The sequence below is a fragment of the Vigna angularis genome, chromosome 10 (assembly GCF_016808095.1).
Source record: "Vigna angularis cultivar LongXiaoDou No.4 chromosome 10, ASM1680809v1, whole genome shotgun sequence".
NCBI classification, from domain to species: domain Eukaryota; kingdom Viridiplantae; phylum Streptophyta; class Magnoliopsida; order Fabales; family Fabaceae; genus Vigna; species Vigna angularis.
In genome coordinates this window covers 1,453,271-2,012,676 of record NC_068979.1, presented here as the reverse complement: position 1 = coordinate 2,012,676, position 559,406 = coordinate 1,453,271, and the positions used below count along the sequence as shown (strand labels likewise).

General features: G+C 33.2%; 66 protein-coding genes, 3 long non-coding RNA genes, 3 other non-coding genes and 1 pseudogene across 118 annotated transcripts; 34 read left to right on the top strand and 39 right to left on the bottom strand.

The window, feature by feature from the left end:
* Positions 1–8,985: 8,985 nt before the first annotated feature.
* On the bottom strand, positions 8,986–15,007 carry LOC108320340 (ribosome biogenesis ATPase RIX7). Its single transcript, XM_017551727.2, has 16 exons — positions 14,487–15,007; positions 14,276–14,397; positions 14,086–14,174; positions 13,967–14,002; positions 13,747–13,840; positions 13,267–13,309; positions 13,070–13,167; positions 12,430–12,500; positions 11,599–12,095; positions 11,442–11,529; positions 11,207–11,338; positions 10,357–10,925; positions 10,081–10,219; positions 9,876–9,944; positions 9,614–9,790; positions 8,986–9,449 (listed from the first exon to the last, which is right to left on the bottom strand). The coding sequence occupies exons 1-16, from the start codon at positions 14,705–14,707 to the stop codon at positions 9,336–9,338; spliced, it is 2,559 nt and encodes an 852-aa protein (XP_017407216.1). The 5' UTR covers positions 14,708–15,007; the 3' UTR covers positions 8,986–9,335.
* A 1,396-nt stretch (positions 15,008–16,403) lies between these two features.
* LOC108320363 (calcium-dependent protein kinase 3) lies at positions 16,404–22,967 on the bottom strand. Of its 2 annotated transcripts, XM_017551755.2 has the most exons (8): positions 22,174–22,952; positions 21,953–22,096; positions 21,467–21,619; positions 19,493–19,605; positions 19,108–19,275; positions 17,315–17,442; positions 16,930–17,029; positions 16,404–16,836 (listed from the first exon to the last, which is right to left on the bottom strand). In XM_017551755.2, exons 1-8 carry the CDS (start codon positions 22,799–22,801, stop codon positions 16,756–16,758), a joined length of 1,515 nt encoding a protein of 504 aa, XP_017407244.1. In that variant the 5' UTR covers positions 22,802–22,952; the 3' UTR covers positions 16,404–16,755. The 2 variants fall into 2 exon arrangements, 1 of the variants encoding a protein (XP_017407244.1); XR_008245637.1 differs by lacking the exon at positions 17,315–17,442 and having other exon boundaries at positions 22,174–22,967.
* Positions 22,968–33,922: 10,955 nt separating this feature from the next.
* On the top strand, positions 33,923–37,689 carry LOC108320323 (aluminum-activated malate transporter 9). Its single transcript, XM_017551712.2, has 7 exons — positions 33,923–33,956; positions 34,026–34,335; positions 34,462–34,602; positions 34,693–34,962; positions 35,620–35,756; positions 35,861–36,007; positions 36,943–37,689. The coding sequence occupies exons 2-7, from the start codon at positions 34,065–34,067 to the stop codon at positions 37,480–37,482; spliced, it is 1,506 nt and encodes a 501-aa protein (XP_017407201.2). The 5' UTR covers positions 33,923–33,956; positions 34,026–34,064; the 3' UTR covers positions 37,483–37,689.
* Positions 37,690–39,272: 1,583 nt separating this feature from the next.
* On the bottom strand, positions 39,273–43,733 carry LOC108320369 (uncharacterized). 5 transcript variants are annotated; one of them, XM_017551769.2, is made up of 2 exons: positions 43,545–43,733; positions 39,273–41,549 (listed from the first exon to the last, which is right to left on the bottom strand). In XM_017551769.2, exons 1-2 carry the CDS (start codon positions 43,617–43,619, stop codon positions 39,615–39,617), a joined length of 2,010 nt encoding a protein of 669 aa, XP_017407258.2. In that variant the 5' UTR covers positions 43,620–43,733; the 3' UTR covers positions 39,273–39,614. The 5 variants fall into 5 exon arrangements, with proteins under 5 accessions (XP_017407258.2, XP_052725361.1, XP_052725362.1 ...); XM_052869401.1 differs by having other exon boundaries at positions 39,273–43,203; positions 43,545–43,700; XM_052869402.1 differs by having other exon boundaries at positions 39,273–42,467; positions 43,048–43,685.
* Positions 43,734–45,109: 1,376 nt separating this feature from the next.
* LOC108320312 (protein PAM71, chloroplastic) lies at positions 45,110–50,340 on the bottom strand. Its single transcript, XM_017551702.2, has 10 exons — positions 49,753–50,340; positions 49,417–49,470; positions 49,279–49,340; positions 48,682–48,750; positions 48,216–48,267; positions 48,056–48,130; positions 47,760–47,889; positions 47,292–47,362; positions 46,233–46,280; positions 45,110–45,487 (listed from the first exon to the last, which is right to left on the bottom strand). Exons 1-10 carry the CDS (start codon positions 50,182–50,184, stop codon positions 45,416–45,418), a joined length of 1,065 nt encoding a protein of 354 aa, XP_017407191.1. The 5' UTR covers positions 50,185–50,340; the 3' UTR covers positions 45,110–45,415.
* Positions 50,341–52,404: 2,064 nt separating this feature from the next.
* LOC108320374 (cation/H(+) antiporter 18) lies at positions 52,405–56,666 on the bottom strand. Of its 3 annotated transcripts, none has more exons than XM_017551776.2 (5): positions 56,575–56,666; positions 56,379–56,503; positions 55,596–55,829; positions 53,951–54,952; positions 52,405–53,850 (listed from the first exon to the last, which is right to left on the bottom strand). In XM_017551776.2, the coding sequence occupies exons 3-5, from the start codon at positions 55,794–55,796 to the stop codon at positions 52,633–52,635; spliced, it is 2,421 nt and encodes an 806-aa protein (XP_017407265.2). In that variant the 5' UTR covers positions 55,797–55,829; positions 56,379–56,503; positions 56,575–56,666; the 3' UTR covers positions 52,405–52,632. The 3 variants fall into 3 exon arrangements, with proteins under 3 accessions (XP_017407265.2, XP_017407264.2, XP_052725360.1); XM_017551775.2 differs by having other exon boundaries at positions 56,424–56,503; positions 56,575–56,665; XM_052869400.1 differs by having other exon boundaries at positions 56,424–56,521; positions 56,575–56,611.
* An 8,437-nt stretch (positions 56,667–65,103) lies between these two features.
* Positions 65,104–68,913, top strand: LOC108320372 (uncharacterized protein At5g41620). Of its 2 annotated transcripts, XM_017551773.2 has the most exons (4): positions 65,516–65,653; positions 66,180–66,256; positions 66,345–66,467; positions 67,106–68,913. In XM_017551773.2, exons 2-4 carry the CDS (start codon positions 66,206–66,208, stop codon positions 68,615–68,617), a joined length of 1,686 nt encoding a protein of 561 aa, XP_017407262.2. In that variant the 5' UTR covers positions 65,516–65,653; positions 66,180–66,205; the 3' UTR covers positions 68,618–68,913. The 2 variants fall into 2 exon arrangements, with proteins under 2 accessions (XP_017407261.2, XP_017407262.2); XM_017551772.2 differs by lacking the exon at positions 66,180–66,256 and having other exon boundaries at positions 65,104–65,653.
* Positions 68,914–69,321: 408 nt separating this feature from the next.
* LOC108320346 (uncharacterized) lies at positions 69,322–70,284 on the top strand. Of its 2 annotated transcripts, none has more exons than XM_017551734.2 (3): positions 69,322–69,585; positions 69,870–70,005; positions 70,087–70,284. In XM_017551734.2, exons 1-3 carry the CDS (start codon positions 69,425–69,427, stop codon positions 70,114–70,116), a joined length of 327 nt encoding a protein of 108 aa, XP_017407223.1. In that variant the 5' UTR covers positions 69,322–69,424; the 3' UTR covers positions 70,117–70,284. The 2 variants fall into 2 exon arrangements, with proteins under 2 accessions (XP_017407223.1, XP_017407222.1); XM_017551733.2 differs by having other exon boundaries at positions 69,329–69,585; positions 70,080–70,284.
* Positions 70,285–83,837: 13,553 nt separating this feature from the next.
* Positions 83,838–88,093, top strand: LOC108320339 (hydroxyproline O-galactosyltransferase HPGT1). 2 transcript variants are annotated; one of them, XR_001831382.2, is made up of 13 exons: positions 83,838–84,302; positions 84,427–84,490; positions 84,686–84,735; positions 84,817–85,010; positions 85,555–85,618; positions 85,682–85,754; positions 86,069–86,192; positions 86,541–86,628; positions 86,721–86,771; positions 87,083–87,154; positions 87,352–87,464; positions 87,709–87,796; positions 87,867–88,093. XR_001831382.2 is itself a non-coding variant. In XM_017551726.2 (12 exons), the coding sequence occupies exons 1-12, from the start codon at positions 84,190–84,192 to the stop codon at positions 87,729–87,731; spliced, it is 1,029 nt and encodes a 342-aa protein (XP_017407215.1). In that variant the 5' UTR covers positions 83,838–84,189; the 3' UTR covers positions 87,732–88,093. The 2 variants fall into 2 exon arrangements, 1 of the variants encoding a protein (XP_017407215.1); XM_017551726.2 differs by having other exon boundaries at positions 87,709–88,093.
* Positions 88,094–91,155: 3,062 nt separating this feature from the next.
* LOC108320324 (putative glucose-6-phosphate 1-epimerase) lies at positions 91,156–92,797 on the top strand. Its single transcript, XM_017551713.2, has 6 exons — positions 91,156–91,434; positions 91,568–91,624; positions 91,717–91,877; positions 92,008–92,142; positions 92,330–92,532; positions 92,612–92,797. The coding sequence occupies exons 1-6, from the start codon at positions 91,156–91,158 to the stop codon at positions 92,779–92,781; spliced, it is 1,005 nt and encodes a 334-aa protein (XP_017407202.1). The 3' UTR covers positions 92,782–92,797.
* A 3,621-nt stretch (positions 92,798–96,418) lies between these two features.
* LOC108320325 (putative glucose-6-phosphate 1-epimerase) lies at positions 96,419–98,015 on the top strand. Its single transcript, XM_017551714.2, has 6 exons — positions 96,419–96,748; positions 96,883–96,939; positions 97,031–97,191; positions 97,308–97,442; positions 97,551–97,753; positions 97,846–98,015. The coding sequence occupies exons 1-6, from the start codon at positions 96,419–96,421 to the stop codon at positions 98,013–98,015; spliced, it is 1,056 nt and encodes a 351-aa protein (XP_017407203.1).
* A 719-nt stretch (positions 98,016–98,734) lies between these two features.
* Positions 98,735–101,703, top strand: LOC108320331 (probable inactive receptor kinase At4g23740). The gene is made up of 2 exons (XM_017551718.2): positions 98,735–100,096; positions 100,695–101,703. The coding sequence occupies exons 1-2, from the start codon at positions 98,971–98,973 to the stop codon at positions 101,279–101,281; spliced, it is 1,713 nt and encodes a 570-aa protein (XP_017407207.2). The 5' UTR covers positions 98,735–98,970; the 3' UTR covers positions 101,282–101,703.
* A 7,079-nt stretch (positions 101,704–108,782) lies between these two features.
* On the top strand, positions 108,783–110,494 carry LOC108320338 (ethylene-responsive transcription factor CRF1). The gene has a single exon (XM_017551725.2). It carries the CDS (start codon positions 109,329–109,331, stop codon positions 110,295–110,297), a length of 969 nt encoding a protein of 322 aa, XP_017407214.1. The 5' UTR covers positions 108,783–109,328; the 3' UTR covers positions 110,298–110,494.
* Positions 110,495–124,453: 13,959 nt separating this feature from the next.
* On the top strand, positions 124,454–128,244 carry LOC108320343 (uncharacterized). 2 transcript variants are annotated; one of them, XM_017551729.2, is made up of 3 exons: positions 124,454–124,686; positions 124,970–126,944; positions 127,252–128,244. In XM_017551729.2, exons 2-3 carry the CDS (start codon positions 124,985–124,987, stop codon positions 127,806–127,808), a joined length of 2,517 nt encoding a protein of 838 aa, XP_017407218.1. In that variant the 5' UTR covers positions 124,454–124,686; positions 124,970–124,984; the 3' UTR covers positions 127,809–128,244. The 2 variants fall into 2 exon arrangements, with proteins under 2 accessions (XP_017407218.1, XP_052725357.1); XM_052869397.1 differs by lacking the exon at positions 124,454–124,686 and having other exon boundaries at positions 124,962–126,944.
* Positions 128,245–129,000: 756 nt separating this feature from the next.
* Positions 129,001–139,766, bottom strand: LOC108320360 (protein SPA1-RELATED 2). 4 transcript variants are annotated; one of them, XM_017551750.2, is made up of 8 exons: positions 139,609–139,766; positions 137,427–139,207; positions 136,857–137,014; positions 134,843–135,680; positions 133,379–133,525; positions 130,723–131,040; positions 130,354–130,413; positions 129,001–130,000 (listed from the first exon to the last, which is right to left on the bottom strand). In XM_017551750.2, the coding sequence occupies exons 2-8, from the start codon at positions 139,161–139,163 to the stop codon at positions 129,809–129,811; spliced, it is 3,450 nt and encodes a 1,149-aa protein (XP_017407239.2). In that variant the 5' UTR covers positions 139,164–139,207; positions 139,609–139,766; the 3' UTR covers positions 129,001–129,808. The 4 variants fall into 4 exon arrangements, with proteins under 4 accessions (XP_017407239.2, XP_052725354.1, XP_052725355.1 ...); XM_052869394.1 differs by having other exon boundaries at positions 137,427–139,257; positions 139,609–139,762; XM_052869395.1 differs by having other exon boundaries at positions 136,857–136,974; positions 138,137–139,257; positions 139,609–139,762.
* Positions 139,767–143,945: 4,179 nt separating this feature from the next.
* Positions 143,946–147,833, top strand: LOC108320371 (uncharacterized). Of its 2 annotated transcripts, XM_017551771.2 has the most exons (7): positions 143,951–145,280; positions 145,376–145,441; positions 145,759–145,903; positions 145,988–146,206; positions 146,872–147,064; positions 147,183–147,378; positions 147,478–147,833. In XM_017551771.2, exons 1-7 carry the CDS (start codon positions 144,124–144,126, stop codon positions 147,587–147,589), a joined length of 2,088 nt encoding a protein of 695 aa, XP_017407260.1. In that variant the 5' UTR covers positions 143,951–144,123; the 3' UTR covers positions 147,590–147,833. The 2 variants fall into 2 exon arrangements, with proteins under 2 accessions (XP_052725353.1, XP_017407260.1); XM_052869393.1 differs by lacking the exons at positions 146,872–147,064; positions 147,183–147,378; positions 147,478–147,833 and having other exon boundaries at positions 143,946–145,280; positions 146,044–146,200.
* Positions 147,834–150,581: 2,748 nt separating this feature from the next.
* Positions 150,582–152,006, top strand: LOC108320326 (COP1-interactive protein 1-like). The gene has a single exon (XM_017551715.2). It carries the CDS (start codon positions 150,582–150,584, stop codon positions 152,004–152,006), a length of 1,425 nt encoding a protein of 474 aa, XP_017407204.2.
* Positions 152,007–154,053: 2,047 nt separating this feature from the next.
* Positions 154,054–155,097, top strand: LOC108320357 (uncharacterized). Its single transcript, XM_017551746.2, has one exon. The coding sequence runs from the start codon at positions 154,254–154,256 to the stop codon at positions 154,791–154,793; it is 540 nt and encodes a 179-aa protein (XP_017407235.1). The 5' UTR covers positions 154,054–154,253; the 3' UTR covers positions 154,794–155,097.
* Positions 155,098–158,066: 2,969 nt separating this feature from the next.
* LOC108320333 (protein SEH1) lies at positions 158,067–160,843 on the top strand. Its single transcript, XM_017551719.2, has 8 exons — positions 158,067–158,296; positions 158,514–158,625; positions 158,928–159,028; positions 159,207–159,284; positions 159,380–159,535; positions 159,798–159,910; positions 160,182–160,308; positions 160,453–160,843. The coding sequence occupies exons 1-8, from the start codon at positions 158,135–158,137 to the stop codon at positions 160,582–160,584; spliced, it is 981 nt and encodes a 326-aa protein (XP_017407208.1). The 5' UTR covers positions 158,067–158,134; the 3' UTR covers positions 160,585–160,843.
* On the bottom strand, positions 160,525–163,202 carry LOC108320327 (probable WRKY transcription factor 41). 3 transcript variants are annotated; one of them, XM_052869391.1, is made up of 5 exons: positions 162,807–163,202; positions 162,590–162,718; positions 161,665–162,509; positions 161,481–161,531; positions 160,525–161,273 (listed from the first exon to the last, which is right to left on the bottom strand). In XM_052869391.1, exons 1-3 carry the CDS (start codon positions 163,112–163,114, stop codon positions 161,894–161,896), a joined length of 1,053 nt encoding a protein of 350 aa, XP_052725351.1. In that variant the 5' UTR covers positions 163,115–163,202; the 3' UTR covers positions 160,525–161,273; positions 161,481–161,531; positions 161,665–161,893. The 3 variants fall into 3 exon arrangements, with proteins under 3 accessions (XP_052725351.1, XP_052725350.1, XP_052725352.1); XM_052869390.1 differs by having other exon boundaries at positions 161,481–162,509; XM_052869392.1 differs by having other exon boundaries at positions 160,525–161,180; positions 161,481–162,509.
* A 6,495-nt stretch (positions 163,203–169,697) lies between these two features.
* Positions 169,698–172,585, bottom strand: LOC108320349 (MYB-like transcription factor ETC3). Of its 2 annotated transcripts, none has more exons than XM_017551738.2 (3): positions 172,401–172,585; positions 172,225–172,309; positions 169,698–170,296 (listed from the first exon to the last, which is right to left on the bottom strand). In XM_017551738.2, exons 1-3 carry the CDS (start codon positions 172,429–172,431, stop codon positions 170,173–170,175), a joined length of 240 nt encoding a protein of 79 aa, XP_017407227.1. In that variant the 5' UTR covers positions 172,432–172,585; the 3' UTR covers positions 169,698–170,172. The 2 variants fall into 2 exon arrangements, with proteins under 2 accessions (XP_017407227.1, XP_017407226.1); XM_017551737.2 differs by having other exon boundaries at positions 172,225–172,312; positions 172,401–172,582.
* A 13,947-nt stretch (positions 172,586–186,532) lies between these two features.
* LOC108320336 (ethylene-responsive transcription factor ERF061) lies at positions 186,533–188,142 on the bottom strand. The gene has a single exon (XM_017551723.2). It carries the CDS (start codon positions 187,751–187,753, stop codon positions 186,764–186,766), a length of 990 nt encoding a protein of 329 aa, XP_017407212.1. The 5' UTR covers positions 187,754–188,142; the 3' UTR covers positions 186,533–186,763.
* Positions 188,143–201,222: 13,080 nt separating this feature from the next.
* LOC108320328 (heat shock 70 kDa protein, mitochondrial-like) lies at positions 201,223–207,316 on the top strand (annotated as a pseudogene).
* Positions 207,317–210,419: 3,103 nt separating this feature from the next.
* Positions 210,420–214,562, bottom strand: LOC108320334 (probable protein phosphatase 2C 8). Of its 5 annotated transcripts, none has more exons than XR_001831380.2 (6): positions 213,867–214,562; positions 213,632–213,737; positions 213,022–213,333; positions 212,213–212,314; positions 211,990–212,062; positions 210,420–210,622 (listed from the first exon to the last, which is right to left on the bottom strand). XR_001831380.2 is itself a non-coding variant. In XM_017551720.2 (4 exons), exons 1-3 carry the CDS (start codon positions 214,503–214,505, stop codon positions 213,029–213,031), a joined length of 1,050 nt encoding a protein of 349 aa, XP_017407209.2. In that variant the 5' UTR covers positions 214,506–214,562; the 3' UTR covers positions 210,420–210,622; positions 213,022–213,028. The 5 variants fall into 5 exon arrangements, 1 of the variants encoding a protein (XP_017407209.2); XR_001831381.2 differs by having other exon boundaries at positions 211,990–212,056; XR_008245635.1 differs by having other exon boundaries at positions 210,420–212,062.
* Positions 214,563–215,873: 1,311 nt separating this feature from the next.
* LOC108320362 (long chain acyl-CoA synthetase 4) lies at positions 215,874–227,786 on the bottom strand. The gene is made up of 19 exons (XM_017551753.2): positions 227,358–227,786; positions 226,584–226,647; positions 226,386–226,475; positions 225,173–225,229; positions 224,713–224,761; positions 224,064–224,140; positions 223,900–223,939; positions 223,721–223,815; positions 223,176–223,343; positions 222,924–223,034; positions 222,736–222,823; positions 219,971–220,037; positions 219,623–219,698; positions 219,420–219,537; positions 218,602–218,847; positions 218,360–218,499; positions 217,371–217,553; positions 217,007–217,126; positions 215,874–216,066 (listed from the first exon to the last, which is right to left on the bottom strand). The coding sequence occupies exons 1-19, from the start codon at positions 227,507–227,509 to the stop codon at positions 216,031–216,033; spliced, it is 1,977 nt and encodes a 658-aa protein (XP_017407242.2). The 5' UTR covers positions 227,510–227,786; the 3' UTR covers positions 215,874–216,030.
* A 6,686-nt stretch (positions 227,787–234,472) lies between these two features.
* On the bottom strand, positions 234,473–238,329 carry LOC108320365 (uncharacterized). 2 transcript variants are annotated; one of them, XM_017551757.2, is made up of 7 exons: positions 238,153–238,329; positions 237,484–237,556; positions 237,339–237,394; positions 237,146–237,235; positions 236,911–237,050; positions 235,142–235,196; positions 234,473–235,021 (listed from the first exon to the last, which is right to left on the bottom strand). In XM_017551757.2, the coding sequence occupies exons 2-7, from the start codon at positions 237,548–237,550 to the stop codon at positions 234,821–234,823; spliced, it is 609 nt and encodes a 202-aa protein (XP_017407246.1). In that variant the 5' UTR covers positions 237,551–237,556; positions 238,153–238,329; the 3' UTR covers positions 234,473–234,820. The 2 variants fall into 2 exon arrangements, with proteins under 2 accessions (XP_017407246.1, XP_017407247.1); XM_017551758.2 differs by having other exon boundaries at positions 234,473–235,018.
* Positions 238,330–239,338: 1,009 nt separating this feature from the next.
* On the bottom strand, positions 239,339–243,351 carry LOC108320337 (uncharacterized). 2 transcript variants are annotated; one of them, XM_052869389.1, is made up of 8 exons: positions 243,108–243,351; positions 242,206–242,241; positions 241,902–242,107; positions 241,732–241,814; positions 241,224–241,287; positions 240,998–241,115; positions 239,709–239,863; positions 239,339–239,567 (listed from the first exon to the last, which is right to left on the bottom strand). In XM_052869389.1, exons 3-8 carry the CDS (start codon positions 241,962–241,964, stop codon positions 239,499–239,501), a joined length of 552 nt encoding a protein of 183 aa, XP_052725349.1. In that variant the 5' UTR covers positions 241,965–242,107; positions 242,206–242,241; positions 243,108–243,351; the 3' UTR covers positions 239,339–239,498. The 2 variants fall into 2 exon arrangements, with proteins under 2 accessions (XP_052725349.1, XP_017407213.1); XM_017551724.2 differs by having other exon boundaries at positions 241,902–242,241.
* A 1,062-nt stretch (positions 243,352–244,413) lies between these two features.
* Positions 244,414–246,153, bottom strand: LOC108320356 (uncharacterized). The gene is made up of 3 exons (XM_017551745.2): positions 245,996–246,153; positions 245,049–245,200; positions 244,414–244,702 (listed from the first exon to the last, which is right to left on the bottom strand). The coding sequence occupies exons 1-3, from the start codon at positions 246,063–246,065 to the stop codon at positions 244,685–244,687; spliced, it is 240 nt and encodes a 79-aa protein (XP_017407234.1). The 5' UTR covers positions 246,066–246,153; the 3' UTR covers positions 244,414–244,684.
* Positions 246,154–248,364: 2,211 nt separating this feature from the next.
* Positions 248,365–255,667, bottom strand: LOC128194273 (uncharacterized). Its single transcript, XM_052869454.1, has 2 exons — positions 254,500–255,667; positions 248,365–248,745 (listed from the first exon to the last, which is right to left on the bottom strand). Exons 1-2 carry the CDS (start codon positions 255,665–255,667, stop codon positions 248,672–248,674), a joined length of 1,242 nt encoding a protein of 413 aa, XP_052725414.1. The 3' UTR covers positions 248,365–248,671.
* A 178-nt stretch (positions 255,668–255,845) lies between these two features.
* On the bottom strand, positions 255,846–258,168 carry LOC128194255 (uncharacterized). The gene is made up of 2 exons (XR_008245634.1): positions 258,086–258,168; positions 255,846–256,226 (listed from the first exon to the last, which is right to left on the bottom strand). It is a non-coding gene; the product is annotated as an uncharacterized LOC128194255 (long non-coding RNA).
* A 4,920-nt stretch (positions 258,169–263,088) lies between these two features.
* Positions 263,089–263,727, top strand: LOC108320358 (uncharacterized). The gene has a single exon (XM_017551747.2). The coding sequence runs from the start codon at positions 263,101–263,103 to the stop codon at positions 263,530–263,532; it is 432 nt and encodes a 143-aa protein (XP_017407236.2). The 5' UTR covers positions 263,089–263,100; the 3' UTR covers positions 263,533–263,727.
* Positions 263,728–264,795: 1,068 nt separating this feature from the next.
* Positions 264,796–266,325, top strand: LOC128194272 (uncharacterized). Its single transcript, XM_052869453.1, has 4 exons — positions 264,796–264,831; positions 264,976–265,605; positions 265,680–265,802; positions 265,877–266,325. The coding sequence occupies exons 1-4, from the start codon at positions 264,796–264,798 to the stop codon at positions 266,273–266,275; spliced, it is 1,188 nt and encodes a 395-aa protein (XP_052725413.1). The 3' UTR covers positions 266,276–266,325.
* Positions 266,326–276,124: 9,799 nt separating this feature from the next.
* Positions 276,125–278,955, bottom strand: LOC108320329 (uncharacterized). The gene is made up of 10 exons (XM_017551716.2): positions 278,368–278,955; positions 278,159–278,284; positions 277,540–278,066; positions 277,278–277,359; positions 277,101–277,190; positions 276,886–277,008; positions 276,677–276,805; positions 276,479–276,582; positions 276,307–276,397; positions 276,125–276,226 (listed from the first exon to the last, which is right to left on the bottom strand). The coding sequence occupies exons 1-10, from the start codon at positions 278,953–278,955 to the stop codon at positions 276,125–276,127; spliced, it is 1,962 nt and encodes a 653-aa protein (XP_017407205.2).
* A 1,901-nt stretch (positions 278,956–280,856) lies between these two features.
* Positions 280,857–284,165, top strand: LOC108320330 (TSL-kinase interacting protein 1). The gene is made up of 7 exons (XM_017551717.2): positions 280,857–281,064; positions 281,157–281,436; positions 281,573–281,707; positions 281,796–281,944; positions 282,049–282,287; positions 283,310–283,670; positions 283,968–284,165. The coding sequence occupies exons 2-7, from the start codon at positions 281,346–281,348 to the stop codon at positions 284,163–284,165; spliced, it is 1,173 nt and encodes a 390-aa protein (XP_017407206.2). The 5' UTR covers positions 280,857–281,064; positions 281,157–281,345.
* A 7,675-nt stretch (positions 284,166–291,840) lies between these two features.
* LOC108320366 (mediator of RNA polymerase II transcription subunit 4) lies at positions 291,841–298,888 on the bottom strand. Of its 2 annotated transcripts, none has more exons than XM_017551759.2 (3): positions 298,708–298,888; positions 297,039–298,473; positions 291,841–292,213 (listed from the first exon to the last, which is right to left on the bottom strand). In XM_017551759.2, exon 2 carries the CDS (start codon positions 298,245–298,247, stop codon positions 297,081–297,083), a length of 1,167 nt encoding a protein of 388 aa, XP_017407248.1. In that variant the 5' UTR covers positions 298,248–298,473; positions 298,708–298,888; the 3' UTR covers positions 291,841–292,213; positions 297,039–297,080. The 2 variants fall into 2 exon arrangements, with proteins under 2 accessions (XP_017407248.1, XP_017407249.1); XM_017551760.2 differs by having other exon boundaries at positions 298,591–298,712.
* Positions 298,889–313,069: 14,181 nt separating this feature from the next.
* On the top strand, positions 313,070–314,080 carry LOC108320819 (uncharacterized). Its single transcript, XM_017552362.2, has one exon. It carries the CDS (start codon positions 313,070–313,072, stop codon positions 314,078–314,080), a length of 1,011 nt encoding a protein of 336 aa, XP_017407851.2.
* A 16,433-nt stretch (positions 314,081–330,513) lies between these two features.
* Positions 330,514–335,106, bottom strand: LOC108320921 (uncharacterized). Of its 2 annotated transcripts, none has more exons than XM_017552519.2 (7): positions 334,920–335,106; positions 334,601–334,730; positions 333,710–333,868; positions 332,989–333,249; positions 331,923–332,588; positions 331,668–331,753; positions 330,514–331,249 (listed from the first exon to the last, which is right to left on the bottom strand). In XM_017552519.2, exons 2-7 carry the CDS (start codon positions 334,679–334,681, stop codon positions 331,174–331,176), a joined length of 1,329 nt encoding a protein of 442 aa, XP_017408008.2. In that variant the 5' UTR covers positions 334,682–334,730; positions 334,920–335,106; the 3' UTR covers positions 330,514–331,173. The 2 variants fall into 2 exon arrangements, with proteins under 2 accessions (XP_017408008.2, XP_052725348.1); XM_052869388.1 differs by having other exon boundaries at positions 330,514–331,188; positions 334,920–335,105.
* Positions 335,107–338,440: 3,334 nt separating this feature from the next.
* Positions 338,441–338,513, top strand: TRNAA-UGC (transfer RNA alanine (anticodon UGC)). The gene has a single exon. It is a non-coding gene; the product is annotated as a tRNA-Ala (tRNA).
* Positions 338,514–345,683: 7,170 nt separating this feature from the next.
* LOC108320857 (putative RING-H2 finger protein ATL21B) lies at positions 345,684–348,261 on the top strand. The gene is made up of 2 exons (XM_017552410.2): positions 345,684–346,266; positions 347,688–348,261. The coding sequence occupies exons 1-2, from the start codon at positions 345,684–345,686 to the stop codon at positions 348,161–348,163; spliced, it is 1,059 nt and encodes a 352-aa protein (XP_017407899.2). The 3' UTR covers positions 348,164–348,261.
* Positions 348,262–348,384: 123 nt separating this feature from the next.
* TRNAA-CGC (transfer RNA alanine (anticodon CGC)) lies at positions 348,385–348,457 on the top strand. Its single transcript has one exon. It is a non-coding gene; the product is annotated as a tRNA-Ala (tRNA).
* A 5,559-nt stretch (positions 348,458–354,016) lies between these two features.
* On the top strand, positions 354,017–358,673 carry LOC108320924 (UDP-glucose 4-epimerase GEPI48). The gene is made up of 9 exons (XM_017552524.2): positions 354,017–354,420; positions 354,948–354,997; positions 355,167–355,302; positions 356,264–356,365; positions 356,645–356,872; positions 357,191–357,269; positions 357,399–357,481; positions 357,953–358,044; positions 358,315–358,673. Exons 1-9 carry the CDS (start codon positions 354,100–354,102, stop codon positions 358,409–358,411), a joined length of 1,188 nt encoding a protein of 395 aa, XP_017408013.1. The 5' UTR covers positions 354,017–354,099; the 3' UTR covers positions 358,412–358,673.
* A 1,925-nt stretch (positions 358,674–360,598) lies between these two features.
* LOC108320932 (dynamin-related protein 5A) lies at positions 360,599–365,902 on the top strand. Its single transcript, XM_017552532.2, has 16 exons — positions 360,599–360,863; positions 360,959–361,022; positions 361,118–361,225; positions 361,421–361,522; positions 361,623–361,673; positions 361,792–361,853; positions 362,097–362,187; positions 362,381–362,445; positions 362,632–362,826; positions 362,976–363,095; positions 363,255–363,325; positions 363,450–363,675; positions 364,235–364,285; positions 364,932–365,160; positions 365,291–365,430; positions 365,566–365,902. The coding sequence occupies exons 1-16, from the start codon at positions 360,735–360,737 to the stop codon at positions 365,692–365,694; spliced, it is 1,833 nt and encodes a 610-aa protein (XP_017408021.1). The 5' UTR covers positions 360,599–360,734; the 3' UTR covers positions 365,695–365,902.
* Positions 365,903–366,772: 870 nt separating this feature from the next.
* LOC108320889 (beta-adaptin-like protein B) lies at positions 366,773–374,052 on the bottom strand. Its single transcript, XM_017552472.2, has 15 exons — positions 373,747–374,052; positions 372,441–372,638; positions 372,021–372,134; positions 371,607–371,857; positions 371,287–371,422; positions 371,017–371,196; positions 370,799–370,891; positions 370,212–370,423; positions 370,036–370,099; positions 369,772–369,951; positions 368,925–369,017; positions 368,297–368,688; positions 367,822–368,011; positions 367,541–367,744; positions 366,773–367,327 (listed from the first exon to the last, which is right to left on the bottom strand). Exons 1-15 carry the CDS (start codon positions 373,831–373,833, stop codon positions 367,028–367,030), a joined length of 2,694 nt encoding a protein of 897 aa, XP_017407961.1. The 5' UTR covers positions 373,834–374,052; the 3' UTR covers positions 366,773–367,027.
* Positions 374,053–380,557: 6,505 nt separating this feature from the next.
* On the top strand, positions 380,558–384,979 carry LOC108320825 (hexokinase-3). Its single transcript, XM_017552370.2, has 9 exons — positions 380,558–381,120; positions 381,928–382,078; positions 382,171–382,350; positions 382,823–382,897; positions 383,271–383,426; positions 383,505–383,603; positions 383,677–383,804; positions 384,135–384,216; positions 384,295–384,979. The coding sequence occupies exons 1-9, from the start codon at positions 380,849–380,851 to the stop codon at positions 384,646–384,648; spliced, it is 1,497 nt and encodes a 498-aa protein (XP_017407859.1). The 5' UTR covers positions 380,558–380,848; the 3' UTR covers positions 384,649–384,979.
* A 1,654-nt stretch (positions 384,980–386,633) lies between these two features.
* Positions 386,634–390,432, top strand: LOC108320911 (uncharacterized). The gene is made up of 7 exons (XM_017552508.2): positions 386,634–386,792; positions 386,885–387,001; positions 387,437–387,880; positions 388,547–388,686; positions 388,777–388,897; positions 389,397–389,537; positions 390,096–390,432. The coding sequence occupies exons 1-7, from the start codon at positions 386,709–386,711 to the stop codon at positions 390,168–390,170; spliced, it is 1,122 nt and encodes a 373-aa protein (XP_017407997.1). The 5' UTR covers positions 386,634–386,708; the 3' UTR covers positions 390,171–390,432.
* A 749-nt stretch (positions 390,433–391,181) lies between these two features.
* On the bottom strand, positions 391,182–403,107 carry LOC108320893 (magnesium-chelatase subunit ChlD, chloroplastic). The gene is made up of 15 exons (XM_017552484.2): positions 402,805–403,107; positions 402,016–402,194; positions 401,377–401,461; positions 400,932–401,248; positions 400,352–400,475; positions 398,402–398,494; positions 397,092–397,187; positions 395,590–395,724; positions 394,744–394,944; positions 394,325–394,480; positions 393,716–393,823; positions 393,124–393,258; positions 392,547–392,708; positions 391,615–391,735; positions 391,182–391,526 (listed from the first exon to the last, which is right to left on the bottom strand). Exons 1-15 carry the CDS (start codon positions 403,051–403,053, stop codon positions 391,441–391,443), a joined length of 2,247 nt encoding a protein of 748 aa, XP_017407973.1. The 5' UTR covers positions 403,054–403,107; the 3' UTR covers positions 391,182–391,440.
* Positions 403,108–406,415: 3,308 nt separating this feature from the next.
* LOC108320829 (scarecrow-like protein 3) lies at positions 406,416–408,856 on the bottom strand. The gene has a single exon (XM_017552375.2). It carries the CDS (start codon positions 408,139–408,141, stop codon positions 406,699–406,701), a length of 1,443 nt encoding a protein of 480 aa, XP_017407864.1. The 5' UTR covers positions 408,142–408,856; the 3' UTR covers positions 406,416–406,698.
* Positions 408,857–412,369: 3,513 nt separating this feature from the next.
* LOC108320796 (cytochrome P450 97B2, chloroplastic) lies at positions 412,370–421,271 on the bottom strand. The gene is made up of 14 exons (XM_017552340.2): positions 421,037–421,271; positions 420,360–420,540; positions 419,944–420,051; positions 418,545–418,629; positions 417,063–417,301; positions 416,468–416,641; positions 416,300–416,347; positions 416,125–416,184; positions 415,883–415,969; positions 415,670–415,758; positions 415,268–415,359; positions 413,457–413,518; positions 412,840–412,989; positions 412,370–412,760 (listed from the first exon to the last, which is right to left on the bottom strand). The coding sequence occupies exons 1-14, from the start codon at positions 421,165–421,167 to the stop codon at positions 412,536–412,538; spliced, it is 1,731 nt and encodes a 576-aa protein (XP_017407829.1). The 5' UTR covers positions 421,168–421,271; the 3' UTR covers positions 412,370–412,535.
* Positions 421,272–422,204: 933 nt separating this feature from the next.
* Positions 422,205–425,203, top strand: LOC128194254 (uncharacterized). Its single transcript, XR_008245633.1, has 2 exons — positions 422,205–422,630; positions 424,208–425,203. It is a non-coding gene; the product is annotated as an uncharacterized LOC128194254 (long non-coding RNA).
* A 548-nt stretch (positions 425,204–425,751) lies between these two features.
* On the bottom strand, positions 425,752–426,143 carry LOC128194253 (uncharacterized). Its single transcript, XR_008245632.1, has 2 exons — positions 426,053–426,143; positions 425,752–425,968 (listed from the first exon to the last, which is right to left on the bottom strand). It is a non-coding gene; the product is annotated as an uncharacterized LOC128194253 (long non-coding RNA).
* Positions 426,144–429,944: 3,801 nt separating this feature from the next.
* LOC108320817 (SUN domain-containing protein 5) lies at positions 429,945–431,905 on the top strand. Its single transcript, XM_052869445.1, has 2 exons — positions 429,945–431,353; positions 431,566–431,905. The coding sequence occupies exons 1-2, from the start codon at positions 429,945–429,947 to the stop codon at positions 431,795–431,797; spliced, it is 1,641 nt and encodes a 546-aa protein (XP_052725405.1). The 3' UTR covers positions 431,798–431,905.
* On the bottom strand, positions 431,590–434,394 carry LOC108320915 (GDSL esterase/lipase At5g08460). 2 transcript variants are annotated; one of them, XR_001831434.2, is made up of 6 exons: positions 434,025–434,394; positions 433,728–433,855; positions 433,382–433,621; positions 432,526–432,781; positions 432,157–432,440; positions 431,590–431,705 (listed from the first exon to the last, which is right to left on the bottom strand). XR_001831434.2 is itself a non-coding variant. In XM_017552515.2 (5 exons), exons 1-5 carry the CDS (start codon positions 434,335–434,337, stop codon positions 432,208–432,210), a joined length of 1,170 nt encoding a protein of 389 aa, XP_017408004.1. In that variant the 5' UTR covers positions 434,338–434,394; the 3' UTR covers positions 431,889–432,207. The 2 variants fall into 2 exon arrangements, 1 of the variants encoding a protein (XP_017408004.1); XM_017552515.2 differs by lacking the exon at positions 431,590–431,705 and having other exon boundaries at positions 431,889–432,440.
* Positions 434,395–435,912: 1,518 nt separating this feature from the next.
* Positions 435,913–438,612, top strand: LOC108320914 (phosphatidylinositol 4-kinase gamma 4). The gene is made up of 2 exons (XM_017552513.2): positions 435,913–437,763; positions 437,965–438,612. The coding sequence occupies exons 1-2, from the start codon at positions 436,450–436,452 to the stop codon at positions 438,340–438,342; spliced, it is 1,692 nt and encodes a 563-aa protein (XP_017408002.2). The 5' UTR covers positions 435,913–436,449; the 3' UTR covers positions 438,343–438,612.
* A 2,156-nt stretch (positions 438,613–440,768) lies between these two features.
* Positions 440,769–441,596, top strand: LOC108320916 (uncharacterized). The gene has a single exon (XM_017552516.2). It carries the CDS (start codon positions 440,774–440,776, stop codon positions 441,470–441,472), a length of 699 nt encoding a protein of 232 aa, XP_017408005.1. The 5' UTR covers positions 440,769–440,773; the 3' UTR covers positions 441,473–441,596.
* A 754-nt stretch (positions 441,597–442,350) lies between these two features.
* LOC108320867 (GDSL esterase/lipase At4g10955) lies at positions 442,351–444,630 on the bottom strand. 3 transcript variants are annotated; one of them, XM_017552430.2, is made up of 3 exons: positions 444,571–444,630; positions 444,032–444,099; positions 442,351–443,605 (listed from the first exon to the last, which is right to left on the bottom strand). In XM_017552430.2, the coding sequence occupies exons 2-3, from the start codon at positions 444,091–444,093 to the stop codon at positions 442,636–442,638; spliced, it is 1,032 nt and encodes a 343-aa protein (XP_017407919.1). In that variant the 5' UTR covers positions 444,094–444,099; positions 444,571–444,630; the 3' UTR covers positions 442,351–442,635. The 3 variants fall into 3 exon arrangements, with proteins under 3 accessions (XP_017407919.1, XP_052725347.1, XP_017407917.1); XM_052869387.1 differs by lacking the exon at positions 444,571–444,630 and adding an exon at positions 444,300–444,564 and having other exon boundaries at positions 444,032–444,211; XM_017552428.2 differs by lacking the exon at positions 444,571–444,630 and adding an exon at positions 444,300–444,564.
* A 931-nt stretch (positions 444,631–445,561) lies between these two features.
* Positions 445,562–445,634, bottom strand: TRNAA-CGC (transfer RNA alanine (anticodon CGC)). The gene has a single exon. It is a non-coding gene; the product is annotated as a tRNA-Ala (tRNA).
* Positions 445,635–446,873: 1,239 nt separating this feature from the next.
* LOC108320865 (uncharacterized) lies at positions 446,874–452,980 on the bottom strand. 3 transcript variants are annotated; one of them, XR_001831424.2, is made up of 12 exons: positions 451,679–452,959; positions 451,222–451,458; positions 450,369–450,501; positions 450,112–450,264; positions 449,755–449,999; positions 449,537–449,606; positions 449,018–449,224; positions 448,440–448,675; positions 447,684–447,762; positions 447,468–447,605; positions 447,136–447,384; positions 446,874–447,052 (listed from the first exon to the last, which is right to left on the bottom strand). XR_001831424.2 is itself a non-coding variant. In XM_017552424.2 (11 exons), the coding sequence occupies exons 1-11, from the start codon at positions 452,596–452,598 to the stop codon at positions 447,202–447,204; spliced, it is 2,601 nt and encodes an 866-aa protein (XP_017407913.1). In that variant the 5' UTR covers positions 452,599–452,959; the 3' UTR covers positions 446,874–447,201. The 3 variants fall into 3 exon arrangements, 2 of the variants coding, with proteins under 2 accessions (XP_017407913.1, XP_017407914.1); XM_017552424.2 differs by having other exon boundaries at positions 446,874–447,384; XM_017552425.2 differs by lacking the exons at positions 446,874–447,052; positions 447,136–447,384; positions 447,468–447,605 and having other exon boundaries at positions 447,684–447,775; positions 451,679–452,980.
* A 6,265-nt stretch (positions 452,981–459,245) lies between these two features.
* On the bottom strand, positions 459,246–464,265 carry LOC108320866 (zinc finger CCCH domain-containing protein 55). Of its 2 annotated transcripts, XM_017552427.2 has the most exons (10): positions 464,092–464,265; positions 463,069–463,981; positions 462,778–462,957; positions 461,210–461,389; positions 461,035–461,132; positions 460,431–460,685; positions 460,210–460,348; positions 459,849–460,044; positions 459,689–459,746; positions 459,246–459,562 (listed from the first exon to the last, which is right to left on the bottom strand). In XM_017552427.2, the coding sequence occupies exons 2-8, from the start codon at positions 463,956–463,958 to the stop codon at positions 459,867–459,869; spliced, it is 1,920 nt and encodes a 639-aa protein (XP_017407916.1). In that variant the 5' UTR covers positions 463,959–463,981; positions 464,092–464,265; the 3' UTR covers positions 459,246–459,562; positions 459,689–459,746; positions 459,849–459,866. The 2 variants fall into 2 exon arrangements, with proteins under 2 accessions (XP_017407916.1, XP_017407915.1); XM_017552426.2 differs by having other exon boundaries at positions 463,069–464,265.
* Positions 464,266–466,877: 2,612 nt separating this feature from the next.
* Positions 466,878–470,106, bottom strand: LOC108320789 (RNA-binding protein Y14). The gene is made up of 4 exons (XM_017552329.2): positions 469,687–470,106; positions 469,464–469,600; positions 467,879–468,030; positions 466,878–467,323 (listed from the first exon to the last, which is right to left on the bottom strand). Exons 1-4 carry the CDS (start codon positions 469,958–469,960, stop codon positions 467,278–467,280), a joined length of 609 nt encoding a protein of 202 aa, XP_017407818.1. The 5' UTR covers positions 469,961–470,106; the 3' UTR covers positions 466,878–467,277.
* A 3,260-nt stretch (positions 470,107–473,366) lies between these two features.
* On the top strand, positions 473,367–476,978 carry LOC108320790 (porphobilinogen deaminase, chloroplastic). Of its 2 annotated transcripts, none has more exons than XM_017552330.1 (5): positions 473,367–473,609; positions 474,412–474,817; positions 475,834–476,040; positions 476,321–476,498; positions 476,603–476,978. In XM_017552330.1, the coding sequence occupies exons 1-5, from the start codon at positions 473,440–473,442 to the stop codon at positions 476,713–476,715; spliced, it is 1,074 nt and encodes a 357-aa protein (XP_017407819.1). In that variant the 5' UTR covers positions 473,367–473,439; the 3' UTR covers positions 476,716–476,978. The 2 variants fall into 2 exon arrangements, with proteins under 2 accessions (XP_017407819.1, XP_052725346.1); XM_052869386.1 differs by having other exon boundaries at positions 473,469–473,609; positions 474,407–474,817.
* A 2,141-nt stretch (positions 476,979–479,119) lies between these two features.
* On the top strand, positions 479,120–484,829 carry LOC108320793 (uncharacterized). Of its 2 annotated transcripts, none has more exons than XM_017552333.2 (10): positions 479,120–480,185; positions 480,340–480,449; positions 480,542–480,604; positions 480,726–480,812; positions 481,112–481,277; positions 481,555–481,747; positions 482,213–483,024; positions 483,270–483,881; positions 483,986–484,051; positions 484,403–484,829. In XM_017552333.2, the coding sequence occupies exons 1-10, from the start codon at positions 479,616–479,618 to the stop codon at positions 484,517–484,519; spliced, it is 2,796 nt and encodes a 931-aa protein (XP_017407822.1). In that variant the 5' UTR covers positions 479,120–479,615; the 3' UTR covers positions 484,520–484,829. The 2 variants fall into 2 exon arrangements, with proteins under 2 accessions (XP_017407822.1, XP_052725345.1); XM_052869385.1 differs by having other exon boundaries at positions 480,539–480,604.
* A 3,123-nt stretch (positions 484,830–487,952) lies between these two features.
* Positions 487,953–490,789, bottom strand: LOC108320827 (exosome complex component RRP45A-like). The gene is made up of 5 exons (XM_017552372.2): positions 490,074–490,789; positions 489,807–489,995; positions 489,440–489,696; positions 488,705–488,763; positions 487,953–488,472 (listed from the first exon to the last, which is right to left on the bottom strand). The coding sequence occupies exons 1-5, from the start codon at positions 490,710–490,712 to the stop codon at positions 488,270–488,272; spliced, it is 1,347 nt and encodes a 448-aa protein (XP_017407861.1). The 5' UTR covers positions 490,713–490,789; the 3' UTR covers positions 487,953–488,269.
* A 647-nt stretch (positions 490,790–491,436) lies between these two features.
* LOC108320925 (probable serine/threonine-protein kinase At1g54610) lies at positions 491,437–495,167 on the bottom strand. The gene is made up of 8 exons (XM_052869444.1): positions 494,721–495,167; positions 494,346–494,630; positions 493,721–494,038; positions 493,146–493,373; positions 492,759–492,859; positions 492,435–492,549; positions 492,061–492,336; positions 491,437–491,741 (listed from the first exon to the last, which is right to left on the bottom strand). The coding sequence occupies exons 1-8, from the start codon at positions 495,165–495,167 to the stop codon at positions 491,604–491,606; spliced, it is 1,908 nt and encodes a 635-aa protein (XP_052725404.1). The 3' UTR covers positions 491,437–491,603.
* A 2,153-nt stretch (positions 495,168–497,320) lies between these two features.
* LOC108320826 (butanoate--CoA ligase AAE1) lies at positions 497,321–499,330 on the top strand. 2 transcript variants are annotated; one of them, XM_052869384.1, is made up of 2 exons: positions 497,321–497,615; positions 497,946–499,330. In XM_052869384.1, exons 1-2 carry the CDS (start codon positions 497,356–497,358, stop codon positions 499,219–499,221), a joined length of 1,536 nt encoding a protein of 511 aa, XP_052725344.1. In that variant the 5' UTR covers positions 497,321–497,355; the 3' UTR covers positions 499,222–499,330. The 2 variants fall into 2 exon arrangements, with proteins under 2 accessions (XP_052725344.1, XP_017407860.1); XM_017552371.2 differs by having other exon boundaries at positions 497,336–497,615; positions 497,767–499,330.
* A 2,257-nt stretch (positions 499,331–501,587) lies between these two features.
* Positions 501,588–502,609, bottom strand: LOC108320861 (ethylene-responsive transcription factor ERF020). Its single transcript, XM_017552414.2, has one exon. The coding sequence runs from the start codon at positions 502,386–502,388 to the stop codon at positions 501,852–501,854; it is 537 nt and encodes a 178-aa protein (XP_017407903.1). The 5' UTR covers positions 502,389–502,609; the 3' UTR covers positions 501,588–501,851.
* A 3,159-nt stretch (positions 502,610–505,768) lies between these two features.
* Positions 505,769–508,983, bottom strand: LOC108320792 (uncharacterized). Its single transcript, XM_017552332.2, has 3 exons — positions 508,525–508,983; positions 506,270–506,527; positions 505,769–506,172 (listed from the first exon to the last, which is right to left on the bottom strand). The coding sequence occupies exons 1-3, from the start codon at positions 508,918–508,920 to the stop codon at positions 505,984–505,986; spliced, it is 843 nt and encodes a 280-aa protein (XP_017407821.2). The 5' UTR covers positions 508,921–508,983; the 3' UTR covers positions 505,769–505,983.
* A 1,683-nt stretch (positions 508,984–510,666) lies between these two features.
* On the top strand, positions 510,667–513,053 carry LOC108320848 (uncharacterized). The gene is made up of 2 exons (XM_052869383.1): positions 510,667–511,006; positions 512,140–513,053. Exons 1-2 carry the CDS (start codon positions 510,848–510,850, stop codon positions 512,776–512,778), a joined length of 798 nt encoding a protein of 265 aa, XP_052725343.1. The 5' UTR covers positions 510,667–510,847; the 3' UTR covers positions 512,779–513,053.
* Positions 513,054–513,716: 663 nt separating this feature from the next.
* Positions 513,717–522,487, bottom strand: LOC108320877 (light-mediated development protein DET1). Of its 8 annotated transcripts, none has more exons than XM_052869380.1 (13): positions 520,484–520,642; positions 519,434–519,537; positions 518,559–518,989; positions 518,439–518,469; positions 518,241–518,330; positions 517,359–517,532; positions 516,409–516,477; positions 516,270–516,326; positions 515,560–515,646; positions 515,299–515,463; positions 515,101–515,196; positions 514,360–514,459; positions 513,717–514,135 (listed from the first exon to the last, which is right to left on the bottom strand). In XM_052869380.1, exons 2-13 carry the CDS (start codon positions 519,503–519,505, stop codon positions 513,999–514,001), a joined length of 1,509 nt encoding a protein of 502 aa, XP_052725340.1. In that variant the 5' UTR covers positions 519,506–519,537; positions 520,484–520,642; the 3' UTR covers positions 513,717–513,998. The 8 variants fall into 8 exon arrangements, with proteins under 8 accessions (XP_052725340.1, XP_052725341.1, XP_052725338.1 ...); XM_052869381.1 differs by having other exon boundaries at positions 517,359–517,502; XM_052869378.1 differs by adding an exon at positions 520,131–520,215 and having other exon boundaries at positions 518,241–518,469; positions 520,484–520,636.
* On the bottom strand, positions 522,410–531,331 carry LOC108320879 (abhydrolase domain-containing protein C22H12.03). Of its 4 annotated transcripts, none has more exons than XR_008245631.1 (14): positions 531,017–531,325; positions 530,620–530,754; positions 530,297–530,323; positions 529,644–529,734; positions 528,419–528,462; positions 527,952–528,050; positions 527,353–527,410; positions 527,227–527,279; positions 525,654–525,755; positions 524,999–525,064; positions 524,171–524,292; positions 523,744–523,915; positions 523,286–523,473; positions 522,410–522,648 (listed from the first exon to the last, which is right to left on the bottom strand). XR_008245631.1 is itself a non-coding variant. In XM_017552454.2 (14 exons), the coding sequence occupies exons 1-13, from the start codon at positions 531,155–531,157 to the stop codon at positions 523,351–523,353; spliced, it is 1,233 nt and encodes a 410-aa protein (XP_017407943.1). In that variant the 5' UTR covers positions 531,158–531,331; the 3' UTR covers positions 522,410–522,648; positions 523,302–523,350. The 4 variants fall into 4 exon arrangements, 3 of the variants coding, with proteins under 3 accessions (XP_017407943.1, XP_052725342.1, XP_017407944.1); XM_017552454.2 differs by having other exon boundaries at positions 523,302–523,473; positions 531,017–531,331; XM_052869382.1 differs by having other exon boundaries at positions 523,302–523,386.
* A 6,617-nt stretch (positions 531,332–537,948) lies between these two features.
* LOC128194252 (pentatricopeptide repeat-containing protein At1g71490-like) lies at positions 537,949–540,569 on the top strand. Its single transcript, XM_052869377.1, has one exon. It carries the CDS (start codon positions 538,225–538,227, stop codon positions 540,397–540,399), a length of 2,175 nt encoding a protein of 724 aa, XP_052725337.1. The 5' UTR covers positions 537,949–538,224; the 3' UTR covers positions 540,400–540,569.
* Positions 540,570–541,716: 1,147 nt separating this feature from the next.
* Positions 541,717–546,112, bottom strand: LOC108320788 (peptidyl-prolyl cis-trans isomerase FKBP53). The gene is made up of 11 exons (XM_017552328.2): positions 546,007–546,112; positions 545,737–545,810; positions 545,113–545,348; positions 544,814–544,953; positions 543,668–544,001; positions 543,330–543,518; positions 542,746–542,992; positions 542,537–542,624; positions 542,418–542,459; positions 542,290–542,338; positions 541,717–542,095 (listed from the first exon to the last, which is right to left on the bottom strand). Exons 1-11 carry the CDS (start codon positions 546,017–546,019, stop codon positions 542,014–542,016), a joined length of 1,494 nt encoding a protein of 497 aa, XP_017407817.1. The 5' UTR covers positions 546,020–546,112; the 3' UTR covers positions 541,717–542,013.
* A 913-nt stretch (positions 546,113–547,025) lies between these two features.
* Positions 547,026–549,022, bottom strand: LOC108320847 (uncharacterized). 2 transcript variants are annotated; one of them, XR_008245630.1, is made up of 5 exons: positions 548,514–549,022; positions 548,312–548,426; positions 548,134–548,215; positions 547,823–547,994; positions 547,026–547,345 (listed from the first exon to the last, which is right to left on the bottom strand). XR_008245630.1 is itself a non-coding variant. In XM_017552399.2 (5 exons), exons 1-5 carry the CDS (start codon positions 548,949–548,951, stop codon positions 547,283–547,285), a joined length of 750 nt encoding a protein of 249 aa, XP_017407888.1. In that variant the 5' UTR covers positions 548,952–549,019; the 3' UTR covers positions 547,026–547,282. The 2 variants fall into 2 exon arrangements, 1 of the variants encoding a protein (XP_017407888.1); XM_017552399.2 differs by having other exon boundaries at positions 547,943–547,994; positions 548,514–549,019.
* Positions 549,023–549,199: 177 nt separating this feature from the next.
* LOC108320852 (ethylene-responsive transcription factor ERF021) lies at positions 549,200–550,451 on the bottom strand. Its single transcript, XM_017552404.2, has one exon. It carries the CDS (start codon positions 550,364–550,366, stop codon positions 549,815–549,817), a length of 552 nt encoding a protein of 183 aa, XP_017407893.1. The 5' UTR covers positions 550,367–550,451; the 3' UTR covers positions 549,200–549,814.
* Between the last annotated feature and the right edge of the window lie 8,955 nt (positions 550,452–559,406).

The following is a 559,406-nucleotide window of genomic DNA, read 5'->3' as shown; positions in this document are numbered from 1 at the left end:
GTTTGCCCAGTTTGCCCTTAAGAAAATTTGATTTCCCTCTTTGCAATCCATTTTTTAATACAAAATAAAATTCAAACTCCTTTTTAATGCCATGTCTGAGTAAACGATACACTGACTGTGCCACCTAATCTAATTTTAGACGACCGTTTCTCTAATTTAACGACAAGCCTCTAATTGCTTCAATTTTACAAAAATAAAGACCTAATTGAGACACCGAACAAGAAAAGGACCTATTTGAAATTCTAGACGAAATAGGAACTTACCGAAACATTAAACCAAAATAATACAACATAATTGAAAACTACTTGACAAAAATGTTTTTTTTAAAACATTATATTGTACTTACAATATTTTTGTATTGGTTATTAATTTCTTATAATAATATTAATAATAATAAATTGTTAAAAAATAAACACGTAAAGAAACCATATTTTGTATAACTGTCTTGATGTGTCCGTATTTTTATTATATTTTATTAAAATATTATATATATGTATATACTTTTTATTTTAAATATTTTTGTTTTTCACATGAAAATAAAATAATTAGGTATGTAACATCTCAAAATATATAGTATAAACTATATTAAAGAGAAGCCACATGTGTGATAAAATAATACAGTTATCTATCTAAAGTATAAAGTGATATCTTTACAGTCATCCAAAAACAACTATAAATGTAAAACTTTATATACAAGACTATTCAAAATTATACACAAGGTTCTACTGAACTAAGCCAACTACTCAGCAGCATCACCTACATCCAATGCTTGCTCCAGAGAGACCTTTTCTTCCACTGCTCACATCCAAAGAATGATCATTGCAGAAGAAGAACATCAGAACATACAAAATACAAGCACACAACAGGGTAAGCTAGTTTTAACAAAGATTAATCATACATCAATTTATTTAACTTCATACAATCATACTATTCAGTCACATCACATAAACTCTTCACACATAACACCACACTGACTTTGACTGTCCGGACTTAGAATGATTGACGAGCTATGGCAGGTCGTGCACTCGTGGTGGCTTCTACTGCTTTGCAAAGCCGTTGCTAATGGGTTTCACCCTACCATACTCACGAGGTTAGTCCGTTATCACTCACCTTGGGTTATACTGGAAGCACCCAAGACTAGGACCTCCTGCTACTCCTCACGACATGGATCAATCCTCTCTACTTGATAATGAAAGACCATTGGAGTTTCAGGATAACCCCCAAGACTAAGCTCCGGTAATCATTCTAAACTTACTTGAATCTCAACCAGAGATTCCACTTTGAATCACAACATAGGGCACCATCATGTCTCCTCTTCTTGAGGATCATGGAATTACGTCCATTAACCATACTTTGAAATATAACATACATCAATAACCACTGATATTACATGATACAACTTCAACTTACTTCATACAACACTCAATGTTTCATTTAAAACAACTTAAGATCATAAGAGAATTGAACTAAAACCGAACCCCTCACACAACGCACACCTTCGCATAGCGAAAACATAAGCTTCTCGCACAGCGACCCAACTCGCCTTGTGAAAACCTTAAACAGAGACCAACTCCTCATGACCACTCGCATAGCGACTAAACTCGCTATGCGAATAAACTGTGAAATGTCCCAAACCCCTTGCATAGCATTCCAACTCGCTATGCAAGAAACTCAGACAAAGACTCAGACTTCCTAAACACTCGTAAAGCGAGACCCACTCGTTGTTCGAATAAAATGAATAATAGATTCAGACCCCAACCAGTAGCATAACGACCTTATTCTCTATGTGGATCGACAAATAGAGAGCAACCCTCTCAATCCATTCGCACAGCGCACCCATTCGTTGTGCGAATGCCTTGGCAGAGAACACCTCACCAAGGTAACTCGCTATGCGAATCCATTCACAAAGCGAGTCTGCATAATCTGCAGAACGAAATTCTGAAGAATTATGCAACTCAACCACCACTTACCAATTCTACTTAATTTTCCCAACTTCTAACACTCCTAGATTATTGTATATGCTTAATTAAACTTGAATAAGTGATTCTAAACCTTACTAACATAAATCTAAAGTGTTTATGCATCACTTCCTACTCTAAAACCTCAATTTCATTAACTTATAGACTCAAATCCTAATTTACCACTTTGAACCTGATTTTAACCAATTTGATGACTCAAACAGGTCACATATGACCTGTCTAAACTACCCCAGCAGCCTCTAACAGCACTTGACCTCTAATACTCAAATTCACTACCTCACTTCCTCTAAATTGATTTTAAACAAGCACAATTCACTTTACTTCATAACTCATCACTACCTCAACAGATTACTCACATCCACTACCTCCAACATGCACAATTACATCACTTAGATTCATCCAAAACAGTTCATCAACAACACGTTACAGTTTCATACATTCCACATTCCAGTACATATTATTTAATTTGCTCAGCATATAAACAGTGTCACCAAAACATCATACTAATTCAGAATTTATCATACACATATCATACAACCAATTGAAATAAAATTTCTAGCTCCCCTTACCTCAAAGACAGACAATTCAGCTCAAAGATACACCAACCGTACCTTGCACTGCAAGGAAACTCAACAGAAACCTACAACTCACCAATTGGTGATAGAGAACAACACTTAGAACCTAAATTGAGCTGAAAAATGGAAGGAAGAACTGCTAACCACATGCAAGACAGAATCGTTGCATATTCACAGTCCAGTGAAGAACGGACAACAGTGGAAACCACTTACTAGCTTAAGAACACAAAATTGATCGGTCAATATCGAAGCCCTCAACGCCAGGATCGCCTAGGCACCTCCTGATCGTCAAACAGAAAACTCAACAGAGAGAGATTGTAGAAAGAAGTCAGAGAACTCTGAAGAATAGAGTTATAGAGAGATGAAATGTTCTTAGAATAATGAGAAGTGTTTATAAAATTCTATTTATATTATAAGATTATTTTAAAGTAAAATAATCTGTCTCATTATTTTAATACATCTCTCTACTCTATAATACTTTATTTTCTAGGTCCTTATAAAATATATTTATGTTGTATATTGTATTAACTTTTTATTGTAAAAAATTATTTATATAAAATCAAATTTAGCTGTATTTAAAATATGAGCAGTTATTTTTTATTTATTTATGCGGAAACATTTTATCACTATATTTTTTTTTATGTTAGTGTTTTGTGTTATAAGTTAAGAAGATTATTAAAAGTAAAATAAGAAAAACATCATTAGAATACAATTTCTTAAAATCACATATTAGATCACTTTTTCGTGTCTGAAAAAGATATCTTAGGCTTTGTTCTTTTGGGTGTATTTGAGAGAGATGATTTGGAGGAGATGATTTGAATGGATTTGAGTGAATTTGAGGATAATTTTTTAGTTGTTTTTTTGAGTGGATTTGTGGGTAATTGAGAGTGGATTTGAAAGTAAAGTTTGTGAGAATTAGTGTATGATTGATTGATGTGATAGATTTTAAAAATTAGTTTAATTGGTAGAAATTAAAGATTACCAAAATGCTCCTAGTTATAAAAGTAATATAAAATGTTTATAAATGTTATATTTAATTGTAAAAATATTTATAAAGAAAAAAAAATTATGAATAATTTATAAAATTAATGTTTAAAAATTATAAAAATTATAATGTATAGCCCTGTAACCGGTTACCCGTTTGCGTAACCGATTACACATGTGCCCGCCAAAACTTCATACCGTTGTAACCGGTTACGACTCTGCTGTAACCGGTTACGCCACCCTCGTCGTTTCGTAACAATTGGAGGACACATACGATTTTTCCGCAACAATCCACTCAAATCTCTTCGATTTTGCGAGTGACCAAATTCGAAGGTATCCTGCAAATCTATCCTCGACGATCCATCATTTTCCTCTCAAACGAACAACACACAGTTTGTAATTCATCGCTCGCAATTTCGTTTGAACAGTATTATCTGTTCATGCGAACACAGCCTTAATCCCAGAAAACTTTGTTCGCATAACTGTCCAACCAATTAATCCTCTCTCTTTCCTCGTTTCTGTTTTGTCTTTTCAATCTAAATCTTCCAAATGAAGACTAAAGAATAAGTTAGAACATGTTTATGGAAAATTACAAAAATAAAAATGTTGTCAATGCAGATAATGATATGTTATGATCCAATCTAGTATTTCTACTTTTCATATTTTCTGCATCTTGAATTTTTTTATGCTATAAATTAAATCATGCCGAAGAGTTATTAATATTTAATAATAGGATACTACACATTTACATATTATGAAAATTATAAAAGGTAAGTTTTTGTATTTTAAATATAAAAAGATATAATATTAAATGAATATAAAAATTTGTTTGTGAAAAGTATAATTTTTATAGTATATAATTCGTATTTCTATCATATTCTTTATAATATAATTATTATTAATTATTTTTTAAGAATAAATGTTATTTTTAAATTTATTGAATAAAATTATACTATCTTTTTTAATTTTTTTTATCATATTTATAAAATTATATTTATTTTTATTGACAAATAAAATTTTATTTTAGATATTATTTTAATAATAAATACTTAAAAAGCAGGAATACATAAATAAATACATATGTGTTTGACATTTGATTCAACGCAAAAAGAGTGGAAAGAAGTCGAAAATGCATAGGAAAGAAAGGATTGATTGGATGGTTCTGGTTTTGGAGGAACCCATCTAATCTTTAAACCACTTAAAGCAAATCAACAAATGGGCTCACGGTACATTCAAATATTATTATGTAAAATCTACAATGAATATTATAGAATATTTTGAATGAAAATATGTGGGTAGTGATTATTGATATTTAATTAATAGAATGTATATAAATATTATGTATCTAATTTACGAATACTGTAAATAATTATTAAATTTTATTTAAATAGAGCATGTGGAATCGATTCCATGAAACTAGTACTCTATTTCACGAACATGAAATCAGGGAAAAGCATAACCAATTCCATGACGACATAACCAATTAAGGAGATATAATCGATTTCATAATGGAATCGATTCCTTGAAAAATGGTGCTTTTATGGCATAGGGGAAGTTAGAACTGTTACATGGCACTTGAAAGGTAGTCTGCATTGTACAAGTGTATTATGAAGTTTTTGTGAATATCAATGTACAGGTGGGAGATGTCTGCGCAGCCAAAGGTTGTTCTCAAAATTGAAAGTGCATATGCTTGTTTTGCAGGTGTTAATGGAAAAGTTAATAACTAAGATTATAACAATAAACGAACTGTTAAATGATGAAAATATCAGTAATTGATTTTCACTCAATTGTTATAAGTCCACACTTTTTCCCATGAAATGAACCACATGGAGTAGTTTGGCTATTACATGAAAAATTTGAACTGAAAATATAAGACGATTTTGGAACCGATTTTGGTTGTAGAAGGAACCGAATCTACAACCCATTCTTTTATTTGATACGCTGAATATATGTTTTCTTTTTCTAAGTTAAAATGGAAGTTTATAGTTAACTTTTGAAACATTCCCATTTGTAATAAAACGTTTTTTCATTTCATCAACATCTTTTTTAAAAATTAATTTAAACTAATCCAAAAGTCATTTTTATTAATAATAATATTATTTTATATACATATATAATAATATTAAAAATAATTTAATAATCTTTATTTTCTGTCATTTAAAAATATATATTTTTTTTAATTTATTATATTCCTCGTTAATTTTTATCAACTTTACTTATAAATTTATTCTTAATCTCCTCAAAATTTCTTGAAAAAAATAGATATTTTATTCTCAAATCACCTCAAATATATCTATTTATTTTTCTTCAAATTTTGCACTTGAACATAATCTTAAAATTAATTTTATATTTTAAATAATTTGTTTAAAATAATTTATAAAAATATTCATGAAAAAAATGTATTGATATTTTATTATGAATATCCAACTAACATAAAATAAATTGTTTTAAACCGAACAAATAGTAAATAAGAAAATTCTTTAAATAAAGAGGAGAAGTAAACAAATTCTCGTTCATATTTATTACATACATTATTTTTGTTGTTTGTCTCTTAATGGCATGCTAATGATATTAATGAGAGAAAGTGGTATAATAGCAAAACTAAGAAAAGGTGGAATGCAACTTGAGCCTGGCTCGAATAATTAGCAATTATTAATGGGGTAATTGCATGGGGATCTGTTTCATTCTCGGGATTGCATTAATCTTTTTGTATTAGTATGTTGAATTTGTGAGCATAGAAATTATGAATGTTAGGAAGATGTTGACGTTGACCAGGCATCGCCATGTTCATCATTCACGCCAGATTGTTTTAAAACAAACAGATTTCAAGAACGTCTCTTGCTCATGTGTTTCTATTCGATAAAATTATATCGGCATAAATATTTTTTTCCCTTGAAATATTACAAAAAAATTAGAAATAATTAGGACTGTTGACCATAAGGAGACAAATGTCGGTTACGTGTATAATTTTTATTTTTAGTAAAAAATTATTTATTTTTTTTAAAAACGTAACTCAGCTCTAATTTCTTCTTCCCCAATCTAATTTTCTTCACTAGACCCATACCTTCATTTATCCATCTCTACTTTCTACTCTTCAACGACGGCACCACACAGGAGGAAGTTTATTCTACCAACAGCGATGTCGAAAGCCGCCGCGCGACTCCCCTAGGCCGCTGTCGCACCCACTTCACAAGCTCCGTCGCACGCCACCTCCGCGGCTCCCCTAGGTCGCTGTTCCCTGCCACCAGCGCCGTTTTTATTTCCGGCGAGAATCCTGGAATCGCGACGAACTTCACTGGTGCAATGCTCTGTTTTGATTTTGGGGTTGAATCAATGTGATTCTCTCCGGCAAAGTGGCACCGGTTCCAGGGTTTGTGAGAAGAAGAATGAAGAAAGAGGGCAAAGCAGATGGTGGAGGGTCTGGAGCGTTGATGCATGAAGGGGGGTGTAAGGGTGTTTCTGAAAAATGATGATGGAGGTCAAATGTGGGTGCTGAATACACACTCTCTGTTCTGAGGCTGCTACAAACTCTGCCTTTGTTTATGACTCAAATGTTGAAACTTGGAAACGGTTTGACTCGGCGACAATCTTCACCAAAAAGGTGTTTTTTTTCAAAGGGGGTTTGTATTTTTCAACTCCGGGACCGTTTTCTGTGGTGATATTTGATTGGGGGAGTGGAAGGTGGGAAAAACCCGTTGGGGGTTGGTTACCGAGTCAGCTCAGATTTGTTCGATTGGTGAGTGAAAGAGAGGGTAAATTGTATTTGGTTGGTGAGGTTGGGAACAACGGAATCTCGAGGACATCAAGTTGTCGGAATTGGGTGGAAGTGCTAAGTTTGCCTGATCTTTTGTGCAAGAAGTGTGTCTGTGTTACCATAACTATCACCATGTTTATTGCTTCATTTGCTGCTACACTTGGTCAGAGATCTTTTATTACTTGGTTTCAAGGAGAACTTGGCATTAATGGGACATGATGATCTTGTGTCTGTTCCTCTTCATCGGAGTTTACGAGATGTTATTAACTTGGTATGTTAGGTTTTGATGGAAGTTGAATACAAATTAATTAATACTATTAAATGTTTCATTTCATTTGCGAATACAGAGCATGTATCCCTTTTATTTCCTTTATGTATATTACTTGAAAAAAATATCTCATTTCTTAAGTCAATTATAATTTAAACTTGAAAGCGAACTTAAAGAATGTTACAGACATTGTTTCTAACTCTTAATTAAGTTTCTTACTTCTTATTGTGATTTGGTAAAAAATGTATCCTTTCATATTTTATCTCTCTGTACTGAAAGAAATGCCTTATCTTTCAGATTTTATTAACAGAACCATCTGAGAAGAGGTGACTGTGTCTCCTAATTAAAAAATTAATAATATAAAACAACGAGCGTACATGACTAGATTTATACGTATAGCTTTTTCTTTCTATAACCCAATTCCCATTTCGTAGACTTTCATGCTCGACTCATAAGAAACTGATGACGCTAATCACAATCTTTAATTTGGCATCTTTTCTGTCCACTAAGTTTATTTCGAACATAAAGTTTTCGGCCTCATCATACTTTTTTTCTTTCCTCTTCCTTAATCTTCGCTGTTTTCTCCAGATGGACGCTAAAATTCGTATATTTGTTATATCTTGTAAAATATCAAAGTAATTATTTTATTAATTATCATATATAATTATTATTATTTTATTAGTATTATTTATTTTTATCACATAAAGGATACTATTCAAAATTTTTATAAATACATATAGTATTTTACATAAAATCATACATTCTATTATACTTTTTCATATATTCATACTGATCTTAAAATTCTTGAGTGTGAATTTTTTTTTGCAATTGAATCTTTCCTTATTTTAGTATATCCACGATGCTTATGATCGATCTTGTCACTCTGCATTTCTTCTCCGTTTATTTCTGTTTGTTTTTTTCTTCAATTGTCTGCAGTTCAATTCATAATCCTTCTTTTCCTTAAAAGTTTCAATAAATTTCAATCCATTTGATCTTTGTTCATGCTCTTTTTGAACTTTTTATGTTTCTGCACTCACATGCTTATGACTTTACCATTAATCTGCATTTTTTTTCATTTGTTTTCATTGATATGATTAGATTGATAAATTACTCTCTAAAGAATAAATCAAATAGATGGTTTTAGATATATTTATTGTGCAAGATCATGAGTCCTGGTACTAATGTAATTCAAATTTCTGATAACCAAATTGAAATTAGTAATCGGTTATTGGTTGTTAGTTGATGCCCTTCATGCCAAACCTTAAGAAAATCTCGACCTAAGTTCCCAAAAATCTGTTTAAAATCAAAAGGTGAAGAATATTGCAGTGAGACTTTGAATAGAAAACAATACAGTGTTCAAATTAATAGAAAAATCTCATTGAAATTCACTATCAACGAACTATAATATTGAATAACTGACCGGTTTTTTATCTACTGTACATAAAAGCAACTTCAACCATTGTTGTGATAATAATGCCACCAAACAAAGCCTCATTTCTTTCATTGACCCACAACAAAATGTGAGAGCACCATGCTATGGATCTAAAACATGAGCTTCACTATCATGCGAGAAAATGACCTAACTTGGGCAATACTTTTGCAGTTATAATAAATGATACTAGATACTACTGGAAATTATACACAAGTGGAGTGTTATCATTGGCAAAACTCCTAATTGCCTGATAGATATATATCTCCTTGAGTTCATAGAACACGAGACTTACAAGACCAACTAGAAGGGATGCAACTACGATTTGTTTCTTCCCTAAAAACTTTCACAGGAAGTAAGATAATTGCTCTCGCTTTCTTGAACCTCCTTCCCCATACATTTCATTCCACTGCTTTAACTCACTCATTCCAGCCCCCTCAGCTGCGTAGCTTGCGGAAACCTGTGTTCCAAGATGATGGTCAAATGAAGCAATCTTATCATGTCGCTACATTCATTCAAATAAGCAACGAAACCAGGCATATGTGACAACGAAATTCAAAGTATATGATGATAAAAGTGGATTGAATTAGAAAAAGAATCCTATATGGTGACAGAGAGTCTTACCTGACTCCTAGCCTCTTTGAAGTCTTGCATGTTCAAAGGTCTAAGGGAAATTACTCTTTCCTGTTTAACTTCCTCTTTTGCTTCCAAAGCATCTTGGATATTTCCCACTGAAGATTGATTTCCCGGTACTTCTTGGACATTGTTATTCTGTTCTTCAACACCTTTCTGCCTTTTCTCCTGCAGGAAACAAATGTGAAATTGGCATGATAATCATATAAGGGCACGATTTTGCAGAGGCCTTTCAAAGATATTGCCTAATTACCAGCATTTTTAGTCTCTCTTGTTGAATTAACTCTCTAACAGGTCTGTAAGCAGCAGTTGTACACAAGTTCTACATTTAACAATTAGTGAGAGTGAAAAATGTGTTAGGCAGATTTAACCATCAAAAGCTAAAAATAGTAAAAGCATTTTCAGGTTGTAGCACGATAGTCATATATTTAGTGAAATAGTTAGAAAATTGCATAAACCTTGAGATCACTTCCGCTGTATCCTTCTGTCATAGTTGCGAGTTCCTTAAAATCAAATTTCTTGTCCACCTTTTCTCTTCGCAAAAGAGTCCTCAAAATTTTTTCCCTGTTCTCCACGCTTGGCATCCCCACCATTATTCTATTAACAAAAGATGAGCGTTACAGTAATTACAAATGATAAAGTATTACAGAATTTCAAAGTGTTCAGATTGTCACAAACAAATATATGCCGTCCGTGCCTAGAACAAAAAGCAAGTCAAGAACTAGTAGACATACCTCCTTTCAAATCTCCTAATTATTGCTTCATCCAGGTCAAACGGCCTATTGGTCGCAGCAAGAACAAGGATACGCTCCGCTGGATTTGTCATTAGTCCATCCCAAAGTGTCATAAACTCATTCTTTATTTTCCGCATGGCTTCATGCTCTCCAACTCTGGTACGTTGCCCCAGCATACTATCAACCTCATCAACAAATATAATAGTTGGGGAGACCTTGGCTGCCAGAGTGAACAAAGCTCGAACATTCTTCTCATCTTCACCAAACCATTTAGAGGTGACGGTAGACATGGATACATTAATGAAACTTGCTCCAGCTTCGTTTGCAATGGCCTTTGCCAGCATTGTCTTCCCTGTGCCAGGAGGTCCAAAAAGCAATATTCCTTTACAAGGCTTTAGAAGGCCTCCGCGGAAAAGGTCTGGCCTTCGAAGAGGAAGCATAACTAGTTCTTGAAGCGATTCTTTGGTCTCATCTAAGGCACCAACATCAGAGAATTTTACACCAATTTCGTTTGCTGGTATTACCTCAGGCCTTATTCGCTTCTCAAACTCATTGTCAGGGGGAACTTCCTGCATGTGAATATATCAATGGATGTTTAAAATTGAAGGTGGGTTTCAAATGATAGTTTTCCTTTAAAATTACATAATTTACAGAAACAATAAAAACGGAGAGTCAACGCAACAGAATAGAAAAGATTCATAACCTAACTGCAATTACTACCTACCCTAGCGCTCCATTTTAACATTTGGAATTATGTTATCAAGGGAGAGGTTGCTATGCTTGTATGTACTACTTGTACGCGTGATTTGTAACAATTATATTTTTTATTAAAACAGAGGAGGAGGCTTACAACTTTTGATGCAGGAACTACATTTTCACCGTCAGTTGTTCCCACTGAAATTGATGTATCTGCTTCAGCCTTTATTTCAGGAGCAGGTTTTTCTGATGCTGTTTCTGGCTTCACAACAGCTTCTTCTCTCGGCTTTATGCAAATGACACAGAAAGAGGGGAAAAAATATGCCTATGTTAGTACTTGTTAGGCATTATTCACAATTTAATGCACATTCATGCCATGCAGAGCAAACCTCAGTCGTAACTGCCTGGGCTTCTAATTTTAATGTATCTCTTGTACTGAATTTCCCCTCCTGGAATATACCCCATGCATGGGACAAGCTGTGTCACAAACAATAAGTAAGCACATTAAAATTATATAGCATATGCAATTAAAGTTGCTACTCTGACCTGCTACAAGGAATAACTAGTTTGCCATTTCTGTATTCAGGATCTATGTTATTCATTAAATGATGAGAAATTGCTGACACGACGATCTCTTCTATATGGTCACTGAAAGCCATCGTATCTGCCACACAGATGGAACCCAGGTCATCACAATAAAGATCATTGGCTGCAAGCACTTCCATGATATGGTTCCTATTATCCTGAGTCTGTATCGTCTTCATGTTCTCTTCAAATTGAGACTTCCAGCTGACATGATAATATTCATCTTCTGGGGGACTGATTTCTATGTTGTAGGGGAAGACGGAAGAAAGTCTTTCATCCACTTCTTTGTAGTCACTTCCAGAATCCAAAACTCGTGAGCCAAGAATCAAAATTCGTCCATGCAGTTTATTCAACATTTTCTGGAATAGGTTATATATCCGTTGTGATCTATACAATAACTTGTCAACATCCCGCAAATATAGAACAATAGGATAGGTTTTTGATACATAAATCAGAACCTGCAAGTGAAATTTTTACCTATGAAATCAATGATCGTATAAAGCCTCATCAAATCCATAGATTAACCTTAAAGGTAATATATATATATATATATATATATATATATATATATATATATATATATATATATATATAAGAAAAAATAAATATTCTATTCTCACAACAATTTCCTACAATATTTTCTTACAACTCATTTTTTTTTAATCTCTTCTCTATCTCGTCTCTCTGATTTCAGGCTTCGTCTCTTTTCTCTTCTTAACCCTCTTCTAACTGTAGAAAAAAGTAGTAGAATACACGGGCTGGAACATAATCTGTCATAAAAAGTAACATTACCTTATAAAGAGTTTGTACAAGAAGCTTTTCATCAAAAGGCAAGTTCGTTATGTTCTTCTGAGGGGCTGAAGCTAGATTGAGAGATAGAAGGAATCAGTAGAGAACATGATCAAGTGAAAATGGCAACAGTATGATTAAGAAGTATGACTTAAAATTTTCATTGTATTATGGCTAAGTTTAAATAAACTTCTTAGAAAGTACTTATCGGGAAAATAAGTAATGAATATAAAAGGTAAAATGTGTCAAACTATTTTTATAAATTAAAATCAGCCCATATACTTTAATATGTTTAGAAGCTTACATATTTAAATTTCCCAATTATGAAAAAAAAATACTTTATTTTACCTTCTTAATTCGTCCTCCTTTTTTCTACAAACATTTGTTGAAAAGTGTATCCAAACTGGCTCGAGTTTTCACAATATAGATGGATCTAACTATTGTACTAAGCCAGTCCTATAAATAAATTTTAACACAACATTATGTATGACATCGTATCTTTTTTTTTTTTTCCCTCAAATTCATTATGCTGGCATTCGTAAATCAGGTTCTCTATACAAAACTATACTCCAGCGGATGGTACCAATTAATCATGTAAACCAATAGTTGTAACTAATGTATTTAAAGGTGTTCTTGAATCAACCTGAATTTGTAGGATTGCTTTGCAAAGCAAGGTTACTGATATTTGCAGAGGCAGACGCATTCCTACGAATCTTAGAAGGATACAATCTTTCAGATTCCCTGCAAAAAAAAGTAAAAATTCAGATATAGGATAAATAAACTAACAGGGAATTATATATATCTTTCCATGGTCAATTGATAAACATAAATTCTTCTTACGTTGACCGAAGGTCCACTCCACTGGGTTGCCTGTGGATTGTCCCTTCAAATAAAAGCTCTTGGTTAGAAATATAGTTTTTCATAGTTTTTTAAACAAGTGCATCAGATGGAATACTGATGTCTAGAAGTTACCAGTATCTCTTAAACTTGACAACACATGAAAAAACCTCAACCAAAACTACTTGTACCCACTTCTAACTCATCTAAAGCTTGAAAAGTATCAAAGTTTAATTTTCTCCTCATAAAACGTTAAAAACTTATTCTTGAACCCAGAAAGGCTGAAAAATCGTGCATCAAAAACTAATCAAGCCTTTGGCTACTACATTAGAAAGTATCACTATGTTGAGCGTAACCAAATTGCAACACACCTCTCTACTCTCTCTTCATCTACACCAGAAGTAACAAGAAGTTAGACGTGTGTCCAAACACTCCAAAATTAAGTTCTCCACCCTAGATAAAAATATTTCCACCAGTTTATACCTTTAAGTTCTTCTTTTTGTGAAAAGATTGAAAATGATTCAAATAGGTCGGATATCCGCTCCAAAGTTGTCTCTGAGGTAGACCTTTTGAAAATCTAAATTCAGAAACAAAGGAAAATGAATTAAAGCCCAATTGCTATTTTTTTTAAAAAAAAAAAACATGACATCTTCATCTATAATAGTTAGAAGTAAAAGCAATAAAAGATAAAACTAGAACTTACCGATCGATTGTTGGCATAACCATATCTATTCTGAATCTGCACAGATGACAAACCAACCATTATGAGCATAATTATCTTTAGAAAGTATTAAATTACAGAAAGACTTCTCATTTTCACACCTTCAATGAAAAGTCAGTGAGATCTAACAGAAGCAACTTCGCCTCAAAGTAGTGGGCTAAAGCTTTGGCAAGCACTTGTTGATAAAGCTCTGTAAGACATTAAGGGAGAAAGTTTCAATTGACTTGACGGTGACAGTACAAACATCAAACGTATCAATCCATCATTAAGAAACAACATATTCCAACAAACCCGCTGGCCCTGAAAGCATGATAGTCCGGCTTGCAGGAGCAAGATTCCGTGTATGTCTGGAAACCTCCGCATTCTTCAAATGGACATAAGCAGCACTTGTTAGCGTTACCCTTGTCTGCTCCCTGTCATCACGTAAAGAATTGGAATGTAAATAAGAATACAAGAATACATACCAAAGTTCAGGACGAAGGTTTGTAATGAAAAGGAATACCTAAGATAAAAAGGGAATTGATCGAAAGTGACATTGGTTTCTCTGCCATCCACGACCATTCGTAGCATTTCATGTTCGAGGTTCTCCGGAGTAACGCCGTCTGAGGAAGAATTACCATTAACACCCCATTTGGGAAGGCCTTGTCCGGAGGACAACCCAATCCCCACTCCTACACCCACCCCAACGCTCAGCGCCGATAACAAAATGTTTCTTCGATCCATCTCCTTTTCTTCCTTCTACACAATTATCACCCTCAATTATTAATATATCTTATATTTCTACCGTATAATAGAATCAAACAAGCATGATGAACGGTTTCATGCTTTTTTATTTTTTCAATCTGTTTCGAAAAATGTAACCGCAAAACTCAATAGACGAATCCCCGACATGGGGAAAAAGGAGGATGAAGAAGAACCAGAAAGAGGGAAAGTTGTTTTTAAGGAAAAGAGAGTTCGTTTGTGTGGACTGCGAAATGCACGGATCGGGAAAGAGAGGGAAAGTTTGGCTGATGGCAGATACAAGAGTTCCCGCTCTTCATTCTGTTGCGTGTAACTGTTTTATCGCTTTTTCACACTTTTCTTCCTATTTTCTTTTGCCTCTCTTCTCACTTCTATATTTCAAAATGAAGTTCTCCGCCTCTCTTCTCACTTCTATATTTCAAAATAAAGTACACACTATTTCTGCATTCTTACATTGCTATTGTTAAAATTAGGAATGTTAAATCATCTTTATTTTTGTACCATTTGATTCATATCATAATTTTTAATCGGTGTATGAAAAAGAAATTTCATTAAAATTTTAAAAAATAAAGTAGAAAGACATTGAAAATAATTTTAAATTTAAATATTTGTTTTCTTTTCATAGTTTTTTTAATTTTGTCAACTATTTTGACATTTATAAAATTATAAAATGTTTTGGTTGTTGTTATGAATTTGGTATTCTAATTTTAAACGATTATGTTTACAATATGTTTTCTAAATATTTTATATTGAATAAACTAGAATATGTTATGAATACATGATAATATTATCTTTTCTTTATTTGATTTTTTTTAATAAAAATTAATTAATTAATAATGAAATAATAAGAAATTGAGTACTCACACATAATTATTATCCGATGGAAATGAAAATGAAATAAAATTTTTATATCAATTAAATATAAAAGTGGAGATGAGAATAATTTTTTTTCTTAAAATAAATATGATATATTGAAATTAGTATCGTCCCGTCCTCTTACTATACCTGGTTGAAATTAATACATTGATCCAAATTATCTTACTATATATTGATGTATATATTGTTTTTAATTTAATATTTATCTTACAAAAATAAATAGGAAGTTAAAAATTGATAAAAAAAATTACTAAGCAGAACGTTTTAAATTGAGTTTGGATTAGAAATAACGTGAAAATGAATTGTTAATAACATCACTTAAATAAGAGTGTTTGTTTTTTTTAAGATGAATTTGAAAGAAAATGAAAGTAAAAATTATAATAACACAATTTTAAGTCATTATTTCTTCCTTCTACATCCCATTTCTGAGATATATGAAGCACAAAGTAAAAAAACATTGTAATAAAGTTGAGGGAAAAAATAAAAGATTTCATAGTAGTAAGAAAACTAACTGTTGATAATCCAGCATCCATAAGCTAGCAATTGCTAATGGAAGTCAGGTTCTGTGCTTTTTCAGATTAATATACTTCAGTCGTATATGCAAGAGTCGGAGTCTCGAACACAAATATTACATTAAGCTTAAAAGTGTAGTGATTTAGATAAAAATAAAATATAAGTAGAAAGTTGAAGAGAAATAAATAAAATACTTAAAAGAATCTATAAATAATTTAATCGATTTAATAAATTTTAAAGAATTATAAAGTGGTATATATTTATAATACGATTAATAAATCTAAAGGTACAGAAATTATAAAATATTCCATAAAAAAATGAACATTTTTAAAAAAATGTGTCTGATAAAAGAGCATGATGAAAGAGCATTCGAAATGAAAAAAGAAAAAGATTTACCAAAGAACCACGCTAAAATATATACCCCCAAGTTAAGAAAGTACAAACAGAGTAAATTGTCCCATGAGACGCAGACAAGATGGTAAAAAGGCATAAATACATTGTTAGATTAACAGCTCTAAAATACAATGGGTGAGTGGAGAGTGTTGAATGCGACGTAGTCCGTATCAGAAAAACGTACAGACAGTGTAACTTGAGCCTCCAGTGTAATCCAGTAAAAACAGGGAGTTTATGATCAAACTTAGTTATTTGCGACGTTTGGTTACCAAATCTGGATTGCCTTTCCTCATCATGGCTACAAACTCCTCATAGTTAATTCTTCCATCCTGCATGAAATTAGGGAATGGATGATTCAAATAACTGAAAAGAGAGTATACAAACATCTGAAATTTCACCCTAGGATGAAGAGAGCTGCGTACATTGTCTGTATCAACTTCGGAAATGATTTCCTTTATTGTTTCCTCATCACCCATATTATATTTTTTAAGGGCAGATTCCAACTCTTCCATAGTGATGTACCTAAGAAAACAGAGGCAAGTACATGAAATCAAATTAAAACTTAACAACAAACTAAGATGGTAAGATTGGCATGGTAAAATTTATGAATGAAAAAGTGTACAAGATCAGGATCCTCTTATCTCATGTTACAAACATGGGAAGGTCGTGTTCCTCTAACGAGGAGCAGACAACCATAGTTAGATACCCATTTTGATTATTGCACGACTCATTAATTTTAATTTTAACATGACCCTGATAACTTAGTAAATAATATGAGATGATTTTAATCAAAAAGAGAGAGATTACCCGCTTCTATCCTTGTCAAAATATTCAAAAGCTTTATATAAGTGGTCCTCTCTTTCCATTCTATTCATATGCATGGTAGCTGTTATAAATTCAATGTAATCAATGGTCCCATTTCCGTCTACATCAGCCTGAGAACCAAACAATTCATCATTACAGTGGAAGAAAAGTCATCAATCAAATGAAGAAAATGATATACTTATTATCACAATATTAAAAATCCGATCTTAAAGTATAAGTATTTGACTGTCGTTGTTACACCAATATAATCATAAAATTTCACTGGACAATAAGGGTATTCTGTAACTGCACAGCATATTCATGCACTAACCGTCCTCTTCATCACAATTCACAAGCAAAATCTAGGTTTGGATACAGATAATCATCAAGAGGTGAAATTGCAAAGAACGAGTTTATCCACATATCGGGGGTGTCATCATGCGAGCATAAAAGAAAATGTTTAGCCTAGCTTTTCTCGGGCCTCCCCTCTCCTTAAAAGAAAAGAATAAAACAAACAATCTAAAATGCTCTTAAAAATTAAGTAGCTTAATTTTTTTTAGAAGGAACAAAAGTAACTTTTAAGGAAAAGCTGGGTTAAGGAGTTTTAGAAAAAGTTGGTTTCTCTCGTCTCCCTCAACTCGCTTTGTCCTTGGTCATCATCACCTTTATTTGGTTGAAATGGATTTAAGCTAGAAAAAAGGCAAGTAGTATCTTATAATTAAAACTACGTGGATGGCTAATGTTGGTTTTGCTTAAATTTAATCTCAAATATTCATAATGAACAATCAGCATTGTGAGAAGACATTCCAGGAATCTCATTCTGTCTCACGCTAAAAAATTAATAATAAAGGGTCTAGAAATACAAGTCTGACTTATAGCAGAGAAGTGCTGTGAGAAGACATTCCAGGAGAAATTTCAGAAGTTTATGATCAGAAGTCGTCTTGCATTTGCCTCAGTGAATCAAAATATTGGTAAACTGGTCAGATGTGTTTACTCAATAAAAGATGAAAAAAAAAGAATAACTGAAATAAAAGATGAAAAGAGGAGCAAAACAGAATTTTTTTTCTCAGGCACTAAACCAATAGAAAAGAAAAGAAAGATTTTAGTGGGTCTGCTAAGGCAACATTATGCTCCTTTAATAACATGAAAAGTAAACACCAAACTAAATTCCAGCAGAAAGCCCAATCCAAAAGACTAGTCCATTAAATGAGAAAATCTTAAAGTTTAAGTATCATATCAAGAAGTTTATCCTACTTAATGTGGAGCTCCTAACAAAGTCTAATAATCCCATTTAATTATTTTAGGTCAAATTTTAGATATAATATGAAATCTTATTTACCCATCAAACACCATTGCCAACCATTGTTGTTATTAGCATCTTATAATTTAATATTTGCATCACGTGATTTGATACAATTTTACAAGTCAACAATTCACATCATGCGATGACTTAGATTTAATACAATTTGACTAATTTTATTCGTATCATGTGATGAATAGATAACTATGAACCTTATGATACATGGATGAGTTAGTACAATGGTGTATCACAAATATGAATTGCAAGATTCATTAATTCATAGTTTTTCCTTTTTTCTTTACTTCCACTCTTTCCCCTAAACTGGCAATACCGACAGCCTTTGTGTGGCAATCTTTTTTTCCAAATTTAACTTTCTTTTAAAATTAAAATTATGAAAATTTACAAAATGAAGAAATTAACTGCAGCGAGTAGGCACTAAGTAAACAAACATTTACTCCAGCAAGCTAGGGTACAATCAAACAAAAAAAAATCTTACCGCTTCCATTAACTGCTTTACTTCAGACTCGGAAATCTTAGTACCCAGTTTTGGCAGGCCAGTTTTCAACTCTTCAAAAGTGATTATTCCATTGTTATCTGTGTCCATGGATTTAAACATTTCCTTCAAGCCAATGATTTCTTCTTCAGAAAGATTTTCAGCAATAACCTGTAATAAAATAGAAAATTTCAAATATAAATCTTTGGATCAAATTCAGAAATAATTATTTCTCTCAATTTATTTACTATATTGGCATTTTGATAGATACATACGGTTTTCAGTCCTTGAGGCTTTTGATATAATGGTAACTTTAGATATTCTATTAAAAGTTTGATTAAGAAAATACTGATAAGTACAAGAAAAATAGTGATCAAAGATCGTTTACCTTGAGAGCTACTTTCTTGAGCTTGTTCATTGCCCTGAATTGCTTCATTCTGGTTAAAACAGCAATATCTAGAGGTTTATCAGATGCTCCATCTTCTCTCATCCAAGGATGATCTGGAGTATATATATATATAATATTTTATTATAACTGGTTGACTCAAATAAGCAAATTGCCAAGAAAGTTAAGGCTCAAATGTTCCATAACAGAACAAGAGAAAGCATCAATTTTTCATGCTGCTTGAGCAAGTCAACTAACCAATCATGTGAATAAATTTTTTGAAAAAAAAGCGAATGAAGTTGACACTTAAATGTTACAGGTATTGCCAAACAATATTTAAAACCAATGCATGTATTAAAAAAAAAAAACTTATGATATAACTTAACACTTTCAATTGGGTGTGATTTTTTTGGTTTCACTTCTTATAATAGTTTTTTAAAATATATATACAATATAACTCACTGAAACTTTAAAGCTTCTCAAAATTAATACAATATTGTTTTCAATTCCTTCTCATCCAAAGTTTTCAATTTTTAAGATTGAAATTGACTTTGAATATAAATAAATTCATCTAATATGTACAAAATAACCAATATGAAAATAATCTTTATTTAAATGTATGATCTTACAGCAAACATTTTTGTTAAAACATCTTTTTATAGATCATACATTTAATCTTGAAATCTAAGTTCTGTAATAAATTGAATACTCTCCTCATGAGATGAGAAGCTAAAATCCAAAATAGATGCAAAAATATTTTTCCTAATTTTTAGATAGCACTTAAGTAATTAAGTATCTTAAAGCTGAATAATCTTACTCATGAAAATAATATAACAAATAATGTATCATCGATTTACCTATCCCACGCAAACTTGCACAAGTTAAGCCACAGTAATGAATTTTAACATAATTATTATTTTTTGAACCATCTCTCTTCTGTTTATTAAGGTCCCATCTCCATATATATATTTTATCTGCTCCAAGAAATTACCATTAATCAATTTTCAAACACTTATTATTCTTTGAACCATCTCTCCTCTGTTTACTATGGTCTGATCTCCATATATACTTTTATCTGCTACAAAAAATTACAATTAATTATTTCACACTATTTTAGGAGTGAATTCATGAAATAAAGTGAAAAAAAAAATATTATTCTCATAAAGAATCATGATATGTTCATTTCATAAAATTTAGTAAACGAGTTTTGGATAAATTCTATATATAATAATTAATCAAATTGCAGTATCAAGGAAATATGCAAATTTTATCACTTGATTATATATAGTATGAAAATTATTTAATGGAGAGCTTGAGACAACTGCCTCAATTAGTTGGGGACTAAGGCTGCATTTCATTTATAATATCCATACCCCCCACCCCATTGAAAGATACTCACGGACTGGGTCAACCTCTTTTAATGAGAGACGAGGTGGCAAACACTTTCAATGCAAGAAGTTAACCACAGAACCAAATCATGTAGGCCATTTTTCTGATCAAATTGAGAATGCGAAGGTGAAAAGTTCTCCTGTCACAGAATTGGGATGAGAGATAAAAGAGCACATCATACATGAGGCAGAGAAGATGATATAAAGTTTGATGACTTGGATGAACAATGTTTTGTTCAGGAAACACTAACATACCTTCCGTGATTTCTATAATGAAGAAAAAATGGCAGACAGTAGTATGTTCTAACCAACGATGTCTAAGTTCATATCCATAACATTATCATGTATATATCAAATGAGTAGTGGTGGCTCGTGACAGCTTCTTCCAAAATAAATATCGTAATCTCTACCATTGTTCTCAACCTCTCTGTCACTTAGTTATCCATCTCACATCTCACAGATTAGAACTCTCAAGCTATGGTTAGAGATCTATTTCGTAAAAAATGCTTAGCTGGTCCTCGGAGTCAACAAACACTTTAGACACCCAAAATAAAGAACTAATCTTCGACTATACGAAAGTTGAACTTACTAAGGACTTCAACTGCCGAGGGCCTGTTTTTGGGATCAACTCGTAACATGTTCTTGACTAAATCTTTGGCACTGCTTGAAATGGAAGGCCAAGGATCTGATTCAAAATCAATACGTCCACGAAGAATAGCATTAAAGATACCCTGTTCATTTTCTTGAAACAAAAGACAGGAAGATAGTGTGAGAAAGATAGGAAAGGCACACACACTATTGTGTCATAAGGAAGCAGCAAATAAAGGACAAGGAAAGGAAACTTCCATAGTAAAAACACACATGAGCTAAAATCATAGCTCATAAATCCGACCCGAAAACAAATGAACAACCATCCAACATCCAAAATCTAACGCAGACATAAAATATGCATCATTGTTCATTCAATCATAACGAAATTCGATCTAAAATTGTGATGCAGGGCAATCTGAATTACAAAAATGAAAATCCTAATAAAATATGAAATTGGTTACACTTACACAAGAAGAGGGTTTACCTGCCCAGAAGGGAGGGACACCAGAGAGCAGAATGAACAATATAACCCCAGCACTCCAAATATCAGCTTCGGGTCCATAACTTCTACGCAGCACTTCAGGAGCAACATAATACGCACTCCCAACAAGGTCCTTAAACACATCGCCTGTTCTAATAAATGGTTCAGAACCCACACCACACGCTACCACCAACTAACAACGCAAATTAACGAACGGAACTAACCGGGCTTGAAGAACACGGAGAGACCGAAGTCCGTGGCCTTAAGCGGCGAGTTTTCCTCCTTGCCGAGGAACAAGAAGTTCTCCGGCTTCAGATCCCTGTGCATCACTCCCATGGTGTGGCAGTCGTGCACCACCGTGGCGATCTGGCGGCAGAGGTCGGCAGCGGCGCGCTCGGAGTAATGGCCCTTGGCGATGATCCGGTCGAAGAGCTCGCCGCCGGCGCAGAGCTCCATGACAAGATTGACAGAATGTCGATCCTCGTAGGCTCCCTTGAGCTCGACAATGTTGCGGTGCCCGGTGAGGTGGTGCATGATCTGCACCTCGCGGCGGACGTCATCCAAGTCGTCGCGGTGGACGAGTTTGCGCGTGGCAATGGATTTGCACGCCAATTGTTCGTTAGTGTGCTTGTGGGTCACTGAGTAGGTGACGCCGAATTGCCCGCGGCCTAGTTCACGGCCGAATATATAGGTGGAGCGGACGTCCTCCATGGGCCGGTTCAGGACCCGACCCACGGAGGGCTTGGAATTCGTAGGTAGAACGCTGATGCCGTTGGAAGGTTGAGGGTGATCATGGAGATGGTCGGAATATAGCTGCGTTTGGGAAGAAGCTTCGCTGTTACAGTTTCCCATTGAAACGGCGTCGTGTGCTTAGTGAGGTTTTGAGGTTCTGCAACTGCTTCTCTTCTCCCTGATTACAAGGTCAGAACCAGGTAGTGTCTGAAACATGAAACCGTATGGACTCGGATGACTTTGAAATTGAACGTTAGTTTTGTTCCAAACAGATTTTAATGCACTTTTATCCTCTGCCCCTGTACCAACTCTGCGTCATTTATCTCAACCGTTGGTTTAATATCCAATGGTTATTCAAACTAAATGTATAAAAATAATGATATACAAATAAGTATGAAAGGTTAATGTATTGCTGTGTGAGCTGCTGGGCTGTAGAGAATCTTTACCCCGATAATTGATGGATAGCGTGTCGTGTAAGATTAATTAGCCGTGTAAAGCATATTTTGAACATATTTATTATGATAAAAAAAAGATATACTAATAAATTTATTTTATTAATTATTTTCATTTATTGAGAAGTGTTTCAAAAATTAACTTTTTAGTTATTTGATATTTTACATTTTTTAATTTATATTTTGTTTTTTATGAAGTTTTTTATTTTTTATTTATATCATATGTATATAAATTTTATTTTACATTTTTATCAATTTATTTTATTTTTAAATTAATTTATCTATAATTTTTTTAACTCTGTTTATAATTTTTAATTAATTAGTCGTATAATAAATTATTAAAGAATTACTTATATTTAAAGTATAAATTTTTTTATATTATTTTTTTATTTTTTACTTTATCTTTTATGAATAATAATTATTCGATCATCAATAAAATTAAATTTAAAAACATAAACTTTTTTTAAAAAACTATATATATATATATATATATATATATATATATATATATATTAATAATATAAATTAAATATCATATAAAAAATTGTCTTTCTAAAAAGTTATTTTACTATTTTATTCTTAATTTGTTTTTAAACATAGTCACCATGTGACACCCGGGCACGGAGACGAGGGCGGGGAGTGACGCCGGTGCAAGAAGCATGGTGCAGGGGGCACAGACAAGGAGCGACTCCTGGCAGCTTCGGGTGGAAGGGGTACATGGATGAATCGAACATACACCGGAATGAGAGGGATTTGGAGACTGTATAGGTATGGGACTATACAGTTGAAGGATAGCTTAAAGGAATTGATTTGACTACTCATATCACCAAAATGCATTTGCTTTTCGGTAGCCTGACTCATAAGAACTCCATGGCTAAGCGTGCTTAGCCTGGAGCAATTCTGGGATGGGTGACCTTCCGCCCAGAAAGTGTGCGAGTGAGGTCAAAGCACACTGGAAAGCCTGGTGGTGATCTGTGGGGGCAGTCGATGGTCCCTGCGAGTTGCCGGGACGTTACACACCAATATCTGGAATTTTTAGGATATTTTTCTATTAATTATTGGTCACTGGTTACAGCCATAGTGATTTTTGACTGAAGATCATGTCATCTTCAACAATTGTTTTTTAATTGCATGAATTTATTTTATATACATTACATTGATTCAGTTAGATGCTTGTGTATGTTTTATTGAATTTAGTTAATTGTGTAGGTGAGTCTTCTTTGCCGGGACTCTGAAGCAATACACAAAAATCATCTGCACCAACCATTGGCATTATTAAGGTTTTGATGATTTTAAGTACTATGGCTACTCCAGTATTGTTTTTTTCTCCATAAGGATGATTATGGTACTGATTTATATTATTTCTGCAGTTATTAATTGGCCATTTTGATTTGGATCCAAATGGCGTTTTTGATATTGTAAGTTGGATGTTTTTAATTGATTTTTTTTATTAATTCACATTCCTAACTATATAGGTTTCATTTCATGTTTTATCTAGCTACTAATGTATATTTTTTACAGGTCCTAGAGTGTTTTGAACTGCAGTCTGATGATGATGTGTTTATAGAGTTGATTCCTAGGACAATATAAAGTCAAAGGATTCTTTTATTTAGTTTGTGAAATTTGAGAAACAAATTTGTGTGATGGTTTTTTTTTCTTCTATGCAATTTCATGCGTCACAGATTCGTGGATTCAAATTTCATATTATAAATGTATGAAAGTTGTCAGTTCTGTTCCATTTGGGTTCTATAGACTCACTGCCTTACTGGTGCAGCAGGGTTTTATTGATCTTGATAGCATGTAAGATGTGTTAATGCACCACTTCAAAATCACATAGCATTCTTGTAGAGAAGTTTGTAATTCAACATTTAATCAATTTTGTCCTCCATGACTGATGGTGGTTGCATCCGAGGTTATTTGTAGTTTCCTTCTTGTGAGCTTGTAATTGATATAATTTTCAAGTTGGTATTCCTTTTGTTTAGAAATGGAGATATTTGTATTTGGATATTTAGGAATGATAGAACTGTTTGGGAACTGAGTCCTTTAATTAAGCTTATTATAATTTGTTGTTCACTCTACTTCTATTCTATTGTGATTATGCAACTGGCATTTGGACTGGAGTTATATATAATGTAATATTTGAGAAATTTTCTGACTATCATTTTAATGAAAGATACGCTCATCTACTTCCCAATATATCTGGCTCAAGAGTGTGAAATTTGTTCTATAAAGAAAAGTGGAAGGAAATGAGCCAAAATGTCTCAAGATTTGCAAGTTTGATGGTTTTTTCAATCTTCGCTCATCCACTGATATTAGAAGGTATTTATCATGAAAACTCTTTTTGCTCTTGCACATGCAATCCAGATTTTGTCCTAAACAAGAAAATGAAAACCGCATGCATCAAGTCGATTCCAAGAAAGGAGGGAATCGATTCCAACAGTGAGTTGTTAATGCAGCTTCCATGGCATCTTGAAGAGGAGGTTGAAGATGAAAGAGGAACTGATTCCGTCTTGAAGATGGTCGAAGATGAAACAGCTGGAATTGATTCCAACAAGGTGATAACCCATTCCAGAGCACATAACTACCAGGGAGAGATAAATGATTTCACGATGATGTAACCGATTACAGGAGATTCCAGGACAACGTAACTGATTACATGGAGGGAGTAACAGATTCTAGACGAGTGTAATCGATTCCATCGATTCTCTCCATACCTTCATGATTACCCCGTTTGTTCCTTCCCGTGGTTCAGATAAAGTCTCATGATCAAACCCAGGTATATGGCTCATTCTGCGGCCCAATGGTGCTCGATGAGTAGCTCGAAACCATGTGGTCGGCTAGAAGCATGGCGAGAGAGAGGTCTCGTAGATGGGTCGGGCTACAAGTTTGAGCTTGTTGCTGAGAATGGACCTGTATATTATTTTCGTTACACTGTCATCATTGTTTTTTAGGATGGTGATACACAAATATTTTCTTTTTAATATAAATAGAATAGCATTTATATATTAAAATATAAATTGATTTAATATGAATCAACTAGAAAAGTAGAAAATAATATTTTTTTAATTGGTCTTGAAAGGGTGTAGAAAAATTAAGAAGATATATCAAGAAAATTTTCTTTTCTTTATCAAGTTCTGCTGTCACTTCTCCCACTGTGTCTTTTTCTAATATATTTTTTACGTTTAACGTCTTCTGGTCACTTAAAACAGAAATATACCACACTATATTATGGAAATTCTTAATCCAAAAATAACTTTTTAATTTTATAATTTATAAATTTTTTTCTTTATAAAAATAACTTCTAAATTGTATAGTTCAGAAAACATATCTAATTATATAATGCAAAAGTTGTTTGTTAAAAATATTTTTTAAATTATATAATCTAAAATTTATTCTGATTTTGTTTATAAACTTAAAAAATAAAGTCTAAAATTTTATATTTATGCGATGAAGAAGAAAAGTGAGGTAAAGAAAAGAAATTTCCATTAAATAGTGACAAATTAGTCTTGGATCCTATTAGAGTAATATAATAATTTACTTAATATAGAACGTGAACTCATTGAATAAGAATCTTGTGGAGGTGATTTAAAAAATGTGAATATTTCTTCTAACTCTTTTATGTCACTTATTATTTTAAATGATTCTGAACATTTGATTGAAAAAGAAGGAATCAAATAAAAGAAGAAAAAAAATGAGTGGATGAGAAAAATAGAAAAGAGATTGTTAGAAATAAAGTGAAATTTTAAGTTATTTAGTTGAAGAAAAATAAAAAAAAAAGTAACTTTTTAAAACTATTCTATTTGTTGTGAAAGCAATTTTATTTATGTATTTATTAGCATTATTATTTATTTATTTAAAATATTAGTTACTAGGAATTAGCACATGCAACCTATTTCCATGAAAGTTAAATCCTTAAAAAACAAAAACAAAAACAAAAAGACATTACTTTCCAATAATCAAACAAAAAAAAAACCTTTGCCATTGATTCAACAACTCAACTTACTTCCACCAGAAAGAAAGTTACTTTCCAATAATAATAATAATAATAATAATAATAATAATAATAATAATAATAATAATAAACTTTGTTGTTGATCTTACAACTCAACAAATGCATATGCTCAACCCATTTCTATGAAAGCCATAAACATTACTTTCCAATAATAAAGAAGAAGAAAATATATTTACCATCATTGATTCAACCACTCAACAACCACATTATTTTATATTATTTATTTATTAATTACTATTATATAAATAAAATGAAACGTCATATTATTCTCTGAGTTTTTTCAGAGCAATCACTTTTCATGTTCACATCCTTCTTAAAATCTAAAGGTTATGATATTTAAAAGTGAATGATATAATTTGTAATATATATAGATTTGAATTAGATTTTAAAAACCAAAACTAAGTAAAGCATAAAAATCGAAATTATAAATGTTAGTGAGATCTTTTATATCTTAAGTGGTAAACCTCTTTAATCTTCAATCTTCAATCTTCAGTAACAAAATTTTCAAGAACATTAAATGGTGAACATTAAGTAACCTCTCCAATATTTTATTATTGGTTAAATTTATTGTTTCACCTTTGAATTATTATTTGACTCCTACATAAACATAAATAATAATAGTTACGTCTACCAAATAATTATGTAATTAAGAAAGATAAAAAGAAATATAAAAAATAACATGTAAAACGCACTAAAATAATTTATTCATTTAAATGAAAACAAATAGGAGAGAGGTTGCATGATAAATATTTTATGGTAGTTCAAATTTTGAAAATTTTCAATCGCGTTAAATATTGATAGTTTCATAATTAGCAATGGCTTAACTTTTACATAAAATTAATATTTTAAAACAGCATCATTTAAAAGTGTATTTGGATTTTTTTTTCTATGTATTTCTAAGATAAATAAACTAGAAAAAAATGATAATATTTTTCATAAATTAGAAGTATTCTATGTATAACAAGTCAATTAATAGAAGTTCCATATAAACTTTTTAAAATTCTTATTTTATTTTTTATTTATGGGAAATTTTATTTAAATAAACTATATGACTATGAAGAAACCCATGTCGTTGTAATTTGTGATTTTTATTTTGTATTTTACTTTCCTTCTTTTTCTCATTTTAATTATTTTTTTTATATTTCCACTAATTAACTTTTTCTCCCTTTTTATTCTCTTCATTGTACCAAACACATAAAAGTATGAATTGATGGATTTTTACATTACCAAACTAAGAAAATTAAAGGACTTCCTCACATTTCCTTAACCATTAGGAGTAATCCAAAAATCCTACCCAATATGGAAGCTGAATTATGAGATGAAAAGTCACTTCAGAAATGTGCAATATTCTTTCAAATTTTTTAACTTTTTATGTGTTCTATTACTTTATATCTTTCAAAAGTGGTGGTAAGTGAGATTGAGTATTCACTAACCAACCAAATAATGTTAGAACCAATCAATGTAACCTATTTTTTTATTCAATTCAACAGATAAATAATGTTTTCTTTAAAAAAATAAATAAATAAAATAGCTAAAGGTTAGAATGAATCCCTACCCTTTATATACATACTTTTTTAATTCCTAAAAGTAAAAATGTATTCCATAATACCTAGTATGATTAGAATGTATACCATAAATCCAAAACATATCTCAAAGTAAGGAACTTATGTTATATCCCCTATACCATTCCATCACTTTTTCTGTAGACAGAGACATCCCAAAAAATTCTTTCTCAAGCAATGAGATTAGTTTTTGCTTATAACCTTACAAAACTACTAATAGCATTTTACTTTTTAAGGTCTTTATCTGTTACCATAATATGATGAAATTGATACTTCAATGTATATTAAACGTATTTATTTTTATATTTTAAGATATTTTATTGATTGTTAATAAAATATTTTTAGTATATAAATCAATAGTATTTTATGATAATAATAATTTATAAATTTTTATGTTGAAAACATTCAATATATTTTATTTTAATTTAAATTCACACAATAATAATATATTTATTATGTTTTTAATAATTTTGTACACTTTTTAATATGCATATATGTTATTTTATTTTCAAAATAAATATATTGACATAGGACGCTTTATTTATTTACATCAAAAAAGCTCTATTTTTATTTTAAAATATGAAATAATTAAATAAAAAAAGGAAAAGTACTAGGTTTTATTAAACGTGTCTTAGCTGTAAACAAACTTTTAATGTAAGATTTTCTTTATCCATTGTGGTTTCGATCTCCATTTTTTTATGCTGTACTCAAAATGAAAACTTCATATTCAAGTTAATATATTTGAAAATAGTCAAATATTATATTATATATAATTCACGTTATTTTGAAATCAAAGATAATTTAAATATATTTTATCTCCTTCAACTTTCGTGTGTTTTTAAAAATAAAATTGTGATAAAGTTTTTATTTTCAAAATGAACAACATTTGATATGTTTAGATTACATTATGATTTAAGATTGAAACACTGGTACTATTAATAAACTTATGTTTCAATATTAAAAAGTTTCACTCCACTTAAAAGTCGAAATGTCTAAGAAGAAAATTATAACAAGATTTCAAACTTAAACAAACGAACCATACTTCAAATAAAATATATATATATATATATATATATATATATATATATATATATATATATATATATATATATATATATATAATTTTACATTTTTTAAATTTGAATTTTATGTTATGATATTTGTTATTTATATTATGATATTTATCTATTTATATCACTTTTATAGAACTTTTATCTGTATTGTATATAGATTATCAGGAAATGTTCAAGTATTTTTTAATCATATTTTTGTGTTATTTTAAGTATAATATTTATCAATCTTAATTAGTTAATAACTTGGAATATGGATGCCATATAATATGGATCTTGTTAAGACATACCAACTCAGTCTATTAATTGTTGAAGAGTATAGCATCATGTTAAGATAGTGTCTCTCTTGCAGTTGATGATAGTATATTTAATGATTATGTAATGCTGTTCAATTTTATTACCGATGTCATCTGAACAATCTTATTATTTTACAATTATTATAAATTAATTTTTATAACTGTTTTTACCTATTTACTTACTTCTTCTATATATTTTATTACAATTTTACTTTTCATATTTGGATTTTTTATTATTATAGTAATAATAATACTTATTATTATATTAAATTTTGTATTATATTTATTATTTTCAGTATTATAAAAATAAGGACTTACAAATGCAAGAATATCTATGTTTCTATCTGTATATATAATTAAAATAAAATAACTAATGACAGTAATTTCCAATTTTTTTATTACAGCAATACTTATTATGTTAAAAATTGTTATACTATTCAACTTATGAGATCTCATATAATTAAAATAAAAAGATGGCTTAATAAGTATTTATTTTTGTCGACTTTGTTCGACAAGAATTTATTTTTTTCGAATGTTCAATATAGTATCTTATATCGTAATTTATGTTTAATTTGTTCTTTTTAGTTGATGATGTTTAAATAGTTATCGGCTAAATGTTCACTTAAAAAAAAAAAGAATGAGTTGTCACGAATCTCGCCACGTAATTACAGAACTATTGAACATGCAGAAAATTCATAATTCTCAAATCGAACATCAACCCTAATTCGTGAAATTGCGTCTCTTCTGTGAAAACATGCAAAATCCTAAATTGCACCATCATTGAACTCGTTCAACCTCCAATAATGACGCAAAACCATATGCAAGAAGCGAAACTTCCAAATCATTTTTCATTAAATCACAAAAACCTATAGAAATCAAAATTAACCCACAACCTACAGAAATTAGGGTTTTTGATTTGGAGAAGATGGTAATGACGTGACAAGATGATGATGTGAGTCAGCCACTGTGAGCATTACTGTGTGAGAGCTTATTCTATTTTTCTTACGTGGACTCTACACCATTAACGATTTTAATGTCATCAGCAAAAAAATATCAAATTGAACATAAATTACGAAAATAAAGACTACATTGAACATTCAAATAAAATAAGTCTCACATGAAACAAGGTTTACGAAAATAGAGACCAACAATGATATTAGTCTAAAGATATCGTATATTTTGTTATCGTATTATCATGTTAAATAGATTTTGTTATCATACAATTATGATATCTTTTTTCAATTTTATTATACTATTTCAAATATTTTCAATTTGATCTCATTAATTTTAAAAATGAGTTAATACAATATAATCTCTCAAATTCAAAGTGATGATTATATTATAATATAGTGTAATGCGTTGTATTGAGATGTTTGAGAAGTGGCTTATGTTAGTGATCTGATGCGACATGAAGAGCAGTTACTATAGAAAGCAAAGTGACAGAGTCCACAGACTCATCAACACATTCGGAATCTAAATCTAATGTCACTTCTTCAAATTTTCTCTTCAAGTTTTTTCTGCATAGAATATCACATATATGCTTTCTTATCCATCCATTGCTCAAGTAAAATCGGAATACCTCACACTAGCTGCATTCATCTATCAACGGTAAAAACATTAGTGTTGGCAAGTATCGATTCATAAAATCTCTTGAAGATAATTAATGCTTGTAAATATTTATTATTTATGAATAATAAATATTTTAATATCTGTTTTATAGATAGATGTATCATATTATTTATATTTGTATATATTTTGATTGGTAAAAAATAAAAATAAAAATTTAATTTATATTTTATTAAATTAAAATTAAAATTAAAATTAATTTATATTTTATTATGTTAAATTTGATTAAAATAAAATTTTAATTTATATTATATTTATATTTTTTAATCATTTTATTTACATTTAATTTTAAAACTTATAAAATATCAACAAATTTTAAAATATATGCAAGTATTTTACAAGTGAATATCCGATAAATAATGAAAAAAATAACAAATTGATATTTTTGTTGTGGGTCTCGGACATGTTATCATTTTTACTTGCATCCATGTGATTATGAGTTAAAATTATATTTTCATTAAAATGTCTAATTCAATCTTATAAAATTATTTATATATTTTAAATTTTTAAATTGATACTAAACTTTTAATTTTCAACATTCTCTTAACATTTTTTATAATAATGAGGGAAATAGAAGTAAATATATCAGATGAAATAAGAGATTTAATGAAAAATAAATTAAATGGCTATGGGGTTTTTAGTGAAATAACACCAATGAAGAAGTGAGCTTATATAATTGTGAGGATGTTAAGATGTGAGAGATAAAAGATCTAAAAATTAAAAGGCAGAGTTTTAAAGTTGGTAATATGCGGTGTGCATGCATATAGAAGGGACATGATCTATATTATTTTTGTGAAGTAAGAATAATAGAATAATATCTTACCAAAAAGGAGAAAGAAATTGAGCCATTGTTGATGTCGGAGATGAGGTAAAGGTGTAAATGAAAGCAGAGGTTTTACGAGATTGATGCGTTGTTATGTTAACAACATAGAATCTCCATTCCCTCGGGACACAACATATTTTAGACATATTCCTCATTTTAATATCAATAATTCACTCTTCAGTATATTCTTTCTGGTAATATCATTCTACTTGTCTTAATTTAAACGAGGAGGTTTCCAGAAGTTGAGTTTATTGCATTTTCTTAAGAATAGATTATTTTTATTTATTAATAAAATAATTTATGTTAAAAATCTCACGTCAACGAGATATAAGACCAATTTATAATATGTAAATAAGTACAAATCACACTTTACAAATCTGTTTTACGAGATTGAGTGAGACTTAAAGTTCACTTCTTAACAATTAATCTGTTTTACGAGATTGAGTGAGACTTAAAGTTCACTTCTTAACAATTTATATTAAAATATATTATTATTTTATTTAAAATTTATTTTTGAGTCTTTTATTATTTAAAATTTATTTTTGAGTCTTTTATTATGTAAAATTATTGATTGAATTATCATAATTAATTTTATTTCATATTTTTTTAATAAATAATAATGTCAATTTGTTTAATCTTTAGATATTGTTGATATTAAATAATTTATTATTATGTTTAATTTTTAAAAAATTTCTTTATGAAATAGTTTATACTGATAACATTATTCTAAATTATCTATTTGAAAATTAAGATTTGTGGAAAAATTTCTTAATTCATTAATTATTAGTTTTAGTATTTATAAAAATTAACAGTCAGTCAATATTTTAATTAAATTTTATTTTTAAACATAATTTTGTAAATAATATTAACAGAGTTTTATTAATACTATTTTTTTTTTAATTTTTTTCAGAAAGTCTAAAATAAGGAACTTTATCTGTTTGAACTTTAAGTAATTTGTTCATTGCAAGACTATCATTCGAAACCATTGTTATGAAAAGGTTAACTTGTTTATTGAAGGAATAAAAATTCCACAAGAATTGTATGCGTAGAAACTCAATATAATGCAATGTGATCCACTGAAAATGTGTGTGGTCATTAGTGATCTGCGTAAGCGATGGAAGTAGAAAGTTTTTTAGGATAGCCAGACAGAGACATGCAGTAATAAGTTTACTCACTTTTTCTGTCTCTTTTGAGCTAATCTTTGAAAAAACTTGCATGAAATTTCGATTCTAATTCTTCATCCATGCATGCATGGAGTATTGTTCAGGCTAACTAAGCATATTCTATATATAGATATTGTTTTCAGTTCCAATGCTTCTCTATAATTACTATGGCATCGAATCTTCTATTCGATATATATATCATGTTCATCTATTCTGCTAAGATCATTCCGTTTCTTCCATCACCATTCATCCTTGTTACTTCTTTTACAGGGTTAGTAATTTTTATCAACACTTTTCTGTTTCAAACATCTCAATAACACTTGTTATTTTTCTGTTATAGGGTGTCCACCACTCAATTTTCTTGCACTGGTTGTGACGAATGGACCAAAAAATGGAGAGCGTTGAGATCAACATTCCAACAAGTACACCTACTAAACCTGAGCTGCATGCCAAAAGAATTTGGCTTCAGATTCTGAGTGTGTGGAAATTTTGCAAGGAAGACACCGGCAGAGAAATATTTGCACTAAAAGTTGGGGTAACTGTTCTTCTTGTGTCTTTGTTCGTATTATTTGAAGCCCCATATCAAGTCTTCGGGTCGAATATGATATGGGCTGTTCTCACTGCTATCCTTGTCTTCGAGGACACTGTTGGTATGTTGTACTTTATCGTTGTGGCTATAAATTTATACAGAATGATTCATTGTATGACTTGTATCAATGTTTAAATGCATACTTTTCATACTGAATTTTGATGGGTACATGGTTGTGAATTGAAAGGAGCAACATTTAATCGAGGATTTAATCGAGCAGTAGGAACCTTGGTGGCTGTATTCTTGGCTGTTGTGGTTGCTGAGACAGCACTGTCGTGTGGTCATGTCGCTGAGCCTATTATCCTTGGCCTTAGCATGTTCATGATCGGTAATTGCAATGACATGTTGTCTAAATTTTCATATAATTAAGAGGAATGTGTATGTAGGGTGTGTTTTAATCATATGATTGATTATGCAGCGGTGATAACATCGTACATGAAAATGTGGGCACCACTTGTGCAGTATGAGTACGGGTTTAGGGTGACACTGTTGACCTATTGCTTGATCGTAGTCTCTGATTATAGAATTGGTAACCCAGTTAGGATTATGATCGATCGCCTGTACTCAATCGCCATTGGAGGAACGATATCTGTGTTGGTCAATGTCTGTATTTTCCCTATATGGGCTGGGGACCAACTGCATAAAGAGTTGGTCAAAAACTTCCATTCAGTAGCAGATTCTCTTGAGGGTAAGCTCCAACAAAACTGGAAAATTAACCAATTAATTAATTCTGTTTGAAACTTTCAATTGGAATAGATATATTATTTTAGTTAATTTGCATATAAAAGTTAACGATGAAAATCTATAAACTTATTTAAGGTTTTATCAACAAGTAGATATAAATCTACGCTTAATTTAACCTATAAAACAAACTTGTAAAATAAGATTTGAATCTATTTATATACTCTAAATTGACTTTAGTACTACTTTAGTACTAGTTGATGTGAGACTTTTAATACATTTTCCTTATATTGAAGTATAATTAGACATTAATAAATGATTCGATAATACTGAAAAATATATTCAAGAAACAAAAAAAAAATTAAAATAGATTTCAAATCATGACTCTAGTACATGTTAAAAAAGTAAAATTTAAACCTAACTCAATTCTATAAAACAAATTCGTAAAATGAGATAAACAAATTCGTAAAATGAGATTTTTATAATATACTTTAAATTGGTTTTATCATTGCTATTTCTAACCGGATCGAAGCTAATGTTAATTTTTTATGTATAGATTGTATTCATGTCTTATTAGTAGTATATGTTTTCGATTATCGTCTATGGAAAGATCAGTTACTAACAATATGATGATATTTATTTTTCTTTCTTTTGACGACATCAGAATGTACCAAGAAATATTTAGAAGACGCCTCGGAGAAGTCAAAAATCCCCATGGGAAGCATAGGTACATTTCCTGATGAACCAGCTTATATGAGATGCCAAAGCACCTTGGATTTAGGGTCAAAGTTTGAAACTCTGGTATGTATGTGTTCATTGAGATTGCACTAGTTTTTCAAGTTTCAGTTTCCATCAGTGTCGGTTTGAAATAATTTTTTGGTCTATATATCTTCTTTGACTGCAAGGCTCAATCGGCAAAATGGGAGCCACCGCATGGTAGATTCATGCACGTTTCATATCCATGGTTACAATATGTGAAAGTTGGAGCAGTTCTGCGACACTGTGCCTACGAGGTTATGGCACTCCATAGCATTGCACACGCCAAAATTCAGGTTTGTTCTTGTTGGTTTTGACGTGCGTAAATGCTTGTTGATGATCTTAAAATTTAATTATTAGTTTTAAGATTTTCATTATGTGATTTTAATATATTTTAATTTTTTTATAGTATTTTAAATTTAATATCTTTTTTAAAATAAGAATTAGAAGGTAGAAGAAAAAAAACTAATATTAATTAAAATCTAACAATATTAATTCAAAGTTAAAAAGTGCATTTATTAAAAGAATAATTTTTTTAATGTTTATCCTTGTAACTTCCCACATTTTTTCTTGCATCTTCAATTTTTTTATATTTCCAAAACTATTTTATGTATTTAGAAAAATTCTACACCCCATGTCTTTTTCCCAATGGATTAATTTTATTTATTTTTATTTCAAAGTTTGTCCAAGAAAAATCTTTCAATAAAATTTCAAAATTTGTTGAAAGATTTCAAAACCTTCAACAAAATTCGAAATTCAGTAAAAATTTTAAAATTTTTTTTAATGAATTTCAAAATTTATTAAATGTTTTTTATAATGAATTTTGAAATCGGTGGATTTTTATAAAATTTTAACCGATTTCGAAATCAGTTAAAGTTAAAGAATGTTATATTTGAAATGTAAGGATGCATAAAGAAATGTGGGAACGTGCAGGTAGAAAAGCTTTTTTTTTTTAGTGAAATGCTTTCACTTTTAAAATTAAATTCGTTTTTTTTTCTCAAACTACTATAAAAAAATTTATATCATGTAAAATATCTTTTTCAATAAAAGACATGTGGAGGAGTATTTATCATAACTTTCATAACAAATTAAAATAAAACTTCAATGTGTTTACATTGACTTTGATAGAATATTAAGATTAAATGGAAACATATTAAACTTTTGTTGAAAATGACATTTAAGATAAAAAGGAAGTATAAGAGTTGTAAGCAGTGAAAGTGGTGGTTGTCAGGTACCCTACAAATGGAGGGTTGGGCTTGAATCAGAAGTTGAAGAAGCATCAAAGGAAGCAGCAGAAGTAGTAAGAATTTTGGGAAGAGACATTAGCCGCATGCAGTGGAGTCTGAAAGATTCCCACATTAAAAGACTTCAAAACTGTGTCAAGAGATTGCAGAGTTGTATGTGCTTCCAATATTCTTATATGCTGGCATCAACTTTTGATAACCCTTTAAAGACCTCTGCAAACATTTCACACATGTTCTACCATTTACCATATCAGAGGGAGATGATGGAAGAAGAAGTGGAATATTACAATGAGATAACAGGGAAGCAATTGCGAAGGCTATATTCTTGGCCACCGAGAGAAGCAGATGCTTTTGAAGAAGACAGTGAGAATAACGTAAAGTTGAGAGCCTTGGAAAGTGCAGCAATGTTGTCATTCACTAACTTTGCTTCCTCTCTGATGGAGTTTGTGGCAAGAGTTGAGCATTTGGTAGAGGCTGTTCATGAGTTATCCAAGATGGCCAAATTCAAGTCTGCATTGTTAAGTTAGGTTAATAAGATTAAGTAATAATCAATATAGGAACTCTATTATTTTAAACAAAATTAAGGTAATAAAAGTACGTTGCAATCATGCAATATACAGCATGTCTATTTGAAAATCACAAATATATACACAGAGGACAATAGTATAACCCTAATATTATAACTAAACTAAATGTATACAACTTTTTTAGTATAGTGAATAGACTTGTAATAATCTGCTCAAAGAAAAAAAAAGTTGTTGTAAATTTTGAAATCACTTTCGTCCTGGACAAAGCTTTCTCTTTGTTGTTATATGACCTATATAAGCTCACTGATTTTTATTTTCTTTGTTTAAATAACAATCTCGTTACATATTTCATCTAAAGTGATTAATATGATATTTTTTTACAAGTTAAATACATTAATTTTTCCTTAACTTTTAATAAAAATTAAAATTAATTTATTTTCAAAATTTTTGACTAATTTATTCTCTTTACGAATATATAAATTTAATTTTTTTAATTTAATTTTATTAAATTTATTTAACGTTTTTTTATGAATTTCTTAATTAACCATTCAAATATTATTACGAAATGCTTTTGGAACGTAAGATAAATTTAACAAAGTTTAATTAAAATAATTAGATTTACAGATTTTTAAAGTTAAAAAATTAAAGTAAATACTAATTTCATCGTTAATAAAAATTAAGGAATTAAAATTATATTTAATTTATTTCTTACAATATTTTTTTAATATCCTTTGAATTGAGGTTTTAACACAAATAACTGAATATAACCTGAATGTTTATGACAGTGTAACAGTAGAATAAAAGAAAAAAATTAGATAGAATTGGTTAAATACTCATACATTTATTTATCAATCAAATATGATGTAGTGCTTGAATATCTTTTTATGTAAACACGTCTTTTTTACTTTAGTCTTTGCAATTTTTGTTCGTTATAAATTTTTATTTTAATCCATCTAAATACTACTTTGTTTTAGTTTCTAATAATAATAATAATAATAATAATAATAATAATAATAATAATAATAATAATAATAATAATAATAATAGCAATAATAATAGCAATAATAATAGCAATAATAATAATAATTTTACGATGACGATGATTTCACAGTTTTAATCGTAACATTATGAACTAATTTGACATTTTAATGACATTTATCGATATGATATTTAATGACTTCAGTGGTGTACAGTAATTAGTAATATGAAACCCTGACTTCATCACTATTAGTCATATCATCAGCCAATGAAGAGTAAAAATTCTCTACAACCTTGCAGACGTTAAAACAACGCATTAAACTTTAATAACTATTTATTTAATCGAATGTTTACGCTCTTATTTTTAATAACCATTGGATAAATCAAATGGTTATCACCGCTGCAGAGGATCAAGTGCCTTAATGAATAATCTAGACTAATGGTATGAACATTTTGCCCAAAAAAATTAATAACCAAAACAACAAAAATATTCAAGAATAACAAAAGGCTCTTATTTCACAGAAACTAAAATGTTATTTAAGTCAAATGAGAAGTAGAGTAGCAAAGTAGAGTATTTATAAAAAGGTTTTACGAGAAAATCTCCATCGCTTTTTATATTTGTCGGGTCCAATAAGTCAAATTATTGATTTTAATTCTTTTCCAAAATTACAACTTCAATAACGCGCTTAAAAACAAAGACTAAAGAATAATTTAATACGCACAACTAATTACAGGAAAATACAGAATATAATCAACACGTTTATTAAAAGTATGAAAACAGTTCAAATTACCAAATAGGAGCAAACACTGTCTTGTCAAGAAGTGCTATAGCATGTTATATCTCATTCATTAAAGAGACATTCTTAAAAACATAATACAAGGTCACACTGACAGACTTTACTCGTAACAACCTGTTCTCACAAATTGATAGATAACATGTACAAAAGGAGAAATGAGGAAAGAAAGAAAAGCACCAACTACCGAATCAAAGTATAAGGTCCTACCCTTCCATACCTTCCACTCGTTTCTCTCCGTTGTCACGACAGACAGATATCAGACAACGACTCTATTCAAACTTAGAGGTTAGAAGTAAACACGAAGATAAATTTCTGAAGTGAGTGGAAGGCAACAAAAGCAATAACTAGCCTCAAATTTTATTCTGGGACACCATGCAAGCTTTTATTTATCTCTGAGGGATCACTCAATAGGCCTTTCCCAAGGCTAGAATTCCCCTTCAGCATTGCCATCAGACTTCCACCATGCACCCTGCCTTCGGGAACAGCTACCAACATTGGTGTATGATCTTCTTCCCCCGGTGGAAGATGAGTACTGGCAACTTCATTTAGTTTAGCATCAGAACAGGTTATCACACCATCTTTCTGTGGGTTACCCATTTTGATCATATCCACATCCATATCTTGGTTAATGACAATCTGCTTCAGTTCGCCCAGTTTATCACGAGTATCCTGAATAACTGATCCCGAGGATACGCCTCCATGAACTCTCTTATCCAGCACTAGCCCACTATGAAGTGCGGACGGACCTGTCTTCCCCCTTGCCAAGGAATAAGAAGGGTCAGCCTGTTGATTGATATATTCTGACCCAGGATGTCCCCAAGAACATCTCTTCCTTCCTCCACGTGTCTCACAAAAGTTGGTGGCACCTTGTGCACCCTTTCCACACCCTTCAAACTTGCATCTCTTGCCTCCCTCATGACGTACACAAAGATCAACTCGTCCTCTAGCTCTTTTCAAGCAATCAGGTACAGCACACCTCATTCCACCTCCATGTGCCACACAAAAGTTGGCACCTCCATTCACACTTTTGGTACAAATTCCACCACCCTGGTATGCACAGCATTTTCCTCCACCATGGCCTTTGCAAAGTGGAGTGGTCCCCTTAGCATCTTTGGTGCACCCTGGTGCTGTACAGCGTTTTTCCACACCATGCGCTCTGCAGAACATAGTGTTTCCCTGTGCCCCTTTAGTGCAACCAGAAGCTTGACATCGATGCCCTCCACCATATGAGATGCTCAGACCAGCTAAGCCTTCTGCATTCTTAGTACATTTTTCTGTTTGATGTCTCTTGCCACGGCCATGCCAAATACACAATCCAGATTTCCCACGGACAGCTTGGATGCATCCCTCAGGATGACTGCATCGCTGGCTACCACCATGAGCAATACAGAAATTTGTATGTCCTACTGTGCTGTTAGTGCAGCCAAAATATTCACATCGCCTGCCTCCTCCACGAGACTTGCAGTGCAACGTCCAGCCTTCAGCTCCTTTTTTGCTGCTGGCTTTGTTAAACCTCCTGCCACCACCATGAGATATACAAAGTCCAGAAGCACCTTGGTATCCCTTTCCATATCCCTCAACTTGACATGTCGTAGAATTGCTGTTGCAGTGTAGTGGTTGTTTTAGCTGTGTTGGTCTAGAAGTACAGCTTAAAATTTTTTTCAGTTTGTTAGGTGAGGGATCCATGACCTTCTTTTCGGTCCGGTTTAACATTACACTAGCACCTGGATCAAGTGAAACAAGCCCTAGTTTCAATCTACATGAAGTTGATCCCTCATCTACATTTGGTGGTGTCGTGCTGAGTACTAATGGGATCTCCAAGTTCAACTGAAGAGGTGGAGACTGAGAGGGACTTACACAAACACTGGTAATATCCGATTTGGAGGGCTGTGTGGAAAGGCTTAACTCCAAATCAATTTTTGGCTGCAACTCAACTATCTTCAAATTTGAACTAACAAGTTTTTTCGGGCTCTCTACCTTCTCACAGTCAAGATTAAGGGTAAAGTCCAGTTCAATATCCATAGGCATAGATGATTGCTCATCAATCTCTTTGACTGAAGATATAGCAGTGCAAGAAGTAGCTGAACTCTCCTTGCTGTCAGAGGAACTTGTTGAAAGTCCAAGTCCAAGAAACATAGAAGAGCAAGTGCTTTGCCCAATATATCCATCAATTAAACCCCACTTTCTTTTCATTCCCTTTGAAATTGAAGAACTAGGGGAATCAAATTGTAAGATATCATTTGTACTACAGTCAGCTTCCGTTACTTCAACTTGCATCGAGCTACCCAAATTCTTGAAAGCATTTGCAGAAGGGTTAGCAGTGAAACTCAAGTTCTGGGACCTCACATCCATGAGACAATGATAGTATAGTTCTATACCTATCAATAAATTTCAATAGAACGTTTTCCTGATTTCCCCATTAAGAAAATTGGATATCTATAAAAGTCAGGTTAGATGCACCTATGGGTCGTACTATTGGACATCTACAAGAGTAAAATGCATCCCCCCACTTACAAATCCTGAAGTATCACATCGATCCATCTAATAGAATAGAAGATTAAAGTGATGCTGAGATTATCAGTTATTGTAGGTCACCTTAATTCAGAAAGATATGAATACTTCCAATACCCTGGTTGGAGGTCAATCATCTTGTTCATGACATACCACGTGGTTAGCACTGGAACTTCTTCCAGAACAAAAATTATTGCAGTAACACTTTGACGTATTTGAGCATCACTTTTTTTTTTTTTTAAAAAAAAAAGAATAAAATAAAGAGTAACTTTTTGGTGTTTATTTCAAGTACATTAAAAAATTTAAAATTAATGTTTTTTATCAATAAATAACACTCAGCAGTTAAATAACAAAATTTATTGAAAAAGCTATCCAAGTCTCAATAAAAGAAAATAAGAAAACCTTGATGAAAACATGAATTAATTCTTTGTGCATGTTTCCCACGCTAATTTTGAGTAATAGAGTTGCACATAGCAATTTTAGAGAAACAGAAATTAACTTCTCAGGGATAACATCATAATTAATTATTCTTTGAAAACATGAAATGTAATTTCGCCCCCTAACGAGCAAAAACATGACCAGCACATCTTTTAATTTTGACAGTGTCCCCCTAGCAAGCCAATTCAATAGAAGATGTACACTTTCATTCTCACTTTGCACCTCTCTTAACTATAGAAGAGAGAGTCCGTCTATCGGAATCTGCCACAAGGGGAAAGCTTCAGAAAACTTCTTTAGGAGTAAACTATGAAGCTCAGATGACACGGACACAGACAGAGATATGGTTAAATTGAAAAAGTACAGGACACGGAACACTATATACATATTAGTTTCAAACTTTCAACTAACACAAAAATGAATCTATATCTTTCTAATATCCAAAAAGCGAAAAGTAGTGATCAAAGATTTGTTCCTTATTTTTATAATCACTATAGAAACTTATAAGTTTATTGCTCTTTTAGAAACTAGAAAATCATTTGATTTGTGTTTATTATCATTGTGTTGGAGCCCTGCCAAAATTATGTCAAAGACAAAAAAATGTCTTTCAGATTGAATACTGTACCAATTCATGTATCGTACGGGTGTCCGGACACGCTTGTCCGGGCTTCATAGGGATAAATGGAAGGGGTTGATCGGTTAATGCTACGGTGGCAATTTTCTAAAATTTTCCCCAAAGTAGCAACTCTAAAATTTGACCCCGAATTACAAGAAAATATTTCACAGGGTCTTGACCACATCTACCATGACATAATCATTACTGAGTCCATATTAACAAACTTACTTGACTAATGCACTGGAAAAATATATTGGCTAAAATTCTTCCCCTTTTGGGTGCTTCTGGACCACCAAATTAAATCAGGTTGTTGAAACAGATGACAGCCAACCAAACCGAGAAAACGAGCCAGGACAAATGACTCTGGCTTCAATGGTATCACAACTTCACATATAAGATGGACACCATCAATCAACTAAACAAAATATGAAACAACTAAACAAAATAAAGCAAACAAAATAAACAGAAAAATAACAGATAAAACGGAAACAGAGAATTTGAATTAGCATGCTTTGCACAGAGCCGAGGCAGATAAAACAATAAATCACAGTTAACGGCTCCAAGTTCGTTTACACACTTCCAGCAAATCAAATCAGTTAAATAAAATTGAGATGGAAAAGGCACATAAATGATTGGCTTGAAAAGCATCACAGCATAGTGTATTAGTGTAGCAGATGAGCATGATCATAGAGAAATTAAATAGGAAGTAAAATTCAATTTAATACCTGGCGATAGTTAATAGTAATTCCTGGAGTTGATTTGATATAGTTATGTTGTTCCCGCAGAGCTTGGGGAACCATTCTAGGGTTTTGACCTTCGAAAGATTGGGATTATGATTTTCTAATAAAAAAACCTGGAAGGAGGAGGGAGAAACAAGACATTGATGATCCACAAAATCATGCATTACGATCAAGCAGAATGGGTGGGTTAAGATATAATTTTAAATGAAAAACTTTTACTTTCATTTAACATATAACATAGTTATAAAAAAAATATAATTTTTCAAAAAAAAAAAGAAAGAGAATAAAAAATAAAAAATGATAATATTAAATTAATGTAAAAATTTTATATATGTCAAAATATAATTTTCATAATTTTACAATGATAAACTCTAAATTTTAAATGATGATTAAATTATAGAAATAAAACATTATATTTTAAATTTTGAAAAGTTAAGATGTAAACAAAAATATGGAGTTGTTAATTTGATAACAATTTTAGATTAGAGCTAACGAGAAGAAGATTTACGTATGTTTTAAGAAAATAAAATTAATAATAATTATTTTAATTTTTTAATTGTAAAATACAATAAAAAATAAAATAGAAATATGAAGTGTTAATAATATAAGAAAATTTTAAAAATAATATATATATATTATTAAAAGATAAAATTTTTATATGTTAATATAATATAAGAAAACTAAGAATAGTATAAGACAATAGGATTTATATAAAGTAAAATAAAATTTCATAATATTTATATTAGGAATGACTTAAAATCTTTTATTTTTCTAGTCTTAAAAAATTTCAACCATGTCCCTTAATTTAAAAGAAATTGGTATAGTTTTTCCAAACACAAGTAGTTTGTCTTATTTACTTTTAAAAACGTATTTTAGTTACTATAAACAATGACGCTTAAAGAGAATAAATAAATAATTTTTTAATTCATATGTAATTTTTCTGTTGATGGAAACAAATAAATTGATTAAGTGATTTGGATCCGATTTTTTCCCGTGTCAGAAAGTGGTAAAATATATTGATAAAAAAGTCTCGATTTTTGTTTTAATTTATAGTAAAGGTCATTCAAATTCAAGCAAAGTTATCAAATTCTTCCAAACTCATTAAATAATTTCTTTAATTTAAAACTAGAAAATTATATCAGGAAATTAGTAATTAAACTAACAATTTCAACTCTTAAATTATGGCAAGTGTTGCCACCCTAGTAACTAATTTAACGAAATTATAATTTATTATAGGCATCAATCCGTTCATTGAGTTTTTTCTATTAAAGTGTTTAAGCATCATATTTGACAGTTAACTTCACTATATAATCAGTGTAATGAGAATCAGTTTGAATATTTTAAAACTAAATGTTAAAAATATATATTTCATCATTTCTATTAATATAAATATTAACTCAGATCTGTGATCTTTAATGAAGTGTCGCAATGAAGTATCTTTGCAAAGTACACAGCTTCAGATTTGATTACAAATAATAACAAATCTTTCTTTGATTAAATTTCAATTTATTTTTGTGCATCAACAAACACTGATATAGTAAACTGATCAATTATCAATAATTAAATAATAATACCTCACATAATTTATGTAATTAATTTTTTTGTTTAAAATAAAATTAAAAATTCTTAATGACTAGCATGGCATAGCATCACATTGAAAGGCAATAAGCTATTCCTACAAACAGGTTTTAGTATTGTACATTTCTTCTCAGAAAAAACAAAAATTACACATTTTTCCCTTCTCGAGCCACGATCAATAAAACTTAATAAATGGAGTCTAGAATCATAATCCTAGAGGTCTTTCTTTACGTTACTGATCACTTTGCACTGAGATTATATAGCATTTCTTTTAACTCCTATTGCACAATTTCAAATAAGGTTACTGCAGCAAAGACGAGAAATAGAACACCTCCGATGTAGGAAATAACCTTCAAAATGATTGAAACATTGTTTTTAGTTTACAGCAGCATAAAGATATGAGAAGCCCACACTTTTTGTGGCACTCATTATATTGACTAAAATTTATTGAGAACTATATAAACAGAAGATACAATCAGGAATACGATTCACTTACCAAAATATGTGATTTTCAGTAGTATTTATGCTAATAATAGATAGCATGTTTAAAAATGCTTACTGGAAATTGTGTTGTAGTATTTTCTAATGGAAATATTCCGAAACAGAAACACAACTTTAGGTCACGGCTTCATTTGAGGTGCATTATCGAAGTGCGTGTTAGAAAACAACAGCATTTTTCTTAGACTTAAACAAGATGCTCGTTGATCTTTATTACCAACGGGGAGGGGGAGACTACAGTTTGCTATGTTATCTAGGTGAATGAACATGTTCGTTCCCAGTAAGGTTCGAGGATCATCTAACATGTTGCTACGATTCAGAGCGCTCATATATTTTTATGATGGAGTAGGGGAATTCCAGGGCAGAAAATTAGCAACAGAAGATCTCCATGAACCAGATTCTATAACTAGCAATAACTTAATAAGTAAAGCATTTGAAAGATCATGACTCATGTGATTAATTATCTACTTCAGATGATAGCATGTGTAGAGAATTCCACATTTATAAAATCTGATTCTCTTGCTTAACGGGGAGAACCGAGTTTAGAACCAACTAAATGCAGAATATCAGGAATGCGAGCTATAAACAAGAAGTTACCTTCTCTGATAAATACGTCCCAAGTAAAGAGCCCCCGAGTACAGCTAGCTGCGTATAGAAGGAAAAATTGAGGCTGTAAGAGCCTAAAGTTATTTACAAAGATGTAAAAAAAAGGAAAAGACAGTCTGAAGCAATATAAATTACATGAATTAGACCCTTCCAAAATATTCAAGTTCTTCTCCAGATAGCATAGCCTTATTTCTGGTGCTATTTTTACGAACTGTTATTATTTATTAATTTTGAGCTTGTTGTGAGTATTAAATATAGATTATGAAGGAAGAAATATAGTTTATTTGTGTCTTATCTGTTTTTAAACGATGGAGAAAGATGCTCTCAAAGAAATTGCCAAAAAGAGCCTTCTGTAACACAAGGAGGATGAGGTGGAAAATAGAAACGTGGAATCAGGGTTTGTTGCAATAGAAGAGTGGATGGCAGCAGATCCTTTTCTCACGGGATAGAGGAAAACAAAAAGAATTGGAAAGAGAAACACTTATTTACGAGACTTTGTGGAATGACGAAGGCATGCATGTGGGTATGAACTTTCTTGCTGATAGATTTTCTCTGCTCTGCTTCTGCTCTCTGGAATTCCATTCTTACTTTCTCTTATTAATCACATTCAGATGTGGCATATTGGTACAGCTACTGGAGTTGGACGTCATTTATAGCAATTTCTTTTAATTGTATTTTGCATTGTTGTTTTTACTGTACAAACTTATTGGAGGAAAGAGTGATTGTTCTTCATCACTATTATAATAATACAGAGGAACTACTGTTATATTGGCTATTGTGTGTTAGTCAAATTGTTTCCAGATTCAGCCCTGTTTCACCTTCTCAAAGTGTCTGTTTAAATTATCCTTGTATTTCCTCACTGTTAATACATTCCTTTTCTTTGTTGCACTTCAGTTGGAGATTTGGGCGAATCCAGTTTTCACGTACCATTGCAGAAGCTTAAATTAAATATTTTATGTTTATGTTAAACAATGCACATTTACAGTGAACTAAAAAAGGAAATCCCCATATTTAGCAGTTGCTTCAATTTATAACTGAAGAAGGGGTTACCAAAGTTGCAACACCATGACCCGCCAGTGCTCCAGCTATGACTCCAAGGGGAGAAGAAGCTGCTGCAAGGGCTGAAAAGTAGGGACAAAAACAATTCAGGTTCTCTGAAGTTGAGTTCAGTGCATGACGAGATGCAAGACAACATGTATGGGTATTTCAAACAAATGAAAATTCAACAAGAAAATTATATTAACTGAAATTGGGCTGATCCAAAATAATTGACATCCAACTTTTTGCGGACAAAGCATATAAGTTAGCTTCAAGAGTTGTCAATATCAATATTTATTTATTTGTACATCAGTTTGTTTAATAGGGATTTCAGATCAAGATTTTTGTCTCCTATACTTTCAAACCAAAAGGAATGGTAAAATCATAAAATTTTGATATTAATAATGACAAAAACGATAGTTCTAGGTATAAGTGTTCCATATATACTTTCAAACCAATAATGCTAACGTTAGAACTCACCAATTGTGGAAAAAAATGACTTATCACCCCATTCGGCGACAAAAACTAAGAGAAAAGTACTGGCAGCTGTGCTAGCAGCAGATAGTATTCCAGCACCATTTCCAGAAAATTCAGAAACTGCTAGTTCTGCCTGGTTAACAAATGCAAACATTAAATTGCTTGAACCCAGTAAAATAATAAAATATTGTGAACCCCAACCATTGTGAAAAAGTTCAAACTGAAGAGTAAAAACTGCGAGAATTCATGCATCCAACCCATTGTGCTGCAATAGATGACAAATAGATATCAAATATTACCTCCTTCTGCTCTTCATCTGATTTTTGGCCATCACTAGATGAGGCATCCAGCAGGGTAGAGACCCCAAAGTACACCTGAAGTCAATTCAGTATTACTTAAGAGAGGGTTAATCTAAAATCACTCTGTCAGCGCATAACTAAACAGGAAGGTGATATTTACCAATAGGCAAACAGCAGCAATATCATCAATAGGTAAATCTGTTTCTCCAAACCTGCACAAAGCAACCCATGAGGTGAAGTTTTTGAAAAGTCGTTCATAGTCAAATTATGCCTTAACGTTACATGGTTTAAGACACAAGCCCAAAGGAAGGCACAGAAGACAAGTATAGATATTTATATAAACCAAGGAACTTTCAACAAACTAAAGACATGTATGCATGACAAAGTAATAATTTTTTTGCAAAAGGTTCTTACAAGATGAAAAACAACAATGTGAATTATTTTCAGACCGTAACATGTACAATGTTCATCATCAACAACATGAAACTTCGCATGGAACTATAATTTATTATTTGTAGAATGAGAAGAATGAGTAGGGCTATTTTCACTATTCCAGTATGACCAAGTCACATAACTTATTTTATAGTTACAGTTCATAAATATTTCTACGAAATAAAGAAAATAACCTGAATGGCAAGATTTCATCAACATAATGAAAAGTTCTCCCAAGGACAACAGAGATCAGAGTCATTGCCCTGTCAATAGCAAATAAATACTAAACATCAATAATTTGAAGACACATGCATCATCTAGAATATTTGGCCTTTATAAAAGTGTCACTCTGTACTTTTTTATGCGATTATTTGACTTCTAGACAGAAACATAAGCTTGAAGAATTCTGTACAAATACACCACTTCGCCTTCCCATTCCAGAAGGTATATGAAGAAATCCATTAAAGTCTTCTAATATTGTTCACAAGCCAACTCCCTGCAGGATTTTGATTGTTCTATGATGTGAAAATATTTTCACCAGTGTTTACGTGGACGTGCATGCATGGCGACTAATTATAAAACAGTTTAATTAGAAAGTGTCGGCAGTGTAAAATCTAATCACAAATTAACCGATTGACTTCTATAAAAATTAATTAACAAGTCATGTTGATATTTTATTAGTTGATAAAAAAATATTGATATGTACAAAAATTAAACTGTCCAAAAAACGCAATCAATCAAGACAAAAATAAACAAGAAAATCTAAATCACCATGAAACGATAAAACATACGCAAGTGCGCTAAACGTCCCAATAAAAACAACACCAGCTGTATTCCTAGCTGCAAGCAGGGCCTGCATACAAATTACAACATCAAATTCCCAAATCCCCGGGGTCGGGTCGTATCGTTGACGATTTCTGTGCACTTACTGCAATGAAAAAGGTCTTATCTCCCAGTTCAGAGAAAAATATCAGCAGAAACGCCTGTGACAAGGCATAAAAGAATAAAAAGTATATTAGTCTTTGAGCAACATAATCCAAGTGAACGTAATCATTTTACTTAAAATGGTGGAAAAAAAAATAACAGAAAGAGTACAATGTAAATCTGTAACTGGTAGCAAACAAGAAAGTAACAATAAATGTTGAATAAGAGTAACAAAAAACTGCATTTTCCACAGTCAACTGCAACGAATTGCGGTACTTGAAATTATGCTCTTTTTTTGTAAAACATTGGAATTAGAAAAGTGGCAGGGAGATTTTCCTAACTGAAGCAAAACCTGTGCTTATGTCATCAAAATCCCCAAATGCAGGAGATAAACTGAAAGCACTGGAAAAGTCAGAGGCAGCATGAGCGGGATATGAGTGTTTAAGTGTGAGGAAGCCGAAGAGCATCATAAACTTGAGAAGCCTGACGGATAAATTAGAATGAGCAATTGGAGCTAAGGGAAATTTCCAATTGGAGATTCGAGCAAGTGATTCGGGTGAATCGTTGGAATTCTTGCAAGAATGAGAGAATCCCTGCGTTCGGAATTTGGTTTCATTTGGGGGAATTGGAGAAGAGGTGACGAAGGGTGAGAATTGCAGCCTCTTAGAGCTGCGAAGAGTGGAAGGAGGAAGAAGGAGAAGAAAAGAAGATGATGTGAAGGAAGAGAGTGAATGCGAGCGTAGGAAGGTGTGTGTCGGAGAGAGAGAGTGCATTTCTATTTTCTGTGGCGGTTCGCTCAGCTTCTGGCTTCGTTGATGATAAGCCTCGCGCCACCATTCACCAACCAACTGCTCTGCTTATGATCTTTTCCAACTTGATTCTCTCTCTTCTAAAGTAACCGTCAGTGCTCTCACCGATTTCTGGGCTCAATCGGAACCCAAATTGATTCTTATTTATACAGTTTTGGATGCGCCCACGTATTTTTCTACTGCACCCCCCTTTTTCAAAATGACAACTTTGCCCTCTGTTATACTACAAATTCAACCTCCAAAACTAAGGAGGGCAACGGAGCGAGCACGTATGAGTTAAATCATCTCATACTTATCTCTAATCTAAAAGTAATATTTTTCTCTCCAACATCAGATATCAATAAATAAATTACAATTAAATAAGGATTGAATAAATATTAAATAATAATATAAAATAGTCAAATTAGTCAAATGTGTCTTCAAAATTAGTTACATACTAAAAAGTAAAGAAAAGTGATTATAAAATTCTAATACTAAATGATAAATTAAAGGTATTTTAGGACTTTAAAATAGAGATAATAATGAGTCAAGAACATGACGAAACGGGTACGTGTATAGTCCTTATGTGTCCACATATCTAATTTAGGCTTTGTTCTTTTGAGTGGATTTGAGGAGATTTTAGAGGATTTAAAGATAAATTCTTTTGTCGTTTATTTGAGTGAATTTAGAGGTAAATGAGAGTGAATTTGAAAATAAAATTTGTGAAAATTAGTATAGAATTGTATTGACGTGACAAATTAAAAAAATTTATTTCCAAATTCACTCTCATTTACCTCCAAATTCACTCAAATAAACGACATAAAAATTTATCTTCAAATTCTCTCAAATTCCCTCAAATCCGTCTTAAAGAAACATATACTAGATGCTAATACTCTTAACCAATGAATAAGAAGATTCCTTAACAAAATTGAAACATATAAAGTCACTACTCATGAGTCAGATTCATTTGTCATTCCAATTAAAAACTTCCTTTGATGTTATCCGGATCTTTACTTTTCTATTTTTGCTTTGAATGTTGGATTTCAAAAAAATATATATATTTAAGGGTAAATTTTTTTTATAGAAGTTTAAGTTAATTACTAAGCAAGTTTTTTGTTTTTTTATTTTCAAATGATTCAAACAAGGGTGTGAGCAACATTTATTCTTTTTAATTATATTTAAATTATGCAATTTAGATGTTTTTAAATTAAGTAATTTGTAACAGTAATTTTACATCTAACGCACTTATTGAAAATTAATTATAATATTCTAGATTCCATAACTCATTTATATACAATCTCTTCAAATGATGGTGTGAGCAACACTTATTATTTTTAATTATGTTTAAATTATACAATTTATATATTTTTTAAATTGAGTAATTTGCAACGCATTTATCTACACTATTGAAAACTAGTTATAACATCCTAGATTACATAATTATAAATTCATATTTATGATAATTGAGTTTTAAATTGCACAATAAAAAGGAAACACTTCACCAAAAGAGTTTCAAGTTATACAATATAAATTTATAAATTTATTTTTTAGATTAATAATCTAAAAATTAAATACTAAATATACTTCAACGTTGATCAATCTTAAAGTAAAAGTATGTATTTTGGATTTGGAAATACATTTTTTATTGTATAATCTTAAGTAACTTGAAAAATATTTTCGAGTTTTCACGCAATCTTTTATTTGAAAAATAAATAATCATGAAAATTAAATGTTAACGAAATTAAACCATACATATAGATAACTGTAATTGAATCAGTGTGTTGTTCTTTATGTATTTATTTTTATTATGAAACTAAATGAATGATAACTATTTTAAATCGATATGTAACTTATGTATAATTTCATGTCAACATCTTAAAGATATAATACATCTTAGGTCAGTGTTAAATTTTACATTAATTTTGAGTTAAAGAGTTTTCTATTTAAATTAATAAATGCATGGGATATATATATATATATATATATATATATATATATATATATATATATATATATATATATATATATATATATATATATATATATATATTCTACTGTTAGATTTGTTGTATGCGTTCTGTAATGATTTGGGAAGTTGAAAAATATTCCAGAAGTGATTAAAAATAGCAGAGTAAAGTAAAAGTCTGGAAAAGTAAAAACTAAACAGGGCAACTAGTAGATTTTATTACCAAACTAGACAGAGAATTGGACTGAAGCTATAATCTTAATTTTCCACCACAAGTCTCTACACAACTCTGTCCAACCGTAAAATTATTGATTCTAAATCAATTTCAGTCCTAATGAAATTAAATTCCAAACAGTTTTTTATTTGTTTCGTGGTCAATTTTTGAACTATAAAGTATATACTGTAAGGCAAAGTTGCATGAAGTTCAGAAAAGGTCAAACGTGTGAGCCAAAACAGTAAGAGAAGCGTTATGCAGCAGAACCTGAATCCTGATAGGGTAATTGTTCCTCCATTTCCGGCGTCAAATTTATTGGCGCCCCATCGTTGTTATACTGTTGTATTACCAAAACGGATGCTGTTGTGGGGTAATCTTGTGATACCAACAAACCACCCACAGGTCCTAGTTCAGGGCATTCACTGCTTTTCAGAGCACAGGCAACTTCACTGACTGGCCTTGAACCCACAAGAAACAGACTCGAGCTATTAACCTCACGGATAATAGCAACTGTTTCTGCTGCATTTTTAACTATTCTCTCTTCATAGTTGATGGAGTCATCATTGGCTGTTTTCACTTTAAATTCATCGAGGAATTGCTCATCCTGTGAGACTAATTTGGTGCTGGAGGAGGAGTCACCCACATCAACTCTTAAAATCTCTGCTTCATTAGGTGGTTCAACTACAAAGCGAATAACCAACAATCTGATGCCAGGATGCTCAGCCATACGACCTCCGTAAGCAAGGGCTTCACGATCATCACCACCACCAAAGAAAAGCACTGTAACACGGTAAGAAACATTACTTGCAGAGACATGGGAGGTACCACCGAGCCCCCGATCAACAAAAATTCCAACTGAGCATGGTGCATGCTCAAGTACTCTTTTGTTAACCCATCGAAAATCATTTCTAGTGTTATGTAGTGAACCATCCAAACTTTGATGCTTATGAAATGGAAGAATGATGACTGCGGCTTCCTTCCTCTCAGCAGTTGCACAAATGTCTTCATGTATGTTAGCCATAGATGAGATGGCGGTCATTGGCCGGATGGACACTTGACTTAGTTGCCTGTAAGCCTCAAACGCTACAATAACATGGTTAGAAGGTGAATGAGAACCTTTGTTCCAGAATGGCAACCCATTTCTTCTTGCCTTATGTACCATTAATATAGATGAGGACCTCTCAGAGAATTCTTTAAGGTGCATTGCATACACACAAAGATCATCACGCTTCTGGATTCCTCTTGAAGCCTCAATCAAATTTATCATTGATGGAATATTTCTTGCACCATGGAAGCAGGCGAGAATCCTCAGTTGTCTATTTGCATTTTTCCTCCCAATTGTTCTATATTTGTAGTCAGCTATTCCTCCCTTCCTTGCAGGCTTATACACGGCCATCACAAGAGGAGTGGTGATGAAGGTAGTGAAAACAGCCATAAGAACCATGATGGCGAAGGTCTGATCATTCAAAACCTGGAAATGCATATTTTTAATATTTCACGGTAATAGATAGGAAAGTGCACCTTATTAAACTGATTATATGGAACACTAAGAGCAAGAAAATTGAAACTACCTTTCTATCTTTGCCAATGTTCAGGACTATTAATTCAACTAGGCCTTTGCAATTCATTAAGAACCCCAGCACCAGAGCCTCGTTAAAAGGTAGTTTACAGAGAAGGGAAACAACAAAAGTCCCAAGAATCTTTCCAAAAGAAGCTGTAAATATAACAAAAGCCAGAAGACCCCATGATTGCAGCCCCTTTATGGTGGCTACATTAGTCTTCAATCCACTTGACACAAAATAGAGAGGGAGAAATAGACCAGACACAAGATCCTCTACTTTCTCCACAAGAGCACTGGCAAACGGTCCATCATTTGGGAGCAAAACTCCAACAACAAAGGCACCAAACATGGCATGGATTCCAATAGCATCTGTGACAAGCCCAGCAGCCAGAACAGCAGCTAATGTAGCACATATGTATACCTCTTCAACTGGTTCACCTTCATGGCATCGTTGGCTCACCCATTTGAAAATTGGAGGGACAATGATTATTGCACAAATGACAAAACCACACCCCGCTAAGAAGACCCACAATGACACAAGTGGAGATCGCTCATGGCCTGACAATGCAACAGCCAGAGCAAGCAGAATCCAGGCAGCTATATCATTAATTGCTGCGGCTGACATAGCTGTTCTGCCAACGTTTGTGGTTAGAAGTTTTAACTCAGCCAAAATACGGGCCAATACAGGAAATGCAGTAATGGACAGAGCAACACCCATGAATACAAGAAATGCGGCACTATCTGAACCTTTGGCAATTGATTGTTTTAGAACAAATGATGAACCAATTCCTATTACAAAGGGTAGGCTTATTCCAGCCATAGCAATAGCAAGGACTCGGTTTCCAGATTGACGAAGAGATTTAAGATCTAACTCCAGGCCTGCTAAGAATAGAAAGAATATAAGGCCAATGTTTGCTAGAGTGTCTAATACTGTAATACTCCTGGGTGGGAAAACTGCCTGCATATAGCTTTTATTCCGTCCAAGAGCTGATGGACCAAGAAGTATCCCTCCCTGTCAATAGCAGTCATACACATTAAAACCATTGTACACATTTTCGCACCTGTAACATCTATCCTAACTTATACATTGTTTAAAATCATATTGCATTCTAAAAGATAGATTTCACGTTAAATGTGAGACTCATTTAGAGTAGCGCAACAGTGAACTCTATAGACTATGAAATTTTATAAATATGGAACATGAAAAGCTCTGGTCACATGACAATTGCCTCATAACCTAGTAGCAATCCAACTTGGTTAAGAAGTAACTGATGCCAGGTTCAATCCCTACGAGTCATATTGCTCACTCTTAAGCCCAGTCGCTAGGAACTCCTTGTAACCACTAAAATGAAGAAAAAAAAACGAGAGAACCACATCTTACTAATAAGCAATATTTAATTTTCTTATTGAAAAAAAGTTAAAATTAGGGGGAAGGTTCACCACTTATAAAGTCAGGAAAGACAACCGTAGCAAGGATTGACAGTAAAATTTAAATACACCATCCAACAACAGAATAAATATGAGTTGAACCAAATCAGAGAACAATGATCGACCACATGCATCAATCCCCGTTAGCTATTAATTGTAGTACGAACTACAAAATATAAGCTAAGATAATTAGATCAATTAACACTAAAGAAAATAAATGAACTTACAATAATCTCTGCAATAACTCTGGGTTGCCTTAAGGGTTTTAGAAGATATGCCAGTCCCCTTGAGACCACAAGAACAAGGCATATCTGCAAAATAGCTAGGGGAAGCGCAAAATCAAGAGGGTCGTCTCCCTGAAACACGCCATTTGATGTGGCTTTCATAGGCGCCGGGCAAGCATTTCCAGATGTAGAATTGGAAGCCATTCAGTCCAAAATCCACAGCTAAGCCGGATCCACCTAAATTTGAAGAAACAGGGATCTTAATCCTATCTTATGTAACTCTTTTCCACAGACATTAAAATATTAAAAAAAAAACAATCTGAGAACAAGATATGCCAATATTAAGAAAGGATGTTAAAACACAGCAAAAAAAAAACGATCCAGCCTAACCTCCAAGAAGCTACCACGTAAATCTCGCAATACAAGATATTCCGTAAAAAAAACAATAAAATCAAATAACAAGCGCAATAACGGTTAGCACACTCCAAATCAGGGTAACAACTTTTTTTTTTCAAATTCGGTACCTCTCCCACACAGTCAAAAAGAAGTCATTCTGCCAGCAACTCAAACAAACGAATTGCAATATGCCTCGCTCTGTTCTCAAGATTTTGTCAAGAGTCTTATGACCCCAAACCTTTTAATTAACAATATATAATAAACTTACGTTTCGGCGTGGCTGAATTGAACAGAAACCAGTTAAAAAGAAGGCACAGCATTAGCAGTCATTTTTACTTGCATGTTCCGCGCATAATTGGATAGAATATTTGAAAGCAAATAGATTATTACCTAAAAACAGAGGAAGTAAATACAAGAGAAGCACTGAAAAATCACCTGTCCAACCTGAATGGTTGGTGAAGGAAGAAGAAGAATCGGATTCACTTATTGGTTTTAATAGTCTTCAGATTTGATTCCTGAGAAGAAAAGAGATACTTACAGAAAGAGAAAGAAAAAATGTGGGTCCAGAATCCAAGAATGGACATACCTGCAACTACGAAACAGAGCGCACCGCCTTCAACAGCAGATTGAAAACAACCATATTCACCATACAAGGGCTTTTTATTTTTGTGCATGATAACTTTGACCTTATTCCAATGTTAATATTCATTCACAGGGCCCATGTGTATCTTTGACTTTTTGCACTGAGTCACGTATCGTGTATGACTTTTTTTATGGAGATAAGTGCAACTACAAGTATTTTTTCTAGAGAATATCTTTGCATGATTATTTGAATAAAAACGTTATTAAATTATAAAAAAATAAAATAAATCAATTTTAGAATTGTATTATATTAATTAAATTTTATTATAAGTATTAACTGAATTAAAAAATTTAAGAGTAAAATAATAAAATGAATTATGTTAATGAAAGTAAAATTCGTTACAAAAATAGTTAGGAAGAAGAATCTTTTCGTTATAGATAAAATATTGAGACTTTACTGATTTCTGGTTTATTATATTTAATAATTATATCTATAACACTAGTTAACAGATAAAATTCTTGCAAATTTGGTCAATTTGATTTTCAATGATAGTTTGAAATTAAAACATCGTATATATATAATTTTCAGAAGCTTAATGTACACACTATTATTTAAATACATTTAATCCCACTCACTTTATATAATATGAAAAAGGAAGAATGAACAATAAGATTGTTTTTGAAAGTGAGTATTTAAAAATTAAATGGTACATCTTGAACTGCGAAAAGTCCTGTTGTCCACTCCACAGATATCTAATTTAAAAATAATTATTTAATAAATTAATATACTGATAATGACTTTTTCATGGTACTGTTAGATCAGGAACCCCGCCACCTTCCAAAGCAAAATAAATAATTAGTATTAAAGCAGTGGCTGATGTCTATTAAAGAATATACATCTAGTAATTATTTATTTCTTAGAAGGAATTCACAACATGTCATACTGTCATAGATTGAAACTTTAACCCTAAAATATTTGAAATAAAAAATATATATGACTATTACTGATATAATTTAAATATTGATAAAATTGTTAATTTCTACTATAATTACTTGAAATTCATAATAAATAAATATACTTAATATATATATTTTTCCAAATATTAAAAAAATATTCACCAGAAAATAATTAATAGTCGATTATTCTATTTTATGAAATTTTATATTTTTTATTATTAATTGAATTTTTCCTTTACTTTTAAAAAAAAAACCTAAAATACAAAATTTTTTAGAATCCTGATTATTTTCTTTGTATAAATTATACACATTAATATTTATGAATCATACCTTTTATTTTCTTTCTGATGTTAATAGAAGTGAGACCTCTATTTTCTTTTTTAGAGCAACAAAAAATATTCACCATATTTCTTACTTTTTTTAATATTTTACTGTTGTGATTTTTTTCTTGATTTGTCTATTCATCAATTCTTTTATGATTTTTAACCATAAATAATGATTTTTTTTTATAATTTGCTACTTGATTAATTTACTTACTTCTATTATATCAATATTAATTATTACGATTCACATTCTCGTTCTTATTTACAAGAAGAATTATATATCTTCATGATAAAGATATTTGAGATTTTTTTTCTTATATAACTCTTTTTAATATTGTTTCAATAAATATTTTTTGTTTGTATAATTTATATTTTAAATTTATAATGAATTATGTAAATGTTAATATACATTTTTTTAGTTATTATTAAAATTATAAAAAAATATAAAGAGAAAAAAAATTACTATAATAATTGTAAGACCCATGAAAAAAAAAATATTTATAATAGTAAATTTTAGCATTTTATTAGTAATAATAATTTTAATGGATAGAAAAATATATATTTTGAATATAAAATTATAGTAATTTTAGAAGGAGAGGTTAAAATTTTTGATAACTTATTTAGTATTTTTTTTTTAAGAAAATCGAATAGTAAAAAATGAATAGTGAATAGTAAAAAGTGAATAGTAAATAGTAAAAAGTGAATAGTAAATAGTAAAAAGTAAATAGTAAAAATAAATTTTCAGCATTAAGATTCCTTAGCATGGAAGAAAGTAGTAGGTAGAAATTAGGATCAGATTTTGTGAGAAAATGATTGAAATATTATTTTTAAATAATATTAAAATAATAAATAATATTAAAATATTAATGAATAGTAAATTTTTTTAACTATAAATAGCCATGGGAGGGAAGGGTATTTTGCACCAAGAAAAGAGGAATCAAGTGAGAGCTTGAGAAATAGAGAAGAAAGAGCTAGGGAGAAATTTTTAGTTGCAAGAAGAGTAGAGGTTCTGAAGGGTTTCGGGGAAATAAATTCAGATCAAGAGGAATCTGGAATAGAGGTAGGGGAGCTAATTTTTCTAAGCTTTTATATTATGATTTAGTACTGTTTTATTACTATTCATGTCTTGAAATTATGTATGAATATTGTTAATGCTTACTGTATGTTTATCTATATTGATATTCGGTGTAAATATTATATGCTGTTGTTTTGAATCTGTTAATAAGAAATTTGTTAAAAACTAGTTGAGGAACACTTTGGCTAAGGAAAGACTTGGTACTTAAGTTGTCCATTGTGACGCACCTCTCTTTCCTGGAAGTCTACTCGACAGGTTTTTAACTTAAATCTTGTGTACAGATTATGTACTGTTAAATTATCATGTAATATATCTAGTTGGAATATATTCAGTTTGTATGATTTCTGAAATGATTGAAGTTTATTTGATTTGAATTTATGCATCTGAACATGTATGAGTATTACGGGGAGATGTCGTAAGGGTATAATATGAGTCGAGGAATGTGAGTATGGTATGAGTCTCGCGGAGAGATTCTATAATGTCATGGTAGGTGTATGATGATTATGGGTAGATTTCGTAATGGTATAATATGAGTTAAGGAATGTGAGCATTATATGAGTTTCGTGGAGAGATTCTGTAATGACATGGTATGTGCGTATATGTTGATGTTGAGGGTCATGAAGTTGGAGGTTATCCTGATACTCTAATAATCAATCAGTCTCAAGTAGAGAATGATGAATTATGTGGTGAGAGGGGCAGGAGGTCCTGGTCTATGTGCCGGTTTAGGACATAGTGAGGGGACTAACCTTGTGAATGGTATGGAGGGCAGAATGTCCTGGTCTATGTGCCGGTTTAGGACATAGTGAGGGGACTAACATTATGAATGGTATGGAGGGCAGAATGTCCTGGTCTATGTGCCGGTTTTGGACATAGTGAGGGGACTAAGAATGACATCACAAGTGAAAAACCTTCCGTTGTATCGCTCATCAACATATCGTTGGGATAAGTGCCTATGGAATATCGTTGGGATAAGTGCCTATTGAATATCGTTGGGATAAGTGCCTATTGGGTATTGTGGAATGAGTGTCTATTGGGTATAGTGGTGTTTATTGGGTATTTTGGTGTTTATTGGGTATTGTGGGACGAGTGTTCAATGAGTGTTTATTGGGTATTATGGAATGAGTGTCCATTGGGTATTTTGGTGTTTATTGGGTATTTTGGTGTTTATTGGGTATTGTGGGACGAGTGTTCAATAGGAATTGTGGTACGATGGTATGAGGGTGTCTGACATAATTATTATATGATGTTTGTATCGAAGTAATTATGCATGTCTTATAAATGATTTGTTGCATGTTAGCTCACCCTACTTGTTTGTGTTTTGTGTTTGGGTATGTGCGATGATCGTATAATTCGTTATACGGGAGCAGATGAAGGAATGTCGCCTCACATAGTGCCAAGGAAAGGGAGGAGTAGAAGAACTATAATTAGAATCTTTTTACATGTATAGACTTATATTAACTAGGAAATTTTAAAGGGTGAGATTACGGAATGTTACCGTAAATGTAATGTTAATTATCAAGTGTGAAAATTTGGGATGTTATATTAATGTAAAAAGTTGGGTTGTTACATTAATGTGAGAATTTGGGATGTTACAATAATTATGAAAATAAAAACAAAAGTATGTTATAAGATTAGAAGATAAAATTACATGATCATGTGTGAAATATATGCGAGAGAAAGAAAAGCAAAATTGATAATTTCTTCATTTAGATAATATGTTTACCTAAAAGATATTACATGTATTTTAAAGATTCAAAATTCAAACATAATAATCACTTTTGAATGTTATTGCTTAATTTTTTTTTATAAACTTCTTTAAAATTAATGTTCATGAATTTATGATAACTTTTCATTAGTTATATTTAAAAATTAACTAAATGTAATAAATTATGTTACTAAAAATAATCTTTACGGATAATAGAACTGAAAACTATTAAAGAATAATTTGTTTTTAAGTAGTTAGAAAATAACCTAAGAAAAATATTATATCAGGGAAAAAACTACAACTTAATTGTGATTATAGTTATAAGAGGGATTGTTATTATCTCAAAAAAAAGAGATGTATCTATAAATTAGAAAGAAGATTCATAAAAAATATTAATTTCATTTATTTTATAATTTACGTAATTGGTACAAGTTTTTTTTATTAGTGTATATCTTTTCGATTAACTTGTTTTTTTGCCTTTACTTCTATCACCGTTGACGTAAAAAGAAAAAACTTTTCTGCTGATTATGTATGAGAAAAGATGTAAAAATATATTTTTTTTCAGCATTTGTTAATTAACTAATTTCTACCAAAAATTTAAATTAGTTACCATTAGTAACAAATTTATCAAAATTATTAGTTTCTATTTAAAAAAATCATTTTCAATTAAAATATAAATATATTTCTATTTAAAGCACAATAGTATTAGTTGTTTATAAATTTGTACTCTTACGAGTAATTTAATTAATTTTAGAAAGAAATATGATGCATTCAACGATTTATACAACATTGTTTCTGTCCATTTGTTACAAATAATAATAAATGTATTACTAATTAAAACAGGTTAATCAAAATAGTTTTATTGCTTGATATAATTAATTAAAAAAAATCAACAAGAATTATATCTCCTTAAGCATTAACAATACAAATCCGTTTCTTTAAAGGAATATAAAGTTACAATCTTTACGAAAACTGGTAATAATTATTGAAGTTTGGGTAAAGTTCATTAATGTCTTTTTAAACTTTTGTTTTACTAGGAATAAAGCCACTGTCTCGTAATTTATAAGAGAAATTAGGTAAATAATAAAGCCGTTGTAAAAACGTAATTAAGGAATTTTTTCTTTCAGTATGTTTTTAATCATCATATTTTTAATATTTTATTTATTTACATTGTTAAAATATATTAAAAAATTATTTGAACCATTCATTAAACCTTCTGTTACACACATATAAACCATGCCAAATATCTTCTATTCCTTAAATTAAGAAGATAAAACAACAATTTGGCATATTCATGGTTACTTAACAAATCCCATATAAATAAGATATTGACTTATTCAAAACATTAATATAAATTTTAACACTATTTATCATTTCCTCGTTGGCCTTCTATAACTCTGATTTATATTTGATAAAACTTCAACAAACTGATTTGTTATTATCACAATACATCATATTTCCAAGTTTCTCAAATATATTTATCTGCAAAGATTTTCTCAAATATATCTTTTTTTTTTCACTTTCAAATATAAAAGTAGGAGTGTAAATTGCATGTAGTTGGAATATATTAGGAATGACAAAACGAATTGAGTCTCTCGGTTAGTTTGTTGACCCGACAAAAGTTAATAGACTGGTTCGGAGTTTTAAATTTGTCAATTTTGATTTGTTAATTATTTGTTTTAAATAAAAAATTACTTAAATTTTATTTTTATATATTAAAATATAAATATATAATAATATTATAACTTAAATTATTAATATTTATAAATTAATTTATAATTATTAATTATAATATAATAATATAATATAAGACTTTATAAAGTACTTTAAGAAAGAGAGTTTTTATAATAAATACTTGATTATTTTATTATTAAGAAGTTTTAAAAGAATAACTTTTTCTTTTCTTTATCGTTTTCTAAAGATTGTTTTAATCCTCTATTTATATGTTTGAATATCATAGCGTAAGATTTTTTATGATGAAACTTACCTTTTTCATCTAACTTTATTAAATAAAATGAGTTATTGTTTATTTTTTTAAAGTAATTTAATCTTTGGTTTGATGTATAGGGTATTGGGTCATATGTATAGCATAAGAGTTCTTATGTTCAATTAGGACCATTATAATATGATCAAATTATTGATTTGAGTTTTTTTTTATACAGTTAGGTCTTTTTTGTGATTAAAGATTCTTAGTTATTTAAAATTGTTTTTTAGCTATTTGTAATATAAATATACTTTGATTAATTGGAATTGATGGATGTCATGAATTGGTTGGTTTGAAAAAATAGATGTTTTGTTTGTTTGATTTTATAGTCTTATTAGAGTTTTATATGTGTAATTATGATTTGATTATGTGTTAGTCTCAAGGATGGATAAAGTTGACTAAATTGGTTTTAGATGATACATTTGGTAAGTTGAAATTGGTTATGACTTGTGAAGATGAAAGAAAAACACTATTTAAGACTACATGAGCAAATTCACCAATCTATTATAACTTTGTTAAAATATTAGTGTGTGAAATTGTGATTTGATGATGTTTTGCTTTTGAGATTGGTAAGTCTAGTTCAATTGATATAAAAAAAGTATATTTTATTTAGAAACATTAGTTTTGATATCTGAAAATGGATAAAAATATTATTTGAAGCCAAGGAAACAAATTAAGCTATAAATTGACTTTTAAATTATACAAATTTGTTGAATAAAAGTTTCTCCCGCTGAGCGAGAGCATAATTCGCCAAGTCAAAGAGACCTAAGAGGATATACTCATTGTGCAAAGTATCATCTTCGCTAAGTGAAAGAGAATTTTTGTTTAAGTTAGGAAGGCGCAAATGTCTTACTCGTTGGTCAAGATAGGATTCGTTGTCCGAAATTATGTGAATTACTTTTAGCAGTCATATTCGTTGAGCGAGTAAGACCCTCACCTAACGAATATTAAATACTTTTCTTCCAGTGTTTCCTCGCTTTGTCTAATGAGACTTCATCTAAAGTAATTTAATACATTTATGAAAATTGTAACTGCTTGAAATGTATGAACAATGGTTAAATTGTGATTGTACTCATAATATTATATGATGATATGAGGTTGATGTGATAAACGATGAATGACTTTTAAAAAATAAAACATTTCACTCTAATATTTAGATATATTGAGTAAGGGTTTAAAAAAAATTATTCATACTCCTATTCTAACTCATACAGATAAAGATATTTTATTAGTTAAAATAGAAGAAAGCTCATAATAGAATTGATTTTATAAAATTAACTTTTGACACATAAGTTCAATAGAGTCATGATTTATATATCAAAATTTATTGAGATAATTATGATAAATGTAAAAGTTTTAGTGTCTGATTCAATGTATAAATTTTTTAAAAAGTAGTTGTTGTAATGTATTAGGTGATAATTTATGATCAGATTGAAATTATCGTGTATAATTGTTTGCTTTTAATTATTTAATTAAAATTGTAAGTTTTTGCTCCTTTTTAAACATCCTAACTTATCTGATTGTATGACAAATAATGTAGGTGAGAAAACGTGATCTAGTTTTACAGTATTGTAGATTTGGATAATTACTATGTATAACTTATATTGTATACATAATACTCATCATTCTTTTAATAAACTTTATACTGCATTACGTAAATTGATAATTTATATTGTATTACATAATATATTTATTGAGGAAAATATTATAATACTTATAACCACTACTTTTGTAACTTATTATGTGAATTTGTTTACTATTTACTTATATTAAATTTCAATCAAAAGTTAATATTTTTTGGATGTCAATCTTAATCGCTAATGCTAAAAGAATTTGTTTCTTCAATACCTATGAAATCAAGGTTAAGTAGAAATTCGTAAAAAACATTAAAATATTTTAAAAAAGTTTATTCATTTATTTATTAAAATTCTTCTATTACATATTAGAACATCTCAACGTAACTATTATTACTTAAACTAATAAGATAAAACAACAAATTTTCTATCCATGTCCAAAGTGACAACTTAACTTATTTAAAAAAATGGTGAGTACATTTAAATATTTTCCCAACATATATTCTTATTATTCATCCCATCTTTAATTAATTTATATATTCATTTATTGTACTGCAGGAATACAGAAATCAAGGTGAGAGTTTACTCTTAGCTCCCTTTCACAGAGTGTCAGTTAGGTATATATTTTTTTTTTCAATTTTCTTTGATGAAGGTAGCCTGAGAGAATCATAAATTTCTATTATTCAACTTTCTTCAACTTCCTGCACATAAATACAATTAAAAAATAAAAAAAATTACACGAATTAGTGAAAATATCATTTTCGAATATTAAAATGAAAATGGTAGATTCCCTTGCTTAAAATAAAAATCTGTCTGATCAGTAATTTCTAGCTGTTCATAGCTGCGGTTAATGATAATGGTTGAATTGGCCGGTGAGGTAGCTACAGAGGAGAGCATTGATGCATGATTTTTTGGCTAATAAATGTAAGAAAGTTAAAAGTGGAAGGCAGACATAGCAGTAGAGAAGGAGGGAGTGTGGTGTATTATTAAGGAGGGATCAAAAAGGGAAAGAAAATAATAAATGAAAGATAAAAAGGTTGGGGGGTGGATGAGAGAGAAGAAAGAAGGGAGGGGAAGGCATAAATAAAGGAAGAGAGAGATGAAAAGCGAGGAAGAGGAAGCGGAAAAGGAGGAAAAATTAGGAGAAAAGTTGAGGAGAGGGGTTTTGGTAGGGAAAAGCAGGGGACCCTCTACTCCATTTCCCTCTTGGCTCTCCCTCACTCGCACTAACAAACACATTCGGGACCATTCTGTTTCCGCTAGGAAGCTCGCCGCAGCGCTCTGGGAATTCAATCACTCTTTCCCACTCTTTCAAATGCATCGTTCTGCTGCTAATAACGCTCAGCCTTCTGCCGCCGCCGCTCCCGATCCCAGACATCGCCGCCACCATTACATCCTCCATAAGGACAAGGCTCTCCACATCTCCAACTTCCTCGCCGACGCATCTCCCAGTTCCCCTGATCAGGTGCCGTCTGTTTTTTTCTTTCTGCTTCCCAACTTTGCCTTTTCAACTCTCATCTTGTTTGTTTCGGTTTTTGTCTTTCGTGGGTTTATGTATACTTAGCTACTAGGTTAGGCAGTGATACTAGTTTTATTTTAATTTTTTTGTTTTTAATTTTCCATTCAGTATCTGTGTTGACTTGCAGTTTTTTTATGTTGGTGACTTATTATCGTTATTATTGTTATTCCTGAAATGTTCTTTCAGCATCTGCAATTTGTTCTTTTATTAAACAAAAATGTTTCCTCGCTGTCTGGTTTTTGTCTGGTTTTTGAAGGGCACAGTGAATCTAGTTGGGGTTGATTTTTATACACATGATTCGTTTTCCCATTTTATGCTTGTCCTTCCTGTTTACGGCCATTTTCCTTTTAAAATTTCTCTTTCCTTTCTTCGTTGTGTTATGTATCTGTATGTGGTTCAATGATCTCTTTCTTATGGCCATAGTTCACTACCTGTTTTCAATTTCTTTTATTTTGTGGATGTTCGTGTTTAGATCTTAGCGTCTATGAGCATCGAGACATGTTTAGTGTGAAGTCATGCACTGTCTTTAACCTCGTGCCTGTATTGGAGGTAGAAATTCTCATAGACATTGTTAACGATTCCATAGAGACAAATCTAGATGTCGTTTAGAATGATAATTTTTCTGTTCTTTCATCAGCCAGCTAGCGCCAGCAGTTTGAGGAGGCATATTGCTGCATCCTTGATGCAACAGCGAGCAATTGAGAGAAATAATCATGCACTGCAACCTTTATCTCCTGCAAGTTATGGTAGTTCCATGGAGGTAAGCATCAATCTTGATCCCAACCATGAACCTCCACCTTCTTTTTGACGGGCAACACTTTTAGAGCATAAAATATCCTTCGAAGTAAACATGTTTTTTTTTGTGGGACTTGCCATTTTGACACCTTATATAATGTGAGTGCATATATTTACAAAATTGATTAAGTCACGAGATTTCTCTTAATTATGATCCATCAGTCGTGTATAGTGGAAGAGATAAAAAAAATATTGGGAGTAACAAATTCCTGATATTAAGAAATTTGGTGAATGACTTATTTTGTCCACGATAAATAATGATATAACATACCATTAACAGCTACGTTGTAGTATAGTTTGCTGCCAAAATAATCGGTTAGTATAATATCTATAGTAAAAGAATCGTAATAATAATGAATTTGCTTAAAGAATGAAATAATTTCAAAGTTTGAGTCACTTTTTTTGTAGATTTATTTTTTAATTACCTTCTTGTTCCAGAGCGTATTATAAAGTATTTTCTGCGAATACTAGGTTCATCCTTGATTGACTGTTTGATGCAAAGCATAGTCAATACATATCCCTGCACTACTGAAAGGTTGTTTATTGTTGGATGAATATCCCATATTTTATTGAATACTTTGCTTGTCCTTTCTTGGGTTGCAGATGACACCCTATAATCCTGGAGCCACTCCTTCTAGTTCCTTGGAGTTTAAGGGAAGGATTGGTGAGCCACATTATAGTCTCAAAACATCTACGGAGCTTCTGAAAGTGCTAAACAGAATATGGAGCTTGGAAGAACAACATGCTTCTAACATTTCATTGATAAAAGCATTAAAATCAGAGCTAGATCATGCGCGTATAAGGATCAAAGAGTTGCTTCGAGACAGACAAGCAGATCGACATGAGGTTGATGACCTGATGAAGCAAATTGCAGAGGATAAATTGGTTCGGAAGAGTAAGGAACAGGATCGACTCCACGCTGCCGTGCAATCTGTGAGGGATGAACTTGAGGATGAGAGGAAATTAAGGAAACGGTCAGAGAGCATACACCGGAAATTAGCTCGAGATCTCTCTGAAGTGAAGTCCTCTCTTTCTAGCGCTCTAAAAGAATTGGATCAAGAGAGAACAAGAAGAAAACTATTGGAGGATCTCTGTGATGAATTTGCTAGGGGAATAAGTGAATATGAACGAGAGGTGCATAGTCTGAATCACAAGTCTGATAAGGACTGGATTCAAAGGGCTGATCACGATCGGTTGATTCTTCACATATCTGAATCGTGGCTGGATGAACGTATGCAAATGCAGCTGGAAGCAGCTCAGAATGGTTTTATGGATAAGTCCATAATTGACAAACTAAGCCTTGAAATAGAGACTTTTCTTAGAGCTAAACAAAATAGTCGAAGTACAGAAAATATAGTGGTAAGGAATCGCCGTAATTCCTTGGAATCTGTACCACTGAACGATGCTGTCAGTGCACCGCAGGTGGCGGGTGATGACGATGATTCCGTGGGAAGTGATTCAAATTGTTTTGAGTTGAACAAGCCAAGCAACAAGGGATCTAAGGTACACGAAGAAGAGGCTGTCGACAAATATTTTGAGGAGACATTGAAAACCAACCACACGAAGAAAAAACCAATACCACGAGAAGGGTTAAAACATCGTAGCCCATCTAGCTTGCAAGTGAAGTTTGAAGAACAGATGGCGTGGGCTATGTCATCTGATTCACATAAGAAGTCCCAGTCAATTGATGCAGATCAGGGGAAGACCACAGACACCAAGGCAGTTGAAGGAAGTTTATCTGAAAAGTGCGAACACTTTGAGATTAACGAAGATGATGATTCTGAAAGAAAGATGAACCCCACTGAATTGCACAGCTCCAGTAAAAATCACATTATTGATAATCTGATAAGAGGTCAACTTATGGCATCTGAAGGTGGCAATATGCATGCTGAGAATAATTATGGCGAGGCTTCCTGCAGCAATGCTGGATGGAGGAATCAGGCAAGCCCTGTGAAGCAGTGGATGGCAAAACTTGGATCCCAAGACCTAGACATATCGGACCCTTCAAAACTGCCTTCAGGGTCAAAGGAGAACAACACTTTGAAGGCGAAGCTTCTTGAAGCTAGGTCCAAGGGGCAGCGATCGCGTTTAAAAGCCTTGAAAGGGTCCTTTTAGAGGTTTGGTTTAGCATAAACATTTAACATGTTGGAGAATTCAGTCTAAGGTAATAAGTCGGTGAAGAATTTGCATGCTGGTCATTGCACTTCCCTCGTCTTTTCCTTTCACGTGCAATTTTTGCCTTGTTCATAATTTCATTTTGTATCTGTAACATAATTTCCTTTGGGGGTTCATTTTCTAAATGTTACTGTAGATGTTGTCATGTCATGTAGCCAAAAAAAGAATCAGGTCGACTTTTGAGAAGTGAAAAACAAATATACAATTTTGGATAGTTTTTTTTTGTATTCTTCTCATTTTTATGACCCACTGCACCCAAATTTGAACTTGTGACGCGCTAGTAAGTTTAAACCACGCATGGCAACAAATTTTGTACTTATCAGTACCAACCATGAATCGGGGATTCATAAATATTGTTAATTCATAACTATCTATGTATTGACTTGGGCATCGCATCACTGATGTTAATTATTTTGTTATTAAAAATACTCCCTTTTATATTAAGTTCAATTTTTTGATACATTCAAAGTATTGTTAGAGATATTTAAACTTATGAGATATACGATGGAAATATATTTTAGAACAATTTTACATATATTAATTGACAAAGAATAACGTAAAATAGAAGCTAATTATGTAATTAGATCGCAAATATGGAGGGGTTTTAGGTGAACCGAAGAGGTTCCGTTCTGGTGATATCCGTGAATAAAAAGAAATAGATGGGCCAAATTTGGCAGGCCCGAAACTTGAAATCCAATTGAGCGCACGTGTGTCTGCGAGAAGAGCGAAACGCAGACGGCGTCCCTGATGGCAGCGTCGTTCAGGTGGATATTACAACTACACAGGGATGTTCCAAAAGCCGCACGCTTCTACTCCGAAGGCTTGGACTTCACCATCAACGTCTGCTCTCTCCGGTGGGCCGAACTTCAATCCGGTTCTCTCAAGCTTGCCCTCATGCATTCTTCCCAGTACTTCTCTCTTCTCTTCTCATGCCCTCCATGTGTTCGATGATTGTTCATTCCTAGTTGCCGTAGTTAATGACGACCACAATGTGCATGGTTCTATAATTAACTCTAACATGCTCGAGAAACCTACGAATAATATCGTGATTAGTTTTTGATTTGTTATTCTTCTTTTTTTCTTGATTTTCGACGGTTTTACTGGTGGTCCAAATTATTTTGTTTTGAAAGAAATGTTTGGTTTTGAATATTGGATGGAGTGGTGAGCTGCTGATTCACTTTCAATTTCACAGTGATCAAGCCACCGCGCAGAAAGAGTACTCCTCCCTTTTGTCATTTACGGTGACTGACATGAACAGTACAGTAAGTAAATTAATGGCGTTAGGAGCTGAACTCGATGGGCCCATCAAATATGAGATCCATGGAAAGGTATTGTGATTCACTCATAGCTTTCATTCATCTGAGGACTTGCCCAACGTCTGATGTAATTAACCTGTGATTAGGTTGCAGCTATGCGGTGTATTGATGGACATGTCTTAGGCCTGTATGAACCTCTCTAAGATGCATAGCAGATTTAGTATCAATAATACCCTCTCTTGTCATGGTAACATTTTTTAGCCCGTCGTGATCTTGGAAAAGATAGGGTAAATATGTGATACCTTTTGTTTTATGGATTCCCTGCAATAATTGATAATGTTATCTTGTCGAGCTCAATAGCAACAGCAGGATATGGCGTGTGAAGCAACAGACCTGAGAATAAGGTAAAATGATTAGAAGATTGAAAAGAAGCTATTCAAATGCCTCCAAATTATCTGTCTTTTAGAATGGGTTTTTTGGCACCATCCATATATAATTGACAGCAAATCACCTCTTGATTTCTTTTTTTCTCTTTAAGGAAGACAGCTTCTCTTTCCTCCCTGTTGAATTTTGGTTGAGTTATAATATCTTGTCTTCTACTTCTATCCGAGGATTGATTTTTTTTTTTTTGGTGAAACATTTAAACTTTAAAGCTTTCAATTATACCACTAATTGTAGCCTTCGACCATGCAATCATTCAATCATCCATGGAATATTTTTTTGCCCAAATCCTAATTGGATTAATGCATTTTTCTATTTCTCGTGCATACATGATATGGCGTCAGATAAAATTCTATACAATCACTTGAAAATATTATCCATGTGTAGTATTTTAATGTGATACATGAAGGTGCTGTGTGCTCTTACTTGAAACATGATGTTTTGTATCACTTGAAAAGATTCATATGTAGCACGGCCAAGGGAGAGAGCAATAAATTTATTCAACTGTTGCACTTTCTTCCTTAAGCAAAAACTTAAGATCACCAAGACAGAAAAACAAACAACTTTACGGGCACTAAAGAACTTACATTTGTTATAGAGCTGTTAAAGTAGTTATCCGGTCCACTCTGGGTTAGCCATTTTGTATGTTCACTCGACCTACACTAAATTTCAAATTCGTGAAATAATCATGACAAATGTTAGTATATATAAAATAATATTATATTAATTGTAAATATTATATTAATATACATATTTATCATAATTGCTAAGTGATAGTTTTAAATAATATTCAAATAAAATCTATATAATTTCAAATGTCAATCTAACATTTATTTTAGAACTTAAATTTGGAACATATTTTATTTTGGGAGAAGAGAAGTGAGGGAGAAAAGAGTAGAATGAAAATCCGAGAACAGTTTATATTTCTGGTATGCCATTTTTTTAGTGTTACATTGCATCAAGGGATTATTTTTAAAATTAGTTTTTTATCATGGATGGGTGAATGAACTTGACTCACCATTAGCTCACTACGTACTTATTAAATCTTATTTAATTTGGACCTATATTTGTAATTTGCTTTAACCTAACCTTAAATCAATGATAAACTTGGCTGACTCATACACTTTGTCCTGCGTAACTTGGTATGTGAAGTGTTTTTAGCTTATACTTACACTGTAGCAGGTAAAAGACCCTCCTCACTAGCAGAAAATTTTATATTACAGGGATTTTCATTCATTTGCTGGCACAGATAAGCCAAATTAGTAGTGCCAAACAAGGAATTCCCTTTTATATGTATAAAGATATCCTTGTAAAGGGACTATGTAACCATTAAAGGTGATTGATGTGTGTCTAAATAGATTATTAATATGAACTACATGTATGTTTACATTACATCATGTATTACATCATCATGTGTCAGGTGTGAAAAATGAATGTTGATCCTTAAACCTATTGATTGATGTGGAAGCTAAGAAGAACTTTTGCACAACGAAATACTTGCTTTATTCCCTCCTAATATTCTGTATGCCTGCTGAAGATGCCATTGTATCTTCTGTTGCGTTAGGAATGAAGCTTCTTTAACAGTGAAACCGGATTTTCAAATGTAATATTTGCACAAATAATTCCTTTTATTGTTTACTTTTAAAATGTTTTTTTATAAAAAAAAAATCACTGCTTAAATTCTTTCACTTAATTTATTCTTTTTGTATTTAACAAAAAAGGATTAAAATCACCTTTTGTTTCAACTTTTAAGTTTTATCTTTAAAACACTAGTAGACCATATCCATAGATCACAAAAACGAATAAGTAACTACCAATAGGAGTTTCTTGCTTTTTTTTTTTTTTTTTTGATATTGTTTGGTTTAAAGTTTGAAACTCTTATTGTAATTTTATTTTTGAAAAATATATCGAAAAATGAAAAAAAAAATTAAACTATCTTTAATTTTCAATTTTAATCGAGACGAGACTATTATAAATATAAAGGACATTTATTAAACACACTATTGTTTTAGTGTTCAAATGTATAGACAAAAATGGAGAAAAAAAAAGTTGTTCACTTTGTCTGGACTCCGCTTTAATATTTATTGGGAAAATATATATTTTCTTCGCATCGTATCTTTCCACTAAGCAGTCCGTTGATGATTTGTGGGGTTGAGGTTTGATCATGCACTCGTTATAACATGGTCCACGAAGGTATGTTGTTTTCTTATTTCTTCCTCTTTATAAGTAAAAACCTGACCAAACATTTGTAAATCTGAACTACACAAAATGCTGTTTTTCTTTCAAACAGTTGACAAACTAAATGTTCCACAGCAAGTGCTGTTTTTCTTTCAAACAATAAACAAACCAGAAGTTGCATACCGAACATATGCCTTGGTGGAAGCATCTTGAACATTGATTTGAGAGATAACCAATTAATTCCATTCACTAATTTTAGAAATTATATACCAAATCATGAGACCACACGCATGTTCTCCACTATAGCAAAGAAAAGAAGGTGGTGATAATGTTACTTATTGTCAAATCAACTGAGATAAAATTAAACTCCTCGTAGCAGCATTACGTACGTGGTGCAAAACATGCAGTTTCAGCTCTGTGTTCTTAGCTCCTTGAGCCACCACCTGCTGTATCAGAGAATTAATGTTGTTTGGACTGGTTCTTAATATATTGTTTGTATATTATAGCACACAGATTCGCAAGTGGAGCATGATGTTTTTTTTATTTCCATATCTTGAGATTATGATGATGATGATGGAGAAGACTTTTACGATAATAAACAAATCCACTTCACTAACTCTTGATACCTTTTCCAGATGGGTTGGAAACATCTTGGCCCAGGAGAATAAAGGGAAATCAAACTTTACCTAAATTTAGTGCATTTCCAAACGCAATGCAAAATTCCATTGTCAAATCTCAGACACCACTCTCTATATTAAACTGCCCATGCTTCACCAAGTGATCAGCACTAAGAAATTTGGGTATTTGATTTTTCTTAAGTTGCTTTTAATTAGTCTGACATGATAACTGATTGCCAATTAATGACAAACAACTTTAGTTAAATCTTGTGTTTGTTAAAGATGGAGCAGTTATCGGAATCATCATATGGATAAAGTGATGTTAGATTCTGCATAATGGAAAATGACTACTGTTGCCTTTTTTCCAGATTAAGACACCCAATGCAGGAGTCTCAAACTCCACAGTCTCTGCTCTTGAGAAGAAAAAAAAAAAAAAAACCTTTAATTTCATTTTCTGGAACTACATTGTAGTGTATGTCCACACGGCCGTATAGGCGGACCGACAGGAAAGACCACTTAGAAAGTAAGACCAATTGAATAGTGTTGTGTGAACAGAAAATCTACAATGATAATAATTCCTAAATATCACTTTTAATTTAAAATTACTGGTAAACGTTACTTAATAGGTAATGAAGTGTGAATGAGTTGGATTAGGTTTCACTAATTCTTATCAAATTAATTTCTAACTTAAACATCGAATTTGATAGATACATCCTGTTTGAATTGCAAGCAAGAAATGATTTTTGACTAAGAATACCTTAATTATCTTGAAACAAATTGTGAAGAAGTATTGTGTGTAGATCCTCAGCCCAACACTCAAAACATGCAATTAATCTTTATAAAATATACTTGTTGAATAAATCTTTGAAATTAAAATTGTATGCCAAATAGTGTAAACATAGTTTAATACTTTTAATTTTTCTAATCCTTTTGATCTGTATATTAAACAGAATATTTTTTTTCATAAAAATATAAAACATTTTATTTCACAAATAAAATAAATAATCGAATACTAAGGAATTGAAAACACAAGAAATTCAATAATGAAACAACAGCAATAACTATAAACAACTGCAAATATTATTTCACTTAAATGAGATAGTTACAGAATGACCTCAGTCACTTTATAATACATAAATCTAAAATTACAATTAGAAAACAATACATTGACAAGGAAAAAAAAAAGTAATTCCGTCCTTCAACATCCCTCTTTGGAGTTCCACGGTGGCATTCATTCTGTGTCTCCCCCACCAAACAATGAAGTGCCATTAAATCTCTCATTGACGATTTTCTTTCACAACAGTTTATTGTGTCGGAGTCATGCTTTGCATTACAGCTTCATCTGCATTCCACTTTTCAAGTAAAGGTTGAAAAACTTTCATACACACCATAACCATAATCAAACCCAATTTAGTATATCAAATCAATATTCACAACAACTTCTTTGAAAGTTTGTTTTGTAGCTCTATAAACAATACAACAAAAAGAAAAACACCATATATTTTTATTTATTGATATTATAAATATAAGTCTAAGTTTCACACATTAATTAAAATTGAAGAAATTCAAAAAGGAAAAAAGACTTGTTACTAATTAGTATAATATGACTTTGTCCACGAAATTTTCCTTGGTTATATTTTTTTATGTAGACAAATGTTATCTGACAGTGAAAGAGTTAAACTTACAATCTCATCCACCCTTTTTTTTTTCAAATTCTTTCACTTAACCTTATATTTTTCAAATGTTAATAGAGAAAATTGAACCAGCCATTTTTACCATCTTTCTTTTCAATTTTTATCACTAAACTAACCTTATAGCTCCAATAGATCTTCCTTGTAACATGCAATTCAGCACAAAAATTGCTTCAACCAGCTGAATTCTACTATCCTTAACCTGATATCAGTTATTTAAAATATCTATATCCACTATTACATAAAAGATTACCTTTAAAGTGATGTAGTTACTCACCTTTTGAATTGAATCCAAAAGAAAAAGAGTATGTGATAACTTTAGCTTAATTTCTAGATAAAAACACAGAAAATAGAGCAAAAGATGAACGAAAAAGAAAAAAAAGAAGGGAGCTCCCTTCAGTCCAAATACAGGAAGCATAAGATTCAATTTGTCTCCCGCATCATTCAGTCATTTACTGTATGAGTGTGTCATTCACTCTATCAGCATTTGGATGAATGAGTCAGCAGCTAATTAAATCTTATTACCACATGTTAATGGACCGAAGAAAGCTCTCTCTTACCAACTTCTCTTCACTGCAAATCTTGTTCCAAACCTTCCATGCACTTCAAGACAAGACAATGACATGAGTGAGATGATAACCTTAATCTTACTACTGTCGAAAAACATGTTCACAGAGACACTCATGGAACAAAGCCCCTTTTATAAGCTCCCATCTAGGGTGGAAGCACTTGCATATTATCTCTTCATTTTTCAAAAATCCTTTGAGTTTAATAAGTGCAAATATTCATGTGCTATTATTTAATTCAAAATTATGTATGTAAAGGACTTTTTAAAGTAATTACTTTTAAGAGTGAATAATTTCATTGCATGTCTTAAATAGTTTTTGAATGATTATGTGAAATGCATATATTAGATGTTATAATATTGTGAGACAACTTTGTTTTCCCTTTTTTATGATGGAAAGGAAGATGTTCGTATTCTGTTTGTTCTACCAATTAGTTTTGTGCATCTTCAGTGTTGTCGTGTTTTATATATATAGACCAATTATTATTTTTTTAAATATTTCAAAAATTTGAATAAAAAGTACATATTAAATTTGAAAACTTAATACTGATATAAGCTTTTTACTTTTTTTATGTGCCCGTCTTGTGATATATATTTTGTTAAAAGATATGAATGAGATGAGAGATTCGAATAGGGCTTACCCTGTGAAAGAGAATGGTCTCACAACACCAATTATACCCTTTCTATGTCTGCCATGTGACCATATGAAAACTCAAAAGCAACCGGGAATATTCAATTCTTCTATCAGAATATATTTAAGAATAATTTAAATTTTTTATGTAATCCTATTAGAAATCTTTTCGTTTATTAAATAGATAAAAATAATAACACGTATTCTGTATTTTTGACATACTCAAAACACTTTTTTACTTAATATTTACCATATAAAACCTGATATTGTTTAAAATATGGATTCAAATATTGTACATTAAAGACAACAATCTCAAAAACAAACACAAAATCTCATCAATTTCATAAACTAAATACAAACAAGACATTAATATGACACTTGAAAGAAGTTTGAAAATCTTTTCTAAATGGGTTTAGATATTTCATACAGCAACTATTTGTCAAAGTAAAAAAAGTAATCCATAATTAAGGATTTTTTTAAAAACAATAATAAGACAAAATATTAAAATTAATTCTTGTATAAATTATTAAGTGATCAACTTTTTCGAATTTACTTCACATTAAAAGAAAACTATTATCTTATCAATATCGATACTTACATACAACATAAATATGATTATATTTTATGTTCAGGTTTTTAGAATTTTATTTTTATATTATTTAGTATGTTTTAAAAATATTTACAAAGTTCTTAATAAATTAGTATTAAAATTTAATAAAATAGTTTATTACATTTTTTAATTGAATAAGTCTTGTTCTGAAAATATTAGACTAGTTAAAATTTATAAGAAAATAATTATATTAACTTCACTCAATAAATATACTATACATATGCAATAATGTTTTACTTCCCTAATATATATCATCTAATAACAACGGATTTATTACATTTCAATTCATTTCATAACATATTTTTTACTAATCAAAACAATTATATATGTGTTAAGCTAAATTAAAACTTTTTATGACGTAACTATTTGAAATTATAAGATTAAATAATTAAAATTAAGTTTTTTTTAAATGATTCATTGAAATTAAAATTTGTTGGTTGAAATTTAATTTTTTTTCCATAAGCCTGATCCTATAAGCAAATTTTCATATTATTGAACAATGAAGAAAAGAAAAAATTGTTCATCCGCAGCTATACAATTTCGAGGCTTGAGGCTATACAACTAGAAATGGTATATCTTATTGGCATTTGGGATGAGTTTCTGCACCATGTTCTCTCCATCTTTTTCATGTTCATCCACATCTTTTTACATGTTGTCACTATAAACATGTAAGTTCCTCCATATCTTGCTTTATGCTATCACAAACCAACAGAAATAGTTAGTTTTATAAAAAAAAAAGAAGTCAAAGTCTACCTAAATCTGTAACTGGGACTGGGGCTGGGGCTGGGCTGGGTTGTGGCTGTGCTGGGGCTGGGCTGGGGCTGTGGCTGGGACTGGGGGTGGGCTGGGGCTGGGGCTGGGACTGGGACTGGGGCTGGGCTGTGGCTGGGGCTGGGGCAGGGCTGGGCTGGGCTGAGGTGTGGCTGTGGCTGTGGCTGTGGCTGTGGCAGGGCTGGGCTGAGCTGGGGCTGGGGCTAATAAAATGTGGAGAATGATGGGTCCTTCAATATCTGTCCTAAATGTTAACTATGAAGAATCAGACCTTCTACCATTTGACCGGAGACTTTGATATCATGTGAAGGACTAATAACCTTCCCAGTACGAACCTACAGATGGTTTTGTATCTCTAAAATTGATAGCAAAGTCTCCCTGACACAGTGACTGAGTTTGATCCTTGACTCCCCTTCTTCAAAATTAGATTAAACTTCAGCACAAGGGAAATGGGTTCGTGCATAGATTTCAAGCCCAAAAGGCCTCTCTAGTGGAAGGCCTAAATGGTTGTGCTATAGATATAGAACCATTATTGAACATCTGCCCTATAACTGAGGTTATTGGGGGAATTGATCTGTGACAGAAATAAGTTTGAGTACTTCAGAATAAATAGTAGTAGGATCAATACTATATTATGTGTTACTCTGCTAGTCAAAATGATTTTCCATTCAATAGCATAACGTTTAAAAAGAAGGAATTATATTATGGCAAACCATTTTGGCACTGGATTATGAGATTGGCCAATTGTTCTCTTCTATCCTCATACTGTATTGTATTACGGGTTCCTACCTGGTAGCTGAACCAGTGACAGATGATATTCCTTTATACAACCTAGTTTCCTCAGCATGGCCTTGGGCAACCTATTACATCTCAGATTAATCTCACCACTCCACTACTCTGTCTCATTCTATGTACTAAAATATTGCCCCTATCCACTCGAGTTCTATATGATGGGCAACTCATTCCTAAAACATTGGCTTGTCTTCCAAACACATCATAATTCTACAGAACAACATGCAGAGAGATTTATACAGTCGCAAGTAAATCTGTTTGTGCACAAATCTTGAAGCGTTTAGCAAAACAAGATAATATATAGCCAGTAGAAAAACATTTCATATATTCACAAGAAAAATATGATAATCATCACATACCTGTCTAAAAATGGCATTAGTATGTAGTCACGAACCAGAAAATCCATTTAGAGAGAGGATTAATCATGGAAGTGAACATGTCAAATATACATGTTCAACGCCCTCAAATCAAATCAAACATACAGTTGCACGAATAGCATCAGCATTCTTGAATGCTGCTATTGAAGACTTCGTGCACCTTTGGCATTGCAGATATGGGCATTTAAGCTTTTAAGGCCTAAAAACTCTTCAACGGAGGAGAATGGTTGATGGGTTTCCACAACTTACATCTCCGATACAGTTATGCAGAGATTATGTCAGAGGAAAACGACAAGAAGTTTTTCTAAAGAAAAGTACTTGGAGAGAAAAAAAAATTCTTCAAAAGCTGAGTAGGGAATTTTTTACAGGAAGGATGGAGAAGATGAACTAGTTGCTTATGCAGAGAGTGACTATGCCAGAGATTTGGAGGATGGAAAGAAACCTTCAGATTATCTATTTTTACAAAGTTCAGGCGCAACACCTTAGTCCTAAAAAAAACGGTAGTAAGTTTGTCCAGCACCGCAGCAGAGTTCGTTGATGTAGTTTCATGTGCATGTATCGTTGAATTGTATACATCCTACAATTCAATTTAGGACTTCACGATTTGGGAGTTTTGCCTCCCTTCTCCCCATTTAAGGTAAAATGTCAATTTTAATTACCTTGTCAAGATTCATACACAAAGAAGACAAATGCATGTAAATATTGAATTATATTTAGCATTTAAGAACGAGAAGAAACTAATAACACCAAATGATTTGTCAGGAAATAAATAGCGGGTTCTTGAAGCATTAGGGAGGGACTTGATAAAAATAATAATCCAAGCTATTGAAACTTTTGAAAAAGAAACAGAACCACGGTGACGCCTCAATAATTGCTAGCTTCCTCAGCATCTAGTAAATTACAAATTTCCGTTTCCTCGTGCTGCAAGAGGACATAATGCCTGTTAAAGGGAAGCATCTGAATTTGTCAGGGACTTATCAAACCAAATTAACAAGTTGAAAACTGGCAAGGACTATTCATCACAACGATCACGCCCGTATTTGAAAATTCAATTAACCAACTGAAGAACTTCTAGCGTTTGGGATACCTCAGAAACAACAGATATGACAAAATGTGGGAAATTTGAGTTTATTCCTAGACCTAGAGAGTTTAATTTAAGAAACGAAAGTAGAATTGAAATGTTTGATTGGAAGGTACCTTTCATAACACCGAGTCTGCTTCTTTTGCAATTGCTACGGTAGAGAGAGAACAACAATGTTGGGTGCGGGTAAAATGGGGGTAGGGTATAACCTCAATGTTGAGAATTCAGTCGGAGAAATTGATGTTGTCGAATGCAAACGCAATGTTACACTCCAAACCAAAATCTTCCGTGTCTGCCTCTGTCATTTTAAATCTTTTGGAGCGATGTTTATGAAACCTCTCTTCTTGAGAGAGTAAAAGACTCTCGATATCATCTGCAGAGTAGAGTTCGGTTCGTGACATCGATGCCAGTAACCACGCTACAAGAAGACGATCTTGTTGTTGATACAAGAGATACTGAGGATTGAAAGAAAGGGAGGCAGTGGCGGTATCAGTGATATGAACGGGTGGGATTGAAGAATCATCCAAGAAGTGCCCAAGATTCAAGCCTTGGACGGTGCCAAAGAAGAAAATTATCTTCATCTAACTTTAATGCAATGGGAGTGTTGAACTTGTGAAGAGAAAAAGCAAGACGCGGAGCCATTGTGTTCGAAGGAGATGTGGGGGCAACAATGGCAGCGGAAGATGAGGCAACAGAGGCCATGGAAGAGCGGCAAAATCAACTCTTGATATCATGTAATGAATGATGTGTAAAGAGAGAAGGAAGAACCTGAATAAAGTTGTAAATGATATAACTACGTTGAATTGAATATTACATACAGACAGCCAGGGGAGTTTATATAGTCGTGTGAACAAAAAAGCGGTCCGTTAATAACAGTTGTTTCACAGTAAGACAAACAACCAAATCACTTTTTTTTATTATTATAGGCTTAATTAAATATAATTTTGATACATTTTAATACTTTTAAATAAATTTTATTAATTTTTTTAGTTTCGTCAGGATTTTCAATTTATTTTTATTATATTTTTTTAATTGGACACTGGGTTAATATTTTAATTTGTCCTAATTTAGTTTTTTTCGCTTGTTATTTTGTATTAATATTAAATTATTCTACATTAAACTTAATATGATGTTTTTTTGTTGGATAAAAGTAAATTAAAATAAATAATAAACAAAAATAAATAAATACAATGATAGAAAAATGTAGAATAAAAGTGGGTTAGAATTGTATGTAAACTTCCTAAAACTAGGTTGCAGATAGTGGAACTAAAATTGTCTTACACAAAACTAAACTAATAAATTTAATTTAAATGGCATAAAATTGTGTACATTTACTCATTCACAATCTATGATAAAATCATGCAAATAATGATTTTGATTTCTATATAATCTCAAAGAAAAATTATGTATCTTAATTCATAACCACACATAAAAACATGCAAACAATGATTTTGATTTCTATATAAACATAAGAGTAAAAAAAAATTATTTTGGTAACAGATAGTATAAATTTCTTTGGAGAACTTTTTCAATTTTATTTCTATTATTTTTGTTTTGCTTTGTTCTTTATTTTGTTTTGTTTGTATTTAAAAATGAAAGTCTCGGTTAACAACAAAATAATTTGATATTAAGAAAAAATAATTTGAAGATAAATGATTTACAATATGACATGTTATTTAGTTAAAAGAATTTGTAACTCGATTGAAAAATTATTTTAAATACTCAATATTTTAAAAAAAATAATAATCAATATTCAAATGTATCTTATATACTTAAAATTTAATTAAAGTTTTTTTTATTGTACTAGAAAAACGAAATTAACTAGAGTTATCATATATTTATGGTTAGAGGGTAAATTTTACATCCCACTAAATTAGTTTTTAAGTCTTTTTTAAAAAATTGAAGATAAATGATAATGAATATATATAATAAAAATAAGAAATATGAGAGAGAAAAAGAAGAAAAAAATATATAATTAAAGTTATTTAATTGTTTAAACTATTAAAAAAACATGGTAAAAGTTTTTAAAAAAATACCTATTCTTTATATTTTAAAAGAAATATCTTATATCGGATAAATATATATTGGTTATTTTTTAGCTAAGGTATTTTGTGAATTAGTAACTTTATTTATTTTCAAATATTTGAAGGTGATTATAGATGATAATTTTTGAAAAAAAAAATGTGATTTCATCTCACACAAATACAAACTGATTTTTTATTCATAGGTTTGGGGGAAAGAAAAAAAAAATCGATTTATCCTTATAAGATTAGTTATCCTAAAAGAAAAAAGCCTCTTGAATTAAATATTACAGACGGTGGTGTGGTGCATAAATAGTTACAACAACTTTTTCAGCAAAAAAAAACTACCAATATCAAATTCACTTTTCGGATATTTATTTTATTATAGGTTTAATTAAGTTTAATTTTGATACATTTTAATACTGTTAAATGAATTTTATTAATTTTTTTAGTTTTGTCAGTATTTGAAAATTTTCTATTTTCAATTGAGTTTTATTGTAATATTTTTAATATCTGAATTTGTCCTAATTTAATTTTTTTTTTCCTTGTTATTTTACATTAATATTAAATATGATTTTTATTGTTGGAGATAAGTAAATTAAAATAATTATTAAACAAAAATGAATAAATACAATCATGGAAAAATGTAGAATAAGAGTGAGTTACAGTTATATAAACTTTGTAAAAGTAGGTTTGAGATTGTGAAACTAAGATTGTCTTACACAAAACTAATCTACAAAAATTTAATTTAAATGGCATAAAATTGTGCACATTTGAAATGCAGAATACTATCTATTAACAAGATTAGTTATGAACTTGAACTGATAAAATAAAGTGCAATAATCTCGAAGAAAAATTATATAATATATTTTAATTCATAACCACACACATAAAATTATGCAAATTCTATATAAACGTATGAGAGTCAACAAAACAAATAATAGTATAAATTTCTTTAGAAAACTTCTACAATTGTCCAATATTGTATTTCTATTTTTTTTGTTCTTTATTTCGTTTTTGTTTTTGTTTAGTAATAAAAAGTACATATTGTTAACTGACGTAATTTGATATTAATACAAAATAATACGTAGAAAGATTATTTACAAGACAATCATGTTATTTAGTGAAAAGAATTAGTAACTCAATTGAAAATTATTTTAAATATTTAATATTTTTAAAAAATTAACAATGACTCGTTAAAAATATTCAAATGTATCTTATATATTTAAAACTTAATTAAATATTATTTTTATTTTCGTGGGAAAACGAAATTAAGTAAGATATATTTATGGTTACACGATAAATTTTAGATCCGATAAATTAGTTTTGACGTTTTTTTAAATTTTTTGAAAAAAAAATATAGTTAATATATTGGAAATTAAATAATATATATAATAAAAATAAGAAATATGAAAGAAAAAATGAAAAAAAAAAACATATAATTAAAGTTATTTAATAATTTAAATTAGAAAAGAAACATGATAAAGCTCATAAAAAAATTACCGGTTTCATATGATCTTGAAGTAACTTTGATTGGTTTTCTAATTTATAGCAAAGTATTCAATTGATGAGAGATGAAGTTTCTGTTGTATTTGTTAAGTATTTGTCTATAATATTGTAGTGTGAATAATAATTTATCGAGCGGATACCTATAATGGGTGGTTGTAAATCACCTTCTTTTAATGTAAATAAATAATGTATACACACACACACATATATATATATATATATATATATATATATATATATATATATATATATATATATATATATATATATATATATATATATTTATATATATATATATATATTTATATATATATATATATTTATATATAATATTATTAAATAAGTTTTTAGTTATTTTGAAGTAGAAAAAGATTGTTTAATTAATTGTTTTATCAAATAAGTATTTTTATTTATTAGAAAGATAAAATTATTTAACTAATAGAAGAATGTCTTTTATATAATGTGTACTTTCTTTGTATAATAGTATAAATATAATTTTTTTAATTGAGAAATAAGTACTTTAAATTCAAGGCTGTTAAATATTTGTTTGGATTAAATGGCCTGTGATTAAGCGAACTCACTTTTAACTCAATTTAACATTCTCATTGTTCAAGATAATCAACAAGTGGGTTTGGTTTGGACACACTGAACAGAACCGAGATGAAAACAAGAGTTTGATAATCAACAAGTGAGGTTACCCCACCCTTGGTCACTGAGGTTACATTACTCTGAATTTTTCCCCTTGCATTGGGCATTCAATCCAGCAGCATTTTGTTACCTCCTCTCAGACCTGAAACCAAAAGAACAGTTTCATTGCATGAACCCTGAAATTAGAAGCGGTTATAACGTCATTTTCACATTTCAAACACGAAAGATCAAGCTCCAACCAAACGGTTACAGTCGTTTCTTAAACACTGATTTATATTCTCTCTCTGGATCTGACATTTGGATGATAATTTCGACAAACAAGAAATGCGTAGCCGGGGATCGCAGAACCGGCTTTCTGGTAACTCTTTTGGATCACGTGTTTCTGCGCTCATGCTAGCCATGATTGCTACCATGGCTACAATTTACGTTGCCGCCAGGTTAGTTAGTTAGTAAGTTTTTATAATTGTTATTTTAAGTTTTCTTTTCCTTATTCATCGTCTGTATTTTAAACCTTTATTGTGGATTGCGTTTCGAGTTTTTGATGTATTGAGCGATACGCAGGCTATTTCAGGAGGCGGAAAGTAGGGCTTATTTAATCGAAGAGCTTGAAAAAAGAACTGGTCAGGTATGGTGTTAGTTTTCTTCATTGAAGTTTGCAAAGGCCTGTCGTACATTTTACACTGGAATGTTCTTTTATGATTAAGTGTGTGCTGTACCATGCCTTTTTCTGTGTGTGGATGCGATTGGTGGTGTTTCTCTTTTTAATTTTTAGTTGTCGTCTTAGGATATCAATGAGGCTGTATAGTTCATCCGATTTCAGGGTCAATCTGCCGTTTCTCTTGACGATACACTGAAAGTTACAGCCTGCAGGTAATTTTCTTATTTTGGTTATTGAATTTGAATTTGGCTACCAATAATCTCTCCCTGAGACTGCTGTTCCCTTATTTTTAGGGAACAAAGTAAGAAGTTGTCTGTCCTTGAGACCGAACTAGCTGCGGCTAGACAGGAAGGTTTTGTTCCAAAGCGCTTGCAAGGAAATAATGAGAAGCATCCTACAAAGAAAGTACTTTTAGTAGTTGGAGTGATGACAACCTTTGGTCGGAGAAAAAACCGAGATGCAATCCGTAAGGCTTGGATGCCAGCAGGTTGTTGTTTTGATTTCCTTTTACATGATTCTGCATATTGGCATCCTCAGCTTTATTCGTTGGAACACTCTGTGCCAAATAAATTCATCGTAGACTTCAATTTTTGTAGTTTGGTTTCCACATTCTATGATCATGAGCTACTGCTGAATATCAGGCATGCTGTTATTGTTTTTGGTCTTTCTTCAGCTTAATCATTTCCAATATTGTTACTGAATGCAATATGAGTCATATGACATTCAACTGGGAAAAATAAATAACTTATGAAGCCAGAAGTCAAAAGTTTGACAGCAGGTGCTGATCACTTTTCAGTTTCAAGCAATATACTATTCTCTAACAACCTAATTTTATCACTTCTGTGGTTTTATAATTTATTTTGGTTCATAAATGTCAGCATGTTTGGCCTTGCTCAGGCAGTCACATTAATAATTTGTTTTTTATTTTTAATTCTCTACTATAACCATGGCTCTGGTTTTAATCTTTCAAATTATATTAATGTAGTCTGTAAAAGCCTTGCCAAAGCTAATTGATACCCTATTTGCTGCAGGTATAGCTAGGAGAGAACTGGTTGATAAGAAAGGAATCATTGTCCGATTTGTAATAGGAAGAAGGTACATATTTGGTGGTTCGAATCCAATTTTTGCAAATGATTGACTTTTAACATTTTGATGCAGTGCAAACGGCGGAGACAGTTTCGACAAAGAAATTAAAGACGAAAGCAGTCACACCAATGATTTCGTCATTCTTGTATGTTACCTTTCATGATGATAATTTCATTCGAGCAATATTTGATGAAAATTACAGATATTATAACTTTCCCGGTGTTACTGAATGCGCGCATTTGGCACATGCATTTTAGATATACTTGGTATTGTAAAGGGCTTGGTGTAAAACTATGGCTTCCAACTTCTTTTAAATTCAAAATTTTGAAGTATAGTTAACAAAGACTTTGGCCAACTTTTGTTCTTACCCCTTGTTTGTGGACTAATGTGATATACATATAATTTAATACACGTGACAAGTAAATATGATTATGTCATATAGCTTTATTTACTTCACAGGATAATCAAGTGGAGGCCCCTGAAGAAAAAGCAAAAAAGATAAAATCATTCTTCATTTATGCAATAGGCAAATGGGATGCTGAATTTTATGCTAAGGTCAATGATGATGTCTATGTTAATCTCGGTATGTGGTCCTTAATTCTGTCTGGCAATGAAAAATATAATACATCATGCATCTCATGCACACACATAAAAAGCTGTTTTTAATAATTAGAATATATCAAATATAATATTCTACAGTTTGCGCTATAGCTCCATTGCAGAACTTACCATTCATGAAAATCAAACTACAGAAAATATTGGTACTGATAATTTGATGATGAGCGGAAACCCCACCGGTATAGTTATATAAATTTCTTGAATTCCTAGATAGTTGTGAAATTCAAAAGTGATAAAGCCAATTGGATTTTTAGTATTTTTAGCTGTTGTAGGTTCTTTGCTGTGTCACTGTGTGAAATAATTTCTTTTACAGATTCCCTTGGAGGAGTGCTAGCTTCTCATTTGGACAAGCCCCGTGTGTATATTGGTTGCATGAAATCAGGCAAAGTTTTCTCTGAGCAGTGAGTATAATGCTTCATTCGGAAATAAGAACAGTTTATTATGGTATAGAATTTCTTCCCTTTTGTCATTCTCTCTGAATCATGTTTTATAGGACACATAAATGGCACGAGCCAGACTGGTGGAAATTTGGTGATGGAAAATCGTGAGTAATGCATACTTAAGTGTTAGTTTTATTTATTTCCTTTTCTTACGAGATATTGATTTTGATACAAGGCTAAAAGTTATAATGATTACATTTTTTTTGGAAAAAAGAAAACCATAAAAACCTGTCGTAGAACTTTCCTCAACTTTTAGAAGAAAAAATGACAGAAAATAGTTCCTTAAAAAACTTATCCAAGATTACCGGTTAAATATACTGTCCAAATCATGGTATTAGATCCATAAATTGTTTTTCTCTCATCCTTTTCTTGTACTTTCTTTGTTGACATTGATATTCATGCTTGTTTGATTCAGATACTTTAGACATGCTTCAGGTGAGGTCTATGTCATTTCAAAATCATTGGCTCAGTTTATTTCGATAAACAGGTATAGTTTTCATTTGTGTGTCTGTAATAATTACCTGAGTGCGTCTTTGAATTAGATTCAATTCTTTCATGTTTGATTCAAATTGTCAAGTTGAAAGCCAAATCAACAAATAGTTTGTTCCAGATTTTCAATTTTTGGATATGATTTTAGTCTTTGCAGTAAGAATATTGTATCAATCTGGGATGTTTACTTTGCAGTTTTATGCTCCGTACATATGTACATGATGATGTAAGCATTGGATCTTGGTTTATTGGGCTTGATGTACAGCACATTGATGAAACAAAACTTTGCTGCTCCTCCTGGTCCCCTGGTAAATTTCTTGTTACCCTTTGTCTTTTATATAGGCATCGTATAGTATCAATAATGAGTAATATTACACAAGTTGGTCCAGTTGGTCCAGGCTTTATCATAAGTAGCGGGCTTTTAAGGTGGACGGGATAAGTGTTACAAACAGTGTATTATTTTTTCTTAAAAAAGGAGATTTAACATAAGTGCACGCACAAAATGTGATGATGGATTTAACTATTGTTTATTGTTTTCTTCCCATCTTTCAGGGGCAATTTGTGTGGTACTATGACGACTTCCCACTGACAAATAGAGTATCTATAGCTGTTCCATCCTCTATCATCATTTTTGTCTCAGGTGATTTCATTATGATAATTTCAAGCAGCTGTTGATTCTTCCATTTGAATGAGGGACTGTTTGTTTGCAGTATGCCTGTGACATGAGGTACCAGCATGCTCTTCAGAATGGTCCAAGGTATTGAGAAATTGGCCATGTTTGTGTTATTTTGAGAAACTGTTCCTTCTCCATTTAATTGTGTAATATAAATAGCTCTTGTCCATCGTTGTTAAACTTAACACACCATATGGGAAAAATGAAAGAAAGTATAGCAACTTAATTGTAAGATTTTTTTTTTTTAATTAGACTTGAGACATATATGTTGAATCCACACTTGATTTTAGGGTTGGTAGTAAGTAGATTAGACAATTTGTGCTCCATATATATAGCATCATGCATTCATGCCTCTTGCCTAGTTCATTTATTTTTTCTTTGAATAATGTTATATTATTTAAGACATTGTCATGTTTCTTTTCGGTTTTAAGTATAATTGCTATGATGTAAATTATTGTTGAACTTATTCCTTTTATACCTTACTATTTAAAGCAGTACTCCTTTTATGCATGTAGTATGTGTACTCACTACAAACAATAAGAAAATACTCTAATCAACCACCGAATTATCTTGCATAGTCTCAAGCTGAAACATTTTGTGGCTATTTTGTGGGTTAATTTCAGACCAAGAATGTGTGATTTTTTTATTTTATTTTATTGAAAAAATAACTTACAAAACTAGATGTGGGTTGGATGAACATTATTTATGCTTAGACTTGGATGTGAATGGGAGATAGATTAACTTGATATACACTTATTCAAAGTAAAAAATGTTACACTCTCACTCAATGAATATCAATGAATATTGATTATAAAAGAAAATTATTACTTTTGTAATTAAATATAGACGAGAAAGTACATCCTATCCTTTAAGACGTACAGTAAAGTAATTGCCTTGTGTTTTGACACCTTCAGCATATCACTCGTTGATTTAACTAATCCTATGTCTTTAATTGTTGAACACCTGCACTTTATTGTAATTATTTTGCATAATACTATAAGTTAATTTATGTGATAAATTCATTATTATTTGAAAGTGGTTTATTTTTTGTTTTTATTTATTTAAACTCATTATGAAGTTAACAATATACTGCATAAGATTTGTTGAATCAAATTTTTTAACACAAAATGTATTGTTAACAATAATCAATAAATATAATTAAATTATAAGACAAATGTTATAAAAATATATTATACTGAAGTTTGTAATGTTGAAAAATATTTAAATATTTATCATTTGAGTTCTATTCAAATAATTTGTTTTATTTATAAATCAAATGATGCACTTATAAAATAATAAGTTATTATTTTGTATAAGGATCTTTAATTCGGTTTTTAGACAAAAAATATATTCAAACTAAAAATAATAATAAAACTTATGTGTTTGGATGAAAATAAAATAAAAATTAAACTAGACCAAAGTCATGTAATTTTGTTAAGATTAATTATGTCATTTTATTCAAAATTTTAAATATTCATTAGACTATTAATATTTTTTTTTTCAATAATTTGTTTGTATGTATTAACATTTTTTTTTGTCAAAAAATAACTAGAATAAAATATAAAACACATGAGTATTAATGTTTTTACAATTAGGAAAAAATAAAGAATAAGTGTAGTTTAATTATATTTGTATATTATGGTATAAATACTAAAAGTAACATTATGTGTGTATATGTTTAATATTTAGGAATGATAAAATGGATTAACTCAACTTTATACTGGTCTACTAAAATTGAATTGGATTAGATTGATTTATTAATTAAAAACGAATTGAACTTTCTAATTGGATTTGTTCACAGTCTGACTTATTTATTTTTTTATCATCAAAAGTTTAATATCACATTAAAATAAATTGAAATTTTTAATTTTTTTATATGAAAATAGACTGATGTCAGATTGTTGGACTAAAATGAACATTGTATAGACTAATTCAGATATTAGTAGAAGAGTAATATCAAACTTCAAACTTTATTAATATAAAGTGTCATGGATTCGATTCTTTTAATGAAATTGACTCAACTAACTCATGAGAATAATTTATCGAATTGTTAGCCTAGATTAAATTAATTTGGATTTTTCCATCATGAAAGTTATCTCATTCACTTTTTTTTTGAGCTAGCGTGTCAAACTGATTATTTTTATCAGTAATATGACATATAATTCAAAATAAAAATATAAAAATTAGTCATTTTTATTATTTTAATGAAAATGTTTCTATTATTTAAATATTTTTATATTTGTTTTTTCTTTAGAATAATATTGCAACCTCCACGCCAACCAAATCAAATATATTACACATTTCACTTATATTTGTGTCTCTTTTAAATAAAGTGAAATAATAAATAATGTATATTTAAACAAGTGAATGGATTTTAAAATGTTAAACTGAAAATTAAAATAAATTTCATTAAAAACACATTTGAACCTGATATTGACTTTTGATTATTTTTTAATCAGTTTGTTTCTAAATAATGTTTATAATTCAGTAAAATAATTTATCGTATTTTAAAACTTATGATTTAAAAGTAGATAAATTTTAAATTAAAATAAAAAATATTATAAAATCTCAGAAAAGATATATTTTTAAACAACACTTTTTATAAAATAAAAAAATTAAAATTAATTTATTTTACTTTATTAAAATAAAAATATAGTTTTTTTAGAAAAATAATAACAAAATTATTCATTATATTAGAAATAATATTCAAAACACATTATTATTATACTTGATATACTTAAATATTAATAATTTTTTTAACAAGGTATATTTATAATAGATATTATATTAATGTTATGGTATAATTGATTATAGTATATTACATACAACCTGTTCATTAAATATTGTCCGTGACTGTAGATGATATTTAACATGTAAATTATTTTTATTTTTTACTTTTTAATCTATATTTGATTGTTACTTACTTCATGTCATTTCACAAACCTTATGTGATTAATTGTACTTAAGTTTTATTAATCTTTTATTTAAATATTATAATAGTGTAACTGAAATTAGAAATAAAGTATATTAAAATATTTATAAAAATATTATCAAATGAAATAAAAAAAATCATTGTTATTTTAGAATATAAAAAAAAAAACAATGTTTTAAATTTATAGAAGATGATAAACAAATCTGAAATTTTCTAATTTATTGAATCTGATAGTGAAATGAAAACCTCCCAATTCAGTTAGTTAGTTAGTTGAGGTTTTGGGTTTTAGATTCCCAGATAACACTATAAAGTTGTTTCACCATTTTCCATCAGGTTAATTTTTCTTATTAGCTCACACATAAATATAGTTTCTTGTTTCACCAATAAATTGCAGATGAAGGCTTCAGCTTCTACTTATGGAGCAGGTAAAAGACCACCGCCGTCACCACAGAAATCAGCTACTACTTCTGGAGCAGATAAGAGACCACCACCATCACCACAGAAGCCTGATAAGAATCCTCTTCAATCTGTAGAATTCGTGAAAGACAATAATGGAATAACCCAACTCATTCTCCGAAATAATGATGCTTCTGCAACTGTTAGTTTGCTAGGAGCTCAAGTTATTTCTTGGAAAACAAAAGTAACAGGAGAGTTACTCTTCTTAAGCAAGAAAGTACTTATCTCATCTCTGTCTTAGTCAATGTATTTCATGTTTTAAGGGATGTGTTAGTTCAGATTCTTCTGTATATGAATCTTGAATTTATTTTTGAATTCTTCTATTTGTTAATTTTTTTTTATTTGAATAGGCAATCGTTGATCCTCCCAAAGCTGTGAGAGGAGGAATTCCAATCTGTTTTCCAGAAGTATAAATAATTTCTTTTAAATTTTAATTAATATTGTACGATGCTACATTTACTTTTGTATAACAAAAAAAATTGGTGTGATTTTTGTGTAGTTCAAAAACAGAAAAACAGGGGAGGATCATGGATTTGCCAGAAACAGGATCTGGGTGATAGAAGAAAATCCTCCACACCTTTCAGGTGATTTCAAAGCAAAAGTGTACGTTGATTTGTTGCTAAAATCATCTAAAGAAGATGCCAAAATATGGCCACATAGGTATTCAAATGTGCATTTAACATTTTCTCACATAATTTTCTGAAATACAGAACCAAAAGAATTGTAATCTGACTGTAATATATTCTTTATAATTTCAAGTTCTAAATATCCTTTATATTATCTTATTCAGTTTCGAGTTTCGCCTTAGAATTTCTTTGACAGCACTGGGCATTCTGGGTTTGACGTCACGCATCAGAAATGTGGATAAAAAGAATTTCAGTTTCTGCATGGTCTACCATACATATTTGTCAGTCTCCGATATCTGGTGGGTATTTGATAAAAAACAAGAACGATACTATCTTAACTTTTTTTTTAAGAATTTGTTCACAGTAGACTCTATGCCAAACGAATTAATCACAAACTAAAGTTGGTAAAAAAATTGTAAAAAGAAAATTGTTAAACGTTTTTCTTTTTGATAAATTCATCTCTTTTATGGTTCTAATTGTTGACAGTGAGGTGAGGATAGAAGGGTTGGAAACCCAATACTATCTCGATAACCTGTTGCAGAAACAACAATTTACAGAACAGGGAGCTTCTTTGACATTTGAATCAGAGGTTGATAGGATTTATACGGATTGTAACAATGTGGTTGCTGTTCGGGATCATTACAAGAAGAGAACAGTGGTAATAAGAAAGGATGGACTTCCTGATATTGGTGAGGTTCTAAAAAATAACTAATGTACTTTTATTTTTATACAAACTAACAAATCCTGTGGCATTTTGCTATTGAACAGTTGTTTGGAATCCTTGGGTCAAAAGGTCGAAGTCCATAGCAGATTTAGGAGATAAAGAGTACCAGCAAATGCTCTGTGTTGATGGTGCAGCAGTTGAACACCCAATCACCCTAAAGCCTGGTGAAGAATGGAAAGGCAGCTTAGAACTGTCAATTCTTCTATCTTCTTGATCATGTGCTGCATAAGTAACCTAAACCACCAAATTCTTCTTTTTGTTATTTATTTTATTATTTTATTATAGGCTTAATTAAATTTAATTTTGATATCTTAATACGAATTTTATTAATTTTTTTAGTTTTGTCAGTATTTGAATTTTTTTTTAGTTTTTTTTAGTTTTGATGTGGTGCATAATTAACAGAAAGTAGTTACAACAGCTTTTTCACACAGAAAAACAATTCATACCAAATTCACCCTTTTTGTTATTTATTTTATTATTTTATTGTAGGTTTAATTAAGTTTAATTTTGATACATTTTAATATTTTAAAATGAATTTTATTAATTTTTTTAGTTTTATCCGTATTTTAAAATTTTCTATTTTCAATTGAGTTTTTTTTTAATTGGACAGTGAGTTTTATCTTAATTTGTCCTAATTTAGTTTTTTATCTTAATTTTTTTAAAAATAAGTTAAAAAATTAGATGTGGGTTGGATGAACATTATTTATGTTTAGACTTGGATGTGAGTGGGAGATAGATTAACTTGGTTTATACTTATTCAAAGTAAAAAATGTTACACTCTCACTCAATGAATATTGATTATAAAAGAAAATTATTACTTTTGTAATTAAATATAGACCAGAAAGTACGTCCTTTAAGGCGTACAATAAAGTAATTGCCTTGTGTTTTATCACTCATTCATTTAACTTATCCTATGTCTTTAATTGTTGAACACCTGACACTTTATTGCAATTATTTTGCATAATACTATAAGTTAATTTATGTGATAAATTCATTATTATTTGAAAGTGGTTTATTTTTTATGTTTTTATTTATTTAAACTTATTATGAAGTTAACAATATACTGGATAAGATTTGTTGAATCAAATTTCTTAACAAAATGTATTGTTAACAATAATCAATAAATATAATTAAATTATAAGATAAATGTTATAAAAATATATTCAAGTGAAGTTTGTAGAAAATAACTAAACTATGCTTATGTTAAAAAAATAAATAATGTTGCAAAATACTTAAATATTTATCATTTCAGTTCGATTCAAATAATTTGTTTTATTTATAAGTCAAATGATGCACTTATAAAATAATAAGTTATTATTTTGTATAAGGATCTTTAATTCGGTTTTTAGACAAAAAAAAAATATTCAAGCTAACAACATTTATAAATCGGATGAAAATAAAATAAAAATTAAACTAGACGAAAGTCATTATTGTAATTTTGTTAAGATTAATTATGTCATTTTATTGAAAATTTTAAATATTAATTAAATTGTTAATAATTATTTTTTTTCAATAATTTGTTTGTATGTATTAACATTTTTTTTTCAAATTAACTAGAATAAAATATAAAACACAATGAGTATTAATGTTTTTACAATAAGGAAAAAATAAATAATAAGTGTAGTTTAATTATATTTATATATTATGGTATAAATACTAAAAGTAACAAGTTGTGTACTGTGTAATATTTAGGATTGTCAAAATGGATTAACTCAACTTAATATTAGTCTACCAAAATTGAATTAGATTGGGTTGATTTGTTATTTGAAAACGAATTGAACTTTATAATTCGATTTGTTCACAATCTAACCCATTTGTTTTTTTATCATCAAAAGTTTAGTATTACATGGAAACATATTGGAATTTAATATTTTTTACATGAAAACAAACTTATGTCAAGTGGTTAGACCGGAATGGCCAAAATGGACCACTGTGCAGACTAATTAAGGAGAGTTGCTCCCTCCACCACCATCAACCGCTCCCTCCACCACCCCATACCTAATTTGCCCTTTTATAAAACGGATGTCAACATTCGTTTCACCTTCAACGGATGTTGACATCCGTGAACGAATGTTGACGTCCGTTTACATATTTTATATTTTAATTTATTATTTTTATTTTAAAAAAAAAACTTCAACGAATGTGCCACATCCGTTTAATAGATTTTTAAAAGATATTTTAATTATTATTTAAATAATAATATATAAATTAAATTAACAATAATTATTTTATTAAAGAAAATAAAATTAATTTATAAATAATTAAGTGATAATTTTAAAAAATTAAATAATATTTATATATTAATTTAAAATACAATAAATTAAAAAACTAAAAATTTAAAAAAAGAAAAAAAGAAACTCAACGGATGTGGCATATCTGTTGAAGAAAAGAGATGAGGGTGTAAAATATTTTAAAATATAAAGGATATTTTTGAAATTTAAAGAAAAATATGGTAATACAGGAAACAAAGTGGGATGATGTAGGGAGTAACCCTCTTAATTCAGATGTTGGTCCAGTAATATCAAACTTCAAACTTTGTTAATATGAAGTATTATTTATGGATTCCAATTTTTTTAATTCAATTGACTGAATTGATTTGGATTCCAAGATTGAAAATGTTATCTCACTCATTTTCTTTTCTGAACTAGCTTATCAAACTTAAAATAATATTTTTGTTATTGTATATAATTCAAAATAAAAATAAAAAAAATTATTCATTTATATTATTTTAATGAAAATATTTCCATTATTTAAATACTTTTATATTTTTTTTTTCTTTAGAATAATATTGCAACTTCCACTTCATGCCAACCAAATCAAATATATTTCACATTTCACTTATATTTGTGTCTCTTTTAAATAAAGTGAAATAATAAATTATGTAACAATATTTAAACCAGTGAATGGATTCTAAAATGTTAAACCGAAAATTAAAATAAACTTCATTAAAAAAACGATTTCAATCTGATATTGACTTTTGATTATTTTTTAATCAGTTTGTTTCCAAATAATGTTTATAATTCAGTAAAATAATTTATCATAAAAGTATTTTAAAAATTATGATTTAAAAGTTGATAAATTTTAAATTAAAATAAAGAATATTATAAAATCTCATAAAAGATATATTTTTAAACAACAATTCTTATAAAATAAATTTATTTTACTTTATTATAATAAAAATATAGTTTTTTAGAAAAATAATAACAAAATTATTCATTATATTAGAAATAATATTCAAAACATATTATTATACTTGATATACTTAAATATTAATAATTTTTTTATAATAAAGTATATTTATAATACATGTTATATTAATGTTATGGTATAATTGATTATAGCACCTGTTCATTAAATTTTGTTAGTGACTGTAGATGATATTTAACATGTAAATTATTTTTATCTTTTACTTTTTAATCTATCTTTGATTGTTACTTACTTCATGTCATTTCACAAACCTTATGTGATTAACTGAACTTAAGTTTTATGAATCTTTTATTTAAATATTACAATAGTGTAACTGAAATTAGAAATAAAGTATATTAAAATATTTATAAAAATATTATCAAAGGAAATAAAAATAATAAAAAAATTATTGTTATTTCAGAATATAAAAAAAAAACAATGTTTTTTAATTTATGAGAAGATGATAAACAAATCTGAAATTTTCTAATTCATTGGATCTCATAGTGAAATGAAAACCTCCCAATTCAGTTAGTTAGTTAGTTGAGGTTTTGGGTTTTAGATTCCCAGAAAATACTATAAAGTTTCTTGTTTCACCATTTTTCATCACGTCAATCTTCCTTATTAGCTCACACATAAATACAGTTTCTTGTTTCACCAAGAAAGAGATGAAGCCTTTAGCTTCTACTTATGGAGCAGCTAAAAGACCACCACCATCACCACAGAAATCAGTTTCTACTTCTGGAGCAGGTAAAAGACCACCGCCATCACCACAGAAATCAGCTACAACTTCTGGAGCTGGTAAAAGACCACCACCATCGCCACAAAAACCTGATAAGAATTCTCCTCAATCTGTCGAACTCGTCAAAGACAAGAATGGAATAACCCAACTCATTCTCCGAAATAATGATGCTTCTGCAACTGTTAGTTTGCTAGGAGCTCAAGTTATTTCTTGGAAAACAAAAGTAACAGGAGAGTTACTCTTCTTAAGCAAGAAAGTACTTATCTCATCTCTGTCTTATTCAATGTATTTCATGTTTTAAGGAAGGTGTTAGTTCAGATTCTTCTGTATATGAATCTTGAATTTATTTTTGAATTCTTCTATTTGTTAATTCTTTTTTTATTTGAATAGGCAATCTTTGATCCTCCCAAAGCTGTGAGAGGAGGAATTCCAATCTGTTTTCCAGAAGTATGAATAATTTCTTTTAAATTTTAATTAATATTGTACAATGCTGCATTTACTTGTGCATAAAATAAAAATTGGTGTGATTTTTGTGTAGTTCAAAAACAGAGAAACTGGGGAGAATCATGGATTTGCCAGAAACAGGATCTGGGTGATAGAAGAAAATCCTCCACACCTTTCAGGTGATTTCAAGGCAAAAGTGTACGTTGATTTATTGCTAAAATCCTCTAAAGAAGATGCCAGAATATGGCCACATAGGTACCGAAATGTAGATTTAACGTTTTCCTCGCACACCAATGAATTTTGTCATCTGGCTATAATATATTCTTTTATAATTTCAAGTTCTAAACATCACTTTATATTATCCTATTCAGCTTCGAGTTTCGCCTAAGAATTTCTTTGACAGCAATGGGCATTCTGGATTTGACGTCACGCATCAGAAATGTGGATGGAAAGAATTTCAGTTTCTGCATGGTCTATCATACATATTTGTCAGTCTCCGATATTTGGTGGGTATAATTTGTAAATATTTCTGAGCATATATTTTGATAAATTCATCAGCTATTAAAACAGAGATATAAAATGAAATAAACTAGTTACTAGTTAATTGTTGACAGTGAGGTGAGGATAGAAGGGTTGGACACGCAATACTATCTCGATAACCTGTTGCAGAAACAACAATTTACAGAACAGGGAGCTTCTTTGACATTTGAATCAGAGGTTGATAGGATTTATACCGATTGTAACAATGTGGTTGCTGTTCGGGATCATTACAAGAAGAGAACAGTGGTAATAAGAAAGGATGGACTTCCTGATATTGGTGAGGTTTTTCTTAAAAACCTAAAAAATAACTAATGTACTTTCTATTTTTACACAAACTAATAAATCATTTGGCATTTTGTTATTGAACAGTTGTTTGGAATCCTTGGATCAAAAAGTCGAAGTCCATAGCAGATTTAGGAGATAAAGAGTACCAGCAAATGGTCTGCGTTGATGGTGCAGCAGTTGAAAACCCAATCACCCTGAAACCTGGTGAAGAATGGAAAGGCTGCTTAGAACTGTCAATTCTTCTATCTTCTTGATCATGTGCATGTGCTGTGATTTTATGTGCAGACTAAAAATCAAAATATGATAATTAGGATCAGTTCTAATACTTATATCCAAGTGCGCGTTATAGGTAAAATACAATCCTAAACTCCTCTTAATGCACCTACTTTTCCTATATTTAAGCAAAAAAAAATATTATAAAATATCAGAAAATTTTGAATTAATGTTATTATTATAAAAATATCTTCAAGGGTGAATTAGAAGACCATATATAAATAAAAATAGTTTAAAAAAGGTAATTTATTTATTTTTATGAGATATCAGTAAATAGATATGCTAAAATTCAGTTACAGCAACTTAAACTTGCAACAGAACAGTTAAAAACAACATTAATCTCTAGCACAGTTTTGTTTTGCATCTTTTCACAGAAATAGTCTCTGCAAAAATGGCAATGTGATTTGCATTGTGAGCTCTGCATTGGATGCTGCACCTTTTACTAATCACGAATTATCACTGCTAAGTTTTTTTTTTCTTTCTCTCGTTTTAGGTATACCTTTTTGGAAATGGAAATGCCTCTAAAGGATGACTTTTGAGGAACAATAAGACAAAACAAAAAGTAAACATAATACTGCCTCCTACTTCCTTTCCATTCCAATAAATATTACCATTTTCGTTACAAAATAATGATAGTAACCCTTTCGCCTTTCTGTCATTCACAAAGAAAAAAAGATAGAAAAAAAAAAACATTAAAATTTACAGCTGAACAAATTATGGACCACTTCATTTGACTTAAGGAATAGAACCTGGCAGTATCTGCAGGCACATTTTTCAGTGCAAGTTTCTCAGTGTCCGCTTCTGATTTCGTTCTTTTCCCTCTCTTTTTTTTCTACAACATTGGAGGTAAGTTGTTGGTGTCTTTGTCTGCCAGAAGCACCGCAGTGGTGGTTGGTCTGAGCATCAGAATTTCACCACCTACTTCTCTGCCGGAAAATGCAACGCATTTCATTTTCCTGTTTGGTGTCTCTGGTTTCTCTGTTTTCCCTCTTTTTGTCCCGACCCAATGCAGAACCCACAGAAGACAAGCAAACACTGCTTCATTTAGTTGAAAAGTTGGCTCCTTCACGACCCCTCAATTGGAACGCAACCTCTTCCCCTTGTACATCTTGGACCGGTGTAACCTGCAACTCTGACCACTCACGAGTTATAGCCATTCACTTGCCAGGCTTTGGCTTTCATGGAACCATTCCTTCCAATACGCTAAGCCGTGTTACGTGCTTGCAGACACTCAGTCTCAGATCTAACTCCATAACCGGTCCTCTCCCTTCTGATCTCTCCAACCTCTCAGACCTTTCCTTTCTCTACCTTCAGTTCAACAATTTCTCTGGTCCCTTACCTGACTTCTCTGTCTGGAGTAACCTCTCTGTTGTCGACCTCTCCAATAACCGTTTCACTGGCACCGTTCCTCTCTCCCTCTCCAATTTGACTCATCTAACTGCCGTCAACCTCGCCAACAACTCGCTTTCTGGTCAAATCCCTCTTTCTCTCCACAGGTTTCCAGACTCGGCTTTTGTGGGAAACAATGTCTCTCTCCAGACAGTTTCACATTACAAATCTGCGAAACACGGTGAAACGGCTCTGTTTTGGGTTGTTGTTGCTGCTGCTTCTGTTGCTTTTGCAGCTTTCTTTGTTTTTATCTTTTTCTGCTGGTCCCGAAAGAAGAAAGGGGATTCCTTTGCTGGGAAAATGCTGAAGGGAGATATGTCTCCGGAAAAGGTAGTTTCCAGGGACCTTGATGCGAACAATAAGATCTTTTTCTTTGAGGGGTGTAGCTATGCGTTTGACTTGGAGGATTTGTTGAGGGCTTCTGCTGAGGTACTGGGGAAGGGGACGTTTGGTGCTGCATATAAGGCTGCTTTGGAGGATGCTACCACTGTTGTTGTGAAGAGGTTGAAGGAAGTGGCTGTTGGAAAGAAGGACTTTGAGCAGCACATGGAGGTTGTGGGGAATCTCAAACATGAGAATGTGGTTCAGCTAAAGGGGTATTACTATTCCAAAGATGAGAAACTCATGGTCTATGATTACTACTCTCAAGGGAGTCTCTCTACTTTGTTGCATGGTATGTACCTTAATTTTGTTTTCCTTCGTTTTCATGTTAATGTTCATGCACACTTGTTAAGAATCTTTCACTCTCTGGGTTGTATCTTAGATTTTTATTCGGAGGAAAGGCTCCCAACATATTTGATATGTTAAAGATATTAAAATTTTGTCTCTGGATAAGCTTCATCTGACTCTCAACTCAGCTACATACATTGTAAAATTGAATGGATAGCATAAAATTTGAAGTTTGAAATATAGCTTTTGATTGCACTCGTGTTCTAAAGACAAACAGATCTTGGCGTTAACTTACAGTGGAGAAATTATTATATGGTTCATGTCACTTTGATCCTGCCCAAATCCACTTCCACATTGTTGTTAATTCTTCCTTGTTGTAAATTGAAAGTCTTAGTTATATGACAATCAACGTTAGTTGGATTATCATGTAATAATTTCTTACAGTTGCTATTGTATGCTTAAGTCCAGTGTTTCCTTCTATATGAACAATTTTTATTTGAAACTTGTGCCTTGTTCTGAAATTTTATATCGTTACATTCAGGGCAACTAAACTATTGAAACATTTACTATGACTGACAAATTATACTTTCTGAGATTTTCAGGTAAAAGAGAAGAGGATAGGGTGCCTTTAGACTGGGAGACTAGAATGAAAATTGCTTTGGGTGCTGCACGAGGCCTTACTCGAATCCATTGCGAGAATGGGGGGAAGCTTGTGCATGGCAACATCAGATCCTCAAATATCTTTGTGAATACTACACAATATGGTTGCATATCTGATCTTGGCCTGGCAACCATCATGAGTTCAGTTGCCATACCCATCTCACGAGCCGCTGGTTACAGAGCACCAGAAGTCACAGACACTAGAAAAGCAACGCAACCTGCTGATGTTTACAGTTTTGGTGTGGTGTTGCTGGAGATTCTCACTGGGAAATCCCCTGTGTACACCACTGGTGGCGACGAGATTGTGCACTTGGTGAGATGGGTTCATTCGGTTGTCAGAGAGGAGTGGACAGCAGAAGTGTTCGACTTGGAGCTGATCAGATATCCCAACATAGAGGAAGAGATGGTTGAAATGTTACAGATAGCCATGTCTTGCGTGGTGAGGGTTCCTGATCAGAGGCCTAAGATGTCGGAAATTGTAAAAATGATAGAAAATGTGAGGCAGATTGATATAGCCATCATGACTTAGCAACCATCATCTGAGAACTAAGCCAAATGTGCAACACAAACCCGTTTAACCGCTTAGAATCAATTCCCTCTGCGTGATATTTGAAAATTTACTCCTTTTCTATCTTTAGACCAAAAAATAAATCAATGATCTGCCTCTAGTTGATTTGAGTGTATCTGAAAATGTTTTGTTCCAAATTCTGAACAACCCTAGTAATTATTGCTCAGCACGTTTGCTTCTATCAGACAAAAGCCAAACTAATTTAACTGATTTCTTTATGGTCGTAATTTTAATGTTTGGGGGGAAGAAGCACCAGATGATTATGCAATCCGGTGGTTGCTTGTCTTTCTAGCTGATAACTGATATGAAACATTTCATTTGTTTTCTTGTGCTTGTGTTTTAGTTTCATGTATGGAAACTGCTCTTGTTTGTTTGATTCTTCAGTGGCATCTTCGTCGATTTCTCTGTAATTTTTCATTTTGACATTATATCACTTGATGAACCTTTTTCCATTGGTGAAGGCTACAAAAGTGCCCATTTGCGTGTGCAAGTAGGTAATGGACCGTAAACTTCTCAATTGGGCCTGCTTCGGAGTCTAGTACTTTTGCTGTCTCTCAAGGCTCAAAGAAGAAAAGTTTCAATTTTTTAAAATTTTGTACCTTGCCACAAAACTAAGGTCACAGAAAGAAAGCCTCGAAATGAAAAAGTTACTAACCAATGGCCCATTTAATTTTTTGTGTAGGTGGAATAGTATATAATATAGACAAAATTATCTAACTGTACACTTAATAGAAATCTTCTTTAAAATTTTTTTCCTCATTTAAAAAATAAAGAACTATATTTTTTAAATGACCCCATTGTATATTTATTGAGAAAATGCCCATATTTATTTACATGTAAGAGTTTCTTAACATGGTTGAGTTCATTAAAATTTGTTCATACATAAGTCTATTAAACATAATTTTTTTTATGAATAATCATTTCATAAGTAAATTGGTAGCAGTCTAGTCTTTGAAAAAAAAATTAATTTCTAAAATGTGTAAAGACAAATTTCAACTTAAAATATCAAATTAATTCTTAAATATAAACAACAAATTTAAGTAATTACAACTCTTTTTACCTGTATTTTCCTTACTTAGAGTTGAGAATAATGTTTAACAAAACGGAAAACCACACAGAAAGGCAGTCCTCCAAAGAAACATCAAAGTAATAAAACTACTTGTGTAACAAATTGAAATACTTCATATATTATATAGTATTTCAAAATTAACAATATAAAAAGATTAATAGGCTGAATATGTAAGTTACATTCATATAAGGTTAGTCAAAATTCAAAATCATCTTAAAATATAAAAAGGTCTAACTTCTACATTCAGATCTAACTTATATATTTTTTATATATTTTGCTATCATTATCTTTATCTTTAAGTTATTAAAATAATTTTTAAGTCTTTTAAATCTTATTAATATATATATTTATATATATAATCTATAATATCTTATTCACTTAACGAGTTGAAAGGTTTGTATCATCGCTTATGTGGAGAAGATTTCATGGAGTCGTTTCATATTATAAGATGTCTGTTTCGCATATTTTTCATATATTATTGGCATCACACTTCTCATTTGACTAAGAAAGAGATGTCTCAATTTGTATAGTCTATAGTTACATTAAAGTTTGAAATATTATTGATACTTAATTTGAGTAAAATAAATTTCTTTGAAAGGAACTTATATTAAAAATCTAATTTGGAAATTATATTAAAATCTTGGCAATTAGACATTGAAGATGAATTTTAATCTAAAGTATCGAAATGAATGTGGTGGCATGACATTGCAGTTCCAAGTAAGTGTGTTTGGTAGAAAGGTACGATGCAGTAGAGTAGCAGAAGGTGCACATGGTCCCGCACTGCACCGCCTCACAAACATTTATTAAGCTGGCTGCTAATGGACACCTTATGTCGTCCCCACTCCTCACGTGCTCCTCTTTCTTCTTACATTTTTTTATTTTTAATTACGGGATAAGTTAATTTAAAAAATATTTGTTTAATATTTTATAATGGCATGAAAAATAAATACGATAATTTATATTAAATAATAATTAAACAACTAAGTTGAAAATTGCATGTAAAATTGAGTTTGAGAATGATAGAAAAAAACAGCATAATTATTGTGGTGAAATGAAGACAAAGAGAAAAGATGTACCCGATCCGCCACATGTTCCTCGAATGCCTATATAATAACACAGACTTCTCTAGCATGCATTTAGCGGGATTTCAATTATCAACACCTACTTTCAAATACCAATTTTTTTACAAATTTATATTATGTTTATTTATTACTGATAAAAAAATAAACACTTTGATTAATCCAAAAGCATATAATTTAATTTATTTAAGCAAATTTATACTAAATGTTGCACGATTACTACTAGTAGATACTTACTTCTTTTTTTCATCATCATTTTTTAAAACGCAACCAACTTTGCATGTGTTAAGTTCACTTTTACTATAAATCAATTTTATTGTTTGTTATTGATGTTTCTTTACTCATTGGTTTTTATACTATGAAATTAATATGCTTTATGAAATAAAGCATATTTAATATATTTATTTTATAATGTTTGTTAGTAGTTAAACATTTAATTACTTTTTTTTTTGTATATTGATTTATTATTTATGATGTATTTAAAATAATATTTGTATAACTATTTTAATTTCACTGGCTCATTGTATTTTATATTTTACATAATTTTCTTCCGTAATCATATTTTATATATTAGGAAAATATCTGATCAAATTATACTCATTGGTGAAAATATGTATACATGTATGTTCAATTATTTTAACAATAATAAAAATTATAATTATAAAAGTAAATATGTAAATGATTTTTTTATAAAAGATACTTTTTTATTTATTTTTTAGGTAACTTTTTTTGTTATGGATATATATTTTAGTTTTAAAAATGGTTAAATTTTAAAAAACAATGAAATAGAAAAGGTAAATAAATTGAAAAAACAATCATTTAAAAAATAAAATTAATAAAATAACTATTTAATTTAAAAAATATAATTACTTATTAAATAAAAATATATATACACCAAAAAATAAATTTTATAGATAAATAGTGTAGATGTAAGTTTTTGAGAAAAATCCTGGACAATAATAAATTTCTTTTGCAGCTATGATAACATTTACTTTGATTTTGATTAAAGAATAAGTTTGTCAATACTACACTGAATACAACATTATAATAGTCGTACGTTTTACAATATGCCTAATAATACACACGCTATATTTTTTTCTTGTTGGTGTTACTGTATATATATGTAATTTGTTTATTTTGAGTCATATTAGATGTTGTGAGCTAAGTTTATAATTTTTTACTTTATTCAGTCAGTTTATTGGGATTTATAAATTTAATTGAAGAAGAAAATTTTGAATTTTTTTATTAATTTTATTTTTAGGTTACAATTTTCATTTTCTTTAATTTTAGACGCACTATTTTATTTTCCTTGTTTTTTTTATCATTTATATTTCTATGTTATAAAAATATTAGTTTTTGTCAAATGTTTAATCTATAAAACGTTTTATTTCTTTATTTTCAAAGTAATTAAACTTTTAACTTCACACATTTATTTAAGATGAGAAACTAAGAATATTGGACTAAAACTGTAGATTTTTAAAAATTAAAATATTATAACCGAATATAGATATATAAACAAGGATAAAATAATTTAATCTTTTTATAATATGCATATAAATAGCCTGAAAAAAGGTTTTAAAATATTTTTTTATAAGATTAAGTAATTCTGACAAAAAAATTCAAGATGTTAGTATATTTCACTTAAAAACGATTCAACTTATAAAAATGTTCATAACTAATGACAATTTTTTAAAAGAAATATCCTTTTTTTTTTTAATAATTACTTCCTCTGTTAAAAAACTATTAATATTTTGTCCCCTCTTTATATTCTACAGCTCTCAAATCTTAAAATTTTAGAGTAATTAATACCAACAGTAGATATTATTAAATATGGTGAAATAACTCATACATAAAAAGGTTAAAAAAAGATGGAGTAATAAATAAAACAGTGTAGATACAAAAGTATTTTTATATTAACCATTAATGATTTTATTTAGATGCTGTTTTAGGAAAAATAAATTAACACAACACAACAAAATAAAGTAAGTAATTATTTAAAGAGATTTAAATTTAAGAAATAAGTTATATTAAAAATGGAAAATATTGACAGGAATGAGTGGGAATAGGAAGTGAGAGATGTGTAGTGTGAAAGATCATGTTATGTTATGATGGTGTAATGATAATAGGTAAAAACAAAAGGACATATCGGTCACAGTGCCACTGAGTTTCATATGAGTGTGGTTAAATTCCAAAATGACAACAAGTACCGGAACTTCTCTGCATTTTGTGGCTCAATGCATACATCAACTCCCTAGAACTATATCACCCAAACCACTCTTTTTCTCTAACGGTAATATCTACTCAATTCCCAACCACCATTCTTTCTGTATAACTACTCAAGATTATTTTATAAAACCAATTTCAAATATATAAATTTTATTTTATAAATTAATTTTGTAAAATTAAGTTAAATTTAAAATTTATTTATTTTATATTTTTTAATAATAATATTAATTATTACAAATTTTTAAAATATATTATAAATAATAATTGAAAAAAAAACATTTCTTTCTATTTGTTTAACAAGTGCAGAGACATGAGAGCAGTGCCGTCTTCGTTAAAAAATCTTGCACTCCTGCTGCCTGCTTTTTAATGTTACGATTTTCGATATTTTTTGTCTCAAAAGTTATCCTACACCTTTTCATGGCGTGGAAGTAGCTATGAAATCAGAAAGTCATCCATTAATATACTTCTTTTTGGTCAAAGTGAATATTACTTATTATTTCTTTAATCTCGTTTAAATATTCGCAGCTTTAAGAATTTATTTTTATTGTTTTTATAATACTCTCATCTTTCGGAATGCAGAATATTGTTTAAATATCCTCTGCACATGAAAAAATATTTAATAAAAAAAGTTGAATTGATTTTTTTTGTTAAGTTTGAAATAAGTAATACTGCCACCATGAATTTTAAAGAGTTATTTTAGAGTGTGATAATTAATGGATATTTTACATTACTTAAAAGTTTATTGTTATTAAGTTATTTTATTTTCTCTTTTTTTTTTCTATTTTTCTTCTCAGTATGATAAAGCTAAAGACATGTGTTTCACGTTCTTTATTCTTGTGATTTAGACAGTTCAGGCAACTTAAAAATGCCAGCATTCTGCCATTGCATCTCGAAGTAGATTTTTTTGTGCGTGGAAAGCGCTCTTCTAAACTCACATGAGTATAAAATGAGAAAATCTTATGTGTTATATCAAATATTAACATTAACTTTTTCTTAATTAATTTTTTTTATTTTAAAATATCATTTAATCACCTGATACATTCTTTTTAATAAAGCCAAGTGTATTTTTAAATTATATATATATGTTTATTATCCTTTAATAGTTAACTTCTATATAATATTGTACAATTTTTTATATTTTGTAAAATATAATTTAATTCATATTTAGAACCTAGAAAAATAAGTACAGACAAGTTCGTTTTGTACCACCTAACTATGGTTCTTAAATGTTCACATAATTACCAATATATTAATTCTAAAATCTTTTAACTGTTTATTAATTATGTCAAAATTTCTTAATATATTTTAAATTATTTATGACATCTTGCTAAATTGGTTTTATAGACTCTAAATAATTTGAATCCATCACTGTTGTACTTAACAACCTTTTGTCTATAGTTTATTATTTCAACTTTTGATTATTCGTCTTCTATATTCACAATACAATGTGCAATAGATAAGAAAATATAATAATATTTGATTTAGAAGTTAAGAAAATGTTATGATGTAGGTGGATTGTTGACTAGGCTTTTACAAATAAAATTCATTTAACCTTTAAGTTTTTTCGTATTAAACTAAAAGACGTTATAAAAATATTCAAAATTAAAAGTTCCTATTTGCATAAAATATGTTATAAAGTTTTACACATATTAAAATCCAAATAATCACCTCTAACAACTATTAAAAGACCTAAGTCTTAGTTTGCTATATTTTTTTAATAAGATTGTTGAAGTAGGTTCCAAGCTCATACGTTCTTTAGCGTTTTTTCAAACTTTTCATAATAAATTTAAACGACGTTATTCAAACGTTTCTTTGATGATAAATAAAAGGTAGATAATGTAAGTTTGGAACCAAAATAACCTATTCAAACTTTGAAATGAAACATTGTAAATGACATATATTTTTTTTATTAAAAAAAGCTAAATGCTTTGAAAGATAAAGTATATCAAGAGACCAGTCTTTCAGTCAGACCATGTCTTATATAAGAAAAATAGAAAATAAATCGATGGTAAAAAAGAAATTTTAAATAGTATGAATTTAAAAGTAATTGTTACGTATTCTATTGTTTGTTCATAACTTATTTTTTTTTTAAAATAAGTTTATTACTTAAAATGTTATCTCGTAAACATTGCTATATATTTTAAGATAAGATATATATATATATATATTAAGATAAATGCTAATTAGCAGTGTCAGAAGACTACTGAAGATATTTAGAGTATCTTTTGTACTATGATATTTTATAATATATAGTCGAAGTATTTAATAATTGAATCCTATTAAAACAGCATGATAAAAGTAGCTGCTCCTTATTTTATTTCCGTCAAAGGGCGACCGGTAGGGTTTCAAAGTGTCTCATCTCACGTGATTGGACTGGCTTTTGTCCTGCTCCACGTGTCTTTTTTAAATTGCCCGATAGGAACAGTAGCATCTCAAACAGGTACACAGAAACCAGTAATTTTTAAATGCTAATTATTTCTTCAATTAAGGTTAGCAAAAATATTACTACTAACTTAAGAAATATAGTCGAGAATAACTTATTTTCCAATTAATACGTGAAAGATTACATCTGTATAATGAGATCGTCATTTCCTTTTCAATTTATCATTGAAACGATCATTAAAACATGCAAAATATAATTATACTATTTAAAAATTGAGACATTAAACTGAAATAATTTTGTGAATACTAAATGTGTAACGTTAACATTTTGTTGGTAAGGAAAGAAAGCTGATAAATGTTTTTAAAAAAGGTAGAGACATTAGGTGGTTTGTATTTAAGGGAAAAATGTTTTATATTTTGGTGAATAGGTTATGGAAGCTATAAAATAGGTTTGGGAAGAGAAAGAAGAGTACTTAGACAGTTATCCCTGTATGGAGTAGTAGTACCTTTGCGAAAATCTCAGAGCCTCTTGTTTTCATTTCATTTGCTAACAGATCCTTTTCTTTTTCTTGGTATCATCATTTCATCTCTGTGTAGTACACAACTTGCTGTGATTGTTGCTGCAAGAATCAGGGTTCCGTTAGTTTACTATTTCAAAACCATACAACACAAAGTACGCAAGCACAGGGACTTGCTCGGCAGGGCAGGGCAGGGCAGAGCAGTGCAGTGCATAGGTCGCAATTTCGGCAACGCAACACAGCGCCAGCTGCAGGCTTCCTTTATCTTTTCCGGAGAAGACAGTGTTTAAGATTTAAAATGTAGCTTTATTTGTAATATTTAATGGTTATGTTTTTGTATAGCCCCACAGAGTTCACAGGCTGAGGCTACAGTCTTGGGTCTGCCTCATATGCCTCCACTTTTTTCGTACCTTCTGTCTCCTTCCTTCAGCTCTTTCACCCAACTTGTTCTGCACCACCTTCTTTCTTAATTTCACGCTCTTTTCTTCAAATTACTACACTCCCCCTTCAATTACTCTCTCAACCATATCTATTCAATTCAAGAGTAAATTCACCCTACATTTCTCACTCTTCTAAAACGTGTCCCCTCTCCCTTCTACCTTTATTTATTCTCTTCTCCCTCCTCGTGTCCCAAAGGAATATCTCTCTCACCCTTTTTTTTCCCTTTTCCCTCTCCACTTCTTCCTCCACCGTTTCCCTTACTCAATGCTTTGCTATTGCTACTCTTCTCCAACATGACTACGCCACCGACCAAGTTCACTCACCACACCAAACTACTCACACTCACTCACACCCAACACCACCCACCAAAAAACCCATGTCCCAGACTTGTCAGAATAACCGTCACGGACACTGACGCCACCGACTCCTCCAGCGACGAAGAACAAACCTTTCACTCTTCCAAGCGCCAACGCCAACGACAACGCCACACCAAATTCATCAACGAGATTTCCATCGAGCCCTGCGCTGCCGAGAACGACGCCGTCTTTTCCGGGAAGAGAGTTCGAAGAAGGAGCGTGGTGGGCAAGGGCAGAGTTGCAGAGACTCCGCGCGGGTCGACCGGAAAGAAATTCCGAGGAGTGAGACAGAGGCCGTGGGGAAAATGGGCTGCCGAGATACGAGACCCGTCGCGACGCGTGAGGTTATGGTTGGGTACCTACGACACTGCCGAGGAAGCCGCCTTAGTGTACGACAACGCGGCCATTAAGCTGCGTGGACCCGACGCGCTCACCAATTTCATAACGCCACCTGCCACGTGGCACAACAAAGACCAGACGCCGGTGTCCAACGGTTACGCCTCCGTTGAGGAAACTCAGAACAAAAACCTGTTTTCTCCCACCTCCGTACTTCATTCTTGCTCTTTGTCTGAGGAAGCTGAATCCGTGACCGGCAAAGACGATGACTACTCCTCCGTGTCTGAAAGTTCCAAGGCAAAAGCTGAGTCACCGTTTCCGGTTCCGATTCCGATTCCGAGTGAACTAAAATTTGACTTCGAAGACTGTTTGGCGGCGCCGGACGTGTACGGCGAGTTAGATGGCGCTGCGGCGGCTGAGAGTGTTTTGTTCTCCGACGATGACTGGCCTGGGGTGTTTCTCACTGCTTGTGAGGATTTCGGTTTGAAAAGTTGGCATGCAGACAGAAATCATGACTTTTTCCAAGACATCGACGATTTATTTGTCTCCGATCCTCTTCTTGCTCTTTGAAATTATGAGTTTCTTATATAACACACAGATTCCCGTCCTTGTCGTGCTCCAGAAATCGGCAAATTTTGTACCGGCGGGAAATCATAGCAATGTAATCACTAATAGTTTTTTTGTCACTTTTTTTCCTGTTATTCTCCTTGTCGCCCTTTCTAAAATTGTAACAGTGATGTAGTAGTGACTGTGTTTCATCCTTCAAAGGTTGGAGCTTTTCAGTTTATTATACTAATGAATTAATTTAAACTATTAGAGCTTTTATATTTAAAGGAATTTTATTTTTATGTAAGATTAACATGACATGAATCATTCTTTTCTCATTTATACTTTTTCGTATAATCTTTAATCAGTTAACTTGTGAACAAAAGTAATTTAGAAATCATATTATAATTTTATTAAAATGTATTATTATTTTTATTTCTGTGACAGGTTTAAACTATGTTTGAAAGAAACGGACAAAATGAGTATTATTTTTTTGTTATTATTTTAGCATTTTGTTTGATGCGTTTGTATTATGGGATTAATTCCCACGTGAGCCCCGACCACAAGATGCACAAATAATTTAATTTTAATCTTCATTGGTACAGATACCATAACCTCGGGCATATATATAAGTACCAAAATTATTTTCTTTTTTTGTAAATGTTATTTATAAATCAAATATTATTTTACTTTAAATTTTATCAATATTCTTTAAAAGTTGAGATGTAATTGTCGACCAAACGTGATTACTTCATTTCTGATTCCCTTCTTTCTTCTTTTAAGTTGATGAGTATTTAGTCAGTCTATCTCACCAAATATGCATAATAATAAGGCTTCCACGGAATATTAAGTAGGTTATTAACATAGAAAATAAACATATTAAATATGTTTCAAGATTTAGAAATATCAATCCTGTCTATAAATATAACTTGATGAGAAATATCAAACAATGTTATTAAAAATACTCGTTTTGTACATACTAAGACCTAAATACAAAGTCGGAAAATACTTATCTTATTGTAACGCACTATAAAATCGAAACATCTCAACAAAATCGCCAAGACATGTACGTATTTAGTAAAATAATAATAACCATTTAAAATTAATCGTTATGACAAAACGACTAATAAATAAAAGATGAATGAAATGTGTTCATGCCAAGATTCATTTAGGTAATAATCCAAAAGAAATAATATAATTAGATAACAATTCCAGTATATTTACACTGATGCTATTAATCTTATGATATAATTTTATTAAGTGTTATTCATATAGGCGTACTTAAATATCAAAGTATTTTTTATATTCTCTCACCTTTCAAAGACTGAGAAGAAAAAACTGCAAAAAAAAAAGGTATCTCTAAAAATGTACTCATCGAATTTTTCTTTAATATTTTTCTAAAAAAATCTACAAAAGAAAGTGATAATTTCCCATAATAAAACTAGTTTCTAAGGATTGATGTAATATATAAGGATTGGAGTTTTACTTTCACACAAATTAAAAATTCCGTTCATCCAAATTTTTTTGTTGGATAATTATGTTTGTTGAATAAATAACTTAGTTAAGTAATACTTTTTAATATAAATTTAGTTAATCGTATATATATATATATATATATATATGATTCAATTTGTAGTTTAATTTAAATATTATGTTGTTTTTAAGGTAGTTATATTTTAATTAAAGCTTATGAATTATTTTCTACATATTAATTGTGATTTTACAATATGGAATTCTTATAAAATATTCTTTTAAATATAGTAAGGAAAGATTTTATCATAAAGACAATAACGTATTAAAATGTATATAACATTAAAAAATAATTACTACTCTTTTCCTTTTATAGATTTACACAATTTAAAATTAACATTAACATAAAATATTTGACATAAATATGCTTTAAGTATATATAAATAACATATTGTTTTAATATTTCTAAATTTTTTGTTATTTTACATAACATTTTGTTTGTTTTTGTTAATATTAAGTATAACGATTTTTATTTTTTTCAGTATTGTTTTAGTTTTCATTATTAACTATAATCAATTTAATAAAAGAAATTTAAAATGTTAACTAAAATAATTACATAACCTTTAAGTGCATTGCTCAATTAAGTAACTTGCTCAATATTTTTATAACTAAAATAATCTTATTATGAACATATTATCGTCTACGACTTTATATTACTTTTCAAGAAATAATTTAATTTTTATTTCCAAACTATCAGTTAAAGAAAATTATTATACATGATTTTACTTTATAATTATAAGATTACTATTTTATATATAAAGAATAATTACAGAAAAAATAAATCAATGTATTACGAGTAAAATTATTTTATATCACTTTTAATATTACGTATAAATAAATAAAAAAGAACAATAATATTTTAATATTACTTTGTAAAATTTTAAACATAAAAAACATGGTAGCTACTTTTGTATTTAGAGGTAGATAGCCATGTTTTCATGTAATAGAAAATATATGATTTTACGATCATTCAGAATTATAGTATCAAAACTAATATAGAAATAAATAAAAATTTATAAGTAAATAATAATTATATCAAATAAAGATATATTTTTAAAAGTAAATTAATTATTGACTGAAACTAAAATTTATACATATAATCTTATTTATACTAAATAAAAATATATTACTTAAACAGTTTATTAAATGTTTTTAATTATCCTAATTTAAAATATTATTTATTTCCATTATATATTAATTACCAATTTTAATTTCTACGGTTAAACTAATAGGAAAGCTCTACAGAAAATGGTTAGATTTCGACAGGATTTGAAGATTTACAAATATTAAGTTTATTAAAATTGATATTTTCTTTAGGGGATGTTCAGTCCAATTCTGTATTAATTAGTTGAGAATTTATGAGGAAAATGTTGTCTTGTTTAAGTAATTTCAAAAACCACTCTAACTGTTTTGATGTTCAATATTTTTGTTTAAAAAAGATTGTGTATATTTGGTTTATTGGGAACCGCATGTGTCCATTTTTTTAACAACCATTTATTAAACTATAAAATAATTTTTACTAAAAACAATTATCAAAATAAATAAGTTATACATTTTGTTATTATTAAATGGTTTTTCATTATAAATAATTATTTGAATTTGAAAAGGTAGTTACTAATAGAAAAGAATAATAAAATATATTTTTTTAAATTTATAATCTAATTAAACGAGTAAAAATAAAAATACAATCATTTTAACTCAATTTAGAAATAGAAATTACTTAAAGGATACAATTGAAAAGAAAAATGTGTACATGAAAAAATGAAACCCTTAATATACAGAAATATACAATTTATACATAGAAATAGATAATTGATTTGGTAAATTTTTGTACAAAAGATTACAACAAATTTGATTATAATAAATTTCGAATAATTCTGATAGTAATACAACTTATTCCAAATCAATATCATAAAATTAGTTTTTAAAGTAAATTTTGTAACTATTTATATATAATTTATTTTATATCTAGTAGACAAGATTAATTTAACACAAATAAATTGAATTATAAAAAGTTTATAACAAACTCAAGATGAACGAGGAGGTAAAAATGTTTTTTGCTGAAAAAAAAAATGTAAGGATTAACAAACTTAAAGGATAAAATAACTTTTTCTAGTACACCAAATCTTCCACTAGAGAGATATTTTCTAAAAATATACACTTGGGAGTTGCATGCCCATGAATTCTCTTATAAATATGAAGATAAGTTAGGTCAAATGCGATTGAATATATCATCTATAGCAGTCTGTGACTAAGTAGAATGCGTATCTTCCTTTAACATGTGCAACGTTTTGTTTGTAGAGAAAGCGATTAAGAGAAAAGAGGAAGACTTTTGGCCCCCTCAAAAGCCAAAACGCAAGTTCGGTCTGTGTTTCAACTTCCAAATAAAAGCAAAAGAAAAAATCAGATTTGCGATTGAAGGCAACATGAAAATGCGTTTTGGCCTTTGGATTAAACGCGATATCTGACACAAGCAGATGGAGCAAGTGGCACAACACTTGTATACTTTTCATGCCACCAAAACAGATATTCTTACCCATTGCATTTGGACCACCTTATCAATCTTGATTAAAGATTAAACTTTTAAACATTTTTCTATTTAATTTTCCTAGTTACATTAATGTTTCTGGTTAAAACATTTGGCATTTATGAAGAAGCACGTTTCCTTTCAGTGTTATTCCACAGTTTACTTTTATCAGTAACTTTAATGTTTCGCGTTGAACAACATTTATGAGAAACGGATTCTGTATTATTGCTTTTCCATAATATGATGCATTAAATTTTATGCAGAAGCCCCTTAGACATCTTGATTTGAATTGCTATACTGGTTAATATGGGTGTGTTATATGTTGCAGTGGTTAGCAGGAAAACCCAGAAGAAGAAGTTAAAAAGTAGAAGAAATGAATGGTTTAAAAGTCAAAGTGACAAACATGCTCTTGAGAGTGTTGAAGGAACGTCTCTTTCGATCTTCCATGGACATGTTTTATTTATTAATATAAGGTTTGATGAATGGACATAGGAGGAGGTTTGAGAAAGAACATCATGTGAAAAGTTATGATATTATTTAATGATGTTGTGGAAATAATTTATAAGCATAGATTGTGTTGTGATAAAGGCCTGTAATAGATTTTTGTCTTATCTACAACTGGGATTTTTGAATCTCACCAAGCCCACTTGCTGCTGCTGCTGCTTACTGTACCCTATTCACACTCACAATCACATTTGGACCCCCACCCTTTGCATTTTCTATCATCATCATTATCATCATAATCATCAGGACAACATTCATCAATTATTATTATTTTATACTTTAGTACTGTTATTTTCATATTTATTACTTTTTGTAATAATTAAAATATTTCTAAAAATAAGTAATAATGTAAAAAATATATTTTCTATTTATGTTTGAAGAAGGCAGAAAAGATAACGTGGAAGAGGCGAGAGAGGTTGAGGGATAAGTTATTGTATGGAAAGAAACAGAAGAACCGTGAAATGACAAAAGCGCTTCCACGTATGGGCTCGGCATTCAGAATCATAAAAATACAGCGTATCTTCCATGTTATTCTGCGGCCCCTACACTCTCAATCGCAGCCTTACACGTAATCGATCCAACGGCTTTTGACGTCCTTTTGTGCAAGTGTACGTGCATCTGGGGATCATTTGGTCCCAACGTCCCATGGTCCCCGCATCACACGTCTCGTCAACCTCAATCACTGTTATTTCCTCCACCACGTGATTCTCATCTTAACCTAAGTACTTATTAATATTTCTCTGTTCAATACTTCTTATTACTTAAATTGTAAATTAAAATTATAAATTTTCACTTATATTAAAATTCACAACACATTTTAATTCTTTTTAGCTAATCTATTGAATATATCAATCGTCATTTTCCTTTATTTTATTACTCAAAAATATTATCATTTTACCATACATTTTACTACTCGTGCATATATAAATATATTTTCATTTTATCACGTAGTGATATACATTTGCATTTACTGTACTGGTTGACATCTTATGAACCTGTCAGTGAATCTCTTCACTTAGAATAAATGTAGATCTTATGTCAATGGTAATAATTGAAAAACCTAAAAAAAAAATGCATATAATTCGTTACAATTAGTATTTTCTAAATCTAAAATATTTTTTTAAAACTGAATTTAAATGAAATATTTATTAAGCAAATTAATATTTTCAAGGTTGAAAACTATAGTAGAAACTCTGAACTATAACATTTAAAAGATAAAACAAATATTTTATTTAAATAAAGTATTATACCAACTAGTGTACTAGTAAATACCTTTAATTTTTTCCATTTTCAAAATATTAGTGGAGTGAATTTTTTATTAGCCAAGTATTCGTATTATTCACATAAGCAAAATACTAAAGTGTTTTGCAAACCACGCCAACTTCTGGGCGAACCAGGTTTGGGCTTTTATCATTTTTTTATTTGGGCCCATTCAAGTTTTGACGCGTTATTTCGACTACAAAGCCGCACAAGGATGGGCTTTTGAGCTCTAATTAGAGGACCTGACACTGGGCTTCTCTGTATAACAGGCCTAACTGTATCTTTGATGGATTTAAATTTTGTATTTTGTTATAGTAAATAAATTTATTTTATCAACTGAATAAAAAATCATTTTAAGCGTATTTTAAATAATCAGCTCATGAGAATTATCTAAATCTTTATAGACTTTACTTATAGAACCGAGAAAATTGAAATTAAAATACAATGAACCACTTTGATAGATGCAACCGAGAAGATTGAAATCGAAAGAAAAAATAGAAGTATTTAAATCGATTAAAAGAGTTTTCTTTTGTATATAGATGAATTGATATTATATTTAGAGTTAAATATGTTTTTTTTCTTAACTTTAAATAAAAATAAAAATTATTATTTTTTCAAAATTTTGAACCAATTTAGTTTCTATTTTCAAAATTACATAAATTTAATTTTTTTAATAAAATTTTGTTAAGTTTATTTAAGGTTTCAAACATGTTTTTTAAATAATATTAAAAAAAATATGTCAAATAATGTAAATCATTATTTATATAAAATATGTTTAAAATGTCAAATAAATTTAAGTTGGTTAAACTAATTAAATTCACACATTTTTAAAATAAAAAAACTAAATTAAACAAAAAATTTAAAGATAAATTAAGTATAAACTTTACTAAATATAAGGAAATAAAAATATATTTAAATCTTGATATTATTACATTCAAATCCTTTGTATTTTCTTGTCTTCTCCAAAAGTGACAAACCACTTTGATGTTCGTGAAATCGACGTTTTAAAATGTTGATGACGTTGATTATTGGCACGATGGAGTCAAAAACAGTTTTTGACTAGATAGTGAATATTTTGCCTCTAAACTTTCTTCCAAACATTTTAGAATATTTAGTTCTGTATGACTTTCTATTAAAAGTTTTAATTCACTAATATTGACTAATGACGTAATAGTCACATAATCAGTTCAGTAACTTGTAACGTGATCAAAACACTCATTTGTTTCTTGAAGCTGTACTTTTAATCCTTTTTCAACTTACATGATTAGCTAACAATTATAATAAAAATTTAAGATGGCAATTGGAAAAGGGAAATTACGGTAACAATACTACTTTTTTTCCTTTTTTTTATTATCTCAGATGTGTACAAAATACATACTCAATTTGGATTTACAAATTTCAAGAATAATAAAAAATATTATTGAAATTATGATATGATTTGTGTAAGGACCTCATTTTAAGTGGTGGGGACACCCACTTGTTGTATGATTGAGGTGCAATTATTACGGGAGGGGAGCAAAGGGAGGCTCATTTTTTTTGGCACCAGAGAGAGCAGCCACAAGGAAGGAACCTTTTCCATTTTCAACCGTTCAAAGAAGCACTCAAGGGAAGAAATACTACCTTTGTATATGCGGAGAGGAGGACTGGGGTTGGGCTTCTTGTGAGAGTGGAGTTGTTGCAGCAAGATCTGGGAGAAGAAGTGGAGAAATATTGAAGTTGCAAGGAGATCTTGATCTGCTCGTCTGGAGGAAAGATAGATCCTAAATTTTACAAAGAGAGTCTTCAAGAGGTAAGGGGAGCTAGATCCATTTGTTAGATTGTTAAATTATACTGTATTTGATGCAAATCTGGAAATTTTGGGAATGAAAAATTTTGGGTTTCTGGAAAACGCGATTCTGCAGAAACGCGCGAGCGTCCAATTTTGGTCAAAATTGGACGTTCGTCCAAATTGCTCGACCATGGTGGGCCAAAGTATAATGAGCGTTCGTTCTTAAGTGTTATAGTGAGCGTTCGTCCATAAGTGTTATTTGAGCGTTCGTCCTTAAGTGTTATAGTGAGCGTTCGTCCATAAGTGTTATTTTGAGCGTTCGTCCTTAAGTGTTATAGTGAACGTTCGTCCATAAGTGTTATATTGAGCATTCGTCCTTTAGTGTTATAGTGAGCGTTCGTCCATTAGTATTATATTGGGCGTTCGTCCTTAAATGTTATATTGAGCGTTCGTCCATAAGTGTTATTTTGAACGTTCGATTTCGTATTAGGCGAGCGTTAGCATTCGTCCTTCATTTTGAGTGTAATGTTCGACCTTGGTTTAATTGTGTTAGTGAGCGTTCATCCTTAAGCTGGTATTCTTAGGTTTGAATCTTGGACATTCGGTTTTGATGTATTAGGGTACGCTCGGCCTTAGAGTATTAGTGATTTGTAGCGTTCGATCTGGATCAGGTGTTCTGAGGTTTAGATTATTAGCGTTCGATCAATATGGAATTGTATTCAACGTTCGACCTATAGAGTATCCAGTCAAATGATGTTCAGAAAATACGTTCGTTCTTGGTAGTAGCGTTCGGTCTTAGTCATGCTTTGGCTTAGGCATTTAGCGTTCATCCTTGTTTGGAGAGCGTTCGGTTTTAGGGGATGATATTAGTAGTGTTCGTTCATTCGCTGGTTTAGTAGTGTTCGGTCAGTTGATGGTTTAATAAGCGTTCGTCCAAATTCTGGCTCGATCAATTAGTGGTCGGCCAATTGAGCGTTCGGTTCTGGTGGATTAAATAGCGTTCGGTCATAAGTTGATTATTCTTAAGTTTTGAATTCTGAACTTTGGATCATGAGCGTTCGTTCTTTGGTACTTTAGGTTTCAATCTTGAGTGTGCGTTCATAAATTGATGTTATGAGGTTTGATCTTGAGCGTTCGGTCTTGATATCTGAAGCGTTCGGTCGTATTATGTGTTAGAGAACGTTCGATCTTAATGATGTTTATTCTAAGTTAATGATCGTTGTTAACGAACGTCCGGTCTCGATGATGTTTGTCGTCAGATAAGGTTCGACGTAGACAGCGTTTGGTCTTGATAAGGTTTGAACTTTGAACGTTCGTCCAAACAGTGAAGTCTTAGTGCTCAATCTTCGCGTTCGTTCTTATAGTGTTCGGTTTTAGCGTTCGTCCGAATAGTGTTTAATTGATTTTGGTGTTCAGTTTAGAGCGTTCGGCCTAGTGTTTGATCTCTCAGTGTTCGTTCTAAGAGTGTTCGGTCAATATGGTGTTCTGATTTTAGTGTTAGGCTCAATAGTACATGATCTCCTAGCGTTCGTATAGTATTCAACCAAATAGCGTTCGGTCAGTTAGCGTTCGGTAGATAGCATTCGGCCAGATAGTGTTCGTCCAGTAGCGTTCGTCTAGTGGCGTTCGTCCAGTAGCATTGTCCAGTAGTGTTCGTCCTGTAGCGTTCGTTCAGTTGAGTTCGGTGAATAGTGCTTGTTCAAATGTATTCTACATTTAGTGTTGGATTCTAAGTTGAATGAAATTATGCGTATAAATGTTTGGAATATATGATGATATGTGATATGTGTGAATACATGAGATATGATAATTACTGTGATGAATGTATTTTATGACATTGATATGAGATTATGCATTTGCTCATGATATGAGCATTGTGGGGAGGTTTTGTAATGGTATAATGTGAGTTGAGGAATGAGTATGGTATGAATCTCATGGAGAGATTCTGAAAGGTTATGTTATTAGTGTGTATGTTGATGTTGAGGGTCCCGTAGTTGAAGGTTATCCTTATACTATAATAATTCATCCAGTCTCAAGTAGAGAAGGATGAATTATGTGGTGAGAGGAGCAGGAGGTCCTGGTCTATGTGCCGATTTTGGACATAATGGGGGGACTAACCTTGTGAATGGTATGAAGTATTTTGGAAGTGTATTTGTAAGAAAAAGTAGAAGTCATCACAAGTGCATAACCTCCCGTGACCGCTCATCAACGTATCATCCGGATGAGTGTCTGGTAGGAATTGTGATATGAGGGTATATGAGGATGTCTGACATAAATTTGATATGATGTTTTTATCAAAGCAATTATGCATGTTTTATAATTGTTGTGTTGCATGTTAGCTCACCCTTATTTGTTTGTTTGTGCCGGAAAATCATATTTTTGCGATGATCGTATAACGTAATTATTATACGGGAGCAGATGAAGGATTGTCGCGTGATCCTGTACAAAGGAAGGAAGAGATGGAAGAACAAATTAGAAGGATTCAATGTTATCTTTGCAGATAACTCTCAGCTTAAAATTCATGTATAGATTTAAGTCTGAGGTTACGGGGTGTTACCGTAATTGTATTATTACAATATTTAAATTTTGAAATTTTAAAGGAGTGAATTTTTGGAATGTTACAATTTGGTAACAATTATAATAAAAATTTATGATTGCAATTGCAAAAGGGAAATTACGATAACAATACTACTCTTTTTTTTTTTTTATCTCAGTAGTGTACAAAACACATACTCAATTTGGATTTACAAATTTCAATAATATATTGAGATTATTGTTAAAATATGAAGGATTACAAAATTATAGATCGTAAAATGAATAATAAAATTTATTTTGTATAAAAATATGATATAAAACTTAATTATATACAGTTATTTTTCAATTGAATTTTATTTTAATTAGTATTCATTCCGTCAATAAGACGTGTGCTGTAAAATATACTTTTTAGTTTTTAATTAAATTTAAATTTTGTTTTAACTGAAAAATCATTCACTAAGAAAATAAATAGATGTTGCGGTTAAAAATAAATAAATTTTAGTCATATTAAATTTAAATTTTATTTGAACTGAATTCGTTAATAAAAAAAAAAACAATGCTAACAATTTCACCAATTTTAGCACGTTCCAATTATCGATGAAATTTCGATGTTAATTAGAATGGTTACCCCTACAATCACTCCACGAGTAATTGATTAAGTTAATTTTTTCAGCAATTAAAACGGTCCAAAAGACAATTTAGCACAAATCAAACGACCTAATATGTCCAAGAGAAGATGAACAATGGCATCACTAAATAAACTGAACAACGGCAGCAAGCAACAAGAAGCCAGTAAGAAAACACATACAAGGAAAACCCGAAAAAACAAGGTTGAATTGGTGCAGGGGAAATTTTCCCTGTGAAATAATCAAAACCTAATGTTAATGCTAACGGCTGTATCCATAATAAACATAACACCTCCCTTCATTTGAATTGATATATTCAGAAGATGGAAGAGGAGTGGATGAGATAAGTGAGTGCCAAAGCCAACATCATCAACACATACGCAATCCCTTGATCTATGGACGTTCCTGAACAATGTAAAGGCACAAAAACAAATGAATGCGAGTAGAGGAAGCACATTTTCAGATCCAGTGAAAAAATTATATATATTTTTTGTTGAATTTAGGAATCAGATCTGGAAAAGGAATAGTTACCGTCGCTGGTGGGAGGAGGTGCTGGAGGCAGAGATTGACCATTGGCAGAGAGAGGAACGTAAAGAGCGAAGATAAGAGAGAGAAGCAGAGCCAGCAATCCGAAACCGAAAGAAAATCTGAAAGTGGCCATGTTTATGGTTTGGCACACTCTCACACTCTCTCTCTCTCTCTCAAGTTTGTAAAGTGCGATGATAAGAGAAGAAAGAGAGGGTTTTAACAGACTAAAGCCCTTACGATATACAAAGGAGAGCCAAATATAAAATAAAGCGAAGACAGGTAACCGGTGAAGCCGGTATCCAATACAGTAGTGGGCCCACCCGCATGTTATGAACTTGGCGAGCCCATGTGATTGCCCCTTTCAGTTTGGATTCCAACACAACGCTGACACTCTGTTACCTTTTGGCGCCATATGCTTTTTCTAACTTTCCTTTTCAAATCTATCAATTTTATTTTTAGAATCTTATTTATTTGTTATTATATCAAATAAACTATTTCGCTTTATTTTATAATTTAATGCTTTTTATTGACTCCTATTTTACCCTAAGTATTTTATCTTGAATTAGGGATTACTAACGTCGGACAATTTAATATATCTGTTGATTTGTTTAGCATATAATTAATATTTCATTTAAAATGTAGAGTGTCATTTAACTTCAACTTTACTGCTTAATATCCCTCAAAAAAAGTTAGCTATAGAGTGTGAGTAAAATATTAAGATGTTAAAGTATTCTAACACATTTATAGAGATGAAAATAGTAGGAAGTCTAAAGGAATATTGAGAATTATTTAATAGGTTCTCAAACTATTTAAATAAAAAATAAAATAGAAAAATTTATTGGTGAATTTATTCTAAAAACACTCAAATTCATATGAACTTATGAAGGTTAAGTATATAATTTCGTTGATCATTATTCAGCAACTACAATATTTAGTGTGATGACACGAAAATTTAAAGCATTAAACGGTTAACAAATATGAAAAAGTGTATCATGGAATTTAACCTTCTATTTATGATTTTTTTTTGGATAAAAAGGTATGATATATTAAAGATCAATGTAATGTGCATCACTTTCAGAAACAAAAGAAAAATATTTGCCTTTTTAATATGTAAGAATAACTTTCTACTTTTTCTTTTTCTTTTGTGAGAAAATTGAGTTTCGTAATAGTTAGTTTTTTTTTTCTTTTGTGTAAAATTTTATAATTTCTATTTTTTAGTTGAATATGTTTAGTATCTTAGCTTATAAGCACAATAAATACTGTAACTCTTTTTTTCGTACAACTATATTTTTTATATTAACATTATATATATAGTAAAACACAATTTCTTTTACGCGGCCCTTCATTCTTTTTATGATAATAAAAATAATTTTTTATAATTTTATTATAAATGTAAATATTTTTATTTATTTTGTGGGTAGTTTAATAATTAAAAATATAGTTAAGTAAAAAGAAACAGCTAAATTTTAAAAAAAAATTGAAGAATAAAGTTAATAAAATAATTATTTTAGTTTAAAAGTATTATTTAAAGAACAAACATAATCATTTTATATATAAGTACGTGTGATAACTCAAATTCTTTATGAAATTTTATTTTAATTTGTTAAATATTTTTTAGATTTATAACATTGATTTATTTTGTGATACATGATTATTTTGTAAAAATATTAAAAACTAAAATAAAAACGATATATTAAAAGAGATAAACATATAATAAATAAAATAATAAAATAAACTATACATATATAAGACATTTGATATTGTTGAAAATTGTAGAATCGATTATGTTGATTTTCCTATAAAGAAAAAAACCTAAATCGATTTTGTTATATTTTCAAAATACTAAAATCGATTTTGGATAAATGAAAAAAATTTAAAAACAATTGTAGGTGGTTATGATGATTTAGAATTGATATTATGGATGATTTTAAAAAATTAGAATCCATTTTGAACAATATAAAAGGAAGTTCTTCTTTTCAAAATCGATTTCCCTCCCATGACACCTTGCTAACTCTTCAAATTTGTTTTTATGTCGTGCAAACTCTTCAATTGTTTTACGTGTGATATGATAGGAGGAAAATCAAATTCTTCTTTTACATAATTAATTTCCCTCCACACATATTTTTATTATTAATAATATAATAATATTATTAATAATAATATAATAATATAATAATAAAATAATAATATAATAATAATAATAATATAACAATTATTATTATTACTTTTAAATTACAACTTCAATATATATAATTAGTTTTTATTTTTATTATATATATATTAATGATTATAATTATAATATTTTTGTAATTTTAAATAACAATCTCGATTTTATTTTAACAAAAAATTTACTATTTATATTTAACTTTAAATTACATGTATCTTTAAAAATAAAATAATAATTATCTAATTTTATCTATTAAAATATTTCTTTTAATTTATCATACCTATTATATTAAAAACAAACTTTCATAAATTTTCTTTTTAAATTCTTTCGTCCATTTCTTCCAATCTTTTAATCTGAATAACATCAATATTCTTTATATCCCTTCCTTAATATCCCTTTAAATCTCTTAAATCCTCTTCCCAATTCAAATAGTACACACAAAAGTATGTTTGTTTAAACCGGTTTTGAGAATATTATTACGAATAGTTTAATCCAATTTATTTTGTTTTAAAACTCACTGTTGAGATGAAATTTTATAACAGTGTATATAATCGATAAAATTAAAAAAAAAAAACAATTTTGAAAGTTATAATTAAGTTATGCATAAACTAAATTTTAAGTTTTTAATATTAATTTTAAGAAAATAATTTAAAAAATTAGTTAATGACTTTGGATGTCTCCCGCCAACATCGGACATTTGCATTCTTAACGAAAATCCTAGGTATTCAACGATAACACCATAGAAACACTCTTACTAGAATCCCTCCCTAGTAACATACCCTCCTGTTTCCAACCGGCCTTTTACTTTCCGTTTCTTCTCCTCATGTTTTCTGTTTCCTCTTACATTATTACTTAACTAATCAAAACTACCACCATCATCATGCCACCCTGCAAACAAATTCCTAACCGCTTGCCCCCGCAAACAAAACCCTCTCCGTCCTTCTTCTTCGTTTTGCGCTTTGTCAAGAGTAAGCTTTTGTCATCCTTTTTGTGTTAGTATTATGCGATTTCGTTATCTCTTTTTTTTTTCTTCCTCTTGTTTCTTTTGTTCAAACACGCGGTCATAATCGTGGTTGCAAACTTTTATACGCCCGCCATCAAACAAACCTTTTGTCTTAATCATATTTGGTTCTCTGTATGATGTTGTTGTAATTTGAATCAGAATACACGCAATCACACGGTGCATGATTCATTCTTCGCATGTTTGTTTATGTTCTTCCCAATTTTAATTGTTGGATTGTTGTTTTATAGATTTCGAGTGCCGGAATGGAACAGTTCCGGCATATCGGAGAGGTAGTTGGGAGTCTGAAAGCGCTTATGGTTCTGCGCGATGAAATCCAAATCAACCAACGGCAATGCTGTTTGATCCTGGACATATTCAGTTTGGCGATGGACACGATCGCAGAGGAGATGCGGCAGAACCTGAAGCTGGAAGAGAGGAACAGCAAATGGAAGGCTCTGGAATCTCCTCTGACAGAGTTGTGCAGGGTTTTCAAGGAGGGAGAGCATTACATAAAGCAGTGTTTGGATTCCAAACATTGGTTGGGGAAAGCCATTACCCTCTCTCACCACCGAGACTGCGTGGAATTCCACATCCACAACCTTCTCTGCTATTTCCCGGCGGTGATCGAGGCGATCGAGATTGCAGGGGAGATTACGGGTTTAGATCCGGAGGAGAAGGCAAAGAAGAAGGTGATACTGGGTCGGAAGTATGACGTGGAATGGAAGGACCCGGAGCTGTTCCAATGGAGGTTCGGGAAGCAGTACCTGGTCCCGCGCGGGATTTGCAAGAAGTTGGAGAACGCCTGGAGAGAGGACAGGTGGAGGCTCATCGAGGCCATCAAGGACAAGACTGCGAAGGAAGGTGGTTCAGCTGTGTTTAGGGAGAGCGAGCATGGCCTCGCTGATATGCTCCTCAAAAAGCTTCTCAATGGGTCGGAGATCGGCCCAATTGCGGTGCTTGTTGGGTCCAAAGGTTTCCAGGAGAGACGGAGGTTGGGCCACCGGAAGGACTTCAAGGAAATCCAATGGTTGGGGCAAAGTTTCGCGATGAGGAACTTTCAAGGGGAGAGAGAAGCACACCAGACTGAGGTCTCCTCTATTCTCTCGCTTTCACACCCCAACATATTGCAATACCTTTGCGGGTTTTACGACGAGGAGAAGAAAGAGTTCTCTTTTGTGATGGAGTTAATGCAAAAGGATCTGTGGACTTACATGAAAGAGATTTGTGGTCCTAGGAGGCAGATTCTATTCTCTATCCCTGTTGTGGTGGATCTCATGCTTCAGATGGCCAGAGGAATGGAGTACCTGCATTCCCAAAACATTTTCCATGGACAACTTAACCCTTGTAATATTTACCTCAAAAAAATGAACTCCCAAGAGGATTATTTTCAGGCAAAGGTTGCAGGCTTTGCCTTGTCTTCTGTCAACAATGCTAGTCCTGACGATACTGCCATCCAAGACTTTAACCCTTTAACCTGGTATGCTCCTGAAGTTCTGTCCCGTTTGGAACAAAATAATGGTGGTGCTTCTTCTAAGGAAGCCGATGCCTACAGCTTTGGGATGATATGCTTCCAGTTGTTGACAGGAAAAGTGCCTTATGAAGATAACCACCTTCAAGGAGACAGAATTAGACAAAACATAAAGGTCGGTGAGAGACCTTTGTTTCCTCACCGTTCCCCGAAATACCTTGTGAATTTGATCAGGAAGTGCTGGCAAGCTGACCCTGGTCAGCGTCCCAGCTTCTCCTCCATCTGTAGGATTTTGCGGTACACCAAAAAATTCCTTGCCATGAACTCAGAGGCCCAACTCATCAACCCTGAGCTCAACTTTCTTGAGGTTCCGCCTGTGGATTGCTTTGAGATAGAGACAACGTTCCTAAAGAGCTCTTCAACCGAGAGGTCATCTTGTGTGTCCGCTGTGTCCCAGATACCCTATGAAATGTTTGCTTATAAGGTTGTGGAGAAAGAGAAAATGAATCCTAACAACAGTACTACCAAAGATGAATGCTGCGAGCACCACCAAAAGGATGTGTGTAGGAGTGAAAGTGATGACCCAAGTACAGAGTGCGATGATGATAACGCCTCCATAGTGAAAGATCCGCTCCCTCAAACAACCCATCCTACATCAGTTTGCAGTGACGCACAGTTTGTTTCCTCAGAATTCCCTTACAAGAAAACGGTTAGAATAAAGAACCAAACACACGTGAAGGCAAAGAATGAACAAGGTCAGTTCACTTGTTTAAATTTGCATTCTATGTATCCAAGGGTTTTATTCTAAGTGTCGATCATGGTTTCTTTCTAGTGCTCTCGGCATAACTGGTAGTATTGGGAATGAACTTTCATCTTCTTTACGTGTTAAAAAATCCTCTATGCACGCCTTATGCTAATATATACCAAGAGAAAGAAAAGAGATAAATGTGAATACAATTTTAGATTGCAGATATCATGTTAATATCATGTTTGGTAGCATAATATATATTTTGCTGTGTTTGATTGCAAGAAACTAAATGCATATTAAATGGGTTTAAACAGAAAAACAAATATTGCGGAAGACAAAATCATTTCGACCTTCTTTATCGAATCGAGTTTCAAGGACGAGAAAGGTGAATACACCATCATTGCCACCAAGCAATTTGAGTCCAAGTAAAAGACTATCTTTCCTGGGGTCTCAATCGGATCGCAACTCCAAAGGGAATCGATCAGCGTCACCACCAGCATTACCATCAGCATCACCATCACTACCCATTCCTTCAAGGAAAAAACACGATGGCCATTTGTCGGAAACTAAGACCAGTGTAAGGTTGAAAAAAATGGATCAGTCGACATTACCTAGATATGGCAGCATGACAGATAGTTTAAGGATGAAGAAGTCACAAATGACGTTGAACCAATCTTTGAGCGCGGGAAGAATGAGACGTGCCAACACTGAGATCGATTTGAAGGGGCTCACGCGAACCAATCTACTGAGCACTCCAAGAACATCCACAAGGAGCAGAAAAGGTGGTAATGTCTCAGTTTCGGACAACGGTTCAAGGATGTCAACAGGTGGGTTTTCGCCGTGGGCATTGAGTCCCAAAGCCCCCATTTAAGGACAAATAAAGCAACCTGTCATATCTCTGAGTCCGAAAGCAGTTTTGTGAAGAAAAGAGGAAGCATGTCACCGTTCGCAACTTGTGGCCATGTCTCGGATTAAGGCCCTTTTGACTTTCACGATTTGAGGTGAAAGATTCTCATGTTTTGAGATTATTTGATTAGTCATCACCTTACCTTTCTTAGCTGGCACAGTTCTGGTCTTTTTACTGTTTCTGCGTCATGCAAATCTTCCCCACGTTTATATATGCTCCTCCTTAACACAGGCATATATGGAAACTCAAAATGTAGCTTTTTGGGGGAAGGTTAGAAGTATAGTTTCATGCATAGTTGTATTATTGGCAATCTTTTGGAGGTTTCTTGTGTTTTAGCATCTCAACTTTCAGTGGAGGGGAGATATATGTATGTATGAATTATTGGAGGTTGCCTCTCCAATTCGCCATCCCTTCTGTTTCGATCTTCTCAAATCAATTAGGATTTCAAAACATCTCCTTGAAATTATCGTAAGGCTAATGATGCTCAAATCAATCTAAATTATTTGATTAAACAATTTTATTTATAAAATTAAAACAACGCCTATTTTATTAAATCATTTTTCAACTCTGAATTAAATTTTATTTGCAAATTTAAGACAAACACACGTTTATATACTAATACTTTTTTACTCCATATTTAATCTACAAGAAGGGAAATTTATCATGAGCTGAATTATATGTTTAATGCAACTGTATATATAGATATTGAACTAAAAATTATCGGGTTTAGTTTTGATTTTGTGATAATTTTTTTTATAATATCATATTTTTTAATGTTTAAGCTTAATCTGATTACGATCTGATATGGACTTAACCAAAAGTAACCTATAATCTGATTACGATCTGATTTTACATAAACGTACACATTTTTTTAAATTTAAACTTAAGTGTAAAAATATTAATATAGATAAATTTTCCACTGTTCTTTACCAATTTGACAATAGAAAGCTTTTATTGCAAGTGTGTAACACACTGAACAAATGATAAAGGGAAATATACTTGGACTTTACCACGGGGATGTATATCATACACAGTCCTTGGAGATGAAGCGTAGCATGGAGAGAGAGAGAAAGAAAAAAAGAGAGAGAAAGAAACAGATAGATAAAGAAAGAGGGAGAAAGAAAGATAGAAAGAGAAAAAGAAAGAAGGCAAAAGAGAAAGAAAAAGGATCTGTATAAACCTGAAGTTAATTAGTGTTAAGAGATTGATTCATCACATGATAAACAATCACTTTTCCTATAAACCGTACAGTTGTTAATCCTTCATAAATAAAAAATAATCTGAAAAGGACAGCAATAGAATTTACATTGGCACAGATACCTTTGCATAGATACAGGATTACATTCTTGAGCTAAGAACCAACTTGGCACTAACGCTTTCAACTCTAAAATCTTAAGCCCAATTTAGATCATTCTATCAATAAGAGATAGAGATTTGAATCAAATTTCTACTAAAAGTTAAAATTAAATTACGCACATCAGTTTTAAAAATATTAAATGAGGAAACTTTAAAAGAACCGATGTACATAAATTGATTTTAACTCATACGAGAAATTTGATTTGTTTTCTTCTCCAATTAATGTTTGTTGAGAAGCTTCTCTAAATTGGACCCAAATTAGTATCGTTTCAATCTGCTTCTCGGATTCACCCCAGCGATATTTGAGTATAACAAGCCTTTTCTACATATGAGAATGTGAAATTCTGGTTTGGAGTCCGAGTTGCACGTGATGATGAATCCAACTACCACAAAAGATGAGGATTTAGATTGCAGAACTATTTCTCCATTCAATTATGGCCGAGTTGAAGTCCTTCTTCTACTTCAAATTATAAAGCCATAGCTCAAGATGTCAAAAGAATTTTTATACGCTCCCAACATGTTCATGGGATAGGGCCGAGTGCCTGAGTAACAAGGACACTCCAGGAACTCGCAAAACTGTAAGAAAGTCAGCCATGGGGACCTTTCCTTTAAACCATCTGTAACACTTTCACACATCCACTTGAATTGGCTGCAATAAGCATGTCGGAATTCCCTCTCCAGCACACACTTGAAACAAACTGTCCATTGTCATCCTCTGTGTCTTTACCAGAAATGGGATCAATGGACCCAAATTTGTGGGAAGTGATTGGCATGGGAAGCGATCTATAGTAGGAATAAACCTGCAAGAAAACACAATTGTGATGCCTGCACACACACATAACTTTCTGCTAGATATTAAAAAATTCAGTCCCATTCGGTTTTCTATATTAGCCCTTAAATAAATTATGAATACAATAAATTACACTGACATTGTAAAATTTCTTCAGGACGCAATTCTTTAGTTTTTGTTTTTCCATTATAGAAGCATCTCTTATAAGAAAACATGTTGTAATATTTTTCAAACATCTAAAAAAGTTCGTGTAATATTATACTGTTTTTCAAACAATTAAGGAAGATTAGTGTGGGGGTAAAACAAGGGAGGGTATCATGAGAAGTTGGATGAAATCTCAAGGAGAGTGAAGGAGTTATATACCTCATTTGTTTCTGAACCACATGCTATATATCCATCAGCCACTGACAGACCCACAAAATTCTGTCAAGAAGGGGGCAGAAGATTTCAGCTAACCAATCAGGTAAAAATAAACATGGGCCAGTTTAATGACAAAAACATATCTAATTCCTGACATGCAGGCATAGTAGTTGGATAGTCACCAGCACTGCACAAATCATTTTGGTCAAAACCAATCTGGATCTCATAATTGATTTTGATATTCAGATCATCAACCATAATCTAAGGCTCCATTTAATCCCCAAAAAGTGAAATTTTCAAAGGAATTTGAAAGAGTAACAAACATGCTTTAAAGGCACTTCATACCCAGTGCTATTAAATTTAAAACCAAACCTTTTCGTTGGTGTGGCCTGACAGGGTTAGGCTGCAAGCATTAGTGGATGCACCCACAGGAGAGGTTTTATTGAGATCCCAGATCTTCAATGTATTATCAGTAGAGGCAGAAACAAGTGTTTCAGAGTCCAAGAATTTGACATAGCTCACGGCCTTACGATGGCCAGCCAATATACACCAGGGACTTCTAAGATTGCGAAGATCATAGCAATATGTTGAGTAATCCGCAGATCCAAAGGCCAGCAAATGGGAGGAATGAGCAGAGAATTGAACACAGCAGACATTAGCAACATTCCTGATTGTGCCTAAACAGTTCCTCTGGAAAAAAGTTATATTGCATTAGCTCTTGATAAATTAATGGGAAAAAATTATTGTTCACTCTTTTACAGCATCCTGTACTTTTGAAAAGACAATGTGAAGCAAAATCTATCCATTACGGGCTACAGGTCTCCACTGCCACACTATTTATTTTGAAAAATAATGATAGAAGTGTTTAATATTATTTTAGTCCCAAAAAAATACCATCTCCTAATAAGGGCCACATATTACTATATATGATGCTTTGATACTTCAACTTGTTTCATGTATGGATACTTCAATACGTATCTAAGAAATATCCAAACGCATGAAGAACAAATATTTTTATGATGATAATGATTTACAATTTTTTATTTTATTTTGACAATGTCCAAGAAATGTAATTTTAATTAAGTCTGCACAATTGCAATTATATATTATCATGTTTTAATAATTTTATACATTTTTAACCACGCATATGTCAAGACGAACATCCTCTATTATTCAAATAAGCATATCATATCGTATACGCCTTGTACTGTATCATATTCGTGCATTACCATAAATGAGGAACCAAAAAGAAATTAACATATCTAGTGTCTAAAATCTAACATGGCCTTATATGTAGCGACCAAAATTAAAATTGTATTTAAAACAAGATAAAACAATTTAACAGAAACCTTTCTCCATACAATTGGTTAGGCCAAAAAAATATTCTTAGATTCATCTTCTTGATACGAATACAGAAGGCTCATTTGGTGATCAAGGATTTTATTTCAGGTTGAGGAAATCTTGAACCCAAACCAAGGGTATCAAATCAATATTCAGATAAAAAAATGGTCAAGCTAAGTTTTATAATAATCAAATAATAGGCTTTGAAGACAACTGGAAATAATTTCAAATATATCATATAGCCAATGCATGGAGTTCAATGTAACAATTTAAAATTAAATAAACCATAAAACAAAATTAGTTATATCTAAGCTTGTGAAAGTCTCTATTTTGAAAGAATGAAAACAAAGAAATGAAACAGCAAATAGAGTCCGGGCATTGAATGAATAGGTCACAAATATCATAGAGGAATGGTAACATAGAATGACTGATAGGATATAATGTGATAGGATATAATAGGTGCAGGACAGAAGGAAACAGATAGTTGTTAGTTTGGTTAGTTGGTTGGGGAGCCTTTATAAGAAGGAGGGAGGTCTTGTGTTAGGGGGAGCTTTTGGTTAATTCATTTGTATAGATAGGACCTCTGTATCCTGTGGAGGGAGAGTGCTCCCTTGTGAGGGTGGGATGTGTACATTGTATTCTTGATTACAGAAGTAATATACATACGTTTTCTTTCATCTGTGTGTGAGTGAGTGTTGTGGGGAGTGATAGATTGATTTCTTGACTAAAGAAATCTATCAAATTAATGATAAGATATAATATGATAGGATATAATGGATGCAGGACAGGAGGAAACAGATTAGGAATTAGTTGTTGGTTGGTTAGTTGGTTGGGGCCTTTATAAGGAGGGAGGTCTTGTGTGAGGGGGAGCTTTTGATATTCTTTCTATAGATAGGAGGTTGTTCCTGTGGATGGAAAGTGTTTCCTTGAGAGTTTGGTGTTGTACATCTGTATTCTTTAATTACAAGAATAATATACAGTTTTGTTGTTCAGTTTGTTGTGCGTGTGAGTGCTTAGTGCGAGTGAGATAGATTCCTATACTAAAGAAATCGATCAATAACTTCGTAAGTACTCTTTCAAATCCTTTTCATTTAACCATTTAAGTTTATATGACTTTACAACTTTTTTCACGAGAATTGGTAAATGAAAAGTATAAAAGAAGAAATAATGAATTGCTAAATTGTACAATTCTTACTAAACATTGATGAAACGAAATTGCACCAACTCATTCATAGAACATGGGATTCAAAGTCATTTGAGATTTATCTTATGATATGAATAGACAGCTAGCCGAATTGCAATGAATCATACAATTCTAATAACATTGATTCAAACTTTGTGAAAAGGTTCGGCTCAGGTCAGATTTGAAAATTTTCGAAATCTATTACCCAACCAATTGCTATGAGTTTATCTATTTTCAAACCAAATCAACTAATGAACCCAACCCTAGCTGAAAATTTTAACACAGGTCAACCAATCCATGATCAACCCAAATGAACAGTGACTATCAAAAGTTACAATATTCATGTTACGTTTTAGGTCATAAATACAAGTAAAGCTCAAAAAGAAACAACGTTCTAGTTTGTTTCTTCGTTACCATTTGAAGTCAAGCAAAATCTGCGCATCCACATGCTTACATGCATATGCGCTGTATATGTGTGTGTTTGCAAATAAAAAGGGGGTTTACCTCACTGATGCTCCACAGCTTGACAGTGCAATCATCACTTCCACTGGCAAATTTCGTGGGGCATACTACAGAGAAGTCAACAGACCACGCCCTTTTCTCATGTTCAGTGAATTGAGAAAATTCTTGACCTGTACTTGCATCCCATAACTGAAAATGCATCAAATAGCAAAATGCCATGACTAACGCAGGAAGTCAAAGTATGACAGCTGTCAAAAAAATGGTAACATTCTCTCAACCCCCACCCCAACCTTAAAATAACTCATTTCCATATGATAATGGGTCCAGCTGTTTACAATCAAGTGAATGGATGCCATACTATATTTAAGTAAATAATGCCTCTATTGTAATGCTAAACAATATGCTATGTACAACCACGTACTTCGACAAAGTGCGTACATTCCTCTTAATGAGTATGATTCAGGAAGTATTGCAACAGTAGCACAAAGTCACGGCAAAAAATAACATTATTTGAGAACATCATAGAAGAAAAGATCCAAAATAGCCATGAAGAAAACTATTTATTCTTTCATCTTTTTTTGAAATCCACAAATGTAAAATCTTAGTACCTACGGTTTTGCTAGTGCATTACTGGAAACTTTATGAGGATAAAGGTATCAGTATGTCCATAACCACACATGTTTTTACCTTCAAATTATAACTTTCTATGAACTCATATTATTTAATAATAAAACAAAAGTATCCCAAGTATTCTAAATTCCTCTATCCATGACTATGTATTATAAATATTCATCTCTAGATTCTAATTCCACAAGGTAAACTTTTAGGAGTTATGAAACCAGATCACTTGGATAAAGACATCCCTAGAAACTTCAGATTTAAAATATACTGCATATGCAACTTAAAAAGACAGGGAAGCAGCTAAAATAAAATCAAGGCATTAACATGTAACTAATTAAATAGATAGAGATATGATAAGAAATGGTTCATACGTCTTTACCTAACAGCTTATGCTCTAAGGAAAATTAGTTAATGACATTGCATTAGAGTCTATATGACAAAGTGGTCTAGAGTTTGATCCTTGTCTCCCTATTTTTTCTAATGAAATGTAAATTTCAGCAGAATGTAGGTGTGCTTGTACATTATCTATGATTTAAGCCCAAAGGACTCTGGATAAGTGGGTTCGTTAGAGATATAAATGTTATATAAAATCATTCATTATTGTTCTGTTACTAGTGTAAACTTTAGGTTTGAGTCATGTCATGACAAAACTAACTAAAAACATAGACGTTAGAATCCAAACACAATCTTGAGAAAATAACTATCTATTTAGGGTAAGAGTTTTAGCCTGAATAATCTAGGGAAAAAGTGAGTAAACCTTCTAAGGCAGAGCATTTCAGTTTGATCCAGAAAAGCATCAATTACATAGGAGTAATGGATGAATACAGCAAAGAACATTTTCCAATAATCAAATAATAGTTCAACAGAGTCTTCTCTAAAACATACCTTCACTATGCCGTCATAATCTGTAGACGCAAGATAGTTTTTAATATAGTTATTCCAGCAAACACAGCTGATTTTTGATCTGTTTGACATCTCAACCACAGGATAATGAATATCAACAGAGTCATTGCAAAGTGCACTAAACTCAAAAATTTTTATTTTCTTAGATATCCCAGCCGTGGCAAAGTAATCTGCATCCCGATCAAAGCTTAAAGAGCAAATGACATTTGCAGGATTGTTAAAATCAGCATTTCTTAGTACACCGCGCACTTCAAACCTGGAATATCGTGCATACTTGCACAAACCATCAAAGAATGTCCCTAAAGTATCTTTCCTTTTAGGTTGTTCCTCACTTTTTTGGGCCACGCTCCAGTTCTCACGATTTCTTAGTACATCTTTATCAGGGTGAGTTGAGGCATCTGTTTCAGAAAGCTGAAGTTTGGATCTCATGGAAAAATAAGCACTTTCAAGATGGCATATATTTCTCATCAATCTCACTTCATTTGAATTAGAGTTTGGGGATATTGAGGGCAGCATTTCTAAACTTGAAGATTCCATCCTAAGAGGCATAATCTCTTTCTGACAAGAGTAATCATTCTGCAAGCCAGAGGAAACCAAGGAATTTCTTGAGTCGTGCCTCCTCTCCACCTCTCCTATATCTGATTCCAAGCACTTGATTTCCTCTGCCAGTTTGAAAGCATTGTTCTGCTTCTGCTCTTTTAGCAAAACAAGGAAATGCAATAACAATTCCGATTCTGCATCCTCTTGATCAATACTTGATGACAGTTCCTCACTAAAGAACTCTTGCAATCCATTAATCAATTCAGACTGAAGAATTTCCCTGTTATGCAACAGAAGTTAATAAGTTAAGACTTTAGAAAATCATATCAATAGAGTATAACTCGGGTTTGAAGTCCATAATTTAAGAACTAACAGCATAGTTAACTAAAACACTAATAAATATATATTCAAGGACAGAAAGAGAAGAATATCAAATTTTAAAATTCTCTGAATAATTTTGATGAAAAGAAAACTAGTAACTCATGAAGGCAACATTCACTGAATATTGCAGAGGACACAAATTAATAGTGGAACACTGAAATGTATCTAAAACCCAGAAAAAGAAAATGACTCTAAAAAAAATTATTCCATAGCTCGCAGAGCTTAGGACACAAACCCGATGCCAAAACTTCCTTCCGTATTCTGATTCCCTTACCCAAGTTCCCTCCCAAATAAATCAGAAGTTCCTCTCTCCCTCTTTCACTTCACGTATATGCCTTCTAAAAAAACATGTTCCTCTTCCTCCGGTAACTTTTCCACTAAAATGATCAAAAGATTAGACCAGTTATTCCCCTTGACCTTGGTACATTCAATGCAACCTCCTATGTTTCAAATTTTCAAAGCAGATGCAATTTAGAAGCAAACATGTTTATTAAGTTTGCAATTGAAGGGATAGAGATGAAATCCCAGAGAACAAATATTTCAAGTCTGTCCATAATAACTTCAGAGACACTTTTTTATAAATAATATGGAAAAAGATGTGGCTGCCATTATCTAGTTATATGGGAATTATATTTTTACTATTGACTTATAAAGTAAGTTCCTTCACGGCTATCATCTAGTTAGTTAGCTCAAACATTTAGTTAATGAGGCCTATGGCACCAACATGATGTTGGAGAACATAGTACAACATCCAAATTAACCTGTCGGTAGGGGGAAGGAGATTTGAACAAAGGTCTTATGATCAGTGATAACACAAATAATCACATGAGATATAATGCATGAGCCTAATAATGGAAAATGTTATGAATATGCTTATACCTCCTGGAACAACAATATAAACGAAATGCCATAGTTTCATTACACAATATACATTCTACCATATCTACAGCATTCATCCGAAAAAGCAATGCAAAAAAAGTGAGATACGTACATCAGATGTTTGTGAAATCCTTTTTTCATATGATATTTTCATTAAATTTGACATTAACAATGATAGACAATATTTCAATACTACCTTGTTGTTGGACGTGATGACGGTTCTGGATGCAGCAGCCAAAGACAAAAGCCAGCTTCCTTAGGGTTTTCTGATAGGAAAATTGGAGGAAGAATCCTATGTCGAAGATCAGACATTGCTGCAATATGCGTTCTTTCAGACTCAAAATGACCAAGTAACTGAAAAATTGACCCAAGTAAAATCAGCTGCTGAACTTACTATGCATCAAATTGCTTCCAATTATACCAATAACTTAATTTTAGTGACCGGAAAGAATTTCACAAAAACTTCCGCACTAGTTTTTATTCAGCCTGAAATGAGACAACCACTTTGCTAAGAAATAATGACCTTTAATATCTGGGTTTGGACCTTGCTAAGAAGATATTAATTAAGTGGAAAAAAAAGGAGAGAGAGAAAAACCAATAAGTTTCCAAATCAATACTAATGCTAGAAACCATGTTGAGCTAATGTATACAGACAAAAGCTTATTTCAGTGTGTACTTCACAAGTTCATACATAGAAACATGTTTCAATTTGGGGAATAAACATTATAAAAGAATGCATGAAAATTGCATCGTGAACATGACACACCTCAAAAAGGAGGACACCAAGACAGTATATATTTGATGATGTTGTGTAACCTCCCTCGGGACTTGTGTACCATTTATTTTCAAATTTTTCACAAGAAGTCAATGGAATTTGACCAGCATTAGATATATGAGGAATGCTAGACATTCTTCCAATGTTATATTTAGAAAATTGAGTATCTTCCTCATATTCATTGTAAATATCTAGTGATCCACTATGAAGTTTCCTATCACTTGCAGTTTCAAGACCCAAGTCACCACCAGTCACCCTCAAATTCTCATTAAGCCTTTGCTTCTTTGACCCCATTTCATGAGAGGGAGATGTTAGTTGCTCTGACTGCCTTTTTCTAATAACAGAACTATCTACGTGGACAACTTCAGAATTTACAACACCATCCACCATTCTTTTTTGAACAGGTAAACCAAGGTACATGACTTGGTTCGATGGCGACAATTTAATATTAGATGGACATAGCTTATGCAATGCAACTCCCTGAGAGTGAGAGTTGTCCACCAAATCCACAATCTTCCTAAATATATTCAAATTTTCCACTTTGCTAGTTTTATGGTGCCCATGTTTCAGCCATTCTCTCAAAGTCACACCATTACATTCAGACTTGCCAGATCTAGCCATAGCACCAAAATAAGAAGAAAACTTCGGGGTTTTGGAACCAGAGCCCACTGATTGATTAGAGTTCAAGTGAGTAACAATACCAGTCTTCATCTGTTTCTGATCAGTACCAGTGTTATTCTTCATCTGATTCTGATCTGTGCCAATGCTAGTCTTCGTCTGGTTCTGATCTGTGCCAACGCCAATCTTTATCTGATTCTGATCTGTGCTAATGCTGGTCCTAATTTGATTCTGATCAGTGGCAATGCTGCTCCTCATCTGATTCTTCTCTGTGCCAATGCTTCTCCTCATCTGATTCTGCTCTGTGCCAATGCCGGTTCTCCTCTGATTCTGCTCTGTGCCAATGCTGGTCCTCATCTGATTCTGTTCAGTGCCAATGTTAGTCTTCATCCGGTTTTGCTCTCTAGACTGCGCACAGAAGGCATCATACGACGGACCTTTATAGACAATACCCTTACCCTTCAGTGTATTTTTTATGAAAAACTCCGCAAATCCCGATTGGGATATAATTTTTGTCCGTATTCCTTGACGAACATCACCTGCACCCTCTTTATTTTCAGCAGCTGCCAAGTGCTCCATGACATTGCTCTGGCCATCACTGAGAGATTTTCTAGCCAGTATCTCCGGGAAAGATGAGGACCCGATATCCTCCCGACCACTGGATGTGGCCTGGACACTGTTTCTAGTTCCGATATCACTTAGTGAATTTCCAATTCCGGAATTACTTGCTACCTGATAAAAATTCTGCCTATGGTTCTGCCAAGTATACGTTTGCCCTCGGTTGTTTGATGTACCAATATCCAAGCTTGAGCCATTGTAACTTTTTACTGTTAATTCTTCAACCATAGCATCACCGTCATCCATAAAAAGGCTTACACCAGGATGCTGTGATGTATCTGCGTGGTCAATACCTTCAACTATACTTTTACCATGTAGAACGCCATCATATTCCCGAGGTGGTAACTGCGAGTAGTCATGCTTAACAGGAATACGGGCTTCTTGAGATTGTAAGATTTTTCGGCATTCCGTGTGTGGTGAATCTTTGTTCTGGCGCTGTGAATCCTCAGCAACCACCAATTGGGTTGCCTCATCGACCAATTCTTCATCCATGATGTAGTTTTAAGTTCAACAATCACATATCCACTGTAGAAAATCTATCCATCAAAACATAAACAAAAACTGCTCATAAGCAACATCGACCAATCTGCCAAATAAATTTAAAAAACGCGTTATTAAAACATGTATTAATTACCAATAAGAGTTACAATTGGAATAGAATAAGAAAAAAATACACATGCTATCAAATTTGCAGATTCGGAAAGTGAAATTCCAAAAAAAAAAAGAGAACAATGGACATGATTATAACTTCGTAGGTGAATCTCATTTCAATTACAGAAAATAAAAGAAAAGATAATAAATAAATTAAACATACCAAAAACGATGAAGATGAAAAAGATAAGCATGTAAATAATGGAATTAAATTGAGGAGCAGAAAAAAACGCGAGAAAGGAAAAGTTAGGTAGAAGCTAAGGGAGTGGCAGAGAAGAGGACTTACAGAAAAGCGATTCTGTGGTTGGAGGTAAAGTCGGTGGTACCAAACTATAGAGGGAAAGAAGAAGGAAGGAAATAAAGGTAGAAGTTCTCTTCTGACAAAAAGACCCAGTAGTCTTGGCTAATAGCAATAGAATCATGAAGAATGAATGAACAAGTGAATTCAAGATAACGGTGCACGGCTTCATTATTGAACCCGAACCAAGTCACCCGACCCGACTAACTGTTCATCTTTCGAGTCTCCCATTGTTATTAAATAAAATAAAGATTACTATTTCTGTTTTATTTTTCTTTGGTTTCGCTTTATTTTTTTGTTTTAATTTTGTTTCAATTTTTGAAAAAAAAAATTGTCTCCATTTGACGACGTTAATGGTACGAAATATGTGACTTTTTAATTTTAATTTAATTTTATTTTATTTTTTAATTATTATTTCTTTAATAAATTTTGTTATCATATGTATATTTTTTAGTGTGACACGTGAATGTCCATAATTATTTTGATTTCAATATAGTTTTTATGTATGTATCTATTATTTAATTTAATCTCAATTTTTTAAAAAATAAAATAATATTATTTCTCAAAAATTTATTCTTTATATAAGTATTATTATGATATTTTTTATTAAAAATAAATTTTTATATATTATATTATTGTATATTATTAATTTATGTTTTTTAATAAATTTTAATATAACTATTAGTATAATATTTATATGAATAATAAATTTAATTCTTATTAAAAAATGTTAAATTTATTATTTGTATAATTGTTATTAATTAATTAATTTTTATAAAAAAATATAAAATAATGATATATTAATTTTAAATATTTATTAAACAACATATACTTATTAGTTTTAATTGTATAAAAAATAGATTAATAATATAAGATGTTGGAAAAATAATTTTTAATAAAAACATTAATATTAAATACTACCACGATATTATTCTATTTTAAAAAATATAACTAAATTAAATAAAAGTATATATACAAATTAAATTAAAATCAAAACGATGATATTAATTTGATATTCACATCGAAACGTTGAATTGTCTTACCATGTAGTACTAATAATGTTATGTCTCACCAAAAATTTGACAGGTGATAAAAAATAAAAATCAATATAATATGTCATTCTTAGTATTTTTTAAATTGATTTTTTTTTATTTTAAAAAAATTAAAACTAAATTAAATAAAAATATGTATATATAAATGAAATTGAAATAAAAATAATGATATTAATTTGATATTCACATTGACTCATTGTATTGTCTTATGTATTTTAAAACATAAAGTTTTTCTATGAATTTTATAGACAAAAAACAACGCTCATAATTGTTTTTCTGTTCACTTTTTTTACTCTCCTTTTTCTCATTGGTTCTGTTTATTTCCATGTCGTATCTTTTTTTAAAACAAAATTGCAATTTATTAAAATAAATATATTTACACGATTACACTTTTTAATGTACGATTTCTTTACTTTAGTAATCAAAAGTGAAAAATATATATTATCATATTTTCTGATCAGCTTTGACTCCTTGTAACTGCTTGCAATAAATTGAGAATCCTAAGGTTAGATTTATTCTAAATCATTGTAAGAGAATGACACTAATCAATTAAAAGCACTTTATGATGTATGACAACTTATAACTAAATAAGAATAAAAAACAATAACAGCATTGTAATAAATTTATCTATATATTATATAAATTTGTTTTGTATAATGACGGTGTAAAATAAATTTGTACTATTATTTGATAATAACTCTCACTTTATTAGATAAATTTAACATACAAAGAAATGTTGATTTTCTATATTACGTGATGAAATCATTCTGAGTAAAACTATGATTGAAAAAAAAATATATAGTTAATTTCCATTACTTGTGTTCCGGATATTCTGATTAATCGAATCGGGTCTTTGGTTAGGTCTCGTTATAATTTTTAAATATGTTTTTAATAATTTAAAACACCATTTTTATAAGTATGATTTTGGGTTGATTTGACGATTAAGTGAATTTAATTTTATACACAACATTAGCAAAAAAATATCAAATCGAATTCACATCATGATCTTGGATTCCCCTTTAGAAAAAAACGACAAATGGCAATGGATGTTCCACCTACACTCACTTTATAGTGCTACAGGCGCAAAACAGAAGGGCGTTCATCGTCGTCCACTGATTTGTGATATTTTCTGTTTTAAGGTTCCAATTTTTCTGTCCTTGTCAAGAACATGTTTGTGAAGGTTCTTCTAAATGGTAAATCAATTGTACGGAAAGTAATAGCACCAACCCTGTACCAAAATTCGTGTCCAAATGTTGTTGGTTTACTTCATTGAATGTTAAATCAAAACTTAAAATGTTCAAGGTTAAGGAGTTGTATGACTAATTTGGCTATATAAAGCGGTTTAACTTCGGAAAAGCAATTTCTTTTTAAATTGTAATTTTTAATTTTTAATTAAATATAAGTAATAATAATTCATATGGACTACAAATTTCAATATCCATTGAATATAAAATTATTTCTAAAACGCTGAAAGTGACGAGAAACTCATAAAACTATTGGGCCACACACATCTAAGCCCAAAAGAATGATGAACAAACCTTGCTGGTTAAGTATTTTATGGAGTGATGCTTCTTCAACCATCTCATCTTCTTCTTATACCTATCTAATTTTTTTAAATTATAATTTTTTTTTATCAATTTTACTTTTTATCTTTTAAAATCCTAATTTCAATCCTCTTTCGCTTTCACATTTCCTTTCATTCTAAGCAGCAAACTTTTCCACACTGTCATTTTCTCTCTTTCTTTTAATTTTCACTTTCGTTCACACAAAATTTCATAGAAAAGGCAAATTTTGCATGGTATAAATTTAAAATATTTATAACTTCTAATGAGTTTTGGAGTATCATGATCCATGATATAATCTACTACAAATTTATTTCCCACTTTCTTGTTTTTAAATAACCAAACTTAAAAATTTATGCTTAAATTTGAAACTCTGAACCACCATGAGATAACCCTTGCCGTTGTAAATCAAACCGTTTAGACCGCAAGAGTTGAACTTCTTTTTGATAATCACTGGGTGTTCGGTGAATATCGCAGAATTTGAAAGAAAATGAAAAATGTTATGTTAACGGAAGTAGAAATTAAGAGAAAAAAAGAAAATGAAAGTGAAAGTGAAGAGGATGAGGATGAGGACTTACTACGGAGAGTAAAAAGAAAAGTGAAAGTGAGAGGAAATTGAAATTAGAACTTTAAAAATAAAAAAAAATAATAAAAATAAAAAAGATAAATTTAGAATTTAAATAAAATTAAGGAGGTATAAGGAAAATACAGGATAGTGGAGGGACTCTCAAATTTGGTATTTTAGGATTTTATTAAAGTCCGTGTTTTCTCTAAAAAGCCCTTTCAAAGAATTCATGTATGTCTTGCCATTTAATTGTAGAGCTACAAAAGACCACGTAAAAAAATACAATCATCTTTACATATTTTGTCTTTTAGATATTAGAGTTCCCAATATTTTGACACGGAGACAATTTATCATAACAAAAACTATTGATAATAGTCAAAATAGATTGACCTTGTTAGAGATGAAAAATAGATTGACTCGTAAACCTTTTTTTAATTAAAATAAAAATAAAAAATAATATAAAAGATTACTTTTTGTATTCAATGATTTAAAAAGTAATATTATAATTAAGATTGTTAATACCAATACCTGTTTTAATATAGTTGGAGATATTAATAGTAATTATTGTAATACAATTAAAGACATTAATTAATCACTTAAAAACTAAAAAATACCTAGAAGATATTTGAAATGCTTATTTTACATCTTCAATGAAAATTAGAAAAATAAAATTAGCGGGTTAAACTTTTTTTTCCTTTAATTGAAACTTCTATCGTATAAAATGTAGAGATTTATTATAAATACTCATTTGAAAAACAGTATTACTTTCATTGGAAGATTTTTTTTTCCATGCAAATAATATTTTTGAAAAGTATTATAGCTAAAATAAACCTAAAAAATTATTGTTAAAGAATATTATTTTTACCGGAGCTGAGAGTCTTTAAATAAAGTATAAAACACTAACAAACTAAGTTTTTGTTTGTTGATAAGAGAATTTCAAATTTTGAGAAGATTATAAATTTCTTAAACCATAAATAAATAAATAAAAATAAACATAATAAATTATTGTATCTTAAAAATATTAAATAAATAATTATCTCATAATATCTTAATAATATAATAAAATATGATAATAAATTATTACGTTATAAAAGATTAATAGGATTAAATATGCTTTTTCATCTCAAAATTGAAATTAGTCTTTGAAAGTTTATACTCTCGTTTTTAGAACTGCCATCGAAACCCTAATACTTTGTGTAATGAAATAGCTGTCAAATCGAGGTAAACTGAAAAAAAGAGGTAGAGAGTGTTCTTCCCCATCTGGTTAGGGTTCAGGCACAGGGCTGCATTGCACCAGAGAAATTGCTAATCAAGACCTGCTACGATGTCTTCATCGAAAGAGGCGGACCCAACCCTGGGTTACCTCACTCGGAAGGACACGGAGGTGAAGCTTCCGCGTCCAACCAGGGTCAAGAATAAAACCCCCGCTCCAATCCAAATCACCGCCGAGCAAATTCTCCGGGAGGCTAGGGAGCGTCAAGAGGCGGAGATCCGCCCTCCTAAGCAGAAAATCACCGACTCTACCGAGCTTGGCGAGTACCGTCTTCGCAAGCGCAAAGAGTTCGAGGACCTTATCCGCCGTGTTCGATGGAACATTGGCGTGTGGATCAAGTATGCGCAGTGGGAGGAATCGCAGAAGGACTTCAAACGGGCGCGTTCCGTTTGGGAGAGAGCGCTGGAGGTGGATTACAAGAATCACACGCTCTGGCTCAAGTACGCGGAGGTCGAGATGAAGAACAAGTTCATAAACCACGCGCGCAACGTGTGGGACCGCGCCGTGACCCTTCTGCCGAGGGTGGATCAGCTGTGGTATAAGTACATTCACATGGAGGAGATGCTAGGCAATGTCGCCGGCGCGAGGCAGGTTTTCGAGAGGTGGATGAAATGGACACCGGACCAGCAGGGATGGCTGTCCTACATAAAGTTTGAGCTTAGGTACAACGAAATTGAGCGCGCCAGAGGGATTTTCGAGCGATTCGTTGAGTGCCACCCTCGAGTTGGGGCTTGGATACGCTATGCCAAGTTTGAGATGAAGAATGGCGAGGTTGGGAAGGCTAGAACCGTGTACGAGAGAGCCGTGGATAGGCTATCTGATGATGAGGAAGCAGAGCAGTTATTTGTTGCTTTTGCGGAGTTTGAGGAAAGGTGTAAGGAGACTGAGCGTGCAAGAGCTATCTATAAGTTTTCCCTGGATCATATTCCCAAGGGAAGGGCGGAAGATTTGTATAGAAAATTTGTGGCATTTGAGAAGCAGTATGGGGACAGGGAAGGGATAGAGGATGCCATCGTTGGGAAGAGAAGGTTTCAGTATGAGGACGAAGTGAGGAAGAATCCGTTGAATTATGATTCCTGGTTTGACTACATAAGGTTGGAGGAAAGTGTGGGGAATAAGGAAAGGATCAGGGAGGTTTATGAGAGGGCTATAGCCAATGTCCCCCCGGCGGAGGAGAAGCGCTACTGGCAGCGCTACATTTATTTGTGGTATGTTTGATTTAGATTTCCTTGCTTTTTTGTTTATTCACTGATTTTGACATTTTTTTTTCCTAATGTTTGTTAATTGTATATGTGCTATTTAGGATTAATTATGCACTCTATGAAGAGCTCGATGCTGGGGATGCGGAGCGAACTAGGGATGTATACAGGTATGCATCTGTTTATAAAGTTTGGATATAACTGTATTGATATTGCTTTGAATGTTACTAATCACTATCATGTTTAGGTTTCTATTTTGTTCATCAACTCATTGTTATGAGAATATTATAATTCAGTATTCGGATGTTACTATTCATGATTCATAATACTATTCATGTTTTTACTTTTTCACCAATTTACTTGTGCTTATTATATTCCTTTACTAAATCACTTAAAAGACAATTTCTGTGTAGTATTGGCATCATAATTTACTGTACTGCTATTGAGTTAGCCATGCTGATGTTCTTTGTTACTTCCATTTGTTTAGGGAGTGCATCAACCTTATACCTCACAATAAGTTTTCGTTTGCAAAAATATGGCTTCTAGCAGCTCAATTTGAAATACGTCAACTGAATCTCAAGGCTGCTCGACAAATATTAGGAAATGCCATTGGAAAGGCTCCTAAAGATAAGGTAATATATCAGTGGACACGAACACAACTTCTTTTAATTGTAATCTGGTTAACTTTTCACGCATTGTTACTCTTTTGACAACAGATTTTTAAGAAGTATATAGAAATAGAACTGCAACTTGGTAATATTGACCGGTGCAGAAAATTATATGAAAAATATCTGGAGTGGTCTCCAGAAAATTGTTATGCTTGGAGCAAGTATGCTGAGTTGGAGAGATCGTTATCTGAGACAGAACGAGCCCGAGGAATTTTTGAGCTTGCAATTGCCCAACCAGCGTTGGACATGCCTGAGCTCTTGTGGAAGGTACAAAATTTATTTCTTGTGCTATGTCAAGACACTCGCATTTATTTGACATCATTCTTGATCCAGCATCAGGATTTATTTAAATTTCGGATTTGAATGGAACGGGAAATTATGGAAATAGGTGGGTAGCTTTTTTACTTAAATAAAATACAAAGATCACTTTTAGGAGCCTTATACTAAAACCATTGAAAAAGAAGGTAGAAAAGTAAAAATTTAGGCCTTTATATGCAAACTATTTTCTGTTTTATAATTTTATGATGCCTTGACGTGTAAAAAGTTGAATGAATAATGGGGAAATTTCTAAAGAAGAAAGTAATGTTTCTACTTTGTAGATATTATTAGATGATTAGGGGAAAAAGAATTATTGACGATGTAGAACACTGCAAATTAGCGTTCAACAGAATTTAATTGAAAATCTCTGAAACTTTCATTAGGTTTTTAGTTGATTTAGAAGTGGAAAAATTATATTTTTCAACTGAAAAAGTTGAGTAGTTGTATGTTTTCAACTGCTGCACCATATGGTTATGCCCTGGTGTGACAGCCTCTTTTTTCATCATTCCTTATTTGCCTTCTATTGTTTGTTTTATATCTTGCATTTTGCATACCTCGATAACTATATTCACATTAGTCATAATGTAACTATGAATTTTGTTGACACAAAACAGGCATTCATTGACTTTGAGACTGCTGAGGGTGAATTTGATAGAGCAAGAGCACTTTATGAAAGGCTTCTTGACAGAACAAAGCACTTGAAGGTATGGATAAGCTACGCTGAATTTGAGGCAACAGCTATGGATGTGGACAATGAAGACTTGACGGAACATGAACAAAAGAAGCAATGCATTGAGCGTGCTAGAAGTATGTGATCCCAGTGCTATATGGCTCCTATGCTGTTAATTGGTTGTTTTCAGTTAGTTTGAACATAAGTCAGATAGTTTTCTGAATCCCTTCATAATCTTGTTTGTGCTTGTATCAGGGGTGTTTGAGAAGGCTCTCAACTACTTCAGATCATCTGCTCCAGATTTGAAAGAAGAAAGGGCAATGTTATTGGAAAAATGGCTCAACATGGAGAGTACATTTGGAGAGCTGGGTGATGTTAGCTTAGTCCAGTCTAAGCTGCCCAAGAAGCTCAAAAAGAGAAGGCACGTTGCCACTGAAGATGGTTCTACTAGGTATGTAACTATCTCTGTATGCTTTCTATAGTTCCCACATTCTATATGGTGATAGCTATTCAGTTTTCTAACATCATTCCTGTTAATTTAATTTTGCAGAATTGAAGAATTTATCGACTTTTTGTTCCCTGAAGAAAGCCAGACAACTAATCTCAAGATCTTGGAAGCTGCTTACAAATGGAAGAAGCAAAAGTTGTCTTCCGATGATTAACCAATGATAGTAGTTATATTTTTAGTGTGTATATATTGGGGAAAGAGTTAATTCATGTATAACTAGCAAATACAGTGTCATCTACCTTCACATCATAAAATTCTTAGACCATTCCCTTTCATTTGAAATGTAATTTTTATTAGATGTAGAAATAGAGAACTCAGACAGTGGCGTCTGCAGTGAATGCAATCCTGAGTTTTTAAAGTTTTGACCGATAAATGCATTTGAGGAACATGTGTGAAAATTTTCTGAAGGGTCAACAAAGTCTATTTATGGTAAAATATTTGACAAACGCAATAATAATTGTAAGTTACAACAATTTTAATTTAGAAACCAAAACCATCAATCACGCTTATGGATATGTTAGATTTCTAAATCTGATAGAATTTATTACAAATTAAGAAATTGTTATTAATTCTTAGAATATTTATACTGCCTTAAGAATTATATAATATGGTCTTTAACTATATCAATTTATTAATTGAATGATTTACCGATAATAAAAAAGTAAACTTTATCTGAAATCTTTTTAACGTTTTGAAGCACTAATTAAATTATTTATCTCAAAATTCAAAAATAATTTCTCGTATGTTATCAAAATAATTTATAGCCGAATCTATCTTATTTTCTTTAGATATTTTTTTAAAATGTATATTGCCATATAATGGTCGAATATTTAACTTTAATCTCATTCTTAAATGCAGTTTTTACTATATTTATAATTTTAAAAAAATCTGATAATTGTGGTTCAACAATATGAAAATATGGCAATCATTCTACACACCAAAATCTATATGAAAATATTGAAAAAATTCATTAGCTACATTCACAATTAAAAATGTAAAAGAAAATAAAATGTTATCATGTTTTAGATCAGACTTTATCTTTTTTTCTTCTTTTTTTCTTCTTTTTTTTAACACAGGGTAACATTCATACTAGCTATATATTTTTTTCAAAAAATTACACAACTCATTATCATATAGTTTTACAGATTATAAATAACTTAGAGAATTATCTTAGCGCCTTATCAAAAACTCGATAATTTTTTGTTGCCTATAATTATAATCAAATGCATGCTCATACAGACAATCTCCTATTACCGAGTAGATTGTGAAAAGAAATTGTTTGATAATCTTTATTTTATTTTATTTATCTTTTATTTTTATTATAATCTTATGTGTGCTATCTTTATCTTATCACTAAGTTGATTTATAACTTATTCACTGAATTATTCATAAAACTTGTAGAATTTATCTTTATTTTATTGTTATAATGTGTGCATTTATAATTTATTCACTTATTTATCCTTAATAAAATGAAAAAAAAAAGTACTAACTTATCTATTATTATATCAACTGAAGCTAGCAAATCCGGCTACAGGGTTTACCTGTAAAAGTTATACGATCTATTGATTTTTTATTTATTTTATTTTTCTTTGATTTTGATAAGCTAAAAGAGTATTTAGTCCAATGTAATTTTATTTTTTAAAAGAAAGAAAATACCAAGATATCGATATCCCCATAATCCGTTCAGTTTTTATCTTTTAATTTTCAAATTAAACTCAATTCTATCTAGTTATCGCATTATATATTAACAAATATTCATTTTCAATAAACTATAACGTAACAATATGATAAAATAATATCAACTACAATAATAATGATGATAAATAATATAATAAAGTAATAACAACTATACTAATAATGCTGATAAAAAATAAATAAAGATAAAGATAAAAATAATGATAACATAACAATAATAATATATTTATAATATCTCCACATTTTCCATTTATATTAACAAATTGAATAATCCATGCTTATTATTAGAAACAATTCTTTCACTTTTTTTTCATTGAATTTATTTATCCTTATACAACAATTTTGCCTTGGATTATTTCTCGTCAATATTTCTAATCCCTTCGGATTGGTGCAAGTCGAGTTCCATTCCCAGGTAACTGTTTCCTTCTTTTATGTCGATGCATTTTTCACATCACATCTTTCATTCACATTTTGTTGAAGCAATTCCGACTTCCCTTTTCCCACTAATAATTTTCCCTAGATTTGTAATTTCAATCTGGAATAATCACTGCATCAATGCATCAATACTCTGAAGAAACATTGAGTTCATGATGAAAAATAATGAATTCTATTTTATGATAGTTTTCTTCATTCTAAGAGCTTATCAGAAACAATAATATAATATTTGAGGAGAGATTTGATTGATTGTAAATCAAAGAGGAAATTATAAACTTATGGACACTTTCTTTTATGGATCTGTGTTTTTGCATTCATCTTCATTCCATGTATACCTATACCTGTATGTTCTGGATACTAAATTCTTAGTTCTTCAAGCTTCTGGGAGAACAAGTTTCTGTCTCGAATGAAGAAACTTATTATGACACAGATACTATGATGTTGTGCATTTATTTGCATCTATGGTATATATTAAGCGCACAAGATACAAGTTCATCCAGAAGCTGCAGAGTGCATTTACAATTACATAAGCATACATTGACATTTAGAATCTTCTCTTAATCTGTGATGTCTGTATTCACTTTTCAGTTTCAGGATTCCTATTCATTTTCTGAGGAAACGAAGAGTTCCTAGCAAGAAATTTCCCTCTAAAATTAATCTTTTCGAATGTCCCAATAAAAGGATGTTCAAGCACCGTTTAAGGGGATTCTCCAATTCCTTTAGGAGTCAAATTGATCCTCAAAATTCCGAAGCACTCAAAAGAACAAAAACAGGTGCAGATCATGTATACTTGTGTCTTTTCAGATCAAAATAAGTGTTTTGTCTTCGTTAATATGCATGATAAAAAAATTCATTCAATGAAAATGCAGGTTATCATAATGAAATTCTAATTCTGATAAAAGAACAATATCAAAATTAGTTTTATGATGATTTCTCTTCAATCATAGGCACTTTGCAATGTCAACTTCCATCAACTACTTTTCAATATTTATTCATCTCTTATGTTGTTGACAGACATGGAAACCGAGCTCAGCAGAATCGCAAAACTGATAAAAAATGAAGAGCAATGCAAAAAAGATGGGAACTCCATGAAAGAGAAAAAGTTCGTGTGGCTGGTAGAGGATTTCTACATTCAATCACTGTATCCATTGTACGGTGATCTCACCGGAGAGTACGTAAAGTCAGGTCCCAGCAAAGTGGATAGGATGTCCTCAGCATCTTCCTCTAGCTCGGAGTCTGAGTACTTTTCCTCAGAGGAAGTAGATTCTAATTCAGACATCAATGATTTTCCCAGAGAAAGGGAAGCTTCTACTCCTCAAATCCTTAATCCAGAGCTTCAACTTGAAAGCCAATCACGTCAAGTTAAACAACTCTTGTTTGCAAAGAACGCTGATTTGCACAGACGAGTTTTTGAGCTTCAACTGTTACTTAACGACACCAAAGGAACAGTGTCTGTGTTACAGGGAAAACTCCAAACCAACGAGGATCGCTCAGCAACCAAAATTGCTGAATTGATGGCACGGATACATGAACTCGAACAAGAGGCAAAGTCTCTGCGGACTCAGAAAGGAAAAGTGGAAGAGAAGATCAGACGCAGCAGAAACGAAGCATGGACCCAGAAGAAGGACTTCGATGACCAGATTAATGCCATGCAGCAAATGTTAGATTCCGTGAGAAATCACAACAAAGAGTTGGAGGTACAGTTGGAAAGAACGAGAGTAGAAGCTTCGCAATCATGCTCGGTTAGAATACAAAATCATGGGGAGGATTTGGCTGAAGAAAAGGAGTGTTTTCTTGCAAGAATAAAGGACCTGGAACTGGAATTGGAATCTCGAAGCAGCAAACAGCACGATTTGGAGGATAGAAACAAAGAACTAGAAAGAGCAATGGCACGGGGAGTGCAAGAGATATCTGAACTTTTTATTTATCATGAGGGTTGTGAAGAAGGAGCTACCATACATGCTGAAGCTTTACAAACTTTAGTTGAAAAATTAAAAACCAGGGTGGCTGATCAGGAGGAAACGATAAACAAGCTAACAGAAAGCATTGAAGAAATAGGTGCAGAAAACAGACATTGTAAGGATTGGATAAGAGAAAGAAATGGTGAAGTGAAAGAGATGAAAGTGAAGGTAGATGGGCTTGAGATGTTGGTGGGTGAGAAAGAGGAGAAAGAGTTGGTCTTGAAAGAAATGGTGTGGAAGTTAGAAGCGATGGTGAGCAAAGAAGCAGGGGAGAAACTGAATCTGATAAAACAAGTGAGGCAGCTTGAAAGGAAAGTAGAAAACTTGGAAAGGGATGTGAAAGAGAAGGATGGTGATTTGGTGGGGCTTGCGGAGAAGAAGAAAGAAGCAATAAGACAACTTTGTTCTCTGGTTGAGTTTCATCGTGATCGCTATGTCTATCTAAAGGATTCCATGCCAAAGAGAAACAAGTTTTGGTAACAGAAAACCAGTCTCCATTTGCGTTTTCAATAGTCATTGTATTTGCTTCAAGAAACACACATTTTTTTGTGCTTTCTTAGAGAATGCCATTTCTGTTAACTTTTAGGTACGAGGTTGTCACTATCAAACAACCAACCACATTATACCTCTTAGCTGCTTCTGCCACCAATCATGGCAAAAGACTCCTACATTATGATCCTACGTGCCTATGTTCGATTAGATAAATTGTTAGAAAGTTTTGGTTTGTCCATTTTCTTTCATGATCTATGGGAAACAAAACAATTAACTTGTATTCACTTTTCCTATCATTCCACTGCACGTGTTTTTTCTACTTATTTTTGGATCTCTTTGTATTTTCTTGGATTCGGATCACCTATTGATTAAGTATATGTTGTTCTCATGATATTATAATTAAGTTTCACGGTAAGGTTTATAGTATTTTATTTTCTTCTATTATATTAATAGTTCAGATTGATTTCATAATTAAAATTTAATATAATAAGAGATTATTGATTATGGAAAATATTAGAAGGGAGACTTTAGATTCTACATTATTGTTGCTTCTTTCTAAAGGATTGTATATTACTGACATCAACAAAGAGATTAATGTGCAACTCAACAAAATGACGGGAGTATACAATTAGATTCCTTAAATGTCTACAAGTACACAATTATTCCTAGTATTTAGAGTAAGTATATGAATGTTGAATTAACTCCATTATTCCCAATAAACTCATGTCATTACATGTGGGTAAAATTAAATATATATATTCATGTGCGCGTACACGTAACATATTTTTTAAAATTTATTTATTTTAGTTTTGGTGACAGTTTCGTTAAGCAAAGAACAACCCAACGGCCTATCGCGTTACCGTCCGGTCCTCCTGACACATAGATCGAACGGTTCTCCAAGGTCGTCCATCCAGGTTGACTATCAAGAACGAGCGGTCCGCCAAGGTCGTCCATCCAGGCCGACCGACTAGACCGAGTGTCCATCGTGACCGATCACCCTGCTGACCGGCCGTCACGACCGTCCCTCTCAGGTTGACATCCTTGGCCGGTCACCCTGCTGGCCGGCCGTTTCGACCGTCCCTCCCAGGTTGACATCCTTGGCCGGTCACCCTGCTGGCCGGCCGTTTCGACCGTCCCTCCCAGGTTGACACCCTTGGCCGGTCACCCTATTGACCGGCCGTCACGACCGTCATGACCGTCACTCACTATGTCGACTACGCGGTTAAATACTAATGACTCATTAAAGCCCTTAATGAAGATTAAGGTATGATTGGGCTGTTTTCAGGCCCACGAAAGGTAAAAGCCCATTACAATCAGTATAAATAAAGGTCCCAGGTATGATTTCTGGACGGATTCCTTACGATGCAATATATACATGCATCACAGACCGCTCTGTCATATTACTGACTTGAGCGTCGGAGTGCCTTTGACTGGCTTGGAGTAGGAGGACGACCACCTGGAGTGCATAGGGAGAAACCTGCCCGACCTCCAACCTAGAGCGTGGAGCAGCGTCAGTCTGTCACTGTACCGTCCGCTTGGTCTTGGACCAGCCTTCTTCAGTTCGTGGGATTCAGCAACGATCGCGTGAGATTCAGCAACGACCGTCCAGTTTTTGCCAGCTTCTAGTGCCCCCTAGAGACAAAGCCGCTCGGTCTGCTTCGTCCGTCCGTCACCAAGCGTCCGTCCGATCCGTAACATGCGATATCATCCGTCCGCCAATCTTTATCGTTTGTGAGTGTTTTAACAGGATCCTACCAGATCCGGTCGAAACAATAACAATATTGTGAACATTTATTAATAAATGTATTCAATGTTCAACTCGCTTGTTCTTTAAGTATATTATATATACTTACTAATGTAATTTAATAACTTTATATAGAAATTACACATCAAAATTATACTTTACTTTAATATATTATTTTGACTCTTAAATTATTGTTAAAAATTGCTGATTAATATCATTTATCATCCACTTATAACCACGGAAGAATAATGCAAGCAACATAGTCAAAGGAACTAAAGCAACATTACATGGTCCATATATGGCGGAAGTTAAACCTTAGAAGGAGGGTAACCGTTTTCCTGGTCACAACTCATGACTACCGCGTTTCATATCTTTCATCTATAAAAAGCAGAAAACGATTAAACTTAACGTCATTCTCTCACTAATTCAATTTAATGTGAGTTTTGCTCATAAAATAAAGACAGCACAGACAGACTCATAGGATTCTTGACATGGCTCAAACAAGAAACAAGGTAACCATTACGGAGAAACTTTTAGCGACAAAGTCATCCTCGTATTCTACCAATCTTTGGGACTGTGGCAGCACGCTCTACGATTCATTTGAGCTCAACTCCTTCAATCGTCAACTCCACTCCGCCATAGCTAAATCCCCTATAACTAGAACCCTTTCCATGCCTCACTTACCGGAGCGTTCACTTCACGCGCTTCCGGTTCAGCCTCCTCCACCTTCCATCGCCATGCCACGGAAGTTCTTCAACTTCTCTCGCTCCTTTCAAAAACTCATTCGCTCCGTTTTCAAGTCCAACAATAAAACCACCACCACCACCAGTTTCAGTTTCCATGTGCCAGAGAAATACTCCAAAGAGCGCTTCTACGTGGTTTATGATAAGTCTGGACCCGTTCTCTCCACCATCCCCGAAGTTCCAGAGTTTGAGATCGGTGCACCCTCGCCGGAGATCTCTTCCCTCGTCAGAAGGTCATCTTCGGAAAGGTTAATTACCACAAATCGCTTTGTTTTAGATCTTATTTAATTGTTTTATTTGGCTAGGAATTTGATTATTTTCAGAATTGATTCAACCGAATGTCAATGTCAGTGGTTAAGCTGTTTTTGTTAATTATCCTTAATATGGCGTCGTATTATACTTGTTTTAATGTTAATTAACCTTAATATGGCGTTGTATTGTACTTGTTTTAATGTTAATTAACCTTAATATGGCGTCGTATTTTACTTGTTTTGATGTATCAATGTGGAATTTTCTGTTGCAACGTTGGCGAGCAAATTTTTGTTTGAATTAGGATGTTTGATGTTTTGTTTGTATTTAATGTTTCAACTCTGAACCATTGATGGCCTATAGATAAATTAACGATATTTTGTAAAAGGATAATTATGCTCCACCTTCATTTTTATAACAAATTCATTGTTACAAGAGAGATAAAAAAATTGACATATAATATATGTTGTTTTCTATTTAAGTTCGAACTTTTATTTTAATTTATATTTCATTAAATGTATTGTACAATAATTAGAGAATAATATCAAATATGTAAGTTTTTTCCATAAAAAAAAAAGACGAGACAAAATTTAACTGTATTTTTAAAAGTTTACACTCGTATGTTATTATAAAATAGATAGATGTACCTTAAACATACAATAAATAATGTCATGTTAGCATCAATTTTTTTCACAAAGGGTCCACAAAGTTAGATAGCAAAGGACAACTCGAGGTCGACATTTAATAACATGGATATACTATTACTGAGGTTGGGGTCAATATTTGAAATATGAACATTTTCATACTAATACCATGCACAACATTTCAACGAATATTATTGTTATAATATGTGTCTTAAATATGTCACAGTCGTGGAGCTTTGGATTTTCAAAGAGAAACTCTATGCTGCGATGTATTTAAAAATTCGTAGAAATGGTAAAATAATAAATCAATTTTTTATTTATTTTTCTTGGGTGTGAATAGGACAACAGATGAATAAATTATGGAAATTTGAAAACAAGAAAGACTCTTCTATTGATTGCTCAACACGGCTCTGCTATGGGATAGTCATTATTGCTATGGAATCAGAAAAAATAAATGTTATAAGAATATTTTTATTTTTCTAATAAGGTTAAGAATAAATTACTTTTTACAATAATCTACGTTATTTTTTTGTTTTTAAATTAAATGACTAAATACTTTTAATTTTCACTATATTTTTTAATTTACTTTGTATAATGTTTGTACACAATTTAAAAAATGTGAGAAAACGAGAAAGTAAGATATGTAAAAATATTAGTTAATATTACATATATTATGAATTAATTAAGTGGGACAGGGATGGCCATGATAGAGTGCTTGGGTAACACATAGTGATTATTGAGAGTAGGTTCGTTATAAATTGAGTTGCAGTGACTACCTGGCAACATTCATGTGGGACCAGCTGCAAAAAATATTTTATATAAAACTAATTCATTTTTTTATTATATATGTAAGTTTTATTGTTAACATTTAATTACTTCTTATCATTTTTATAATTTTTCTTGTATATATTAATTTAATTAATTTATATATTTTATTAACTCTAACTTATAATATAAGACAAATATTTTAAAAATGCGACACACATAGACAATACTAACTGTATCTATTAAAACATAACAATTATAAAGAAAAAAAAAATGAAAATAAGGAATATGGAAGAAAAAAAAATTATTTTGATTAATTTCCATTATTTGGTTTACTCAAACCAAAATGATTAAATAACGTTCAGGTTTTTGAAAATGTAAAACATTTTCACGTTAATTTTTTAAACAGGAAGTTTTTAAAAGTTTTATGAAATAGGTGTATATTATAAAAGAAAAAGTTTGTGAATGTGATTAAATATTATTTTAATTTAAAACGTGAAAAATGTTATTATTTAAATCTTGTTTTAAAAATAAACTCATCAATATAAATATATATACATGCATCATATGGACTATTTTTTTTATAATTTTTTTCTTACTTATACAACCATTTATTTGGTTGGTTTGCATTGTTTGTCTCGTCTCTTTAGACTTGAATGAGCTCACATGATTCATGTTGTGTTAGAGGAACATGCTTTAACTTCTTTTGCTTCATTATTTTCTTTATTATATTATTTTCCTTTCATCCCTTCACAGTATACAATAAAAAACAACAATAGTATCTTGTTTTAAATATATATTTAAGCTAAGTTTAATAACTTTTTGTCTCATTATCATGATTATTTTTTCTTAATTTTGTTTTACTATTTAAACATTTTCAGTGTGCTCAATCCTTTTTGTTTACCAAATTAAGTATCGGTCATTTCTAACATATTGATATATCATACCATTACAGCAATTATACTAACATTCCTTATTCATGTCAAGTCAATTAGTCAACTTTAATTAAGGACATCTTATTTAGTACTCCTGTCGCATATCACCATACTAACATTATCATTGAATTCCACAAAATAAATTATATTTACTTCTATTTAATTGACTGCCTTGGTACATATTACGTTGATACTACGAATCATAAATAAATAAATAAAAATAGAGAAATTTCAAACAACAATTATAGTAGAAAGATTGTTTTTTACTTTTCTTTAAAATACGTAAAGATGACACTGAAAGAAAACAAGATTATAAATAAAAAATAGTATTTAGCCTATATGTTTTTTAGTCTCTGCGTACAAGAACGAGTGAAAACTAAATAAAATATAAATGGATTAAAAATGTTTTCTTTTCTTCTTAATTTTAAGTGAAAATAAAATTAGTTTCCTTTCAAATTTTAGATTAATTTTATCTCTCATTTTTATAATTACGTAAAATTAGACTTAAAATCAATTTCTTAACCTGATATTAAAGGTTAAAGTTTATCATAACGTTACTATCAGAATACACATTAGTATTTAGTTTCACATTCGATATCGACATAAGATAATATATTGAAAGTTTCGTATCAACTAAAGATAAAATAGATTTATAATATATAAGTGAATACAAATATCATTTTACACTGATTTTGTGAGATTGAATCAAATTTAAAATCAACTCCTTATTATTATTTTTAATTAAATTTTATTAAATTTATTTAAATTTTCAAACATTTCTCAACTAACATAAAAAAAATGGGTGAAATAAGATAAAAAAATTAAATGTTATGATGCAAAATAAACTTAATAAAATATAATTTTTATTTAAAACTAAGAAAAAAAAATTTAATCTATTAAAAATTAAAACATGTGAGATTACAACCTTAATGGGGAAAAGAAATACTCGGTATTATACTTTATTTACTTCTAAAACCCCGGAAACAGGTTTTTATGTTTGGGCAGTTTCAGATCACCTTTCTTCAGTGAAAGAAACATGGCGAAGGAAATTTTGACTCTTGATAATGCGACCACCTGCACATCTTGGAACCTTTCCGGTACCAGACTCGCTGCTGCTTCCGCTGATGGCACACTTTCAATCTTCGATTCCCGCGATCCATCTTCTTCTTCCTCCCTCCGCTCTACTTTCAAATCTAGGGTTCGTCTTCTATTTTCTTTCCTATTTTTCCTTTTACTCTTATTCAATCTGTAATTCGGACTAGATTAAGTTTTACTAAAACGCTAATGAATTAATAAATCGTGAGTTTTATGAGTATATGTTGTTATATATTATTGTTATTTACAAACAGACTTTGTAGGATAATTGTTCACTTTAACATGGTCATTCCTTATTGTTCTCTCTGTGGTTTCTTAAGGTTCTCGAAGGAAAGATCGTGAAGATTGTTTGGGTTCCGCCAGAGTACGGTGATGCAGTCGCGTGTATTTCCGCCCATGGAATTGTGTCATTGTGGGAGGAGGTTGCAGAAGGTATCATTGATTGGTTTTTTGTTAGAGTTGAATCAATGTGCTTCTTATGGCAAGCATTCAATGGCTTAAGCTTTGGAACCAAGTTGAGCACTAACTATTAAATTTCTTGTTGGAAAATAGGATCTGGTTGGAATTTTTTACGGCATGCTGTGTTTATTGTTTAGTGGGTAGTTTTGCATATTCCTTACGACTTAGTTTTAAATCCAGTTTTTTAGTTTTCGTCAACAGGTTTTTTTCATTCAATGTGTTACTTTGTGGAATCTTGTTCGGTTAATTTTGAAATTCTGAAAGTCGATATGTAGATTCGCAGTCTCTTCAGTGGAAGATGTGCAAAAGCTTTGGAGACAGTTCAAGCAAAGTCCTTGATGTTCAATTCGGGATCTCTTCGACTAGTTTGAAAATGGTTAGTTATATGGCTAGTACAATGTCATTGATATTTATTTTGGAACTATGCTTTTTTCTATTTCTGCTGACTACATTGTGCGTACATTATTATTTAACATAAAATCCCTTACGCATTATAGCTAGTTTAGTAATTATTTTTTCATTGATTAATTATTATTATTCTATTAACATTTTAGGTTGCAGCATATTCAGATGGCAATATAAGAGTTTTTGAGCTCTTGAACCCCTTAGAACTGAGAAACTGGCAGCTTCAGGTGAAACTAAATATTCAAATATAATTATACCTTTCCTCACAGTAACAAAATGAGGTACTAAATATTCTTTTTCTTTTTTTCGTCTCACATTTTAGGCTGAATTTCAAAATGTTATCGAGTCGGTGTCTGCATTTGGAAAGGCTTCGTGCCTCTCTGCATCCATATCTTGGAATCTACAAAAGGGTGCAAGCCAGGAATCAAGCTTCCTTGTAGGTTTTAATTCAAATACATCAGAGCTTAATTCTTCCAAGGTAACTCTAGTCTAGAATTCCGCCCTGTTATTTTATTGATTTCAGTTCTGTTATCTATATTTTTTCATGGTATGATTATTGCACTCTAGAATTTTCGTCTCCACTTTTCTGAACTGTGGATAACCTTGCAATAGATGCAAACTGTGAGCCTGTGACAATGGGCAAGAGTTCAGTATTGCAGCAGAAGCACATTCCACATCTTTCTTCTATTAGGTTTTGGGGGAGGATTATGTCTTTGACTTGAGATGTTTATTTTCCTCAGGTATGGGAATTTGATCAGGCTCATCAAAGATGGCTTCCGGTAGCAGAATTGGCACTGCCTGAAGACAAGGGTGATCAGGTTTATGCTGTTGCATGGGCACCAAATATTGGCAGGTAATATGTGCAAAAGTTTAGAAAAATGTTAGTTACATTTATTGGCTGGGACTTCTTCGTACAACCTGATTGACAACAACTGTTTGGATAGGTTGATAGTCATGATCTCCTGTAGTCAACTATCACGAGGATGTTTGTTATTCTACTAGGCTCGGTCTGTGCTTGTGTCTATCTACCACCTTTGTCTTTGGGTTGTCAAAGAAATGTGAAAGATCCTTTTCTGTTATATAATTATTTGCATATATCAGTAATTGGTATGATTCTTATGTAGACCGTATGAGATCATAGCGGTTGCAACTCACAAAGGACTTGCAATATGGCATCTTGGATTGAACCCTGACCATGATGGAAGACTCCCGGTAGACCGAGTTGCACTACTGTCAGGTCACCAGGGCATGGTATATGAATGACTTTAAATTTGTCTTTATTTTATATGTCCCCTTCTACTCTTCAATTTGTATTTAAGAGATGATGTGGATGTTGAACTTAGCTTCTGATGGGTTTATACGACAATCTGTTGCTTACTGTCATATGTTACTTAGGTGTGGCAAATGGAATGGGATATGAGTGGAATGACGTTGGCTACTACAGGGCAAGATGGAATGGTCCGATTATGGCAGTCTAATCTCAATGGCGTTTGGCATCAGCAAGCTGCATTTGAACCCACTTCGTAGCCACTAGAGCAGTTAAACGCATCCGTTTTACGTGAAAATGAATCTCAAATTTTTGTTCTGTAGAGAAGATTAAAATGCCCAGTCTACTTTTGAACGGCGATCGATAATTTAAACCGCATTCAGTTTGTGAAGTAGCAGGTGACATGGGTTCCCATTTTTTGTTTTTGTTTTTGGCACACCCAGAAGTAACTATTAAATATTTCTGTTGTAATTTAGGTGGACGACATTTATCCTGTTAGATGAAAGATCTTTCAACTAATTATCATGCTTTTTGTACAAATCACATTATTGCTTTCTAGTAGCTACAGATAAAATTTTCCTTAATGCAGTAGTGTAAAAACACTTGTTAATTGTTGATCAAAAGGATCAATCGATTTCTTTTTATCGTCCCTTTAGATCGAATGCAACAGAATGTAAAAATATTCTTTATAAAATTTAGACAAAGTTAAGGGCTGTGGAATTTAAGCTCCGTCTTTGGTCACCGGATGTTCAGAAAGCTCAACCCAAGAGAGATGTTACTCCAATTGCAGTCATTTGGGCCTCGCATTACCCAGGCCTACACCCATCGTTTTTTTGGGCCCATAAACACAAAGTTCCTGCGACTCAATCATGGGAAAGCTTGACTACAGAAACATGTGTGGAAGAATATCTGAAATGTCAATTATTACTTGGCTGCTTCCTCTGTGAACCTGTTGTTACTTAAATTATTTGTCTTTTAAGGTAAATAATACACATGTTTTATGAAAACAAATTCATTATATTAATTCATGATATAATCATTTTTGTTTACTAAAATTAATAATTAATTTATTTACTGTGAGTATTATTATTAAAGATATATTCTAAATTTGAGACACATTTTTAAAATGACAAAGTAAATTAGAGAATGAAAGTACCTTCTTAACCCTCAACGGTAAGCCTTGGATTTGTCTGGGTCATCCCCGATTCTGTAACATGCATTATAGCGAATTCAGACGATGTTAGCTGAAGTCAGCTTAAAATGAATTTTTGAGTCCTGAAAAAGTTTTTTTTGAAGAAATTCGTCATCACTAACTCGTTAATAATTTAATAGAAAATCACCAATTCACTTTGAAAACAATCTTTTGATAGAGAAGGTTGGTCCCAACATTTTCGGCAGTCCCTTTCACACTAGAAGGTCGCTTCTTTGAACATTAACATGAACAAAAAAACACCGGCGTTTATTAGTGCTGTCTGGAGTCTAATGCATCATCGTACTGTCGTTTTTTCGTTTCTTCAAATGTAACAATAATTTCGACAAACACTATGAAATTAATTTTCTCAAGTGCACTTAGGATGAACCCCCAGGCATTGAAGGGCAATTTGCACCAATTCCCACTGCATCGAGTGAGAAATTGAAGTCAAAATTTGGAGAATTGATGGTTGATGCATCAGCTAAAACGATCCCGGCAGCATCAGAATCAGGGCACGGCTTGTCAAAGACCCTGTCGAATTCATCATGTAAATGGAAAGACGGAGACACAAGATAATTTGATTCAAGTGTGTTCGGAGAGAAGAAGGACGTCTGGGAAATGGTGCTGCAGAAGGGATCATTCTCCAGTACGAAGGAAGGAAGAAACGTGTGGTGGTTATCTTGTGGCATGCATCCAAACGAAGGGAATGGATGTGGCGTCATGTTATCCGTTTCCACAGTCAACGTGTTTGCGTCGTTTGTAACTCTTTCTCCCGATGACTGTGCATGATGAAACTGAACGTCACTGTCACAACCTTGCGATTTCTCTTCTGTGTCTGCTAATTTTAATGGCAGAACGGCATAGTTTCCCTGAGAACAGACGTGGCTTCCTCGGTAACTTATGTCAAAGACATTGGTGTCTTCTTCCGATCTCTGCACTTGCTTGGTGGCGAAGCAGCCCTTAGATTTTTGGAATGTGCACCTGTAGTAGCTTCTGCAAATGTAACAATCCGTTGTTAATTGTTTGATCAGTGACCAATGAATTTCTTAGAGACAAATTTAAAAAAATTTCACCTGGGATATTTTGCATTGAGGATGTTTTTCTGTCCATATTTTCTCCAGCTGTAATCATCTTGCAGAGGTTCTTCAACCCCATTCTGGATCTTCACTCTAACCTGTTCCGTCCATTTGGGCATCTTCTTTCTGCAGTGAAATTCCCACCAGTGTTAGAACAAATAGAAATAACAAACCTACGTTAGAAGGGATTGTCTTGTGCTGCTAAAATTTGTACCTTTTCTTTGAATTTTGTTTAAGTTCTTGATGATCCTTGAGGGCACCTTCGTAGTGATCTTTGGGAGGAAACTGTGGTGAGGAAGTTTGAGTTGGTTGATGCATGGTTTCTGAATTTGAAAACGGTGCATTTTGTTTCAGAATAAGCAAAGCCTTGTCGTAAGAAGACAATATACTCTGCAGTAGTGAGTCCCTAGTGTGAATCGAAGAGGGTATATTGAAGTTTTCCTTCAACTTTATTGCTATCTGCAACCCCTGAATTAGCTCACTCACGAGAGCTTTCTGCTCCCAACTCTTTTCACTTTCCATTTTACTCTATCTAACTATTGAAATGGCAACTAAGTTTTGAAGTTTAAACTGATTTGTTGGGACAGAGAATTGAAATGGCAAAAGCTTAGTGAGAGGAGGGTTTATGGTGAATGATGAAGCAAAGGAATGGGTGCTATTTAATTGTTAAATGTAAGTAATGTATGAAAATCAGTCAAAGTTTGACTGAGAAAATGAGTTTGAGTTGAGACTGATATTTTGTTAGTGAACAATAGAATGCTGACCAAGTCCAGTACACGTCAGCTTGATAATAAGTTTCTGATGATGATGATAAACCATTGGTTCCTAATTTACCATTTGTTTAAAATGTTTTCGGATAGAAGATTCTTTGAGGATACATATAAGGGATGAGAAAAATTTAAGGTAAATAATTAATACATGTGAATATTTATTAATAATAAATATTTTAACACTTATTTAAAAATAAGTTAAATATATATATATATATATATATATATATATATATATCAATTATTTAAAAAAAAATTAAAACTTAATTTGTCTTGATTAAAAATTAAATTTAAATTAAATTAAAATTGTATTTCATTAAATTGAATTTATATTTTATTTTTTATAAATACTCATAAATATTTTTTAAAAGATAACCTACTATTAATAAAATGAATAATAAATAAATTTTTTTATTTCAGATTGAATAACTAATAAATACTATTGATACGACCTGATCCTTACCTATAACCAAACATTAATTCAATCTGATAGTGACCAAATGAAAAAGGAAAGAAATGGAATAAGAATAAATTCACATCCTTTTGCTGTAGAACTTGTGGAAGGATTAAGAATTATAGTGTGAAAAAGAGAATTAATATTGAAATGATAAAGACGCCTATGTATACTCCGCGCAAGTTTTGACTAAAAAAATACTTTTATTTCATTTTTTATCCCTTTCACTTCTAGAAGAATACATTATATTCCTTATTGGTCTATTATTTGTTTTAAGTTTAGATAATTATGTAGGAAATACTATAAGTTATAAAAAATTATATTGTTACGGAATAATTAATAGAAAAAACTGAAAATACTAAAACAAAACATGTTAAAATGATAGAAAATTACAACAAAGAGAATTGAGGAGTAAAGTATATTTATTAGTAATAATTTTCACTACTCGTTTGGAATTGTTACTAAAACTAATCATCAATTCTGATATTATTGATAAATTTTTTAAGAGAAAAATTTATTGAAGTTTCAACCATATTAATGAAACTCAAACCAAACAAAATAAGAGATCATAAGAAGAGATAGGATTTGCTGCCTCTAATCGCTTTTTTTACCTATACGAATAAATGGATTTTTGTATGCACAGTGAGATGTAATTATGATTTGAAACTAGCCATGTGAAAATTACCAGACACAAACAAGACAAAGTTCAATGTAACTAGTTTAATACTTCCTGCAACCATCCAAAAAGCAAACCAAGTTAATTCTTTTGTGGATGACACGTCAACCATTTACAGAAAACAAGATTTCTGATATTTGCTATCTTGCTAAGCCATCCAAATTCTTCTCTTGTGATTCCTTTTACTTCACGTGTTTTTGAATTTAAGAACTCCATGTTGACCAATCTATTCATGGACATTAATGTTTAGCGATCTTGTTTTATTGAATATTTTCATAATTTAGCGATCATTTGGTTTTAATAATTTTTATTAATATTATTGTATTCATCTTCGCATTTGTTTTAAATCATGAATTTTATTCTAGTTTGATGGTGATAAAATTCTTACATACTTCAATTTTTATCTATTGTTATCGAAATCTCATTTATACGAACTTCTTTAATCTTGATTTAGAGTTGATCGAAATCTTATTTATCAATATAAAGTCCTTCAATCTTATGCAATAAAACTTGTTTATAATCCTATCTATGGTGCAAAGATAAGTTAGAATCCTACATATAGTTAGAAGGTTTAAGAAATTTAAATCAAACTTAAGGATAACACTTTATTATATACTAATAATATAATTTATATTATAAGTTTATTTTAAATTTTTTAAATTTTTTTATTTTTTTCAAAGACCTAAACAATTAATACTAAAAGACATTTTTTTTAGACATTATTTTATTTTGTTGTAGGAGACCTAAAACAAATTAGTACTAAAAAACTTTTGACACATTTTTTTAGGCCTAAAACAATGACTTTATCCGTTTGGACCTTGAGTCAGTTTGATTATGGTCGAAATCTTACTTATCATTGCATCTTCCAAAACCATATCACAGATAAGTGTGAAATATTCTCACTTAAGATAGACCATAATGACATTTTATTATCTAATTGAATCTGGTTTAAACAACAATATAATAATGTAATGTTATGATTAATTGTTATGTTACATATAAATGTAGATAAATATTAGAATGATTATGAGTAAAATACATATATAATACATGAATATTCTGTCAAGCTTGCCAAAATTCAGGTGAATTCTTGTTTGAATGTATTTATCATTTATAAACAGTTATGGAATGAAGGCAAAGTTTATTGCAATCATAAAACAGAATGAATATGCATGCCTTGTGTAAGATCCATAGAAAAATATAAAAAAAATTCTATCTTACTTTATTTTCTGGTTGTGATCCTAAATATTTAAGTGTAGTATGTATTGGTTTGTAGAAAGTATTGAGAAAGTGAATAAAAATTAGTTAATATTAGTTTTTATACTTAATTTTCGAAATTTATATGAAATAAGGCTTAAGAAACATTGTTTGCATTAAATTATCAACAAATTTGAAATGGTGTAGTGGTCTGTGTATATATATTGATGTTAGAGAACATGAGTTCGATTCTTATCAAGACTCTTCTTAGCTTTACAATTTTCATTTTTTTTATAATTGGTTGACATGTGTGGCCCACATGATGTAGGAAAGAGAAAAAAAAAAAAAGAAATGTTGATCTTGTGAACGTGAATTATGCAGAAGGGGTTGTTCTTCTTTGTTTTTTTTTTCTTTTCTTTCTTGTTTCTTCCATGCATAGTTAGATCTAGAAAAAAATTAAAGTGAGAGTAAGTTAGAATTTTTTTGTAACTCTAGGAATGGTTATTCACGGAGAAGGTAGTGTATTTGTTTTTTTTCCTCCTTTAATAGTTTGGTATTATGTGCTTTTGCATGGGATTGGAGAGGTGGTTTTGTGAAAAAACAAAACCCGTGTCTGATGTGTTTGGGTTTGTAGTGAGCAAAGAAATATTTGCAAAGACTTTGGAGGCATAGGAGGGACTCACCTTATTGTTGTTTTGTTGTGGACATTATTTTTTTTTAGTCTGAAGTTGATTAGAAAAGAGAGGAGGAGGGGCTTTTAAATTAGCTTAATTGGTGAGTCAGAGAAAAATATTTTGCTACTATTCTTACAAAAAAAAAACAGAACACTAGTAAGAGAGGTGTAGAGACTTTGTTCTTCTACTCTTAGTGGAGTTTCAAAGAGGATCCAAGAGGGTGGAGTGACTTTGGGGTACATCAAGAGGAGAGAAGCTTGTGGTCATTTCATTAACATCAAAGAAAACTCTAGAAAATTTCTACAACAAGAGGTAAGGGGAGCTTGCCTTGCTTTATTTAGTTGTGATTTGGTGAATGGTGGGAATAGGTATATATTTGAAAAGGGTATAGCTTGATATATGTGTTGCATGGGGTATAACTTTGATATATGTTTTCTTGGGGTATATCATGATATATGTGTTGCATGGGGTATAACTTTGATATATGCTTTCTTGGGGTATAGCATGATATATGTGTTGCATGGAGTATAAATTTGATATATGTTTTCTTGGGGTATAGCTTGATATATGTTTTCTATGGGGTATAACTTTGATATATATTTTTCTTGGTTATAACTTGATATATGGGTTGCATGGGGTATAACTTTGACATATGTTTTCTTGGGGTATAGCTTGATATGTTTTGCATGAGGTATAGTTTTGATATATGTTTTGCATGGGGTATACCTCTTATATGTGTTTCCTTGTTATATTTGTAATTTTTCAAGTTATGTTTTTATGGTTTCCATGTGGGGTACCTTCTTACACTCTAAATCTAGAGTGTATGAGGTGTGAAAGGGTGAGTTTTCTCTTCCTTTTAGTGGAAGAAATGAGTGAGTAAGTGGGTTAGGAAGAAGACTAAGCTTAGGAAAAAAAACCAGGGGGTGTAAACTTGGTAATTTCAGAGGGTGCGCCAGAAATTTTGTTTTCTGGACACGGGGTATAAACTTAATAATTTCTGGGGGTGCACCAGAAATTCTGTTTTCTGGATAGGGGTATAAACTTGGTAATTTCAGGGGGTGCGCCAGAAAGTCTGTTTTCTGTACACGGGGTATAAACTTAATAATTTCAGGGGGTGCGCTAGAGATTCTGTTTTCTGAACACGGGATATAAACTTAATAATTTCTGGGGGTGCACCAGAAATTCTGTTTTCTGGACAGGGGGTGTAAACTTGGTAATTTCAGGGGGTGCGCCAGAAAGTCTATTTTCTGGAGACGGGGTATAAACTTAATAATTTCTAGGGGTGCATCAGAAATTCTGTTTTCTGGGCAGGGGGTGTGAACTTAGTAATTTTAGGAGGTGCGCCAGAAATTTTAATTTCTGGACAGGGATGTGAAATTAGTAAATTTTGGGGTTAAAAAGAAAAAGTATTTTAAAATATTTTTTGAGAATTGTTGGTTATTTTGTGTGGCCTATATTTCGTTGGTTTTATACATGTTATTGAGAACATGTATCAGATTGTGATCGAACGCGATTAATTAAGTTCGTTGGTAATCATATAGTAGATTAAGTTAATTTACTTGTTCTTTTGTAACAAAAGAAAAGAAAAGGTGTGAGAAATTCGATACGATTATAGATTTGAAGATCAGAAATTTGAGTATCACTTCTTCTACGTGAGAAGGTGATTGTCTCGCCCATGACTTCGGCTCGTGCTGAGTATAGTGCATTTGTACGCGTAGTACCAATGTGTTTACTCGTTAGTCCTTAAGGAGTCAGGGAAGACAGGTATGAAGTTACGATGGGAAACGATTTTCATCACCGCTATTGAGAGCAGGTTGTGATGACGAAATGTGAAGGATTGGTTTTCCCCAGAGGATAATCGATTGTTATTGAGAACAGGTGGTGAGGACGAAAATATAAAGAAAACGACATTGAATTATGAAAGGATAGATTGTGGTGATATTTTTCGCGTCAATATATGTTATTGTGATTTTTTTTGTTGTATGATCTGTGTATAATATGATATTTCTGGTTGCTCACCCTTGCATGTTGTGGTTTTGGTTTCCACCTGCAATGATCGTACTTGTACGGGAGCAGATGATATTGCAGATGTTACTGGAATGGAGTAGCTCAACGAAAGTGCTGGGAAATAAAATTTGTCTGGGATTTTCTTTAAGTTGCTATTTATCGGCGTGTTTAATTTTTATAGTTGTAAAAGACAAATAATATGTGTTTTCAATATGATGTAAGAACATATAATAAGTAATGCTTTGCTTCCGCATTTAAAAAAAAAATCTGTATTTGGACGAGAATGTTTTAAACGCTTGTAGTTTGATCTATTTTAAGTAACATCTTATTAAGGGGCGTTACACCTTGAAGTTATCCTTTGAAGTTTGCAAATTTAAGTTGTTCATAACAAGTCACATGATATTTCTTTTGAAAGACATTCTTTCATGAGTATCCTTTTGCCATTTAGATTTATATGTTGATGTATGATTATTAGAATGAATGATAATTTGTAAATTTGAAATTATTTATGATTATACATATGCCTCCTTTATGATTTAAATAATGTATATTATTATATTGATCTTAAAGTATCATTTAATTATAATTTGTAGGAAAACTTGTTACATTTGTATTTCACAGATGAATAAATGTCTTTGCAAGTTTAGAAGATGACCTCAAAGTAACATAATAAATTTTATTGTCATTTTGAGCGAAAGTATAAAATTTATATGTAATTTTTATTAAAACTAAATATATTCCGTTACAATGTACTTCTCTATCATTAATAAAGGAGATTAATAAAGAAAAATCATCTAATTAACTACTTTTTTTCCTGTATACCTTCTTATTATTATTTTTATTTAAATTACTAGTTTTAAAAATTCAAATAACTACCCATAATAAAAAAATAATCTATATAATAAAAAATTATTTAGAATAAAATTATACAATTATTTATTTTTAAAATTAATTTTAAAAAAATATTTTTATAAATTAATATCGTTTTTTATATTGGTGTTCTGAAGTGAATGTCATTTTGTGCTTATTCTTCTATTTTTATTTCGAAATATCATGTTTCTTTAACAACAACAAAATACTATAATCTTTTCGTTAAGTCTTTCTTATTCGGCAGTGTGTACAATGTTTACTTTAAAACTTTATTTAACGATTCTAATCTGGTAATCAAATTATATAGTTTTTTTTTTCTATTCTAAAATGTTTTTGGAACATTCTTAATAAAATACTTTACATTTATTTTTATTTTGTGTGTAAAGGATTTATATAGTGTGTGAGAGAAATTACGGATGATACTGATTAGGAGACATTCAAATAAAAAAATCACAAGTTGAAATTATAAATCACTTAAATTAAATTAAAGTAGTCTAATACACACCTTTTTTTTATACAAACTAAAATGCAAACTTTTTCGTAGCTTCTATGACACTGACGGAAGTTTACGATTCAAGCAGAAGGAATACAATGGGCGACACAAAAATTTCAGAACAAAATTTATTCGGTTAAATATATTTTTAAGATCTTATCAAACTTCAGATTTTTATTTTATTTGATAGTCCTTGGACTTTGATTATATTTTTAGTCTTTTATTAGGTTTTTCATCATCAATATCAGTCCTTGAAAGAGATAAAAAAAATAAACAAAAAATATTGTAACCCTTAGAAACTGATATTGATAACAAAAAATAAATAAAAGTCTAAAAATACAGAAAATATTATCTGAAATCTATAGACGTGTAAAACATATATTTAACCGAAATTTATATATTTATGAGAATTATGCCCAGAAAGATAGAAAAGAAAAAATCAAGAGTCTTTGGCTTTACTTTGATTTTTTGTAACAGAGAAAGTGTGAGTGTGTCTCATAATCCAGAATCTCTCTATCTCTTCTGCTTTACGACCCGGAATGCGACCCGCTATCAAATTCCACCTATTCAATTGCAAATTCAAATTAACATTCATGTATTTTCAATATTTTCAATATTTTCACTTAAAAGGAAAAGTATGTAACTTATAAATATTTAATCAAAGACAATCAGATAATGTTCAAACGAATTGTTTGACATTAATAATGGCCCATGACTATTACCCATTTAAATTCTTTATTATGAAACATGATAAAATTAATAAAAAAAAAGTGCAAAGATTATGCATTTTAAAAGGCTCGTGTTCAACCGGAAAATGTGTGGATGAAGAACCTACAAGAGGATAGCATCTGTCTAAATATTAATAAATTATTCGAGAAAAAATTTATGTTTCTGATAAATCTAACTTAATTTTGCCAATATTTAAAATTTATGAAATTCACTAGTTTTTTTTGCAGTATTTTCAATGAGATAAAAAGGTACAAATAAATAACATGGAAGATTAAAAAAACTTAAAGAAATAAGACAAAAAAACACCCTAGGATATAACAAATAACAAAAGCTACAAAGAATACAAATTTAAGTACTTAACTCATTGTATATATCTATTTTTAAAAGTGATTTTGAAATAATAAAACAAGATTAACAAACATGACTTGTTTCAAAGGTAATTTTCAACGAAAAGGATTAAAAAAAAGACAAGGAAGAAGGGGAAACAATATGGTCGGTATCGTGCTTAAAAGTGTTTTATTTTATTTAAGAAAACACAGAATCATGAATATAAAATGTAAAATAACTTAATTATCTAATATTTATTTATTCACGATATTTGTTATTCTATTTACAATATAAAAAATATCTCTTTTCTCTGTTTTTCCTTACCACACAATTTAAAAATTGTCTCACTTTTATGTTAATTTTTCTTTCTTTCCACTTTCATTATTAACATCTTGAAGGGTAGAGATAAAGAAAACTACAGAGACGAACTGATAAAATAAAAATTAAACTTGTCTGATCAAGGAAATAAAGAAAATAAAGATAAAAAATATTTTAAAATAATATAATAATTCTCATTGTTTCTTAAAACTAATATTTCTCTCTCCAACACGTTAATTTCATCGTCAAGTGTGAAAAAACATCCACGAGTCCGTACTGTATACTGAATAATTTACGTCTGAACTTTTTATTGTATTCTTGTTCATAGAAAAGAAGTTAAAAAGATTATATCACAACAGAAATAAATAGTAGAAAAATAAAATTGAAAATTTAACTATATGATAGACTAGAAACAAGTAAAGAGACGAAAAGAAAATATTTTAAAAACTGTACAATCAAACTAATTTGATAAAAAGTAAAAATGAAAAAATGAAAAGACCAATATAATCTCTGTATCTCCTTTAACCAAAAAAATAAAAGTAAAAAATGATATTTTAATATAAATATATATATATATATTTCACACTATTGTTTTATTTTTTTTAAAGAAAATACAAAATTTACTCTATTATAATTATTTCACCTTGTAACGTGTTAAATAAATATAAATTTATATTACCTTATCCTTACTAATAAAAAATAATCACGATTATCTACCTTTTCCCATTTTAAAAACCAAACCAATCTTAAAGAGAAGAGTTAATAATCTGTTTTGTAATTAATTATTGGTATGTAAGCAATGATGATGCCTTTAGCCAAATAACTCATTACTACCGAATAGTCAATGTCTGCCATGAATGGCCAAACATAATGGATGAACATTCTATTTTTATAACCATTCATTCCTCTGACCTTTAAGTCAACTTATATAATCATCTACGGTTAAAATTCTATCTAGGTGCATGCCACAATCCGAATCCTGGTTAAACTACAAAGTTCTGGAAACTTCAGATGCACAGAATTAACGCAGAAACCCAAATCCTCGTTAAAGTGCAATGGAGTTTTCTGATTGTTTAAGAAAGAAAAATGCACTACAACATAAAACATGGAAGCTTACTTGTCTCCGACCAGCTTGTACATCCTATGAATCAGATCCTCTTCTTGCTCGCTCATGTGTATCACTTCCCACTCGTTGCTGCTAACTTCTGCATCGTATTAACCTTTATCAGAATTTCCGAACGAAACGCAAACACTAATTATTTACAGCATAAATTAATTCATGAAGAAAAGAACCTTCTGATGTTGTAGTTGCGGTGGTTGACATCTTCGCCTTCTCACCTTGTTACCGCTGACACGAACACGAACACGGAGAGAGGAAGAAGAACGCAGAGACTAATGCTCAGAGGAATTGAATAATTTTGTTCTTAAACTGGTCGAATATGAGAGAACTTATAGGTACCATACAATTGTACGCTGCATCTATATAATAATTATAAAAATATTTTAATAATATATATATATATATATATATATATATATATATATATATATAAGTAAACTGATGAGGCAATGGAGTTGGGAGATAAAAGGTGATGTTATAAAATGTATTAGTATTGGTACAAATACAAATGAGTGATATTTTATTGTATTCATTAATTAGCTCTGTCTCTGGTTGTGGGTCAGTCAAACTAATGTTAATTTATAAAACCTTCTAGAGGATATACACAGAGTGTATTTTTATATTACAGTTAGATAGAACGTATTGTTTAATATTTCACGATTTCCTGCATCAGTAGACAGTCCATTTTTTCAGATTTTCAACGAAGGTGTCAGATCCACGTAAAGTAAAAATATACAGATACCTCACAACACAGTGCACGTGTGAACATAAAGCAGAACAAAATTTTGGGTGACTTTATTTTTTTTTTTCTTCCGATTGAAAATATTAATTTAGTTATTTTATGTGTGAAACCATATCTAACATTTGGCATGGTCGTACCAGACTACAGGCGTTATGATTGATTTACCTCGATAAAGGGAAAAAAGACCGCAAAGAATTTCACTGACAACGAACGAACTTTCCATGGTTCGTGTCCAATGTTTGTAGGAGGAGATTGGATAATTTGTTGATGTTTTTTGTTTTGTAATTTTGATGGCAGAGGTTGAAAAGGTCGAACAGAGTGAGGTAAAAAAATGACCGCTTGGTGGATACATCACATGCTGGGAACGGCTGGTACAAAACTATCCCTCTCCCTTTATAAAATGGTGAGTTTGACTAGTAGATATCTGTATTTGTGATCAATAAATTGGAGGATAGCATTATTGATGCATGAATAATCGAAATTTTTTATTTTCATAAATAAATTATTTTTTAAATATGGACAACTCTCGTCAATAACAATAAAAGGATGACGATAAGGTGTTTTGCTATATTTCAATCAGAAATAATATATATATATATATATAGATAAATGTAAATTTAATTTTTAAACTGATTCTATTATTAGATTGTACAAGATCTAAAGTCTTTTTTAATAAATATTATATTTATTTTGTCTTTTCTTTAATTTTAGTGGTTTCTTTTTCTCTCTCTGCATGTTTATTAATGTCTTGACTATAAAAGTTAAATGATGTTGGTTTTTACTTTTTGTTTATAGTTATTGAAAGTCTCACGTCAATCATTGATAAAGTCAATTTATAATATATAAATAAGTACAAATCTCGTTTTACAAGTCGTTTTATGAGATTGAATTAAGTTTAAGAGGTTGAATTAAGTTTAAGTCCACTTTTTAACATGATATCAAAGTCAGGTTAGAGTATATCTTAATTATATTTGTTAGTTTATTGAATAGGTTGTTCTATCCTATCATATCGTTATCGGATAACCAATTAATGATTAAGTTCATTTCTCAATGCTTGCAAAAACTTTCATTATAATACTTACATATAAATGAATTATAAAAGTTACATTTGAATGAATGGTATATTAGGATAGTGGTTATTTTAAAGAAATTCAAACCCTTTTATTTACCATGAACCTTGAATGCAATTTTTGTAAGAATAAATATATTTTAACAGAATTTTTTTATAATATTTTAACACAACGCATGCATTATTTTTTTTATTATTTATTTATTTATTTATTATTATGTTTACTCACTCTAAACTCAATGAAAAATGTCATATATTTTATATTAAAATATTGTTAAAAAATCTCTATTAAAATATCATTGTCCTTTTCTATAATATTATTTTCAGATACAGTGAACTACATAAACTTATTTGTTGATAAGTATTTTGAAACTATGTAAATTACAAATTAAAAATTACAAAAGAAGAACATCTATATTTTGAAGAAGGTTTTTTTATTCACTTTGCAAGCATTTCATTAAAGTCGTTCTTTGTCAAGAATATTGAAAATATGTATTTTGTACCGATATCCTAAAAATTATATAAAAAAATAAATCACTCTAAATAAACAATTAATTATGTACCTCTATGAATTACAAATTGCTTACAAAATAAGTCAGCTTCATTTATCTTGCGCATATCTATTTTGTTGACATAATTTTTAGCGACATATGTAAAAATATACTCTTTTAGTATTGTCTGCAGAAGCAACTTTTTAAATGTAAAACGATTAGAAAGTAAATTAGAAAAAGAAAACAATTATATATACAAATTATAAACAATGAGAAGAACAAGTTATTTTGAAACCAAGTTGTTTCATCTATTTTACATGTAGTTTTTTAGAATTGGTTAATGTGTATTTTTTTTCAATGTAGAAATGTAATTTAATATATCCATTTTCATGAAATTCATAAAAAAAATATAAAAAATGTACCTATAGAAATTACAAGCTAAGTAAGTGGTTACCAAAATGGCATATAAATTAATTAAATATAAAAGTATATGGTGCTCCTTGAACTCGCATACTATAGCAATTGGATGTTGTATTTTACATTCCATTAGATTAAAACACCACTTTGTAGCTCAGTTCTTAGCTCTTGCAATATTATAGTATAATTAAAAAAAAGTCAAATTATTAAAAAAAACACTGTAATAGAAGAAGGTATAATTAATTGAAGAATGTATATTTGAAAGTTCAAATTTTGTTAAAGAAATTGATTTGAAATCTGGAGAATCGAAGAAGTATATTATTATAAAAAAGTGAGTCATTGTCGGTGACGTGGTATAGAAAGAGATGCATCCAATTAGGCTGAATGGTTGATTAACTGATTCTAGAAACTTGATTTAATATGGAATCTGATAAAAATAATGTTATGTTGTTGGTCCTTTCTTGTGTTCATAGATTCTAGAAACGCATGCTTAGACTAGACTTATCAGACCAAGCTTATCAAGCTTTTCTTACTCAATATATCACATCATTGAGGTCACTTCACCATAAATAAATAAATAATTTATACCAATCTTAAATCTAATATTTATCATAACTTATGTGCACAGAACAATTCTAACAAGATATATCATAGCAAGAGTAAAATCTCGCTAATTTCTTAAAACGGATAACGAGATTTCACAAAATATTTTAACATCATTCACATATCATCATGTGATTGGTTCAAAATTACTTTACCATTCAATAATAATAATCATAAATATCAATATTGACCAATCATAAAATGACATATAAATATTAAAATATTATCAAAAAATATTATCAAAGTATCATTACCATCTTAAAACTCATGACTAAAAACATTCAATACTCTAAAAAACAAATAAACACATATTTAGTATATTTATTTAACAAACACATTATTTTTTATTGTTGTAAATAAAACTAGAAAAAAGAATAACAATAATTAATTCTGTTATGCCCATAAACATTATACTTAACCTAATAAGTTATATTTAGTATGTCCTTAAAACAATGTAAAATGTATATAACATTAGGTATAATGATTTATGTTACAGAAAAAAAAGACAATGATATGTTAATATAAATCTTTTTATAGTATTAGTTTTTTCATAGTTAAGTTAGTACAATAATAAATTAATAAAACAATAACAGTGCATTGTATCAAAACATTGTCAAAATATATTTTTTCTAAAAAAAATCGCTTTTAAATATAAAAAGTTTCAATCATATAAAATCAGCTTTTTTACACTTTCTTCTCATTTTAATTTTCCAAACCAGTATCTTTTTTTCTATTTTCCCTTCTTTCATTTCTCTCACCCACTTTCAACTACAACTAACAAATGAAAATAAAAATTGTCATCATCACCACATTTCAGAGTATGCATAATATAGATTTTAAATCGTTGAATTTCTGGCCAACTATGATTTTAGGACTCAAGTCTGCTGAACTAATTGTCCTCCTCCACTTTTCAAATGTTCTAATTTAAGCTATTTTAATGGAATAATTATGAAATACTACCAGAAAGAGCCAGTCTAAAATAAGTAAGAAAATAATGAGATTACAAAAACATTACTGAATAACATAACTACATTGATATCTAGAGAAAACACTTTTTCTATATAATAATAGATAATGATACTTTGACAACATTTTTTTGACAACATTATCTACGTGTTATTTTGTGATTGGTCCAAAATTATTCCACAATCAATAATAATAATCATAAACACTAATATAGACCAATCACAGAATAACAATGTTAAAATGTTATCAAAAGAATGTTGTCAAATTATAGTAAATTGAATAGAATGATGTCTCCTAGGATAAAAATTGCCAGAAATATATTGCAGATATAAATTTATTAGAATAAGCTTTTTATTTTTGTTTATTTCATGAAAGCAATTGGATTTGATGTTTGGAAATATTGTTGGGAAAGAGGAAAGAAAACATAAGAAAAAGATTAAAAGGCATTTTGTTATAGGAAAGAGCAACCCAACCGTGGGAGTAGTGGTATGGTTTGACCAATTATTTTGGTGTGGAACAAAACTGCACTAACTTTTTAAGATGTAATGTTCAATTCAAATCATCAAACGAAGCTTCAACGTGGAAAGTGCTTCCTTTCCATACATACGTACCAACCTTTTATCTTTCACTCAATCAATCAAAAGAGAACATGCTTCATTCTATTGTATTGTACGAACAAAACATTTGCACAGTTAAAAAATAGATTTTAAATTTAATTTAATCTCACAAAATAATAAGATTTCTATTATAGATTAATCTTATTTTTGAGTGTAAAACTTCCAACATCGGACATTACAAAAAATCCCAAATTTCTGCATATAGTTCGTTAAATTTCTAAAATGTTTTACAATATGAAAAATAAATATATTTTGATAATTTTTCCTAAAAGTAAATAAAATGATTTTGGGAAAAATATAATTACTGGTGAAAGTGATAAAGAGAGAAATGTATGGAGGAGCGTGGCTCTTCTGAGAGTCTTGGCAAACAACTGTTAAATTGAAATTGAATTTGAATTTGAATTTGCATGGGTAGTTAGCTAGCAGGATCGTTGTTAGCATTACATATGGTAAAGTGAACATGTTTTAAGGAACTGTCGTGTCCCTAAAATAGGTTGATTATAATAAAGAATGTGATATAAATTTGAATTTTAACTATTGTTTCGGTTATGGGCTGAGTCACCAAACTCTTTCATAATTTGTCTTATTGTCGTCCGGTCTCGCTCCAAGCTCCGTTGTCTTGCTCTTCCGTCCGGGAGGGAATCTGTCAAAGATCTTTCGATGCCAAAGTCAGTATTCGTTTGGCAATTCAATAGAACAATAATAAATGTGCAGTCAATGCAACATATCTACCACTTACCTTTTACCTGTATTTATAGTTTTCGCCATGGGCTTGGGATTAGTGAAAAGTTAATCATGGCCCAATTCTAGCCCAGTGACTCTAATCACTATTTACTTTAATTATGGTTTTAACGACCCAGTTCACCTACTGTCCGGTTAAACCGATTCAGCGCTGCTCCCTTTGGACCGCTCGGTCCGTACGGTACATGGTTATTACTCACCCGAGTGAAATGATGAATGAACGAGTAGAACAGTACGCAGTGAGTGTTTATGCAAACTGTCCAGCAATGCTATGAGAGGACCAAACTCGAAGGAAAAATGAATTTTAGTGCCATGAGTGAGAGACAGCGCAGTAAAAAAGATTGAAGAAACGCCGGCGGTTAGATTGATGTCGGCGCTGCTTTCAAGATCGTCCGGTCCGTATCGATTAAGCTTTTTGTTTAAACAAGTTTATTTCATTTGATCTGATTTTAAGAAAAAAAAAAGTAGTACCTTGACTTTATCTATTTCATAAATCATTCATATATTTTCATTACAAACCTATATATTCAACTTGTTTTTTTATAAATTAAATTAAAATTTTCTGTATATATGCTTTCTAAAGGTCAGCTCCGTCTTCGAGAAGGCTAGCTTCGTCAATGCGATTGTCTTATACGTGAAACAATCATTATTGTCAATTCAAAAATAAGGTACAATTAAATATTCACCGATATTGATTAAGGAAGTTTTTCAGTACAATACATATCTTTAGAAAATAACCCCACTCACAAATCACGCGCCTCGACATTATGATTAATAGTTTGGTATTTTGCGCAACAAAATATTAATAGTTTACTTAAATTACTTTTGACAATATGATTAATACAATCATTTGGTTAAATTTTTAATTAGTGTACGAAAGAAACACGATTAAAACGAAACATTGCAATGAATACCATCAGTTGCATTTATTTTAATAAGTAAGATTGAGATGATTTGATTTGTCGAGTTAATTAAGGTTATTTTATTGTTTGTTTGTTATTATTATCCTTGAAGGTTTGTAAAGGGCAACTTATTTTATTAGTTAATTGAATGAAAAGATGTTGGAAACCACGCGAAACCCGTTATTAGTAAGATACTTAGGAGGAAGAAAGGCTTAATGACTTTTTCTTCCAATGTGTGATCTCACCATCATGATGGAAATCTGAAGGTCTTCGAATCTTGCCACTAAATTTGAAGTACCAAGATCTTGAGACCCCACTCAAACAAAGTCAACGGTTTCCAAATTCTTTTTCTATAGTTTCTGTTTTCTGTATCAATGTAAAAAAGGGCTTCTTAGAAACCTTCAAATTAAGGATAGAGGTAATTAATCACTGTATATATATAATTATAGAACCCTAAATTATTTAAAAAACATAAATAAATAAAAAAAATGGTAAAATTGTGAAGTGGTGAAGAAATTAGGGATAGAAGTTGATGGATTCCAGTCACGTGGTTGGCTTCCCTGACAGTCCGTTCATCCGCTGTCTGTTTCTATATCTCGAATTTCTGAGACTGAATCCTCATGTTTTTGTTTGAAGAATCGCCATGAGTACAGCCTTCGCCATTATCTTCTGCTTCCTTTCTTCCTTCTTCTTCTTCTTCACTTTCTCAGACGCTCGTGTTCCATTCCACATTCACTTTCACCGAACCAACTCTAATTCACTTTCCAACACTCCCAAATCTCACCAAAACCAAAACCAAAACCAATGGCAACCCGAAAACTCCAACCCCAAACCTCAACCCCTGATCAATCCGAACCCAATGCAAAAACCTAAACCTCTTCCCTTCACAGTTTCCAATTTCGACCCTCGTAATCCAAGAAATCCGTTGCCGAAGTCCTCGCGCGTCGACTCGCGGAAGCCTCGTCAACGCTCCCAAAACCCACTGCCACGTGCCGGTGTTAGACACGTGGCACGCGGCTGGACCAGATTTGGAGTAGTTGAACCCGCCTTGTTTCGCCAACGTGGCATGGAGAGGAGGTTTTCTCCCCGTGACCAACGCATGAACGACTCTAACACTGGGTTGGTCAGAAGGATCCGCAAGTTCTTGAATCGCTTCTAGATTTTATTCATCATACATTCTAAATACCATATACGCGTACGTTACGTAGTCATGTATTTATTTACGTATGTATGTATCTCTTCACTTTTTATTTTTTCTTTTCTTTTCTAAAGGCTAATTAATCATGCCTATTTCATTCATATATATATATAACACACAGGATTACGTCCCCAAATTTTTATGCTTTCAGATTCTTCAAGTCTGGATTGCCAACTACCTTGATACCGTTTTTTAATGTTTCACGAATTTGATTATTTGTCTATGAAATAAATCATTACACCATCGATTTTATTTAAAACTTGACATAATAAAACTATTTAGTAGTTTTCTAGTTATCGACTATTCGTAATTTTGGTGATGTATTTCAGTAAAGTTCAAAAACCAGAACATAAATATACAGCAGTAGTTTCATGTTTTTTTTTGTAATATATACACGTCTTCAAAATATGAAGTTAATTTTTATATAATTAATTATCAAATAATTAAGTACATTTTAAATTTATAGTTTTAAATAGAAAACACAGTATCCATCAGTTGATATTTAAAACATTAAATTGATAATAAAAAAAGTTAGCCTGTTCCAAAATTAGTAATCCGGAAGTTATTTTCAAGGATAAAATTATCATTTTTTTAAAAAATCTATGAGGTGCTGGAAGGAATTGCCTGTAAGTAATGGGGCACTCAATGCCCATTCTATTGAACCCGTTATACAAAAGTTCCACTGATGGCCCAAATACGAGAACAAGGCCTAAAGGTTCATTCAGTTCACTTAATTAAAAAGACCCAAACATAGGTAACGAAAAAAAAAACTGACAAGTTTGGTCCTCCCCGTTCAATAAATAACTATCTTTTTTTTTTTTTTTTTTTTTTGCGGAATTAAATTATCATAACTCTTATTCGAGAGGAAACTATTATTATTAAGTGTCTGCTTGCGTTAGTTTTGACAAATATAATGTGATTAATAAAGCATGTGCATAAACACGAAGAGTTTAAATTTGAAGTTGTTTTGGAGGTGGGGTGAAGTTAACTGTATGGTAGAATATCTGAAGTCGAGCGGTTGCCAACAATAAACCAAACGACCGACTAAACGATCGCCTTCATCCGGACAGTTAGCAATAGTGCCTTTATCTGGACAGCTAGCAATAGTAAACAAGTCAGGTATTAACGAGTAGTCAAACGACCGCTTCCGAGCGATCGTCAACCTCTTAGACAAAACGATTGCGTTATCGTACAAGATAATGCCAGCAAGAGAATCACCATGCACTCGTCAATATTGCCCTTGTATCGATTGTCTTAATAGCGATCGTCTTATTAGCGATCGTCTTATTAGCGATCATCTTAATAGCGGTCGTCCGTTACATAAACCAGGGGTGAAATTAACCCAGTCAAGCTAAGAGTCAGCATACGCTCGGTCCGCTTTATTCAGACTGGGTCAATTGACCCAGATAAACTAAAGAAGAAGCGGTTACAAATGTATAACCATGAAAGCGCAAGTTGCGGAACTAACCAACCGAATATTAAAGACGAGGATCACGATCAGGTGACTAGATTATCCAACTAACCGGATTTTTAGGTAAACGGTTCATCTTATTTCTAGGTTAAATACGAAAAACTTGGAGGAGACAGGTACATTTTGAATAATTCAGAGAGAGAGAGGAAAAAAGATTATTTTTCCATTATTGAACTAAAAAGGTCCAGTCATTCCTTTTTCTGACTTTAGCGTCGGAGTGTCTTCGTAGGTACCCACCCCATTCTTCCTGAAGAACCCTGTGCAAGAGGAAGATATAAGGAAACATTACATTGCTGGAAGGAGAAGACGTCATTTGTAACACCCAAATAATCTAAAGGGTATTACTGGTAGTAAAGACTAAATTAATTTAATATCTGATTTAAACAATCAAACTTTATTTCAATCCTTCCAAAGTACAATTTCCAAATTTACAAACTTTAAATAATATAGTCTTTACCACTTAACATAAATTCGAAATTAAACTTATAAGTCTTACACCACATATTTTTTTTCAATGCAAATTTATTCTATTTACAAAAATCCCTAAAAGTTTTTCCCGCATCTCTCTCATGATCTTTAAGCTTTTTCAACCGCATCTGCAACATTATCTGCTCACATATAACATGAGTTATATGATCATAGCACAAACAAAAAAGGGTAAGCCAACCATATCATACAATCATTAAACTTACTTACAATATAAATGTTTCAATCATGTATTTCTACAATTTATAAATACCATTATCCCGATGTCATTAATTCATCATTTTTTTTTTAACTTCTTTAAAATCATCGTTCCCATTTTCATAACCTTACAAGTATACCATGCTTACTCACGAAGCCTTATGGTCAGACCGCTCTCTGCCTGCTTCCTTAAGCCTTACCTGTATATTATGTCTTACTTTCCGAAGCCTTATGGTCAGACCTCTCTCTGCCTGCTTCTATAAAACTTACGAATCATATGTTTATGTCAAAGCCTTATGGTCAGACCACTTTCTGCCTGCTTCCATAAACCTCGGGTGTTACTTTCTTCATATCAAGTTCTCATGGTATAAACTGAACATACTACTCCCAGTAGTAAACATCATTTCATAAGTAATGATTTCTCATATCCAATCCAACATTTCATAAAATCAACAAATCATACCCTCTTATCCACCTAACTCAATCATGTTCATTCTTTAATTATAAATTGACAATAACCCGTTTTGATGTCAATATCCAAAATAAAGTAAACATATTACCAGTTATCATACTTCATATTATAAACTCATTTTTTTTTTAAAAAAAACGAGTATAACTCAACATATTTTCACCAATCAAAGGTTATAGATCAGCCAAAATACATCAACATGTCTTAGGAACTACATATTAAAGTTTGGGCTCAATGTAGCGGTAAATGAAATATATATGAAGTTTTTACCATGATAACTTTATGCATCTTCAATCCACTTGTTTTATTTTATTTTCATCCTAGTAGAGATCTTTCTTTACCTCAATTGGTCACCGGAGAGGACCCAGATGTCTGAACGCATCAAACTCACCTTCGATGCCAGCACATATGACTAGTCACAACTGACTGGACCAGGCCAGGGCTGCTCTATGATCAGGGATGTGCCAACTCAGGTTTTTAAGGTTCCTCTATCCTACCAACAAGGAAAGGCCCTCAATAATTAACAATTAATTTATTTAAATTCTCTCACAACAATCTCAAACAGTACCTGTACATCTATTTAATACCCATATACAAGCTATTACAGAACCCTTACTCCAGACCTTCCAACAAGATCAATTTCAGCCAACAAACTCATTCAAAACAGATTAAATTCATCACATCACAACATGTACAATTTTACAGTTTCAGTTATAACATCTAATATAATAAAAGTCATAAAACAGTTTCACAAGAGCACACCAGTTCAACATTCATATGCATATATTTTTATAAAATAAATTCATACAAAAATAATTAGCTCCCCTTTACCATCAAGATAATCTTAATAAAAAATTCAGGGGAAACAAGAAGTTGAATCTGACAGAGCCGGTTAGACAACTTCTCATCCTTCCAGAAAGAAGCAATAAAAAAAAATAGATAAAACAATAAAATTTCTGGGGAAACAAAAAGTTGAATCTGGCAGAGCCGGTTAGACAACTTCTCATCCTTCCAAAAATACAATATAAATAAGAAATAAAAGGTCTGGGGAAATAAGAAGTTGAATCTGGCAGAGCCGGTTAGACAACTTCTAATCCTTCCAAAAATAAAACAACGAATAAGGAAAATATAAAAAGTATGGGGAAACAAGAAGTTGAATCTCGCAGAGCCGGTTAGACAACTTCTAATCCATCCAAAAATACAGAAATAAACAACTAATAACATACAAATTTCATAACATTAATCAACATCATATTTTACAACTATCACACTTGGATCTAAACACAGAAGCATGTTCTCATTCAAAATTCAAGATCATACAGAAACAAGATACTTCATATTCAAAATTTAAGATCAGACAAGAGCAAAATATTGCATATTCAAGACTCAAGATAATACAAAACGAAATACTCAAGGTTAGCTCCCCTTACCTCTATTACAGACTTAATCTCCTCGTTCCCCGAAAACTTCCAGAATGTCCCCTTTGCAACTAGAAATTCTTCCAACTCTCTTCTCTAAAAAATTTTCTAAGTTTTTGGTTTAAATTTTCAGCCTTCTCCCCTTGGCTATTTATAGCAAAAAAAATTACTATTCATTTTTACTATTCATTTTGACTATTCATTTTACTATTACAAAAATAATTTTTTTATTCACAATTTGATGAATTCTGATCTCTTATGACTCAAGAAAACGTGGAATACTTATCCCTTCCACAAATTAATTATTTTTTTTACTATTCATATTTTACTATTCACTTTTTACTATTCACATTTTACTATTCACATTTTTTTTATAATATAGTATCTGAATTACAAATATTTTCAAGGGTCTTACATCATTCATCATATTCGCATCTCGACCTCAACAACTATACTGAAACATTAACTATTTAAAAATAATGTTTAATTTTAACATGTTCACTCATAATTTAGTAGAATTATTAAAGTTAGTAAAAATTTAATTATTCAAAAATTAATATTGTATTAAATGTAATTATTTATATCTTTATCTCTTATTTATATTTATAGATTTCAAATAAGTTTTTAATTAGTTACATTCTAATTATGGTTTAATTGGTGATAATTATATTTTGTCTTAAAAGAGTTAGAATTAATGTTAAGATCTTATTTTTGTGTAAACGTTCGGTTTTTGCCTCTCAATTATACGGTCACACGAGAAAACTTGTATGGAGAAATAGACCGTCATAAGTAATTAATTGTTATAAAAGTAATATCAAACTTTAAACTCTTCATCACAAATTCTTAAATATAATTGAATTAAGCATAAAAGTTATTATTCAAAGGAAAAACATAAAGCACTTTCAGACTCGGTTTTATATGAGCAAAGTTCTGAACAAAAGTTTTGTTGTAAGAAAATATAAAAAAGTATATTAATTATCAACTCAAAACAAAAAAACATGACCTTAGCCTTTGGTCGTGTAATTGTACGTTGCAAACATTGCTGTCTGTTCCTGGCATATTCAATTCTGTAGCTGTGATTGCATCAGAAAATAAAATGTTAGGATTGCATTTAAATATGAATAAATAAATAAAAAATAAAGATTAATAGTTTTATGATATGGTATAGTTACACTACACCCATATGATACATGGATGCTCCTGATTTAAGACATGCATTATAAAATTCCTTCTTCCAAAGCATGTTCCACATCCAAAACATGTTCCACAATCTCCCCAACCTAAGTGCGAAAAACACGGTGGTCGACTACAAACATTTCGTTACAACAAAGGATCCTATGCCTGTCTTCCTTTCTTCATTGGTTTAAACAATGCAAAATTAAATAAGTTTTTATTTTAAAATAAAGTTATGTGAACTATTTTATGTCTAAGATACTTTCCAAAATTTATTTCTAGCATAATACCAGTAAAAAGAGACTATTTGTTTCCTTACTGTTGGATATTCACTTATGTTATATATCAGTAAATTAGAATATATAATTAACAAAAAAAGTGTATTGAACAAAAAAAATTAAATTATAATTTAACTCAGACCTAAACTCCAATAATTTAAAGTCATGTCAACGATTAACATTTATTGATATGCATTAAATAATACATAATATCCACGCAATTTTTGTGATTAGTACAAATTTTCAACTAAGAAAAAAAAGTGTGTGAAAAATATGGTGCTAAACCTTCTTTAGTTATTGTGTTCTAAGAAAGTGTTCTATATGACAATTTCAAACAGGCACGAAAGATTGTATAATTGTAGAGAAATAAGAAGAATTTTATTATATCATCTCGGCCGCTAAATTTTAAGCGACTTAATTTTGTGAAATATATAATATCATGTCAAATTTAAAAACTCCAACAAAATTCCACTTTAATAATAAAGTTATTATAATAGAATTTATAACTTATTTTTGTAAAAAAACTAGTAACCCATTACTGTATAATAATCTAATTTCGTTACTCCAATAGTAAAAAAATAGATAGAACTTTAATAATTAGTAAAAATTGAATTAATCAACTCTCAAAATATCCTATTTTTTATTTAGATATTATTCGATTATAAAATAATGCATATTTTTGTTTGAGAGTGAGAATAAGACTTGAACCAAATTTAGATTAAAAAAATTAATATCATATTCAACTTAAAGTTTTAAGAAATTATTGAATATATGAACATTCTTTTTTATATAATGTTAAACTTTTCTTCATATGTGACTCATCCATCCATCCTTAGATTCTTAAAAATCTTATCTTAAGAATGAATCTGTATCATATGCTAAGAAATATTATAATTACTACTAGTAATTCTTATTATATGAATGACGAACCTGTAAGAAATCAATGTTATGAAATCAGTAGAATATCTTATCATGATACAAGCTGAACAGTAATCAGAACTGAAATGCAATTGTACAGTATCAATCATGGAGGATGAAGGAGAGAAGAGAAGAGAACAGAGTAGCATTGCAGTGATAGGAAAATTTATAATGCAGGGAGATCTGTATCACAACAACTGCAAAAGGAAAACTCCTCAAGCGAGCCTTTGAGCAAAAAACCAAGGCCCAAACGGCAGCCATAGCAATTCCACTCAAAATGCTAAGAAACCGCTCTCTCACCACACAAAAACCAAAACAAAACCACACAACACTGATATTTTCGTTTTCATATTATGCACATCACCTAAGAAACATTCTATCAAACGGCCAGAACTTCCCAAATCAACTCGGGATCGAAAGAAGGCAACCTCGCCAGAGAACAACCTTCGAACTCCGTCTCGTCTGTTACCATCATTTGACACTCCGTCGAAACCGTGGTCGGCGAGTTCTCCCCCTTCCAAATCCCATCCTCCGAAACGCTCGGCGAAAACAACTCGTTCGCCCAATTATCGCAAAAAATCGACGGCGGCGACAGCGGCAGCGACGACGACGACGAGGAAGCGGAGGAATTGATCTTCTCGCTCTCCTTGCGGGTTGCGTGAGCGGTGGCAGAACTGAGCTTCTTGGCGGCGATCTTTTTGGCTCTCTCCCTTTTCACCTTCTGACATATGGCCTGGATTTTGGCGTCGACGGAGCTCTTCAAGGCGTTCAATCTGGCGGAATCTCCGAACCCCAGCTTGGTCGGGTCCTTCAAATTGGGGAAATTCAAACGCGCGTACTCTCCACGTAGCTTATACGCGGCGCGGTCGTAGGCGTAGGCGGCTGCTTCGGCGGTGTCGTAGGTGCCCAACCACACTCTCATCCTGTTCTGGGGAAGTCTAATTTCGGCGACCCATTTGCCCCAGTGTCTCTGTCTCACTCCCCTGTAGAGCTTTTTCTTGGAAGGGTTGGTCAAAGAAGAAGTCAACGAAGCAGTGTAAAGAGAATTTATAGACGGGTTTGCCAAGGAAGTGGGAAGAAGAGATCCGTTGCCGTTCCCGTTCCCGTTCCCGTTCCCCCGGCTTTCTTGGTAGAACTTTTGGAGGATGTCCCTCTGGCGAAGGTAGACGGAAGAGCCCAAAGGCTCAAACCCGGAAGATCCAAAGGGTTCTAAATAGTCCAACACGGAGTTGCTACTGGCGGCGTTTGTTGGGGGACAATCTGAGAAGATTGAGTCCAGGGTATTTGAGCCACTGGTTAATATTAGCTTTGATAAGGAGGACCCAATATCAGTTCCAAGCTGTGAGTTTCTTTCTTGCATTCCGTCCATGGTTTTGGCCAAACCTTAATCTCCAGCGTCGTTTTACCGGAAGACTGGCAAGCCAAAAGAGGAGGGTTATGCAACCGATGTGAAAAAAAAAAAGGAAAATATATACGAAGAAGGTCACTGGAAAAAAACTGGTCCCTCTTCCTAACTGTAGAAGGAAAGAAAAAATAGTGTCTGCAAGTTCTATGGCTACAGTTTATGAGGAGAAGAGAGGAGTGGGAGAAGAGGAAGACGAAGATGATAATTAATATAGACAATGGGTTGCGGTGGGGTTTGGAACAGTATGCTATGGTGGGAGTGTTGGTAATTAGCATTGGGCAGGGATTATTTATAGAAACAGGAAGCACTTTCCTACAGATTTTTTCAAACCAATCCCCGTTCACACAACGTGATCGTTTCATTCGTCTCAAATTGTCTCTGTGACCATCTTCCTCCCACGCTAAATTACTTCACTGCCCTCGCTTAGCCACAAGTACATGCATGAGATACTTTTCCCCCAATGTTTTGGGAAAATTTTAATATAAATCTTTTTTCTTTTACTTGTAGTCTTCTATTAAGAATATATGATATCATTTCATTAAAAGGTATAGGTTTTGGTGTAAATAATTAAGAGATTATGCGAAGTAATTATTATATTTTGATGGAGAGGGGGAAATGAGAAAAAGGGGAAGAGCATAGGAAATTGGCAAAAGTCAAAGGCAATAAAGAGAGTAGAGCAGTAGAAGCAACAGTGTTGTTCATTTAATTGAATCAAAGACAGGTATTAAAGACTAAAAAGAATTGCACTTGATCTTCACCAAAAGAGAATTTGCTGGAAAAGAAGAGGGGGCAAGAATTTTTATTGTATGGTTTATTAGGGGTTCGGATTTGACACCTTCGTGGTCCATATACATACAACAACAACAACAGAGGGTCCATGTCCATGACCTCTGCACTGCATCATCACCCAACCAGAAAAAAGCCTACTTTTGCAATTTATTGCAGCGATATATCAGAACGTGATGAGAGAGAGCTAGTTTCACAGGTCAGAAGATGTCATTCCAAAAAGGTCCTTTTCTGCGTCAGAACCACGCGTTTCCTACATCAACACGTATCATTACCCTTCTCTTACCAGTAACATTTAATTCTCTCTTACTAAATCAAACTCACCTTTTTTTTTCTTTCAATATCACTGTAAAATCTACATATTTTTATCTTCGATTTATCACTGTAAAATTATCATTTCCTTTAAAATTGCACTTTGATCTGATCGGATGGGACGCATTGAGAATCAAAATATGCATGATTTGTTTGAAGATATGTTTCTTGTGGATTCATAAGCACTGATAGAGGATAAACAGTGGGTTTTCTTATGTTGACTTTCAACGGTGCCAGCGAAAACAGCAACGTGTCTATGCCACCTATCTCGAAATGGAACCGTAGCATTGAATGTGAAAGCGATACTTTTGAAGGCATTTCCGGTTGAAGACAGAAGAAGTGAATTAGTGAATAGTGACAAAATATTTTCCCAGAAAAAGGAAAAAAGAAGCAATCATGCATTTGTACAAGTAACAGAGGCTTTTGTGCAAGACACACATGGGGAATCCAGGCATTATACACTGATCGGTGTCAACCTCGAACAAAGTTTGCTCACTCTCGCTGCTCACCGTGAATCGTGTGTAGTGTAAGAAAGAGTACGTTAAAATCAAACTGAAATTGTGCGCATGCATTTCGAACAAAATGCCGATGCAAAGTCGTTGATTAGTTAGCGACGACGAGGTAAAGTGAGTGGTATGGGGAGCACATGGTGATTGCCAAAGGCTCTTCTTTTTTCTTTCAGTAGAGTTTAGCTTCTGATCTGAAGCAAGCTTTTAGACCCTAATTTTGCCTTCTTTTCAACTCAACAGCAAAGCCTATGTTTTTCCGTATCCAAAAATCAATGTCTATATACGTGTCAACGTGAGGAGTGGGCAAGAGAGCTCTATTAAAGATTATTTTTTTTATTTTTTGTTTTATATAAAGTGTATGGTACATGCGGGTCAACATTCACAGTCGTTCATTCTGTTAATTTTGACGGTTAAAATAAATCAAATATTAGATCGACACTTAAGTTATTAATGTTATGTTAACAATTAAGTTATTGATATTTGACTTACACTTAAGTTATTATAATTGGACTAATAATTTAAACAAATAAACAACTGATAAATTAATTAAAAATATTGATAATTGATCGTAGGATCTATAAAAATAAACACGTTGAACTAATTCTGAGTACTAAATATTAATAATATTATCACGTGAGTCACTAACTTGAGTGTATAATATATTTTCTAATACCTCTTCTTCGACTCGAATTAGAAAAAACTTGGAATAGAAAATTTAGAAATTAGAAAATAAAAAGATTGTGACAAAAAAAAGTGTGTCTCGTCTTACACAAATACACGCATAAATAAAGCAATAAATTATATATATTGAGCGGAAGGCACGGATTGATGATTGAATGGAGAGAGAGATTGGTGTATGATTGGTGTGTGATGATGGTAAAAAAAGAAAATGAGAAAGTGAAAGAAGAATGGAAGGCAATGAATGGGTATGGCATTAAAGGCGTAAAGGTGTTTGTGAAAAGGCATGGTATGGGATGGTAGGCCTTTCTTTGAAATGTGAGGGACAGCACTCGTGAAAGCTCCCAAACCCTTCCTTCTCTTCAATTTATTTTTTCTGTACCTGCATGTGACTCCTCTCAACTCTTATCAGATTATGGATCACCGTACGCGTGGCAGTAACACTGTTGCAATCCATGAAGGGCAATTGGGTAAATTCGAGAGCAGCAGAGAATAGAAAGAGAACGCGTGGAGACGGTTGTGGAACGTGGGATTGACTCTGAAAAAGGTATGTTTTGGCAGTATACGATTATTGACCTTTTCTCGTTTCCTTTTAATAAATGCAAAACATGGCAGTATACGGCGGAAAGTTGGGCCGCGCCGCTCCACTCCCTTTTCTCACTTCCTTTTCCTTTTCCTTTTCTTTCACACCACTTCACTCCCTTATCTCCTCCACTCTCCCATATCCATAACCACAAAAAACATCCTCAATTTTTTTTCTCAGATTAAAACAAAACAAAAACTTCCTCGTCTAACATTTTTTGACTCTCCTCTCTGTAATGTCTTATCCAAAAGACGCCTTTATCGTTTTGTCTGTACCATATGGTGGCTTTTTCCTTTCGTCAGAAAGCGCACCCAGTAGGAAAACAAATGGGAAAATTACGACAGATTGTGTTTAATTATTGAAAATCATGTTTTCCAAAAGAGTTGACTGATTGTGTTTAATGAAAATCGACATTTGGAGTGAAAATATTGGTTGTGTTGAAAGTGTCGTTGTCGATTTAGCTTGGGAATTACAAAAAAAGTTCTAGATAATTGAAAGAGTGGGTGTTGGCGTATTTTTTTTTTATATTTAGATTAGATAAAATATTAAATGTAGAGATATGTTATTTTATGAAGAATATAGTTGTGTGTTGATTTTGTGGATGAAAATGAAGTAGCATGGATGGTATTACTATTAGTATGGTATATGAGTTAGGGAAGAGAATTTCAAAGAGGTAGGTGCCGTTGGGAGAGTGAAAGCATGGCACGTTGAAGGATATGGATAAGAAGAGAAAGAAGAGAAGAAGTAGCATTCCCATAGGTAGGGTCCATGACCTTTCCAGACTCACCGAGTTAGGTGACTCGGTCACAGGTCTCACCTCCAACCCAATAGCCTCGACCCAAACATTGCTCTCTTCGCATCATCCATCTTTATCACTTTCTTTTGCACTTCTTACCAATTAATACAAAAATGTTAACCCCACTAACTTTTTAAGCTTTCACTTTAATTATAAAGTATAAAGAAAATATATATATATATTTTTTAACACAGATTTTTTACATCATTTACATATATAGTACACGTGTGTATGATAATATGTAAGATCTCGAACTATCTCAGAATAAGTCTTGTTGCTTAACTTATGTTTGGATTAGAGGATAAATGTGACAGAGTGGAAATAAGTTAATTTGAAAAAAAAATGTGAAAGTAATATTGTTTTGATTAAAGAAAAGAAGGTAAGAAATGAGAGAAAAATTTGTGAAAATTTTGATTGGTGTTGGTATAAAAAAATATCGTTTTAATATATGAAATTATAATATAAACTTGTATTAATAAAATAATAAATTAATTTACTTCGTTTATTTATTTTAATATTTTCATTTGAATTATAGTTTTTATTATAACATTTTAATATATCATTTGAATTATAGGTTGTATTATGATATAATGTAATTTTTAGAATATTGTTATATTTGAAATATTTAAACATTCTTCGCACTTAGTTGTGGAAAGTTTTTGTCTTAAAAGCATCTTGTTTTCGTATTTCTTTTCTTGTTTTTGAGACTTTCTATTTGAATTTATTCAGATGTACAATTGAAAACAAATAAAGGTTTAAAGACTTAAGTCTTATCTTCAAAGACTTAAGTTGTGTGATGATAAGTAATATTCCTAGCTACGTAAGTTAAAAATAATTTTTTTCAACGAGACCTAGAAAATTATGTAATAGTTGATAAAAATCGAAAATGCATTTAGGATATAATTTATCATTTAAAATTAATTAAAAATGTAATCATAAAAATATTGACGAATAAATGAGAACTTATTTACACCATATTAATAGAGAAAGACTTTATCATAGTTAAACAAGAATAAATACCAAAAGTTCAAACAAAAAACAAAACTAACTGAAGAAAAACACAACAGAATATATGATCTTCATCACAAATACAAGTTTTTAATACAGATAATTATTTTAACTCTATTTTTTACTTGTCCATATAAAAAGAGGAGATGTTGAAAACAAAAACAGTGAAGGATAGTTTATTCACTTCTTAATTCTATTTATCCGAACAATTTTTTTTCTTTTAAAATTTTATTATTTTGACATTAACAAACTTTTACACATATTTTATTTTATTTTTTTTAATTTATTTTTTAAATAAAAGAACTAAGTCTTTTAATGATCAAAATATTCCTAAAAATAATTATTAATCGATGCAAATAATGTAAAAGTAGATTTATTTTATTTTATTTTATGAGTTCTGTCATTATAATTATTTCCTTTCTGTTTGATACATAATCATAATGCATAGGGATGTGCATGAAAATAGTAGTTGGCGTAATGTCAAACATGTCGTTGGGCTCTGCTTATAGTCTCAAAGAAGGCATGGTGATGTATGAAAATTTAATAGGTGCTTTCCATGTGTACGAAAATCACTGGAAGCACGGTCATTGAAATTGAATAAATCATACTAAGTATGCAAATATTTATATTTTATAATTATGATAAACTAATATATTTCTTTCCACACAGTTCCATCAACCTCATTAGTGGATAGACGGCATTTAAAAGTATTTTTTACTTTTATTTTTGTTTTAAAAAATATTTTTCACATTTATTTATATTTATTTTTATATTGTTATTTCGATTTCAAATAATATTATTAAAATTAATTATATATTTAAAATATTGTTTTTAAAAAAATTTATAATAATTTTATCTTTAAGACACTTTAGAATGTTAAAGAATAAAATATATTTAAATGATTTCTAATCTCAATTTTTAATTAACGTGTATTATTTAGTATTTCCGGTATCTAAAGGAATTGAAAGTTAATAATGAAGGGTTAATGGATTAAGAATTTGTCTTTGAAACTTTGTTTACATTTTTACATATAATATTTAATGTTTTGCTCCAAAATTTGTTAAGATAACATCACCGGAATAATCATAACATTTGAAAAACTTGTATAATCATAATATTTAAGGTATTGTTTACTTTATAATTATGATAAACTAATATTTTCCTTGAATTAGTAAGTAAACGATATTTAAAAGTATCTTTTACTTTTATTTTTGTTTTAAAAAGTATTTTTCACCTTTTTTGTTTATTTTTATACTGTTATTTCAATTTTAAATTTGTGAGATAATATTATTAGAGTTAATTATATATTTAAAGTATTGTTTATTTTAAAAACTTTATATAATTTTGTCTTCAAAAATACATGTTAGAATGTTAAAGTATAGAATATATTTAAATTGTTCTTAATTTCAATCATTAAACAATGTGATTATTTAGTACATTAGATTAGACTAAGATCTAAAGAAATTGAAAGTTAATCCTCAGTAAAAGATTAATAAATCAAGAATTCGCTTTTGAAACTTTATTGATCATTTTCATTTTCATATACAATATCAATGTTTTAATTTCAAGTTCGTTAAGAATAATTATAATATTTGAAAAACTAAGAAGATAAATATTATTTGTTTTAAAATCTGAAAGTCCACTTTTTTATCTTTTAAAAAAATATATTTAAATTATTCTTATTCTGTAAGTTAATAAATGTAATGAAACATTTTAATTAAAACGATTTTAGAAGTTGTTGAGGGGATTAGGGGGAAGTTAGAAGTGATGAAATATGAAAATAGGAGTGAGTTAATTTGAAAGAGAATTTAGTGAGAAAGATATAGTGAAGTTGGAAAGAGTGGCCCTTGGCGGTTTGACTTTTGTCTTAGAGATGTGTAAGAAACTTCACCATTTTTTCTTTGTTCCACATATCCATGCAGCTATGAGCTGTGTGTGTTTATACTCTGTTAAGTTTTTCAAACCTTCTTCTCTCGTCCTGTCTTTTCATCTCTGACTTGGTCGGTTTGACAAAATAAACCCTTCTCTACTTTCCTTAATCCATTCATTCTTCATTTATTTCAATAAACACAAACATTATTTCATAATTCTCTGTCAACTATAAGAATTAAATGGAAGAACACAGCCTTTCTTTTTCATAACCAAAGTCAACTACAACAAGACCTGGTCCTCTCGTCGACTCCATAGTTTCCATTTTCTTCTTTTAATTTTGGGACATGCAATGCAACTTTTTTATATACTGCCAACTTATATCGCAAAACTTTACCAAAACTTTTTTATATACTGTCAAGAACTATAAGTAAAGATATAAAATGTACTTAAAAATAAAGATGTCAAAAGTAAAAATCGAAACTTTATTTAAGATTGAAAGAATCTTTTATTAGTATTTTGACATGTTAATTTGAACGTACTAGATTTTTTTACTTTTAAATTATCAAAGAAGTTAATTTTCACCGTGTGACATATCAGTATATTTTAGATATTTCACTGTAATAATAATATGTCGATATTGTTAATTTAGAAGGTACAAAATTACCATCTAAGCCAACTTAACATACTTTTTAAACATGAATAGATATAAACAAATGATTTTTTTTAAAATTACCATAAACTTATTTAACTTAATGCATGCTAATTTGATTTATGGGATTGATGTTAAGTTTTTTTTTCAATAATAATCTTCAAATTTTAAGTTTAGATCAAAGTTTTAGTTTATGATCTTTTTAATTGTTGGGTATGATTGGATGCGCTAGGTGTTAAAAGCAGCACATACTTCAATATTAAAATCAATGTTTTTAAGAGCACTGTGATAATAAATACAATCATTACGAAAATAATTAATTACCTAAATATCAAATTTATATTTGTAAAATTTTAGGTAAACTTTTAATTATGTTGCTTCAATTACGACTTGTTTCGGTGAGATTTGTGAGACCGAGACACTAACCTTCGACTGGTGCACTTCGCTTGTCTGCTTCCAGTTTGGACCGATCGGTCACCTTCAATATTGGCCGCTTTGGATCGGAGGGAGAGGTACCTGCAAGACGCTCAAGTTAGGAACGGTTTTATGAACTGTTTGTTACAGTTAAATATTGAAGCCCTAATATGATGTAAATAGAGCGTATTGTAGTATGAGTTGAATATGTCTTTACCTCAAACCTAAACCCTTATTTATAGAGTTTAAAGGAATCTGACAAATTAATGTACCTCTTAATGGTCATTAATGCAAACCTTAATTGTTTAACGACAGTCGTTATAACATTCATTGCGCGTTACATCTGCTTAATAGTTGTCGAGACCGAACGGATGAGAAGCTGGTCGAGACCGAACGGATGAGAAGCTGACCGAGATCGAACGGTAGCCTGTGAGCCCATAGTAACACGACTTATACACTATGACTTACTATAAAAGTTAACATAATCGTTTTTATTTGTTAATTTTGTTTGTAATTCAACTTATTGGAACAATCATTTCGTTGTTGAATTAAAAGTTTTCGTTCATTCATGACTTATTGAACGATCATATAAAATCCATAATACATGTGTACGAGAACTTTTAATTAATTTAAGAGATAGTATGTCCTAATAGTTTGATTTAATAACAAAATAAATGATAAAAGGATTTAAAAAAAGTTTTTTAAAATGAAAATAATAATAACAATAATATAATATTAGTTGTTGTGATATGATAGAAGTCCCAAATCGAGATACGTTGACTTTTGAAGGTTGAAGAAATCTTGTGGCCTACGAGCAACGCCGACATCACGTGGTCTGTTCATAAAACATTATTTTCCAACAACCTTTTGCTATTTGAAGGTTCGTTTTTAACAAAAAAATTCGTTGAATAATAATTAATGTCCTGTTATGCACTACAAATTGCCGCTTAGGTCAATGGGTAACTAACTATTTTCCACAACAACATCAATGAATAAATATCATTTTACATAATAATTTTTTCCCACTTTTTTATTTTCTTATTTAACAATTCTAAATATGCGTACACAATCTTTTTTTTCTCATCAATTTACTTATTAGTAAAAGCATTGAGTATTTATTTTATTCAATGCTGGTCCAAGTGAAGTTCTGCCTATAAACCTGTGAACCTATACCTATGAATTTGGCATCTGAACCTGTGAATCACGTATAACAAACAATGAGTAAATCATTTTTCAATTTCTAATATTGTATCCACTGGTTAAGCTAGCTTTTAAAATCAATAAAAATAGCAATTTCAATCATATAACTTTAAATAATTAAGTAATTTAGTTTTTTTAAATTGAGATTATATAACTATAAAAAGCCTGAATTCACACGTTTAAGTACATAAAGTGATATAAATTAGGAACGCATGTGAGTACTCAAATGGACAAAAGAGTAACTTATATGAGGACAAAAGAGTAGAGAGAATGGTTTTGCTTAGTTAACTTAGATTATTGAATAATAAAATGGATTCAATTTTGATAGAAAAATCAAGAGCTAAATGGTAGAACAAGGGGATACTAACTCTAGGTACTTCCATTCCTTCATTAGATGGAGAAAAATTCATCGGTGTAACGATCCAAAGTGTTAAAATGAATGGTTGAAGATTTTTTAAAAGAGACTAACGATAGAGAGAGACATAAATATAGAGACGTAAATATAAAGCCTCACGTATTTCAAAGTACAAGTACTTAATATGAGGTTATGATAAATTAAAGCAGGTTTATCATAATTAATTCGTAACAAAAAGGATTGTTCCACTAAACAAGTCCTTAATATGAGATTACGATAAATTTAAACAGATTTATTAATGCATGTATTGTTGGGCTACAAACAAAGTCCCACATCGATAAAAGAAAAGTCAGATTGAGTTTATATACACATATATACCTCCATTGATAAAAGGCTTTTGGTAATCCGTAAGCGCTTAGTCCAAAATAGACAATATTTTACCAGGAGATATGTGTATATCGAAACTGTAATAATGACTTTTAATTTATTAAATATGATACTTTTTATAATAGTTTTACTAATAATTAATTTAGAGACAAATTAAAGATTAAAAAACATTTATTGAAAATTACAAATATTATATTTTTTTAATTCTAAATTGAAGTCATTTTGATTAATAACATGTTTTGTTGGTGATGTCATAATATTTCTTTGATGGATACATTAAAAAACTAGTGATTGATGTGAAGGTGACAAACAAAGAAAGAACATTTTAAGAAAAAAAGAAAAAGAAAAACTTATTATTTAGCTAATATAGGACCTACTTTTGTTATTAAGTGTCACAAACACAAACGAACCTAGTTATTTCTTTGCTAACTGAATCTATAGAAATTATTTTGTGAACGGATATTCACTATCTTTTTATTTTAAAATGTGAACTTATTAGTATTATTAGATATGTTAATATTGTTACATATTGGTGAAGCTTTTACCTATGGGTAATTTAATATATTTTATTTTACAGGTTTTGTGTATTAGGGTTTAGGCACTCGGGTTTTCAACAAACTATTTAGGGAATTGACCTCTTAACTAGATCAGTTTCTTAGTCAGAGTCAACATGATTCGTTATGTATGTTTGGGCCTGATCTAAACTTCTAACAGTGTAAGGCCCACTAACTATTTGAAATATCGTTAAATCAACTACATTTTGCAACACCAGAGCATTTTGCAAGCAGTTATTGATTTGCAGCAGTGCTCACACATTCGGATTCTTTGAACTCCTCGCTGATGACGGAGTTTAGGTTTTCGAAGTTATCCACTCACGAACCAAAATTGTTCTTCTTGTCGTTGTGAATGCATCGCAAAGACGATAACAGTGATAGCGAGGAATAACTGCTGATCGAGAATGCAGAGAAGGATAACATGGATTTGCAATTTTTCGTGAATGGGATCAATAGCTTGGTAAGTTGTTAAGGATGATGTTTGTTTTGGCTGATGTTGAATAGTTTTGAATATTCTTATTCTTCACTAGCTAAATGAGATATTTTGTTTCACGCATGTGTATGTGTTTACTTATTATTACTACATTTCCTCTGCTTTTATGAAAGAAATGTTGAGCAGGAGCCAAATTGCAATGTTTCTAGGGATTCATCATAATTTATATTTGCTTAATTCGATGAAAGCTAATTAACGTGTAGCTATTTAATAGGAATTACTATCTAATGAGATATTGCGCTTTTCAATTAGGAAATGGAAGTAAAGTTCAATGATTGAGTTTTCTGCTGTGGACTACCTGTTATGATTTTATTAGTTGTACCTAAAATGTAATTTGCAAAATATTTAGGTTTCTCCTTGGCATGATATTCCATTGTCATCGGGTGATGATATCTTCAACTTCATTGTTGAGATTCCTAAAGAATCAAGTGCAAAGATGGAGGTTGCAACTGATGAGACTTTCACTCCCATAAAATAAGATACAAAACAGGGAAAGCTTTGATATTACCCGTGAGATATAATTTCTGAGCGCGTGTTGTTCCTTTCTTATTCTAAACTACATTATTTGTCTTTGGCAGTTCACTTTTAATGTAAATCTATTCTCTATATTATTTTATTACTTTATTGTCGACATAAATGTAGTGTGATATTTCTTCTTCAGTGTTGTCTATTTACTACCATAAATCTACTACTTTTAGGGTTCAATACCCATTGCTGACCTATGATAATTACCCTTCCTTCTTAGATGCCATCTTCATGTTAATTTTTTATCTTTAACAGTTGAAGCATTTTGCATCTCTCGTTCATCACCTCCTTGGCTTCTTTTACTGTGTCTGGTTGATCTAGCTAGACTGATTTGGTTTCATATTTAGCCTATTCTGAAACACATCTTATTCGTGTTATCCAGCTACAATATACATTGGAATTATGGCTTACTTCCACAAACATGGGAAGATCCATATTTTGCAAACTCTAAAGTTGAAGGAGCACTTGGAGATAACGATCCAGGTATTCCATTAATAAAGATTGTGGACTTTCCTCTCTGCCATAATGTTATATTACAATACAACACATTATGTATGGAATAATTTTAATTTTATAGTTGATGTTGAGATTAGTGAAAGACAGGGGAAAATAGGTGAGGTTTTGAAGGTCAAACCCTTGGGTGCATTAGCCATGATTGATGAAGGAGAACTTGATTGGAAAATAGTTGCAATCTCTATCTGATAACTTATTTCATAAGTCTGTTATTGCTCATTTTATAATTTATGATTATATCGAGCAGCTAGGTGATTTGTTAACTGTTTAATCCAAACAAAGACATTTCTACAAGAAAGAGAGAAGTGAGTATTTTTTTTAACATGTTAATAAGATTTCCCTCCTTAGTTACTTATTTTTTTATTTATAAGAGTTTAATTCTTAACTTTATGTAAAGAGACTAAATTTATTACATTACCATTCCTTCCAATGATTTTGTTAGATTCTTATCAAACTGGTAATTTATTGAAGAACTTTTATCATGTTTCTTTTTTTAGTTCAACGTATTAAATAACTTTAGTTATATGTTTTTTTGTTTTTCATTTCTTTATCCTCTCATTTCTTATTTTTATTATATATATATATATATATATATATATATATATATATATATATATATATATATATATTATTTGATTTCAAATATGTGTATTCACTATCATTTTCCTTCAGTATATAAGATACATTTGACTATTTTTAACCAAGTCATTGTTAAGTTTTTTTTTAAATATTGAGTACTTAAAATATTTTTCAATTGAATTACAATTTTTCTTTACTAAACAACATGATTGTTATTTTGTAAATCACCTTCCTTAGTTGTCTCTCCATAGTATTTGGTGTTAATATTAAATCACGTAGTTTTATAGGTAACAACAAATAACTTTTATTATTAAACAAGAACCAAAAGAAACAAAGAACAAAGCAAAACGTAGGGAAATTGTGGAAGTTCTCCAAAGAAATTTATAGTATATGTTACAAAAGGTTTTTTTATTCTTATGTTTATATATAAATCAAAATCATTATTCGAATAGGATTTTGTATTCCAAATGTCCACAACTTTATGTCATTTAAATTTCTTAGTTTTTTTTTTTGTGTAAGACAACCTTAATTCCATGATCTCAAACTTAGTTTTATAAAATTTACACACAACTTTAATCCACTTTTATTGTACATTTTTACATGATCCTATTTTTTTTTAATATTTATTTTAATTTACTTTATCCAACAATAAAAATCAAGTTCGATAGTAAGTAATTTAATATTAATACAAAATATCATGTGAAAAGAACTAAATTATGACAAATTAAGATAATAACCCATTGTCCCACTAAAAATAATTACAATAAAACACAGTTGAAAATAGAAAACTTTCAACAAAACTAAAAAAAATTAATAAAATTTATTTAAAAGTATTAAACCGTATCAAAGTTAAACTTAATTAAGCCTATAATAAAATAAATAACAGAAGAAAAATGAATTTGATATGTTATTTTTGTGTTACGTGAAACAGCTGTTGTAACCGCTTTCTGTTACTCACCACACCACTACATAAATTCCTCTAGCTGTCTGTCTGTAATATTCAATTCAACTTAGTTATATCATTTACCACCTTATTCAGGTTCTTCTTCTCTCTTTAGACATCATTACATGATATCAAGAGCTGATTTTGCGCTCTTTCATGGCCTCTGTTGCCTCATCTTCCGCTGCCACTGTTCCTCCCACATCTCCATCGATCACAATGGCTCCGCGTTTTGCTTTTTCTCTTCACAAGTTCAACACTCGGATTGCATTAAAGTTAGATGAAGATAATTTTCTTCTTTGGCACCGTCCAAGGCTTGAATCTTGGGCACTTCTTGGATGATTCTTCAATCCCACCCGTTCATATCACTGATACCGCCACTGCCTCCCTTTCTTTCAATCCTCAGTATCTCTTCTATCAACAACAAGATCGTCTTCTTGTGGCGTGGTCACTGGCTTCGATGTCACGAACCGAACTCTACTCTGCAGATGATATCGAGAGTCTTTTACTCTCTCAAGAAGAGAGGTTTCATAAACATCGCTGCAAATGCTAAAACCCTGACTTTGTTTCATAAACATCGCTCCAAAAGATTTAAAATGACAGAGGCAGACACGAAAGATGTTGGTTTGGAGTGTAACTTTGCATTTGCATTCGACAACATCAATTTCTCCGACTGAATTCTCAACATTGAGGTTATACCCGACCCCCATTTCAGCCGCTCCCAACATTGTTGTTCTCTCTCTACCGTAGCAATTGCAAGAGAAGCAGACTCGGTGTTATGAAAGCTACCATCCAATCAAACATTTCAATTCTACTTTCGTTTCTTAAATTGAACTCTCCAGGTCTAGGAATAAACTCAAATTTCCCACATTGTCATATCTGTTGTTTCTGAGGTATCCCAAATGCTAGAAGTTCTTCAGTTGGTTTTCAACTTGTTAATTTGGTTTGATAAGTCCCTGACAAATTCAGATGCTTCCCTTTATCAGGCTTTATGTCCTCTTGCAGCACGAGGAAACGGAAAATTGTAATTTACCAGATGCTGAGGAAGCTATAGCAATTACTGAGGCGTCACCGTGGTTCTGTTTCTTTTTCAAAAGATTCAATAGCTTGGATTATTATTGTTATCAAGTCCCTCCCTAGTGCTTCAAGAACCCGCTATTTATTTCCTGACAAATCATTTGGTGTTGTTGGTTCCGTCTCGTGTCTTAAATGCTAAATATAATTCAATGTACAAATATTTACATGCATTTGTCTTCTGCTAATATGAATCTTGACCAAGGTAGTTAAAATTGGAATTTTACATTAAAAGCCTAAATGTCCATATTTGCAATGCCAAAGGTGCACGAAGTATTAGTAACAGCATTGAAGCACGTTGATGATATTCGTGCAACTGTATATTTGATTTGATTTGAGGGCGTAGAACATGTATATTTGACTTGAGGACATGTTCACTTCCATGATTAATCCTCTCTCTAAATGATACACCTTTCATCTTTCACGGTAAAATATTTAATCCCTTCAACTGCAAATGCACAAAAACAAGTTAAAATTTGTGAGTTCTTTCTGTGTTTCGGAAGTGCTTCCTGACTACCTTCATGGGTTGTGATCTGATAATTTATGGATGCTTTCAGTGATAACCATGATGGAATAATCATACACATTACTGATTGAAAATGAATATCTCCATCTGCAAACTGGATTTGTGCTGTAAAAATGTTGTGCAGTGTGAATTTAACTTTCAGCTTGTGATACAGTTCTTATGATTACTGTATTACTTTTGTAGGTGATGAAGTTTCTCATGGAAATGATTCATTATTTGAGATGAGTTGGTCAAAAGTTCTAAGAGTTAGGACCGTACATGTAAGTTTCCAATTCTTGCAGCAAAAGGTCCCTTCTTTTATCAGGTATGTTACTTTACTACGCCTAGTGCTGCTTTTCTACTTAATTTCCTCTGTTACCAATAATGCTTTTTAGTTCTTGAGGTTGTTCCCATGTACTCCTACACTCAGATGACTCATTGCTTAAATTATTCCTGTAGTTGTTTTCAAAAGTGATGAGTCTAAGCAACAAAATGACTGGTGAGTTTAGAATAATATTAAGATTTAATTAAGTTTTAAGTATTTTAAATTGTATCTTTATCGAATTGTTTTATTCTAAAAGTTTTATGTCTTGTAATTAAGTTATTTTTAAGTTAATGTGTTTTTTTGTTAATAAGTGTCATAAATGTAATTATCATCTTATTTATTATTTTATGCGTGTTAAATTTTTTTTTTTATGATTAACATAAAAATAATGTAAACAACAAGTGACGTGATTTTTCTTTTATCTCATAAAAAATATATTGGATAATGAAATTATTATCTTGTCTAATCACATTTATATATTTTCAATCACTAATATATTTTTAATATAAAAATGATTCACAGTTTTATATTACCACAGTGTTATATTATATTAGTTGTAAAGTTTTACATTTCATTTTAACACATAGGAAAGATACGAAAAAGTATTAAAACTACATTACTTAATTAACATAAAAACTAAAATTAAATGAAAACAATTCAATTAACTCAATATTCGTTAGTTTTACTCTGTAGCATTATCATTGCAACTCAATTGAAATGAACCAAACACAGTCTTTATAAACGGTCTTATTATTCTTTATTTTCTTCATTTCATTTTTTAAGAGATAATGAAATAGAAAATTATTATGATGTTTGATTAAAAAATTATGGATTAAAAAATTTAATACGTACCCCCAACACCACCAGAAAAATACTGTTTTTCTGTGGTATCTTTAATCAATGACCGTTATAACCGGTGGGCCGTTGCACACGTGTCAGGTAGATGTTGGTTTTCAGTTTACCCTTGTCTTTTTTTATGTAAATTATTTATTAATCTAAATAAAAAGAAGTTGTTATGTTTTGTGGGCCGGGTTGATTATTGGAACGGGCTACCTTGTGGGCCTGAGACTTATAAAGGGTATATTGGACATTTGAGATTGGCATATATTATGGTTACCCGCCAAAACAATCGAACATTCTGACTGAGAGTTCGAGTGGTTAAATTTCAATCTCTGCATGGGAAATTGAAGAAGGAAAGTGAAGGATAATGAGTACTAACGTTATTGTGTACTTTTTAGTATCTACTGTAATACTATCTTCCACCTTTGTAGAATCAAGAACACTGTACCCTTTCGAAGATCCTCCTTTTCGGCAACAACTCAATCTCAGCCCCTCAAGTGCACCTTCTTCTCTGGTGCCGGCGGTGTTCGTCATCGGAGACTCCTCCGTCGATTGCAGAACCAACAATTTTCTTGGAACCTTCGCACGTGCCGATCATCTTCCTTACCCAAGAGATTTCGACACCCACCAACCCACCGGAAGATTATCCAACGGAAGGATCCCTGTCGATTAACTTGGTGAATAAAGATCCTTTCTTTATTTCTCACAGCCTTCTAATTCACGCATGTGTTATTTTCCCTTTCCCGTGCTTGATTCTTTTTTGTTGAAATAAATTGAATGTTATTTCTGGTGTTGTAAAATTAAATGTTATTAGATTAATTTATTTCTGATAATTTTTGCATGTCTGGGGCTTCCCTTTGTGCCTGGTTATCTTGGACAGACGGGTAAATTATGCTTCTGCTGGCGCTGGCATCATTCTCTCTAGTGTCTCTGAATTGGTTTGTTTCATTCAATTTTCTCCGATTCATGTTCTTTCCTATTAATCATGATCACGCAATTCAGAACATGTTATAAGTTTAAATTCTAATATATAAATTTATTCAGGGTCAGCATATCTCGGCAATTACAGACATGCTTTCAGCATTTCGATGACAACTGATGAGTACCCATTTAAAAAATACACCTGGATATTTTAAAATTGTAGTTATCTTAAAATTCACGGATAGATGCGGATACCTGTAAACAAATATATATATATTTAATATATTTTTAAAATAAAATTTAAATAAAACTTATATAATATAATAAAATTAAATTTTAATTTTAATTAAATTTAATCTAATAAAATATAATTTAATTTATTTTATTTTTAATTCAATTTAATTAAGGGTTAAATATGTTTTTAATTTCTAAATTATCAAGCAAATTTGTTTTTAGTCCTTTTTTCAAATTAAGTTACATTTTGATCCTTCTGTTTAAGGAAATCATAACTTTTGTCTTCCATGGCGTTAAAAATAAACTGAGGTGACTAACGGTAGTATATCAGGTCATTTTTTTTTACAGTGGTGAATTTTTTCCCAGTCCTCTCCCCCCTCTCCCTCCGACTCTATCCTCTCTCCCTCCGACTCTATCACTGTCATCTCTGGCACCACCTCCGACGCCTCCGTCGTGATCGTGAGCCGCCCCTTCCTTCCCACAGCCGTCCCTGGAGCCCCGGATCTTGAAGTCCTTCACCTCCACTACTGTGAAACTCAACTCCTGCCTATAAGATAACAGTATGCTGTGACTCTGTCAATGTTTCATTGCTTTCCTACTTTTCTTTACAAAGCTTCATTGCATGAGGATTATACTAAAGTGTGTAGGAATGAACATATTTTATATTTTGTTTCTAACATCTTCTATATAAGTAACTGTGTGTTGAGAAAATAATATTTAGTACGCTAATAGGCATAGTAAATTCTCTGTGAACAAAAGTAATCTCAATGCTATAATTATGCAGAAAGATGTTCTAAAAGTTTGATGGTTTATTTATAAACCCGGCATAGTACCCAAATGGGATTAAAATCCTAAAACTATATATTTGGGTCCATTGGTTTTCTGTTATAATTTGGAAATAGTTGCTTGTGTAGTCCTATTATTTGCATTTATTTAAGCAATAATTTAATTATGCAGACTCGTGAAATTTTGTTTTTTTTAATGGAACATTGATTGTGCAGTTGACGGGAAGCACTAAGCCCGCATATGTAGCTCAGATCTTGTTTGGCTCGACCATTCAGGTGCGATTAGTTGTTATGGTTTTGTAATAATCCTCCTCATTAGGTGTTTCGATCAAAATTATTCACTGTGGTTTTTCATCTTCACTACAGTTCAAGACCTGCTGGAAATTATGTCATTGGTATTGATTTAGGTACAACTAATTCATGTGTTTCCGTCATGGAAGGAAAGGTAACAGTAATGTGTGTTCACTTTTGGATTGTTTGTTTGTGTATGTATGCTGTTTGTGCTGACTCAAGATATATCTTTTCAGAACCCCAAAGTTATTGAGAATTCTGAGGGTGCTAGAACAACACCGTCTATGGTTGCTTTTAACCAGAAAGGGGAGCTGCTTGTTGGTACCCCAGCCAAACGTCAAGCTGTAACTAACCCGACAAACACTGTCTTTGGTACCAAGCGTTTGATCGGTAGACGATTTGATGATCCTCAAACACAAAAGGAGAGGAAAATGGTTCCGTTAAAGATTGTTAAGACTCCAAATGGTGATGCGTGGGTTGAGGCTAATGGACAACAGTATTCTCCTAGCCAAATTGGTGCTTTTGTTCTCACCAAGATGAAGGAAACAACATAAGCTTATCTTGGAAAGTCAGTTACGAAGGCGGTAATTACTGTACCGGCTTATTTCAATGATGCTCAAAGGCAGGCAACAAAAGATGCTGGTAGAATTACAGGTCTTGATATGCAGAGAATTATCAATGAAGCCACTGCTGCTGCACTTTCATACGGAATGAACAACAAGGAGGGTCTCATTGCTGTTTTTGACCTTGGAGGTGGAATATTTGATGTATCCATCTTAGAAATTTCGAATGGCGTGTTTGAGGTATGCTGATTTGTCTCTTCTACGTCTTTCATTCCTTCTTAACCTGTCAAAATTAATAATAGGACGAGATTGTACTGACATCATCAAGGTGAAAGCAACAAATGGTGATACTTTCTTGGGAGGAGAGGATTTTGACAATGCCTTGTTGGATTTTCTGGTGAACGAATTTAAAAGAACCGAGAGTATTGATCTTTCAAAGGATAGACTTGCACTGCAGAGGCTTCGTGAAGCTGCTGAGAAAGCCAAGATAGAGTTGTCTTCAACATCTCAAACTGAGATCAACCTGTCTTTCCCTGTCTTTCATTACTGCTGATGCTTCTGGTGCTAAGCATCTAAACATAACATTGACTAGATCTAAGTTTGAGGCCTTAGTAAATAACTTGATCGAAAGGACCAAGGCTCCAGGGGACGACAATGGGAAGGAAGGGGCGGCTCAGGATCACGACAAAAATATTCGAGCTGACGCTGGAGGTGGCGTCGGAGGTGGCTGTGGTAGAGTCGGAGGGAGAGGGAAGGGAGCTGGGAAAGTGTGACTAGTGTCAACAAAAAAAATGACGTGTCACACCGCCACCTCAGTTTATTTTTAACATCGTTAATTGTTGAGGACGAAAAATTATGGTTTCTTTAAGGAGAAGGTCCAAAATGTAGCTTAGTTTGAAAGATGGACTAAAAGCAAATTCGTTTGATAGTTTAGGGACTAGAAACATATTTAACCTTTTAATTAAAAGATATATAAATTTTTTTTTAATTTTTTGGGGGTAACGAGTACCTGCGGGACTGATAGTATACTATCCGTACCCGACTCGTTTAGAAGCGGGTATTAAAATACCCGTTACCCGCGAGTAGTAAATATCTGCGATTTTACCTGCGGATACCCGTGTTCGCAGGTAAAATTGTCATCCCTAATTTGTAGCATGGTGAGGATGCTACAACCAATCTCATAAAAAATTCTGTCTTTTATATTTCTATTGGAATCAAGGACTACATTCATTACTATTTGCTCAATGTATCCAACGTCGATAATTTGTACCTACCTTGGCATTTCAACCACTTCTTGGCATCTTCACTCTAGCAGGAGATAAAGGTAAAAACAATACTTAGACATGTGATTCATCATTCTCACTTAACCAATGCTTTGATTCTTGAATTCATTCCTCAAACCATCCTGCGTCTTGGAGCTGGAGCTTGTTCGGGAATCATTGCCATATCTGCCACTTATCCAATAGACATGGTACGAGGAAGGCTAACCGTTCAGGTATTGTAAAGAAAGTTGTTTTTGAATTTTGGTTTATTTGGATGAGCTTCTAGAAGTGTTGTCTGTGTGAAGATGGAGATGCTTCATATAATCGCTTGCTACATTGGCCATAACTTAAATTTTCAATGCTCATGTAGACAGAAGCATCTCCACGTCAATACAGGGGAATTTACCATGGCCTTTCAACAGTCTTAAGGGAAGAAGGTCCTCGGGGCTTTGTATAAAGGTTGGTAGTTGTTATGTTATCAATGATAGGTGTGTCATATTATTAACTCAAAGTACGCATTTGCTTTCCTATCTTTGCTTGGGGCCCTTTTCTACGGTGCATCCTTCCAGGCCTCCAAAACCACCGTTGATTATGATGAAGCCTTCATCTGATGGTCGAGATGGAGGTGCATCCACCTACCATTACCCCATACCACCCTGCCTTATCAATCAGAATTCCTCCCCTTCATGGCCTCTTCATTCATTATATCATTATTACTGTTTAGGTGTTTAGGTATACTTTTTAGTTCTAGTTTCCTAGAGTAGACAGTAGTTATAATATTTTCTATATTTGTTACCATAGTTGCTGTATTATTTTGGTACTTTTAGAGTTAGGAAATAGGATTGGTTGCATTTAGTATTTTAATTAGAATAGTAAGTAGGGGTGTAGTTTAGTAGATATAGTTAGCTAAATTTAGAATTAGTTAATAGAATGAGTTGTAGTACATTTTCTTATACTTAGTTTAGTAAATTAGACTTGTGAGGATAGTTTAGACATAGTTTTTAGTTGTATTTTTAGTACTGTTTTTAGGTGGTGACATTTTGAGTTTTAGGTAAATTTAGGTATTTGATATTTTCTTTAGCTTAGTTTAGTCATTTTAAACTTGTTTGACTATCTTAGTTTCTATTTTTGAATGACTTTTACAGATTTGCTTATTTGCTTATCATTGTACTAGTATTAGTTGCAAATTGTAGATGATGAATAAGTTTGCTAATTTGCATAGCTTTTTAGCCATGTTTTTACAGTTGCAATTGATGATTTGAGTGATATTTACATTAAAGAATCAGTATATAATCAGTTTTGACAATGATTAACCCTTGAGTGAGGTTTGGACCATATTTTCTTTGTATGTGTGTGCGCACTCATTGCATCTTTTCTCTTCATAACTAGTCAATGAACTTGCATCTATCAACCACTACCAAAATAGTATCTTTCCCTTGAGCCTTAGGTATCTCGAATTATATTGATCAATAACTGCCAGTGGAAACTTCTTCAAAGGTGCATCTTAATAAATCTAAAAAAGAACGGAGTTGAGAAACAGACCTATGTTGCTGCCGATATGATAAATGTTGCTGCCGATATAGTGATGTGCCGTGAACAGAAAGCCACGAAATCGATCTCCCGTAGAAGATCATGGACTCGCAAAGTTTTGATCCTTCCATCAGCCACAGCCACAGCCACAGCCACAACCACAGCCATAGCCACAGCAACAGCCACGCCCCAGCCTCAGCCACAGCCCCAGCCACAACCCCAGCCCTTGCCACAGCCACAGCACTCGCAACAGCCCCAACCTCAGCCCCAGCCCAGCCCCAGCCCAAGCCCAGCCCCACCCCAGCCCCAGCCCAAGCCCAGCCCCAGCCCAGCCTCAGCCTCAGCCCCAGCCCCAGCCTCAGCCACAGCCCTCAGCCCCAGCCACGCCCCCATTTTCTTACTCATTTTTACCCGATTTGAAGGTTCACATTGACATTGAATTTTAAAAATTCTTTTTTATTAAATATTGTGGAGGTGCAGGAAGGAAAGGCTTCCGTATGATCTTGTTCACAGTTTGTCGCTGCTCTGGGATTTAATATCTCAGCCTTCTTTGTAGTTTGGGCTTTAGCCCGTCTATTTACAAAAATATTACATCGAGGGAATAAAAAAGTGTCCAGTACCATATGATTTTTATTCTTCTTCAAAATTGAATAATCAAATTTAGATATCTTTTCAATTTTTAATTTCAGATTCGAACATGTACTGTTAATATTGTTGTATATTATTAAATCTTAAACCTAACATTATAATATATTTAGTTTAAATAATAAAAATAAAACGATTAAATTAAAGAAATTGATCGATGAGTTTTTATATGTTTTTATGATTAGGATTAGGAGGGTAGCCACGTCGTGCGTGCGTGCTTGATTTTTTCTTCTGAATCATATCACGAAAGTCACATTATTCTTCTGACGTAAAAACCAGGCAAATAAGGAAAAAATAATTTGAAATAAAAAGATCAACGCTACCAAAATATATATATGGACCATGTTAACAACTTTTTAAAAATAAATTGTGTTACTGTTTTATTGGTAATCATAAGTTATTGGTAATCACTGTGATGTCCCAAAATATATTCCCAAAATATATAGAAAAGACATACATATAATAAAGACATCGCATAATATAGAAAAGCAGTCAAGAGTAATTAAGATTACAGTCATCCATAAAATAGTGTGAAATTGAAAATTAGAGTATTAGAGTTTCTCCTGAAAATTACAGAGAATTTAAAACTTTAAATGCACTAAAATTCTTCAAAATAATATGAGTTCATGGAATAAAAGCTAGCAAATCTAAGCTGCAGTACTGCCGTCTTCGTCAAGAGTTGTTTCCAAAGTATCTCTTCGCCATCTGCTCCCACCCAAGTGGATGATCATCACAAAAGAAACATACACAAGTAACACAAACAAGGGTGAGCTAGATATAAAAAGCATGTTATTCAACCTCACACGACATGCAAAAGTCAATCAAACATGGTAAAACGACGGAAATGACGATGCGCCGATGACAAATCATGAAGGTGGAAGATCATAATGGTCTCCTTTATTCATCAAAGGATCCAGAAACAGATCTGACAAGAAACTGGTGAAATTGTTTGACTAAGATTCTGAATCTTGCCAGAAATAGACTCCCCTCATGCCATGAGAACCTCAAATTTATGACTTTGGTGTTGAAATTCCTTGGTGTTATCCCGCTAATAGCACTGAATCTCCTTGGAGACTTGTAAATAAATGACACAAGCCATTAGGAACATTACAATATGCAAAGCTAAACACACGTTAAAGAGGCTAAGGAATTTTTTTCTTTTGGTCTAGCGAGACGAATGGCAGTGACAACCAGGGATGGGTCGCGCTCCTCGATGCACACAAAACCCCTAACTTCGCCAGAGAAAACAAGACGACAGCGGCGACGAAGGTTGAACAGATGTGGCACATGTGGCAGTGCTTGGATGAGAACTAGCCCTCCACACAGGCATGGTTGACCATGGCTCAAGAATGCGATCGAGATCCATTGGTCGTCGGACTAAACTGTGGCAGTGGTCGGTGGCGGGCATTAGCGGACGATGTCGGAATGACAGTAAACAGAGGTTGATGGTGATAAACTTATGTGGACAACGACAAACGACGCTAGGCAACGACAAACTACACCAGACAACGGCAAACAATGCCAGACGATTGCAGACAGCAACTAGGGTTTGGAAACTAGATAGAAACCAGAACATGACTGCTCACTGAGGTATTTAAGAAAATATGAAATTTTTAAGGCTGCCGGTGGCAGCGGCAACCAAGACAGAGTAGGAAGAGACTCAGACAACCAACTTGAGATTGAAAAGAAATAATTCTTGAGGACTTAATTGATCCTCTCATAATCTTCTATTTATAAAATTAAATTGATACAAGAATACATGATAATTAGGGTAACCTTATTAGACACAATATAATCATGATAAATAAGGTAACTTTAGACACAATATAATCATGATAAATAAGGTAACTTTAAACACAATGTAATCATGATAAATAGGGTAACCTTAGACACAATATAATCATAATAAATAAGGTAATCCTAGACACAATATAATCATGATAAATAGGGTAAATATTTTAACAGCATCATACCTAGACAAGTGAAATATCACTCTAAACAGCATACCAAGTCAGAGTATAGCCTACATATGTCTCATACAAGCAATGAAAAATATTTCTAGCTCCCCTTACCTGGGTTTCTCCAAGCACAACTACTGAAACTGCCCTAGCAGTACCCTTGACAACACAAGAACTCAACCTGCCCCTACAAACCACCAAAGTGGTGACCGCAGCAATTTTTTAGAGTTTGATTAGGCGAAACGTACGAAAACGAAATCCACTAGTAACATGCAAACAGTAATGTTGCATGCCCTAGGTTCAAGGACAGTGAAGGAGAAGAGAATAAATGACTTACCGATCGGAATGAAGAGGACGTTCGGTAAAAATAAAACCCTCTACTCCGCAGACGCTTGGGCAGCACCAAAATCGAATTCCTATGGTTCAAGGAGCTGGAAATCTAGAGAGAAGTAAGAGAAAACCTTTAGGACAAGAGTTTTAGAGAGAGAAAGGAAAGAGATCAGGAAAGTGAAAAAGAACTCTAAGAAACCCTTCCTAAGATTAAACTGGCTTTAGGCTGATGAGTTTGGCTGTCCCACATAAGATCCAATGGTCCCTTATTCATTTAAGGGGCCTTAAAATCACAAGTTACAATATAGGTTGTTATAAAAAAATTGATAAAAAATGGTTAAAAAAACATTTTCATATATATATTCTATTAATGGAATCTGATAAATATTGTTGATGTTATTTTAAAATAAAAAACCAGCTGTACAATAAGATTGAACAGGCACAACACAATGCTGTAAACTAGGTTGACTTTCGTGTTAGATCAGTATTTAAGTCAACATATATTATATCCAAATATTTAAGTGACATGAATGAACAATCACATCATCAAGTAATTGTAAAATTTCTATAGTGTTTTGTGATTAATAAAAATGAATTCTAAACTGTCTGCCCATATGTTATCTATTCTTCATTCGAAAACTAATATAAAATTTATTTGTAGAACTACAATTGCTTCTCGGTCTCCATTGTGATAACAGTGACCAAGATCTAGAGAGAAAAAGGAAGCTTTTCATTGTATTTGAAATTGATTTTATAAAATATAAGTAAAAAGAGAGAATTAAAATTGGAAAGTAAGAAATGGTTGAGTATTATTACATGGAGTTCAGGATGAAATGGTGTTGTTGAGTTGGATGACTATGACACTGATATTGTCTTTGCTTCCACGAGCCATGGCCAACTCTGCCAACAAAGATGCAGCTTCTGTTGCATTGCTTACAACAGTCTCCTCTTTTAAATTCCTCTTGATTTGGCCATGGAGGCAGCTTCGTACAACCTCACAAACAAACTTGTTAGACACCACATCCCATAACCCATCGCTTGCTACCACCACAAACTCATCACACTCTGTTCGCTCGTACACCATCGTCTCTGGCTCAGATATCACAAAAGGTTTCATCGAATGATCCCCTGCACAGTGTGAAATCCCCCTTCTCAGAATTTTACATGACCGAACAAACCATTTGGTAAAAACAGTAACTCAAAACAAGACAACTTTCTTAGTTATTCATGTGTCATTCCTATGCTAATGCATGAGTATTTAGTTTAGGAGAAAAGCAATTTGGTTGAAGTATGTTTTCTGAAAAGGCTAATGAAACGTGCATGTTCTTGATTACGAAGATAGGTGGAGATGATGCAGTAATTTATGAGCTATGTTACGGAAACACAGAGCATATCAAAAATGAAAAAAGTGAGTTTAGAAGTTTACCTATGGATCTGGAAGTTGCAAGAACTCCCAAAACACGACTTCCGTTCCAGTTAATCACTCTTCCACCAGCAGCTTCTATTCTCTCTCTTTCATCTGAACGATCAGGCTGATTTGTATACACGTATACACATTCCACAAAGTTAAACAAACTCCAAAACTATTCACTATCTCAACATGCAACAACAATCAATAACTAAATCATAATCATAATTAATATTAATTAATCATCGATCACCTTATGATCACGCGAAAGTGCTATGGCTACACCGCCACGGCACAACACCGACCTCGAGTCACCGCAATTCGCCACCACAATCTCCTTCTTCCCAACGACAACCACCGCCGCCGTTGAACCTGTGGTGTTTCCGCCACCATCATCGTTCGCCTTACCACCAACTCCGATCTCCTTGTCCATCTTCATGAAACACGAACACATAACCTCGTACCAATCCAATCCCTCCTTCGCGTTCTCCCTCACTTCATCCGCCAACAGCAGGTGTAGCCTGTCGCGGCAAGCGTTCGCCACCAACGTCCCGCCGTGTCCGTCGTAAACCGCGAAGAAATCATAACCGCCACACCACTGCCCCGCCGCCACCAAGCCGGGAAACACCATGACGGCGTCCTCCATTGCGCGTCGCCGCCCGATCACGGATATGGAACCGTGCGTTGCGGAGGAGGAGGAGGAGGACGCGGCGGCCTTGGATTCTTCCATGGTGGGAATAACCACCGCTACTTGGGAAGGACGCTTTCTCTTCTTGGGATAGTCATCGTAACACAGTTCAATTTCTTTAGATTTTGTGTTCGCACTGCTATCTGTCGAATCCATTTCGCTACTGATTAATTCTGCTGTGGATTTGTCTTTTAAATAGTGCATGTGTTCACAGTTGTAACGTACTTATGGGTTCGTTCGTGTTATTATATGGGCTTGTTTCTGTTATCATAATCTCATACACTGCAGGCGCTTATTTTATTTTATTTTCTTTTATTTTATTTTCTTTTCTTTTATTTTATTTTCTTTTCTTTTGGAGTTATCTTCCTCTTCTACCAGGAAACTATGGGTTTTGTATATGATTGAGTTTAACGTGACACGAATCAGGTCGCTCGCCAAAGCTGAACACATTAAAGAGAATGAAATATTTACACGTGTGCTCGAAAGTTGAATTATACAAGTAAAACGTGAAGGGATAAGATTTCTTATGTGATCTAATTAAAGGTTGTTAACGCTTTTTTATTTATTTTACGTTAGTACTATATAATTATTAATGTTTATGACTCAGCTTAATCTTATTTATCTACTAAAATTTGTCTCTTAAAGTTTAAATATTAGCAAATACTAGTAGAAGAGTATAAATACATATTTTTCATCAACAAATTAAAGTAAATTTTGAAGAATTTAATGTTAAAGAGTTTCCATATTTATTTTTTCTTACAAATACTTGAATCAAAAATAGCTGACACCTGAGTGACGTGAAATAATTATTTTAGAAATTAGCCAGTTCATTGAACCACCGATGTAACAATCATTTATTGGAATTTGCGACAAAAAAAATATAAATTAATTGTATAAAGACTTATATATAGTGAATGGTGAAGGCAGGGGGAGGGGGTGTACTGGGGCAAAAGAAAAAGAAAAAATATGGACAGAAGGCGGTTGTCCGTCTGGTTTGAGCACATGAATGTGATCCAAAAAGTGGGAATTGCTTTGGAAAAAGATGCATAAAAAGATGGAGATTGAAGTTAGCATGACCGTAACGTGGCTGTTTCATCAGGCGCCACTTGTTCTTAGCTACAGTTTCATGAGCGTGCAAGAAACAAATATCCAGACTCATTGATTTCTCGAGAAGCATCATCTCATTTTACAAGACGTTTGGTTTAGGAATTACATTACATTTTCCAAAATCAATCATTTTTTATAATCAAGAAAGTTATTATTTAATATACTGATAGCGTTTAATTATTTACTTATTCTGAGATTTTATTAAAAATTGCTTTGAATGTCACTGTATCGACGTGTGGAGGAAATACAATTTTTCTCCTGTAAAGAAAGTGCTGCAGAGTAATATTATAATCGAGCCAATAATTTGTATAAAATAGTATAAAATTTCGTGTAAGCAGTTGAACAAAAGCTACGCATGGCGTGTTATCAGCCATTTGAAAATTAATAACCATATATGTGAAAGGATCCGTGAATACTCAAAAGTAAGTACATGTCTAGAGAGGAAAAAAAAGAAATGTATGGATATGAAGAAATTATAAATAAAAATACATTTATAATATTGGTATCCCTATATTCATCGTATATACAGTCACCTAAGGGAAACAATAGAAGGAAGAGAATAACATGCAGAAAATAAATTGTCCCCGTGACATTAACTCCCAAAGCACCTCTGAGCCATGGCTTACTTTGTACTCTTGTACATGTTGTCAATAGCATTCTGCGCACAAAATAAAAAATGGCGCAGTCAGTACTTTTATCACCCTTCCCCATAAAGAGCCTCATAAAGGTAAAATGTTTTGACTCTGAAACCCAAACATTAAAAGGTGTGCTAGAAAAAAAGAACAGCGGTAACACAAATTCATTTCCATAGAAGGCCTACACAGATACACCAGCATGCATGTATCCAATACACGTTTCTGTGTTTATTTAAACAGACGCACAACACACTCAAAATTCCGTAGATTCAGCTACGGTATGCTGAGTCAGATTTCACATCTGCTTGTTTGTACACAATAACCATGCGCAAACATCTGAGTAGAAGCATTGTGAGAGTGGACATAAATTGCAAGTTAGATGAGAATATCTTAACTTCTAGAACCTGTATGTGTCATATAGCTTATGTAGTCACACGATTACAAAAATCCATGTTCCAGATTTTCTCATAAATTGTGTACTTAACATTGTTATTTAGGTGCAGTTTTCCATTTTTAAACTATGAGAATATCTTAACTTCTAGAACCTGCATGTGTCATAGCTTAAGTAATCACACGATTAAAAAATCCATGTTCCAGATTTTCTCATAAATTGTGTACATAACATTGTTATTTAGGTGCAGTTTTCCATTTTTAAACTATGACATTTAAGTATTAGTAGGTAGGCCAAAGTACATCCGGACACAGATATACTTGAGTTCCCATAGGCAGGTCAAAAAACACTATACAATCCAAAACCATATTGCTTTGATCACCCTGACTAATAGCCCATACAGCCAACAAAACAGGAACTGACTGAGATTTCTCAACCTTCTTTATTTGTTGTTCGGTTATGAGTAAAGAAAGGAAGAGGAAGAGTATAACCTTCCATTTATGAAGGCTGTTCCACTTTAAGACTATTCAATATGAAGTGAAATGAAATCCTGAGAATTTGACAACTTGTACCTGATAAAATTTAAGCAACTGTGGCCTCTTCTTCTTGTATGTTGGAGTGATAAGGTCACGTTCCATGTCAAATGGAATCGGGTCAAGATGAACTCCTTTTATAAACTCGAAACCTTTCAACTGCCAAATACATATTCGCCATCCCACAAAACTTCAGTATATGTACTTGTAGAAACATGTTTACACGTAAGACAAGATCATTTAAAACAAGTGCAAGACCAAACATAATATTTCATGTCAAATATAATTACTACCCAAAAATAGTTATTAAACAACTTTAGATTGATGTGAAATTTTATCATACACATAAATACTCCAAATAAAACCATTTAGATGATGATAACAAAAGCAAAAAAAAAAATACCTTCTTTTCCTTTCCAATCTTTGAGAGCTCTGCAAGTATGTAACTTTTTGCTCTAGCATCTTCACAAAGAGAATTGAAGTCCTTTGATATAGCATTTTCTTGAGCCCATTGTTCAAGTGCTTCCTTTCTGGGATTAACAACAGCAACAAGGAAGGCCTCAAAACTGTTTCCGTAAACCCATATCTGAAATAGAGGAGAAAAAGGTTTATATCTTCATGGAATAGAATATTTTCAGCTCATTCATTAAGCTAATTTAGAACCTTGTTTCTTTTTTGCACTGGACTAAACTTTTTGACATCATTACTCATTTGTATGTCCAGATGTTTGAACAAATAGTAGCACAGATACATGCCCCAGTCAAAGCTGGTTTGTAGGGTGAAGTTTGCACCCACTTATAAATTATGAATTGGTCTTATCTCTAGTCGATGTGGGATTTCCAACACACCCCCCTCACGCCGAGGTATATACATCTCGAACGTGAGATTAGACATTTTTAATGGGTAGTCCGATAGCGGGTGGAACAATATGCCCAGCAAACAACAAATATCGCTAGGATAGGCTCTAACCTGACTCTAACACCATATTAGAAATGGACTTTAAGCCCGGCTTGTAAGGTGAGGTTTGCACCTAGTTATAAACTATGAATTGGCCTTATCTCTAGTCGATGTGGGACTTCCAACAATATTAAAAAGAAATACTTCTAACAAGAAGCTACAATTTGAATGTGTCTAACGATGAAAGAAAAATATCCAAGCCTGTTTAGTTTAAACTTCAGGATATAAAATATCAACCTAAGACAGAGGGTTAGTAGGCCATGATTGGTCCCAAAGTTTTGAAATTCTATCATCAACCTGAGGTAATCAGCTCTAGTAGTATATCAGTAACATTTTCTAATCTTCTACATATTTTTCCAATTAGATATAAGCAATAAATTTGCTACAAATTAGGACAGAAAAACCATTGGAAGGAATAGGGTTATCAGGACTTACAGATTCAATACATGAAACTTGACCATAAATGTTCTCCAGGTTTTCGACAGCAACATATTCTCCCTGTGAAAGTTTAAATATATTTTTCTTCCTATCAATAATTTTCATGCTTCCATTAGGTTGCCACTCTCCAATATCCCCTGTTGAAGGTATCATTTGTGAATAAAAGAAAAATTGTAGCCTCATAGCTAATATAAGAAATTATCTATAAAGCTCAATTTTGGAAAACATAATAAAATAACCTGTATGGAACCATTCATCGATCAGAACCTCTTTGGTGAGATCTTCACGTTTGTAGTACCCGGAAAACAAGGTTTTACCCTTTACACAAATTTCTCCCCTTGGTGTGCTTGCTAGGGCATCATATCCCATTTCAGGAACAGATTCCAAGCACACATCAACATTTGGTACTGGAGGGCCCACCGTTCCAAGCATTTCCATTTCATTTGGTAATGAGACAAAGGTTCCCGCACAGGTTTCAGTCAGGCCTGTTCGCATTTTTAACAGGAGCACCAAGTAAATGAACTACAGTAGCAAACGTATTCAAATATCCAACTTTAATAGCTATTTGACAAATACAAAATGGGTATGAATGTTCTGAATAAGTAGTAGAAAATTTGTACGTAATTGAAATTCATTTGAAGTAAATCTTTCAAAATTTACAAGTTAAATATCAAATGAACTAAAGAGTAAAGAAGAAAAATAAAAAACTATCCCTTTAAAAATATAAAGTTAGTTTTAAACCAATTTTGGATGTTTTCAACTACCATTACTACGCCATCAAATGCTATCTGCTTTCTCAAATTTTACGTGATTACAACAAGAAAACAATTATATCCATTCTACTTAGTGTTATTTTGATCTGTGACAAACACTCCTTAAAATATTTAACATGTAATCCTCGGATAAAAATAAAATACCACTATTTTCTGATAAAAAATCATTTTCAACTAAGAGCATGTTTTTGTGTCACCATCACATGGAAATCAAATTAATGACATTTTTCTTGAAAAGTGATAGTATGGTATAAGTTTGATTTTCATATTTAAAAAGAACATACCATATCCTTGTAGGACATGACAACAAGTCACCACCCGTAAGTAACCTTCCACATGTGCAGATAAAGGTGCTGCTCCAGACAAAATAAGACGAACTCTACTTCCTAAACCCTGCTTTACCTGATTATGTAGCAAAGCCATGATTAGGAATAAAGATCCAGTAATACTGAGAGGCCGAGGAGTTTAGATTTATAAATTTCACTACCTTATCAAATACAATTTTATCACAAATAGGGGATGCCTCTCCATGGGTAAACCCTTTCTTCATGTTATTCAGCTTACTGAAATCAAATTTCAGAATTTGCATTGTAAGAGTATGGCAGAACTGATTATAAAAAATAAAATAAAAAATATTGAAGTGCCCCTAAGAGGCCACGAGAGATTTAAACACATACATAGTAAAAAATAATATTAATCTAACATGAATTTGTAAGCGAAATCAATCAAGAACAATCTTAGTTCCATAACAATCATACAGAGAATCCACGACAGTTTTTTGCATGTTCATGATTTCACCCAGACTCAAATATTTATTTACAAAAACAGCACTTACTATGAATAAGCACAGTTGAATAATGTCCTCTTCAAGAAGCCCCCAGAAGCAATCTTCTGTGTCATACCTGTGTTCCAGATCGGGGTTAAGAGTCATAATCCAATTTTCTCGATGGTTGGAGGAGTAGGAAAAAATATGTAAAAGAAAAGCAAGAAAAATGCTATTCCTATAATTAAAAATTGTAGAGTAGCTTTGTTAGGTTCCTGAGTATGAAACCTAACGATGACAACTCACTCACACAATCACAACAAGAAAACGATTGGAAAAGAATGAATTATCTGTATTCTCATCAACCGAAGCAGCGTACAATCAAAATCTGGCAGCATAACCTCCCTCCATCTTGCGGAAGCCTAACCCCCTCACAAGGTCCAAGACTTGTCTATACGAAAGAAAATGACTAGCTGCCTTCTAACAATGAATAGAACTATATTTATATAAGATCTCCCATCCCGCCTTTCCTAACCGCTCTCTCATTTTCCCGCCTTCTATCCTCTTACCTTAGATCCTATCATTACACCCTGCTACAAAACAACCTTGTCCTCAAGGTTGGAACAATGAAGTTTGAGCCCATGGCATTTTGATATGGTCTTATCACAGGAAGAGAACCCGCTGGCTACTACTTGCAACTTCCGGTTTGGAGGCTTGGGTGGTGGTCGAATTAAGAGATAAATTTTATGGGTCCATTGTTGTCTCTGTATTATTTCCTTGAAGGCGAGAAGCTTCGTATCTTTTCCTGTAAAATAACTTCCTCTACCATTCGGCTCTCTTATCTTTATACCGTTCGGCTCTCTTCTCCTTTTATTATGCCGTTCGGATCTCTTCTCCCTATCTTTATGCCGTTTGGCTCCTCCCTCCTGCATTCAACCGTTCGGCTCGCGTTAACAACCCTGAACAGAGTTGCTACTAGATCTTCCCAGTCTAGAGTTAGTTCTCCTCTTCATTCTACTACCGTTCGTCCTTTAATGGCCAATACCGTTCGGTCCCCTATCAAACCGTGCATCTTCCGTATTGACCCCACACTTTTGGCCGCTCCTGACCGGCCTGGGTAATTAGCCTTGGACCACTCGGCAACTCCCGATCGGCCTGGGCTGTTGTGCAAGGCCTTGGACCACTCGGCAACAATCGATCAGCCTGGGTTATAGCGATTAGCCTCGAACCTTGTCACCTCACTGCTCGTTCGTCCCCCGGATGGCTGGTCTTCTATGGCCTTGGATCACTCGTTCAATGACTGGGAGACCGTTTTGACTGTAAGACCGTTCGGCATGTAACTATAACAGTAAGACCGTTCGGTTCCGACCGTGATCTCCCGTTCGGATTCGGCGGTTCTCTCCCGTTTGGGTCCAGCAGTCCTCTCCTGTTCGGATCCGGTCGTCCTCTCCTTTTCGCTTCCCTGGAATTCTTCAGTCTTGGCGGCTCCTGATCGGCCTAGGTGATTGGCCTCGGACCACTCGGCCACTCCCGATCGGCATGGGCTATAGCACTTGTCCTTGGATCGTTCGATGACTGTCTGGAACTCCTCAACATCCCTTGCGATCCGCATCGCCACCATCCATTCCTGCGGGTCATGCTATCGGACTTGATTCCAGATATCCTCTTTCAATCCCGCAAGAAAATATCCTAACAGTTGCTCGTCTGGCACTCTCTTCATTTGACCCACCAATATCTTGAAGTATTGTACATACTCGTCCACCGTCCCCGTCTGTCTCAATGCCGTCAACCGCTCAACAATGGTTCCAAACCTTATCACCAGGGCTTCCTTCAAACCATCCCATGAACGATTCTTGGCTTTCTCCTTCCAAGCTCTGAACCAGTAACCAGCGCTCCCCTCCATGCTCACATACGCCAATCGTACCTTCTCCTGTTCCGCTACTCCTTGTAATTCAAAGAATCGCTCCGCCCAATTGATCCAGTTCAATGGATCTAATCCTTCGAACACGGGCAACTCCACCCTCTTCCTCCAATTCAACCACTCACCTTCTCCGCCCCCAATTTCGTCCTCGCGTCTCGTACTCCTATTGGCGTTCACAGGCGCCGGACTGCCGTCAGACTGTTCCCCTTGAGTGCGGTGTCGTCCCCCCAATAATCGCATCACTTCTTGAAGATCTTGGCGAATGGCCGCCGAATCTTGTCTCAATACCGCAGTTTCGACCTTCTATCCATCCATTGCAACCTCCACTGCGTCTAGCCGGCTTTCTACCACGTTCAGGCGTCCCTCATTTCTTCCCTCCACTCTTCTTCACACGCGCTCTGTTCGCTCCTCCGATGAAGATCTGGTTGCTTCTCGATCTAGCAATTCTCTTGTTGATACGGCAGCGCTCTGCTCCTCGATCCGGCAGGTCGGACCAATTTGTTAGGTTCCTGAGTATGAAACCTAACGATGACAACTCACTCACACAATCAGAGCAAGAAAACGATTGGAAAAGAATGAATTATCTGTATTCTCATCAACAGAAGTAGCGTACAATCAGTATCTAGGAGCATAACCTCCCTCCATCTTACGGAAGCCTAACCCCCCTCACAAGGTCCAAGACCTGTCTATACGAAAGAAAATGACTAGCTGCCTTCTAACAATGAATAGAACTATATTTATATAAGATCTCCCATCCCGCCTTTCCTAACCGCTCTCTCATTTTCCCGCCTTCTATCCTCTTACCTTAGATCCTATCAAGCTTTCTCCACGGAAATAAAAGTTTGAGCATTAACACTATATATCATGGGAAGATCATCAAACATGTCAGCAATCACAAGAATTTTCAAGAGTTTACCTGAGTACACTCTATCGAGCACACGGGGAACAGCACAAAAAATAGTTGGTTTTAGTTCCCCAATATCTTCAATTAGCAATTTGACATCCTGAAGTAATTGTGTAAATGATGGTCATATTCCAAATCCAGAGTTCATTTATGATATTAAATCTCCATTCTGTAATGACAGATATACTACATATACTCACCCCACGCCAGAAACCAATTGAAGCACCATGCCATATGAATGTTTCCTCAATGACCCTATCAAAGATATGTGCAAGAGGAAGGTATGATATGTATACATCCTTCTCAGTTAACTGCAGAGAAGGGAAAAGAAGGGAAACTATGAGAGTCAAAGAAAGGGTAGCTATTCATTCAGTATCCTAAAACGTAAAATGAAATTGCATATTCATGTATTTCCAAGTATAGTGCAGGAGTTGTGAAAGAAAACAACATACTTGTTCATTGACACTCTCCAACAGTCGCTTTACCCCGGCTAAGAGAGTGATAATACTCTCATTTGATATCAACACTCCCTTGGGGTCACCAGTAGTTCCACTAGTATACATTATTGTACAGATGTCACTCCTTTTCTTAATTGGAAGATCATAACTCTGACCTTGATCCTGTGGCATATATTAAAAATTGAATTAGGAACAGGAACCACAAAAATACCAGAGAGGTGAAAGATATGATTACTTCCTACAGGGGTGACTGAAATTAACTAGAAAAATAAATTTGGACGTATTTGTAACTATATAAATTGGCCCAGAAAAATGCTCCCAAAATTTCCATTTACAAATCATCCTTGTTTTTTCATTTCCACTGCACAAAAAGTTATATTCATTAATTGTTTTCTACAAGTATTATGCCAACTGTAGGTCGATCAAGCTTGTGATACAATATTTTTTTGTGTAGTAATTACAAATGTAATTGTAGGAGTGCTTCTATTTTAAAACTTTCAGAAAAGAAAGAGTAATAGTGTACGAAATGAATAACCCACCACTTGCAAAAATTCATCCCACGAATAAATTGCCAACCCAAACTTCTCAACTTCTTGCTTTTGTTCAGGGGTAACCTTTCCGAAGCTTACAATTGCTGTGACAAAGATGAAAAAGTGAAATGATTCTTCCTAAAGCATAAGCATTTTAGTAAATAAAGGAGAGAAACTACAAAACATACTCTTGAGATACTTTGTTGCATTTGGAAATGTCTTCAATAGCTAAAATGTTTCAAAAACAAATATATGGGTCAGACTGACCACTAGCATGATAAGATTGTACAAAACTCTCTAATCTTTCCTAACAATTAAACTAATTTAAAACAAATGATTTCAATAGAAGAACCTCGGGTATCTTCTTTTCTTCCACAAATGCAATTGAGACCTCTGCGTGGCATATAATAAATTCTACAGCTCCAGCACCTATTTCATTCCGAGGAGAGTGTCAAAGCAAATGATAATTAAATGTTTTGAAATTGAAAAACAAATAACTCTAAAATGGGATATTGCTTTTGTAAAATTGGATATTGTTTATGCACCATTTTAACTGAATTGCAGTAAATTTTTATGAAAATACTTTTCAAAAGGACTTTGTTCATTCACTAGGTGAGAATTTCAAAAGGTATAAATTAATGAATTTATTTGTTCAGAAAAATTACAACATATAATAAAAAATAAAAAATAGCCACAAAAGGTTTTGATAAATGCTTGCATTTAGAACTTACATAATTTTTCAAGAAGATGTAATATTGTACATAAGTTTCTAAAAAGTTCATAAATTAGGAAATTTGTTATTTGTTGGAAAAAGTTGCAGAAAAAATGTTACATCGCCACCAATGTTGTATCTTTTCACACAACATCAAAGCTTTTGAGATTACTGATCCTTGATAGTAGCAACTATTTGTACAATTATAGATGACAAAAGCAAATTTTAATTGCATTTGAGTATAAGCATCAACATGGTGTAGAAACAAGATAATGAAGGGGTGACATACCCAAGGTATCATATAAAGGTACACAATAGAGTCCATGAGCATTGCAGGCCTGCAATTTTTTGCAAATATGTTAAAAACCATTGGGTGAAAGAAGTTAGTTCAGCAACATTATTGTTGTGACCAGGGATACCCATAACTGGCACAATATAAGTATAGAGATATAATTCAAGAATTGGAACTCTCTGCAGAGTGTGGATATTCAATATAAGAAACGAAGCTTCATTCCAGAAATATCTTATTCTCCTTTCAGCTTAATGCGGACTAAAACTCACCACCAAATAAACAATAAAGTAGACATAGAAATAATTATAAATACTCAGCCCAAAATACAAGCAAATGTCAACACATGAATACTGCAGAAAACTCCCACATGTAGGGTAAATACTTCCAAGCGAGCAGTAAAATTAAGATGGAAAAAAGGAAGAGAACAGAAGGGAAGGGAATTCAAAATAAATTTTACCTCCATGCTCATAATCCATTCTGCTGAATTGGCACCATAAATACCGCATTTTATACCCTGCAAACCAGTAATATATGAATTAATCTCAAAAGAAAAAAAAAATGCTAGAAAATATAAATATTATCATATCATATGCAAAAAAATAAAATATCAAAACATATAAACAAGGATCCAATATACAAACTTATGTGCAAAAGGGAAATCTGTCATATGCTAAGCACTTTAACTCACGAAACCAAGTTTTTGAATCAACGTTGAGATACTTCTTAAATTTTGGGTTTTGACCAAAATGAATCTCAAAACTTAGTCTATAGAATAAGCTGAAGTTACAACTACTTTCATTGTATCACTACTGTACAAAATACTATCTCCAACAAACACCCGTAGCATTGATGATTGAACATCTTGAGCATAAAGTTGACAAGAGTGAACATCTTTGAATGGTTTGATAATCACCAAATGACGGAAAACTCAATAGACTCAACATATTATAATTTGGGTTTGAACTTAACTAAGTCCCAAAAGCTAACTCATGAGATGATGGTTGTTGTCCAATAAATACCCTATTTCAGTTATATAATAACTAATCATATGAGATCTCCAACACAGTCCATGCTCATACAAATACCAAATTGTAAAGCAAGGTTGACAAATTTGAGAGCTTTCATAAACTAAGAATTACCTAAGGAAAAAGAGGATTAAAAAAAAAATCTATTGATGACATATATACATAACATAATACTTTCTACACAAATAATTCAATATTTCAACTTAATGATAAAGAAAAGTAGCAAGTCACAATAATAAAGAATGATATTATACTAAGGTTAAATATGATTAAACTTGAATATATGGTCAAACCTAACATAAATTCATAAAAGCCTTAAAGTGAAAATATTTAAAAGAGGAACTAATTTCTTCAAATAGTTTTATCCTTAACAAAATATTGTTAGTGTTGTCAATGAATGGCCAAAACTACATACTCAGTTGACCTGAGATTCTAAAGAGCTCGTCTGAGTATACTCTTATGTTGAGAGTTAACTCGTTTTCTTTACCAAGGATTGTAAACTCTTAAGAGGTTAAGAGTTAACTAGAAAGTCTGACAACTTTATTATCAAGAACATCCAGCACTTGAAATATGTCAAAGGTATGGAACCATGTTAATTGCACATTAATCTTGTTTGTAAATAACGAAACGACATGGTTGACTTACTTCTCCATAACCACAGCTGCGGATGGAATTCCCAACCTTAATCACCTGGTCATATACTTCTTTGTATGTTAACCACTTGTACTTGCCTGCCTATAGAGTCACGAAAAGGAAATTCAAGTCGGTTAAAAGCGAAAAATGGTGAAGCAATGTCAAGAAAAAATCCAGAACACAGGACTCAATCGGTAGTCAAAACCTCACCTTCCCATTCACAATTTCCCGGCGACCAAACATTGGACTAGTTGGATATTTCTCAACGGACAATCTGTAAAAGTACAACACACTCAGAACTGAATTGACTAATCTTTTATCAATACAAGTCATAAGTTCGGTTCAGCGTAACATTGATCTGGATCAACACATGTTGTGGATCAAATCCTAAGCCAAGTAAAAAAATTAAACCGAATGTTCAAGTCGTCTTCATGCACATGAAAAGCTCGCCAACATTTATTACAGTATTAAAAAGGAAAAAAAAAATACCGACAATGCAAACTCTGGTGCACGAAATTAATACTTTCACTTTCCAAATAGATAGCTACTAAATCAAGTAAAATTAAACTGTATACTTAGGTTCTCTTCATGCACACGAAAGTCCAACAACATTTAATTCATTGTTGCAAAAAAGTGGTTAAACCGAAATTTGTACTTTCACTGCTCCAAATAGATAGCTCCAATAGAAAGTCTGCCTAACTATGATACAGATCAGAGAGCTCTGCATGGCAAGTAGGTATACTAATTCGGGAGATTCAAATAAACAATCCGATTTGCACGTAATTAGAGGAAATACATCTTCCGACTGTTAACGTAAAAAGAAATGATCATTGCTTCGAGCACCAAAAGCTTTCCAGTAAAGTCTCATACGCAATTCCAGATCATATATCCACGAAAGGAAGTAGGAGCTTATTGATCTGACATTTTTGCATAAAAAATTGACGAAGGAAACAAAGAGTAGTGAAATTGAAGTGACGAGCTCACCGGAAAACGTCCCAGCAGCAATCGAGACCTTCGATAGGAGCAGGGAATCCATTCTTGGCGAAGAGGCTACGGTACACAGGTCCTCTCGATGGCCTTCCTTCGCTCGCCTCCTTCGCTTTCTCGACCTCAACGATGAAGCTCTTCTGTGCCATCACTGTGGCAATTCCTCTGAAGAATCAGGGTGAATCCGAAACTGAAGTGTTTGAAATTGGAAGGGAAAATAGAGAGAATAGGAGAGAATGACAAATGGAAAGATAATTTGAATGAAAGTTGGATGAAATTTTGTTTGACTTGGACTATGGGAAAACTAGTGGTGTGGTAGAGAAGGTGGATAGCTCTGCCTCTCTTGCGTTGGCGTTACTCTGCTTCCTAATGGTCTTCAGAAAATTAGGTTTGAGCTGGTCAACAAATTCTGAACCAATTTTTGCATTTATTGACTTCCTTACTTTTCTTTATATATATATATATATATGCCTCCTTCTTTTCCTCATAGGGCAGTGTCTCAGTTTCTGGAAACAATATTTTCAAATTAACAGTAGTCAAAATTGTGGAAAAAATAATTATCAGTTTTATTTTCACTTTTATAAAATTAATTCCACTAATTCTATCTTTCTACTTTTCGATTTTATAATTACTTTTAAAATAAAATAGAATAAAATTATATATATATATATATATATATATATGAATAATGTATTATTTACGTGTAACATTTTTTATAACATTACACGTAAATAATACATTATCTATATATATATATATATATATATATATATATATATGTATATATATATATATATATATATATATATGGGTAATATTAAGAGTATCATGAAAGGTGATGCTACTTCTATTAGCCGCTCTCCCATGTTTTTTCTGTGATGACCGGGTGGAAATTATATGTCTGCTTTCTTTTTAAAGGAATTGTAGGTAAATGAATAAAAGTATTCGAGAGAGGGACGTGAGGTTCTCTATGGTAATTTGAGAGAAAATACTTAACTAATAATAGTATTAATTTTTTTATAATTCAATATTTAATTAAAATCATTTTTAACAAACTATATTTTATTTTAAATTAATTATATCATCTATTAATTTTTTAAAAATAAATCATGTGACATTTATTTCAAATTAATTTTAATTAATTATATTTTACTTTCTATTAATATTAATAAGAACAAATATATAATTTTATAACTTAAATTATTAAACAATTTTTTATTTATTATATTTATCAAATTATTCACAGATTTCTACAAATTTTATCTCTAAATTTATTTATTTTCACTTCCAAAACTTTTAAAACAAATAACACCAAATTATTTTCTATTATTCCTAAAATATATTTACTCATTGTCCCGCAGACCATCTTCCTAAAGGACACAACCTTTAACGATGATGGTAATTGTACTACTCTTAGGATGCGTTTGCTTATGGAGAATTATTGTTGGCCAAGATAGATGAGATAGTGAATCCTGTATTTATTTTTAAGAATTTACGTGGATTTGCATAAGGGTGATTCCATAGCATCTTCTAAAATGTGAAGATTTGTGTGGATTGTGAGTGTGATTATATAGATGACTCTTCTTTGTTTATATTTTAAATAATAATAATAATAATAATAATAATAATAATAATAATTATTATTATTATTATTATTATTATTTTCTTTGATAAGTTTTTTATTTGAAAACAAATTATCCATATTTTATTTTAAATCATTTTTAAGTAAATATCATTCATAAGGGAATTTGTGTAACTGAATTAGAGAGTGAGGTAATAAAGTGAAGTTAGGTTATGAGATGACTCATTCTTGATCTGTATTTGTGGAATTAAAGTATCATTTTAATTCATTAAATAAATGTGTAACAACTTCGTGACATGTTCCGTGGGAACTTTCCTCCAGACACATCACAACACGGCTTCTTCCTAAGTTGTATCACCTCAAAACAATCATAAAGCATTCCACAACTTTCATGTTGTCATCATTTTCCTTCCTTTTTCTATCACAGACGCAGCAAGAAAAATGTGATAGCATGGGTTTGATTTCAGTCACATTCATTCATTCTCTAATGTCATGTTTTACTCTCTTTTTTACCATTTTCTCCCATGAAACTACGTCGTATTCAGTAAACAATCTTAACCACCGTCATTTTTCTTATTCTACCGTGTGATCGAATGACGTTCCCGTGAACCACTCCGGTAGCTATTAAATAACTGTTTTCAGTTGAATATTTAGGTTTAGATTCTTCTTCTTATTTTTATATTTATTTATTTACTCAAATAAAGGTATTTCTCGCGTTAGAATTTAAATATTTTTTTCTGAATCCATTTTAACACAACATCTTTAAAATAAAAAATATCTTAATTTTAATTAGAGAGAAACTTAAATTATAACATATGATATTTTCAAACAATGTGAGTTTAACATAAAAAAAAACTTAATTGAGCTTTTTATTCAAAAATATTAAATTAGAGACTTTAAGAAAATAGAAATCCAATTATATATAAAATATATATAGAACCAAAATAAAAACTGAAATATTAACTAAACCTAAAATCAAAAAATAATTAGTTAAATTTTTTTAAAATTGTTACGATACTCAGTGTATTAACTTTTTTTTAAAAATATATCCATGTGTATATTTTCAGACTTTATATTAGTTCGATATTAGTCAGAAATTGAGCACGGATTGATCTCAAAAAACACAACTGATATTTAAAAAAAATAGAAATATATCTATTTTTAAGGCTTTTATGAATTTGGTGTGAAGTTTTTATGAATTTGGTGTGAAGTTGATGTTTGCCAAACAACTTTCTCAACCAATCTTTTTGGGTAGTTTTCCAAAATTTAGAAAAATTATTTAATCAAGTATTTAACAAAATATTGAAAAAAATGGAGAAAATTACAATGTTTAAAATGTGATTAATAACTAATAAAAAGTAGTTCATTATTATGGCGTATCATTATTTCATAATTAATACTTAATATTTTAAGTTTAAGACGTGAGGTATTGTATAATCATTTTACTCTGTAAGAATTATTCCATTAGCTGTTAATATTTTTTTCTTGTGAATCAAGTTTTATTTAAAATTCAGGGTTTTAAATTTTACAACACGTCCATATAATTTAATGAAGATGACTTAAATTGAATATGAATCTTAAACATTTTATTGGAGTGTCACATCTTACATAATATTTAAAATCATGTGGTGAATAAGATAATGAATTATAAAAAATATTTTAAAAATATAATCAATTATACAAAACATGATTATAATCTCTTTTACTAAAGAAGAAGTCAATAAAAATATAAAAAAATGAATTAAAAAGTCTTATATAAATCTATGATTATTTCTAATTTTTTCTTCCTTTTGAAGTTTGAATGGATTTAGTCCATTTCAATGTGATGACTGCTATTAATCTCTCTTTATTACTTAACTTTTTTTATTTTGTAAGCTTCATTATCATATCTAACTCAATCTTGTGCTTTTTAATGGCATTAATTGTTTAATTGAAAGTGTATGAAACACACAAATTTATATAATTAAATATAATGTGTCTACTATTTCATCAATTAATTAATGATGCTAACTTAGAATACTATAAATGTTTGGCCATGATTTTGGGATCTCACCTAATGTCACAGCCGAGAGGGAGGAGGTTACCTTCAATTTTTATTTTCTTTTTGCTTGCTCGTGCTTAATTTAATATTTTCTTAACAATTTTTTGCCTCTAAAAAAATCTAAAATTTCACGATGTAACATTATATTGTAAATTTTTCATTTCAAAAACATTATCAAAGTGAAAAACTTAATTTTAAAATAAGTATATATATATATATATATATGTGTGTGTGTGTGTGTGTGTGTATATATATATATATATATATATATATATATATATATATATATATATATATATATATATATATATATATATATATATATATATAAAGAGAAAGAGATAAATTTACTGCTAAATAACTTTTTTCTAAAGTTGACTTCATTTATTTGATTCATGGTTAGTTTAATTATTGAGATCGGTAGATCATGAATACAAGATTTTGCATAATTTATAAACTATTTATATTTCATTTATCAACTTTATTTCAAAGTATGAAACTTCCCAAAATATAAGTAAATGTCATATATATAAAATTAATTACCTGTAAGCATTTAATTAATCTAAAATTTCAGACACATGACTATCAAAATGATATTATACGATGTAATCCCTATTTACAAATTTATCTTTTCATCAGATTATAAAAAAAAATACAAATGTTATTCATTAGAGAAGGAAATATGTACTACGGATCTGGTGTATTAAAAGATAAGAAAAGTAATGAATTGGTTGAATAAAAGAAAGTGATAATTAATTTTTCCTTTTAGTAAAGTAATGATAGCATGTTCATCTTTTGAATATATATAATAAAGGATTAGTTGAATGCCAATTTTAGATCTTAATGGTCCTGGTATGCAATATTTTAAAAGATATTAATAAGTTACAAAATCAGCTTAACTCATGGTATCTTTCACGTTTTTATTAGATTAAAATAAGAGTTACAATAAAAAAATAATATGTATTAAATTTCTTTCATTATCTATATCGTGACTTATTCTACTGAAAATATATCAATTATTATTGTAAAAAAAATTGTAAGACAAAAAGTTAAAAATTTAAAAACATAGGTTAAAAATCAACGTACTAACATACATAAACATTTATTCGAGAATAAAATTTCGAAATATATTAAATATATACTTTTGAAAAATATGAAATAACTTTAAAAGGTCATTGAGATAGTGACACCTAAAACTTAATCTGTTGGCAATAAATACAACATGGGATATGTGAGTACTTGCGTGACGTACAGTGAGAATTGATTTTTAAGGGCATGAATTTATTAATTCCAGATTATTTACTATATCAAGTTAATGCATGATATTCTAAGTGAACAATAAAATAACATTATTATAAGTGAAAATTAATTCTGAAAAAAAATGAAAAAAATTCTAAAAGAAACTTATTGATCTTGATATTTTTAAATATTTATAAAATTTTGTTCTCAGTTTTAATTGGATTTTATTTTAAGGAGATTATTTTTAATTTTAATTAAAAAAATTAAAAGTGTTGGGTCCCACCTAAGTGTAGATGCTCTACCACGCAAAATTTGATGTAATTGTTAAACTTGTCGAATTCAGGCACGTCGAATTGGACTAATAATGTTTCTGGAGGAGTCAACCGTTTCATTCGTACTTTTTTTTCAAAATAAACTCATCTTAAAATATATGTATCAAAATCATTTTATTTTTTAATCTAGATCAATTTAATGTTTATGTTGAGAATTTAGCTTAAAATTTAGTCTCGCTTTTTTTTTTTCAATAAAGGAATTTAAAATAATCACATTCGAATTTGGTTCTCTAAATTCTCAATGTACCCAAAACCAAGCGTTAGCATAATTCTTTCATTTGTTTTACATCAATTATTTACCATGTTTATATTTATAATCAAATAAACCAATATAATGTGTAGCTTTTAGTTATCTAGGTTTGAAAATTTTAATCTATTTTATCATCAAAGAGTAAAACTATCTGTTTGAGTCTAAATCATTCAAACTAATACAACTTAAACTAATATTCTTCTGGTTAAACAGGATTAAATCAAATTGTTCACTACTTCGAATTTGTCCAATCCAATTCAACTTTAATGAATATAATGAACCACCCACTTCCTTTTAGGTATAAAAATTTCAAATTACCAAAACAACAACAATAGTAAATATTATTAAACATGAATAAAACACCTGCAATTCACATTAACAAAAAGAAAAAGCTAACAAATAGTATAATAAACAAATGCTATACATTGAAAACAAAAATCAAATATAACTTGATTTTTCGCATGATTCATATTTGTAAATATACCATTAATTTTCACATTTGACTTCTCGTTTTGATGCAAATATTCAGAAACCTCCTTTTATATTTCCCTTGAAAAGCATATCTTATTAGTATAAGTAGTTTTTTTCTGTCTTGTATTTCACATGATAAATTATGTTATATAATTAAAATTTATAATAAGTACACGTATTTAAATAGATAAATTATATTATGTTTAGAATAAATAATTAAAATTTCAAACATGAAAAATAATATTTAATTTAAAATAAGTAATTAATTTTATTATAAAATAACATTTATTATATTCTAAAAGTATTAAAATTGAAGTCAAAATATCAGATGAGAAAGGGGTACTGAGATATGAAATAAAGTAAATTAAAAGGTCCAAATACAATCAAAACGGTTTTGATTTTTTAATTTGTTTATATTAACTAATCATTGGATTAAGTTTGTTGATTTTCCATTTGTTTCCAACAACATGGTTTCATTTCTTTTTAATTTGTTTGTATGAACAAATCATTAAGTTAAGTCTGTTGTGTACATAAGAGTAAAAGTAATAAAAAAAATACACACCTAAAAGTTATTAAAAAATAATTTGTATCATTAATTGTTATATGCATGTACAAGCCATAAAAAAAGTGTGTAAATGGGTTTCTATTTTTTAAAGAATGAATTATTATTAAATATTACAATTAAGTAATGGAAAACGAGAAAAAGTATTTCTGGAAATAAGTATTTTTGTGAAATTAAACATTTAAGATAATAAAATCATGATAATAGTGACATAACTAAAAAAACCCTTAACTAGGATAGACCTTCGAATAATTTGATATGTATGCATTGTACAAATAATTACATTTCACTAGACTTTGTTCCATTGTATAATTTTAACTATCCCAAAGTCTTTGTTCCAAAACTAATCCACACCCTAATAAAAAACTTATTATTTTGATCAATATTTTAAAAAAAAAGTAAATTATAAATTAGACATGCTTGGAAAATAAGAGTTTCTGGTGAATAACTAAAATTATGTTTACTAGGAATAACTTTGATTTCTTTCTTCCTGGGGAAATAGCGCTTGATAAAAATAAAAAATCTATTAAGTGCTTTCCACATACAACTTCAATACAAAAACAGTCTAAAGTGTAGTTAAACATAACTTCTATTCTTAAAAATAGAAAGCAATAGTCATATTTGCAAAACAGAAATTGTTCAAAAACAATACCGTAATTCCCAATCATGCAGCAGCCACGGACTCAATATGTTACTGAAATGGCATTAAGTTGTAACTGCTATCAGTTTCCTCATATAGACAATACCAGAGCACACATAATAATCCAAGTCAAAACATAGTCATGGACGAAACTCAATATACAATGGGCGGCCAACCGAAGAACTACTGTTGGATTGAATGGGCAAAATATTTTCCCACTGACGGGGAAAATCCTTTTTTTTTTCTAGTGCACTAAAGAATTTTTCATTTGCACCATAAACCCACAAGGACACAGCAGGCCGCGACACAAGATCATCACTGAAGTCCAGTTTCCGTAAACACTTCAGTTTCCAAATCGACCTCTTCCCCATGGGAGCCTCCTATATCCATTTCCATTACGCTGCATACCATTATTCTGCATCGACAGAACTCTCATCCTTTGCTCCTTCATGTTTGCAAACAGCGAATCCAGCGTCTGAGGCTTTTGCTTCGGCATTATATCCACATTCTCCAGCTGCTTCCGAGGGGAAGGAATTCGTTGCTGCTACAATTTTTTTACCGAAAGATATTATGTTACAGAACGAACAGATAAATAGCACAAACACCAATCTTGAATACTCGCATAATACAAGTTAGAAAACAGATCAAACTAGTAAAGAAGTACCTTAGCAGCAAAGCCTCCATTGGCAGGCCTTCTTTGACCTAAAGGAACTCGAAATCTGCACCGAGGAAAAAAAGAGTGTAATCTAGATGAGGAAACAATAAAGAAAAAGTCAAAGTACTCCATCAATCAGCGAGTAACATCAGGATGTCCAGCACCACGAACTATCATTTGTAATACAAACAGACATCACTCAGTAATCTCTCTTACTACAGCAGAAGTTGCGTCACTTACCCTAAGATTTTAACCACATCCAACTGTTAAGAAAGAAAAAAGTATTCTAAGGAAAAAGACAACACCGGTCACATAGTAGAAGAACATCTCACTGTCAGTGAACAACTTTCAAGATTTTCCACAGAAACCTGCCATTTGCGACATCGTCTTGGCAGTGCACTAGCACCCAACAACTTGTGCTGCTGTATCATATATCACTATAACCCATAAATGGATATTACCATGGAGGCTGTCGTATGTTCAAATAGAGCACCTAAGGATTTAAAGCTTCCACAAGTATAGTGTAAAGTAGCTAGAAAATTTATCTGCATCGTGACAAGTATAGTATTTCCTCATCAGCAAAACACTGTATCACACCTCGGCAATGAACTACAAGCTTGAAACAAATATTAAGAAAGTGATAGCCACAACCACACGATGTTTACCAGACCCAGAAGAACTCCCCATTGATTTGTCGAATGCCAATGACAAAAAGTTTCCTTCGATGCCAAATCCATGAAATGACTCCAGATTCTTAGTCAGAAATTCTTTTCTTAACCGCACAGGATGAACAATGTTATTTTCAATTATGTGGCCAATGGCTGAAAAAACTATCTTAGAATGAGTCAACGCAAAACTATTTATGTGGCCTGTTGCAATTCATGGAGGATCCCAACTGATAAAACTATTCGCATCGTAGAGCATGCGTCCTTGCAGCATTAACTCAACTTCGAGAAACCATCAGGTGATAGACCCAATATCATTTCAAAGAGAAGTTTTATAGCAAATACACAGATCAGTAACAATCAAAACCCAACCACAAAGGATAGTGACAGCCAATAGAAGGGTAGCAATTCTCACAACGAAGAAGTCTAAAGGAGACTGACCATAAATGTAATGCTTTGTTATGCTTAGATGAGCCCATCCATTCAAAATGGTTAATTCTCAAAAAAAAAATAAACATGCTAGTTACTTAGTGCCACAATCACTACACTTGCTTCTAAACAACTGAAATAGTGCATGGTTGGTTTTCCCATGTGCGTCAGCTACTATCTATTGACAATTAGTTGTCCCATCATTATTTGCATGTGGCGGCACAGCATACCCTTCTCCACACTAGGATGAGACACTTCATAAATAATGTTAAGCTATCTTTTCTAGCGACGGATTCCACTGGACCAGACTCCATTTAACCATTAACCCATTTGCATCACCAGCTAACTCAACCAATATTGGTCCAATTATCTAGCATGAACATCCTTAGTAACATTCAACATAACCCACTCAGACCATGCAGGAGTTTGGACAACAGTTTTATGAGATTATAATGCAACATTCAATTCAGAATCCCAAAACATAGTTGGCTTGAATTCATGATGTATAAACTCGCTCCTTTTGAAGAGAAAAAAAATTCTTAGATATGGAAGGCACATTGAGTTGGGCCATGCTTTACCTGCAAATTCATTTTACAATTTAAGAATGCCAGAACACACAATATCATGCAGGGTTAAATGATCACAGTAAAAAGACATCATAATACAGTTGAAGGAAATAAATACCTTGTTTTATTCCAGTTGGGTACGCCATTACGGTTAGGAATTCTATTCTGCAGAGGAGCAGTAGCAGCTTTTCGCGCAACATCCATTGCAGCAGGAAATTGGTTTCCCTTGAAATTAGACCTTTTTTTCGCAAGAGCCCCCTAATAACAGTATTTTAAAACAAAAAATTTGAGACGTGTACACAGGCAGAGAATATAAAAACTTTAAATAACAATGTTTTCGGAAACCAGTGCACCTGTCTAAGAGAAGATCTGGATTCCATATAACGCTGGACCTTTGCAGTTTTATCTTGAGCGAAATTGTTTGAAAACTTCTGAGTTTTGTTCTGGAATGTCATAAGAAGAAAGTGAAACGGTAACCTCAGCGAATATTTCAACGCAACGACATAAAAAGGAAGTGGAAAACAATTTTCAAAAACAGATACGTACCGGAACCCTTCTTTGCTTCTTAGTCTTCGTATTTTTAGACATTTTGATTATGTCATCTATCAATATCAAAGAATGATAAATATTAGATATGTCAGAAAGAGTGAGAAGAAAAGCCAACATACAAAAGGTTCTTTTAAAAGCACACCTAGTGTCATGTCCATCTTCTTTTCTGTAAGTGCAATTGCCTCGGTAGTAAGAGGTTTGGCTGCCATCTAGTACTGCACGGAGAAATTTAGTCAAACAAAAATAAAAAAGATATCCTATAAAATAACAACTAAACATTGTAAACCAAAGACCAAAACCACCTACCAAGAAGTCCATCAAACAAGACCAGTTACGAAAAAAAAAATAGGGTTTCTCAATAAATTCAGTCAGGAGTTGTCAATAAAAGGTAAACAAACAACAAGCATCGAGTACATCAGACAATAATCATCACAAGGAGGAAAAATAAGGCGAAGGAATCAACAAAATACCCTGAATACAAGAAAATGAACAAGTAACACGTTCCGCTATGGAATTCTAAAATAAATCGAACAAATAATTCAATCGTGGAGTGAAAATTAACAGAGATAACCGAACAAATCAACGAGATGCCTCCTCTACAACACCGTAAGGAAAACCCTAATATTAACAATTACACATCCGCGACTCTTCACAAAATCAAAAGGATTATCATCCTGTTTCACTTTTCTCTCGTAACGACTTGTCTATTAAACATATATCCGATTGATGGCAAAATCCGTATATTGAGATTTCAATTTTTTATGAAAACGATGTGTGCAGAAAAGAGAAAGGTTAGATGGAAGAGACTTACTCTTTTGCGACGGTGGAATTCAACAACTGAGGTAAAGTTGCTATCGAAGATTATTAGGGTTTTCGTCGGCACTCAAAAGAGAAAGAATACAGAAAGAGGGGGAAGAAAGAAAAAACTAGTGCATAGGGTAAGCGAAAAGAAGAGAGGGTGCGATATTTATGCTGTGTAGATATTGATGGCGGTGCCTCACACAGCACGCGTTATTTATTTGCTCTCTGGGGTCCCTTGAAAACAAGGGTTTTGTGTATTATTTCCCGCCCCCAATTAAAACGTGACACGTGGTATGATATAGTTATATTAAGGATTAATTGGACAACTCTTCTTCTCTATTTTTGGATTGATTACTCTGTCCTCCGCTAATTTCTAATATTACTATAGAAAGAAATTAGGAAAGAAGAGAGGTTATATTAAAGAAACGTATTATATTACTTTAGAAAATATATTTAAATTAAATGTATATAATTTTGTTTTCAAAATAGCATTTTTACGATGTCTGTAATGAATTTCACAATGTAAATGCAATTGAAGTACATGTTTACATAAAAAATATCTATTTGTAGAGAATGATCCAATGGTTATGGTTAATATTATTGAAAGGGTTAAAATTGTATTAAGATTATTCGATTTATATAAATGTATCTAATTGTATTTATTGAGAATTTAAAATTTTATCGTCACTCCAATCAGATTAATCACTAACTAAAGTAATATCTTTAACAATACACTATATCCAAAATATTCAAAAATAACTTAAGACTCAAAAAAAAAAGTATAAAAAAGTATTTTGTAAAAATTACCCACCTATATCCAAAATAATATTATTATTCAATCATAAACTATTATATTATAACATTATCAGTTTTTGTAATAACTTTAAAAATCATTAAAGTAAGTTTTAATTTATTGATCAAGTAAATTATTTTACAATGATGATGGATAACACAATTATTTACTGTTATATAGAAAAAAATTAATCTGGATTTTACTTTAGCTTATTTTTATTATCTTAACAAACTGAGCGTATATGACCTGTCATCGAAACCAACCAATATCTATAACTGTTTCAGGCATAAGAACTCGACTTTAGAATCCATTTCTAAATTATATAGACTTGGAAGATCCTAAACAGCAAAGTGTAAACATTTTATAACGAATGGGTCATCCTAGAATTGGAATGAGCTGAGAGTAACAAAATAATCAGTCTTTATTCAATTACTGTTATCTACATGGTATGTACCAAAAAAAAACAAAAATTTAAACGGCACTGGTGTCATATTTACTCGTTAGCTTTCAAGTCATCTTGAATTCACCAAACAAGGTGCAAAATATGTTACAACTGTATTGAACTATTTGGACTTTGATGTATCAGATTCCAATTCGCAGTCAAAGTTTAAAGCTGATAACCACGAGTCCACCTGAGAGAGGAATCATAGAGTGAAATAATAATCTACTTAGGACAATTGATAAAATAAGGATGTAACTATTTGGTAGTTGCTCAGACAATGAAATGTAATTAGAATGGTTAGGAGTAACAAATTATCTTAACTTATACACACCTGTATTTTAGAACTGCTTGAGCATTCATATCGTAAACCATGACGAGTTAAGATATAAAAGGCGTGTCGTGTCTCATCATCTTCACGCTTAAAACTCGGTAGTTGGTCTATTTCAACAATATCGGATAGAAGTGTTGAGTCGTGAGGACTTAGATCTGCCATGTACTCCCTTCATCAATAGTTGTAAATGAAGCCAATAATCTAAATCTAGATCATAAATAAATTTGATAAAGCCAAACAATTCTCCACACTTAGTCTTGTCATACATATTGGAAAATATATGTTGGATTCTTGCGAGGGAGGATACACCCATGAATTTTGGCACCAATAAGCTATTCATCAACCCATTTAAGAGACTATCACATTACGATTAACCCAAAATCTCAAGGTAATGGACACAATAAATTCTTCTAACAATCTATGAAAAAAAATTATAATCTAAAACTGAGTTGGTTTTTCAAATGAGCAAGTGAAGGTACGTCCCACCTTAAATCTTAACTTAAAATTATAATGCACTTTGAGAGAATACAGAGAAAATACATTCTTGCTTAGCTTACTACAGAAACAAGAATTGGAAAATTAACAAACCAATGGTAAGCAGGGCGTTTTCCATGATAGCCAGGATTATATAAAAAATAAATCATACAAAAGGAAACACGTTAGTCCGGAAATCAGGGGGTTTCCAATACTTTTATTTCTCATTCACCATAAAAAGGAAAAGGTAAAAATGTAATTTATCTCCAGAACAAAGGTCAGTCCGATAAGTCAGCTTGTTCAGGTAAGAATATCATGCATTTAACTATGAAGATTACGTCACTCATCAGTAAAACAAATATAAATGTCTCAATGTAAAAGTTTACCTGAGTTAAAAGTCTTAAGACAGTTTAAGCACAGCATGTTTAGCGAAGTTTTAATGCAACTCATATCAAAGACATCTTGTCATTGAATATACTTTACAGAATTAGCATCAGACATTTGCAATGAAGACCACCACAAACTTCCAGAGTGTGCAATTTCAGTAAAATATATTATGTGGTAAAGAAATTAAAAAAAAAAATTGTGGGTGAAGTTAAAAAGAACAAGGATTCATTGCAGAAAGGAATATAAAAATTAGAAAGCGAAATAAATATGAAGACTGCAAACTAACAAGAGAAATATATATAAGGAATAAACATATCTGGTAAAGATGTTACAGCAAGAACTACAACTTTGCATAAAATTCAGGAGCTGGTAGCAAAAGGAGAAAAAGAAAGGAACAGCGAAAAAATAAAAATAAATAACCATATTACCTGTACACAACAAATATAAGTATAGACATGCACCATAAAGAACAGCAAAGCGAGGAAGCCAATCATCTATGTCAGTGTCATCTATAGGTGGAGGTTCTCCTGGAAGTGCTGCCCATCTCTATAGAGAACAAACTATAAGCAAATTAATACGAAGCCTCTTGGCAAAATATTAAATAGATGCAGAAACTGATGTAAAGTAAACCAAAGGAGGCTGTTCAGTAAGTACTTTTCGAATGTACAAATAGCCAGATAGATGAGCTGACCGCAAGGTTTCATCAATATTTTCCAACCTGTGAGAAACAAAAAGATAAACAAAATTACTGACATAGAAAGCACATTTATGTCTCTTAAAGCATGTAAGAACTCCCCACAGAGGAAAGTAATAGGTTAAGATTCAACACTGAATTTCTGCAGTCGTTCAGTGTAGTAAATTACTAATTTCAACACCAAGATCACTCTGCTGGAAGAATAAGTACGAAGGAGTGACATAGGGAAAAATGAAAAATAAAAAGGAATTAAACTTCATCTATTTTTACAACGCAAATATTCACACACGTATAGACGGTAAATCTATGGCATGCATCTGAATTCCTAGCTTTGTTATATTCAACGTCATTGGTTGTCCAATCAAAACACGAGAAGAAAGGTGACACTGAGCAAAGTGCTACATGAGAACTCATATTACATTGTAAGAAAGAAAATATTGCAGTTGTCCAAAGCTACAGAAAACTTACCGAGCTTTCAATTGAGCTTCCCTCTCTTCTATGTCAGCAAGTTCTGATCGAAGTGACTCTACTTCAGCAGCTGTTAGCACTACCTACAAAACAAACCTATCTAGGTAAGGTTTAACAAAACATTCACCAAAGACAAAAAGAGCTCTTTACAAAAGATCCTCAATGCAAACCTTTTCCTGAGCACCATTACCGGAGCTCCATGACAGCCTCGGAAGAGTAAACAATTTGAACATGGAAACTATCCTTAATGTTCAAGTCAACAGATGTCAGTGAGACCTAAAGCAAGCTATGTCGGGTGGTTGAATTGAAATGCAATCAAACACTCCTAATGAATTTCTGATTATTGGTTGCTTGCCCCTTTTCCACCAGGATGAACCTAAAAGATTTAGCAGTTCCAGGTTTTGTTATAGAAGGCGTTCCATTCTCAAGAGACTCTACACCAGATGTAGGAAATCGATAATGATTAGGGATGACCTTTGCTTCGCAAGGAACATCATCCATTAAAGAGACCTGCAAGAAGTGGAGATAAATCCATATCAGAGGAAAGTGGAAGACAGTTATGATAGCTGCAAAATGTGAATTATAATACACGAACAACGCCAAATCAGATATAAATTAAATCTCTGCTGACATCACCATTTGCACCACTTTTCATTACCAATACAAATATTAAAAGCCCGTTTTGCTGAATTTAAAGCCTCGACTTCTTTTTCTTAAACATGTGAGCATAACACACCGGCCAGCACTATAATAATACAGGGACGGCTCCGAACATAAATAAACACATGAATTAAACGGAAAAAAAAAATTGCTAAGACTTCCAAGACATTTTCATCTCCAAGAATCATCCACTAACACAAGCTAAGAAGACTAGCAGAACAAAGGACCCGCTAAAATTAGCAGTCCCAGCAACTAGCCGATAAACTGTTTAAAATGACGATTAAAGTTGTTTCATAAAGTTAACAATTAATAGCACTGTGCAACCAATTTTCTCTCTTAAAAGCAAAATACCGATTTCCCCAAACTAAAATATATGGATTACGGTGCTCAACTAAATAGAAATCTCGAAAACAAACAAATGAATGAATCGAAAGCATGCGATAAACGGTGCGAATCGAAAGCAACTGACAGGCACAATGATCAAGCTGGTTCATGTCATGTTTGCTGATTCAAACCATATTCTCAAGCAGCAAGGATCGAAGATAAACTCGTGTGTTACGAATAAATAAGTTATTTTAGGTTGGGAAAAGAGGGTGAAACTCTGAATCCTAATTAAATTAAACAGTAGCACATAAGTTTGAAGATTATTGTTTTAAGAAAATTAACTATCGGAATTAAATTTAAGAATATAGTAAAAGAGAGAAGATAGTTGGTACCTTCGGTGGGAGGAAGAAGAAACGAGGAGGGTAACAGCAAAACGCATTTCACCCAAAAACCAACAACAAGGACGGGTTGTTGTGTTGTGGTGGGTTACTTGTGTACAGTGGTTTGAGAATTTCAGCTGTTTTCACCCAATCACGCTTCTGTCTATTGGATGTTAACTTGTTGCACAAGACACGACACCACACTCCTTTGTTCGAATGCCATCAGCTCCTGCGAGTACCTGCTTTACGGCGTTTAAGGATGATGTTTTTGGTAATTTGCTTTTTAATCTTTAAAATCATAAGATAAGATTTTATTTAAATTTGATTTAAGTACCATTCTTATCTCCAAAATATTAAAGAAAATCCAGAAACAGAAAAAGAAAAGTTTTTATTTGTAACCAAAAAATAAATAAACAAGGCGTGTATATATATTTTATATTTCTACAACAGTTATTATAAACTGGCACGTCATCATTCGATTGTAATAATGTGATAAGATATTTTTAGGGTGAAAATAATTCTATAATAATTTAAGAATCTGTTAACTAACAATAAAGTAAAGAAAAAAATTATAAAAACCAAAAGATGAATTTGATCATATTTCAAAAGCTAAAAATATGTACGTGTTTTAATTTTTGATATGATTAAAGATTAAATAATTATATATTTTTAATTATCATTTTTAAATAAAAAAATCATAGTGAACCATTGTAAAACTCAAACAATTTAAAATTTAGAATATCATCGAGACAATTTGTAAAAAGATATTTACATGAAACAATCTCTTAAATTTGTTATTCAGGGAAGTCTTCTAGATTAGTATTTCTTCTTTTATTTCATCTTACAACTCATTAACAATTTGGTATCATTCTTCTTTTATTTCGTCTTACAAATTATTAACAATTTGATATCACTCTGAGTGTAAAAGCACATATTTTCACTGAGTCTTTATGAATTATATTAGGAGCAAGTTGGTATATATATATGGAAATGTTATATATATTATCTTTTTTATATTTATCTTTTATCTTTAGTTAGTTTGTTATTATTTTATATTCATATTTTGGGCTTAGTACATATTTATTCTATTATAAAGAAAGAATCTTACGTGTATATTTAACACAAAGAGATTAATCCATACACAATTTTCACTATATTGAACTAAACTCATTAACTAAGTACCGTTTTCAAGTAATTAAATTATAACTTTCCAATTGAAGAATTCAAGTGGATAAGATAATTATTTAGAAGTACTTTTTATTAGAGACAGAGCCTTCAGAAATTGAAAGCAATATAGTTGTTGGTAATTAGACAAGTCAGCACCGTGCCGTAGATGAAAATACTAACTACATGACCAAAACTTGAAACTTCTTTTCTCTTCAGTCAATATTCAATTTCAGGAAGGGGGAAAATTAAAAAATGTACAATCTTAATCCTTTACGTGAGTATCAATTATTCACAATTAAAATCGTGTATTGTTTATGCCAACATTTGGCGACAAAAAGAATCATCAGCTTTGAATAATGAATTTTAGACCCACAAAAATGAGTTCCCAGTATATATATCGTCTTTCCCTTTAGCACACTCCATTAGAAAGAGCCACCCAACTGCACAAACACAATAGAATATGTTTCTATTAGTATAAAAAATCAACAAATAGTAAATCATTCCAGAGAGATGGCTCCACGATAATCACAAAAGAACATCAATGATCAAATAATTAAGAAAAATGTTCAAGCAGAATGCTAGAATGGTCTCAGAAAATGTATGGAAAAATTTATAAAAAAAAAAAGACAGAAAAGAAAGAAGAAACCACAGGCCATGTAAAAGGTGTAATTAGTAGCATATTTCAATAGCAATTCATGTCAGTGTTGGACCAAATAGTTGGTTTACATTCAAAGGTGACAATGGTAATATGAAGATATGAATGACCTTGCAAGGAATTTTACATACCAAAACTGCCTCAATCTCCTCATTGGACAAGGGAGTTCTCTTGGGTTGAAGAGAGGCCTTCCCTCCAAGTGTGATGAAGGCTTTTGAACTGGTAAAGGACGGTAAACTACCATCAGTTGTTGAAGACAAAGCTTGAGTCTCAGATGCAGAACCTGCAAGGAAATTTATTAGAAAATTGTACAACTGAATTATTGTCTCAACAACACGGAAACTGAACAACAATTGATATAACAGTCTTCATAAATATCTAACTTTTATGAATAAAAAACAGTAAAAGAAAACTCCAAATTACATGATAATCAGTTAAGGTTTCTGATGAACCAAACTTGGTTGCCAGAATAGTGCCTTTTGACAAGATTTAACAGCAGGAAAAGGAAGAACCAAGTTTAAACCAGCAGTGTCAAATCCTATGCTCAGATAATAAACAATTTAGTGATTGCAGGTTACAAAGTATGGTGGTTTCTGGTATTTGAATGATTCAGTACTATACATTGGAAATACGCATCATTGGCATGAACATAAACGTTCTTGGATGGCTTCAAAGATGCCTCAATAATTCATGTGGGAAAATCCAATACATGTACTGTATCCGTGCATCAATTTCCAATCAAATCCAGCAAATAACAACATGGGTAAGCAAATACATCACAATAAATCAATATAAAGGCGGAGGAATAAAACTAAATCTAATTGTAAAACGTAAATGACATAACAGTGGCAAAACCCTGCGAACAAGAAAATCACGCATTTTACTTAATCTCGAATTTACCCAGATAAGAAAAACTGAAAAATTTCCCAAATGCGAAATTTAAATCGTGTGAGGCGTCTACGAGAAATTGCAGGCAAGTGATCGCAATTGGGTTTATGCTATGTAATTATGAAATCTGAATGAATACGAATTGGATAGTGAATAGCGAAGAGAAAAGGGAATGTGTGTAACGAATTACCAGAAGGATTGGGATGTCTCTGAGGAAACTTTATGCGAGGAATTCTTTTCATAGCATGCCCTGCACCCATTGCTGACTACCTAAAACAGAGTTTGTTTGTGGGGGCGAAAAAGAGAACTTGCAGTGTTCTTGATTCCAATTTTCACCAGGTTTTCGAGTTTTACTCTATTAATTTGGGCTTAATTAGCTTTTTTCTATTGTTATAATAAGCATTGTGATTTTTTCTATTTTCTTTTATTGTTATTATTTGTATTGTATCCTTTTAATTTATTTTTTTTCTTTTAAGTAGTAGCTTGATGTTAATGAGGTTTTTTCTTTTTGCACTCTCGTGATTTTTTATGAATCGTTATAATTTTCAAAATCACGATACGTTGGATAATTTGTTTTGAAATTTTTAGAACATAATTTTCTTAATAGAATTTTCAAAATAGAATTTTAAGAATGGGATTCTTGGAACTGAATTTTTGAAACAGAATTTCCATGACATAATTTTTAAAATAGGAATTCTAATATAGAACTTTGAAATGGGAGTTTCAAAACAAGCTTTGCTAAATAAATTTTTTAGAATGTTTTTAGAACGTTTTTTTTAACATGTTTTTTTAGGGATGTGAGCATTTTTTTTATATATGAGAGTGTAGTTAGTAATAATGAAGTGCAGAAAGCAAAAGCCTACAGTGAACTTGTGCTGGTAAAATGGAGGGAGTTGCTCCCTCCACCCCCACATGTCTCTTCCTCCACCTCCCCAATTTTCTAAAATGTCAATTATATCCTTCTAAGATGACAATTATATCCTTAAAAGTTAAAATTTTTTATTTTTATTATTTTAATATTTTAATTTATTTAAAACTTCTGATTTACTTCCCTCTGCACCTCTTCCTCTCTTCCATTTCCGTTTACCTTTCTCTCTTCCGTCAAGCTTCTTCTCCATTTCTCCATTTTCGTTTATCATTTTCTCTTCAAGCCTCATCAACCTTTCACTTCTATTTCTCCATTTCTTTCTTCTTACCATATATAACATTTAAAATTATAAATTTAAATATAAATTACTGTAAATAAAATAAACAAATAAAATAAAAACGAAACGTAAAAGGAACACTGCCTCTGGACGGATGACATCCTTCAACGGATGTCAACATCCGTTTCGCCTTAAACGGATGTTGACATCTGTTGAAGGATGTCATCCGTCCAGAGGCAGTGTTCCTTTTAGGTTTTGTTTTTATTTTACTACGTTTTGCGGCTCATGCAAGGATTATAGGCTTGGATATTCAAAGGATTATTGGAAGTATGGGAAGGATTTAGGGTTTAGAATTATAGGAAGGATTATGACTACGTACCTGGAGAGAAACCACGACAAGGACACTACACCATAAACGCACTGCACCACGTATTGCACCGAGAACAAGAGGAAGATTGCTTGATAATTCTTTTCACGATCACCAAGCTTTGCAGAAAAATATTTTACTCATACAAGGAACTACGTAGGTTATCAGTGAAATATGTTATAAATGAATAAAATTAAAAAACAATAATTTTAAAAATAAAATTTTACTGAGGGGCAAAATAGTAAAGGAAAGGTGGAGGAAGGGGCAAAAAAGTAAAGGGAGGTGGAGGAAGAGATGTGTGGGGGTGGAGGGAGCAACTCCCCAAAATGGAATGAGACTATGTCCATCAGATTGATTACTTATTGGTTTAATTCTATGAAATTATTTATTAATAAAAGTAAAAAAAAAGTTAGATCAGATGTTGGTACATTAAATAAAGAGTGATGCTCCCTCCACCACCCAGTCTTCTCCCTACACTTCTCCAATTTTTTTTAAATTCTAAATTTACCCTTTTTACTTTTTACTTTTACCAATTTTACTTTTTTTTTAAAACCCTAATTTTAATCCCGTCTCACTTTTACTTTTCCTTTCACTCTCAGCAGCAAACGCCCACCCCCCACTGTCACTTTCTCTCTTTTTCTTAATTCCCACTTCCATTAACACAAAATTTGATAGAAAAAGTAAATTTTGCATGGTATAAATTTAAAACATTTATAATTTCTGATGAGTTTTGAAGTATTATGATCCCATAATATAATATGCTAAAATTTTCTTCTCCACTTCCTTGTCTTTAAATAACCAAACTTGAAAATCCATGCTTAAACTTGAAACTCTAAACCACCAGAAGATAACCCTTGTCGTTGTAAATCAAACCGTTTAGGCCGTAGGAGCAGCTGGACTTCTCTTCGATGATCACTGGGTGTTCAGTGAATCTCGTGAAATTTGAAAGAAAATGGAAAATATTGTATTAACAGAAGTGAAAATTAAGAGAAAGAGAGAAAATGACAGAAGGGGGTGGGGGTGGTGTGACATCCCAAAAATACAGCATAACACCATAAAATCAGAAAATCACATTTAATAATATTTCAATACAGTTTTCCAACTAAAAACAAAATAAAACCCGAACGAACGCTCAAGGACGAACGTCCTTGAGTACAAATCCAACATAACGGACGAATGTGCAAAAGTCGCACGCCACACATAAGAGTTTTACAAATTTAAGATAAACGTACAAGAAACCTGACCGAACGGTTTACACAGGATAATTACTGAACGGTCGAATTAACTCAAAAGAAAACAAGAGATGGTCGAACGACCACTCAATTCAACTAAATACAATACTGGCCGAGCGATCTCACTGCTCGATCTTCACTTCAACATCAACCAGGCTCTCTTCATTCAATGCTTCTTCCAAACGCTCATCTCCCTCTGCTCACACCCACACGGATGATCATTGCAATGACAAGACGGACGTACAAGTACAATGGACAACACAAGGAAAACGAAAGGGTAAGCTTACGTAATTTAACTCATGCATCAACATATAATTTCTAGCAAACAGTTCATTTCACACATACATATCAACGTACGCATTCATCATACATCACATAATTTAACGCATGTACAAAATAAAACTCAACACGACTGACTGTCCGGACTGTATGAAATCTGCGTAGTTACAGGCGTTCACGCACCCGGGTGGTGTGGTAACTGGCATCCTCATCAGCTGCCACCCGAGGTTAGTCCGTTCTTACGTCGCCCACGTTAACTTATGGACTAAGGACCTCCTGCCGTTCCCACGCATGACGTGCGTCCTCTACTTGAGAACGAGCACTCACGGAACATCAGGATGAACAGCCAGCATTAACTAACCACAGTCATACTTTACAACTTTCAACATTCAACCATGAGTCGTTCCTGCCTGGAACGCTCGTTCAATATTCATAACTTTCATATCATCTCAAATACTGTTCATCATTCATTATTCATCAATCCATAATCATTTTCATCATTCATAACAAAATCACCAAAAGCCGAACGTTCTGTCCCCAAAGATCGAGGACAAACGTTGTAAGTGAGACCAAAAGGACGTTCGTTTGAATCAAAGACCGAACGCTAAAAGCGAGACCAAAAGACGCTCGTTCGGAACGAAGACCGAACGCTAAAATCTGCAGAAAATTCCAATAGTACTGTTCATTGGACGAACGCTATTTAGTGGGAGAAGAGAACGAGCGCTCAAAACGATACCGAGTACTATTCGGACGAACGCTTAATTCAAAGAAGAGCACTATTAGGCCGAACGCTCAGTTGGAGACCGAGCACTATTTATAACGAACGCTCAGTTGGAGACCGAACGACACTTTGAGCGTACGTTCAGTGTAAGACCGAACGCCTTCCAGTACAATCGTCCGGTGTAAGACCGAACGCCTTCCAGTACAATCAAACAGAGCATTCTAGGGTGAGGACGCTCGTCCTCAACCAGGGAATTTATCATGTTGACCAACAAACACCGAACGGTCAGAGACCGTCTCAGTAACGAACGTAAAATATCATGGGAATTACAAAGAGAAGATCAAAACAGTGCTTGGCCGAACGCTCAAGCATGGCAATTTAGGACGAGGACGTTCGTCCTCAAACAGGGATTTATTAAAATGACAGGATCAACATTTCAAACCTTTTATTAGGGGAAAACCGAACGGTAAATGACTGTTCAGTACGAACGTACATGTTCATAAAGTCCTCTTACAATTCATTTTTCATTTCCAGTTCCTTTCTCATAGTTCCACTCGTTCACATAAAGAAAATCTCATTTTTCAAACGATTCATATCATGTACTTTCATATATTTCATTTCATCCAAGTAACGAACGTTCATGCATCCAAATCAACATATAATATTCTCATACTTTCAAAATAACGAACGTTCATGCAAATCAGTCATGGCAACATCATACAGTGAAATAACGAACGTTCATACCATCATTTCATCATTCATCATGCATCTATACAGTAAAATAACGAACGTTCACACCCACACATACAACAAAACAGTTAAATTAAGTAAGCTTCCCTTACCCGGAAATGACGAACGTTCACAGATTCTCTACTCAAATTCCAATAACAAGCGCTCGTTAATCCACTGTTCAGACGAACCCCAATAATGAAAAATCAGAACCGCTCTACTCTAAGAAATACGAACGTACAACTCAAACACAGCTAAGGACGAACGTCAGAGAGGAAGGAAGAACCTACCAGCTTCACCAGTCGAACGTTCTCCCTGGAACTCCTACGCCGAGCGTCCTTCAATCTTGCCAGAGTGTGGAATGGAGGAGGTGCAGTGGTGATTTCTTAGAGAGAGAAGGGTGCAGAGAGTGAAGAGAGAAGGAGGAGAGAATTGAATCTGAGAAACTGAAGGAAAGAGGGTGAAGAGAGAGATCTATCAGAATTAAATTAAGAGGTGAGTGCTCCACTCAGCCGAACGCACGTCTCCACTATACCAGTGCGCGCTCGGCCGGACGCACTACACCAACCCACTTTGGACGGTCGACCATTGTACTTTTGCCACGCGTCTTCCACCATCGCCGATGCTCGTTCAGCTGGCCGACCCACTGTTCCCCACTACCGGACGTGTGGCGGCTGGCGTCCATCAGTGGCTGTCGGGCACTGCTGTCGGCCATGTACACTACTGACGTGGCGCGCTCTCCTGCCGCCACGTGGACGCACGTTTTTTTTTTTTTTTTTTTTTTTTGAGTCCTCACATTCCCCCCAACTACAAAAATTTTCGTCCTCGAAAATTAGGACGGAGTCTCGAACAGATGGGGATATAAATCTTTCATAGCATCTTCCACTTCCCACGTAGAGTCGCTCGTCTTCTCGTCCCAGACGACTTTCACCAATCTGACGGCTTTCCTCTTGTAGTACTTGGTGTCGCTATCTTCAATGCGTACCGGCTGCATTTCCAACGTACGATCTTGACGAAGACGAATATTCTCCAACTCCAATACATGAGAAGGATCAGATACGTACTTACGGAGTTGAGAAACGTGAAAGACTGGATGCAAGTTTGATAACTGAGGCGGTAAAGACAACTCGTACGCAACTGGCCCAATCTTTCTCAAGATTTGATAAGGTCCGATGAACTTGGGAGATAACTTCTTTGGTCGGATGGCTCTCCCTACACCAGTGGTCGGATGTAGTCTAAGGAAGACATGATCTCCTGCATCGAACTCCAAGGGTCTTCTCCTCTTGTCAGCATAAGATTTCTGTCGACTCCTGGACGTCTTTAGCCTCTCTTGAATTAACTTCACCTTCTCAGTCGTCTGCTGAATGAGCTCTGGTCCTGTTAACACCTTTTCCCCTTCCTGAAACCAACACAAAGGTGTTCGACATTTCCTTCCATATAGAGCTTCAAAAGGAGCCATTCCTATACTGGCTTGAAAACTGTTGTTGTATGTGAACTCCACTAAAGGCAAGACTTCATCCCAGACGCCCATGTGATCTAGGACACACGCCCTCAATAAGTCTTCAAGCGTCTGAATGGTTCTCTCGGACTGACCGTCTGTCTGAGGATGATAGGCCGAACTCATTTGAAGTTTACTACCGAGCTCACTTTGTAATGATCTCCAGAACCGAGAAGTAAACCTCGTGTCTCGGTCTGAAACAATGCTGGATGGAACTCCATGCAGGCGGACAATTTCTTGGATATAAAGCTTAGCCAGGTTCGTCATTGACATCTTCAGGTTGACTGCTAGGAAATGAGCACTCTTCGTTAGTCGATCCACAATTACCCATACAGAATCATGATTTCTGACCGTTCGAGGTAAGTGAGTCACGAAGTCCATCGCAATGCTGTCCCACTTCCATTCTGGAATCTCTAACTGCTGAAGTAGACCACCTGGTCTTTGATGTTCAGCCTTGGCTCGCTGGCACGTTAAACAAGATGCCACAAAACGTGCGACATCACTCTTCATTCCCGGCCACCAGAAAGATTTCCTGAGGTCTTGATACATCTTAGTCATACCAGGATGTATGCTAAGACGACTATGATGTCCTTCCTCAAGAATAATCCTTTTTAACTCACCATCATTCGGAATACACGTTCTATTCATGTAGCGTAGCATACCATCAGTTCCAGTGTTAAAATGTTTAGCTTGATCTGTACCGAGTGCGTTCAAGATCTTCACCAGCTCTTCATCTTCTCGCTGCTTCACTCTGATCCGGTCGAATACGTCACTGGAGATTCTAAGGGTACAACATTTGATAACATTCGGTTGCAAGTCAAACTGTAACCTTAGATCTCTAAAACTTTCTACCAAACTCAACTCTCGGACCATCATAGAGGAGACGTGAACTACCTTTCTACTTAAAGCGTCTGCTACAACATTTGCTTTTCCCGGATGGTAGAGTAGTTCAAAGTCGTAGTCCTTCAAGAACTCCAGCCAACGTCTCTGTCTCATATTCAGCTCCTTCTGATCAAACAGATACTTGAGACTCTTGTGATCACTGAACAATTGGAATGTCGATCCATACAAGTAGTGTCTCCAGATTTTCAAGGCAAAGACGACTGCTGCTAATTCCAGGTCGTGAGTTGGGTAATTCTTCTCATGAACCTTCAGTTGTCGAGATGCATACGCAACCACCCTCTTTTCTTGCATGAGTACACAACCTAAACCCTGATGAGACGCGTCACAATATACCACGAAGAGTTTAGCCGTGTCAGGAATGACCAATACCGGGGCGCTCGTTAACTTATTCTTCAATTCCTGGAAGCTTCCTTCACACCGATCGGTCCAAGCGAACGGTTGATCTTTTCTGGTCAGCTGAGTCAACGGAGCTACTATCTTGGAAAACCCTTCAATGAACCGTCTATAGTAGCCCGCGAGTCCCACAAAGCTACGAACTTCAGTTACCGAACGTGGACTCTCCCACTCCAATACTGCTCTTACTTTTGCCGGATCCACTGATATTCCTCCAGCTGAAACTATGTGTCCCAAGAATGGTACTTCCTTCATCCAAAATTCACATTTAGAGAATTTGGCGTACAACTCCTTTTCTCTTAGTACGCCCAGAACAGTCCTCAAATGATCTTCATGTTCTTCATAGCTCTTGGAGTAGACCAAAATATCATCAATGAATACCACCACGAACTTGTCTAGATACGGCCTGAAGATACGATTCATGTAGTCCATAAATATTGCTGGGGCGTTTGTCACACCGAATGGCATCACTACATACTCGTAGTGTCCATAACGAGATCGGAAGGCCGTCTTCTGGATGTCTTCTTCCTTTACCCGAATCTGATGGTATCCCGACCGTAAATCAATCTTCGAGAATATGGTCGCGCCATGTAATTGATCCAGTAGGTCGTCTATCCGAGGCAAAGGATACTTGTTCTTGATGGTCAGCTTGTTTAACTGCCTGTAATCAATGCAGAGACGAGAACTGCCATCCTTCTTCTTCACTAAGAGTACTGGCGCTCCCCAAGGTGATGCGCTTGGTCTGATAAACTGCTTGTCCATTAACTCTTCTATCTGTTCCTTGAGTTCAGCTAACTCTGCTGGCGACATCCGATATGGTGCAATAGAGATAGGACCAGCATTCGACACTAAGTCGATAGTAAATTCCACCTCGCGCGGAGGAGGTAATCCAGGCACTTCATCAGGAAATACATCAGGGAATTCATCCACAACTGATCGTTCTCCACTCGACTTATTGGGCGATCGCTCATGATTCAAACCTTCAAGTCGTTCGTCCGAGTGCGTCATGATCAGAAAACAACTAGCACCATCCACGATGTCTTCCTTTAGCTGACCGAGCGTCACTGATAGTTCTACTTCGTACTCGTCTGGAAACACCAATTCCTTAGCACCACAGTCAATGAGAATGCGATTGGCAGCCAACCAATCCATTCCTAGTATCACTTCCAAATCCTTTAGGGGTAGGCAGATGAGGTTTACCTTATAGTTACGTCCTTCAACCTCTATAGGACATTTAACACATACAGTAGACGTCCTAACCTCACCCGCTGCTGGGGTTGATACTACCAAGTCGAACTGCATCTCGCGTTCGGCTAATCCCAATTTCTCAACACACGCCTTCGAAATGAAGGAGTGTGTTGCCCCCGAATCATACAACACACAAACAGGCATTCCATGTAATGAGCAAGTACCAGTGACGAGCGTACCTGAACTGGCAGCTTCCGTGGCCGTGATCGCATAAACTCTACCAACAGCCTGTGCTCGTCCACCCCTTCCCTGTTGCATTCTTCCAGCATTTGGCGGCCTCATTGGCGCTCGTCCGCCCATATTACAGTCGCGCTCTGTGTGACCATTCCTTCCACAACGAGTGCAGGACTTTGCTCCCAATAACTGAGGGCATGAAGACCGGTAATGTGGTCCTCCACATTGGAAACACTTGACTGATCCGTGCTGTCCAGATTGTCCGGCAACAACCATAGCCTGAGAATTAGATGGTTGTGCTGGACGAGCATACGGCAACCTGTCCCGATTCATATTCGGCCTGGACATGATCGGCCCTCTAGTTGGTTGTTGCTGCTTCTTCTGACGTTCTGCTTCAGCCATATTTTTCTCCAACACTTTTGCTCGCTCAATCATAACAGGAAAGGACTTAATGCAGAGGCTGGATATCAATACCTTAAGATCACTTCTCAGTCCATTTTCAAACTTCCTGCACTGCCACACCTCACTGGTGGCAAGGGTATTAAAGCGAACCAGATGTTTGAACCTGTTGGTGTACTCTGAAACAGACATATTACCTTGTACCAACTGGAGAAATTCCACCTCTTTGCCGAATCGAACACTATCCGGGAAATACTCCTCATAAAATTTTTCCTTGAAGACTTTCCAGGAAATAGGGCTGTGAGATTCTGCTAGTATCATCTTCGCAGTCGACCACCAATGACTGGCCTCTCCAGTCAACAGATACTCGGTGAATGCCAGTCTTCGATCATTAGGACATTCCTTGGCATCGTAAATCTGTTCCATGTCCCTTATCCACTGATCAGCTCCGTCGGGAAGGCATTTCCCATCAAATTTTGCAGGACGATGCTGTAGGAAATTTTCCAAACTCCACTCAGCCTGATGGGTGGTGTTTGAAGTAGATGCTCCGGGTGTACCCCTGGTAGCTGCAAGAATCTCCATAAGCTGTCTCTGAGTCACTTCAGAACTTGCGCGAGCAGCTTCCAAACTCTGTAAGGCAGCCGCATTTTGCTGCGTCAAAACAACGTTCTGCTCTTGTAACCTTTCAATTACTGATTCCAACAATCTGGTGTTGTTGGGTACATCATGCTCATTAGTCTGCGGTGGAGGAGGAGGGGGAAGTCTAGGTGCCATTGGTTCTCTGAGAAACAGAGAAAAGAAACGAACGTTAGCCCTGTTGAAAGAGTCGAAAATAACTCATTGAACGCAATTTAAGCACACAGCAAAAACACAGTGTACTCATAACCTACAGTGTCCTTAAGAGGACAAAACTGCTCTGATACCACTAATGTGACATCCCAAAAATACAGCATAACACCATAAAATCAGAAAATCACATTTAATAATATTTCAATACAGTTTTCCAACTAAAAACAAAATAAAACCCGAACGAACGCTCAAGGACGAACGTCCTTGAGTACAAATCCAACATAACGGACGAATGTGCAAAAGTCGCACGCCACACATAAGAGTTTTACAAATTTAAGATAAACGTACAAGAAACCTGACCGAACGGTTTACACAGGATAATTACTGAACGGTCGAATTAACTCAAAAGAAAACAAGAGATGGTCGAACGACCACTCAATTCAACTAAATACAATACTGGCCGAGCGATCTCACTGCTCGATCTTCACTTCAACATCAACCAGGCTCTCTTCATTCAATGCTTCTTCCAAACGCTCATCTCCCTCTGCTCACACCCACACGGATGATCATTGCAATGACAAGACGGACGTACAAGTACAATGGACAACACAAGGAAAACGAAAGGGTAAGCTTACGTAATTTAACTCATGCATCAACATATAATTTCTAGCAAACAGTTCATTTCACACATACATATCAACGTACGCATTCATCATACATCACATAATTTAACGCATGTACAAAATAAAACTCAACACGACTGACTGTCCGGACTGTATGAAATCTGCGTAGTTACAGGCGTTCACGCACCCGGGTGGTGTGGTAACTGGCATCCTCATCAGCTGCCACCCGAGGTTAGTCCGTTCTTACGTCGCCCACGTTAACTTATGGACTAAGGACCTCCTGCCGTTCCCACGCATGACGTGCGTCCTCTACTTGAGAACGAGCACTCACGGAACATCAGGATGAACAGCCAGCATTAACTATCCACAGTCATACTTTACAACTTTCAACATTCAACCATGAGTCGTTCCTGCCTGGAACGCTCGTTCAATATTCATAACTTTCATATCATCTCAAATACTGTTCATCATTCATTATTCATCAATCCATAATCATTTTCATCATTCATAACAAAATCACCAAAAGCCGAACGTTCTGTCCCCAAAGATCGAGGACGAACGTTGTAAGTGAGACCAAAAGGACGTTCGTTTGAATCAAAGACCGAACGCTAAAAGCGAGACCAAAAGACGCTCGTTCGGAACGAAGACCGAACGCTAAAATCTGCAGAAAATTCCAATAGTACTGTTCATTGGACGAACGCTATTTAGTGGGAGAAGAGAACGAGCGCTCAAAACGATACCGAGTACTATTCGGACGAACGCTTAATTCAAAGAAGAGCACTATTAGGCCGAACGCTCAGTTGGAGACCGAGCACTATTTATAACGAACGCTCAGTTGGAGACCGAACGACACTTTGAGCGTACGTTCAGTGTAAGACCGAACGCCTTCCAGTACAATCGTCCGGTGTAAGACCGAACGCCTTCCAGTACAATCGTCCGGTGTAAGACCGAACGCTATTCTGGGCGAACGTCTGGTGTAAGACTGAACGTCCAGTAACTCAGATTGATAAGTCTTGAAAATAAACTAAGAGAAGTTTGGAGAAGTAATACGAACGGAAATATGCACTGCTACGTATATATATACAAGTACAAAAAGAGGGAAGTTTATCAGACGTACAACATTTCTACAGTGCCAAACCGAACGCTCAAACAGAGCATTCTAGGGTGAGGACGCTCGTCCTCAACCAGGGAATTTATCATGTTGACCAACAAACACCGAACGGTCAGAGACCGTCTCAGTAACGAACGTAAAATATCATGGGAATTACAAAGAGAAGATCAAAACAGTGCTTGGCCGAACGCTCAAGCATGGCAATTTAGGACGAGGACGTTCGTCCTCAAACAGGGATTTATTAAAATGACAGGATCAACATTTCAAACCTTTTATTAGGGGAAAACCGAACGGTAAATGACTGTTCAGTACGAACGTACATGTTCATAAAGTCCTCTTACAATTCATTTTTCATTTCCAGTTCCTTTCTCATAGTTCCACTCGTTCACATAAAGAAAATCTCATTTTTCAAACGATTCATATCATGTACTTTCATATATTTCATTTCATCCAAGTAACGAACGTTCATGCATCCAAATCAACATATAATATTCTCATACTTTCAAAATAACGAACGTTCATGCAAATCAGTCATGGCAACATCATACAGTGAAATAACGAACGTTCATACCATCATTTCATCATTCATCATGCATCTATACAGTAAAATAACGAACGTTCACACCCACACATACAACAAAACAGTTAAATTAAGTAAGCTTCCCTTACCCGGAAATGACGAACGTTCACAGATTCTCTACTCAAATTCCAATAACAAGCGCTCGTTAATCCACTGTTCAGACGAACCCCAATAATGAAAAATCAGAACCGCTCTACTCTAAGAAATACGAACATACAACTCAAACACAGCTAAGGACGAACGTCAGAGAGGAAGGAAGAACCTACCAGCTTCACCAGTCGAACGTTCTCCCTGGAACTCCTACGCCGAGCGTCCTTCAATCTTGCCGGAGTGTGGAATGGAGGAGGTGCAGTGGTGATTTCTTAGAGAGAGAAGGGTGCAGAGAGTGAAGAGAGAAGGAGGAGAGAATTGAATCTGAGAAACTGAAGGAAAGAGGGTGAAGAGAGAGATCTATCAGAATTAAATTAAGAGGTGAGTGCTCCACTCAGCCGAACGCACGTCTCCACTATACCAGTGCGCGCTCGGCCGGACGCACTACACCAACCCACTCTGGACGGTCGACCACTGTACTTTTGCCACGCGTCTTCCACCATCGCCGATGCTCGTTCAGCTGGCCGACCCACTGTTCCCCACTACCGGACGTGTGGCAGCTGGCGTCCATCAGTGGCTGTCGGGCACTGCTGTCGGCCATGTACACTACTGACGTGGCGCGCTCTCCTGCCGCCACGTGGACGCACGTTTTTTTTTTTTTTTTTTTTTTTTTTTTGAGTCCTCACAGGTGGGGGCTTGCAAAGTAAAATTGGTAAAAGTAAAAAGTAAGAAGGATAAATTTAAAATTTTAAAAAAATCGAAGAGGTGTAGGGAGAAGATGGGGTGGTGGAGGGAGCGTCACTCTTAAATAAATTTGTTGCTCTTGATTTAAAATAAAATGTAATTATTTTATTTGTTTAATTTTCTACCGCCTAATCTTTTCTAATATGAACATGGCATATTGTAACAAATAAATATATATTGAGAAAAATAATACTTGAAAATAATAAGTTTAAATACCATATCCATATTAGTATCAAACACAAAAGCCAGCATTCAAATAATCTCAAAAAGCAATCCAACATATTTATTTCACAATTCAAATTTTAAAAAGTAAATACAATTTAAAAAAAATTAAACTTAAAATACAATTTAAATCATATAAATATAAATGAAAATTAGTGTCTTTAAGTAACTGTTGTCTCTTATTCTTCTATAACATTAAAGTTAGAGTCTTAGGTGAGAAATTCAAAACATATTCTTCCCTTGAAACATTTTTAGCTACAATAAAAAAATATTAACTAATAGTATTTAATTATAAAGTAATAAATTATATATATATATATATATATATATATATATATATATATATATATATATATATATATATTAATAAAGTCATGTAACGAATTTCAAGTCAAAATGAGTTTTTAAGATTATCTGAAGAATAGTATTTGATAAATACACGATAATTAAGACTATAAACAAGTTCACTGTCAACTGTGGTGATTAAAATGTTAAACACGTCAACTGTGGAGAACACAAAAAGAAAAAAAAAACTTATTCTTTAGACTTTTGTGTTTCAATTTTTAATAACATGAATTTTATTTTATTTTATAGATCATTCATTATTAAAAAACATTATATATACATATTATATGTTTATATGTTTATGTCATAGTCTATTAGTTAATACTTAATTGTTAATAGTTAAAGTTAGTAGTGTAAATAATTAAGATGTAATATTCAACTAAAATAATATTATTATCTCATACAAGTTAAACAAACACAATTTTTCTTATACTAATTACTAGTAATTATCTCTCTTTTTTACTGATATTATTTTTAATAAAGCTATGAAAATATCGAGAAAGTTTTAAAGTAAATTATCATAGTTTTAATTCATAAAAAAATCATAGTTATTTAAAGAATCATTTTTGCATATATACATAGCAAGGATACTTTTAGAACAATGATAAATTCCAGAACATAAAATTGAATAAGTGTTTTTTGATGTGTGAAACCTTTAGTTATAATTTACTTGGATTTTTTATACTACTGTTTTAATGATCAGATATCAATCTCATGGGATGAATATTTTTTTACATAAAAATATATTATTAAATAACATACAGTAATGTACGATTAAATATTTAATTTATTTATTTAAATGATACTATGTATAATAATTATATGATTTTTAATGACTTTTATGTTGGATGATAAATGTTGACCCAGTCTGAAGTCTTATCTAATCCAAACTCGTTCCATAATGTCTATGTAACCCATTTCTCGTTCCATTCTCAAGCTTCATCAACGTAGACAGATTGCGAAAGGTAGAAAGCGTAATGACTTTTTCAAGTAAAAACAGATTTTAAGACACCAATGTAAACATGAGTTTTTAATACGTTCAAGAATTCAAATATACCGTAATTTTATTTTATTTTGAATTGAGTAAGATTTCAAATATATTTTAAATTTATTTGTAGATATCAATTATACACTATGAATTTATATTTACGAAATTTTTTATCATCATTATGTTTTTTTGTTTTATATTTAGTCTTCAATATAAATCAAACTTTGCAAACAATTTTTTTATTAAAATTTCTGTTTTTTTTTTCAGAAATGAATCGTTATCAAAATTAATTAATAAATACGTTCGAGTATGATAAGCAAAAATGTGATGTTATTAAAGTTGAACGAGTCTGACACGATAACGATTCAGCAAATGCAAAAGTAACCTTAAACATCACGTTCATTGTGCGAAAAGAGGATTAGAAGAGACAGATAAGCGTCACTCTCTTGAACTGGCAAACATCTTCAATTTACCTCGCAACAGCTCACCAACGCAAACGACAAAATAAAATTAACATAGTTGATCACTACTCAAACCATTTAAAGTCGTACTGTAGATCAGATAAACTTCCTCGTAATTTTCTAACGTTGTTTGTTCTCTTTGCTTTTTATCTAAACCATTGTAATAAAGATGATTAATCAGCATTAATTACCCGTCATTTCTATCAAACATATATTTATAAATATTAAAATAAATTTATTTTTAAATTTAATTTATTATCAGTAAATGACTTTTATTTATTTTTGTTAATTTTCAATCAATGATTATTATTCTCATTAATTACTCATAAATAGTTATTAATGTTCAGATTAATTATTAATAATGGTTCAGACCGACTAATATTTTTTTTTTATGATCGACTTTGGGTAGTCCTGTAGTACAGTTAATAACTTTTTAAAAATAGTGAATATCATTATTATTTATGAAGTGAGTATGAAATTTATAGACCAATATAAATTATAAAATTGTATTTGTATTGAAATAATATTTATTAGATATGATAATAATATAATAAATAATAATGGAATAATATATAATGATTATTGTAATAAATTGTTGAAATTTAATTATAATATGTAAATATAATTTAAATAAACGTAGATTTAATATATTTAAAAAATAATTAAAATATTTTATTGGACTTTGCTGATTAATCTAATTATTGGCAGGATAGGAGCAACATTTTGTTTTTCTATTATATTTTCACTGATATTGTTTTTCATTTATTTTTCCACCTACAATCCAAAAGAAGGTAGCAATATATGTAAGTGGAGCCTAGCTTTGTATTTTATAGTAGAAAAGAAGATGGATGTAGGGATCATTATAACGAGTGAAATTAAACTTCACTAACATATCTCTCTTTACATTGACGACAAAAATTTCAGAAAACAAGTCGTTCGTTAATGTAATACTCTTTCCATTGTCTCACTCGAAATTTTCTTACACGTTAATCACCTTCACTAATTTAGTTAATCAAAAATTCATTATCCACAATGTTTATTACCAAAAGAGTGTAAGGTTGTATTTCGGAATCAAAAACAAAAATGAGGCCTGGTGGAATAAAATTTATTTATTATCCATTTCATTACTTGTCATATGTTAATAAAATATCTACGAGTATTTTATAATTTACAGATACTTGTGAATATTTACAAACATTTAAAAAGTATATTTATTTTTATTTTTTTAAATAAAATTTAAATTAAATTACAAAATAAAATATAAATTATAATATAACTTAAAACTAAATTTTAATTAAATTTAACATAATAAAATAAAATAAAAATTAATTAAATAAAATAAAAATTAAATTTTTATTTTTAACTTTTGTAAACAATTGATATCTACACGTACAAATAATATAATATTCATACTCGATTTACAAATGATATCAACATATTCACTTTTAACGAAACCAACCGTCATAAATTTTATTTAAGAATACTTAAATATTGTTTCATCCTAGCGTTCATTATGAAAAAGTGTAGAAAGTAACTTTTGAGTTTTTTATTTTTTATTTTATCTATGTACTATAAATAAATATTTTTATTTATTGTTTTATTAATATTTATAAATTTATATTTATATTTACTTTATAATTTAATATAATATTGTTTTTTGTAATATGTTTAATAGTAAATGATTAATTTTTGTATTTATTATATTTATTTGTCAAATCTTTACTTTTGTTCTGATATTCTAAGAAGAATACATATTCTTTTCTTTTAATTTTCTAATATATCTTTGAAAGATAAAATTATAAGATATAGGCTTAAAAAATATCTTTCAAACCTTAATGTTTATTAGAACTAAAAGGATTTAACTAGAAATTTGAATCTTATGTTTAGATTTTTTTTTTATTTTGATTTCTATATTTACTTTACACTTAATTGAGTTTTAATTTTTTTTTAAAAAATATTATATTAAATTGATTTTGATATCGTTTAAAATGTTTATATGTAAAAATCTAAATCTTTTAAATATTAAATTCTACATACTTTTTATTTTAAAATTAATTTAATTAAAATATCAAATTAATTCTACTTAAAAAATTAGAATTCAATTGAATGAAAAGTCAAAAGAAAATATAATAACTAAATTGAATTATATATATATATATATATTAATTGTTGAATGATAAATTACTGAATATAAGAAATTCATTACTTTTTTTTCAACTGTTATACGAAAGTAGCTATAAATTAGTCGAGTTTTATGGTCCTCCCAGTACCCAACTTCCTTCTATCTCACTCTGCTACCATCCCAAACATGATGCAAGCCATGTTGGCGTGTCTGAGTAGAAAAGTAGAAGAAGAACTCAAAGTGACAGAAGCAGTGTACAGAGATGAGTTGATGAAGAAAAAGAAATCTTCTTCAGGGTCGAGCAAGGAAGCGAAGAAAAGTGTCCGTTTTGCAGATTCAGAAGCTTCCATTTTTGGAGAAGAGAAGAAAGGAAGGTACAGTGATAATGAATCAAGAGGAAAAGAAACGATCAGAGTGAAGGTAAAGATGACAAAGGAAGAAGCTGCACGGTTGCTGTCGAAATGCAAAGAAGGAGGAGTTCTCGAGTTCAAGGATGTTGCTCATCAGCTTCTAGCTCTCCCAGTAAACCGTGTTAGGGTTCTGTCTCCTTCACATCAACCATAATTTCTCTCAGTACATCACTCGGATTATGTGTGTTTAGGAAGATTCTGTTAAATTCTCAACTTTATAATTCTATATGAAACACTATCTTATGCAGAAAATTCATGCCATACATGGTACTGAATTCACTCAGATCATAAAGTTTTTGTTAGCTTTCTGTACAGATTATTGATATTTAATAGGTGTTCAGTTGTTTTAGTTTATAAAGGTACTACGACACTCTTTTACCACATTAGAAGGATAAAATGATTTTAAAAGCGTAAAATTTTGTATTTCTTTTATAAAAAAAAAGTAAAAAATAAATAAAAATAGTATCAAATGACTGTAAAAATTTAGATGTATCAAACAATTATTTTTCTTTAGTTTATATGAACTTTTCTTGTATTTTTTGTAAAATAAGTTTTTATCTGTTCTAGGTTTAGTTTTGTGTATTTTCTCTATTATGGTATTTGTTTCTTTTATGTTTTTATCTTCTTTTTTTCTTTATTGAGAAAATGCTATAGTTTCCAAATATTCTGCTTTGTCACGGTTAGAGATATGTGCTCTAGCTACGTCAATAATATTTTGACACAAATAGCATTTTTATATTTATTTCACATTATCTTTTATTATTTTTTATTTATTTTTAAAAAATACAAAAAAAAACATTTTTTTATGATTATTTTAATTTTATATTAAAAGTATACAATCTTGTTATTAGTCTAAATTTTGAACAATAAGCTAAGTTTTCAATGTTGCATAAAACTTTCTTCTAGAACAATGGTACTTTTGTCATCAAACTCTCTTTTACTCTCATTTCTCTTTGGATAGCGATATTCCAACAACGCAAATTTGACAACGCCACGTGTCAACTTTTAAGTGGTCGAAATTTGAATGTTATTTGTAATTAAAAATCTGATTTGGAGGGGCTAGAAGGTAGGATTCCGAAATTGCCCTCTTCATTTTCGAACTGTAAGTTCTGTCCTTATCAAGCTGTTCTCTCTCCATTTTAGGGATTTCAAAATCATTTGAACTTGTGTTTTCATAACAGTGTTAGTCGTCCTCCATTGTAAGGGTTTCGTTTGTTTTCAAGATCTCTCTGTCCCGCTTCCCTGTGACCATTTTTGTTGGTTTGAATGTCTGTGGAGATTGGGTTTGTTTGTTTGAGTTGTAGATCACCGTTGTCTCGTTCGGTGTCTCTGTGAACTCGTCTTCTTTGTTTGAGTTAGAGATTAGCGTTGTGTCGTTGGGTGTGGATTTGGTGGAAGTTGTTAATTTTATTGTGCAATGGGTTCGTTCGGTGACAGTGGTTGTTCGAACAAGGTATGAACTTTTTCGTGTCTCCGTATTCGTATTTTGGGGAGGGGATTTTGGTGTTGCATGTGTTGGTAAATTTTTTGGTGTGTGTTGCTTTTGGGTTGTGACTTACGTTGGTTATTTGTACCAAAAAACACTTTTTTTTTGCAGCTGTTTGTTCGTCACTCATTGAAAACGAAACGTATTGCTTCTTTGAATGACATTTTGAGTGAGGAGCAGAAGTCCATAATCTCCAAGACTCACTTTCGATGGTTTTTAGAATTACATGGTAATATTAAGATTGGAAGGAATATTCTGAGCGATTTACTGATTAGATGGGATGATGACAGAGGTGGTTTTAGTTTTAGAGATAAATTTGTTGAATTCAAGGAAATAGATGTCAGCTTAAGCCTAGGGTTGGGTTTGGTTGGTGAGCAGATTAAATTGAATGAAAACAAACTCAGTGAAAGTCATTGTCGCAAGTACTTTGGTGATGGAAAATATGAATTGGATTTGGTATATGAATTTATTTTGAAGCAACACAAAAAGTTGCCTTCAATAGATGTTTGTAGGTTGTACATTTTGGTAGCAATTAGTGAAGTACTGTTTCCTAATCGCAGCAGAACAATATTCCCAATTTTGTTTGAAATTGTTGATAGAATCAGTGATCTGGGAACTTTTTGTTGGGCTCGTATAGTGTACCATTATCTACTTAGCAGTCTGTGCAAAGCTTGTACAGCGTGGAATAGAGGAAAAGGTGCAACCACTATTTATGTGGATGGTTGTGTATACGTGTTCCAGGTAAATTTGTTCCATGGATTGTTTGCTGTTTGTGAATTGAGATGACTAATTATGACGTCTATGATGTATTTCAGGTATGGTTTTGTGATCGTTTCATTCCTTCCAATGTTTGTGTACATAAATATCCAAGATTTTTGCATTGGATGAATATAAATGTTGGTGACAAGTTCATTAAACGTGCAATGGAGACGGGTGTGGTATGTACTTTATCATTTTATTACATTTGTTTGAATGAATGTTTTATGTAATGGTAATTGTGATGAAATTGCAGATGCTTGATGATTATGGTGCATCAAGGACAGAAAACAGTGAAACATGTGTCAAAGCATCAGTTAATTCAAATGGAGAGGAATTGAATAAAGAAGACAAATCAACAATCAATATGAAACTGATAAAAGGTATTAATGATGCTTTAGAGGAACAAGATGGTGTAATTGAAGAACTTGAAGAAGAGTTATCTAGATTGCAGGCTGAGCTGCTTGAAGGGAATAATAAAGATCAAGGTGGTTACAGTACACCGTGTAACCAACATGATTTTGACAATAACTTTGACTGTGAGGGAGGAGTTTACAGCCATGAAACCGTTATGAAGGAAAGAGTACGTCGAAAACGTTACAAAAGCCATGTGTGTAGAACTCCCTACACTGGATATAGTCCGAAACTTGATTGATTAATGTAATTTATGATTATTCCAGTATTAGGATTATGTTTAATTATGGATAGTTGTATTTGGAACAATTTTCTTTGGTATTGTTGATAAAGAAAGTGGTTGTTTCAGTTTTGAATGTTATAATAATTCCATTTGTTGTTTGGTAGCAGTGGGAAGTTGAAATTGTGGTACTTATATGAAATGTCCAGGTCTGAGGAAGCTGTAATCGATTACAGCAGAGTTAATCGATTACTAGTCCAGAAATGGGAATGTTTACCAAAAGTATGTCCGCGATACCCAAAAATGGGTAAATAACTCCCCAGTAGTGTTTGGTCGTGTTTTTTCAGCGTTCTTAAAAGGTTTTGTCCACGGTCTTCGTCATTGTGCAAGGTTTTGTGAACCATAATGCGTTTGGAAGAGGAAACGAAGGTGTTACCAGCTTCAGAGTTCCTGGCATGGAAACCTGGGACAGACTAACGATGTTGTAATCGATTACCAGGGACCCGTAATCGATTAATATAACAACAATGTCATGGTGTACCAAAATTCTGACTGGTCTACCCAAAAAAAATTGAATAACTCCCCAGTACTGGCTGGAACCGTTGTTTCATTGTTTGGCAAGTTCAGAGATCATGGAAGGGAAACGTGGGAATAACTAACGGTGGTGTAATCGATTACCAGGGACCCGTAATCGATTAATATAACAACGATAAAATAGTGTACCAACAGTCTTACGGGTCTACCCATATAAGATTGAATAACTCCCCAGTATTGTCTGGAACCATTTTTCAGTGTTTGGCAGGTTCAAAGATCATGGAAGGGAAACGTGGGAATAACTAACGGTGGTGTAATCGATTACCCGGGACCCGTAATCGATTAATATAACAACGATAAAATAGTGTACGAAAAGTCTGACGGGTCTACCCATATAAGATTGAATAACTCCCCAGTATTGTTTGGAACCATTTTTCAGTGTTTGCCAGGTTCAAAGATCATGGAAGGGAAACGTGGTAATAACTAACGGTGGTGTAATCGATTACCCGGGACCCGTAATCGATTAATATAACAACGATAAAATAGTGTACCAAAAGTCTGACGGGTCTACCCATATAAGATTGAATAACTCCCCAGTATTGTCTGGAACCATTTTTTCAGTGTTTGGCAGGTTAAGAGATCATGGCAGGGAAACCTTGGAATAACCAACGGTGGTGTAATCGATTAAGGGGGAGTCGTAATCGATTAATATACCAACATTTGAATAAGTGTACATAAAGGGTCTCCTTCAGTCACACGAGAGCATAACCTCTCTTACAATACTCAAATAATCAAAAACATACCCTAAGCTCTACGTGCCTCCTTTATTAATACTAATCACTCCTTCCAGAAAAGGTAGGGAATGATAGTAATTGGCTATTTATTATAATTATCTGGAAAGAATCATTCTATCCTTATTTACTATATTTATTGTATTTATTACTGTAATACTGTGCTGAACGTCCCTTGAGTCCCGCCTGTCCTTCCGCTTGCCAGTTAGACGTTCGTTGTCGTCTCCCTTTGTTCAAGACGCTCGTCCTTATTTAGGACGCTCGTCCTCCCTTAGGACGCTCGTCGTCGCCCCTCGTTGCCTCCACTTGCTGAGGACGTTCGTCCATGCTGTGGTCGTTCATGACGCTCGTCCTTTCTCTTCGTTGCCCCGTTCGCTCCGAACGTACGTTCTCGCTCTGCTCGCCCAGGGCGCTCGTCCTCACTCGTTGTTGCCCCGCTCGCTCGGCCTCCCCTCGCTGAGGACGTTCGTCCTCGCCCCTCGTTATCTCCGGCTCAGAACGCTCGTCCGCTACCGTACGGTTCCCTTCTTGCTGAGGACGTTCGTCCTCGCCCCTCGTTATGTCCGGCTCAGAACGCTCGTCCGCTTCCGTACGGTTCCCTTCTTGCTCAGGACGCTCGTCCTCTCCCCTATCCCTCCTATATCTTCTTCTCTCGTACACTCGCCAGGCCCTAACATTATAACTTGAACTTCGAATACGAGAATATTGAATAAATAAATAACCTATTCAGTGACGTAAGAACTTGTTCCAGTACTTGATAACAATAATAAAAACCAAGTACATTAAGAGAATGACTTAACAAGATTACATCAGAGAACAAGTTTTGAAATTAAAAGGGACATAACATTATAGAAAGAAATGTTATCTAAGCAGGTGGTTGTCTCTCAAGTTGATTGCGGAGTTGAATGACTTCTTCGTGAAGGACTCGAACACGATTTTCAATTGTGTCAAATCTGTCGCCCACGAAAGTGCGGAGTTCTTGTATTTGATTGATGACTTCAGTCAATGTCTGAGAAGAGGTTGGTTGTGGATTGACAGAGGGTTGACGGACTTCATGTTCTTCATTACCAACTTCCACATCTTCTTCAATCCCTACTTGTTCTTGTATATTCCCAACGTCAACTTTGGGAACCCAAATTCCTTCATGAGTTTTGTGATAACCAAATGATGATAGAACTTCCAAACCAATCCTCTGTTTGTTCTTAACTTGGGTAAAAGGATCAGTTTCTGTAGGCACACCAAAGTGTTCCATGAATGTGGTTATTAGATGGGGATATGGTAGTTGGGCGTTGTCCCTGGTAGCCCTTTTCATCCTGTTTCGAATGAGATGCCCCCAATTAATCTGAACAGAATTCATTAGTGCCCACAGCAACATAATGTCCTCCTCTGTTGCTTGTGCAACATTCGTTGATCGAGGAACTAATATACGACAAAGTACATAATGTAGTATCCTAGTTTGAAACTTCATAGTGCCGGCCAGTATTCTACCTTGTATGTTTGAACCCGGTTTGCAGATCAATTGCCTAGCACTAACAGAATTGTATTCATCTTTCCACTCGTCAACAAGATTTCCTTCAAAACGAGCACCAACAGAAGGGATGGAGGTTAGTTTATGAAAAAGTGAAGGTTTGATTGTGATTTTTACCTTTTTCACCTCAGTTCTTATTACTCCGGAATCAGAAACCCGCATATTGCTATAGAAAACACGGACTAATTCAGGGTAGTAGTGCCGTCTATAAGCGACAAAATCAATTAGCCCAGCTTTTGTCAAGATGTCGAAGAATTCGAATGTACCATCACCAAAAAAGTCAACATCAACATACTTCCCTTGCAGTATTGGACGCTCAAAGAAATGTGTAGAGAACCTTTCATATTGGTCGTCGTTGGAGAACAGTTCATTACTCGTAAGTGGTGGAGAGAGTGGTGGGGATGGCGGTGGCCGATTGGGAGGCCCCCGTGTGAAAGAAGAAGCCCTCATTTTCTTCTGAGCCCGATCTGCCATTTGGGTTACCACGCTTTCCAAAGGGGGTAGGAAGTTAAATGGTTTCTGGTAGAGGGTTATCAAAGGACTGATGTAGGTTACAGTTGTATTTAATATGAAATTGTGGTAGTGGGTGAGCAGCAGTAACTGTCCGGTGACAGCATTAACTGTCAGCGCATTGTCCTGTGAAATAGACAAAATTTTGTTTTGAACCGTCAGGAAGTAAATTAAATGTCAAAAACAATGATGTAATCGATTACACAATTTTTGTAATCGATTACTACTGCCTTGCATGTGCTGTGTTTGATATTGAAGATTTTACCTGTGGAGGTTATGGACATCATTCCAGTAACAGATAATGTACAAGCATATCATCCGAAACCCATATATATCAACATTGTGTATTATGTAAATTGTTATGAACAGCAGATAACAATGACATAAATCCATTTGGAGGAACTTCAGATACTTGGGAAACTTCATGGCTTTGGGTTGTATGATCCTCGCGTTGTTGCAGTTGTGCAACAGTACTTGTTGTGGTTTCCTGATTGCACAAAGGAACACATATTACCAACATATAAGAAAAGTAATGAATAATACGTGTATTACAATATTTGAAGTACTCACGGGTGGTTGAACAGTTGTTGTTGCAGAATGTTTCCTTGGAGCCGATTTAGATTTTTTAGTTCTACTCTCAACGGCTGACTTCAATCTATTAGTTCTCGGTCTGCCTTTTCGCTTAACAGCGACTGGACTTCGAACAAGTACATCAGTGCTTCCACATGTATGGGTCGATGGAGTATCGGTCAAAGGATTCTCATACCTTAGTTGTCCTTCCTCACTTATGATGTTATTTTTCAGTGGTGAAGTGAAACCCAATTTTTTAGATAAACATTCCAATTCTTTCTCCAAGTCATTAGAAGCACTTTCAGATTCACACGCAGCCTCAGCTATGTCATAGAACCGCTTACACAACGATTGGTATCTTTGCATCTTCGGTTCCTGATGCAATTGACTATAAGATGCTCTAATAAGTGTGTGCTTTCTTCGAACAAGTTTGCTCCAACGACGAAGAACATATTTCGAGGGGACATTTTGTACATCTTCCTGCCCCAAAACCAATAACGAATGGCGACATAGGATGCCTCTAAACTCAAACAGTAGGCAAGAGCACCTTGTATCGTTTGTAAAAGGATCAAATTCAACATGGTAATATTTTGCGTCACATTTCCCATCCGACATGAACTCTTCTTTTATTGTGTAGTTGTTCAAAATACAGTCCTTGACCGTGTTCTTGATGAAACAATTCATCCTGCACCGAAACTCAATCTGTACTTCTTCAAATTTTGCATGTGTGTACTCAACTTGAAATTGTCTCTCAATTGGTGATTGAGACCCACATGCAACATTGGTATTAAGAGACGAGAAGTCAGCTTCAATTTCTTTTTGGGCCTTGAATTTAAGAGCATTATCATACTGCACTACAAACTGTTGAAGTGTGGTACTGGAATTGATAAATCCATCAAAGAAAGCATTCATTCCCTCACTTCTTTGAGTTGTGGACATACCGGCCCAAAATTGATTCTTCAAGTAACAAGGGACCCATTTTTGTCTCTCTTCATACATATTACATAGCCATTCATTATTTTCTAAACTATGTGTGCTAAGTAGTCGTTTCCAGCCAATTTCAAAGTCTCCTGCATTAGCAGACTCATAGACAAGGGATTTTATATCACACTTGATCCCAACATAATTGTTATACCCTTGAAATTTTTCAGGTAGCTTTTTCATGATATGCCACAAACACCACCTATGCTTTGTTTTAGGGAACACGTCTTGAATTGCATTTGCCATCGCCTTACATTGATCGGTTACAATACTGTGAGGCGCCTTGTTTCCCATGCATCTTAGCCAACATTTGAATAACCATACAAATGACAAAGTGTCCTCAGATGACAGCAATCCACAACCAAGTAGAATGGATTGTCCATGATGGTTAACTCCTACAAATGGAGCAAATGGCATGTCGTACTTGTTTGTCAAGTAGGTGGTGTCAAAAGAGACGACATCACCAAATTCTTCACATGCAGCTCGGGTACGAGGATCTGCCCAAAATACACTAGTAATTCTATTATATTGATCCATTTGTATCTCGTAGAAGAATTCATTATTCAGCTGTCTCATTTTTGAAAAGTGATGTAGCAATGCTTGTCCATCACCCTCCTTACACAGTGACCGTCTACGTTGACCAATGAAGTTCCTTGCATCCCGCTCCACAAATTCCATGTTTTCATATCCACCAGCTTCACTGACTATGCTAAGGAAACTCTTATTAATACGTACACCGGCATCATCATTCACCCCCAAAGTGTGTTTGACATGCATGTTCAATTGTCTATTAGAACGGATAAGATTGGAGGTTTCTGGACAGAGGGCATGACTGTGCTCTACAACCACAGTCCTTACAAACCATTTCCCCTCTTTTCGTGCAATGGTTATTCCAGCAGGACATAGATTAATCTGACTAGGCACAGTTTTTACCTCTGGACGAAGGGTGGAAACATATTTACCTTCCCTAGAACAAACCAATCTTAAGTAGTACAATTCGTTGTTGTCATCCTTTTTAGAAGTTCTCGTTCGAACGCCAAAACCACACCTTCTCCCGTAATTGGAATAAAATTTCTTTGCTTCTTCCATTGTGTCAAAACACATGTTTACAGTAGGAACCAAGTCATTACAATTGTCATCATCGTCAATGGTTTGTCCAACCACACTGACGTTGTTGGTATAAGTGGCCATCAAAATAATTTATTCCCTGCAAACATTGGTTAATGAATACAATTGGAAATAATATAGCAGTTTTCTGGACACAGGGCATAAACAAACTTATTACAATACAGACATCAGTAACAGTGTTAATCAAGTGTGTGATGTTGTTTTATTTAACTCAGACGTCTTATATACATCGTTATGTAAGAAAGACCACCAATGACGAGGGTTTCCCCTACTGAAAATTTATGCTACTTCAATCTATTTTAAAGGACGTTATAACCATGTATACTTACAGACAACGTGTTGGAAGAAATTTACTTTGTCTTTAATGATCTTGTTGTGCTTCTTACCAACCTGGAAACAATGCCTTTAATGTGTAGTTTAACAAAGTTCGAAGACAGACAAATGAAAGTGGAGTTCCTAATGGGAAGAAAAAGCACCAGTAATGCACATGCTAGGGATTCGGGTTGGATAATTTAATGCAAAGTACATGATGGAGCAGAAGTTATGCACAAGGTAGGAATTATAGTGTTTAAGGAAGGAGCATTTAATGCATTGTCATAGAGTACGTAGCAGGTGGCAAGACGTGGAGTGTTGCAGTCACATCCCATTTCCCCACATTAAATGCAACTCTGATTAATTAAGATAAATGATTACCAATTGCATGGGAGAGCGGGAAAAGGTATGCACCACACTGCTTCATTATGCCTCTTCAAAGTCACATCAACATTAAATCATAATGAATAAATGTTTTTGAATAAATTAATGTAATTAAAAAAAATTCAAACAAAATAATTTATTCCTATTTATAAATGACCGTACTTAGATGGAGCCCATAAGTGGGGAGCAACTCAGTAATAACAGTCGACCAGCCACAGACTTTCGGTACATCTAAATCGTAAGCGATTACAGCGTCACTGTAATCGATTACAGCAGCTCATTACTGCCTTCCCACCCCTGCCTTACCCAGTTCCTTCATGCAGTCATCAAAACACAATGTTGGGGCCACCCTAATCATGTCCCATTCCCTTATGACTGCATCCACACCTACAGGTTTCCAAGACAAACACCAACCAGGTCATGCTGTGTCAACGAAGGCAAAGTAGGTAGTTCCAGACCATAAGTGGGGAGCAACTCAGTAATAACGGTGGACCAGCCACGCACTTTCGGTACATCTAAATCGTAAGCGATTACATCGTCACTGTAATCGATTACAGCAGCTCATTACTGCCTTCCCACCCCTGCCTTACCCAGTTCCTTCATTGTGTGTCAAGGAAGCCAGAGTAGTTAGGTCCACCCCATACGTGGGGAGCAACTCAATAATAACAGGGGACCAGCAACGCACTTTCGGTACATGTCAATGGTAAGCGATTACAGCGTCACTGTAATCGTTTACAGCAGCCCAATACTGCCTTTCCCACCCTGCCTTACCCAGTTCCTTCATGCAGTCATCAAAACACAATGTTGGGGCCACCCTAATCATGTCCCATTCCCTTATGACTGCATCCACACCTACAGGTTTCCAAGACAAACATCAACCGGGTCATGCTGTGTCAAGGAAGCCAAAGTAGTTAGGTCCACCAAATAAGTGGGGAGCAATTCAGTAATAACAGGGGACCAGCCACGAACTTTCGGTACAAGTCAGTACTAATCGATTACGGATACGCTGTAATCGATTACAGAAGACCAATACTGCCTTCCCACCCCTGCCTTACCCAGTTCCTTCATGGTGTGTCAAGGAAGCCAGAGTAGTTAGGTCCACCCCATACGTGGGGAGCAACTCAATAATAACAGGGGACCAGCAACGCACTTTCGGTACATGTCAATGGTAAGCGATTACAGCGTCACTGTAATCGATTACAGCAGCCCAATACTGCCTTCCCACCCTGCCTTACCCAGTTCCTTCATGCAGTCATCAAAACACAATGTTGGGGCCACCCTAATCATGTCCCATTCCCTTATGACTGCATCCATACCTACAGGTTTCCAAGACAAACACAACCCGGGTCATGCTGTGTCAAGGAAGCCAAAGTAGTTAGGTCCACCAAATAAGTGGGGAGCAACTCAGTAATAACAGGGGACCAGCCACGAACTTTCGGTACAAGTCAGTACTAATCGATTACGGATACGCTGTAATCGATTACAGAAGACCAATACTGCCTTCCCACCCCTGCCTTACCCAGTTCCTTCATGGTGTGTCAAGGAAGCCAGAGTAGTTAGGTCCACCCCATACGTGGGGAGCAACTCAATAATAACAGGGGACCAGCAACGCACTTTCGGTACATGTCAATGGTAAGCGATTACAGCGTCACTGTAATCGATTACAGCAGCCCAATACTGCCTTCCCACCCTGCCTTACCCAGTTCCTTCATGCAGTCATCAAAACACAATGTTAGGGCCACCCTAATCATGTCCCATTCCCTTATGACTGCATCCACACCTACAGGTTTCCAAGACAAACACCAACCGGGTCATGCTGTGTCAACGAAGGCAGAGTAGTTAGGTCCAACCCAGAAGTGGGGAGCAACTCAGTAATAACAGTGGACCAGCCACGCACTTTCGGTACAAGTCAGTAGTAATCGATTACAGATACGCTGTAATCGATTACAGAAGCCCAATACTGCCTTCCCACCCCTGCCTTACCCAGTTCCTTCATGGTGTGTCAAGGAAGCCAGAGTAGTTAGGTCCACCCCATACGTGGGGAGCAACTCAATAATAGCAGGGGACCAGCAACGCACTTTCGGTACATGTCAATGGTAAGCGATTACAGCGTCACTGTAATCGATTACAGCAGCCCAATACTGCCTTTCCCACCCTGCCTTACCCAGTTCCTTCATGCAGTCATCAAAACACAATGTTGGGGCCACCCTAATCATGTCCCATTCCCTTATGACTGCATCCACACCTACAGGTTTCCAATTCAAACACCAACCGGGTCATGCTGTGTCAAGGAAGCCAAAGTAGTTAGGTCCACCAAATAAGTGGGGAGCCACTCAGTAATAACAGGGGACTAGCCACGAACTTTCGGTACAAGTCAGTAGTAATCGATTACAGATACGCTGTAATCGATTACAGAAGCCCAATAAGGCCTTCCCACCCCTGCCTTACCCAGTTCCTTCATGGTGTGTCAAGGAAGCCAGAGTAGTTAGGTCCACCCCATACGTGGGGAGCAACTCAATAATAACAGGGGACCAGCAACGAACTTTTGGTACATGTCAATAGTAATCGATTACAGCGTATCTGTAATCGATTACAGCAGCCCAATACTCCCTTCCCACCCCTGCCTTACCCAGTTCCTTCATCCAGTCATCAAAACACAATGTTGGGGCCACCCTAATCATGTCCCATTCCCTTATGACTGCATCCACACCTACAGGTTTCCAAGACAAACACCAACCGGGTCATGCTGTGTCATCGAAGGCAGAGTAGTTAGGTCCAGCCCAGAAGTGGGGAGCAACTCAGTAATAACAGTGGACCAGCCACGCACTTTCGGTACATGTAAGGGTGTCTGAATGAAATGGAACAAATTTATCTGACCTACTAAATGGGGAGTTGTTCAATAAAAATAGGGGACCAGCGATGCACTTACCGTAACGAATAAACAAACTCACTCCAACTAAAAACAAACACAACGAAAATGAATATTACCAATACTTCACCTGTATTCATTATTACTAGAACAAGTTCACATGTACATAGATCCAAGTAATACACTTTCAATACTATAATTGTCTACAATGTATATTGTTTTACTACTGATGAAGAATCTAAACGAAGGACACATTTCTAATCCTATAGTAATCCAAAATGTTGCAGCGTCTCCAATCTTCGCACGTTGTCCTCGTCCAGGATCCAGTCACATATATACTTTTTCCTAAACGCAGCCAACTCTTCCTGAAATGAACATATTGGAATTCATAACCAATGTCAACGGTCTAATAATGTAATATTGATAAATTCATAATTTAACATACATTTGTATAATCAGGCATGCTTTTCCCATCATATTTGTCCTCTCCATCCCAGATTTCAATAGCTTTCATCATGATTACACCACAATCGTATCTGTTCAAATTCAAAAAGACATGCATTAATTTTGTCAATGGAATCACAAAATTTTTTAACACATAGGTCAAATATAATTACGTGTTTGGTTGGACTGGGATGTTGGCTTTCTCAACTAACAAAGGACACTTAGTCTCTTCAAGTTTATCCGTCAACAAACCCCAAAGGCGTTGAATATTTTGAGCCTGTTTGGTTAAAATAACGAAAACACTTAGTTTAAACTAAGTACGATTTAAGAAGTCATTTTCCAAACAACTTTTTAATCAAGGTAAACCTTACAATGCTTCTATCAATCCGACAACGTCCTTTGATACCATTGGCAAGTGAGTCTATCACATAAAACTGAAAAGTGCAGACCTTCAGTGCATAACACCACCAATGACCATCACTTACAATTGGGATGAACACCTACACATTGTTTGGAATATGTCAAAATAGTAACCCACATTAAAAAACAAGGATCTGCTTACAAAGTACATCTTACTCACCCAATCAGCAGACAATAAGGCCTGAAGTCGAACCAGATCATATCGAAAATATGGCTGGTAGTCAAGAAGTTGCCACACATGTTGATTGACTGGTCGTTTCCTATAGTCGTGCAGGACATGGGTCTTCAATATCAAATTAAAACATCATTAAACAACCATGTCAATGTTAAATTCTAGGCTACCAAAAACCAACAACACCTACTTAAACCATTTACCCCAAACATAGGACTGAATACAATCCTCTTTATGACTCCAGTCAACCTTTTTTCAAAGTACATGAACATTGTTGCTGCAAAAATTAAAGCCTGCACAACAATTAACAACTTCAACATGAAATTTATGAACTTTCTAAATTGAATGACAACGGTAATTAAAGTCAACTGTATAATTACCATGTTGTCTACACATTGCCTTGGCCCTAAAGAGCTACATTCACTTGTGCTCAACAGTTGATACATAATCTCAGAGACGTACCTGAAAAAACAACATCATTAAATCACCTACGAATATCATTCACCATAAATTCAACTACCGATAACAACAACTTATAAAAAATCACTGTGTTCTAACCTCCGTGGAATGTCTCTTCGCGTAACTGCGTGGTACAACTAATCCAAATCCACCACTGTTTTTGGATCACCAACAAAAGAACACAAAGGCAGTACATTCAACGGTTGTACATCCACTTCTCCTTCACCATCATCAACACCATCGCCAACGTCAACGACAACTATTGGATGGTCACCGGCGACTCCTTCTTCTTCTACAACCATGGTACAAGCTGGTTCTTCATCTGCACGTTCTTCATTTTCTTCATGTATAGGTTCTTCATTTTCTTCATGTCCAGGTTCTTCATTTTGTTGATCTTCATGTTTTTCATCTGCAGGTTGTTCATGAAATGAAGGAGATTGTTCCACCTTTTGATACTTCACACGATCAGCAAGTAGCTTCCTAACAGCTGCAATTTCATCTCTGACTTTTCTTATCCTGGCATTGTTTGTTCTCAGTTTTTCCAAAGTGGATAATAGCCAATTTTCATCATATTCATTTTCAGCTACTTTTTCTTCTACTTTTTCTTCACGCTTGGAACCTTCACGCCTCAATCCCTCATCCAAATTGAAAGCACGACGTATGATGGGATTTAAACAATTATTCTCACTGAGGTACCAATCAAATTGTACCTTTGACAATGACAATAAATATACAACAATCACATAACAACAACAAAAATCATTAAAACATAACAACATAACTTCATAACAAAGTTACTTACCTCGGCAGTCTTAAACATAACATCTATTTTTTTTGTTGTATAATTTAACAAAGAAAATCGCCTAACGCGCGGAAATTCCTTGGCAGAATTATCATCATGCAAACCAAGACGTTCATACGCCCAAAGCTACAGTTAAAACAATCAAACTAATCACAACAGTTATTACTATGGATTCAATTAATGCAACAAACAACCAATATAAATCATACCTGCAAAACAACAGCATTCCCACTTATGCTCAATGAATCAGCAATCGATCCAGAAAGTAGTTTCTTATTACATCTATTTAGACTATCTACAAGATATCTATGTACAGCACTACTCCAATCATAACTAGACAAACTGTCTAAGTCATCTAAGACTAAACAAGGCATGTTCGACACATATCTTGCCTTCCTGGGAAAAAAGAACACCACAAAACAAACTAATACATACAAGCGACACACCCCATCTACCTCACTATCATCATTACCTACAAGCACATTGAACATATGTATGAGGTCTTTCAATTTCGTACATTTTGAATTAAAGGATTCACCAACTTTACCCACAACTGATTCATCAAAAGGAACTTCCAAACCCCCAACTCCTAACCCTAAAGTCATGAACACATCCTGCACATTGAAAGGCACCAGATGTTGGCTAACTCTAAACGATTGATGGTGGGGAACCCATCGACGAACCATCTTTTTCAACAATTTTAGGTTCACCTCTAAAGGATCTCCAATTTCTAAACACCACTTAAACGGAGTTTGTGAAATGCGCATCTTATGTGTCGCTGCCAGTAAGGAGTTCATGTTGGCAATGTACGATGTATGTATCCAAGCTCGAAGGCGCCACTATAAAACAGTTCAAAATTATAACAGTCAAATTGCTTCTCCAAAACAAAAAAGAAAACATTCATGTTTATTGTCTACTTACATTGTTATTAGAGGATTCCATTTTCAACTCTAAAAATAGCGTCTGTCAAATATTCACCTACAATAGGAAAGGCTGATCAACTTACTATTAGTCAAACTCCTTCCAAAACGCAAGTACACATACCATGGAGTCAGGAATCAAAAAACTCAGCTTTAAAACATAGATTACACAATGAAACTTACAATAAACGGGAAAACCAATGGCGGACATACATAAATGGCGAAAGGAATAAATGGGAAAACACGGGTTCGCAATGAAAAAACCGTCGTTGTCAAATCTCCAAAAAACGAAAACGAACAAGGGCATATAAAATACCTTGCGATTAACACTCACCCCAACCGTCCAACGAACAACGGCGACGTTAAAAAACCGCTCCTTTGAAGAAAATGACAACGCTTGCCCCTTCAATACACTTCCTCCCAACACTTCAATGGTGGACGGAGACAAAGGACTTCAATGCCGGACTTCAATACTTCCAAACACGATTTCGCTGGCGTGCACAAAGTTCAGAATGGTGGACGCAAAGTTTCGGAGTTCTTTTGGTGGAAGGCTTCGTTTTCGAATGAAACAAATGTTTAGAGAGACTTTCCAGAATTGTAAGGGCGCCAAAAAAACATTCCGAAACTACCCTCGAAATCAGGTTATTTACTTTTCAAATCTCCAATTAAAACAACAAATCACACAACGACACGTGTCGTTGTTAATTTGTTGTCAAATGGGCGTTGTCGAACAAACATTTTCCTTTAACTAAAGTGTTTTGGAAGATTTTTAAGTCTTGGTTAAGTATCTAACGCAAGTTATCTTCCACGCATTATCAAAAGAAAAAGTCCATTAGCTTAAAAACAAGTCCATGCCACGGAGTTGCAAAACGCGGTCTTCTGAAAACACAACATCCAGAAGCAGAGAATAAAAAATGTATGTTCAACTAAAAAAGGAGAATTTCTACAGTTTCTTTGTACAAAAGGAAAGAGAGACAGATTAGAGAAACATATACAGGAAGAGTTGAAGTGACTCGGTACACTTCTTCAGCATGCACCCTCCAGTAAGATTAAGGAAAATTGTTAATTCTTAACAAACTTCAACCCAGTTCACGCCAGAATAGGAAAACATTACCAAGATCCAGTCATGACGAGTCTCAGATACCACTTCCAATTTTAAAATCTGAGAGAGTGGCAGATTCTCGAGCCTCAACTGTTGACGGTGCTTCCTTCTTGTCAAACCCAAAAAAGGAGCAATTCTGAAAATCATCCAGGCTGCTTGCTATCAAGCGATTCAGTCCACTAAGACTGTCACTAAAAATTAGATCCTCGGTATGGTACTTTGTTGATGATGGTATATCCAAATCCAAAGGTCCCAAGGAATCAGGCTGCCACATAATAGAATAAAAAAACATTGTGAGAAATAAAGTCAGACTCACTGCATACTAACAGTTCAAAAAGTTCTTGAAGATCATTAACTATTTTGTTTGATAGTTCAATGAGACTAAGCTTCATGCAAGAGGTATCCCTCTGCTTAATGATAAAATTGTAGAGGCATGTTGAAAAAAGAAATAACGAGGGGAATTAGAGGGCTTTCCACTTTCCCTTTCCTGTTGTTTTCATCCCTTTTTTCTCTCCTAACCTCCTAGCCACCTAACCAATTCCTTATCTTTCCTGTTGTTTTCATCCTTTTTTCCTCTTGGTTCTCTTGTCAACATGTAGTCAGCTGGCTATATTTTGAATCCTCTTGTCAACTTACAATCCCCTCACTGATTCTGTTAGAACGAGTCAATTGCTCCATTGACAGTGCATGCTATAGTTTTATCATATTATTGTATTATCCTGAATAAGAGTAGGGGATATACTACTATTTTTGTGAGAGTTTTCAGCGTTAAATCTTCTCACTTTTACCTGTGACGCAGGTGGTCTTTATTGGAAAAGTATAGCTGCAAAGCCTCAAAGCTTCACCTGAAGCCCCGGAGATTTAAAATATTTTTAGAAGCCTTGGTTAGTGAAAGCTATTTATATTTTTCAGGGAAGTTCTGATTTTTAATATCTTATGTATGTTCTGGAGCTGATATATATTTTTTGTCTCAAAGGAGCATCAACTATTGAAGGACCGAAAGAAGAATGTAAGGAAGCGACCCCTGCAGGGGGGGAATTGTCTTCCTCCTGTGCCTACCACAGTCTCAAATCAGGGTAGAGCATCAGGAAACGAGGCCCGTGCAGTTAAACTGGTTCTTGTTGATAGTCAAAATATTTTAAAATTGGGACCTTCAAAATCATCAATGAAGCGCAATATAAACATGGGTGTTAGCCGGAGTAACACTAAGGGAGATTCAAATACCATGAAATCGACAAGGCAACGAAAGAAATCTGGTGATTATTTTTGGGTTCCCTTCAAGATATTTTTTACCTGTTTTCTGTTTTGAATTAGTTTTCCTTCATGACTATTGGATAGTTTATATTTAAAGTCATAAATCATAATTTTACTTCCTTTATGTCTCTCTCTCAGGTATGATTTCAACTGCTGCATATCGAAAATGGGAGAAGGCTGCAATTGCTGGCGTTTCTTTAGTTGCAGATGCTGCGGAGCATTTGGAGCGAGCTGCAACTGTTAGAGAGATTGAACAAGACCAGGAGAATCCAGGTAGCTATCACACTTTTTTTAATCTTATCCTTGCTTCATCTAGGGCTTCCTCAGATCTTCTGTAACTTCACTCTGATTTTAATTCCAGGAGAAAAGTGTTCTGATCCAACTGATTATGTCCTGCCATCTTTACCCTCATGTCCGCAAAATCAATTTGTTGATAACAATGTGAATAGTATGAAACTTAAGCTCCAGTTATTCCCAATCGATGAACCCACTCGAAGAGCATTGGAAGTGGTGAGTATAAAGAAAACCAATGTCCATCTTACTGTAGCAATGTGACAGAGCTTTTGGAAACTATTATATATATATATATATATATATGTTTCTTTTCCTTTTAGGATAAGCATAATCCTCACCTGGAGCTTACACTTAGTACTCGAAAGAAGATATCCTCAATTTTGGAACATCTAAACCGTAAATGGGGTCATTCTAGCATAGCAGTTGGAGAATTAATGCTTTTTCCTTATGGTGTTCAACGGGAAAATTTGTTTAATTATCAGAGATGGTCCCAGGAATCTACTCTGAGTGCAGCTGATATTTATGCAATGATTGGAAGTCCACCCATATTTCGTTTAAGGTACCTCTTTTATCTTGCCCTCTTGCTTTATTGTCATATTTGAAGTTCATAAGTAGAGACATGTAAGACAGATGATTTGATTGTAATGTTAGCAATATAATTGATAGATAAAAGAAAATGTGAAAATCCATTTGTTATACAAATGAGCTAAATGTTGAGGAATCTTTACTTACAATAAATGCTATAAATGGAAAGCCAACTGAGTTACTTCACCTTCTTTATTCAAGACAGTTTTTCAAGTATTTATTGAGTGTTTTTAGTCGTTGTGGGATTTTGAGAACATTCATGACAAAAGAAAACAGCATGGAAGGTTCGTGGATCTATTTTATTAAAATGCATGGGATTGACTAAAAATAGGATATTTAGAATATAATTTGAATATATTCAATTCCTAGCTTTTGATTCGTTGGTTGTAATATATAGACAAAATTGTGATCAAATTTTTCACGTGCAAAACTTGACATACTTATAAAAGTGTAAATGTGACTAATGTTTCTAGAAAAAATAAGTCATTTCCTCTTTCTTCACTTTGAGAAACCCATAGCCTATACTTTAGTCAGCTTATGCAACAAAACACAGACTCTCTGACGGGTATTTCAACACCTGATATCCAAAATATAGGATAATGGGACATACTCAGACATATACGTACATCAATTAGAGAAAAAAATATCACCAACATGGCAAATATTTTAAATTGGTTATCAGCATTTAATTTTTTACCTTCCCGTGATATGCGCCTGACAAGATTACTAAGGCATTTTTTTAGTGTAGTTTGATTCTGCTTCATCCTATGATAATGAACCTAAAAAGAACAGGGACATTAATTTTTTTATTTTGTATTATATTTTATTTGGGTTTTCTAAATGTTTAGAATATCTAGTGAGAAATGCTGGGCATAAGTTGTTTTTTGTAATCGTGTTGAAATCGTACCTGACATTCCTGACACCTTAAGCCGGGGTGTATGTTTGTTTTAATGTGTATTTACATTGTAATGATCTTATTCACTTATCTTTGTGAAGGTATGGTTGGTTCTCCAATTCTGAACTTGGGTTATTAAATATGCAAGTGCCTGTAGCATCCGGCTCCATCCTCACACAATCCAAACGTAGTGTGTATAATTCTAAGGATCAGATTGTGAATTCAGTTTCATTTCCTACGGCAGCAGCTAATGCTCATTCCATGGAGCTCTCTGAAGGTTGCAGAATATCCATGAACAGAAACCATACTCTCATGACCTCCTCACCTGGTGTGCCTAACACTAGAGGCAACAGTGCTTACCTCAATACAAGCTCTGAGGAATCTCGTCATCCTACAGCCAACACATTGTGGCATCAAAAAGATGTCGGGGATGAAGCTGTAACTACGCAGTTAGAAGACTTGGTAATTGCAATCCTCTCAATCTGTTTCTTCTATTAGCCCGGTAGTTTTACTTTAGACTTTCAACACTTGCCGAAGAATCTTAATGGGCTGCATTGTTGTACTTTGTTGGGTCTCATGATATAAATTTTCTCATTTATTGTGATCTTGGGCATATCTTCCCCCCTGTTTTAGATTGTTATGTTTCAATTATGCACTTCGAGGTTGAGTGGTATACATTAACGATACTATTTTATATCTGATCAGTTAAATTGCATAATTTGTTCAATCTTCCATAACTTTTAAGTTCTTCATATTCAGGAAGAGTTAAAATTAAGCAGTGGAACAGGACTGTCAGCTGGAGAATGGGCTGACAGTCTTACCAACATTAGTGTGGGGGATCTACTTTCAGGAGTGTCCCAGGATCTCGAAGATGACTGCATCAATCCTCCTATTGCTGATAATTGTCATGATGTTCAGCAAGTTCCTTTTAGTAGCTGTAACATCCCAATTATATAATATTCAATATTATATAATAAGGACGTTAACATTCAAATATAGAGAACAGTCGGAGTATGACGTGTAATTAAATGTGAAATTACAGTCATCCAGAAATAAAAGAAACTAAAAATTTAAACTTAAACAGTTGAAAGGATTAACACTACAAGTGTTCAATCAGGAAACTCTAAGAAGACTATTCTACAACGTCAGCAACCTCCAACTCTTGCTCCAAGGGAAACTCTTCAATAACGTCTGCTCTCATCCAAATGGATGATCATCGCCAAAGAAACATACCCAAACAGCACACAACACAAACAATGCAAGGGTGAGCTAGATATAAAAAGCATGTTATACAGATAGCACAGTTAATTCAATGTTATCATACTTAGGTTCGTATATAAAAGAGCAATTATAGCATGTTCATTAAATCATAATTCCACTACTTACACGACATGCAAAAGTCATTCAAACATGGTAGACTAACATCACAATACTTGTTACTTTATACCCCGACTCGTCCGGACTAGAATGATTACCGAGCTATGGCGGGTCTTGCACTCGTGGTGGCTTTATGGAACTTGAGCACTACCGCTCTGGCACTACCGCCTTGTGGAACATTAGGCACTACCGCCTGGTGGAACATTAGGCACTCCCGCATGGTGGAACATTAGGCACTACCGCCTGGTGGAACATTAGGCACTACCGCCTGGTGGAACATTAGGCACTCCCGCCTGGTGGAACATTTGGGCACTCCCGCCCAGCCACAATCACGAGGTTAATCCGTTATCACTCACCTTGGATCATATGGAAGCACCCAAGACTAGGACCTCCTGCTACTCCTCACCACATGGTTCAATCCTCTCTACATGAGAAGAAAGACCATTGGAGTTTCAGGATGACCCCCAAGACTGAGCTACCATGTAATCATTCTATACAACCCCAAATCACCACCATGTATCCTCTCCTTGAGGATCATGGAATTACATACATGAATTATACTGTTACGTTAAACCTTATCCCAAATTATGAATAATCAGATACCCTCATTTTATCACAACAAATCCAACATATCTCATACATTTACATATTTCATGTCATAAATAATATTCCAAACATTGGTACACATAATTCAATCTAAAAGCAAAGGAACTTAAAATTCAACATATTTGTAAAATACTATTTGGACGAGTACTATTCATTGGACACTATTGGACGAACGCTCACTCAATGTGTTAAGGACGAACGCTCACTATTTGGACGAACGCTCCACTATTTGGACGCACGCTCGATACTGATCATTTTGGACGAACGCTCGGTTTGGACGAATGGACGAACGCTCACAGATGAAATCAAGGACGAACACTAAAAATTGAACTAAGGACGAACGCTCACTCACACTCGCTCACAGGCCGAACGCTCAATACTGAATTTAAGGCCGAACGCTTGGTTGAGCCATTTGGACGAACGTTCACAAGTTGAAGTCATGGACGAACGCTCGTAGTCTGGACGAACGCTGACGAACGCGGACGAACGCTCACCCTGCACGAACGCGGACGAACGCTCAAACAGTTGAAGTCTTGGACGAACGCTTGATCGAGCCATTTGGACGAACGTCCAATGTGGCTCTAAACGGACGAACGTCCAATTTGGATCAAATTGGACGAACGCTCCACTCTAGCATCGCGCGCTCAGGCGCGATATGCCAGGCGCAACTTTTCCAGAGGCTGGGACGCCTGGGCGCGACAGGGGCGCCCGGGCGAGAATTCTGCAGAATGCAGAATTCTGCAGATTTGAGGCCAGAACCTCGTTTTACCATTTTCAACCCTTTTTATTAACTTCTAACACCCTAAATTCATGTTTTATACTAGATTGGACTTACCTAATTGATTATAAACGTTCCTTATTCAATTCTTAAGGGATTCATACTCAAATTCAACCATAAAACACCAATTTTTATAACTTTGATACTCAAAATCCAATTCCACCACTTTACACCTATTTTGATCAATTTGATGACTCTAACAAGTCATAATACAGTGGGTGAAACTGTTCCAAAGGCTCAATAACACTCTAGACCCCAAATGCTCAAAATCACTACCTCACTTCCTCTCCAATGACTAAAAAAAACTATGAAATTCCAATTTCCTTCAATTCCAAAACATACAAGATTACATACCTGAATCAACACATCAATTTCAGTCCAACTATACATACAACCACAATTTTCCAGCATCCTACTCATGCAACCACTATCAACATCCAGAAAATCCAACTCCCCTTACCTCTTGAAGACCTCCTAGCCAAACTTGAATGTAGAAAAGCTCTGGACGTTCTCTGCCTCACCTCTGGATGTAGCACCCAACACTTCACTTGAATCTACCTTCCTCAAGCTTGCAGCTGCAACGCTGGACGACCTCTACCTCACTTCTCCCAAGTCTGCAGCAAGCTTACTCTCTTCTCCAGATGCAACATCCAACCTCCTTCAATCCCTGATTTCCCTTTTTAAGAAGAAAGACACGTTGCTTCTCACAGCCACTGCTCAGTGCTATGTCCACCAAGGAAGGAGATGATGGTGTTCTCATGGTGCTTGGAGCACTTTCAAAGTGGGAATACCCACCACCATGTCTGCTGCCCAATAGAAGATAATGCTGATGGAGGCTTCCTGGTGGTGCTTGGAGCACGTTCAGCAAAGGTGGAGAGATCCACTTCCAAAAATGCAGCCGCCCCTCCTTTTTCTTCCAGGAACATGCCTCCCTTTGCCCCACCACTTTCTTCTTTTTAAAAATTATGCATGGTCCTTACAGTAGCGATTCTTTTGATGCTGCTATTGCTGCTCACATATCTAGACACCAAGACAAGATGGGACAATCGACGCTGGTAGCCCATATGTCTTCCATCTGGGATGCTGAAGAAACTTGTGATGCCTTTATATTTCGAAGAGATCACATTCTTCATGCTGATCGTCCTTGTTTGTCTCCAGTTGCTTCTTTAGAGTCCGAGAAAAAGGTTCCTGAAAGAAGCTTTGAGAAATTGGACGAGGTAGTGCATCTTAAATGTTATTACTAGACATTGCTTGCGAAGTGAAATTTACTTTCGTAGTATTTATTGCAGTTGTCACCGGAAAGAGAGGGGCTTGTGGATGAACACTGCAGGAGCGTTCGTCACTCCAAATGGCATCACTACATACTCGTAGTGTCCATAACGGTCGTCCTTCTGGGCGAACGTCCGCTCTTGGGCGATCGTCCTACTTCTTGGGCGAACGTCCTTCTTCTTGTGCGGACGTCCAGCTCTTGGGCGAACGTCCTACTTCTTGGGCGAACGTCCTACGGTTGGGCGAACGTCCACTCCTTGGGCGAACGTCCAACTCTTGGGCGAACGTCCTTCTTCTTGGGCGGACGTCCAACTCTTGGCGGACGTCCAGCTCTTGGGCGAACGTCCTACTCCTTGGGCGGACGTCCAGCTCTTGGGCGAACGTCCTTCTTTTTGGGCGGACGTCCAGCTCTTGGGCGAAAAAGTTGTCTCCCAAGTTCATCGGACCCTATCAGATCTTGAGGAAGATTGGACCAGTTGCATACGAGTTGTCTTTGCCGCCTCAGTTATCAAACTTGCATCCAGTCTTTCACGTTTCTCAACTCCGAAAATACGTATCCGACCCTTCTCACGTATTGGAGTTAGAAGATATTCGTCTTCGTCAAGACCGTACATTAGAAATGCAGCCGGTACGCATTGAAGATAGCAACACCAAGTACTACAAGAGGAAAGCAGTCAGATTGGTGAAAGTCGTCTGGGACGAGAAGACGGGCGACTCTACTTGGGAAGTGGAAGATGCTATGAAAGATTTGTATCCCCATCTATTCGAGACTCCGTCCTAATTTTCGAGGACGAAAATTTTTTTTGTTGTTGGGGAGAATGTAAGACCCGTAAATTTTGGGAATGGTGGGGACATGGTGGGCACCACCCTTTCATTTATTGATCTGCATTATTGAAGGGGGCAGGGAGGAAGCAATTAGAAGTCACGAGAGTTGTCTTTTTGGAAGTGGGGAGCAAGAAAACGTCCGTGATTCTCTTGTGTTTGGCACCATGCAAGCTTGAAAGATAAAAGGAGGTACTGGTTTCTGAAATGGAGAAGAAGCCTTGCTACCTTGCTGCCATTTTTGTGAGAGAAGGAGAAGTTCAAAGCTTGGTGGAATTGCTTAGAGCTGCAAGTTTTGGAAGAGTTAGACTCAAAGAATTCACAAAGGAAGTCTTCAAGAGGTAAGGGGTGCTAGATTTTTGTTTTGATTAGTTAACCTTACTGTTTTTGTAGAAATCTAAAAGCTTTAGAGTTAAAAATGGAGGTTTTCTGGTTTTCTGGAAAACCTGCGATTCTGCAGAATCTGCAGAATCGCGTTCGTCCAATTTGGTTTCAAATTGGACGTTCGTCCAATTTGGTTTCAAATTGGACGTTCGTCCAAAACTAGACAAATTGAACGTTCGTTCAAGTTGATTTGAACGCTCGTTTTCTTTAGCCTGACGAGCGTTCGCTCATGCGTTGCTCATGCGTTCATCCATTGTAGCTTGGTTTGGGCGAGCGTTGACGAGCGGGGGATTTATAGTGGAAAGGTGTAATTGTGTACGTCTGTGAACGTTCGCCATTTTCCAGGTAAGGGAAGCTTATCTGATTTAATTCATGTTGAGTGCTTCGTTTGAACGTTCGTTAATTACTGTATGAATATATTGCATGATGTGCTGTGATTGGAGCTGCATGAACGTTCGTTGTTTACTGAGTGAAAATGAATATGACTAAGTTTACGTTTGTTGTATGAAATACATGAGACTTGGATGATATGAACTATATGAAGATTGTAAATTGTACCATGACTTGAACGAATGGAATTTATGAAACTGTATGATGAGAAATGAACTGGAATGTAAATGAATTGAAAAAGAGTTTCCCTTCATATTGAATGTTCGTATTGAACGGTCTTTGACCGTTCGGTTTCCCCTTTTAATAGTCAAAAATGGGATTCGTTCATTTGGAATGACCCAGGGTCTAGGACGAGCGTACTCTTGTCCTACTGCTCTGTTGAGCGTTCGGCCAAACTTTGTTATATCTTATATGTTTGAAATAGTTCATTTCCGTTCGTAAAATCTATTATTTAAGGTTATTAACGTTCGGTCTCAGACTGAACGTTCGTCCAAATATTGCCTGATATGAGCGTTCGTCTTTTCGTGTGCTCGGCTTAAATGTGAGCGTTCGTCCAAATTGGGGTTCGGTCTTACACCGAACGATCGTCCAAAATGGCGCTCGGTCCTTAATTGAACGTTCGTCCAAAATGGCGCTCGGTTCTGAACTGAGCGTTCGCTATAGTTGGTGCTCGGTCTCAAATTGAACGTCCGTCTTAAATATGCTCGGTTTTTGAACAGAGCGTTCGTCCTAATTGTGCTCGGTTTTGAATTGAGCGTTCGTCCGAATAGTGCTCGGTATCATTTTGAGTGCTCGTACTATTTTCCACAAATAGCGTTCGTCCAGTGAACAGTACCAGACTTGTACATTTCTGAACTTAAACCGTTCGTTCTTTGATTCGAACGAGCGTCCTTTTTGGGTCTCGGCTCACAGCGTTCGTCCTCGGTCTTATTGGGGACAGAACGTTCGTTTTAATGGCTTCCTTATTAATGATGAAAATGATTATGGAATGATGACTAAGGAATTATGAATAGTGAATGATGAACAGTAAATGATGAATGATAAATGATGATTAGTAAATGATGAAGAGTATATGAGATGAATGGAAAGTTTTGATTTTTGAAAGAGCGTTCCCGGTAGGAACGACTCTTGGAAATTATTGGAAATTGTAAAGTATGACTGTGGGAAGTTAATGCTGGCTGTTCGATCCTGATATTCCGTGAGTGATCTTCCTCAAGTAGAGGGGCATGTCATGCGTGGGAATGGCAGGAGGTCGTCGTCCTTAGGGGTACTTTGGACGAACGTACTAACCTCGGGTGGCAGCTGATGAGGATGCCAGTTACCACACCACCCGGGTGCGTGAACGCCTGTAATTACGCAGATTTCATACAGTCCGGACAGTCAGTCGTGTTGAGTTTTATTTAGTGAGTACGTTTAAGTGGGTTGTTATGTAATGAATGTGTATGTTGAAATATGCATGTATGATGAATTGTTTACTTGAAATTCTATGTTGATGCATGAGTTAAATTATATAAGCTTACCCTTTCGTTTTCCTTGTGTTGTCCATTGTATTTGTACGTCCGTCTTGTCATTGCAATGATCATCCGTGTGGATGTGAGCAGAGGGAGATGAGCGTTTGGAAGATGCGTTAAACGAAGAGAACTTGGTTGATGCCGAAGTGAAGATCGAGCAGTGAGACCGCTCGACCAGCATTGTATTTTGTTGAACTGAGTGGTCGTTCGACCATCTCTTGTTTTCTTTTAAGATTATTTCGACCGTTCGGTAATTGTTCTGTGTAAACCGTTCGGTCAGGTTTTTATTTGTGCGTTCGACTTCAGATTGTGATTCGTGTTGTAAGGAGTACGGCTTGGCTTTTGTTTTTAGTGAAAAACTGTACTGAATTATTATTAAATGTGATTTTTCTGAATCTATAGTGCTGACTATATTTTTGGGATGTCACACTTTTAAATGTCAAATTAAAATTAAATGTTTTTAGCCGCTGCGTTCAAAAAATACGTACAAAATTCTTCATTTAAAAATTAAAAACATATAAAATTAAATGCATGTTATAAAATGTGTTTTTTAATGTCATGTTAGAATAAAAGTATACTTCAAATTAAACTTATGCTCATGTTAAGAACGTAAATAAGTAAAAGTATGGCAACATGATGGCTTATTGACTAGATAGATCTTCTTCGCTGTATTGTCTTGATTAATTTGATAAAATAAAAATGTGAAAGCGACGGACGTGATTTTGTTTGTTCTACAATTGTATCATGCATTTTGTTCAAATAAAACATTTGAAAGTACTATACCAAATCTCATAGTTGCATGTTTTGTTTGCTTGATTAAATGCAAGACATTGCTAACAAGATTCAATAAAGTTTCAAGTCAAATCTTTTACTCAAATATAACATGTATAAAAAATTTAAAAACTACTTTTACAACTCATAAAATTTAAAATCTTATTCTATTACTTGCATTTTAGTCTACATAATTAAATTTTATACCATGAAGCTCGTGCAAATGATGAAAACGAAAGTAAAGATGAATTACAATTACAAATTGTACAAGATAGAGATGGAAAACGTGAAAAATAAGAAATGTAAGCAAAAAGAGAGATAGTAATGTTTTTGCTGGTAATCTATATATAGCATATCACTAAATTAGAAATTAATAACAATAAATTGAAATAGAAAACTAAATTAAAAATAACATAACGTTATATCCTGAGTCTTAAAAAAAGTTAAATAACACAGTCAACTTTTACTTAGCAATGTTAATTAAATTACTGTAAGTAACCCACATATACGAAAGTACTATTTTTCATTCCCGAGCGATGGTATAGTTTGTGTACATGCAAAGACAGAATTGATAGCACGTCACAATGACAAAACTGACTATTTATCCTAAATTTTAATGTTGAACTGCTCTTGATAAACTTTAAGTAAAAGTTAAAGAATGAGCATAAATGAAATTTTCTGGTGTGCAACTTTTTCTTCGAATTTCATAAATGAGGTTCCATCGTTTGAAATGCATATGTAACATAAGGTTGAAATCCAAATCATACAATGCCAACCTCCAAGGATTTGATTACACAAAATGCATCATAAAAATCCTTAACTCTGCTTCTAAATTCTAATTATCCAAAAACTCTTTAAATATTCTCCTATATTCTCTTAAATAGACTTGAAACCAATTTCCTAAAATTTCTCACTAAATACCTTCTCAATTCCCTCAACAAGACTGCAAAGCACATTCCAGTGTACCCACCAGAAAAAATAAAATTTAATCATTGTCTTACACAACAGATTTAATACAAACATGGGGGCATAGAATTGAAATTAAAGAACTACCCATACATTTTCAAGATATATCTGATCCATGATCAATGAGATACCTGAAAACAAAAAACAAATACAAGAATGTCAGCATGGAAATCAAGAGATACCAGAAAAAAATAATATAAGCATGTCAGCATGGAAATCAAGATGGAAAACAAAACCAACTGCCCACAGTGCGACCTTATCACTATGCCCTAGACATATAACTGCTTTATTTCATAAATACAGAGGAATCCACAATCTGAAATCAGGCTTCACCTTGATTTTAGCAACAAAAAAGGGTAGTTTTACGAGGGAGAGAAGTGGAGGAGGTAAGCAACTGATACAAACTGTTTGTAGTCTTGTAGAAATTACCACAAGGAATTGGGCAGTTAGAGTTACTGTGGGTTTTTGTGAAGGACCATACTATTGTAACACAAAATTACAAGGCATTCTTTCCCTACAAGCCTTATCCCCCTTTCCTCTCATTTCCGTACCAATAAGACAATCACCACGAAGGCGATCCCACCAGGATCATCATTTAGATCTCAGTCTGAACTGGATTTTCTCAGCTTTCACCCTCCCAAACCACGAGTATGCCCTCACCTACCATCCATGATAGACACGTTTCTCCCTCACATACATAGTAGGCAGATACTAGTACACAAACATAATACATAGGCATACGTATATACACACATAATACATGTATCACACATGATTTTGATGAAAGGTATAGAATCTTAGAATAGCGTTTGGGTTGGGGTTTGCATTGGCTAGCTAGCGTTATTATACGGGGCAGGGACCTTAGGATCAAAGAAATTGGGTTTGCATTCGCTAGCAAGTGCTTGAGAGAACATTCATTGCAGAACAAATAGGGCATGTTTTTTCATACGTGAAACTGTCACTGCCACCGGGTAGTTGTGCTGGTCCTGCCTAAAGGAAAACAAAAGTCCAGGACATAAAAGCAATATGTTGCTCAAGGATCTGAAATCTGAACTTGATTTGGTTAGAAGTACTAGTTAACAGGGTAGTTTCACCCTACACCTCCATGTGTTTATTCGTGCACCCCATATAAAAGAAACTTGCCGTTACACTCTTTATCAGGATTGCACAATCCAAAAGTAAAAAATGGTTAAGAAAAAACAAAAGCTTCCGAATTGCATAATTCAAAAGTCATTTGACTTCCGGATTGTATAATTAGAAGTCATTTTTGGCTTGCAAATTCTGTGATCTGAAAGTTGTTTTAAAGGAAATAAATGACTTCCAGATTGCACAATCCAAAAAGGGCAAAATGGAATTCGTTTATATAGGTGTGCTGGAAAAAAGAATATGGAGGTACAGGAAGATGCTGCCCCTAACAGGTTGTTGTTTTGACATTTATATTATCGCTCAGATCGATCCACTGCAACATCTCATGGATTCATATATCTTCTCATTACTTAACAAAGGATGAAAATAACTAAATATGGCCACACAACAATATACCAAGACATCTGAACATGTACACTTTTTCATTTACGATTATTAAATTAAATTAGCCTTTAAAAAATATTTACCATCGCTTCTCATCTACGCTAATATAAAAAGCGATGAAGGATGGTATAGATCTCTACCAAGGAGATGGAGGCTATTGTATCAAATAAAAAGAGACACTGACAAAAACAAGTATACAGGCATGTCTCTTCCTTTGTCTTACACTGTAGAGTACACTAATTAATTAAAATCTCAATCCATGTATCATATTCATTCGCTGTTGGGAATGATATAGGTGCCCCGGGAATGATTTCCGGTTATCCCAAAGAAGAAAACCTCCGCAGGTTTATTATAGAAAAAGGAAAGGGTAACTGAGGAAAGGGTGAAGCTTCTAATTGTTTGTACACAGGGTAGCTGAGAGCTTTTTAAAAGGTTGATGTAATACCTATAAAAACAGGCCATATATTTTAGAATTGGGAGAGTTTTGGACATATTAACCGTATTTACTTGACTAAATGTCTAGTGTGAAAAGAGAAGCTTACTTGAGTATGTATGTACTTTACATGTTTTTCTTTTCAATGGAGTTTTGGACATATTAACCGTATTTTCTTCACTAAATGTCTAAAGTGAAACGAGAAGCTTGCTTTTCTTTTCAATAAAGAGGTAACTTCAGATATTCAAAGTTTCTTCACCTTATTCTTTGAGCTGTTTGAGTTCTTTTGTTAGAGTTTCTCTCTACTTTTGTATTATAATTTGGTCATATAATATATATATATATATAGTCAAATGTGATATCTCCAACACACTTTACACTAAGGATCAGGCATCTCAAGCACAGGAGTGGATATTAGTGACATGCTATGCCCAACAAACCTTATTATTAGGACAAGTTTTGATATCATCTCAGAAAGTGAATTTAAAATCTAACTCAATATTAGAAAATTGGATTGCAAAGTGACTTTTATACCCCCTTATGTATTATAATTTGACCATATCTTTGGTCAATGTAAGATCACCAACACTATTATTAAAAAAACTCAATGCAGAAACAGTATTCTGCAAATAATTGTAAACAGCCACTCAATCAAGAAGGCATCAGGAGAAGAGGAAATTTTAAGGTTATTTAAATCAAAAGTGATGACAGATATTTTCCATTCTGTACTACAAAGACAGAAACACAGACATTATAAATCAACATCGTGTTGCTTTGTATGCTAGTTTCCTTTTAAGATTTCTTCAAATCATTAGAGATAAGCAAAACAATACTTAGCAACTAGCATGTTAAGTGGGATATTATTTAACTTGAATATAGTTCCAGCCTTCCCCGCAAAAGAATAGAGCCAAAACATAATAAACGTCAAAGACTGATAAACTTTAAATCTCAACCATAAAAGACTTGTGAATAAAGCAACTAGCACGTTAAGTCACCACCACTTAGCACTAGTAGAGCAAGAAAAAAGGGAATGCTTGGTTAACTTCAATTTCAATGGCAGTGTCTCAACAATAATATGAAGAATGTCCTAATTGAGCAGTGTTTGGTAAACATCATTCAAACAAAAAATGCTGCAAATTAGACCGATGTGCAAGGAAAAACAATATCCTAAATAATTGATACTGAGACTCGCTCTACAATACATTAATTCTTAATGGTGTTGTTAGGGGCTGGAAAGTATATGAGAGAAGGAGGTATAGGAGAGAGAGAAGGGGACCGAACGGTAGACAAGGGGGAGCGACCAGGCCGAACGGTAGATGAGGGGGAGCAACCAGGCTAAACGGTAGAAGGCGGGGAGCGAGTTGGCCGAACAGTAGACGAGGGTGAGCGAGTTGGCCAAACGGTAGACGAGGGGGAACGACCATGCCGAACAATAGACGAGGGGAGCGCCCAGGCCGAACGGTAGACGAGGGGAGCATCCTAGGGAAATATTGTTAATTACGATAATTAGAGCAGTATCCTAGGGGAATATTGTTAATTATGGTAATTAGAACAGTATTCCAGGAAATATTGTTAATTACGATAATTAGAACAGTATTCCAGGAAATTATTCAGTATAAGTTAATTACAGTAATTAGAAGTATATCCTAGGAAAATAATAATTATAAATAAAGCCCTGACGCTATGGTTTAGGACATGCTTTTGATTTGTGAGTTTTGTAAGAGAGGTTATGCTCTCAGGTGACTGAAAGAGGTTATGCTCTCAGTTATTGTTTGTTTTCTTTGATTCAGTTATTTCTTTCAATAAAAGGAGACTTATTCAGCCATTATCTATTGTTCATTGTTTGTGAGAGTGTGTCAAGGCTTGTTCTAGTTACGTCTCCCACTCGGATACGTAATAGGTGTGACTGCAAACTCACTTCTAAATGAACATGGCACTTATAATTAAGCATCAAACATATCAGCTTGTAACAATCACAGATTAAGCCTCTACAAAATATATCCACAACAAACTAAAGGTAAAAGCATTGCGTAGTATCTTTTAACATCTATCACTCCTTCCATACCAGTAAGGAAGAACATCAAAATAAGAAAATCAAAATCAACGAGAACTAAAATACTCCACAAATCAGAAGACAATCAAAATCATCAAACCCTAGGACCAAAAATAAGAAAGCGATGAGAAAGTTAATGAGTATTTTTAAATGAGAGAACTGAGTGCTAATAAAGGGTGTGAAAATGGGTGAGTAGAAAAATTTCATTGAGTGCTGCATTCTCAGAGGGTGGAAGAGTGAAAAAGGTGGTTTTGAAATCACTGGTGAGTATCTATGATGATGAAAGTATCCACAAGAGAGAAATGGTTACTATTTACAACTCAATACAATTTTATGACTAGTATAGATGAAGGAGGAATGGTTAACTGAGGAATGAGCAAGTAAAAGGTGGCAAATTCTAGAGATAGGATTTTCTTTATTTATCAAAGTAGTTACTTTTCGTAGAAAAAGTATTTTTATTACACAAAAAGATGTTCACACGGTACCTCATCACAATTTAGTACAAAAATGTCTTAATGAGCAATCCATTTGTCGTGGTAAAAAAGTAAATTAATAAAGCAAGATAGTAGGCTGATATAAAATGTATATTCTTTTTCATAGTACTATATAGCAGCTTACATTACCGTATACGTGCAGTGCTTTTTTTTTTTGATAGGCAAAGATATAGGTGCAGTGCTTATTGAAATATTCGTGGTTACAAAGAACTGACATGGTTTGTGCTCTCTAGAGCCTAAAGCAGAAACACTAAGCATTCAGCAGAGGATTATATTAATTACACAGAAATACCAAAAGGAACAACAAGACGATGAAAAGTTCTTATTAATTCTCGACCTGTCAATCCTGAAAACATCATATTAAAACCTAATTCTTGAGAAACAACTGACAGAACATACATATAACATATGGGAGTGATACAACAGTCAAGCTCAAAATCTCTCACCTGGCAGTTATCAATTGGAGATTGAGCAGTTTAACAAACTTGTCAATCTTCATCATAAGAGCTGGCATCATCACTACTATAGTCACTAGTGTCACTTCCTCCAAGGTCCAAATTAACTGGCTGCACTTGAATAACTTCTGGTTGTTTGGGCTGAGGAATGTGAGGTTGCATTTGTTGCTCTGCAAATCTCGGTATTTGAAGCGAGTCCATAGGAGGCAATGGCACAGGATCTCCTGGTTTCCACCCAGGCGGGGGCAGTGGCAAATCAATAGGCAACTGGACAGGCATTCCCGGCTTCCAACCAGGTGGCACCGGAGGCAGCATTCCTTGAAACGCGGACAAATTTGGAACTGCATTAGTATCCATCTGTGATGGAGGCTCAACAATAGCTTCAACAATTTTCTCCTTGGATTCGACTTCTTTAGGCAATCCAACATCAAGGTCGGCAAAATTATACAACTGAGAAGCTCTCATTTGCTCTTCTTGCGGTGCAGGTGGCAATGCTCCACGAAGAGGAGCTTGGCCGGCTCCAAATTCCGGTGGTGCAAAGGTGGTGTAGCTTATCTTGTGGGCATACGATAATATATCTGACAGCTTCAACTGAGAAGAGACAGTTGATGAAGTCATGGAATCATCATCTCCAGATTTCGATCGCTTGGAGCGGCGATAATCAGAGTAATCATCGACAAGTATGTCTAGGCAGCACTCAGCATCTTTGAGTTTGTTAGAAAATGCTAGTAGCATTGAATCTTGGGAACGAATTTCACGGTCCATCTTCTGCTTGGCATCTTGGAGGTCAAGAATCTCTTGGAGTTCGGCAACAGCTTCGAATATTTGGGTTTGGAGAACAGTAAAGAGGGAAATTATTTCTTTCACAGTAGACGGAGAAGAGTCAAGAGGGGTAGATGAATTAGACGAGAGGAAAGTTGGAAGGGATCCACGGAAGGCAGTGACCCAAAGAGACCGGTTAGGGGAAACTTCAAAGATTTTGGAAGTTAAGGAAGCCATTTGGAGAAGAAGTGCTTGGGCTCTGGGAAGGGGTGGGAGGAGTGACAGAAGAGCAGAAGAAGGGGTTGAAGAGTTGCGGTCTTGGGGTTGCTGGGTCTGTGTTGGAGGGAGCTTTGGAGGGGTAGGGTTCGGAATTGAAGGAGAGTTAGGGTTTGCGAGCCCTAGCCTAGCAGGGGACTGCACAATTTGATGTTGAATCATCTTGTGTATCTGGAAAACAATTTTCTATGAAGGGATGAAGAAAGGTTATTCTGTAGGTTGAAGAGTATTGTAACTTCAAGGCCCACACAACACTTTATCCATTCACCAAATCACGGGGCATAAAAGCATTACTCGCTGCAGAAACACAAGCGGGACACTATCCTCTGACAGTTACAGGAGTTTTACATGCTGACCTTTGCTAAAAATCCATAAAAAAAAACATCACCTGCAAAAAGTTTTAGTACAGTCAAAATATAGGATAATCAATTCAATGTTAAAAAAGAAAAATTCATGCATCAGCTGTAACACAGCATCATAAGTTATAAGGAACAGGGATCATAACTAATGAACACAGGTACATCACATAGCAACACATGATATAGGCACAGCAGAACTCATTCAATCTCTCCAATTAGTTTCCCACAAAGATATCATGGCAATCAGAGTACGACTCTTCTACCTTGATGAGTGACGGAAAGGGAACAATGGAGAAATCACGATAACCTAAGCGTGCAGGGTAGCAAAGCGAAGGGAAATTGAAATTCTGCAAATCGTAAGGGTGTGTTCACTCAAGGGAGAGGAATTGGGGGAGGGTGAGTGGATGGATATTTGAGGGATTTGAGGCTGAAATAATTATTGTTTGTTTGAATGTATTTAGAAATAAATAAAAGTGAATTTGGAAATAAAATTTATGAAAATTGGTGGGGAAGGGTGAGTAGATGGATATTTGAGGGATTTGAGGCTGAAATAATTATTGTTTGTTTGAATGTATAAAAGTGAATTTGGAAATGTACCATAGGATACCCACTATTCACCAACACACATCTGAACTGGTGTCGACCACTTGACGATCAACCGCTTAATGTCGACCATTGTTCACCAACACACATCTGAACTGATGTCGAGCACTAGTATGTCGACCATTGATGGTCGACCGTTTACGATTTAACGTCGAGCACTTGGCAACTGTCGACTTCCACTGACATTAGTATATTTATATATCGATCATCTGATGATCGACAATTACTAAACGATCGACCGTTTGATATCGACCACTGAGGATCAACTGTTCACGATTCGATGTCGATCATTTGGCGATAGACCACTTATGGTCTGATGTCGCGACATAAAATTCCCCCACAAAGGTCAAGCGGTTTAGCAGATACGAACAAAAAGACACTGTCTTAATCAAAGACCACGAATCAGGGAAATAATTGATCCAGGCAATGATAAAGGTCCTAAGAATGGCTAAAGCACTAGAGGTGGAGGGACCTACCACTCACGTTTGCTGCCCACTTCCAATAGATCCAGGTAAAAAGTAACGGCAAGCACTAGAAGTGGAGGGACCCACCACTCACTTACGGCCCACTTCCATAGATCCAGGTAATGGGTAAAGGGACGGAGGCGGTAAGAAGGATTCCATTCATTTTTTAGTTAAGAAAAACATAGACAGAGAGAGTTCTGATCTAACTTGAGTGTCGGAGTGCCTTTTTCAGGTGCCCAGCCCACTTTCCTCGAAGGATCAACAACGTCAAAGGCAAGATAGCATGGAGATGGTCTCATCAGAAGAAAGAATCCAGAATTGTTAGGTTGATATCTTGGTCCCCATACCTCATACCGAAACATTTTGGCGCCGTCTGTGGGGAATGAGATTTGAAAACCCAACTACGACCACCGGAACTATGGACGATCTCAGCACTCGCGAGTTGATCCAGCAGCTGCAGACACAGATCGAGGCGCAGGCACAAACTATACGGGAGCAACATGAAATTCAACGCAAGCAGACGGAAGAGCTGGCAGCACTGAGGGCGCAACAACCACCGCCAGAATTGTCAGCCTCTAACCGGCACGACAATAATGAAGGGAGCCATCATGGAGGGCCATCTGATCCCTTAGCTTGGGGAAAAAGGGGACCCTCCTCTGCACGTATCACCAATCTGCTCCCATTCACAGATACCATCATGCAAGCACATATGCCAGATAAACCTCCACCGGTGCTAGATCGTTATGATGGTTCCGCCGATCCCGATAATCATATGCGTAACTTTATAGACTCCATGGCATTTTACACCGACAACGATCCCGTCATTTGCAGAGCTTTCTCCTTATCTCTTAAGGATGATGCCTTAGAGTGGTTCCACACTCTTCCACGGAACTCAATAGATTGTGTACCATAGGATACCTGACATTCGCACAACACATATCTGAACTGATGTCGATCACTAGACAATCGACCATTTGTATGTCGAGCACTGGTGGTCGACCGATCGACACCTTTTGTGTCGACCATTGATTGTCGTCCGTCTACGATTCAACGTCGAGCATTTGGCAACTATCGACTTCCACTGATTTCCGTATGCATATGTCGAGCATCTGATGATCGACAATTACTAAACGATCGACTGTTTGATGTCGACCACTGAGGAGCAACTGTTCACGATTCGATGTCGATCGCTTGGCGATAGACCATTTATGATCTAATGTCGCGACACAAAATTCTCTCACAGGTTAAGTGGTTTAGCAGATACGAATAAAAAGACACTGTCTTAATCAAAGACCACGAATCAAGGAAATAACATATCCAGGTAATGATAAAGGTTCTAATAATGGCTAAAGCACTAGAGGTGGAGGGACCTACCACTCACGTTTGCTGCCCACTTCCGATAGATCCAGGTAAGAAGTAACAGCAAGCACTAGAAGTGGAGGGACCTACCACTCACTTACGGTCCACTTCCAGTAGATCCAGGTAATGGGTAAGAGGACGGACCAGGTAGGAGGAGGGCAGATTGATTCATTTTTTAACTAAGAAAAACATAGACAGAGAGAGTTCTGATCTAACTTGAGCGTCGGAGTGCCTTTTTCAGGTGCCCAGCCCACTTTTCTCGAAGGATCAACAACGTCAAAGGCAAGATAGCGTGGAGATGATCTGATCAGAAGAAAGAATCCAATATTGTTAGGTTGATATCTTGGTCCCCATACCTCATACCGAAACAGATTGTTTTGCAACTATTGAGACTCTGTTCCGAAAGTGTAACATCCCAAAATTATACAGTCATCAACTATATACTTAGAATAATTACACGTATCAATAACCCAAAATAGTTTTAATACACAGGGAGCGACAATAACGAAAGATGCCGAACGGCCGTAAATGTACAATAATTTAACGAGCGTTCACCAAAGATAAGGACGAACGGTTTACAAAACAATGACTGAACGTCCAACTATAAACAAACCATAAAAGAGCGCTCGCTCACAGCCGCTCGCTACTCTAACTACACTAACTAGAACCGAACGCTCACTGTTCGGCCTTTACTTCAACTTCTACCAGATTTTCTTCAGCAAGGAATCCTTCTTCAAGCGTTTGCTCCAGAGAAGCATCTCCCTCTGCTCACATCCACACGGATGATCATTGCATTCGACAAGACGGATATACATAGACAAGACAACACAATGGAATTGCAAGGGTAAGCTTATTGAATTTAATTCAAGTCAAACATACAGTTCATACATATCAAACATATCAATTTACTCATAACACATGCATTCAAATCATACATTAACTCCACCAAAATCCTGATACTAGACCGACCGTCCGGACTGTATGAAACCTGTGTAGCTAAGGCGTCCGTGCACCCAGGTGAGTGACTGGAATACTCATCAGTAGCCACCCGAGGTTAGTCTTTTTGTCCAAGTTACAGTTATGGACTAGACCTCCTGTCATTCCCACGCATGACCTACTCCTCTCTACTTGAGGAAGATCACTCACGGAATATCAGGATCGAACAGCCAGCATTGGAAAAAAGGTGACTATTAGGCACTTCTGCACCTATCTGAGGCTGGTCCAGGTGTTTGAGTGCTGGGATAGGGTGGTTGGTGATGTGATGTGAGGCCAAGGAGTGTGGGGTGACCCATCATCAATTGGAGGAGCAAGGTGTGCAAGGGATGAATGAGGGTGTTGAAAAAAGGGTCTGGTAATCGTTTACAGCATCCCTGTAAACGATTACCCGAGAGGAAATTGGATTTTGTACAGAAAGTCCAACACAGGTACTCAGTCAGGTGAACAGGGGTCACCATTGGAAAAAAGGTGACTTTTAGGCACTTCTGCACCTCTCTAAGGCTGGTCCAGGTGTTTGAGTGCTGGGATAGGGTGGTTGGTGATGTGATGTGAGGCCAAGGAGTGTGGGGTGACCCATCATCAGTTGGAGGAGCAAGGTGTGCAAGGGATGAATGAGGGTGTTGAAAAAAGGGTCTGGTAATCGTTTACAGCATCCCTGTAAACGATTACCCGAGAGGAAATTGGATTTTGTACAGAAAGTCCAACACAGGTACTCAGTCAGGTGAACAGGGGTCACCATTGGAAAAAAGGTGACTTTTAGGCACTTCTGCACCTCTCTAAGGCTGGTCCAGGTGTTTGAGTGCTGGGATAGGGTGGTTGGTGATGTGATGTGAGGCCAAGGAGTGTGGGGTGACCCATCATCAGTTGGAGGAGCAAGGTGTGCAAGGGATGAATGAGGGTGTTGAAAAAAGGGTCTGGTAATCGTTTACACCAACCCTGTAAACGATTACCCGGGAGAAAATTGGAATTTGTACAGAAAGTCCAACACAGGTACTCAGTCAGGTGAACAGGGGTCACCATTGGAAAAAGAAGTGACTTTTAGGCACTTTTGCACTTGTCTTAGGCTATTCCATGTGTTTCAGTGGTGGGAGAGGGAGGTTAGTGATGTGATTATGTCCCAATGATGGAGGAAAGTGATGTTTTGGCACCCCATGATGGAGGAAAGAAACAATGTTTATGAGATGAGCAACTTGGGTGAGATAACATGCTGTCAACTTTGACCTTTGTTGGCTATTTTACTGATAACGTTTCACACCGACCTCCAAATGATGTGATTCTTTTTTTATTAGAAACTAGACTCAAAAATCTTTCCAATGACTACTAATTTGTAATTTTTGGACATCTGAGTTGGTACAGTTTATTGTTTCAAGTTAGCGTTTCATATATTTTTGCCAACTCTGACCTTTGCTTGTTCTTTTGCTCATAACTTTCTCCACCGAACTCCAAATGAGTTGATTCTTGTTTTGTTGGAATCTATACTCAAAGACCTTTCAAATTATGCCTTAGAAATCAAGTTTACACCTTCTTTTACACTGTCATCGATTACAAGGACACTGTAAACGATTACCCGAGAGAAAATTGGATTTTGTACAGAAAGTCCAACACAGGTAGTCAGTCAGGTTAACATGGGTGACCATTGTCAAAATAAGTGAGTTTTAAGCACTTTTGATCTTGTCTTAGGCTGGTCCTGGTGTTTTAGTGGTGGGAAGTGATGTTTTGGCACCCCATGATGGAGGAAAAAAACAATGTTTATGAGGTGAGCAACTTGGGTGAGATAACATGCTGTCAACTTTGACCTTTGCTGGCTATTTTACTGATAACTTTTCCCACCGACCTCCAAATGATGTGATTCTTTTTTTATTAGAAACTAGAGTCAAAAATCTTTCCAATGACTACTAATTTGTAATTTTTGGACATCTGAGTTGGTACAGTTTATTGTTTCAAGTTAGCGTTTCATATATTTTTGCCACTGTTATCTTCATACCGTTCGGTCACCTAATACCGTTCGTCCTGTTCATTAACTGTTTAAGCTGCTTTTACCGTTCGGCTTTATTGTGCTCATTTCTGATTTACTGCCTAAACCGATCGGCCTTGTTATAAGAACCGTGCGGTTAGGACGCTCGGTATTTAGTGTTCGCTCAAATCCATTATCGGAGACCGCTCGGTCTCAATGTTATTACAGCTCGGTTTTTACTTCTGTGCAATTTATACTTCAACCTTTCGTTCTGTGCTTTGGACCGTTCGGTCTTTTGTCAATTGTTTTTAACTTTCAACTTTTAATTAATTTAATTTTCCTTGCAAAACAATCCAAAAAAAACCCCCCCTTTTTTTCGTGTGTCATCTATGACTGAACCGCAATACTTCCTAGTCTATACTGCATTAATTCAAATCATCAATAACTCGTTAAATGGATTTACAATCTTAAACAAAAGATGAACATTGGGGCACCTATTGCTGCACCAAATTCAATAAACTGGCCGTAAAAGGTTATCATATGACGCTACAAAAGCGTACATTAACATAATTACAATTTGCTTCTTAGGAGGACCACGAAAGTCACTATTGACTCGGTGTTCAAGAATCCATATAACAATTCCAATCACAAAAAATGAGACAGTCGTAGCACACCACATATCTGCTGTAAATGGTTGATAGGACGAGCGTCCTCTGCGCGCTGGACGAGCCTCCTCTCTGCGCGCTGGATGAGCGTCCCCTCTGGGCGACAAGCGTCTGTGCGAGCGTTCTCCGCTAGCTGGGCGAGCGATCTCCGCTCTCTGGACGAGCGTCCACTTGCTGGACGAGCGTCCTCTGCGCTGCGCGCTGGACGAGCGTCCTGGCTTGCTGTTGGATGGGCGTTCTCTTCTCGATGCTGACAGCCAAATGATGCGCTCCTAACGTCCTAACGGCTCACAGTTGAGGACGAACGGTCACAGCAACAGTCAAAAGCCGAACGTCCTTTCTTCCTTCTTTTTTTTATTAATTTTTTTTTATTTTATTTTTTTTATTTTATTTTATTTTATTTATTTTTATTTTATTTTTTCTTTATGATGAAAGTAAATTTATTAATCAACCTGGACGAAATTGAGTGTTGACAATGCCCAAGGAACCATTCTTTGTACTGTGTCATTGAACGTTCAGTCTCTTTAAGGACGAACGCCCCGATCACTAAACCAAAACGAACGAACGCTCGAAATTGCATATGCTTTTAACGCTCGCTCTTGGTTCTGTGTTACTGATTGTGAGCGTTCGGTATGATTCAGACTGTGAGCGTTCGGTATGAAACGGAATCTCCAGCAAGGTCACCTGGGCATATTCAAACCGAACTCCACCACCAACATCATTATCCATTTTCACGGCATAATCCTTCAATCACCACCTCTGACCCCCGCCAAATACCGTGACCACTTCACTCATCAGCCACCAGGTTGCACCTCCACGGGACCACCAGGAACCCATCTTTGAGTCACAGCCGTCATCATCCCAAGCCCCCTCAGCCACCATTGCCATCCTCAATACTACCGTCTAGCTCCTTCATCACCATTGCACCACTGTAACTCTCCACCGTGACCAGTCCAACACCGTCATCATCTTCCTCGGAAACCTTCCACCCAAACCGCCAAGTTGCTGCCACCGTGCTCAGTCTAAAACACCAAAACCGAACGCTTAGGCTGAAACATCAAAGTTTGAATGGAACCATAAAACGCGTAGTATGACCTTACGTTCATGCACAAATTAAACTTAAGCATAAAACGCAATCCCAGAAACACAAACTTGAATGGAACCAGCGACTGAAAGCAAGCATGAACAATAAAATCCTACCATGGCAGCGTGAAAGAGATGATGAACAGTAAAACTTGCAGTACAATGAACAGTTAAAGCGTAAAATGAATAAGAAACTTGAGTGGAGAAACAGATTCAACTAGAAAATTTCAAAGAGACTCAGTTCAATACATGAAAATGGGAAAGAAACCAAACCCTAAACCTCCCCAAATGGGAAAGAAACCTAAACCTAAACCCCTCTTTTTCGTCCACCGAACAGTGGAAACTCCGGCGGCACTCCGGCGATGCTCCGGCGGTGAATGCAAAGGTCCGGCACAGGGAGGGAAGCAGGTGGGACGAATCGAGACTCAGAACGCGCCCTTAGTTCGCTGGGTTGGAGGGAAGACGATGCCGCCTTCGTATCGTTGGCCAACGTCGGAGCTGCGGCGACCGTGAATCGGAACCGGCTGGAGGGGTTGAATAGCTCCGACACGGCCTTCAACGTTGTCCGGCGGCACTCCGGCAAGCAATCCGTCGGACCTCTCTCTCTCGAACTCCCTTTCTCCAACTCTCTCGGGCTCTCTCTAGGTTAGACTCTCTCTCAACCTTCACTTCTCTCTAAAATTGTTCAAAAATGAAATTCAAATTTCAAACGCCAAACAAAAACCCCTGACCGCTCCCTTTCCAAGTGATATTTCATTTTCATTTTAATTTTTGAAACGCACACCCCAAACTGCCCGTGCCCGTCCTCGCCACGTCAGCGTTGAAGCAGGTTTCATCAGAAATTCTCAGACTGCAGCAGCTTTTTCCAACCAAAACGTGGGCCGCTCAAACGCTGACACGTGTGCTGTGTCCAAATGTTGTCAAATTTGGTTGTTCGAGTATCATTTTCCTTAAATATATTAGTTTTGTACCATATTTAGAACAATTTTACTGTTTATATATACCACTTTTTTTTTTATTAGAACGTGCTAGACATGAAAATTTTCTTAGAAATAATCTTTGTATCTCTTGTACTTTATACATTTACTTAAAACTAAAAATTATTTTATTAGAAAAAATTAAGTATAAAATTGAAGTAATATATACTGGTTTATGTTGGATAAAATTGTTGACATAATCACGAACAATATTTTCTGAGACGTGTAGATTCACTGTCCTTAAGACTTATCTGCGGTGTATTGCGCAAGTCTCCTAAGATACAACAGGAACTTCTCAGAATTTTTAAAGATCTCAGAGCTAGCAAGGATCTCTAAAGAGAGAATAAAATAAACTCAGAATATTTTTAGGAGAAGAAGAAAAGAGAAAGAATGAAACTAAGACAAGAGAGAATGAGAGAAGAATGATTCTGATAATGTGTTTTGGAGTGAAGGAAGTGCTCTATTTATAGAGTTCATGGATCAGGCCCATAACATAAAAATCTCTTAGAAAATTATTTTTTAATAAATATTAACGTTGCTAAACATTGGCAACAAGGCACTTTGGAAATATCTTTAAAACCAACCGTTAAAAGCAAACTTGCGATCCAAGCTCGAGAGAAAGCTTCCGCTTTTGATGGCACAACTTTTGCAATATCATATTAAAATAATAACAATCCCCCACATATTGCAAAATATAAGAAACAATGATTGGAAGAAAGAAAAGAAGAAAAATCCTAAGTTTTATAAGATGTAATGCATTAGAGCTGGTATAGCAAGTTATATGAACCAGTCCTAGATCAAGAAACTTAACACACAGTATAGTTGATATAGCAAGCTATATGAACCAAAGATACTTAAGTGTGTTAGAGGTTTATCAATCACAGTACACCCTCACAATCCTTGCTGTTATCGCTGTGATGCGCTTACTAGGCCATGCGCGTGCCCGATATTCATGAGTGCTCTAGAGATCATGCCAAGATCTCATGCAAGCAGCCCCACTTGACACTTATATAGGTGATTTCATCAAGTGTATGCTGCAAATCATACACCACCCATAAGGGATATGAAAATCATTAAAAACTTTGTTTAAACTAAAATTCTTTCACCACATAGACTTTTAATAACAAAGTTTAGCCTCTCGATAATACAGTCTCTAGCACTTTCACACACACCATAGGAATGGACATAATTGATTAAAATCAATTTAGTGCTATCAGAACTAACAAGTGACTTGTTTTTACCCATATGAACCTTATTCATGGGATCTCCAATCACAAAGGTTGGATTACCATCACTTGTTTGTTTGCAAGTGGCATAAGTCTCATTCCCCTCGATGTTTCTAATATCATTTGTCTTTCTAGCAGTTTTGTCAGAGGATCTGCTAGATTCCGTTCTGACTTCACATAATCAATGGAAATAGTTCCACTCTTTAGCAGTTGCTTCACCAAATTTTGTCTCAATTGAATATGTCTAATCTTTCCATTGTAATTCTTGTTTTTAGCTATAGCTATTGCCGACTGGCAATCACAGTGTATTGATACCGATGGGGTTGGTTTCATTCCTAGTGGAATGTTCGCTAAGAAGTTTTTCAACCACTCAGCCTCATTACCAGCCATCTCAAGAGCAATAAACTCATATTCCATTGTTGATCTTGCAATAATTGTTTGTTTGGCTGATCTCCATGTAATCGCACCACCCCCAAGTGTAAATACATAACCATTAGTGGATTTTGTCTCTCTGAATCAGATATTCAGTTAGCATCATTGTACCCTTCTAGTACAACGGGAAATCCACTATATTCAATGGCATAATCTATTGAACCTCTTAAGTATATCATAAGCCTAGCAAGTGCATCCCAATGTTCCTGATTTGGACATTGAGTGTACCTACTCAGTCTACCTACTACATAAGCAATATCAAGTCTAGAAAAACTCACTAAGTGCAGTAAGCTCCCAATTATCTGGGCATACTGAAACTGAGATAATGATTCTCCTATATTTTTCATTAATTTGGAATTAACATCATAAGGGGTACTCACTGGTGAGGTCATAAAACCTAAACTTCTTAAGAAGTTTCTCAATATATTACTCTTGGGATAGTAATATACTATCTCCCTTCCTTATGATTCTAATACCTAAAAACACATTGGCTTCACTGATGTCTTTCATGTCAAAGTTTGATCCTAGAAACAATTTAGTTCTAAAATTTAACATGTCATCCACATACAAATATATAATGACACAATCACCATTTTCAAATTTAGAATACTATCAATATCATTAGGTGAAAAGCAAAAATTTATTTTTTCGAGTAATTAAGTAAAAATTACCTACACCTCCACAATTTTAAAATATTTAAGATTGGTAAACGAGAAAATACCTAGTTGTGCTTTTCTCTTTATAGGTAAAGTATACGAAAATTTACTCAAGTACCTCATCTTCTTCGTCCTCATCCGCGGTCCTTACAAATGCGATCAAAAAAGCCATCGTTGTTGCGAGCACCTTGGCAGCCTCCGGAAGTTATGGGTTTCGCAAATACCATCTGAGTTCTGAAAACAAAGTTTTAATCCTCCGGGATTGAGTTGTTGATGTCAGCCATAAGTCCCTAAGATTGTTGTATCCTGAAGGGTTTGCGTAATACACCGCAGATAAGTCCTTAAGGACAATGAATCTACACGCCTAAGGAAATATTGTTCGTGATTGTGTCAGCAATTTTATCCAACAGTTTAATATGATGTAATATTGTATGTGTCGTTTAAATTAATGTTTTAATGTAGCGGTTTTATAAGATAAGAATAATTAACCTTTTTATTTTAAGCATAGCATGCCAAACGTTGATGTATTAAATTAAGATTAGAGAACATTATGTTTGATTTTCCATTAAGTCACTCAAAACCCAAATCCAATTTTGTGGTGAACACATAAACTCCCTTCAGAATTTTGGGTGGTGGTGTTTTCTATTTTCATTAATAAATTAATATTTTTATGGCCATTATTTTGGGCTGAGTTAATTTTTTATGATTAATTATTAATAGTAAATGAATTAAATTGAGCTTTTTGGGAAACAAGTAATAAGATAACAACTATTTAAAAACATATATCTAATAATTTTGCCTTTTCTTCATTTACCAGAATAAATAATTGTTTGGATTTCTCAGATTTTACACAAATAAAGTTTATAAAAATGCAACGACATTTTTAAAATTGTTGAAAATATATAGGTTTCAGTCATGTGAGATCATATAAAAATGTAATGGCCTTTTTTATTTTAATTTTGAAAACAACCGATACATGTTATGGAAATATAGGTTTCGGTTACAACCGAAGCCAAAACATCTTCCTTTCTTATTTTGTCTACATATAATTTAATTGTGAAATCAAAATACAATGTCGAAAATAATCAATCTCAAAAGTCTTTTCTATACTTATTATTAGAATTTCATTAGTAAAATATCAAAGATAATTATTTTTTAGTAAATTGTTAGTGTTAGAAACTGTGAAATAATTATCTAAATAATTAATTGCTACTTTTTCAATCTAATGTTATAAGAGAATCCTGAATAAATATACGTAAGCGGAATAAAAATATTTTGTAGCTTAATGTCAATAAAAAAAATTGTGAAGAAATTTTGAATATGTTCGCGTAATATGTCGTTTCAATAAAAAGATAATATAAGAAAATTCTATAATAAATAAGATAATATAAACCATAATAAAAGTTATATACAATATTTTATCCTAGGAATTTGAGATATTTTACACTTTTAGTTTCTAAACAAGTTATTTGAGAGACAAAATATGTCCCTAAATAATGCATTTGAGCAGCAGAATCTTTCATTTTTTAAAATTTAAGAGATTAATTGTTTCGTTTGGGAAACTAAGACCGAATTTACTAAAACTAAGGAATAAAACCATAACACTAAATCTTTTGTTAATTAACACATTCTGAAATTTGATTGATCCAGGGAGGTTAAATTTTAGATTTCGACCAATAAATAATTCACTACGCCAACTGAGTTCAAATGCAAGCATTAAGTTCAAATCTGTTTTCTTAAAAGTTTTCTTAATTGTGCAATTGTGTGAGACCCTAGAAAATCGGTACTGCAAATCCTTGTCGCGTCACCATTAATACACGCCACATCACTGCTCAGTAAATTAAAAACGCACTTTGCACTGCATGCACTAGCGCCATGTGTCGCGTAGAAGCTTAGGAAGTGAGAAGTGGGAGTGCAGGTGTCGGCTGAGGAAATGTTCGTCTGTTTGACGTGGATTGAACAAGATTGAGTTTTTGAAAATCTCTCCCACTCACCTGCACGCATTCTTCTTCTTCCTCAGAACTCAACTCTCCATTTTTCTCCACCTTCTCTCTAGAAACCTTCACCTTCTCTCTACTGTAACTCATCACCTTCTTCTCCGATCACGTTTCAGAACCGTAGGAACGTTCCTGGCACCGTGAGCTTCAATCCGAACCTAACAAATCCTAGTTCTGTAACCGGTAAGTCACTCGACTCTGGACGTTGATCTGAACGTTTGTTCTGTAGTACATGCAAACTAAGATTCAGTTGCATGCATGGGTTATAGGTCTGAGTCGTTTCTGATTTCTGGTGTTTTAGATTAAGTGAAAGTTGTTGAGCGAAACCTGAGGGTAGAACGCTGTTAGAGGTCGAACAAAACCTTGCATTTCGGGAGTACACTGCTATCCAGGTAAGGGAAGCTTAGTAATTTAATTTATACCTGTATGTTGTATGTAAACCTGATATGAACTGAATGTATGAGATGTATGCTGGTTGAATATGCATGATCGAACGTCGCTGTACTGAATGAATATGATATATGTTGGTTGAAATGTATGATATGGGTGATACGTGTGAATATGAAATATACATGCTTAGAAGCAGTGAACATAAGTGAAACTTGAATATCAACTTCCCTATGATAACGTATGTCCGACATTAAACGGTTCTCGACCGTTTGATGTTCCAGTAAACTTCTTTGAATTGGAATACTTTCATTTGGGAAGGATTCTGGTCGAGCATGAGCTATGTAGGTCTTTTACTTAGAGCTCATAATGAGCAGTGTCGATCTTACACATAGTAATCGTATTGGGCAGTGCTCGGTCTTACACCAAGCGCTCTTACTCTTTTTTGGAAAAACCTTTGTTAATACAGATCATCCATCTGTGTCGACCGACAGTGTCGAGTACCTTTGTTAATACAGATCATCCATCTATGTCGACCGACAGTGTCGAGTACCTTTGTTAATACAGATCATCCATCTGTGTCGACCGACAGTGTTGAGTACCTTTGTTAATACAGATCATCCATCTGTGTCGAGCACCCTCCTTGATGTAGGTCGTCCAACCGGGTCGACCGACCGTGTCGAGCCATCTTGAAAAATAGGTCGTCCATTTATCTTGAAGCCGGTATTACTTTATTTTGGAATGGGGCAAGTTCTTCAGTCTCGTTCCTCACATTCGTTCTCGTTATAAAGAGGTCGTGATTTTTATGTACTTTGACAGAAAGACAAAAATGAAAATAAAAGTGAAAGATTATAAATGATGAACATTGTATGAGGTGAATTATGGTTGTGAATTTTGGACGAGCGTTCCAGGGAGGAACGACTCATGGTTGAATATGGAATTTTGTAAAGTATGACTGTGGGCATGCTAATGCTGGCTTGGTCCATCCTGATATTCCGTGACACTCGTCTTCACGTAGAGGAGAGTAGTTCATGTGTGGGAATGGCAGGAGGTCCTTAGTCCATAAGTTAACATGGGCGACGTAAGAACGGACTAACCTCGAGTGGCAGCTGTTGAGTGTATCCCAGTTACTACACCACTCGGGTGCAAGGACGCCTGTAGCTACACAGATTCATACAGTCCGGACGGTCAATCTAGAAATAGTTGTTGGATATTCATTTGTTTATTTATGTTGAATCATTCTGGTATGTTTGACTTGATTGAATTGATACTTTAATGTATGAATTAAATTACATGAGCTTACCCTGTGTTCTCTTCCTTGTGTTGTCGATTGTCTTTGTATGTCCGTTTTGTCCTTGCGATGATCATCCATGTGGATGGGAGCAGATGGAAGTGAGCTGCTGGAAGAGGCGCTGGCAGAAGAAGTTTCGGAAGATGTCAATCCGGTTGAAGTAGAGGTGAAGGTCGAGCCCTAGAGTGCTCGACATGTGGTAGCCTTTAGTATTTTGTTTAGTCTTAGAATTTGGAATACCGCTGGCTACATTACTTTTTGTACTTTAAGCCGTTCGACGTTTTGGACCTCGTATCTTTTTGTAAAGACTGCACTGTTTTAATGATTAATGTAATTAATTCTGATTATGGTTATCACTATATTTTGGGATGTTACATTAGTGGTATCAGAGCAGTTTTGTTCTCTTAAGGACATTGTAGGTTATGAGTGCACTGTGTTTTCGTTGTGTACTTGTTATGTGTAAAGAGTTATTACTTTAACTCTTGAACATCACTGACGCTCGTTTTTTTTTTCTTTTCTCTGATCCAGAGAATTAATGGCGCCTAGACTCCCTCCCCCTCCTCAACCGAGCGAACCCGATACTACCAACAACGCTAGGATGTTGGAAACCGTAATTGACAGACTTCAACAACAGAATACCACACTCAAGGAGCAGAACGCCGCACTGATGCAGCAAAACCAGGCCGCTATGCAGAGTTTGGAGGCCTCTCGTGCCAACTCTGAAACCACCCAAAGGCAGTTAATGGAAGTCCTGGCGGCAACCAGAGGTACGCCTGGAGCGTCCTCTTCCAACGCTGCCCAACCTGCTGCTGAGTGGAGTTTGGAGAGTTTTCTCCAGCATCATCCGGCTAAGTTTAATGGTAAGGGCCTCCCTGATGAGGCAGACCAGTGGCTAAGGGACATAGAGAAGATCTTCAACGCCAAAAGGTGTCCAGATGAAAACAGGTTGGCGTACACGGAGTATTTATTGACTGGAGAAGCGAGCCACTGGTGGGCGAGCGCGAGAGCTATTCTGATGGACGCTCAACAACCGATCACTTGGGAAGTGTTTAGAGATAAGGTTTATGAAGAATACTTCCCTGACAGCGTCCGTTTTGCAAAGGAGGTAGAATTTCTACAGCTGGTTCAGGGGGGTATGTCCGTTTCAGAATACACCAATAAGTTCAAGCATCTCGTCAGATTCAATACTATGGCCACAAGTGGAGAATGGCAGTGTAGGAAGTTTGAGAACGGACTGCGAAGCGACTTGAAGGTTTTGATTTCCAGCTTGTGTATCCGAACGTTCCCTGCCATGGTTGAGAGGGCTAAGGTTTTAGAGAAGAACATGGCAGAAGCAGAAAGGCACAAGAAGCAACAACAAGTGAATAGAGGACCTATCGTTTCCAGGGGCAATGTCACTCCAAGAAGAACCCCGTACGCTCGTCCAAATCAGCCATCTAAAACGAGCGGTTCTCAAGCTCTAGTTCCTGCTGGACGATCTGGACAGTATGGGAACATTACGTGTTTCCAGTGTGGAGGACCACACTACCGTTCGTCCTGCCCTTAACTGGTGGGAGTAAAGCACTGTAATCGTTGTGGACGGAATGGGCACCTGGAGAGTGAGTGCAACATGGGTGGACGCGCTGTGTTGAGGCCACCAAATGCTGGAAGGAATCAACCGAGAGGTGGCAGAGCACAAGCAGTGGGGCGCGTATATGCTATAACTGGAGCGGAAGCAGTGAGTTCAGGTAACCTTATAACCGGTGAATGCTTGCTGTATGGGATATCTTGTCGTGTGCTGTTTGATTCGGGGGCGACTCACTCCTTCATCTCGAAGGCGTGTGTTGAGAAATTGGGAATAGTTGAAAGAGTTATGCAGTTCGACCTGGTGGTGTCGACCCCAGCGGCTGGAGAGCTTAGGACATCTACCGTATGCATTAGATGTCCTATTGTGGTTGAGGGGCGTAGTTATAAGGTGAATTTAATCTGTTTGCCTTTGAAGGATTTAGAAGTGATTTTAGGAATGGATTGGCTGGCTGCCAATCGCATTCTTATTGATTGTGGAGCGAAGGAATTGATTTTCCCTGGTGAAGAAGAAGAAGTTCTTTCAGTGACGCTCGGCCAGCTGAAAGAAGATATTATGGAAGGCGCCAACTGTTTTCTCATCATGACGCACGAAGACATGGAGGTTGGGAATGCGAATGAGGAACGATCGTCCAAGGACAAGAACAATGAAGGACGATCGGTTGTGGACGAGTTCCTTGATGTCTTTCCAGAAGAGATACCTGGACTTCCCCCTCATCGGGAAGTTGAATTCACCATTGATTTGGTGACGACAGCGACTCCTATCTCGGTTCAGCCTTATCGGATGTCGCCTGCGGAGTTAGCTGAACTCAAGGAGCAAATTGAAGGGTTGATAGAAAAGAAATTCATTAGGCCGAGCGTATCACCCTGGGGAGCGCCCGTGCTATTAGTAAGGAAGAAGGATGGCAGCTCTCGGTTATGTATTGATTACAGGCAATTAAACAAGCTGACCATCAAGAATAAGTACCCATTGTCAAGGATAGATGATTTGTTGGATCAACTGAATGGGGTGATTGTATTCTCAAAGATCGACTTGCGGTCGGGATATCACCAAATCAGAGTTAAAGAGGAAGACATCCAGAAGACTGCTTTCAGATCTCGTTACGGACACTACGAGTATGTAGTGATGCCGTTCGGTGTGACGAATGCACCAGCAATCTTCATGGATTATATGAATCGGATATTCAGACCGTATTTGGACAAATTTGTGGTCGTCTTCATAGATGATATCCTCATCTATTCCAAGACCGAAGACGAGCATGAAGAGCATCTTAGACTTGTGCTTGGAGTGTTGCGGGAGAAGGAGTTATATGCCAAGTTGTCTAAGTGTGAATTCTGGATGAAGGAAATACAGTTCTTGGGGCATGTGGTGTCGGCTGGAGGCATCTCTGTAGATCCAGCTAAAGTTCAAGCGGTACTGGAATGGGAGAGTCCGCGTTCAGTCACGAAGGTGCGTAGCTTTGTTGGTCTAGCGGGCTACTACAGGCGTTTCATTGAAGGTTTTTCTAAGATAGTAGCGCCTTTGACGCAGCTAACGCGCAAGGATCACCCGTTCGCTTGGACTGATAAGTGTGAGTCGAGCTTCCAGGAATTAAAGAATAAGTTGACGAGCGCTCCGGTGTTAATCATTCCAGATACGGCCAAACCCTTTGAAGTTTACTGTGATGCCTCGCATCAAGGTTTGGGTTGTGTATTGATGCAAGAGAAACGAGCAGTGGCGTACGCTTCTCGACAATTGAAGATTCACGAGAAGAACTATCCGACACACGACCTGGAGTTGGCAGCGGTCGTCTTTGCCCTAAAGATTTGGAGACACCATCTGTATGGATCCACCTTCCAGGTCTTCAGCGACCACAAGAGCCTCAAGTATTTATTTGATCAAAAGGAGTTAAACATGAGGCAAAGGAGGTGGCTTGAGTTTCTAAAAGATTATGAGTTTGAGTTACTCTACCATCCGGGAAAGGCTAACGTAGTAGCGGACGCACTAAGCAGGAAGTCGGTTCATGTTTCAGCTATGATGGTTAAAGAACTCAATCTAGTGGAAAGCTTTAGAGACCTAAGGTTGCAGTTCGAGTTGGAGCCGAACAGTATTAAGTGCTGCACCTTGAGGATAACAAGTGATGTGTTCGACCGAATCTGGATGAAGCAACGTGAGGATGATGAGCTGGTTAAGATTTTAAACGCGCTCGGTACGGATCATGCCAAACATTTCAACACTGGAACGGACGGCATGTTACGTTACATGGGTCGGACGTGCGTTCCTAATGATGGCGAGCTGAAGAGGATTATCTTGGAGGAAGGACATCATAGTCGTCTTAGCATACACCCTGGTATGACTAAGATGTATCAAGACCTTCGACGTTCGTTCTGGTGGCCAGGAATGAAGAGTGATGTCGCACGTTTTGTGGCATCATGTTTAACTTGTCAACGTGCCAAAGCTGAGTATCAAAGACCGGGCGGCCTATTACAACCTTTAGAGATTCCTGAATGGAAATGGGACAACATCTCCATGGATTTCGTGACCCACCTACCACGTACGGTCAGGAATCATGATTCGATCTGGGTGATCGTGGATAGACTAACGAAGAGCGCCCATTTCCTGGCAGTAAATTTGAAGATGTCGATGACCAATCTGGCCAAGCTCTACATTCAGGAAATTGTTCGTCTGCATGGAGTGCCGTCGAGCATAATTTTTGACCGAGACACGAGGTTCACATCACGGTTTTGGCAGTCACTTCAAAGCGAGCTCGGTAGTAAGTTGCAAATGAGTTCAGCCTACCACCCTCAGATGGACGGCCAGTCTGAACGGACCATCCAGACACTTGAAGACTTACTGAGAACGTGTGTCCTAGATCATTTAGGCGTTTGGGATGAAGTCTTGCCACTGGTGGAATTCACGTATAATAATAGCTTTCAGGCTAGCATTGGAATGGCACCGTTTGAAGCTCTCTATGGTAGAAGATGTCGAACGCCACTTTGTTGGTTCCAGGAAGGAGAGGGCGTGCTGACTGGACCTGAGCTTATCCAGCAGACGACTGAGAAAGTGAAGTTAATCCAGGAGAGATTGAAAGCGTCAAGGAGCAGGCAGAAGTCCTATGCCGACAAGAGAAGAAGGTCGTTAGAATTTCAAGCTGGCGATCACGTATTCCTTAGGCTTAATCCAACCACAGGAGTCGGCAGAGCTATGCGACCAAAGAAATTATCCCCGAAGTTCGTCGGACCCTATCAAATACTGAGGAAGATTGGCCCAGTAGCGTACGAACTAGCATTGCGTCCTCAACTGTCGAACCTTCACCCAGTATTCCACGTTTCCCAACTTCGGAAATACATAGCTAACCCCTCCCACGTACTAGAGTTGGAAGACGTTCAACTTCATCCAGACCGAACACTTGAGTTGCAACCAGTCCGTGTAGAAGACAGCCGCACCAAGCTATACAAAGGAAAGGACGTTCGTCTAGTTAAAGTGGTGTGGGATGCGAAGACGGGCGATTCAACATGGGAAGTGGAGGATGTTATGAGAGATTTGTATCCCCACTTATTTATGGGTAAGTTTCTAATTTTCGAGGACGAAAATTTTTGTAGTTAGGGAGAATGTGAGACCCTAGAAAATCGGTACTGCAAATCCTTGTCGCGTCACCATTAATACACGCCACATCACTGCTCAGTAAATTAAAAACGCACTTTGCACTGCATGCACTAGCGCCATGTGTCGCGTAGAAGCTTAGGAAGTGAGAAGTGGGAGTGCAGGTGTCGGCTGAGGAAATGTTCGTCTGTTTGACGTGGATTGAACAAGATTGAGTTTTTGAAAATCTCTCCCACTCACCTGCACGCATTCTTCTTCTTCCTCAGAACTCAACTCTCCATTTTTCTCCACCTTCTCTCTAGAAACCTTCACCTTCTCTCTACTGTAACTCATCACCTTCTTCTCCGATCACGTTTCAGAACCGTAGGAACGTTCCTGGCACCGTGAGCTTCAATCCGAACCTAACAAATCCTAGTTCTGTAACCGGTAAGTCACTCGACTCTGGACGTTGATCTGAACGTTTGTTCTGTAGTACATGCAAACTAAGATTCAGTTGCATGCATGGGTTATAGGTCTGAGTCGTTTCTGATTTCTGGTGTTTTAGATTAAGTGAAAGTTGTTGAGCGAAACCTGAGGGTAGAACGCTGTTAGAGGTCGAACAAAACCTTGCATTTCGGGAGTACACTGCTATCCAGGTAAGGGAAGCTTAGTAATTTAATTTATACCTGTATGTTGTATGTAAACCTGATATGAACTGAATGTATGAGATGTATGCTGGTTGAATATGCATGATCGAACGTCGCTGTACTGAATGAATATGATATATGTTGGTTGAAATGTATGATATGGGTGATACGTGTGAATATGAAATATACATGCTTAGAAGCAGTGAACATAAGTGAAACTTGAATATCAACTTCCCTATGATAACGTATGTCCGACATTAAACGGTTCTCGACCGTTTGATGTTCCAGTAAACTTCTTTGAATTGGAATACTTTCATTTGGGAAGGATTCTGGTCGAGCATGAGCTATGTAGGTCTTTTACTTAGAGCTCATAATGAGCAGTGTCGATCTTACACATAGTAATCGTATTGGGCAGTGCTCGGTCTTACACCAAGCGCTCTTACTCTTTTTTGGAAAAACCTTTGTTAATACAGATCATCCATCTGTGTCGACCGACAGTGTCGAGTACCTTTGTTAATACAGATCATCCATCTATGTCGACCGACAGTGTCGAGTACCTTTGTTAATACAGATCATCCATCTGTGTCGACCGACAGTGTTGAGTACCTTTGTTAATACAGATCATCCATCTGTGTCGAGCACCCTCCTTGATGTAGGTCGTCCAACCGGGTCGACCGACCGTGTCGAGCCATCTTGAAAAATAGGTCGTCCATTTATCTTGAAGCCGGTATTACTTTATTTTGGAATGGGGCAAGTTCTTCAGTCTCGTTCCTCACATTCGTTCTCGTTATAAAGAGGTCGTGATTTTTATGTACTTTGACAGAAAGACAAAAATGAAAATAAAAGTGAAAGATTATAAATGATGAACATTGTATGAGGTGAATTATGGTTGTGAATTTTGGACGAGCGTTCCAGGGAGGAACGACTCATGGTTGAATATGGAATTTTGTAAAGTATGACTGTGGGCATGCTAATGCTGGCTTGGTCCATCCTGATATTCCGTGACACTCGTCTTCACGTAGAGGAGAGTAGTTCATGTGTGGGAATGGCAGGAGGTCCTTAGTCCATAAGTTAACATGGGCGACGTAAGAACGGACTAACCTCGAGTGGCAGCTGTTGAGTGTATCCCAGTTACTACACCACTCGGGTGCAAGGACGCCTGTAGCTACACAGATTCATACAGTCCGGACGGTCAGTCTAGAAATAGTTGTTGGATATTCATTTGTTTATTTATGTTGAATCATTCTGGTATGTTTGACTTGATTGAATTGATACTTTAATGTATGAATTAAATTACATGAGCTTACCCTGTGTTCTCTTCCTTGTGTTGTCGATTGTCTTTGTATGTCCGTTTTGTCCTTGCGATGATCATCCATGTGGATGGGAGCAGATGGAAGTGAGCTGCTGGAAGAGGCGCTGGCAGAAGAAGTTTCGAAAGATGTCAATCCGGTTGAAGTAGGGGTGAAGGTCGAGCCCTAGAGTGCTCGACATGTGGTAGCCTTTAGTATTTTGTTTTAGTCTTAGAATTTGGAATACCGCTGGCTACATTACTTTTTGTACTTTAAGTCGTTCGACGTTTTGGACCTCGTATCTTTTTGTAAAGACTGTACTGTTTTAATGATTAATGTAATTAATTCTGATTATGGTTATCACTATATTTTGGGATGTTACAAATTGCAATTGCTTCTATATGCTATCTTTTGGAAAATTAATGAATTGATATAGTTTTATTTCAATATTTTCACTTTAATTATGTGTACAATGCCTTTTATATATATACCACTGGGTAGGTCTTCTATTATTGAATGAAAGTTGACTTCACTGTATAATGCTTGGTCAATTGTTTAAAGATTATATTTCATTTCCATTTCCCATCTTTTTTCTGAACAATATTGCGTTCAAAAAAATATGTTCTTTCAAAGTTTAAAGGACATGTTTTAAACATGAAAGTGTATGTCTAAGTCGTGAAGATATTGATTTAATTTTTATATAATAAAGATTGGTGAATTGTAATAAAATATTCTTCCATATGCTTAATTTGACATAAATGTTAATACAGACGAAAGAAAAATAATAAATTAAATTAAATTTATTAATGGATTTTTCAAGAGAGAATGGGATGTTTATTCAGTCATGCAATAATAAGATTAATCATCAATTATGATACTATTAATGAATCTTTCAAGTAAATTTAAATGAAAAAAAAAACACTTATAAACTCAACTTATAAGGTATTGACATCAATTCTAATCTAGAATTTTAAGACTATGTGTTTGTTAATTTTCATTTTTATATAATGTTTTCATTCTTTTTTAGTGTTAAATCTAAACTCACTTAAATTATCAATTCTTACTATATTAAGATTTTAATTACTGTAACATCCCAATATTATACAGTCAACAACTATATACTTAGAATAATCACATATATTAATAATTCAAAACAGTTTTAAAACACAGCGAGCGACAACAACGAAAGAGGCCGAACGGCCGTAAATGTACATAATTCAACGAGCGTTCACCACGATAAGGACGAACGGTCTACACAATAATGATCGAACGTCCAACTATACACAAACCAAAAAGTGCGCTCGCTCACAGCCACTCGTTAATCTAACTAAAAACCGAACGCCTCTACTGTTCGGCCTTCACTTCCACTTCGACGAGGTTGGCGTCCTCCAAATTTTCTTCTTCCAGTGTTTCTTCTAGTAACGCCTCTCCATCTGCTCACATCCACACGGATGATCATCGCATAGACAAGACGAAGGTTCAAGTACGAACGACAACACAATAAAAGACACAGGGTAAGCTTATTGAATTTAATTCAAGCCAACACATACATTTTATACATATCAATTCCAGCAAGTAAGTTCACAACATATACATTCAATTCATACATAAATTTCATCCAAAATCCTGATACTAGACGACCGTCCGGACTGTATGAATCCTGTGTAGCTAAGGCGTCCGTGCACTCAGGTGGGATAACTGGAATGCTCATCAGTAGCCACCTAAGGTTAGTCTGTTCTGTCCAAGTTACAGTTATGGACGAGACCTCCTGCCATTCCCACGCGTGACCTACTCCTCTCTACTTGAGAACGAGCACTCATGGAATATCAGGATGGATCACCATCTAAGCTTACCACGTTCATACTTACAATTCTCAATATCCAAACAAGAGTCGTTCCACCATGGAACGCTCGTTCAAAATCCACAATCACAATTTTAGTTCTCATGGTGTTCGCACATCTTAATTCATCCTCTTAAATACATTTTCATTCTATGTTCCACTTTCTTAAAAAGACGAACGTTCACTCCCCTTCATAACGAGGACGAACGTCGAGGCGAGACAGAGAAAGACTTCTTGAATTAGTTAAATGAACTAACTCTAGTACGATCGGGATAAATACTTAGAATAATTTAAGTTCAAGGACTCTATAACGAATCCAATGGATGAAGCCTCACAACTTGGTTGAATAAAATAAACCGGACACAATTTAATTCAGGGGGGACAAACCGCCAGTCAATGACCGAGCGCGAAAGTAGGCGTTTAATAAATAATTTGGACGAACGTCACCGAAGACTTGGACGAACGTCACTAAATATATTGGACGAACGCTATTTAAATTTAGGACGAACACTTTTGGGAATTCAGGACGAGCGCTAGTCTCGCTCATTACAGTTTACGGAAATGGACGAGCGTTCGATCTGAGACCGAGCGCCACTTAGGTCGAACGCTCATTTCAATACCGAGCGCTATTAAGAACGAACGCTCGTTTCAAGACCGAGCGCTATTAAGGACGAACGCTCAGTGTAAGACCGAGCGCTACTTAAGACGAATGCTTGGTATAAACCGAGCGCTATTCGGACGATCGCTCAAATAACATTTCAAAGGGAGACGCTCGCTCTAAGACACAACCCTTTCCGTATGAAGGAATCTCGCTCTAAGTCATTTTTCAGAAAGACCGAACGGTATATGACCGTACGATGACGAACGTTCATTTTCATATGATTTTCATATTTACATTCCGCATACAGTAACCCTATTTTCCAGTATACTTACATTCATTTAATCATATCATAAAATATCTTATACTTCTCAAGCTTTGAATTAAAAATCATATCCAATCATCCAATACCAAGATCATACAACGCACAACTTTACAGATCATTCATATACACAAGCATAAAATTCTCAGTACATACATGCATCACTTTTCATATATCATCTCAGAATCATAATCATATTTTCAAACTTCACACACGCACATGCAGTACAGAGATCACATGAATTAAATTCTGATAAGCTTCCCTTACCCGGATTAAGCAGCGCGTTCTAAGATGAGTGGTTTCTACTCGTCCAAGGTGACTTTCTATTCAACGTTCTTCTTAAACTCTTCCAATAAAAGTTATAAAAAGAAAACGAAAGAACTGAGTTCACGCCCATGCATGCAGTTGGATCAAAGTTTGCAGAGATTCCAGAAACGAACGTCCAAGTGAACTTACCAGAACTGGAAATGGTTCGGTTTGATGGAAAGCTCAGGACGTCTGGATCTCCTCTACGGTTTCTGAAACTGGATCGAAGAAGGAAAACGTGAGTTATGGTAGAGAGAAGAATGGAGGTTCTAGAGAGAAGGTAGAGAATTTGAGAGGTCAGAGAGTTTGAGGAAGGAGATGAAGTGTGCAGAGGAATGGGAAGAGTTTTCCAGAAATTCAAGTTTCTCTTCCCAGGCAGGACGAACGTCCACTCGCCGGCTGCCACTTGGATCCCACTAATGTTTTAGAACGCTCCAAAGTGACACTTGTCAGCATGCATGCAGTGTGAGTGTGAGTGCGTTTTAATGGAAGGGTGTGCGTGTCACGGTGCATTAATGGAAGCACAGTGGTGACTCATCAGTGTAATTATTGGGGCGTGACAATTACACTACAAGGAAAATGTTTCATTACTTATTATAATGAATTTATATTTTTTTGTCTTTTATATATAAATTTAAGTAACATTGATTACATGCCTCATAATTAATTTCCCTCTAGAATATTCAATATTAGTATAGTTGTTTTATTTATAGGTACATGTTTACATTTTGTACATTTGAATACATATTGTCTTTGAACTCTCGTAGAAATTATTGGCACCATTAAGGGGAATGTAGTGGCAAACACAATATTCGTCTTGCTCCCCTATTTATGGGCATAATCTTTGTTTTATGGTTATGCAAGTATATTTTTACGTGGACGCAAAATAAAAAAACTTATCTTCTTTTTAAGAAGTTGTGGAGCCAATTAATATGCATTCAAAAAGCTGAATTTCTCTTCTATTTCATTCTTTCGATTTGTTAGTGTCTAACTTTTTATTGTTTTGACGGAATGCTAGCGTTGAACTTAGATGGTGGATCATGGAGGTCCCAATTGTGCAATAGGAAATAGAGAATAAAGCTTCCTCTAAATGCAAAATGTCTCAATGTAATCCACTCTCATAAATATATATTAAATCTTACAAACTAAAAATGTTAAACGATGAGTTATTATAAGATAATTAATATTATACCTAGACCGTCCATATATTAACAAATTCACTATTAGTGAAAATACCTTCTTACATGCAACATGTGAATTATGATATTGGTTATTCTACTCGTTTTGCTGATGTATAAATTAATAATTGAACATTAATGTTAGAGAGAATTAAGTTTGGTTTAAAGTTTATATTTTAATATTTTATTAGTTTCGTTCAAAGTATATTTTAATGAGATTTGTTGTTTGTTGGAATTATTGTGTCAATTGTCATTAGATAATATGTCAATGTTTAGTTTTACATTTGATATGTATATTTTTTTGTACGAGGGATCTTCATATCAACTAAATATAAAACAAATTTTATATATATAAATGAGTGCAAATTTCGCATCACAAACCAATTTTTAGGATTGAGTTAGGTTTAAAATATACTTCTTAGGGTGGTATAAAAGTTAACTCAAACCTAATCTAGTGATATTTATTATTTGTTAAATTTATTATATCACTTATTATTTCATTGTCTATTAATATTTAATTTCATACACAATAAATAAATATATATATATATATATATATATATATATATATAAATAAAAGCATATGTTTTAGATATCTTATTAACTAAAAAAATAAATTTATATTATATTATAGTAAACATAAATTTTATCTTATAAATTTTAATATTGTAAAATTAAATTAGACTTAAAATTTACTTTTTAATAATTAATATTGAGAAATCTTTTTATAACATGCCACGAATTGATGAAGGAAATTAAATTTATAAATGTTGAAAAGTTAAGAAAGATTAACAACTTTTGTTGTCGTGGTAACGTGTTAAACAATTTATTTTGGGATAAAAAGGAGAGCATTAAGAGCTACCATCCATCATTATTGGATTCAGGAAACTCATTAACATGGTTTTGGTTGGCAATGACTAGTGTTGAAGAATGAGTTTGAATGTGTGGATAATAAACGTAGCTGACATGACATACTAATGGATGTTATAGTTTCCTTTTATAGTTTAAAACCAAATTAAGTGACCTAATTAGCACCACCCAACACAAAACGATGTTGCATGTCCATTGCAATGTCTGTTGTCTTGTCTTCTCCAAGGTAAGGTCAAGATGATGGAATTAATCGTCAAATTGACACGTAGGGTTCTTTATTTTGCATGAACGCACCACAACAAAAACCTTTAGGTCAACACGTGCTGCATTTTCATGCCGCCCACCAATTATATGTCAACACCACAGTATTGGTTTTTCATAATATTTCTATTCAATTAAACTTTTTTTTCCTCTCATCACTTTCTTTTTCTGCCAACTAACAAGTATTTGGAATATTTTTTTCTTAAAATGGAAAGTGATGTTAAATCGTTTCAAAAAGGAAAAAAAGGAGCGAAAAAAAGTGTTTTTTCATGTGATTTAAAAGAAAAATATGCTTTAGGAAATACAGGGTCGATGAAAGAAATAGCTCATCTTTCTTTTACTCTATCAAATCAATTCTATTGGTAAATCTCCTCCTTTTCTAAAAAAAGCCAAAGAAAAGGAATCTCTACCCTCCAGCTCAAATTTAATGAAGTCGTTTTAATTATAATCATTTAATCAGTGTCTCTTAGTTTAGATTATTAAATAACTATGTGCTTTGTAACATTTTAACTGTACATATCAACAATTTACTCTAACATTGCCAAAATCAGAGAAACCAAATGAAAGATTACATGTAGAATTTATTCTATTTGATTGAATTGAAATGCTATATTCAACAACGTGAATGCTGATAAAAAAAATGATTTTATGTACATATATACACTTTATAATGCTTTGTTTGTAAGAGTGTGATCTCTTAGAGGGGCAGTGTCTTGAGGTAGAATGATGAATCAACATTTGAAATTGTAACAACGATAGTCCTGTTTTGACTTACTCTGTATCACGATCGTTCACGTCTCTTTATTAATTTATCATTATTATCATGGACATATTTATTAACCGTCCATTAATAATCGTTATATAATTAATTAGTCTTCAATTATTTTTAATGACTATTTATCTCGATTGGCCGTATCCCTCAGTTGATCGTTCATCATACCGTGTACTAACCAGCCCATCGTATAATACAATTTTTATTTGGTGTTGAAATTGGTTGAAGAATAAAACACCGACATCATAAAATTTATAAATTATGAGTTTACCATAATTCAAGTAGAGGTAATTCATGGATGTCCAAAGAGTTTAGCACTGAAACTGATATCTCATTCCCAACGCTACATTATCGATTGGATGTTTCCTTGTAATAGGCTAAATTATTAGAACGAAAACCATAAAAAATTCAAACCCGTAACCATTCCCATTGGACATTTTAAAAGTTAAACATTCTGCTCCTTCCATTTTATTTACGTATAGTAGTTGAATTCTTTTTTTTATTATAGGATAATTAATTTTTATAAAAAATTAAAATAGTTCATAATAAAATAATTACATAGTTGAATATTACCAGTCATTAATATTAATTAATGACCAATTTAAATACTAATTCTTTTTATGACAAAAAAATTAGTGAATAATATTATTTTTTATATTTTAATTTATAAATTAATTATAATTTTTTATTCAAAATAATGACTATTTTAAAGACTAATAAATTTTTATTTATAATTTAGTATATAAATTAGTTATTGTAACCCACTATTTTTTTTCTAAAATTGGTTATTATTTAAATATTTTTTTATAATAAAATATTTAGTTAATATTTTTTGAAAAATAACGCTATTTAACATTTGGTAAATTATTTTTATAAAATATTAACTATAAATAATTTCAACACTCTATATCAACTATAAAATAATACATATCAATGTTTAGAAGAAAAAAAATCTAAGTTACATCAACTGAAAAAAATCTCATTACATGGTAAAATTATTTGGTAATTATTTTTTTTTTAAATTTATTGATAATTAATCTTTCAGTGATGACTTTTTTTAGAGATAGAATCCATCAATAAATGGAAGTTAAATTTTTTGTCAAATTCAATATTTTTTTTATAAATTAAGTGGATAAGACGAAAAAAGAGAATGAGAAGAAAAAAGAAAAAAAGTCAAAGACAAAAGGATAGTCAAGATATAATGACACTGTCACAGTAGTATTAATAACGAAGGTGGAGATAGAGGAGGAGAGAATGAGAAAGAAGAGTAAAAAATAGTAATGATAACGAAGAAGAAAAAAGAGAAGGGGAAAGGAGTAGGAAGAAGAAGAAAAAAGAAAGAAAGAAAAAGAAGAAAAATAAGAGAAAAATACTCAATAATAATATTTATTCACAAATTTACTTATGACTAAAATATATCTATAATTATCCACGAATGATTATTTATGAGTCTTTTCTACCAATAATTATTAATAGATGAATGAATTTGTAATAATTGATAGTTATCAATATATTTTTTTATTTGTTGATAAAATTTTATCAACAAATTTTAGTCACCGTTAATCTATCTTGATAATTTTTTTTTGCAGTTATCAATTTCTTGCAATGTTAGAAATTGTGAATAAAAAATAATCACGATGAAAATCTTATAAAAAATATAAATTAAAAATATTGAAAAAAAAAGCATCACATAGATTAAATTATTTAACAGAGTTAGAGATTTTACTTTATTTTATTTAGCAAGACAAGTTGATTAAATGTCAATCACTTTTATTTTTTTTTTATTTTGTAAAAGATGTTATATCTTATAGTGTTTTAACTAAATAATTTGAACTCATTATATTTGTCTATCCACAGCATCACTTTTAAACAGTTTTTTTATTTCTTATAACTGAGTATAAAATCTTAAAAAACTAAAAATACTTGAAGTAATTATTCATTAAAATAAATAAAAAGAATATTTAAATTTATTTTCTAAGAATAATTTTAAAATAAACACGAATGTAATAGTAACTGAAAATGTAAAAGTTTCTAAAAGAATAATATAAAGACGGATGCAATAGTAACTCAAAATGTAAAAGTTATATGGAAAGATAAGTGATAACGTATTACTAATAGTTATTTTAGAGTGAGAAAGGCGTAATGAATGTGTTATCTGTTTCAAAAAACAAAAAAACTTAAGAAATTTAAAATTAACTTGTAGTTAAAGAAGTAAAAATTTAATTTTGAATGGAAATTTATATTAATTGTTACTACAAAGTTATTTATAAAATAGGATATCAAAACATAAATGATCTGACATTAAGGTAAATTTGAATTAAAGATAATTTGATAGAGTAAAAGGCAGTTAAGAAAAAGTTTGCAGACAGATAGACAGTGGCTCATTTGGAATACCTAACGGTATATGGGAACATGCTCTACAAGTCACTTCAAGAACTACCACCTTATTTAGTAACCTCATCCACTACCAACCCATTTACAATCACCTCACTTTTTTAACTAACACTAACTAACTGTTTAACTTCTTTCTTTTTAAAATCTAAGATTTAATACTACAACTTAATTTCATTTCTATATATCATTTCACAATTATATGATGCTATAAAATAAAACATGTTATATTTACATTTGAATTATAATAATGTTTATTGATTTTTAATATTGAATCTGTCAGAACCATTAAAAATTCATAGAAACCACGTCTTAGTAGATTATATGTGTCAAGGAAGGAGAGCTGGAAATCAGAAAGTGGAAACAGGTGGCTGAAACGGATGTTGACACCCGTTGAAGGATGTCATCCGTTAAAATGTTAAAAGAATTTAATTCAAATAAATGAATAATAACAATATATAATTGTTAATATATTATGAATAATATTTTAATTTGATAAAGAGTTAAATTAGAAATATAGAAATTAAGGTGTTTTATAATTGAAAAATCATATGCCTATCTTTCACGTGTATTGTTTCAAATGATTAATTCAAGTACGCTTCAACATACTCTTTTATGAAGTATTAAAAATTGTTCATGTTCATTAAATTAAAGATTTGATTGCTCGTTAATTATTAATTTATTTGATAAATAATTTAACAATCTCACCTCAAAGTAGCAGTGTCCACAACTTTTAAAAACACACTCACACATGTATTATAATATTGTGTTAAGAGAAAAATAACATAATTAAGAATTAAATTGGTAATTTACATTAATAATTTTGAAGTTAATTACAAATGTATGTACTATACTAATTTTATATTGAATAGAAATAAGAAAATTAAACATTATTTAAGAATGAAAGCAATCTTAAATTTTTTTATATTAAAGATGATGATAAATCTTTTATGTGAGTATAACATGTCTTATTTGTGATTGAATATTCCCAATGAAATCAAAAGATCCATCGGACTGAATACCATATGGACATGAATAGAGATACTTATGTAGTCTCCAAAATATAAAACAGTAAGATTTAAATCTATAAATAACCAATATTTATATACCTAAAATCATCTATAAACAAAATTAGTCTAAAACAAATTGTCACTTAATAAAAAAAATAATATAATACATATATCTAATAGTCAAAAAGTAAAAAGTAATAATCATATAAAAATTGTTATATATTTCTATAATAATAGTAATAATAACTTTATGCGTAAATTTATGAGATTATGGGATTTTAGAAAAATCATTATAAATTATGTTAGAAATAAATAAATAAATAAATCTTTTAAATTACACACTTGTGTATTTATGTATGATGATATGCATCGAATGACACATTATTTGTAAAACGTGTTTGAACTTCATAGATACTAAATGTGAGAATTTCTGTCATAAAAATGACGGTATAATAAGGTGAGCATTAAAAGACACAAATTGGACACGTGTAAAGTGAAGTTCAAAATGCATGATTCAGCGTCGTTTTATCGTGATTGTGCGTTTCAAACTCGAAGCCATACATGCATTTTCTTATTTATCATAGTCTGAGGAGGTAAAGTTTTGTCTTAATTTGTTTTTGGTCAAATGTGAGATATTAAAAAAATATAATTAAAACCGTTATGATTAAAAAGTTAATTTAATAAATATTTATGGTTCGGCACCGTCTTAAGGGAAGGTCCAGCTCAGTGTTATTATGCCAAACGGACTACGTAGCTAGGTGGCCTCATTGATGACGGACCAAATTCAATTTTCAATTCTTGCTGTTGTTCACATGGCTTTCAGAAAGACTTGTTGACTATGCTCTGTTTAAAACAAAAGAATTTTTCTTAACAATTTAATAAAATGTAAAATAGAAAAGGGGAAATAAGAAGGATGCAGTATTACAGAATTGGCTGGCAAATCGATCATTGTTTTGCGAGTAGAATGCGTGTATATACTTGTTCCAAATTTCAAAGGAAATATTTGCAAAACTTTATAATCTAAACAAGTGATTTTATAATTGATTGGAATTTAATTGCTTACAATTAGATTCCTCTGCATTTAAACACGAAGTAAATGTATTCCTAGATATGACAAGACGTTTAAATGTGTTCCTAGAATCCACATTTTTTACAAGTTCTTTTACTGGATCACCTACATCTATCAATGCTTCAAATCTGTTGTAGTTTTACAAAATTAAATTAAAATTTTTAAGATTTAATTCTTAAATAATATCCACGCACTCAATACCAAAATTATAAATCTAGAGCACAAGCAAATGAGTGGTCCAATACTGAGATAAATTTGATAGTAAATTAAAATGTAGAGTTTGAAATGTAGTTCAATCGAATCCCACAGAATCAACTTATAATTGGATTGGTTTCTCAGTAAAACCATGTCAAATCGATCTTCAATGCCATGTTCACATAAAAAGCTTATGCATCCAGAATTCGTAACTGTCTATGAAAGAGTTAATAACAATTTTTTTTCATGACAGGACTCGCTTAGGGATTACTCTTGGTGTATTCCCTTAATAATTTGATATTTTTAAGTAAATTGTATTTTGGATCCTTGTAAAAAAAAGCTATAAATTTAAAAAATATTTTTGTAGTTTTTTTTGTACCGAGGACGCCAGAAATATAACACCACCACTGCAATCCTCTCCTCCTCCGTCATACAAAGGCTTCCTCCAACACAAAACAAGTCTCACTATGATTTTCCTCCACCGCCACTGCTCCGCTAACCTCCTCCACCATCTTCACCAACGACGACCTCACTGCCACCACCCACAACATCGACCCCATGAAAAAAATCAACAAGTTCTAGTCCATCTACCTCACACAGCTCCACGACCGGCGCCTTGCAAAGGTTGAAGTGTCTCCACCGTCATCACGCCTCTGCTACGTTCTCCACCGACTTCTTTTACGACAAAATCCTTATCCTCAGATTGAATGGCTTAAATCCGAGAGCATCAAAGCGAGGCCTTGTCAACGCAAGAATCTTCGAGTTGTCAAAACAACTTCATCTGACAATATGACAAGGTGGAGGAGTCATCGACAGTGAAGCTGAAGAGTGGGGTGAGGTTGCTGGCAAAGTCATGTTTTTGTCAAACGCCATTAATAACAAAAAAGCACAGTATACGTCTACATTTTATAAAGATTAAATTAAGAATATTTTCATTAAATTCACTATTATCGAGGAGCTCATATTTTACCCTTGTTTTTTTATCTGCCATGACTTCTTAATAAATGAACAAAAATAAAACTTTTGTTGATAGAAACTCTAGTCTCATGGGTATGTGTGTTAAATGCAAATCAACCCTGAGCAACCAAACGAGTCTAGCAAGTTAAAAATGTTTGCTACAAGTAGAGCATTGTAATATAAAGTATCATAAAATATGCAGGCTTTAGTTTCGAACATTAGATAACACAAATAAACTCTTCTAATAAGAGTCGGAAAGCTTCAACTGACACGGTCCTTGAACAGCCAAGATAACACACTCACTGTACACGACGACGCTTATTCTTAATCTCATCAAAAAACTGGTGGACATCAGCGGCGGTAATAGGCTTTGACGAGTCAGCAGATTCCTGTCACAGCATATAAAATAGTCAATCGCAACACAACTGAACAAGGCCATGCACCTGTCATGTTTTGCCTATAGATAGAACTCGGTTTACCTTTCCAGCATTCTAAATTAGTGACAGAACAAGCGAGCAAACAAGATATAAGAAATCTAAGCTATATCAACAAACATACCAGGAAAGCACGAAGCCCGTCCTTCATCTCTTCAATACCCTTCAAGATCTCAACTTTCTCTACATGTCCCAGTTTGTTAAAAAAGCTTAACTCGGCACCTTCTTGCTGCTGCAATTTTTCTTCTCTCTTTTGCTTGGCCATTTGCTCATATTCCGCAATTGAGTCTTCCTTGTCGAGAAGAAAAGCTATGTGCTTCTGATTGTAAAACTCCAAACAATTATTGCATTTGCATAGAGCAGCTCTCCAATTTTTTGAAAGGAACATTGGTTTATTAGATAAAACTGGGGAAGCATCAACAATGTTAACACCAAGGAGACAATTATCAGGTAAATCAGTGCTTTTGGGGCATTGATTTGGAACAATACTGTCACTGGTATTTTCTCCCTGAGACAGACTCTTCCCCAAAGATGTAGATTCAGAATCAACAGTAGCTTGTACTTCATCAATTTTAGGAGAATCATATGAAGAATCGCAAATTGGCTTTTCAGGTCGGCGAGTTGAAGGCATGTCTTCCAAAACAGCTTTTTCCTTTTGGATAGTAGGATCTGTCTGCTTTCCAGCTGCCCATATATCTTCAGGATATAGTTTTAGAAAGAAACATACTTCGGAGCATGCCTTACATATGAACTCATCATACATTGGCTCACCTTCCTCGTCTTTGGGAATCTGATGTATACAAAGAACAACAAAAAATCAAAGTGCAGCACATAATAGTTCTATATACATTTATGTGTGTGTGTGTGTATCACAGTTCACAAATATAGTTTTCCTTAAGACCGATTTACAAGAAGTATAAGTAGCATAAAATTCTGTTAAGAGTTAGTCCAGAACAATCTTTGAAAGAAATGTTAACACGCTGATAAACCTTAGTTTTATACATATATCAATTATTATCAACACGAACAGATAGTATGATTAACCAGAACCCTGGCAACTCTGCTTACAAAAAGAAGACCTTCCATTTTTTAATTCCAAATAAGCATACAAATGTCACTCTACACCAAGTGCAAGAACGAAAAATAAAAAGAATAAGAGAAGCAAAAACACCACATTTTAAGATACCAACCTCGGTAGAAGACTCAAGACCAAGATGCTCCTCATGAAACCAGTCCTCACACAGACAGCACTGTATCATCTCTACTTGTTCTTCAGCGTCTGGATCTGGATAAGGACGACCACACGTGCAATATGAACCTTTAAAGTTATGATTGTATGAATTCCCAGCATTCTCTACATCTTTATTAGGGAAAATCTTGCAGTAGAATTCACCAAATTTTGAATTCCCACAATCACACCTAAAGTTTCTTTTTGTCCATAGCTCCACAATCTTCAGAACACAGCAATGAAAAAATCATAGATTATCAGTATGGGTATTGATCAACATAATTGAATTGGTTTTAAATTCAACCAGACTAGTGAGTAAAGGTTGAGTTATTCCACATAAAATGCATCAGTTCTAGTATCATAACAAACCAATATAAGTATGCATGTATTAATCTTAATCATGGATCCAGCAGACTCTAGTTAAAATAATTAGAGTACAAGAGAAATCAACAACTATAAATTTCAGGAAAATAGCTTGGATTCACCAGTACAAATTAGACATAATCAAATAATAATTTCCTCTCGATAATTGTTGTCTACACAAATCATACATATGACTTACCAACACATGTAGTACTATCACAATTCCGTGTCAAATAGTAAACAATATTACAAATCCATATCCATTTTCATATCTTTATTAGCGGAATCCAAAATTGTATAGTCCGGAAAAAAGGAACTACCTGATGACCATCATGGCATGACAATGAACAAGCTGTGCAAACTCCACCATTCCCATCCGGAGTGCAGGTAAGGCAGGAGAAAATGGCCTGCCTTTTCATATATCCTTTGTTAAAGGTACACTCCTTGCCCTCATCACCCCCTAGAACTAAATCAGCTTCCTACGAATTGAAAAAAATTAATGAAAAAATAATGACTAAGTGTCGACATTTAGATCATACAACATTCTGACCAAAGCATTACCAACATAACAGCAATAAAGATAGCATTAAGTGGGATGAACAGCTGCTGTCTGATCACAGATACTTATTGAAAACTATCACGATTACAGAAGCCTATCCCAGCAAGGAAACCAATGTAATAGAATTAAGGAGAATTGACGTACTCCATTGCTGGTTATCCATGAGGGTAGGAAACTAGCCATCATCGTTATATACTATTGGTCTCAAAAGCCATATTTGTGCTACATAAGCAGCCCTTAATAGAATAAAGGATAGTTGCAGAATAATTTCATTTCAATCGCAGTTGCTAATCACCTCCTTTAACGTAATTTACAGTATCTCTATAACTCAACTTCACAAATGCCTCCACAAAAATAGCCAAAACCCTAACAAGTGACTTTCACGGTACTCAGACAGACAGACATTTCAATATTCCCTACTTTAGTAATCAGGTTAGTATTACTTGTCAAAGGACAACAACTTCTGTAACGATAGCATAAACGGCAAAAGAAAAACATTATGACGCAAAATTCACAACTGTAGTTCGTAACAATAGGTTTATCAACCAAACGGGTAGCAAAGTAAGTTTATCAAATAAACAATCTCAATTGGGCATACAACACCTTTTCATATAGATATGAAAGTACAGCAGGAATGTAGGAAATGACTTACCAGCTCCCGTTCCTCAACTTCGTCGAGGTACTCACCGATTGTGACGGCTGGCTCAGCTTCATCGTCAAACGTACCGTCCATTTCTACTCCGCAAACTTTCGTTCCGGTTTTGGAATTTCAAGATTCGCGCCTATAACATAACAGAAGTATAGATTTATGAAGAGAAACTAAAATATAAGCGTGTTTAAAGGTTAGAGATTCCTTTTGCGAAAACCTGGCAAGGATCCCTTGAAATAAGAAACCCTAGATTCCACAGAAAACAAAGGCGAAATTGAATACAGAGGAGGAAAAATAAAGCGAGAAATAAGCACTATTTCACCAAATTTTATGAGCAAAACGCGTGAACGGAGTGAGTGCTGGAATTGCTGAATCAGGTTGTGTTGAAGCTGCGAAAAAATTGTACGGCGATGGTTGACGAGCACGAAGAGAGAAAGGTACTTTGGAGTAAGAAGGAGCAGAGCTAAAGGAATACGTGCGTTTTGTGATTTATGTGAGAGAGAATTTGGGCTTTTATATTGAATAATGTGGAGTAAGGACCATAAGGACATTTTCGCGCCATATCTCCTCAGAGATGCAGAGATATTTGGAGCGGATTAGTATTGATTCGCAAATTATATCCTTCCCTCCAAATTACCATATAGTCCCGTACATTTTCAAATTTAAATTTCATTATATGTTAGATCTATACAAATTTTAAAATGTTGGAGGCTTAAAGTGTTTTTCAACTTAAATACCAAAAAGATAATGGGATTTAATTTTTAGCATACGCTTTTCTAATTCAAATTAGAGCAATCATAATTGAAAAAGGTTAGAGGTAGATGTAATAAATTATTCATATTTTTTTATAGAAAATTTAAACAATATTATTAATATAATATCTCATTTTAATATTATAAAAATATTAAAATAAAACATTACAAAACGATAATAAAACAATTAAGTAAAACAAACTTATCATAAAAAAAAAATATCTAGACATGTAAAACCATTTAGCTACACCCTTTGTCAGAGTAACTAAAAAGACACACCAAATTTTAATTGAAAAAAGTAGAAGGTAAATTTATCAAATTGGTCATAGAAGATTTAATCGATTTGGAGTCGTAAATAAATGGGATTCAAATATTAATATTGATCTCACTGTTAAAAGTTAAGTAGGATGTGGTACTCATCCTTAGAAATGTGTGCAATGTGATTTTTTATTAGGAAAATTTCTTGTGTTTATAATCTGTACTGTTTTATTAGTTTGAAGTTTTAATATTAGCTTGAAGTTTTAATATTGTGATTAGGAAAACTTATTGTTAACAACTAACGATAAAAAAAATATTATTTTTAATAAATGCTAGGTTTTTAAAATATCATTTTTACCCTTTTGGGTTTTATTTGAATGTTGTTTTTAAAAGGGACACAATGGTTCCATGCCGGTTGGTGGAACGCTTATTTCCCATGCTTTGACGTGGTGTTCGGCAACAAAGTGTGGTGGTGGTCATTTGAAGAGGGAGGCAAGGCATAACAAATAATAGAGATTTGTAGTATTTTTTTGTGAAGTATATTTTCAATGAAATTTTGATGTTATGCGCACCGAAAATGAGAGTCCAGAAACATCATTCCGGAATAGGTGGAGAAGTAGGAGATCTGTTCCGGAATATTGTTTCGAAGAAATACATTATTTTTGAAAATTAAATCCATTACTCTTTCGGATACTTAATCCGTAATTTACTGTAGGCGTTGGTTGTAATGTATTTCGGAAAAGTAAATTTGAGGGTTTAATTGTGTTTTCGGTATATGTCAACCTGCACAATTTAAAAGTCATCGTTTAACTTTAATCAGATTTAACTTCGATGAATTTTTTTAAAATCTTAACTCTCAATATAAAAATGTTTTGGATATGAGAATAAGTTTTTATTCATCTATTATAAAATTTATAAATAGTGATATATTATGTGATCATACGGTCGTCTACAAAGATTAATCAGATAGGACAACAAGGAGGGTGACCGACTGAACAAGAAAAGTTCAACATCTCACGTGTTAGACTACTAAGATAAATAAATGTTATTAACTGATTAGATGGTTATTAAAGAATGAGAGACCGAACAGATGACCGCCAACAACAATTACTATTAATCATTGCTTTTAAACAAGGTTATTGATAATTATAAATAGAGATCAAATGTAAGATGATATGTAAAAGGTAAGATGACGTGTGATTGCATTTATTGCGAATTTAAGATTTTACTCCAATCAGATTAATCACTAACTTGAGTGTTTGAGTCTCTTTGACAGGTACATCATACGGTATGGAGCATGAGGATAGAAGAATTTTTGACTAAAAAAATTCAAAATTACCTAAACTAACTTTGAGTAAAGTGTGAAAAAGTATGTTGTGGAGATATTGACCATACACTTGAAACAAGTGATTTAAAATAATAAAACATGTTACATATTAATTACACATTTATTACATCGACATTTAAGAACCTGTGATAAGTATCTTACACAATATTTGATGAACATGTTTGAATTTGAAAGTAATTAATTAAAGAAGACTCGACTTTATATATGAAATATTTTCATATCCAGTGTAAAGTTAAAAATATAGTTTGTTATTCTCATAACAACTAAAAGACAATATCACAAGCAACATAGGTGTGAAATAATTTTTTGATAAAAGTAGAGAAATAAAATAAAAGTAAAATAAAAATTTGAAGGATTGCAAACCTTATTATTTGAATGAAATTATCATTAAATTCATATGCTTAATTATAGTTTTATTATATTTTTTAGATATTAAATTAAAACTATTATTGCAATTTATTTAATTATTTCATTTTTTGTTGAAAATATTATATACTTACTATTTTTATTTTATTTGTTTAAATAAATTATTAACTATTAATTAAAATCAGTCTCTCGTGTAATTAATAAGATATGTAGTCATTAATGTAGAGAGAGATTGCTCTTGTGCTTTTATTGCACCACATGTGAAAATTTTGAAAGAACGTCTTTTTGAACTATGTAAGAATTAGAGGAAATATCATATGTCAAAAAGTTATCATTTGTGTTTTTTAATTTGTTATATTTATAGATTTTTATTATCAAACTTTAAAAATACATACAATGTCTTAATTCAGTGATGTAAACTTTTTAAAATATTAAAATATGTTCCAGTCTAAAATTTGAAATAAAAGATGTCAAATTCAAATGTGAATATGAAATGTCATTTGACATATAAAAAAAAAGTTAAGTAAGTAAAATTATGTTTTTTTTTTAAATCTAAGAATCAAACTATGTTAAATTTTAACTTTGTATTGAAATTTAAATACTAAAAACATATATAACCATAATAACAAATATAATAATAATAATTATTATTAACCTGTATTTTTAATTAATTATACACATTAACTTCTTTTATTTAGAAACTAATCATCGCTATTTTATTTTAATTTAACTCTAACTAAGTAGGTTTTATTTTATATTTAATTTTAACCATCTAATTCTGTACTTTAATTTATTAAAATAAAACATCTATCACAACCATAAAATTATTCAAAAACTTTCATAACCTTTCCTTTAAATATCTTATTTTTACGTCTCCATCATTTAAAACAAACCACTTAACTTTACCTATCAATGCTCTCAAATTCCTTTTAAGTGTCTGTCTCAAATCCTCTCACTACAAGTTTACAACTAATAATTTATAATCTTTTGAGTTTAAAAAATTACAAAGTAAAAACTAATGTCATGTAGTTATGACATATTAAGATTATATAATGAATAATAAAGTATTGAATAAATATAATAGAATAATTTAAAAGCAGTTAGGTATACTTTCAACTTGGGGATGTAGCTCATATGGTAGAGCGCTCGCTTTGCATGCGAGAGGCACAGGGTTCGATTCCCTGCATCTCCAATTTTAATGTTTGACTTCCTTTGCAATTTTAATTTACAATATGACATGTATGTAATAATATCAATAAAAATAAATATTGCTTAATACATAATAAATATAGCTAAACAAGTTTGAGGAAAATCCTTAATTATATAATTAATATCTTATGTCTTTTTACTTGAAGTATTTTAAACATTTGTAAGTTTGGAATAAACATGTATAGGAAGATACTCTTACATTCAAAGAAGAAATCAATCTATAATAAAATAAAACATGTATAACTTAAAATCAACACTTATTTATATACCATTTAAAGTTTTCATTATAAGGTGTAATCAATATGCATTGAGGTCCTATTAGATTATAAGACAATACAAAAAAATTTTAAAATATTTTCTCTTCTCCTAATTTCCTTTATTTACTGTGACGGTGTAGAAATTATAAATGAAATTTTCTATGTGAGTAAGAGTTATTAAATCATTAAAGAGAGATTATTTTATCTCTTATTTAAAACCTTTATTATGAAAACACGTGTTTTTTAATCACAATAAATAAATAAATATATATATATATATATATATATATATATATATATATATATATATATATATATATATATATATATATATATATTCCTTGCCTCTAATAAGTACTCTTCATAGTTGACTTCTACCGTTTCTAACAGGATCTTGGTTTTGTTCCAAGAGAACTAACTATTCAGGGTGCCTTTGGTTGTTTTATTAAGCCATTGGGATGAGTTAAACAAGTATTTTGTTCTCTTTGGAGAAAAAATATATTTTAATACAATTTTTTTTATAATATTTTAATATAATACGCATGCAATTTTTTATTAATTTTGTCCCCACTTTGGTTCGGAAATCTCAAGTTAGTCCCTTTCTAGAAATGTGAGTGGAATGGATCCTTACTTGTAATTATTTGAGTCTAATGAGTCCCTTCCGTTAAATAGAAGGAAACGGAGTTAGTGGGCTGATGATGTGACAGTTGTCTTTGGTGAGGTGTCAAGACGCAAGCTTACGTGGTGTTAGGGTTGCCCATTTTCAAATTGGGTTGCCCATTTTCAAATTGGGTTTTATTAAAAATTGGGGATAAAAAGATTTGGGGGTGATTTGTTCGAGATTAGGGCACGTCCGTGTGCGAGAAAGAAGACAGAGGATGCAGTGATCGCGGGAAGACGGAGTAGTGGTGGGGTAAATAACGAAAACCAAAAAGCGACTTTCGAAGGTGCGTTTATGGTAGGTTCTGTTCTGTGTTTCGTTGCTTTCAGTGTGGTCCCCCTAGAAGTTTTGATTTATTTTATGGTTTGTCTGTGTTGTGTGCCCCATTGTCAGTGCATTTGTTCGAGATTAGGGCATGTCCGTGTGCGAGAAAGAAGACAGAGGCAGGCAGTGATCGCGGGAAGACGGAGCAGTAGTGGTTCGCGGTTGGCGAGTTCTTCTTCGTTGTCAGTGGTTGTCTCTGTTTGGGGTTTGCTCTTTTGGGTTCGCTGTTTGGGGTTGGTAATGTCTTCGAATCACGGTTGTTCGTCTTGCTCATGGGGGAGCTGTCGTGGTGGTTTATCCAGAGGATTGGTTGGAAGCCAAATATGCCACTGTGGGGAGGCTGCTGTGTTGAGAGTGGCAAAAACAATTAAGAACGAGGGGAAACAATTCTGGGGCTGCCCTAACTACAAGCGGACAAGAAATGAAGAACTTCAAGGATGCAATTTCTTTAAATGGCTTAGTGAAGATTGCGTAGATGATACTGTTAGTACTATTGCAAGGCAAAGGAGGAAGATTAATAGTCTGGAGAAATGTGTTAGGGAATGTCAAAAAAGGGAGAAGATGTTAATAACAATGATATGTTTTCTGGGATTGATTAATATCATTGTTGTATGTTTTTTGTTTAAAAGTCCATGATGTGTTCTGTTAGATAGTTTATGGTTTGAAATTACATTTAGTTTGATATGTACAACATAAAATGAGGAAGTGGTGTGTAACTGGCAATAAAATGAGGAAGTGGCTTCTGTAATCCAAAAAGAAATATCTGTATACAATTATGCAGTTCCAAAAAGAAAAAGATTGAAAGTGGTTGATGGATAATGACAGTTCCAATTTTGCAGTTCCAATTCCGGACGAGCGTCCTCTTCTCCTTGCTGGATCCACTTCTGAGCGTCCGCTTCTGAAGGACGAGCGTTCTCTTCTACCTGGCTGGGACGGGCGTCCATTTCTACGTGGCTGGGACGAGCGTCCGCTCGTGCTTGTACTCTTGGACGAGCGTCCATTTTCTACGTGGCTGGGACGAGCGTCCGCTCGTGCTTGTACTCTTGGACGAGCGTCCATTTCTACGTGGCTGGGACGAGCGTCCGCTCGTGCTTCTACTCTTGGACGACCGTCCACTTATCCTGGCAAGCGTTCTGAGCGAGTGGGCGATCGTCCGCTGAGAGTCTTCTCTGGACGAGCGTCCTCTCGTGCTGGACGAGCGTCCTCTCGTGGTGGGCGAGCGCCCAATTTGGTAGATTTGGTACGAAAATTGGTAGATATTAAACAAAGTGGAATTACAAAGTGGTGGGCGAGCGTTCACATTCATAATTACATCATAATGAAATTACAAAGTGGAATTCAAATCCACGTCTGACAGTTTACCAAGCAGATGTCTGTGATTACAAAAAACATGTCTGTGATTACAAAATATATGTTTGTCATTACAAAATAGCCATCACTTAAGCTAAACATACTGTCAGTCCTAAATCAGTTTTAAACTTGTGTTGTAGATGGCTGAGTATGTTCCAAAACGCATTGAGTAAGTTGACTTGGTCCAGTAGTTGGCTGACTTTGTTCAGGTTGGGTTGCAGGTTGCTCACTTGATTGATATTGAGTTTGGTGTGCTGGAGGAGCTTCTGGACAACTATTTCTTGTATGACCAACCTGTCTACATATCGAACATCTCTTACGAGTTCCATTTTGCTTCAGTTGTGTGTCATCCTTCTTTAGCTCCCAAGCCTCTAGCCTTCTCTTCTTCTTTGGTCTACCAGGCAACACTCTTTTAGTTGGAGGCAAAACATCAGGCTGAGAAGTTTGTTCCCATAGCTGAGGACCATTGACAGGGTAGATGATTGGAATGTATGTTTCTTGGTAGGTTGACTTTGTAAACCAATGTGGCACGTAGTCTTCTCCATTGATGTTGATAAATGTCATGGCAGCTAGTGCATGACAACATGGGATAGCTGTTAAACTCCACTTTCTGCAACTGCATTCCAGTTTATCTATGTCAACGACATACTTGTCACTCATCATTGAAATGTGTCTGACCTCAAAAATTTTCTCTCCAGACCAACTGCAAATTTTTAAAAGACAAATCAGTGTTTGTAGTAAAAAAATTGCATACATAAAGAAGTGAAATGGTAATGTGGTCATGTCAACATACCTAGGTAACCAGTATTTAGTCAACAGCAGTTCCTTGTCAAATCTTTTCTTAATCTTTGGACAAATACTACCTTCATATGTACTTATTTTGTTTCTATTTGTTGCCCATCTCTTCATGAGGTACAGACGAATGTCTTCCATCATTGTGATGATGGGCTTACCTCTTGCATGTAAAATTACACTATTAAATGCTTCAGACATATTATTCACTAAGGTGTCACAAACAGCATTACTTGTAAACCTTGACCGTGACCAAAATCTACTTCCACAAATAACAATTGCAAAATATCAGCTATGAAAACAAACAACAATTAATAGGACCAATGACATTTAAAGGCATGTGGATTGGCATACCTTGGTGGGATGGCTAATAAGTATTTAAAGGCGTCTGGATTCACCCCTTTAATTTCTCTCATCACTGCTTCCCATGTTTGAGGGTGTGTTGATGCTGCTGCCTTCCATAGTAGACGTTTTAGAATCTGGCCAGGAAACCTCTTCCTGAAATTAGCATAGATGTGCCTCACACAAAACCTTTGCTCCACACCAGGGAGAAGTTCTTGTAAGGCTGGTAAAAGTCCCTATTCACATGAAGCTATACAAGTTAAAATAAAACACATTAAGGTTTAAAACATTAAAAAATATGGCAATGGTAATAAGTTACTAACTTTTTGTTGATCTGACATAAATGTGATGGTTGAAGAAATCTCCACACCACCAAGATCATCAATGAGAAAATGTAGAAACCAACTCCAAGAGTCCTTATTCTCCACTTCCACAATAGCATATGCCAAAGGACACATTTGGTCATTCCCATCTCTTGCTACTGCAGTTAACAACCCACCTCCAAATTTTCCTTTTAAGAAACAACCATCCAAACCTATAATCTTCCTACATGACACGAAGCTGTCCTTACAGGCCTTCAAACACACATATAGTCTCTTGAAAATTGGAGTGTCCTCATTAGGTTGAACATGAACTTTCACAGTTGAACCAGGATTTGACCGAAGCAACTCATTGGCATAGTCATACACTCTTTTATATTGTTCTTTAAAATCACCTTCTATATGTTTGGATGCCATTGCTTTTGCCCTACAAGTTGTGGACCGTGAAACACCAATGTTCCACTTCTTAGAAACTTTGTTATGGAGGTTATACAGATTAATATTTGGATTCTCTTTCATAGTCTTCTCTAACCTCCCACTCAACCATTTTGAAGTCATTAGACGGATGTTAAATTCTCTACTGCAAGTGTGGTTGTCTACTATTTTCCTTAGCTGCCATGTGTTTTCAGCAGCCTTATATGCACAATATGCATTCCAAGGACATTTCCCTTTTGCCCCACAACATCTGACACGCACTCTTCTTTTGTCATTTTTATAAACTTTTAATTTTCTACCATTCTCTACTCCATAGGATCTTATAGCTTCTGTAAAATCTTTTTTGTCACTGAAGTACGTGCCCACTTCCCATTTATATTGTTCCATAGTTTTGGGCATTGTAAAAACACCAAAATCCCCATAGTCATCCCTGTCATCATCTGTGTTATCACTTTCCACAACACTCTTCAAACTGTCGGATTCCCAATCACTGTCAGATAAACCCCTAGGTCCACCAAATTCAACTTCATTAGTACCTTCAAATACATCCTCTTCGGACCCATTCCAACTGCTAACATCGTACTCATCAGTTTGTACTCCATTACCCTCTACCTCACCCTCTACTTCTGCCTGCCCCTCCACATCAGACTGGACGTCTACATTCACCCCATTTCCCTCACCCTCTACCTCAACCTCTGCCTCCACACCAACATCCTCTACCTCAACCTCTGCCTCCACACCAACATCCTCTACTGCATCCTCCACACCAACATCCTCTACATCCTCTACCATACCCTCTATATCACCCAGTACATCAACCTCAACTTCTACCATTTCTGGATCAACTTCTGATTCAGGTTCACCCACTGCCTCAACATCTGCTACACCAATCTCTATCTGAACTTCCTTTTCAGCACTCTCTCTCTCAACTTGTCCTTCAACACTAGGTCTATCAACTTGCAAATCAGCACTCTCTCTCTCAACTTCTCCTTCAGAACAGTATTCCAACTGCAGAAGATACTCAGGTTCACACACCCTATGTATAACATAAAGGTGAGCTTCACCATTCAACATAGCAATATTGATCAGATGACAAGCACCCTTGTCATCTAATAAAGGTTCCAAACAATCTTCTAATACAGGACCACGACCCAATGAATACCATAAGTCCTTTACATTCCTATAACCCATCTCCTTTAGAATGCTTAATATTTCAAAATAACTCCATCGATCAGGGTCTATTTTTATAATTGTGGTTTGACCATAGTGATATCCAAATGTCCCATTATTCTCAAATTTCCCCCCATGGTGAAACACGACTTCAATGTGTGAGTTGGCCATATTATCTAATATAAAATTGGTCAGAGTTAGTTAATCTATGCTTAACCCTTAACCCAAATGATATCTAAGCAAAAAACAAAGCATAAACATACTACTGTACAGACCATAAACAACTCAAACAAAACAAAACCACATTTATGACATTAAATAAAGCAAATGACACAACACAGTACCACACACTATGAAGGGGGACCACAATGACAACGTCGCAACAGAAACAAAGCAAATGCACTGTAAATGGGGCACACAACACAGACAAACCATAAAAAAAATCAAAACTTCTGGGGGGACCACACTGAAAGCAACGAAACACAGAACAAAACCTACCATAAACGCACCTTCGAAAGTCACTTTTCGTTTTTCGTTATTTACCCCACCAATGGTCGTCCACTCACAAATGCTCTGTCTAAAACTTCGTACGAGTTCCACAAATAACAGCGTGCCTCTGTCTTCTTTCTCGCACACGGACGTGCCCTAATCTCGAACGAATGACCCCCAAAACCTTTTATCCCCAATTTGTAATAAAACCCAATTTGAAAATGTGCAACCCTAACACCACGTAAGCTTGCGTCTTGACACCTCACCAAAGACAACTGCCACATCATCAGCCCACTAACTCCGTTTCCTTCTATTTAACGGAAGGGACTCATTAGACTCAAATAATTACAAGTAAGGATCCATTCCACTCACATTTCTAGAAAGGGACTAACTTGAGATTTCCGAACCAAAGTGGGGACAAAATTGGGTATTATGCCTTTTATTAAGCCATTGGGATGAGTTAAACAAGTATTTTGTTCTCTTTGGAGAAAAAATATATTTTAATACAATTTTTTTTATAATATTTTAATATAATACGCATGCAATTTTTTATTAATTTATTATTTTACTGTCATATTTTACATTAAAAAAAAATAATACGTGTATTGTATCAATATAAAGAAAATTGAATAAAAAAACATCGTTTGTAATAAAGAAAAAAAAAAGCGTCCGGATTTATAAATCGCATAGCATTCATCATGGAAAGGAGAGAAAAGGTTTGCTAGTAAATTAATAACAGAACATGACACTTTGCCAATCCCTAAAGAGATTAATTAAAGTGTTAATTGCATTTATTTCTCTTAAACATCTAACTCTACGAAAGGAAAAGTATTCCACCACCTATAATTAAACATTTCCCTCTTCTATTCACATCACAATTGTTTGTTGCAATGTTGTGTCTGCTACTGTTCATCATGTTTCTGCTTCCTCTCAGAGGAGAACCAACAACGTGCCAAACAGCGTCATGCGGCAAAATCAAAATTCAGTTTCCATTTGGTTTGAGACAAACTCGAATGCAAAAAGAAAGCTCTGGTCGGTGTAACTATCCGAGATTCCAACTTTTCTGCGACAACCGTAACCGAACCATTCTGAGCCTCCCAGGTTCCGGCGATTTGGTGGTGAAAAGCATAAATTACAAGTCCCAAACCGTTAAGGTGAACGACCCCGAAGGTTGTCTCCCGAAACGTTTCTTGCACAACTTGAGCCTTTCCCTGCACCCACCGTTCACGTTTGAGGCAACCGTTTACGACCTAACCTTCCTTCGTTGTCCTTCCAACACAACACACACCATTCCATCCCCGCCAATTTCATGCCTCGAGTCCAATTCCTCCTCCTCCGTCACATTCTCGTGGTGGCCTCTCAGTGGCACGCCGCCGTGGAGTGACGAGTGCGAGGTGATATCCTCGGCTTTTGTTCCCATTCCAAATCCAGACACGACATCGTTTTTCTTGCCCGATCTCAACAAGGATGTCGTGTTGAAGTGGAACGAACCCGCGTGTGGGGATTGTGCTGGTCGGGGCCAAGTTTGTGGGTTCACCGATGACACCAACAATTTACAAGTTGGATGCTTCTTCTCTACTCGTAACCAAAACCAAGGTACGTTGTTCTTTTCTTCTTTGTACTATGTTCGTTTTTCGTTCTGTGTTATGACAATGCTTTGAGCAAAACAGAACCAAAATTTTGTGGTATCGCTTGATGCCTTCCCTAACTAGCATAGAGTGAAAGCTTAGGTATACCTTCCTAGATCTAATAATAACACATTAAAACGTGTTTAAGATAATAAAAGCTTAACTTTTAATCAACGAAAATGATTTTCAGTATAAGTTTCAAGGCATTGAGCAAATATTAATTTCTACAATTGAATGATACTACATTTTTTATTATATATATATAAAAAATGTATATATATATATATATATATATAATTTGAACAAAAGTACAAAATGTATGTGGAAATTAGAATTATGTATGATTTTTAAAAACAACACTGATTAAAATGCACAAATTCAATTAAGTGGGTTATTATTAGAGAGAATGAAAGGTTTATATATAAATGAAGGTTTTGAATTAGTTGATAATATAGATTGTCCCCGAGCATAACCATTAAGTTTTTGTTCTTATGGTATAGATGTATGTCCTCACTTAGTAGTTAAATGATTTTTTTCAGGTTAAGTATTTCCTTTTTGTTTTTTAAAGTATTAAAGTGATGTATTATAATTTTAATTTTAAATATCAATACACTGTATTAATTTAATTATATTCATTTTGAAATAAATTATATTTAAAATTGTAATAATCTTTGTAAATTCTAAAGTGAATTATTTTAGATCTAATATTCTGATATGTTGTATTAGTAATAATGGCATGCATTTATTTAAATGATTTACCTACATATTTAAAATAAATTATAGTTTTTATTATTATAATTTTAATCATTCCTATATTGAATTTAATTTTTTATTTAAATTTCTCTCATTTAAGTTAGCATGACTATTTAGGTTTATGGATTGACTAATTTGCTATAAATCAATATGTATCTTGTATAATAGACAGACATTTTAAATACAGAAATTAAAATAGTTATAGGTATTCAAGATAAAAAATTAATTAATCTAAATAAATGAGTACTATCAGAATATGATTTAAAAACAACCAAATGTATACAAATAAAGTAAAAAAAATTAATGTATTTGATAGAAAATAATAATTTTCTGTATAAGAATTAAAATCAATATATGAAGGGTATATAAAATATATAAATTTATAAAAACGACAATTTAAAGTTTCAAAACCTAGAAAATATGTACTGAAGAATTCCTTATTCGGTATAAACAATTTTCTTTCTATTTTACTCTTAATGATAATTTAAAGACATAACACAAAATTTATCAGCAATGTGGAAATTAAAAAAAAAAAAAAAGTGGATCAAACACTAAAAGAAACTAATAAATAGTGTGAATTGAAAGAAAAAATGAATATAATGCAAAATTCGTTTCTGACATTGGTTTAACGGATAGGTCTTTCAAGAAGCGCAAAATATGGCTTAACGATCGGAGTGGGAATACCTGGACTCCTATGTTTAACTGGGCTTTGCTGCTTTATGTGTAGTAAATTCGATGTGTACACACATGGTCGCCGGGCCAGGCCCAGGCCCATCACAGAGCTTCCAAGCTCTACTACCACTCTTCCACGCTCCTCTTCGTTAATGGGCCTTAATGGGCCGGAAATTGAAAAATTCCCGAAGACTCTTATTGGTGACAGTGGGCGCTTACCGAATTGGAGCGATAACACGTGTCCAATATGTCTCTCCGAATACGAACCCAAGGACACGCTGAGAACCATTCCTGCCTGTAACCATTATTTTCATGCACACTGCATAGACGAGTGGCTGAAGATGAATGCCACGTGTCCCTTATGCAGAAGTTCACCTCATCCATCTTCTACCGTCACCCCTCCTTCTTCTTCAACATCTATCCATTCCTCTTTGCCATAGATAATCTAACAGCCACGTGTCAAGGAGAGAGTCTTCACCTGCTATCGTTACTCAAATATTCAATTTTTTTTCCTTTAATTTGGATACAATTTATGCAAAATTTATGTAACAAATAACATTAATTTTATTTTGCCTGTTATTAATTTAGAAACGAATAAATTATAAAAACATGTCATTTATATACTTTTAATATAAGTAATGGTTAGGAATGCTCACAGCCTGGGGATGTAGCTCATATGGTAGAGCGCTCGCTTCGCATGCGAGAGGCACGGGGTTCGATTCCCCGCATCTCCATGTATTTTTTTTTAGTGTTCAATTTTTGGTATAAAATATGTTTTTTTTATTTGTCTCAGTATTTTAGAGATAATTTTGAGAAAAAAAAAAAAGTACTATGACATGTGTTCACTCTTTATTGCCTTTAAAGAAATTACAGAACAATAAAATGTCGACAACTTTACCAGCACGGATGAAAGTAATAAGAAGTTGACACGAATCAATATTTAAAAATTAATGTCACTTTTACTTTAAACAACAAATAAATGTTGGAATAATTCTTTAAAACGATACTTAATGTTTGATTCGTGTATTCCTGCTGATAAAAGAAAAACTCCATTCTTAAAGTTGTATAATTGGGATGTGCAAGGGAGAATTAGGTAGTTACTCACTAATCACACTTCCCTCCTAGCTTTGATTATTAATTTCTTAAACAATAATTCAATTTTTCTATGACTTATGATTCATTTCTACAATAATTCAAGTTTTTTTTATGATTAATTTATGCAATAATTGAAATTTTTTATGACTTGTGACCACACTGATTCTTTCCTCGGTAATGTATTTCACACCAGACAAAAAATTATGTTTATAATACGATATTTACGTAATGCACCGTTTTGTTTTATTTCATGAATTGTCGGTGGGTTAGGTGTTCATCGAAGTCTCTACTTGGTCAAATTCGGACATTTGTTTTCAAATTTAATAGAATAAAAAAAAAACTCCCAGAGTCGTGTTTTACCAGTGGAAAAAAGTTCAACACGCAACCAAAAACATCATACTCCAGTTTCTCAACTTTTCAGCTAAATTTGAGCAAATTAAGATAAAGAAGAAAATAAAAATTATTAGAATTTTTATTTTTTTTAAAATGAAAAAACACAATAAAATATAAAGTAAATATTTAAAGGTTATGAAAGGGGAGCAAGCAAAAGGTACAAGATGAATTTGACTTTAATGTCAGTCCAGATTAAATGTTGATGTAATGATTGGTCAGATGATTCCATGTTTCTTAATTTTCTCTTTGATTCTCTTTTATGTTGTCGTTATTATGAACTTGGTTATTCGTATTCCATTTCCATGTTCCTTGTTGTTGCAAGGACACCATGGCATAAAGTCGCTGTGCCTGTTTCATAGGCTGAAGAAAAGCGACTCAACCGTTGTTAAAGGACACTGTCATTTTCATAAATTACACTAATGAAATCATACTTTTCTGTTTTTTAATATTTATGTATATATCTTTTGCATGTAATATTTTCAAATAAATAAAATAATCGTTTACTGAGAAAAAAAACATCTGAATTATATTCTTTAAACAGTTCAGACACTAATGTATGAAAAATATATAAATTTGATGCATGGATATATATTGTAGACGTAAATAGTAATTAAATTTGTATAAAAAAACATGATTAACATAATATTAGAGTTTAATACAATATTAGTTTTTAGTAAAATATAGTGAAAATAATTGGTAAAGTGAATGGAATGAGAAGGTGACAGTTGGCTATTAAAGACAGGTGGCTCGTTCACGTTCTCAGCTTTGAAGTCAATCACCATATGTTACGTTTTCGTATTTCTTATAAAGTTTCAAATTAAATTTTTCACCAATTAATACAAAAATGTGAAATTTTGTCGGAGTTGTTTTTAATATTATTAGTGAATTTTGAATATTTTGTAACATATTGTGAGTTTCAAAACTTTTGAAAAGTACTATCACTTTAATTTTGTAAGTTATCAAGTATTTCAAAACTTATGTAAAAAATCATAATTTTGAATTAGTTTCCATATTCGCATATCATTTGAACATTGATTTTCTTAGTTCAAAATTATTTATTTGTCTTCTTAAATGATTAAAACAAATAAATAAGTATAATTATATTTAAATAAATTTATATTCTGCAACACACTAAAAGCATTAAATGACACTGTATCACCGACTTACCATACCCGTGCATTTCTTCTAATTTCTAGATCAAAACAGGGACGTGAGTGTCATTAATAAGTTTACACCATTCATCTAATATTTATTTTACATTTAATTTTAAATTTTTATATGATATTATAATTAATTTTGTATATTTGAAATATTATTTATTTTAAAATTGTAACTTTTGTTATTTTATTTTTAAAAGACAACTTTCAAGTTTAAAGGAAAAAAAGTTTAATTTAAATATCTCAGTGTTGAATCATGACAATTTAAATATTTTTTCTATTAAAAAATAAAACCTTAGCAGAAATTTCAGAATTTTAAAAGAACAACATTTTAGATAATAATAATAACTGAACTAACGTTATTATTTCAATAAATTTGTCTACCGTAAAAATATTTTAAATTTAGAAACTACTTCATTTAATGTAATTTTTTATTTATTTAAGGATGAATTGGGGGAAAACTGACCAATAAAATATTTTTTATTAATAATTTTGAATCACTAGTATAATTGTGAGTTTATAATTACTGAAAAATAAAATAAAATAAATACCGGGTCCATATAAGCTTTTTATGACCCGAACATTCTCATAGTGGTAGGTAGTTTCAGTGATCCAAAAGAATCGGTGATGAGAAATTAATTCGGTCGAGCTACCTCGGTTGAATCCGTGGGAATAAAAACGTAATTAACTACCAACGGATTTGGGCGGTGAGAAGATATTGTTTTCTTATTTCTTAGGTTGAAATCGTGTTTACTCAACCAAACCAACACGACGTCGTTTCCTCATACCTTTTTCTTGACAACACTATCCTTCTACGTATCAATTCAAAACCTCTAAAATCAAACCAAAATTCGCTTTCAATCCATCTTATCTACAATTTTTTTTTCTATTGTATCTATTATTTAAAAAAATATACCAAAATTATTAAACTTATTATATAATCAAATCAAATCAAATCATCAATAACTTTTATTAAATTAAATTTTCTTTCGAAGACTTTTTGGTCATATTTATCCATTTGAAGTTTAGTTGTATTGAGAAGAAGATTTGAGAAACACCACGCGTGAATACTTCCACCCACTAAATTAATTTGTTAATAGATAAAATACACACCAAAGTAAAGTGATTGAGATAAGACTTTGAAATTTGGATAATGGAACTATATACTTTTTGAATAATCCAGAAACATTGTACCAAGATATGAAACATAAAATAAATTTAATAAATACTTATACACACTCTCTGATATGTTCTAGTTAGGTTGGAGTTAGGACTCTTATCCTTATCAATTCCATAGAATATTTTCAGAAAAACATAATATCGAAACAATTTTATCTTTTTCTTTTTTATTGGATGATTACGATTTTTATAATATATAAATATATAATTAGGTCGGTACATAAACATGTCATATCTGATTTTACAGAACAAATACTGTAATTTTAATATATTTCTTAAAAAATGTTAAATTCATTATGGTTGAATTTGTAACTATAGATGCTGATGGTTGACATTATCTCTCCCTGGATATACGATTTTATCTTTTTCTTTTTTATTCGATGATTTCGATTTTTATAATATACAAATATATAATTAGGTCGGTCCATAAACATGCAATCTCTTATTTTACAAAATAAATAATATATTTTAATATATTTCTTAGAAAATGTTAAATTTATTATAATTGAATTTATAGTTATAGATGTTGATGGCTGATACTGAATTTTTATGTATAATTAAAGATTAAATATGTTTTTATTTATTAATTTTTAATGAAAATTGTATAAAGTCTTTTTAAAATTTTAGTTTAATTTAATTTTCTAATTTTAAAATTATGTGAAATTAATATTTTTGTTTTAATTTTGTTAACTTTATTTTAAACGCGTTTTATGATGATAAGTAAATTGTTTACAATATATTAAAAAATGTGTTTAAAATGTTAAATAAATTTTAAAAAGATAATCAAAATATTAAATCACAGTTTTAAAGATAGACAGTTAAATTAATTTAAAATTAAAAAAAAATTATAATTTTTAATAAAAAATAAAGAATTAAATATATATTTAATCCTAGAATTAAAGATAAATAATGTATTAGGTAATACATGTCACGTATAGAATACGTGGGTGTCAAATACATTATTATAGAGCATTTACTATTAGGTTTCGAATGTTGTTAATTACAGTTTTCCAATTGTTTAATTCTATTCTCAACATACGTGTACCTGTAATATGAAGTTTACGGCACATCATATTTACTAATAAATTTATTGTCATTCCTTCTTGAAGTTCTATTCATCAAAATGTAGAATGATATTAAAGCTCTTACTAGCATATATTAATTATGTGCGGTAAATTCGTGAATAGAAAGAAAAAAAATTCAAAACATATGTAATCAATATTTCAGATAATAATTCATGCAAAAAATAAAGTAATTAAAATTAAAATAAATAATTTAAAATATTACTATAAAAATAACGTGAAATTATTAATGTTTGTTTTAGTATTTGTGTTTTAAGAAATAGATTTTGGTGTTTTCCTTAATCAAATTTAATATTTTGGTGGTTTAAGAAACAAATATTTTACTCATGACGAAGAAAAACATAAACTGTTGTTATCATAATATTACAAATTCTCTCGTACAAGATGTAATTAAATAATTGAAAATTTATTGTAATTATCGACAAAGTTAACTTTATTGATTGATCTCGTTGAAGATTTTGATAATGTACATTGCTTTATTGTTGAAAGAGGACGTTATAAAAAACAACAATTTTATGATATGTTTGATTATTTTATATGCTATCATATAAATATTTTAAATATGAATAATATTTTGTAATTTTTTTCTCCAAAATGTTACTCTATTTAGATTCGTTGAAGAAAAAGTATGATAAATTTGGTCAAGTTTAACATTTATAAAATTTTATGCTATATATGTGTGTGAACTGAAAAAAAAAAGTTAAGAGAATGAAAAAAACATTACTGTCAAAGAATATAATTAAATATTATCTAATGAAATAAATTTATCATGACTATTTTTCTTGATTTTGTGTACTTTATTAAAATTAATATTACAAGTTTACATAAGTAACGAATGATTATTCATTTTTGTTTTTCATTTCTATAATATTTTCTCAGGAATCGATTTTTATTAAATGTTTTTTTTCCTTTTATATATTTATTTTCTAAGACATTGTCATCCGATGTCGTTGATTGGTTGTTTTTTTTGAAGTGAAACATCTTTTAATTGGCTACAATTAAAACTTTATAACCGAATAGCGGTTAATTTTCGAAGTCAGTTATGCAATGTGTCGAAAGAAACCGAACATCTAATTTTCTACGAACATTACACATGAAAGAGTCGGTATATCGTGTGCGAATGACACCTGTAATGGTTAATTCGCGATTAATTAAGAAATATTAACCAAACCGAATAAATAATTAGGGTAAAGTTAGGATAAAAAAAAGTAATTTTTATTTGATTAAATAAGATTTAATGTATTAGTTTTAAGAAAGCAATGATTAAAACGGAAATAGTTGTGAAAGAGAAAAGAAAGCAATGATTAATGGAAACGGCCACACTGGAAATCCACGTGGCTGATCTGTTGTTCCCTCCATAAATATTCGCATAATAGGCATTGCAATTCCAATTTCATAGAAGTTGCAAAGCAAACACAACACAGCACATAGCTTTCAGAACTTGTCACGCAATTCTCGCCGTCGACGAACATGGCATCGCGAGTCAGCATTGGCAACCTCACCGCCACCAAGCCACCGTATGCTATTAATTCTCCTCGTTTTTGTTCACCGCATAAATCTTCTAACGCTCTTTCTCACCAAAACGCTGCGCAACACAACGACATCATGCTCCAAAGAACCGTGCTCGTAACCGGTGGAGCCGGATACATCGGAAGCCACACCGTTCTTCAACTACTCCTCGGAGGTTTCGCAACCGTCGTCGTCGACAACCTCGACAATTCCTCCGAGGTTGCCATCCGAAGAGTCCGGGAACTCGCAGGCGAGTTTGGGAATAACCTATCCTTCCACAAGGTATGCATTCTGTTGCCTCTTTCATTCACTTTCGATTGTTTCCGTCGCTTTATCATAATCCGAGACTGTTTTGCTTCTTGGCTTGGGTTTTTGGGATTCAGAATTTCGTCGATTTAGGTTTAGATTTGTGAAATTTTTGGGATTGCGGTGGGCCTGTTTTGGGCCTAGACGGTGTCTGGTTGATTGAGTTTTTGCTTGTTTAAGCGTGATTGGATTTGGCGCTATGTCGGTTTCGAAAGCAGCTGAAGAGTTCGTGATGTACTTTTTTTTATATGATGTGATTTTTGGGAACTACTGGTTTATTTTTGTTGTTGGGCCCTGAGGGATGTTGTTCTAGACTGTTCTTTTGGTTTCGGTGATTATGTCTGTTAAGTTTTACAAAATCTGTGTTTTTCACAAATATTATGGCAAAGGAAACCAGAGGGGCCATGCACTTTACTTGCTAAATTTTACAGCTTGTTGATTATTTAGTTTATTATGGCGATGATTGATGACCGACGCTTTTTGTTGTATTTTCGCTGCTGCAGGTGGACCTACGGGACAGAGAGGCTCTAGAGCAAATTTTTGTTTCTACACAGTAAGTATTATGGCAGAAGCTTCTTTCTTTCTTTTTTTATGCTATGTAGAGTATGACAGAAGTTTCTTTTAATAATAATAATAATAAAAAGATTCATCTGTCGGTGCTTCATGCTCTCTTCGGGACATCGTTGATCTATGAACCTTTTCTAATTACTTTTTTTTTGTAGGTTTGATGCTGTCATACATTTTGCTGGACTGAAAGCAGTGGGAGAAAGTGTGCAAAAACCTTTACTATATTACAACAACAACTTGACTGGGACAATCACTCTATTGGAAGTCATGGCTGCCCATGGATGCAAAAAGGTAAAATCCTTCTTGTTTTCTAGTCATGCATCCATGATAAACCTTAATTGCAGTAAAAAAGTATCCTTAATATTCTCAAGTTTCTTCTACGAATCCGGTCATATTTTTTGCTTTTTTGAATAGAGTTCTTACTGTTGACAGATACAACACGTGTATATCTAATTAAATTGACGCAAAACTATTTGCATATTATTTAAATTGATTCAAGGTACTTCTAGCCTCACTTGTGATGAGATGTCCAAGAAGGTTGGGAAGGTTGAATCGTTATGGGTGAATCAAAAGATTAGACTAATAGACAAAGAATCTTGGGGGTGGAATGGAAGTGTTCAAAGTAAATGACCACAAAAGTAAAACAGGATAATTACACAAAAGAAGATTAATATAAAAGAAAGAAGATTAATATAAAAGGTTAAGGATGACGGAAAACCTGTTAATGTGGTTTGGATATGAGAAAAGAAGCTTACACGAAGCACCGATGACGAGAGTAAATTGTTTACCCTTGTAAAAAGGGATAAAGGGAGAGTGAGAAATCAAGGACATTGGAGAAAATTATTAAAAAAGATTTAATGGTTGAATACTATCCCTGAAAATTAGGTTTTGAATTGAGGTCAGTGGCTACATGTGTAGTCAACCTCGCCGAATGGTTGTTGTCAGTGAAATTGTTGACAGAAATAGCCATGAAGGGATTTTTTATATTATTTTTGACAAAAATACTCATGCGGCTCTAGCTGTTATTGCTTTTGCCGCTGTAGTTTGTGTTGTTTTTCTAGAATGTTTAAACTTATCATTATAATTTTGTCGTCATGTTTTTTTAGTTGGGTTACTGGGGAGGAATTAAGCCTGCAGGCTACCATTGTATTTTACACATTTGAAGTGTCATGCGAAGTTTATTATGCATTTTATTGCGTTGTGCTGTGTTCTTCTTGTTCCACTCATTTTCTATCTCTTCAAATGGTTTCAGCTTGTGTTCTCGTCTTCAGCAACTGTATATGGTTGGCCAAAGGAGGTTCCGTGTACAGAAGAGTTCCCTCTGTCAGCGATGAATCCATATGGCCGAACTAAGGTATGGCTAGGAGTGTTTGTTTGTTGGAAGGTGAAACTTGGTTTTGATTTGAATTGTGTGTTCACCATCTGATTTTGGGGACTTGTACAAAATATCATTTATTACTTTCTCCTATTATTTTCATTTAAGAGCAATCCCCTATCCTCCGAATTCCCTTTATTCCGCTTGTCTTTGTCTTTAAAAATTTTCTCCCTTTATTAGAAAAGAAAAACTTGAATTTTATAGACATGCTTTTCCAGGTGTCTTCCACTGGTATCTGATAAGATGTTTGTCTTTCAGCTTATTATTGAAGAAATTTGTCGGGATGTCCACCAAGCGGAGCCAGATTGGAAAATAATATTGTTAAGGTATTTCAACCCAGTTGGTGCACACCCTAGTGGTTATATTGGGGAGGATCCTCGTGGAATTCCAAACAATCTCATGCCATTTGTTCAGCAAGTAGCAGTTGGCAGACGACCTGCGCTGACAGTTTTTGGAAATGATTATAATACAGTTGATGGCACTGGGGTAAGCTCTAACTTTTCCTATGAAAATTTTCCTTGGAAAGAGAAAATTGCATGAAGTTTCATTCAATCTTATCCTGTCCTCTGTTTCCCCTGATTATTTATTTTTTTGTTCTTTATATGGTCACACTTCATGTGCAATTTACATAATTCTTCCCATCTTCTCTTTTGAATTCCCCTGATAAAATTTATGCTGAAGTAAACCACTTTTCCTCGCTGAATAGTTTCTGTGGGGTGCTTACATTTATTTCCCTCTTTTAGAGATCTAATATTAATTGCTTCACAAAGGATCTCATGGGATGGTTCTTTTCATTTCTCCCAGGTTCGGGATTATATTCATGTTGTTGATTTAGCAGATGGGCACATTGCTGCATTACTTAAACTAGACGAACCTAATATAGGTATTATTCCAAAATTTTATTTATCTTCCAATATCTAACTCTGTCAGCTCCGGTCAATTCTCAAGCAGTGACAACGTCGAAAATTTATGGTGGTAAAATTTTAGTTTAATTTTCATGGTGTGTTTACAGGTTGTGAGGTTTATAACCTGGGAACAGGAAAGGGAACATCGGTTTTGGAGATGGTTAGGGCTTTTGAAGCTGCATCTGGAAAGGTAATAGAATCATGTTTATTTTTCTGGTCTTTTATCTGTATCTATCTACACAATCTCTGCTGTTAGTTTTAATGTCATACGTTAAAAGCATTTTGTATCTCACGTTCCGTTTTTCTCCTTTGCTCAGAAATCTATTCGTTTTGCAGTTTGGTGCTAGCATGTTTGGGCCCTAGGATAAACTTTTTGACTTGAAAGTGATCTAAAATTATTACTCTATCTTAAGTTGTGATAAGTTGCTTTTGGAATTTCAATCGGTTTATCTCAGTGTCCACATTTGCTATATGGCGTAATATAGACAACAAATGTCATAAAATTCAAATACTTTTCCTCTAAAGATCATTTGTTTCCATTTCATATTTAGTTTACATTCCTATAACCTAAAACATCTTGAACTATGTCATTTTTATATGGCTTTAGCTATTCTCCGGTGTTTGTATATAACTAATCCTTACAATTTATTCAATTGTTCAGAAAATTCCTCTTGTGATGGCTGGCCGTAGACCTGGTGATGCTGAAATTGTTTATGCATCCACTAAAAAAGCGGAAAGAGAGCTTAAATGGAAGTAAGTTTTAATGGGCTTTCTAATTTAATGCTGATAACATTTAACTGATCTTTTAGGTTTTGCTTTATAATTTTTTCCTGGACATGATATTGCTGATAGTCGCCCCCTCATCCTCTTCTTGAGTATCGTGGCTAAATAATATATGCACAATAATAAATTCCGGGAGAGGCTTTGTGTAATATGAACTTGCATACGTTTTACCTACAAAAATGTTTATGCGCTTCTTCCCTAATATTTTTTTTGTACTGAATTATTTGTCTTATATGACAGGGCAAAATATGGCATTGATGAGATGTGCCGAGATCAATGGAATTGGGCTAGCAAAAACCCTTACGGCTATGAAGATCAGGAGGACTCCACAGATTAACTACACAGTATTCTGAACTCTCCCCCACCGTAGTCCATAGGTCTTGCATTATCATGATTCGTAGTTACATGGTAAATAAGTAGTGATTTACTATACTGTAATCTAAAAGTTCTTTAGGTTATTGATTATTAGATTCAGGTTCTCTCATTTTCACCTCCTGTTCTGTAAATCTAATATCTCATGTTTGTTTAAAGTGTGACTAACAATGTATTCTTACCTCATTATTTACTACCTTTACCAATAAAATAGCATTATATCAAAATTTGAGTTATTTTGTGGGTTACCTCTAACACGTGATTTTGTGCACTCAGACAAATCATCGGATAGTCCTAATATAAGATTATTGAGTGCATTGTAACAGGGATATATAAAACAAGTCTTCGCAAGATTATTGACAGCATATCTAAAATATGAAAAAAGAAAAAACACACGTAGTGAAGTCTTCAATTGATGAAAATATAAAAATGTGCATGACAGTATCTATATTTCTGAACAAATCAACTTTTGACTAATCTCTCAAACATCCTTCACAGTTCTATTGTTAAATTCATCATTGGTATTCCCATGGCTGGTTTTTATGTATGTGTATATCTACCTTTTTTATATAAATATTGTATGCCAACCATAATTCATGCATTTTTTTTTTTGACAAATAATATAGAAAACTTGTATTAGCCTACAAAACAACAAAAGAACATATCATAAAAATACCTTCCCATTGAAAAGGAAAACTTGTATCTCCTGGATCTGGTTCGTGCTCAGCCACTGTTCTCGTTGCAAAAGTAACCAGAAAAACTATGTGAGGAGAAATTTATGAACGAATTGAGATTCCAGAAAGTATCAATTTGCAGACATCAATAGTACAATGCTAATAAAACCAAATTTGGAACACATGCATTCTACAACAATCTATTCTCTCGGCATAATGTTAGCGTGAACTCTCTCTCGACCAATCATTTACTATTTTTTTCTCTCTTCAGTTATAGAATTATCTCAGATAAATAAAATGAAAAGTAAAATCCAATGGATAGTAAAAGTACATTCTGAATTGTAGAAGTTGTAGTTTGCAGACAGAAATCAACATTTAGAAATATTTATAATTGAATAACACCCAATAAATATAACTATTGTTAGTGTCACATTCTCTCTCCCTATTGTTAAAGTATTTTAAGATGTGATTCTATTTTTGAATAGTTTATAATTCTTTTAATTCTGTATGAATTTCAAGGCATATAAATGCCTTTGTTTGTACCTTTTATGTTTTATTTACAATAAATCATCTGTTATCATTCTAGAATTACATTTTGTTTTGTTTAAATCGTTTTGAATATTTTTTTTTTATAATTTGGAGAAATTCTCCTGATAAGATGTAAATTAGACAGAGAAAACTTATTATTTCAGAACAACTTCGAGTTAAAACTTCAGAACAGAGAAAAGACAAGAGAAAAACATAATTAGAAAAACAAACGTATAATATAAAAAATACGAACAATTACCATAAACAAATATATATTTAATTTTCTCCTCATTTAATTTTCAAGACAAATAATGAAAAATAATATTACGTCCAGGTTTAAAAAAAAAAGTTTCCGAAAATTAATCCGTTATAAAATATGAATGTAAGACAAAACTGCAATTGACCACACTCTTGTAGCTCCAACGGTGCACTTTCCCTCAACCAAAGGAACCCCACTACCACACGTCACTACAGTTTAAAATGGCCAATTCAAATTTACATTTGAAAATGGGAGGACACAAATCACCACAATATTAAAAAAATAAAAAACCCAAACAAATAAAAGAAAAAACAATAATACCATTTTTTAGTGGTTAAGATAAAAAATCCTAAACAAATATGGTAGATGGTTTTTCAACACATTCACAACTCATTTTCAAGATAATATAAGCATTAAAAAAAGTAAATTTTGTGTTTATAAAAGAAAAAAGAAAGCGATTAAAAGCTATAATAAAAAATATAAAAATTTATTAGATATAAAAATATTATGGTCAATACAATAAATAAGGCTACTCACTAATAAATACTCCATTTGACATTACTTACACATTAATTTAGAAAAAATATCTAAATGCTCTATTTAACATTACTTACACATCAAGTTAGAAAAAATATCTATTAATTAATCAGTTAATCAGCATTTATCAAAGAATGTTCCAACGGTAAACAATATCTAACGGCAAAGGACGAACTCACGATTTAAAGACTTGAGTCAAGTAAGCTCCTTCTTACAAGACTCTCTCTCTCTCTGAAATTGAAAGAAAAACGCTGAAGGCAGAAAGCAAGCAACACTGCAATAATCGGTGAATGGATAACCTAATTTCTTTGGTGAACAAAATCCAGAGGGCTTGCACCGCTTTAGGCGATCATGGCGAAGCAAGTGCGTTGCCGACTCTCTGGGACTCTCTCCCCGCCATAGCCGTCGTCGGTGGCCAGGTTTTTAAACGACAAATTCAATTCAATTTATTATATTTCTCGGCTAGTAATGCCTTTTATTTTGACTTCGTTTTCGCCTTTTGTGTTTCTTTCAGAGCTCTGGAAAGTCTTCAGTGCTTGAAAGTGTTGTTGGCAAGGATTTCTTACCTCGTGGATCGGGTAATTATGCCAAAGCAAATTACATTCTCCAACTGAACTCTACTTTTATCTTGTGTTGGCAAATTCATGTGATGTGGCATGCAACACACGTGCAGGAATTGTTACCCGGCGACCCCTTGTTTTGCAGCTTCACAAGATTGAGGAGGGTGGCAGAGAGTATGCTGAATTTCTTCACCTTCCAAGGAAGAGGTTCACCGATTTCGGTACTACTTAACTATGTCCAGTTTTTTTTTTTTTTTTTTTTTTTTTTTTTTTTTTTTTTTTTTTTTTAATTTCTTTGTCATTGCTCATCACTTGCTATCTTTGGTGAGTTGGTGTCTTTTTTTTTCTTGTTTTTTTTTTAATTTCTCGATGATTATGGCATTTATGATTAACTTTGTTTTTATTCGTTTATGCAGCTGCTGTGAGAAAGGAAATTCAAGATGAAACCGATAGGGAGACTGGACGAACAAAACAGATTTCAAGTGTCCCCATTCATCTTAGTATATATTCTCCCAATGGTATGTTTGAATTTCTGTTTTCTTCATTATCTTCTTGTTGCACTCCACGTGCTTTCTTTGATCTAAATTTTTAACTTACTATGGTCCATTGGACGTGCAGTTGTTAACTTGACACTCATTGATCTTCCTGGCCTTACAAAGGTAGCTGTAGGTAAGCAAAATTAGACGTGTCTTTTTTGTCCTTACCCTGTGGGAATCAGGGAATGGTCAGATTTTTATTTTGGACATTGGAGAGTGACATGCTAACAATTTTTTTTTTCAAAATACAGAGGGTCAACCAGATAGCATTGTCCAAGATATTGAGAATATGGTTCGCTCCTACATTGAGAAGGTAGTGTCCTTTCTGTAACAGGACTCTGCTAGAACAAAATTTGCAAGACAGCATATTACATTAGCTTTCCTGCCACAACTTGTATGATATTGCTTTTCTAGAAAATTGATTTTGTTTAGTTTGTCTATTCCCCAAAAGCTAGCCACATTTTAGTTAAAAAGATTTATCAATGCAAGGAACATACTTAAAAAAAATTCTACATTTTTAAAAATGTGGTATATTGAATTTGATCTTAATCTGCAGCCAAACTGTATAATTTTGGCAATTACACCAGCCAATCAAGATCTTGCAACATCGGATGCAATTAAAATATCCCGTGAAGTGGATCCCACTGGTAATTCAGTCATTCTATTTTCTGTATTCTTGATTACTATTTGTTTTGCAATTTAGTGAAGGTCATTGGTTCCCCAGACTCAATGAGTTAGAAAATGCACATTCTTACGGATGACCAATTCAATTGTTTTGAACAGCTTGAAGCAAATAGTCTATAGATGTTCTAATTCTATCGTTGTTGATTTAATTTTAAGGAGAAAGAACATTCGGAGTCTTGACAAAGATTGATCTTATGGACAAGGGTACTGATGCTGTTGATGTAAGTAAATCATTTTTAGTTATGTTTTAAGACATTTTTTCTGCTTGAGAGTTAAGCTTACTTCAATTATCTTATTTCTAATTCATGACATGGACATGAGGAACGGGCACCTATTTCACTTTCGCAAGTGGAACACTTGGCTACGTGACTTTGTACTTATCTTTATTATGTATATTTCTTCTTCAGATGTTGGAAGGGAGAGCTTATAGATTAAAATATCCCTGGGTTGGTGTTGTCAATAGATCGCAAGCGGATATTAACAAGAACGTTGACATGATTGCTGCTAGACGTAGAGAACGTGAATATTTTTCTAGTACCCCTGAATATAAGCACCTTGCTCACAGAATGGGTTCTGAGCATCTAGCAAAGATGCTTTCAAAGGTAAACAATATAACAATTTATCCTTATAGATTAATAACTGGATGAAATATACATTATTTCTTTTTATTTTACATTGGTGTTAGTAATACTACTTGGAATATTTTATTTTACTTGCTTCAATGACTAAATCATTATTTTTTTTATATCAGCAATTGGAGGCAGTAATCAAGTCCAAAATTCCTGGTATTCAGTCTCTTATTAGTAAAACAATTGCTGAACTAGAAGCTGAACTGAGTCGTCTGGGAAAGCCTATTGCAGCTGATGAAGGGGTAATTGTACTCTTCATAACACAACCAATTTTAAGTTTAAATTTCTGAAAACTCTTGATTATTTTATATGGTCCCTTGTTGAAAAAGGCCTTATATTTTCATCCTAATGTAGCATTCTATATTTGAATTTTCAAATGATTGATCGCAAATCACGTGCAGGGAAAGTTGTATTCAATCATGGAAATATGCCGCTCATTTGATCAAATATTCAAAGAACATCTTGATGGCGTGTATGTATTACCTTTTTGCACACTTATTTATTTTAAAATGATTCACGGCCTTTACCCTTTTGTTTCTTATCCTTGCGTTTCATTCCTTTTCTCAAACTAACAATAATTTGTTAATCCCTTACAGGCGACCTGGAGGTGATAAAATTTATAATGTCTTTGACAATCAGCTGCCTGCTGCTTTAAAAAGGCTGCAGTTTGATAAACAACTTTCAATGGAAAATATAAGAAAACGTATTACAGAGGCTGATGGTTATCAACCTCATCTAATAGCTCCAGAGCAAGGATATCGCCATCTCATTGAATCTTCTCTAACTACTGTCAGGGGTCCAGCTGAGGCATCTGTTGATGCGGTATGCATAAAAGATATGAAAATTATTGTTAGAAAGCACGTTTCAGTGACCCTGTGGCAATTAGTCTTTTTCGTTTTGCAAATGACACAGCAAAATTTACTTAAGTACTACTTTAGTATTGCTACTTAGTATCATTCACAATTATGTGTTCAGTTTTGGTATCCAGCTAGGGATATTTCTGAAGCTTCAGGAAATGGTTTTCAAATAATAATAATTTGTCACTTGGTTATCACTCCTCTCTATTAGTTTTTCCCTAAAGCATATTTTTGAGATCTTGTGTGGTAGAAAGGACATGGTGAAAATTGTTCAGGTTGATAAATTGACCTTCTTTCTGATTTAAAGACCTTAGCCTCAATTAAGACCTTATCAAAAGCAGCCTTTAAGACAAGGAAATTTACACATTTCGTATTTTTATTCGTCATGTGTTTTTGTCATAGTTAATTTATTTACATAAGGATACGGTCTCATGAGCCTACTGAAATTTAATCCGGTGATTTTATTTTCTTTACTGATCTCCAATTTTCATATTTAGTAATGTCATTCTGATTTGTGTTTCCAGGTTCATTCCCTTTTAAAGGATCTAGTTCACAAAGCTATTAGCGAGACTCTGGTACGTTCCTGATCACCAAAAATTTAGCGTTTCTTTTCTGCTGCTGTGTTTAAGTTCAATTGCTTTGATCCTCCTTGCAGCTAAGGAAATAAAATGTTCATGATGTATGCCTTGCCTGGTTTCTGTCAATAGATTAAACTTTAACCTCTATATTTGAACTACGTAAAGCTGCTGATACTAAAGAGATGTCTAGCCGAAAGGCTAACACTTCCATCAAAGACTAATTATTAGCTCCACTTGTCAATGTAATAGGAAATGCTTCTTAAGTACATTATCTGATTTTTTTTCTAAGAATATAATCCTATTCTAGTTTTACTGTGAGAAGTAACATGTCATCTTTGGTTCTGAAGATTTTTTTGTGTGGGTCTTGTGACTACATAGTATTGGAATTTTCGAAGTAAAAGGAAACAATTGGGCAGTTTGGGGTCAATGATCTGGTTCCTTTCCGTGCAGAATCGGCAAGCAATTATGCAAGTCTAGATTGATGGCCAGATTTTGTAATTTATAATTTCATATTGACAACTTGGAATTTTTTGAATTTCTGTTCTTACACGCTTGGGGCATTAATATCGTTCTTCTCTCCTTTTAATCCTATTTTTTCTGGCATTATGATCCCACTGCCCTAGCTAAACTTATTAACTCACAGGACTTGAAGCAATATCCTGGTCTACGTGTTGAGGTTGGAAATGCAGCCATCGATTCACTAGAAAAAATGAGGGAGGAAAGCAAAAAAGCAGCACTACAGCTAGTTGATATGGAGTGTGGCTATTTGACGGTTGATTTCTTCCGAAAGATTCCTCAAGATGTTGACAAGGGTGGCAATCCCACACATTCAATTTTTGATAGATATAACGATTCATATCTTAGGCGAATTGGTAAATTTTACAAAATGCATTTTCGTACTTGGACTGAGATCATATACGATATGCTCTCTCTTGTAGTTTAACATAAACCTGTCCGCTGTCAATAATTGAATTACTAACACGCTCACTGTGAACGTATCAGGAACCAATGTTCTGTCTTATGTCAATATGGTCTGTGCAAGTCTTCAGCATTCAATTCCCAAGTCAATTGTCTATTGTCAAGTGCGGGAAGCCAAACGAGGCCTTCTCGATCACTTCTTCACTGAACTAGGCAAAATTGAGGTGAGAATTAATGTGTTCCCTATTTCTGTGTTGTATGATTTTAGTCATTTTATCTGACATTTTTTTTTTATATTTGGCTGATTTTCCTTTCCTAATAAATTAAACACTTACAGTCTGCATAAATCTTGTTGGCAGCCGAAGCGTCTGTCCTCATTGCTCAATGAGGATCCTGCAATAATGGAAAGACGAAGTGCCCTTGCAAAGAGGCTTGAGTTATATCGGAGTGCACAAGCTGAGATCGATGCAGTTGCATGGTCTAAGTAGATTTAGATGTGCATGCTACATCGTGTTCTGTGAGATCTCTATATCTATTGCATCGTGATAGATAGCTTCAACATTCTGTTAGGTTTCATTGCCATATTTAATAGGTTGTTAAAAGGAAAAAAGGAAGAGATGATTTCAATGTCTTCTCACGCACTTTGTAGATATTTCATTTCTGTAATTTTATTCAACTTTCGTTCTTGTTTTAAAAGTAAATCTTGCAAACAACAGTCTTTGTAGATGGGTTTGACGCATTCATTCAAACTTCGGTTATTGGCAAAAGTAGATAGAAGGAACATCGATGGTAGGTAGGCAATTAAAATCTTATCTCTCTTAAAAGAATACTTTTTTAAATATCAAAAGGAAAAATTTATGTGTTTTTCTAAGAAAATCAACTTAGATATAAATGTTTATGATAAAATAGTTTTAGCAATTTATGTTCAGCCATGTTCCTGCTTGGCATGTGACTGTATTTAGCTGGGTAATCACATCTCTTATGCAATTATTTAACGAATTGCTCAAAATTAAACAAAAGCAAATCAAAACAAATAATGCTAATAATTCTTTCAATAAACAATATTGATGTGCTAATCTAGGCCAATAGAAAAACATTTCTCACTCAAAATTTAATACAGCTTATCAGATTATACTTTCTTTTAGATAAATCCATACACAAATTTATATCAACCTAATATTATTTAATGTCTTATTTGTATAAATAAAAATAAAACATAGCTAATATTTTAAGAATATACTAAAATATGAATCATTTGATAATATTATCATTAAATTTTAATACAATTTAATGTAAATAATTAAAATAATATGAAACTATAATTTGTAGTTGAATAACATAATCCTTAGTAATTCAACATAGAATGCACAAAATGGTAGAGATTACTAGTAGAACTGTTATGTAAATCTAGAATAAGTATGGCTTAATTGCCAGAAGTCAACTTTCCAACAGTAGGGTGTGATGGCATTGGTTTGATTTTCCACATCCACCATTGCCCCTCCCCTGATTACTGCTCGTATCTCCAATGAAAATGTAAAAATGAAAATTCCTAGAAAAAACCTAAAAGCATCAGAAATTTAATCACTTTACAAAGAACGCAATACTACAAGCTGTTGAAGAATAAAAGCGGTCCAAAGAGCACAACTGCATCCATGGTGCTAATTACGGCAAAAATGGCAGTAGTGAAATACAGCCAGGACGACAAAAAGAGTCGGTGGAATTTTTCTTTCCAGATACGATATACCACACCTGTATATCAAATATGCTAACAAAATACAATATATAAACAAAACTAAAAGAAAAGGAAAAATTTAAAACCCATTAACCCATGAGAAGAGTCTCAATGGCTTCGAAGAAAAGTGCTGACATTTCAGGGCTAGGAGACTTGATTGCACATTTGACGCCAGGGTTTCCAATCACTGTGGTAAGCTCAATTAAGAATGGTACACCTCTAGGGAGTTTAGCTGAGAAGTAAAACACGTCCTGGTTAGCATTCTTGCGCTTTGCAATAAAGAACATGTTTGATGCAGCCAGTCGTTCCAGAGTTGCGTCTGCACTGCCAATCACAATGGCTGGGAAGTCCTTGGAAACCTCGTTTGAATCAGGAAGGGACCTCCATGTCTGCAGCACAGTAAACAGTCAGATCCTCCGTTAATAACAAAACTGACTAAGTTAATTAAGGTTTCACAAATTCTGTGTAACATAGATGACTGAACTGACCGAGTCCATGAAACTATGAAATACAAATTGAAAATTTTACGCATCACAAGAGTTATGAATTGCAAGTCTATTGCAGTTATGTCACAGGATAAAACAAATGGGAGAAAGACATACCTCTAGAAAACTGGAACGTTCCATTCTACCATCCTCGGTAAAGAATACATGTAACGAGAATTTATCATTGAAATACCACACAGGTTGTTGATTGTTTTTTACAGCAACCTGTAAAAGTGAGCTAGGAGGACCTTGCAACATGTTCTGGAATGTAACCATAGGGAGGTGTGTCCTAGCTGACGTTCCAGGTTGCAGCTGTGGAACCTGAACAAAAGGGTAATCTATTAAAACATAGCTTGACAGAGATATTGAAATAAAAGACAAATATGCAAATAACAAACCTGCAGGGGTCCAGCAGCTGCAAGACCAAATGTGTTCTTGTTAAATTGAATCATGAAGCCATCAAGAGTAACCTGACTGTTGTTCTCAAACAACAAACTATAAAATATTTGACCATCTTGTCTAGTCAGCTGTGCACTAATTTGTAACCCCTGACCAGTTGAAGCAGGCAGTAAAATATGTAGTGGAGGCCTGCACCCAAGGCATGATATCTAATTAGGTAAGATTCCACAAACAGAGCTAATGAAGGTGTCATAAACTTTTCAGGATCTTGATGAATGGTTGAACTCATGTTGAATATAACAAATTTTTAATGTTTATTATATCAGAAAAACATAGTTTATCATTAATCACAATTTCTTTACGAAAAGTGACATTCTGTTAATCATACAACAAATTATATGCAATGCGTGTAAAATACAGAATTGATCAGACCACATTGCAAAGAAATATGCTAATGATCCCAGATGCACTCACCCAGAAGGAGTAGCTGGCTGATCAACCGGAACAATAGAATTATCCATGCCCATCAAATCGCCAAGTAAATCTGGCAGAGGTGCAACAGATGGAGGTGTGGCTGGTGCACCTGTTGCAGATGCAGGTGCTAATTGCCTGCCAGTAGGTGGTGATGCAGGACCATTAGCAGGATTTGCATCAGAAAACCCTGTTTCACTTCCCTCAACATAGTCTTCGTCTTCTGTTCTCTGAGCTGAAGAGAGTACACGAGTTACAAAAACATCTGGAGGCTTGTGGTAAACAGAGGATAGTGTAGCAATGTTAGCAAGAAGCTCATCAAGTAGAGAAGGTTCAAGTTGATTTGAATCATCAGTTATCACAGGCTTCTCAGCTAACACAACATCCTTAGCAGCCTGAACAAAAGATATTAGATGCATCAAATGTACAGCTCCATACTAGTCCAACGAAATTAAGAAAAGGTGTAAAAAACATTATTTCAATTTGGTTAGAGATAGCACAGAATGATAGGACAAACGTAGCAGTCCGTCATAAATAATTAATGATTTAGGTGACTAAACTGAATATGCAACTAAATCATCATATATCACTGCAAACAAACAAGCTCGGATTAAAGTGCAAGAAATAAAACCTCAGGATCAGTAGAAAGGAGACGCCAATATATGTATGCACGATCTCGCAAATCAGGATTATCTGTCTCCACAGTGGCATTGTTCAAAACAACCTGTAGAGATACAGAATTAAGTGAAACTTAGCATGCAAGTCTGAAGATCATACTTGATTAAAAACTGTAGCGCTGGGAAAGATGAAACAATACAAGAGGGAGGATTTTTCAGTCTTAACAAGACAGCTAAAGATAGATTGACAGATCTATCTTCTAAAAGCAATAAATTTTGAAAATTTCCAAAAATAATCTCAAATCTGCATTCTTTAATAACACAAGGAATTCTCTTTTCAAGGATTTTTTTTAATTGAGAATAGACTGGACTTAAACCCCAAATGCAAGGGGAAGGGTTGCTCCAAGTCCATTATAAGCGGTAGTTGGCCTGTTAATGTATTATTAGAACTGAGAATTAATTGGCCATATCTCAAACCCAAAAGCCAACTAAAAAAGCAAGCACAAGTCATATAAGCTAATGTGGGATCTGAACAAGGAATTAAAAATAATGTAGAAATTAAATAGAAGTTATCCATCAGTCAACATTTATAAAATAATACTATAACAGATACGTGCTGTGAACATTGTAGTAGAAAAATAAAACGTTGCTAAAGGCAAGGAATACACAAAAATTATTCATTATATCTGACAATTGATATTAAAATTAGACATTGCTTATGTATGTCCCTCAATACAAGGAGAAGAAGAATATATTTGCATACTTAGCCCAAGAATAGTCCAACATGAAATATCAAACCATTATGTATAGTGGCGTGTTAATCATATCTATATGAATAAAACAAACATCTTAAGGTACGACCTGAATCATCTGTTGGGGGCCCTCAGTAGGCTTCTTCAAGAAAAGTTTGACAGTAGCAGTCAGCAACTGTAGTTGGACCTGTGCAGGTTCTTCCGGGAAACTTTCCAAGAAACTTTCAAGAAGTTCATCTGCGTTGTCAATTCTTTCCGCATATTCACCAATTATCCAGATCATTGATGCCTATCGGCTCAGGAAAAGGTTTGAATGGATAAGCACACATGGTAGTGCATAATGACAGTTACAAAGGACCTCGAAGAAATGTACCTTTGCTTCTGGCTCATCCAAGGTGTCTAAGCTCTCGCAAAGTGTTGCAATTATGGACTCATATCTACAAAGCAGTACAAATATTCGATGGATGTTTTAGAGAGAGATGTAATCCCTGAATGTGTTATCTCCTACTCAAAAACTAAATGCAGATAATAAATATATCATAACATTACGTGTTGGGATATCTTCTAAATATATCTTTGATAACAATGATTGCCTCTTGAACCACGTAATTTACTTTTATCTTGATCAACTCAAGCAAAACACTAATGCATCTTTCAGCAGCTCTCTCCAATTTGATAGCACAGCGACCAATTGCTCGAACAGCCTTTCTTACAAAATCCACATCAACTTCAGTAGCATACTCCTTAAATTCTAACAAAACCTGCAAACAGTGTGAAATAAAAAATAAAAAAACTAACAAACAGAACTTTGCATATTCAGCTAGATTGGCTCAACTAAATGGTAATGCAGCAATGCACCAGATGCACATATGTGAATCTCATAAATATGAAAGATCACAGGACAAATTGCTTTTTCAATAAAAGAGGATATTCTGTTCACATGAATAAACTACCAACATAACATATCATCTAAAATATAAAGCAAAAAATTGTTCGATGGCTCATAGTGTGAGTTTCATCCATATGAAAGGGTTACAAAAACATAAAATGCTCACTACAACAGAGATTAACTCCAACCATGAAATAAATATGGGATGGAGAGGAAAATAGGAACTGACAATACACACAAGCAATACCTGGTCTATATTTCGGTCTGAAGCAAGTTTGATCATAATTTCTAACTTTTCCATTTTTACATAGATGGGATCATTGTACTTGCAGAAAAAAACCTGCACATAGAATATACACTCCATAAGCATCCCATCTTCCCAAAAGTAATAGAAAAGTTCTTCAATAACGCCCAAGGGTTTTGTAGCACCAACAAGTTCACAATACAATATTCAAATCAAACTACCTTAATTTCATGAGCAAGAATTGTCGGTCTTCTTTGTACTATAAGATTGATATTTCGCAGTGCTACATATTGTATCTCAGGTTCTGCAGAGAGTAATGTCACAAGAGGAGGGGCCATTTTTTTGCACAGATTCCGAACCACATCAGTACTGGTGATAAGCTCCATTTGCAGAAGGATCATCTAATGGTCAATATTAGTAGTTAGTAAACCAAGACAACATTATCAACAAAGTCATGAGGTAAAGTGAAAAGGTATATAAGGAAAAATCACCTTAACAGCAGACAGAACAACTGCACAATTGGCATGCTGTAAGCGAGGAGTAACTCTTTCCACTATATTCTCAGCTTCACGAGCATCAGCTGCCTTGTATCTAGAAAGAGCATCTAATATGAAAACTTGACCCCATCTGGCACGTTAAGAAAATGTAACGTCAAGTTAACCAATATGTGATCATAGATCAACAACAAAAGATCAAGATGACAAATAAAATAAGTACCACATGAACAATCATAAAGGAAGGGAGTTTTCTAAAACGGGATTCAGTATTGTTTCCAGTTTTATTTGTGTTAGCAAATATACAAGAAACTTACTCTGTACATTCATTTAAAGCTGTGAGGAGCTTTGACAGAGTGTGACTCGAGATCTCAAAAATAGGTCTACTATTGTTTTCCTGAATTTCAGCAAGTGCTGCAACAGCGTTAGCAACAACCATTGGATTATTATCAGATATCAAATCCTTCAGAGACTCCAAAAAACCCCTGTCCTCAACTAACTCTGCATTTATATCATAAAGTTTGGCAACACAAATAGCTGCTGTCTTACGAACATATGGATCGTCATCCTGTCAAAATATATCATAAAAAATATGAATTACAAAAAGGACCAAAAAAGAAAAGAAAAACAAACTTTGGCATTGTTATGAACAAGAGGAATTTTAAAATTTAACAATATTATATATGTGTGTGTGTGAGTGTGTGTAAGTTGGAACTGTGCTGTGTACCTACCTTCAGGCATCTTTGAAGGGGATCGCACAGATATTCAGTAATTTTATCAACACGAATGCAGCCCATTGTACGTACAGCTAAGGCGCGGATCAAAGGATTTGGATCTTGTGAATCCTGTCAGTATTTATAAATGACAGGAGAGAAAAATGAATCAGATTCAAGAGTACAAATATTACAATATAATAGTAAGGTATCCGTTCAGATACACATCTCCTGGGTAAACCAACACCATTGTATATGGATTTGGGAAGAATTTCAAAAAGTGGGATAATAAAAAATTGGTATAACAAGATGGTGGGGAGAGCAGGAACATATAGTCAAGAAACCCCAAAATGCCAAGAAATAAACAATGGTGAAGGATAACAAAATAAGTAATAAACAACAGAGCAAGAGGAAATAGCAGTTATTCCAGTTTGTTACCTTAACAAATGTATTCACAGCAAGTATTGCTAGGTCAGGCTGGCTCTTTGCATAATTTATCAGATATAAGTACACTAACTTTTTGAGCTCCAAATTTTCTGTTTGCATGCAATTCACTACGTCTGTGAACAATGACGAGACATCCTTCCCAACAGTCATTGCTGCAATAACTTTTTTGACAGCATCTTTTCTTTTGTCCTGCAAAACATGGAAGAAAAACAAGTTTCACATTCCACATACTTCTTCACGTTTATTATATCTGGCACATCAATACAAGAGGTCTTAGCAAAGAGGTAAGACAAAGAGTCCAAGAAAACATGCGTGAGAATTTAAAATGCTGATAACTGATCACCATACACGATCAGTGCGTAAATTGAAGAAAATAAAAAATTACAGAAGAGACACGCGTGTAACAATATATCTAAAATGCCCCATAGGAGGTCAAATATTGAGCTGCATAAACAAAAGGGAAAAGTAAAATATGAAAAGAGAATGCAGCAAATATAACAATGATGCATTAAACAAGTGCACTTATTAAGTGCGTGTCTAGTAGTACTAACTTATCAGGGAAAAAACTTTTGGAGTCAACAAGCCATTCGGTGTAACTCCGACATCTGATTCAACATGAAAATGAGGATATTAGTGTGTTGTAAAGACTGTTCCAAACACACTAAACAAGATAGGATTTAGGAATTAATGCTGTAGAGAAAAGGTTGAGGTAGCACCAATCACATACAATTGGTACAACTTGGCCTTAGGTGGTTGGGCATGCGAGAAGAAGAGAAAATCAAATAAAGAATGGTCCTATGGCAAGAGATGGAGGAAGGCCGAGAAAAGTATAGGCAAAAGCAAAGCCACGGTAAAGGATTAAATGGTCAACAAGTTTTCGATAAACAAGATTCATGAAAGAACTTTGCGACATCCTTTAACCCATATAGCCAACAGCAAAATCCCACCTAGAAAAATAAGGCTTGGTTATTGTTGATATCATCACATGTGCTAACAAGCAAATTCCCCCCAAAAAAATGAAAAATAGTCTAATTTTTTTCAGATTTCTTCTCTACTTTAAAGATCCCTATATGTATACTGGAGTCCTAAACTTCAACTTCCAACGAATTGATGCTTCGTTACCATAGATCAGCGAGTGAATGTCCAAAAGAGAAATCAAGAGAGTATCAATATTTGTATAAATTGTCAAGTCATAATAGAGACGCGTGAAATTGCGCGGCGAAGATTGAAATAAGATCCAAAAACGACAAGGAAATAGAAGTAGAAACGGAAAGGGGAACGATGAAAAGGAAGGAACCTTGTACTGAGAATTGAGCTCTTCCTTGAGCTCAGGGATTTCACCCTTCTTGGTGGTGGAGAAGTACTTGGAATCGTTCCTACTCATCTTCCCTTCCCTTTTGCGTGAGCGATACTATTCTTCTTCCGCTTCCAATTTCTGATTTCTGATTTCCGATTCTGAACCGAAAAAACAACACCGCTACGCTTGGCTTGACCGCGGAGGGAGAAAACACAGAACGGCGTCGTAGCAACTCGTTTCCCTGTAACGGGGGAAGACAAGTAACATACTCCTTCTAATGATCGTAAACTAACAACTGTTTTTCCTGTATTACGAGTATTCTTAATTTAATTAATTAAAAAAATTAAATATATTTTTAGTCTTTTATGCGAAACAAAAATTTACATTTTGATGCAGTTTAATTTTAAATTTTAAAAATAAATAAATATCGTTCTCTTGTTTAATTATATTTAATTCTTTTTATATATTAAACAACTTGTATTTGAACAATTTATATTATTTGAATTGTATTTAACACGTAAAGAAAACTAATATTATTATTTTAAGAGGAATATATTTATTTATTTATTAAATTTATTATCAAAATTTAATATATAAAAAAATTTAATTTTACATCTAAATTTAAAAGACTACAAAAATATTTAATTCATGAAAAAATTAAAATATATGTAAAAATACTTTTAAAAGTACAACACAAAAAATTTAAACTAAAAATAATAAGATAAAATATTGAAGCCCATAAAATTAGGCTTTTATTTTTTGTAATGTGAGAAATATAATACAAATTTAAATTTTAAAAAAATGGGAATGGAAGAAACAATCAGGGATGTGCGCAAAGAAAATTCTAATAGGCTTGTCTATATTCTTACTTATGTTCAATATGTTTTGTTTCTTTTTGCACCTAGCATTCATACTAATAGCAAACCGATAAAAATATTGTCTTTGTTGCATCATGTCACCTCTATTTTTTGTCGTTACCTCCAATTGCACCTTCAATTTTCATTGTCGTCTCATTGTTTGAGAGGAGGAAGAAGAAAATATTGTTCTTAAGAGTATTATATACATTCTGAAAAACTCGTTCAAAAAATTGTTATAGAAAACCAATTTTGGAACTCATCTCATATGTTTCGGAAAGTTTATTCTAAAAAAAGGTTCATTTTATGATTTATCATATATGTTTGAGAAAGCTCATCCCACAAAACTTATGTTTTTGAAAGTTCATTTTAAAAATTCATTTTAAAAATTCATTTCTTCTATTCTTGAAAACACGTTTTGCAAATCATGGTCTGGACGTTTCAAAAAACTAGAAAAAAAAAAGGTAAAACGTAATCTATAAGTCAAAAGTTAAATGGTAATTTTAAAATTTATGTATAGTTACAGATTATGGAGGTGCAGTAGAAAAAAAAAAGATATTGATTAATAACACTATGAGGTAGATGAATTTTCTAAATATCCACATCATATATAACTGTTGACAAACTATGCTAATTATGTCGCATATGTGTTATGGCAATGTCAGTATAATACTTGATTTATTTTTTTAATTTTGATGGTTAATGAGTTATTTGAACTTTATATCCAATTGTTTTGTCCATGGTCAAGAGAGATCATAATTTCCAATGAGAACAAATTAAATAAATTTGAAATATGTCATTTGGTTGTTTAAGATTTTGTGTTGAATTTTGGTTTGATGTCTTTATGTGATATTTATTACGATTATGTTTGATATAAGGGTTTCATATTGACGTTAGTTGAGATATGACATATTTCATGTTTTGATTGGTGAGATAATTGTCACACTAGATAATGTTGAAATGAAGTATTGTACTTTGAAGTGACTTAGTGTGCTATCATTGACTTATTGGGTGTTGATTACACGAGGGTTACATTTGAGCTAAGACAATGTCGTGGTCCTCAAGTTAGGTTAAGAGAGGTACACAACAATTATTGTGAGAACCAATAGTGGGAGTACACTACACATGCCTACTTGTTGCATGCACTATTTTTACGAATAAGAGTGTCATTTTGATCCGTGTATCCTATTTTCTGCTCTCCGGTGACTTAAAGTCATGTAGCATATATGCTTGGAGAGTTGTTGTACTAACCCACTTATACGAGTAGCTTTGAGATGTCAACTTTGTTGAAACAAAACAGTTAGTTGGATACGTGACTCTTTTACAAACATATATCTTGCACTTTCATTTCCTTTGTTATTTTATTATATATTGACCAACCTTTAATTAATTTTTTATAGAGTTAGAGTTATGACCACTTCCCTGTGATGGGAATGAGGCATTTGTTACCTATTTACGATAAAGATAAACCTCGTGTCGCATGTTGGGTGATGAGGAGACAAATTTCCAACCTACTTGAGACCAGGACACATTTAGATGGCTTAACATAGGATAAGGTGATATGAACCTCATATGAATCACAACAAATTAGTCGTCCACAGATGGTCATCAAAATGGTTTATGGTTGGATTAAAGTATGTGTGATTGTACATTGACATTTACCTAAATGTATGTTAAGGCAATTTAGATATGAGCAGTCAATCTCGTGGTCGTCAAACACTGTATAAGAGGATGACAGAATAACCACTAATGATTGTTGGTTGCGCTTTATTTAGCACATGTATGTAAATGTCACATCGACGTCATCTTCATTTGCATGTGTGAAGGAATATCTCCAGTGGTTCAGAAGTATATATCATCCCTATGTTATTTCTGTCACTGAGGAGAACCGACCCAATCTTGTACCTCGACTTCAATGACATATCACATATTTTGTAGGAGATCAAAGCCAGGATGGTGTGTTGGTAATGTTTATGTGATTATGCTATTAAAAAATGTTAATTAATTTATTGGACTATGAATGCAAATATCTATCAAACACATGATGAGAACATTTCAGACAATGATTGATTATCATGATGTTAACGAGGACACTATAGTATGAGACTATGCTAACGAGACATTACAGATAGCTTGTGTACATGCATCCAACAATAAAGGAGGTCGAAATGTATGCGACAAACGTTCACCATCATTTGGGCAACAACGTCTTTTATTATGTATTTAGTTTTTTTTTAACTTTTTAACAACTTTGTGTATATACAATTAAACAACTTTGTATTTTCATTTATGCATGTGTTCATAATACACAAATATTAACCTTGAAACAAGTCAACATATATGGAATTAACACCTGTAAACTCTACAAATGTTTACATCCTACTTACATGAAAAGATTACCATGCTTGGATAAATGATAACCTTCGTGTAGATGAATTTGTAAATATAAAATTAATAAATGAAACTTATTTTATAATGAAACAAAAGAATAATAATGTTACATACATACAGTGATATCCATCAACATGTCTCGTACATATTAATTTATGTTGTATTAATTAGAAGGCGGTGTAATACTTAGTGAGAAAATCATTATGTTGTATTAATTAGAAGGTGGTGTAATATTTAGTGGGAAAATCATAATATTTTGATTATATGAGAGACATACTAAAATGATATTACATCGACATAGTTAATTTTTGATACAATCATACACTTGTTTATATTAGTCTCTAATTAACGAAATAAATTGTTATAAAAACACAAGTAAAGTGTCAACTATAATATACTAATTGCGAGTCAAATATTAAATTTCAAATCAAGTAAACATAGTGAATGAAAACGTAACTACAAAGGGAGAATAAAAAAGTAAATTTTTTATCATATTATTTGGAAATGTAAAAACATAAAAATAAGTCACAAGAAGATATAGAGAGAATTGTTAAAAAAAATAGCATTTATGCATTTTCAACCAAACTGCATGTTATGGATCACAAGCTCAAAAGTATTAGTTTCAAATCCTTAAACACAAATTATTACTATTATTCATTACAAATTCAAACTCTAAAAACCTAAATATATTTCCATCTATAAAAAAGAAAAATCAACTGCCAACCTAACCAATAAGTAAGCAAATTATTTTCATAAAACAAAGGCAAAGATTGTTTATAGCATTATAACTAAACTTAAATATATTTTTTAGACTCTAAATTTTAAAATAAAATTAAAATTTGTTTAATTATATTATTTTTAAAATCTTTTTAATTAGTTAACTAAATTATTATTTTGTTTTATATTTTAAACTACATTTTAAATTAATATTTAAAATGTTTATATTGATGTTTTAATTTAAATATTAATATGTAACGTGTTTAATATTATTAATTAAAAGAATTATTTTTATTATTTTTTAAATTTAATGATTAAATATATTAAAATTTAAGACATAAGTAACTTTGAATTTTGTTAACAAATTTAAGAGTGATATATTTTTGTAGGATTATAATAGTACGTGAAGTGTGATAATTAAAAAAAAAATGGTTGATGTTTTTTGTCACTGTCACATGGGGGCACAAGTCATGGTCTAATCAGTTTTTGTTTTTTAGATGTAGGACATACTTAATTTCTAACACGTGTAATATTAATTAAAAACTTAATAAGACTCCCGTATGGAGAAAACACACTGGGAAAAGGAAAAAAAAAAGCCAAATCTTAAATTATTTATTTATTTAGTGAATGAATAAATTGCTATTGAAGTCAACAGGTTTCAATTTGGTTGCCCCATGAACACAGTTCATAAATGTACGGTCACGATCATTCCTTTTACCAACCTCCCTCTTCAATTACTGCACCCATTCCATAAAAAACAAACTCAATCAAGTAATTTGAATTATAAAATATGAAATATAAAATATTTTATCTTTTATATTAGAAAGATATAAAAACTCTTCAATTATAAATTTAATATTTCAGTTGTAAAAATAATATAACAAAATAAACCTAATATTTATTTGATGAAAAATGTGAATAATGAGTTGGTTGGCTGGTTTTGCTTCGTGCTTCTGCCAGCAAACACAGCTGGAATTAGCGGAATCCAGCTGGTACTGTACGGATCAAATATGCAGCTACCGTCGCCGTTTCTGTCTTTTCTTTATTTTTTTCATAATTTTTCTTTTATATTAAAAGAATGCACCTGCATCTAGTTATTACGTATTATGCAATTAATTATAAATAAAATGGTTGGTATATTTTATTTAGAGATTAGTTAGTTATCTACATGTGAAAAACTTAATTGTAAAAATTAAAAAATATATGATCTAAAAATTTTCTTAAAAGGTTAAGAAAATAAATAAAATGAGTTGGTTGAAGTGGTGAGACTGGTACAATGCCAAGGGGAGGGTAGGACCCACAGTCAAATTTTCAAATTACAGTCTTGCCCTTTTGAACGTTCAACCAGCATCATTTTCTTAATTTGTGTGTGTTGGATTTGGAGCCAGTAAAAATGTGCTGGTTGTGTGCAAGATTACCAAGATATCCTTTGTCTTTTCACTTTTGGGCTCGAATGTTTGTTTGACAAGTCTCTCTTAAACTGATATTTTATATAACTCTATTCTAAATATGGTATCTCACCATAACTTTTATTATAACCTTTTGTTAGTTTTAATAAATAAATATATTTAATTTTAGTTTAGTTAAATATAGGATTATAGTATAGATAAGCATAATCTACTATATTTTGAATAAAAATTATATAATTATCAATATATATGTAAATTAAAATAGATTTTTTAAGAATAATGTTACTTTTTTTCAAAACTTTAAATTTTTATATTAAATTTATATAAAAAGGCTTTTATCATCTGAATATTGTTAAAAGATTAAAAAATTTAAGGTTGTTAGTTAATAAAAATATGGAGTAGTTATTATCTTCAATTGTTCTATTTTCCTTATATACCATATACAAATCTATTTTATTGTACACAATGGAGTAGTTATTGGCATAAATGAGTATTTTATATATAACCATTTTATGTCTCAGACTATTTACCAAGGTTGTCGTGGACAGCAAATTGAGTTCTCTGTAAAACTATGAGAAATATCCTTATGTTCACTTTAGGATATATTTAAGAATTTCTAATCAAATTAATCTGAATAAAAATATATAAACACTGTAAAATAAAATATTGAATAAATTTAAATATAATTATATATTTAAACTACTAAGAATATTGTTATAATGAATAATGTCATGAGTGGTAAAAGCAAACACAGGAGATCTTTAACTGATCTGTATAAAATTTGTCTGAATCATTTAAGTATTTATTTCGATAAAAATTTCAAACTAAAATTTGTGTTGGACGAGAATGTGATCATTCTTAAGAGGTTGGTAACTTAAAAAAGAGAAAGAATAACTAAATTTAAAAAATACAAATACAAAAGAGTTAGTATTGCTATAGTAAAACTTTTCCAGTACCAATCAATTATGTAAATTAGTTTTTCAAAAAATAATAAATATATACAAAAATATAAACTCTCTCTTTATTTAAATTGAATGCACATGTAAATAAAAAAAAAATCTATGGATCAGTTATACAAGTTTTGGTGAATAAAAAAGCCACGAAATATTTTTGGCTTTTGCTTAAATTATTTAATTTATTCTATTTTTCTTAATCATTGTTAAGAATATTAAAAAATAGTATTACATGAGTTAAGGGTGTAATACATAAGGACAAAAGAATAAAATGGAAAATAAAGAGTATTTATTTGGATAGGGTGAAAAAAAAGAAAAAGAAGAGAAAAAAGAGAAAAAGAAGAGAAAAGTCAAAGTTGTCATTAACCTCAAAATCTGTCATAAACGGTAAAAAGATCGCGAAGAGATACCGTGACAAATCCGAAATATCGGAAAGAGTTGGAGGGCAAATCTGTATTTACGCAGGCCTTATAAAAGTTTCCATATCGGTTCTCCTTCCATTTCAGCACATCCTAATTCCAAACCACTGCATACCCAGCCGCCGTCTCTCTTTCACTCTCTCACTTTCTATCAAGGGCCTTTTCCGGCACCCTTCGCCGGAGAACAACCGCGTCTCCAATCGCCGGAGACTTGGAGGGCTTCGCCGGAGAGCAATCGTATCCGCGGACGGCGGTTCGTAAGAGTTTGGTTTCGTGCATGTTGAAACGGCGGCGTTCGGTGGTGGTGGTGAGCAATCGGGAGAGAGTGGGGTAGGATGTAGTTTGGTTGATCAGGGGAGATGGGGAGAGTGGTCGTGGGGGTGGCGGTGACGGTGGCTGTGGCGACGTGTGCGGTTGCGGCGGTGGTGGTGGGGCGGAGAGTGAAAAGCCGGAGGAAGTGGAAGAAAGTGGCGAATGTGGTGAGAGAACTGGAGGAAGGGTGCGACACTAGGGTTGGGAGGTTGAGGCAAGTGGTGGATGCCATGGCCGTGGAGATGCACGCCGGGTTGGCATCTGAAGGTGGCTCCAAGCTCAAAATGCTTCTCACATTCGTCGATAATCTCCCAAATGGGTAATAATCTCTTTCTTCTTTTCCTTCATTAGGTTCCGATTGCATTGCCCCTTTCCTGTCCTTAACTGTGCCATTAAGAGTCTTCTTTTCTTGGGAAGTCAATGTGCATTTCCCCTTCTTGGTCATTTCTTTATTTTTTCAGCATTTTCTTATTTTTGTCTTTTACGTCATTCCGTGTGTGTAGTTGTCGTCTAATTACATCAAGATACTGTTTATTTCTGCTTTCACTCTTATGATTTGTGCATATGTTCTACCCATGTGCATTTATATCTGTTGCATTATATATTGTTTTCAAATATGCCGATGGCGTTCTTTTTATGTTCTTGATTTGATATGATGGAACTTTTAAGTTTTTTAAATAACATTTCGAATGCTTTTTAGAATATTTTTAGTAGAAATCAATGATCTGACAATCCGTGATTCATGACTGGTTAACAGTACTGTCATCGTATTTTAATTAAAGTCCTCTTTGAACTGGGGTTTCTGCTGAACTTTAACTTTTGCAACATCCAATGCATTGCCCGTTTGTAGCGTACGTTTTGAGAATTCCATGTTATGCACATGATTTGTGTCAACACTGAAGATTGAGTTACAGAATCTAAATGTAGGACTGTCATCGTATCTATATCTGTTTTGGGCGTTCCACACGATCGCACACGATGCCTGAGCATACTTTTTTTTTGGAATGAAGAGTGGTATTTGTTAAATTAATTTGATTCTATAATTTTGTCTTCGCATTGATACGTGCAGTTCAATATGAATGTGATGTATTTATATATTTATATATTTTTCTACTTCTATTATCAGGACCGAGAAAGGAACATATTATGCACTTCATCTCGGGGGTACAAATTTTAGGGTTTTGCGGGTTCAATTAACTGGTCAACCAACTTCAGACTTGGAACATGAAGTAGAACGACAACCCATTCCCCAAAATGTCATGACCAGCACAAGCGAGGTGACTTGACCAAAACACTAAAATTTTGGACTTATGTGGTGTTTGCTTGGTCTTTTAACACAGTAGAGGTTGACTGATTTTGCTGCCTGCAGGACCTCTTTGATTTTATTGCATCTTCATTGAAGGATTTCATTGCCAAAGAAGGAGATGGTTCCACTATTTCACAGGGCAGAAGAGAACTTGGATTTACATTCTCCTTTCCTGTGAAGCAAATGTCTGTTTCCTCTGGCATTTTAATCAAATGGACGAAAGGGTTTTCCATTGTAGACATGGTTAGTCAAGTGACTTTAAAGAGGTTTTTTGGGGAATTGGAAAAACTTATACTCCAAGGGAATATTGTGGTATATGGAAAATTCTTGTATCATGATTCCTCATAGAGCTGATCACTAACTTTAATGGTACCTTTTGTATGTTTGAGAGAAAAATCATGATTTTGAACAGGGTAATAATTTGTTTAGTTTTATACTTTATATAAAAAGTTATCTATAAGCCCAGTGCATTTAGTTAGTTGTGTCGTTAATATATTTCTTGTTCGGTTATCTTTTATATAGATCTCATTGCAGCCTTTTAACTTTATTGACCAAATTAGTTTTTTATTTTTTATTTTTTTAAATGGCTTTTTGTGCTTCCCCCTTTAAGAGTTACAAAATGGATGTAAAGAGCCTTCTCAATTGCAGAATTCTAATAATAGTAGTGTGTAAATATCATGACCGCGTTATATTAATAAGAACTGTGTGTTGTCAGGTAGGAAGAGATGTTGCAGCATGTTTGCAAGAAGCCTTTATAAGGAATGGCCTAGATGTTCGGGTAGCTGCCTTGGTAAGGAAGTACTTTCTTTTAACCCCCAGTTATATTTTTATCCTCCAACTTAGAATGTTGCCAAGAGCAATGTCTGATAATTACATAACTTGGTATGATGTCTGTTTAATGAATTGCTACTTTTCCAAAGTCATTTTTGCAGTTAATTCTTCGTATTTTGGAATGAAGGATAAATTGTGGTAGTTTGACTGACATTTGTTTTCATTAAGAAACTGTGTTGCATTTTTTATCGCTGTGAAATTGTTTTCTTAATGCACTGTAATTATGTGGAGAACTGTGCTGCGTTGGTGTTGTGCATTATAAATAAGTAATGTTTTATTTATGATTATTATTATTATTATGGGAAACATGATTTCATGTTCATGTTCAACAGGTTAATGACACTGTTGGAACATTAGCAGTCGGGCATTATCACGATCCAGATACAGTTGCTGCAATTATAATTGGTACCGGTACAAATGCCTGTTATTTGGAACGAGTTGATGCTATTATCAAGTGCCAAGGTCTTCTTATGTCATCTGGGCGCATGGTATTGCTTTGTCTTGTTTTCACTTCTGTCTTTTGTTTCTCTTGAAATTTCAGCAAGTTTAACTCTTCTGGTTTTTAGGTTGTTAACATGGAATGGGGGAACTTTTGGTCATCTCACTTGCCAAGAACATCGTATGACATTGATTTGGATGCTGCTAGTCCTAATCCAAATGATCAGGTGAGGTTCTGCATCAGATGACTTCTGTTGTTTGATTTGTCATATGACTAAAATGTTGGATATTTGGATACAGGGTTTTGAGAAAATGATATCTGGAATGTATCTTGGTGATTTAGTGAGGAGAGTCATTCTCAGGATGACATTAGAGTCCGATATGTTTGGACCTATTTCTCCAAAGCTTTCAATGCCTTTCATACTGAGGTGAGTACTGAGTTCTTTCTGTTTGTTGAATGTATTATCCATTAATTTGTTTTAAAGTCTGGTTTATATTGTAATGGTTCAATTCCATTTTTTATTTTGATTGCCATTGATCAATTTCAATGTCTTAGAGATGGTTGATCATTTATTCTGGAAAGTGAATTTGCTGTATATTTATCAAGTGAACTTAGAATGATTTATTTGATCCTGACTTGATCGCCTGATGCAAACTTTTCGGGCCATTTCTGAAATGGTGTGCATATTGGCAAGCCTCACCCATTCTCCTTCATATATCTTGAACTAAAACTATTACATTACCTGATGGAAATTCAGGACTCCTTTGATGGCTGCCATGCATGAGGATAACACGCCTGACTTGAGAGAAGTAGCAAGAATCCTTAATGATATATTTGAGGTAAAGAAGCGGCGCACACCTTATGTTTTGGCCTTGCCTGCTGTAGTTTAATACTAATTCTTTTGTTGTATGTCTCAGATCCCTGATGTTCCTTTGAAGGCAAGAAAAATAGTGGTGAAGGTGTGTGATGTGGTGACTCGTAGAGCTGCTCGATTGGCAGCTGCTGGTATTGTTGGTATCTTGAAAAAGATTGGTAGGGATGGGAGTGGTGGCATCACAGGTGGACGGAGTAGAAGTGATATGAAAATGAAAAGAACAGTGGTGGCAATTGAAGGGGGATTGTATTCTAAATATACATTGTTTAGGGAGTACTTGCGTGATGCTCTAAATGAAATATTGGGGGAAGATATTGCCAAGCACGTTATTCTAAAGGTCACCGAAGATGGATCTGGCATTGGGGCCACACTGCTTGCTGCCTCCTATTCATCCTAAACTGTGGATAAAGGGGGTTACTTACACCGCCATAAATATATTTATATATATATAATTTGTTTAATATATATATATATATATATATGTATGTATATATCTGCATATTTATATATATGTACATATATATATATATATATATATATATATATATATATATATATATATATATATATATATATATATATATATATATATATATATAGGCACACACACACGTATAGCCATGTAAATCAGAATTTGTTCTCCATATTTTAAATATCTCTGTATAAAGGAAGGTTTCGTCTATTCTTTGACCAAGTTATCTTCATTTATATGATTATTATTTTTTTAACGGCTGACTAGGAAGGAGTGATATCTTGAGATTGAAGTTTGCTTATTATGTCTTGTTAAAAAGTAATTAAATCTGAATGCTTTTTCAGTTATCTACCTATTGACTAGCCTACAATGATCTTGTCGATGACAAGCCCAACAATTAACGTTGTTGTGATAATTTTATAATATTAAAATGGTTATACGTACGTCCACTTGTTTCAAGTTTATTTAAATAAATAATTTAGGTTACAATCTTTCTGAATTTCTTCTTCCCTTCATGAAGTAATGATTTGTATTTGAGGATTCTTTTTCATGTATGAAATAATAGTTTACAACTAATACACAAATTTAAATTATTTTAAGCTTTAGTTTATTTATAATATGTTATATGGGTATGTAATAATTAAATCATTCAATTTTTATATTTTAAGATTTTAGTTTTATGTTTTTCATTTAAGAAATAATAATTATAATATTTTAAAAGAAAAACAATGAAAGAAAATGTCATTTTATTAAATTTAAGGGATATTAATTGCGAGTGGCCTATTTAAAAAGTGGTAAAAATCTACTATGAAAAGAGAGTTATTAATGTCATTTAGTACAATTATAAAAGGAAATATAGACATGATAAATAGTTTATTTATTTATTTTGTAAGTACTATTTTTGTTATATTTAGTAATTTTAATTTTAATTTTAAAAAGGGATTATGTTAAAAAACAGTCAAATAATTTTAAAAAATAGTGAAATATAAATTATTCATTTTGATAATTTTTTATAAGAATCATTTATAGTTTATTAATATTTTTTGTTTTAATAATTAAAAATGATTTTATAGTTCAATAAAATTTTTAGTGTAATAAAAATAAAAGTGAGGAAAAATAGTAGACATATTTTCTGTTTTACACAATGTTCAATTTTACTCCTTAAATAACTTTTTCTTTTAACTAGAATTGAATAATTATCTTACTTTTTTACACTTTATGTGTTAATTTAAATTTGACTTTTTTCTTTCCATTTATTTTCTAAGTAACCGTCTTTTTAAACTAAAACAATTATACTATCAATTTTATTTTGATTATTAACTTATATTTATTAGTTTATAAATTAAAATAATTATTTTATTTAAATTCAACTATTTGTTAAATTAAATTAATTATCTAGAAAAGAAAACTCGTTTATTGTATAATAACATTTTGTTACCCTAATTCTTTGAGTTGTATGAGAAGACCTTATATATTTTTTTTAATAACTTGCATGTGTGAAATGTTTTTTGTAATTATTATGAAAGCAAGATAAAATTTCACAGTCAAATGTTCTTACTCAATAGTATAAAATGAAATATATTTAATAATGAGATCTCTTGTTCAAAATGATGTTAGTTCGAACTTGATAGGAATGTATCATCTTCAATAGTGATAATGATAATATAATGGAATAATAAAAAATAATATTAAGTAAAAAATATGTATCATGTGAAAAATATATTAATAATTGAAATATACACATTTATTTATCAGTACTATTTCTCAATATTTCTAGAATAATCACAGTAGCGAATCTATTATTATTTTTGGAAGTCTGTATGTTCAAAACAAAAATTATTTTTAAAACTTTTAATATAGATAAATATATCAAATATATTTTTAATATCCTTCTGAACCAAAAATAAAAAGGAAAAAATAACAGTTATAAATTAAAGTGACGCAAAACCGCTACTCAGCTTTAGGAAGTTGTATTTTGGTGTGCAATGGCACCCAAAGGTAAATCCGATGCAGCCGCCGCCGCGGCCGCTGACAATGGCAGAAAAAGAAGACGCTATCTTCCTCATAACGTATGTGTTCTCGTCTATTCTCTTATGCAGTTTTTGCATTTCGAAGTTTGTCTTATTTTGTGGCTGAGTTTTGTTTTCGTGAGTTTTTCCAGAAAGCAGTGAAGAAGGGTTCGTATCCTCTGCGGCCTGGCGTGCAAGGCTTTTTCATCACTTGCGACGGCGGAAGGGAACACCAAGCCTCTCGAGAAGCTCTCAATATTCTTGATTCCGTATGATATACATTTATATTTTCATCTTTCCTTTTCCTTTTTCGTCATCAGCGTTCCAATTTTGCAATTGAAACTGTCTAAATACCTTTAAGAATTTAAACACGATATTTATGGGTAGTGTTTTTTGAACATAAGAATTTAGTTTTTCTATTTGTTCAAATGCAAATTTCCATTAGACGAGGGTTTTATTTCTGTTGTTAGTTTATTTTATCATTTGTAGAACCTAGACACTGTACGGTTGTTCTCATCACTTTGGCCCTGGCTGATTAACCTGAGTTGTTTTAGGTGCTCTCTGATTGATTGTTTATTCAAACACGTGACCTTACTAAAGGGGATGGTTTAGGCTTGAATTTTATTTTGTATTGAAGTGAACACTATTTTTGGTTTCTTTTTCTTTGTGAAACTATATCATGCTTTCGGTTGTTTGTCATGCAGTTTTATGAAGAGCTAGTTGGTGGGGAACATTCAAGTGTAAAGGAATTACCCAGCAAACCCTTAAATAAAAAAATCACGTTTGCAGATTCTGACTCTTCCAGTAGTGATGATGATGATGATGATGATAATGATAATGCTGAGGAGGAGCGGCAGGAGGGGGATGAGGCAAAGGTGGACAAAAAGCCCAAATTGGATACTTTTAATGATGACAATGTTGATGGTGGAGCTGGCGGAGAATCAGATCCTTGTAAAGTTGATGAACCACACATTCAGGCATTAGATAAACATGGTGAGGGTAAAGGAGACATTGATAATATTAAGACTACAGAAGTGATAGCTGATGAACTACCGGCTGTGAAAGAATGCAGCAAAACAAACGTGGAAGAGAAGTCTATTGATAAGTTAATTGACGAAGAATTGAAAGAATTGGGAGACAAGAATAAGGTGACTTCATAAGACTAATGTTCTGTATAATATTTTATTCTGTCACTGAAAAACTTGGCTCACAGATCTTTTGTTTCTAATATTTACTGGGTTCAGCCAATCATATTTTTGTGGCTTATGAGCACATGCACGTACTCGTGCAACTAATGCTGAGGTCTGTATCTGGGGCATGCTTACTTTTAGAAAATATCTTCTACTTTCATTTCTTATTTTACTTTTAATGAAGAAAAAACCACCTTATTTAAGTACCAGTTACTGTTCCAAAGAAAATAAGTTTTATTGTTTGTTACTTTTGTGTAGACTTTTGAAAATAAAAAAAGTGACATTTTTGGTAATTAAAAATGTAAACACAAAAGATGCTTTGGGGCTAAAACTGACTTCAAGAGTAGTATTATCTGGATATCTAAAATAATCACTGCTTATGACTTTTCATCAAAGAGTATCAGGATCAGCTTTTATATTTTTCATTTTTCCTCGGTAGAGTTTAATTTTTGGGTGAAGAGAAGAGTAAATTAAAACTGTATAAAGCTACTGTGCTCAATTCTTCAGATCATTGTGTGTTGGAGTATGATTTGAGGGTACTGTGGCATACATTTGACCCTGAGGTTTGTTACAACTTTCAATTGTGAATTTGTGTTTTGCTAAGGTGATTTTTTTTTTCAACAGAGACGATTTGTCAAGCTTGATTCTGGTTGTAATGGTGTGGTATTTGTTCAAATGAGGAAGAAAGATGGAGATAGAAGCCCCAAGGATATAGTTCATCGGATAGTGACATCAGCAGCATCAACAAGGAAACATATGTCTAGGTATATTTGTCGTCTCTCTTTATGTACGTCTATGTGTGTATATATAACATAAGCACAGAAAAAAACCGATGCAGTGTTGACTACTTTTAGGTTTATTTTGAGAATTTTGCCAATTGAAGTCTCATGTTACGCTTCAAAGGAGGAAATTTCAAAAGCAATGAAGCCTCTTGTGGAACAGTACTTCCCCGTGGAAACTCAAAATCCACACAAGGTACTGTGCTTGTATTACATTTTCTTTTGAACTTGCATTCCAAACTACACAAATGTTGCTATTGTAGATATTTTGAAATTAGTATAGCTGAGTAGGTACTTGGTATGTTGTAGTCCATTTTACAATTCCTCTTTTAGCTAATGCTCCTACTTCTACACTCAGTTATGTTTATTTTTGCAAGCTTGCAAAGCTAGCTTTTACTGCCTTCAAAATTATTGAAACTCTAAATAAACCAATTCTTATGTCTTTGTATAGAATTTATCCAAGATGAAATTTGGCACGGGCATTATGTTTACAACAGTGGTCTGCATAAGGAGGAGTCTGCTTTCAAGCACTCTGGAAAACTAATTTCATTAGTGTAGATATACTCATTTTTGTACTATACTATATGTTGTCTACAAGATACAAATGTTAACTAAGTTTAGGCGCAATTCTTTCTATGGCTGGGTCCTTTTGTCTGCTGCACTGTCAATACTTGATATGCCTTTTTTGTATGTAGTTTGCTGTACTGTATGAGGCTCGGGCGAATACGGGTGTTGACAGGATGGAAATCATTGATGCTGTGGCAAAGTCAGTTCCTGGACCCCATAAAGTTGATCTAAAGAATCCTGATAAAACTATAGTAGTTGAAATTGCTAAGGTAAGAAAGCCATGGTCAGTCTGAAGTTCAAGTGAAATTGTATGTCGTCGTGTCTGCCTATCTTGTGTACTCGTCACCTCATTTTCTCTCCCTTAGCTTCAGCAATCTTGCGAAGTACTTGTCATGACGCACTACATTATTGTCCTACATTCTTGTTTTTCAAATTGACTGCTATTTTATTTAGTTGCTCAATTGCCCCATCAAAATTTCCGTTTAACGTTGCTGTCAAACCATTATTTAATGACTTTCTTGAAAAACTGTCTAAATTTGTCTATTTGGAAAATAAAGCTAATTTGATAAAAATTTCTACCTGTACCTTCACCAGTTCTCTAAACCATTAAGTTCTGGCTTCTGTCGCTGCAGTTTTTTTGATTTTGCTTTGTTTTGTGTCACCTAAGAGCACTTGCATAGTTTGGACATAATACACCTCAAAAAGTTACAAATGCATTTCTTCTTTGAATGCTGAATTTTGTTCTGTAGTGCTGTAGTTCTCTGTCATAGTATTTTTTTTTCTCAGTTTGGCATAGAACTAATTCATCATCCTCTTTCACTTGGCAGACTGTGTGCTTGATCGGGGTCATTGAGAAATACAAGGAGTTTTCCAAGTACAATCTTAGGCAGTTAACATCATAAATACTGAGTCTTCTAGTACCTCGTGTGCTTGTTCCTATTGCAGCATTATAATAGTTTATCGTATTTTGACTTACCCTTTTAACTTATGCTTTCTGGTTCACTCGTCCTTGTTACTTTTGTCATTTTGCCTGAGTGTTAGATGAATCTTGCTACCAGTCCTTTTGACTACTTAGTGTTGAAAGTTCTCACTTACAAAACGAAAAATTCTTACGCAGCAGTGGAGAAATGTAGGCTCTCTTAAGTTATTTAGAATTTACTTTTATATTGGATTTATTAGAATTATAGAATTATAAATTTTATAGAGATTTTGTTTAAACTTATAATGTGGGGAAACTTATTTGAATTTGCTTTTTTTGAAAAACTAATTGTATTTGTTTTAATATTTTATAAAAAATTGTATATTAAGTTTCAATTTTTATTTAAAATTATGTCTTAAAGAATAATTTTTTTATTTAAATAAAAATTATAAATTATAAATAGATATCTATGAATACTTGAGTATAAAATAATCGGTTGAGATAATGGGTAGATTAGCTATTATGTGCATAATAAATGTTTTAGAATTCATCTATTTACAGTCATCTTATTGAGCACTATAAGGCATTAGATCGGTTGACATGCTATGATAAAAAAAACTACTTGTATAAGAAATTCTGATCACATTAAAATAAACTACTTACCCGTCCATGGAGTTTCTTCACAACTTATTCATCTAGGAAATTCTGAATAAAGACGACCTTCGAAAAGGAAAATGGACCGTTATGATAAAATAGTTTAAAAGTACATGTAAAAAAATTACTTCCATTTCCCCATAAAAGAGAATTCGAATTTTAGATTTTTAATAATTTTTTGTAATTTTTAAATGAGCATTTTATACGCCTAGTTAATGTGTTTTAAAAAAATTAATTTAATAAGCAGAAATTTTTATTGATTATTATTTTTTTTCTAAAATACATGCTTGAATATAACTTCATCCAAAGGCATTGACACTAATACAGCTAGACTCCAGTGTATGAAAATGACTACTGTGTACGAAAAAACCAAGACAAATGTTATTAAAAAATGAAAGAGATTGAAGTTAGAACACGAGAAATTTACACTCGTAACATTTCTAATTGGGTAGGGCTGATCATGAAACAAAATAATGGAACTAGGTATTACAATATGCTTTATGCTTCCTTCCCATCATAATAGATAGTTGCATTATTTTCATTAACATTTATGACAAAAAGGGGGAAGGAATCCAGTTTGTCTGCTTAATTCTAAGGTTTCATGAACTTTTCAAAGCTGTCAAAGCTTCCTTTGTTGCCGATGAGATAACAGCGTCTGAAGCATTTGGAAGATAATAATACTTCCCTGCAGTATGAAGTTATTTTATGAATATAATGTTTTCTCCTATTGCAGAAACTAATAGATCGATTCAGTAAAATTGTAGTACACAAACCTTGGGCAACTCTAGCAATCTCCTTGGCGAAACCCGTTGACACAAACTTATTCTCAGTGTCGATCACAAGGAGAGACATTCCTGCCTTATATATCTTCCCAGCGACCTCAAGAATTTCATCCTTTATTAAAACAAAGTTAACAGTTAGTCCAGATTTGGACAAGTACGAGGAACTGGACATGTGATATATATATATATATATGTGTGTGTGTGTGTGTGTGTGTGTGTGTGATATATATGTAAGTCCTGTCAATTCACAGGTTTCAAAAGATCATGGGAGTAAAAGCCTAGTGAAATACTCAGAGAACGATGCAAACTAACTATAATATTATTAGAAAGAGTATGACTTGAACTTAATATAATTTGGCTTCTTCACTGCAATGGATAAAATGTTTTAAATTTTTTGCTGTCAGAAAATGGCTTCCATGTGCCATTGGGATTTGTCATGATGGTACCCACATGCCTTATCCTTAATGGGGATGCATGTTCATTCTAACGACCCCTCCCCCTTCTACCCCTTTCCTTGAGCCCAACTGCTTAACCCTCATGGATCCAACTCCTTATCAATCCCACCAATGGGGAGTCCAGAAAACTTTCTCAGTGGGACCAAAAAATAATTTATAATAATTTCACAAAAGTAAAATATCACAAAGTGTTACAAAGTGCATATCTCACGAAAAAGAAATATAAAATAATTTAGTTTGCATATCATGTTATTATGTTTGAGCTTTACCACAATTGGAATATGGGGGTAAAATATAAATTTTAATGGAGAAATATATTTTTTCTTTCACATTAAAACATCTCGTGGGGAGAATAAAAAGCATAATGTGCATCCGCCCATGCCCACCACACAAAAATGACAAAACAGAATATGCCAGTTAAGGTTTGGGTCATTTGAAAATAATTTGAATTCCAAAGCTTAACCATACCTTCAATTCTTGAGCTGAAGGTTTTGGGGCATCAGCAGCAGCTGCTGCTTCAGGGTCAGTTGACCTTTTCAACGATATATTGGCTCTTCCATCAGTGATTGCAACAATCATTACACGTCCAACGTCGCCACTTTTCTCCGCATTTAGTCCAACCCTAACAGCCTAAATATTTTCATAAATAAGAATTAATAAACTATAAAAAAAAACTTAATTAAATCCAATTAAAATGTGATACAAGAAAGTCCTTCTGACACAAGAAAGATGAAACTAGCATCAGAAGGAATTTTATATGAAATTAAATAAAGAATTCTAAATCAGAGAACCCTGCACCACCAACGATCAAAACTGACATTATCCTTCTCTCTTCTGCTTAGAGTCTATGGACATTGTCATTTTCATATACTGGAAACCCCTTTTGACTTAAAAATGTCAATAGTTGGAAATCATTTAAAACATTGAGAGCAGTTTTAGAGTAATTTAAATAGAAGTACATGGTTTTATAATTTTGACAGTGGTAAAACCTCTGTTCGTTCAAAACTTTGAATATAATAAAATGGACATGAAAAACTCTGCATACAGTTGTTAGACCATGGGCAAGTGGGGACCCTCCACCGCATGGAAGCCTCTCAAGACGTTTCCTTGCCATTGCAATTGATCTAGAAGGTGGCAAGAGAACTTCAGCTGCATCTCCACGGAATGGAATTATAGACACCTATTCAACAAGAGCAATAATTATTTGAAAAAAGATTATTTATACAGCATCATAAAATGAGTCGTGCTTTCTGATTACTCCAGCATATCATCAATTAAAACTTTTGCATGTTTAATTTAGCAGCATGTGATAAATGACGTGAGAAAATCAAATTTATTGTTCCATTCTAACAGTGATTCTGGTTCAAGGATTTGCAATGGAACCAATATGCAAATCACGGTGGTATCTGTAACCAGAGCTATGCACAGGTTAACACTGAACAAGTACCAACGCACACACTAGTTCTTTCATTAAGTGAGTGCCTTTTCTTTCAAACTACTAGTTCTGTCTTCAGTATGAGAATTCATTCGTTAAAACTACGTTTTGGATTGGTATATGTAATTTCTGAAAATAATATCGATTCCTTTTCAATTATAAATAAATTCATAGAGGTTAAAAATTTACATGACCTAAGCACCTGATCCCTGCTTGTATAACTCTCAGCCAAAAGCTTCAGTGCTGCACCTTTTGCATTCTGCATTCTGTTCAATGCCATGCTTCCACTTGCATCAACCAAAAATATCACCTGCGGTGATTATTAAGATGTTTTAAAAGAAAATGCATAAAAGCTTATCATAAACAAGTTCAATATTTCTTTAGTGATCGCTTTCATAGCAAACATCACAGCAGACTACTTTAGTGATTTAAATTATATTCCATACTAGCCTAGTCAGACAAGCTTTTGATATTAAATCAATTCCTCTGGCTGAATACAGATAAAAAAATCAGATACTAATCATATTGACAGTGAGAACTTTAATTAAGTATGATTTTAGTCCCTGACGAAGGACTAAAACCACACCTTTTTTAGTAACTGACAGTAAGAACTTTAATTAAGCATGATTTTAGTCCCTGATGAAGGACTAAAACCCCACCTTTTTAAGTAATTGTAGGGACTAGAAATGAATTAAATTCTTATAGGACCAAAATCAACATTTTGAAGAAACAAAAAATATTTTTATCCTTCTTTATATTAGATTTCAAATTAATTATTGTGAATAGAAATCCTGAATGAGAAGACATGTACCAATGCTCCTGCTTTCCTTGCCATTCTCTTTGCCCTCATGTCAGTTTTCTCCACAAATACTTTTCTAGTGTTTCCAGAGTCTTTTGCCCTTCGCAATTTTTGATAAGGTGCAGCAGCTCTGAGGGTTGCATCAACAGCTAACCTCTTTACAGGGCCCTGCATACAGTAATGGGATTTGTTGGGTGAAAAAGCACATCCAATAACGATGCCAATTAAAGATTACTAGTCAATGAGCATCACGATAGTTAAATTTGAAAGCAATGATAAAAATGCAAGTGCATACACAGATAAAAACATTCAAGTAGATAACTGAACAGTGTTTATCAAAATTCCATAGACAACCTTTCAACAGCAAACAAGTATATTTCATGCTATCTATTTTGATTCTAGGACAAGCAAATGGAGTTAGAAGTACCAACCTTTGGAAGCATTGGTTTGATGTATCGACCTCTATCCTCTGAAAATATAACATTTTTTGCCCTGCCAGCCCTCCCTCGGCGCCTCTGTGCTTGTTGGGCAAAGAAAAGAAGTTTTTCATCTACCAAGCCCCCTTCAGCATCAAAGATAAACTCCTCAGGTAATTGTTCTTGCTGCTGTTCATTCTCTTCATCCTTGTCATCCTGAATTTTACAAGTACATGAAGGTGGACGTTAAAACTTAATAACATAAAGAACATTGCTCTTGAATTTAGGTTGCACCTAACTAAACCACACTAGCTAGCTCACAAGGTGAGAATTGCCAATTCCTTAATAATCTTTACTCCAGCTTGGTATATAGTCGATGTTAGATCTCAAGGCACTCCCCTCACACTCAGAATGGACATCTGGATCATAGAGACAGTGGGACTTATTTGTTTTACATTGCACTAAGAAAGTTGTGGAGCTAGGATTGATAAAGGAAAACTGTGCTAAGTACATTTTCTGGACAGTTGAGGGTAACAATATCAAATCTATGACAGGTTATGACACCATCTTGATTCAGGTTGAGCTTAATTTAACCCCAAAAGTGAACTCATGGAGGGGAGATTGCCCAAGCCTTTATGGCCTCTATTTTGGCCACACTATAATTGATATAGGACCCATAATTTTGTTCATGAAATCTTATGCAGATAAGTCCATATACAAACATTAATTTTAAAATAAAGGAAATCACAAGGTCACAACTTGACTAGGATAATATTCTCCAGTAAATGGACCAAAATCTATTACTTTCAAAAAGGATGTCTTTAAAAAAGTTAATTAACTTGAACAATGGTTTAACTCAACCTCTTGATCTTCCTCTTCATTTTGTTCTTCGGCTGATTCTTGATTTTGTGGAGGAGGCGGAGGAGGAGGAGGCTGATTTTGTTGATCTGGTGGGCTCTCAGTAACAACTGACCGGGGCAGAATGACCAATTCTACCTGTATCAGAGAATGTATGATAAACAATTTACTGTATAGAATCTTTATTATTTTCAAAAAAGTAAAACAACAGTTTCTACCGATTATTTTACAAGATGTACCTACCTAAGAACAATTCATTACTGGGTATAAATGCATACATAAAGAGAGTATGAATATGGTCGAGTTAGGATATAACAATCAGTTTTCATAAAACTTCTCTCTCACACACAAAGCATTAAAGCTAAATTCTAAAGCTAGGATAAAACACTAACCCTCAGCGTCTCCTTCCAAAATAATGAAAAACTACTGAAATTATGTTAGAGAATATTGAATAACTTTCCTTAGTCCTTTTCATGGGGAATTGCATATCATATTGTTAGATTACACCATTTTTTGAAATCAGACAATTTAGATTACACCATGTCTAGTTTCACTCCATTTATACCTTACACACACTTAAATCAATACTCAAATCCCACTTTCCCCTGTTTTCAATACAAAAAAAAAAAAGGAATTATGAAAACTACCAAGAAGAATGTTACCATGTGCCAAAGACCTATTAGCAATATCAGCACAAAGATAGTCTGATTCATGTAGTTGATAATTTTTTTGTAGCATTAAATTCTTTCAAAACTTCTCTATCATGGTTCCAATTCATAGAAACACAAAATTAAGCTTGACAACGGAAAGCCCATGGTAAGAAAATAAACACGAACGAATCCTTAGTCAGAATCAGAAAATATAAACAAATCCTCAGTAATGCTAACACCCCTGTGCCAAAGCATCAACATGTACTTTTAAAACGTTAATCTTACTAGTAAAGTCAAACCATGCTCCTTTTGGAAAGTGTAAATCAAGGAAATTCTTTTGTAAACTTTACTTATCATAGGAGCATGTATGTCCTCAACAATTAGCAGGAAATATCTAGCCACAAATCATATTTTATTGAAAGAAATTAATACACGAGTGAAATTTAATGTGTTCTATCAATGTAAAAAAAAAGTATGGTCAAGCAATAAGAAATCATGGTAAATATGACTTTGAAAGTAGCTATATTAAAGTCCAAAACTCTATTCATGACAATTTGTGATTGGATGAAAGTCTCCTCAACACTGTTAGTGCATGGACATTTTTTTCTTAAATGAATATGTGGCTGACTTTTATATTTTCAGTGCAAAATGAGGCTAAATATTGACCCTAATTGATAAGGGGTATAGGTATCCTCACAAAAAGGAAAGGTGGTGGAGAAAACACCATAATTCAAATTCAAACTATCAACTTAATTGGTTATGCTCCTAGAGAAGGCTGTAAGAACTGTAAAGCCAACAGACCAAGGTGTAACTGATGTACAAAAAACTTGTATTCAATTTTCAATGGAAACTTACAGCTTTTTTTAGGTCATCCACATAAACCTTTTCACGTCCCTCCAGAGCAGCTAAGCACTTTGCAACACGGGCAGCAAATAGCTCAGCTCTATGTCCCTGTTCATAACAAGTACTCAATATATCAATCAACATGAAAACTATTTGCAAACTGGCTTGATCCCCAAACAACTGCAATGACTGATACACTACGCATAACAAATTAATTGTTCATTTCTTTTCTCTAGAATAAAGTATTTGTAGAATGGGACAGTGTCATGTCACAACATTTTAGAAATTTTTTAACTCTCGCCTGGTATCACCAATTCAAAATTTTGGAATTATACATTGACCTAGGTCTTTTATACAACAACCTAGTTCTTCCGCTCTTGCTCTTACCTCTGGCAAGTATAATTTACATGCCCACTGTTATCACAAATATATGACATCAAATATACTCATGAATTAACGCCAAAACAATAAAACAGTTTAAGGGAAGGGTGGATTTCCTTATGGGATAATAAAGACGAGCTATTTAATATCCTCAATTCAACATTCAGTTTAATGAAGGGGAACAGAAAAGCAACACAGAATGTTTCTCTTAAAATTGAAATCCTTAATTGGCCCCAAGCATACAAAAAATTTCTTATGTTCCCATAATTTAAACTGTATGAATAACCCAAAAAACAGCCAGTAAAACCTTCAAAATTATTATATGAGATGATTATGAGCAAAATCATATGTTGAAAGCTATGATAGGGAGCATATCAAGAGAACTTTTATATGAAAGTGATTAGAGTGAATCGTACCTATTCCGTTAAATCATTAAAGATTAAAAGATAAACCCATGTGACTTTTTTAAGAGTTAACGCCATCATTAACTTTTAGTCCTAACCAGTCAATATACGGTTGCATTGTACATCCAGATTAACTATTATCATTATGTCAGTTAAATCATTAAAGATTAAAAGATAAAGCCATGTGACTTTTTTAAGAGTTAGATCGATCATTAACTCTTAGTCCTAACCAGTCAATATATGGTTGCATTGTACGTCCAGATTAACTATTATCACTATGTCATAATGTTTGTCCCATTTACCTTGATGGTTTGAAGGTTCACAAAAAAATAAATAATTTCATATTAATATAGCAAAAACCTGGAAGGATGTTTATCAATTAACAGAAGAATGAGGCAATCAGGAACTGATTTACATGATAGCACAGTAGAATCAATTGCTTCAGAATGGATGTAACTTCAGAATATCTCTCACGTACACCAAATGTACCATACAAAAGGTTTTTCCTAAGTGTAGAAAGAATTGCAGAGAATTTACCTGGCAACCACCTCGTAAAGCTTCAATGACCAGGTATTTTAATTGTTCACTGCTAATAGTAACATCTTTTAGATACTCTCTGGCCAATATGATCTGCAGTAGGAAAATATTAAGCAGTTAATTAAACAAAGAATAAAAATTATAATAGCAAAGGGAGTGGAGACTAGACCAACATACATTATAAAATCAACAATGTAGTCATTGATGTACAATATCTCATGTGAGACTCAATGTATAACCATAGATTTATTATGCATTCCCCATATGAGGCCAAGATTTACTCACTTTGCTAGCTCTTACTAAACATTAGGGTGTCTTTTGGAGCATAGGAACCATTTGATTAGAATGTTTACTAGTGACAAATGGAAGAATTCTCATTTTGCAAATACAAGGGATGCAAGTTCAATTGAAGATGTGGTTTTATATAAAGAATGTTTGACGGGTGCATTTCCTATAATGCAAGTACTTATAATGGTAGATTCTTATGCGAAACCAGCCATTGGTTTCATCTACAAGGGACTGGATCAGGTCGAGGAAGATACAAAAAGAGTTTAATGATGACAAGAAAGGGAACTTTACTAATCTTCAAATTGAAATTTCATCTTTTAGATTATACCTTTTAGAATGAACTGAAACTGGACACTGATTCAAATTATTTTTCTTTGTCTTGGACTTGGTATTTTATAATTTGGTATTTTGTTTAGGCTACTTAGACTTAAGTAACTAGGTATTTCAGTTGTTTTGATTGTCACTCAGGAGTTATGGCTTGGTTGACATGCTTTCTTTCTTAGGGTTTATGATGAACTTAAGTTTGATAAAGTATTTTAAAGTGTAGCATTGTGACTGAATTTTTTTTAATTATTTACTTGTATGAGTATATATCTCATAATTATGTAGGAGTAGGATACAATTTTGTATTATGATCCCACAATTTATGATTTTGTGAGTCCTTGACCATTCCAAAGATAATCTTGATTTTGACTTTGCTGCCCAAAGGTAGTAGTTGTCTATCATAAGGCCCATTTATTTTATGAAAAATCATGTAATGAACCTATTTGTCATGTTTACAATCTTACAGGATAAGTTCCTTCTATACAGTAGCTTGTATAACAAAAAAACTCAAAAGAAATTTGCTTCCTAAGTCAGTAGATTACAACCTCGTGTACATGGACATATGAGGATAACACAACATAAAAATTGGGAAGGCTCTAGTATTGTAATAGAAATAGATCAGATCTAACTCAATTTCTAGATCAAGAGGAAGGATAATTACACGAGCCTTATAAGAAGTATTGACCATATTACCCAACTAGGATAAGAAGATCCTGAAGTTTGCAGGAGTGAACATTCAGAGCGTGAAAAATGTAAGATTATATATCTATAAGTGGTCAAACATTAAGACTTGATAAGCTAGCAAAATGGAGGAGAATTGCCCACCAGCCTTATAAGAGTATTACATCAACATTAATAGCCTACATGAGACATCTTAACAAATACTTTCTTTACTGTTTATGTTCAAGTTAGCAGACCAAAATTAAAAAGCTGTATGTTAGGATGAACAAGAGTGATTACAGGGGAAGAGAAATCGGGAGGATCAATTTCTGCTAGGAGAAAACTAGGCTCAGTTCAAGTCATTGACAACTTAATTTACAGTTAGTTAGTTAGAGATGATGCTAGGAGTGGGAGAAATGACAAGGAACAAATAGTAGGATGGAAATAATAGAGATGGGTTTGGATTTGGAGTAGATCTTGGCAAGAGAGAAAGAACTCGGATTTCCTCAGGTTGTGAGAGATGCCTATTTGTAACTCCTGTGTTTCCACTTCTCTCTTAATGCTGTAATCAACCTGATTCAGATTCAAGGAGATAGATATTCAGACAAATTTCTAGTCTTTTCTATTTGTTCTTCCCCCTTTCTGATCAAGTTTTTATTATTTCCCTGGCAAACATACTTGAGTTTTTGCATTGTCAGTTTCCTCTTCGACCATCTCAAATACTTGGCTACTGTTCTCCTGAAACTCTGTAGCAATTCCAACAGCTGCAACACGGTTTTCAAAACTCATTGGAAGATCTGCACTGCAGAAGCGGTGCATAGTTAGAAATAAGAGAGATGATCAAAATTTTGACAATTCATTCCATTGAATATGTATTGGGTCAGGATTTTATTGCCCATTTAGTCTTTTCTATTCAAGATAATTTAAAAATCTTTTCAATGGGTCTTCTTTACCGTGTCCAATGCCAGAAATAGAGAGAAATGAAAAAAAAAAATCAAGGAGCAAAGAGGGAACAGGAAATAGAGGCAGAAAACTCGTAAAAGAATTCCATCATTTGAGGATGGCTTCAGTGTGTACAGATGGTAACAGATGATGGTTTCGTGATATTTTCAATCAAACTCTAAAAGTTGTTTATTTGGTATTTAACTAGGTGAAAAAATTCCTAATTTATTAAATGCTTTATCCAATTCTCCCCATCTCCACGATCAACATCCTTTGAGAACCAGCGTAAACCTAAAAAAGTTTATTACAGCAGTACCTTAAATTAACCGCAATGCGATCTAGCAGGTGTTCACGAACAGCACCCTCATCTGGGTTATAGGTGGCAATGAGAAGGGGCCTGCAAGGGTGCTTGAAGCTGATCCCCTCTCTTTCAACAGTATTTACTCCTTCAGTCAAAACGTTGAGGAGCAAATTACTGATACCCTCATCCAAAAGATTAATTTCATCAACATATAAAACACCTCTATGAGCTTCTGCAAGTAAGCCTGGCTGGAAAACAGTTGTGCCTGTTTTCACAGACTCTTCAACATCAACCGATCCAATCAGTCGGTCCTCTGTTACTCCAAGAGGAATCTGATGTAAAATGAACACATGATTTTTTTCAATAGAAAAATAATTTCTGCAGGGACAGTAAAAAGAAAATGAACCTAGGTTGGCTGAACAAAATGAAATATATGCAAAGCTTACTTGCTGAACAGTACCTGAACAAAGGGAGACTTGACAATTTGAGTTTTAATATTTCCAGCAGAATCGTATTCCAGGCGTTCAGCAAGACCGTCTTCCCACCTACAAATATTAAGCCTCCTGATTTAAATTTAAAATAATGGAACAAAGGAAACAGAGGAATCCAAGATATTTTTAAGTCAAAGTCTCAAGGATAAAAGCAAAAAAAGGGATCGCCTCATCCTGATCAGAAAGATGTTACGTCAATCAGGATTACCTAAGATCGATTTAATAACTCTTCACCACAAAAGAGCGCAAAGCAAAGTTTCCTGTGGATTTACTATAGCTAGCTCTATCAATAGGGCTAAATAGCATATCTCAAAGATGACAAGTGCAAATTTAGCCGGTCGACATACAATAAGAACCATAACAACGTTACAACATTATCAATTACGAATGACCAAATCATGCTCCACCGAAACAGTACAAACAAAATAACGCCATTAGATTAGAATGGTGATGCATTCCCCCTTTAAGATCATATCTACTTGTATGACATAAAAAACAATGTCACCTTTTTCATATTGGTTGTCTTTGTGCATTAGAATAGTCAAATTTTTTATCTTCTCAAAACTTGTAAAATTTTTCTTATAAGTGGAAGAAACCAGTGACCTTACTCTTCTGGGTACGACGGATCTGCATTGGCTATGGAACCTACTACTACTTCAATAGGAGGCAGTACTGCATGCAATCCACGTGCCATTACAGTTTTGGCAGTTCCTCGCTTTCCTGATATGGCAATTCCTCCAATCCCAGGGTCAATTGCCCCAAGTAAAAGAGCAGTTTTTATAGCATCCTGAAGAACAAGTGGATCTTGTAAGATTCATCTTACAATTTGTATATTTACTAATCAACTGTTAAATTGAATTGTAAAATACTCTAAGGATAAAGCTGGCACAATTTGATTTTCATCTTACAAGTAAAAGAGCAAATTTGATTTTCATTTGCATATTTACTAATCAACTGTTAAATTGAATTGTAAAATACTCTAAGGATAAAGCTGGCACAATTTAGAGCTAACTATCCGACAATTTTCTCTCCGCCTCGATCATTTCTTGAAATAAAAAACAAAATTCCATGAACTAACCACAAGTTTTAATAATCCAGCGTACTCACGCTACATTTTCCTCTCTACGTAAAACGTTATAGTATACCTTTTCACTTTCCACAAACTAACCACAAGTACAATCATCGTATGCGTCCGTAACAAACTAACATTCATAAGGAAAATATGTAAAGCGCGTTATACTCGGAAGGCAATGCCACATTGAATAAGATAAGAAAACACTTCTTAAATAAACACACGATAGCAAACAAAGAAATCAAATATCTAACTATAATTTCAACCGAGAAAGGAACATTGGAAGCAAAACATATGAACGAAAGAAGCAGAGATTATAAATTACTTGGCCTACAACAGCAGCGAGGGGGAAATATTGCCTTCCGTAATTTGCGAGGGGCTTCTCAGAGGTAACCAGAACTCCATTTTCAGATTCAGCACGAATAATTGAAAAACGTTTTCGAATGCGTTTCGTTGGAAACCTATTGCAGAGAGAGAGAAAGGTTTTGGATCTCAATGCAGCAAAGAGAGAGTGAGATTGAAGGTTGGGAAGATTAGCTGTAGTTGAAGCTGTGTATGTCAGAGCGAAACCCATTTCAGAGACTCTGCTTCATCAAATCACTTCTAACTTTCTTATTCAATCTTATCCCTTCCTCTTCTTCTCCTATTTTAATTTAATGGAATAAATAATCATATTAATAAAGGACAACAAGAATAATTATAATACAAGGTATAAATAAAACCCAATTATAAAAAATAAAATAGGACAAAATATATTATGAAAAATAATATTTTTTTTTATCCGTGATTACTAAAGACTCTTTGATCTTTCGCCATCACAGTATATTATAAATAATCTCTCGAAAATTAAAAAATTGAAAAACTGTTTAACAGAAATTAGTTGGAAAGGTTGACAGAGTTGATATTAAAATAATTAATACATACAACAAAATGGAAATTACAAAAACTCTTTTTATTAATGTTTGTAAATATTATTGTTTGTAATTTTGGTTGATGGAGAATGGTATTTTTGCATGAACCACATTTCTAATTAGCGATCGCAGGCCAAATTTCCAGCTAACTGGGACTCACATATCTTTGGAGATAACAATTAAAAATTGTTTGGCACGTCACATTAATTACTTATAAACAAAATTATATTTGTGTATAATTAATTCATGAAAAATATATTTTAACATACATAAATTTTTTATATTTATTTAATATTATTTTTTTATGTTTTACTTTTTTTATACAAAAAAATATTTTTATTAACTATTTTATCTTTATACAATATCTTAAATAAATATAAAAATGTGTAACCTTACCATTATTTTTAATTTATATTTTACCAATGATTGAAGTCCCGAAGTTGTATATTTAGCTTTTAGAACGATTTTAGAAAATTAGTATAATGTTATAATTGTTGATTAAAAGCTAAGATTTAAATTATATAAAATTGTATGTATATGCGTATACACTAATAAAATTATTAAACAAGAAATAATATACACAGACAATATTGAATAAAATACAATATAAGTATTATTGATTTTAATAAATATATATTTTTAAATATTTAATGAACAAACAAACTAGCTTTTTTATATGAAGTTAACTTTTTTTATTTTGATTATTTGTTCAAAGGAAGGGAACTAAGCCTCATTAAAAGATAGATTATAAACATATAATGCATACAAATCATAACTCCTTTAAAGGGAAGTAGAAAAAGTCAAGAGAAAAAAAAAAGGGTATTATTGTTTTGGACAACTGAGTTTTTATATCTTCATTTTCTTAAAAAAGATGTTTGTTAATTCCTATAAATGTATGACCATACTAAATAAAACAAAGTAAGATATTAGATAAAATATTTATAGACTTTTTCAATGTTTGTTTTGAAGTACAAGTTTAAAAGGCGAAACGCATTTAATACATAACACAAATGAGTATGGGGAGATAAAATAATCTTCATAGCTTGATAGCCATCTAAAAGGGGAAAATTATTTATTTATTTTTTTAACTTTCATAACATGATTATTTTGGCAATAGAGATGTAAGTCCTTGTGAGGAAAATATGTTTTTGTAGAAGGTATGTTTATCAAAAAGATTCATTATTAAATTTTTTAAAATTTAAAGAAGATTTTCTTAGTTACTTCATTGTATTTTTGTCATAATTTGTTGGTAGATAATGTATTTGAGATTTAGAAATTTTATATATAACAGAAAACCTTATTTTCAATTACTTTAATATTTAATTAATGGACTATAAACTAATGTTCATCAATTACTTTAAAAAATACATATTATTTTATATGTGTGCAATGCTAGATTAGATATTCTTGACAAAAAAAAATACATGATGATAAAAAAAAATCTTTATCTAAATATTATATGAACAATATCTATGAGACACAATTTAAAGTGTTGTAATGATTATGTCTCCAACTAAACTCAATCAATTTATTGTAAAAATAAATATATTGTAAAAACATATGTTGTGGGAGCCTTATTCCTCTGTCACTAATGAGAGATCCTAATCTTCATTCATTGGTATTTGATTTGGTTTCATAATCAATAATCTTGATGTTTGTTTTTTGAGATAACTATTTTTGTTTCTTCTATGACTTTTGCAACCATGTTGATCCTTAGTCGAAATTGTCTCCAATAAACTTCCATTTTCAATCGATTTATTTTGTCATCAAAGATTCAGCCAATTAGTTTATTTAAATGTTTTATCACATGCAATTGCCATTGATTGAAGTGTAAGTAATGAAATCCAATGAATCATGAAAATCTAGCACCAATGATGTAATATTATATACTAATGGCAGGAAAGAAAGTTAAAATAACTATATTTCTGTATCTTGAAAAAGAAAACTAAAGAAAATAACATTTTTAAATAGATGGAAATATGCATTTTTTAGCATGATTGAAACATTTTGTGTTGATAATGCTAATGAAACCTTACTTTTTTTTTTCATGTATTTTAATGAAATTTAAGAAACAAATTAGAATCTTGAGAAGTTCAAAAACCTAAAAAAATTGGTGAAAGCTTGTAAAATAAGAATTATATAGGTTATTGGCCTGTTTAATTACATAAAACAGGTGTTCGGTTATGTTTTATGACTTGATTAAAGAAAAATATATTTTTAACATATAGACTTTTTACATTTATTTAATATTATTTTTTTATAACTATTTTGTTCTTATATTATATATTAAATGAATATATTTTAATGTACAAATTTTATATTTATTTGGTATTATTATTTTTTAATAAAAGATATAATTTTTTTTATGATTATTTTATTTTTATATTATTTATCGTGTTGAATGGTTAAAAAGATGTTTATTTATCTGGTGATGGTATAATAACAAATAAAGAAAAATCAGTTTTAAACAGTTAAAAAATTATAGAAGTACATTAAAATCTTAAAAAGATCATAGGTTTCCATATTTTTTCTTGTTTAAATGAAACTGTAAATTCCTAACTTATTTAAGACTTTTTAAATCCTAACATAAAAGTAGTCCAAGTTTGTCATTAACTTAATTACAATTTCCTAAATCATGATATTTTATTTTAAAACACCAGGAAGCAGTTCAAAAAGTTATTTAACCTTTCTCAATTAAGCTATTAAGAGAATTTTTAATAAGATGTTATCAGATGTTTTTGAGAATAAATCTCCCAATGCCTCAAAAAATGACAAACACGAGGGCCATGTTTCTGTTTTCCCTATGTCGTTCTTTTTTCTGTTCCAATGAACCGTTACCATCTGATAAGATTATGCAGAAATTGTCGAAAGAGACGCTTGTGTCTGGGGCTATGGGATTTTCCAAATGGGGCAATGAGAATCAACCAAAGTCTGAATTTTGAGAAAATCATCTTATGCTAAACATGCAAATTGAAAAGGGAAAGAAATTTCAACACAAAATTTGAGCTAAAAATAAACTTATATTAGGTCTTACACAACATATGCAGAAAGGTTACAGTATAGGAATTAGCGAAGAACAAAATGAGCACAGCACTAAACAATGGAATGGTAGACACAACTACAGATAATTGTTTCACTTTCTCACACTTTTCCATTTTCCCATTTCTCTCTTCTGAATTGGTCTTCATCAGTAGAAATCACCACATATATTGGTAAAACTCTTTCATACAATTAGAAACAAAGAAAAGAAAAAAATTATAAGAGACTCCATCCATCACTACATCACTATTCTTCTTCATGAATCTGTCTTACCTTCTTGATCTCCAAGCTGTCACAGAAAACAAGGTTCGATCCTGCCAGTAAATGACTACAGAGCCATTTTCCTCCCTCATTCTATATCCATTACAGCCATAGTTCTCCAAGAACCTCATTGCCTGTGTCACACCCTGACAGCTTAAAGGCACGTTTGCAAAACCAGATAAATCAAGTCTTTGGATCCACTTATCCATCTTTTCATGCCTTTCCCTTCTTTCAGCTCCCTCACAAGCTACTATGTTCTTGATTTCCTCACCCAGAAGCATCTTCTCGATCTTCATTCTATCCAAGGATGCTCTGGAGACAGTGCATTCCAAACAATCAAACAATGCAGCATAAGAATTTAGAGATTCTAGCAGCCTATCCATCAGGTTTGAACTGTTGTGGTTGAAGTCTTGCTCCGTTACAACCATGATCTTTGGTGATAACCCCCACAGGGCATTCAGAAAGCTCTCGGATTTCATTGATGCAGATGACGATCCTGGCGAGGATGAGGCTGAAGCTGAGGCTGAGGCTGAATCTGGACTTGGGCTATAGCCGTGAACCATGTCCTTATCAACCAAATCACAGCGTGTGTTTGGGTTCATCTGCAGGATTTTCTGCAGTTGAATTGCGTTTGAATTGTTTGCCGGAAGAGGAGATCTTCTCCTGGAGGCATCGTCATCCAAGGCCAAAAGGGAGTGTAACTGCAGAATGGAACTGATTGCCAGTGCCTCCCCAGTTTTCACACGAAGTTTGTCAAAATCAAGATTTTCTATCTTGCTGACAACAGGGTTGAACTGGAATGGGATATCCAACTTTTCTGCCTCCTCAGTGAGTTTATGAGCCATCTGATCCAGAACCTCTTTCTGGTGATGCACCCCAGTAATTCTCAAATGAGGAGGGCCTTCAGGGCGTGCGCTCAGAACACGGAAGAGGGCAACCCACTGTGCTGGGCCTGTGGCATTGAGATCAATTACATGCACCATTTTCTCCCCTTCCATGGCTTCAACAATAGCCTGATTTGTCAGAATGTATGACATCTTCAAGAACGGAAAAAGATCGAAAAAGAGCTTCTGAACAAGAATTTCTTCAGACACCATAGCTATTCTGGTGGAATTGAGTGCCCTATGGAGACCAGGCCATGTTTTCAGTATCCGATCAGCGAGTGCTTGGGTGAAATATGCAGCAACTCGCTGTATAGTATCTCCATCAGGGGAAGCAAGCTGGGAAATCTGTTCAAGCAACATGTTTGCATTTTCAAGACTACCATTAGCCACCTGATTGGCACAACCGATCAACAAATGGATCAAATACAAACCCCTTTCCTCAGATTTCAGTTCTCTAAGCCAAGGATAGGGAGATCCTATGCCAGGTGAAAGAGACATCATGGAAAAGAACTGAAGGGGGGAAGAAGTTACAGAAGATGACCCTTCTTCTTGAAACACTGATTCCATGAAACCAACCACAACAATCTTATATAGACCTCGAAAAGGTGGTAAAATGGTAATAGTTATCAAGAGGCACACAGGTTTGATCAAACCTTCCCCAAGTATGAACAAAAACCTGAGTATATACTTTACAATGCAAGCGAAAAAATCGCCAGAAGTGAATTAAAGGAGCTTTTCCGACTAAATTCAGGAAATATTTTCGGAGCAAAGTAAGGAAACGGTGGTGAGAAAACGAGATAATCCTACAAAAACCACATTTTGAGAATCGAACATGGAAAAACGAAACCGCTGATGGGTTTTGCAATCGAAGAAGAAAGGAAAAGAAGCCCCCTGAAAATGGCGAAGCTTGGTGGTGTGAACATTCCGAAAAAGCAGAATAGCAGTGAATGAGTTTGTGGCGTGTTTGGTGTGAGAGTGAAATTGAAGAAGGTTTAACAGAAGCAGCAGCAGATTGAAGGAGTGGTTCATGGGAAGAGAAGAGAAAAGAAGACAATACGTGAAGGGGTTCTGTTGTCTTTATTGTTTTGTTGTCGTTCAGTGGTTAGTGGAGTGTGGAATTGGTGAGAGTCTTGGTTCGGTTGTTTCTGTCTTTATGTTCCGAAAACTGTCGTTTCTCTGTGAGGAAACTCTAGAAGGTGTGTTTGTTTGATCACTCAACTAAACTCAACACAGTCCAAAGGTTAAGGTTTGTGTGTTGTGTTTAGAGTGGTGTGTTTGTCTTGACGTTGGGTGGATAGGGAATCGTGGGGTTATAATATTCCCTAAGGTTGCAAGAATCCAAACATGCCTTAGCAAAGACAAACATTGGGCTCAGATTTGTCTCCTAGTGGGGTGAGTGAGAAGGGCAAGAAAAGTGTTGAAATGGTTCCAAGAAATGAGTTTTGTTTTATTTTGCAAAGCAATGAGCATACAATTACAATGGCTAATATCTTATTCTATCAACGACAAACAGACAAGGATGTTAAGGAAGACTCCAAAAGTAGATTGTTCATTTATCTCTATTTGTGGATTCTGAGGTGGCACTTCCAAACACGATCCAAACCCACCTACACTTCATTTTTTTTCTTGCAAATTACCAAACCCCATTAACACGCCACCTCATTTTCTCTCTTTGTGCCGTCTAATCAAAATCACTCTACATAATAACTCTATTATAATCTAATTACAAACTCCAATTCTTTTATTCTTCTCTTCTTCTTTTTTCTATTTATGAAAGTAATATCTATTCTAAGGAAGTGAGAGAAGCTTTTCCAAAAACAATTCCTTAAAAATATGTCTATTATTGGTTCTTTTGAAATAAACATTTGTTACAAATTGTCGTACCAAGGAAAAGTATAATACTTTATGACTTAATTTCAGTTTTTTTTTATAAATAGTTCCGTGTACATATTTGTTCTAGTAGTTATTACTTTATAAATAGTAATAAATAATGAAGTTATGTTATATTTATTGTTATTGAATTCTATTAGGATTCTTGTTTTATTGTTATTGAATTGTATATTGGATTCTTGTGTTGTGCTGTATTATATTTTTCCTTAATTTATATTTTGTGAAATGATATATAACATCATGAGACTTGAGATTTGATACACTTAATTTAAATTTTTTATACTGATTATAAAAGTTAATATAAGTATTCACTTGCTTAATAAACAAGTAAAATCACTTTATAAATAATAATAAAGCTATCTCGCATTTATTATGATAGAGTTATATTATATTCATTGTTATGAAGTGATAATAGATTTATTGTACTCAAGTTATATATCATATTTATGTTGAGGCAAGTGATGGAGAACAACATAATAGATATGACACTATAAGACTTGCATGATTGAATAAATATACAAATATAATACTTTTTAATTCATCTTCTATAAATCACATATTTATAATCTAAATCTAATACAGATTTTCATCACTTTATGTTATAACTTTGTTGAATTCTAATTTAACCTAGTGTTACACAGTTATTTTAGGCTAAGAATATGAAATTATAACTTTTTTTTTTTACTACGCATTCTCGTTAATTATTTAAAGTGATCATAAAATTGAACATGAAAACTCAAACTATAATTTTGTATAATAAAAGTATGTAATCATCATATGAATATTTATCAGTTAATTATAGTTTCTTTTTTCATTTATTATCGTAATAAATAATAGATAATCTTACAAAAATTTATTAGTAACATATCAAAACTTTGATCTTAAGACACATAGTTGACTCCAAAAACATGATCACAAATATAATAATATTTATTAATTAATAACATATATATACCATTCTTTGTTTATTAATGCCTTTCTTTGGAATAGCATGAAGACAATATTTTACATACAACTTAAAAGTAAATTTTTTATTCTCAAATTACCATTAAAAATATAATTTAAAACTCAAATAAAATATTTTTATTAAAGTCTTTTCGATAAATATTTCTATTAACCATTTAAAGTAGTAATATAATATATAAATACTATTTATCTCATTTTAAAGAACTATCATCATGAATGGTAAGACTTATAACTGTGACTATATAATATGATGTTGTTGTCAATTTGTTAATCATGTTTGTTTTTTTTGTCTATTTGTAAATGTATTTGCAAAAATTCTAATACTTTTTGTATATACATAGGAAAAGAAGTATAATGTAATAAAAATGATTGTGTATATTAAACTTATAATAATAAATTAATATAATATAAATAGTAATAGGAAAATAAATAGTAATAGGTTAATTTTGTAGTCCCATGCATATGTCAAACAAGGAAAATAACAAAAATAGAGCTTGTATGTATTAACTCAAGAGCAAGAAATTAAATATGTTCACATAATCATTAAAACTAACACATTCTCGTATCTACGTATTAACTACTTGACGAATCAATAATACATTGTTTAATGTCAATGACTTTTCCTAGATGTTTGATAATAACTTTATCAAACCATACATTGTCTTTTCATTGTCAATATTATAAACCATATTATAAACCATATTCTTCGTCAATGTTAATTTGTCTGAAACATAGATTCTAATTTATTTTTGTACAAAGGTTACAAGTTCTTCTATTATAAATAATCTTTAATTTATATCTTCTAAAATCCAAAATACTTCCATCAAACTTGTCCATCTTCACTTTTCAGACTTCCACCATTACTTTCTTGAAGAAAACCCTAAACTTTTAGGAATCATAAACACACATGTTCATGAAGAATTACAAGACAAAAATAAAATAACAAAAACACAAATAACTTACTAGATTCAATCAAAATAATCTAAGTTCACAGTTGCACTAAATAATACTTATAATTAATTAATAAGTTTTCAATTTCATAAATATTTATAAAAATAGAGCAAATAAAAGGTTAGGCCAATGAACCTTTTTGACGTACTCAACATTTTAAACTTGATGAAACAAATCCAATTATGAAACGTGTTTTATTGGTCGGGGTTAAAAAAGTCTACATTAATTTACGCTTCGAATCCTGTACTGTAGCCTGAGTTAAGATCAACTTGGAATAATTCCATCCATTTTCATCTCTGATAAATAGTTGTCATTAATTGTTTCACTCATTAGTAGTTATCATTTTCACTTTAGTTTCATCTCTGATAAAGAACTAACATGCTTGGAATATTTTTTGAAAGCTTTTGTCTAGCAAAAAGTAGCTGCTAAAATAAGTCTAATAGTGTCAATTAAAAGAAGAAAAATGATAACCTTGTTGCGTATAATTAAGGATTAATTTTTATTTGTTCGTAGAAAAATAACTGCAAAAAATATTAGCTCACTAAACATATATCATTTTTTAGTAAAAATTACTCTTTACTTTTTGATTTTTTACCGAAAATACCATCAGTTAAAAAAAAGAAAAAAAAGCTAAGTCTTCTTTTTTTTCACAAATTAAAATACGAAATAATGAATATTACCGTGCGAGTACTCAATGTCTGATGAATTAGCCGCCAGCGAGTTTAATTTTACTGCATAAGGGCATCCGAAACAGTGGCTGAAATTTTCTATAAAAGTTATTTTAAAACAACAAATTGTCTCACGTACTAGTTCATAATTATTTTCAACGGTTGTTCTATTCCCACGATATCATCTTAAAACCTTCCGACAACTTTTTATGCATGTTCTGACTAAAATTGGAAAAATTCAAATACCATTCAATCCTAAAACAACTGGTTTCTTCTTCAGTTGTGCACTATAATTAGCAAAAAACCTTTACAACTTTCACTCAAGCAGTAAAATCTTTTTCTTTTCTTAAAATGCTTTCCGGCATACTCCTCAAACAAAAATTATTTCTCAAATAACTTATTTCCTCACAAAACAGCTGAAATTGTTTCAGCTGTCCCAAATTCGGTACATTATTCTGAATAAGAAAAATGTACAGCATCTATATGTCAATGTAAATTAGATCTCTTCTTCAATTTGCACCAGAGTCCGTTTTTGGTATGGATGGTTGCCCCAGTAACTAGTTCCACCGATTCAGGGGTTCCCTTCAGTTCCACATCAAAATTCTGGAGCAGCATAGTCAACGCTACAGTGGATTCCATCAAAGCAAATTGGTCTCCGACACATTTTCGTGGTCCGCCACCAAAAGGCAAGAAGGCAAAATCCGATATAATCTGATCAGGTAGACATTTGTTGTCAATGTTCAGGAAATGAGCCAACACAAAGGAAAAAGAAAAAGGACCAGAAAGCAACCTCGTTCGGATACAAGGCTCCAGGACTTCGAGATGGATCAAAACCGGACCATCCTTCAATTTCTTCATTCTTGTTTTGCACTAGAAATCTCTCGGGTTCGAACTCATGAGGGCGATCCCAAAAATATGGAGATCTGTGGAGATTATATACCTGGATATAGGAATTAAAATATCAAGATTTTAAATATATGAAGTGAAATTCTGCAAAAACAAAAATAACCAGACTGTTTGTTGTACTGATGTAATTAGTGGTAAAACCATGTTATGAGTACTCTTCATTTTTCTTTTTATAACAAAAAGGATAGTATGGATAGGTCATTGCGGGGGAAAATAGGTTTCTCCAATATTAAAAAAGTATTAATGGCATGTCTTGGATCCCGAAGGCAATGTCCCCCACCTACAGGATAGCCTATTTCACCACGCAAAAAGTTACAAACAAAAAGCTGTCACAACTGTGTGTGGGGAACTCCCACTCGGTGCACTTCTCTTGGTTGTTAAGAAACTGCAAATTAATTGTTCTATAAAGGAAACCTGTCATGAACGTTGGGAAATTCTAGTCCTTAAATTCCATGCGTCTGTTCATAAAAGAAACAAGAAGCCACGTATGTGTGTACTCACAGAAATGAAGAGATCGGTGCCGGCAGGAATTGCATAACCATCTTCATCACCTTTGTACCCTCCTGGAGGCGAGACAAAAAGTTCATGGATAAAATATCGCAAATGGAAACAACAAATAAAAATTAACTCACAAAACTAACCAGACAAGAAAGAAACAGACACATTAGTCAATTATAGATCTTATAATATCAGCTACTGAAAACACAGATTCCTAGTAAGTAATAATTTACAATAGTGCTTGAAGATGATGCATAGGAAGTCTGTTTGACCTCCTTCATTGACTAATTAAAATGAATTGACACTGAAAAGGTATACTATCACACAGTTACAGGTTCTCATGTATGGTACGGTTATTGACCTCTCTAATTACTTTAAAGATGATTTCTAATTCTAAATATCTTTGGACTAATAATACGTCGTAATGAAACTCAAATTTAAAATTATTTGACCTCAATATAAGGAAATCATTATGTTTGTATTCCTTTATCCATCTTTATCACCTTCTACCAAGTTTCATTTTCTAATTTTTTGAAAGTCATAGGTTATCATTATTGACTTTTTCTAATAACTATTTTAAAAGTAATACTAAGATGATTTATAATTTATATGGTCATGAAACTCTAATTTAAAACTATTAAATGTAACTAAATATATGGTCCTTGACACATCTCTTTGCATTTGAAACACTTGCATATATACATGCTCCTTCGTTGTAATATATCCAATGAATGTTATTTTGTATTAACCACATATCTCAACAAAAACTATTTGACCTCAATCTAAGGAACTCATTCTCTTTGTATTTCTTTAGCCATCTAAGCTTCTTTTCTAGGTGTTCTTGATTCCTCTCACTCCAATTTTGGAAAGCAACCCCTCATGTTAATTCATTAGGAAATCCTTGTTTCAGTTTCTGATTCATAATCCATCAACAGAAAGATCAACTTTGACAGTCTGTTTTTGGGAGAGAAGCAAATATCAAGCCCCTTATTGTTCACGTTCACCTCCACAGTAGCTCTATAACAAATATCAAGCCCTTCATTGCGTGCTAGTTTCTGTAAGGGGAACGTTGTATATGTTTACTTAGCTTTGAACTGTTTCAATCCAGCTAAATGTTTGAGAAAAAAAGGAAAAGATGCTGTGGAATTGTGTTTTTGTGGCTAGAGTGTAGTCCATTTGGCAAGAGTGCAAGGCCAGAAATCTATTCCTCCTTATCCTTTAATATGCTCGTTTTGTTCTGTCCCCTTGTTTCAAAAGCACAGGAAACTGATTAGCTCTTTCGAATTTATGCATTTTCTGCATTTTTCTTACCCATTTTCAGAGGATTTCTGAGTTCTGGTTGTTCAGCAATGTATTATTTTTTACCACAAATTACTTTCTGTATCTTTGTATTTATTCTATATTATGTTCTGTCATGCATGAGACTTCCAATCCACATTGCCTGTCCTAATTATCAATTATGAAGTCCAAACAGTATACACGTTCAATCTTCATGACTACAATTCCCTAAAACGTTTTATAAGCACCTAATCACTTAGAAAACCACACTAAAAATCTATTAAGAAGGGAAGAACCAAGCACTTAAATACTCAAACTGAAAACCTCATTCTCCGCTATGTAGGATTCATGCACTCCATAATACCCAAGTTCCTATCAACATTCTATTATTTTCATGCCGTGTATTGATGGTTGGGATTTTAAACACACTAAGAAATTTAATACTCAATTTAAAATTTTAGATACCAAGCAACAAAAACAATTAATGTAATTTGATTCCATTCCATCTTTATCAAATAGTTAGTAGTAATCAATACCTGGTAAAACGTCAGATTTGAGTGTTCGTCTAATCAGCAAAGGTGGTTGTGGGTATAAACGGAGAGCCTCCACAATAATCAATCTAATATACCTGAAAGCATACAATGTATTTAACAAACTATTTTACTCTTGTTGCTTAGTTGGTACAGTAGAATGTGATATTCCCCCAAAACACCCTACAGTCAACTCTGATTGATTATAAAGCTCACATCATGAAAAAATAATTGAAAGTAACGACTTGTAATGTTTGTCTTTCATGTAGATGACATATTTTGCTCCCTTTTTGTTAGACAATAAAACTATTGCCAATTTGTTATAACTTTAGTTAATCTTTCTGAGTTAAATAATGGTCATCAAACAGGTTGCAGTGAATATAAGGTGAATATGAAATAAGCACCCACTGCAGTTTTTTAAGTGATTCATAAGTTGGCCTCTCTGTACCCAGCACCAAATCTACCTCTGCTTGAGCCTTTTTCATTTTGCTAGGATTCTGTAATAAGGAAATTGGTAAAACATTAAGATGGTGTTGCACAAACAGGAATGTCTGAAAAAAACTCATGACAACCAACAATTGAAGTTATCATGGCACATTAAAGTACACTAGACAAACATACTTGAGCTAGGAGGAAAACTGCCCACGTAAGAACTGCAGCCGTTGTTTCATGACCAGCCACAAGCATTGTCATTAAATCATCCCTCAACTGTCAAGACACAAAAAAGTAAGCACTGTCTACTTTGAACAACTACCTGAAATGAAACATATTGCCTACAGACGCAGCTTTTCTGCTTATCCAAAGCATCCAAATTTCAGTCAGCATGGCTTTCTGTAAGCATGTTGGGTTAGGATTAGATATACCTGACGATCATCAACATCAGCTCCTCGCATATCAACCAAGAAACGCAAAAGACTTGCATCCTGTAAACTCCTATATTAATAAACTCAGTGGTATTTAAAGAACTCCAAGTTTTCAGGTAAGTATTCTGATAGTTTAGCATAAGCTATTAGCATTAAATCCATCAAGATAAAACACCTTCAAATTTAAGTAATCTCTCTGCTGTAATTTCTCAACATCTGTCTCCTGCAAATAGAATGATTTCAAGACCATGTCATGTACAGTCAACATAATGTGACAGTCTAACAAAGACTGATTCCTGCAATCAATCACAATATTCAATCATGGAACTAAAGTATCACTAACCTGTCGGCTTTCTTTTGCATTTTTAATAAGTTCGTCCAGACATGTATTGATGATCTTTAGGTCATCATGAAACTTTCTTTGCCTTGGGACTATCCACCTTGCCAATGGAATTTTCCAATATGGAATGTAGAAAGTTGATCTGTGTTCAGCTTCAAAAAGAGTGCCGTAGACTGCCTATAAAAGACTTAAAAGCAGAGAGTATGTGAGCTCTCCTAACCAATGGTTAGAAGCAAATAAAAAATTATGGTCTTGACACCATATTCCAATAAGACCTACAATCGAGACTTGCAGTTCATGACAAACTATGATTAAATAAAAAAGCAGTTTATTACTTACAAGATAAGAAGCTTTGAAGAAATGTAAGGTGTATTGTCTACTTATATTAATGATGATAAGCCCTATTATTTTTTACCCGGCACAAATCTCCCAACTTGTAACACACAAGAGATTGAATTTCAATAAATTAGTAAACTAAATACGTAGCTAACCACTTTTGAGGAGGCAAAATATACGAAAGAAAATTATCATGTCTACTTCCATTTACAATCAATCCAACATTGCTCTATATTTGGAATGCATAACCTTTCAGACAAACCTTAATAACAGGAGATTCTTTGGTGACAGAACCAAAGTCATAGTTGAACACACCAAGACCAATAATATCAAGAGCCAAACTAGAAAACTCTGCCTCAAGATCCAATTCAGCTGACTTAGGTCCACCATAACCGTCTCCTTCGAGAAGCTTATTAACCTTCAATATTGTTCTTTCTGAACAAGCTGTGAATATTTTGACCATAGCTTCCAAGTAGGAGTTATGGAAAGCCGGAGCAATGACTGCATATTTTAGAAATACAAAGTGAAGAAAAAAACAATATTAGGTTAATTCATGAAATCCTTTAACATTATTACAACCACAGCAAAGACAACCTATAGAAACCACTGATGATTTTAAAGTTCTTCGTTCTCATAAGTTGTAACTGATTTCTGGTATTGATTTGGTTAATTATGTCCATAAAAATTGGAATAATGAACTCCATTTATTGATTTGACAATGATATTTGACAACACATTTGGGAGAACACTTAGGCACCGAAAGATGACTGTTTGAGGTTCTTCATCAGTTCTAATGGCAAAACACTTCAAGACATTATCATAAAAGATATTTTCTAGGACAATCATAAGCAACTTTTAAAAATTAAACTATAGGTCAGGGAAATATCATTAGTAGTTCCAAATTAAAATGTTAATGGATATTTCATTCGATTTTTAGTAAAAGGTATTTCACTTTATTTACCTTGTCACAGACCCAGTAAAAAAAGACAGTTGTATTTGGCCCTCAACACCCAACATAAAACTTGACCTACCAAACATGGATGTCTTGGACGTGCTTACCAAGGGCACATCAAAGATTGTTCCTAATTGAATGCTTTTAGCGGATGATCTAATTTTGATTAGGGAATCAAAGTAATTAAATTTAACACTTGAGCTTTAGATACAAGCTTTGGAAATAAAGGGTTTCCACTCAAGTAGGAATGAGGCAAAAATGAATTGCAACTTTTTGCAAGACAAGAGGAATATGAATTTAAAGTTTAAATGGAAGCTGGCATAACACAAGTATCTAGCAAGCTCAAAGGAAAGTTTTATCACGCTATACATTCAATTATACTCCATAGGGTGAATGTTGGACATTAAAGGGACAAGAGAAAATGGAGGATTACAAAATCTTCTATAAGATATCAAGATAAAATGAAAGAGAATACATCAGCTCAAACAAGCATCCAAATCTCTTTTCAAATCTATCATTTGAAAGTCCAAGAGTAAAGACAAGAAAACCATAAAGAGGCTACAAAAACAAGCCTGTCTCATAAAATGTGCTCTGGAATTGCTCTCGAAGACTAATAAACCAAACCTTAATGAAAAGAACTCTAGTGTAGAAGCCCCTTTTATTTTTATACCTTCTACATCCTAAATCTTCATGAACAGAGAAAAAGACTTGTAAACTGTACAAAGGATCACATGCAGAGTCAAGGACATGAAAAGGGACGAAAATGACAGATATTAAATATAGGTTGTACACCTCTTCTCCTTTGCTTCCAAGTATCAAGGTCTGCTGGTATGAGTCCTTTGCCCATTATTGGTTCTAGGATATCAGCAAGTACTCCCTAGTTTTTTAATTAGCAAGCAGATGTAGAAATTAGAGACATTTTGAAGATGAAATTGAAGTAAAATAAAATATAGACACTATTCAATGAAATAGGCACGTAGATTTGCCAGGAAACCAACATATCCAAACTTACAATCTACGGCTAGAACATGTTTTACATTTAGCTACATTTTAGTGGGTAGCCCACTGGTCACAAAATAATTCACAAAGGAATACATTTACTTTAACAGGATTTAGTTAATGCATTTATTTATTTTATTATTCTAAAAAATAATGTACCAACTTTCACTGTTACAAGGCTCCTCAACCTGCTCAGTAAGGACCATATGAACTTAGCCTATAAAGTTCAGAAGCATGCATAAATCTAATGAAGGTTAAGCAGGGTAGAGTAATTTATCCTGAAAATTACATACGCTAGGTGTCACTTTCATAAAACTAATGATGGGTAAGCAGCGAAGGAGTTAATTAGCCTGTTAACTTTCGAAGCTCAATGTCACTTTCATAAAACTGATGAGGGTACGCATGGGAGGGGTTAATTTTCCTGTTAATTTCATAAGCTTAATTATCATTTTCATAAAACTATGAGAAGTCAGCAAAGGAGGAGTTAAATTTATCATGAAGGTTCTTGGTTAGAAAGAGGGTGGAGGGCAAAAGGAGGCTGGTTCAAGGATAAAGAGTTGTAGTTTTGTTACAGGAAACTGCAGTTGAAAAGTCGAGAAGCTGGACAGTTTTTGACTAGATAAAATGTAGGTCATTAAGTGTAAAACTATATTCTTCACAAATTAAATCCTCTTTCATTTAGCTATCAAATATCATTGAAAAACTTTCCGGTGTTTTCTATTTCATATACTGAAAACAATAGAGAAAGAAATTATGCCGAAGTCCTAGAGGAGCTTAATTAACTCCTCTTCTTAATTTTACATTTATAGGGCTAAATAGCTAATCAACACAAAGAAATACAACACACACACAACTCAGACTCCACTAATTAACTAGCTCACACACAGAGCTGTGTGCATATGGTTTTAAGTATTCTAACACATTTATCTGGTACATGTGAACATAAGATTAATTGAGGGTAAATATGCTGAGCACTGAACTCCGCTCTTCATTTCATTCCAGTTTTGGAATACCCAAAATAACATTTGGTCCTTTTCAGGTTCAAACTTCATGAGTAAAGATCCACACAGGAATAATTCACTTAATACAAAATTCACACTTTTCTGTTCCAAAGCATGTCACACACAAACAATCTATCTGAAAATGGACTGAACCAAGTGTAACAAAATTCAAGTGAGAGGTGAGACCATACCTTGTCATAAGAAAATGCATTTTCTCGCAGAATATGTCTAGCAACTATGGGATCTGATACAACAACAAATGCTTTTGGTCCAAAGGCAAGTTTATACACTCCGCCATGCTGTGCCAGGTTCAAAATAATATCCTCAGATGATAATTAAAATATGATTGACTGAGTAAAGGTAACTATGATGGAAAAAGTAAAACAAACAATTTGAGCCATTTTATGAACAAACTACATATTCTCTTGATTAACTATAGCTATGGGAGCGTTGAAGTAAAAATACCAACACCTGAAAGTCAAAAATTAAAACAAATACACCCAAAGATGAAAACAAAAATGATAAGCCAAAATGAAGAAAAAATATCACACATACAACTTATGTAAAGTAGGACACGAGAATTGATGATTGATAAAAGGGTAAGTACCTCCAAGAACCAATCATATAGTGAGAAAAAGAGAGGTCGATCAAACAGATCTGTTACTGCCCCTTCAGCTACGGGCATAGACCCTATACTTCCACCACTTAAAAATTCTGTAAGGAGGTTACTTGCATTGTCAAGGACATTTCTACTTGATTTCTTCTTATCGGTATTAATCGATTGGCATCTACATTCAACACAAGCATGGCTTATACACAGAGTAATAACATATGATATGCTCCTACCAAGCTCTGAACATAATTAATACCAATAAAAAAAAAAGTCAAACAAATCAAAACATTAGAAATTTATTTAGTTTCTGAAACAGTTTAAACTTCCAAGTACAACTACACGAGCTAGTTTCACATTCATTATTTACTCGAACAAAAGGAATCCGAAACAATTCATTGACAGCTAACAGGAAGCGAAATCAATATATGAGCTAGGACAAGAGTGTCTGAGTTTCATTTTAGTCAAAATTAGTTAAACGTGTGTTGGAGTTCACGTTGACGAGTAGGCGACAGTGGATAAAATACTTGAATGAAGTACTCAGCTAGCATAATTATATATTTGTTGATTTCACAAGAAAAGGAGGTTAAAGCATGCATTCATGTATGAGCACTCGAACATGAAAAACTAGCGAAGAAACAGGAATGGAGTAGGAGTTTTGGTTGCAGAAGAACCTGACTGAAGAAAATTGTTTGGAGTGAAGAGTGCGAAAATGAAGAAAAGGAGGAAAACGAGATGATGGCTTAAAACGAGAATGAAACTTGGCGTCGGTGACGGTGGAGAGGGCTGGGGTGGTGGCGCTCATGGCGGAGCGTTGTTTCCGGCGACGGTCTGAATGGAACCGTAAACGGAGAAGGCAATTGGTTCTGTGGCACTCTCCAATATAAACAAAAAGTGGTGTCTGTCCAATTCAAGGAAAAAAAATCTCAATGGAAGTTAATATTAAAAAAATCTGAGTGGAAATTAATATTAAAAAAATAAATTAATTTCACTTATTTCTAAAATAATTTTTATTTAATTGAGCTTTTAGTTTCAATGTTGAACTTTAGTTTATAAAAACTGAATTGTACGATTGATGTAATATTTTACAATTAAGTAATTCTGGATGGCTGATATATACATTATCTGATTTCTAACGGAAGATGCCGTGGTGTTTATAATTAATAATTATATTAATGATTTATTTGCATGAGTTATTAGTAGTAATATTTAGTAATAAATTTTTATATTTATTATCATTGAATATACAATAAATAAATTATTGTTGTATTTTTTCAATTGGAAAATATTAAATATGTTATTAATTTTTTAAAGGAACTACCATTAAAACATAAATAGAGCTAAACCGTAACCGATATAAATATATGATATCAATCAATTCCTTTATTTAGAATTTGCGGGATATAAATCTTTAAATTATTTTATTTTAGTTTTTAATTTTAAAATATAGTTACAGATAAAATAAAAATATGAAATATTTACTTATATATATATGATTATATATAATTTTTTCAATTTTTTTTTCTTATCTATTGTGCTTGTAACACGGTTGTGTCTCATCAAACAGTTAAATTAACAAAACTCGATATAGGTGGATCACTACACCAGAGACACGTACGGCTATAGAAACTTCTAAGATACAGGGCCTCAAATCTATATATTAAATTAGGAAAATGATACTTGAACAACCTCTTTTGACAACATTTAGACACGGGACAGGTGTCTAAATGGGAGTGGTCCACGTAGAAAATCAATTTGAAAATGAAATCTGACGTGGAAAGGGGGTGAGCAGGGTTTTCAAGACGTGCCTTTCAAATTTTTGGAAGAATTGTAGAGAGAGAAGCGCGAAGGTTGAGAGGGAGAGTGTGACCTAGAGAGAGGCCGAGAGAGTTGGAGAAAGGGCATTCGAGAGAGAGAGAGGTCCAACGGAGTGCTTGCCGGAGTGCCGCCGGACAACGTTGAAGGCCTGTCGGAGCTATTCAAGCCCTCCAGCCGGTATCGATTGACGGCCGCCGCAGCTCCGACGTTGGCCAACGAAGCGAAGACGGGATCGTGTTCCGTCCGGCCCAGCGAAGTAGGGGCGCGTTCAAGGTCTCGCTTCGTCCCACCTGCTTCCGTCCCTGTGTCGGAGCGCCGCCGTAGCGTCGCCGGAGCATCGCCGGAGTGTGGACTGTTCGGTGGACGAAAAAGAGGGGTTTTCCGAGTTGTTAGTCCCACCCACACATTTTTCTTCCTGTGTGTTCGAACCGGCACACGTGTTCATTGAAGGTTCGTTTTTTTTTTATTTCAGTGGAATGAAGCTTTAATCTATCGTTTTTTTTTATTTCAGTGGAATGAAGCTTTAATCTATGTATGATGTTGTTTGTGGATGATTTTGGTTATGTATGATACGTTGTTTGTAAGCTGTAAAAATATGACTTGTTCGATGGCGGTGAAATGTTGTTTATGTATGATGGAGGTGGTTTGTTAATAGTATTTGTTGGATGAATTAAATGTGTGGTGATTGATACCATGGACATGAGAACATAAACATTATTCCTTTGACGATACTGAAAATGTGTCTCCGAAGTGGGAAAATTTATGGAATACAGGACCTCCAAAAGTAATGTAATTTCACTTTTTAGATGAAAATGTGTCTCTGAAGTGAGAAAATTTTTGTGCTTTACCCGTAATCTAGATATTTGATAAGTTATTAGATGAAATAAATGTGGTGGGATGACTTGGGATTTTAGAAGGTCCTTTGATATAATTAATGATACTGTGTGTGTGGTTGTCCATTTCATGTTTATCCTTTATAAATTGACATATAATTGAAGTGTAATGGATTTTCTTGTGTTAATGATTTTTATAGATGTTGTTGAAGCATGTTTCAAGGTTGAACAATATAATAACATTTGATAGTTTATTCTAATTTTGAATTGCATGATCCTTATCGTGTTCTTATCAAGATGATACCGTATATTTTTAGCCCGTATTCAATTTGAATGAGGTAAATTGAAAAATCTAAATTATCATCCATACATATTAAGATTCGTAAAAAAGTTTTCCAAGATTCATAATCCTTTCCACATACTTTTTACTGATGCATCACTGATATTCATTATAGTTCAAAGTAAAAGGACATGATTTAGTTTGTTAGCACACTATTTAGTATTTCGGAAAATGTTGTATCTGGCCATAATAAATTACCTATGCCTGGTGCACCATGGATGACTGCATGTGCACCTTGCGTTTCTGTATGAAGAATTTTTAGATGACAATTGGTTTTGTAAAGAAATTGACATTTTTATTGTAAAATATAATGATTGGAATAAGAATTTTAAGAGAAATCCAAATATAATTGAAGTGTAATGGATTTTGTTGTGTTAATGATTTTTATAGATGTTGTTTGGTTAATCTTACATTGTTTTTGTAATTTTGTTGGATTGGTAGTCATGGACCTAGTTGACCTTGCTGTGAAAAAAACAAGCTTCCCCAAAATGAGAGTGGTAGACCTAGTTGGCCTTGCTGTGAAAAAACTTCAACCCAATTACCCACTTAATTCGGCTTTGGTTCCAGTTATTTTGCTGAACCATGAGTCTCACAAAATCTATTTTTATGTGGCAGGAATTTGTTAATAAAATGTTAAGAAATTGTTCCCAAATTACTTATAAGTAGATCAAATGAGGGAAAAGAAACAAGTGATAACGGTAATTTTTACCATTATCTTTGAACCAATTTTCGTACCAAATTGACCCTTTTAAAGCTTGAAACATGTTTAATCCTCCCTTTTTATCTACGTTTGTGAATAAGTTTAGTGTATACTTTACATATAAGTTTTCATCATTAATTCCTCAAATTTGTAGGCAATTTGCGTGTATTGGAGAAGTACTTAACTACTAAGAGGGGGAACCAAGGAAAAGATACAAAAGCAGGAGGCTAAGGGAGTAAGGAAGGCACCTCGCACCTGGGCGTGACAAAGGGGCGCCGGGCGCGACATTCCAGAGAGTCTCGCGCCCGGGCGTGACAAAGGGACGCTCGCTCGCCCAGGAGAACGAACGCTCGTCCAGTATGGACGCACTAGAGGACGCACGTCCAGCGAGAAGAGGACGCTCGCCCTGTGGACGCACGAGAGAACGCTCGCCCAGAGAGAAGTGGACGCTCGTCCAGCAAATACGTTCAGTGGAAGACGTCCAGCGAAGACGCGCAGTGGACGCTCGTCCAGCGAAGACGCGCAGTGGACGCTCGTCCAGCGAAGACGCGCGCTGGACGCTCGTCCAGCGAAGACGCGCAGTGGACGCTCGTCCAGCGAAGACGCGCAGTGGACGCTCGTCCTGCGAAGACGCGTAGTGGACGCTCGTCCAGCGAAGACGCGCAGTGGACGCTCGTCCAGCGAGGACACCCAATGGGCGCTCGTCCAGCGCGCTAAGAGGACGCTCGTCCAGATTGGCGCTCAGTGGACGCTCGGCAGCGAGAAGTGGACGCTCGTCCACGCTCAGTGGAAGCTGTTTTTCCAGAGAGTTTCACGCCCGGGCGCGCGACTGAGAGGGCGCCGGCGCGACTTTTGCTGATGTGTCAAAATGCCTATTTATTCAAGTGGTCTCGAAGCATTTGGGGATCTTTGGCTGCCCTAACACGATTTCTCTCATTTGGAGCTCTTGGAGGCGAGACAGGAGCTGTGGGAACAGTCCTTCTTCAACCTTGGGTCTTCTTCCTTCTTCCATTTCCACCATTGTTGTAAGCTTGAGCTCTCCATTCATGGAGAGTTAGTTTCATTATTGTTGGGGGATTGATGTAGCCACTGAAATCTTATGTAAACTACTATGTTTTGAATGAATTTATGCCTCTTTCATTGATTGTTAGTATTTAATTCCTTTTCTTAATGTTATTTATTTGAATGAAAGGATACACATAATATTGAACAACATACATACCCTAAAAAAGAAGTTTATTCCCACAGTGCATGGGTTAAAGGTGTGTATAAGTATTTGGTGAGAAGTCATTTGGAAACACTTATTTGGAATTTATTAACAAATTCCTGGCACAGAAAGCACAATGGGTAACGCTCCAGGTGCAGGACCAGAACTGGTACCAAAGGCTAAATAAGTGGGTACCTGGGTATAACTTTTTGCACATAAAGGCCATCTTTGTCCACCACACTCATTTTGGAGTGCCTCATGTGTTGTAGCTCATTTCATCTATTTCTGAGTAATTTGGAAACAATTATTTAGGAATTAATTAACAAATTCGTGGCACACAAAGCAAAATTGGTAACGGTGTAGGTGCTGGACCAGAACTGGTACCAAAGGCTGAATAAGTGGGTACCTGGGTATAACTTTTTGCACATAAAGGCCAACTACGTAATTGGGTAAAACGTTTTGCACATGAAAGTCAATTAAGATCAACAAACTGAATTTCAACTGCCAAATATATTTCTCAACAATTTCTGAAATCAGATTTGATGTCCAACCAATACATAAATATGAAAAGTAACAAGTTTTCTTTCATCAATAATCTCCAACATTCTACAAAATGCCTAAATCTTCCAACACTTGATTCCTCCGCACGTTGTCCACATCCAAAATCCATTGACAAACATATTGCTCCCTAACTTGTTGTAGTTCTTCCTGCAAAGACAGTAATGCACAAAACATGAATCAAATGCAACATTTGTATGAAAGATGCAGAACATATAAATTTTTACAGCTTACAGTTGTGTAACTGGGCATTGTGTTTCTTTCATATTTCTCAATGTCATCCCACAACTCCATAATTTTCAGAACAATTACTCCACAATCAAATCTACAACAAAACAAGTCCAACAACGCAAGTATGATATTTAACATATCAATTATACGTCAAAATATTATATTTACAAAAATCAACAAACATACTTGTTTGGTTGGATTGGAGTATGCAAGTGTTGTACCTCCAATGATGGTTTCCTGTCTTCCGAAATATATATCAAAATGTCCAAAAAGCAATGCAAGATTATGTGCCTGAAAAACAACACACTCCACAAAAAGTTAAATTTATTCCATAAATTTTCCCACTTTTTCCATAAACATTTTAGTATCGTCAAAGGAATAATGTTTATGTTCTCATGTCCATAGTATCAATCAACACACATTTAATTTATCCAACAAGTCATATTATTACAGCTTACACACAACGGATCATACATAACCAAAATCATCCTGCGTACCTTCTTCCTTCTATCACGTCCTTTACTTTGTTCACCAAGTTTCTCCATGACACTACACCAACACAAAAAGTTAAATTACATTACACCAACACAATCAAGTAAAAGAACAAAATGGAAATGATAACAAACATTGTCAGCATTTGTTAAAAGACAACCACAAAGAGAACAAAAAAATGATACTAATTTATTAATTCATATCATTCGTGCCACATAAAAATACATTTTGTAAGACTCGTGGTACAGGAACAGAACTGGTACCTAAGGCAAATTAACTGGGTACCTGGGTTCAAGTTTTAGCACACCGAGGCCAACAACGACCACCACACTAATTTTGGGGTGCCTTCTTTATTTTCCCTCATTTGATCTACTTCTACATTATCTGGGAACAATTTCTTAACATTTTTTTAACAAATTCGTGCCACATAAAAATACATTTTCTAACACTCATGGAACAGGAACATAACTGGTACCTTAGGCAGAATATGTGGGTACCTGGGTTCCAATTTTTGCACACCAAGGCCAACTACGTCCACCACTCTCATTTTGGGGTGCCTTGTTTGTTTTCCCTCGTTTCAGCTACTTCTAAGTAATCTGGGAACAATTTCTTAACATTCGTGTCACATAAAAATACATTTTCTAGGACCCTGGGTTCACCAACATAACTCGTACCAAAGCCGAATGAACTGGGTAATTGGGTTCAAGATTTTTCACAGCAAGGCCAACTAGGTTCACCACTCTCATTTTGAGGTGGCTTGTTTTTTTTCACAGCAAGGCCAACGCGGTCCATGACTACCAATCGAAAAAAATTACAACAACAATGTAAGATTAAGCAAACAACAAGTATACAAATCAGTAACACAACAAAATGCACTTGGGAGACATTTCATACATAAGCAAAACCATCCACAAACAACATCATGCATGAATGAAACCTTCATTCCACTGAAATAAAAAAAAAAAATGAACCTTCGCTCAGCACGAGGTGCGGCGGTTGGAACACAGACGAAGATAAAGGTGTGGGTGGGACTGACAACCCGGAAAACCCCTCTTTTTGGTCCACCGAACAGTCCACACTCCGGCGATGCTCCGGCGGCACTCCGGGACAGGGACGGAAGCAGGTGGGACGACGCGAGACCTTCAACGCGCCCCTAGTTCGCTGGGCCGGACCGGACGGAAGACGATGGCGTCTTCCCTTCCTTCGCCAACGTCGGACCTGTGGCGGCCGTGAATCGGAATCGCCTCGAGGGGTTCGATAGCTCCCAGACAGCCTTCAACGTTGTCCGGCGACACTCCGGCAAGCACTCCGCCGGACGTCTCTCTCTCCAACTCCCTTTCTCCAAGTCGTTCGGCCTCTCTAGGTTACACTCTCTATCTCTGAACCTTCGCGCTTCTCTCTCTAAAATTGTTCCAAATTCAATTTCAAATTTGAAACGCAGACCTGCAAACCCTGACCACTCTCTTTCCACGTCATATTTCATTTTCATTTAATTTTTCCAACTGGACCACTCAAATTTAGACACGTGTGGCGTGTCTAAATGTTGTCAAAAATGGTTGTTCAAGTATCATTTTCCATTAAATTATGATAAATTAATTTTAAATAACAACTAATATTTATTTAAAATTATCTATAAAGACAAATATAATAATCTAAAAATATTATCACTTAATATAAAAATGGATTGCATTCATCTATTTAATATTAAAAACAAAATATTGTGATCATAAAATTTTTATTTTATTTTTATAATTATAATAGAAATTTATATAATAAATATTAAGTTTGTGAGGTTTTAGAAAATATTCGAATATCACTGTATTGAAATAAAAAACTTAAAAAGAAAAACTTATAAATTTGACACTTCATTGATATACCTTGTATATGCTGTATTGATGTCTAATGAGTATAGACGTATGGACATACCATTTATGAGACGTATAAACCTGTAATTGATTAAGATGAAGTTATTATTATCCACAATCAAGACAAAGTACACTTAATTTCACCAAAATAATTAATTTCTACAATTAACATAATTTAATTTCACAAATCTCAATACTCAAACTTAATTATTTTCTGAAATATCAGAACTTTTTGCAAATAGAAACACCACTAAATAAATGGTAACTAATGACAGATTAAATAAAAAAAATATTTATTTTATTTATATTTAAAATAATGTATAGTTTTTAGATAAATGATATTTTGAGACACATATTTTTTACATTTATCTAATACTATTTTTATTTATTTTTTATTCTTTCTTTCCAAAAATAAAATAAAAATGATATTTTGCCACATTTTTTATATTTATTTCACATTAATTTTTCTTATTTTTACTTTTTTCTTTTTTTACAAAAAAATATTTTTTATGATTATTTTTCTTTTATTAGATGTGTTAAATGAATGTAGATATATATTATTTTATTTATTCTAAAAAAAGTAATGATACACACTTTTACATTTATTTTACATATATACTAAGGATAAAATAAGTATAAAATTTTATATCTTTTCGAAAATAAAAAAGAAAAATGTAATATGTAATATGTCAGAATCATTTTTCTTCTAAAAACCTACAAAATTTTGTTTTGTTAATGATCATTTTAGTCTTGTGTGTAAAATGAATGTAAACATGTATCAATTGTTTTAATTTTTATGAAATACTTATTCTCTAATTAAAAAGAGAATTAAATTAGTATGGTTAATGTGAGTTATAGAAAATAAGAAGGAAGTGGAGCAAGTGGTTATGAATAGTAAAAATGATAGTTAAGTAGAGTAAATGAAATAAACAGGAAATAAGAGAAGCAGAAGATTACCGAAAATAGAAGTTTTGTTAAGATGGTGCGGTTGAAGATAAAAGAGTAATTGTTGGGAGTGGCCGTTAAGTCCTATTTCTGCGCCTATTCTATTTAAGCGCTCAGTTTTTCACTCATTCTTTTCGCCACGCTAATTTCTTTTTCTTTCTTTGTTTCTCATTTTTCTTCTGCACTGGCTTCCATCAATCGCTATTCAATCATCGATGAGCCGATGAGACTGAAACATGAAGAATCATCGTCACCCATCAAATTCCACATGTCAAGGCATCAATGCAGTACCAGCATTTTTGGCATCTCTTTCTCTTTCATTTTCTCCTTATGGTGCCTCCTCTTCTACATCAAGCTTCGCCTCGTTCATGGCACTGGAGGTAAAGCTCCACGTCCCTGTTTCTCATTTTTATGCATGCCCATCAACATGTTTTACCAAGGTTACATCAACATAATATGATCATAATAATAATAACACTTGTTCTTCTTACATGTTTTCTGTTGGAATTTCATTCATGGTTTTTTGTTGTTGTTGTTGTTTTGCAATTATATATCTGGAATGATGATGATCATGCATGCATACATATTCATATATGTCGCTCGCTGATCTTGCATGTGTTTTCACAATTGCAGCTATGTTAGAGTTCAATGAATCAGGTAGCTCCAACAACGTTAGTCAGAAACTGACAAAGTCCTTGTACTCACTTCCTGAAACAACTAGTATAGAACAAGTGTTTTTGCACGTTTTAGGAAATGGTAGTAATTTGGTGTGCAAATTACATCATCCGCATGAGGAAAATAAGCTGCAAAAAATATCTGATGGGAAACTCCAGCCCCATTATGATGAATTACAAAACATGACAGAAGCACAAGGAAAAACAAAGGGAATGGACCCAGCGCTTGTTAACATAACTCACAGGCTAGAATCTGATGGCTCTGTGTACAACTATGCCTCCGATTCCAAAGGTGCAAAGGTGGTGGCCCATAATAAGGAGGCCAAAGGTGCAACGAATATACTGGGTAAGGACCATGACAAGTACCTCAGAAACCCTTGCTCTGTTGAAGGGAAATTTGTTGTTATTGAGCTCTCAGAAGAGACCCTGGTTGATTCTGTGAAGATAGCGAACTTTGAGCATTATTCTTCCAACTTCAAGGAGTTTGAATTGGCTGGAAGTTTGAACTATCCGACTGAAGAATGGAGCATGGTGGGAAAATTTGTTGCTGCCAATGTCAAGCATGCACAGGTCTTTAAACTGTCTGAGCCCAAGTGGGTGAGGTATTTGAAGTTGACCTTGCTTAGTCATTATGGATCTGAATTTTACTGCACACTGAGTGTTGTAGAAGTTTATGGGATCAATGCAATAGAGCGGATGCTTAAGGATCTAATCGTGGCTTCTGTGGCATCTATTCCTGATAAGCCTCCTGTGGATAATAACAGTGACACCCCTTCTCTGAAATCAGAAGATGGTCAAAATGATAAAAATGGAAAGAAAAATGATACTAAGAATGATACCGTGGCTGCTGAGGTATCAAGCAATGATACCACTGAAGAATATGATGCAGAAATGGTAAAAATAACAACGACCGCAAAATTGAATACAGATCCTGTAATAGAACTTAGACAACAGCTGAATGGTAGGGTGGCTGGTGACACTGTTCTGAAGATTTTGATGAAGAAAGTGAGGTCAGTAGAAGTTAACTTATCAGCCCTTGAGGATTACCTCAAAGAATTAAACAAAAGACAAGGTGCAAAAATACCGGATCTTGAGAAACAGTTGTCCAGACTATCAGAAAGTCTTGGACAAAGCAAGTCAGATATTAGAGATCTCTCGGACTGGAACACAAATTTGGTGGGTAACCCTATGCCGCAGTGCCTATTCATCTTTCTATTTCTCACCATGTCTTTCTTTAACCAGGAAAAAGGAATATCTGAGGTTGAGTCTTGGAAAGACGCTGTCTCATCTCAGCTTAACGAATTAGCCAGAGAAAACAGCATGCTAAGGTTAGTGTAGTGGATCATTTTGATAACCTTGATTAAAATCTATCTACCCGTTATTGGCTTTTCAAATTCCTCCGATGGGAGATTCTTGTGCGGTTCTTAAACAAAAAGTTCTTGAATCTCGGTGGCATGGTACCACTGCTTGCTTTAGTGACTTTTCTCTCTTCTCCTGTATGTAATTTTTCTGCGGTATGGTAATTGACATCTCATTTCAGATTAGATGTTCGAAAGATTGCAAGAAATCAAGCAAATATGGAAACCAAAGAACTTGCTGTCTTTACAACGAGTCTTGTTTTCGTGTGCCTTGCAGTTCTCAAGATAGTTTCGATACACATGTTGACGTTTTCTGCATCATCTGCGAATAAGGTGCGCCAGACAATTAGAGGATGGGTTACGTTACTTGTATGCTGTAGTGTAACAATATTCATTATCTTGTTTAATAGCTAGGCATTCGCTCGTGCTGTATAGACTTGGATCATTGTAGAAACTTGTTCTATATATAGTTACTGTTAAAAGTTGTCACGTAGTAAACCCTTTCTTGTTACTGCACTGCAGCATACAAAAGAAGTGATTCCAGATCCTAGCTTCACTTCCATAGGTTGCAATTATGCAGTTAGATGCTTAACTCTTTTTTTCAGTGGCTCTTAAGGCCATTATTTGTTCGAACAGTCGAATAGTTTTTTTATGAATGACCAAGTTTTTGTCAGTGTTAATATTTGACATCCATTGTACATTTACGTTATATGTGGTGTGTGTGTGTACGACTGTATATGCTTAGTTCTCTTCAGTAACGTACAAAAAACTACCTCCTTATACGTAGAGTCATCAAAACTTGTCTGCTAAAAGGAGTAAACTAATCATCTTGCCATCTTAATAACCATGTCCTCCAAGTTCTTAGGGTAGCACATTTTAGTGTGCTGGCCATTCCATATATTATCTGCCAGAATGGCATTCACTGCATCAGTTGGATGAAACTGATCCCACCAGATATGGTTGGAGGAGTTATTGCACGCCATTTCCGGTGATAAGCACATGATCCAGCCATTGTATTTTCCCATTCCACAGCAGGCCTCAGTTGTGACGTTAAAGCCTAATTAGGAACATAAAGCATATGTGTGATCTCAAATGCTACAGAAATTCATAAAAGACTGAGGTATGAAAACAAATACTGGTACCATAACGTTCGTGATTCTTTAAAATATCCATGGAACCTTCAAACACGTCACAGAAGATGATATCGGCCTCAGGAAGCTCCGCAGCAAGATTTTCAACCATGTACCTCGTGAGGAAGTTAAACTCAACAGCCATGTCATTTATTCGGTCAATGCATTCTCCATTTTCATTACCGTACTGCCACAGGTAGTGAGGGGCACAGCCAATTGGGGCAAGTCCAGTGATCACGACTTTCCTAACATTTAAGTTGTACAAGTTCTGTGTCATCAAGGATAGCATATCAACTAGGAGTCAATTTCAGTTACTGTATGCAAAAGTCAAGAAAATTTCGAAAAATGTATTAAAATTACAAGAAATTTTGAACGTCTCATGTGAAGAAAAATAAGTGTCGGGTAATCACACTATTATTCAGAAAAAATTTCTTGACTGAACTAGGTATGAACAATCCTGGTAAAACCGAAATATTAACTAAATTTACTATTAAAAAACAGAAAAGGTAAAGAGGTTATCCTACGACTCTGTTTAGGTAGGGTGAAAATGAAATGAAAAAATTGGTTTCGTAAGAAATGTATCACGACCTTATTTTCTTTTCAATTACAAAACATAACATTTTAACATAAAGTTATGAATAAATTAAACTTCCCTATTTTTTAAAATTTAAATGGACTTGCTTGCCTCGGCGATGACCATGGGCAAGTATATACTTATGTGCCAAACATTTTTCACCATAGAAGTCCTGCATGTCTGACACGCGAACATAACACCAAAGTAATGCATTCGTATTTTTAAATGGATGAATTTCATGATTTTGTTTTCAAGTATAATGACTGAGAAGTTAAATCTAAGCATTGTTTTTACCTTTATCTCTTGCCAGAGTGAAGATGCCAAGAAGTGGTTGAAATGCCAAGGTAGGTACAAATTATCGACGTTGGAAACATTGAGCAAATAGTAATGAATGTAGTCGTTGATTCCAATAGAAATATAAAAGACAGAATCCGATATGAGATTGGTTGCAGCATCCTCACCCATGCTCAAAATGAACTGCTGAAGCGTGTCTGTAAATTGCTGAATTTGCTGAGTGAGGGAGATATGCTGACCCTGAACCAATTTATATATTAGAATTTGAACTTATAACATGTTCTGAATTGCGTGATCATGATTAATAGGAAAGAACATGAATCGGAGAAAATTGAATGAAACAAACCAATTCAGAGCCACTAGAGAGAATGATGCCAGCGCCAGCAGAAGCATAATTTACCCCATGAATCATATCATCCACTTCCCCTGTCTGTCCAAGATAACTTGGCACAAAGGGAAGCCCCAGACGCAGAGCTGATGCAAAAATTATCATAAATAAATCAATCTAATAGCATTTAATTTTACTACACCAGAAATAACATTCAATTTATTTCAAGAAAAAAGAATCAAGCACAAGAAAGGGAACATAACACATGCGTGAATTAGAAGGCTGGGAGTGATAAAGAAAAGATCTTTTATTCACCAAGAAAATCGACAGGGATCCTTCCGTTGGAGAATCTTCCGGTGGGTTGATGGGTGTCGAAATCTCTTCCATAAGGAAGATGATCGGCACGTGCGAAGGTTCCAAGAAAATTGTTGGTTCCGCAATCGACGGAGGAGTCTCCGATGACGAACAACGCCGGCACCAGAGAAGAAGAAGGTGCAGTTGAGGGGCTGAGATTGAGTTGTTGCCGAAAAGGAGGATCTTCGAAAGGGGACAGTGTTCTTGATTCTACAAAGGAAAAAGATAGTATTACAGTAGATACTAGAAAGTACACAATAACGTTCGTACTCATTATCCTTCACTTTCCTTCTTCAATTTCCCATGCAGAGATTGAAATTTAACCATTCAAACTCAGAGTCAGAATGTTCGATTCTTTTGGCGGGCAACCATAATATATGCCAATCTCAAATGTCCAATATACCCTTTATAAGTCTCAGGCCCACAAGATAGCCCGCTCAAATAATCAACCCGGCCCACAAAACAGAACAACTTTTTATTTAGATTAATAAATAAATTACATAAAAAAAGACAAGAGTAAACTGAATATCTACCTGACACGTGTGCAACGGTCCACCGGCCATAACGGTCATTGATTGAAGATACGTCAGAAAATTAAAACAAAACACATTACTATAAGGTCGGTGCTACACCAAGAGAGAATTATAATAATCAGATGTCTTTTATTTTTCTGGTGGTGTTGGGTACATAATAATTTTTTTAATCCATACTTTTTTAATCAAACTTCATAATAAATTTCAATCTCATTGTCTCTTTATAAATGAAATGAAGAAAATAAAGAATAATAAGACCGTTCATAGAGACTGTGTTTGGTTCATTTCAAATGGTTGATGATTGAGTCACGCGGCAGACCAGTGGGACCAAGGGCACATGAGTTGCAATGATCGATGCTACAAAGTAAAATTAATGAATATTTATTTATGTTACTAAGTTACATTATTAGTGTACCTTAAACGGCACTATGTGTCATAATGCATGGTATCTCTTAGTTTCATGGGACACCAAGAATAATGGTTTATTCCACTTATTTGAAACGTCAACACTTTTACTTTGCAAACTGCAAGGTGCTGAAATTCTTTTTAGGTAACGTATGAAAGACAATCAGAATGAATGCATGTACGAAAAGGAAAAAAACCCTCAATGGGATGATCCAACGGCATTAAAAATATTGTGATCACTAATTGTTTTGGTTATGGAATTGAGTTCAATGTATCAAAATATCACGAATGCTTTGAAGATTCGAATGATTATTCTTGTTTTGTTGTCTGTCTTAATTGTCTGTTTAGTTAAACTTATAAGTACATATAAAAGACACTGTCATTAAAATAGATAAAAATTTGACAATTTTAATTGTTAATACATATTACATATTATCATTATTTTTTATCTCAAATAAATATATATATATATATATATATATATATATATATATATATATAGATTTTAAAATAAGTTTTGAATTAACGATGACTTAATTATATTTCAATTGATGATAATTATACTTTATCTTAAATGTTAGAAATAATTTGACTATATGTTCAATCATGTTCCTGGTATGATTGACTAACATATGGGTTCAACAAAACAATATTAGATTAGGTGTGTTTTAAATGTTAAAAACTTACAGAGAGTATTATTTTTAGTATTATTAATTTATGATATTGTATTTTTGATACATTTTATGTATAATTTAATTGTTGGTATTAGTAAATGTTGAATTAATGTTTACCGATATGTGACAAAAGGAAACAAAACGCTCCTGGTTTCCGAGTTTGGTGATATTTAACAATATTTACAAAATAGAGTGTGCACTATCTAAAAATGTTCCGTCAGAGGTGGTTAGGTGAAAAAATTTATAAAAAGCTAACGGTTACAATACCATTCTCCCTCTCTCATGTTGGAAAGTGAGAAGTTTATTGGAGCAGATAACATAGGCGAAAACATCGCCCATCCCTGGAATTAGTTCAAACAATTCCTGTCTTTTCCATTTAAGTTCTCAGGCCTCCGACGTTGCTCCTTGATTCTTTCCCTGTGGTAAGAATCCACCTACCATTGATAATTCAACATTTCCTACGAGAGATTCCTTCAGTGTCCATCACCCAAATTTGTTCATACATTTTATACATACGGCACCAGAATTCCTCCTAGGCATGGCAATTTTTCCATAAAAAAATCGTTTTTTTCTTTGTTTTTTCATTTCTTGGTTTTTATTATGTAATTGGGTCTTTTCGATCACTTTGATTGAAAGACCTTTTTTTTTTTTTTCTTTCTTCTTCCTCTTCTTCTTCGTTGTAGATGGGCTCCTTCTGCCGTTAACGACTCAAGCGAGAAGGACTTGAGTTTAGGGGAAAACGTAAATAAACAAAAAACAATTCAACTTTGAAAGATGTCGGCTGATGTTGCTGTGAGACCGGCTCTGAAAGAATCGGTGCATTGGCAAGGGCGCTGTCCCGGCGAATCTATCCTGATATATATAACCGTGGACGGTGCTGTGACGCCAATGCGTGTGTCTGAGTCTGATTCGATTGCTTCAGTGAAAATGAGGATTCAGACATGCAAAGGAATTCCGGGGAATAGGCAGAAGCTGGTCTATGGTGGCAGAGAGCTTGCCCGCAAGGATGCACTCATCAAGGATTATGGTGTCACTGCCAGCAATGTTCTTCACTTGGTTCTCCGTCTCTCTGACATGATCTTCATTGTTGTAAGGACCACCGGTGGGAAGGAGTTTGAGTTTCAGATTGATCGACATAGAAATGTGGAGTACCTGAAGCAACGCATTAAGAAGAAGGGGAAAGATTTCATCGATCTCGACGGTTGTCAAGACCTTTTCTGTGAAGGAGAAGAGCTCCAAGACCAGAGCCTCTTCCGTGACTTCTGCAACGCCGATAATGGTGTGATTCATTTGGTAGCTCAAAAATCAGCAAAGGTTGATGCCAAACCGGTTCACAAAGATTTGGAGCTTTCGGTTGTTGCTGATGACTCAGAAGAGGGAGGGAATCAGGTGACGACGACAAAGACACGACCAAGTGGAGATTTCTTGTTGGAACCAGTTTTTGTGAATCCTAATGTCAATCTTTTTCCTTTCCTTTGGGACATGATTGGCTCCACGTTGGATGGTTTGAAACAAGGAAATCACCCTATGAGGTCCTCAGAGGGCACAGGAGGGACTTATTTCATGCAAGATTCAACAGGTATGGAGTATGTTTCGGTTTTCAAGCCCATCGATGAGGAGCCAAATGCGGTGAATAACCCACAAGGCCTACCGGTTTCGTCCAATGGTGAAGGTTTGAAAAGAGGGACAAGGGTAGGAGAAGGAGCGGTCAGAGAAGTTGCAGCATATATATTGGATCATCCAAGAGCAGGGCCAAGGTTGGTGTCAGGAGAAGCAGTAGGCTTTTCCGGGGTTCCCCCAACTGTCATGGTCCAGTGCTTAAACCAACACTTCAACCATCCAAACGGGTTTGATTTCTCCCCAGAGCATTCAAAGGTAGGGTCACTGCAGGCATTCATGAAGAATGATGGTAACTGTGAGGACCTTGGTCCAGGGTCTTTTTCTGTGGAGGAGGTGCATAAGATCACTGTGCTTGATCTAAGAATGGCTAATGCAGATAGGCATGCTGGGAATATATTATACAGGAAAGATGCAGATGGCCGCACTCTCCTCATTCCCATTGATCATGGCTACTGTCTACCAGAGAAGGTAAACATTCTTCATCTTTCCTTCACAGTTTCACTGCATATCACCATGTGTTTCTTGCATATATGCTTTGGTGTTTGGTTTCTGTAAGAAAAACTGTGTCTGTCAAGTATTTGTTTTACTTATTCATAATGTGTTTGATAGAAAAGATTTGTTGATTGTGGAATGTGTGGACTGAAAGAAATGTTTGTGTTGTGTGTGCAGTTTGAGGATTGCACATTTGATTGGCTTTACTGGCCCCAAGCTCGTAAACCTTACTCTCCTGACACAGTTCATTATATTAAATCTCTGAATGCTGAGAAAGATATAGAGCTTCTGAAATATTATGGGTGGGATGTTCCGGTAGAGTGTGCTAGAACACTCCGAATCTCCACAATGTTATTGAAGAAAGGGGTTGAGAGAGGTCTCAGTCCCTATGACATCGGAAGCATTATGTGTAGGGAAAATTTGAACAAGAAATCTGTAATCGAGGAGATTATTTGTGAAGCCCAGGAATCAATGCTACCTGGCATGGGGGAATCTGTGTTTCTTGAATCTGTCTCCCAGATCATGGATTCTCGCCTTGACAAGCTTTCAAAATAAACTCTCTCGGATTCATAGTTATATAATGTAATAACAATAAATATATTTGCATGATAACTGTGTATGCATTCCATATTTGGATGGACTGCACTTGGTTTAAAATGTCTGTGAACCTCTTTCTCATCTCTCATCTCTTATATCTCATATCTCATCCATGCATTGCCTTTTTTCACAATTGTAATGACCTTTTGGGCAGAGGTTGAAGGGTCTCTATAACATGTATTATATTGAAATTTTATATATTCTAGGTTTCTGCGAGGGTGAACAGAAGTTGGATGACATGTGTACATAATTGTAATATGTTTAGCATGTTTACTTTTGAAAAATATGCCTCTTGTTTTCTCATGTTTTAGTTATGAACCAGACATCTTACTGTCTGATGTTGCCTTTGCCATATTTCCTATATTATTTGTTTATTCTTTATGTTACGTCTTTTCCTTTTGTATGAACTTCAAAAAGCATCTTTAAGTTTTCTTCATTTGCCATTTTAACTTTCTTCAGTTTATACTATAGAGACAGAGCACTCGCTTGTCCTTACTATAATACATAGTTTTTAAAAATATTTTTATAAAATATTTTACATTTTCGATTGGAAGTAACAACTATGAGTAATTATAGGATCTAAAAGAGAATTCTTAGAAATAAAGACAAACGATATTCAAAACTACATTGCATACAAATAAAACATAAATATATTTAATTACAGAGAGAGGCTCAATAACTGTAGTGATTAACTAACCTAGACGTCATTAGTTTGTCTATTAAAAATTCATAATATAGCATGCTAGATTATATATGGGTTTTAATTTATATATAACCTTCTAATTATTTTTTCCTAAATATTGTTTAATCAATTTTAGCTGTTTAAATTCATTTTAAATTGAATTCTTCTAAAATAAAATGTTCGAAGGGCATTTTTACTAAATATACCCGCTAATAAACTTAGAACTTCACTTTTAATAATTAAAAAAACGTATTTTATTTACCAACTGATTATGAATATTTGATTTTAAGAACATATGGAATATGGCATGCTACTATTCATAAAATACGTGGTTGTAATTTACGAAATTTAGTGTAATTTGGAGCAATTTAAAGAATAAATTCAATTTTAAATAGTTCAACGAAACAATTCAGTTTATTTCATTCGAATAATGTTTTAGTGTCCCACAATTTACATTTCTAGTTTTATATAGTTTTGATAATTTAATCTAGTTGGTTTTGCTCATCTGTTTACAATAATACCATGTTGATATGTATGATGGATGACATTGGTAAAAAGAAGTTTGTGTGTGTAATTTTCATCTGCACCACATTTTCATTTTTGTGATATCTCCATCATCTCTCCCTTAACAAAAGAAAATGGTGCAGAAGCTCATAGGCTCCTCATGAACATTTTACCACTGCTAACCTCATGAAAAGCTAACAGTTAACATAGCAAATAAATCTTATCCATAATACTAATAATGGATCATTAAGATAAAAAAACATAGAAGTAATTACTACTCTTTGGGGTAGGGTCATCTAAGATATGTTATGTCTTCAAAGTCCGAATGATGTCCACAAGTCTAAGTATTATCTTGATCCGTCTCTCTAAACCGTTAATATATGTTACTTATTTCTTTATCTCAAACTTTTATTTATAAGTTTTAAAGTTAATTTTTAATTAATCTCAATTTAATTACAGTCGAATTATGTATAACTAATATTAAAGTTAATGTATTTGGTCTAATATATGATCAACCGATTTACTTAGTAACCCATCAGATTCAAAAATAACCCATTAAATAATTCGAACTATAATAATCATGATCAACTAGTTTACTTAGTAACGGATCAAGTTTAATAATAATTCATTAAATAATCCGAGAAGATAATACGTATAACAACTACAAAATAATCAGCTTCTCAGAAATTAAGTGGACAAAAAAACTATGGGACCACTCTAACAGATTCCCAAAATCAAATATATATGAATGGCCCTAAGATCTGAATTGGCCACTCCATAGATATATATCAAATGGACCGATCCAAGAAACTAGATTCCAATCAAATAATCAACCATAATCATTCACTTTCATGCCTACAAGTTACAGTAGGAATGGGACAAGATATTTACCTCACTCGTTGATTCATGTCTGGTAAAAAAGCCGTGCGAGATGGTCTTTGGTATTGAGAAACTATCTCCCACTACTACCTGAGATCACGTAACGAATAAATAAACTTCATCCAACCCTGATCAAGAAAACTCATGTACCACAGTTTATATTATTTCTCGAGAAAGTTAATAGAAACTTAGTCCTATACTGAAACATTACAGAGTTCATAAATTTAAAAAAAAATGGAGGGTCCACTGCAAGACAAAAAATTCCACGTAAATAGAATTGGATTGAAGGCAAAAAAACAAATGATCAAATAAGCAGCATGAGCTATGGTCCTACCCACCTCTTCACACGCTGCAAATTTCTACACACACTCCATGTGCTCGTGGCTTTTGTTGTGTTTTGTTTTGTTATGCTTTGATTTGTTGCATTCATCATCTTCATCACATCCCTTAGATACTTCCTCTCTCAGAGCCATGGCGAAGCACGAGAACCGCACGAACCTGGCATCCTGTTTTGTGGCCACCATTTTCCTGATCTTCCTCCTCATCGTGGTCTTCCTCCTTTACTTCACGCTGTTCAAGCCTCAGGATCCCAAAATCGCCGTCAGCGCCGTCCAGATCCCTTCCTTCTCCGCCATTAACGGTACCGTCAACTTCACCTTCTCTCAGTACGCCTCCGTCCGCAACCCTAACCGTGGCACCTTCTCGCACTACGACAGCTCGCTCCAGCTTCTCTACCACGGCACACAGGTCGGGTTCATGTTCGTCCCCGCCGGCAAGATCGCCGCCGGCAGGACTCAGTACATGGCCGCCACGTTCACCGTCCAGTCCTTCCCCTTGGGCCCGGGGCCCACCTTGGTGAATGGTCCCAGCAATGTGGGGCCCACTATGGAGATGGAGTCGAAAATAGAGATGGCTGGGCGCGTGAGAGTGTTACACCTTTTCAGTCACCACGTGGAGGCGAAAGCTGAGTGCAGGGTCGTCATCGCCCTCACCGATGGATCCGTGTTAGGCTTCCGTTGCTAATTGCTAATTCTTTCTTCTTATTTTGTTTGTAACCGTAAACTATTGTAACTGTAGGGGTTACCACATTAGTATCAGGAGCTTAATTCATTTTCCAAATTATGAAAAACTAATTTAAAAGAAAGAAAAAATAAACTTACTATAATTAATTATGAAACCATTATGAAAAGTTAAAATAATTGTCAACTTATTTTTTTTCATTATATATTCGATTAGGTAAATATAATTAAAAGAACAACTGTCAATGTACTTTTTTTCTTACAACATAAATATAAAGAGATCGCAAGTAATTTTAACGAGAAAAAAATCTCATTCAAATGGCGTAAAAGCTTAGATTAATCTAATACAAATGTTATATATCAAATATTTTTACAAAAAATAATGGATTGGTGCAGTAGAGACGTTACATTTATATAACCAAAGTTGTGGTTGAATTTCTATAATTTATTATGCAGTATATTTCTTTAAGAAAATGACGGCTGCAAAGTGTGATGACAGATGAAGAAATGGAACACTGAACTCCGTGAGAACGACGATGACGACTTAAATCCTCTCGACAACGTGAAGTTTTCATAAACATTTATATAGAAGTAAAAAATGACATAAAATAGAACAAATTATGTTTCTTATTAAGTTAAAATCAACTTTAATAATCTGTTATCTCTATTCACATAAAAGTGGCACACCAATTTTAATTGTCCGAATACAAACAAAGTTTTAAAGTTTTACATCATATAAAATAAAGTTTTACATCAAATAAAACAAAAAATAACAGAAATTTATATACACAGATTTATATACAAATAAAATATCCCATTTTAAAGTAATATAAAAAACAAATCTATCTGTTCTAGAATGGATAATATCTTACGAATATGATATGTTTTGAACCAATCTCCGTTAATAACATAACAAACAAAGAAAGCATAGCTCAATAGATATACCAATATATTTACAACCACCATAAGAATTAATAGTATTGTAGAGTTTGGATTCCAAGCTTTCACAGAGAAACCCACCAATATATCACAACAATCGCAAGAATTTTTAGATTTGGCAGTAGAGCTAGGATTCCACACTTTAAAAAATCGACTGCACATGGAAAACCAGAGACAGCATAACTCAATTCACATCTACCAAGCAGTGTATTACAACTACAAGAATGATTAGTATTGGTAGAGCTTGGATTCCAGGCGTAAGTCGGGTTTCCACCATTGGTGAATCCCATGAGCTTCTCTGAAATCTCGTGAAGGAGTATGATTAACCGTTAGAGATGCAGAAGGAATGAGGTGAAGAGGTTCATCAGATTCCTTCCCCAAAGCACCCATCAGTAGACAACCAAGGGAGGTTTGGGTGGCTAACTTTTCAATGCTTCCTGCACCAATCTCCTCCATTTTTGTTCTGTGCTCAAAGTATCCTATATACTCACAGCAGATAGGGTCAGATGGATTCACAAATAAGCATGGAACCCAGGCAGACAAAGCAGCAAACGGATCAAAGGACAAACTCTTCTTCTGCTTAGCCTTCATAGCAATGGCAATTCCTGCTGTTACTACACTGCCAGCAAATCGAAGCCCGTGTTTCAATTTCTTATCCTTAATTCTCTCAATTGGAGCAGATGCATATGGAGGGTTGAACAGAAGAGACTGAATAAATACGCCTGTCTTGGCCATGGTTTTCCCAATGAGCATTGCCATTGCTGATCCTAGAGAGTGGCCAGCTAACCAGATATTTGAACCACCCACAGTAGCCACCATGTTTCGAACAGCTTGGATAGCTATCTCAAAGCGTGATGTCTGATGAAGCCCATTTCTCACGAAGTGGATATCCAACTCAATGTCACGGGAGACTGAGTCTGCTTTGGTTATAGTCCCTCGAAATGCAATTACATAACATGGACTTCTGTGTAAAGTGTCATTGCATATAGAAGTTGGAGGCTTGAACTCATAAATTGCACCAAAGATGGAAGAATCAACATCGTCAACAAGTGTTCGAAGCAACTGAAATTGGAAGAACGTCCACCAAGGCAGTGCAAGAGCATCGGGACCTTGTCGTCGTTCTTGTCTGTCCTTCTCTAAAACATAAACACCTTGGACCAAACTAGCAGCAACTGACTTTCTATGATGTGCATTATCCCTATATATATGGAATGTTCCATTGACTATTAACAAAATCCCAACAGCCAAATAGAAAACACTGATGAAATTTTTAGGATTCAACATCTTATTAATCAATTAAACTAATACTACATTGCAGAAGCTTCATGGCCAAAAGGAAGAATAGTCTCTAACGATTTTAGTTCTTTGACAAACTGTGTATTCCGTAAAATTTCCAAAGAAGATATATAGTTCTCAGACATCACTATTTATTAGCAGATATTTTGATGTAAACATGTCTTTATGGACACTGAAAATTTGCATTAATGCATGATCAAGGCACATCAGACATGGTGAAGAATAACTACAAGTGCACAACACAGAGCAAATGAGATTATGTAAGAACAAGATGGGGAAAAAAATTAAGAAAAAGAAGGAGCTCGGAAGATTTGTTTAAAGTTCTTACCAGTCAACACATGTTAAGTGTAAGGGTCCAGAGCGATCAAAATATTCCCTCTCAGAAGCCATTACACCCTACAATTCAAAAAGAAAAAAGAAATCTGATGGTTTCAATTATCAAAAAATAACACAATTCAACAACTGAAAACCATAATCCACAACCCAGTGGCTGCACTACATACATAAGCTGCAAAAGAAATGAAGATTAAGAAAAACTGAGATCCCACCACAACAAATACCAAGAATACACAAAAAGAAAGGTTTTTGGAACTCACCTCACTCTTGTGAAGCAAAGCAGGTACCCTCTGCTCAATCAATAACCTTTCATACAAACAATTTAGAGGAAAAAACCATCTTTTGTATCAAAAACATGCCAATGCGCATTCAGCATTTGACACTCCACGGTTTGATTCGCCCAAAAATTATGTTTGTGAAATTGAGATCCAGCTTATACAATAAAGGTAAAAGGGCTAAAAAATAAAATAGAATATAATGAAGAAAATAAAATAAAATGCAGCAATAAATGATAAAGGAAACTATATGAACCTTGAAGAAGAGAAAATCAGGGAAGAGATCGCACAAGAGATTAATTAAAAATGGAAATGAAGCTTTAATGTCGAAGTGGTTTATCAGTAGTTGGTAGAAGTACCAAAAACGTCACCGTTTTCGGATCCAAGGGAATAACCGAGGTCGCTTTCTGATGCGAAATATTAACTAATTTATTTATAAGAAATTAATTTTTCACAAAAAAAAATTATATTTATTTGATATTATTTTTTCATTTTTTACTTTTTATTTTAAGTATAAAAATTTATTTTTTTAATATTATTTTATTATTACAATATGTAAATAAATATAAATATAGGGGCATCTTATTATTATTTTTTGTATACATATTAGCGTAATAATTCATTGTGCCACGTGTGTTAATTACATACCTGTATGAGTAAAAATAAATAATTTATATTTTTGTCAAATATTACTATATATGTCAACTAGAGTCAATTCAAGTTCTGACAATACTAGAAATCATGAGTGCATCACTTACAAGAAAATAAAGTTCAAGTCTTACATGGTCAAATTTATCAAACTGATCTAAAATTGAAATTATCATGAAAAACTACTCTAATTATCAAAAATTAAAAACAACAAAAATAATACCAGTGTGTAGTTAAAGGTAAATTAAATTAAATAAATAAACATAATTAATATATAATTCAAGATAAACTAAATAAACAAAACTATTATATAACTTAAATAAATAAATAGAATCAGTTAACGAAAATAAATAAATAAATATATATATATATATATATATATATATAAAGTAATAGGATTAACTATAATATTTTGTTATAATTGAATTTTAGATAGAGTTAGACACCTATCATAATGACCATTTTTGTTGATATCAAACTTAAATTGAATAATATAAATAAATAATGATAACACAATAGGGAAATTAAGTAAAAAGTATTGAATCAAAAATTAAATATAATTATATAAAAAATTAAAGAACTACAAGACATTATTAAAATGGAGGTGCGGGGAATCGAACCCCGTGCCTCTCGCATGCGAAGCGAGCGCTCTACCATATGAGCTACACCCCCAAGTTGAAAGTGTTTCTAACTGTTATAGATTTATTGATAAATAAATCAAGTGTTTTTGTAATATAACAGACAAAATAAAATAAATATTATTTTCACATAAAATTTTGTATAAATTGTATCCAAAGACAGTAAAAATAGTAGCAACCGAAGACTCTACTACAACGCTCTAAGACGAGGAAGAGGAAGAACAACTTGTGAATTTCTCCGTAAGGTGCTTCCTGCACTTTCATGCTTTCCACTTTCAACCGATACTCTTTGAAATACTATTTATATCCTTATGGAGATAAATAAAGTTGGAGTGTTTTCATTGTGTTGTAAAGGTTGTGGTATCTGTTCTGGTGGCGGCCGGTGGTGGTCAGTGGTGGTTGGTGATGATTCATAGGTGGATATGGTGTTTAGTAGACGTCGCCGGCGTTGGTAGGAGCTGATTCTAGTTCATTCCTTTTGGTTGAGTTTTTTTTTTTTTTTTCGTTTTCCACTCTGTAGTTTGGATTTGACTTGGATTACACATTCGAGAGATGTTTCCGATTACAGAATTTAAAGATACAGTAGATTACACTGTTTGGAAATGTTTGGGATTATATAATCTGAAATGCATATATTTATGTATTAGGGAATGCATAATACTTTGTAGTGTCTCTTCACACACAAAATTTATAAATATTTGGAAGAAGATATTGATTTCTTAATTTTATCACAACTTAATAGTAGAAATAGCATTCATAGCAAATAAATTATAAATACCCATAATTTATAATATTTTTATAAATATATGGAAGACTATATTAAATTTATAATAACTAAATAGTCAAACTAATATAGTATCAAATAAATTACACATACCAGTTTTATTATAGTATTTTCATAAAAATCAGGAAGAATTTATTAAATCTTTTGAATATATGATAATTCAATTGTAAAAAGAATATTAGTATAAAATAATAAGAAATACAGTATATTGAACTATATCTTAGACACAGAAAAAAAATCTATATTGGTTCTCTGATCTTGAGATTCGAAACATAAATTCAACTGCAAGTGAAACAGAGGTTTGAAGTTAACTTAATTGTGCAGTTAAGGAGAAAATGTAAATGTACAACCTTTGCATAGATCCCTTGACAACACATGTTTAGGTCATTAAAAAATTTAATGTGGAATTACACAATTTAATGTAGTCTGTTTGGTTGTTTGTGGGTATATAAACTCTCTGATAGTAAAAGATTTTTACACACCTCAAAAAAATCAAACAATTTTCGGACTTTCTTTTCATTTGCTTGTTGTCATCCAAGCATATTGTGAGTAGTTAAAAACAGAAAAAAGCAAAAATAAAAATAGAGCGCAACCATGATAGCTTCTGCATGCCAGAAGAAAAACTCTTCCAATATCTCAAAGAAATCCCAAGAACCAAGCTTCTCCAACTGCAATGCCATTGGTCTCAGTCTCAAATTTGCGTGCATGTTAGTATAAAATGCATAAAGATGAAAACACCACCAAACTTCACCTCATTCAATGAGTCAGACTGCAGTGAAGATTGTGCCATGGACTAAAATTTTAAACCTTTGTTTTCTTATTGCCTACTTGATCGGCCAGCTTCAGAATCTTTGAAAGCTGAGCTACCATATGATCTCCAAACCCCTTTCCGGTGTCTCCTATTGTCAGTTTGATCCATGAAATTATTTCTAGTCATGCTATTTCCTTGGGGTTTCTTTTGAGAATTTCTTGATTCTTCTTCAGAATCAAACTGTGATCGCTGCAGAAAGGGAATAATGAAGAAAATAAATACTCTCCAAAAGTTTGTAAGTTACACCAGTCAGATGAAAATGCAGAAAATACCTTGGCAGGATCTGACAGGACTGCATATGCCTCTCCAATTATTTTGAAAAGTCTATCAGCATCTTTGCATACTTCTTCAACAATATCCTTCCATATCTGATCATCTCCACTGTCACTTCTGGCCAAAGATTGGACAGCCTACACAGTACTTAAATAGTTAAAATGATTTCTTATGTATATGAGGAATTAACAAAGAAAAGAGACTAATCAAACAACCTTGTCTGGGTGATGTCTAAGTGCAGCTTTGTGATAGGCCTTCTTGATTTCAGATGATGAAACTGAATGTTCAACTCCTCTGCCATCACAATCTGAATCAGCAGATGCCTTAAATGGTTGATAATATCAAGATAAATTTGCAACAGACAACGCTCTCTAACGACAGCATTCTATTTCTGTTAGGACATGGAGGGTTTATGAAAGGAGAAAGAAAGTAGAGAAATAAGGAAGAATACTTAACTGCTGAACAGTTAAGGGGGGCGGGAAAAGGTCTATAGGGACCTCTTTTGTAGTTTCAGAGGGAGTTACTACATTCATTTGTGTTGACCGGTTTTGAACCTGGTGAAGAAGGTTAAGCTTCTGGTCGATAGATTGTATTTTTGATTCTTTTGCTCTGAATACAATACAACTTTTACTCAATTCTTGACTTGTGATTACTGGTGTGTGTTAGAGAGTGAGTGAGTTGGGATTCTTACCCAGATTCCTAACAATTTCTGTCACATTAAACATTACTTCCACTGATGACAAATTCTAACATAAAACTTGTTTAGTTTATCAACCTAGACACTGAGTTTATGAAAATCCGATTCTCTGATGTTCTGGCAATTTTAAAGAAAGATTTCCCTACATGTACAAAAATGCTGGCACTTATATTCTCACAAACAAATGATTGAATCATCGAAAGAGAATGGAGTTATACTGATTGAGATACTAAGTAATGGTAAATAAGTACAAATTATTAGTAGAAGAGCTTACAAAATGAGGTACACATCAAGATGTATCCCCTTCTTGGCTTCCTCCTCTATTTCGGAAAGCCAAATTTGGTTATGTTTCAAATCATTATCATATTTGACAGATCTATCAGATATGCCATGCTGATTGCTATTATCCCCATTCTCTTTCATGAGAAGAGAGACAACTCTCCTTACGTCACTCACTGCTTGGTCATAATCTCTGATCATCTCATATAAAGTTGCACGCCTGGAAAGTGCCTGGAAGAGTATAAATATACATACATTATCCTCAAATCATTTTAACAAATGTGAAGATGAAGTACTAATCCAAACAAGTCATTTAGTATCTGTAAAAGACGAATATTTGAAAAATGCTAAAAGTGAAATGTTACAGAGTAATCGAGGAAGGTTGAGGAAGCTTTAATTTTTGAAAAGCAAATGTGCCACTTATATAACCGATGATGACAAGTTTGTGTGGGTCTTTTCATTTTTGTTACAAGATAACCCTATGTAGTTTAATCCTATATATGTCAATTTATCTCTCCATGTGATATCATTATCTGATCTAAACAAAATTAGCTTCACTTGAAGAGAGAAAACCTTCAAGTATCTTCCATCAAGAGCTATGGCCAGATTGCAATCTGCTATGGCATCAGTAATTTGACCTAATGCTTTATGTGCAGCTGCACGGTTACCAAAGCAGACAGCTGTAAATGGGCGAGACTCCACATTACTTGATAAAGCAGCTGTATAATGTTCGACAGCTTCCTCATATTTTCCTGCCTGAAATGCTTCATTCCCTGCAGTCTACATTTGAATACATTTTGCATTAGTCCTACTATAAGAAATTTTCATGCTACAGTAAAACGACAAAAACAAATCAACTACAGAGAACACGTGCTTTCAAGATAACAAATTTAGCATTGTAGCTTATAAATGACTTCTTGTGTGTCCTTTGACAAAAGGAAAAAGTTGTATCAGAGAAGAATAGAGATGCAAAAGGTTCTGTTATTACTTCCCTGACACTTACGAGTTGTGACACAGTTCCATGTTAGCTAAACAAGATGATGGTATACAAAAATCATGTAAAAGATGTCACGAAATGCAGAATAAGCTAACCTTATGATGCAAGAGCTCACGTACAGTTACAGCTAGTGGCATTAGGGACTCCAAAACCTTGCTTCCACTCCTGCAGGGACATTATCAAAGCTGATGTCCATATTAAAAATAGGTATCACCATCAAAATATGTCTATCTTTTTATTCCTTTTCAATGTACTTTTGAGGATCGACCGTAGAAAGGTGAATGGATCAGTTTTCAATGTTAATAATACTTACTTGTTCATGGCTGATACCTTGTCCTCTTGTTCCTCCAACAAAGAAAGACCCTCTTCAAGTTTTCCTAGGTGAAAGTAGGATTTAAGCATCATTGAGCACCTCCAAAACCTGAAATAGAAGCCTTTTGAAAGCTGTGCACTGTCCAGATCTGTCACTATGCAATCAGCATCCAAAGGATATGCATTCTTCTCGGCAGAACCAAAGGTTTCCTCACACAGCTGAATCACTTCCTCATATCTACATAGCTGATAGTTAAAACAAAAGTTATCCAACACAGGCTCAACTGCACGAACAGCTTAACGCTGACTTTGACAATTTTAGTAAAGTGCCAGTATATTATAAGACAGAAATGCGGACCATAAAAAGAGCCTCTGCTTTCTTTTCAAGCAATTTTTCAGAGTACGAAGTTATCGCCAATGCCTCATTTATATGTTCCAAAGCTTTTTCTGCATCATCAGCTGTTCTTCTTTGCAAAAGTTCTTCAGAATGATTGATTAATTCCGATACTTTCTGCCATCCGTTAAAGGTTGTTATCAGTTCAGGAAGAGAAAGGTGAAAAAGAAAAGCTAATGTTCAAAGCCATCCATTATCGAAATAACTGTAAAGTGTCAAACCTGCGTCTTTTGCAATAGATCAGAGGCTTCCACGACAATTTTTTTATCTACACCAACATCAGTAGTGCCTGACTGCATGCACATCTTGGAATACTCGGACGCATCTCCAACTTCTCCCAAAGCAAGGAAACAACTTAAAAATGGTGAAAAGAAACAAACTGAGGGATACATCATCTATTTTAATTACTAAATATTGAGCATTTTAGTTGACAAATGCAATGTGCTTGAGCACACCAACATGCTTTATCCTACAGCAAACCAGCATAATACAATTTTCACAATATCAGAGACACATTATAGACTAAGTAGAACATTTAATCAAAAGTCCTCTCGAAATTTTATGAAACTTTACACCAAAGCCAAAACATCTCCAACATAAGGTTATAAAAACTAAAACAATGTAATGGTTGGAATGCAAGAACTAGGTATCAATATTAATATGCGTGTTACTTATCTTACCAATAAAAGACAAGTTGAAGGAAGAATAAAAACCTCCTTGACATAGGAGCCTTATTTAAACAGATTGCGTGATGTGGTAAAATCCTACATTCAAAACTTCGGTTTGTTTTCCTCTCTGGTTGATTTTTATTTTTTTTTCTGTTTCTCTACCTTTACAATGCCTACACATATCCAATGATTTCCTTTGACACGCCATTAATATTCAGTAAAAACCTTAGTTGATGCCTCCTTCAATCCAACTGTTTTCTACCCAAGATTCACGCAAGAAAACACTGCTTTTAAAATGTTATATCCATGTGCCTTAGCCTACGTATTCCTTTGTCCCGAAATCAAAATTAATTTCAGACATCTTAAATCACTATCCACAAAGATTATAATCAAAATGGGAACTCACTTTGCAGCTCTAAGTCGCACCCTGAGGAAATTTGGATCAATTTCAGCAGCCAGCATACAATCTTCTATTGCATCTCTCATCCTACCAAGAGACATGCGTGTGGCAGCACGGTTGCTATAGCAAAGCATCAACGCCCGGCGACATCTCTGAGATGTTTCTTTGGAAGCACAGTTAACTCCTTGTGTGTAACAATCCTCAGCCCCAGACAAATTCCCATTTTTATAGGCTTGGTTTCCTCTGTCACAAAGCATATCCAGTATCGTGAGTATGCTATCAAAAAGAAAGTAACTACCTAAACCTTTTGTTTGCTTGCATCATGCAAGTCCCATTTTCCTGAGTGTTCACTTTTCCTATAAATCCATTATGTAATGGCTATCTGATACAAGTATTATAAAATTAAGAACATCATATAACCAAGTGATAGCAAGCAAACTAAAAATATATGTACAAAACTAACCTGAGTCGCCACTTTTCACAGGCCTCTTCAGCTGCAATGGTTGAAGCAGAAATGGTAGCAAGTTCCTCCTTTATCCCTTGCACCTTATTCACCTCTGAACCCCTTGTTTTGGGATGAGGAGAAGATGCTTTAGTTTTCTGACCTTGCTCGGGTGTTAAAGGAGAAGGAGTTCCAAAAAATGGTGAGCCAGTCACTGATGATAATGAAATAGGAGTGGAGCTGTAAGTATCAAGATAACTTTGGCCAACTTTTGCCCAATTCATCTTTTTGGGAGGACGTTTCTGGCTAGGTGATTGCAGTTCAGCAGAAAACGTGAAACCAATCCCACTCGTATTTCTTGAACCTGAATCACAATCAAGAAGGACCAAGCCATCACCATTGTTTGTTATACCCACTTCATCATTTACAGACTTCAAGCTTTCACTTTCAATTCTATCATTCGGATCATCATCACCACACTCTGAAGCATCCTCCTTTGTCTCCTTTGTCTCTGTCTCTGTACCTAAAGCTTCACTTTCATTCTTATTCAAGAACTGATGAATGCATGTGCTGTTGCCAATCCTATCCACACCAAGACCAGATGATTCTCGCGATGTCACATAGCTTTTTGGTGACATGTCCATCTTTGTCTTCCAAAGAAAGTCATTTCCCTGGAGATGGATGGAAAACTTCTGTTTTGCTCTACTTTTATTCATCCTGGGGGTGCCACTCTGTTCCTTCTTTGCACTGAATTTGAATTTATCATGAGCATCACCAAAGAAATTACTCTTGAGTGGTGGTGTTCTAAACTCTGGTAACGATGACCCAGAAGAATTCCGTTGTTTGGATTTGAACACAAATCCATAATCTCTTTGATCTTTGCTCTCTTCAATTTTCAAGTTGGCGACATCCTCCGAAGCCAAGTTCAGTTCTTTTTCCATTTCAAAAACCGCCTTTGGGGATCACAATTGAAGTTTCATTTCCAAATTCGAAAAGATTGAAACGTGACGAAGCGAATCGGTCCCAATGGCGCGTGAATCTTCGGAGAGGTTCTCACACAGGCGGGGTCATCGGAGCTCCGGCGAGGGTCAAATCGGAGGCACAATTAACTGTGCTCATTCCCCTTAATCAGAGAGTTTTGATGGCAATCATTCACAACAAAGAACAAACGAAAACTGCCGTAAGGAATTTTTGGCAACCACCGTAGCATCCATAACAATGAAGATGAAAAGACAAAAAGTACAAATTTTTTGAACAAACAGGGTATGTTCCGATGTTATTCAATCATAAAATCATCGTTAATAATATATTAATAGTAAAATATAATAATAATTATCTAAGAACCGTTAACCTAAAAATAATGTGTCTGCAGTCTATGTGTAATGAGACGGGGATTCAAAAATAAAACGGAACTTGGAAATTACTAAAACAGTGTAATAACTTATAGCAGTTGATGATAAATAAATATCTACAGAAACGGATTTATAGTTAAACTGAGAATTTTTAATTATATGATAATATATTTTTACTGCTAACGTACACAGATTAAACTAAAAAAAGACTAAGAATTAATATAAATTTGACTTTTAGTGACTTCTTTTATTATATATGGGTTTAGTAATCGTTTTCTTTAACTTAATACAAAAAGTTTTAATCTTCAAAAAAATGTGAAAAGATATTTAAAAATTAACAAAATATTTAATTATCAGGTATTATTTTTTAATAAAATTGAAAATAAAAAATTATTTAAAACATTGAATGATAATTAAATATATCTTACTATTTTCATCGAGAAAATAAGTTTTGAAAACTAAACCTTAAAAAATAAATTAATTAAAAAAATATGTTCAAAATCTAAACAGAACTTAATGATAAGAGGAACTCTTAAGCTCCTTCCTATACCTGCCAGATTATTCTTTTATTATGAGTTGAAAATTCATTATAATTATGATTAACTGTGTGGATTGGTTAGAGCATTTTGTTAAGGTTTAATTAAATTTTTTTACTGATAATTAACATTTTTTGATTAAAAAATAATAAATTTTGAGTTTGGTAAGTTTTAAATTTAAACAAACTTCTTCCCAGTTTTGTTGAGAGAGAAAAATCAAATAAAATGAAACAAACGTAGGTATAAAGAGAAGTTGTCCTTAAGTATATATTTGTGTCAAGGGTTTTATTAAAAGTAATGGATCTATGAACATTATAATAATTTAATTAAATGTAATTATCTCTTATAGTATCATATATAAGTGATTTATACTAATACTTTATTACACATAGTATTTTGGGATTGAGGTCAATTATTTTTCTAAATACGTTTTTTAAACTCTAAACTTTAAGTACATGTCAATGTTTTTCTTTCATTTTGTATTCTTTATACTTCGGTTAAGGTAATTAAATATACTCTGATAAGGTAATTAACTATACTCTAATGTCAATATCATTAAGAATCCGACAAATGTTAATAATAAAATGTGACAAATGTAACAAGCTTATCATAATCCCTTTATCTTATATTTATAAATTTCATACCGATTAATACCGATCTAATTACGGTTCAATTGATAATAATTTTGTTTAGGTTTAACATAATTTTTTTAATATTAATCTTTGTTTAATCTGATTGCTCAGTTATTTAATTGATTATTTTGAAATTTCATATTGATGAAACTTGATTCCATCTTAAACTCAACAAATGGTCATACTATACCCATAACAAACACTTTACTCATTTTTGTGTGTTTTTCAAATTATATTTTATGTAAATTTAATAAATTTAAATTATTATTATTTTATTCAAGTCTTTTTTAATTTGCAAAAAAGTTTGTTGAGATTGTATTGATATATAGTATAAGATATATTATGTATTTTGAAGATGAAAATATTTGTTAGGATCTTATCTTTAGAGGGTGTTTTAGAAAGTTGAAGAAAAAAACATATTAAATTATTTTTACATGAGTTATTATTTACAAAATGAAAATTGAATTGCAAAAAGTACTAGAAATAACTTTTATAATGTATGATGCACTTTAAAGATGTGTGGAGGGGCAAAGAGAGTTGGTGGAAGAAAAGGGTACTTCTTTCTTCTTTTTCTAACTTTCATTATATTATCACGTGTTTGTCTCCTTTTTAGGCTGCTTTTTAGTTTTTGGTTTTACACCTTTTTTCACTTTTCATCATACTTTTCTCATAAATTTTATTTAATTTTCATGTCATCTAGCATTTAAATATTAACACACTAACAAATATAATTCACATGGACCCATTATCATCATCATATCATATACTAATAATTCACATCAAATTTCAGGTGTTAATTGGAAAACACCAAACAAAATTCTAAACTTGCCTAAAAATATAGTTGTTCAATCAATAATTTGGATATCACATTTTTTTTTTTAGTTTCTTAACTTTCATATAAAATTAAAATTTATTCATGTTTAAAACTTTAACTTTTAAACTTTAAAAATAAATAGATATAATTTTTTAAATTAATAATATTCAAAAATTTAAAATGTCAAACATATTTTACGTTAATATTTGAATTTTTTATATTATTTTACAAATTTATCTTTTAATGTCAGTTCAAAAATATATTTGACAAGTCAAATTTGTTGTAACGTAATTCAATTAAAAAAATCATATTCATTATTTTTAATGTTTAATATGCAAAATATATTAAAATCTCGTTCAATTCCAATTTTGTATAAAAATTTAAAGAATAAAAATATTTAATCATTTTTTATGATAAATAATTAATTTAGTTTTAAAAAATTATTAAATTTAAACAAATAGTTATTTAAAAAAGGTTAATGTAGTAAGATAATTATTTGAATTTAAAAATGGTTAAATTTAAAAAGATAATTATTTTAATTAAAATATTCTTACTTAAAGAATAAATTTAAAAAATTAATGCACGTATGGTATAAATATTGTAAACACAAATACACTGAATTATAATCCTTTAAATTCAGTAACCATTATCTATCATTGCAGCTTTATTTTTAACATTGATTATTTGACCCTTAAGTGACTGTTTAAGCTTGAAATAAAAGTAATTAAATATAATTAGGTTAGGTAAAGATAGATATCCCATTTGCAATTTCACTATGTATAGGAATACTTGAATAAAAATCATGAATTAAATAATCTAAACTCAACTTTTCTTTTATAAGCAATTTCGAGTAAATAATTTTTGAAATGTTCTAATTTTATCTATTTCATATTTTTTTTAGAAGATTTTAAGTAATCATATGAAAAAAAAAAGTAATGTGTACACAAATGATGGAAAGATTTATTGGGCCATGATATCAAATATTTTTTTCATTTATTGGGCCCTACATATGATAAAAGCCTTGCTCAAACATTGAGAGGCTCAAAGTTCAATACTGAATTGAGTTATACATTTCACAAAGAACAATTGAAATCTTTCTTAGCTAGAGAGAGAGAAAGATGATTAATTTGGTTAGTTTGTTTGAGAGAGAAAAGGAGGATTAATTTTTTTTAAATGATTGAATTAATTTTACTAATTTTTATCATTTTTTTATATCTGATCAAATCAATCAAACTTTACAACTTTTAAAATATTTTTCTGTTTATTCCTTAACTTTATTCTAGGAAAAATCAATTATATTATTTACTTTTTAATTTATTTTTTCAAAACACACCATTAAAAAGGGTCAGTAGATTTTTTTTTCAAAGCATTTTACATGAAAAAAATTGTGACAAATAACATTATTGATGAAATGTAGAGTTTGTTGAAGGTATGATTTGTTACAGAGATATCAAATTTTAACTTATGAAATAACTTGATTCATTACTAATTTAAGTAAGTTAGGGTTGGATGCGCTAATCTTTAGTTTTTTAAAATATGGCACAAATTAGGGTTGGTTAATATTTTGATTGTATAATGAGTGTTATAATAAATATATAAAATAAATTAAAAAATAAAATATTTTTAAATAAGTTAGTTATCAACTTGCGATGGGTTAAATGTAATTTTCTTTACTAAATTAAAATACGTATTTTTAACTTACTCGCGATAAACTATGATATAATCATTTTGATATTCTTATTCTATGAATAAGTGATAAAAAATTATTATCTATTTTTTTAATAGAAAATACATAAAAAAATGTGTCTGATTTCGCGTAAATAGAAAAATAAAATAGAGATACAGTTTAAACTCATTAATCCGAAAAAAAAAAACATATATCCTAATGAATAAACGATGAAATTGATATGCTTAAAAATACCTGATGAAATATAGTTAAAAGTATGATTAAATATATTTTTCCTTCTCTAATTTTTGCAAAAAAAAAAAAACTGATTTTAATCCTAACAAATTTGTCGCAGTACAAAATTCAAATAAACAAGTCCTTTAATATGTGTTCACATGTGAACATGTATCTGAGAGAAAATCAACAAAATTTAAATATATTTAATGGTAAAGTTGTTGCGTGCTTTTCTTAAAGATTTAAAAATAAAAAATAAATTTGAAAGTAAAGTATGTAAAAATTAAAAAGAAATTATGTGATAGAATAAAAAAGGTTTTAATAAATTAAAATATAAAATTATTGTAATTATTATTATTATCTTTGTTATTATTATTATTAAATTAAACATTAAATATTATTATGAAATTTTAACTATAAAAGAATGAATGTATTGTTTGATAAAATTACAAGAAAATGAATCTGGACATGATGAACATCACAACAAAAAAGTATCGTATATACTAACAAAATCATCGAATTTCAAAAGAGTAAAAATATAAAAAAGTAAACAGTAAATCTCCTCCTTTATCCTTGAAATCATATCTCACAAAAACTCTCAAATCTATATTGAAATGATCACAGAGGTAATTCTATTTTCCATCTTCTTAAATAGTAAATTTGTAGAAGTGTAGGAGTGAACAATTCATAGAACAATTTTTTACCAAAACTCTATAACAGAAAAATATATTAACCATTAAAAATAACAGTTTAAATAAAAATCTAACATTATTTTATGATTAAAAACATCAGATTGAGTGAGAAGAGCCACATAACTTGTATTTGTAGTAATATTTCAAAGTTAACAACTTTTTCTAATAACTTTTTGACAACAGAGTATTTATTATTGTTTTATTGGTTAATACATTTGAAACAGATTATGATATTTTAATAATTTTTTAATAATAAATTATGTGTTATTGTTTTATTGATTCGTTTATCTGAAACGAACTCATCACTCACAAGTAGGTAGTTATAAAAATATTGTCAAAAAAAATTGTTAAAAGAATATTTTTTATTTGAAATGGACTAATCATGAGTAAGCGATTTTAAAAGAATTTTTTCATATTTTAACCCTTTTATGATGTGACTTCCAAAGGAATCAAGATCAAAGTGATGACTGGGAGTAAGATTTTGGGAAGTTAGTTTCCATGGAGTGATTACCCTTTTGTTTTCTGCACTGCAGCAGAGAAAAAAAAAATGAAAATGATGATGATTAGTGCAATTAGCAGTAAAATAAAATTGAACCCATGAAAGAGTAGCAGAAGCTTTTAGAAAAGCTGCAATGCAAGGCTAAAACAAAATGAGCACTGCGTAGAAACTACCATAATTTAAGGGTATGCGAGGACAAAGAGGCTCTGCCATCCATAAAACTGAAAGACTGAGAAACAAACATTTCAATGAGTTTGATGGTGAAAGGAGTGTAATGCTCTCTGTACAATATTTTGTTCAATGTCAGTCAGCACCATGTGACAGCACAGCTGAACCCTTCTCTTTCTTATCCCCACCTCACATGTGGGTCTTCCACTCCCAATAACAGACAAATCCTATTTCTTTCCATTTCCAATTTCTCTCTTCCTTTCTTTATTACTTTCCCATCTCATCTCCAATCAGCCTGGATGATATCATACACTAACTCCATCAAAAGGTTAACTAACTCAACTATGTTCATTGCTAACTTTTTCTGATTATCATTAGTTGTTATTGTTATAATTATGATTTATCTATGTTGAAAATCTCACATACTGGTTATACCTCCTCTTACATACTGATTATACGTAGATACATACCTCATCTTACATACTGGTTATATGTAAATACATACCTCATTTTGCATACTGATTATTCATAAATACATACTGATTATTCATAAATACAGACCTCATCTTATATATTATACGTAAATATAAACCTCACGACTCACGATTATACATTAAGTGCAAATCTCATTTTACATATTAATTTTATAAAGTTAAATTAGACTTATCTTTTAGAAAAAGATGCACCAACTTTGAAATAAATTGTAGTTTAAAATTATGTAAATGTGTAGTATTGTCAACAAAAGAACATGTTTTAAATATTGCATTGTGCAAGACAAACAAAACAAAGAAGGGTCCCTTGTGGTGAGTGGTATTAAAGAAGTGAAAGCGACTAGAAGGAACAGGTGTTAAATCTTGTATATATGATGTAGCTTGAGACCATTAATGGTAAGTGATATCCAATAATGAAAGCTAATTGGGGCAGAGGGAGCACTCTTCCCAAACCGGAAAAAAAAGGAAGAGTGGTAGAAGCAGTAGAAAATAGGAACTAAATGGTAGAGCAAGTTTTATACATTAAGAAGCTAAAGTAAAACAACAGTACTTCGTTCTGCCTGAGTCTGGTGAAACATACACATCTATAGATAATTTATGTGGAGAGGAATGGGAGTACAACAGAAAAGGAAAGGAAGAAAAGAAAAACTAGTCTTATAAACTAATATGTGTCCAAGTATGCAACATGTATCGCCTGCTGTTAGTAGTATGTATTGATCATGGTGGTGATCTCATTTGATTCTTCTCTAGAGGATCTAATCTTCTGATCTAGGTGTATTTGGCTATACATCTAGAAGATTCTTCTATAAGCTTCTATAAATCTGCAAAGAAACAAACCAGCAACCAAAACAAAAACGTTATCAGACCATAAGAAAATCATGAGATGACGTTTACTTGTAAAGAGCAAACCATTTTTCCAAGAGAGGAGAAGGAAACCAAAAACTTACCCTAATAAAAATTATCTCCAGCTGGCCATTTCTATTCTTATTACCTACAATTCGAAATCTTGAGGAACAGAAAGGAGGGGGAAAAAAGACAACTTTGTCAGAAGAATTCTGTCCACATTATTATGCAGAGAACAGTCATTCAGAGAGGAACTAGCAGTACCTTGAATTGTAAAGAAAACTAACGGGAAGCCAAGTCGCTAGACGAGGTTGCTGGTTCTAGCTTGTCATAAGAAGATGAGGTAGATGAAAAAGCAGCACTGTGGTTGACCTCTGCCAATGTAGAGAAGTCAGCATGATAATCTCCAGCTGCTTTTGTTGGTGAAGCGAAGAGACTGTCAGGGAGGGCCTGCTCCACACTTCTCAAAGGCCAATAGAGGAGGTTCATGAAAGAACACAATATCAAAATTTGAAATGAAATGCACATACCCTCAAAGAGGAGAGATTAAAATATGAGGAAATGATGCCAAAAATGCTACACCACAATCAATAGAAATAAGATCTAAAACAAAGTATGCTCATACCTATTACTAAGATCCACGTTTTTGGTATTTCCACTATCCTTTGTATTCCCGCTCTCAGAATCATCTAGCTCAACTTCTTTCTGCTGCTGCTCAGATGCAATGCCTAAAGAATTGGTAGAAGTGAAGCTGCCACCATAGCCTGTCATTAAAACAACAAAGATGTAAACTGTCTATAACCTTATTCTTTAGACTATTTCATAGGCTACCGTCAATTGACTGACCTGCAATATCTCCTTTAATGCTATCTGGAGAGAGACCTGCATCATTAGTGTGACCATGAAGTTGATGGGGCAAGACCAAAGGATTGCCAACAGAAAGACTGCGTTGGTGATGGTGAATAGGATTATTCTTGAAGTCGGGAAGCTGTAGGTTCTTCAGCCTTCTTTCTTGAAGTTCAAGGACTTGCTGCAATTCAGCCTGCTCTTCAATTCTTCTTCTCAATAAGATATCATGTGGATTATACAACATCCTTGACCCTGCGTTAAACAAAGTTGGTAATAATATAAAACGAAAGGAGCATGAAAGACTTAAGGTCTAACTTACAAAATCCACATATAAGGCAAGAATTGTCCAAGCCTTACACAAGAACTATATATATCGAGTTGATGTAGAATGTCAAAACACCCTCACTAAACATCTAGAACAGAGCATAAATAATAGGATGACCCGATAACAGATTTATGAAAGCCTTTATATAATCTTAGAATTTAGACCGTAAGACCCAACTCAATCCTACAAAACTAACTTGGAAGGTGAAAATGGTCTAAGCCTTACAAGACCGACATTGTAGGATTTCAACAATGTCGATAGGAGAAATTTGATTACCAAGATGGAAATCATATGGTTCTTTAGAGCCAAATCCAGAAGGGCTCAAACAAGGTGAAAGATCTCCTCTCTCTAATTGCTGTTGTTGATGTTGTCTCCTGCATAAATTAATCAAAACAGTATAAATTTAAGAATAGTTAAGATATAAACAGAGTAAAACTCGATGCCTACTTACTTGTCAGGGACTTTTCCCTTCTCCTTGTAGGGCTTGACAAGTACACGTGAATCACAGATAAAATGAGGATTCCCTTTGGATAATATGAGTCTCACTGTCTCCGGATATACAAAGGTAACAAACCCAAACATCCGCTTCTGCTGATAGGGAATTCTCACATCTTGAACAGGTCCGAATTTGCTACACAGGAACAAAAGTAGCTACTCAATGAGATCCCTCTATTTGGATCCCAATGCATGTGTGCATCAATATGTACAGAAACAATAAGAACTTGCACATGCACGGCCACTACTGTGTTATATGCAATTGCAAATATTAACTTATTACGCAAAGTAATGTCAATTATAGATTACAATTCCAATCATTACTAAGAAGTTAGTCCACACCATTACAAAGACACTAATAGTAATAGAACAAACATATATCTACTTTTCAACTGCAAACTTCTCCAACCAGTTTCAAACCCTATACTATACACATGCATACATCTATCCTACTCTATCATTTATCAATTAACATATCTTTCACATAAAAAAAATATCTACATTAAATCCTAAGTTTGCTTAAACAAACGCTGCCATTCGGCATGCACAAAATTATAATAAAGCAACTGTATAACTTTACATCAGACATCAAACCTTTAAATCAATGTCAAGTTTAAGAAAACCACTTCTCAAGCTTTCTTTCAAACCCAGTATGATACTTTACAATGTAACAAATTATAACAGATATTCCATGCAATGAAACTAAAGTTTAAATTCCATTGTAAAAGCAAGAATTACTTCATGTATAGCATCATAATACAGACTACAGCAACCAAAGACATACTAATTATTAATTAGTATATTCGAGATTGTTTTATTTAAATATGGATTAAACATTGAAGAAGATTATTTCCTTGACAAACCGACGGTCATTTTTTAGCTGAAAAACTGCACAACTATGTTGATCGAGACATGCATGCACATCATTGCGGTAATGATCATGACTTATGATAAGTGATCACTATTAAGCTATGAACTTCTTTATTCGACAAAGCTTCCTAACAAGAGAAACTGAGCCAGAAAACACATTGAAGCGATACCTGAAAATATGGGATTAACCCAGTCTCCTCATGGGAGACACACATCATGCTCTGGAAAGTTTATCGCCTATAAAAGACAAACTCTAAATGTTACACATACAACATATGACTTGAAACTGATATTCTAAATTCAGTAACATCATGACCAATGATTACTGAGTCTAAATGCAAAAGACTCTTAATCCCCTAGCACACACAAATCAGTAAAGGATCACAAATTGCACTACTTGGCTTGCAATTTAAATCAATATCAGAGCCAAGGCAACCAATATCCATCTCCTTTGGAGCTTCCAACCAAAAGAAAAACATTAAGGAGCTCAACCAAAAATATTTAAGACGTGCACACAACAAATATGGTGGAAAAACCGGATTAGTTAATAGGAACAACGGAGACCTGACACATTACACGTCTGCAGTATAACGTTTCACAACTTCACATTTTTCAGTGGCACCGCATTTGTGCACATGCTATAGCATATTCTACCTGAAGTACTCCGAGACATCTTCATCTTTGAAAGTACTTTCAGCAGGAAACGTCAAGTAAATCTGTCGCGAGGCCGAGTTGGGCTTATCGCCAGAAATTGCGGCCAAAAAGTCATTCCTTTCAGGCCTATCCCAGCCAAAGTTGGAGAATTCTTCCCCCATCATGAATGCTGCTGCCGCCCTGAAAAGCAACACGAGAATGTACAACAGTTAAACATCACTTTACAGCGAGAAAGGTAAAACAAAAACAAACAAAAAAACTAGAGAGGATTCCTCCCAAATTGTGCTACACCTTTGAGACTCCTGCATCAAAAACTCATAGTACTTCTCACGTGCGGTTGCAGAAGATCCAGAACCCAGTCTTTGAAGCTGCGGGACCTTGAACCTAACAAAATCCTCACGCTGCTGTTCCATCCCCTCAAGCTTACTAGGAGAGCCAACAGAGGCATCCAGTGAATCAGTGAAAGCACCATGAAGAAACTTGCAATTGGTACCGTTTTTACAAAACCCTCTAGCAAAGTAAAGACAGGGCTTGTACCCAAGTCCAGGGGCAGCTTCTTCACACCCAAAGCCAACATCACTTGCCGAGTAACTCCTCCTGTGCAAATGTGAGTCCCCGGAGTGCCAATTCTGAGCCCCAACACCCAATTCAAGGCGTGGATCGACCAAATCTTCATTCTTGGAGGAGTCATTGAGGAAGGGAAAGTACTCATTCACCTGCTGCTCGTCAACAAAATCACAATCACCGTTGACACGCGGTGAGAGTGCTCGGATGTTATCGTACGAGAGTAAAGGAGTGGACTTTGGACTAATGGGGTTGTTGTTTGGGAAGTTCCAAGCGTGAGAGTGAGAGGAAGGTGAAGATGGGTTTCTAGCGAAGTCAAAACCGTTGGTGGGTACTGTTCTGGAAAATGGGTTGGTGGAGGAAGCAGTGAGTCTTGCTATGGGGGTAAGAGGTGAAGGAGGAAGAGAGGGAGAAGAAGGAGTAGAAAGTGCGAGACCCATGTGGCTCTTAACCCTGAGAATGAGAGTGTGCAGCACAGGGTCAGGGCTACATGCCAAACGAATGAGTTCAGACTCTTCAAGATTCATCAGAAGATAACCCATGATTTTTGAAGCATTATCAGGATCAAAATTTTTAATCTTGGAAAGAACCACATTTGTTGCTTCGCATGAACCCATCAGAAACGAAACCTTGAAAGACACTAAACAAGAAATGAAATGGCAGAACTCTGGTGAAGACTGCGGAGGAAGAAGAAGAAACAGAAGAAGAAGAAACAGAAAGATGATGTTTTTATTGTCTGTTACCACATACCTTAGCAGTAGCAGTAGGTTTTGGAGTCTAAGCATACGTTGAACAACAGACTCACTCTCTCACTCACACTCACACTCTCTCTCTGTAATCTCTCTCCTATCTTCGGAGGGTGAGAGCGGTAGATTTCTCAGATCCACAACAGGAATGGATGGATAATCGTCAACAACATAAGTTACAATATGCCTCCGGGTTTTCTTAAAAAAAACAAAAAACAAAACAACTTTTTCATTTTTCTCTTTTACATCAGAGAAATGTTCCTAGTAAAAATACTCCATTTTATCGAATGTTCTGCATAAATAAATAGAAATATATGTCAAGCCTTTAACAGTTTTCATGTATATTATCACATTAATTTAAACATGTATACGTGCAAAATGAGAAAGCAGATGGATTTGGTTTAGTTTAATCTGGAAAAATAGTAATTACTTTATCCATTTCAAGAAAGTATTTTGAAAAAAAAATATTAGTTTCTGAAACAAATAATTTCAATACTTCGTGATTTATTTTAAATTTTTTGGGACTTAAAAACAATCAAACAATCTCGTCTAAGAAAATAATATAAAAGTTTATGTTTGTATGACCATTTTATCTTTATACGTGTTTAAATAAATGAAAACAAATTTAGATTATTATTTTTTATTTTTGAAAAAATATAAAAATTTATACTCATTTTATTTTTATGTGTTCTAAAAGTGTTTTATGTTACTGTTACTCAAATAATATTAATTTAAATTTTGGAATATAGAACGTTATGATTGGGTAGAAATAAATTTGAAAGCTTTTTGGTTTTGAAATAAATAGATCCGATGATTGAAATTGTGTAGTTATGAGTTAGTGAGAATTTAAAAGTTGTTTTAAGCTACAACCTATCAACCGTGTAATAGCTAAACACGCTATCGTACTAAAAAATGTTAACTCATTATAACTCACCTTTTTCTTTTGTTTTTTAATTTTTTTATTTTCTTTTATTTGTAGGGGGTGGAGTAATGGCCCACTTTTTGCTACTGTTCATTTTTTTTTCTTTAATGATATCAGTGGCTATTCGTCAAAAAAAGAAAAAAATCAATGATTGTAGGGTAATTGCTTGCATTTAAGACAAATGTTAGTTTCTCTGTACAAATTAATTAGAAGTGATTATCAATATTTCATCAGAAAATATACATTGAAATTATTAATAGTATTAGTTTTATTATTGTTGTTATCATTATTATTTAAATAAATAGCAGTTCACTGTATAAACTCAATTCTCATAATTTAATCTAAAAAAACTGAAATCAAATTAAGGGTAAACTATAAGTCATGTTTAATTTAATTTTTTAATTTGAATAAATGCAAGAGAAATTAAAAAAAAATCTGTGATTAGTGAGAAATTAGTCAATTTAAGAAGAAGCCCAAAACAGTGTGGGGTGATATGATTCTTCCTAATCACAACAGGGTTACCCATAAACAATGAAGTTAATATTTGGAGTCTTACCTCCTCTCTCAACTACTCCTTAAACTAATGAAATTATATAATTAGTCTTTAGAACATTATCTATATATTAAAAATAATCTTAAAACTAGTCCCCCTGGCATTAATAAAAATATTAAAATTTGATAATTATTTAATATTTTAAGAACTTACTTAACTTCAATACTTTAAATACTATTTAAAAGAGTGATATGTTTGAAATCTACCGTTTTTTTAAATTTTCTAGATATAAAGAGTTCAGTTAATATATATTTTTTCAATAAAAACTGGTTTATTGATTTACTAAACTGTTTCCACCAAGAATCAAATTTGTATATAATTTTAATTTAGTTTATAAAAAAACCGTTCGTTTTTTTTTTCTCACAACCTTTTATTCCACAATTTTTTTTCTATTAGTTGAATAATTGTTTTTCCTCACCTAAATAATTAAAAAAAAAGAAAAATGGTCTAACAAAAATTAGAGTAATATTTATGGAGTTGTAACATTTGGTACTAGAAGTTTTACGGAAATAATTTATATTACCAGTTGACCAGAACATCAATAAGATTGTTTTGTGAGACATTGATAAAGGCTGTCTTTAAGAATTTATTTGTAGTATATCACTCAAACCTCCATGATACAACAAGATTTCCTTCCCTTAGTAAATTCCGCGAGTATATTGATTACCGCCAGAACTAACAAGTTTCTGAAAATGAAGAATCGCAATTAGAGAAGAGTGATAAAATAAAAATAGGAGAAGGGTGACGATCCCTGAATTAACAAGTTTCTCCAAACATTTATATTGATCAAAATAAAATAAATAAATAAAGTGATAAATATAGGAAAAATGTCTAGACAGACCTACAATTTCATGTGTATGACCCAACTCTTTTACTAAAAGTACCTGAATAATCAATGTTCATTAATAATCTTGAGAGTGTCTAATCTAAACAATATGAAACTATATCTCTTTTGTAATACTCCAAGTTCACAACACAAATTACTAAAGGTAGATAACCAACAATGGATTAGAGACAATAGAGGGGGATACTTATATTTATATTTATAACAAAAAAAAAGGCATTTCGTGCTCAATTAGCAATTAATAATTGGCAACCTTTTCACCGTGTTAATATTTAGCATGCATGCGCACGAAGCAAGCCATTTATTTGACTGGTATTAAGAAGTGTGCATCACACGCGGGTTTTATAGCTAAACGACAAACATCCACCAAACCCAAATATAGGTGTTCCATAACTCTTTTAACTTTATTAAGCCTTTACACGTAACAAATACCAATACTCATTTAAATGCACGGACAGGTAAATAAAAAGATATGAGAAAAACATCCATAAATTGAAAAAAAAAAGAGATCTGTAGCCAAAACCAAAAAAGAAAAGGAAAAAAGAGGCTCCGACACAAACTTTAACATGTAGCAGAAACAAGCTGCAAACGAAAAGAGACCCTACGTTCCTCAACAGAACAACGTTACATGTAAGAAAAAGCATATCCAAAACACGTTACTATAATGAAACAATTGTGTTAAACAGCATACACCTTAATAAACTAGCTAAAAGTTTAAACCAATCATCCGATGAGAATCGCCAGCATCAAATATGTATTTTGCCTGACGGAAGCACAACTATCAGAAAAATCCTCCACAGCTATAGCAATAAACCAAGCTGCTAATTTACGGTCCACACACATCAACACAAACATTTACTGAATACACATGTCAATATCTCCTCCGGGGGCTCCTGGAGCGCCGTTCACGAGGTGCTCTGCGAAATGATAAAGTTAAAATCATTCTTTGACACTGAAAAAATTTAGAATACCATTCCAGAAAACCTTAAGCACATGACTATGTTCTAGCTCGCTGTAGTTCTTACCCATGCTTTTAAAAACAATTCTAGTATACAACAGGGTGTTCACACAAGGGGAAGAAACACAGCGTTAGCATCTGCTTAACACAACTAAAAAGGGGAAGTTTTCTTCATATTGTAGTAAAAAAGTTGAAATTTGGAACAAATTGTGTAACACTTATCCACCGTCCAAGAAAATATACCATGCTTTCATTTTTTTTCTATCCTTTAGCCAAGGAGAAACATATATAATATCCACTTTCATTTCTGTTTAACCTTAGAAACAAAGAACATATTCTTTAGAAAATTTTAGGAAATGATATCACATTGGCTGAAATAAATTTCACATTGGGAAATACCAAACCAAACAAAGTGACACTAAAACCAGCACTGCATACAAAAGGGACCTTTTTTTAATGTTGCAAAACAACAAAAATTCTGTCAAGATTATATCATTAAACATGTATAATATACCTAGCATTCTTTCTTCTGACTGACTCATTAATAGGTCCACTGCTGAAGGCCCAGTCAACATAAATGGATTGGGTAAGAAGCTCGGATCCATTCAAATTCTCTATTGCATTTCGAGCTTCTTCAGCACGCTCGTATTCAATCAATGCATAACCCTAAAATAAAAATGTTCATTAGTCCAGAAACCAAAACCTCCACATGATAAAGTTGCAGATGGAGAAATGTGATAAACCAAATTATAGGAAGCAGGATAGCAAATTTCCATTCCTAATACTATTTCTTTTAAATCAAAAGTCAATCAATGCTGTTCGTAAAAAAAAGCACAGATGGCAGAAAATATTGCTAGACAGGAATTAACCCGGCTTAATAATATTCTACACCAAGAGACTCTCGTCTTCTAATAAAATGGACAAGTAGGGGCAGAGGTGTACAAGAGTACAATATAATAGAGATGATGAAGAAATAACAGTAACCTATACATGGCTAGAAAAATTGTATCTTTCTTCCCTCGGATTCTTTCAAACTCAAGACAAGAAGATGATATACTTGCAGTACCATCAATTTATAAGAAAATAATGGAGGGGCGGCCAATTTCAAATCCTTTTCTATCAATGGGAAACATATTAACAGCATTCCACTAAGTAACAGATTTGGCCAATAATTAATCACCAAGACAAACAAAATTCTTGCCAGTAGAAGGATAGAATAATGGAGGGACTGCCAATTTCAAATCCTTTTCTATAAGTGGGAAACATATTAACAGCATTCCACAGAGTAACAGATTTGGGCTAATTAATCATCAAGACAAACAAAATTCAGGCCAGTAGGATAGAAAAATGTGGTAAGCAAAGTTATGGGCAGAAGGATAGAGACTTGTCAATAAACCGTGCTTATGATTTACAAAGAATCTAAAAAGAGACTTGTCTTTTTAATTAAATGAACTAGTTGAATGAAGGGACAGAGGTAAACAAGGATACAATGCAACAGAAATGGTGAAGAGATGACAATACTTAGACATGGTTAGGAAGAATTGTATCTTTCTTCGTTCACATTCTCGCCAAGTAGAGACATCATGATGGTATTGAACTTATACTCGCAACTCAACGGTAAAATATCAGCTTTGGCCAGTAATTATCCACCGCGTGAAACAAATTCCAAACCAAGAGCCATGACAAGTAAAATAGGATCCAAACTAAAAGAAAAATCACATCAAAAGTCAAATGACTCAAATCACCAAAGTGGATCAGCGATCAGGACGATGACAACACAATGCCAGATGAAAATCAATAAAAACCAAGCAGATCAAACATTTATCATGTTCTACTTAGGTTATAACCATCCATATAGTTGTCATGGTGTCAAGATCAATTACAATGAAAAAGGTGTTAGTTGAAACGAAAGCAGTCACGAAGTTATGTGAAAGTAGAGTTAAATTTCACCGTAATAAAAAAACCAAAAGGCTTTATACAGCCAGACAGTGACTAGATAGTATGAGTATCCAATGGATTATAATAATGACTACAAAACTCAATAAATCAATAGTAACAAAGAAAGAAACAAAGAAAAGAAAAGAGGAACAATGAGTTACTTTGACAAAACCAGTGCGGCGATTGAGATTCAAATGCAGGTTCTTAATCTCTCCGTATTCACCAAAGGCGTTTTGCAAATCATCCTCTTGCGCTTCCTCGTGCACGCCGGTCACCAGAATGATCCATCCTTCAATGGCTAGAACAAGCCAAGCAAAACATAAATAATTAAATTAAATAAATAAAAAAGCAAAACCCTAACCCTAAGAGGGAGAGGGGACTGACATCTCTGTGGTCCAGGGCCACCCTCGGTGGTGAGGGAGTCGAAGTCGGAGCCGGAGAGTCGAGTGTTGCGGTTGGCATCGGTGTCCTGACGGAAACCGCGACCCTTGGTCTTCTTGGGAGCGGTGAGAGAGGAAGTAGCTGCGGCGGTGATGGCTGATTTAAGCTTAGGGTGAGGCGGAGAAGCGTCGGCGTCGGGAGCGCCGTCCTCGTCCATCAAGTCATCGTCCTCGGGCTCGAAATCCAAGGCTTCTCCGTCGGCTGCGCCACCTTGCATTTCCGCCTCTGCTTCTTTCTCGACACAGTAAAATTGAGTTCGATATGAGTTGGAGCACGTTCTGCGAGTGAAGAGAGAGAACCCTTTTATGTGTATTTTGTTGCTTGCAATGGTAAAATCCTTTTGGGGTTTATCTAGGGCACACCATTATCTATATATATATATTTTTTAAAAATATTTATCAAATTTATCTTAATGTTTCTATTCATAAAAAATATTTTTTATTTGTGGTTTTACTACTTGTCAATAATCTGAGATAAACCTTGAAAAACCAATAAATTATATCAACAAAAAAAAAACCGAGTTTTTACATCTTAAATTTATTTATTTCTGAACTAAAATAGAAATAAAAATGAATTGAGAATTATGAGATGTACTAAAAGAATAAAAGTTGTGATTTTTTAGTCTACAGGAATTAGTTGAAGCTAACTAATCATCCAAGCTCAAGATACTGTGTTATTATCCAAAAACAACTTTGATTTTGTTTTTGGAGTAATTATATTTTATTTTTTAAACTATATATTTTTATGTAGAAACAGGTATTTATTTAATTTTGTTTGCAAAACTATAATTTTTTATTTAGAAAATTGTAAAAGAAATATTTTAAATTATAGAAATAAAAAAATTTATTTTAAAAAATTGTAATTAAATAAAAATAAAAATTTTGAAATGTATATTTTAGTTATTGAAAATCACTAAATATGAGTTTAAAATTTTTATAGTGTAGTGTCATTTTTATCATTTAAAAATTAGTTAGGAGTAAAAGATTAAAAAATTCAAATTTAAATTAGATAATTTTTGTAAGTTATTGTTTATTTAAGTTAAAGTAATAAAGATTCGGGGTTAGAAATCGACTTCCTAAAAATTAAATTTTGACTTGAAAATAGATTTAAGCCATCTCCATAAATATTACGCAGAATGTGGTATGTTGAAAAGAAACTACTTAGAAAAAATTCAAACAAAAAATATCTTCATATTTAAATAATTAAATAAAAAACATTATATCCTAAAAAATATTTCCTCATATTAACATATTTAAATACAATAAAAATAATAAATTTTATTTCAAATATCTTAAATTACTATATTTTTAAATTCTTTTTTTTATATTTCTTCTAAACTTCTTAAATAAATTTCTATATTTTTTTATTTTCCAAATTTCAATAAAATATTCTATATTTTACTATATTTTAAAATTTTTAATTTTTATATTTTTTTTCTAAATAAAACATTTTTAATAAATTTCAATCAAAATATTTAATTTTTTAATATTTTTACATTTCTATTTCTTTTTTATTTTCTAAATAAAACTTTTTTAAACAAAATTTCTATACTCTATAATTTAAAATATTTATTTTTATATTTATCTAAATAAAAAAATTATATTTTTTCAAACAAAAATAATAAAAAGACTACATATAGAGCAAAGAAGGTTAGTTGAGAAAATTATGCAATATATATATATATATATATATATATATATATATATATATATATATATATATATATATATATATATATATATATATAGAGAGAGAGAGAGAGAGAGAGACAGGCTTTTTCCACTTAAAATATAATTTTTTTTACAATAAATATATTGATTATTTAAGAATTAAAGTCGAATTGCTTTATAAAAGAAATTTTATGAAAAAGTTTCACAAAATCCACTAAATTATCTAAATCGTGGGATATTATATTATTGAAAAATAGGAGTTCGTGTTATCAAAAGTTTTTCGTTAAAAGAGATTACTATAGACAAAAAAACGTCTTTTGTTTGAGATTTTGAAAAAAGAGTTTGACCAATACTTAAAAAAAAAGAGGAAAATACAATAATATTTCATGGTGATAGATAATTGTTTAAAATTGATAGCAAGCGATAATTTTCGATTTAATTTAATTAGGAAAATATGTATATAACATGGGAAAAACATGTATATTAATTAAATGGAAATAAAAAAATTAGTTAATAAATATTTTTTATTAATATAATTTTATTGGAGAAAAAATATATAGCAATTATTTATTAATATAAAATCATGAACTTTATATATAGTAATTAATATCTTTATTAGATTTAGAGTTTGTTCACATAAATTTTTCAGTATTCATATTTTACTTGAATCTAGGTTAATTTAATTTAGTTTGTGTCATTTAAGTGGAAAGATTTAAGAGAAAGTAAATGAATAAACTCGAGGAGATTTTAAAGTAAAATATGTGTTATTTTTTTTTGAAGTAAGAGAGTGAATTTAAAAATAAAATTTATAAATTTTAAAATTTTTATATGATTTGATGATGTGATAAATAAAAAAATATTTTAATAAATAAAAAATATAAATTATCAAACGATAATATTGATATAAAATGATATTTATTAGAATGTATTTTTTGACAAAAAATATTTTGAAATATTAAAACTAATAAAAATAATAAATAATTAACGATATATTTTATTTTTATTATTATCATTATTATTATAGTCATTATAATTATTATTGTTATTTTCTGGTGTGTTCAATTTTAAAAACAAAAAAAAAAAACTATTTTTCAGTCATGTAAAATCATCACTATCCAATAAATTATTTAGAAGGCGAGATATAATATAATAAAATGTTTAAACTCCTTCAAATCCCTACCGGAAATTTTTTGTAATATCATCCTCAAATCAGAACATATGAACATCAAATATCTTTTATTTTCATCTTCGTCAATCCACGTCAAAATACTATTTGTTCAAATGAATAGAACATTAAATTAATATTAGTTAAATCAACTCAACTTACTTAAACATGTTTGAACGGACATAATTAAACTTAAGTCGACTTTACTCATAAATAAACTCAGCTTAATTGGATTGAATTTGGTCTTAGCTAAAGAAACCTAATCTTAATATGTTTAATTAAAAAATTAATATTTACCAAATTTGAATTATTATTCAAACAAAATATCTGAAAAAATAAATAATTTAAAAATAAAGTTTCATATATTTAAATGTTTTATAAATTATGAAATTTATCTGAAGAAAAGGTAAGTAAATTTCAATAGTGATATGTGATTACATGTTACATGTTTATGATTTTCTAGTAACTAAATATTTAATTACAACCAAATTATTAACAGAACATGCCCTGTATAAAATAGAGACGCATGGTTGATTAAGAAAAATAGATACAATTGTTACTTTTTAATATTAAATTAACGTTGTTATGTATTTAAATAATAAACACTGATTAAATAAGATGCAAATGCAATGCATATTTGAATTTCAGTTTTAAAACTTTTTACTATATATAATACTGTGATAGGGTTGTTGGAGCATATTATTACACAGACAGCATAGGCGAATTAAATAAGAAAGCGTGTAATTTCAGAAAAGAAAATAAATTTTTATTAATCCTTATGAACTTTATCTTATCATATCATATCACACTCTATCATCAGACTCAACATTTCGCTGTTCTTCTCTTTCTCTTATCTTTGACATGAATACTCTTTCATCCACGCTCCATGGCGCGTGCGTTCCCCTTCCGCGAGCAGCGTCGCCGCCGTTGCCATCTCCCAAATGCCACACAAGATTTCATCGCGTCAAGGCTTCCATTGCCGTTGAGCAGCAAACTAAGGTTGCTCTAATCAGAATTGGCACCAGGGGAAGGTATCCTTTTTCCCCTTTTCGTAAACCCTCAATTCAATCTGGGCTTCGCCATATTTTCAAAGGTTTTTCTGTAAACATGAATGTTTTCTCCTTATGACTCACCGATCCTGTACAATTACTCCACACTTCACCTACTCTATGATGCTACTTTTTATTTATTTATTTATTTAAAGGACTAAACTCCCTATTCCATGTGATGATTTTGTCATTTTCTTGCCATTGGAGTGGGTGTGTCAGCTTAATATGTAGTTCTTCTTTTTTCAAGAAAGTGCCTCTGTCATTGCGGAAATGTCTATTTTTTACTGTGGTCTGATGTTTCTGTTATTTTCGTGGGGTTTTTAGATGTTGTGGTGATAGTTCTTAAGGGAATTCAACGATAGATATTATTAGAGAGCTTTGAAGGCTTCAATCTCTTAATGGAAAGTGTAGAAAGAATTGATGGAACAATGCATAGATGCGATGTTTGTAATAATCTTGGTGAGGTAGACTTGAGTCGACACTGAATTAGATTCTAAAGATGTTGAGCTAGGCTTAATAATTATTTGGGAAGAAAAAGGAATATGTCTATTATTCTGATATGAAGGTTCATATTTATTCGTTACTCGCTTTTGAACTATATAGAGATATCTAGGCTCCTAAGGCCAGAAGTTATATTTGTGGGAATAAAGGGGAGGGGGAAATCAATCCGTCTTCTCTTCTTCTATGGATTTTTGTAATTATTTTTTCCATTTTTTGTAATTATTTTTCAAAGTCCTACCATCAAATTGGGTAATTCTTATATGTTTTTTCATGTGTAGAGCAGTCCACTAGCTCTAGCACAAGCATATGAGACCAGAGACAAACTAATGGCATCACACCCAGAGTTAGCCGAAGAGGGGGCTATTCAGATTGTGATAATTAAGACAACAGGTGACAAGATCCTCTCGCAACCACTTGCAGACATAGGTGGGAAGGGTTTGTTTACAAAAGAAATAGACGAGGCACTCTTAAATAGTGAAATCGACATTGCTGTCCATTCAATGAAGGATGTTCCCACTTACTTACCTGATAAAACAATTCTTCCGTGTAACCTCCCGCGAGAGGATGTTAGAGATGCATTTATATCCTTGAGTGCAACTTCGTTAGCTGATCTCCCCCCTGGAAGTGTTATTGGTACTGCTTCCCTACGACGAAAGTCACAGATACTCCACAGATATCCATCCCTTAATGTAAGCTATCTTTTTACTCATTTTATTTAACAGCCTGAAATAAAGAATTGTTGTTTCCTACTTTTTTTTTTACTTAATTAGCTTACTTAAATGGATATCCCCAGTATAAGATTTCTAATTCGCTTTTCTGACCGCAGGATGTTATCAAAGTTGTTGTTACATACATTATCATTATAATGTAAAAAGATAGAAAATTATGGTTAATGAGAAGTCATTTGAGGTTTCAATCTCTATTTTTAAGGTAAAATAGAAAAGCAAATTGACAAATAGTCATGTTAGAATTGTGTACGGTGAAGCTTATACACAGCAGTTGAAAAGAAGCACTTTGCATCTCTCCACATTTTGAAAAGTAAAAGGAGTTAATAGAAGTTAAATAATAAAATTGGGTGGCTTGCCTAATGCAATTAGGCAAGGGTAGTTTGAAGAGCGTAGTTATAGGGATACAATAGAGATCTATGGAGGAGATTATTGGGACAGCAAATAACACAAAATGTGTACACCAAAATTCCATATACCTTTATATATTGTTATAGATATCAATTTTTTAAAATGCTGATGGAAGTATGTAACATAAACTTGATTCACTTCCTATCATAATATATATTTTACAGCTGATGTGAGTTATGCATTGTGATCTGTGATCGAATAATATAATGTGATATTGAAATCCTTTGTGGATGGTTGAATTTAGTAGATAGTTATCATTAGTATGCCCACCTTGTTGACATGGACTAACAATTATGATTGGAACTTGTGACTATAAAGTAATGGGCAATATGTCATCCTTGTGAGCCTTACTCTGGGTTATGGCCACTGTCTTTGTCTACTTTAAAATTTGGCCTTCTTAGAAAGTTATAGTCTTTGTTCTCTTGCAGTTTCAAATGGACATTTTTTGTGTCTTTCTCGAAACATTTCCTTTTTCTGTTCATGTTGTTTAATTGGTCTTGTGTTACTTCATGTGTGAAATTTTAAATTTCTATATCTCTGATAAATTGTTATGGAATTTTACGACTCAGGTGCAGGAAAATTTCCGGGGCAATGTTCAAACAAGGTTAAGAAAACTCAGTGATGGGGTTGTCCAAGCCACACTATTAGCGTTAGCTGGGCTCAAACGCTTAAGCATGACAGAAAATGTAACTTCAATCCTATCAATCGATGATATGCTTCCAGCTGTTGCCCAAGGTGCTATTGGAATAGCCTGTAGGAGTGATGACGATAAAATGGTAAGTGATTAATTTAGTGCACACAATCGGGCTAGACTAGCTGATATTTATGGGTAAGGGATGAGGATAACAGTACCATGTAAGATCACATGAGCGTGCATCATTAAATACCTAATAGCAAAAAATCATTCTCAAATCACAAAAGGAATTGATTTATATTTGGAATCAGAAGCATTTAAGCATAATTGGATAATAATATACATATTTACATTGCACCTTGCATTATTGACTCATTTTAGATTCTCAGTATTTATGACTTTTGGTTGAGTGATTTCATCAGGCAGAATACATTGCTTCGCTGAATCACGAAGAAACAAGACTAGCAGTTGTCTGTGAAAGGGCCTTTCTTCAGACATTGGATGGATCTTGCCGAACTCCTATTGCAGGATATGCTAGCAGAAACGAGGATGGCAATTGTTTGTTTAGAGGATTAGTTGCTTCCCCTGATGGAACCCGTGGTATGAAAATCTAGTCATATATTTATGTTATTTGACTCTGTAAAAGTTTCTAATCCTTAACAAGTAACTTTTCTCTAAGCTTCCCTGCAATTTTCTGTGTGCAGTACTAGAGACGTCCAGGGTTGGTCCATATGCTGTTGAAGATATGATTGAGATGGGTAAGGATGCTGGAAAGGAGCTTCTGTCTCGGGCAGGACCTAACTTCTTCAGTAGTTAATTAACTGTGGATTAAGAGTGCGGCTACTCACAGGTTTCATGGTCAACTTTCGGATGATTCATTCTTTGACGTTTTGTAGCTTTAGAGTAGATTGGGAAAGTGGACCTAAGGGTCAAATTGTTGTATTTGAGGATATTAGAGTGACAAATATTTAGGTAGTTTGTATAATTTCCACGATAGTGGACTTTTGAGAGTTCATGCTAAACACCACCGGTGTTCCTCAAATTTTCTTATATTTTATATAATGCCTTCTTTACAAGCCACTCTGAAATAAAAAGTTAACATAAGTGAACGAAGTGATTGCGTGGATCTGCGAAATTTTGAGTCCAATCCAAGGTCCAATGTTATAATAGTTACTGGGCTGTCCCTTTTTTCTATTTGCTCAATAGTTTACAATATGTACAAAATTTTACAATAATTTATACTTTCTGCTCAATCAATCAATTGAGTTAGACCAATATTAGATTTGTTCTAAGTTAAAAATCATATTATGGGCTAAAGTTATATATTAACCGTAATAATGAAATCAAAAGTGAAATTGAAGCCTTTAACATGGGACAATAGTAAGGACTTATGCTTCCTTCAACGTTAAGCAAGCAATTATTTGGTTCCTTACACAATAAGGTTGCAATTAGTATGTGGTGAATAGTTTTTGAAAAAGTAATAAAATCCATTGTTTATTGTAATCCTACAATAAGTTTGTTGAGTATAATTACATAACATAACCAATTATTACAATACCAATGAGTTTGTTGTTGAGCAGAAACTGTGATCTATATTTAGGACAGCATCCACAATACCAACGAAGGAATATTTAAAATTTTTGCAACATTTTATAAAAGGGATAATATCTCTTTTAATCTAGTATTTATAACAATGATTCAATTGTTTGTTTTTTATTTTTTTTTACTCAACAAGGTGTCGATATTTATTAGAAGATTTAATGTGGTTATTTTTTGTTAGAATAACGTTAATGTGGATGTATCGTTCTAGTAAAAATTGCTGAATAAAAAAAAAAGAAAAACATAATGAACGATTGTCATAGATACGAGATCAAAAGAGGTATTAATTCTTTATAAAATCTTAAAATTTAAGACCATTTATTAAAGTTGGAAAAGACGAAGTTTGATTTTTTAGATTTTTGAAAAAATTAACACAAGTTCAGACAAAATTCTGAAAAAAATAAGGTCTTTTGAGAGGGTGACATAAAAAGGAAAAAGAAAAAAAACCAGTGTCCACTCTTTAGAAATTCTCATGTAATAATTCTTGAGTTCTTTCTTTGTCCAGTGGAATCTAACTCAGTCTTTCCATGTCACCACCAAATATTATTTTCGGGTTTTGTTAGATATCGATTCTGTGATTATCATCTACCATTTTTATAAGTTAAATATTATTGGCACTAATAGAATGTAAAGGAGTGAGTCGTGGATGGTGATGTATTCCATGTCATTTTCTTGGTGAATTGGTTCTAAAGAAAAGTGGTGGCATGTGGGCTAAGCTGCAAATTTTCAGTGGCTGAAAGAAAACCCCCTTGTCATTCTGATACGATATTTTGATGACTTTATACTGAAAGAGTCCAAAAGTAGAATAGGAATAGGAGAGGAGCACCATTTATATGATAGGCATCTCATGAGATGAAACCAATTCATGGAAGCACAACCACTGATCACAGTATTCATAAAGTAGCCTATGCGTCATATCAACTTTTGGTCCGAATCAAGAATCTTAACAAATGTTTCACCACTATTCTTCACAGTCATGCACACAAACCAAGATAATCATAAACTAAAAATAAAAATGAAGTGTTGAATATGTTTTTAAGTGCAAATGTTAGATACATTGTAGTCTTATAAAATATAAGAAGTGGTGTATAAAGTCAATTTAAAATACATAAATAGATGTAAGTTTCACTTTATAAACTGATTTTATGTGATTGAATTAGATTTGAAGTTTATTTCTTAACATGATGATATCACAATCATGAATTAGAACCTATTTTAACAAAATTTTTTGTTTGTTTTGTCTAATATATCATTTGCTATAAATCTTTTTGAACCATTTATTAAGATTTAGTTTTACATTTAATATATATATATATATATATTATGTATGTAGATATATATATACACACGTGAGGAGAATATACCGAAAGTCTTATACCTACTAATACCTACTAAAAATAAGACTACTTTAGAGTAGAAATTTCACTTCTGAATGTAGAAATTAAAAACATTTAAAACAAATAAATGACACAGCTTTTAAGTGTATCAGTAATACCATTATAACTTTTCTTGTAAAATATATCCTTTTTCTTGAAAAAATGTATGCATTGAATTCTAAAGATAAACCGGGTGTCTGAGTTCAAATTTTGATATAAAGAGATATTGGTGAAGAAAAAGAAGATATGTTAAAAGGGAGCCAGAAATGAATGAAAGCATCTGCGAAAGACACTTCCACCACTAGTGTAATTTGGTATCAATAATTACCTCCAAAGCTGAGAAACTGAGGCCATGTATGTTCTGCTATTATCTTGTGGTGATTGTAGAGGTAGCAGTGATTAAATTCTAAGAATCATAATAGTTGTATAGTACTAGTATGGTCCAACAATTATTAAACCTTCCTTTTCTCTCTTCTTTTCGTCATGGCGACTTCTCAAATTGACGTCCCACATAATAAATTCTCTTGGTCTTGGGGACCATGACAACAGTATTTTCCATGAAGTTTGGCCATGAACAGATAACGGCGATATTCGAAGCTATTGCACAAAATGGTGCATTTGGGGTACAGGTACTTCAAAAAGAACCAAACTTGTCGTAGAGCAACTTACAAAACAAAACAAGTATTTATGTTTGGTTTATCTCTGCTCTTTGTCTGGCTTGGTTTCCAATGACAACATCACCATGCCAATATTCCATTTGATATATGCCATCTGGGGACTTTTGTCTTTCGCCTGCTTCTTTATGGTTGTGATTTGTGCTTCATGGTGCCCATATCAAAATTTCCAACAAAGCAATCAACGATTTGAGCAGAAAACAGATAAGTTTTGGGTGTTCAGTGAGCAAACTGAGAGATGGGTTGAGGCAAAACTTCCCTATGATCTTCTCTCTTGTGTTGACGGTGACTGTAGAAAAGTGGGGTCAATACTTCAGACGGAGAAGAAGACCACACAAGAAGAGCTGGACCTTGAAGACAAACTTGATGAAGAAAAGACAAGTGATGAAAATAAGGATAGTAAAATGGAATCAGAGGCTGTGGTTCTGCCACAGAGGAAGAGAATTTCCTTGACTAAAATATCTGAGACATCTGTGTGGGTCACTGGTGAAAGTGGGTCAATCTATGAGAGGTTTTGGAATGGAATGGAATGGGTGATTGTCTCTCATGATTTGCCTGTATCAGCAGGAAGTGCTATATCAGTTTTTGTCATCAATCAGACGATTCTTGCTCTATCAGAAGCAGGGAAATTATACCAGGTAAAGAATCATCCATTAAGTTAAAAGATACATGCCATGAATCATGTGTTAAATATTATGTTAAGATTCAGCTCTTGGATAGGTATTCAATGTAAAATTTGTTGGAAATTGAAACTGCAAAAATTGGCCTTGTCTCATGGATTTTGCTATGCAGATAAGAGGCCAACATGGTGAAAGTTCAGAACCAGTTTGGGTTGAATTCACACCTACTTATCCTGAGAAAAATCTTCTGATAAAGTCTGGAGTTGCTTCGCGTGATGGACAGTAAGTGAAGTTTTAATTTCTGAGATCGAACATATGCACCTTGATCTAATGCAGTCTCTTGATGTCTCTTGTGTTGTTGCATTGTGGAGCAGGAGAGCCTATTTCTGTACAAAGAATGAAACACTAGTAGAACTTGCTTGGGTTGAGCCCCCGAGGTAAAACTCAAGTTTTGGTGAAAATCTTAGTAACTAGGATGTTAAATCCTAAACACTATCCTTTAAAAAATGAATTCCAGGGTATTGCTAATTTCACCTCAATCTTGACAATATAGAACAGATGGATAAATCATGGCCAACCAGCTGGAGCAAATGTAGCAGCAATAGTTGATGCTGCTTCAACAAGAGAAGTAGTATATACCATAAGGTGGGTGGTTCGTGTTTATTGCTTGAGGCACGTTCTGTTTCAATTTCATATTTGATAAAGGGTCTCTGATCAGTGCCATGCCTTTAAACACATTGATCAAGGACTCAGCAAATACAAAATTTGAAGTTGAGATTGCATTGGAAAATGCAGTAGAATGTTTGTTGCACCAGATAAATATAAAGCCTTAGAAAGCATTATTATTCATTACTTTCTTTTAAGGTCTTGTTTTTTAGTGAGAATCAAAAAGCACTCTTCATCTTTCGATTCTGACATACTTAACAAATGATGTGGTGCTGTAGTTCTGCTGGAGATCTTTACGAATATGACAAAAAATCAAAACCATCATGGAAGAGGCACATATGGCAAGATAAAACATCACAAGCTGCTCCTCTGATGCCATCTAAAGGGTGCAGTTTGCCTGGTTCAAGTGAGGATCATTCCGAATCTCTGTTCCTTTTAACAAAGGTCTGTTTTATGAAGTTTATAGTCATTTGCAGAAATAAGTGCCACCAAAACTTCTTTTAGAAACATCAGAAAATTGTGAAATTCCCTCTTTAGACAGTTTGTATAATGGAATTTGGTTGAGGAAAAAAGTGACCAAAGAGAAGCTACATTGAATTTTTTAAAAATGGAATGACTTTTAGCACATCACTTGAACATGCATAACATTGCTTTTTGATGAATTTATTCTGACCAGTCTAGGAGGGTACCATTTTTTTAAAATACTTGGTTGATCATGCAGGAAGGCTCTTTGGTAGAGAGAAGGTTCCATCAAAGGAAGTGGAAATGGGTGGTTCATGGAAGACCCCAAGATCAAAATTTAACATCTATCACACCAGCTCTACAAGATGAATCAGCTGAAACATCCTCCACTTCTTTGTTCTTCACTACATCATATGGATTTGTCTTTGAATATCGAATTCCAAAACAATTAGGTCAGTCATCTCATAATGCAAGAACTGTTTTAGTTTCCATGTCTGGTTTTTTTCTCTGCTATATCAATAGCCTACCTTGCTTTTACTACACATGAAGAATTTCTATTATTATGTTTCCTTAAAAAACATAAAACAGAATCATAACATGAAAAGAAGTGATTGATGAAGAGAAACACAACAACTTTTGTATTTGTTGCATAACCATATTGTATTTCATACTCTGAATCATATTGAAGGCCAAATACATGAGAAATGATAGCTCCTCATACTCATACACGTTAACTAAAGATCATGTACCAACTACTACATTTAGAATACAAATCTGTCCAAAATCAGAGTAAATCCAAAACTGAACATCATCACTTATACAACCAAACTAACTGAAATAAATAAACATAATTGCAGCAGCAAGAACAAGAGTTTTACAGTACATTAATTTAACATTTCCAAATAATGAATTTCCAGAAGTATGGAAAAGTCACCAGCATCCTCTCCATGCAAAGGCAGCAAGAGGTATAGCAGGTTTACAATTGTACGTTGGCAGAATACTGTTTCCACTAGATGATGGAAGACTTGCCGAATTACATCCTTTAGGACTAGGTGGTGAAAGTTCAGGACCATCTCAGCCACAAAACATCCGAAGGAAATCATCAACCAAATATGTTTGGTCAATAGTAGATGTGCCAGAGAGTGAGGGATGGAATGCAGAATATTGCACAGAAGAACGTGGCATCAGGAACTGTCTCACTGGCATAAAAGATGAGTCAGAGGAATCAGTAGTAAGTTCAGTAACAGGTAGGAGAAAGCAAAACCAAGCACAGAATCATTATTTATCTGTGAGTACTTCAGGTGTTAGATTGATTCAATCTTCAGAAGAATACAATCATGTGCCAGATAACTGGATTAGTAGTAACTTTCGCTTGAGATTGATGGATGTAGGGAAGTCATTTTTCTTAGTAACAGACGATGGTTTGATTTTTGAATACATTTGCATTGAGAGTGCATGGATATGGCTGAGGCATGAGAGCTTTACACCTATGAAAGGTATATTGAGTAGCTATAATGGAAGCTTATTCATGGTTGATACACATGGGAGTTTGCTCCTTAGAGAAAGGAGAGGCAAGGAGTTAACATGGAGGAATTACACTGCTCTGAGGAGAGGACAAAATATTGTTGGAGGTCAACCATGGGATGGATTACCAGGCCAGGAAAAGAAGGTTACAAATGAAGACACACTCTTCTTTGTGAGCAAAACTGGAAGACTAATGAAGTTAGTGGTAAGTAAACTCTAAAGAATAGAAGAACAGGATCAGAAAATTAATCCTGCGGCAGTATTACATAAGTCCATGGATTTTTATTTTAAAAAAAATTAAGTTTATATTTAATTGAAATTCTTTTGCCTACCATATTCATATGGATAGAATTACTTGGGAATAAATTCCTGAGACATCAGAATCAATCACAGACCAAAAGCCAGATATGCAATAATTGGTGAAGTAAATATTATGCATAATTTTCCCAGGTTTCTTTGAAGAAGTTGAAATGGAAAGATTGCAGAAACCCTCCAGATGCTAAGGTTGCATGTATACTAGACCAGGAATTGTTCAGAAAAAATATAGTATTTGTCATTGGAAGAAACGGTCGCCTATATCAGTACAACAAGGTGACTGATTTGTGGCATGAGCATTACCATTCTCAGCATCTGGTTCTATCACAGTCTCCTGGAACTATTATAAGATCATCATTAAAATCACTCTCAGGTTCCCTCTTCATGGTTTCAAAAGAAGGTGGCCTTGTTGAGTATCAATGGAGCTCAATGTATGGTTGGAACTGGGTGGAACATGGAATACCCAATAGAGATGTAACACTAGTAGGTTCACCAGGTCCAAGCTTTGAAGGCAATCAATTATTTTTCATTGGTTCTGATGGAAAAGTATACCTCAGATACATGGACAAAAAGTCATGGAAGTGGAAGGACTGTGGTTTCCCCCATGTAGGAAATAAACTGATTGAAGCACACTCACAAGGAGGATTCCAAGAAGAGAAAGTAGATTGCACTGATAAAGATTCTGCATCATACTTGAAGAAGGGCCAAACAAACTTTGGTGACCTGAACATTAGATGTGACTCAAAGGTAAATATTGCAGTCCAAAATAATTTGTAGAATATCTGACATCGAATTTAATGCTAAAAACAACACATCCTAGCTCGGTATTGATTGAGTCTGATACGACACAGGTGGCATCTACAAGACCAATTCAATTTTCCAAAGGTTCTGTCATATTTCAGCTCAGAGATGGCAGGGTAAGAACTCGAAGTCAGTGATGACAAATCATATTTTTTAATTTGGTTTAAATATATGATGCTATCCTCTTACTTAACCTCTAGTTTACAACTATGTCCAACTTGAATATAACTTTTTTTGGCTCAATCAAATTGCTGCCAGTGCTAGCATTTGATTATATGATTTGAAATTAACATGTATCAGTCTTCACTAAAGTTGCTGAAGCTTTTCAACATAGAGCAGCAATATCAGATATAATGAACTTCTTCTGCAGATCTATCAAAAGCCAAAGTTATTAGCCATCATTATCATCATCATCTTCATAATCTTCATCTTCATCATCATATTTTTGACAATATTTCTTATGACAGTTGGCAGAAATTCAATTGGTAGAGAAGAGAGAATGGGTGTGGTCCCAGATCATTGGCACTCCAGCTAGTCTTTGCTCAGAGAATTATTGGAGTACTGAACCGTACAAACTTTCATGAATTTAATTGGAATGCATTATTGTTGTGAGAAAGACCTACACTGTCATTCAATTATGCATTCTCACATTATATTAATAAAGAAGAGATTATTTTTCACAGCTTCAGTGATTCAAAACACGAGGAAGTAGCAAATATGTAATGTTATTAATGTGTCTCTCTTTCCATTGCTGCAATAACCTTTGATTGGTGGGGATTGTGATGAACAATAGCCTCAAAAGTCACTAAGGGTCTGTTTGGATTATAGAATGAAAAGTGAAGTCATTTAGATTCAAGGAAAATAAGTGGAACGGAGAGAAAAATTTGAAATGGATGTGTAAACTTGATTTTAGCCGTTCTTAATAGATTTTCGTATAAATGGCGGTTAAAGTGAAGTGGTTTATTTTAAAAAAATTATTCTCAAAAACAATTTTTAATACATTTGTAATATTTAGAAATTTAATAAAATTAATTATTTTGATTGGTGTATGTGATTTTATCTAAAGTGTTTTATTTTAAAGACAGATAATATTATTTATACCCTTTTGATTATTAGGTTTAATTGATTAGTCTTTATCTTCTATTTAATGAATTTCATATAAAGTTTTTAGTAATATAAAACATATTAAAAGACCGTTATGAAAGTGTCCTATTATACTTCCTCTTGAAACAAATCATTTTATGTTTTCTTGAAAATCGAATCCTCTAACTCGAGCAAGAAAAAATACACGGAAATACAGAAGTCTTAACTTAGTTAATTTTTTCCATGACATTTTTATTCTAATTTTAAAAAAATAATTTAAAGCCCAAATTGTAATTAACGTGCTAAATTAATACTGAAGACATGTTGAATTTTCTTGACATTATTATTTGGTAATTTTTTCGAAGAAAACACAAATAATTAAGAAATTGAATCACAAGTAATTTTAAAATATTTGACTCTCCCAGGTGAAAGATTAGGAAAAATTGAATTTAATTTTGAAAATAATTTTTATAGCGCAAATTATAATTAAATGATTAACTTAAAATTTAAACTAGTGTGATAAACTCAATGCTAAATTAATACTTAAGAAATTTTGAAATTTCTTGTAACCATCATCAGGTAAATTTTTTGAAAAGAAAACATAAATAACAAAGAAGTCAAACCATTTTAACTATTACCGGCGGAAACATGTGTGTCTACTTTTCTTTTTTATTTTAACAAAAGTTTATTAAACTATAAAATAAATTTTATCAAAAATAATTATGAAAATAAATACTTTATATATTTTTAATTATTAATTTTTTTTTATTATAAATAATTACTAAAAGAATAAAATAATAAAACAATTATTTTAATTTATAAAATAATTAAATTTAGATAACAGTTATTTAAAGGATAAAAATAGAAATATAATTACTTTAATTTACAATAACAATTACTTAGAAGGTAAAATTAAAAAAAAATGTTCACAGGAAAAAATATTACTTATAAATGTAATTTGAAAAAGATTTGATTCCTTTAAACTACTATAACCACCCCAACATTTCAGTACAAAAATGAAAGTGAAGATACTTTCATTTGGGTAAAAACTTGTAGCCCAATTTTATTCGGCAAAACTAGGCCGAATATTTTGGAAACCATTTTTCGCACGAGTGTTTCATCCTACACCTCCAAGATATTATTCTGCACCTCTCAAAATTACATTTTTAACCTTCTAACATCTCATTTTACACCTCCAACTTTTTCAAAATTTTTATTTTCAATTTTAATAAATATTTTTTCATTTTCTTTTCTTTCTTATTCACCACCTTAATAATAATTTAATTTAATTTAAAATTTAAATATTATTTAATATAATTTTATATTTTAATAATTATTAAAATATGATTTATATTATAATAATAATTGTATTAAAAATTTATAAATAAAATAATAAAAATAAAATTAATAATAATAAAAATAAATATTTATAATCATGTATTTAAATATATTAAATTATATTAAAATATTAAATTAAATTCAATAATTATTAAAGTTAAATAAACAAAATTTTGAAAAGATTTGTTAATCGGATATCCATATCCGATAAGTAATATTATGGATATCCATATTCGATGAACAATTGTTTTTGGAAATTTATTTTTTATTTAAATTTTAATAATTATTTAATTTAATTTAATATTTTAATATAATTTAAATGTATTTAAATTTTTATTTAATATAATTTTATTTGATTTTAAATTAATAATTATTTTTAAAATTTTGTCTTTTATTTAAATTTTAATAAGTATTTAATTTATTTTAGTATTTTAATATAATTTAATATATTTAAATATATTAAATATTTTATTTAATATAATTTTTTATTTATTGTTATTATTTTTATTTTAATTATTTTATTTTTATACTTTTATTATAACTAATATTATAATATAAATCATTAATAATTATTAAAGTATAAAATTATATTAAATAATATTTGAATTTTAAATTTAATTATTATTAAGGTGGTGTAGAGTGTTTTTAATAAGAAAAAGAAAAAAATGAAAAGATATTTTTTAAAGTTAAAAATGAAATTTTTGAAAAAGTTTGAAGTGTAAGATAAGAATGAAATGTTAAAAGGTTAAAATTAAAATTTTTGGAGGTGCAGGATGTTGGAGGTGTAGGATGAAAGACTCTTTTCCCACTACTATCTCAGTCACGTAAACATAATTGCATTTTGCAGTAGAAAAACTCAATTCAACATGGAAATGGAATGAAAAGGTTTTGATTTCATCCCTTCTCTTTAGTTTCGTTGACTCCATTGAACAACCTCCGAAGAGGTTCTTGGTGAGCATGTGCAATGTGTTAACAGAAAACATATATGATGGTCTGGCTAATTTTAACATCTAGATATTTGACAATTATCACTCTTTTCTGCATATATTCAGTGCTATTTTTCGTTTCTCTATCTATATCTAATTACTTTTGCATTTGATATATTTTAAATTCTTTGGAGTGAAAGGTTAATACGGATTATCGAGATAAAAATGCAATTTTAGATTAAAAGGAAACAAACAACTTGTACCTGACTTTCAACACAAACTTCTCCATCTTGAACACCAATTTTGTTCGGCATCAGGCTGAAGTGACAGTGTAAAACTCGATCTTAGTTGGTATGACGCATGTCATTGTCTTCTTGATTAACTCTAAATAGGATCAGTCAAGATCGGTAGTTCGCATCATCAACAAACTCACCCAAGCCAGTTCTAGAGTCTGCTGGATGATGATATAGCATACATGTTTTTCTTATTTTTCTTGCTATTTTTATATAAAACACAGAATATCATGCAATATTACAAGGTATTGAGCAGTAGTAATCTATATTAACCAATCTAATGCTTAAACATGATTTCAGAAACTAGAAGGCAATAACAAACAATCATGCATGCACACTTAAAGAGTGCGAGGAATGGAACTTCAAGTGCCAAAATGTTACAAAACCCATATATTATTATCTCAGTATTAGGAATTTCTATTGCGGAAATATAATTGAGATTCAATTGTCAATCTAATGTTTACAACGTACAAGAAGAAACAAAAATGAAGTACAGGCTATAAAGTTCAGTCAACTTCATGTGCATGTGCATCTTTTTTCCTATTTGCAATACTAAATAGACCTTTTCGCCAGAACATGAAACCCTTGCTTCTACCAAAATTGGGAACATTGGAACTCAATTCTCAGTTTCAACGGGTATACAAGCACATGCTTTGAAGATGAACGGCAATAAGTCAAAAACTCATTAACTAATTTAATTTTCGTTATTGGAAGATACTTTTTTTCTCCTCTTATGTTTGGGCTTGACGGCATCCTTCAGAGTCTTACCTTCGTTACTCTGTCCACCAGTTAGAGGCTTGTCAATTGGAGAAAGATCTGTATTAATTTCCTGTGGTGGTTCCTTGGGCTTAGTCTCATGTCTTGAATCCTTTGGTTTACTAGGAGGAACTGATGGTCCTGCATATTATACAGCTATTCTAATGAGTGGAGACAACATTAGACGACATACACACTGATAAATTGATAGACACCAACTTATCATATGAAATTAAAATGAATCCTAATAAGAAAAAAGCCTAAATAGAAGCAACAGAAGAAAATGATGAATACAACAGAAAAAAGCCACAGATTCCATCACAATTCACATAACAGCTAATTTCATAATTGAAGATGAAAGAGCGGCTATTACCCCGTGAAGCGAGAGAAGCTTTTAGAAGATCTGGATCTACAGACTCTGAGTAGGGATCCCTGAGGAAATGAAGGAACAGTTGGAAAGATATAAAATGCATTTTAATTAAATTTAAAAGAACAAATATATCTAATTAGCATAGATAAAATTAAAAATGGAAGAATCTCAAAATTATATGTTTATGATTTTAAGGAGAGAAAAGTCTTTAAATTCGTGCAACTCTGAATCAGTAAGTTTGAAATCAAATATAATTATTGCCTCATTGACCCTAAATGATATTGTTGTACCAAGACTCAATTATATGAAAAAATTAATTCATTTTTATGTTTATAAATATAAATTTATTTATGAACCATTTATGAACTTTGATCTTATGAGCAGGCAGTGAAAAACTACCAGACATCATCCTTGTGATTTGCTACTTTTGCTTTGTCATAGAGTTGAATTATTTTTGCAAAAAGAGTAACATGTTACTGATATATATAAATATCACTGAAACAACCTTTTAATATCGATTTCTGTATATCATAATCTCTAACTAGTTTAGTCTATAAGTGGAATCCATGAAACATAAACTCTCGAATTTGACACTATACTTTGTAAGTTGTAATAGTGATTACCAGTTTCATTTTCGTTTATATACAGTGATTAGAACCAACTAGACTATACAAAAATTTCAAATCTAAAATACAATAAAAGGAAAACTATTAGTTCTTGGCCTAGCTGATATCATACCAACTTGAAGGTCCACCAGTGAAATTCTTGGAGTTTCCATCCTTACTATGTTCTTGTCCTGATGGCGTGGCTTCACATTCCATAAAATTTTCCTCTTCTTTCAGCTTCAATTTGTCCAAACCGGTACCATCCTCAACTCCAACTAATTGATTTTGTTTTTCACCTATTCCAGCTGGAGCACCACCTACATCCATAGCAACAGACGAAGGGTGCCGCTTAATCTTCCGCAACGCCCTTTCGTTGTTGTGTACTTCAACCTAATCAGAATACACAACAACAAGCAATTTACCAAACAGCATAAACTACACAATTAATATTACCCTTAGACTAGTGTAGCAATGTTGCACGAAAGAAAAAGAGAACTCACAGCATCCTTAATCTTAGTTGTAATATCAATAGCTTTAGAATGAGCAAGTTTCAAGCAATGCATGATAAATCTCTGAGATACACCCTCTCCACCAGCCTTCTGAATAGCACAAACGTCGCCGTTTGAATTAAGCGTCGCAGTCATGCGTCCTGTCATCACACACTCTTCTTCATTCGTCGGATCTATCACCTACACACATAAACCCTAAACCCTAACTAAAACCTCCAAAACCAAAATCAGACAAAAAAGAGAAAAAGGAAACCGTACGAGGAGATTTTCAATGCTGAAAAACCCAAACGTAATGGCAATCGGGAGATGATGTATAATCAACGGTATCGGATCGCGCTCTTCAGGAGGATGCACCACCACTTCCTGGCCGTCTTCCCCGGCCAGCGAGCATTCCGGCCGTCGGAACGTCAGCAGTGCAGCCAGCGCCGCGATATTGGCAGCGTCAACGAGATTTCCGGCATTGTCGATAATGTGGATATCGACGCGAATGGCCCATACGAGTTTGCCGGAGAGTACGCAGAGCGATTCAGTGTCGATGGCACGGCTTTCGCGCAGGCCGCGGTCGACGACGCGGCCCAGCTCGACGGCTGACTCCGCTGGGCGGCCGGGTTCGAAGGAGGGGTCGGCCATGGGAGAGAACTCGGTGAAGATGGAGAGGGAGCCTTCGTTGGGCCTGTCTTTGTATGGCCTAACGAGTTGGGCGGAGACGAAGGTGACGACGTGGGTTTGGCCCAAATGGACCTCCGCGGAGCCGTCTTGCTTGGCCAGCTTGATGGTGAGCTTGCGGTGGTCGGAGGGGCGGCGGCCGTCGACACGTAGGTCCGACAGGAGAGCCGCTTCGATGAATTTGTTGTCGTTGAGAGGCATTCGCCAGCTGTTTGCTAGCCTCTGCTCCATCTCCGATACCTCTGCTTCTCAATATTTGGGTTTTAGGGCAAACCTATTCTGACTCACTGCGCGTGGGTATTAGGAAAAGAATACTTTGACACTGTTAAAGGAATTCACATTTGACACGCTGTGGGACCCAATTATTGTGAATGTGAGAAAGGGTATATTTGTGATTTGAGTATGTGGGGGCGGCTGTGGTGGTTTGTGAGAGAATAAATGAAACTGTGCGTTTCAGTGATTTGGAGCTTGTGCATTAGGGTCCCGTCTCTGATTTCAATTTTTGAAAGGTCCACCATTTCATTTTGGAAGAGGCAATTTTCGTGCTACGGTTAGGATTGAGAGAGAACGCGAGAAAGAAAAAAAAAAGGGAGAACCCATGGCTGCCAACGGAGGCTGGACGTGATCGGAAAAGTTCGTACCGGCGAAGTCGAAGGCGAAGTTCGTATCGGACGTGATCGGTGTGGAGCGCGGAAGGTTTGTCCCCTTTCTATTTTCTCCCCTTTGTACTGTTTGAAGAATATAAAAATGAGCTTCTTCTTCCTTTCTTCTTTTCTCATCATTCTTCTATCTTTCCTTTTTTTTTTGTTCATTTTTGAAAACCCTAGTATTAAGCATATGATTTCTAGTATTTTATTTAGTTTCTTAAAATTATCAAGATATGTATAGGTATTTTTATACAAATCCAATACAAGATATGAGTTTTTTTACCATTGCATTGTTAAATCATTGGTTGCGCTGAAGATGCAATGTACCTGCGTGTGTAAATGTACCTTTGCATCATCAATAATGCATCGTTAAGAATGCATGGTACATGTTTGTCTTCTTGCCACAGAGACAACCCAGTTTCTTTTCCTTAAAGATTTTACATTGCAGTCCCTTTTTAGCAGAATGGTAATGGTTTTACAGATTGGCCTTTTTGACGCTACGGAAAACATCTTGCATCAATTTCTCATGCTCTCGAAGCATGTCATCGAGGTTCCCACCCGGAGGCATCAATGGTCCAGAGTAGTGTATCCTATTTTTCTTCGGCATATAACCCTGAAATCACACCACAACAGGTATATAAAAAAACTGTTATGTTATGTTATGTTCCTATTATATGTATCTCAGTTTTACTTTCTTTTAATAACATTGGGTATGAAATATTCGCAACCTTTACTAATGATCAGTCTCCGTAGAAAAGTTGACTTACTACTTTTTGTGTGATCTTCTCTCCTAACTTTGTTTTTAACATTTTTAACATTCACAATACTCTCCAACCTTAAATCTTAAGGTTGTATGGTAGGTTCTGTGACTACTGACAAGGTTGCAAACCAGAAATAAGGTGGTAATAAAGAGAAGTTAGATTGTTGTTTACCATGGTGGATTCAACAGCAGACGAGTCTGGTTCCTTTTTGAGGGCAGAGGTACATAAATCTGCTGTTGCAGGATTCAAATGAGACCTCTGATTCTTCAAAGATGGTTCTACTCTCTTGCTCAATGTGGATGATCCTGCTACACTGCCTCGCGTCATTGTAGCAGCATGCGTGAAGCCACCGTGTACACTTACTCTGCCTCCTTCACCGTTCTCCTTGGCCTCCCTATTCTCCTGGCACAGATATTTTTGACGGCACATTATACTGTTTGGTTTCCTCTGCCAATGTTGAAGTATTCATGACCCCGTCAAATCGAATAAAGTTGTCAATAATAATCAATCTCCATGGAAATATATGTTTAGAAGCATAAACATACCAGCATAGATATATTTCCCTGAGCGTTATACTGTGGCGAACCCAGTGCCTTGGTATCTCCTGCTCCTCTTAAAACCGATGCTGGTGCACGTCCTCTAACAGCTTCCTGGTTTTTCCTGATTGAAAATAAAGGTGAAGTTCTATGAATATGGCATTTTTTATCACAGCATTAAACGGTACCAACACAACGTTCAATGTAATCTTTAATGGGATGCAAATGTTTTAACACAGTCTTGGCTTCCACTATAACATGTATCTCCATCAGAGTTTGGTCACTGTTATTATATGGTTATGTTACTTTGTAGAGAAATAAAACTTTTAATACCTTGTAGCTTCCTTTTGTCGACGCTTGGAATCAAACTCCTTGCTTGGTGAAAACTTTGGTAAACTTGAGGGTTCACAAGGTAAGGGGTTTGTAGTGAAGAACTAGCAAATATGTAACATGAATATAATATTATAAGTAGGATATCCAAAACAGTGGTAGTAAATAGAGCATCATCACTTTGAAAAACTACAGTCAGAAAAGCCTTAAAGAATGTAAGGGGGGAAAAAGTCAGTTGGGGCTCTTGAGTAAAATTCAAAACTTTTAATAGCTGTCAGATGTTTTCATTTAATAAAGCACTAAAAGTGCTTATATAACAGCATAAAAACTGGATTAATTTCCATGTAAAGTATGTCTGAAAAATAAGAATAAAAGGCTTCACAGCATTACCTCACTCTCGAGTGCGGAAGTTGCTGATCCTCGAGCCTCTGGTTCTATTGTCAGAAGCTTATCAACAAGAGCCAATGCCGTAGAAGAAAATTTTTCAAATGTTTCTGAAATTTGGCGGTTGTAAGGGTGTTGTGGCTTAAAACTTGTTGCATGAGGAAATTTTGTTCTCTGCCAATAGTCTTCAGATGGTGAACCACAAAGTTTAAAAATTTTGTGCATTTGTTCCACCTGCATAAATTAAATCACTCTCAAAGTTAAATTGCAACTCTTTGTCTGTGCTTAGTAGTAATAGAAATTCCATGCTTATTATGCTCTTCTGTTTACTTGGTTAGGAACCTTCTACTTCAATGTGCTTATTTTGAAAGTGACATCTGTACAGTTTTTACACTTGGATTTGGCTTGAACATATAAACTAAAACACAGGCTTAAAATGAGTAAACTTAGGAAGAATAGCACACACCACACCACGTAGTCAGAAAATATTAAATCAAATGACAGAAGTAGTCAGAATTTTTAGATAAACGACACCATTTCAGTACAGGTGCTAATTATGAACATTGGTTCATGAAACCAACCTCTGTTCTTCCAGGCATGATCGGCTTCCCCGCTAGCAATTCGGCTAGAATGCAACCAACACTCCACAAGTCAATTGCTTCTCCATACTCTGTAGCACCCAGCAAAAGCTCAGGTGCTCTATACCACAGAGTCACAACACGGCTAGTCAATGGCTGCTTTTTTTCAGGATCATACACTGTTGCAAGACCAAAATCTCCTATTTTAAGATTTCCATTGTTGTCAATAAGAAGATTTGAACCCTTGATGTCACGGTGCAGCACACCACGACTGTGGCAATGTTGAAGCCCACGAAGCAGTTGCTGCAGAAAACATTTTATCTGCAAAGCCAACAAGAAAATAATTGAACAACGTACAGCTAAAAAACTACCATTCATTTTTCCAAACAACTTAATAGCCAATTTAGCTATAAACTAATGCATCTACTCTTCTTTTCCTTAACCACAATGTAACTTCAATTTATAGTTTCAACAGAATGCACCTTAACTCTTGCTGGTTTAAAAATGAAAGAAAAGCTTCCTGTGACCAGAATCCACCCGAGGTAATCATCGTTAACTCCTTAGAAATTTGTTAAAGAATAGTAGCTATTTAAAAGTACTTTTAAGTCTTAACATGCAGGGCATGTACCTGTGATTCAGTTAACTTCAAGCCATGTACAGTTGCTAGCCCAGCGAGGTCATGTTCCATGTATTCAAAAACAAGGTACAAACTGGTGGACGTTCTTGAAGTAACAAGACCCTCGAGCTTCATGACATTGGGATGGTCAAGTTGACGCATAATATAGATTTCTCTTGCCATGAACCGAACACTTTCCACATCTGCACTTGAAAACCGAACCTTCTTCAAAGCCACAATTTTACCAGTCTCAAGGTCACGAGCTTTATGCACACTGCTATAAGCCCCTTGTCCAACCTGCACACACAGCATTCACTTGCATGTAAACTAGTTGAAACATTTATAAAGAAAAAGGGTGGCATGAAGAAGTGATATTTTGAAACTAACTTGGCCTAATTTTTCAAAAGAGTCTGCCCGTCGAGGCACCCACCCTTTGATGGCTTCTGCTGCCACTGAAGATAACCAAATCGGCCATCCGGAATCAACTTGTTCTCCTGCAATATGCTGCACGCTAAGTATTCTGCTCATCATCGGCATTTTGTCATCTACACCACAACTCACTGTCACGCGCCTCTTCTGCTGGCCTTGTGTGGCATCTGAGTGGTTGCTTTTATCCTCTGCAGTCACTACGACAGACCCTCTAATTGCTTGTGTTGATGTGTCAACAATAAGGGGAACCGAACCATCCGTGCCTCTAGTACTATCTGACTGTGCAGTTGAGACAGAAGGAGCAACCAGTTGCACTGAAGACTTGTTCGACTCTTTTTCTCTTTCTTTCTCTTTCTCATACTCATCAACTTTGTCTTTGTTTTCTTTTGAGCAGATGCACCCCATATTCTTACAAAAGGGGTGTTGCTTTGTTTCTCCAATCAATCAACAAATCACTACCTTTTTGTGAAACTTGTTAAGCAACTGGGTAGTACACTTGTATTTTCTTGGGAACCCAGAAGCTCCCACCCTACTACAAAGACGATCATGCCAGTGGAAAATCCACCAACAAAATCAATGTTGCAATGTGTCTATCAACTTACATCCCACGTAACAAGAATTCATAAAGAATCAATATGAAAAATTCTGCTGTGGATTTCAAAATTCAATGCTTTACACCTCTCCCAGATTGTAGAATCTTAAAACTCAAATGCCAAATGGCTTGAGATTTTGAAAATGAAGCGCTGTAAATGAATAAATGAACAGGAAATGTATAACCACGGAAGAACAAACAAAGAAGGGATTCCCCAATCAGAGGGTTGACAATTGAATCGAAAAGGAGGTAGATGAATAGGAATGAAGGAAAAGAGCTCAAATTCCTTGATCTTTGAATGGTGAAAAGGCTAAAACCATGTGGAGAAATTGCTGCAATGGAAACAGGGCACAACAATAACAACAACAATGCAGGATGATTTTCTTGGTTCTTTGTTGAAATGGAAAGAAAAAGAAAATGTTTTTAATTGTTGTTATGTTGTGTACAGAGGAAAAGCTGGAGGTTGAAGGGAGGAAAGGACATTAACGGAAAATTGAAAAAAAGAAAAAAGAGTTTATTTGCTTATGAGGAAAATGGTTGGAGGGATGAAAACAGAGACGAGAGAGTTTCGGGTTGTGTGCGAGAAATGCGAATCACCCAGGATTCCACATTCAACGTGGCTGGAATGTTTCCATTAATTTAACATATTGTTAAACCAACTTTAACACCGAATTAACGTTAAAACATAACATCTAAGGTTTAAATATATTTTTGTTTCTGTTTTTTATAGTCATTCATCTAATAAGGCTCATTTCAACATAACATGCCTATACTACTTGATAATATTCCATATTTTGTTTTCAATTTTATTTTTTAAATTAAAATATATTTTTTATCAATTTTAAATTTTAAGTTCTTTTTTTTTTTAATTTAACAATTTTTTTAATTTAACTCTTTTTTCTTAAATTTATTTATTTTAATTAAAACAATTATTATTTTAAAAAATTATCTAAAAAATAAACATTACAAACATTGAAATTGTAGAAATTATTTAATTTTACTTTAATAATAAAAAATATTATTTTTTGTTATTATAATTATTTTAAAGTTTAACAAATTTAACCAGAATAAAATAAATATATAGTCTTAAAAGCTATTATTGCGCCTTTTTAATACAATAATAATGGTAACATTGTTTTCGTTAACAGTAGGAAATAGATTCAAGTGAAATTTTTATTTGAATGGATTAAAACAAAAAGGAAAAAAACTTCATATTAATAGTATATATATATATATATATATATATATATATATATATATATATATATTTCTTTTTATTATAAATGTGAATAATAAAGTCAATTAGTGGACTTTTATTTTTTTTATTGTGAACTAGGGAAGACATGTGTTTACATTTTGTTTTTAGGATAGTAAAAAATAATAAATATTATTGTTATAATTACAAAAATAAAATAATTTCTATTTATTTTATATGTTTAAATTTAAAAAAAAAAATTGTAAAAAGAAAAAGTGGTTAAACTTAGAGAAATAATTATTAAAAAGTAAATTAAAAAGAAATATTATTTAAAAAGTGAAATTGAAAAATAAATATGAATATAGATGAAACGATATTGAAGAAAAAAAGTTTGTCTAATTCTTTGAGGTTTGGATTATAAAAATGTAACAGTTTTTTTAGTGACTTATTTGTTGACAGGAAAATAACCTGCTGGTAAATATATATATATATATATATATATATATATATATATATATATATATATATATATTTAATTTATATCATCTATTTCTTAATAACTTTTATCGTATTCATGCATATAGAAAAGATCCGCACGTGCATAAAAAATTGAGAAAGGATAAGAACGACAAATAAACTTCCTTAACCAATAAAATACATTCATTTAACTATATTTATTTTACTTTTTGATATAAAATTCTAACACACAACATTATATTATCGTAATAGATTGTAAAATATAAATGAAAGAAAAAGATAAGTATAAATAAAACAAATATAATTAAATAGTAACTGCGTATCCTTGAATGTGGCACGCTCTTAGAGGGTTTCAGAGTAAGGAAAGCCCAAAGGAAAGAGATAGATGGAAGGAAGTATCCGCTGCTCTGCTAACTATGTTCCGCTCACTCCGATCACCTTCTTGGAACGCGCCGCCGTCGTTTACCGCCACAGACCTTCTGTCGTCTTCGGCGACGTTACCTACACGTGGCAACAGACCCACCAGCGCTGCGTCAAACTCGCTTCTTCCATTTCTCAACTCGGTGTCGGTCTTGCTCCCGGCGATGTGGTTTGTTTCTTTCGCTCCCTACCCTTTACCTCAATTTCACTCTTTTCTTTGGATAAAAAGTCAAACTTTTTTTTTTGTTTGGTTTGATTCGGTCGGTTTTAGTGGAACATGATGCATATCGAACTACTTTTGATTGTTTGAGCTTGATCAGGTTGCTGTATTGGCCCCTAATGTTCCAGCAATGTATGAGCTACATTTTGCTGTTCCGATGTCAGGGGCTGTTCTCTGCACCCTAAATACACGTCACGATTCTGTAATGGTTTTGTTGTTGCTAAAACATTCTGAGGCTAAACTTATTTTTGTTGATTATGAATTACTCGATATTGCTAGGGGAGCACTTCAAATCCTTTCAAAAACCACGACCAATCTTCCCCAGTTGGTCTTAATTTTGGAGTGTGGTGACCGATCACCTCTCCATGCTAGCAACGATTTGATATATGAGGATCTTATAGAAAGAGGGGACCTTGGATTCAAGGTGAGGAGGCCAAAAGATGAATGGGATCCAATCTCTCTGAATTACACTTCTGGGACTACATCCAACCCCAAAGGTGTGATCTATAGTCACAGAGGTGCCTATCTTAATTCTCTTGCTACTGTTCTGCTTAACGAGATGAAGTCTATGCCGGTGTACCTGTGGTGTGTTCCCATGTTTCATTGCAATGGTTGGTGCCTCCCTTGGGCAATTGCTGTTCAAGGTGGCACAAATGTCTGCCAAAGAAAAGTGACTGCCGAAGGCATATTTGGCAATATTTTTAGGCACAAGGTTACCCACATGTCAGGTGCACCCACGGTTTTAAACATGATAATCAATTCACCACCTGAAGTGCGGAAGCCACTTTCTGGGAAGGTGGAAGTGATGACAGGTGGTGCACCCCCTCCGCCGGATGTGATCTTTCGGATGGAAGAGCTAGGATTTGGTGTGACTCATTCCTATGGTTTGACAGAGACTTATGGTCCAGCGTCAATTTGTGCATGGAAACCAGAATGGAACAATCTGTCTCGAGTTGCGCAAGCAAAACTCAAGGCCCGACAAGGAGTGGCTCATGTTGGATTGGAAGATCTAGATATTAAAGATCCCGAAACAATGAAGAGTGTACCGGCCGATGCCAAAACAATCGGTGAGGTGATGTTCAGGGGCAACACTATCATGAATGGTTATCTGAAAGATTTGGAAGCAACAGAAGAAGCATTTAAAGGTGGATGGTTTCGGAGTGGTGATTTGGGAGTGAAGCATCCTGATGGATACATTGAGCTTAAGGATCGGTCAAAGGACATCATAATCTCTGGGGGAGAAAATATCAGCACAATTGAGTTAGAAGGAGTGATTTTCAGTCATCCAGCAGTTCTTGAAGCAGCTGTTGTTGGGAGACCTGATGATCATTGGGGAGAGACACCTTGTGCATTTGTGAAACTCAAGGAGGGCTGCACTGCTACAGAAGAGGAGATTATTCAATTTTGTCGGAATCTTTTGCCTCATTATATGGCTCCTCGAACTGTGGTGTTTTCTGATCTGCCAAAGACATCAACTGGCAAGACACAGAAATTTGTTCTGAGAGAGAAGGCAAGGGCTTTGGGAGGCTTGACTAAGAAAACTAGCCGTTTGTAAACCATGATAATTCTGAAACTTGAATGTGATGTTTCTTAATTCTTGTGCTTTCAGTATGTGATGCTTATTTATACATAAAATAAAAGTTTAATTGTTTTGTTTGTTGTTATTTTCATTGTTGTGTGTCAATTTAGTCCTATTTTTTAAAAAAGTATCAATTTCATCCACAGTTTTATCTCTATACGCACTTATTTTACATTTGTTCTTCCCTTTCACTCACATTTTATCAATTTCTCACATCATCTCATTCTTCCCACATTTTCTTCACAAAAGGGAACTAACATTAAGTTCAAAATTTTCAAGATTTTTTCTCATTTAGGACAATCAAATCTTCCTCTCGTTGTGTCATGTAAAATCCAAGAAAGCGAAGTGCTGATAAAAATCATAGATCTTGAGGATCTTGTAGTAGTGACATGCATATCTTGGTCCAAACTGAATTGAGAGCAAAAAATTTGCCTTTTTATTATTTGTCGCGGTGGAGAAAAGTTGTGTGCTTTCTTAGGTTTGGAAAGAAAAAGAAAGGGTTGGGTTTGACTATGTGCGTGTGGCTGCAAAAAAGATTGTGCGAATGACTCTAATAACACCAAATCTAACAGTGCTAGCTGTGAAAGAAGAAAAGGAGAAAAGGGACGGTGTTGCCAATGCCAACAGTGTCTCAAGTAACAGATAACATCGATAAGATTGGAAGGAGGTGAGGACAATGGCGGTTGTAACATTGCAATGTTATCTTGGATTCATGTTGGTATTTTTGTAGTGGTGTTTGATGCTTGAAGTCGTTGGCCATAGTTCCTTGGAGCTCCTGAGCTCCTGTTCCGCTCCAACACAAAGGTAGTAGTGGAGAAGGCCCTTTGGAAGTTGATAATTTTTTTAAATCCTAATCCCCAATTTCCACATTAGAAAGATCCAGCCCTAATGCATCATATGTTGTAAATGTCTTTTCTCATATCACTACACTTCTTTTCTACGTCACCACACAATTAACGCTATCAATAAAAAATTAACAGTGGATGAAATTGATATTTTTTTAAAAACGAAGACCAATTTGACATACAACCATAAAAGTAGGGGCAAACAAATAATTAAACCTAAAATAAAATCTGTCTAATTGGATGATGTAGGAACAAGTAATTAAACCTAAAATAAAATCTTCCTAATTGATTGATGTAGCGTTATGCAATGCTGCAAGAAACATAAGATACTTACGACAAGTCCAATTAACCAACCACCATTCTTTTCTCAGTCAGAAGTTTGAGTCGTTTTATAAAAATAATTGTAGATATAGGTTTTGAGGTACTAAACCATATTAAATGTATATTCTGCGTTTATTTATATTTTCATCTGTTGGTGTGATTAAGTGATTGTTGTGTTATGGTATGATTTCAGATGAATTTTCCAATAAGATTATTAAAATTCGTTTTCTATCAACAATAGAGTAAGGTAGACGAATTTTTTTTATTGCATCACATCTACCTTTTGCACAAGAACAAAACACTTATTTCTATCTCTGTTCTGAGGAAAAAAAAAACTTCCAAAAGTTATGGATAAAGCAATGAGATTGGAGTTCGAAACTGTCTCGTCCCTTGTAAGTTCTGCCTCGCTAAATTACCAATAATTTACCACTTTAAATTTAGATTATAATTTTTTTATAATTATAAAATTAAAGAAATAAAATTAATACTTGCACTCAATTCACTACTGTAAAAATTAATATTCAGGTTAGTAATTAATAAAAAGAACTTGAATTTTGATTACAAAATGTAAATATAACTCTATCAATTTTAGTGTTTTATTGTTGTCCTGTTCCTAAATTGCAAAAGCTTTTACTCATGCAGGTGATGGATGAATTTACAGTATGGTTATTCCGCTTATCAGACGGTGTGCTGATTTCAAAATTCCAAAATATTATGAACGTTTACTTTTGGTGGGAGTATTTGATTTCGCTGTGCATACATGACGCGTAGCGATTCTGTCTCGTGCTCCGTAGTTATTATCTGCAGTCAGTTGCTACTTTTCTGTGCCCACCAGCTGTTCGACAAAAATGCCAACTAATCAAGGTAAGTCTTCACTCCTTAAAATACTTACAAAACCAGTTTCTTTTTTTCATAATCAGTTCGTACAATTGTTTTTTAACTTTTACACAAAACGTGATTTCTACCTGTTTAGCTTAATTTATATAATTTATAGGTTGAAAAATTACTAGTAAACGGGTTGAATTATTTTCTTGAAGAAACATTTTCGTCAATGCTGAATTGCGCCTGTGGTAAAAAGAAAAGGTAAACGCACTCAAGTCTGCGTGCGTTTTCCAAGGAGTTACAGCAATTTGCACAAATGCATGTGGTGTGAAAGTGTCAGATTCACCAATTTCATTTTTGTTTTTGAGTGGTTGACCTTCTTTTTTTGGCCTTTTTCTTTTCTTCAAAAAGACAACTCAAATTACACCAGCTGATGTAAACACGTGGAAATGCTAAGAGAAATTACATTTTTTTCTTTAGTTTGTGAGGATAACTATCTAGACTATATACATCAAAGTCAAAAAACATCACTGTAGATGAAACCTTGATCACTTGAACATTTCTTCTTCTCTTTCGTCAATGACGGCTAGGGAAAAAGTTTCTGCTTGATTTCTCCACCTAAAGATAGTCTTCAATGGAAATGTTCAAGGCATCCCTATCTGCACAATCTTCACCACTTCCTTTCCAAGTCGCAGTATCATAGCCCTCAAAACCATTCCACCAAAACTCATCAGAATCATCAGCTCCAACAATGCCATTCCTTTCCTCCATTTTCTTCTCACTCTCCTGACTTTGTGCCACCCCACTTGAACTTCCGCCGGCAGCAATGTTTCTGGCGTCAACATCCATGCCAACATCGGAAGCCACCTTCTGAACAGACCTTGGAGACATGTCCCTCAGCTGACCACTGTAAGAAGACAAGGTGTCTGGCAAGTTAAGTTTGTCCAACGAAGAAGGCCTCCTGAGACAGTATACGGCGACGTCGTGGGCAACCGCCGCCGCCTCCGGCGTGACGTAGGTTCCCAGCCAGAGCCGCTCTTGGGTGCCCGGAACGCGAATCTCCGACACCCACTTGCCCCATTTGCGACGGCGAACACCCTTAAACTTGTGGTCCCTGCTTGGACAAATTGCATGCAGCGCTGAACTTTTACTCATTTGGGTAACCGAGATTATGGTATCTGTACTGAGTTTGTTGAATCTGTGAGAGAGAGATGGAGGACGGTGTGGTTTATATAGGGTTGAAGAATTTAAGAGTCAGAGAGATTGAAAGAGGCAACATAGTAAGAGGACGGTGGAAGGATCGAAAGTCAAAATTTTCAAAGTCAAAGTAAAACTATATGATCAAAATGCATGTAATTAAGTAAAGTCTAACCAACTTGGAGGGACAAAGGAATCATAACAACACCACCTCTGTCTGTATACCAATAAAATTCTTTTAACTCATACGATTAATAATATTTTTTTTCCATTAAATACACTATATTATCAATGGAAAAATGATAACTTTACTTTCTTAGCTATCATGAAAGTATCTATAATATAATTTTGTCACATTTTTCGTAATTTTAATAAAAAAATTAATTTGTGTTGACTTGTTAATATATTTTATTTGAACTCCTAATCAATGTTTTTGTATTTTCGAAATGAATCTTCCACTTGTTGAGAAAATTGTTACACGTGAATTTGATTTACAATGCTCAGTTATTGCTTTGGAAGCCCACGCGCATCCCGAGGAGTGATAATACACACAATTACTTGGAGCCAGAGGTGTGCGCGTGGTGATTAGCGCGTGGTTGAGTGCTGTCGTGTTGGACCCTTCCTGAGACCTCTTCTTCATAAGGTATGTATGACTATATGTAGAAAAGCACGTACCGACTTCATGATATTTAATAACAGAGATAAGTTCAATGTGAACAAAATAATGTCTAATTTTATGACCTTATTATTATTATTATATTAGTAGGATGACGACGGGTATGACATATTTATCCAATATTCAATTTGCAATAGAAGAAGATTGATCTGTTATGGCTTGAAAACATATTCTATAAACATTTAAAAATGTAGGCATATTTGTATGTATTTATAAATATTTAAAAAAAAATTTATAAATTTTTAAAATAAAATTAAAAAATATATATAATATAAATTAAATTAAATATAAATTAAAATTTAATTTTAGTTAAATTTAATTAATAAAATATAAATTAAATTTTAATTTTAATTTTCTGTGAATAGTGATATTTGTAGGTATTATATTATTCATAAAATATGCTTTAATTCTTTTAAGTATGACTTTGCTAAATTTTTCTTCCAACAAGAGTGTACACTCAATAATCATCACATTTCTTAAGAAAAATCGTGTTGACAGACACCATTTTTTTAATTCATATTTAAATAATTGTACATTTATTGTTAATACTACTCATTTTAATAATTTAAAAGAAAAACTGCACCAATTTGGTGCTTTTATAAAAAGAAAAACACGATTTACATAACTCTGATTCAATGGTGGAAAGGAAAAGAAGAATTTTCATACCAAATGCAAGTTATACATGCCCACACGAGCTATGTCATTTTGTACACAAACTATATTCCAAAAACCATGGAGAGTTTGAACAGAAATGTTTCATTTGGTTCACGAGATGGTAATAGATGGTGTCTTTATGAGAACGACAAAAAGTTAAAGAAAATTAGATTGTGCAAGTAGAGCAACTTGTGTTAACAAAATAGTCCAACAATTGATTTGGGGTCCATTCATTCAATGAGAAGAACTTGAGGTCTAAATATCAATATTATATAAGTTTGCTTAAAGCCCAAGTGAGAATTCAAAGCGGGCATGGAAAAGTGAAAATTTGTTGTTTTCTGTTTACATCATGCCATTAATGATGTTTCATTAGCAACCCAGAAATCGTATTAGAAACAACATACAACCAGAGTTCATTGCGTGTCTTCAACTAAATAAAAATATGTAAAAGAATATCTTAAAATGTCAACCTTAATCTATATATTTAGTTAAGAGAGTCACTTTTTGTGTAAAGAGAATAATGGTTGAAGAGTTCAACTTTTGTGATTAGATACGTCAACTATATGAACCTCAATCAACAACTCGTGTCCATTTTGACAACAAAATAATTCTTCTCTCGTGGCTTGGAAAATATTTCATAAAAATATCACCTTTCTTCTAACTCATGTCGTCCATTTATTTGATCAAGAAAATTAACAACAGCTGAATAAAATATTAGAGATGACAAAACGGTCAACCCGACTTATTTAATCCCGACCTGATATTGAACTACTAAAAACAGTTTTTTGTGTGTGTTGAAAATCAAAAGCAAGTTAAATTTTGGAGTGATTCTCCCTTCATCTTTTCACATTTCTCATTACACTTCCACGTTCCAAAAATACTCTTCTTGAACAGATTTCAAAATTTGTTGAAGTTTATGAAAAATCCTTGAACAGATTTCAAAATCAGTTGAAAAAAAAATTCTTCAATGAATTTAAAAAATCTGTTGAAGAAAATTTTCTTTAACAGATTTCGGAGTCCACCGAAAGATTTTTCTAAAATTTCAACGAATTTTAAAATTCGTTGAAAACTGGAAAAATCTTTAAACAAATTTTGAAATCAGTTGAAGAAAAAAAGTGAGGTGTAGGGTTTTTTGAAATGTAAGAGATAGTTTTAAAATTTCTAAAAAATGTGGGGATGTAGAAAGGAATACAGGGTAATGTAGGGAGAAACAGGGTGATGTAAGGAGAAACTGAACTTTATAACCCAATTTAGCACACTATCAGGCTGACCCACATGTTTTTTTTTTCTATAATAAAAAATCTAATATCACATGGAAATGGTTTGAAATTTTTTATTTTTTTCATGAAAACAAGCTAATATTGAGTTATGGATTGTTTCAAATTTTGGCCAAACTATACCAGACCATGGTCGGACTATCGAACTGTGCTAATATGAAGTGTCACGTCGTATGTTTAATTTTTTTTAATAAAGTTAGACTGTCAGACTTTGACGAACCGGATTGATTCAGGCTCTCCAGTTGGAAACTAAATCCCAACATGCCTTTTTTGGTCGGGTTGGCGGCTTGAACTTTTTTTTCATCCCTAATAAAAATGATGAGTGGTTCTAAATCATGTGTACTAGATGCTTTGGTGAAGCACTTTGTTAGACAATTAGATTGTGTAATGAAAGAAAGCAAGAAATGCCACTAGAAATCGTCTAATAATGTTGAAACTAATTATGTATTTTCCCATTTGGAAAATTTGTACAGAAAATACTGAAAACAACATTTTAACTCATTCCTATGCAAGTCTTCTATAAGAGAAAACGAAGTAAAAATAACACAGTCGTTTTGTAATTAAAAGTGAAAAAAGTTCTTGGTGAATAAAAACCATAAGTTCCTAAAGCTTACACAGTTGGGTCGAAACACATGACTGGGTTGAGTTATATTCTATCTCTATCACAAACCAAACAAACACTTGATGATGATCAACGATCCCCATAGAAGAAATGCATGGAGAAGACAACATTTTGAAATGCCACTGTCATTTATGACCTTTAAAAATGTGTATGGTATACAGAGAGTAACATCAAAACACAAAACAAAAGGTTGTACATTTACCAAGATCTAAACTCAATACTAGATACAGAACTTACAAAATGGAAATGCGAACACTAACAGGACATATTATCCTGCTGAGGGTCAGATGAATATTTTCGTAGCTGATATAACACAGATGATGTCTAATTGAAAGCATTAGAGACGGAGTATAAGAAGTCCAAGAAACCTGTTCCCTTTAAAAGACCCTTACCTGTTAAAAGTTCAAAATCCAACAACAGGAGGAAACCAATAACAGCTGCTCTCCCATTTATTATTTCATTCTTCCCAGTAAAACCAAATCCCTCTTGATCCTCATCAACAACCATTTTAACCTAACCATGTCATACAACTTGTCAATAAGTCAAAAGGGCAGCTATGGAATGTAATAGCATAGGTCCAGATTAATTATCAGTTTGTTATAGCTGTTACCTCTTCAACATTGACATCAGTTGCAGTTACACCAGGTTGAGCCTTCCCGCTAAAGACAATTTCTGCAGAAGCATCGGTTTTCCCACCTCTCAGGCTGATGTAGATATTTTGTTCATCACTTTTCACAGGATAGGTAAAGAGTTTCCTCAAAGCGGGTGTGAGAACTCTCAGAACAGGATTTTTTGGATACCATTCTTTGATATCTCCTGTTCGCAGATCAAATGTGCTATCAGTTGATGGGCAAACTATGCACCCATCCTGCATAATAATTGTAAAAGATCATCTCATTATCAGTCAAGCAAGACTCATAATGAACACATTCATCAAGGATTTTCAAATATGATAAATCATTAAACTTTTAACCCAATGGCCACTGCTTCAGCATAATGCTAAAAGTGATTTTTTATTTGCAAAATAAAAAGAAAACAGCACAACACACTGGAAACACAAAAAGAACTATCTCACAATCTCATGTTTCCTTTTACGATCATGCTACCAGGGCAGGGAATTGGTATCCGAATTTACAAGCAGCAAGTAGCGTAAGTTATAAAGGTCAAACTATATGATAATATGTCCTGTTATGGTCCCTATGATTGCCATCATTTTAAGCTTTAGTCCCTGTATGAGGAAACTACAGTTTTTACTCTCTGACCAATTATTTTTAATGGGGAATTTTTACATCGGTTTTTCCGATGTTAGCAGGGGAAATCGGGACTTAACTTCTATGAAGCCTAGTTACACAGATATGATAAGATACAAATATGGGGACAAATAAATTTTTTCAAATTTAAGACACAATACATCATGAATATGTGAACAAAAGTCTATAAAATAGATGCAAAATATTGATAAAGAGAATGTTGACCTTTTCTCATTAATTCATAATTATGATGATTCCAATTTAAAAAAAAAAGAAATGTGATCATAAAAAAAAATACAGTTTTTGTTTAAATCATTACTAGTATTGATCAACTATGTCAATAAAAACATGTATGGTAGAACTCAAAACAAGTATTGCTCTATATAATAACTTACAATTCAAAAGCATAGATAAATTACCATCTAATGCTAATTTTCCTTTCATGTTAGAGCATCTACAATGCAAGGGTTTTATAAGAAATTCTCAAGCAATCTTATTTTACTTTATGTGGATCTGACCATCTCACATCACTTTTAAATAACTTTTGCTAGTTTTACTCCAATGGTGAGACCTCATAACATCCACAACTTACAATTTCTTATTCCCACATCAACTTTTAACAACATTAAAAATTAATTTACTTATTCTAGTTAAATATTAATTTAATGTTGGTTTGAAGTCACGTTGATATTAGTTTTTTTTTAACTCTTAAAACCCAGGTCTTAATTTTAAGACCTGTACTATACCACATCAACATGATACACTGAGAGTTTTTCATAAGATCTATGTTTTAAATTTACGAGTCTTGCATTGGAGATGCCTTGTTATCATCCAGAACTAAACAAACACAACCTTCAAAGTTTAGTTCATCAACAAATTTAAGAAGCTCAACACCTTCATATCTCCACTAATGTTCCAAAACCTTGTCTCTTATTATTTATACAAAAATCGCAGCTTGAAGTGTCCACAAATCCCTTTTTGAATCCATTTTGGATCTCTTCAAAGAATGAATGAAAGAGTATGTACTCCGATTTCTCTCGTGTCATAAACACAAATATGATTGTCTCATATACTATTCAAACCATATCTTAGAAAAAGATAAAAATTGGATACCAATTTGGAACTATTTGAGGAGAACCGGTATTAAAAATGGGTACTACATTTTAAATTTTGAAGAATTGGGACTTCATATATTGACTTTCATTCACGTGCAAGGACTAAAACATATAATTTTGTCTTATAAAGACTAAAACTTAAATTTTTCTAGAAATATAACGAAAACAACTTAATATGGGGGGTAACTATAAGGACCGAGACAATAGTAACATTGAATGTGTTACATGTAAAATATAATCTTTATATTTTAGGGTTAATTAGTGAGTGATGGGGATTATATTTTTCCTCTTTCCCAGGAAGAACGGGAAAGCAGATACAAAAAACCTGAAAAATGTAGTTTGATGAATGAGTTTTGGAACAACATAATTTCCACTCTCAACATGATAAGATATTAGTAACACAACATCTCTACAATAGCTTTATTCTCCAATTCATGAACCCCTCTAAGGCTAACAATAATAATTACTGAGATTTGCATAAACTAGGAAGTGAAAGTGACCTGGGTGAGCTTGGCATTGAGCAAGCCTTCGGTGTAGGCGCCTTCAGCAGGGGACCTATTTTCAATGGCAAAAACTTGATCTTTGTACCACAGCAGCAGTATGGTCTCGCCGTCCTGAATGATCACACGCCGCTCCCCCCTCGGCAGCGCCGCCAGCGGAACAACCGGAACCCAGTTGTCACCGGACGCCGATGACTCCTCGGCAACAGAAACCTGGGCGGCTTTACATGTGAGTGACGGAGCGCAAGAAGGGTAACTGTAAGTGTAACTGTAACTGTAACGGTAACGGCGACAGAGCAGAGAGTGGCGGTGGCAGAGAAGCGGCGGCTTGGGAGGGGCGGGGAGACGGAGAATGTGGGTTTTGGAGCATGAAAGGGGAAAAGGGTTTGCAGCCATGGATTTTGGTTTGGGAGAGAGAAAGTGAAGAGTGTTGCATCGTCATCTTTGCATTTGCATGTGTGGATAAGAGAAGATAATGAACTCAGTTTATGAGCCACAATCTCTTTTCTCTAAACTAACTCTCAAACTTACTTCACATTTTTACTGTAATTATAACAATTTTTAAAAAAACATTATGACCTTTTTCTTTTTGATTTGTTTCAAAATTAATGTATTTTAAATATAATATTCCTTTTTTAAATTTATTCTAACTTTGAGGATTTTTTAAATACAATAAGTGACTAATAACAAATTTGAGATGGGAAACTTTTATAAACCACAAGATTATTCTCTTGGTAACAAGATATATTTACCAAACTATCACTACAATTGTTTCCTACATATACATGATTAATTTTAACTTGCCAATCTAAGTTCAAAATATATTTAATGCTTAATCAATCTCCACCCAAATGTTAAAAGTGCTAGAAATATTTTAATTAATTCGTTGATAATGGGAAAACAATGTTTATTTTTTATCATTTTAGGTCAGTATATATGTCAGAGGAAAACTTTTGTAGCATATTTTAAAATATAATTTTCAATCTAAAACTTAAAAAAATAATTAATTTATGGATTTTTTTTGTTTATATATTGTTTATCTTATTTATTATAATCAATTAAAACTTTCAACTCATTTTTAATTCTTATATTATACATTTAAATTTATAGAAAAAAAATTAACAATAATTTTTTAAAATTTATTGAAATAATCTATATACTTTTAAAAGTCTCATGAGATACATTAGGTTTCATGATGAACCATTACACAAGTTTATATATATTTATGGACCAATGATAAATTTGAATCCAAAAGGACCATATTTATTTTGATATTAAAAAATTTTCACACTCACTCAACATTCACTTTTTTACTATTTAATACTTTTTACAAATACAAAAATCTAAATTTTTGATAATATTTTATTCCTAAAATGGATTGTGGTGGCTCTTCTATAGTTCTATGAATTTTTTATTTTAGTTTCAAGGATGCTTGAGATGTGAAAATGAGGTTGAATATTTGAAAAGAAAAGGATTATTTAACACTGATAAATTACCATTTGATAATTTACTTGAAGAGTAAAATAATTATAATCATAATTAACCTGATTTCATATTTCAGAAAAAGCAAAGTGGTCCTGAAATTGAGATTAGTATAACAGATATTTTTGTACATGATGGGTGGTTGATGATGATCACTTCCTACAGCTACACCACACAATTAGATATATTGATGCAGAGCCCTCAAAAACAATATCATTTTAATCAAAGAAAAATGTGCAAGATATTTTCTTCCCTAATTAAATACTTTTGGCCTTTGAGAGGGAAACAATAATAGAATCATTTATCCCAAGAAACAACCACTAAATATAAACTTCTAGCTAATAATAGCAGTAAGGAAAAAAGATTGTCATGTATTTATTTTTCCCTTTAATACCAAAAAATAAAATAAAAAGTATGGTAAAATATAGGGACACATCATTAAATGTTTGAATTAGAGTGACAAAAATTATTGTGGTTATGAAAATGTTTTGTTTGAAGAGACATTTTGCTAAACTGTGGTTGGATAAGGTTGTCTTCTGAATTGGTCTTTCTGAAAAGTAATGATGGGAAATTAAGCATTAATAAGATGGTAAGACTATAATTAACCTAACGTCATGCATATCCATGTCTGTGGCTATAAATAGGTGCAGGAGATGTTGATTTTTTCTGTAAGAAGAGCATAATTTTGTTTATGAATTTATGATCTCTTCTTCCACCAACTTGTAAAAAAATATATTAATTGTTGATGAATTTGTTATTGCATGGTGCACAGGAATAATAAGGAAGAAACGAAAGGTGAAGTTGTTCTCTGGTTGTGTTGTTGAAGAGTGAAAGAAAAAAGATGGACAGCTTGGAAGAGAAAGTGTTTATGTTCATTGATGAAGAATATTATTCCAATGAATCAGAGCTTGATGAAGATCTATGGTGGCAAGACAACACCCATTCTCATGGCTCACCCGATAACACTTTGTATTGGGAATCTCAGGTCTCACTGCTTCAGGTACTTTTTCAACATTCATTCAACGAACTCTCTTTTTCATTTCGTTTTATTGTTCTTTCATTCATACTTTTAAAACATATAATTCAATACAAATTGAATCTTATATAATCGATTTTGTAAGATTGAGTTATCTATTAACTTTATAAGATTGATCGATTTGGTAAAATTGAATTATCGATTAATTTTATAAGATTGAGTTATCGATTAATTTTGTAAGATTGAGTTAGATAAAGTTTATATGAATCTGTTTCTATCGTCATGATGAACAAATATATATTCATTCAAATTATTAGCAATTTGATTGGTCTGGTTTTACTTTTAAGGTGAATTGGTGTATAAATTAATTTCAGAAAAAAAGAAGGAAGAGAGATTGTTGTTTTTGTCTAACATATGAGAATATTGGTTTTGATTTGAAGAATTGATAGGGACAATATTATTTAACAAAAAATAATTGGTAGAATTGATATTTTGTTTTTTACTTATTTTTTCGTGGTTGTGGCTTGCTAAACTTGCACCACATCTTAACTGTTTGATGCTTTAAAGTATTCGAATATTCCTTTAAAGTTTAACTTACATCGATTTGAAAGTTATTGTATGGGTCTGTTTGATTAATTTGTATATAGGTATATTTATTTGGCATAACTAGTTGAAAATTGAGTTGATAGATAAAAAAAATGTTATAGATACTTCGTATTCTTTTTTTTTAAAAAAAAGATATGGTTTCCTTGATCGAGTCAGCCTGTGATCAACGTGTTTTTGTGTACATTAGAAAACAAAAGGGATGGGAACATTTGAAAAAAAAATGAATTGTCATATTTGTTATTGTGTAAAGATCATGATATTAAAAGAAAAAAAAATGATTTTAAGCTAATTTAATCTTCTAAAATAATAAATAATTTAATAACGAGTGGAATAATAGATTAAATTTATAAAATAAAATTTGATATTATTTTAAGAAATAAAATTTGAATAAAATTTAATTTTATAAAATTGACTATGTTTTATGATATTTATATCATTTATATAATTTAAATTATGATATTTATATTACTTATATATTTTAAAATCGGTGGGAGTTTGGAAATACGATGATGTTTAAGGACAGGAGTTAAAAATGATTTAATGTTGTTCAGGAAACATTGGAGCGTTACCATGTAGGTGGGTCAAAATTGAGAGTAGAGGTTGGTAGAATCATAGAAGAGGTGAAGGGTTCGGATTTCTGCAGCTGCTTGAAGAGAAACCCATGGGATTGCAGCAGCTGTTTGAGAAGAGAAGTTGTGACGGAGCTCCGAGACAGAGGATTCAGTACAAAGCTATGCATTTCAAAATGGGGAACGACGAAAAAGTTTCCAGGAGGTTGTCACGAATATATTGAAGTGATTGCAAAGACATCAACAAGGAAGAAGCAGATTCATATTCTGATAGAATTGGAATTGAGAGAGCAGTTTCAGATTGCAAAAGCGGGTGAAAATTACCAGCATCTGGTGTCGTGTTTGCCTCAGTTTTATATTGGAAAAGCAGAGAACTTAAGTGCGATTGTTCGAGTGATGTGCAATGCTGCAAAGAAATCAATGAAGGAGAAGAAAATGCATGTGGGTCCGTGGAGGAAGAGTAGTTTCATGCAAATGAAGTGGTCTGGCTTCAATCAAACATATCATAATAATAATAATAATAATAAATCCTTTGAAACACATACCACATATCCCACTCAACATTCAACTCGATCTTACCTCACCATTGCAGGAGCTCCTACACCTGTGGTAGTCACCTGAGTTGAATTTCACTAAATCTTCAATTCCATTTTAGTAGTACTAGGACTAAATGCCCCCACTGGAGGAGCTAAGTATCGTTAGAGTTTCCTTTACTTTTTAGGTCCAAGATTATCATGTAATGTAATCGCCTAGCCATAGAATATTATTATATCATATATATTCTCACTCTCCTCCTGTTCATTCATCAATACAGTTGAGGAGAAGTGTTTATTCCGCAAATCATTGGACTGTTACTAATTTAATTTAATTTACTTTTTGTATATTTTATTCGATCACATTATATTTTTAACCTTTTTGTAATTTTTAGTTTAATACAAGAATTTTAAAAGAACCATTGTTTGATTAATAAATATTTTTTGAGTTCTTATTCTTATGATTCTTCTAATCCATTATTTTTCTATTCTTATAATCAAATAACTAAAGAAAAAACCTAAATTTTACTGTATTTCGATAGAAAGATTTTATTAGACTCGATCCTAATAATACATAACATTTCCAATTAATATGCTATAATATTTAAGAATTTTAAGGACTTTTTGAAATTGTAATCCATTATTGAAATTATATGAATTATGTGATTTAAGTGATAACTTTAACACGAGTTTAAAATCACAATATTATTCCAAAATAAACTAAATTAAATAAACTATAAAGTGTGGTCCATCTAGGAAAATGATCCACCTATAAATAGATATATTTCATATTAAGGCAATATAATCTTTTTGTAAATCATGTGTAACACGAAAAGTTTCAGTGACGTATAAAGAAATCTTGTAATGCTTAGGAATGAAGACAACCAACCTTCTGTTGCCAATAAGAGTTTTTCAATACTCTTAATGATAAAATGTTCAGTAATCAGTTCAACATTTGTAAATAAAAGTACGAGAATAGAATATACATTTCTGTCATCAAATACTAAATTATGAATATTGAGATCGTAGACAGATGAAAAAGCTTTGTTGAGAATCTTATCAGGGATTGAATAAGAGTGTAATGCTATATTTCTGACATCAGACAACCATTAATTAAACTTTAAAATCAAAAGAGCAAAATTTAAAAGTACTGTCACGGCAATCATTAGAATCTGATTGAAATACCATTTTGGAAGTACCGACTAAATATACATCCTCTTGATTCAGCAGTGGAAGACAAGTATTTTGGAAGTACCGGTAATCATTAGAATCTACACTCATTTTTCTTCTTAATCTATAATTCTACGCTCATCTTCGAAAGTGGATATTTACTGAAGGCTGCAGGAACATAGTCTGCTGAACGGAGAGGGCAAGGGGCAAAATTGGATGAAAAAGGAACGAAGAGATCTTTTTTGCACGACCGTCCATACTACCAGCTTCAGGACCTAATTAACGAAGTTCGTTGAGTTTATGTCAGAAAGCAGATGAATGTTGAGTGGATAACTTGTTGATTCATGTCGGAAATAATTACCAATGCATTTCACTCTATCACGCATACTCCATATGAGAAAACCCACATCCCATCCCTTATTTTACTTTCGAAAGTGAGGGAACCTTGTCAATTTTAAGTTTAGAAAGCAATACAAGCTTGAACAAGAGAAAAACGCACCTGGTTTGATCTTAAATTTGAGAGAATATGGACGCCTCCTTAAAATGAACTTGATTGGATGGTCAGTTGACTGCCTATGTCGATCAGTTGCAGAAATCAGCTGCAAGGACGGGCAAGAATTAAAATTACGCAAGTGAAAGAACATATATTGTGTGGACTATAAAGGAGAGAAACAAAAGTTAATTAAACAACGGGATTTTTTTCATCTATTATTTAGCAAATCTTGCAGATAGTTGCGCATGTGCGTATGCTTAATGCGTGTATACAAGCAACCTCCTATTTCATGTCACCCCTCTTTTTTCAATAAAATAGGAATCTCTACATCAGTAATCGGGCCCTACAATCCATATTCCAATAACTATATCACTTTTAAGATACTAGGTGGCAACATCAGTATTGCGAAGGTCACCGGCATCTCCACCAAAACAAACTAAGCTTCAAATTTCTTTCCACACATCTAAAAGCCTCAACATTGGAAAAATGGGCATTCAACATGGTACCTTACCAAACAGGATAAAAAGAGAGGCCCTAAGCAATAAGTCCAACTGATGTTATAGTCTTTCTCCAAAGGAGGACCTCAACGTGATTCCCAATTCCAACGAAATTATTATTTGATAATGCTCATCTAACATCTGGAACTCCATTTTCAAAAGCATATACCCAACTTTGTCCAAAATATATAAAATTTAATTAAAAATAATTTTGGTCACTGAATGGAAAATAGAAACATCTATAGTAAACCTTGTCATCAAACCGGAAAAGAGATTGATCAAAGTAAGGAGAAGGACTCTGAGACTGACAGCTGAAAGGCAAAGAAGCAAGCATCTTCTTCACAAACTGCAAAACAACACACACACACATATATATATTCAGAACTCGTTAGCTTTCCTTTATCCGGAAGGAAGAGCAGAGGGGATACAACCAACAAAACCTCACTACCTGTGAAGGGTTGCTTGCCTTATCTTTTATGCTCCGTAGCTGTTCCCGTGCATGGATATTGTTTGAATGAGAAGATATGAAATTCATATATATCAAATTTCTTGATGTTGCATGAAAGTGGTCACAGAACTGCTCAAACAACAGATAAAGCTCATCTGCAGAATTCTGATAAGATTTAAAACCGAGTCACTAAAAACACCAACAGACCAACAACACATAGAACCCAAGAAGAAAATAGAACAAGATGAAAAACAAATGTACCTGATAAAATGATATGATTTCAGTTGTATCCATGTTATATACAGCAACAAAAGCAGGGTGGTGATCAGCATTTCGTGACACCTGAGGCTTGAAAGCATGAAAGATTAACACATTTGTCATATTACTTCGATAGAGCATAATGATTCCACTTGAATCTCCAGGTTGAAATTTTCTGGAATGTTTAATCAGTTAAACACCTAAACATGAGCCCTGGCCCAATTTTTTCTATCTGTACCAAATTGTAACATAAAAAAATTCATTCTTGGAGCCACTTAACTGTAAAACTCTAAAAAGTCAGTCCCTAACATGGTATGACTGCATGAGATCTCCACTGCCTAGTGATAAAGAATTCCATCCTGTCTAACCAAGTCTGATAACTAAATTAAATTTCAGTAATAGGATGGTGAAACTATGTTTTGAGGAGGCAAGTTAAAAGAAAAATACCATTTTTGTTATCAGTGTCAAGATTTAAGCATTTATCTTTGACACTAATACTTTTCAACAAGATAGGTTGACCTTTACTCTACTTCAAGTAGGACGGCCGCATATGCAAGCTAAAGGAAACAACAAATGCTATATCATTTTTATTTTATATTTAGGCTTTGGCACTCTCATATTCTTAGAAGTAATTTGCTTTCTACTCAGGGAGTCTGTGAATGGTACAATAAGAATACGGAGAGTTCAAAGGAAAAGGCACAAAGAGAACTCACCCCTCCATCTACACTACCAAACTTGATTAGCAAATGGTGTCGGTCCAAGAATTGTACCTGCCCACGAGTTAAACAGATGTAATGTTACATTCCTTAGTCAAATGTTCTTGAGATGATAAAGCTGTGTCAAAGACCCTACCTTCCAGATAATCAAATCAACATAATCTTGAAAGTGGAAGTAAAACTTCTTCCTAAGCCCTTGAATCCTCTGGTAGATGGGAGGGGAATAAAAAAAAAATTATAAATTGTAAAAAAAATTGGAAAGATACGAAGATCAAGTCATATATACACAATAGCAGCCAAAGTCATGTGCCCCCACAACTTCGGAAAAACAAAATAAAAACAGCAAAAAATTCAAAACAGTAATCAGGAAAAATTGAAGGGGTAAACATTTAAAGGTACATATATGACAAACCGTTTCTTGTCACTATAAAAAGGCATTGCTGCAATATGCATGCCTGGCATTTCACATTTTAGAATATATTCTTATCCATATACATACTCATGCTTGAAATTGTCCTAATAGAGATGGGATATGCGGAAATGCAGACAATGGAAAATTAGAGAGAAGGAACACCGAAAGTGTTTATTACAGTCCAGGAATCATTAAACATACAATACAAGTGGTTAATAAAGTCAATAGGTTATCATTCAGTAACCACTATTGGAATTTGATTAACTGGTTTGTGGTTGATTCTTGAAATGAAAATTATTTTACCAACAATCCTTCATTGTAATTTCTCCTTTTAAATTAATGCAAAAAGTTTGTGTGCATCTGTAATAATGACTGTGTCGGACAACTAAACAAGTGCCATGCATTTCTATTCCCACACATTTATATTCCTGTGAAGACACAGAAATATGGATGTAGAGCAACAAACAGTGTTCAAATGTAAGTGACAGCATATAAGATGTGAGATTTTAAAACGATTTGCTCTAAAGAGCAAAAGGAAAGAATTTCAGTATAAGATGGGGAGGGGGATAACCTTCCAATATAATATAAGAACTGTACACGTCAATCATAGAATAAAAGCTATGTAAAATACAGTAGAATATTTTACAGCAATAAAAAAAAAATTGAAGACCAACCAATGTTTCATCTCTTTCTTCATTCCATAGTCCCTGGAATATGAATGAAAGCAATCGCTGTTTTATTCCACTCAGGAAAGAATTCTCCGGATTAGTCTGGCCTTGATGCATGTGATTTTCAATGTGGTTCCCAGGAAACTGGAGCTGTTTAATTTTGTCAGAAAATGCCATGCCCTGTCAGAATGATTGGTGATTGGCCTATATTTTTGTGAGTTTAGCTCTTTACATATGCCACAAAACCATCAGAATTATCAATATTGAGCTAGAATGGCTTCATAATTGATAAGGGATGATTGGGATGCAGTGACAATTAAAGATGACCACAAAATTATTAACTTGAACCACTGAAGCAGAATTGAAAAACATTCCCGAGATGACCCATCCCGGTGATTTGAAAAAAAAAAATCAATTGTAAAAGCATTAAAGGACAGCCCAATGTACACGGACAAGAGTTCTCACCCAGAGTGATGTCTCTAGGGAGGTAAAAGTACACACAGCCTTAACCCTACAAGCAGATATGTTGCTTTTAGGATTTGACCCCATGACCTCTAAGTCATAAGCCAGCATCCTTGTTGCCACGCCAAGAAATGCCCTTGAATTGTATAAGTTTAAGTATCCTTAAAATAACAATTTTAGTTCAAGGGAGGACCCACTATTGAAGCATACGGGTGGCCAATGGAAAGCCCCAAGAGGAGGGAGAAGGTAAGGGAACAGAAAATGGGGTGGATTGAACTGTGAAGTTTGAACCCATGCACTCTTGTTGCATGTCCCAGTTCCACTAAATGTTACAATTTCTTTTTTCTCAAAGTCCATGACAATCTATGTAATTGTGTGCTAAAACAAAACGCATTAAAATAAAGTCAATACCAAAAGCTAACTGACCTGAGCATTGGAATTGAGAAAAAGCTGGTCATCTTCACGGCAGAATTCCCCAATAGCCCGTACATCAACAAGGTTACCAGCATCTCTTATCTGAAGAACATGTATAGTTTGATAGCGAAGTGATACAATTGCCAATAGGTCATCATACAAGAAGACACCCGTATTATGGGTTAAATTAACAAAGTCGTTACAGAAGACCTTCTTGTCCAAGATCTCTCCATCTTCCAGTCTATTTCAACAGGTGAAAAATCAGGAATTGGTCTTGTTATGATGAAGATCAGAAAAAAAAAATGAATATAAAGAATGATGAATACGCACCTCAAGAGGTGGAAAGTTATCTTTTCAATTGAAGGAACACCATGGACAGCTCCTCCTACAGCAGGTGCATCAGGAACTTGGGCTGGCGTTGAAGTAGCAAATAGTCCAAATTGCTGGCTCTCCAAGTAAAGAAAGAAATCTTTACATATAAGCTCATTACAAGAAGCAAGTGGTACACAATATAGTTGGGTGAAAAAACTGTCAAATCTTTTAGCTCTAGATGGCAAATCATGTTTATCGCAATCTTCATCTTTGCATGAAAACGAAAGCCATCTAGGCCTATAAACGATCAGCTCCTGATAATTTCTGCTGAAACTTATAAGGTACTGTCCATCATCAGTGAATTTACGAAACAAGTGGTCTGGGCACTCAACCTCATAAATAGTGTAACTTGGCACCAAATTTTCATAGAAACACCGAGCATAATGAACCTGCAAGAATTAAATTACACCTGCAAAAATTAAATTCGATTCAGGTTCCTTCAACAGAGGAACAAGACAACAAATTCAAAAAGTGAAAGCAAATTTTCCAAATTGGCACATCATATGTATCTTTTGCATTTCAAGCTTCCACTTTAAAAACATCAGGTTATACTTGACACTGCATAACACGACCAGAATCAAATAAACTGTCCAACCTCTCTAAATACAGAAAGTGTAGACAAAGCAAAACCTTGTTTATCTTCCCTAACTCATGTTTTTGATAGTTCACCGGGGAATGTTCACATTTCCTACAATTACAACTTACAACCCAATCATTGTACAATTTCTTCTTAACACTCTCTTCCCCAAAAAAAAGTGGCTAAAGAAGACAACACATGTAATAATTCTCAGAAAAAACAACAATAAATAATATTGGTAGTGAAAAGAAATTACACTAGTGCCAGGAGGAGGAGTGCAAATCTGACGATTAAAAATCCTAGCCACAATATTGCTGCTTCTGTACATTAAAGCGTGTCCACAAACCGGAAAGGTTCACCCTAGAAACGAAGAAACGAATTTTTCATGTCAGAAAAGTTATATCTACAAAATTAATATTTTTAATATTATGTTAATGAAATATTTATAAAAAATAAATGGTCACAGCCGGCATATTCAAATCAAAATTATCCAAAGTCAATGACAATGTATGTAAAGCAAGATGAGTAATTTATGTATTTGAACGTGGAAATGCTTGATTAAGAGATGACAAAAATGATGACTACACAAGATATAATGAGGAGAGAGTAAAAAATATTCAGGAATTAAAAAATGAGGACCGAAATAAGATTGAAATAATATACAAACACTTGCAAACTTCTTGGAAAACACGTACAAGAGAAGAAATAGGAATATAAAATCAATCAAACTCTCCAATAAGTTCTAATCAAGTATGCACTTCAACTTTTGAAAAATGAGCTGATTTCAAATTATGACAAGGCTATCATTTATACACGTGTTGTTTGAGAAGCTCGTCTAAAATGGGAACTGATAAAGCAGGAGTAGAAAAGGCCAATCTAAGTCATCTAGAGTGTGTGAAACATGTGCTAAGAGTCCTAAAAATTATACATGCAATAGTTTAGGGTTGACGAACCTCAAACCGAATCCGAGAGTGCGTTGCAATAACAACTATCATTCTTTCGCTAATAATAAATTGAAGACGCTATCATCACCTAAATCTTAACATCAGCAGCATACACTACTTAGTTTCACCCTTAGGTGGATCTTAACGAAATGAAACCTAGCCGCAGTTCAGAATTCAGATTCAGCAGTCAACTCATCCTAGTTTAAAACTCGGTATTATTGCGATACAATTACATTTTCACACATTCAACAAAGAAGTTGAACGGATAAAGCGAGTTAAATCAGCGTTCAGAAAATTGAACCTAAAACAATAATCGGAAAAAGAGAGAATTAGAGATTGCGCGCTGAGAAAGAAGAGCTTACCGGTGGCCACAGTGAGAAACGCCGTTGACGGAAGAAAGGAGAGAAGAGTAGAATCGAGAGAGAGAATGAGAGCGAGAAATTTCTGTTGTGTTGTCTTGCGTTGTGTTTGAGGGGTTGGGGTTGGGTAAATAAAAAGTGAGTTTGGAGATGCCACGTCACATGCATGTGTTCATCTCTATTTATTTCCCTTTGCAACTTGCAAAAATGGATTAAGCACCACAACTATCCTTTCATTCCTTTTCTTCTTTTTCCCTTTCTTTCTCTAGTTTTTAGGATAAGGTGCACCACAAAATGATTTAATGCGAATAATAATAATAATTTTATTTGATAGAAATGGAATATCATATAATAACAAATAAATTTTATTAAATCTGGATCAACATTTTTTTTATTTCTGTTTATCACAAAATTATATTTCTGTTTATCCAAAAATCATATACTACGAAGTCAAATATGTTAAGCTACGTAAATATTTTATCAATACATATCAGATAATAAAAAATTATGTTAGTTATAATTTAATTATTATTATATTTTGTGTAAACATCATTTTTATGAAGAATTATAGGATATATATATATATATATATTATTCTAATTTTTAAAATAATATATCATAATTATTCTTTTAATTTTTTTACAAAATACAATTAGATCAATCATTACTAATATTCAAAAGGATTTTACAAAACAAATTTGTAATATAACAAGGAGTATTTAAAGTTTTTTAGCAAGGATCCTTTTAAAATGCATGCATCTATTTATGAATATTCGTGTATATTATAGAGAACCTTTTTCATTTTAGACAATTATTGTATTTAGTAATTGTCATGGTTATTCTTAATTTAGATATCATTGGACAATGTTAAGATACTCCTTACACTGCAATTTTGCCATGTTAAAAGAATACAAAATATCATTACACAATTGTTAAAATTGAATCAAAGGATTGAGATTTTTTTTTTTCTTCTGACGGTATACAATTATTTTTGTTAGTAACTCTATCATTAAAAATCATAAAATCATTAGTTTCGATAATCAAAATCCTGTAGTCGGGTTTTTCAAAAATGTATCTTTAATTTTTAATAATTTTCAACCAATAATAAAGAATGCATTACAAAAAGTGTATAAGATAATATCGTATTATTGGCATTGTCATTGTATACAAATAAAATTTAAAAGTGCTAACATTATTAATGAATTGGTTGAAGGCATGAAAATTATAGTTTTCGTATTAGAAAATGATTTGCACCACAATAGAAATGGTGCTATTATTGATAGTACATAGAACGTGGCCTAGTTTTGACCCCCATGAATAGCATGATCAGTAACCAAAATAGCATCATACAAGACCAAGCCGACAGTCATGCCATTGAACTTTATAAATGAATCACTTACAAGATTACAACCTGGAAAAGTTTGCCATTCACGAATATAAATTTTCTACAGAGTTTTTTTTTTTTTGTGTAAGCATCGATCATAGTTTATTGTTTATGAAGTATGCAACGATTATTATTTTAATGTATGGATAGAAAACTAGTTTTTGTTATTCAATTTTAATTATGGATGCATTAATCCTTTTTAAGTTCAGATTTTGACAGAATTTTCAGTTCAGAAGGACAGTTGCAAACGCAAATCCCTGCAAGAGCAACATTGTGCAACACAGGATCAAGTGGGTAAGAGAGAGTTGATTAATTTTTGAAACTTCACAGTATTTATTTCCATAAGTAAACTGTGCATCTTTTTCCAACATATTTATTAGAACTGGTATTTGCAATTGCAGAGAAACATCAAATCGCAACGGAAGCACTAAGGAAGGACATAAAAACACAAAGGAATGTGATGGTATTTAAGTAGTGGTGAATTACCTGCGGACAAAGCAACCAAAGCAACGATCGTACAATTGGACATCAACGCTGCTTGCAGATGACATAAAACATGGGAGAGGAGGAGATTTAATGAATAGGGTAACGATAAAAATTATTACAGTGAAAAAAATAAAATAGCATATACAAAAGGGATAACTAAACAAAGAAAATGGGAAGGAATGGCGTCAAACTTCGAAGGGAAAATCCCATCTAGTAGACATTTGCAATCTCAGGTCTTGCCTCCCTGGAAAGATGATGACAGTATCCTGAAGAGTCCGTCTGGGTTATCAGCATGCACCTGTTCAGAGAAAAAGTAAATCAATCCTCTTTTAAATTGAGTCACAAACAGTCCAAATGGCGTATAATTCATCCTCATTACATCATTAATATGTAACTACATAACAAATTTTCAAATCTTAGTAAAACAACAGAGTGAGAACAGTGGAAGAATCTAACCACCACTTAAATCACTAAACATGTGGATGTAATCCCTTTCTCCTATCGCTAACAATACATGATGCTCTAAACGAATTCCTCTCAGTTTTTGACTAGCAAGAAAACACTTAATATCAACTTCGGGAAATTTTTCCAAGAATATACCTTGTCCTTTTCAGGAGAAAAAATACTATTTGCATCAAAATAAATCTATGCGTATAGTAAACGCTTCAGCCCTTAGCTTTCGACAGGGATGCGTGGGAGAAACAAGATATGCAGAGATATGGGGATCTGTGCTAGTCTACTTAATCACTTACTTTTCTAAAACGAATTTTATTAGGCTCCAAATATTGGTATGGCTGCTAAGAACAACTTCTCGATGACATTAACCAAATACATTAAATCATTGACCAAACATAAAAAGGGGATAACGTTTAAAATTTTGCAGCGTTATCAATGGCAAATGGCATGTGGCAGAAAAGCAAAATTATGTCGCACACCCTTGCAGTATTGTACCGTCATAGCAGACCCCTCTTTACGAATTGTCTCAAGGTAGTTGGCAATATTATGTCGCACACCCTTGCAGTATTCTACCATGGTGCTGCCATTTAACAACGTTGATCTTTAGATGAAAGACTGCTGATAGCGTGCAATGTTCCCAAGCCTTAGGGGTAAACCCTGAAAATGTCTGTCTTGCCACTACATTACTAAAAAGGGTCAACCCCTCACTTTTGAGAATTCATTTTATCAGTTTTTACCAGTATCGTGCAAGTTTCCATGTTATCTCCTAGTATTAATATCTATTTAATAGTAAATAAAATCACCAGCCCTAACTATTCCCTATAATCCAGGATGCTGTATTGAAAGTATTTTGGACGATACCATAGATCTCGAAAGGTGAAAGACAGGTACGGGAGGAGATCATTCTATAAAAAAATAACTGAATGATATAACATACCCAGTGGCCAGCATCTTCAAGGACGTGCATTTCAACTCCACCTCCTTCCTCAGCTGCAAGCTCTTCAGCCGCATGGATCCGCCGAAGATCTTCAAGAGCCCATCTATGCAAGCTTCTTTCTGCTTTCAAAAAGTTCATATGCACTCCACGAGGTACATCTTCAACAATTTTCCTATGAACAGAAGCACAAAGCATTATTGGTTCCACAATCTTCCGTATGGAAAGATTAAGTTCATAATTAAATATGATTGCCTACAGCAAACAGCCTAATATAAAATTAACAATCATACTTATATAGGACCTGGCACTGCCATTCTAATTCATACTGAAAGCAGGAAGGACCCATCTCAACCAAAGAAGCAGGGAAGTAGGGCAGATAAATCAATATATCACAGCTAACATTGTCACCATGGATAACAGTATGTACCACAAATTTGTTTCTTCATAGGATTGATACATTTCTGCAATCCCCCTTAGGTCAAACACCCATGCGAAGCCAGACGATTGTGAACCACAAGAGCTGGAAGGTCGCAGGTTAGTCACAACCCACTAGACATGGTAACAGAAGAAAAAAAAATTAATACAGACAAAAATTGCCAAAAAAACCTATTGTTTTTATCTTTATTTATTTTAAAGTGAATTATGTTAATTTTGTAGCATCCAACTTATTCATCAAGTTAACAAAGCTCTTGAAATTTTGTTTAATCAATCGTCTGGTGAAACAATTATAAATGTGACAAATCAGATAGCAAGCAAACTGTACTTTCCAAAAGAAGTAAAAACCAAGTGTTCATCTATGAATAGTTGATACAGATATGTTCATAATTTACTGATTAGTTTTACATTTAAACTGATTTTCTAACTCAATTTACACGTACAGGCCATGTGCAGACTGTTAAATTTTGTTGCAGTATTATAAACATCTCCCATCACTTAATCCCAATTTTATAAACTTTTTACTTTAGAATTTATAGTGCCTTCAAGGCACCAAAATTTAACATGAATCATGCATTCTATAATTATTATGACACCATTCTAGCATAAAATGACAGTGAAAGTTTGAAGGGTCAAGGTGCAAACAGGGTAGTGACAAAATACTTTACTGGGCATGAGCTTCACCAGCAATGGCCATATTTATATATCATCAGTGATTCAGAAAAAGCATACAGTATCCAACTAAACACGAAATTTCTGACACCTACTCTCAATAAACATGATATTTCTAACACTATATCAAAGTATACCATAGTTGTACCTGTGCCACATCATTGGAAAATCCTTGTTGGATAAGAGCTCGTACAACTTCCTGCTTTGTAGATATCTTCCTTGAGGAAATCATCATAGAAAAATAAAAGGTTAGGTCACAATATAGCACCAAAAGTAAAAGCATTCTGTAAATTTATTCATATAAAAGAAGCAAAAGTATAAAGGAAGATAGTTATTATGATACTGAGATGCCAATCCAAAGTGCATAAAATGTAAATAATAAAAGTAAATTTACATAGAAATTACAATGGTGGTCAGCTTTGTTCTCATAATTCCCTATATTTTTTTCTTTCCCCCCTCTTTATACTCCTATACAATGTAGTTGAATGGCGAATCTTATCGCACATCAGAGAGAGCTTAAATTTTGAATCGTGACAATTTTGATAGTGACGTGTCAAAGCACTCGTTCCATTTTCACAATTTTGTACACACAATTGATTGCTTTGACAATCACGTACTTGACAACAATATTATAGTTGCGATTTTCATGCATAACATGAATTTTGATCAAACTCAACAACCAAATCTTAAAATTGAGGAATTAAAACAAAAGTGACACATTGAATCAAATTAACATCTACTATATTTGTTTCTCTCAGAAAGAAATATTAATTGAAGGGGATAAAAAAAGAATAAGGATCTACCTCCTTGGGCAGTGTGCTTAGAAAGGATATAAGTTCTGCTGGATGATCTTCTCCATCTCCACCAGCTCGAACTTTTCCAGGCGTTGCATCCAGAACCCAAGCCTTCAAATAGCATAGTTAACTAGTATGAAACAGTTCGGAAGCACTCATACATATACACAGACATACAAAACAGAGAGTACAGTTATATCGTTGTCAACTCTTACTTTTTCACCCGGCTGATTTTTTAGTAGTCTTAATTCATTATGTTGTTCATCTTTTTAAAGTCCCACGTTTTTAATATGTATTTAATTTTCAGTAGTTTCAGAGGGGTCCAATCTGAAAATAGATCTCACATATGAAACAATATTATTTTGAGAACTTCCTTAATGACTATATTTGAGATACACAGTTAAGTAATGATGAGTAACTTCTGGTCCCTTTATCTAAACCTAGCCATTTTTCTGGCATCTTCAGTCCTTGCTGAGTCATCTCTGCCATTTGCATGCAACCCCTCGCGCATGCATCTCTCCTCTGCTCATTTTGCCACACAGAAGGATATGTAATGTAAGCGTGATGGTTTTTCCAACCACCATATTCCTCCAACATCTTTTCCGCTGATCCTTAATCAGATATGTTTTTCCAAACTCTCAACTACACCAGTGACATACCTCCAGCTTCAATTACACTAACCTAATTCCAGTGAAGTATTGCCATTGTTTCCATTCTCACAAACTACAGTACCAGTAGCCACTTACTCCATCAGTGGTGTTCTCTTTATTTGGACAGAATTTTTCAGTCCACTCACTTGACCAATAGGCATAGATTTCAACAGAGTTCAATTGTGCATCGGTTCCACACTCCAGGAGGCTTGTTGCTGTCTATTCACCACAGGAAATTTCCTGTTTGGATTTGGTGCTCTGAATTGCTGCTATTTGGCCATATATTTGGACTTATTCAAACATTTGCAACTATTCCACCGTGTTTGGCTGGATTTAGCTGCGTTTGCCACCATAAGGCTGGATTCATTGGTCACAAGCTAGGAGCATAATAGCTCCATCGTGAGGGTGGCTGTCATAATTAAATGGTTAACAGCACACTTTAGTTATTACTATTTATACAATTGATGTTTAGCTCTCTGGTAATTAAACTTCTATAGAGTATAATTACCAACCTGTGAGGGTTGTGCACACTTTAAACATCAAATGACAATCTAAATCCAACATAGTAAGCATTTTATCATGCATTTTATCCTACCAGACATTTTTTCTGTGCATCTTCATGAATAGTATAATACATAGATTCATGCTAACTAATTACCATAGCAAAAAAGAATATTTCATGGAGAATAAATTCTTATCATCCTAGGAGTTTCTCCATTTGAGCCTCATGCATATATTCTAGTGTCAGCACGATTAAGGGAAACTGCTATACATCCTCCATTATCCATATTTTCATCCTTAAAGCATTGTTAAATGTTATAGTGGAAATGGGATTTAAAAACCAACATGCTGCATATTTTTAACACATAAAAATAGTTGATAGCTGATACTTCATCCAGCAAAAAGCAAACACGAATGGAGTTTGGGCTTACTCTAACTGGCCGAGCAAGAGGCTTTGCAGCTTGGTCCACCATGCTCAAAACAACTGAAAAATAGATGAATGTATACTGAAAAAAAGGCACTTAAAAATTAACTTAATCAAACAATCAGTGACTAACCTTTCCCCCCAAAACTATGACCAACTAGCACACGAGGTGTTATTCTTAGATCTCGAACCTATCCACAAGAACAAAGAGGAAGTAATTACAAGAAAGGAAAAATAAATTACATGTATACAGAACAGCAGGAATCTAATCAACAAGCAACTTTGACCTAAATTTTAAACAGTCCAAGGTTTTCTATCTATAGCAAAAATATTCCCTTAACTCAGAAAAAATGTTCCGATTTTAAAAAAATAACAAGGGATTTTAATTCCCACAAATTGATATGATTTAGCATTTTAAAAATTGAAAAGGGACGGCATACTGCAATTAAAATTAAAGGGAGCAGTAAAGCCAATAAATATTTGAGGAATTCACCCAAACTAGAGAGAGACTGTAAATCATGAAAGACAAAGAAGACAAAGGAAGGGTCAGGGTGAGTTGCAAGCACCCAAGGAAATGCAAATGGTTGAAAACTGGGTTTTCCATACAGTAAACAAAGTTTAAATCTCATTAGGAATGGGTGGAGTGAAATAATAGACCCTCTCCCATATTCCTTAGGAAACCTACCACATATATGTGACAATGATTAAAGAAACATAATAAAGTAAGCGCACTAGTTTTAGAACGTCACTAGCAGCAGATGCTACAGTATGGGGATCTCTCTTCTTCATTGATGCTGAATCACCGTGACATCGTAGGTCTACTAAAAGGAACTGTCAATGCAAACAAAAAGAAAAAAAAAACAGTATTCAGACTTTTGTAAATCCAAATTATTGGACCCCTACTGTCAAAATTTAAGATACGCAAAAAACAAAATATTATCTAATCAGAGTCAAATAATTTGATCCAAACTCATCACCCAACAATAAACCAGAAAGTGTTGCGTCGTACATTTTAAGCAAAATCTTTTTAAGAAAGTTTTAAATTTGTGGCTATAAATGGTTTGTTGGCAGTGCAGGTATTTACATGCTATCAGAGGATTAAAATTAATTTCATATGCATAATACCTGCTATAACAATAAATATTAACATGTCAAATAGTACCTTGGACAACTCAGCATAACAATTTAAAGTAAAATACCTGCCATGTAGGAAACTCTAGGGCCAATCTCCTAGCAAAACTTCCTGCAATATCACTCTTTCAGCCGCAAATTATGAAACTAACTAACAATTTATTCTTTCTCAATAAATTTGACTGCGAACCAGAAATACTTCTTTGCAGATATAACATCAAACTTAAATATCAGAAACCACATGAAAACTACAACAAAAACAAAAAATGCAAAAATAAATAAATAAAGATTTAGGTCCATATAATAATAAATAAGGGTAAGTGACTCGTTTATTGTTCTATTAACACACTACAAATATTTCTCCTTAACAAAACCACATAAGGATGCCAGCATTTAACTACTCAATGTATAAATACATGTCAATTGACTTAGACCTCCACTCTTTCAACCAACAATGCTTCTTGTGAAATTAAAGAAGGATGAATAAGTTAAATTTAGTTTATTTATATGTCAAGAAAACTTGAAAAGCCTCAGAGCAAATAATCAACCAAGGACCAACTTTCTAATAGGCTGAATGTCCACCAACAAAGAAATCCTACAAATCACGCTTATAGTCATAACCCACAAGAAATTCCAGAAAAAGCTTAAACTTCTTATGATTTAGGGAACTTAATTTTTCTCATTTTAGTCTCTAATTTCAATCAACATTAGATTTTCATGCAACTACAATATCCTTCTGATGAATGGCTGCACTAGTAACGAAAATAGACATATGTGCACCTATCAACTATAATCAACAGCAAGAGAAACAGTACTGAAACTAAAAGAATGTGAATCATACGTATAGAATTGGAAATATTAGAAACAAAATGGGTTTTTTTAGCAAGTACAAATAGATGAATTTAAAAGTGTATCTAAGCCCATTGCTCAAAAAGTTACATGAAACAAAATGATAGGGATTATATCCCTTTTCATTGAAATTGTCCAACTCAAACTTATATACTTGCACATACTAATACATAATGTCATTTCACCTGAACAAAAAGGAGCTTTGAAACAATCAGTCACATAGTAACTAATAACCATAAATATCCAGATCTCCAGCCTAGCTACTCTAAAATTATTGTTCAGTTCTCGGAGCATATAGAACAGAAAAGTGATTTGATCAATGAAGAACACATTGTTGCCAAATCATAACCATGCACAACACATCGAAACAATTCAGGCTATGCATAAAATTTATATTACCAAAGGCTTGCAAAAATAAAATAAAATGTACACAGAACCACCCACCCCAGTTTTTCCTGCATCCTAGGATTCCATGCAGAAAAACAGCTGTTGGTGGGTCAGGTAAAGATCTGTCCATAACAGAACTCCATCTCACCTGTATAGGAAATTATGCCAGCATATTAGTCTCTTATAGCTTTACACAACATCATATTGATGAGATTCATTAACTTATGAAAATACACGAGGGTTGCAGCAATCCAATGTTATATTACTAACTTTTGTCTAAATATCCTCGTATAGTTTCAAATCAATTTTGTGAAGAAGCCATGGGTGTGTTTGGTTTAGCAACTTAATTAAGCATTTATTCATGTCATGAGCTCTTATCATATTAGGGCTTAAACCATAAATTTAGTAATTGAATTTATTGGAATTAGTTAAAATACATAAAGAAGTTTAAAAGAGTCAAAGTAGATGCCCAAAAGCCATTAAATCTTCCAGACATCCCTTAAGCCAACTCCACCTTGTGGGAAAAGGCTTAGTAGTGATTGTTGTTATTAGATTTAAAAATGAACACAATCACTCTTTCACGCACATAAATATTCTAATGGATTGAATGGAACACCCTGAATCTAGAAAGTAAAAAGATTAATTCTCTGAAAACAGAAAACTAAATCCCGTTAGATGAAATGGCGAGGTAATAAATAAATAATACTTACAAGTTCCCCCTGAATCAAATCATATGCCTGCAGACAAGGACGCACAAAAATCTCAGTTACAATAAACAAGGATAAATTAGATACTACGTTTTTGAAGAGGAAAGCATTAGTTGTATTTTGCCATCAGAATTGAGAACTTGACTCTATTTTTTATTATCTGTTCACTAAACACACTAAACACACTAAACAAACTTCATAGTTGACTGACTTTGCAACTAAGAAAATACAACAAACGTCTCTTCTCTTTTTACAGTGCCAATGTAAACACACGATTGAAGCAAATGAATTAACCACAAAACGCATGGAATGAGGATTCAGATTACCAAGATGCTAGAGGAGGTGGCCACCTCCCCTTTTTTCCCAACAGTGTTGCCCACTAATGCCATTGATATGGTCTGGCCTTTAACTCCCCGCCTAGAGTGGCCAAGAGCTAACCGAGAAACGTTGAATTTGTCATTCTACACAGAAAAAGAACCCATACATAACGTGAGAGGTACGCAGTCTCAACGACTCAACGCAATGAAAGTATCACGGAATTAACAATTGCGCAACTAAATACAAAGCGCAAACGGCAACATTAGCATCAACGTATTTTCTTCGCTAAGTTAATACAAATTCCAATCAAATTCAGCAGTAAAATTTGCGATCATGACATATGACGTATGCTAAATTTGCAACACATTGAAATTATTGAAGAAACTATGAAGCCAAGAAATGCACCTCGGAGAGACGAAGAAGTGGAGATGTGACCTTGCAATTCCTCCATGCAGCTGAGGCGAATTTCGTCTTCCGGTCCGACGAGTTAATCGCCGCCACCGCCGCGGCGGTGCAGCAGGGCGAGGACTGAGAGAAAAGCGGCATCTAAAGAGAATGCAAATGCAGATCGGAAAAAAGTGGAAGAGGAAAGAATGGGGGCGGAGGAAAGAATGGGGGCGGAGGAAAGCAGCAAACAATGCTGTGGCGCCGTTGGCGGAGAAAGAGAGAGAGAGGGGCGCCAATATCTCTCTTTCTATGTCACGGTCGGTTACCAAAGAAGTAAGAAATAAATGCGCGAGTTCTTTATTTAAAGAAGTATTAAAAAAAATATTCAAGATTTTTATATTTATTATCTTTAATTATTATTGTTAAATCTTAGTTGTTTACAACTGTTTTATATGATTAATGACTAATATAAAATAAGAAATTACATGTATAAGAAGATGATTATGTTTTTAGATGGTTTTCACGTAACAGTAGTCATTAATTGATAGTCTCTTATTAGTTAAGACGTCTTTAATGAATTTATTTATTATTTTATTTAAAGAAGTATTAAAAAGTTATTCAAGATTTTTATATTTATTATCTTTAACTATTATCGTTACATCTTACTTGTTTATAACTGTTTTATATGATTAATAATTAATATAAAATAACAAATTATATGTAAGAATAAGAAGATGTTTATGTTTTTAGATGGTTTTGTCGTAATTAATTGATAGTGTAACATCCCGATTATATAATAACCACTATTATATAATATAGATATCAACATCCAAACAAAGAGAACAGTCGGAGTTTGACGTGTAATTAAATGTGAAATTACAGTCGTTTAGAAATAAAATAAACGAGAATTTAAACTTGAACAGTTGAAAGGATTGAACACTACAAGTGTTCAATCAGGAAATTCTTATGAAAACTACTCCGCAACATCAGTAACCTCTAGTTCTTGCTCCAAAGGAATCTCCTCGACAACGTCTGCTCCCATCCAAATGGATGACCATCGCCAAAGAAACGTACCCAAACAGCACACAACACAAACAATGCAAGGGTGAGCTAGATATAAAAACATGTTATACATATAATACAGTTAATTCATGTCATCATACATAGATACATATAAAGGAACAATTAAAACATGCTCATGAAACCACAACTCACACATCTTTACGCTTGCATAGTTCTGCTGCACTCTCCAACACTATACAAGGTAAATCCCCAACACACGACTCATCTGGATTTGTATAACAGTCGTCTTTGCACTTGCATAGTTCTGCTGGCACTCTCCAACACTAGCAAGGTAAATCCCCAACCTGCCTATATCTGCCATTAAAAGCTATAGACGAGGACCTCCCTCTACTCTCACCACTGACACTGTTCTTCTCTATGGCTCTGTTCGTTTGGATAGATTTGGAGGAGATGATTTAGGGGAGATGATTTGAATGGATTTGAGGGTAATTTTTTAGTTGTTTTTTTGAGTGGATTTGTGGGTAATTGAGAGTGGATTTGGAAGTAAAGTTTGTGAGAATTAGTGTAGGATTTGATTGATGTGATAGATTTTAAAAATTAGTTTAATTGGTAGAAATTAAAGATTACCAAAATGCCCCTAGGTATAAAAGTAATATAAAATGTTATATTTAATTGTAAAAATGTTTATAAAAAAAATTATGAATAATTTATAAAATTAATGTTTAAAAATTATAAAAATTAAATAATCAACTTATTTTTAATAAATTAGAAAATATAATATACCTAATTTTATTAAAATGTACATCTTTTTAAATTATAATATTAAAATAATTATAAAAAAACTGAAAAAATATATATTGCGTAACCGGTTACACAACCGGTTACGCGTTCGCGTAACCGGTTACGCCACCCTCCTGTGCATTGTCTTCTTCGGCTCTGAATTCATGGAATCAGTTGCTTCTTCATTCCAGTGCTTCTTCATGCCATGAACAAACCAGGATTGGAATTTAGGTAATAACTGAAGGGCACATTTGACTTTTCCGTAACAATCCGTGCAAATCTCTTCATTCATGCGAGTGACGAAATTGGACTTCATCCCGCAAATCCATCCTGCCTCATCCCTTGTTATCAGCTCAAGCGACCAGTACAGGTTAATTCAATCTTCGCTCGCAAATCCGCATGAACAGTAAAATTTGTTCATGCGAACACAGCTTATGTGAGCATGAACAATGCTTTGAGTGTAGGGATAGACAGACCGATCCTAAGTTCACTATAGTTATACAGAACAACCACAACACCACATACCACTTTCATCCATCTCTCCCCGAGATGTCTACTTCATACTCACATACATCCTTTACATTTATAATCATATCATCACATTAATTTATCATATTTCATACATTCACATACTTTCACCTACATCACATCACAGTATATATTCCAAGCATTTGTACATATAATTCAATAAGAGAAAATAAATTTAAACTCCAACATTATTTGTAGAATACTATTTGGACGAGCACTATTCACCGAACACCATTGAACGAACGCTACTGAACGAACGTTATTTTAAAAAACACCAGGCGAACACTATTTGGCCGAACGCTATTCACCACAACGATTTGGACGAACGCTATATGCCGACAGATACATTGCCGAACACTATACTATTTGGACGGACGCTATGAGATCCAAAATAAACATGCCGAACGCTAAAAACCGAGCACCATAGATTAAACACTATTCGGCCGAACGCTAAAACCGAACTCCATATTCAAATCGGATATGGTCTGGACGAACGTTCAAAGATCAATCATCATCAAAGACCGAACGCCTATGGACACCAAACGATATTAAACCGAACCCCAAAGGACGAACGCTCAAAGATCAAGCCTAGTCGTAACACTACCTTCGACGAGTACTTCCTGAGGATTAACATCATCGAGATCGGTCGTTCCCTACGAACGATGGGACAGAACACTGTAGGGACGAACGCTAGGGTCGAAACTCACTTAACCGAATACTAAAAGAACGAACGTTAGAGTCTTGGCCGAACACCTAGATCATTTTGCCGAACGTCTGAAGCATTGGCCGAATGATTACAACTTAACCGAACAGTATTAACTCAAAACCTGACCGAACGGTACTAAACCCATTCTGACCGTGCGGTACTAAATCAAATCCTGAGGGTACTAATTTTATTCGAACGCTACAATTTCTAATACACCAGAAACGTTCAAAATTTCAACTTAATAATATCCAATTAAGACTGAACGATCCAATCATTAATACACCAAAAGCGAACGCTTGACCGAACGATTACTAATACACCAAAGCCGAACGCTAAAGATCCAAACTTAATATTATCAACTTAAGGCCGAACGTTCAAGATTAAACTTCCGAATATCAATTTAAAACTGAACGCTCACTACGAAGGATCACTGCAGAATAACATCATCAATTGGTACTGGATCAACACCATTCCGAACGGTACTAAAATCAATACTTAACCGATCAACAGAAATTAACTACCGAACGCTCATTTAATCGCTAATACCCCAAAACCGATCGTTCGAGGTCCAAAACTTAAGAATAAGCAACTTAAGACCGAACGCTTATTAATCCACCAAAACCGAACGCTAAAGATTCAAACCTAAGAGTCCATATTAAGGACGAACGACTTCAATCACTAATCCCCAATACCGTACGCTCAATATTACTTCTTGTAAATACCAATTTAGGGACGAACGCTCAAGGTTGAAACCTAAAATACCAAATTGATAATGAACGCTACAATCTGGACAATGAGAATACTAAACTAAGTACGAACGCCTAACATCTCTAATTCACTGGATAATATTTTGACGAACATCTAATATGTAACTAACCAAGGACGAACGCTCGTCACATGGAATTTAAAACCGAACGTTCAATTTTGGCCGACCGCTAATTGGTCGAGCACTGTGTGGACGAACGCGCGTTTCTGCAAAATTCTGCAGAATCGCACCAGGTTTTCCAGAAACCCAGAAATCCCAAATTTCATCCCCAAATTCCCAGATTTGCATCAATACAGTATATTTTAACAATCTAACAAAAGAATCTAGTTCCCCTTACCTCTTAAAGACTTCCTTGGATCTTGAAATGCAGAGTCTTGATCTCCTTCCAAATCCACAAGCTCTCCACTTCTCCTCTCCTAGATTTGCAACAAGCCTTTCACTCCTGCAGATGCAGCACCGAACACCTTTCTTGAATCAATCTCTCCCAAGACTTGCAATCCAAGGCCTCCTTGCACTTCAGCAGCTCCGAACTTCACCCTCTCACAGATTTAGCAGCAAGGCTTTCCACTCCTCCCGAATTTGCAGAACCCAAATCCTCCTCTCAGTATTTTTAAAAGCCAGCATTCCTTCCCTTGAGTGCTCTTTAGACGGTGCAGATTAAAGAAAAAGGGCCCTCTCAGTGCTGCTCTCCAATAGCAATTTAATAGAAACTCACTTCTGATATTGGGAGATCCACTTCTGATAGTGGGGCGGCTGATGCTTCCAACCATGATGACTGCCGCCCCCCACTTACCTAAAGAAAGTAACGTGCGGTCCTCACAGATAGTCTCTTATTATTTAGGATGCTTTCGATGAATTTATTTATTATTTCATACTACTTTTAATATGTTTTTAATATTTATAAAATTTCATATTTCTTCCAAGTGGATGATCATCGCCAAAGAAACATACCAAAACAGTACACAACAAACAATGCAAGGGTGAGCTAGATATAAAAAGAACATGTTATACATATAATACAGTTAATCCATGTCATCATACATAGATACATATAAAAGAACAATTAAAACATGCTCATTGAACCACAACTCACACATCTTTACGCTTGCATAGTTCTGCTGGCACTTCCCAACACTATGCAAGGTAAAACCACAACTCAAAACTCCTCCGGATTTGTATAATTGTCGAACCAACAGTCGTCTTTGCACTTGCATAGTTCTGCTGGCACTTCCCAACACTATGCAAGGTAAATCCCCAACTTGCCTATATCTACCATTAAAGGTTATAGACGAGGACCTCCCTTTACTCTCACCACTGACATTGTTCTTCTCTATGTGAGCATGAACAATGCTTTGAGTGTAGGGATAGACAGACCAATCCTAAGTTCACTACAGTTATACCGAACAACCACAACACCACATAACCACTTATAGTCATCTCTCCTTGAGATGTCCACTTCATACTCACATACCTCATTTACATTTACAATTGTATCATTACCGTAATTTATCATATTTCATACATTCTCATTTCACATACATCACATCACATTATACATTCTAAATATTTGCACACTTAATCCAACCCAAGGGCAAAGGAACTTAGAATCCAACATATTTGTAGAATACTATTTGGACGAGCACTATTCACTGAACACTGTTAGACGAACGCTATTTTCCAACACCAGGCCGAACACTTATTTGGATGGACGTTATCAGATCCCACAATATCATGTCGATCGCTATTTCACCGAACGCCATATTAGATTGAACACCACTCGGCCGGACGCTAAAACACCGACCTCTACATTATACCGAATACTATTTAGCCGAACGTTAAGGTTGATCACTTAGGCTCGACACTAAACACCAAATGCTATTTGACCGCATACCATTAGGTCGAACGCCAAAAGAACGAACGCTATGATCAAGCACTTAGACTTAACGCTAAGACAGCGAACACTACCAGATCAAATCTCATCCAGACCGAACGCTCAAGATCACTTCCTGAGAATATCAATTTAAGGACGAACGTCTACAATTTCTAACACACTACGACCGAACGTTCATGGTCCAAGCTTAAGAATATCAATTTTCAACCGAACGTTCCATATCTAAATTTATGAATATCAATTTAAAACCGAACGTACACTAATACATCAAAACCGAACGTTCAAGATTCAATCCTAACTTATCAGATGAAGGCCGAATGCTACAATCACTAGTTCGCCGAAGCGGACGTTCAAGATTCAAGCCTGATAATACTAAATTAAGCCGACGCTAGAGTTTCTAATACACGAAGACCGATCGTTCGAACGTTCAAGATTGAAAGCTTAGTGTACCAGTTTAACAACGAACGCTCAAAGTCAATTATACACCCAGATGAACGCGCTAGATCACCATTGGAGACTAGCAAATTAAAACTGAACGCTACAATCACTAATACATCAAACCGACCGTTTAAGATCCAAACCTAAGAATTCAAATTAACAGCGAACCCTCACAATTACTAATACACCAAAACCGGACGTATAAGGTTCAAACCTAAGAATCCAAATTAACTCCGAACGCTTACAGTCATTAATTTACCAATACCGAACGACAAAGATTCAAACTTAAACATTCCAAATTAAGACCGAACTCTCACAAGCCGGGAATACCTCATCTAAACCGAACGCTAAATATGAGAATACGATTGAACGCTTAAGGTTACTATTTCACCAAGACCGAACGCTACCCTCACATTGAAGGACGAACGATAACATTCGCCGAACACAAAACCGAACGCTCAACATATTTTGGCCGACCACTAATTGGTCGAACCATTTGGACGAACGCGCGTTTCTGCAGAATCGCACCAGGTTTTCCAGAAACCCCAAGTTTTCATCCCCAAATTCCCAGATTTGCATCAAATACAGTATATTTCAACAATCAAACAAAAAGATCTAACTCCCCTTACCTCTTGAAGACTTCCTTGCAAACCTTGAATCAATCTCTACAGTGTGTTCCTCCTCTGCCGTTCCAGTCCTCTGCTACAGTGTCCAGCTCTCTCTCTTCTTCTTTCCTCCTTCAAGAATCCTTAAAATGAAGAAGTGAATCTCCTTGCAACCCCAAAAGTTCTTCGCTTCACCTCTCCCGGATCTAGCAGCAAGACTTTCCACTCCTCCCGAATTTGCAGAGCCCAAGTCCTCCTCTCAGTATTTTAAAAGCCAGCATTCCTTCCCTTGAGTGCTCTTTAGACGGTGCAGATTGAAGAAAAAGGGCCCTCTCAGTGCTGCTCTCCAATAGCAATTTAATAGAAACCCACTTCTGATATTGGGAGATCCACTTCTGATAGTGGGGCGGCTGGTGCTTCCAACCATGATGACTGCCGCCCCTCACTTCTCGTTTGCCATGATCATAGCCCACACATCGTTATTAGTTTATGCCATATTCCCCATTCCTTTCTATCCCCACACACCTCTTTTTGTCTCGTATTCAGAAGTGCATCCCAAAATTATGGAAACAAACCCCGCAACAATCACTGTTCAATCCCATCTTGTGTAGCAATGCATCCATGGTTGGTGTTCTCATTGCATCCCTTAAGGACTTTGTGACCAATGGCCACCTACCAAATGCTTTCAAAACCTTCATTCAAATCCAGCACCATGCTTCTTCACACCTTCTCCTGCACCCCATTAGCTCCCTTCTCTTTGCTTGCGCAAAGTTTGAGTCATTGTCACAGGGTAAGCAACTTCATGGCCATATCATCTCACTGGGTCTTCATCAAAATCCTGTCTTGGTTGCAAGGCTTATTGGTTTTTACACAAATGTTAATATCATTGGCGATGCCCAATTTGTCACTGAGAGCTCTTGTACTTTGGATCCTTTGCTTTGGAATATGCTTATCTCGTCGTACGTTAAAAATGGGCTCTGTGGGGAGGCTCTTTCTGTGTATAAGAAAATGTTGAGTAAGCAGATTGAACCGGATGAATACACTTATCCTTCTGTTCTCAAGGCTTGTGGGGAATCGTTGGATATCAATACTGGGATGGAGGTTCAAAGGTCTATTGAGGCTAGCTCCATGAAGTGGTGTTTGTTTGTGCACAATGCTTTGGTCTCCATGTATGGCAGGTTTGGGAATCTGGAAGTTGCGCGTAACTTGTTTGACAATATGCCAGTTAGAGATACTGTTTCGTGGAACACTATAATCAGCTGTTATGCCTCTAGGGGTATGTGGGAGGAAGCGTTTCAGCTGTTTGGAAGTATGCAGGAGGAGGATGTTGAAAGGAATGTGATTATATGGAACACCATTGCCGGAGGGTACTTGCATTTGGGCAATTTCGGAATGGCACTTAAGCTGATTTCCCAGATGAGAACATCCGTTCATCTGGACGCTGTTGCATTGGTCATTGGGTTAAATGCGTGTTCCCACATTGGAGCCCTTAAATTGGGAAAAGAGATGCACGGTCATGCGGTGCGAATTTACTTTGACATGCTTGAGAATGTGAAAAATGCATTGATTACAATGTATTCTAGGTGTAGAGATCTTGGGCATGCATTTATGGTGTTTCATAGAATGGAAGAGAAAGGTTTGATATCTTGGAATGCCATTCTTTCTGGATATGCACATGTGGATCGAACTGAGGAAGTATCCTTTCTTTTCAGAGAGATGTTACGGAAGGGTGTTGAACCTAATTATGTGACCATTGCAAGCGTTCTTCCCCTGTGTGCTCGCATAGCGAACCTGCAGCATGGCAGAGAGTTTCACTGCTACATTATGAAGCGTGAACAGTTTAAGGACTATTTATTATTGTGGAATGCCCTGGTGGACATGTATGCAAGGTCTGGCAAAGTTTTAGAAGCCAGAAAAGTGTTCGATTCAATGAGTACAAGAGATGAAGTTACATACACTTCCATGATTTTGGGATATTGTATGGAGGGTGATGGAGGAACAGCTCTAAAACTATTTGAAGAGATGTGTGAGTTGGAGATTAAGCCAGATGTAGTGACTATGGTTGCAGTTCTCACAGCTTGTAGTCATTCTGGTCTAGTAGCACAGGGGGAATTACTGTTTAAAAGGATGATAGATGTTTATGGGATAGTTCCACGCCTCGAGCACTATGCGTGCAAGGCTGATCTCTTTGGGAGGGCTGGTTTTCTGAAAGAAGCGAAGGAGGTTATCACAGGGATGCCGTACAAGCCAACATTGTCAATGTGGGCTACTCTTATAGGGGCTTGTCGAATCCATGGAGACACAGTGATGGGGGAATGGGCAGCAGGAAAATTGCTAGAGCTGAAACCTGATCATTCAGGTTACTATGTGTTGATTGCCAACATGTATGCTGCTGCTGGTTGTTGGAGCAAACTAGCAGAGGTGAGGACTTATATGAGGAATTTGGGCGTGAGAAAAGCTCCTGGTTGTGCTTGGGTTGATATTGGCACTGAGTTCTCTCCCTTTATGGTGGGGGACACTTCTAACCCTCATTCATATGAGATTTACCCTTTGATGGATGGATTGAATGAGCTGATGAAAGATGCTGGTTATGTCCGTAGTGAGGAGTTTGTTTCATCCGAGGAAGAATTTGAGGAGATGAATATAGTAAGGAATGTATACTAAGTAGAAGTTAGAATATGTTTTATTTATACAGTTTCAAACTGGAGCAGTTTGTCACCTATAAAACAGAAACTTGCTAGATGAAGAAAAAAATTGAACTCTGCACACTGTAATTATCGTGGTCATTTTACTTTTACACCTATCAAATTAAAATCAGCCATTGACGATTTAAATAGTAATATTTTAATTATATTAACCTTGCTTTTAATGTAAAATTTTAATCTATATTATTATATTATTAAAATGGATTATAAAGTGGGTATAATTTTTTAAAGGGTGTCAGTACTATTTAATGATCAAATTATTTATTTTAGTAATAATTACTTTAAAAAAAAGCTTACTTTTTATCATCGAAATTAAATTTCAGCCAATAATTAATCCCGTAACAATTACATACAAATGGTAAAAATACGTGTGTGCAAGTATAAACGGTTATGAATAAGTGGTACTTACAAGTGTTTATTATTTATAAAATTTATTTTAATATCCATTTATAAATGATACTAATTTTATTTTAAAATAAAAATTTAGTTTATATTTTATTAAATTAAATTTGATTAAAATTAAAATTAATTTATTTTATCAGATTAAAATGTAATTAAAATTAAATTTTAATTTATATTATATTTTACATATTTTAAAATATTTGTAAATATTTTTTAAACAAATATATATATATATATATATATATATATATATATAAATAACAAAAAAGAAATTATTATAAATCAAATAAAAAATAACCATTATTCATACCCAACACACCCAATTCATTGTGATTCCTACTTTGTAAACAGCTATACTTCCTACTTCTATCTAATTAAAATAAGTGCTTAAAGTTTATTTAATTCGAATTATCTAAATTTTTTAACCAAATAATGTTTTTTTTTCTCAGGTGGGATAGGAGAGCGAGCAGCTATACTTCCTACTTCTATCTGATTAAATAAAGTGCTTAAAGTTTATTGAATTCGAATTATCTCAATTTTTTAACCAAATAATGTTTTTTTAGGTCGGATAGGAGAGCAGCTATACTTCCTACTTCTATCCATACTTGTTTTTGATATTTTATTTAAAACCCCCACTACAACATAATAAAAAATATTTAAAAAAAACATGAACTGAAATATAATAATTAAGTAAAATTTCATGGAAACTTGCAATTTGAAAAAATTAATAAAAGTTGATGGTTTAATTGTTGAGTTTTACAAAAAATCTAAATCGATTCAATTTATACAAAAAAAAAAACTGAATAAAAGATAAGAATTTAAAAACTACGGATAAAATATAACGTATTAAAAATACAGTTATCTCAGCAAAAAATGAAAACCAATATAACACATTTTAAACAAGGATTAAAGGTATAGTAAAGCACAAAATGTAACTCTCCCATCTAACGATAGACACTATCGATAATGAAAGCAAACACATTTGCAAATCTACACTCGTAAAGCTGTGTGAATTCCTCTATGCAATCCAAAATTTCCTACAAAACTTGGCCTCTATTCTAAGACGCCCCTTGGAAACAAAAATGGCAAATGTGTGGTTAACATTCTCCAAGACAAACAATGAGGGATAGAAAAATGGATGCGAAGACCTTTGGAACGGAATAGTTGGAAATTAACGATCAACATCAACCAACTCAACATCAAATACAAGCCACGCATTTGGTGGTATAGTCCCAACGCGCTTATCTGCGTATCTGTGCAACAAAACAAAACAAAACACTTGTAATTTGATTACACCAAGTAGCTCCTTTAAAGTGCGTAGAGTAAGAAAGAAAAATACACAGATGCTTTTACTGAAGTATACAGATGCTTCTCACGACACGAACTACACGATCAATGTAGAGAAATCGAATTCAACAAATAAAAGATAAAATTAGGAAATTCATACCCCATAGATGGTGGAATTGTGATCCTTCTTTTGTCCCCGATCCTCATCCCTGTCGAAACAAAAGAAAACTTTAATTGGTATAAAGAATTACTAGGCAGTAGACAGCTTAAAATCTTATTATATATTACCATTGATCCCAACCTCCCACCCTTTGATGACTTGTCCTACACCTGCAAATACAACATGAAATAGTGAAACATACATAAAAAGGAAAATCACAGCAAATTCAACACAGCAGATTACATACCCAGGCGAAATTTAAAGGGTGCTCTTCCCACATTTGAGTCAAATATTTTTCCATCCTTTTGCAGCTTGCCAATATATTTAACACCGACCTGTAATCAAACAATAAGTTCCTGTTAAATAAAATATATAAAAAAACATGTGTTGAAGAGAATTATCCTTCAGTGGACCACGCCAATGCAACCATCAAAAAATATGTAGGTGATGAATAACCTTTTTTCCAGGAGCAGCTCTTTTGCCATCAGGTTTACCCATAAGGAGCTCCTCTATAACCAATCCGTTCGGAAAAGTTCTCACTTGAGAAGGCTTGGTCTCAGTTTGTTTCTTCCCCTTTTTCTCTGAGGCAACAGACAAATTCTGCTTTTCAGCACTTGAAGTAATTTGCTCTGCAGCAGCTACCCCTTCTAACTCCTTCGTCTTTTTCTTCTTTTTTTTCTTGTTTTTTTTCTCAGCACCGACCCTGGCAACAAATATCACAAACAAATAGTTAGCAAACAGTACATAACCCTAAAAGTGAAACAGAAGGCACAGAAACCCACCCCCTAAATTTCCAATCTTCAATATCTCAAGCATAGAAAGGGTAATTAGAAATGATTCCACAGGAGCAAAGTTCACCACAAAATCAAGCAAGACCCAACAAATACACATCCTATATAGTTGAATTCCAATTGTGGTGGTATTTCTAGTAGAACTTTTTAGTTTGGTACCAGATCTATGTACTGTTTAAGACAATCAATGCCAGTAACAACAAAAGCCTAGTGGAATGAAACTGATTCTAGTTAGTTGACAGTTCTTACTCGTTATTGGACAATTTTCCCTCATTTTCATCCTTTGCATGAGAAACATCACTCTGGCTGGTTGTAGTTTTGACAGCCTCTGGATGCTTTTCATCTGGGGCAGTAACATTTGTCTCATTGCTATTGCCAGATGCATCAGCACTTTCCTCTTTAATACGTTCCTTTAACTTATTTCTTTTCTTTTTTTTCCTGAACAATTTATAATCGTCAGAAAGGGTTTAGTACAAAACATCCAGCACAATATTTTTGAAAGTATTTCAAAAAGAATCAGGTGGGCAAGGCAAATATTAGATGGAAACTGATTCTCGGGAGTAACTAAAATGGTAAATCTTTCTCACCCATCCTGTGGCTCAACTTCATCAGCACTGTCAACCTTCCGTTTAACTCTAGCAGAATGATCGACATCTTTTCTCTTGTTGGCATTCTCAATTTTCTTAAGTGCTTGTTCTCCTTTCATTTCTCCATCTGCCTTCTGAGAGATAGAGACATCTTTCTCAGCAGTGGAAATTGGAAAACCATCTTCATCTTCATCTTCATTTTCCACAAGGTCAGACTTGAAAATTTTGCTGTCTTTTGGTTTCAACTTAGCTACCTGTTTCTTTTTCTTTAATTGCTTATTTTGATCATCTCCAGTTTCAGGTTTTTCATCATCCACTATTTCTTCAATTACAACTGAAACAAAAGGGGGAAAGAAAACACATGTCATTAATGTTGATTTTAATAGAAAAATCTTGCAAACTATGATGCAGAAGCAGAAGCTGTGGAAACCAATTTAAACTTTTCAGTTTCTTTCCTACACTCAAAACATTAACAAATTGCACATTGTGGAAAATGACAGAAAGCCAACAATCTGCTATATCATCTAACAGATAGCATCACAGGCTTATCACACAACAGTTGAAATATGATGTATATTATCAATTATATATGGCAGAAGTATTGTCAAAGATGACAGAGAGTGTAGGACACATGCCAGAAACAAAACAATCATAGTGAATGCAACAGCAGACCTAGTTGGAATTAGGGACTCAGAGAAGTTCCGTTATGTTATGGCACTAACAGCTATTTAACAAAAATAGCACACAAGGAATGCATGTGTTAAAATGAGCAGATGCACAAAAGAATGATTGTTGATAAAATAATGATAAAACTCATAATAGTGAAAGTGAGAAATATATGATTGAATTTTATAGCAGATATGTTATCATTATTTTCCGGACACAATCATACACAAATTTTCTTGGACAGTTCATTATTTTTCACAAAACAAATACAGTGGTAGAATGTGAGTATTTGATGCCATTTCATATTCTATTTTACTATAAATTTAAGATTTGTGTATCTGTAGATGGAAAAAAAAACGCACATGATAACATCAATAAGAAAACTACAAAGTTAAAAGAAAAATATACATAACATGAAAGTAAAAAATGAGTATAATTGTTTCATGACCTCAAGAAAAGTTTATAATAGAATGAAAATACCTCCACTATTTCTGACTGGTGAAGACCGGTAAATATCAACATCACTATCAACAATAAAGCCATTATCATATTCATCTTCACTATCATATTCAGATGATTCAGTTGTATCAGTTCCTTCAATGTCTTCCCCCCATGAATCACTTTCACAACGTAGTAGGAAAATCAAGAAGAAAATAAAAAAAATTTACACCAAGAATCATGTCCTAGTCACAACTATATAAAAAAAATTAAAAAAACAAAAAAAAAACTTAAGTTGAAATGCAAATAAGTCAATAAAAGAAAGTTCTTCAGAAGGATACTATTCATAGTCATCCTTAAGCTCATCTCCATCATCAGCCACGAAAAAACCAGAAAGGTGGATGCTTCGTGAACCAATGACTGAGAATGCAACTAAGTCATCAATGTCAAACTTAAGATTCAAAGGGCATGACTCAATTCTATTTGGTAGCAATGAACACAAGAAAACTGGACTTTTGTGTCCAGAAGCGCACTGAAGAATGCTTTTATCCTTCGACGAGCCAATGCCTAGAGTAGCCTGAAATTTTAGGACAAAAAACTAAAAATGAAAATAGTTCATACATACCTGCCTTGACATTTTATATCCAACTCAAAAATATCAACACACTTCAGACTCCTCGAGTGCCATTGCATTCGAACCACATAAAATTACATTTAAATGCATATGTTATATCGACGAAAAAACTATACTGATTAAGCATTCTTAATCCGATGAATATACAAGGTCAAGCAAATTTATCAAGAGTCCGAACTTAAAACCCCACGATGAAATTATATTCCAAAGCTTAATATCAAAGAAAACAAGCAAGAATTGCATAAGACAAACCCAAGATACAAAGAAAAAAAAAATCCTGGAATCTCAGGGTGTTCGAAAGAAACAAAAGTTGAATTCATGAATGAAGAACCTGAGTAACGTGCAGTTTCCCTCGCACATTGTCAGAGTGATAAGGACACGGTTTGCCAGGTTTGACTTCAATCCCTGAGCTCACAAAGAAAATGAAAAAGGCAAAATAAAAAACACATACCAGAGATAAAAATAAATGAAAAACAAGTAGAAACAGAATATTAGAAGCTAAAACGCAATTTCAGAATTAGAGGTTAAAGAGTTGAATGCTTGCGCATTTAGAACTACATTGAAGGAGCAAGAAGAGAGAAGAAGGACGAAGATGACTAACCCCAGAACCCCATTCTGAAATTTGTGAAATGAAATTGAAATCCACGTCACCGTTGTTTAAATATACAAAAACCCTAACAGCGAGTGCCGTTTTGGTTACGAAGCTGCCGTTTAAAGACAAACCAACCCTAGATAGGTAAGATTGGTGTGTTTTTAATATCTCGGATTTTTCGCTAGCTGGTCCAATTTCATTCTTGGGCATTTTCTTGTGCACTTCCAAAGTTTCTTCTATCACTCCCATAATCATCAAAAGTAATTTCTAGAATTTAAATTTTAACATTTCACAACATTAATTTCTTTTCACACTCTCATAAAGTACTATTTTGAAATTAATTTTTAACGTGTTTGGAAAAAAAATTTGTGATACTTTTAACACTTCCCAAAAATATTTTTCGGAATTTTTGTGATACTTTTAACACTTCCCATTAATTACTTGAATTGTTAAGTTGGTAGAATTACCAATATATATTAATAAATATTTATTATTTTGAAAGTGAATTTTTATGCAATGTATTTTGCTTAAACTTTTAAAACTGTCTTATTTTCTTTTATCATAATTTTTTTTCAAATTTTAAATTTTCTTGCATAACTTTTTTTCCATTATATTTAACTAGGCTGCAACAAGTTTATTTCAGTATTTATTCTCATTTCTTATGGAAAAACACAACATTAGTGATATAAGTTCAATTTCCATAGGCTAACACTAATTTTATTATAATATGGTGTTTTTCATTCGATTATACTCACATTTGTATTCTAACGCAAAATGAAAAATAAATATTTGAAAGTATTATAATAAAAATACAAATATAGCTTTACACTCACAGGATCAAGCTAAATTTGTCACTCAAATTAAAAATACATAAACAAAAAGGAAGTGAGTGATTCCAAAGGATAAAGATAACAAGAATATGAGTAATAATATTGTGACACCTACCCAAAATTTTACACATTTTACCTATTATTTTATTCTTTAATCTCCTGTACAAAAGCAACTTTATCTTAATACTGGTAAGAATATTAAATGTAAAAGTGACATCAAACATTTTATGATGATGAAAGGACTGAAGTTGAATCAAATCAATGATTCCATTAATCGCACGCAGTGCTCTCATCATATATCTCTAGAAATTAACTATTCCAAAACCTCAAACTTACAAAAGTACACCATAGAACTTCTCTCAAATTGAATGATTCTCTAAGATGATATATATATAACAAATTGTGTAAGGAGAAAGGAGGAACATTGCAGTTCCAAAACAGTGTAGAAATTTTCATTAAAACCACTTTGCCAACTGAGGAAATTGCTGCAGAAGCCATGTCACACTCCTTATCGCTGTCTGCATATAAATTATTTTCCAGGAGAATCAAACTAAGTCAATAGGTAAAACCACTCATCCACTCACCCATGCACAGGACAAGAAAAAGAAAAAAAAAATGGCATCTAGTTCTTAGAGTGTAATGTAAAGATTCCAAAGTCTAAGTTGGGTAAAAACGAGAAAATAGAATATCATATAAATTGTTTTCTTAAAATTTTGGATACAGAACAATGTCAATCTGTTAAGTGATTGGACATAGATCTCATTAATGTTATATCTTTCCAGTAAATTTTCTCATCGATAGACCGAATAAGTAATATTAGAGTCAGGTTAGCCTCCGGCAAAAATGGATAAAAAAAAGGAGTTTACAAACGTAGAAGAGACTCATTCTTAAAAGAAACTCGAATTGTTAAAGATTTTGGACAGAAAGTAGTATGAATCGCTTGTGTAATTAGACGTAAATCTCAAGTAGTTTTATATCTTTCTTAGTGAACTTACTCCTCAGGAGACCCAATAGGCTTTTTTCATCTTCCTTTTCTTTTATTTTCTCTTCCATTTTCTCTTTATTCATACTTTCTTTTCTTTGTCAATTCACATGATAGAGTCAAATTCACGTACCAAAGTTGCATCCCCAGGTTTGATTGCAGGTTCAACACAGTCTCGCCCATATCTGTTTTCACAAAAAGTAAGGTTTATCTGTCAACTGCTACTGTAAAAAAGAAAATCAAAGAACTTTGTAACAAGCATTAGCCAATCAAAAACCCCATTGAAAATGTCGCAAGCTATTTGCAAAAGACACTATCACTCACGTTATTTGTCTTCTGCCATTGATCACCTCCAGACGATAAAAGCTGCACCCTTTGCTAAAGGGAAAAGGTTTTCCCTTCCATTCTGAAGACATTTCCAATGTTACAAGAATACTCTTTTTATTCAATCTGAAAACACATTCAAAAGTGATAAAGAACTAATAGAATCTGTGCAATGCACCTAAATGCCATATCACCCCAACGGATGAGGGGTCCTTGGTAGACAAATCATCAATAACAAACTGCAGATCTTTGCTTGTAGAATTGGTGAATTTTTTGAAGAACTCAAGAATTTCCTGCATAATAAATAAAGCTAAAATAAACCCAATGATTTATCTTGTCTTAACTACTCCACCGATTGATTTCTGGTATAAATTAATTACCTTACGACCCACGAAGGGTTGGGGAAAGACAAGATCCTCGTACACACAATTGTCGGCGATAAGATACTGAACAGAATCCACGTCATGCGCATTGATTCCTTCATAGAAATTCCTCACCACGGCTGAAGCTGAATCAACAGTGCTATCATCATCATCAAAATTTTCGGTTGTTGGTGATGCTACTGTAACCGATTGCTTCTCGCCACTTCCATCAATTGCTCCCCATTTTCTTCTTCTTCTTTTCCTCCCAAATTCTCGAACAGCAAAAGGGGCGTCAACTATGTCCAAAAGCGTCAAGCTTTTAACGATTTTGATGGAGGAATACGGAGAAGACGGAGACAAAGATGGAACTGAGTAAGAAAACAACCAAGTGGGAGTGGAATTTGAAGTGATGATAAACATTTTGCAGAGACACTTCACTCTACAATACAAGCACATTCAATCACTGTTGCTCCATTTATTTGCTTGGTATTAGTAACTATTAACTGACATAACACGAACACCAACTACCACTGATTCTGCAGAGAGATTATCTGATACAGCAAACCTTTTTTTTTCGTTTGGGCCAACCCATGTACATAAAAAAAGCCCAACTCATTAGCCCAAAAGTAAAAAGGCCTATTAAAAAAAAGGTGGTGCCTTTTTTCGATGGTAGGATGAAAAACAAAGCAATGAAGTGGAAGAAGTTGGATAATCTGAGAAGATTGTATTAATGGAGTTCCAATCCAATACATCAGCTTAATCTATTTACTAATAGAATAAAACCACACTACACTCTTCCACAGCCTATAAAACACAGCCAATAAACAGAGTTCGTGGCTTATCTGGTACACAGAACAAATCCCACCCACTAATAATCTTAAATAAAAAATCTTTAATTAAACAAATCTCTCCCACAACAAGTAGTTACACTAATCTCTACTGGGTCCCTCCAAAGTGTGATCTTTTCTTGCTAATTCATCTCCGGGAGCTAGTCTAGGTACTTCCAAATCTCACTCATCCATGGAGGAAAGAACAAAAAGAAAAAGGAAGCAATGGCATGGTGGCATGCTCCTCCACGCCTCTTATTTTCAAAACCTAGGACTGGTCAAATGGAGAGACATGGCGTCAGTGTCACCGTTGTTGTCACTTCACCATAATTAATTGATTAGTCACAGGATATAATGTAATGAAACGTAACGTAACCACAATAAACTAATAGCAAATACTGGTATATCGTATGTGGTGTATTCTTCACTGTTGGTATACCGTGTGAATGTACGTAAGTATGTATCTAGGTATATGTATACGTATGTATGTATCTAAGGATCCCAGAGAGAATCATTCTGCATATCCTCCCACTCGTTGTCTTCAAAGGCATAACCATTTGCGAACATCATGGATTGATCGTGCATCATGAAAGTGTCCGGCATTTGCATCCACGTCTGAGGGGAGTCCATGGGGCAGTCATTGATGGCCTGAATCTGAGTGGGGGAGAGTCTCACTGTCAGCGGCGGCGCCGTCGAGGAACCGCCTCCTATCTCAATCTCCGGCGGGGCGGGGTTGGTTCGGAGCCTCAGGGCCGCCTCGTGCGCCGCCATGCGTATGTGGTCGGCATTGTTGCTGACGGGGCGTGGCAGCGTGCTTGCGAGCTCGGGGAAGTTGAGCCTGGCGTCGCGGCCGCGGAAATGCAACGCCGCCACGTCGTAGGCGGCGGCGGCCATCTCCGGCGTCTCGAAACTTCCGAGCCAAATTCGGGTCTTGGTTCCCGGCTCGCGGATTTCGGAGACCCACTTGCCCCATTTTCTCTTGCGGACTCCTCTGTATGCAGAAGACGCAGCACCAACATGGGTTGAACTGGGTGGCATGTCCATGCAAAATCAGTGTCCAAGCTTTGAAATTTGAGTAATGTTACACTTGAATTATAAAATGTTTTCGGCGGTGTTGTGAATTGTAATAGCTAACGGTTGTAGTAGTGATGTCCGGAACATTGTTGTCGGTATTTATAAGATGTGGATGTGAAACGTGGGAGCATGAGCAACATCTTGGTTTTGGTGAGCTTCCTCGTAGCTGCTTCCTTTGCCCTTTGTTTTCCAACAAAATCTATGTCTGTGTTTTTTATTATGGTTATTATTTTTATTTTGGGTTTGATTGGGTGATACTTTTTGCTTTATGAACAATAATGGGTAAGTGTTGGTGATGTTGTACTTAAATATTGAGGGAATGGTGAAGATTTTTTGTGAGTATTTTTGTTTTTGTTAAGATTGGGAAGTGAAGAGGTTGGAGGTGGTGACATGTGTTTTTGTGCAAACTTTTTGAAGTTGAAAATTTGGGGATTGGATTAAGTGAGAAGAGTGACTGTTTAGGACGCGTTTTGAAAACTTAGGTGGCAATGGTTTTTCCAATCAGAATTCCAAATTCGTAGAATCTAATATAAGGTTTTGGAAATGTTAGATCAGCATGGACATGAACATGTTTATTTAAATGGAGATACTCGTGTTTTGGTGCTTTTAGTTTATTCAGGCGTGTCTATATTTTGTAGCGGATAAAAACTTTATAGGTCACATAGATACACTTCACTTCTACTTTTACTTTATATTTTCATATCATGGTGTATGTTTATATGTTGTTCAATAATTTTATATTATTTAAGAGTCAAAATATAAAATAATTTAAATAAATTTTTCTTCTTTCATTTATCAAAATATATTTTAAAGATAAAATTGTGATAAAATTATAAAACAGACAATATATTAATGAATGGTGATTGATTCTAAAAATATTACTCAAATTTATAATTGGAATTATTTAATGATATAATATTTATTATATATAGTATATATGGTATTTTATTTAATAATTTAACTATTTCTCTGTTAATATCTATCAAATGATAGCTTCTAACAATAATTCCATTTCTCTTTCCAGTTTTCTTTTAAATGTCTTCAAATTAAAAAGTAATTTACACTTGCTTAATGAATTGTAAACAAATTAAACTTTTAAAATTCGATTTGTTTAAAGCCAAAATTGATATATATGACAATTTGGTAAGAGTTCAATTGCAGATCACACGATTAATCTTAACAAGAACACTGTAAACATAAACTTTTTTTATATGTTTTAATATCATATTAAAAATTGTTTTCATTTGTATTTTACCATTATTTTTTCATAGATTGTTATTGTTTTACTGTCCATATCAAGTTAGGCTTTTTTGGCTAATATTAAAGAGGTATTTTTCTGACATATTTAATTATCTTTCTTTTTATTAACATCAATGTTCTTCTTTGTCATTAATATGCGATGATTTTTATGTTTCTAATATTGATTAAGAGGTTTAATGGTAAACATTAACTGAGATTTTTTTTTTCAATATCGCCTTAGAAAAATTTCCTGTCAACAAAAAATAGATTTCAACTCGCAAATATAGTTTTAATTGATGTCGACTTAAATAATTGTAATCAACATTAATTGAAATAATCTCCACCAACATCGATCAATGATGAAAAATTAACATCAATTAAAATCAACTAAAAGTTCACCATTATTAATATTTTTCAATTTTAAATTATTATTTTTTATTTTATAATAATTAAAATTACTTTTTAAAATTAGAAATAAAAATTTAACAAATCCAATATGTTTTATATTAAAGAAACATTTTAAAATCAAATCAAATAAAATTAATTACTAAATATTTTAAAAATATATATAAACTTCTATTTGGTAAAGCATTGAAAACATCCTAAAAGTCATTTAAGTGATAAAACAAACATCAACCAAACATAATGAAATAAATAAATTGCCATTTGTTTATAACAATATAAAAGTTATCAGCACCGTCTATTAAAAGAATGTTGAAAAAAAAATTGCCATTTGTTTATAACAATATAAAAAAATATACTATTCATGCAAATTGATTCTTTTAAAGAAAAAAGAAATCAGACAGTATGGAAATCAGATTTCACAATAAGAATAATTAGACAACGAATTTACCTAATAAAATTTCGTTGGTATTTAAAAAAAAAAAACTCTATTTCAAATACAAAATTTGAGCTCATAAGTTTTAATTAAAACAGCAAGTTCAGTACTACTACCCTTCATATATTATAGAAACAAAAAAACAAATGCAAGTGTTAGTTAATAAAGAAAAAAAAAAGTAACACAGATTTTTTAACAATATTTTAATACAGCACGTATATCATTTTTTTTATTAATTCATTATATATTATATTAAAATATTATCAAAAAAATATATGTTAACATTTTTTTTCGTTGATAAATAATGTTACAAATAAATAAACATAGAAGAAAAATTGTATAAATATGAATGATGGTGGGTGAAAAGGTGGAAGTTACTATTTTGTACCCTTTTTTCTCTTTTTTTTTTTTCTATTTATCTGGTGTGCTTTTATGCTTGGCAGCTAGACAAGAACACGCATCCTCGTATTAAACAACACTCTTAATGTCTAAATTGACCTAGGATAATCTAATATTTTAGACAACCTAATTTCATTTTTTTTTATTAAACTAATTTTTTATCCCTAAACTTCACCTAATCAGGGTTTGCTAGGGATTAGGTCAGGATGAATGGAGTCTTAAAAAAAGGGTTAAATTTTGATGTTATTCGTGGTTAAATTATTTTGTTTTTAAAATAATAAAGTAAAATATGAACAAAAATCGTCATCATCATCATAAAAAGGATGGGTTCTGCCAATATGTATCCCACGTGAAACCAGGAAACCTAAAAGAAAACACTCATGGCCATTGAATAGAATGCACGTAGGGACAAGGACTTAAAAAAAAAAAACTAGTATTATAACAATCAATATTATTATTTTTCAATATATATATATATATATATATATATATATATATATATATATATATATATATATTTATATGAGATTGACTCATTCAAAGTCCAAATGACCATTATAACAACCAAACACTTCCCCTTCTACTGGATAGTGACTTCTTCACTTTTGGTTTCGGTTGAGTTTGGATAATAAGTGGAAATGAATAAGTGAAAAAAAAAAAAAGGAAAGAGAAAGAAGTTGAAGAGGTAAAAGAATTTTTGAATTGAGGGAAAGAAATAAAAAAGATAAAATGAAAAAAAGAAGAGTTAAGAGTGATTTGATTATTTATGATATAATAAAAAAATGTAATTGATATATTTATTAAATAATTATCTCACTCTTATATTAAAATATATTGGATTGAATATTAGTGACATTGTATTCTATTACACATATCATAATTTACATTTTTCAATCCTTCCCTTCTTTTTTGTCAAATTTGAATAATAACTAAACACTGCTTACGTGTTTTATTCATGCAATAATTGTTAATTTTACATTTTTATAAATGTCTTGAATATATTTAAAAATTAAAATGTAAACTAAATTATGGAATATACTTTGCTTTGTTTGTAGATTTTGTTAATAGTATTCATTCTAAGACATTTTATGAGTGTTGTGTTTCAAAGTAATAAAGATGTGGGTGTGATTAAGATGGACCGAAAAATAAATATTCTTGTATGTATTTTATTTCAATCTAATAATTAAACTATATGTAACAAAATAAAAATTGATCGAAGATATGAATTAATGATAAATTTATATTGTCTTTAAACAATCACATTTCAATTTAAAATAATTTTACCAATTCAAATTATTATTCAATTTATGTAAGTACCAACAATTTGATTTAACTTAATTTACATAAAAACTCATTTTTATTTAATATAATTTTTCAATTTTCGTTTTTAATTTATTTTAAATAATATCTGAATATTCGATGATGATACTGATAATAATTTTATTTAAATTAAACATTCACCCATAATTTATTTCAATTTTATTTTTATCAATCCTATTTTATTTCAATATAATTTTATCATTTTTAATTTTTTTATTTTAAATAATAGTTCACACTTTATTTTAACATAATTGAAATTTATTATAATTTATTTTAACTTATTTTTAAGATCAATAGTAAAATGGTATTTTTTTATTTCTAGCAATTAAAACCTTTTTTTATTTATAAAATACGTCACATCATTTACAAATTTTTATAAATTTTTTTCTTAAATCCTTTCATATATTTGTTATTGATTAGGTTTGTAATCTTAACTGTTAATAAACTATTTATTAATATATATTTTTACATTCGATATATACATGCATCAAAATAAGAAAGTATTATTGAATATTACACGTCGATTATAAATAAAAATAATTTATATTATATAAGTAGTTATAAATCTAAACTTCCAAAGCAATTTTCTAAAATAAAATTAATCTTAAAATACATTTAAGAATAATGGTAATACAATGAGTCAACACCATAAATACCATTGGAGAATAAGAGAATTGAAGTAGGAAGTCAACTAATAACATTTTTCAACAATATCAAAGCTATCAATTATGACTTCAAAAACGTTTATTCAAAATTACCACATGGTAGAACTTACTTTATTTTGTTGTTGGTTACAAATATTTGCATTACCTGAGTTCGTAAAGAGTAAAAACAAAAATAAAAGATTAATATCTTCAATACGAATTCTCTTTTCCTTTTTTCATTTCCAAACATTGCCATAAACTAAACAAGAACATGGGAAAATATCTTAGGAAATTGATTATGGTATAGCAATGGTGTTATCCATTAAGGATTGTCTGACACACGTAACTAAAATTCACATACGTTAATGTCAAGCATTGTTGTGAGAAGAAGCGCGTTAGATTTTGTAGCTCCTTGTCCATACAAAGTGGAGGGAGCGTGCACACACTCTCTTCCATGCATTTACACGTGTATTAATTTTATTTGGAAAAAAAAAACACCTAACTCAATAATCTAAGAAAGTTCTGCCAATAATTAATAATGTATGCTTCAAATGATGAACACTACTAATCATCTTATGTTATTGGTTTCTAATAGTGTCAACTTTGATAGAAGTGAAACCAAAGTGAATAAACCCACTCAACTTAGTGGACTACAACAAATCTTAACTAATTTATCATATAATTTATAAATATCTTCATATACAATTATGTTACTAATAAAAAAATATTTACTGAATTTATCATAATTAATATTCATCCCAAAATTTAATTAATATTTTTTAATAGAGTCTTATTACCTTTAATTACGTCTTCATCCCAATATTCAGAATGTCTGTAGATTTGATTTATAAAATAGAATTTAGATTAAATTTAAAATTAATGTGTAGTGTGATTTGATTTAGTTCAGATACAAAAGAGTTAAAATTATATTTTTTTTTATGATGAATAATCAATTTTAGGAATTATTCCCAACAACTTAACTAGTTTACAGATACAACTTTGTCGTCAATTACTAGTATGTCTTGTAACAGTGAGAATAAAATTAACTAGATTAACAAAACTAGTTAATGATATTAAATTTTAGTATTGTCTTAATATTCTTTATGTTTGTTTAGATTCATTGAATGAGACATGAAATTTTAGTAAATGATTAAGCGAAAATCTTTTGCCTTTCTTACTTTTTGTATTAATTAAAGAGTTTCTCTAGATAGTTTTGAGCTAGATGGATCAAAAGTCATTTTTCAGTGCGCAATAAAAGATATAAAAAAATGTGAGAGTATTTTAATCGTGGGGTGATATTCAACATAATAAGTTTAATATTTGAATTTTATAACACTTGTGTTATATAATTTTTAATTATGGATTTAAAAAACTCTAAATGGTAAAAAAAATTAAATAACAAAGTAAAATATTAATTACGGTAAGATTATTATAAGACTTTTCTATCAAAAGGTAAAATCTACAATAAGATTATAAGTATTAAATTGAGTTAGCCTGAATAATATGGACTTAATTCAAAATAAATTTATTTAGTTTGATTTATTCTTTAATGAATAAAAAAATTTGTGATTCAACTCGATTTGTTATAAAATATTATATTTTTTTAAATTATTTTATGTATTTTTATTAAATGATAATGTATGAGCTAAGTGACAAAAAATATTAGGCACATGTAAGTAATAAGTGTATAAATTACTGTAAGTATTAATTATATATTTCACCATTAACCGTAACACTTGTTATGTTAATAGACATGCTAACATGTGTATTAACAATTGAATTACTCACTCCACATGTTTTTTGAACGTTTCTTAAGGTTCTTTAGGGAAACCAAAAAAATTTCTTATGACTTTAATAAATATTTTGATTTTTTTTATAAATGTGGCAGTTAAAAAAACGGAGAAAATAAACGTTAACGGTGGATAAAAATGGTTTACTTTAAAAAAATAGAAAACTAAATTTATAATTAAAATTTTGTAATGATTAATATTATATATTCACATAATTATGTACCTAGAAACTTATTAGAACTAACAATGTTATAATGGAGTAAGACTCAATTATCTTTTTCTAAAAATAAAAAGTTTAAACCCTTTATATTCCGGTCTTTTTTGTCTTCCATTGAGGAGAGAACAAACTCTCCCCGCCTTATATTCCGGTCTTTTCTGTCTCGATAGTCAATTTGTTCTCTCTTCCAAAATTAATCTAAAATTCTAAAATTACAGCAGAGAAAAAAACATGAAATAGAGAGGGAGAGAAAGAAAGAGAGACAGACATTGAAGAGAGAGAAAGCGATTTTACAAGGGTTAAAGGCATTGTGTTTGTAGGCAGAGAGGAGTGAGAGGGAACCTGTGGTGGTCGTGATTTGGGGGATTTTTGGCGAAGCCCTTATGTATTTCTGTGAAGGAGCAACATCAATGGGGTTTTCTAGAAAGAAGCAACAACAATTCAGTTCCTTTCTGAAAAGTAATTTTTTATTAAAACTAGCCGAAATGAGGGGTTTTCTAGATTTGAAATATTCACATCACCTCTTTGACACATTCAAAAAAGTAAGGATTTTAAACAAAATAACATTGCGTTGTATACGATAATTCAATCCCAAAATTGGTCACCATAAGATGTATACCAAACACAGTAGATTGGGCTAATTTATGATAACACTTTGAACGATGAAACAACATAATCAACTGAAAAATAAAGAAAAGAAAACTTGTTCTTATCATAAACCAGATTCATTGTGTTTTATTACAGTAAGAATTATCAGAGCACACAAACTTTTTTAAGAAAAAAAAACAACGCAAAAAAAAAGTAAGAAGTAAACAACAACAGGATGATTCATAGCAAGAATAAGCACCTGCAGTAAGAATTACCCGAAAATTCTATTATTAAATCCCATTTCAGAAACCCTATTATTAAAATCTAATCTTTTAAGAAATGCCACGTATAAAGCTTTCAGCATGTCACGTCTAAAACGTCAATCTTCCACTTCATAAAAAACTTAACTCCATTAACCAAATCTAACGGCAGGATTCCAATTGATTCAAATTAGCACTTTTTAGTACTCAATTGAGAATTCTAAAAAATAGGGGAACAAAATGGAAAAAACCCACAAAAATAGGGACAAATAAAGAGTTTAAACCAAAATAAAATATTAGACGTAAGGAAAAAAAATACTAAAAATTCTATATGAAAAAACGGTAGTTGGTAGGTGCTGATTAAGATTTGTATGTAAATGAATATTCAAAAAATTATCTTACCATATAATAATATCTTCTAAAAGAAATCCAAAAATTTGTCTTAAATATCAAACACCAATAAAAAATTTATACGCACTTAAATAAATTTGTAAGGATACAAATGGCATACTATCACTTACATTTCAAAAAGATTTAAAATAAGAAACCATAATTGCACGTCCACTTAGTGAGAACAATTAAATCATCACTAGTGGTGACGCTTCTCAGTCCGTTGCTAATATTTTTTTTTTGTCTTTTTTCCTGTTTTTTTTTGTTAGTATTGGAATGTTCTTCTTTCAAAAAAATAACAAATTACACAGTATTTAATGAGTGTTTAAAAATTGATTGTAAATAACTGATTATAAAGAAAAATTATATATTTTTTCCATTTCTTTAAATGAATTTATATAAATATGTAAAAAATTGATAAGTTATTATATACTATGAACAATGATTATGTGTACTCGGTACGAAATGTTCCGATACTTAATCCAACATATTTGGGTTTTGATGTTCCCAAGAAAAAATTATTAAGGTATCCGAATTTAATGATAGTCCAAAATTAACTTTTGTATAAATTGGAAGTCAATCGATTCATCAAATAATTTTGATAAGATTAATTTTGAGTTTCGTCAATTAAGCACTTGATTTATTTGAGTTAAATTTATGACGAGATATATTGGTTTACTAAATTATTTATTTTTTCAAGTTATGTTTTGGTAAGGATTTGCAGGATTGAGACTAACATTTTTTGTCGTGTTTCGTTCGGTTGGACTCTGGATACTATTCGATTGTACTCTGGATGTCGTTCAGTTGTACTATCGATGTTGTTCGGTTGTACTCTGGATGGGGGGAGGTACATGCACAAGGTACTCCGATGTTTAAGTTAGGCGTAGGTTATGGAGCTTTAGCTCTCAAGAAAGTGATTTTGTTATGGAGTATTTTTTAGTGTGAGTAGAATGTAAGTGGAGTGTACCTCGCTTTTAGCCTTGACCCTGTATTTATAGGTTATCACAAGCCTAATAAAATATAAACAAACTTACCTTAAACAGATTTACCTTAAAACGCGGTCGGTTTCTCATAAAGAGCTTTGTGAATATCTTTAATCAGATATTTTATCTAATAACTTAAATGCTGGCCCAATTGTGGTCCAACACCTTTTAACCTGGTTGGACCTGGTTGACGAGCGTTGTGGCCCAACATCATTTTAATATAATTTGTTAACGAGTGCGACTACAGTAGAGTTGACAAGTGCTGCTACAGTAGATAGACCGATCGGTCTTGGATGCTAACCGTTCAGCCTAGATATCATACTATACAGCTTACATTGAGAA

Coding starts and splice junctions, on each gene's coding strand:
- LOC108320340 (XM_017551727.2), bottom strand. CDS start 14,707: ATGGATCGAAGAAACATTTTGTTATCGGCGCTGAGCGTTGGGGTGGGT. Junction 14,003..14,085: donor TCACTGACTTTTCATTGAAG/GTGTGAAAATGA, acceptor TCATCTGTGCAG/ATTCAGAATAGATATGGTTA. Junction 11,339..11,441: donor CCCAGGCAGTTACGACTGAG/GTTTGCTCTGCA, acceptor ATTTGCATAAAG/CCGAGAGAAGAAGCTGTTGT.
- LOC108320363 (XM_017551755.2), bottom strand. CDS start 22,801: ATGGGAAACTGTAACAGCGAAGCTTCTTCCCAAACGCAGCTATATTCC. Junction 22,097..22,173: donor CTCCGTGTTCTTCAAGCCCG/GTTAGTTCCGTT, acceptor TTATTAGAACAG/GCGATGTGTTTAAGGACCTT. Junction 17,030..17,314: donor TTTGACAAGGATAGAAGCGG/GTAATCTCTCTC, acceptor CTGTTTTCTTAG/GTACATCACTATGGAAGAGT.
- LOC108320323 (XM_017551712.2), top strand. CDS start 34,065: ATGGACCAAAAAATGGAGAGCGTTGAGATCAACATTCCAACAAGTACA. Junction 34,336..34,461: donor TGTCTTCGAGGACACTGTTG/GTATGTTGTACT, acceptor GTGAATTGAAAG/GAGCAACATTTAATCGAGGA. Junction 36,008..36,942: donor TTGCACACGCCAAAATTCAG/GTTTGTTCTTGT, acceptor GGTGGTTGTCAG/GTACCCTACAAATGGAGGGT.
- LOC108320369 (XM_017551769.2), bottom strand. CDS start 43,619: ATGGTTCCCCAAGCTCTGCGGGAACAACATAACTATATCAAATCAACT. Junction 41,550..43,544: donor TTACTATTAACTATCGCCAG/GTATTAAATTGA, acceptor AATGCTTTCAAG/AATTTGGGTAGCTCGATGCA.
- LOC108320312 (XM_017551702.2), bottom strand. CDS start 50,184: ATGCACTCTCTCTCTCCGACACACACCTTCCTACGCTCGCATTCACTC. Junction 48,131..48,215: donor TTGCTGCTGTTTGCCTATTG/GTAAATATCACC, acceptor AATTGACTTCAG/GTGTACTTTGGGGTCTCTAC. Junction 47,890..48,055: donor CAGATGAAGAGCAGAAGGAG/GTAATATTTGAT, acceptor TTTGTTAACCAG/GCAGAACTAGCAGTTTCTGA.
- LOC108320374 (XM_017551776.2), bottom strand. CDS start 55,796: ATGGCTTCCAATTCTACATCTGGAAATGCTTGCCCGGCGCCTATGAAA. Junction 54,953..55,595: donor GAGTTATTGCAGAGATTATT/GTAAGTTCATTT, acceptor TGCTATTGACAG/GGAGGGATACTTCTTGGTCC. Junction 53,851..53,950: donor ACATTGGCAAAGATAGAAAG/GTAGTTTCAATT, acceptor ATGCATTTCCAG/GTTTTGAATGATCAGACCTT.
- LOC108320372 (XM_017551772.2), top strand. CDS start 65,288: ATGAAAAGCGAGGAAGAGGAAGCGGAAAAGGAGGAAAAATTAGGAGAA. Junction 65,654..66,344: donor CTCCCAGTTCCCCTGATCAG/GTGCCGTCTGTT, acceptor TTCTTTCATCAG/CCAGCTAGCGCCAGCAGTTT. Junction 66,468..67,105: donor GTTATGGTAGTTCCATGGAG/GTAAGCATCAAT, acceptor CTTGGGTTGCAG/ATGACACCCTATAATCCTGG.
- LOC108320346 (XM_017551733.2), top strand. CDS start 69,425: ATGGCAGCGTCGTTCAGGTGGATATTACAACTACACAGGGATGTTCCA. Junction 69,586..69,869: donor GCCCTCATGCATTCTTCCCA/GTACTTCTCTCT, acceptor TCAATTTCACAG/TGATCAAGCCACCGCGCAGA. Junction 70,006..70,079: donor AATATGAGATCCATGGAAAG/GTATTGTGATTC, acceptor ACCTGTGATTAG/GTTGCAGCTATGCGGTGTAT.
- LOC108320339 (XM_017551726.2), top strand. CDS start 84,190: ATGCGTAGCCGGGGATCGCAGAACCGGCTTTCTGGTAACTCTTTTGGA. Junction 86,193..86,540: donor TGATGTCTATGTTAATCTCG/GTATGTGGTCCT, acceptor TTTCTTTTACAG/ATTCCCTTGGAGGAGTGCTA. Junction 87,155..87,351: donor CAGTTTATTTCGATAAACAG/GTATAGTTTTCA, acceptor TTTACTTTGCAG/TTTTATGCTCCGTACATATG.
- LOC108320324 (XM_017551713.2), top strand. CDS start 91,156: ATGAAGGCTTCAGCTTCTACTTATGGAGCAGGTAAAAGACCACCGCCG. Junction 92,143..92,329: donor TTGTCAGTCTCCGATATCTG/GTGGGTATTTGA, acceptor AATTGTTGACAG/TGAGGTGAGGATAGAAGGGT. Junction 92,533..92,611: donor GGATGGACTTCCTGATATTG/GTGAGGTTCTAA, acceptor GCTATTGAACAG/TTGTTTGGAATCCTTGGGTC.
- LOC108320325 (XM_017551714.2), top strand. CDS start 96,419: ATGAAGCCTTTAGCTTCTACTTATGGAGCAGCTAAAAGACCACCACCA. Junction 96,749..96,882: donor TACTCTTCTTAAGCAAGAAA/GTACTTATCTCA, acceptor TTATTTGAATAG/GCAATCTTTGATCCTCCCAA. Junction 97,443..97,550: donor TTGTCAGTCTCCGATATTTG/GTGGGTATAATT, acceptor AATTGTTGACAG/TGAGGTGAGGATAGAAGGGT.
- LOC108320331 (XM_017551718.2), top strand. CDS start 98,971: ATGCAACGCATTTCATTTTCCTGTTTGGTGTCTCTGGTTTCTCTGTTT. Junction 100,097..100,694: donor TCTCTCTACTTTGTTGCATG/GTATGTACCTTA, acceptor TGAGATTTTCAG/GTAAAAGAGAAGAGGATAGG.
- LOC108320338 (XM_017551725.2), top strand. CDS start 109,329: ATGACTACGCCACCGACCAAGTTCACTCACCACACCAAACTACTCACA.
- LOC108320343 (XM_017551729.2), top strand. CDS start 124,985: ATGGAACAGTTCCGGCATATCGGAGAGGTAGTTGGGAGTCTGAAAGCG. Junction 126,945..127,251: donor GAAGGCAAAGAATGAACAAG/GTCAGTTCACTT, acceptor GGGTTTAAACAG/AAAAACAAATATTGCGGAAG.
- LOC108320360 (XM_017551750.2), bottom strand. CDS start 139,163: ATGGATGAAGAATTGGTCGATGAGGCAACCCAATTGGTGGTTGCTGAG. Junction 137,015..137,426: donor TTGGTGTCCTCCTTTTTGAG/GTGTGTCATGTT, acceptor TCAATTTTTCAG/TTACTTGGTCATTTTGAGTC. Junction 133,526..134,842: donor ATTATGACGGCATAGTGAAG/GTATGTTTTAGA, acceptor ATGCATTTTCAG/TTATGGGATGCAAGTACAGG.
- LOC108320371 (XM_017551771.2), top strand. CDS start 144,124: ATGTCTTCATCGAAAGAGGCGGACCCAACCCTGGGTTACCTCACTCGG. Junction 146,207..146,871: donor TGCCTGAGCTCTTGTGGAAG/GTACAAAATTTA, acceptor GACACAAAACAG/GCATTCATTGACTTTGAGAC. Junction 147,065..147,182: donor ATGCATTGAGCGTGCTAGAA/GTATGTGATCCC, acceptor TGCTTGTATCAG/GGGTGTTTGAGAAGGCTCTC.
- LOC108320326 (XM_017551715.2), top strand. CDS start 150,582: ATGGAAACCGAGCTCAGCAGAATCGCAAAACTGATAAAAAATGAAGAG.
- LOC108320357 (XM_017551746.2), top strand. CDS start 154,254: ATGGCTCAAACAAGAAACAAGGTAACCATTACGGAGAAACTTTTAGCG.
- LOC108320333 (XM_017551719.2), top strand. CDS start 158,135: ATGGCGAAGGAAATTTTGACTCTTGATAATGCGACCACCTGCACATCT. Junction 159,536..159,797: donor CAGAGCTTAATTCTTCCAAG/GTAACTCTAGTC, acceptor TATTTTCCTCAG/GTATGGGAATTTGATCAGGC. Junction 159,911..160,181: donor TGGGCACCAAATATTGGCAG/GTAATATGTGCA, acceptor ATTCTTATGTAG/ACCGTATGAGATCATAGCGG.
- LOC108320327 (XM_052869390.1), bottom strand. CDS start 163,114: ATGGAAAGTGAAAAGAGTTGGGAGCAGAAAGCTCTCGTGAGTGAGCTA. Junction 162,719..162,806: donor AAACAAAATTCAAAGAAAAG/GTACAAATTTTA, acceptor ATTTCACTGCAG/AAAGAAGATGCCCAAATGGA. Junction 162,510..162,589: donor CTCAATGCAAAATATCCCAG/GTGAAATTTTTT, acceptor TTACATTTGCAG/AAGCTACTACAGGTGCACAT.
- LOC108320349 (XM_017551737.2), bottom strand. CDS start 172,431: ATGTCAACCACCGCAACTACAACATCAGAAG. Junction 172,313..172,400: donor CGCAACTACAACATCAGAAG/GTTCTTTTCTTC, acceptor AATACGATGCAG/AAGTTAGCAGCAACGAGTGG. Junction 170,297..172,224: donor TACAAGCTGGTCGGAGACAA/GTAAGCTTCCAT, acceptor GCAATTGAATAG/GTGGAATTTGATAGCGGGTC.
- LOC108320336 (XM_017551723.2), bottom strand. CDS start 187,753: ATGGACGGAATGCAAGAAAGAAACTCACAGCTTGGAACTGATATTGGG.
- LOC108320334 (XM_017551720.2), bottom strand. CDS start 214,505: ATGCACTATTTAAAAGACAAATCCACAGCAGAATTAATCAGTAGCGAA. Junction 213,738..213,866: donor CACTTTCGCGTGATCATAAG/GTGATCGATGAT, acceptor TATACAAATCAG/CCTGATCGTTCAGATGAAAG. Junction 213,334..213,631: donor TGCAACTTCCAGATCCATAG/GTAAACTTCTAA, acceptor CACACTGTGCAG/GGGATCATTCGATGAAACCT.
- LOC108320362 (XM_017551753.2), bottom strand. CDS start 227,509: ATGGCACAGAAGAGCTTCATCGTTGAGGTCGAGAAAGCGAAGGAGGCG. Junction 222,824..222,923: donor CAATTGGTTTCTGGCGTGGG/GTGAGTATATGT, acceptor CAATTACTTCAG/GATGTCAAATTGCTAATTGA. Junction 218,848..219,419: donor TCATGTCCTACAAGGATATG/GTATGTTCTTTT, acceptor AAATGCGAACAG/GCCTGACTGAAACCTGTGCG.
- LOC108320365 (XM_017551757.2), bottom strand. CDS start 237,550: ATGGCAGCCAAACCTCTTACTACCGAGGCAATTGCACTTACAGAAAAG. Junction 237,236..237,338: donor AGAAGCAAAGAAGGGTTCCG/GTACGTATCTGT, acceptor ATGACATTCCAG/AACAAAACTCAGAAGTTTTC. Junction 235,197..236,910: donor CCCAACTGGAATAAAACAAG/GTATTTATTTCC, acceptor TCCTCGGTGCAG/ATTTCGAGTTCCTTTAGGTC.
- LOC108320337 (XM_017551724.2), bottom strand. CDS start 241,964: ATGTTCAAATTGTTTACTCTTCCGAGGCTGTCATGGAGCTCCGGTAAT. Junction 241,288..241,731: donor GAAGCTCAATTGAAAGCTCG/GTAAGTTTTCTG, acceptor TGTTTCTCACAG/GTTGGAAAATATTGATGAAA. Junction 241,116..241,223: donor GCTATTTGTACATTCGAAAA/GTACTTACTGAA, acceptor TGTTCTCTATAG/AGATGGGCAGCACTTCCAGG.
- LOC108320356 (XM_017551745.2), bottom strand. CDS start 246,065: ATGGGTGCAGGGCATGCTATGAAAAGAATTCCTCGCATAAAGTTTCCT. Junction 245,201..245,995: donor GAGACATCCCAATCCTTCTG/GTAATTCGTTAC, acceptor ATTTCCTTGCAG/GTTCTGCATCTGAGACTCAA.
- LOC128194273 (XM_052869454.1), bottom strand. CDS start 255,667: ATGGCACCTAGACTTCCCCCTCCTCCTCCACCGCAGACTAATGAGCAT. Junction 248,746..254,499: donor CACGGAAGCTGCCAGTTCAG/GTACGCTCGTCA, acceptor GGGTGTGAGCAG/AGGGAGATGAGCGTTTGGAA.
- LOC108320358 (XM_017551747.2), top strand. CDS start 263,101: ATGGTCCTCCCAGTACCCAACTTCCTTCTATCTCACTCTGCTACCATC.
- LOC128194272 (XM_052869453.1), top strand. CDS start 264,796: ATGGGTTCGTTCGGTGACAGTGGTTGTTCGAACAAG. Junction 264,832..264,975: donor ACAGTGGTTGTTCGAACAAG/GTATGAACTTTT, acceptor TTTTTTTTGCAG/CTGTTTGTTCGTCACTCATT. Junction 265,606..265,679: donor GTTGTGTATACGTGTTCCAG/GTAAATTTGTTC, acceptor GATGTATTTCAG/GTATGGTTTTGTGATCGTTT.
- LOC108320329 (XM_017551716.2), bottom strand. CDS start 278,955: ATGAACTCCTTACTGGCAGCGACACATAAGATGCGCATTTCACAAACT. Junction 277,360..277,539: donor CCGTTGAATGTACTGCCTTT/GTGTTCTTTTGT, acceptor TTGTTTTTTCAG/GTACGTCTCTGAGATTATGT. Junction 276,227..276,306: donor GCATGCCTGATTATACAAAT/GTATGTTAAATT, acceptor TGTTCATTTCAG/GAAGAGTTGGCTGCGTTTAG.
- LOC108320330 (XM_017551717.2), top strand. CDS start 281,346: ATGAAGCGCAATATAAACATGGGTGTTAGCCGGAGTAACACTAAGGGA. Junction 282,288..283,309: donor CCACCCATATTTCGTTTAAG/GTACCTCTTTTA, acceptor ATCTTTGTGAAG/GTATGGTTGGTTCTCCAATT. Junction 283,671..283,967: donor CTACGCAGTTAGAAGACTTG/GTAATTGCAATC, acceptor CTTCATATTCAG/GAAGAGTTAAAATTAAGCAG.
- LOC108320366 (XM_017551759.2), bottom strand. CDS start 298,247: ATGATTCAACATCAAATTGTGCAGTCCCCTGCTAGGCTAGGGCTCGCA.
- LOC108320819 (XM_017552362.2), top strand. CDS start 313,070: ATGGCGCCTAGACTCCCTCCCCCTCCTCAACCGAGCGAACCCGATACT.
- LOC108320921 (XM_017552519.2), bottom strand. CDS start 334,681: ATGGACGGTACGTTTGACGATGAAGCTGAGCCAGCCGTCACAATCGGT. Junction 333,250..333,709: donor CATGCCATGATGGTCATCAG/GTAGTTCCTTTT, acceptor TGTGTTCTGAAG/ATTGTGGAGCTATGGACAAA. Junction 332,589..332,988: donor GTCTTGAGTCTTCTACCGAG/GTTGGTATCTTA, acceptor TGTATACATCAG/ATTCCCAAAGACGAGGAAGG.
- LOC108320857 (XM_017552410.2), top strand. CDS start 345,684: ATGCAAAAAGAAAGCTCTGGTCGGTGTAACTATCCGAGATTCCAACTT. Junction 346,267..347,687: donor TACTCGTAACCAAAACCAAG/GTACGTTGTTCT, acceptor TTTAACGGATAG/GTCTTTCAAGAAGCGCAAAA.
- LOC108320924 (XM_017552524.2), top strand. CDS start 354,100: ATGGCATCGCGAGTCAGCATTGGCAACCTCACCGCCACCAAGCCACCG. Junction 354,998..355,166: donor CAAATTTTTGTTTCTACACA/GTAAGTATTATG, acceptor TTTTTTTTGTAG/GTTTGATGCTGTCATACATT. Junction 356,366..356,644: donor ATCCATATGGCCGAACTAAG/GTATGGCTAGGA, acceptor TTTGTCTTTCAG/CTTATTATTGAAGAAATTTG.
- LOC108320932 (XM_017552532.2), top strand. CDS start 360,735: ATGGATAACCTAATTTCTTTGGTGAACAAAATCCAGAGGGCTTGCACC. Junction 361,854..362,096: donor TTCGCTCCTACATTGAGAAG/GTAGTGTCCTTT, acceptor CTTAATCTGCAG/CCAAACTGTATAATTTTGGC. Junction 363,326..363,449: donor AAAGAACATCTTGATGGCGT/GTATGTATTACC, acceptor AATCCCTTACAG/GCGACCTGGAGGTGATAAAA.
- LOC108320889 (XM_017552472.2), bottom strand. CDS start 373,833: ATGAGTAGGAACGATTCCAAGTACTTCTCCACCACCAAGAAGGGTGAA. Junction 370,892..371,016: donor TTCTTGCTCATGAAATTAAG/GTAGTTTGATTT, acceptor TTCTATGTGCAG/GTTTTTTTCTGCAAGTACAA. Junction 368,012..368,296: donor CAGCCAGCTACTCCTTCTGG/GTGAGTGCATCT, acceptor CCTTGGGTGCAG/GCCTCCACTACATATTTTAC.
- LOC108320825 (XM_017552370.2), top strand. CDS start 380,849: ATGGGGAGAGTGGTCGTGGGGGTGGCGGTGACGGTGGCTGTGGCGACG. Junction 381,121..381,927: donor GTCGATAATCTCCCAAATGG/GTAATAATCTCT, acceptor TTCTATTATCAG/GACCGAGAAAGGAACATATT. Junction 383,805..384,134: donor TCAATGCCTTTCATACTGAG/GTGAGTACTGAG, acceptor ATGGAAATTCAG/GACTCCTTTGATGGCTGCCA.
- LOC108320911 (XM_017552508.2), top strand. CDS start 386,709: ATGGCACCCAAAGGTAAATCCGATGCAGCCGCCGCCGCGGCCGCTGAC. Junction 388,687..388,776: donor ACAAGGAAACATATGTCTAG/GTATATTTGTCG, acceptor GACTACTTTTAG/GTTTATTTTGAGAATTTTGC. Junction 389,538..390,095: donor TAGTAGTTGAAATTGCTAAG/GTAAGAAAGCCA, acceptor TTCACTTGGCAG/ACTGTGTGCTTGATCGGGGT.
- LOC108320893 (XM_017552484.2), bottom strand. CDS start 403,053: ATGGGTTTCGCTCTGACATACACAGCTTCAACTACAGCTAATCTTCCC. Junction 394,945..395,589: donor ATGAAGAGGAAGATCAAGAG/GTTGAGTTAAAC, acceptor TGTAAAATTCAG/GATGACAAGGATGAAGAGAA. Junction 392,709..393,123: donor TTGCCCATGGTCTAACAACT/GTATGCAGAGTT, acceptor GAAAATATTTAG/GCTGTTAGGGTTGGACTAAA.
- LOC108320829 (XM_017552375.2), bottom strand. CDS start 408,141: ATGGAATCAGTGTTTCAAGAAGAAGGGTCATCTTCTGTAACTTCTTCC.
- LOC108320796 (XM_017552340.2), bottom strand. CDS start 421,167: ATGAGCGCCACCACCCCAGCCCTCTCCACCGTCACCGACGCCAAGTTT. Junction 420,541..421,036: donor AAACAATTTTCTTCAGTCAG/GTTCTTCTGCAA, acceptor TGTTGAATGTAG/ATGCCAATCGATTAATACCG. Junction 418,630..419,943: donor ATGCATTTTCTTATGACAAG/GTATGGTCTCAC, acceptor TTAAAAAACTAG/GGAGTACTTGCTGATATCCT.
- LOC108320817 (XM_052869445.1), top strand. CDS start 429,945: ATGTCGCTCGCTGATCTTGCATGTGTTTTCACAATTGCAGCTATGTTA. Junction 431,354..431,565: donor AGAGAAAACAGCATGCTAAG/GTTAGTGTAGTG, acceptor ATCTCATTTCAG/ATTAGATGTTCGAAAGATTG.
- LOC108320915 (XM_017552515.2), bottom strand. CDS start 434,337: ATGAGTACGAACGTTATTGTGTACTTTCTAGTATCTACTGTAATACTA. Junction 432,782..433,381: donor CACTCTGGCAAGAGATAAAG/GTAAAAACAATG, acceptor TTGATGACACAG/AACTTGTACAACTTAAATGT. Junction 432,441..432,525: donor AAAGAATCACGAACGTTATG/GTACCAGTATTT, acceptor GTTCCTAATTAG/GCTTTAACGTCACAACTGAG.
- LOC108320914 (XM_017552513.2), top strand. CDS start 436,450: ATGTCGGCTGATGTTGCTGTGAGACCGGCTCTGAAAGAATCGGTGCAT. Junction 437,764..437,964: donor GCTACTGTCTACCAGAGAAG/GTAAACATTCTT, acceptor TTGTGTGTGCAG/TTTGAGGATTGCACATTTGA.
- LOC108320916 (XM_017552516.2), top strand. CDS start 440,774: ATGGTCCTACCCACCTCTTCACACGCTGCAAATTTCTACACACACTCC.
- LOC108320867 (XM_017552430.2), bottom strand. CDS start 444,093: ATGGCTTCTGAGAGGGAATATTTTGATCGCTCTGGACCCTTACACTTA. Junction 443,606..444,031: donor CACTTAACATGTGTTGACTG/GTAAGAACTTTA, acceptor CCATATATATAG/GGATAATGCACATCATAGAA.
- LOC108320865 (XM_017552424.2), bottom strand. CDS start 452,598: ATGGAAAAAGAACTGAACTTGGCTTCGGAGGATGTCGCCAACTTGAAA. Junction 450,265..450,368: donor ATCTATTGCAAAAGACGCAG/GTTTGACACTTT, acceptor AACGGATGGCAG/AAAGTATCGGAATTAATCAA. Junction 449,225..449,536: donor GTGAGCTCTTGCATCATAAG/GTTAGCTTATTC, acceptor ATTCAAATGTAG/ACTGCAGGGAATGAAGCATT.
- LOC108320866 (XM_017552426.2), bottom strand. CDS start 464,126: ATGCTTAGACTCCAAAACCTACTGCTACTGCTAAGGTATGTGGTAACA. Junction 460,686..461,034: donor ACCATATGATTTCCATCTTG/GTAATCAAATTT, acceptor TGTTTAACGCAG/GGTCAAGGATGTTGTATAAT. Junction 460,349..460,430: donor CATTAAAGGAGATATTGCAG/GTCAGTCAATTG, acceptor TTTTAATGACAG/GCTATGGTGGCAGCTTCACT.
- LOC108320789 (XM_017552329.2), bottom strand. CDS start 469,960: ATGCAAGGTGGCGCAGCCGACGGAGAAGCCTTGGATTTCGAGCCCGAG. Junction 469,601..469,686: donor TGGCCCTGGACCACAGAGAT/GTCAGTCCCCTC, acceptor GGCTTGTTCTAG/CCATTGAAGGATGGATCATT. Junction 468,031..469,463: donor GCCGCACTGGTTTTGTCAAA/GTAACTCATTGT, acceptor TTTTTATTTTAG/GGTTATGCATTGATTGAATA.
- LOC108320790 (XM_017552330.1), top strand. CDS start 473,440: ATGAATACTCTTTCATCCACGCTCCATGGCGCGTGCGTTCCCCTTCCG. Junction 473,610..474,411: donor AGAATTGGCACCAGGGGAAG/GTATCCTTTTTC, acceptor TGTGTAGAGCAG/TCCACTAGCTCTAGCACAAG. Junction 476,499..476,602: donor TTCCCCTGATGGAACCCGTG/GTATGAAAATCT, acceptor TTCTGTGTGCAG/TACTAGAGACGTCCAGGGTT.
- LOC108320793 (XM_052869385.1), top strand. CDS start 479,616: ATGCCAATATTCCATTTGATATATGCCATCTGGGGACTTTTGTCTTTC. Junction 480,813..481,111: donor GAAGTAGTATATACCATAAG/GTGGGTGGTTCG, acceptor GTGGTGCTGTAG/TTCTGCTGGAGATCTTTACG. Junction 484,052..484,402: donor TTCAGCTCAGAGATGGCAGG/GTAAGAACTCGA, acceptor TTCTTATGACAG/TTGGCAGAAATTCAATTGGT.
- LOC108320827 (XM_017552372.2), bottom strand. CDS start 490,712: ATGGAGCAGAGGCTAGCAAACAGCTGGCGAATGCCTCTCAACGACAAC. Junction 489,697..489,806: donor CAACTAAGATTAAGGATGCT/GTGAGTTCTCTT, acceptor TATTCTGATTAG/GTTGAAGTACACAACAACGA. Junction 488,473..488,704: donor AGCTTCTCTCGCTTCACGGG/GTAATAGCCGCT, acceptor TATAATATGCAG/GACCATCAGTTCCTCCTAGT.
- LOC108320925 (XM_052869444.1), bottom strand. CDS start 495,167: ATGGGGTGCATCTGCTCAAAAGAAAACAAAGACAAAGTTGATGAGTAT. Junction 492,860..493,145: donor CTTCCGCACTCGAGAGTGAG/GTAATGCTGTGA, acceptor CATATTTGCTAG/TTCTTCACTACAAACCCCTT. Junction 491,742..492,060: donor CTGCTGTTGAATCCACCATG/GTAAACAACAAT, acceptor GTGTGATTTCAG/GGTTATATGCCGAAGAAAAA.
- LOC108320826 (XM_017552371.2), top strand. CDS start 497,412: ATGGAAGGAAGTATCCGCTGCTCTGCTAACTATGTTCCGCTCACTCCG. Junction 497,616..497,766: donor GTCTTGCTCCCGGCGATGTG/GTTTGTTTCTTT, acceptor GAGCTTGATCAG/GTTGCTGTATTGGCCCCTAA.
- LOC108320861 (XM_017552414.2), bottom strand. CDS start 502,388: ATGAGTAAAAGTTCAGCGCTGCATGCAATTTGTCCAAGCAGGGACCAC.
- LOC108320792 (XM_017552332.2), bottom strand. CDS start 508,920: ATGGCTGCAAACCCTTTTCCCCTTTCATGCTCCAAAACCCACATTCTC. Junction 506,528..508,524: donor TCAATGCCAAGCTCACCCAG/GTCACTTTCACT, acceptor ATTATTATGCAG/GATGGGTGCATAGTTTGCCC. Junction 506,173..506,269: donor CTGATGTCAATGTTGAAGAG/GTAACAGCTATA, acceptor TGACATGGTTAG/GTTAAAATGGTTGTTGATGA.
- LOC108320848 (XM_052869383.1), top strand. CDS start 510,848: ATGGACAGCTTGGAAGAGAAAGTGTTTATGTTCATTGATGAAGAATAT. Junction 511,007..512,139: donor CTCAGGTCTCACTGCTTCAG/GTACTTTTTCAA, acceptor AATGTTGTTCAG/GAAACATTGGAGCGTTACCA.
- LOC108320877 (XM_017552450.2), bottom strand. CDS start 519,505: ATGTACAGAAGCAGCAATATTGTGGCTAGGATTTTTAATCGTCAGATT. Junction 516,478..517,358: donor AAGAAAGAGATGAAACATTG/GTTGGTCTTCAA, acceptor CCCATCTACCAG/AGGATTCAAGGGCTTAGGAA. Junction 515,464..515,559: donor AAATCATATCATTTTATCAG/GTACATTTGTTT, acceptor AAATCTTATCAG/AATTCTGCAGATGAGCTTTA.
- LOC108320879 (XM_017552454.2), bottom strand. CDS start 531,157: ATGCCGCTTTTCTCTCAGTCCTCGCCCTGCTGCACCGCCGCGGCGGTG. Junction 528,463..529,643: donor AGGATGCAGGAAAAACTGGG/GTGGGTGGTTCT, acceptor GTGATATTGCAG/GAAGTTTTGCTAGGAGATTG. Junction 523,474..523,743: donor TTGAAGATGCTGGCCACTGG/GTATGTTATATC, acceptor GTGGCAAGACAG/ACATTTTCAGGGTTTACCCC.
- LOC128194252 (XM_052869377.1), top strand. CDS start 538,225: ATGCCATATTCCCCATTCCTTTCTATCCCCACACACCTCTTTTTGTCT.
- LOC108320788 (XM_017552328.2), bottom strand. Junction 543,519..543,667: donor GAAGTTGAGCCACAGGATGG/GTGAGAAAGATT, acceptor TAAATTGTTCAG/GAAAAAAAAGAAAAGAAATA. Junction 542,625..542,745: donor GAGCTGCTCCTGGAAAAAAG/GTTATTCATCAC, acceptor GTTTGATTACAG/GTCGGTGTTAAATATATTGG.
- LOC108320847 (XM_017552399.2), bottom strand. CDS start 548,951: ATGTGCTTGTATTGTAGAGTGAAGTGTCTCTGCAAAATGTTTATCATC. Junction 548,216..548,311: donor TGGGGTGATATGGCATTTAG/GTGCATTGCACA, acceptor AAATGTCTTCAG/AATGGAAGGGAAAACCTTTT. Junction 547,346..547,942: donor AACCTGGGGATGCAACTTTG/GTACGTGAATTT, acceptor ATTTATATGCAG/ACAGCGATAAGGAGTGTGAC.
- LOC108320852 (XM_017552404.2), bottom strand. CDS start 550,366: ATGGACATGCCACCCAGTTCAACCCATGTTGGTGCTGCGTCTTCTGCA.